The 416,840-nt window shown below is 44.7% G+C and overlaps 4 protein-coding genes, 3 long non-coding RNA genes and 2 pseudogenes across 41 annotated transcripts; 4 read left to right on the forward strand and 5 right to left on the reverse strand.

Annotated features, from left to right (window-relative positions):
- Window positions 1-5,264: 5,264 nt before the first annotated feature.
- LOC147824893 (small ribosomal subunit protein uS14 pseudogene) lies at window positions 5,265-17,385 on the reverse strand (annotated as a pseudogene).
- Window positions 13,772-13,878, reverse strand: LOC147824894 (small nucleolar RNA SNORA40; annotated as a pseudogene).
- An 8,172-nt stretch (window positions 17,386-25,557) lies between the features above and the next one.
- Window positions 25,558-35,707, reverse strand: LOC147824895 (uncharacterized). 2 transcript variants are annotated; one of them, XR_015441811.1, is made up of 3 exons: window positions 35,115-35,707; window positions 28,853-29,471; window positions 25,558-25,844 (listed from the first exon to the last, which is right to left on the reverse strand). It is a non-coding gene; the product is annotated as an uncharacterized LOC147824895 (long non-coding RNA). The 2 variants fall into 2 exon arrangements; XR_015441810.1 differs by having other exon boundaries at window positions 28,853-35,707.
- A 395-nt stretch (window positions 35,708-36,102) lies between these two features.
- On the forward strand, window positions 36,103-89,039 carry Znf592 (zinc finger protein 592). Of its 2 annotated transcripts, XM_087188511.1 has the most exons (11): window positions 36,182-36,199; window positions 41,866-41,948; window positions 51,140-51,245; window positions 65,223-67,465; window positions 75,070-75,248; window positions 82,375-82,551; window positions 82,772-82,931; window positions 83,018-83,305; window positions 83,513-83,625; window positions 84,003-84,138; window positions 85,370-89,039. In XM_087188511.1, the coding sequence occupies exons 4-11, from the start codon at window positions 65,243-65,245 to the stop codon at window positions 85,898-85,900; spliced, it is 3,807 nt and encodes a 1,268-aa protein (XP_087044637.1). In that variant the 5' UTR covers window positions 36,182-36,199; window positions 41,866-41,948; window positions 51,140-51,245; window positions 65,223-65,242; the 3' UTR covers window positions 85,901-89,039. The 2 variants fall into 2 exon arrangements, with proteins under 2 accessions (XP_087044638.1, XP_087044637.1); XM_087188512.1 differs by lacking the exon at window positions 41,866-41,948 and having other exon boundaries at window positions 36,103-36,199.
- A 7,103-nt stretch (window positions 89,040-96,142) lies between these two features.
- On the forward strand, window positions 96,143-142,637 carry Alpk3 (alpha kinase 3). 6 transcript variants are annotated; one of them, XM_013075127.3, is made up of 14 exons: window positions 96,143-96,369; window positions 101,585-101,623; window positions 105,574-105,695; window positions 114,059-114,176; window positions 114,638-115,904; window positions 129,907-131,845; window positions 132,453-132,600; window positions 132,943-133,070; window positions 133,188-133,223; window positions 135,649-135,929; window positions 136,632-136,720; window positions 137,410-137,633; window positions 140,581-140,629; window positions 141,130-142,637. In XM_013075127.3, exons 1-14 carry the CDS (start codon window positions 96,239-96,241, stop codon window positions 141,467-141,469), a joined length of 4,911 nt encoding a protein of 1,636 aa, XP_012930581.1. In that variant the 5' UTR covers window positions 96,143-96,238; the 3' UTR covers window positions 141,470-142,637. The 6 variants fall into 6 exon arrangements, with proteins under 6 accessions (XP_012930581.1, XP_021120523.1, XP_021120524.1 ...); XM_087188510.1 differs by lacking the exon at window positions 96,143-96,369 and adding an exon at window positions 96,376-97,800; XM_021264864.2 differs by lacking the exon at window positions 101,585-101,623 and having other exon boundaries at window positions 96,144-96,369.
- LOC147824896 (uncharacterized) lies at window positions 118,051-144,170 on the reverse strand. The gene is made up of 3 exons (XR_015441825.1): window positions 143,711-144,170; window positions 120,724-133,348; window positions 118,051-120,546 (listed from the first exon to the last, which is right to left on the reverse strand). It is a non-coding gene; the product is annotated as an uncharacterized LOC147824896 (long non-coding RNA).
- A 4,892-nt stretch (window positions 144,171-149,062) lies between these two features.
- On the forward strand, window positions 149,063-267,079 carry Slc28a1 (solute carrier family 28 member 1). 26 transcript variants are annotated; one of them, XR_015441813.1, is made up of 20 exons: window positions 149,073-154,818; window positions 155,468-155,579; window positions 156,329-156,411; window positions 157,432-157,508; window positions 160,030-160,213; window positions 162,067-162,208; window positions 163,175-163,288; window positions 165,085-165,162; window positions 172,960-173,040; window positions 174,645-174,725; window positions 176,355-176,480; window positions 187,217-187,344; window positions 188,800-189,040; window positions 189,140-189,337; window positions 191,563-191,644; window positions 191,932-192,030; window positions 192,103-192,214; window positions 192,425-192,623; window positions 238,588-238,702; window positions 239,147-255,497. XR_015441813.1 is itself a non-coding variant. In XM_087188515.1 (18 exons), exons 2-18 carry the CDS (start codon window positions 155,484-155,486, stop codon window positions 267,016-267,018), a joined length of 2,052 nt encoding a protein of 683 aa, XP_087044641.1. In that variant the 5' UTR covers window positions 149,066-154,818; window positions 155,108-155,483; the 3' UTR covers window positions 267,019-267,077. The 26 variants fall into 26 exon arrangements, 10 of the variants coding, with proteins under 10 accessions (XP_087044644.1, XP_087044646.1, XP_087044641.1 ...); XR_002397587.2 differs by lacking the exon at window positions 192,425-192,623 and having other exon boundaries at window positions 149,069-154,818; XR_015441815.1 differs by lacking the exon at window positions 192,425-192,623 and having other exon boundaries at window positions 149,069-154,818; window positions 240,181-255,497.
- LOC147824897 (uncharacterized) lies at window positions 177,662-187,609 on the reverse strand. Its single transcript, XR_015441826.1, has 2 exons — window positions 187,549-187,609; window positions 177,662-186,554 (listed from the first exon to the last, which is right to left on the reverse strand). It is a non-coding gene; the product is annotated as an uncharacterized LOC147824897 (long non-coding RNA).
- On the forward strand, window positions 214,640-387,936 carry Pde8a (phosphodiesterase 8A). 3 transcript variants are annotated; one of them, XM_004852843.4, is made up of 22 exons: window positions 214,642-215,249; window positions 304,853-304,909; window positions 306,594-306,784; window positions 315,049-315,105; window positions 316,310-316,364; window positions 322,569-322,657; window positions 327,146-327,224; window positions 329,644-329,781; window positions 355,365-355,453; window positions 357,428-357,479; window positions 357,566-357,608; window positions 363,139-363,216; window positions 367,825-367,895; window positions 368,106-368,270; window positions 372,225-372,273; window positions 372,481-372,610; window positions 373,862-374,060; window positions 377,008-377,225; window positions 380,145-380,277; window positions 381,082-381,249; window positions 385,869-385,998; window positions 386,625-387,936. In XM_004852843.4, the coding sequence occupies exons 1-22, from the start codon at window positions 215,073-215,075 to the stop codon at window positions 386,729-386,731; spliced, it is 2,475 nt and encodes an 824-aa protein (XP_004852900.1). In that variant the 5' UTR covers window positions 214,642-215,072; the 3' UTR covers window positions 386,732-387,936. The 3 variants fall into 3 exon arrangements, with proteins under 3 accessions (XP_004852901.1, XP_004852900.1, XP_012930557.1); XM_013075103.3 differs by lacking the exon at window positions 214,642-215,249 and adding an exon at window positions 238,589-238,702; XM_004852844.4 differs by lacking the exon at window positions 329,644-329,781 and having other exon boundaries at window positions 214,640-215,249.
- Window positions 387,937-416,840: the final 28,904 nt, after the last annotated feature.

Genomic DNA, 416,840 nt, shown 5'->3' on the forward strand with positions numbered 1-416,840 from the left:
GCTTTGGGGGACTTCTAGATATAAGCCACAACATGTTCTAATCTAAATTCTGGCCTGTAGAGTCCTGGGGACCTTCAGGTATGGAGGAAGTCAGTTTAGTTAGGGAACTTTATGAATAAAAAGGATATCGGGGGACAGAAAACATTTGAAATATGAGTTAAATTCATTTGACATATGAGGAAAGTTGGCTGATGAAAAGGATATATTGAGTGAGGGGACTTGCAGGAATAAAAGGTGCAGTGACAAAAAAAACTGGAAAAAATATTTGAACGATGATTCAATTTGATTTTCCAACCTCATGCATACCTTAAGCGACCTCTGGTCTGCTGTGCAGGTCCTTTTTGGCTACTCAGGAGACCTGAGCAAGCCTAAGATGTCACTCATTGGACACGCTAAAGTCACACCCATGGTCATACCCATGCTCCTATGACCCACTTCATGATGGTTATTTTTTTTTTTAAGTTTATTGGTACATTTTAGGTATACAATATGATGACATTCATCATTGGGAATTTGTACCTTTACATGGTATATCTTGGTTCTTATTTTTTTCCCATTCTGCTGCCCTTCAACCCTTCCACCCCTCCCTATTTACAAAAACTTTGTTTCCATTTTTCCTTTTCTCATGTTTTTTCCTTTCCCTTCTTTCCTTTCCCCTACTCCTCCCACTTCCTCTTCCCCTTTAGACCTTTTCTTCCTGGTTTTTTTTTTTTTTTTTGTACCAGGGATCGAACTCTGGTCCTTGCGCTTGCGAGGCAAGCGATGGAACCACTGACCTAAATCCCTGGCCCTTTTCTTCCTGTTTCACATTATATTATACATTTTGATCCTTATTTACACTTTCAGTTTCTCACACCAGAGAAACTATTCAGTATTTACATGTGTGTCCTGTTTATTTCACTTAACAGTATGGCCTCAATATGCATCCATTTAGCTATAAAGGACTCTAGTTTCTCATTCTTTATGGCTGAATAGTACTCCATTTTATAAAAAAAAAACCCCACATCTTCTTTATCCAGTCTCCAGTTGATGAACAATTGGGCTGTTTCCAAGTTTTAGCTATTACAAACTGTACCACTATAAACATAGGTGTGTATATGTTGCTGTGGTATGATTCTTTTAATTCTTTTGGAAAAATACCCAGGAAAGGAATAGGTGGGTCAAATGGGACCTCTAATGCTAGTTTTTTTGAGGTAACATGATGGTTACTTCTGATTTGTTCCACTGTGTTTTTGAAAGTATAAAAATAATACATGAGTATACTCTCATTGTAAAAGATTAAAACAAGATAAGCAGGCTGGGTGTGCTGGGGTGCACCCATAATCCCAGCTTCTCAGAAGGCTGAGGCGGGAGGAGTTTGAGTTCCAGGCTAGCCTAGACTACTTATTGAGTTCAAAGTCACCCTGAAATACATAGCAAGATGTCTCAAAAAACAAAAACAAGCCAGATATGGTAATGCACACCTGTGATCCCAGCACTCTGGGAGGCTGAGACTGGGGATGTAATTCAGGATGAAGGCCCTGGGTTAGATCCTAGTACTGCAAAACAAAAACAAAAAAGTGGAAGTAACCCAAATGTCCACCAATAGACGAGTGAATAAAAATGTAGAATATACATACAATGGAATATTATTTAGACTTTGAAAGGAAGGAAATTCTGATACATTCTAACGTGAATGAAACTTGAGGACATTTTACTCTGTGAAATAAGCCAGACACAAAAAGACAAATGCTATGTTTCATTTAGGTGAGATATCTAAAGTAGTCAAATTGAAAGAAAGTAGAATGGTGATTGCCAGGGGATGAGGGAGTGGTAGAGGGGGATTTGTTTAATGGACATAGAGTTATGAAAAACTTCTGGAGTTTGGTTGTGCAACAGTGTGAATATACTTAATCTTACTGAGACGTGTGTGCATAAACCTATTACTCAGCATAGAAATCAGAATGTGAATGTTCTTCTAGGGATGGTGGTGCACACCTGTAATCCCAGCACTCAGGAGGCTGAGGCAAAAGGATGGCATTGAGTTGGAGGGCAGCTTAAAGAAAAAAAGAATGTAAATGTTCCCTTTATTCTTCAGCTCTTTCCCCTCTCTACTAATCACTGTTGTTAAGCTTTCTCTTGTAGTGCTTTTTCTCTGTACCTAAACTTTACATCCATTTTATTTTTATATAAATGGGATCACATTGAACTTGTGATTTTCCTGCCTTAGCCTCACCTGTGGCTGGAATTACAGGCATGTCCCACTTCGAACATAGTACTTTTAAACTCATAAAAAGAAAGCCAATTGTGGTGGTGCACGTCAGTAATTCCAGCACATAGGAGGCTGAGGCAGGAGGATCGCTGTGAGTCTGAGGCTAACCTGGGCTACATAGTGAGTTAAAGGCCAGCCTGAACTACATAGAGATATCTCAAAAAAACAATATAAATAAATAAATAAATAAAATTGTACTTGTCATGGTCAAAATAGTGATGCATCTTTTTTTTGGTACTAGGGATCGAACTCAGGACCTTGAGCTTTCGAGGCAGGCTGTGGAACCACTGAGCTAAAAATCCCTGGCCTGATACATCATATTTTTGCCAAGAGGGAAACCAGTGACAATATTAATGATAAATATGTTCAGTAAGAAAGCCAAATAATCTTTTGGCAAAATTCCTTTTCCAAAAAATATTGTTTTTCTAGGGATGTAGCTCAGAGGCACAGCACCTGCTTGGCAAGTGCAAGGTCCTGCGTTCGAGCCCTGGTACCAAAAAAGAAAAAGAATTGTTTCTTGGTTTCCCTTTCCTTTTTTTTTTTTTCAGTACCAGGGATCGATCTCAGGGCCTTGTACTTGCTATGCAGGTGCAGTGCCACTGAGCTACATCCCCGGCCCATGTTTTGTTTTTTGAGACTGGTTCTTGCTGTTTATTCCAGGTTGGCCTTGAACTCACTATGTAGCCCAAGTTGGCCTGGAACTCATGGTGATCTTCCTGGCTGAGCCTCCCAAGTGCTGGGATCACAGGTGTGCGCCACCACTCCTGGCTCAAAATATACTGTTGAAAACAACAACAAAAAGATCCTATTGGACCCTGCATAGGAGGGACATGCGGAGTGGGTGAACACATTGTCCAGGGTTGTCCAGAACTGCTGGAGAGAGTCCCCCGCCTTTGAGTTAGGGACCACTATGCTGGCATAGTGGGGGACAGACAGAGACAAAAACCCAAGTGCTGTGAACCCTAGTCCTTTGTGGCATGGCACGTTTCAACACATCCTTCATGACAGCCAGAAAAAACACAGAGCCAGAATGTTCACAAGAAACTGGAAATTGCTGCCAGGGGAAAAAACTAAGCCCTCTAACTTTACTTGGTCTTAGTCAACTTAAAAATCACTCATTTCGAGGCCACGCAGCCAGGCAGCACATGATTAGTCTCCCACTAGCTTTGCTGTAAATAACACCTCTGAAGTGTGGGTTTCGATAACAGAAACAGAGTTTCTTCCCAGGTACTTGAAGGCTACTGCTGCTGAAAACCCTGAGCCTTCCCGTGGGCCCACAGGAATCCGATGGATGACTAAACTGGGGGACTTGCTTCATATTGTCTATGTCCTCGTAGCTATCTCCACCCTTGGGTTAGATTCTCAGCTCTGTAGACATGTTGGTCCTTTAAGAAATATTTTGCTGGGCATGGTGGCACACACCTGTCATCCCAGCACTCTGGAAGCTGAGGCAGGAGGATTGCTGTGAATTCAAGGTCAGTCTGAACTACAAAGAGAGACCCTGTCTCAAAAAAAGAAAAGAAAAAGGAAATGTTTCATCCAAGACTAAAATGCAGGGTTAACTTGGCCGATGGCCTGCTGGAACTGGTCTGTTTTCTTTTTCTCTCCCCTTTTCTGCCCCCACCCTGAACTTCTAAGAAGTTGCAGCAGCCCAAGTCCCAGAAGCCCTTGCGCTCCATCACAGAACCCAGCCCCACAAGGCCAGCGTGTTTGTGCAGAACCACGCCACCAGCTACAGGAAAATTTGAGAGCCTCCAGGACAAGTTGACCGTGACCACTCAGTGATCCAAGTCCGTCAAAGAAGAGACAAATTTGGAACCGTGCCTGTGGCCATTGGGAATTACACACTGGAGCCCATCGCAGTTAATAAAAACCCGCTGCTCTCTATTTTGTGTCGGCAGCTTGGTTGCTGTCTGGAACCATTGCTGACTGTTCACAGCTTTGGCTGTGTGAGCGCAAGTGCTCAAAACATTTGCTCAGCCTCACTCCTGCTGTCTCTGGGTCAAAAGATCCTGCAGTAGAGGATCGATCCCATCACCTCCCTCGTTTTCATGGATCTTCTGAATTAGTTGCGTGTTTCAATATAACAAATTACTCCCAACATTTAGCAACTTAAAACAATGAACATTATATCAACTCCTGTCAGATGGAAATTTGGAGCCAGCGTAGCTGGGTGGTTCTAGCTCAGGGTCTCTCAAGAAGTTGTGGTCAGAGCCAGTGTGGGGACAAAGGCCTGGAATCTCAACTCTCTGGGAGGGTGAAGTAGGAAGATTGCAAGCTCAAGCTCAGCCTGGGAAATTTAGCGATTTAAGGAGACCCCATTTCAAAATTAAAAATTTAAAAAGGGGGCCAGGGATTTAGCTCAGTGGTTCCATTGCCTGCCTCACAAGCGCAAGGTCCTGAGTTCAATCCCTGGTTCCAAAAATAAATAAATAAATAAAAAGGGCTGGGTATATGCAAAGGCCTTGGTTTCAATTCTCTGTACTACAAATAAACAAATAAAAACCCAAAAAATCTCCAAGTAAACAAAAACCTAGAGTGGTCAACTTGGCCTAAATTGTCCAGAACTTTCCCAGTCTTTGCATTGAAAAGTTCACATTCCAGGAAGCTCATCAGTGCCAGGTAACCTAGGAACGTTGGTTACCCTATCAAGACAAAAGTCACAGCTTTTAAAGCTGTGTGCAGTGATGGACACCTATAATCCCAGCACTCTGGGAGGCTGAGGCAGGAGGATATCTGCCAGTTTGATGCCAGCCTGGGCTACATAGTGAGTTCAAGGCCAGCTTGGAATAAATAGTGAGAACCTGTCTCAAAAAACTAAAGGAAAAAAAGAGTCAAAGCCTTTAGCACCTGATTGTGACCTAGGCATAGTGGCATATGCCTGTAGTGTCTACTTGGGAGACTGAAGCAGGAGGACAGAGAACCCATCTGGACAAAACAAGATGAAAAAGTCTAATACTGGAGGTAGCATATCCTCATTTCTTTCACATTCTTTCCTTAGGGTTGAGTCAGTACAAGCAGGAGGAGCCCTGTCAGCACAGGTGGTGGCACCTGCCTATAGTCCCAGTGACACAGGAGGCAGAAGCAGGAGGACTGCAAGTTTGAGATCAGTATGCAAAACTTACACAATTTGATAAAAAGGGCTAGGGATTGTTGGTCAGTAGGTCTCAAAAAAAAAAGTTGGCAATTTAGGGAGATCTTATTTAAAAATAATAATAAAGCAATTAAGAAGGAACAGGATGGGAAGAGATTGATACAAACTAGAGCACTGCAAAAGCCCTACTGAGGCCCCTGCACTGATATGTGGATGTTCTCTCAGGAAAATGATTTGGATATTTAGGGCAGGTGATCCCAGACTAGAGAAAGATGTAAAGCCCAAGGAATTAAACTTTCCAAATGTGGGACTCTGACATGGTGTTTTTTTAAATAGCAAAACATTTATTGGTACATTTTAGGCATACATAATGATAACACTCATCATAGCGAATTTGCACCTGTACATGATACATCCCACCTCTTTTTTCCCATTCTCCCCCTTCCCTGCAGCCTCTCCCCTCCCTTTGTACAAAAGCTTTGTTTCCATTTTTTCCTTCTATTTTCATTTCTTTTCCTTGTCCCTTCCTCCTTTCTCCCTCCCTCTTCCCTGTTCCACTTCCCATTTGAACATTTTTTTCCCATTTCCTAATATCTATTATACATTTTAGTCCTTATTTCCACTTTTGGTTTCTCACACCAGAGAAACAATGCAGTATTTAAACATGTGTGTTTGATTTATTTCACTTAGGAGTATGGTCTCAAGGTCCATCCATTTAGGTATAAATGTCTGAAGCTCATCCTTCATTATGGCAGAATAGTACTCCATTGTATTTTTAAAAAACCCACATCTTCTTTATCCATTTGTCAGTTGATGGGCATTTGGGCTGTTTCCAAGATTTAGCTATTACAAACTGTGCTGCTATAAACATGGGTGTGCGTATATTGCTGTACTATGATGCTTTTAATTCTTTTGGGAAGATACCAAGAAGGGGAATAGCTGGGTCAAGTGGAACCTCTAATTTTAATATTTTGAGGAATCTCCATATTGATTTCCATAGTGGTTGCACCAGTCTACACTCCCACCAACAATGGACAAGGGTTCCTTTTTTTCCCACAGCCCCTGCAGCATTTGTTATTAGTTGATTTTTTTTTTTTTTTTTTTTTTTTTGGCACCTGGGATTGAATTTGGGACCTTGCACTTGCAAGACAGGTGGTGGCACCACTGAGCTAAATCCCTGGCCCATTAGTTGATTTCTTGATAACAGCAATTTCTGGAGTGAGATGAAATGTCAGCATTGTTTTAATTTGCATTTCTCAAATGACCAGTGATGTTGAACATTTTTTCATATATTTATTTGCTGTTTCTACTTCTTCATCTGAGAAGTGTCTATTCATTTCAGATGCCCATTTTTGGACTGGGTCTTTCAATTGGGGGGGGGTCTGATTTTTTTGAGTTCTTTATATATTCTAGATAGTAGTCTTTTGTCTGATGAATGGCTATTAAATTTTTTTTCCATGCTCTAGGTTCTCTCTTGCTGTGCAAAAGCTTTTTAATAAGATGAGATCCCAGTTGTTGATTCTTGTGCTAGTTCCTGTGCAATTGGGGTTTTGTTTCTAAAGTTTTTGCCTACACCAATGTCTTCAAGAGTCTTACCTATTCTATTTTCAGCAGATTTAGTGTTTCTTTTTTAATATTTAGATCTTTGATCCATTTTGACTTTAGGTTGGTGCATGGTGAAAGATATGGGTCTAGTTCCAATCTTTGGCATGTGCAAAGCCAGTTTTTCCAGCACCATTTATTAAAGAGGCTATCTTTCTTCCAGTAAAGGTGTTTGGCTCCTTTGTCAAAGATAAGGCGACTGTGTATGTTTGGAGTTGTTTCTGCATTTTCTAATCTGTTCCATTGATCCTCAGGTCTGTTTTATTGCCAGCACAATGCTGTTTTTTTGTTTGTTTGTTTGTTTTAATCACGGTAGCTTTGTAGTATAATTTCAAGTCAGGGATAATGATGCCCCCTGCCTCACCTTTGTTGCCCAGAATTGTTTTGTTATTCTAGGTCTCTTCTGGTTCCAAATGAATTTTAGGATTGTTTTTTCTAATTCTGTGAGATATGCTGTTGGAATTTTAATAGGAATTGCATTAAATCTGTATAACAAGTTTGGAAGTATGGCCATTTTCACTATATTGGTTCTTCCTACCCAAGAACAAGGGATACCTTTCCATTTTTTTAGTGCAGAGATCTTTTACTTTCTTTGTTAGATTAATTCCTAGATATTTCTTTTTCTTTTCCTTCTTTTTTTTTTTTTTTTTGGATGTTACTGTGAAAGGTGTTGTTTTCCTAATTTCTCTCTCAGTGAGTTTATTATTCATGTACAAGCAGGCTATTGATTTTTGAGTGTTGATATTTTATCCAGCTATGCCACTGAATTTGGTTATTAAATCTAGAAGTCTTTTGGTGGAGCTTTTTGGGCCTTCTATATAGAGTATCATGTCATCCGCAAATAATAATAATTTAACTTCTTCCTTTCCTATCCTTATTCCTTTCTCTTGTCTAATTGCTCTGGCTAATGTTTCCAGAACTATACTGTACTTTTTTTTTTTCAGTACCAGGGATCGAACTCAGGACCTTGTGCTTGTAAGGCAGGCACAGCACCACTGAGCTAAATCCCCAGCTCTTCCAGAACTATATTGAATAAGAGTGGTAACAGTGGACATCCTTGTCTTGTTCCTGATTTTAGAGTGAAAGCTTTCAGTTTTTGACCATTTAGTATGATGTTGGCTGTTGGTTTGTCATAGATGCCTTTTATCAGATTGAGATAAAGACCATCTATGCAAATTTTCTGTGTGGTTTTTATCATGAATGGGTGTTGGACCTTGTCAAATACTTTTTCTGCATCTATTCAGAGGATCACATGGTTTTTGTCCTTGACTTTGTTTATATAGTGTATTACATTTATTGATTTGCATATGTTGAACCAGCCCTGCATCCCTGGGATGAATCCTATTTGGTCATGATGTATAATCTTCTTGGTTATATTTGATGCATTCTGTTTGCCAGTATTTTATTGAGGATTTTTGCATCTATGTTCATTATGGAGATTGGCCTGTAGTTCTTTCTTTTGTTGTTTTTTTGGTTGGGTCTTTCTCTGGTTTTGGTATCAGGGTAATGCTTTCTTCTTTTTTTTTTTGGTACCGGGGATTGTTTCTTTTTTTTGGTGCTGGGGATCGAACTCGGGTCCTTGCGCTTGCGCAGCAGGCGGCGAAACCACTGAGCTAAATCCCCGGCCCAACCGGGGATTGAACTAGGGTCCTTGCGCTTGCACAGCAGGCGGCAAAACCACTGAGCTAAATCCCAGGCCCTAGGTAATGCTTTCTTCCAGGAATGAATTTGGGAGTATTGCTTTTCTTTCAGTTTTCTTAAAGAGTTTGAGAAGTAGTGCCATTAGGTCTGCTCTAAATTTCTTGTAGAATTCAGCAGTGAATTCATCAGGGCCTGGGCTTTTTTTTGTTGGTAGATTTTAAATTACATCCTCAATTTCATTGATATTGGTTTATTTAGAATTTTTATATCCTCTTGATTCAGCTTTGGTAATTCACATGTGACTAGGAATCTATCCATTTCTTCTATGTTTTCCATCTTATTAGAATATAGGCTCTCAAAGTAGGTATTGATGTTCTTCTGGATTTCTGCAGGATCTGTTGTGATCTTACCCTTTTCATTCCTAATTCCATGGATTTGAGTCTTTCTCTTTCCTTTTTTGATAAGGTTGGCTAAGGATTTGTCAATTTTGTTTAATCTTTCAAAGAACCAACTCTTTGACTCATTGATTGTGTTTTTTGTTTTTGTTTTTTTTTTTTTAGTTTCCATTGCATTAATTTCTGCTCTGATTTTTTTTTTTTTTTTTTTTTTTGGTACCTGGGATCGAACTCGGGTCCTTGCACTTGTGCGGTGGGTGGCAAAACCAGAGCTAAATCCCTGGCTCTCTGCTCTGATTTTTGTAATTTCCTCCTTCTTACAAGCTTTGGGCTTGACTTGCTCTTTTTTCTAGAAGCTTGAGTTCAACATTAGGTTGTTTATTTGAGCCTTCTCTGTTTCCCTGATATGGGTATTCACCATTATAAATCTCCCCTCATAGGACTGCTTTCATTGTGTCCCATAAGTTCTGGTATGTTGTATTGCCATTTTCATTTAATTATAGAAACTATCTTTTTTTTTTTTTTTTTTTCTTTTGAGACAGGGTCTCACTATGTAGCCCAGGCTGGCCTTGAACTTGCCTCAGCCTCCTGAGTGCTAGGATTACAGGTGTCTGCTACCATGCCTGCCTAAACTACATGATTTCTTCTTTAATTTGTGACCTATTGGTTGTTTAGGAGGGTGTTGTTTAATTTCCATATGTTTATGAAGTTCTTGTGGTTTCTTTTGCTATTGATTTCCAATTTCATTGCATTATGGTCTGATAATATACATGGGATAATTTCTTCTTTTTTATTTTTGGTACTGGTGATCGAACTCGGGACTTTGCACTTGTGAGGCAGGCGGCAGAACCACTGAGCTAAATCCCGACCCCTATATGGGATAATTTCATTTCCTTTGCATTTACTTAAGCATGTTCTATGTGCTAGTATATGGTCTATTCTGGAGAATATCCCATGTGCAGCTGAGAAGAACGTGTATTCTAATGTGGGTGGAACACTCTGCAAACATCGACTTAAGTCCATTTGTTCAAAAGTTTGGTTCAGTTCTAATTTTCATTGTTGATTTTTGTCTAATTGATCTATTTGTGACAGTGGTGTATTGAAGTCCCCTACTGTATTATTGCTTATTTGATTTTTCATGTCCATTAATATTGGTTTTATATAGTTGGGTTGCTGCTATTTGGTGCATATATATTTATGATTTTTATCTCTTCTTCTTGGATTGTTCCCTTTACAAGAATATAGTGACCTTCTTTATCTCTTTTAATCAGTCTTGGCTTGAAATCCACTTTGTTTGCAAATAGAATAGCTACCCCCTGTTTTTTAGGGGGTTTCTGTTACATGGAATATTGTTTTCCATCCTTGTCTTTAAGTCTCTGAATTTCTTTTTGAACTAAATGTGTTTCTTGTATGCAGCATACTGTTGGATCTTGCTTTTGTTTTTGAGACAGGGTCTTGCTTTGTAGTTCAGGCAGGCCCTGAACTATGTAGTCCAGGCTGGCCTCGAACTTGCAGTGATCCTCCTGCCTCAACCTCCTGAGTCTTGGATTACCAGATCTTGCTTCTTGATCCATTCTCCCAGTCTGTTTCTTTTGATTGGTGAATTGAGACCATTAACATTGATGGGTATAACTGATATGTATTGACTTATCCCTATCATGTTATTTTCCTGTTCTTATCTCTCTTCTTTCTTCTTCTGTTTAATTTCTTGCCTTACTTGGTGGACTCATTCTTTGGAGTTTCTGGAGTTGCAATCCTTGTTATCTCTTTCTAGAATATCCTTCAGAACACCTTAGAGTGCTGGTTTGGTGGTCATGAATTTCTTCAGGTGTTCTTTGTCATGGAAGTATTTTATTTCTCCATCAATTTTGAAAGATAGTTTTGTGGGGTACATCAATCTGGGTTGGAGGTAGTTTTCCTTTAGGGCTTGAAATACTTCACTCCCATCTCTCCTTGACCTGAGAGTTTGTGTTGAGAAGTCTGCTGTGATTCTGATGGTCTTTCCTTTATAGGTGGTTTGTTTCTTTTCTCTAATCGCTTTTAATATTCTGTTCTTGTGTTGAATTTCTGGAATCTTGACTTATATATGCTTTGGAGATTTTTTTTATATTGACTAATTGGAGTCCTATATGCCTCACTTATCTGTATGTCAAATTCTTTTTCTCTGTTTGGGAAGTTTTCTGCCATTACTTCTGTGAACAAGTTTTTTATATTATTTGCATTATCTCCTGCTTTTTCATTGATTCTGATCAATCTTATGTTATTCTTCTTTGCATCCTGTAGTGGCTGCTGGATTTCTCATGTTCCCTTGCTATTTTTTTTTTTTTTTTGGTACTGGGGATCAAAGTCAGGACCTTGAACTTGTGAGGCAGGTGAGGTGCCACTGAGCTAAATCCCCAGCTGTGGTCCCTTGCTATTTTTAAGAAATTTTTCTTTTCATGATCACTAACTGCAATCCTGTCTTCTATATCTGATATTCTGTCCTCACATTGGCTCATTCTGCTGTGTATAGTTTCAATGGAATTTTTAATCTGCTGAATATCTGTTTGAATCTGTTTCATGGATTTCATTTCTTTCCTGTGCCGACCATTCATGGTTTCCATCATGTTTCTGAGCTCCTCTATTTTTAAAAAATCTGTCTTTTTGTTTGTTTGTTTGTTTTTTATTTGGTACCAGGGATTGAACTCAGGACCTTGAATGTGTGAGGCGGGCAGCAGGACCACTAAACTAAATCCCTGGCCCTATTTTTTTTTAATCTGTATCTTTCATTCTGGTCACCCTCTCTGTAGTTATTTCTGCTTTGATTTTTTTCTAGCACCTTGTTCATCTACTTTGTTACTTCTGCTGTTACCACTTCAGAGAGTCCAGGTGGGTGATTATTGGATTGTTCCACTTCATTGCCTGGTTTAACTTTGGTGAGCTGGAAGTTTAGGGAGGTTGCATCTTGTTTAGGTGTCATCTCATTTTCTATTTTTTTTAAAAGTTTAATTCCTGAGGTGATGCTTGTAAATTGCTTATGGCGAGTAGCTTTAATATCAGTATTCTGAACCCTTAGGAAATGACTACTTTTCAGAGGTGTCTTCTAGGTGTAGCTGGCTTTTGGGTTTTCAGTCTGTTGCAGAATCCTACCTCTTCAATTTATTGGGGATGAGAAGTTTCTGTCTACTTGGCCCAGCCACCTATTCTTTGACACTGGCCTATAGTTTTTGTTTTGTTTTGTTTTAAGACCCTTAGGCATTTTGAGTCTTGGTATATCATGAAGAACAATTGCTTAGCACAATTATGTCACCTTGGCTAAAGTAGTACAATCAGCAATAACAATAACATCAGATACAACCTAGAAAATGACAAACTGTAGTGACTATTAATTAGCTACCTTTAACCATATGAACTAGATTTGTGGTTATATACAAAATCTAAAATGAACCATAAAATTGTATGGAGTAAATCAGCCCTTAATATGGTGATTTTACCCTTGGAGGAGAAGATTTAAGAGGGGTTGGGGGGGAAGGATAGATAGAAGAAAAGGAAGAAATTAGAAATAAGACTGGAGGACCAAGGAAGATTGTACTGTCTTTGGGAAACTGGTGACAAAGATAAGAGGGAATGAGAAAAGGAGAAACAAAAACAAGAACAAAACAGAAAACCAGAACAACAACAACACCAGAAACCATGTTCAAACAATCAAGAAAAAACAAAAATCAAGAACAAGAACCAGAAAGGAGGGAAAAAAAAGGAAAAGGAAAAAGAAAAAGTCCAATTCAAGGTGTGTCTCTGCTGTCACTGGTAGACAACATGGGTAGACAGAGTTCAGAGCTGAACTGATAAATCCTAACAAGCCATCTGTAGCTTTATGGTGGATACCAGCTAGCCTGCACCTTTAGTTCCACTGAAGTTCAGGCTGGTTTTTGGCTATGAGACTGGCTCCAGATTTTTTGAGCCAGGAACAATCCATGTGCTTCCTGCTGGCTTGAGCTCAGCTCCCTGCCAATGTGAACTCTGCTCCCTAACCTCCCACTGACTTGAAATTAGCACCCTCACCAAGACATGGGGAGCCACTAGATGCAGTCAGCTCATAGCTGTTCTGAGTTCTGAGCTCAATTGGGCCCTCTCTTCTGGATTATCACCCTCTCCTGGGTGACATCTGAACTGGAATAACTCACCAGCCATTGCAGTCTGCTCCATCCACTGCTCTGTTCCACTGGTGCATTTCTCTGTGGAGGCCCCTGGGTCACTAATAGTCACTGTGGATCTGCAGGTTCAACCTGCCATTCCCACGGCATGAGTCCGGGCTCTGGGAGAGAGCACTGCTTGTTATCTCCCTTCTCTTCATTGAAGTCTCTCTCTTCTCTCTCCCTGTGGACTTCAATTCTTGCTTCAGATCCTTCCTGGGTCCTGGGGACCCACTTCCCTCCTTCTCTTCCTCACGCCACTGTATTCCAGTGTCAGGACACCAAACCTTGGAGAGGCTCTTTCTCCACTGCTCACTGTTCCACTGTCTTCCTGTATGTCCTAACATCCTGTTTTCTCCACTGACTGGGATGCCATCTTCCCAACATGTGTCTTCTGGAATTTAACAATCACAATGGAATGCCTGGAATTTTTCTTCATAGGCAGCCCGATGCCTGCCTAAAGGCCAAGTCTGACTCACATAGCTTTGATCATAGATCATCTTAGACTAATCACTTAACTTTTTTGTTTTCTTTTTTGAGACAGGGTCTCACTATGTAGTTCAGGCTGGCCTTAAACTCATGGCAATCCTCCTGCCTCAGCTTCCTGAGTGCTGGGATTACAGGTGTGTATAGGTATCAAAATTTATACTGAACAATGAGTTCTGGGTTGCAAAAGAGGATTTATTTTGTGTATCTCTCTATCCACAAATTAACAAACACACAACTAGCTTTTTTTTAAGGCTTTGAAATGTTTTATTTTGTGTACAAAGACCTAGCATAGTCTCTTTCATTGAGTGGATGTCCTGGATAATCTATTGAAGGAAGATAATTTAATTCAAGATGATGAGGCTGATGTCTTTTACCCACTGAAGGAAACACTGACAGCATCTGTAGGCTGAATTTGTGGATCAGACCTTGCCTGTTTGAGTAGCCTCGGCAAGAGCGAGAGCCCCGGTCTTGTTTCCTGGGGTGGCTCCAGTAGAGCTGCTGGAGAGCCATGTTGCTTCCAGAGCTCCCAGGCAGCTAAGGGGCTACTTACTTTTAAAAAACTCTATTCAAGGGCCAGGGATTTAGCTCAGGGGCACCTCGCCTACTTTGCAAGCTTTGCAAGGTCCTGAGTTTGATCCCCAGTACTGCAAAAACAAACAAACAAACAAACAAAAAACTCTATTCAAGCTGGGTGTGGTAATACACTCCTGTGATCTCAGCACTTGGGAGGCTGAGGCAGGAGAACTGCCGAGAATTGGAGCCTGGCCTGGGCTGCATAGTGAGTTCAAAGCCAGCCTGAACTACTACTATTTTTGAGACCCTGTATTCAAAATACTTGAATCTCAGGGCTGTGGGGATAGCTCAGCAGTAGCATGCATGCTTAGCATGCCTGACTCTGGGTTCATTCCCCAGTACCAAACATAACTAAATAAAATCTTTAATCCCATCAGCTTCTCCTTGACCTCAATGAAGGAAGCTGTGGAGGGGAGGAGAAAGTCCCCCTACATCCCTCCTGGGACAAGAAGTAGCCCTGCACAGGACAGCAAGCTGGTGCACAGGGCATGCTGGAGAGCTGGCTGAGCCCCATTCCCCTCCAGGAGGATTCGTTTGGGCTCTGGGAGGTCAGGTGTTATGGATTCAAAGACCACGATGTTAAAGGCCACAGCAGCTCTGCAGAGCATGGGTGTCCAGAATGAATCTCATCCCCCAAAATCAAGGGTGCCTTCTGGGCAGGGATGACTGAGCCACTCAAGTCTCCCTGAAAGATTTTTGGAGAATGCTCTTTAAAGTCCTGGACAGCTGCAAGGGCAGCTGGGAGAAGGAGGCACCAGGCTTCTGGTTTGTATATGTATAAATGTGATCATGTGGGGTTGAGGGGAAGAAACCTGCCAATTCCTTCTTGGCCAAAAGAAGAAAGAGGCCTTCAGTTTTGTTTTAGAAGTTCTTAGAGGGAGCCTGATGTGGTGGTGGACACCTGTTATCCCAACACTCTGGGAGGCTGAGGCAGGAGGTTGGCAAGTTTGAGCCCAGATTGAAACTCTGTCTCAAAATAAAAAATAAAAAAGGAAAAAAAAAAAAAGGGCTGGGGATATAGCTCAATGCAAAGGCCCTGGATTCAATTCCAGTACTGTAAAAATATTTTAAAAGTTCTTAGAGAGGAGAGAGTCCTGTTGTGAATGTAGAAGTCCTGTAGGGAGTGAGCCCAGCTTGGGGCCAAGGGCCGCCTCTCCCTGCAGCCAGGTGCACACCTCTCTCTCTCTCTCTCTCTCTCTCTCTCTGATGAATTGCATTATTTATTTATTTATGGCAGTTCTGCATATTGAACTGAGACTAGGGTCTTCACTCTGAGCTACACCCCAGCCCTTTCTTTTTTTTTTTTTTTAATTTTGAGACTTGTTTTCACTAAGGCATTAAATTTTCCAGGTTGGGCTCGAATTTGTAATCCTTCTGCTTCAGCCTTCCAGGGTGCTGGGATTACAGGCCTCCACTACCTCACTTGGCTCTGATATTCCTTCCCCCTCCCCAACCATGGAAAAACATTCGAATTTTATTTAGTAGTTTAAGGCTTATTGTTGTTGTTGTTGTTGTTTAGTTTTGTTAAAATAGGGTCTCGGTCTTGCTATGTGTAGCCCAGGCTGACCTCAAACTTGAAGCAATCCTTCCACTTCACCCTCCCAAGTGCTGGGATGACAGGCATGTGCCACTGCACCCAGCTTAATAATTTAAGTTTTTAAAAAAGTAGATAAACATGAACTGTTCATAGAGCTGAATGATAAGACTATTAATATAGACTTCTCCTCCTAGAATGACTTTTCTAAAAAAAAAAAAAAAGTTCAATCCTATGCTTGTTGCTGTAGGCAGGTTCCATGGATCTGATATTCCTCCCAATCGCTTGAGGGATCCTATGGGGATCTGGGAGGTATGAATCACCGCTGGGAATGTGGCCTATGTAAATCTGGACATGAATATAATGTTCTCTTAGGGCAACTGCGTCAATGATATGATCATCAGCAATCATTTCTATTTGCACTCAGGAATAACAATTATTTACTTAAAGGCTACCATGGCCCTGTCCTCAAAGTGCTCATGCTGCAGCTGAGGGACTCAGCCCCTGCCTGACCTCTGCTTTCCTTGCCAACTCTCCACCCTACAATCCAGACATTCCCCATGAGGCACCCCAGGAAGTGGCATCCAGTTAAGGAAGCTTGCTTCAGAGCCCAGCTGCTCTGACTCTCATGGGTGTGTGTCCCAATCCCTTGTCTGTACGCAGGGATTCAGTGTCCAGGTGTTTTCCTTTACTTTTCTTTGTGGTGCTGGGAATCGAGCCCAGAGCCTCAGGCCTGCCAGGCAAGTGCTCTGCATCCCCAGGCCCTGGGTCTAGTTGTTTTGTTTTGTTTTGAATAAGGATTAAGTGAGCTAATGAAGGAAAACCACTGATGCCTGATATTTTGTAAATAATGGATATTATTAGAATGTCCTCCCACTTGGTGGCCCAAACAGTTCCTGCTTATCCTTGCAGACCTTATTCAAGTGTCATATCCAACATGAATCCTGCCCAGACTTCCCTTGAGCAAGGTTAATCACCCTTTCATTAGTCCCATGCCTGCTTTTTATGATTGTTTTTTTGTTTTTTGAAACAGAGTCTTGCTATGTATGCTGGGAATGATGAGCATGTGCCTGTAATCCCAACACTCAGGAGGCTGAGGCAGGGGGATCAGTGAGAGTTCAAGGCCATCCTGGGCTACATAGTGAGTTCAAAGCCAGCCTGAACTACATAGCAAGAACTTTTTTTTGTTTTTATTTTTTATTTTTGTTTTGAGGGTCTTGCTATGTAGTTCAGGCTGGCTTTGAACTCTGTGTAGCCTAGGATGGCTTCCAACACTTGATCCTCCTGCCTCAGCCTTCCATGTGCTGGGGTTATAGGTGTGTGCCACCACTCCCAGCTATGTGTACATTTATTTGTTCCCAGGACATGGAACTTTAATCATCTTCAATTTTCTGAATCCAAAATAAGGCTTTAAGGCCTAACCTAATCTGAAAAGAGAATAATAATCATTATGCCAAAGAGTCATGGTTTTCTGATGAAAATCTTGTTAACACCTTTAACTGTGTCTCTGGAGAACTTGAATTGAACTGGTGAGGGACTATTTGGGGGTGGAGCACATCCTGCCCCTCAACTCCCAGTGTCAATCAGGCTGCCCAGGTGCCACTGGATGCCACCCCACCCCACCCTACCCCTGATGCCCAGCCATGTGGAACCTCTGCCAGTTCCCCAAGGTGTTCTGAGCCTTCTGGAAATGAAGCTACTGTTTCTGGCCTTTTCCAGCCCACCCCCCCCCCCCCTTTTTTTTTTTAAACAGGGTCTCACTATGCGTTCACGTTAGCCTTGAACTCACTATGGAGCCCAGATTGGCCTTGAACTCCTGGTGTGCCTCCTGCCTCAACTTCCAGAGTGCTAGGATCACAGGTGTGTGCCAGCACACCATTCTTTATCATTTTTTACTCAGTTTTCAGATTCCAATTTAGACATCATTCCCTCCACCACCCTTAAGCCTTATTTTATCTCCTAGAATGGATTATTCTAGGTAGCCACTTAGCCCCTCATGTTTCATCTATCAACACACTCATCACATTTGATTGCAACCATTTGTTTGATGTTTCTGCTAAATTGTAGTCTTCACAAGCCAGGTAATATATCTGTGCACTAGCCCCAGGCACAGGCCACACTTGTTTACTGTCACTAAGAGGAGAAAAATGGACAAATGATTGGAAGGAATGAATTAGCAGACATATGCCTCATAGTCCTCTGCCTTTTTATCTTCCCCAAAGATTCTGTGCACCAGGGAGCTTTAAAAACAACTGAAAAACAGACATTTATAGCTAAATAGATCCACATTGAGGCCGTACTCTTAAGTGAAATAAATAGGACACATGTGTAAATACTGAATAGTTTCTCTGGTGTGAGAAACTGAAAGTATAAATAAGGATCAAAATGTATAATAGATAATGTGAAATAGGAAGAAAAGGTCTAAAGGGGAAGGGGAAGTGGGAGGCATGGGGGAAAGGAAAGAAGGGAAAGGAATAAATATGAGAAAAGGAAAAAATGGAAACAAACTGTTTGTAAAGGGAGGGGTGGAGGGGTTGGAGGGCAGGGGAATGGGAAAAAAAGAAGAACCAAGATATATCATGTAAAGGTACTGAATGCCATCATATTGTATACCTAAAATGTACCAATAAACTTAATAAATAAAAAGAATAATTTCTCAGGGATAGGAGAAAAACTAGAGCTGGGCATGGTGGTGCACAACTGTAATCCCAGCAGTCTAGGAGGCTGAGGCAGGAAGATTGAAAATTTGAGCTCAGCAATTTAGTGAGATCCTCTCTCAACATAAAAAATAAATAAAATAAATGAATAAATAAAGGGCGGGGGGGGGGGCGCGTGTAGCTCAATGAGAAGCCCCTGGGTCCAATCCCTAGTACCACAAAAAATAAAAAATAGATCTGGGCATGGTGGTGCACTCAGGATCAGAAGGCAGAGAGGCAGGAGGATTGCTATGAGTTTGAGGCCAGCTTGGACTACACAGTGAGACCCAGTTTCAGAAAGAAAGAAAGAAGGGAGGGAGGGAAGGAAGGAAGGAAGGAAGGAAGAAAAGAAAATTGGCTACAAGAACTGTGTCTGGAGCGGGGCATGGTGGTACACACCTGTAATACCAGCACTTGGGAGGCTGAGGCAGGAAGATTGCTGTCAGTTCAAGGCCAGCCTGGGCTACGTAGTGAATTCAATCCTAGCCCGAACTACATAGCAAGACCCTGTCTCAAAAAAGAACTGTATCAAGCACAAGGTCCTGAGTTCGATCCCTGGTCCAAAAAAAAAAAAACCCCCAAAACAAAACTATTTGAAATTTCAAACTAGAGAATCTCAAGATAGGAAAGCTTTCTCTCACTTCTTTCAAAAGATAGGCCTATCCAATTTAACGTGCAGAAAGAAAGAAAGAAAGAAAAAAGCTATGGATGTAGCTAGGTGGCAGAGCACTTGCCTAGTATGTGCAAGGGCCTGGCTTTAATCTCCAGCTCTGCAATAAATAAAATAAAAATAAAAATACAATCCACCAGGCCTGTAATGGGGAGCTAATGGGGAGACTGAGGCAGGAAGAGCACTTGAAGCCAGGAGTTCAAGCTCAGCCTGGGCAACACAGCAAGACCTTGTATCCAAAATGTGTGTATATGTGTATGTGCTTGGGCTCCAACCCAGGGCCTCAGGCAAACTAGGCAAGCACTCTACACTAAGTTACTCTTTAAGGTGGGATATATCATGTATAGGTGCAAATTCCCTGTGAGTGTTGTATATCTAAAATGTATCAGGCTGGGGATTTAGCTCAGTGGTTCCAGCACCTGCCTCACAAGTGCAAGGAGCCAAGTTCGATCCCCGGTACCAAAAAAAAGAAAAAAAAGATTTCATGAATATATATCTAAAATGTATCAATAAATGTTTTGCTTTGAAAAAAGGTTTATTAGACCTAAAAAAAGTTACTCTTCAGCTTCCCCCCAATTTATTTATTTAATTTTATTTTGTTTTTTGGAGATAGAGTCTTCCTATGTAGTTCAGGCTAGCCTTGAACTCGTGGCAATCCTTCTGCCTCAGCCTCCTGAGTGCTACGATAACAGGCATACACCACCACACTTGGCTTCCCTACAATTGTTTTAAATAATAAAATTTTAAAAGAGGAAAAGAAAAGGAAAAAAAAACCAGATGAATTATTCTACTGCTGAAGTGTTGTGCTATGGTTTTCTAGATCTGTGCTGCTGGGCATAAGAGTACCAGTGTGGGACTCCTGAGCCCTGGGAACAGGCCTCATCCAGACTGAGATGTGCTGAAATGGTTAACACATCCTGGAACCTGACAACTTAGTATGAAAAAAGCACAGATATCGATTTCAAGTAGACATGGTACTATCTTTTAACTATTATTATTTTTTTGGGGGGGGTACCGGGGATCAAACTCAGAACCTTGCACTTGGGAGGCAGGCGGCAGCACCACTAAGCTAAATCCCTGGCCCTATTTTTTTATTATTTATTTTTTTGTTTTTTTGAGACAGGGTCTCACCATATCGTCCAGGCTGGCCTTGAACGCATGGTGATTCTCCTGCCTCAGCCTCCTCAGTGCTGGGACTAAAGGTGTGTGCTGCTATACCTGGTTACTTTTGATATATTGAGCTAAAGAATATTATTAAAATTAACTTTTTGGTTTTTTGCAGTACTGGAGACTAAACCTAGGGTTTTGTACATGCTAGCTGGGCAAGTGCTCTATCATTGTGCCACACCCCCCCCCCCCAGTACCAGGAATCGAATTCAGGACCTTGCGCTTGCAAGGCAGGTGTGAGACCTAAGTATTTCAGTTCTAAGAAAAACCACAAGATGTATTTTGACCACCTGCATGTGATAGTGTTCAGCCGTCCCCTGGCAACAGCTAATCAGTAGTTAGCAACCGTTTGCAGCTTGGGTGCGCAAGGCACAATCAATCAGGTTTAATTGCCAATCTAGAACCTTGCTGTAACCACTATAAAAACCCCCTGCTGATTTGGAGTCGGGGCTCTCAATCTTGACCCGCTGCGGCTGTGACGGTTGGGAGTCCCTGCTCGAGCTTGAATAAATGACCCTCGTATGTTTACATCAGAATCGGCTCCTTGGTGGTCTTTGGGGACCTCGAAATCTGGGCACAACAGCAGGCACAGTGCCACTGAGCTAAATCCCTGGCCCAACACCATCCCTTTTTATTTTTGAGACAGAGCCTCACTAAGGTGCCCAGGGTGGGTTTGTGTGGTACAGGGGACTGAACCTTCTCACTGAACTATATCCCCAGCCCTTTTTGTTGTTTGAAATAAATTCTCCCTAAGTTGCTAAATTGCCCAGGCTGGGTTCAAGCTTTTGATCCTCCTGTCTCAGCCTCCCAGAGTGCTGGGATTACAGGTGTGTGCCACCACACCTGGCTCTTCTTACTTTTTAAAAAAATTTTTGAGATAGGGTCTCATTGTGTAGCCCAGGCTGGCCTTGAACTCATGGTGATCCTTCTGCCTCAACCTCCTGTGGGCTAGGATTACATACATGTGTAACCATGTCCAGCTCTTTTTACATTTATTTATTTATTTGGAGACAGGGTCTTGCTCTTTTTTTTTTTTTTTTTGGTACCAGGGATTGAACTCAGGACCTTGTGAGGCAGGTGGCAGAACCATTGAGCTAAATCCCTGGCAGTCTTGCTTTATAGTTCAGGCTGGCCTTGAACTTACTATGTAGCTCAGGCTTGCCTTGAAATTGCAGCAATCCTCTTTTTACATTTTTATATATGGCTACAAGTTAATTTGGTATGTGTGGCTTGAATCACTTTTCCACACAAAGCATGTTGTGATGAATGGGATTTTCCTGGGAAGTGGATGGGCTGCTTTTTCAATCCTTTCTTGGACTGCTAGATGGCCTTGAACCCTGGTATTTTCTCAACTCCCTTTGGGAGCTGTCTGAGGCTGGGGTGCAGGCATGGTGACAAGGTCTGTGCCCCTCCTCCCTGCAAATGGGAACTTATGTCCTGTTTGCTCAGTTTGTTCACCAGGGCTCCTGTCTCTGCAGCCCAGCCTGTGACCTCACTGTGACATCATCACACAGCTCCTCTGCCCCATGGTTTGGTTTGGGTTTTCTCTGCATTCCTTGCATGTGGGAGTTCAGCAAAAATAAATGGGGTCTAGCCAAGTGTGGTGGTGCATGGCTGTAATCTCAGCACTAGGGAGGCTGACAGGAGGATTGGTGCAAGTGGGAGGCAATTTTGAAAGTCCTCATCTTTTATATGTGAGTGGGAAGGAGAAGTTTTGTTTTTTGGTATTGGGGACTAAACACAGGGACTTTGCCCTGAGCTACATCCCCCCCTTTTTGTATTTTATTTTGAGACAGGGTCTTGCTACATTGCTAAACTGCCCAGGCTGGACTCACACTTGCAGTCCTCCTGCCTCAGCCTCCCAGAGAACTGGGATTATGGGTGTGCACTATTGCACCTGGTGGAAGAATAATTCAAATCATAAGTATGCAAGTCTCTTCCTGCCCTTAGGTCCTCCCTTGGTGCTGATGAAAGTGTCCCTTCTGCAGCACAGTGCATGTTTCCACCTGTCTCAGGTACAGGGGTAGTGAGTATCCATGCTTTGGAGTCACATGACCTGGCTTTGGCTCCTGCCTAGCCATTTATTAGCAGTGTGATCCCAGCTTCCTCAACTCTTAGCACATGGCAAGGCAGCCTTGAACCAGGGTGCTTGCTGTCCACTGCTGGATTGTATCAGTGTCTCGGGTCAAACTACATTTTCAGGCCGCATCTTTCTTTCCTCTAGTACTTATCTACAGTGCTGCTTTGTCTGAAAAACAAAACAACAAAAAAAAACAAAAAAACTTTCCTGACCTTTAGCAAGAAAAATCTACCTCCCTGGGCTCTGGAATTCTCTCTGGTTAATGTCTTACTTTCTGTTTCATTTCAGAGTCAAGGTTCTTGGATGGCGCCTATGTGGTTTCCTGCTCTACCTTCCTTGCTCTCCTTTGGTCTGTGGCATGTGTCACCTGCTCTGACACTAGCACCCCTCAAGCCATACTTTAGCCTTCACTGCCAGCCATGTGGCAAATCCCACAGTCACCTCTCTGCCCCTGTTCTTCGTGGCTGCTCCCCCTCCTGTGGTTCCTGTGGCCATCAGAATATCCCCAACCATGCAGATCTGTGTCCCTCTCAGTTCACTGGCACACACTGTCCTTGCCCCTGCCATGGTGTGTCACAACTGTCCCTCTCTCCTTGCCCCTCCCCTGTGGTGACACTGGTGACATTTTTTCTCCATGGCTTGTGGTTGCTTCAGGGTCAGGAGCTGCACCTGCAGAGCTCCACCCTTCGGGCTCAGCTCACAGGGTCAGTGTCCTCCTGCCTGAGCTCAATCCTACCTTTGCCTGCTCCCTCCCTCCTGCCACCTGGGCACCTTTGGGGATAGGGCAGAATATCAGTGCTGCAGGTCCTTCTAGCCTGGTACCACTGTCCTCCTCACGTCAGCCAGGGTTCTGGAGACCAAGGCTAGGCTGTTGCTCCTCCCTACCCTGCCTCACTTCTCACTGGCTCAGGCTTAAAAGCCCCACCAGGGCTCCACTGCACACCCCGGATTCCATGGGCATCACGGGATGGCTGAGGACACCTGTGGGGTACAGACAGTGCCAGTAGTCAGTTGAGGTCACCTGGCAATGGGCATGGCACCTTCTGCCCAGGGCCAGATGGCATCTGTTCCCAGCACTTAGTACAGCACCTGGCACATGGGAGCTCAGGAAGCGTGCCATACTGGAGCTGAGCATGGTAGCACATGCCTGTAGTGCCAGCACTCTAGGAGGCTGAGGCAAGAGGACTACAAGTTCAAGCCTAGCCTGGGCAATGTAGCAAGACCCTATCTCAAGATAAAAAAAAAAAATTAAAAACAAAAAGGGCTGGGGTGTAACTCAATGCCAGAGAGCCTGTGGGTTTAGTCCCTGGTGTGCAGAATCAAAACAAAACAAAACAAAACAAAAGACATATGTGGGAATATGTGTTCTCAGTCCTAGGATAGCCTGCTGAGCTGGGCTTCCTGAAAAGTGCTTGGGCTTAGGTTAGTTCGTGCCTGTTGACTCACTCATTCTTCTGTCTCTAGTTCCATTGTTCCCTTCTCCTCCCCTTACATACTGTACACAGCTATTAGATGAAGAGATTGTTAATGCCTTGTTTCAGTTGTCCCTGGTAAAAATATAAGAACAAAGAATTTCCGCCCTCTAAAAACTCTTAAATGCTTCCTTGTTAGCTTCAGGATAAAACACTTGGGGCTGGGGAGCAGCTCAGTGGCAGAACACTTGCCTAGCATGCCTGAGGCCCTGGGTTTGATCCTTGGCACAGCAAAACAAATGAAAAAACACTTTTTGTCCAACCCAGTCAAGACTTTTTTTTAGTTTTGTTTTTTAAAGACAGGGTCTCACTATGTAGTTTAGGCTGGCCTTCAACTCACTATGTAGTCCAGGCTGGTCTGGAACTTGCAGTGAACCTCCTGCCTCAGCTTCCTGAGTGCTGGGATCACAGGTGTGTGCCACTATACCCTGGCTCCAACAGCCAAGATTTAGTAATCAGTCCACACACACCTTACAACATGTATATCTCTCATTTTTCTCTCACTCAAATTCTCTGCCCTGGTCACACGGCAATCTCCTTGTAACATTAGGAGCTCTGTTTTAATACCTGTCAGTAGTACATTCAATAATAATGTGTTACATCTCTGATTGAGGACCAGGGATTTAGCTCAGTGATTTCGCTGCCTGCTTTGAAAGTGCAAGGACCCGAGTTCGATCCCCAGTACCAAAAAAAACCCCCAAAAAACAAAAAAAAAAACCCATTTCTGATTGAGCTGGTTACTGTACCAGGGTTGGGAATGTAAAGGTGATACAACCAGACCTTACCCTTGAGAAGATATGGATTGAATCTGAGGGAAGTGTGGAAACAGAGACCCAAAGTATGGAACGACAAACTGGAGTTAATTCTTGCTTGAGGTGGGGTGGAGGGATGGCAAAGGAGGCTTTTCTTTCCAAGGTACACATCTTAGGGCTTCGGGTATAGGCTCAGCAGTGGAGTCCTCACCCAGCTATGCCTTTGAGGCCTGAGTTCAGGCCTCAGCACTACAAAAATGAGTAGAAGTTAAGCATGTCTGTGCTCTTCACACATTTTTTGTTTGGTCGGTTTTGTTTGTAGTTTTGGCAATGGAACCCAGAACGTTAGCACTTGCTAGCCAAGTGCTACACCCCAGCCCCTTGACATGTTTTTTTTTACAACACGTGGGCATTGCTTTTCTAATCAAGGGGGGGATCATATCACATGAAGATTAATTCAATTCTGACCACCTGAGTTCCAAAGGGAACCCTCATAATGTCAAAGAATTAGCAAAATCACTGAAGAAAGGACAGTCAACCAATTGAACAATGGGCAAAGGTTATGAATAGATATTTCCCTGAAGATGAAGCTTTTTTATATATGAAGCTATGTTTGACATCATCCATAGTCAGAGAAGCACAAATCCAAACCACAGTGAAATTTGATTCCTGAGTAGCCAGAATTAAGAAGTCAGAATTCGTACCAAGTGCTGGAGTAGATATGAATGAATAGAACCTCATATGCAATGCTGGAACTGCAAATTGGTTTAAAAAACAATTTGGGCCACTTGTGTTGGCTCATGCCCAGAATTTCAGTTAACTCTTGAGCCTGAGGCAAGAGTGTTACCAGGTAGCTCCTAAAAGTGGCTCCCCAAATAAACGTTACTGGGTTTTGTGGTGCTCGCATCTCCTGGAGTTGGATTCCAGGTTCTTCTCATCTAGAACAAAGAATTGAATGAAACCAGCAAAAAAATAGTAACAAAGTTTATTTGAAAAAGTGAAAGTGAAGAGTGAGGGAGAAACTGGCTCTGCAGAGCCAGCTTGGGCCAAGTAAAGGAGGAAAAAGCAAAATAAAAGTATACCCTGGAGGGCACAGGGCAGACTATTGTGAGGAAAGCCATGATAGCAAGCTCTTCTTGGTGTCTGTCCTTTTGTATGTCCAAATCTCGAGAAAACACGAGAGATCTTCTACATACGGGTTCTGAAAGGCAGTGTTGGGATCCTACATCTCAGGCTGATGTCAGGTCCAGGTCATCCTATTAAAAACCTGCTTGAGTTCTCATGAAAGTCCATATGCAGGGCTTTGGAAACTGTTCTGCATGTGTCTTGGGATCTTGTAATTAACAGATCACATCTATTTCCCCAGCTAGCTTTGCCATGCTGTAATTTTCTGTCTCAGGAGGATTGCAGTTTGAGCCCTGTCAACTTAGACCCTGTCTCACAAGTTTTTTTTTTTTTGTATTGGGGATTAAACCCAGGGCTTTTGCACTGAGCTACATCCCCAGGCATTTAATTAATTATTAAAGACAGGGTCTCACTAAGTCATTATATTGCCCAGGTGAGCCCTGAACCTGTAATCCTCTTGCCTCAAGGGAGGCTGAGGCAAGAGGATTATAGGTTCCAGCCCAGCCTACAATACCTTAGTATGAAGGCCCTGGGTTCAATGCTCAGTACTGAAAATAAACAAATAAAGAAGTAAATAAATTTTAAAAAGGAAAAAAAAATTTATGAAAGTGAGACAATTTTTAAAATCAATCTTTTTTTCCTAAGAACATCTTTTTTTTCTTTTCTGGGAACCATCATTATTTGAAAAAGCAGCATGAAAAAGGTGCAGAAATTAGAGTGTGGGTTTGTCAATAACTTCAGGAGAAAAAAATAACCCCAGGAGAATGAGGGAGGTTGAGGCAGAGGCTGGATCCGGAAGACAAGAAGGAGACCCTGACAAGCACGTTAGATGTTAGTCCACATTACAGACAAGGAGAGTCCCAACAGGGTTGGGACACAGTTTGCTTCAGGTTCTCATGGCAGAGTGGAGAATGGGCTGGAGGACGCTGAGGCAGGAAGATCAATTAGATACTGTGATCTTAGACCAGATGAGAGAAACCAAGGGCCTCGAGACTCAGGAGCTCTGGCGTGTGGGCACCTGTGTCTTTCAAATCAAGAAGTTGGTAAGAGGTAATAGAATGGGCAGAATTTTATTTTTCTGCTTTCCTGTGCTTTGCTCTATGGCAGTTATCACCGCTTGACATATTTATCTGTTGTCTGCCTGCCCCCACCAGGATGTAAACTCCACAGAACAGGTGGATTTTGTTTCCTCCTAAATCCCCAGGGCCTAGAAGTTCCTGGCACAGGATGGTACCACATAATTATTTGTTGAGGGCATGAAGTTTTGCTAGAAGGAGAAATATAGACTAATAGCCTATGGGGAGGACTTGGGAATGTTCCAGGCCAATCGAACTTACACATCTTTGATCATCTCTTTCCTAGCTCCAACTCCAGCTCAATGTAACAATGAAACAATAAAATCATCTCACTTCTGGCCCTCATCCTTGTCTCAGCATGAGCTAATGTTTTCTGCCCCCTCAACATGTCATACCTGTTTTCTAGCTTTCTCTGTGTTTTGTTTTTCTGGTACTGAGGACTGAACCCAGAGCCTTCACACTGAGTTACATCTTTAGCCTTTTTTATTTTTTGAGACAGGGTCTTGCTGAGTCACTGAGTTGCACACGCTCAGCTCAAACTTACAGTCCTCCTGACTCAGCTTCCCAGAGTTGCTTGGGTTACAAGCCTGTGCCCACGCCTGGCCTCTACCTGTACTTTTTTTTTTTTTCCAGTACTGGGAATTGAACTCAGGACCTTGCACTTGCCAGGCCGTTGTGGTGCCACTGAGCCACATCCCCGGCTCTACTTGTGCTTTTTATCTCTGGATGAACTTGGCTTTCCACGTTTCTCTGAAGCCCTTGGCCACATGCTCAGATAATTCTCACAATGGCTTTTTTGGGGGGGTGGGGAATCTCCTGGTGCTGGGGATAGAAGCCAGGCCCTGGGACACACTAGGTAAAGCACTCTGGCCTGAGTATACCCCGGGCCTGGTTCTACCATTGGTAGGGCCACATGTCTTTGCCTCACCCGGGTGAGAGAGCTCCGGGTGGCCTGGGGGCACTTGGAACTGCCCCATCCCCTTGACCCTCCTGGTTCACACTAGTAGCGCTCCTAGCAGATCCTAGACCCAAGGCACTTCCCTCTCAGCCCTACCTACACCTCCACACACTGTCCCTGCAGTAACTCTCCTCAGTTACACATGTTCAGAAGTCCATCTGTTTCCTGCTGCTCTTGGCTGATACAAAAGCAAAATTATGCAATTTCTCTTTTTAAGAAGAAAATTGAGGCATGATTCACAAAATTCATCCTTTTAAAGTATACAGTTCACTGGTTCTTGGTACACTGTGGTGAATCTTTTTTACTATGTAATCAAATGTTTTCCAAGTTACCCCCTTGTTTGTGTTCTCAGTGTTACACTGATGTTGAGTGGTATTAGTTACTTCAACCATTTTATTATGTTTACAAATTTCGTTATCACAGCTGAGATGACAGTAAACAGGGCTGTGCTGTGGCTTCTCTTTAGGTGAGGATCATTCTCAAGAAAAAGTTTCTAAGAGTGGTACTGATGAGTCAGAAGGGAGCCACAGCGCCACTAAGGCTCAGCACAGCAGTGTCAAATTGCTTTTTAAAAGGACCGTTCTAATTTACAAGGCTACACTTTCCCTGAATGGACCAGTTGCACCAGCTCATTAGCACTGGGAATGCATAGGCAGTGTAGGGTGCTAATGCAGTGGATGATCTGCTATTGGAACTTTACTGACAGTGCAGCAATTCTGAGCCATTTAAGACCATTTTGGGGGCTACTGGGGTATGGATCACTGGCCTGGCACGCACAAAGCCCTGGGAGGCCCTAGGTTTGAGTCCTGGCACCGCAAAAATCAATCAGTCAATATGAAAGACAGAAAGACCGACAGACAGAAAGAAAGAGTAAAGTCATTTTTAACTAAATGGGACTGAAGGGAGCTGGGTGTCATGGCTGAAGCAGGAGGATCACTGTGAGTTCGAAGACAGCCTGGGCTACACAGTGAGTTCAAGGACAGCATGAACTACACAGCAAGACCCTGTCTCAAAAAAAAAAAAAAAAAGGGACTAGAGGGACAGCAATTTTTTTGGGGGGGGGGGGAGTGGGTTAGAGAGAAGACGAAGGGATTTGTTTACTCACCCAGTCTTCCCTCCAGCCGCTTTGCCTTGTTTACACATGAACTTCCCCTTCTTCAGTTCTTGGCTGCTTCTGTGCCCAGCACAGTCTTGAATAGCAAAAAATGTTTCTAAAGCCTCATTCAGTGGTGTACAGTTTTTAGCCCAGCTGCTCAGAAAACTGAGACAAGAGGATCCCAACTGTGAGCCATACCTGGGGAATTTAGGAAGACTGTCTCTAAATAATAATTTTCAAAAGGGCTGGGGATGTCGAGGGTTTGCTGACATGCTTGAGGCCTAGCATTGGAGCCCAGTACCTTTGAGGGAACGTCTCTCCCCTTCCCTCCTTCTTTTTGAAACTTCAGTAGTAGAGGCGGGACCCAGAGGCACTGACCACTGAGCTACAACCCCAGCTCTTTTTTTAAAATTTTGAGACAGGCCCAGGGATGTAGCTCAGTGATGCCAAGCCTGCCTGGGAAGCGCAAGATCCTGAGTTCAATCCCCAGTACCGCCAAAAAAAAAAAGTTTCAGACAGGGTCTCACCAAGTTGCCCTGATGAAACTCAAAACTTGTGATCTTCCTGTCTCAGCCTCCCAGAGTGTTGGGATCACAGCCATGCCCACGCCTGGGGGCAGAAAAAGATTCTAAAATGAATAAATAATGGGAGAAGAATGTTAAATTAAATGCACGTAGAGTTGAGTTGATCATACTAATCTATGAGCATTACTCTCCCTCTAATGGACTCTGTAACCAGCACTTTCCCTTCTCCTAATACACATGTGAATGCTTTGGACTGCTGAATACTATCTGGAACACCTTCCTGCCAGAGGACGAATACTCCTGACAAGGGTCTGTTGTGTGTGGTCCTAAGCCTGCTTATATCAGCTGTATGCCACTGTGCAATCAATTTAATTAAAATTATATGAGCTGATGAAACATAAACATGAAAAGAAAGCTGTTTCTATGACATGTCAGTTGAATGCTTTGGAAATATTAGGTTTGGAAATAAAGACCAGTTGAAAATTAGTGTTGAACCAGGTGTGGTGACCCATGCCTATAATCCTAGCACTCTGGGAAGTTGAGGCAGGTTTGAAAGTTTGAACCCAGCCTGGGTAGCTTAGTGATTTACTGAGACTCTGTCTCAAAATGAAAAAAAAAATTTTTTTTTAAAGGGCTGGGAGCTGGGCATAGTGGTGCATGCCTGTAATTCCAGCACTCAGGAGGTTGAGGCCAGAGGATTGCTCTGAGTTCCAGGCCAGCCTGGACTACATAGTGAGTTCAAAACCAGGCTGGACAAGCGAGACCCTGTCTCAAACCCCACCCCCCAAAAAAGATTTAAGAAAGGGCTGGGAGGGCTGGGGATTTATTTAGCTCAGTGGTTCCACCACCTGCCTCGAAAGTGCAAGGTCCCGAGTTAGATCCCCAGTACCAAAAAAAAAAAAAAAAGGGCTGGGAATATAGCTCAGTGTGATAGCCCTGGGTTCAGTCCTCAGTAACACACACACACACACACACACACACACACACACACACACACACACACACACGGCTCAAGGACCACATTCAGCAGAAAAGGTTTGGTTCTACATCTAAAGACTGTTAAAAGCTGGGCATGGTGGTGCACACCTGTAATCCTAGCACCCAGGCAATTAAGGCAGGAGGATCACTGTGAGTCCAAGGCCAACTTTGGCTACCTGTTGAGTTCAAGACAGGCCTGCACTGCACAGCAAGACCCTGTCTCAAAAATCAAAACAAAACAAACAAAAAAAGATTGGTAACTGGACGATCCTTATAGTTTCCAACTTTTATTAGGGTATCTATTGACTTTTATTTATTTGTTTTTTTGAGAGGTTTTTTTTTTTTTTTTTTTTTTGAGACAGGGTCTCTATGCAGTCCAGGCTGGCCTTGAACTCAATGCAATCCTTCTGCCTCAGCCTCCCGAGTACTGGGATTGCAAGCATGTGCCACCTCATCTGGCCCTATTCACCATTTTAAAAAATAATTAACTGCTTAAATAAACTTTCCCAATTAATTGCTTAACTATTGGGCCAAGTCCAGTTTACTCGGGCAGGGGGTAGAGAATGCAGATCCATATTTCCTTTTGTTTCTCTAGAAGGGCAGGTAGGGGAGAATTTGCCTTGGTTCTTCCAGGGGTGACTTAACCTGTTGAATTTAGCCCTGCCTGCTTTTAGAGAAAAATCCACTTTTTTTTTGTACTGAGGATCGAATTCGGGTCCTTGCGCTTGTGCAGCAGGCGGCGAAACCACTGAGCTAAATCCCTGGCCCAGAAAATTCACTTTCAAAATTAGATGTGGTTAAAATTGCTAGATCTCTGCAAAGAGGAGGCTGGAGTTCTGGGGAAATAACTTTAATTCAGGGAAAAATATTAAAAAGGCTATTAGAGGGCCGGGGATTTAGCTCAGTGGTTCTACCGCCTGCCTCACAAGCACAAGGACCTGAGTTTGATCCCTGGTATCAAAAAATAAAAAATTGGGCCGGGGATTTAGCTCAGTGGTTCTGGCGCCTGCCTTGCAAGCTCAAGGTCCTGAGTTCGATCCCCAGTACAAAAAAAAAAAATTAAAAAAATAAAAAGGCTATTGGAAGCCAGGTGTGGTGCTGCATAAGACCTTATCTCCCCCACCCCCAAAGCCTATTAGAAGCTGAGGCAGGAGGATTACAAGTTTGAGTCCAACCTGAGGAACTCAGGGATTTAGCAAAATAAAAAATCATAAAATGGTCTGGGGATATAGCTCAGTATGTAGGGGTGGGGTTCAATCCTTAGTTCAAAAAAAAAAAAACCCTAGGGCCCGGGATTTAGCTCAGTGGGCCGGCTGCCTGCCTCGAAAGCTCAAGGTCCTGAGTTTGTTCCCCGTACCAAAACAAAGCAAACAAACTGGTTAAAAAGAAAAAAGCCTATTGGTCACCATCTAATCCACCTTCTTCAGTTCAGCTTTATTGGTAATAAAGTTGATATTTTCATCTTTTTATTGGTTCCAAATTTATAAGGAAGGAATCATATTTATAGCTTCTATAATAATACAACTTAGAGTGAGGTGCGGTGGTGCACACCTGTAATCCCAGCACTGGGGAGGCTGAAGCAGGAGATCACTGAGTTTGAAGCCAGCCTGGGCTACATAGTTAGTTCAAGGCCTGAACCACATAGTGAGACCATTTTTGGGGGCGTTTTTTTGGTACCGGGGATAGAACTCAGGTCCTTGTGCTTGTGAGGCAGGTGGCGGAACCACTGAGCTAAACACCCCACCAGAGACCCTTTCTTAAAAAAAAAAGTTGATTAATAACTGTCACAATCAAGATACATTATTTTTCTTTTTATTTTAGTTCATGATTTTGTTCTTTCAAATGAAAAAATGTTAGTTTGCAGGCAGTATGCCTTGTTTAAGTTCAACGTGTAGCTCATGCTGAACAAAGAAGAAATTATTTATATCCTCTAATAATATTAGGAAATTTTACTGACTGAACAGGAACCCAATCTGGCTTCTGCCAACCCTTCCCTCACCTCCCCCACAGCACCCAGGGAGGCTCATCTGTCCTGTTGCATTCTGGGACATGTAAACATGGCCAGCTTAAGGTGACCAGCTAGGACTATTCAAAATGAGAGGTACAAAGACAGTGGGGAATAGTACTTCTTTTTCAATGTTCTTAAAGGCATGTTGTGACCCAGTACTGTAGTGAATAACGGAGTCAATGTGATAAGTCCTGATCCACATTAAAGAGAAAACAAGGTTGAAAATATTAGCATTCATTGCATAAAATAATACTTCATGAAACCTTTGTCTTAGAAATGTGTGCACGTAGTCACAGGTATGTATTTTTGGATGAGATTTTCTTTTTTTTAGTACTGCAGATTGAACTCAGGGCCTTCACACTAAGCTACACCCCCAGTCTTTTTTCTTTTTTTCTTTCTTGAGACAGGATCTTGCTAAATAGCTCAGGCTGGGTTCAAACTTGCAATCCTCCTGCCTCAGCTTACCAGAGTGCTGGGCTTACAAATGAGTACCACCATGCCAGGCCTACATGTTTATATCTACTTTTGAATCACAATCAAAAAGTTTCCAAATGCCTGATTTAAGGTGCATATTTTTCTTTTCATTTTGTTTTCACTCTTTGCTAATTTGCTCTCTCCCCAAAACTCTGCTGTGGTCTAGTAAATAAAAATTGTAGTAATTGAAGCCTGTTATGGTGACTCACACCATAACTCCAGTACTCTCTGGAGCCTGAGACAGGAAGATCATGAGCTCAAGGCCAGCCTGGGCTACACTGTGAGCTCATGGCTAGTGTGGTCCACATATGGAGACTTTGTGTCAAAAAACAAAAAAAAATTAAGCCAGGTGTGGTGTTGCACACCTGTAATCTCAGCACTCAGGAGGCTGAGGCAGGAGATCAAAACCTCTAACCTATCCTGGGCAATTTAGTGAGACCCTGTCTCAAAATTTAAAAAGGGTTAGGGATGTAGCTCACTGGAAAAGTCCTGGGTTCAACTCCTAGTCCTGGAAAAACAAAACAAACCAAAAGTGTAAAAAACACAACCCAAACCAAACCAAAATTGTAATTAATAACCTGGAAAGCAAGCTCAAATTCTCACTTTGTGAATAAGTAGAATGCAATGACTATACTTCCTGCCTCATTGTTCTGAGTCAACCAAATGTCCAAATATTAGGAATAAAGGGCCAAGACCTCCAACCTCATTAAAAGAGCACAGGAAAATCTACTTCGAAATCGATCACCTGCACAGTGCAAGTTCCAGTGATTCTCCCTGACCTGCAAAGTCCAAAGGGCTCAGCAGAGTTGTCAGGACCATTTTTGGTAGTCCTAACTTACCTTTCCAGACTGTCTGGCTCACTACACCACTACATCAGTCCTGTTCTTCAGGCACAGATCTCATCTATTTCCCACTTGGGGTCTCTGAATTGTTCCTTCTGCCTCTGACAGTCTGTTCACCTAGAACATCTCTTCCTAAGTTCCACACTTCAAGGATCTACTTCTAGCTTTCTTTCCTGAATCCTAGTATCGTTTCCTCTTGAACTTCAGAAATATCTTCTTTTTTTTTTTTCTTGGTACCGGGGATCAAACTTGAATCCTTGCGCTTTCGAAGCAGGCAGTGGAAGCACTGAGCTAAATGCCCGGCCCTCTTCTTTTTTTTAATGGTACTGGTTGAACCCAGAACCTATGGACTGAGCTATATCCCCTGCCCTTTTTATTTTTTATTTTGAGACAAGGTCTCACTAAATCACTGAGTTGCCCAGGCTGGGCTTCAATTTGCAATCCTTCTGTTTCACCCTCCCAGAGTGCTGGGCTTACAGATTTACACCACCATGTCTTGCAAAAATACCTTTCTTAAAAATTACTTTAAACAAGAAATTGCACGCTTGTAATTCCAGCACTCAGGAGGCTGAGGCAGGAGGATGGGGACTCTGAAGTCAGCCTGGGCTGCACAAAACAAGATCCCACTTCAAATACATTTTTTGCATCTTGTTAAAAAATAATTTCTCTGGTTCCAAGAGATAAAGAAATGTACTATAAAAGTAAGAAAATACATAAGTCCTGTATCCTAACATCTGGGAGGCTGGGGCAGAAGGATCGTGAATTTGAGGCCAGACTGGGCTATGTAGTAAAATCTTGTCTCAAAAACAAGAAAAGCCAGGTGCGGTGGCACTGGTCTGTGATCACAGCACTCTAGGAAGCTAAGGCAGGAGGATCACATGTTAGACCCCAGCCTGGACAATTTAGCAATTTAGCAAGACCATGTTTGAGAAATTTCAAAAGGGCAGAGATATAGCTCAATGCTAAGGCCCTGGATTCAATCCTAATAATGTCCCCCCTCCCCCCAAAAACAAAACAACTGAAGTCACAGAAGAAAATTAAAGTTCTATTTTTTAATCTATGTGTGATACAATTTATATATAACTTGCTATTATATAACCTTACCTTTTTTTTAACTACAAGTATTTTCTATGTCATTGAATCTTTTCCTTCAACATTGTTTCCAATGGCTACAAATAAAGTTATTTAACAATAACACTGGACTTTTTTTTGGTTTTCATGTACTGCTCATTATTTTGAGGAAGCATTAATGGGGTAATATCCAGGGTATGGTGACAGATATCCCGAAAGAGCATAACAGAGTATATTTTAAACAAAATTTTGCAGTTAAGAGACAGGAGAACTATAAGTTCCCCCGCAAATCTTTGGAAGTACAGGCAAGTACGCTGAGGTGGTATAAGGGTTTGAACCAATTACACTTCAGTTTTAAAGGACAGTGAACGTACCTGGTTTATGATCCAGGCAGCTGGTCAGAGGAACATGCCTGCTTCCTCACTTCAAAATCTTTTCATCTCTAAGCATCCTTTAACTCTGGCAGGAAGAGGTTCCCTCTTCTCTCACTTCTCTCTCTCCCTTCCCATCTCCTTTCCTGAGACTTTGCACCATTTACTATTCTACGGGTCTCTCCCTCAAACTGGAACAAATTAAAAACAAAACCAAACCCCAAATACCCTTTTTTCCTCTTCCAACCCTTTGGACTCAGGCCTACTTTTCTCTCCCTCTCCCTGCCAAATGTCTGGAAAGAATAATCATTTATGGCCTTTCTCACCCAGGCTCAGCTCAGCCCCGGGTGGTGCGGTGTCGCGTCTGTCCCGGACCCTCAGCTCGGATTCCCAGTGGTTACCAGGGCCTGCTCTGCGCCTTCCCACTCCCCGACCTCCAGCCGCCGGCGTGAGGCGACCCTGGGGTCACCTCGAGCCTCCCCGAGTCCCCTGTCCGCGCGCCGTCTGCAGGCTGCGCGCGCGCGTCCTCCCTCCGGCCGTGACCTGGGCGCCAGGCCCGACCCGCTGCTAGCTTTCACTTTAGGCCCCGCTGCGTGTCGCACCTCGACGGAGAGGACTGGCTGGGCCTGCGAGGCGCCCGTCGTCCGCGGGGGCAACACCTCGGCCCTCTAGTGGGCGGCAGGGGCGCGTCGGGGACTAGGCCCAGGTGGCCGGCGGGGACTAGGCCCAGGTGGCCGGCAGGGCCAAGGCAGGGTCCCGCGGGTTGGGGGCCCAGCCCTGGCCCTCCCGCCGTCGCCGCGGGGCCTGCGTCCCCTCAGCCTGGAGCGGGGCCCAAGTTGCGGCCCAGGGCCGAGCCACCGCCGTCTCCGTCTCCCCCCGCCCCGTCCGCGAACCCTTACCCACCCGCAGCTGTCCCCGCCGCCCCCACTCCCGCCCCGGTCCGGCCGGCCCCGTCCCCGCCCCCGGCCCGCCCCGCCCCGTCCGCCGCCGCCGTCGCCATGTTGGGGCTCCCGCCGCCGGCGCTGGGGACGCGCGCGGCCGAGCCCGCCGCCCGCCGCTGCCGCCGCCGCTGCCGCCGCCGCCGCCAGGTAAGCGCCCCGCGGCCGCCACCGCCGGAGGGACTCGTGGGCTTGGGCGCCAAGCGGACCAGGCCGAGCGAAGCTGGGACCGTGCGCGCGCGCTGCCTCCGGCCCCGCAGTCCGCGACCCCGCGAGGCGCCGCCACTTCCCGGCCGCCGCTTGGCGGGCTGGGCCCCGCCACCCTGGACCCCGCCAGGGTCCACCCCGGCCCGGTCCCGACTCCGGCCCGGCCCCTCCCGCCGCCGCCGCCCCCGGGGCCCCCCGCTCGGCCCGGATAACGGTGCCGCTGCGCCCCGCCAGACGCCCTGTCACCCCGCGTCCCCGGGAGCTGGCGCCGTCCCGGGCGGACACTTGGGGTCGCCCCTCGGCGGCGCCGCCGGCCCAGCCCCGGCCGGGGGACGGGTCCCGGCAGGCAGGTATCCCACGCCCGAGTTGGGGTTCCAGGGCCAGCGCCGCCGGGCACGCGCGTGGGGTGGGCTCTGTCCCCGCGGGGACTCCTCCTGCCGGCCCGGGGAGGGGGAGCCGAGTGACCCCGGGGGAGGGCCCAGCAGCGTCTTCTGGACAGATGGCCTCCTGGCCTGGATAGGCGTTTACGAGGGGGAGGGGTCCCCATGACGTTAGGTTCTCCTGCTCTGGAGAACCACAGGGTTGTTGGAGTTGTTGGGGATTTTTAACTATTTTTTCTTTCTTTTTTAATTTCTGAGAGTGGGCTAGAGGTGGCCTTAGAAGTCCTGAATTGGAATAAATCCACAGGCCCACCCAGGGAAGAGTGTTTGGTGTCCGAGCTGCCCTAGATAGGACTGGCGGCATGACACGGGACTGGGGGGTGACAAGTATTTGGCCTGAGGTTTGCTCACTTGGTGCAGCCGGGGGCGAGAGGGCCCATGTGGTGCTGGACTCAGGTGTGCACACTGTGGTGGGCGCACAGGATGTGGACAGGTGGATACCTGGCCGGCCTTGGTGGGTGCTCAGTGGGATTTCAGAGATCTTTTTCCTAAACCTCACAGATACATTAGGCTGTGAGAGAGAGGAGGAAATGTGGTCTTAGTGCACCTATTTTGATCGTTTTTTCAGTTTTTCCACTGGTTGTAGCTTTTTTTTTTTTTTTTATACCAGGTCTGGATATGTTGCCCAGGTGGGCCTCCAACTTCTGGTCTCAAGTAATCCTCCTACCTCAGCCTCCTGAGTAATTGAGACTATAGCTGGTGCCACTATATCTTACTGTAAATTTTTACTGAGCACTTACTGTATGCCTATGCCTGAACTAAGTGTTGGAGGTACAGTGGCAAACAAGAAAGATACCACATTTTAGTGTTGGTGCTCTTAGCTTTGTGGGAAAATCTAGTAATAATAAAGAAAATTCATTCAACAACAAACGTTTGTCAACAAATAAATTTCAGGCACTCATTTTAGATTCAGTGAACAAAGCAAGCAAAAACAACTGGGCATACACTGAGCATGGTGGTGCATGCCTGTAGTTACAGCACGCAGGAGGCTAAGGCAGGAAGATCTCTAGTTGGAGACCAACCTGGGCAATTTAGAAAGATCCTGACTGAAAAATAAAATGTAAAAAAGGAGGGTGGGTGGGTGTGGGGGAATTTAGCTCAGTAATAAGAGCACCTACCCAACTAGGATTCTCACCCTGAGTTCAACCCTCAGTACAGCAAACAAAATCAAACAAAAAACTACCTTTGTTGAGTTTTCATACTATTGTGTGTGAAAACAATAAATATGCAATTAAAATATAATCTGTTAAAAGTTTAATGCTAAAAGGGAAAAGGAGAAAACCTGAGAGTCTGAGCTATCAGGAGTGGGGGTTGAATTTACATTAGAGTAGTTTGGGAAGGGTCCCTAAAAAATGTTTTTGTTTTGTTTTGTTTTTGGTGCCGCTGGGGTCACCCATTACCAGGTAAGTGCTAGGCAAGTGGTCTACCATTGAGCTCCACCTCTGCTCCCAGATGGTGTCTTTGGAATAAAACTTTGGAGGAAGTGGTAAACTAATAATTTCAAACTGTGGTGAGTAGGAGGAAGGAAAGGATTGATTTGAGTCAGGGGCACCAGGAAGCCTTCCCTGAGGAAGTGCTGAGGAGGACCTGGCCTGCAGGGGCGTTGAGAGTTAACCGCGTGTGCAGCAGCACGACCAGGCGGGCTGGAGGAAGTGAAAGAGGCCGGGTGGGCCGTGGGCTGTGGGCTGCGTGAGGACTTGGAGAGGGCGGAGGGGAGAGGGGAGGTAAACGCCCAGGAGGGGTGGGCCAGGTCAGTCGCCCTAGCCTGGGGGAACGCTTTCTCTGTTTAGTTTGGATTGTAACTCCACTGTAATTAGGAACTTTTACATTTTAAAAGGTCTCCCGCCCCTATGCAGGGAATGTGCTTTGAGATAAGCTGTAAGGCAGGGGTTTCTGAGCCAAGTGGCCTAACTGCCCGGATCTGTTTGGAAAAGCCTTAAGCAGGCCGGTCCTTGTGCTTGGGTCTCCTTCACTCAGCTTTGGGAAGGGAATGGGTCGGGGATTTAGCTCAGTGGTTCTGCCACCTGCCTCGCAAGCGTAAGGTCCCGAGTTCCGAGTTGGATCCCCGGTACCAAAAAAAAAGGAAGGGAAGGAAAGATGAACCAGCACTTACAGAGCGCCTGCTAGGTAGGAGGACGATTTCAGTGATTTTTGTATATACTGTCATATTTGTCTTCTGTACACCTAGGGAAAGAGGTTATTGTATCATTTTACAGGAAAATGAGTCCAGAGGGGATAGATGATGTATCTGGAGTCACATTCATAACATAACCTGAATTGGAATCAGCTCTGCCCAGGAGTCAGGCTGCTGACATTTACATTTGCTTTTGCTCCTCATGCCTCAGTTTCCTTATCTTTTTTTTCCCCCTCCTGATACCGGGGGTTGAACCCAAGGCCTTCTCAGTGAGCTACATCCATGCCCTTTTAAATTTTGAGACAGGATCTTGCTAAATTACCTGAAATGGGCTTGATATGAAGTCCTCCTGCCTCAGCCTCCCAGAGTGCTGGGATCACAGGTATGCACCACCACTCTGGGCTTCCTCAATTTAAATGCATATAAAAGTGCCTGCCTTGCAAGCGCAAAGTCCCAAGTTCAATCCCCGGTACCAAAAAACCCCCCCAAAAACCCCCCTTGCCTAAATGCATATAAAAGTGAGTACTTCATAGGGTTGTTGAGCAGATCAAATTAAGCCTTTAAACAGTCTAGCACTTTGTTCAAAGGTTAGTTGATATTGTTTCAATTTTAAAAGTAACCATCTTGCCCCTCAGCCATATTGGGGTCATTTTGGGAGATTGACTATGTAGATAATTTAGTTCTTGAATTTTGTTTATCACCTTCCTTTTTTTCTTAATAGCTTAATGCTGGGCCAGGGATTTAGCTCAGTGGCATTGTGCCTGGCTGGCAAGCGCAAGGTTCTGAGTTTGATCTCTGGTACCAAAAAACAAAACAAAACAAAACAAAAACCCCACAAATCAAAAAAGTTTAATGCTACGTTCTATGTGATAAGTCATTCAACATTGATCTCCTGTTTTGTGCTTTGACACTGTGCTAGAACTTGTGGATATAGAATGAGACCTTCCTTTCAGGAGCTCAATCAATACCCAGGAGAGGTCAAATATTTTAAAAGATGAGCTACAGTGTCTACTTGAATCCTGTACTATAGCTGTGGTTAAAAAGTTGTTGAGGGCAGTAAGAACTAAATTTCTGGGGAGAGTTAAGAAGGCTTCCTGGAGGAGGTGACCTGACCTGGCCTTTGGAAGAAAAGTTTTACAGGCAGATAAGATTGAGCAAAGGACTTTGTAGGTAGAAGGAGCCATCAGTGTGACAGTGTGGAGCCATGAGAGGCCTCATCTGGGGACTTCATAAACCATGGGGATGCACCAGAGAGTCTTAGATACATTGGATACACTCCATCATAGATGTCTGCTTTGGGATCTGCCTCTCAACTTCCTAGACCAGAAATTCAGTTTTGTAGGGCACTCAACTGCTTGGGTCCAAGGAGACTGACTCAGTTACCAAACTTGGAAAAGACTCGTGAGTAAATTTAGGACATAAATGGACCATGAGGAATGAAGCCGCAGAGTGACAGTTGCTTCTGTTCCCTGGAACCCCTCCCCCTTTCCTGGCCAGAGCTGGATGCACCAACAAACTCTTGCTCCTCCCTAATTCATGTCTTTCTCAGGTGCCATGAAAACAAACCCTTTCTCTTAACATAATCTTTCCTTATGTACTATTCACTGTAGCCAGCAGTAATTATTAATCGATAGAATTAATACTGTATTATTAGGGTGGAATCCTATACTTGTGAAACTTAAGGAGAATAACTATTTTTCAATACTGGGGATTAAATTCAGGGTCTCACACATGCTAGGAAAGTGCTCTACTACATCTCCAGTCCTTTTTAATTTTGAGATAGGATCTCACTAAACTGCCCAGACTGGCCTTAAATTTGCTGTCCTCTTGCCTCAGCCTTCTGAGTAGTTGGGATTACAGGTTTGTGCACCAGGCATGTTGGTGCATGCCTGTAATCCCAGAGCTCAAGAGAAAGGCAGGAGGATCACTGCAAGTTCGAGGCCAGCCTGGGCTATATAGTGAGTTCAAGGCAACCTGGATTACATAGAGAGACTCTATCTCAACAAAACAAAACAAAACACGAGCCTATGCCACTGTATTCAACAGGAGTAACGTTTATGAGAAATAACACATCAAAAAAGGAGATTCCCTAACTTTAGGCTAGTGGTGAAGGTACACAGATTCTAAGTGGTGTGGGTAGTTTTGTGGCTGAGCAGTGGTGTGGGCAGATGCATTGGAAGTTGTTTTGAGCAGAGATCTATGAACTTCTGAGGCTGGCAGGGAGCTTTTGGTTGCATTTGAAAGAGATTGGTTTAGAATCTTCATCTTCCCTACACATTGAAGATCAAAAATAAAGTAATTAATACCCTCAGTTCAGCCCAGTCACAGGTCAATGTTGCTTTTGAACTGGAATCCCCCTGAAGTTTGAGCTTCTGCTATACTACATTCTCCTTTTATTTTGTTGTTGTTGGGTGATTTTGGGGTGTTTTTTTTTTGAGTCAAGGTCTCCCCAAGGGTAGTCTTGAACTCACTTTGTAGCCCAGGCTGGCCTCGAACTCATGGCAGTTTTCCTGCCTCAGCCTACTGAGTACTGGAATTATAGGGGTTCACCACCACACCCATCACTTCATTCTGCTTCTTCAATTCCTGAAGAGTGGTAGACCCTCTAGAATTTAGAATCTTTATTTTTCTGTACTGTAAAATAAACCTAAATAGATTAATTCAATGTATACTGTTTTTCTTTTGTAATACATATTTATGTAGAAAACTTAGGAAATACAGATAGGTATACAAAGGAAATAAAACTCACTGATAAATCTTACAACCTAGAGCTACTGTTAACATTTTAACATTTTGTAGGGCCAGGGATGTAGCTCAGTGGTGCCGTGCCTGTCTGACAAGCACAGGGTCCTGAGTTTGATCTCTGTTACTGAAAAAAAATTAAAAAAAAATATTTTGATGTTTATTTATTTTTATTTATTTATTTATTTATTTGATACCTGGGTTTGAACTCAGGACCTTGCACTTGTGAGGCAGGCAGCGGAACCACTGAGCTAAATCCCTGGCTTTTGTTTTTTTGTTGTTTTTTTTTTCAGATGAGGTCTCAGTTTGTAGTGCAGGCTGACCTTGAACTCGTGGTGATCCTCCTGCCTCGGCCTCCCAAGTGATGGAATTATAGGTGTGTACCACCATACCTGGCTAATATTTTGATATTTATATTAGATCTTTATTTTCCATCTCTATTTTTACATGTGTGTTTAGCTTTCTCTTTTTACAAAAATAGGAACATCCTGAATAGGAGTTTTGAAATTTGTTTCCGTGCAGTAGAACAATCTGCATGTACCCAGACTCTGTGTATATCTCCATGTGTGGACCTGTGGTCTGGTGCCTCCCCTGTGCTTGCTCTAGGGGTGTCAGATGTGATAGCCTTTAGCTAATTACATTTGAGAACATTTTTTAGCCAACTCTTTGTTTTAATTTGACAGCACGGAAGTATATGTCGAAAGGACATATCTGATCCACTTTATGGCTCTAAGAAAAGTTAATGAGCACCTTTCAAGGTTGCTGTCACCAAAGTGTGGGTTGTCCTTGGTTGACTGTGTGGCTTTGGTTAAGTCCCTTACCATGTCTGTTGCAGACTCTGAAGGGATCAAAGGTCAGTGGTAACATGGGAGGGGGTGTAGCTCAGTGGTCAGCACTTGCCTGGCATTCAGTCCCCAGTACCTAAAGGACGAAAATAAAAAGGAGGTGATGGTGACCCCCTTCCTTTCATCAACACTCCAGGGCGTGAGAAGGATGCGATGTCTGTGTGTGGCTGGTTGTGGAAACACTGTCAGCCACATGTTAAGAAAAGAGTCTGTTCCTGCTCTTAAGTCGGTCCGTGGGGAGTAGGGAATCTGTGTGACATTAGCATATATCTGTTTTTGAGAGCTCTAAGATTATTGTCCCCTTAAAGATTCTGAAACTTGAAAAATGTTTTTTAATTTTTAATTTGATTTTTATTTATTTATTTGAGTAATCCAAAGGTAACATTAAGGATCCTTCACCCCATAGGCTCCTCCAGAGAAAGCAGAAATGTTGTGTCCATCTGCAGGACGGTTCACTGGAAGAACTCCTGCTTTTGGAGGGAGGGGCTGGGGTAGCTTTTACTTAACATCTTTTTTTCTTTTTCTTTTTGGTACCCCTCAGCTGTGCTGCTGAGCTACATTCCTGGACTCCCTTTTCTTTTCTTTTTTTTTGAGACAGGCTCTCGCCATGTAGTTCAGACTAGCCTTGAGCTCACTATGTAGCCCAGGTTGACGATCCTCCCACCTCAGCCTCCCGAGCGCTGGGAACACAGATGTGTGCCACCACACCTGACAGTTTTACATCTTGCTGCCACTTGAATTTTATACAGGCAGGTTTATATCTCATTTTTACAAAATGAACACACACCCAGAAAGTCTGTTTTCATTTCGGAAACAAACATTGAAAGCCCTAAAACAAAAATTTAAACTGTCTAGAAGTACTTCCCTGTAGCAGGGGTCGTGTTGTTGGAAGGAAGATGCCTGCCTTGCTGGGAGCATGATGGTGGCACCTCTGACTGGGGCTGCCCTGGATCTGGAGAGCGAGGCTTTGATGAGAAGGGTGTCCCTGTGCAGTAGCTTCCTGTCGGCCGCATTCTTCAGAAAAGCATCTAGGGAAATCACTGCTGGTGTGGCCCTGGGCCTCCTCCTCCATCCACGTGAGGGTGTGTGGCAGAGGCCTTAGTATGACAACTTGGGGGACCAAGGGACTATAAAGAGAAGGTGTTCTGTGTGCAAGCCTCCCATAGCATTTCTGGGATATCCCCCTTTTAGGGGCTCTGCCCACCCTGGGGTTCAGGTGGACACTGCTCCTTCCTCCTTCCAGTTTTTGGATGGAGGAGCATTTTACCCATACTGTCCTTGGCAAGCTGGAGCTTAGTGGCAGCTGTGGGGTGAGCTATGGCTCTGTTTTTTGTTTTGTTTTGTTTTGTTTTTTTGTGGTAACGGCGATTGAACCCAGGGCCTTCATATTGAGCTACATCTCCAACCCTTTAAAAATTTTTTGAGGTAGTGTCTCACTAGTCGATAATTTGCCCAGAGTGGCCCTAAACTTTCGATCCTCCTCTCTCTCGGCCTCCCAGAGTGCTGGGATTGTGGCATGTGCCACCACACCCAGTAGGCTCCACTTTTATTGGCCTGCTTTGCTGCCATTTATGGCATTGTACTCCTTCCTGCCAGTTCAGTTTCTGAAGTAGCAGGTGTTCCTTTACTCTCCAAAGGGCAGAGTGAAACAATGGGGAGGGTTTTTGCAAATGTGTACCCATTGTAACTACAGACCACTTCTGCGCTGTTCCAGGTCAGGAAGCACATCTGAGATACAGCTTTGACACTGTCAGAGGAAGAGGGAGCCCAGGGTGGGCACTAGCAGCTGTTCAGGTTCTTCTGGGTTGGGAGGGCTGTTCTCTGTTCTAGGCTTGTTAGACCTCTAGGCCTGAATCAGGATGGCTGACAGTATAGAAAACCCTTCCCCGTCTGGTGCTTCATTGAGGCTATAAACTCAGGCCCTTAAAATACTGTGTGATTAGCACTATTGATTCTCTCTGTCTCTCTCTCTTGAACTTACAACAGGCACTTGCATTTAAAATCTTGCAGGGCCTCCCTTAAACTACTCAATGTGTGATTAGCACTATTGGTTCTCTCTGTCTCTCTTGAACTTAGAACATGCACTTGCACTTAAAATCTTGCAGGGCCTTTTGCATTGGGGTCTTCATCGGTCCACTGATGGACTGTCTGCAGGTGCTCTGGGCCCAGGCCAGAGTGCTGCTCTGTGGAGCCTGACGAGTCCCGTGAGGTGACCCTGGCCCTCAGGAGTGCCCTGAGAAAGCAATTAGGCAACAATTTGCTTCCAGACCAGAAGTGTCTTAGGGGCTGTTTCTTTCACAGGGAGGTGGTTACTTGCCACAGGTCACCCTCTGAGGTGGCTGGGTTGCCTCTGGGGAGGGTCCTCGAGTGGAGTGGATGGCCACTGGGGAGGAGAGAAGTGGGGCACTGGTGTAATCTCCTATTTCATTGTTGCACTGGTCTCCCCTTGACACTGCTTCCTGGAGTGCTGTACCCTTAGGAGAAGGGAGCCCCCTTCCACAAACTATAAGCCCCAATGCGTGTCATTCTACCGTTCCACTTCTTTCCTTGAAGGCTGGTTGGCTTGCTTTCTTCTTTTTTCTTTCTGTGGTGTTGGGATCAAACCCAGGGCCTCCTCACACATGCTGGGCAAGTGCTCTACCCTCAGCCTCCCACATATCCATCTTAGGGATCTCTTAAAATCTTTACACCTTCTGGGAGAGGCCATAGTCTTAATAGTTCACCAAACTGTAGCTTTAATTATGAGGAATTAATTGAGTCAACTGAGAGAAAGATTGGGGCCAGGTAGGCCCCTGGGAGCAGGGGCAAGTGCAGGGAGGGACACAGTCCCACTGCAGGGGAGAGGTGGTAGGCCCATCTGGCGGTGCTATTGGCTCGGTGTGGGCTCCAGTGTGGAGCAGCATTGACCTTTAATTGTTGGGGAGAGTACTTTTTCTCTTATTTAAAAAATAATATATGTTCAGTTAAAATAAATTGGGAATGTTCGTGGAGAAAACAGATCCCTTGTGATTCCTCTTATTGACTGAGCAGTGAGATGTGTATGTGGGTAGAGGGGCTTGGCCCCTTTAAATGAAAGTCAGAACCCATGTCACCCTCCACCCCACATTTGTAGCCTTGTATCAGAGATGCCCAGAGCCCTGGAAGTAGCCTTCTGTCACTGCCTCCCCCCTAATCTGCCTCTAGACCTTTTTCCAAGCCCTCTCCCCACTACAGCTGCATGGCTTGCTCTCATCTGCTTCAGAATCCAGAGGATATTCCCTCTACTTTTTGAGTTTGGCTGGGAACTCCAGTTAAGATGTCTGCCCAACTCCCTGGCATTGGTGTGAGTTTGTCTCCTTCCAGTGGGCTGCCAGCCACATGGGGCAATGCCTGACACCTGGAAGGTGCTTAAGTCACACTCTTGAATGAATGAGTGGATGTGCATGCCCATGGGAGTGAGGTGTGCATGGGGAGAAGGGGTGGGAAAGGGCTTCAGCTAGAAGCTTGGAGGGAGGAGCTGGGATGGGTCTCTGAGTACTCTGAGGGGAGGTGATCTGTCAGCTGCTGGAGCCACTTTATGTTGTTGAGCCGAGTGAGCCACTGCATGATGATGGTGTTAAGGGAAGAGTGGTCTCAGGGAGGCGTGCAGAGTGACCACATGGGCAGGTGAGGTGACAGGGACAGGGGCTCAGCAGACATAGAAGGGAGCAGGTGACCTTGGTGAGATGTGGCTGAGGGTGAGGTGCACCCACCTGGAGTTCATCGGTGCATGGAGTGGGTTTTGGGAGCAGATAGGCCGAGGAAAGGAAAGATCTTCCTGTGTTGGTGGCATCTGTTGGGCTGGTGGTCCTGTCCTCACCAGGCCTGCATCTCAGAGCACAGGCCAGAGGGGACCACCTCTTCTTTCTGTCCCTGTGTGAGGGTGGCAGTCTATGCTTCTTCCAACTGCATGTTTTGTCTCCATAGGTTTTTTTTTGGTACCGGGGATGGAGCTCAGGACCTTGTGCTTGCCAGGCAGGCGCATGCCACTGAGCTAAATCTCCAGCCCCTGTCTCCATAGTTTTATGTGTTCCTCAGGACAAACTGTCTTTGACTCACAAGCCCACTTGGGTTGGATTAATTTGACTTGAGATACTTATTTCTAAATGGTTTCTGTTTCTTCAGGCTTCTAGCTTTTTTCATTTTGCTTTTGCCTTTTTCCTGTGGTGCTGGGGATTGAGCCCAGGCCCTCACCCATGCTAGGTAAGTGCTCTACCACTGACCTACATCCCCCAGTCCTCCCAACCCTTTTATTTGAGACAGTCTTGCTAAACTGCCTAGTCTGGCCTTGGATTTACAATCTTCTCACCTCAGCCTTTGGAGTATTGGGATCATAGACTTGCGCCACCACACCCAGTCTTTCGTCCTGGTTGTTTTTCTTTTTTCTGTTTTTGAGACAGGGTCTCCCTTTGTAGTTCAGGTTGAGAATTCACTATGTAGTTGATACTGGCCTCAAACTCATGGTGATTCTACAGGCATGTACCACCACACCCAGCTCCAGCCTGTTTTTAAAAAGGCTTTTCCCAAGATAGGATCAGCAGGGAAGGGATTTTGGTATAATCAGCTTCCTCTTTAAGATCTTTTGGTACAAGTCTTGTTTTAAGATTGGTGTTTCTTTTCTTTTTTGCAGTGCTGGGAATTGAACCCAAGGCCTCATGAATGCTAGGCCAGTGCTCTTCCATTGAGTTATACTCCCAGCCCTAAGATTGGTGTTTCTAATGTGTTCATGAATTTCTCAAATCAATGTGTGAGGGCCTGCTATTCACCATGTACTCTTCCAGCACTGGGGATGTGGTAGGGAACAAAATAAAAAGTAAAAACCTTTCCCTCATAGAGCTCATGTTGCTGATTGTGGGTTTATAGACAACAAGCAAGAAAATATTAACTATGAGAGGCGGTGAAAAGTATATATAGAAAAATAAAGCAATGAGGGCACATTTTCTACTTTAAGTAGAGAGGTGAAGCCAAACATGGTGGCACACACCTGTGATCCCCACACTCTGCGAGGCTGAGGCAGGAGAATTGTAAATTTGAGCCTAGCCTGGGTAACTCAGTGATTTATTGATCATGTCTCAAAATAAAAAATAACTGGGTGTAGTGGCACACACCTATAATCCCAGCACTCAGGAGGCTGAGACAGGAGGATTACTGTGAGTTTGAGGCCAGCCTAGGGTACAAAGAGACCCTCTCTCAAAAAACAAAAATAAAATGAATGAATGAATGAATGGGCTGGAGGCTAGAGATATGGTTCAGTGGGAAGGCCCTGAGTTCAATTCCCAGTACCCCCCAAAATTAAAAAGCCCAACAAAGTTCAAGACCAGCCAGGGCAACATATCAAGACCTTGTATCAAAATAAGATAGAGAACTCAGAGAAATCTCATTGACATGTGCAGCCAATAAAAACACTCCACTTCACCATCTAGAAATGTACCCAACTCATGTGAAGATCAAAGCAAGATACAGGACAGCAGGAGACACACTCCTGGTGGCATCTTGAGGACACCGTGTGCATTCACACAGATCCATGCACGTGCCTGTGGGTCACCTGTGGGCAGTCGGAGATACTTCTCCAGTAAATACACAACTGTCAATTGTGTGTTGGATGGAGCTTGAGGAGTGGCTTTCTGTATTTGTTTCTTTGATGTAAAACTATAGCAACAGCTATATATTATTACAACTCTTTTGGAGGGGGGTTTAAGACAGGGTCTTGCCATGTACGTAGTTCAGGCTGGTCTTGAACTCACTCTGAAGTCTAGGCTGACCTTGAACTTCTGGGATCCTCCTGCCTCAGCCTCCCAAGTGCTGGAATTACAGGCATGCACTACAATGCCTGGCTGTAAGTTTTTAATAAAGGAAAAATAAGAGCATTTCTAAAAAGACAAGGCTGGGTGTGGTGGTTCTATAGTCCCAGCACTCAGGAGGCTGAGGCAGGAGGGTCACCATGAGTTTGAGGTCAGCCCCTGCTACATAGTTCAAGGCCAGCCTGAACTACAAAGAGAGACCCTGTCTCAAAAAAAAAAAAAAACAAAGACAAGACATTGGAATAGAGATCTGCAGGAGGTATGTATCCATGGGAATAGCTTAGGGAAGAGTGATCTAGATGAGAGAGAAGCCATTATCCAAGCCCTGGAGGTGGTTGAGGACTGTGGGGCCCTGTGAGAACAGTAAGTGGGGGGCACACTGGATTTCTGGGTTCAGTTTTAGGTAGCTGACCCAGGTCTAGTCTGGTCTGGTCAGGTCTTGTTTTGTCTTGTCTTTTCTGCCAGTCCTGGGATTAAACCCAGGGCCTTCCCAGAGAACTACACCCTCAGCCTCCCCTCCCCCTTTAAATTTTGAGACAGTCTCACTAAGCTGCTCAGTCTGGGCTCAAACTTGTGATCCTCCTGCCTCAGCCTCCCAGCCAAAGTGTTTCTAATGTGCATCCAGGGCTGAGAATCACTAGTTCAAGGGTTGAACAAACCCTTTGCTAAGGATTTGATGGTGAGTCATCATGGATAACTGAGTAGGAAGAGACTTCAGCCCCATTTCTATGGGAAGACTAAGGCAGAGCCTTGTGGCCTTGCAGAAATAATGGGAATCTCCCACAGCAGTGACCCTTTTTGGTTTGTGTGTCTTTTCTAATCTGATTGCTTTAACCCTCTGGACCTCAATTTCCTTGGAGCCAGTGGCTTAAACTGAATGATTTGCTAGAGTCTCTTTGGTTCTGACAGGCCTTAATGTTTCTGGTGCTAGAAAACCCTCTAATCTGGAATAATGTTCTGGAACAGTGTTTTTTAATCCTAGTCTTACAGCACCCTGAGGTGCGTCATAGTGGAGGCAGGGGTACAGTGATCATCTGAATACCAGACCAAAGGGGAATTAATGCCACATCCAGGAGCACCCTGGCAGAGGAGGGTGTTGGGAAATGGGAAATGTAGGCACTGCCTCCCAGTGCACAGCTCAGTGCAGGGCAGCCATCCTGGGCCCTGGGGATGTTCTAGCTCACTTCTTGCAAGCTCCTTGCTTGCTTTTTTTTCTTTCTTTCCTGGTACCGGGGATCAAACTCAGGACCTTATACTTGCCAGGCAGGCGCAGTGCCACTGAGCTACATCCCTGGCCCAATGCAAGCTCCTTTCAAAGATGGAGCAGTATGCTGTGACTATAAAGCTGTGCGCCTCTAGGCATGAGCAGTGTTGACCCGGGAGGAGTCTGAGCTCAGGATCCCTAGTCTTCTCCATATGTGTCCTGCATATTAGAGGCTCTCTGGACAGCCTGGCCCATCCATGGCCGGGTGCCGAGGTCACCGTGGAGTAAATAACCAGGTGTAGCTGCTGGAGCATTTCAGGACTTAGTTACTATTGAACAACAGACCTCAGACACCCCTTGGCCCCTGGTCTTAGCCTTTTGTCCTCATTTAGACATTACAGTATCTGCTTGTTAATGTTTTAAAATGTGAAGATCCAAGCTGGGCACATCTGTAATCCCAGCACTTTGGGAGGCTGAGGCAGTAGGATTGCAAGTTGGAGCCCAGCCTGTATCAAAATAAAATGGAAAGGGCTGGGGGTGTATGCAGCTAAGTGTGAGGCCCTGAGTTTAATTCCCAGTACTGGGGTAGGGAGAAGGAAAGAGACCTTTGCTTCTGTCATTTATGAGTATATATAGCTGATGAACTGTTAACCAGAGTTGGGGTTTTTTTGTTTTTTGGGGGGTTTTTTTGGTACTGGGGATTGAACCCAGGACCTTCACACTGATCTACATCCCCAGCACTTTTTTTTATTTTTCATTTTTGAGACAGGGTCTTACTGAGTTACTAAATTCTCCAGCCTAGGCTCCAACTTGCTGGAATTATAGGTGCGTGCCACCATGTCAGCTTTCACCAGTGTTTGTGAGCACTGTCTAGTGTGGTCTGAATCTTGGGTGGTGGAGGTTGTTAAGCATTAATAGTGACCACATCCCCAAGGAGATTCTAAGGTTCAGCCACAGCTGGAGAACACCTAGTTTAAAACAATGGATTCTGCCAGCTTTTCCTACTTCTTCTCTCCATCCCGTCACCTGCTTGTGTTTGTCCCCTTAGTCCTCTCTGGAACCTGTGATCCTATCCTATAGCTTACCTGCCCCAACCCTGTGCCTGCCCCCTCTGCATCCTCAGCTGTACTGGGGGCATCCTGAGCACTGGCGAACTGTGTGGCAGGATAGATTGGGCTGGACTTCCCTCACCCACTATCTGGAAATGTGCAAGGAAAAGCTTGCTGGCCATGGTGGCTGGTGGCAGACACATGTGTTTGCTGTGTGACAGGCAGTGTGGCCAGACGTTTACACACTCACCGAACCTCTGTAAGAGGCACAGATGCAGAAATTTGCCCAGAGTCTTGCAGCTGGAGAGCAGTCAGCTAGGTTCTGAACCTAGGCAGGCTCTGGGCGGGATGGTGGCTGGAGGGGCCAAGTCTGGGCTGGAAGGGTTTTGCCTTTGACTACCTTTGGGGCCTGCTTTGAATTTATGTTTGGAGATTTTCCTGAGGGTCTTATCTACACTTGTATGAGTATAATTAGGTTTTAAACTCTCTTTCCTTACTTTTTTTTTTGGTACCAGGGATCGAACTTGGGACCTTGTGCTTGGAAGGCAGGTGCCGGAACCACTGAGCTAAATCCCCGGCCCCTCTTTCCTTACTTTAACATTTGTTTTCAAATTCATTTAAAAAACATTTTGTTTTTCTTCTTTCCGTAGGTGGTGTTTGGACACTAGACCATGTGCCTAGGTAGTTTTTCCTTTCTCTGCAGCTCTACTCTCCCAGCAACGCTCACCACACCCTTGTTTTGAGAACCTCACTAAGGTATGATGTCTAGGCTGACCTGAGCTGGCCTTGAAGAGCTGAGTTTGAACACAAGAGGGCTTTTCTGTTCCTTGGGTTGGTTTTGTTTTGGTGGTAAAATATGCACAAGAAAATTTATCATTTTTAAGTGTACAATTCACTGGGATTAAGTGCATTCACAGCCATGTAGCCCTAAGCCCCACTCATTTCCAGAACCTTCTATCATGTCAGCTTGTAACTCTGAACCCATCAGATGGCTGCTCCCTGCCTCCCTCCTCCATACCCCTGACCCACTATTCAATTTTCTGTCTGAATTTACCTATTAGGAATGTTGTATAAGTGGGCTCATTCAGAATGTGTCTCTATATCTGGCTTATCACTCAGTAAAACATCTCCATGTTATAGTGTTCATCAGAAATTTTTTTTCTTATTTACTCCTTTTTTATGATGTTAGAGATTATACCCAGGGCCTCACCTATTCTAGATAAGTGCTCTACCACTGAGCTACAACCCCAGCGCCTTCCTTTCTAAGGCCGAGTAATACTTCATTTGAGTATATCCCGCATCTTGTTTAGCTGTGGACGTAGGATCCTTGGGCTGCATCTACCTTTTGGGTATTGTGCCTTATGCTGCTGTGAACAAGGGTGTGCTGATATCTTGAGAGCCTGCTTTTGGTTGTTTTGAGTCCATACCCAGAAACACAATTGCTGGTTCATGTCCTTTTTTTGTTTTGTTTTGATTTTTCAGACAGGGTCTTGCTGTGTAGTCCAAGCTGGTCTAGAACTCACAGTGATCATCCTGCCTCAGCCTCTTGAGTGCTGGGATTACAAGTGTGCACCACCATACCTGGCACATGTCATTTTCTTTTTTTAATTTTCCAAGAAACTGCCACGCTGTTGTCCATAATGGTTATACCATTTTATATTACCTCTAGGAATGCGCAAGGATTTTACTTTTCCTCATTCTTGCCAACAATTGTTATTTTCTATGGGTTTTTTTTTTTTTTTTTGGTACCGGGGATCGAACTCTGGACTTTGTGCTTGCAAAGCAGGTGGCGGAACCACTGAGCTAAATCCCTGGCCCTGTTATTTTCTGTTTTTAATTAGTGTAATAACTCCCTGATGGGTGTGACCTTGGTGGTTGTCTCACCATACCCTTGGCATCTACTAGCCAACGCCTGGGTCCTTATGGTCCTGAAATTCACAAAGGTACCCCATGTCACCCTAGGAACATCTAGTTACGTGTATGGGAGAGAGGAGGAGGGGGAACGAGAGACCAGAGAGGCTGGGAGAGACGCTAACCAGCTCCTGACTCCTGTGCTGATCTGTGGCCACCATGGTGACACTTCAATGTGAACAGCGTGCTCCCTGCTGGTGTCCCAGTGAACCTTTCCGTTAGAGAGTTGCTGGGATGGTTGCCTGCTTATGGCAGACACAGTCAGTGGCAGCCTCAGGGCAGCAGGTGAGGGGAGAGTGATCCTGTGGAGTGGCCACTTCCTCTGCTGGGGTGGAGGTTTGGTTTCTAGCAGGTCTAAGGCTCTTGGCTTCTGGCTTAGATTTCCCCATGACCCAGAGGTGATGCTTTTACATAGTCCAGTGGGAGGGCTGCCCCCAGGGTATGTGAGCAAGAGGGACCTGTGCCCTTTTCAGGTCCACAGTGGAGCGCCTAGGTAGCAATGAGGTCTGTGTGCAAGCAGGGCCCAAGGAGAGGAGGATGGAGGATGAGATGCCTCAGTCTCAGCTGTGTAGATGCTGCTGTCTGTGCCTGGTTTCTGCTTCTCAGCTTCATAGTCCTGCTATAGTTCTAGTTTTCTTTGTCTTTAATATGACAGCTTTTTGAGATAATTCACATGCCATATAGTTTGCCCATTTGAAATGTGTGGTCAGGGGTTTTTAGTTGCTCACAGATTTGTTTCCTGTCTCCTGAAGAGCCCCATGGTTCCCATAACATACCTTCTCTTTACCTTCTCTCTCCCTAGTGTTGAACTGATCCCACCCTCCAGATAGTCATCCTTATCTCATTTGGCCAGAAGGTATCTTCCACTGATAAAATATTTAAATTTAATGAGCTCTTGCCAGGTTTGGGGACATGCAACTGTAATCCCATGCTTGAGAGGCCGAGGCAGGAGGATCTCTGAAAGTTTGAGGCTAGCCTGAGTTACATAGTGAGTTCAAGGCCTGAACTATACAGTGAAACTGTCTCAACAAAACAAAACAAAGAAAGAAACAAAAACCCCCCAAACAAAATAATAATCAGCCCCTAAGGAGGTCCTGGATTCATAGACAAGGGCTATGTTAGTCTCTTCCCACTAGTGAGGCCCCTTTAACCTTGAAGGTCTATTTATAAAGTTTTAAAGGGTTAGGTGTTTTTTGGTACCGAGGATGAACTCAGGTCCTTAACTCAGGTCCTTAGGCGGCGAAACCACTGAGCTAAATCCCCAGCCCCAGGGTTAGGTGTTGTAGGCCAGTGGTAGTGTGTGTTTAGCAACACAAGACCCTGGGCTCAATCTGTAGTGTACACGTGTGTACAGACACACACACAGAGGTGTTTTTGAGATAGTCTTAAACTCACTGTAGCCCAGGCTGGCCTGGAACTAACAGCAATCCTCCTGCCTTAGGCTCTGGGATTAAGTGCTGGGATTACAGGCGTGCATCACCACGCCCGCCCAGTAGCTCTGTCCTACTCTATTGGTGGGTTAGCTTCTAGTAAACATGGTGGTGCACACATAGTAAAGAAATGAATAATGATGTATGTCAGCAAGTGCTGTAAGAACAGCAGACTGGAGGGACCGAGCTTGGGCTTGGATGCTCCTGTGGGACGGTCTTAGAGAGTACCTGACAGAGGGACAGGATTGCAGGCCTGACAGGCATGCTGAAGTGCCCTCCAGAGGTGTGGGGCCGGAGCCACCGTGCACTTGGGGACAGCAGGAAGACTATGCCAGGCTGTGCTGGTTGTGCAGGACTGGCTGCTTCAGGGGGCCATGGTTGCCACAGTTTTCTGCTCAAGAGGGTGTGATATGATGCCATTTTGAGAGCAGTTTTGGCTGCTCTGTTGGGCCTGACTATAGAGGTCCTGGATGGCAGCAAGAGCCCAGCCTGCAGGCACTGTGGGGGTGGACTAGTGGTGCAAAGGCCAGAGGTGGGAAAGGTGACAGGATGTGTCTTCTGAAGGTGTGGTTGGCAGCATTTGCTTGTGGATTAGATGAAGGCTATGAAGGAAAGAGGCTGTGGCCAAAGCAACTGGAAGGGTGGAGTTGTCATTTACTGAAGTGGGGATGATCATAAGAGGGAATCAAGGGTTAGATGTTAGACACTGTGAAGTGTGAGGTTTCTGGTAGGCATCTGAGTGGAGAGCCAATCTAGAAATCCCTGGGATTTAGCTCAGTGGTTTCACTGCCTGCCTCAAATGTCCAAGGTCCCGAGTTCAATCCCCAGTACCAAAAAAAAAAATTCAGTGCATGCCTACCTAGGAACTCTACTGGAATAATTATAATGGAGATAGAAAGTCATGCTATGGGGAAGAATGTACCATGCAGGGAGCATGAGGGAGGGGAGGGCGACGTCTCTAGGGATCCTGTGTCTTCCATGAGCCTTTGGGGGCCCCTGGGTCACCTCGGAGTAGGGCCTGGCCCTCCAGGTTGTGTCCTCCGTAAGCCCAGCTGTATGTAGTGGCATTTGGTGATTGGTGCTTGTGCTCCCCCTCTCTGAGCCCCGAATCTCCATGTGTAAAGTGAAGAGGTTGAACTAGACCAGGGGCTGGAAATACCTGGGCAGCTTCACATCAGAGTGGTGGCCCAGGCCAGATGGCCATCAGTGCTGGAGTCACCCCATGGTGCTCCTTGCAGCCAGCCCAGCAGCAGTCTTCTGGCAGCATTAGAAGACCAGTAGACTAGGGAATTTCTTTCTATTTTCTTAGTTTGGTTTTTGTTGTTGGTTTTTTGTTTTTGTTTTTTGGAGACAGGGTCTCGCTATGCAGTTCAGGCTGGCTTTGAACTTCCTATTCAGCTCAGGTTGGCCTCAAACTCACAGTGATCCTCCTCCCTCAACTCCCCCAGTGCTGGAATTACAGGGGTGTGCCACCACCCCCAGCCTTGGTTTATGTTTTGAGACAGGGTCTCAAAAGGTAATTCATGCTGCCCTTGAAATCATTATGTAGGCCAGGCTGGCCGAAGTGCTGGGGTTATAGGCCTGTGTCACCATCAGCGGGTTTGGACCAGATAATTTCTGAGGTCCCTTTTGGCCCTGACATGCTGTGAATTGCTGCCATGGGATTCAGTTCCTGGGAGATGGGCACTTTGTTTGGGGTGGTAGAGAAAGACCCCTGGGCAGGGTAGGTGAGGGGAGGTGCCTCAGGAATGGTCGGTCTTGAGGCCACGGCTGCAGTATCAGCTCCTGACCCCTGGGTGCTGTGGAGCAGCCCCCTGAGCAGTGGAGAAGATGGAAGACTTGTGACCTCTGCACCCTGGAGAGGGCTACGGTAGAGGGAGCCGGGTGTCCAGAGGAAGAGGACGAGGAGGAGGAGGAGGGCAGGGGGTCTGGGGCTGCAGCAGGGGTGAGGAGAGGTTAGTGTTCTGGGCCAGGCTGGGCCCTTTCTCCCCTTGGGGACAGTGGACTCTGACACACAGGCACGAGAGTCAGGGTCACCAGTGTGATAAGACAAGAGGGAACCTGGGAGGTGGCAGAGACCAGGCCAGAAGGAGGCCCCTCCAGCTGAGAAGTTGGAGCTCTGTCCTTAAGGTGGAGGGGGATGGAGCAGGGACTTCTCTGATCTTGGGTTGACAGCAAAGTGAAAGGTTTTGTTGTTTTGCCTGGGGCCACTGGACAGCCTTTTCCTAGATGCTGCTGAGGATCTCTTTGGGCCTTTTTGTTTTATTTTGTTTTTGTTTTTTTTTGAGATTGGGTCTCATCATGTAATCCAGGCAGCCTTGAACTCTCAGTCCTCTTGCCTCAGCCTCCTAAGTGCTGGGACTAGAAGTGTGTGCCAGAGTGCCACTCTCACTGCTTCATATTTTGCTAATGGTTTGAACACCAGTTGTCCTACAGAATGAATGCTGTCCACCAGCTGTCTCAGAATACAATAAGTCCCCTACTTACGAACGAGTTCTGTTCTGGAAGAATTGTTCGAAAGTCGGATTTGTTTGTAAGCTGACAAAATGGGGTGTATACAGCACACCTGTGAAAATTCTCACTCAGATGTTTGTAAACTGGGGACTTAACTTACCGTAGCTTTGACTTGGGGGTCACCTGACCTGTAAGCAGCCTGGATATGTATTTAAGGGGTGTTGTGATACGTGTATGGTAGGTGTCTGCTTGTCCACCTGGGAAGTAATGTTTATGTAGAAAGCTGTTAGTTCTAGGTTAATTTGCCCAGCCATCGTAGCCTAGCCTAGCCTATTTAAGGACTTGAGTTTCTTGAGGTTAGTTTAATTTTTTTTCTTTTTAAAATTTATTTGTATTAGTAAATGTTGACAGTACATAATAATCACATTCATCGTGGAAAGTTGGTACATACATATAACATATCTTCATCTTTTTTCATCCACTTCTCCATCTATCTCTTGACCCCAACTCTGGAAAAAGAACTTTCTCTTTGTTTTCTACTATGTATTTGGTATGTTTCTCTTCAAATTATTTTTATTTTTAGTTACTCATATAAGACAGACCATGTGATATTTAAGCTTACGACTCCGATTTTTTTTTTTTTTTTTTTTGTACCGGGGATCAAACTTGGGACCTTGTGCTTGCAAAGCAGGCAGCAGAACCGCTGAGCTAAATCCCCTCCCCAAGTCCAGTGTTTTTAATTGTTAAATTGTTTCTTGGTAGTATAAGTTTGTAGTACATGATGATTACATGTATGGTGAGGAGTTGGTACATGTACATAATTTGTAATATGGTTTTAACCCTTCCCTTCCCCTCCCCTCCCTGAAACCACTGGACCTCTTTGTATATAGTTTACAGTATGTTTGTAGTACCTGATGAGCACATTCTTGATAGGGACTTGGTGCATGTACACAGCACTTCACAATTTGTCATTCTTTTCCGATCTCATTTCCCTCCCTTCCTTCCTCCTATCTCTCAGTTCACTACCCACATGCCAAACATTCATTCTGATTTTGCCTACTGCCTCTCTTTTATTCTGCACTTCAGTTATATATTATGGTTCTCATTTGCGAGAAACCAGGTATTACTTAAGCTTGTGTGTCTTATTTACTTCATTTAATATTATGGTCTCAAGGTGCTTCCATTTTCCTAAAAATGGTATTATAACTGGAGTCTAGAAACTCATGTTTTCTGTAATTTGTTCTGAGACTCATTAATAGAAGGTTATATTCTAAAGTTCCCATAGTTTCTATACATTTTTGACATTTCTAGTGTCATTGCCCTATGATCTGATAATATGCATGCAATAATTTTGATTCTATTGTATTTACATAGGAATGCTTTATGGGCTAGTATATGGTAGACTTATTGACATTGTTGTCTTCAGTGTCTCTAAGATGCATAAAATCATTAGTCATGAGCAGCATATTTGAACTTCATGTCTGTGATGTGTGAAGTACCGATGCCAACATGTGCCCCTCACCATGGGAGAAACGATCACTATGAGGTTTATGGCTTTGGTGAAGATCAGTGTTCTCAGTGCTTAAATTTTCTTTGTAAGAATGGAGGAAAATCTTAGACTTTTCCTGCAAGTTTTGTACTCATCTTCAATTTGCTGGTCACCTGAGTTTCTTCCTATGGCAGCGAGGTTCCTAAAGGTTTCCCACATCACATCTCTGTAGAACTTCTTTTGGGATAGATCCAGCAAAGCCCACTCCTTCCTGGTGAAGTTCACAGCCACATCCTCAAAGGTCACTGCCTCCATTGTGTGTCTCCCGGTCCCCGGAGTCCTTCTCATGCAGCCCACAGCCTGCAGCCAACAGAAGAGACAGAAGGTGGTCTAGCCCGCCGGGGGCTCTCAGCGCCCCACTTGGGACACTCGCTTGGGTGCCATGACACCGGAAGTCCCTAGTTTAATTTTTTTTGAGATAGGGCTGGCCTTGAACTCACTGTGTAGCCCAGGTTGCTGTCTTCCTGCCTCAGCTTTCCAAGCACTGGGATTACAGGTGTGTGCCACCATGGGTGGTAAAGTTAGTTTAATTTGACATATTAAACTAAGGCCAGCCCAGGTCTTCCCCCCTGTAACTAGTGACGGGCGTAGGAGAGAAAGCTGGATCTAGTGATTTGCATTTCCTTGTTATTTTAGCTCTAGTCTGAGGTTTTGTTATGGGGCTTTTTTCCCATTTCTTTTGACCCGTGGAGGTTTCCTAGGCTCTCATCCCCACTGCCTTTGAAGCAGTATCTCTCTCTGGTTAGTGTCCCTAATGGGGTCCTGGGAGCAGTGGATACTCTGCTTGTTACTCTGCTTTCGCATCCGGTACAGAGGAAGTTCATTCTTCTCCCTGGCTCCCAGCCCCACAGTGCTTCTTCCTGTCCTCCGCTTCTGCTGAGAAACAGCTACCTCCTCTGTCCTATCTCTCTCTTCCCTCCTCTGACTCTATTCCTCCATCTCTGTCTTTCTCCCCTCCCTTTCCCTGTCTCTCATTTAACCCTTCCCCTCCCTTCCCTTCCCCTTTCCTTCCCTTCTTTTTTATTTATTTATTTATTTTTTAAGAAGAAGGAATATTTATTGAAGGAGAGACAGCTCCTGCCAGAGAGAGACAGGAGGGAACTCCTGGAAAATAGGTTGCACCCTTCCCTTTTTTCTTGTACAGGGAATTGAACCCAAGGCCTTTACACTGAGCTACAGTCCCAGCTCTATTTGAGATAGGTTCTCACCAACTTGCTAATTTGCCACAAGATGCCTCAGCCTTTTACAGTGCTGGCATCACTCACATGCTTGTACCACTATGTCCAGCTTCGTTTAAGAATTCTTGACCATTATAAACAGTAATCAAACATAGATATTAGCATGTGAGCCGTAACTGATCATGTGGGGTAGCAGAGTTACCCACTCAACAGTGCACCCCAAGTGTCATTCGGGCAGTGCATTTGTTTACATACTGACTGTCCTGAGCATCGCTCAGGCAGGTGTCATTTCAACCAATTGATTCCTGTATTGAATAAATTTGATAAAATTGTCACTTTTAGATTTTCTGTTACATTATAAAAATTAATGAAAAAATATGCAATTTTTGGTCATCCTGTACTTAAATTATTGGACCGGTAAGTGGGTAAGAGTTCATCCACCCAACCATGCCTCCTTCCTGCTGGGCCTCGTCCACAGACATGGCAGATTCAGAAAGACTGTTTTCCTGTCCCTCGAACCAGTGTCCCTGACACATGCTGCCTCTCTTGTTGCCTTTGTCAATCTGCACCATGTCGTTTGCTCCCTGTCTTGTTAGGCAGAATGTACTGAATACAGATCTGACTTTTCTTAATGCTTTTGGAGTGCCTCTGCCTCCTCCAGTTCCTATTACTTAATTTGCCATTACTAAATTTATCATTGCTAAGAAAAACAGATGACCAATTTAGTGTTATTTAAAATTTGAAGGCTTTAATAGTGAGGGGAAAGTACTTCATGAGTTTAGTGACAAATTTTTGTTCTGAGTTCTTCAGAGCCTTTTTTCTTATAGATTTAAATATGTGGAGATCGATCTCTTTTTCTCTCGGTCTATTTTAACTTTTTTCCAGTACTGGGGTGACTTAGTTACTTTTCTCATTGCTGAGACAAAATACCCAGACCCAAAGTTAAAGGAGGAAAGGTTTATTGTAGCTCACAGTTTGTAGCAGTTTCAGTCCATAGTTGGCTGGCTCCAAGTCAGAGTGGTGTGACAGAGGGGCATGGCAGAGCAGGCAGGAGGCAGAAGGCAGCAATGGATAATAGCAGCCCTCTTTCAGCTCCTTATATTCTTTTTTTTGGTACTGGGGATCAAACTCGGGATCTTGTGGTTGCGAGGCAGGCAGCGGCACCACTGAGCTAAATACCTGGCCCCTCTGTTCCTTATATTCTGTCCAAACTACACATCCTTAGGGCAGATAGCACTCACACCCAGGGTGAGCCTTCCCATTATTCACTCCCAGAACTAGGCCAAACCAATCAGTGGGCTAATTTCTTAATCACATGGCCTTGATCCCAGGGTCACATACTCTAGATCCAGTCACATCTCTAAGGCCTTAGGGGGACATCTAGACAAGCCATAACATGGGGCTTGAACCCAGGGCTTCACACATGTTAAGCAAGTGCTGTACCACTGAGCTACAACCTAGCCTCTACATATTTTTTACCTGTAACAACTTCAGTATATTTTCTGACTAATGAATAAAGTCACCTTTTATTTGTCTGTTTCTTTTATTTTAAATTTCAAAATACTGCTCTTTCCTATGGTATTTTGAGACTTGATGAACAAACCTATCTTTAGTTATGCTTTCCTCTTTCCCTAAATCTTCATCTCTTGCAAATGAAATAAAGTTACAACTTCAAGCTCTATTGTTTTCCAAAGGAGTCCTCACCTTATATGCAGACTATGGCCACTTCTGAGTGGTACACTTTTTGCTTTCCTCACAGCCTTTTTTTGGAGACAGGGTCTCGCTGTGTAGTTCAGCCTGGCCTTGAACTCACTGTGTATTCCAGGATGGCCTCAAACTTGAGATGATCCTCCTGCCTCAGCCTCCTGAGTGCCGGGATTACAGGCATGCATCACCACATCCAGCCTTTGCAACTTTCTTAAGACCAATGTCTCTTAGTTGTTTTCTTTCAAGCCAGGACAGTCTGGTGTTCGTGATATTCCTCAGTTGTGCTAGGTTTTCTGTCCATGTGGATAACAGTGTCTTGAGTGTCCTTCCTTAGGCAAAGCCCCTCTCATCTCCTTTAAGATCTTTGCTTCTGTCCTGTGAGTAGGGTGGACCTTCCAGCAGAGAGGAAGAGGACTTGGAAGCAGGGTTTAGAATAGAGTCATTCAGGTCTTTATTAATATTTCTGAGCGTATGGATGCACAGCCCCTGCCCGTCTTGGGGAATTGTCTTCGTAGGATGTCTAAAAAGACCCTGGGGTCAAGGTTGAGTAAATTTTAGTGACATGTCAATTGGCAGCTGGGCTGAACCCTCAGAAAGTTATGTAGCTCTTGGGCCGAGGATTTAGCTCAGTGGTTCCGTCGCCTGCCTCAAAAGCACAAGGTCCCACTTTGGATCCCCTGTACCAAAAAAAGAAAGTTATGTAGCTCTGAAAGAGCCAAAAGCCCCAAATTCTGACAAATGGTGGCAAAAATTAGCATAATTTTTTTTTTTTTGAGATAGTGTCTTTGTAGTTCAGGCTGGCCTTGAACTCACTATGTAGTCCAAGCTGCCCTTGAACTCAATGATGATCCTCCTGTCTCAGCCTCCCAAGTGCTGGGATTACAGGCATGCACCACCATGCCCAGTTTAAAAGTTTCGGGGCTGGGGATTTAGCTCAGTGGTTCCGCTGCCTGCCTTGCAAGTGCAAGGACCGGAGTTCGATCCCCGGTACAAAGAAAAAGTTTTTTAAAAATGTGATCAAATCAATAAGCCAAAAATGGTTTCTATGTACTGGATTTATTTATTTATTTTTTGGTTGTTTTTTAAGACAGGGTCTTGCTATGTAGTTCAGATTGGCCTTGAACTCACTGTGTTGGCCAGGATGGCCTCAAACTTGAGGTGGTCCTCCTGCTTCAGCCTCCCAAGTGCTGGGATTATAGGCATGCACCACCATACCTGCCTTTCATTATTAATATTTTATATTTCTCTAATATTTTGCTACTTATAAAATATATTGATCATGTCTTTGTGTTTCTTCTTTGGACTGCCTGCTTATTACCTTAGCTCACCTTGCTTGTCTTTTACTTATTGCTCTGTGAGCTCTTTTTATGTATATTAATGATAGAAATTCTGTGTTGCAGATATTCTTTTTACTTTATTGCGTACATGAGAAGAACTTTTTATTGGTTGTCATTTCCTTTACACCTGCTTCTTTCACTTTTATAACATGATAGTTTCATTCATTTCTGTTTTCTACTTAGGTTTGCTGAGTCCCCTGGTCATGGTTAATTGATTGCTCTTGGTTTTGGTTTCCCTTACCTGGGCTGAATAGAAAACAGGTTGTGAACTTTGGTTTAAAAAATTTTTTTTTCAATTGGTATATGTTTGTGATATAATTACATTCGTTTTGGGAAATTTATATATGTATCAAATCGATTATTTTTGATATCCCCTTCCCATCTCCAAGAAGTCTATAAGGCTTCAGTTTTGTTACTGAAAACCCTGAGGGAAGTTTTTCCTGCTACTTATCTGAGCTGCCACACCATTGCTCACTCTGCTTTTCTAGCTTAAGATATTTAATTTACCTGTTTTCAGCCAGCCCGGAAGCTGTCTCTGTGAGGAGAATGCTGTTTTCTTCTAATGGGGTAATCTCTCTCCATGCCGGGCTCCCAGCCCATCTGTCACAACCTGTCCCTCCTGCTTTTCCTGCTCCTTAAAAGGACCAAGCTATTCTACACTTCTTCAGTGTTTTTCCCTCCTAGGCATTTGGAAGAAAGGAAAGAGGAGGAGGAAAGGAAAAGCAGGAAGAGAGGACAGGGGATAAGTTCATAAAGTGAATGTCTCGTGGCATGTCCTTGTGGTCATGATCGCCTGTGTGCTGGTTCACTTGGCAGTGGGCTGCCCTGCTGTCACTGGTATCTGTGTGTTCCGTTTTCATGGCTCTCACACTTCTAGTCCAGGAGACAATTATTTGTTCTGTTCAGAATCTCATCTCCATGAGATATTCTGCCAGTCTGTTTGGGTAATGAGGACCCTCCTGGGGGAGGGGCATGTTTTCCTTTTCTGTGAGACCTCCTAAACCAGCACATGTGTTTTGTTGAGGGCTTAGGAGGGCCAGGAAACCAGACCTGCAGACCCACTGATCCCACAGGATGTAAGAATATACCTCTGCCATGCCACCTGCTCTCATGGTTCTGAGTGATTTTCTATTTTCCCTTATAAAAACTATAAAAGCAATCTCTTAGCTTTCCCCCAAAAAGTTTTGAAAAATAATCTAGCAGTAAAAGTTTTTTCTTTTAATTGTAGATCAAATGAATACTTAGTTTTGCATTATCAGACTGACAATATTTTTCTATTAATCTTTTTAAACTTAATATTATAAGTAATGTTCTATGTTGCTGTATCAATTTCAGAATTAGAAATTTTTTTTGGCTGCAATAGTCCATCAAGTATGTAACCATCCCCGTTCTCTTGAACATTTAGATTTTGTGTGTGTGTGTGTGTGTGTGTGTCTTTCCTCTATGCTTTTTTCTTTAAGATAGGTTCTTGCTATGTTACCCCCAAATGATCCTACCAACTGGGCATTTTTGGCACACACCTTTTTTTTTTTTTTTTTTTGAGGTAGGATCTTGCTATTAGTTCAGTCTGGGCTTGAACTCACTATATAGCGCAGGCTGGCCTCAAACTCACAGTGATCCTCCTACTTCAGCCTCTTCGGAGTGCTGGGATTACAGGTGTGTCCCACCACCCCTGGCTTGGCACACACCTTTAATGCCATGGTGGCATATACTCTCAGAAGCTGAGGCAGGAAAGTTGTAAGTTGGACCCAGCCACTGGGTAATTTAGCAACTTAGACTGTCTCAAAATTAAAAATATATAAATAAATAGGGTTGGGGATGTAGCTCAGTGTAAAGGTCCTGGATTCAAAGTACCATCCCAACCCTCACAAAAAAGTGATCCTCCCTTTTCAGCTTCCCAAGTGCTGAGACTACAGGCAGGCACCACTGTGTCTGGGTTCTTTGTGCTGTTTTAATGCTTAAGCATTGTAACTTTGCATATGGCTTTTGGAAATTTTTGTTCTTAGGATAAATTTCTGGAAGTGGGCTTTCTGTATTCCAGAGTTTGCCACTTATCTGGCACTGTGGAGCAATTACACTTCTAAGAGTTGTGCCAATTTGCTTCTGGAAAGATTTCCAGCGTCAATGTGGTGTAAGAAATGTGTAAGCCAGAAAGGGCCTGAGATGGTGAAGGAGATACAGGATTTAAGGGCTGAACAAGGAGTGGAGATGGCAGAGTTGCTCTTTCTTCCTCCCTCAGGCTTGAGCCAGCCGGTTTCAAGCTCCATGAGTATTTGAGTGAGGTAACTTTAGGGAGGGCTCTTCCCAGAGCCTGGCTCTCTTCGGCTGCATAGTTCTGTAGCTTTGCTGGATCATGTAGGAAGCAGGGGCATTAAGTTAAAGTAGTTTTGTTGTTCTAGTTTTTGTGTATTATGTTAAAGTGGAATTTAGGCTCCTCCCAAACTGTCACCTGGCCAATTTGATAACTGTGTGGTCCCTTGAGGATCACCCTGCTCCTTGGGTTTATTCACCAACCAGTAACAACTTTAGGGTAAAAAGTCAAGGAATCAAGTGTGTTTTCTGAATGGAGAAAAAAATTGCTAGGTAGGAGATGATGTAGTCAGGTGTCATGTATGAATCAGAGGTTTTCTAAAGGAGGGAACCATTGAACAATGCTTGAAAAGAGTAGGGTCAGGTGTGGTGGCATACTTGTAATTCCAGCACTTGGGAGGCTGAGGCAGGAGGATTGCTGTAAGTTGGAGGGTAGCCTGAACTGCATAGCAAGACCCTCCTAAAAAAACCAAAAAAAGAAAAGAAAAAGAAAATAGGGTGGGGCTATGGGACTGGCTGTTTGCTAGGCACAGTTCACCACAGAGGGTGCTGCCCCCTGGATATTGGACCGTGTGAGATGGGTGTCCCCTGTCTCATGGCTGTACAGCCAGCAGGGACTTCTGGGTATTGAGGTCCATGCCCCACCAGGCAGGGTTGCCACTACATGTGAGTTTCTCTTTCCACCTCTTCCCCTGCCTTCCAGCATTTTAGGGTAAGATTCAGCATGTGACTTCCTGTCATAGAATGCGGGATTCTGCATGGGTGTGCCACCTGTGCATGTGCAACAGCTATGTATGTGAAAATGATGTCGGACAGAGTCCAGTGTGGTCACTGACCGTGTCTTGTTTCTGTTACAGCCCTTGGTGAGCCTCCAGCCATGGGGGATATGAAAACCCCTGATTTTGATGATCTTCTTGCTGCCTTCGACATCCCAGACCCCACAAGCCTTGATGCCAAGGAGGCCATCCAGACTCCCAGTGAGGAGAATGAGAGTCCCCTCAAGCCCTCAGGCATGTGTCTGGATGAGAGCGTGCCCCTGTCTCACTCAGGATCTGCCCCGGATGTGCCGGCTGTGAGTGTCATTGTCAAGAACACCAGCCGCCAAGAGTCCTTTGAGGCGGAGAAAGACCATGTCACCCCTAGCCTCCTGCACAATGGCTTCCGGGGTCCAGATCTGCCTCCAGAATCGCCCAACTGTGGAAAGTTTGACTCCACTTTCTTAAATGGAGACAGTGCCAGGAGTTTCTCTGGAAAGCTGGAACCTCCCAAGTCTGAGCCATTACCCACCTTCAACCAGTTCAGCCCGATCTCTAGCCCAGAGCCTGAGGATTCCATCAAAGATAATGGGTTTAGAATAAAGCCCAAGCACTCGGACAGTTATTTTCCACCCCCTCCTGGGTGTGGGACCGCGGCGGGCCCAGTCCTGGAGGTACTGACCAAGTTTCCAGTCCCGGAACTGCACATGTTTGATCACTTTTGTAAGAAAGAACCCAAGCCCGAGCCCTTACCCTTGGAGAGTCAGGAGGAGTGCTCTCAGGGTGAGCAGAAGGTAGTGGAGCCCCACAGAGAGCTGGATTCCAGTCAATTCTTTGGGGAAGCTTTGGAGTTCGACAGCCACCCTGGCCACAGTGTCAGTGAGCCCAAGAAGCCCATTCCGCAGCTGGGAGCCTGCTCATCTGTGCCCCCCAGGCAGCGCCTCAAGCCTGCTCATTCCAGGCTGTCATCCTGTGTTGCAGCCTTAGTGGCCTTACAGGCCAAAAGGGTGGCTAGTGTCACCAAGGAGGATCAATCTGGCCACACAAAGGATCCCTCGGGGGCCACCAAAGAGGGTTCCAAAGGTAGCCCCAAAATGCCCAAGTCACCAAAGAGTCCCCGGAGCCCTCTGGAGGCTACTCGGAAAAGCATAAAGCCATCGGACAGCCCACGGAGCATCTGCAGTGACGGCAGCAGCAGAGGCTCTCCGTCTGTGGCTGCCAGCTCCCCGCCAGCCATCCCCAAAGTCAGAATCAAAACCATCAAGACATCGTCAGGGGAAATCAAACGGACTGTTACCAGGATCCTGCCAGACCCTGATGATCTAAGTAAGTCCCCTGTGGAGTCACCTGTAGGGAGTGCCATTGCTGAGGCCACAGGCGAGGTGCCAGGGGAAGAGGGCACAGCCCTGCCTGTGGAGGGGCACCTTTCTGAGGCAGGCACAAATTCAGGGAGCCCCCAGGGTGACAGGAAAGGGGACGAGAATGTGACAAAGGCTGGTGACTCTTCATCTCCCTGCGAGAGCTCTGCACCCCTGGTCCCCAAGGGGGTGGCCCAGAGCTCGAAGATGGGCAAGAAGCAACAGAGCATGGCTGCACAGGCCTTGGCCCCTACCAGTCTCCTGCCCAAAGCCGTGCACCTGGCCAACCTCAACCTGGTCCCCCACAGCGTCGCTGCATCTGTGACGGCCAAATCCTCTGCACAGAGACAGAGCCAGCCCCAGCTCACACAGATGTCAGTGCCCCTGGTGCACCAGGTGAAGAAGGCCGCCCCCCTGATTGTGGAAGTCTTCAACAAGGTCCTGCACAGCTCTAACCCCGTGCCCCTCTATGCACCGAATCTCAGCCCTCCTGCAGACAGCAGGATCCATGTGCCGGCCAGTGGGTACTGCTGCTTGGAGTGCGGGGACGCATTTGCCTTAGAGAAGAGTCTGAGCCAGCACTACAGCCGGCGCAGTGTCCACATCGAGGTGCTGTGCACTCTCTGCTCACAGACACTGCTCTTCTTCAATAAGTGCAGCCTGCTCCGGCATGCCCGAGACCATAAGAGCAAGGGGCTTGTCATGCAGTGCTCTCAGCTGCTTGTGAAGCCCATTGCTGCTGACCAGATGTTCGTGTCGGCGCCAGCCAGCACCCCGGCCCTGGCGGCCCTGGCCCCCTCCTCATCTCCCAAACATGGTGCCCCCTCAGGCAACAGCAGCTCCCCGCCTCCAGCTTTTCCACTCTACCCAGACCCCGTGAGGCTCATCCGGTACGGAACCAAATGTCCTGAATGTCACAAGCAGATGCAGGACTACATGGTCCTGGCTGCACATTTCCAGAGGACATCGGAGGAAACCGAGGGGCTGGTAAGCAGACCTTTGCTGCAAGGGGTTCCATGTTGGGAGCAGGGGAGCGCTCCCAGATGTGTGAGCAGTGGAGGGTTGTAGCCTCCCACAAGAGGACACTGGCTCACCTGGACATACCTGGTGTTTACTGGGGGACGAGTCTGGCCCTTAACTGAGGGGAGACCCTGAAATTTTGGTGAGTGGCTTGTAAATGCGCCTCTTGGTTCACTTCACCCCCAATCCTGGGGCTGCCAGGCCTGTTGTCAGGCCTGGTCTTTGGGAGGTGTCAGCACAGTCCTGGCTTGTCCCCAAAGAACCTGGGACCCAGGTGGGTGAGTCACTGTCCCTGTGCCTCACTGTTCATTTAAGGAGTGTGTCTTTAGTAAGTTGTTGTTCTGCGCTGCCATGGCCACACTATTTTGCAAAGTCCCGTTGGGGACACTTTAGGAGGGCCAGCAACAGGGCTGAAGTGGGAGGAAGAAGGGCAGGTAGAGGATGAGTCTGTCCTGTGGCCTCTTCCTTCTATCCAGGTTCTCACCATGGCTTGTTCCAATTCTTGGTTATGCTTGGTGAGATCTTTGTTTTAAGAGGCATTCTGCATTGGTGCCTGTCTGTGTTAACAGGTCCCATTGAAGAGGTGGCCTCTCAACATGCTCCCTCTGTCCTCTGTAGCCAGGGCACTAGGACCTGGGAGGGGAGCGGTTCAGCTATTACCTTAGCTCACCCAAGGCTGTGCTGATGTTGGTGGCCAATGCGCTCTGCACTCATTTCCCCAGTGCCTGCTGTGCCCTGGGCTTTGGGCTGCTTGAGGGATGCCACCTTCCTTTGGGAGCACCCAGCAGCTCAGTAAGGGCAGCTGTCACCACCGAACAGCTACAGTGTGGGACAGTCTAAGACTGGGACTAAAACAGATTGCAAACCTAGATGCACAAAGTGCCTCAGAGGCACTAATTCATGGTGACTGCAGGTGTAGGGACAGTGGCACAGAGAGATGACATTTCAGCTGGACCTGTGAAGTTGAGTTTGGAGGAGGGTGTGCAGGCACGGGGAACAAAGTTCTGAGCTCAGGCAGAGTGGGACGATGAGTGCAGAGTAAAGTTGCAGGAGAGTGTTGGGTGGAAGCAGCTCTAGCCTGGTAGATCTCTGGGTTTCTTGGAGTCCAGGATGCCACAGGATCACTCTGTGGCCTCTCATCCTCTCCTCCCCTTTGGTGTTTTCCTGCCAGAGAGTCAGATGGAGGGTGGACAGTCACCCTTCGCTGGCACTGTGCACATCCCTAGTGGGGCTGGGGGGTCTGTCACTTCTGTGACAAGAACATGGGGAGGGGGAGGTGGAAGCCTTTGGTTTTTCCACCCTGCTTCTTACCCATCTTCTGAAGTCTGTATAGACAGAGGTCAGGCTGTAGGTGCCCAGGTTGGCACTCATGTCATCCACCTGGTGGTCTTCTCCCCTCAGAGGCCAGACCAGGAGTGTCTGCCATGGCTGGCTGGCTCTCAGCCTCTGGGAGTCTGGCCACTGAAATGGCCTGAGGCTCAGGAGAGGGGTGAGGCTTGAGCTTTGGGATCACGAACTGCCCTCAGGGGCTGTTGGGCTGCTGGGTTTCTTTGTGACAGTTCCAGGCTTCAGGCCAGTGTCCTGGTAAGGGTGCCTGGATAGGGTGAGGCAAGGCTCTGCACCAGTGCAGGGGCTACAGGACAGCAGGTTGGGTTTCCATCTCCTGTCTGGGGAGCTGCCTGCTGTCCTTCTGCCTCCCTCCCAGCAGGGTCTCCTCATCCTTCCCTGTAGTCCCAGCCTCCTTAGGAAAAGGAGGTCTGCACAGAGGAGCTTTTTTGTCTTTCTTTGTTTTCTATTTTCATTACTACACCTATTAAAATTAGTAACAATTCCTTAATATTTACTTAAGGCAAATCCACATTTTTGGAATTATGTAGGAAAAAGAAATCTTCTTAGGGCTGGGGGTATAGCTCAGGGGTAGAGTGCTTGCCTAGCAAGTGAGGCCCTGGGTTAAAATTTTTGTTTTTTACAATTGGGCTTGTTTTTTTGCTAATTTTTAAAATAATGCCGGGGATCAAAGCCAAGGCATTGTAATATTAGAGAAGTGCTATGCCACTGAGCTATACCCTGGCATGGGCTTATTTGAAATCAGCATCCAAACATAGGCTACATATCTGTTTTTATCATCTCTTAATCACTCAGTCTGTGGCATCACCTCCCCCTCACCCCTAACACCACTGAGCCCTCTTCTCAGGCCATTGACTCACTGAAGAAACTGGTTGCGTGTCTTGAGACTTTTCCAGGACAGTTCTGACGGTTGTTTCTTTATACAAGTAATTTTTCCTCTGTATACCATATTTTGTCTGCAGACTAAAATTTAGCAATAAAGACCTGATTAGGGGCTGAGGGTGTAGATCAGTGGTAGAGAGCTTGCCCGGCACACACAGGGCCTTGGGTCCCATCTCCAGTACTGAAAATAAAATAAGATAAAGTTCCATACAGTTTTCTCCCTTTCTCTCTCTTCCCCTCCCCTCCCCTTCCCTTTCTTTCTTTTCGCAGTACTGGGGATTGGAGCCAGGGCCTTTGCACTGAGCTATACTAAGGCAACTTTATGGCAAGGAGGCTGCATGGTAGGGCATGAGCTGTCACAGAGAGCTGTCAGATCTGGGCATAGAACAGTTTCCCATGCTGAGATCCAGTGACAGAAGGATGTAGGGAGCACTGCTGGGCCTCATAGCCCCTGTCTTCTTACCCCTCCAGTGGTCCATTCTGCATGCAGGGCATGTCTTCTCTCTTTTTCAGACCACTGTTTACCACTTCTTTTCAGAGCACTTCTTTTCTTCTTCATTTTAGAGTACTTCTTTCCTTCATTTCAAAACACTTCTCCCTACTTTTCATGCCTGTGATACCTTTAATGTCTCCAGGAAATGTTGAACTTTTATGTTTATCAGTTTTCCTGTCCAGTTCTTTGGAATAGCAAGAGCCTGGAGAGGACCGCTGGCCCCACACCATCTGACAATAGTATCCCCAGCCCTTTTAAAATTTTTAAATCTGGAGACAAGGTCTTACTAAGTTGCTAAGTTGCCCGGTCTGGGTTCAAACTTGTAATCCTCTTGACTCAGCCTCCTAGAGTGCTGGGAATACAAGTATATGCCACCACGCCCAGCTGTATACAGTTTCAGTGTAGCCAGTGGAAGGAAGGAAGGAAGGAGAAAAAGAGGGAAGAAAGGAAGGAGGGAAGGAGAAAGGGAGGGAAGAAAAGGAGAAAGGAAGGAAGGAGCCAGGGAGAGAGAGAAGGAGAGGGAAGAATTTGATTAGATTCAAATGCAGTTTTAAAGATTAAAAAGGGATGCTGTGGGACCGGGGATTTAGCTCAGTGATGCCGCTGCCTACCTCACAAGTGCAAGGTCCCAAGTTTGATCCCTGGTACCAAAAAAAAAAGGGATACTGTGTTTTCCTTATTCATGGTTGCAGGAGGCACAGATGCCTGATTATCTCACTTTAAATGATGCTAAGTTGATCACTGAGTTTAAGTGGTGACATTCTGATCCCTTCATTATAAAATTCTCTACTTCTTTTTTTTTTTTTTTTTTTTTGGCACCAGGGATTGAACTTGGGACCTTGTGCTTGTGAAGTCCCCAGCCATTTTTTTTTTTTTTTTTCGGTGCTGGTAATTGAATCCAGGGAACAGTGAGCTGCATCCCCAGGCGTTTTAGTTTTTTGGGGGTTTTTTTGAGACAGGGTCTTGCCATGTAGTCCAGATTGGCCTTGAACTCACTGTGTAGCCTAGGCTGGCCTGGAACTCATGGTAATCCTTCTGCCTCAGCCTGCTGAGTGCTGGGATTACATGTGTGTACCACCACACCCAGCTGATCTTTCAATTTTGAGAAAGCATCTCTCTTAGTTGTTGAGGCGGGCTGGAGTTTGTGACCCTCTTTCAGCCTCCTGAGTAGCTGAGACCACTATTCCTGGAGGCTTCCTACCCTTTACCTAATGATTTTAGTACCCATCAGTAATCACTGCTTGAGTCTAAGTTTATTTAGTTGCAAAAGTGTATTTTTCTAAATTTATTCTTTTTCTCCATTTATTAGCTAGAATTCTATATAAAATATCTTTCCCTCTTCCAGGAAGTCTTCTGGTTGCTCTAAAATATACTTTGTATTGGAAAACAAGATGGTTATTTTGTTTCCTTTCATGAGTTTTCAGAGTTGCGAGCTGATGTTCTGACAGTCTCTAATGGTGTTCTAAGAATCCTCCTTCTATTAATTTTTTAAATTGTAGTAAAATACATATAAATTTTCTCAGCCATTTCTGTGTGTACAGTTTACCAGTGTTAAGTACATTCACATTGTTGTGCAACCAATCTCCAGAACTTTTCGTCTTGAAAAACATTAGACATGGGTTGGGGATTTAGCTCAGTGGTTTCTCCTGCTATGAAAGTGCAAGGACCCAAGTTCGATCCCTGGTACCAAAAAAAATAAAAAAGGAAAACATTAGTTAACAACTTCCATTTTACCCCCTTCCCTGGCCCCTGGCGATCATCATTATTTTTTGTTTCAGTAAACTTGGCTACGCTAGGTGCCTCATATTGTGAACTCCTGCTGTATTTGTCATTTTGTCCCTGGCTTATCTCACGTGGCATGTCCTCAAGGTCATCTATGTTTATGGCCTGGGTCAGAATCCCTTCTTTGGGAAGGCTGAACACTCTTCTGTGTATCATGTACATATGTACTATATATATATATATATATATATTTTTTTTTTTTTTGGTAGTGGTGATCGAACTTGCACTTGTGAGGCAGGCAGCGGAACCACTGAGCTAAATCCCTGGTTCCCATATGTACTACATTTTGTTTATCCATTAATCTGTTGATGGATACTTGAGTTTCTTCCATGGTTTTTGGGGTTTTTTTGGTTTTTTTTTTTTGTACAGGGAATTGAACTCAGGACCTTGTGCTTATGAGGCAGGCGTGATGCCGCTGAGCTAAATCCCCGGCCCTTTCTTCCCTGTGTTTTCTAGTCCAAATAATGCTAATATGAAATTGGGCATAACAGTATCTTTTTGGGGACTTTCCTTTTGATTCTTTTCACTATGTGCCCAAAAATGCCATTTTGGATCATATGATAATTCTGTGATTAATTTTTGAGGAACCACCATATTATTTTTAGCAACAGCACCATTTTCCATTCCCACCCACAGTGTACAAGGTACCAGTTTCTCCATGTCCTCACAACACTTACTGTCTTTTATAATACCATCCAAATGGGAATAATGTAACCTCCTGAATATTTATTTATTTATTTTTGTGGAACTGGGGATTGAACCCAGGGCCTTTGCAGTGAACTACCTTCCCACCCTGATTGATTATTGATTGATTGATTGATAGGGTCTTGTTAAGTGCTGAGTTTCCTAGGCTGGGCTCAAATTCACAGTCCTCCTGCCTCAGCCTCCCAGAGTGCTGGGATTACAGATATGCCCTACCATCCCTGGGTGTGTATGAGTTTTAAAAATGATACAAAATATTTATGTGACTTCAAAGTCAAAAGTATAATAAGATATACTCAGGGAAGCCTCACTTTCATCCTTGACCTTTTCACTCTGTTCCCTTCTTTCTCATAGGTACAGAGCTGTAAAAACAGGTTTTTGTTTTTGTTTTGTTTTGGGTGCTTTTGAGACAGGGTCTCCCTATGTAGTTCAGGCTGGCCTTAAACTCACTATGTAGTCCCAGCTGGCTGTGAACTTGTGACAATCCTCCTGTCTTAGCTTCTCAAGTGTTGGCATTACAGGTGTGTGCCACCATGCCTGGCTCTTTTCATTTTTTCCTCTTTTGTTTTTGGGCATCTGTGTTTGTATGTGTGTGCATTATTTTTCTCTTCTCTTACACAGAGTTAGCGCACTCTACACTGTTCTGCATCTAAAATCCATACTTTAGAAAACCTTCTAAAACTTTATGGAATGTCCCAAACATATGTAAAAGTGGAAAGAACTGAGCATAGTGGCACGTCTGTAGTTCCAGCATGTGGGAGATTGAGACAAGAGGATTACAAGTTCAGGGCCAGCCTAAACCACATGTGGTGGCCCACACCTATAATCCCAGCACTTGGGAGGTTGAGGCAGGAGGATCACTATAAGTTTGAGGCCAGCCTGGGCTACAAGATGAGTTTAAAGCCAGCCTGACTGTGTAGGGAGATCCTGTCTCAAAAAAATCAAAACCACAACAAAAACAAAACCCACAACAACAACAACAATAACAAAGCACTAGCCTAGATTGCATAGCAACATTTGTCTTTAAAACAAATAAAATGGAAAGAATGGTTTAGTGAACCCTTCATTAATAATTGTCAACTTGTAGCCCCATTTGCTTCATATATTTTCTTACTCCTCTTCTCCAATGGATGGATTATTTTTAAACAGATTCCAGAATCATTGTATCTGTAAATATTTTAGTATGTAGTTCTTTGTTAGTCAGCTTTCTGTTACTTGAAACAAATACCTGAGGCAATCACCTTATAGAGAAAGTAAGTTCTTTTTGGCTCACAGTTTTAGAGGGTTCAGTGTATGGGCGGTTGGCCAGGATGTCTTGGGCCTGTGCCTTATGTCATTTGGGAGCAGGACTTTTATGTCATTTGGGAGGAGGATGTGAACAAGAAGAAGAGGCTGGGATCCACCACACCCTGGCCCAAAGACCTTCTGTGTTTCACCCCTCCCCATAGTGCCACAGGTTGGGGACCAAGCCCTTAATACACAGGCCTTTGGGGGATACTCCAGGTCCTTCAGATTACAGCATGCTCTAGTTATAGCTTTATAGTGAGTTCTGAAAGATAAAGTTCTTTTTTTTCTTCAAAAACATAAAGATGACATCACATCTAAAAATAAAACTTTATCAAGTCTTAATTTAAGTGTAAAATATCCTAATATCATGAAATTAGTATTCACATGTCTCTGTCTTATTTCTTTTTAAACTCACTTGTTTGACTCAAGATTCAGTCAAGGGGTCTGGATTTCAACTGGTTGAAAATATCTCTTAAAAATTTTTTTTGTTTTTGTTTTTGGTACTGGGGCTAGAACCTAGGGCCTTGTGAATACTACTAGGCAAGTGCTCTACACTGAACTACATCCCAGTTTAAATCTCTTTTAATCTGTAAATTTTCGTTACCCCATGCCTGTCTTTTTCCCTCACAATTTGTCAAAACACCTAGGTGGTTTGTCCAGGAGACTGTCATGCTGCATGGTTTGGTTAGGGCAGAGATCTTTTCCTGTCTTCCTTGACAGTTTGACCCATGAGGACCTCTGACCTCTCGGGCAGGAATACAAGCGCCTCCTTTTCACTAAGCAGGCAGGGGTGCTGCTTGGGGTACTGCTGTACCCTTTGGCCCGCCTGGTCCCATGACAGGAGAGATGCAGCCACAGCCCTAGAGGCTCTATGCTCTATGACTCATGAGGTGGTACGCACTGATTGTTGACCTGGAATGAGGTCTGGATGTCACCAGTGTCCTGGGCAAGTTGGAAATGAGAGTGGTTAGGGGAAGAGGCTCTCTGACCCATGTCCCAGGAGAGCCAGGCTGCTGGGATGAGAAAGCTGCAAGGCTGTTGGTACCTCATGACCTGCTTTCTTGGTGTTCTTTCCTAGACGTGCCAGGTGTGCCAGATGCTTCTGCCCAACCAGTGCAGCTTCTGTGCACACCAGCGGATTCACGCGCACAAGTCCCCCTACTGCTGCCCAGAGTGTGGAGTCCTCTGTCGCTCCGCCTACTTCCAGACCCATGTCAAGGAGAATTGCCTGCACTATGCCCGCAAGGTGGGCTACAGGTGGGTTCTGCCTGGCTCCCTGTCCTGGTATTGTCCAATGGCTAATCCTTTCCGTAGTCCAGAACTTGTTTGAGACTAATGTTTGGTCTTAGAGGCCTAATAGTACAAGAATGTTGGTTGGTACATGGACAGACGTTATTGTATTGCAGAGGATAGGAAGAACAAAAGGACAGAAAATGGGTTTAAAAGAAATTAAATACTAAAAAAACCTTTGAAGGTGGGCATAGTGGTGCACACCTATAATCCCAGCTATTCGGAAGGCTGAGGCAGGAGAATTGCAAGTTCAACCCCAGCCTAGGCACCCTGTCTCAAAATAAAAAATAAGAGCCAGGGATTTAGCTCAGTGGTTTCGCTGCCTGCTGCGCAAGTGCAGTGACCCGAGTTCGATCCCCAGTACCAAAAAAAAAAACAACTTTCCACCTCAAAATAAAAAATAAAAAGGGCTGGAGGTATAGCTTGGTGGCAGAGCACTCCTAGGTTTGATCCTTAGTGCAACATACATACACACATGGAAAAGGAGAAAGATTTGAAGGGAAAGGTTTTGGGGTGATTGTTAATTTGTCTTTTTAAGACAGGGGGCCTCACTGTGCTGCCCAGCGTGGCCTGGAATTCCTGGGTGTGAGTGAGCCTACAGCCTCAGCCATCCAGGAGCTGGGATTACAAGTGTGTGCCACTGTGCTTAGCTTTGGATTTGGGTTTAAAAAGTATATAAATTTAATTTGCTCACAAAGTTACTGTGTTTGCCATACTAAATTTATTTTTTAAATCATATTTTTTAATAAATTTAATTTTATCCCAACTCCCTCTTCCCCTTATGCCCCTTTCCTCCCTGTGTACAAAAGCTTTGTTTCCATTTTTTTCTTCTGTTTTCACTTCTTTTCCTTGCCCCTTCCTTTCTTGGTCCCTCTCTCCTCCCTTGTTTCCTTTCCCATTTAAATATTTCTTCCCATTTCCCAATATCTATTATACATTTTAGTCCTTATTTCCACTTTTGGGTTCTCACACCAGAAAAATAATGCAATATTTAAACATTTGTATCAGCTTTATTTCACTTAAGAGTATGGTCTCAAGGTTCATCCATTTAGCTATAAATGTCTGAAGCTCATTCTTTTTTATGGCAGAGTAATACTCCATTGTAGGGAAAAAACCCTCCCACATCTTCTTTATCCACTCGTTGATTGACAGGCATTTGGGCTGTTTCCAAGATTTAGCTATTCCAAACTGTGTCCCACTGTAAACATGGGTGGTCATGTTTCGCTGTAGTATGATGCTTTTAATTCTTTCGGGAAGATACCAAGAAGGGGAATACCTGGGTCAAATGGAACCTCTAGTTTTAGTTTTGAGGAATCTCCACACTGATTTCCACAGTGGTTGCACCATTCTATACTCCCACCAACAGTGTAAGGGTTCCTTTCTCCACAGCCCCTCTAACATTTGTGATTGGTTGATTTCTTGATAGCAGCCATTCTTTCTGGAGATAGAATTTCAACGTTGTTTTAATTTGCATTTCATGAATGACCAATGATGCTAAACATTTTTTCATATATTTATTTGCTATTTCTAATTCTTCATCTGAGAAATGTCTTTTGATTTCAGATCCCTATTTTTAAATTCGGGGGATCTGATTTTTTTTAAGTTCTTTATATATTTGAGGTAATAGTCCTTTATGTGATGAACAGCTGGTAAAAAATTTTTCCTAATGTGTGGGTTGTCTCTTTACTCTGTTGGTGGTTTCTCTTGTTGTGCAAAAGCTGTTTGTTTGTTTTGGTACTGGGGATCGAACTTGGGACCTTGAGCTTGCAAGGCAGGTGGTGGAACCACTGATCTAACTCCCCAGCCCTGCAAAAGCTTTTTAATAAGATAAGGTCCCAGTTGTTGATTCTTTGTCATATTTCCCATTTGGTCTAGGTTTTGTTCATGAAGTCTTTGCCTACCCCTATGCCCTCAAGTGTTCTACCTATTCTTTCTTCCAGCAGATTTAGTGTTTCTATTTTTTGAGGCAGGGTCTCCCTTTATAGTTCAGGCCGGCCTCAAACTTGTGGTGATCCTCCTGCCTCAGTTTCCTGAGGGCTGGGATTACAGGCACGTGCCACCAATCCCGCCTTAGTGTTTCTGTTTTAATATTTAGATCTTTGATCCATTTTGATTTTAGGTGGTGTGTGGTGAAAAATATGGGTCTAGTTTCATTCTTCAGCATGTGGAAAGCCAGTTTTCCAGCATTATTTATTAAAGAGACTATCTTTCTTCCAGTGAAGGTATTTGGCTCCTTTGTCAAAGATTAGGTGGCTGAGTATGTCTGGAGTTGTTTCTGCATCTTCTAGTCTGTTCCATTGATCCTCAGGTCTGTTCTCTTGCCAGTACCATGCTGGGTTTTTTTTGTTTTGTTTTGTTTTTTTATCACAGTAGCTTTGTAGTGTAACTTAAAGTCAGGGATTGTGATAACCCTTGCCTTGCCTTTGCTGCCTAGAATTGCCTTTGCTATTTTTTTTTGTTTGTTTGTTTTTGGTTCCGGAGATTGAACTTGGGACCTTGCGCTTTTGAGGCAGGCAGTGGAACCACTGTGCCTTTGCTATTGTAGGTCTCTTCTGGTTCCAAATGAATTTTAGAATTTTTTCTAATTCTGTGAGATATGCTGTTGGAATTTTTATTGGGATTGCATTAAATGCCATACTAAATTTAAAGTACTCTTTTGAGAATAAATTTACTAATTGCAATATTTTGACATTTCTAATTTTCATTAACAGAAATTATCCAGCCTTTCTGTAAGACTTGAAACTCTAAGGGCTCTAGTTTCTTCATTTTGTTAGTAGAAAAATGATCAGCCTTAGAATGAAAACAAGAAAACTCTTATTTTAAAGTAAATCTCCTCTGTGTTGAACTTTTTTTCTGTACTGGGATTGAACCCAGGGCTTTCCGGGTGAGCTACATCTCCAGGCTTCCCCCTCCCCAGCTTAAATTTTGAGATAGGATCTTGCTAAGCCACTAAGTTGCCTAGGCTGTTTGAAGTTGGAGTTCTCCTACCTCAGCCTCCCACAGGGTTGGGATTATAGGCATGTTTTACCACACTTGTTTGTTTTTTTAATTTTTTGTTTTGTTTTTTATGCCACCACATTTGTGTCAAATATTTATAAGCAAGAAGTCATTTTCAGGAAAAAGATCAAATTGATCATAGCCTACTCTAAAAGACATGGCTCTGCAACTTTTACTTTGACTTGATCACGTCTCCTAATTGGGAACTTTTATTATTTTGACTTCTAAAAATTAATTTTGACTAAATCTAATCACATTTTCTGCTCTTTGGAATTTCAGAAAGTTTGATTTAGTTCATTTGCCTTTTATATGTGTACTCACTGTCTTTAGCATTGCTAGATACTCAGAATACAAAGATGATTTTTAATATAGACACAGAGTTCTACAATCACCATAAATAATTTTAGAGCATTTTCACCATCCAAAAAGAAACCCCATACCCACCAATCCTCCTATCCTAGGCAACCACGAATTCACTTTCTGTCTCATAGATTTACCTCTTCTGTACATTTCATATAATATGTGGTCCTAGCATAATATTTTTCAGAATCACACATGTTGTAACATCTATCAGTCTTTCCTTTCTATGGCTGAATGGTGTTCCATTATATGGATAGACCATATGTTGTTTGTACCTCAGTTGATGGATATTTGAGCTGTTTCCACCTCCTGTTATGCCTATTATGAATAATGCTGCTAATGAACATATATGCATGAGTTTTTGTGTGGACCTGGGTTTTCCTTTTGAGGATATACCTAGGAGTAGAATCGTTGGTTCAAATCATAACTTATATTTAACTTCTTGACAACCCGTCAGCCTGTTTTTCTCCATGTTGCTATTCCTACAAGCCTACAAGCAGTACAAAGGGTTTAAGCTCTATCTGTCTCCTTGCCAACATTTGCTCTTGTCTGACTTTGTGTTTATAACTGTATGGAGTATGTATTATAACATACTCCTTTTGGGTATGAAGTGGTATCTTACTTATTTGTATTTTTCCTAATGTTAATGGTATTGAGCATGAGTGTCTCTTCATGTGCTTATTGGCCATTTGTGTCTCTGAGAAATGTCTACTCAGATTCTTTACCCATTTTAAAAATTGAATTGTTATCTTGTTATTGAGTTATAAGTGTTCTGTGTATATTCTGGACATAAGTGCCTTGTTATTTATATATACTCCTTCCCATTTTTTGGCGTTAATGTTGTTTAGTAAATTCTAAAAAGATAGATGTGTTTCACTTCACTGAATTCTACAACAGAGTTTTACAATATTATTTTGTTTTATATTATTTTTGTTTTTGTTTAGGACAGTGTAAAAGCCAGACATATTATATATGTATATCGTTGTGCAGTGGATATGCTTTATGTGAAATGTAGCCATGTACATTATATATATTTTAGAATTTTATCATGTGTTCTGCTCTTTATTGGTAATTTGGGAAGTAGCAGTGATGTCGTAAGGAAGAAAGTTTAGAGGGTGTTCCTTTCTTTTATTTTTATTTTTTAGAAATTTTATTAGTGGATTTGCAGGACGTAATGATGATATTCCTTGTGGGGAGTTGGAACACATGCATAATGTGACTTAATTCATTTCATTTCCCCTTCTCATGCCTCCCCTTCCCTCATCTCTCGGTCCCTTTTCCATTTGCAAAAGATCTATCTCCTTGTTTCCTGTTATTATTTTGCTATTAAAATTATTTATATTTTGGGCCTCTTGGATAAGAGAAACCATAGGACTTTTAAGCTGCATGTCTGATTTATTTCCCTTAACATTATTGTCTCAAGGTGCATTCATCTTCCTACAAGGACTTTTAATAATGACTTTTCTTATTTGTGATTATTAGCAGAGTTAAATGTCTTAGGCTGTATTCTCTTTTCTGAGACTTTGCATATTTCACAACATACAATTATTCTTTAATTGTTTACTTTCTTTTTTTAAAAAAAGTGGTCAAAGGTTGTATCATGAGGTTGGATTCTTCTTTAATGTGTAAACCCCGCTGGGGTCAGTGCTTCCCTGAAGCATGGGTCCTTTTACCCCTTATGTTCTTACTGTGGATGCAGTTTCTCAAAGAACATTTACTACATCAAATGGGTTTGCAGCAGCATTTGAGAGAAGTATGTTTATATTGTTTCTGCAGGAGTTTAGTCAAACTGCCCAAATAAAACCATAAAAGTACATATACCCAGTAGAGAAGTGTGTGTGTATGTGTGTGTGTGTATGTGTATATATATATATATATATAAAATGTAGTGGGCTACTTTGGATGAATTTGGAAATGTGTGGGGTTTTTTTCCTCCTCCTAATTGGTAGCAGTGGTGGCAAAACTGGCATGTGTGCCACAGCAGGCTGTTTATATCGTTAAAAGCTCTGAAAGGTTTGCCATTATGGCCTTATATGTATTATGAAGCACTTATGTGTACTACTAGCACTTTATGTGTGTGTGTGTGTGTGTGTGTTCTGAGAACTGAACCCAGGTCCTGAAGTTTCACTGTTTTGTCTAATGGGAAAGAAAAGAAAATAATAGCTTGTATAGAAATCTTGTAATTTAAAGCACGTGGACAGTAATGAAAGTTCTTAAGAGTTCACTGCCAACAGCAGCCTGGTTCTGTGAACTATCCCTCATTGCTAATTGTTTGCAGAGGTGATCCTCTTGTCCCCTCCCACCCAACTCCCTCTCATACAAGGAAGAAAAAGGATTACAAGATTCTGGGATGATTTACATGGATTGTGAAATTAACTAGTAAACTTATAATAAAGTTAATATTCAGGAATCAAAGACTTAAGTGAAATCTTGTCCTTTCTTTTTTTCTTTTTGAGACAGGGTCTCACTATGTAGTTCAAGCTGGCCTTGAACTCACTATGTACCCTAGGTTGGCCTGGAACTCATGGTGATCTCCCTGCCTCAGCCTCTCAAGTGGTGGGATGAGTAATGTGCACTGCCAAGCTCAGCTTGTCCTTTCTTTCAGTAAAGTAGCAGCCTCTCTTCTAATGCCTACCAGACCTTCAAGGTCATAGAGGCAGGAACTGTTGGAACAAAAGGAACATAACGAGCAGGGACAAAGAAGATATTTCCTCTAGGAGGGGAGACTTGCGTGTATTTGCAGCAGGGGAAAACACTGAACTCGTAAGATGCACCAGGAACCTTAAGGATGCCGGTGGCAGGGGGAGGGTCATCGCACTAAGAGAAGAAAGTTTGTAGAGATGTTTTGAGGTTGAAAAGAGTTTCACATGACCTCCATTTCAGTAAAGTGATTTAAGATATTTCTTTATCTAGGACTGGGTTATTTATTTATATATTACAAAAGTATATATCTACCAAACAAAACTCAGAAGGTATAGATTTGTAGGAAGAAAAAGAAATAAAAAGTTGAGCCTGGTGTAGTGGTGCATACCTGTCATCCCAGCTACTTAGGAGGCTGAGGTAGGAGAATTGCAAACTCCAGGCCAGCTTGAGTATCCTTAGCAGGACCACATCTCATAGCAAAACAAATAAAAAGCCACCCACAGTCTTGCTGAGGAGGTGTCACAACACTTTAGAGCCACACCCTCAAGAACAGCACCAGCCATGTGTGGCTTTTAAGTACTTGAAATGTGGCCAGTGTCCATCTTCACAGCGGGTCCCCTGGACAGTGCTGGTCTCAAGTGCTTCCTCCCAGGCTCCATCTGGTGGTTATGCCAGGAGCACTGCATTTCCTGACTAGGTGTCCTTCCCTGCTTGCTCAGCACCAGCCCTGGGAAGGCAGAGGCCTTCACGGTTCCTCTGTACTTCTGCAGTGGGGCCGCACACTGAACTGAGACTGTTGTTAGTGAGCTCCCTCTCCCCTCCTACCGCCTCCTCAGATGGACTCAGATTTTAGGTTGGCAGAAGGATGTCCCCTGGACAGTGGGAGGATTCTCTACTGGCATGGCACTGGGCTCCAGGGACCTCAGGTGCCCATGTGGGGCCAGGCTGCACAGCATGCTCAGGATGTGCATGTGGAGGAGGGAAGCCTCTGCTCATGACCATGAACAGGCCCCAACGTGACCCTGTCCTGCCTCTGTTCCTCTCCTCCAGCAGCAGCACCTCTGGGTCTAACACTCCCATCTCTCTCATCCAGGTGCATCCACTGTGGTGTTGTCCACCTGACCTTGGCCTTGCTAAAAAGCCACATCCAGGAGCGACACTGCCAAGTTTTCCACAAATGTGCATTCTGCCCCATGGCCTTCAAGACTGCCAGCAGCACTGCGGACCACAGCACTACCCAGCACCCCACCCAGCCCCACAAACCCTCCCAGTGAGTGCAGAGAAGAGTGGCCCCGGGTGCTGTCGGGATGGACCGGGTCGCTGAGGCTAGTGGCCAGGCCGCTGGAGTCTACTAATGATGTCCCAAGGCAGGGGTTCAGGCAGGGTTTTCCGCCTGGCCCTGGTGTGGAGAGCAGAGCAGGGGTGGCGGGGCTGTGTGATTCTGCCAGCAGAGCCGTGGTCACCTCATGCCCTGGGACTTGTCTCATCAGGCTCATTTATAAGTGTTCCTGTGAGATGGTCTTCAACAAGAAGAGGCATATTCAGCAGCATTTTTACCAGAATGTCAGCAAGACACAGGCGGGTGTCTTCAAGTGCCCAGAGTGCCCGCTCTTGTTCCTGCGGAAGCCAGAGCTGATGCAGCACGTCAAGGTGGGGCGCCCGGGGCAGGAGTCCGGGGGTCTGACACTGGGCCTCTTTCCCCTTGCCCAGTCAGTAACCGCTCTCCCCATCCCCAGAACACCCACGGCGTTCCCCGGAATGTGGACGAGCTGTCCAGCCTGCAGTCTGCAGCGGACACGTCCTCAAGCCGCCCTGGCTCTCGAGTGCCCATGGAGCCCCAGGCTTCTAGTGTGGCTGCCCGAGGCAGCTCCCTATCCTCAGGCCGCTGGGGCAGGCCAGAAGCCCATCGTAGGGCTGAAACCAGGACCCGGCTGAGGAGCACGGGCTGGACCTGCCAGGAGTGCCAGGAGTGGGTTCCTGACCGAGAGAGCTATGTGTCCCACATGAAAAAGAGCCATGGGCGGGTAAGTGAGGCCTTGTGAGTTTGGTCTTCTGTTCTGAGTGTAGGACTGCTGATGTGGCCAGCTCCTACGGCTCTGGTGCCTTAGGTAGGGTGGGTTCCACAGGTCTTGAGGACTTTGGGGCATCCTCCCTCCTACCTGCATCATCTGAAAAGATTCCCCCCAAATGACCTTCTGTTTCTGACCTTCGTGACATGTCATCTCCCCCAGATGCTGAAGAGGTACCCATGTCGGCAGTGTGAACAGTCCTTCCACACCCCGAACAGCCTGCGAAAACACATCCGCAACAACCACGACACCGTGAAGAAGGTCTACACATGTGGGTGAGTATTCAGGAGTGGCCTGAGAGCCCAGTGGTGTTGACACGCTTTCTGTCTCTCTCCCAGCCCCGACTGCACAGCCAGACCCAGCAAAGGTCCCTGAGGTGTAAGAGGAGTGTGGCAGTGTGACTGCATACCTCTCTGGTGACCATGCCTGTGTTGTGGGACATATTTGTCCCTTTCACACTGGGGCCTCTGGGCAGCGAGAGCGGGAAATGAGGCAACGTCAAGGGCCACATGTCAAATGTGCAGGGATCCGACCTGCACTGGGCTGGCTGAGACAGGGCTGTCTGCCCACCCCAACTCCCTCCTGGCAATGATGCAAAGCACGCTGCGGGAGCCTGCAGCTGGGTCTCACCTGCTTCGGCTGTGTCCTGCAGGTACTGTACTGAGGACCCTCCCAGCTTCCCTCGGCCTTCCCTCCTGGAGAGCCACATCAGCCTTATGCACGGGATCAGGAGTCCTGATCTGAGCCAGACGTCCAAAGTCATAACTCCGGACGGACATTCCCCTCAGGTGAGCTGCCTGCTGGGCTGCAGCTAGAGAGGAGTGAGAGGGCGGGGCCGTGGAGCAGCCAGAGTGACTGCTTTTCAAAGCATTGTCACTCTAGTCTACTGTGAGACCCAGGAGCCAGCTCCTCAGCTTTCTGGTGCCAGTGTCTCCATCACTGACACCCTGCTTGGGTGTGCACCATTCTCCGTGGACCCTTGGGTGCTTTTATGTACATTGTCCTGTCTCAGCCTCACAGCAGGGCAGCCTCGTCAGCTTGTCAGGTGGTGCTGGGTGAGTCCCAGGAACCTGCTCTCCAGGCCCGTTGCCTGTGACCTCATCCCTGCCATGTGCACTGTCCCTGTTTCTCAGGAACACCAGGAGCAGCCTGCTCTACCTGCCACAGAAGGCTCATGCCAGCCAGTAGAGGGCTGCCTGCCAGCTGGGAGTCCCCAAGACTCTTGGTTACTCATAGCTGCTGGCTGTCGGTCTCACACACAATAGGCCGGGCAGCAGTTGTTTTTTGGCAAGATCAGTCTCAGAAAAATGCAGCTCGACCCCATCCCACAATGAACACACCTTGCCCTGCATCCTCCTTCTGGGGCTTGTCCCTTGGAGAGCTTTGGCCTTGGGCATAAAGAAATGTGTTCAAGGGGTTCTCTGTAGTGCCACGGCAGTAGCAAAGCTGGAACTCAGTCTAACGCTGGCAGTGGGGACGTCATAGCCACAGTGGGCCTGTGCTGCTGTCAGGAGAGCACAGCCTCTCTGCCTGTGCTGTCAAGTAAGACCAAAGGTGATGAAAAGTGTGTATGGCATATGGCCATTTGGTAGAGGACAGTAGTTTTCTGTGTGCACACGTACAGGCTGTCTTGGAGGGGCCAGAGGGGCCGCAAGACCCAGGTGCTCTTTGGAGAGCTGTAGAGCAGTAGGAATGACTTAGTTTGCTCTGTATCCTCCCCATATATTTGGAATTCATGTCACAAGTATCTGTTACATTAAAAAACAAAGAACTGGAGGCCAGTCATTGTTAGCTCATACTTGTAAGTATAGCTGGAGGATGACAAGTTCCATCTAGTCTGGGCTACAGAGTGAGACCCTGTCTCAAAACAAAAATCAAACCAAACCAAAACCATAGAACTGGAACCGAACAAACCAAAGCTGTGTTTAGGGCTGGGCGAGCTGGCCTGGCTGGTACCTTTGGGCTTTTGGTGGCTGTCATCATGTCTGGGGGCTCTGCTTATGCCATCTCTCCTTTCAGGTGAACCATCTGAAAAGACCCCTCAGCGGAGCAGGGGATTCTCCGGGCACCAGCAACGGCGCTACTGTCCCTCCCCTAAAAAGGCACAAATCCCTCTTTCAGTGCGCAAAATGTAGCTTTGCCACGGGCTCGGGGCTGGAGTTCCAGAGCCACATACCTCAGCACCAGGTGGACAGCTCCACAGCCCAGTGTCTCCTCTGCGGCTTGTGCTACACCTCCACCAGCTCCCTCAGCCGCCACCTCTTCATTGTCCACAAAGTGCGAGACCAGGAGGAGGAGGAGGAAGAGGAGGAAGAGATAGTGGAGGTGAAGGTGGAGGTGTCTGAGCCAGAGGAGGGCTCTGGGGAGGAAGTGGCCATGGAAACGAGAGAGAATGGACTGGAGGAATGTGCTGGTGGGCCTTTGTCAGCTGACCCAGAGGCGAGGGGACCGCTGGGCCTTGGCCTGGCAGAGGACCAGGCCCAGGATGCACAGAGACAGCCACAGACCTCTCAGGACCAGGACAGCCTTACATTGTCCCCTCAGGTGTGACCAGAGGCTTGGCAGTGTGTGTGGCCAGGGTGGGGCCCCAGTGTCTCCCACTGCCTCTCAGACCATGGAAGTCAAAGGCTGTGCCCTTGGGAGTGTGGCCACTGTGCCCTGAGCTGTGGTGCACTGTGTCCCCAGCTGCAGGAAAGATGGGGTACCCAGGACCCTCCCAGCTCTGAATTCGCTTCTGTTATTTATGGCTTTGTGCTGCTTCTTGGTACCCAACTCTTGTCTGTGTCCTTCCAATTCCAGGCTGCTTATGTGGTCCCACCCCAATGCTGTCAGCTCAGCTTGAACCCAAGTCCTTGACCTGTGCTTATCTGGGAGGCCCTGATGGCTGCCTTCAGCCGGGGGTGCCGCTCAGAGGCTGAGAAGGAGGGGAGGAGGCCACATGCGACATAGTCCCTCTGGGAGAGAGCTCTACTCAGCCTGGCTTGGCAAGGGCCCTCGATCACCTTGCCTTTCCTTCCTGTCTTTTCTGGTGCTTTTCCCCAAAAATGGTCCTGAGAACTAATTGTCACTCTGGCTCCTCATGTCTGTGTGGGTGGGAGAAGCTTGAACACACCTTTGTTTGGAACTGGGGATGGCAGGAGGTGTGGCCGAGGCAGGCAGGTGCAGAGAGCCAAGCCCCTTGAGAAGGCGCTGGGGGCGGGTGGGCCCTTGCTCTGGTGCTGTGCTGCCTTCCCTGACCATGGGGCTCAGGGCACACAGACATGGGAATGTGTGTGTTCTCGCTCCTATGCCATTAGAGAGGCTGCTGCCATGGCAGGCCAGCCCCTCTTGCTCTTGGCTGCACTCATGTTCCTCAGACTATATTTCAATAAAAACTCTTCTTACCATGCAGGTAGGCTCTTGTATTCCTGTCTGAGTCAGTTGGCCCTTCCCTGCTCCCACCGAGGCCCCTTCCAGGGGAGAAGACCAGGAGCTTGTGCTCAGCTCCCTGGAGACCCTCTGTAGAAGCAGGATCTCAGCACCAGTCCAGAGTCAGCTCAGAGGTCTCCCTGAGGCTGATGGCATTGACTGTAAGGCCTGTTGAAGTCTTCTTGGGTGTCTCCCTCTTTCCTAAAGAGGAGCTTTACACTGAAGGAAACCCTCTATGGGTGATGGGGTGGAGAGCAGGAATTCTGTCCTTTTCCTGCAGCATTAGAGACCTTGTTGTTGCCTCTGCCACAGGGAATTCAGGGTGGCAGAGCTGGGAGTAAACTTGGGGGACGGTGGGGCTATCTTCACTGGTGGTGGAGTTGGGGCTGCCCCGGGCCTGGGGTTGGCCCTGCAGGTCTAGTGCAGTCCTGGTGCATGGTGCCCACTGGGTTCTTAGGGGTAATCATTCATGGGAGGCGTGAGTTGCAGTTATAAATTAAGTCAGATAAAATATGCCTGACCTTTCCACAATTGAAACAAAAACCAGTTTTTTCTCCCTGTATCAAATGCCAGATTGTTAGTGAAATGCTAATGGCAGTAGGAAAGGTTGGTGCTGCCTTAGTTTCAGAGACTCTGGCACCCATAGCATTTTTAATTGCTCTTCCTGGCAAGGCCACCCCTCTTGCTCCCCCAGCTGCCTGAAGAGCCAGAGCCAGCTCCAGACCCCAGCTCCATTCATTAGATCAGGTCCCGGAGGAGGTGCAGAGAGGGGTGTGGGGTGGATGCCTGAAGTCTGTCCTGCTCAGAAACAGGTAGTTGAGCACAGGCAGAGGAGATGGGGTGGCCACAGGCTCAGCCACCTGTCCTCAGTCCAGACTTATGTCCCTGTGCTGTGGAGGAATGCCAAGCTGCTTGCTGGGCACCTGGGGGCAGGGCCTGGTGCCTGCTCATAGCCAGCTCTTAGCAAACCCCCAGCCTCACCGGTCTCTCCTCTTCCAAGTGGAACTGGTATCTCTATCCAGCTCCCTCACAGGCTCTTATGAGGTCATGCACATGCCAGCTGTTTCTGATTTATAAAACATACAAAGGTGGAGAGGCTGTACTTGACCTTTGGGTTTGGAGGTGGCACCCACCTGTGTCTCTTCACCCTGGGATGCTGCTTATCAGCTAAGCATTGGTGGGGAGAGCATTACTTCTCTGTGATTTAGTAATTGTGATGTTGTATTTTAAGCTCTGCTCACATGCCCAGCATCTTTCTAGACATTTTCTAGTGACACTAATCCTCACAAAGATCCCAATTATCCCCCATTTTACCAAGAAAACTGAGGCTGAGATGTTAAAGGACAGATGTGTCAGGCCACCTGTGACGATGGTGCTGTGTCAAGCCCATCAAGCCCTCTGCTGTCTTAGTGACCATGGCTGCTTTGGCTGCCACCCAGCCCATCAATTGCCCAGAGGCCTGCTTTTCTACTTCCCTAACATTTGGGATGCTTCCAAGTGAAGACCATTTATGCCCCCTTACTCCTAGAGGGGACCTGCATGTCACCCCTGCTGAACCAGTAGCATCCTGGGACTGGTCATTCCCATTGGGGTTTCCTCTGTCATTTGAAGACTGTTGTTTTTTGAGGACTGTCCAGGAAAGGTTGCCCAGTCCAGCATCTTCTGATCTCATCTCTTTCACGGTGTTTTGAATGGGCATGATGTCATTTGTTATCAGCACAGAATGCTGGCTATAATGGGTGCTTAACTGCCTGCAAGGAGAGCTCCGAAGATTGAGTTAAACAGATAAGACCCTCACTACCATTTAATACGCTCTGAGCCTTGACAAATGCCTACTATTTGTTCTCTAACTGCTTTATCTCTGTAAAATGATATGTTGAATTACTATGAGCTAACTGTTGTAGAAAGAATTTTCCCCTTAACGTATGTAAACTGTCTGGTTTAAAACAAAAACAAAAAAAACTTAACAGTTGTGGCCCACACTTTGCCTTCCCCAAGACTAAGGAACCTCCGTCCCATTCACTACTGTATATTTAGATCTGGCAGTTTCCTTTATTTTTTGTTTTGAAAAATTAATACATACACATGGTAAAACATCCAACAGTACAGAGCATACAATAAAAAGTAACCTTCCAACAGGGGCCAAGCTCCAAAGCCCTTGTCCAGTTAACTGCTGCTGTCTATATCCTGTGTATTCTTTCAAAGCGATTCTATGCATTTACAAGTTTTAAAATATGTATATTTATATATCTATTTTTAATACAAACAGTAGCATTCTATATACAGTGTTCTGAAGCTTGCTTTTTTCTACTTTTGTAGTATTTGGAGATTGCTCCAAACAATCCGGCTCAATATGATGGTTGAAAAGCTTGCAGCACAGTGCTTTGTGTACAATAATAACTCACAGAAGTGTATGGATGAGTGAATGAGTGTGTGTGGATGAATAACTCTAACTCAGAGGCAACTACAAGTTCTAGGGGTTGACCTGGTCAGGACAGGGCCTTCACAGGTTTCACTTCTGTGGGGTCCGGGCTGCTACTGCCCTCCTCTCCCAGCAGGTGCCACAGTGGCCATAGGGAGTAGGTACCTAGGGGAAAGAGGGGGCTTAGAACCCAGATCCCATGGGGGATTTTCAGGTCCCCACTTAAAATGTCTTCTTTAAAAATGGGAAATGATGTACCATTATTAGAGAAAGCACATACTTAGTCTTGTCCTTCCCATTGCAGTTTTCATTTTTGCCTCTCACTTTCCAGTGAACAGGTTCAGCATGCACAGAATGGAGTTTGTGATGTAATTATGACAAAAGTGGTTAACTGAGCATTTTTGTGTGTCTTTATGTCTGCTTTTAATACAAACAGCAGCAGACATTCTGTCTCTTATTCAGCCTCAAAACAATCAATCCTACATGATAAATACTGTTGTTATTCTTTATGAGACAATAAAATTGGGACCCAGAGTGGTCAAGTGAATTCCTTAAGGCCACACAACTAGGAGGGAGTACAGCTGGCTTCACATTGGGTTGTGACTCCTGCCTCAGCCTCAAGTACTAGGATTATATGTGTCACCACATCCAGCACTTTGTGTATCTTGAGCATGGCCAGATTCTATTTTCTCATTCCTATACGTGTTCAAAATAGAAAAAACTTTCCCAAAGGCAAGAGTTGTACTATGTTTTCTAGCTATTTACTTTTGCCCTAATTATATACAAAACCAGAGAAGATTCTCCTCCCTTGAGCAGTGTCACTTTTATTTGCATTTAATTTCAATTTGCATCAGATTTATGTTTTTTCAGCTCTTTTATGACCATTTGTTCTGGTTCTTGTCAAGCCTTTCCAAGTCTGAACTACTGATTCTTAAGCATCTTCCAATCCTGCTGTCTCCCAGGCACGTTACAGAACTACCTACGTCGTGATGTATTCTTGTGCTAGTTCATTTGTGTTATGTCTTGGCCTTTAAAAAGGCTTTTTTTTTTTACCATTTGGAAATTTAAGTTGTTTCTCATATAGGAATACTAAAAATCAAAAAATATGTAATTGATCACATGGAAAATGGAGCTCAAAGGGTGTGGTTAGGCCACTTAGGCCAATTCTACTTGGGAGGAGACCCTGTTAGTGACAGTGGACCTGTGGCACTAGCCTGTTTCAAGGGTGGACATAGTATCACCTGGTCAGCAATTGTTTAGATCCACTGTACCCTCTAAAGTTGAAGCACATAGCCTTTATCTCTATATTCTGTGAAAATGGGAACAGCTGATTATGCTTTTGATGTTTTGTTTTTTTGTATGGGGAATGGAACTCAGGACCTTGTGCTCCGGAACCACTGAGTTAAATCCCCAGCCCTGCTTTTGATGTTTAAAGAGAGTGATTAAGCTGCTTTTCAACTGGGTGTGGTGGCTCACGCCTATAACCTCAGCACTTGGGAGGCTGAGGCAAGAGGATTGCCAAATTCACAGCCAGCCTGGGCAATTTATTGACTTAATGAGACCCTGTCTGAAAAAAAATTTAAAAAGAGTGGTTGGGGGTGTAGCTCAGGGCTAAGGCCCTGAAGTTTAATCCTCAGTGCTGTAAAACCAAACCAACCCAAACCAAAATTCAATCTGCTGCGCATCATGCCAGGAAACCCTGCTGTTTCCAGAGCCCTTTTCAGTTACAGCTCAGGGCATGCTGTATACAACTCCTATTTCCCCAGCGGGGAGGGGGGTTGGGGTGGGGTTGTTTCTGCTCCATAGACCAATTTGCTTGGAATTTCCCCTACTTCCCTTGTGCATAGATAGGACTGGATATTTGGAGGATCTTAGGATGAGGACATTGGGTCCCTGCTTTCTAAGAAGCTCTTTGATTTTGAAGGAAGCTTCACATTTCTTTCCTAGACTGGGTCTGTGGAGAGCTTCAGATATCATTTTAAAATGGGAAAAGAGCCGGGGGTTGGGGGTTGAGCGCAGGGTGGGAGGTGCTGGCAGCAGGGAGAGGATGGAAGGGCTGGGGTGCAGCTTGGGCCACAGTGCTTGCCTAGCATGCAAGAGGCCCTGAGTTCAACCCCATTAATCCACACACACACTCAGGAGGTAGGGGAGTTAGATTAGGTAGAGGTTAAGCCTAGAAACTGCACTTTTAGGACGGCGAAGCAGGTGGCTTGGCTTGTCAGTGGCATTGGTTGGGGAGCAGAAATCGCAGCTGATGATGCAAGTGGTGTTCAGCTTTTGATCAGAATGAGAAGATTCTGCTATTGAGGAAAAGGAGAGCTGAGATACAAAGAGTTCATAGAAAAAGACTGGGGTGGGTGGCTGGCTCACCTGCTCTGAGAGGCCTGGCTGGGAGGAGCCATTCCTGGGCTTGGCCAAGGGGAGTCCATTCCCCAACCCAGCTAATTGCTGTTCCTGACTGCAGCATTTCCTTCTCACTTGCAAAGTGCCTAGATTTGTGGCAGCCTGTGTGGAGTCAGAGCAGGGGGACTAGGGAGGACACCTGGGTGGGTGAGGTGGCTCTATCCTTTGTCCCTAATTCCCCTTCCAATCAAACTAGAGTCAGGAGTGTCTTCCTGTTGCCAGTAATCCTTTAATTGGTGTCCACTTACCTAACCACAGATGTGGCTGCATCTCCAGTCCCTGGACAGGAGCATGCCAGGGTGGCTCACCCATCCCCGGCTGAGACTCTGCCTGCTTGGAAGGAGCCTCAGCTATCTGAGCCAGAGCTGGGCAGCTCTTGGAGGGAGGCCAGACAAGCATCAATAACACTGCAGGTGGGTGGCACAAGGCATAGCTTCCCATGGGCAGGCAGCACCAGCAGACTGGCGCACATCTGGGCCAGTGTTGGCAGGGTGGGTGTCCAGCAGAGACTGGGGCTTTGTTTAGCCCAGAACTAAGACTTTTCTTTAGAAGGAGTGAAAGCCAGGTGTTGTGGCACACACCTGTAATCCCAGCATGAAGAAGGCCCAAGGAGGAGGATAACCATGAGTTCAAGGCCAGCCTAGGCTACTGTAGTGAGTTCAAGACCAGCCTGAACCGCCTAGTAAGACTCGGTTTCAGAAAAACAACACAGACACACACACACACACACACACAGAGGAAGGAGTGGAATTGAGAAAGAAAATGCAGTGGACCCTTGAGTTATGACCAGCCTGACATACGAACAACTTGGGTTATGACCAGACTTTTAGTTTTAACTTACGACCAAAGTCTTGAGTTATGACCTAAATGCCTCCTGCTTGTGCTTCCAGATGGTCTCAGATATAGGTTTAACCCTTAAAGAGTTCTGGAAGGAACATAACAGCATCCTTTCCTGTGTGGGGTTAATTGAGAGGTCCTGGGCCAGTGTCTCTCTAAGGACACTGAGATCTGCCTTTGTACAGGAGAGAGACTTTGAAGGCTGTGTAGAAGAGCCTGATCCTTCATTGACCAACTTGAGTTACAACCAACCCTGGGGAATGAATTGAGTTCGTAAGTCAAGGGTCCACTGGAAACTGGGCACGGTGGCACATGCTTGTAATCTCAGTACTCAGGCTGAGGCAGGAAAATCACAAGTTCAAGGCCAGCTTGGGCATTCTAGAGACTCAGTGAGTGTCTCAGAAAGAGCTGGTGACATAGCTCAGTGTGAAGCCCCTGGGCAGGAAAGGAAGCTGGAGGGTTACCTGGTACTTGGACAGAGTTTGTGTGTAGTATTGACTCTCACTGAGCTGCCACCGGGCTGCAGAGGTCTGAGGCCTACGGTGCGAGCCGATGCTGCTGCATAAGGAAATCCTCACTGACCTCCGACCACAGCCCTGGCCCCAACTTGTAGAAAAAGCCACCTCAGCCAGAGTCTCCTTGGGTGCCAAAAAGACCTGGGGAGTCTGCTGGCCAGACCGAAGGTTACCAGAGCTGTGCTTCCTTCTGCCCTGAAAAGCACCCTTGGGTGGCATGGTCGTTTCTGCTCAGTGGCCGCAGGCAGACATGGGTAAAGGAAGAGCCCTGCTCGGAGGGAGCGCTCGGTGTCTTGCTCTCATGAGTTGCTAAGGGAACTTGGTCTCTCGAGGTCAGTGTTTCCACACCTCTGCAAGGCTATTGGACCAAAAAAGAGCTGGGCTTCTGTGTCCTCAGAACAGAAAATTCACCTGAGAATGAATGGGGCTGCCAGGGAGGAACACATTCCCTGGAGATGTCATGCTGCTGGGTCCCTGTGGCAGGCACATCTGGGCCAGTGACAACAGGCTGGGCATCTTAACAGGACTGCCTCACAAAGGCCAAGCTCCTTCCTCCCTGCTCAGATTGGCCCTTGTCCTGTTTCCTCCCCTACAGGCCCCTGGGGCTTTGTGTTCTTGCCCTGACTTCCCCTTGCCCAGGCACGGGATCACATCTGGCATCTGCCTGCATCAGCCCAGTCCTGGGTTGCTTCGCTGATTTGCACTTGATGACCCATTGATGCAATTCCCTTGGCAGCAAAGGGAAGGGACATATCTCAGGGAAAAGCAAACCTTCCACAATTTCCTAGGCTCTGAGGAGGAAGGTCAGGCAAGGGCATAGAAGGCTGTTAGAGCAAGTTTGGGAAACCTGCAGGGTTCACTCGCCATCCTTCAAAGCTGACACTTGCCCTGTGGCCCTGCTCGTCCCTGGGTTCTGAAGGTACTGTTGAACCCTAGGAGTGAGGAAGCTTAAGGAGAGGCTGAAATCTGGCTTGGAAAAGTTGCCATAGGAAAAGAGAAGGCCAGCTGGGGAGATTGTGAAAGGATGGATACACCCTCAAAGGCTAAGCTCAGCCTGGACACCAGGAGTGCTGGCCTCTGTGGAGAGGAAGTGGCCCACAGCCAAGTTCCAGGGAAGGACCAGCAGGGTCAGCTAAGCAGAAGGTCAAGGGCAGGTGACTTGAGATCCTGGAAGCAAGTATGAGGTGTGATTTAAAAAATACAGTGAAAATTTAAATTTTTAAAGTGTATTATGGTAAAAGACACTCCCTCTCTCTCTCTCTCTCTCTCTCTCTCTCTCTCTCTCTCTCTCTCTCTCAGCTTTTTGAGTCAGGGTTTTGCTATGTAGTTCAGGTACTCACGATAGTCTTCCTGCCTCAGCCTCTGGAGTGCCAATACTACAGCTACATGCCACCATGCCTGGCTGACTTCCTTTTCTTTCTTTTTTTTTTTGGTACTGGGGATTGAACTCAGGTCCTTATGCTTTGCGGGGCAGACAGTGGCACCACAGCTAAATCCCCAGCCCCTGACTTCCTTTTCTAAGCACCACCACAAAGTCTCAACCCAAGATGGAAGGTGGATTCCTTATGTTGTAGACAAAGTGCATCACTCTTCCAGTTGCTCACAGCCAATCAGGAGGAGCTCTTTCCTCTCCTAGGTCTTGGCCTTTACTTTTCTGTATATCAGCCTCAAGGGCAATGGTCTATCCTCATAAGGGTTTTTATGAAAATCCCTATCTTGGCTGTGGTTCTACTGCAGATAGCGGACTGGAAAGGAAAGTCCTTTATACATAGTTCTGCAATTGTGCCTTCACCCGATGGTGGACCCCACTTCTGTGCCTATGTCCCCTTAGACCTTAAGCTTCTCGAGGGCAGAGGTTGTGCAAGCCCTAGCTAACGTGGGTGCTCACGTGTTTATACAAACAAGCCAGAACTCCAGGTGGGTTTTCACATATTTGAAGGGTGGCCTGGAGATGACAAGGAGATTTCGCATGTGTACCTCCAGAGACCCCAGGAGAAGGACAGAGGGGGGCATGTCACCAGGAAAGGCTTTGGGCTCACAGGGAGAAGGCATTTAAGCATCCATCATTCAGGACTCCTAGGTCCTACTGAAGGAAGCCTGCTTTGAAGTAGCTTGAGTGAAGGAAGCACTTTTTAAAAAATTCCTTTATTGGTACGTTTTAGTTATACAATATGTTTACATTTATCTTTGGGTGCTTGTACCTGTACATGATGTATCTTGGTTCTTATTTTTTCCCCATTACCTGTGCGCCCTTCACCCCCTCCATCTTTCCCTATTTACATAGATTTCGTTTCCATTTTTTTTCTTTTCTCATAATTTTTGAAGGAAGCACTTTAAAACATTTTTTATTTGTTTCTGTTTGTTTGTTTGTTTTGTTTGTTTTTTGAGTCAGGGTCTCACCAGGTAATTCAGGCTGGCCTTGAACTCACATTGTAGCCTGAGCTGGCCTACAATGCTTGGTGATCCTCCTGCCTCAGGCCACACACACACACACACACCCCGCCAGTGCTGGGATCACAGGTATTTGGGAGAACTTCTTGGCGCACAGATTCTGATGCAAGCTGGAACTGCCACATGCAGCGAGCCCAGGGACAAAGGGATACTGGCGACGAGGCCACATTGTGGTGGGGGCAGGTCTTCCCTCCTCATGGCAGGAAACTCGGCCACAGAGGGGCTGCTTTCCTTCCATGTTCCACTTCCCAGTGTTCTGTTGATAACTTCCCTTGGTGCCGCTTGGGTCTGCAGTCAGGGAGGTGGGGGATCAGACACCAGCTGGCTGTGGCCACAGTAGGATGGGGTAGGAACAAGGCAGGTGCTGTTAGGACCATACAGAGGCGGACATTTCCTGAAGGACCGGATGTGGTCCACTTGGAGGACGGCGGGGTTTGTGCTCCTTTGCTTTTCTCTCCATCCCCTCAAACCCCCCCAAATACTGGCCTTCAGTTCTGGCACACCTATCCCACTTGTCTCTTACTGGAATAAGGTGTTTTGTTTTGTTTTCCCCCGGTACCAGGGACAGAACTCAGGACCTTGTACTTTCCAGGCAGGCATGGCGCCACTGAGCTAAATCCCCAGCCCATAGGTTAAAAAAAAAAAAATTCACTGTCTCTTTGGATCACCCCTTGTATGTCCCGGGGGCTGTTCCCACTTCCAGCGCGGCTTGGACACAGTTGTAGTCTTAGTGGTGGCCGAGGGTGGCAGGGTGGGGAGAGAGGGAGGGACAGCAGCAGGTGACGCTGGGCTATAAATAGGGACAGTCAGCCAGGCCTGGGAGGCAGCCAGGCGAGGCGGGCAGGCGACACCATGGGGTCTCGCAGGGTCCCTGAGTGGGGTGTAGGCAGACGGGTGGGGGGCGACAGTGAGGATGATGGGCCTGTGTGGACCCCCAGCCCTGCCAGCCGCAGCTACCTGCTCAGCCTTCGGCCCGAGACCAGGTGAGTGGCACTGTGCAGGGACTGGGGTGGCAACAGGCGGGCAGGATGGAGCCCCTTTCGGGGCTCCTTCCGGTGCTCTGCCCGGAGTCCTGAGGCCTGGGATCTGGACTGGGCCCCAAATAGTCCCTCTGGGCCCCCCTTGGCCCCTCAAGGCTCCAGGCCTCAGGTCTGAGGCACCCTGATGCCCCAGGAGGAGCTGGGCCCTATTTGGGGCGATATCACAGGGGCTGCAGGCTTCCATTATCTCTTGCACTGTGTCCACCCCTCCCCCCCATCCCCATCCTTCTGGATGCTGGATTCCACAGGGGGCGATAAGCGTGGCTGGGGTGGCTGGAATTCCTGGGGCTGGAGGGAAGGGACGGGAAGGGGACCAGGGGACTGCCCAACTCAGGGCTACCTAGCTCAGGGTGGGGGCAGTCAGGAGAAGTAAACCTGTGTCGGAAATAAGGATCCTCCTGGCCAAGGACTTGGATATGGTGAGAGGAATGGGATGAGGGGCAGCCAGGGACAGAGTCTTGAAGCTCATTGAGCCATGTTGCCTGGTTTTGGGGCTGGGATGAGGTATGGAAGGAGGAGAGGAACTGATGGGCCCTTCACTGGTCTTCCAAGAGTGACAGAGGGGTGGAGGCTGCCCATGACAGAAGGCCACACATAATAGACAGCCACAGGTGCTCACAGACACCCAGACACAAGCCACACACTTTGCCACAGAGACAGAAGCTCCTGCCTGCTCCGTCCAGCTCAATCCCCTCCCCTGTGCAGCCCATTTTCCAAAGGGAAATGTGACATTTGTCCACTGGGACTGGCAGTGTGTCTCAGGCCCAGCCTCTGGCTTGCTGGGTATCATTTGGAAAAGGAGCGTTCCTCCCAGCCTGTCGAGAGACCTCTTGCTCTCCATTCATAAAGGAGCACAAAAACAGGCAGCAAGGACGTTCAAGAAAAGTCCTGGGCACTTCCCTGTGGACTGGCTGAGTCCTGTTGACCTTGGAGTTGGAAAAGTTCAAATGTAACCGGAACCTGTTTCTGCATAAAACTTGTCCAATGATGTCACATGTCTGGGTCAGGGCCGAGGGCTGGTGTTAGTGACTGAGTCAGACTGCACCCGGCCCCCAGTGCCAGGGAAGAATGCCCCTTCCTCCCAAGTATGGAGACATCAGCCTCAGACGTGGACATTATTCCCGTCCAAAGGGAAGCTTGCACCCTGTGGGTGCCTCCCGCTTGTGACAGTGCTTATCTGAGCTTGACCGCCTGTGTCTGGCCTTTGTCAATACCAGGAGGATGGGGGAAGAAAAGGACAGCAGCAGTGGAGGGGAGGGAGGAAGGGTGGGTTGAAACCCAGCAGAATGGGAGAGCAGGGATCTGGGCTGTCAGCAGCAAGCTGGGAGGGGATGCTGTCTGGCCGGGTTGCATGATGTCTCCGTGGCACACTAGGTAAGCTCAAAGCAGTATGCCTGCCAGAGGGCAGGAGATGGGAGAGGCGCAACTGGACTGAGTCCCCTTGTACCTGCCCGGGATGCTCTGAAAAGGCATCTTTCCTCCAGGTATTTAGGGGGAGGGGCACGACAGGACTGTGTTTTGCCCGTGCAGTTTTTCACATCCTACCAGCTGGCCACAGACCTCCCCACACCTACTGAGGGACAAAGCGCCAGGTTTTGGCCCCTGGAGGAGCCTTTGGCCACAGAGGGAGATTATGAAGGGGGCTGCTTCAGGGTGGTGAGGCTCAGTTTCCAGGGCACCATGAGGCCTGACTTGTGCTGGAGGAGCCAACTGCAGTTTGTGGTCCCTTAGAACAGCATGGCTGGCTGTGGAGATGGGGAGGGGCCAAGATAAGGGAGAAAGAGCTGAACCCTGGCCACCCCCGAGTCCTGAGTGGGAAGCAAGTTCTGTCCCCACTCACTTTGGGCTCCAGTGTTTTCTGGGTCTACGTATTATTATTATTATCATTATTATTTTTGTACTGGGGATTAAACCTAGGACCTTCATATTGAGCTACATCCCCAGCCTCTTTCTATTTTCTATTTTGAGACAGGGTCTCAATACGTCATTAAATTGCCCAAGCTGGGCTTGAACTTACAATTCTCCTGCCTCAGCCTATCAGAGTGCTAGGATCATAGGCTTGTGCCACCATGCTCCACTTGCCACGGAGTTCTTGAGTCATCATTTGAATGGGCCTTTGTGCCGATAGGCTGACCCTGGGAGCTGATGGGTGGCTGTGCAGGCAGCTGGGGCTCTAGGAGACTTGGTTCTGGGTCCAGACTCTTATTTTCCCATGCACTCCTCACCTCGCCGGCCCGTGCTGGCCTTTGGAGGGGTCTCCATTCCTGCGTCAGCACAAGGGTATCCCAGTGCTCACTGAGGTATGAGGCATGCAGATGGCCCCCTCCAGCCTTACAGCCTCACCCCTACAGGAAGTGGGGTGCAGGGAGGCTGGAGGAGGGTAAGGAGCCTCAGCTGATGGGAAGCCATTATGACGACCTGACTTTTGTGGGATACCCTCATATCATGGTGGCCCTGGTCCAGGGGGTCCAGGAGCAGGAGAACTGTAATGTTGCTACAGACTTGGGTTTTTTTTGGTAACGAGGCTCGAACTTGGGACCTTGCGCTTGCGAGGCAGGCGCCAGAACCACTGAGCTAAATCCCTGGCCCTACAGACTGCTTTGAAACAACCTCTGTTCTTCTGCTTAGGTCAGGCAAGTTGCCTGGGGCTTTTAGGGAAACTGAGGCATCAGACTAGGACTTTTTTTCTTTTTCTTTTCTTTTTTCTTTTTTTATGGAGACAAGGTCTCACTATGTAGTCCAGGCTAGCCATGAACTTGTGGCGATCCTCCTGCCTCAGCCTCTGAGTGGAGGGATTATAGGTATGCATTACCATAGCTGGCTCTTTTTTCTTTTATTTTAAACAGGAAAGGGGTGTTTTTTGTTGTTGTTTTTTGTTTTTTGGGGGGGGTACCAGGGATGGAACTCAGGATCTTGCACTTGCAAGGCAGGATCTGGAACCACTGAGCTAGATCCCTAGCCTTAAACAGGAAAGAGTTTTAGTTGGGAAGTAAAGAAAGTGGCTTGAGATGACAGAAATTAGGCTAGCTTTTAACAAAGAAGAGTAAGAAAACTAGGAAAGGACTCTGGCTTGAGCAGCTGGAGGGGGTACTCTGAGGAGGTGTCAGACTGACCCACGAACAAGGAGAATGGGTAGCTGGTGGGCTGGGGTCTGGGTGATCATTATCTCAGTGCTAGGCCAGGACTTCCTCAGCGTCTTTGATGACCCAGATGTTTGTTCCTTTTGAGGAGAACTTTCGTTCCTTCTGTGGAATGAAGGTGACATGAAAAACTCTTTTCCCTCCCAGGCTATGCTGGTTGGACCTCACTAGCCACACTGAAATCATATGCAGCTTTATTTTATCTTATTTTCTCCAGTGCTGGGGAAGGAACCCAGGGCCTTGCATATGCTAGGCAAGTGCTCACCACTGAGTGGCTTCCCTTACCCCAGGAAGAACTTAGAAATTCCAGCAGTTGGGAGCCTGAGGCAGGAGGATCACCACCAGTTCCAGGCCAGCCTGGGCTACATAGTGAGTTCAAAGCTGGTCTGAACTACTGGTGAGATCCTGTCTCTAAATAAATAAATAAATAAATAAATAAATAAATAAATAAATAAATAACGTAGAGGCTTTTTGCCCCAACATCTGATGCCTGACCCTGACCCCCAAGAGGCCATTAAATGGGGAGTCAGCAGAGTGCTGGGTGGTCTTCCGCCCTCTGAAGAACTGAAGAACAGCAACTCCATGGGCTGGAGGGTGAGGCCCAGATGGTAGCAATGGGGCTTGGATGATACCTGGGGGCCCCACTAGCCTGCGGGCCACTCACCCTCAGGCAAATCAACCTTCACTTTCCTCTCTCATTAGAAAGCTGACTTCCCCCACCTTCTCAGGGACAAAACCCAAACTCAGAGGAGAAATCTCTCCATTTTAAGGAAGTTCATGATCAGGAAAGGACTGAGTCAGCCTGTGCTTTGGGACCAAGGGAGGCTCTGCCCACACAACCCCTAAGGTTTGTAAAGCTCCTAGCAGAGGCAGCTGTGCCCCTTGAGCACTCCTTTTCCATCCTCTCTGGCGTAGCAGCTCCCTCTGGGGAGCAGGGCCCCTCCTGTGTGACAAATGTGTCTTTACTTCCTTCCCTCTCCTCTCCCCCAACTTCCCTTCTTTTCAGAGAACAGCTGCCGGGCAAATGCCTAGCACTTTGCTAGGAGTCAGATTCAAAGGCTGGGTGGGCAGAAAGGAGGGAGCACTTTCTAAGCAGGGAGGACAAAAGCGGAGGCTCTGGATATGCTCATGGCAGTTAGGAGCAAGTCTGGCTGCAGTGGAACCCTAGTGTTGGAAGGGAAGAGAACCACAGTTGTAGGGGGTCTATGAGCAGACCAGGGAGGGCCTTGAGGGCCGAGTCAAGGCCTTGAGTCCTACTGTAATAGCCAATGGGAGACCTCAGCATCCTGTTCAGAGAAATGGTGTGATAAGAAGGTGAAGGAGAAGGGACACGGTCATTAAATGTGGAGCCACAAGGCTCTGATTCAGAGGACAGCAGTAGGAATAAAGAGAAAGGGAAAAAAGACCAGAAAGTGCTGACCACTGGATTTGGAGGGTGGAGAAGCCCAAGATGGCCGGTTTGGAGCTGGTCTCATCGAGCTGGGCGCTTCTGGCTCCTGCTGGATTAACTGCTCTGTCTTCCTCCCTCTTCCCCTCTCCTAGCTGGTTTGCCTTGCTCATTAACTGTACTTTAACCCACTAATGGTGGGTGTTCTCCAGGCACTTGTTCGGGGATTTCCAGGAATGGGGCTTCCTGTCTCCCAAAAGGCAGCGAGTTGGAGCTGGAGCTGCCCCAGGCTGGTGCACTGTGGGTTGGGGACCTGGTACAAGGCCTCCTAGAGGGGGCAGATCCACATGCCCGAGGCACACCTTTCTCAAAGCACAGCCCCGGCCCTTCCTGCCTAACCCTTTTCCTGGACTCGCTGCTTTTAACTAGCTTTTGGTTTCAGATGTATTGGTGTCGATGGTGAGGCCACTTGCTATCCAGAGCAGGCCAGCTAAGACAGCTGGTCCCTTTTAATAGAAAGGCTTCTGGGCCCCAGAAGGTGACAGATTAATACTTCTCAACTGCTGTTCATTTTGCTTCCTGTTCTCCTTGCTTTTCAGCCTAATGATTCAATTTGCTGTTTCTTGCTTAGCTTATCAAGCAGCCGGTTGTCTCACCCCAGCTCTGGAAGGTAAATGCACCCTGCATTGCATTCCGTTTCTCTGACTGCTGTTCTCTTGGTCCTGGGCCCTGAGGGGCAGCTGGGTGATGGCTCTTGCACTAACTGGCTGCATGGAGCGAGGGGAAGCCTGGGGTTACTTACGTGAGCATGAGTCTGCAGGGACCAGGGTGACTCTTGCATGGCCCACTGGGAAAGAGCACAGAGACTCAGGAAGAGAAATGTGGGCAGGGGTTCCTGAGATGCCTGCAATGACATTTACGTGCCCTTGGGAACAAAACAGGGAGCCACCAGCCATGTGACCCGTCTCTTCCTGTTTTAAGTGTTCATGTTTTTGTGACCACTTACCTAGTTTTGATACCTTAGCTATCTTCTAATCATGGCCCCTGCCTTTTACATTTTTTTTCCTGTAGTCCCTTATATTCTCCTTTTCTCTCCTCTTTCTTCGAGTTTTCCTTTCCTTTCACACCTCTCCCTGCCTGTAGACTGTGGAGTCTATGAGATCAGACAATACCATATGCCTGGCCTCTGCCTTAGTGTATCCTCTGGATCCGCTGAGCAACCCATGGTTAAAGTTTGCTGGTTGAAAGACTCCTCTTGCCTCCCAAGCTAGGACAAGGCTCTATCCCTGGATGAACCAATTGTTACCTTCAAAGTGGGAACATTGCCTGGCTACTTCTCACCACTTGGGCCCCATCCCAGACCCCGGTAGATTTGGGGAGAGTTGGCTACAGTCTCGTCATGCAGAGGAAGCTTTCTGAAGCTAACTGGCTTCTGATAGCTCATCACATCCACAGGCATGATCAGCCCCCTCCATCCGTTTCCTTGAAGGGGATAAACACGGAGGAAACTTGGTTCTGGGTGGCCTCCGAGTGGAGAGAATTCACCCCTACTAGTTCGAAGTGGAGACCATTTCCAGATGTGTGTGGATCTCCTGGCTTTCTCGGGGACCCAACAGAGCACATCCATATCTGGTGGTGTAGAGGAAGTGACAGAAGGCTGAGAGATGAGAAGTGTGATTCAGTGGCACATGACAGTATGTGCACTGAAGCTCCCTGACCCCCTAAATGCCTCCCAAGCTGCTTCCTTAGAGAGAGGGATTTCTTCCCAACCTCATCTTACCTGTGGTTTCCTGCTGTAAACATTTTTTACCATATAGTTTAGGACCGCATACAGAGAGGTCTTCAGTTTTAGAGTTTCTCCACTCAAAAGGAGAGATGAAATAAAGTAACTAGGGCTGGGGAAGTAGCTCAGTGGCACTGTGCCTGCCTGGCAAGTGCAAGGTCCTGAGTTCAAGCCCCGGTTCTGAAAAAAAAAGGTAACTACCAGTTGTTGTATATCTAACAGGGGCACTCATCTCTGCAATTTTTTGAAGTAATTTCTTTGTTTTCTGACTTATCTAGTAGCTGAAATTCTTTTCTTTTCTTTATTTTTTAATGTGTTACTGGGGATTAAACCCAGTCCTCAGACATGCTCGGCAAATGCTTAACCACTGAGCTATACCTCCAGTCCTTTTTTAAAATTTTGGGACAGGATTTTGCTAAGTTGCCCAGGCTGGCCTCAAATTTGTGATTCTTCAGTCTTAGCCTCCCAAGTAGCTGGGATTACAGACACGTGCCATTGTGCCTTGCTGCTGAAATGATTTTTTCTTCCTTTCTTTTTATTTTATTTATGTATTTGGGGTTTTTTGAGACAGGGACTCACTGTGTAGTTCAGGGTGACCTTGAACTCACTATGTAGCCCAGGCTGGCCTCAAATTTGTGGTGATCCTCCTGCCTCAGCATCCTGACTGCTAGAATTACAGGTGTGCATCACCATAGCCAGTTGCTTGCCTCTTTTCTTTCTCTTCTTCCTCTTCCTCTTCTTCCTCTCTCTCTCTCTCTTAATGGTACCACTCTTATCACTGAGGCACATCTCTAGCCCCCCTTTTTGACTCAGGGTCCCCCTAAGTTACCAGGTGAGACTTGGACTTGTGATCCTCTTGCCTCAGCCTCCCAAGTGCTGAGATTACAAGGCACAAGTAACCCATCTTGAAATGATTTTCTTAGTCTTGCTCAAGAAGCTTTCTACCTAAGACCCTAAACTTAATCTTATTGGATACAGGTTCACATCTATGGATGAAGTAGAATTCAAATTATGTAGAGAGAACTTAATTGGGAGTATTATAAATTAGTTACAGAATCATAGGAGCTGGATTACATTTGGCCTGGCAGTTTCTAGAAAGTGTTGGTTGAGATTTGCCATGCCCCTCAGTCAGAAATCCTGTCAGTAGACAGCAGTAAGGAGTACACCCAGATGTTCTACTTCCTGGGGGCTCAGGGAGTGGATGGCCCAGGCCCCAAGGGATGCTGCACCCTGCAAGGCTCAGAGGGAAGGAGGAGATGTTTACAGGGCAGGTGAGTTGTGGGTGGGAGGCACAGAGCCTCACTACAGACCCAGCTCAGGTTCCGGTGTGTGAGAGCCAGGGGCCCCCATTCTGGGTGGACTTTGTGGGGTGCTCCTGCCAATTCCCTGAATGCCCAGACACTCAGATCCCAGTGGAGAAGCTGTGGCTCCAGGCTCAACTCCCATCTGCCCAGAGCCGTACTTGATTCCAGCTGCTCTTCCTGGGGAATCAACCTCTCTTCTCCAACCCCAGTCCAGAGTAATATTCCCAGACAGACACCCCAAACTCGGAGTGTGTGGGGCTGTCCCTGCTGTTGCTCATGTTCCCATAAACTGTCCATTTGTGGTGGAGTCACAAACAGGTAAACATTGCCTTCTGGGGACCACTCCTTCCTCTGAAGCTGAGAAGGCACCTTGGGGTGACTTATCATTTCCACCGTTCCTCCTGCTCAGTTCACCCCCACCCACAGTCTCCCCACTGCTCACAAAGGGGAAGGGGGCTGGGCACGGTTTGTGCACCCTGCAACCTGGCTCTGTGGTTTTGCTTCACGCCTGAGTGCACTGTGATTCTGCTGGCCTGGGACAGGGTTGGCAGTGTGGTTGCTTCCTGTGCCCGGGAGGAGCAGACCTTGAGCCCTGAGCATTGTTGGTGAGTCTTTGCTGGGCTCAGGAAGCCTTCCAGAAGTCGAGGAACTGTCATAACCCAGAGTCCTGGCTTTTGCAGGAGTGGGTCTATGGCTTGGCGTGCCTGCCAGTTGGTCCTGGAGCTCCCAGCTCAGTTTTCCCTTCAGCACGTGGCAGTTAGGATGGGTCAGGAGCCATAGCTGGTGCTGGTTTGTAGCCCTGCTTGGGATCAGAATTCATTTCAGTCTTTCCTTTTTTCGGACTGATGATTCAATCCAGGGCCTCCCTCATGCTAGTCAAGTACACTACCATTGAGCTAAATCCCCAGCTCTTCTTAAAATTTGACTTTGAGACAGAGTCTCACCAAGTGGCCCAGGCTGGCCTGGAACTCATGATCCTCCTTCCTCAGCCTCCTAAGTAGCTGGGATTACAGATGTTTACCATGACTCCTGGCTTAAGTCTCTTCTGATTCCCCTTTGAGTGAGAGATCCCTTTTGGATCTAAACCCCCAGGGTCCACTGGCATTCAAAGCAATGCAGGAGCTTTTCTTCCAAGCCCAAGCTTGGGTCCTTGGAAGTTGTCTGGCTTTTCCCTCTTTGGCATGGAAGCTCTGCCCATCCCTGTCCATCTCCTATGCACAGCTTTCCTGGAGTTGGAGGTGGAGGGTGAAGCCAGGACCTGAGAGGATGGGATAGTGGCTTGAGTGGGCTGTCCAGCATGCTCAGGAGCCTGTTCTGGGTCAGTGGCCTATTGTAATGGATCTGGATCAAGATTCCATTCCTAGCCTAGCCAGCAGCCTGGGCTCCTCTGAAGGAAGATTTGCCCAGGGGCCTGAGCTGCGGGCCCCAGGTGATGGGCAGATATGGTAAGACCTGTGCTGCACTGGGCAAGGCCAAGGTGGTGGCATAGTTGGCAGGTGAGGGCCTCTCTGAGCAGCTCTTTGCCTTCCCTAGGAGCACCTTCTGCTCCATCATTGCACAGCTCACAGAAGAGACGCAGCCGCTGTTCGAGACCACGCTCAAGTCCCGGGCTGTGTCTGAGGACAGCGATGTCAGGTTCACCTGCATTGTCACAGGTACGCTTTGTGCCAGGGCTCTGCACAGAGCAGGTGGGAGGGGGCTGGGGTGCAGCATGGTGGGTGGTGGGCCATGTGCAAACCTGTGTAAGGTGACGTTGGCTTTCTCAGCTTTCTCTCCAGCTTAGTCTCCCTGGCAGGCAGTTGTCTCTTCTCTTCTTCTGGAGTCACAGACATACCCAGACATGTCCACAGTAATGGCTCCTCGCCTTCAGGGACCACATGACTGGTGACTTGGTCTCAGAAGCCACCTCCTCCAATGTTTTACAATCGAGTCACTTGTGGCTTGGGAGTGTCTGGTCTGGGAGGCAGTGACTCGTGGTGACACTGGTGCAGACCCTGGAGGCAAAGTTCCTGGCTTGGAGCCCTGGCTCATTTCCTTCCAGTGTGTGACACTGAGAGGTTTGGAACCTCACAGCCACCTGGTCTGTAAAGTGGAGCTAATAGTAGTGTGAGCTTCGGAGAGGTAGAGATTGGGTTAACACCCCCAAAGCATTCACAGCAGCACCACAGTAAGCACACACAGTGTTGGGAGTTTAGAGTGGGTACTGGTATTTTGCTGAGCTCTGTGGTGGTGTCTGAAGCAATAGTTGGGGAGAACTGGAAGTGCTGTACCTTGGAATGGGAGGGGGTGCACTGGGCTTCTGGCATCTGGCTCTGGACCTTGTTCTCTCCCACACCCCCAGCACAGCCACCCATTGTGCCACCTGCCCTGCCCAAGGCCTGAAGGACACCTGCCTTGCCTCCATAGATGCCCACACCTCCTGCTGAGTGGGCAGCTCTGAGGTCCAGGGTCCCAGCTTCCTCTGAGAGCCTATGATTTGGGTTAGTCAAGTTTCCAGCTGTGACATCCCTCATTCTGGGGGCCTTGTGACCTCAGCCAGCAGAACAGCTTTTCTGGGCTAGGGTCCCCATGGGCAGTCCTACTCCCCTAGGACCCCTGAGCACCAGGTCGAGGACACAGCCCGAGGGACAGCATTGCCTGCACCCTTTACCTTTGCACAGTGATGTGTGGCACAATGTTTGTTTCCATTGTGGTTGAATTCTTACAAAACCCTGTGAAGTAAGTGCTATTATTAGTCAAGTTTACAGAGGAGGAAACTGGAAGCTGCAAGGTGACTGGGGAGGAGGAGATGCAGCCTTTTGCTGTTCATTGCACTAACAGTTTTCTCACCATTCTGTGCTTTTTCAAGTGCTGTTTTTTTTTATTTGGAACATCCTCCCCTCCTTGATAAAGAAAGTTAGACTTCAGTTTATCAAAACATACACATCATTTGAGGCTTCAAATTACACTCAACTTCTAGCCAGGCATGGTGGCACATGCCTATAATCTCAGCACTCGGGAGGCTGAGGCAGGAGGATTCCCATGAGTTCAAGGCCAGCCTGGGCTATATAGTTCAAGGCGAGCTTCTACTAGATATCAGGACTCAGTCTCAAAAAACAAAACAGAGGGCCAGGGATTTAACTCAGTGGTTCTGCCACCTGCCTCACAAGTGCAACGTCCTGAGTTCAATCCCTGGTACCCCCCCCCCCGCCCCGCCAAAAAAAACCAAAACAGAAAAGCCCACAGAAATACTAAAAATGCAAATTATACTCAACTGCTATATTTATCAAAAAGACCAGTTTGTCTATCCAGAAGTGACTGTTCTCAGCATTGAGCTGTCTCCTGGCATGCACTCATCTCTACAGTGCTGAGTAATATGGGAAAGCTTCTAACTTGTGAGTCTTGCATGTTAAATGTTCTCTATTGTCTTCCTGTTATTGTAGAGCAGGAATTAGGTCTTTTATGCCATCATTTTCTGTGTCTCTTCACTTGTCTTCTCCATATGGTTACACCATAATTTCTGCATAAGTCAACATTTACTGTTTGCCTCATTACTCCTGTGTGATATTTGCAAGGGAATGTCATAGTATAGAGTTGTTATACTACACTATTATGCTATACTATAATTATACTGTATATGTTTATATATAACATATATCCAAATGTGAGTATATATAGCATTCTATACTATAATCATTCTATATATGATGATATTTTTTCTTTTTAAACTCAGGACCTTCACACTGAGCTGTGTCTCTAGCCCTTTAAAGATTTTTTAAAATCTTAATACAGAATCTCATTAAGTTCTTCAGACTGGGCTTTCATGTGCAATCCTCTTCCCTCATCCTCCCAACTAGCTGGGATTATCTGTGTGTAACCACATCTAGCCCCAGTAGCCTCTTTTAAAATAGTTTTTAGTTTTTTTGAGACTGGATCTGACTATGTAGCACATCCTGGCCCAAAGTCAAAATCCTCCTGCCTCAGCTCCCGGAGTGCTGGGCTTACAGTCACGCCCCACTGCACCCAGCAGCTGCCTGGACCCTATCTCCCTCTTTCTTGATTTATTCTCTTGCTTTGTTGAAGTGCTGCCTCCGGTAGTTTCCTCAGGTCCCAGAGATGGTACGGCAAGCAGAAGGTGTTGTGTGCGAGCTTCAGACCTGTCTCCCCTTGAGCCCTTCTGCTCTAGTGTGGCTTGTACATCATTGTCCTGGCATCTCTCTTAACCTCTCTCCCCTATGATGGATTTCCTGCTTTTAGCACTCTACATTTTCTCTTTCTTGATTTATATTCTTGGTTTGGTAGTTTCCTGGAAAGAGTGTGTGGAAAATAAATATCAGATTCATTGTGAATGAAAATGCCACTTTTTTTTTTTTGCATTTTACTCCTAGTGGAAAGTTTGGCTGGGTATAGAATTCTAAATAAAAAATAATTTTCCTTCAGAGTTTTAAAGAGCTTGTCCTGCTGTCTTCTTCCTTTCAGAGTTGCTGTTTAGAGCAGGAAGGTGGTTTGAGCATAATTCTTTGCAGGTGACCAGTTTTTCTATCTGGAAGAGTATCCTGTTATCCCATAATGGTGCCTTTGATCTGGGTCTTCATTCTGGGGTATGCTCTGCTGTTTCAGTTTGGAACTGAGAGTCTTTAGTTCTAGGAAATATGATGTTGATTTCCTGTTCCTATTTTTGTCTGTCTTACTTATTGAATGCCTCTTTGGATTTCTGTTCTCATGAACTTGTTCTTCTATTTTCTCATCTTCACTTCTTCTTTCTCCTTTTGGCTCTACCTTCTGGGAGAGTCTCAGGGCATTTTACTCCCAATGTCGTGATGGGACTGTTTTTCCCTGCTTCAAGCCCAACTCACTGGAGTAAACTTTCTCCCCACATCTCATGATGGCCAGCCAGGTGGGAACCTGTCCAGGCTCTGGCTTTGTCTGAGTTCCACACCTCGTCCTTTATGCAGAAAATGCAGACCACAGGAAAGGAGCAGAGGGAGACAAGATGCAGAAGGCTCTGGGAACTAAGGAAACAGGGTTAGAAATCGGGTCTCCCCAGCCTGGAGAGGTGCCTGGTGACCTCCATGTGACACTGCCGCACTGCCCCAGCTCATCCTGTAGAGACAGAATGGCCACAAGTGCCTGTCCTCCTCCCCTGGCCAGTGGCATCCCCTAAATAGGACGGGATTCAGTCACTGCCAAGGGCCCACCAGAGACAGGTGACTGATGCTTTCCTGGGGCCCAGGGCCTGGTCTAGGTGAGAAGAGCACCCGGCTGCCACCCCTGCTGGCTGACCAGGTGGGACACACTTGGGGGTCTGCAGAAGGGACTTGAGGTCCTGGGAATCTTCCCCCGAGGCTGGGCTCAGTGGGGCTTGGAGGGCTTCTGTCCTGAGACTGCATCTCTGTCCACAGAGGCCGCCTCCTCCACTTTCGTCCGTTCTGCTGTATGTTCCATGTGGGGCTGTGCACATGTGTTGGTGTAAGTGGCAGCATCAGCAGTAGACAGGATGGATCTGAGTCTTTAGAAAGAACCAAGTTTCTGAAGAAATCCTTTTCAGAGAAATAAGGCTAATGTGATAGCTGCTGGGAGAAAAAACTTGTATATTAATCTCAGAACCCTTATTGGAAAGACACTGGAAAAAAGAAAAGGAAACTCAAGGCTGTGGCATGTGCCAAATGTGTGACCCCAGGGAAGTCACTTAGCTTCTCTGGGCCACGTTTTCCCTTTGTGTAAACTGGGGTTTAAAAATTTGCCATTTTATAGCACAGAGGGATTTGAATGCTGGCTCTTCTGCTTCTTCTCTAAATGACTTTAGGTGGGAGCCTTAGTTTCACCAGCCTTGATTTCCTCTCCTTTAGGTGAGGGATAGGAGCAGGCATTCCTCCTGGGGTTTCTGTGAGGATTAGATGAGAGAATACACGAAGGGAGCTCAGTCTCTGGCCCACAGTTAATTTGTCAGTGAACATCAGCAGCTGTTTGCACGGGGTGGTTTTGAGGGCCAAATAATGTTCTGTATTTGGAAGGTTTTTTTTTTGAAAACCTACATTTCCTCCTGAGTCTGAGCTCCTCTAAATGGGGACTGGTTGGAAGAGGCTGTGAGTCTCTGAGTTGTGTGTCTGGGTCAAGCCTGGACTGTGAACCGGGATCACAGGCTGTGGGCACAGAGGGAGGTGTGGGCTCCAGTTCTATTGTGTGCACGTGTGCATGTGTGGGCACACCTGATGTGAGCACGCAGGCATGTGCACGTCCACATGTGCTGCTGAGCTGTGTTTGGGGTAAGCTCATCATCCCAGGAGACGGGCCTGCACTTTCTGCACAGCTCTGCTTCTGAAGCTCGCTGTCACTGTGAAGCCTCAGCTGTCAACGGCCGTGCTGGCTGCTCTGACCCCAGCAGCTAGGGCTGCACTGCCTGGTCATGGGGCGGGAGGCTCTGCAGGCCTGGCAGAATGAGATCATCCCATGGGGCAGTGGGGACACCTATGCTAGCCAGGGCCACATGCGCAGTGATGTAACCAGGGGCTTTAGCTCACAGTGGAAACTTGGGGCTCGCTTTACAGCCAGCACTGCTCAGTGTTCCTGGGCAGCCAGCCGTGGCCTCCCCCTTGCTCCCTGTGCCTGTGCAGTCCCCCGAGTGCCGTGTGCCCCACCACACTCCCCCGGCTCTGCCCTCTCATTGCCTCCTTCTTGCACTTCCGGGGTGGGTTGTGTGTGTGCTGTCATAGGCAGCAGGCACAGACCTGAGAGTGAGATGTGGTTTTTGCTCCCTTGGGACAAGAGAGACAGACAAGGAGATCGATGCCCTCACCATGCTGTGCAGATGGTGTCAGAGCTGTGGAACCCACATTTCCCACCATTCTGTGTATCCTTCAAGTCTCGTTTGAATACTACTCATTCCTAAGGCCTCCATGCATCCCTCACCCCAGTCTCTGACCCCTGAGGTCTTTGCTATAATCTGTAAATATTTGATGAGGGTTGATTCCATCCCAGGCATGGTGCTAGGAAGTGGGGACAGAGCTGGGAGTAACACAGATAAGTCCTCCTGTCCTAAGCTGACATTCCACACTGAGTGTGTCTTGGGGGGGGAGGGTGGACAGGATGGGCACAAACCAACTCATGAGTGTAAAATGTCAGGAGCAATGTGCTCCACAGGGAAAAGCAAGCCTATCAGGAGGGACGGGAAGCGCTGGGGGAGAGAGTTGCTGCCCCTGGGGAATGGGGAGAGAACCGGATGATGCTGGGTAGTGTGTCAGAGGCGAGTGGTGGGACCTTGGGGCTGGGGTGCCAGGAGCAAGGGCATGAGGCAGTACAGAAGGGGGCCCAGGCCACTAGGGCCACGGCAAGGTGGGCGCGCTGGCGGAGTACTGCATTCACGAGTTTACTCTGGCTGTTGGGCTGATCGCAGGCTGCTGAGAGAGGAAGGGTAGCAGTAGGAACATCAGCAAAACCCAAGTTGAGGAGGATGGAGGTGACCAGATCCTGGTGGTTCTTCCCAAGGGAGGGCCAGGAGGACTGTCAGATGGAGAAGGTGCGCGAGGGAGCAAGGATGAAGGGTGGCTACCATGCTTAGCCTGCACTGTTAGAAGGATGGAGCTGCTGTTTCCTGAGGCCCGTGGGGTCAGGCTGGGAAAGAATCCAAGGCGGGTGGCTCGCAGCCTGTGAGAGCTTCAAGCGGCTCACACAGGTGTGAGGTCAGAGATAAGAGGCAGGCAGAGAGACGCTGGGCTAGACAAGGAGAGCTGGGAGTCATGAGTGCACAGACCTTCAAAAGCCAGGGTGGATCAGATCCCTGGGTTGTGAGTTTGGATGGAGGATGGAAAAGGCTCCTGAGCTCTGAGCCCTGGGGCCAGTCTAGGTGTTGAGGGAGGAGAGTGTCTGATGGAGTTGGGGGAACAGCCGGAAGGAGGAAGAGCCTCCTGGAAGTGGACTAATGGAGCTGAGGAGACATAAGAACTGTCTTGGGCACTGGCCATGTGCAAGCTCTGGGTGACTTTGACAAGTGCAGTTCTGGTGCAGAGCCCAGCTGGAGGAAGGGAAGTGATGGTAGCAAGTACAGACAGCTCATTATTATTATTATTTGACATGGGGTCTTACTTTGTTGCCCTGGTGCAGTCCTCCTGCTTCTGCCTCCTGAGTAGCTGAGGCATGTGGTACCTCGCCTGGCTCTCAGAAAAAATTATTTTTTATACTGGACCTCAAACCCAGGGGAGCTCTACCACTGAGCTACTCTTTTTCTTTTTTCTTTTGTGACAAGGTATCATTTAGTTATGCAGGCTGGCCTTGAACTTGTAATCTTCCCACCTCAGCCTCCCAGAGTGCTGGGATTATAGGTGTGTGCACCACCACGATGGCTTCAGACAACTCTTTTAAAGAACTGTTCTATAAAGGAAAGAGATAGCCAGGAACTGTTCTGTAAATGAGGACATGGGGCCAAATGTAGTTCTTTCAAGGAAGGGTGATGGTACAGAAGCTCCTGTGCTGCTGGGAATGGTGTGATAAACAGGCAGAGTTCAGGGGAGCAGACAGAGTGGGAGAGACGGCCTTGATGGAGAAGAGGAGTGTGGTTTATCCACCAGCTGCAAGGCAGGCAGAGAGTACAGATGCCAGATGCCAGGTGTGTTCTTCTCTTGCCTGGGTACCGGTCTTATCTTTCCTACTGTGCAGTAAGTTCTTGAGAGCTGAGGTTGGGCTTGCACGTTTGCATATGCTGGAGTGAGTGTTAGGAGTCTTTGATCTCTACCAAGTAATGCTAGTCAGTTGGAGTCTGCATAAGAAATGAAGCAGAACTCCCTGGCAAGGCCAGAGGAGCTTCCCAGGAGTTGGACCCAAAGAGTGCGGCTGTGCTCAGCATGACAGGAACCCAGATTTGGAAACTGTTGGGGCTCTCTGCCTCCCACTCCTTGTTCTGTCCTGAACGTCAGTTTCATTTTTCTATCTCTCACTACAGATCAGCTTTATGTATTTCATAGCTGCCTGACCCCTTCAAAATTATATCCAGATATAGTGCTAGGCTGTCTCTTGGTCTTCGCTCTTGAATCCTAGGTCAAAGGTTGGATTAGACTATCTGCTTTGGTGTCCATTGCTGGGCCAATCAGCTGTGGCTAGGGAGGCAAGAGACATGTGTCTGTGACAGTGAGGAGCTCTTCCTTGAGTGTGGCCTGGGAGTCCACAGAGAAGAGGGGCTGAGAAGACACCTCAGTGGGTCTCACTACAGTGATTGGGTAGGTGTGGATAGGCGGATAGAAAGATGAAGAATGAATGAAAGGGTAGATGGCAGATGGACGGTGTCTTAGTTACTTTTCTCTCATTGCTGAGACAAAATACCCGACATCCATAGTTAAAGGGGAAAGGTTTATTTAGCTCACAGTTTGTAGAGGTTTCAGCCCATAGTCACCCAGCTCCACGGCAGGGTAGCACATGGCAGAGGGGCAACAGTTCATGGCAGACCAAAGGTAGCAAAGCAACAAGGGAACCTTAACAGTGTCTTTCTGCCCCTTTTATCTTATCCAGACTACTGGGATTAGGGCGATGCCAAATCATCCCAGCATCACACACTCTACATTGAGCCATGTCTGAAAAAGCCACCTATGACCGCATGAGGCTTTGGGGGGATCATCTAGACACAAACCATAACAGATGGTTTAGCTTCGCTGTCAAGTAATCCAGCTCAGGAACTTTGGGTAAAAGGAGGAGGGCTCTTGGCAGTGATGGCGGTGGACGGGCTGGGGAGGCCTCTGAGGATAGAGCCCTCGCTATAATTGAGGTTGTAGGATGAGCCACTATAGAAAGGGAACATATTACTGCCAGTCAAGGATTTCTAGGAATTCCACACTTCCCTTTCAACCAGGAGACTAGGCAATTTCTTCTCCATATTTTCATTCTAGTGTTCAGCTGTAACTGTAGTTACTAAAAAATCAGCTGACCAACACAGAGAACCTGTGGGTCCAACAGGTATGAGGCGGATGGACTAGGGCAACCCTGCTTTTTGTTCTTTCCTCCCACTGTTTTGGAACTCACCTTACTGCAGCTCAGTGTCCTGCTTTCTTCTCAGGGTACCCGGAGCCAGAGGTGACCTGGTACAAGGATGACACAGAACTGGATCGCTACTGTGGCTTGCCTAAGTACAAAATCACTCACCAGGGCAATCGCCACACCCTGCAGCTGTACAGGTGAGAGGGAGGGGTGTGCCACACACTCTGCCCCCACCCCAGGTCATGGAGTATGCCCAATGGAGGTGGCTAGATGCCCTCTGGAGTAGAGGACAGGGTCCTATGCTGGGCTGAGCCACTTAGTGACCTATGTTTGCCTGCCATGGCCTGGGATCTCCTGAGGCCAGGGAGGGAGTAGTTCTGACAGCCATCAAGCTGAGAGCAACCCCACAGCAACATTTTCCATGAGGTCAGCAGCCAAAAAAAGCAACTGAGTCACCATTACTCCACAAGGGGCCGTGTTGGTCACCTGCTCCCTAAGGGAGCTCTCCTGAGCTCTGAGTCTAATCCCTCCTGGGACAGCGTGACCTTGGCCAGGTGCCATCCTCCTGTGGTCTCAGTGTCCTCCCCCAGAATGGAGGATGTAATAGGAGGTGATATCTAAGTACGGTGTGGCACTCACCTCACGTTCTTGTCTCTAGGTGTCAAGAGGAAGATGCTGCCATCTACCAGGCCTCTGCCCAGAACACCAAGGGCATCGTGTCCTGCTCGGGGGTCCTGGAGGTGGGGACCATGACTGAGTACAAGATCCACCAGCGCTGGTTCGCCAAGCTGAAGCGCAAGGCTGCGGCCAAGATGCGGGAATTGGAGCAGAGCTGGAGGCAGGGGAAGGAGGGGCCTGGAGAGGCTGAGGGGCTGCGCAAGCTCAGCCCCGACCGCTTTCAACGCAAGCGGCGCCTGAGTGGACCCGGAGTGCCCATCCCCTCAGCCCCGTTTTCACCCGGGGAGGCTAAGGATGAGGCCCCAGAAGTTTGGCAGGAGGGCGAGACAGAGTCTGTTCAGCACCCTGGTTTGGGCCTGATCAACAACTTTGCTCCCGGCTGTGAGGCGCCCACCAATGGGGAGCCTGTGCCGGAGAACGGTGAGGACCAGGAGCACGGGTTGCTGACCTATATCTGCAAGGCCATGGAGCTGGAGCCGCCGAGAGCCCCCCAGAAAGAGTCTGGCGCCAAGAAGAAAAGGAAAGATGAGGAATCCAAGCTGGGGCGAAGGACATTAGAGTCAGAGAAGACAGCCCGAAGTCACAACTCTGCAGAAAACTGTGTCCCCAGTTCAGACAAACCTGATTCCGGGGGGACACAGCGGCCTATGGGCACAGAGCAGGTTCAGGCCCAGAGCAGAGGCCGGGGACCTGGGTCCTCCAGGACAAATAGTATCGGGAAGCCAGCCCCTGCTGTGGACACTAGAGACAAAGCCCATGATGTCCCTGCCCGGAGCTCTGTCAAGGCCCCAGACACAGCCCCAGCCCCAAGCCCAGGCCAGGAGGGGTATTTCTCCCTGAAGGACATGTATATGGAGAGCACCCTGGAAGCCAGGCCTCAGGGACAGGGGGAGCCCTTGCCCCCTAGTGTCAGGGCACCTGCAGAGGGTCCCCCTGGGAAGATGCCCATCGGGTCCAGAGATGCTGAGTTGCCTACCAATCCTGGCCAGCACAGCCCCTCTGTGGCCCCCCAGCCTGCTCGGCCTTTCAACAGGAAGAGATTTGCCCCTCCGAAGCCCAAAGGGGAGCCACATGCCGATAGCCAGCCCCCCTCTTCCTTGAAAGGAGCCCCAGATCCTGAGGCCCAGAGCTCCAGGCAGGCCACACCTCAAGCCTCTGCCCAGGTGCCCACACCTCCTGCCCGCCAGAAGTACAGTGTGAGGGACAGCCCTGTGCAGGGGCAAGCAGGCCACAGGCCTCCAGGAGAGGTGAGTGTTTGGGGACTGAGAGCCCCTCTGGGAAGCTGACCTCATGAAAACTCTTGCTGTAACAGCCTGGCAGCCAGCATGGGGGGGGGCTATTTATAGTAGGGGGTGGGGTGGGGGGAGTGCAAGCCAGGAGCAGGGACTACAAGGCATGGCTTCACTCAGCCAACTCTAGATACCAGGCATGCGGCAGCACAGCCTGATGTGTCTCTCTCTTCTCAAGTGTGAAAGTTCACAGCCAAGGGGACTGGGCTGGGGAGTTTTCCATGGCTGGGCTAAGGCTGTAGGGTTTTGTGGGGGAACTGAGTAGAAGGAGTGAGCTGGAGTGTGTGGCATGTCTCAACCTGGAGGCTTTTTAGAAGACTTTAAAAAATACGTGTCCCGCAAGTGGTAGTTTAATCTGAGTCTACCTAAGGTTTTGCAGTGTGATAAAAAAATACAGTGAATGTTTATAATTTTTAAAAAGAAATTAATTACAGTAAAAGACACATTGCTACAAGTCCCCCTCAAAAACTCCCTCTTGCTTCAAATACACTTATCCTCTCATTGTGACTTCTTTCTGAAGCAGCTGTGGAGGTCCTCTCTCAAGAGTGTCTTCAGTTGTGCTGTCACAGCTGCCTCAATGTCCTGAGTCCATTCAAGGCATTTACCTTGCATGGTCATTTTGACTAGGATGAAGAGCCAGGTGTTGCACAGTACCAAATCTGATGAATAAGGTGGATGAGGACACATCACAATGGTTTTATTTGACAGAAATCACCATAAATGTTTTGAATCCATTCAGGATATCGAGGCAGCCACTTGGAAGACACTCAGGAAAGAGGACTTCCAGAACTGCTTCAGAAAGTGGCAAGAATGATGGGAGAAATATGTTTGAAGCAAGAGGAGTATTTTGAGGAAGATTAATGGCAATGTGTCTTTTACGTAATTTAAAAAACATTTAAATACGTATTTTTATATGTATATTTAAATATATGTTTTTGTTCACATCTTATCTATGCATATTTGACTGCTTTAACAAGGCATGATCTTGGGCTGCTCATAAAATCAGACTAATATTACTACTTCATAAGGTGTTGCAAAAATTGAGCTGCTTAACACAGGGCCTGGCATCCATTAAGAACTAAATGAATAGATACTGGTTTAAAATATTCCTGTGGTGGGAGACAGAGGCAAACCACTTTCCTTAGGAACAAGAGTACTGCTGGTTTTGGGGAGCAGGTAGCCAACAGGGTAAAGATGATATTCAGTGTGAAGGTGGGGTAGTGGGGTGTCTGCTTATCAAAGGCAGTGTCAGAGGGGTGTCAGCATTAAGGAGTTGGAAGAGCAGGATTGAGAGGATCACAGCAGGGTCAGCATTTCATGCTCTAGGGATGGAGAGAGGACAGGATTCCCCAGGGGTTTAAGGAGACAGCAATTGACAACGTGACAGAAAGAAGACAGGATTTTCTATGAGTAGTCGGAGTGGAGGTGGGGCACATAAAATCGATGGAATATATTTATGCTAAGAAATATGATTGCTAGTTAATGTGGAATTTCAATTTAACCAGGTATGCTATATTTCTTTTTGTTAAACCTGGTAGCCCTAAGTGGTGACAGCCTCTGATTTTGGCAGGAACTAAGGTATGACAGTTTCCAGATGTGGAGGAAATGGGAGCCCAGGTGCCAGGATGGAGGCTTTCTGGAGAAAGCAGTGATCCACAGCAGGGTGGCCAGGATGGGGGTCTTGGGACAGTGGAGGGAGGCAGATGGACAACTCCTCGAGGACAGAGGGGCTTCCCCTGGGGAGGACTTCAGACGGGAGGGAAGATGTCTCAGCATGTGCTGAGGTCAGATTCCAGCCTGTAGCTCAGAGGGTTAGGAGTGAGGCAGCCCCGAGGTCCCCAGGCCTGACTCTGGAAGCTGCTGGTGAGGCCCCAGGCTGCTTTGGCCACAGTGTGAAACTTTGCAGCAACCCAGGAAGCCCACTGCTGGACAACAGGGCCTTTCCATAGAGATGGCCCTTTCAGGCCATCTGGAAGGGAGCAGGCGAGCTGCCAAGTCTGTGTGTGACTCTGGCCTCTCTGCCTGGCCTCCTCCTGGCTGGGGCCCCTGTAAGGTTAGGGAGCAGCTCAGGAGAGCCAAGTACCTGACAGGTTGTGCGCCTGGGCTTCGCTGCTCTTGTGGAGACTTTATGTGGTTTGTATTTGATTTTGAAAAAATTTTAAAAACATTTTGAAATCTACATGTAAAAAAACATATTCAACATCTGTACACAGTTTTAAACTGTTGCTTTGTAGTAAATTGCAATTGATTGGCTTTTTATATTCATATCTTATCAAGTCTTTTTTATATCCTGCTTTCTTCTCATTATTTCATGATCATTTCCCCATGATGTATTTTGTTTTGTTTTGTTTTGGTTTTTGAGACAGGGTCTCAATATGTGGCCCAGCCTGGCCTTGAACTTTCGGTGATCCTCTTGCCTCAGTCTTTCAAGTGTGGGGATCACAGGTGTGTGCCACCGTGCCAGTTTTACGGATGTATTTTATATGGTTGTACAACAGTGGTGGTGAACCTGTGGCACACACGTTGTTTATACTTCTTTTCAGACAAAAGATGTTAATGTATGAGTTGTTTTTTCTAAACTAAAACCTCAGTATTCAGCTTTAATTGCAGTGTGGGCACTTTTCGATAAACAAGAGGATTTTGGGTTGTAGTTTGGGCACTTGTCTCTAAAAGGTTTGCCATCACTGTATAAGATGCCACGATATGAATTTTTCTTTTTTTGGTTCCAGGGATCAAACTCGGGCCCTTGTGCTTTCGAGGCAGGCGGCAGAATCACTGAGCTAAATCCCCGGCCCGACAATATGAAAATTTTAACCACTTTTTTGTACAGTATTTATGCTTTCCTTCCCAATTCTGAGATTAAGCATTTTTCTTATAGAAAAAGTATCTATTTTTTGTTGTTTGAATTCTTTCATTTAGCTTTTAAATTAATCTAGTTTATCTGGGTGTATAGCACAGCATCAATCTATAGTTTGCTTTTTTAAAAAAATTTGTTTTTCTGGTACCAGGGATCGAACTTGGGTCCTTGCACTTGTGCAGCAGGCAGAGAAACCTTTAATTTGTTTTTTTGAGACAAGGTCTCACTATGTAGTCCAGGCTGGGCTTGGACTTGTGGCGATCCTCCTGCCTCAGTCTCCTAAGTGCTGGGATTACAGGCATGCGTACCACATCCTGCTGTTCTCTCTCTCTCTCTCTCTCTCTCTCTCTCTCTCTCTCTCTCTCTCTCTCTCTCTTTTTTTGATACAGGGGATCAAATCCAGGGGTGCTCTACTATTGAGCTGCATCCCCAACCCTTTTTTGTTTTGTTTTGTTTTGGTTTTGTTGTTGTTGTTTTTGAGACAGGGTCTCTCTGTCTCTGTTCAGGCTGTCCTTGAACTCACTATACAGCCCAGGCAGGCCTTGAACTCACAGCGATCCTCCTGCCTCAGTCTTCCAGAGTACTGGGAATACAGGCATGTGCCACTGCACCCAGCTCTTACCTCTTCTTAAACTGTTGTTTTCTCCCCAGCAGGTTTCTTGTTTGAGGTAGCTACTTTAAGGCTCTCTGTTTCTGGAATATGATGCCAGGATCCCCCTCCTATGTCATGATTTCCCTTCCTGAGAATAGGCGGCATCTCCGGACGTTTGAGCGAAGTCTTCCTCTTGGGAATGGGTGATAAACTCATGCTGGAGCTGTGGCCGCTTTGATTATCCCTCCACCTCAGCCATGGTATGCAGGCAGCGCTTTCCAGGGGCAGAAGCCATCTCACCCAAAGCCTCTTGGTGAGTGGAAACTCACCTCCAACGTCCTCAGTAGCTGCTTTTCAGTACCCTAAACTAAGCTCTTTTTTGAGACTGCCCCAGATCTCTGGAGCTGAGATACAGCCGTACAGAGACATGGTAGGATGCCCTGTGTGCCTGGGCATTGGGAGGAGATAGTGTAGGTACAGTAGAGCCCTGCTGAACGCCTTAGGATCCAAGAACCCCTCTCTAGGAAACCCTGTAGGTCCCAAGGATGATCCTCTCATGGTGTGGGGCTTCCCCTCACACAGTGAGGACCCTGGTTTCAGGGACTATATCAGAGAATTTTCAGAGAGCTGTTGAATAGAGGAGGCCTGAGGAGAGACATGATCCTTGCCTTGAGGAATTATCCCTGGGATTGATGCCAAGAAATAAGTGCAAAGAGGATGCAGTGAATGGGAACTGTACTGGGTTCCACAGAGATCTGGGGTCACTAGGAAAATCTGCAAAGAGGCCAGACTGGCTGTCAGCATGTATAATGTAACCTGACCAAGGGGTGACAAAGATGAAAAATAAAGACACAGAAACAAGTTAAAATCTGGGGGCCAAGGGGCTCATGTTTCCTTTCGACATACAGACCCAAATGACTGGTGCACCTTGGCTTTATTCACTCAGACACAGGCACGAGCAATTAGGCTTCCACAGGCTTCATCTGTCTCCCACCCTCCATGGTACTTCTCGGGGTAAACAACTTAACCTCAGCGTTTTTACATCTCCCTCCAACATGTTAGCGTGCTTGTATGTCCTCTTTCAGTGCTCACTGAGGAGGCCGATTAGACCTCAATCTTCCCATCTGATCTCCACAGTATAGGAGTTATTACTAGAAAAAGCATATTAGAAAAAAATTGAATAGAATTTAAAATAATAAAATGCTTATCATATCCCCAGATAGAAAGAACTTAGATAGGTCAAAGAGAGGAAGGAAGATATTGTAGGAAGGATGAATGGTAGGAAGCAAAGGAAAGGTATGGGGCTAGACAGGAACTGCAAAACCAACCTGTCCTAATTTAATGCTCAGTGCATGAGAAGCTTTTCAAGTCTTTTTCTTCTCATCTGTGTCTTCTGTTACGCTCTTTTCTTCTCTCTTTTGCATCAATTATAATATTATCTAGGGCCAGGGATGGAAAATAAAGTGGGAAGAAGATTTATTGAATATTAGCCTCTGTTAATATTAGGTTAAATAATTGAGGCCAACTTTACTACTGAGGACAACTAGAGATTCTGGGCAGAATATGAACGTTTCTGCTTAAAAGTACTGGGGAGTTAGCAAAGCAAAAGATCACTGGGCCAGGATCTGGGAGGAGGTGGAAATCTGAGAGCTCAGTCGCTGACATAACTTTTGTCCTGGGGGTTATTTGCCATGCTGGAAAAGGAGAATGAGAGACTGAGCAGGACTTTGGACAGTCTCATGCCTAAGGAGGCATGGAGTCTATGGTCTCAAGAGTGGAAGCCTCAGGGCTTTGGGTTGGAATCTTGAAGATCTTCACCCTGAGAATAAGAGGAATCAGAAGTTAATTATTCTTAGGCTGGGGATTTAGCTCAGTGGTTCCACCGCCTGCCTCACAAGCGCAATTTCCCAAGTTTGATCCCCGGTACCAAAAAAAAGAGAAGTAAATTACTCTCACAGGTACTAAGGTGTTGGTGAGCCCTGAATCATCTTGGTGACTAATAGCTGTTTCCTTGAAATTAGATCCAGATGATTTAAAATACCTAGTGTCTCCAGGCACCTGGCAGAAACAAATGAAAATCACATCATTTTAAGCCTCTAATTATTTTTGTTGGTTTTTTTCCTCAAATTATTTTTGTTAAAAAGGGTTTCAAATGTAATACCCAGCACCATACTAAGATAAGCAGGAGAAGAAAACATGAAAAAGAACTAGCAAAACCATCAGAAGATAGAAATGGGCCCAGAGTCATAAACTGTAAAACTAAAACTCCACTTCCTATGTTCAGGAGGCTAAAAAGAGAAGTTTAGAAATTCTACCAGGGAATTAGAAACTACAAAAATATGGCAAAGACTTGAAAATAAGCCAACTGGAATTCCAGGGCTGAGAAATACAGTAATTAAAAATATTAATTGGTTTGATCACTATAGTTGGGGTAGTTTCAGTTCTCATGCCCCACCCTGTATTTCTCATCGAATACAGCTAAAAGCTTGAGCAAAGTGCATAGTGCAGTTATTTGGCAATTTTGAAAAGTAAATAGTGGCTTATAGGATGGGGAGAAAGACCAGAATTAACAGTACCACTGAACCATCATTGTTTACCTTTTTTTCTCCCCTTGTTGTATTTCATACCCTGGTCTCAAAGCAATCTGATCTAGAAGTAAGTGTCACCATGGACAAAGAGGTCTAGGAAAACCCCTCTAGATCTGGCTTGAGGCACCAGAAAGGGATCTCCTGGCAGTGACAACGGTAGTGGCAGAGGCCACAGATACCTAAAACTTTGAGAGGAGAGAATCTTCCCTTTATTCAGAGGAGCCAGGGTGCTAAGAGGGTAGGATGAAACCCTGTTGTACTCTTTCCCCCCTCTCCTGGGTTTCTTTGATCCAAGGCAAAGCTAATGTGTGGAAGCATGTGGCAGAGAGGAGCATGTGGCCATATAACTGAAAAAGGACCCATAGAAAGTACTGGGGAAATCATGGAGAGGAAGAGGCTTGGGAAAAGGAGTCATTAATGGTCTCTGAGTTTATAAACTCTACAAATCCCTGAGCTCATTCCCAAGCTATGTGTGCAAGGGTATGATTCAGAGCAGCATATCAAAAACTTTGGGAATGGAACCAACAGACCATTAACCAAGTAGCAGGCAGGCCACTGGGTGGCATGCACAGAGGACAGATGCAGACAGCATTGGAAAAGCTTTGAAAATGGCACTAACATTGTGAGTACAACCTCAGAGGCCTGAACAGAACTTGTAGGCTGAACACAACAAGGGAGATTGCCTGCTAAGACAAAAACACCAACATTCTCCATAGGATTTAAAGAAGAACCAGATTCTCAGTGCTCTGTATGTCTAAGATTGCTTCTCAGCCTTTTGGCTAAGATCAAGTATCAATATATCTAAGATATAATAAAATTTACTTAGCATTTTAAAAAACCTCAATTTTCATGGGAAAGATAATCAAAGAATACCAACACCAAGAAGATGTAGGACCAGGGATTTAGCTCAGTGACACCTTGTCTGTCTTTCAAGCACAAAGTCCTGAGTTCAATCCCTGGTACTGCAAAAAAAACACAAACAAACAAAGAAAAGCAGATGTGGATGTTGGAATTATTTGACTTAAAAGCATCTACTTTAAACATGTCAAGTAAGGGTGAACACTCTAAATGAATGGAGACATAGAGAATCTCAATAAAAAAGAATCAAATGTTAGTTTTAGAACTAAAATACATTATATCTGAAATGAAAAGACTTATGTGGTTGGGCACCACAGGATGATAGGTGGCAGAAAAGTCAGTTAACTTCAGTTACACAGTAGGAATTATTCAGTCTGTACAACAGAGAGGGAAAAAAAATCAGAACCTCAGGGACCTGTGGTATGATAAAAGCTCTAACATTCATGTCATTGGATAACCAGAGGAGAAAGAGTGTGATACAGAAAAAATATCTGAAGAAATAATGATTGAAGACTCCCTAACATTGGCAAAAGGCACAAACCTATTGATTATTAAGTTCAATACCTGGGCATGATGGTACACATCTGTAATCCCAGAAGTTGGGAGGCTGAGATAGGAATATCACTGTGAGTTCAAGGCCAGCCTGGACTACATAGAAAGAATTTGTCTCCAAAGAAAGTTCAATAAACCTCACACACAATAAGAATTCCACATCCAGAAACATCATAATGAAAAGTAAAGGCAATGAAAAAGAATCTTACAAATTGAGAAAAATAATGCATTATTTAAGAGGGGAACAATAATTTGAATGACTGCAGATTTCTTGACTCAGACAATGGAAGTCAAAAGGAAGTGGAACAATATTTTTTAAATACTGAAAGAAAAGAGCTTTCGATCTATAATTCCTCATTCTGAAAAAGTATCTTTATGTATTAAAGGCAAAGTAGACAGTCTCAGATAAATGAAAAACTAGAGAATATATTGGCAGCAGTTGTATTCTAAGAATTGCTAAAGTAAAATTTTAAGAACAAATCTGATACCAAAAAGAAACTTGCAACATCAAGAATAAAAGAAGAGAAACAACACTACCAGGCATGGTGGTGTATGCTTGTAAGGCCAGCACTCTGAGAAGCTGAGGCAGGAGGATTATAAGTTAGAGCCCAGCCTGGGCAACTTAGCAGTTTACTGAAACCTTGCCTCAAAAAAAAAAAAAAAAAAAAAAAGTAAAAAGGGCTGGGGGTGTCCCTGTGTCCTAGTGTTAGTGTGAAGGCCCTGTATTCAATCTCCAGTACCATACAAAAAAAAAAGTCAGTTCAATAAAACATAATAAAAATGTGTATATAATTAACAATATAACCACAAAACGTATGAAGCAAGACCTGGCAGAACTGAAAGGAGAAATAGAAAGACCAACAATTATAGTTGGGGGCCGGGGGTTTAGCTCAGTGGTGCCACCACCTGCCTGGAAAGCACAAGGTCCTGAGTTCTATCCCTGGTACAAAAAAAGAAAAAAGAAAAAGAAAAATTATAGTTGGAAAATTTAACATTCTTTTCTCAAATGGAGAGAGCTAATAGAAAATCACTAACAACATAAAAGAATTAAACAGCACTATCAACCAACTGGATCTATAGACACAGAATACTCAATATAAGAATGAAATACTAATTCTTTTTAAGTGTATATAAAACATAAACCAAAATAGACCATATGTTAGGTCATAAAATAAACCTTAACAAATGTAGACTAATGGAAGTAATAGAAAATATGTTCTTTGACCAAAATGAAATTACACAGAAGTCAATGACAGGAAAGTAATAAGAAAATCTCCAAACATTTTTGAATTAGAGAAGATAGTTTTGTGGGTCATACACAAAGTCTTACAGACATTTGGGAAACATTTTGAATTGAATTAAAATAAAAATATAAACATTTGGCGTGCTATAATCAGTGCTCTGAGGAAACCCTACACCAATAATGTTATAAATTAGAAAAGAAGAACAGTTTAAAATCAATCATCTAAGCTCCTAAGGAAACTAGAAAAGAGCAAAACAGACCCCAAATAAGCAGAAGGGCAGAAATAAAAGTGCAGAAAACAATGAAACTGAAAACAGAAAAATGATGGAGAAAATAAACTCAACCTGGTTATTTGAAAATATTGATGATATTAATATACCTTTAGCAAGACTCCAAAAGCAAAAGAATCCGTAAAATATAGTAATAAGTATGCAAGAACTATATAAAGAGCATTGAATCTCCCCTTTATCTACTTCTGCCATCCAATTTCTTGTCTTCAAATCATTTGTCAAAGATGGTTTCTTGGACATCCTCCCAGAGCTATGTTCTTTGCATTTATAAATATGTGTGTATGCTGGTACATTTTCTGCACAAAGGCTGCACAGTAAAATTTCTATCCTTACCTTATCCTTTCTATCCTGCACCTTTTTACTTGGATATTTATTTATTTGGAATATGGGTGTATCATAATCTATTGGATCAGTCCTATATTGATGGGATTTAGGTAATTTCTACACTTGGTATTATAAACTGTGCTTCAATGAATATCCTTGTATATAAGTCCATTTACACATGAGAGTTTACCTGTAAGATAAATTGCTAGGAGCAAAATTGTTCAGTCAAAAAGCTCAAGTATTTTTAGTTTTGTTTTTTAATTTTTATTTATTTTTTTGTGATACTGGGGATGAGCCCAGGACCTTGTGTATGCTAGGCAAGCACCATACCATTGAGCTATATCTGTATCCCTGTACTTTAAAATTTTTTTGGTTATTGTTGTTATTGACACAGGGCCTCTCTATATAGCCCAGGTTGACCTCAAACTCATGATCCTTCTGCCTCTCTGCCTTCCAAGTGCTGGGATTACAGGTACATACAACAAGTGCAGCTTGTATTTTTAAATTAAATAGATTATGTCACAATGCTGCTCGTAGAGGCTATGCTGGTGCCTGTTTCCCCATGCCCTTGCCAATAGAGAATCTTATTAACTTTTTGCTTTTGGAGGCTAAAGCCTTTAGGCCTGTAAGTGATGGCAAGCCTCTGAGAGGTTTCAGATTTGTTATTATGGAAAGATCCCTGGGGCTGCAGCAGGGATAAGGGTTTAGCAGAGGTAAAGACTAGAATCACAGATATCAATTAGGAGGCTTTGCAGTCGTCCAGGCAGAGACGGCATTGCCAGAAGCTTGGGTCAGGCAACTGGCAGAGGACACCGATGGGATTGGATGTGGAGATGATGAGGAAGTGGCTTCGAGAGACTGGACAGACCAGGCTGGCGGCCAGGAGTGTGAGGGAGCTTAATCAGGAGCAGCAGCCGTGGCTGAGTGTGTAAAGTCAGCACTCTCTTTGTGAACATATAGATCGTATGTCTGTATTAATATTGTCTAAATTAACAGATTTTATGTTGATCTTAATATCTATCTGAGAGTGTCAGAAGTTCAAAGAAGGTGGCCCACACATGGAATCCCTGATACTTGGGAGCAGAAGCAGGAGGATGGCCAGTTCAAGGCCAGCCTGGGGAACTTAGTGAGAGCTTGTCTCAAAATAAAATAAAAAGTGGAGGGGATGGAGCCCAGCAGTAGAGCACTTGCCTAGCATACATGAGGCCCTGGGTTCAGTCCCCACCACTGAAAAAAGAAGAAGGAAGAGAAGGAGAAGGAGAAGAAGAAAGAGAAGAAGGAGAAGGAGAAAGAGAAGGAGAAGGAGGAGAAGGAGAAGGAGGAGAAAGAAGAAGAAGAAGAAGAAGAAGAGGAGGAGGAGGAAGGGGAGGAGGAGGAAGAAGAAGAAAGAAGAAGGGGGAGGGAAGGGGAAGGGGAAGGGCAAGAAGAATTTAATATATTACTAACTACTATTTATTTAATTTCTTTTTTACACTTTTTAATTAATTGTATATTTTTACCAGCATATATTTGCAGTACATAATGTTTACATTTATTGTGGAGAGTTTTTACATGTACATAACACATCTTAATTCTTCTTTGTCCCCTCTCCTCCCATCCCTCCCTGCTCCCTCCAACTCTTATTTATTTATTTATTTATTGGTACTGGGGATTGAATTCAGGATGTCGCGATTGCCAGGCAGACGCTGTGCCCCTGAGCTAAATCCCTGGCTCCCTCCAATTCTTGATCTCCTTCCCATTTTTTTCTTGTTTATATAAAATTTTTTTTTCTCCTTTATGTGTATGGGTTTTTGTGTGTGTGTGGTACTGGGGATCGAACTCAGGGCCTTGTGCATGCTAGGTAAGCACTCTACTACTGAGCTATATCCCCAGACTTCAATTCTCTTTTTAAAAATCCTTTTTCTCTTCCTTTCCTCCCCTCCTCCATCTCTTGTTCCTCTTTCCATTTGAAAAAGATCTCCCTACTTCCTATTAGCTATCCTTTATTTTCCTCTTTATTTATATTTTTGGATTTCTCATATAAGAGAAACTATGCAATTTTTAAACTTGTGTGTCTGATTTATTTCATTTGACATTATGGTCTTGAAATGCAACCATTTACCTACAAATGCCTCAAATTTGTCCTTCTTCAGAGGTGAAAGAATGAATTACGGAACAATGGTTAAATATTTTAAACAATTGTCCTTCTTTATGGCAGAGTAGTACTCCATTATGTATAAATACCACATTTTCTTTATCCATTCACCCCAAAGCATTTATACTTGTTACTATTTTCCTGGTTGTCAGAGAAGTTAAAGAGCATTATTATTAAAAATTTCCAGGGACAGAGATTTAGCTCAGTGGCACCGCACCTGCCTTGTGAGCACAAGGTCCTGAGTTCGATTCCCAGTACCAAAAAAAAATTCTTCAGTCAGACTTGTTACTAACATTCACCAAACTGTAATTTTTCCCATATTTATAATATTCATTTGAAATACCACAATTAGTAACAAAAATTTAACTTTATACTTAATTTAAATATATTTTAATTATATGTTTTAAAGTCTTTTCTTATGTGATACATTTGTTTTGATTTTGTGTTTGCTTTTCACATTTACAAATGTGACTTAGTTTGTGGTTTGAATTTTTATAATGTGAATTATTTGATCTGTTCAGTTAATATCTATTTATATTCTTAATGAGCATGATGAATCATTTTTGCTTCCGCCTCTACTAGCTTAAAGTCTTATTCCTCAGAGCTTATCTCTGTCTAAATACCCCCTACTTGGGCTTTCAGGTTTGAGCACTGTCTTTGGTCCGCATCTTTTGTGAGTGACAGCATCCAGTGTCCGGGAACTTACCCCATGTTCCTTGTGTTGTCTCTTCTTTGTCAGAGCCTCCTGTAACCTTGACATTCTGATCAGAGACTCTCAACTCAATTTTCTTTTCCTTTCTTTTTTGAGACAGGGTCTCGCTATATAGTTCAGGCTGGCCTCAAACTCACAGCGATCCTCCTGCCACAGCCTGCCTTGTGCTGAGATTATAGGTGTGAGCCACCACACCTGGCTTCAACTCGATTTTCTGTGGTTGCACATTAATATAAGAAAAATATATTTTGTGCTTTCCAGCATTCTTTTGCTGTGGGTCCTTGCTCTCTAGTAGTTTCCCTAGGCAGAGCCCACGGGAATAATACTCCTTAAGTCCTTGTGTCCAAGCCAATTTCCTTTGCTTAGCAGTTTTTAGGAGGATTCTTCAGGAGCATGCATGTCTTTGGTGATGTTTTCTCAGATCTGCTGCAGCTGGGCAATGCTGCCTCCTCCCCCTGTCTCTCTGGATGCCTGCCCGATGTCTTTGTCGGGGTTTCCACCCACCCCTCTGTGACCCTGTGGGTGTGGGGAGTTGATGGACTCGGCACCTCATGACAGCTCCTTTGTCTGCAGTAACTGTGTTTTGCAGCCTGTTCACTTCCTGCACTGATTATCCATTCTTCCCCAACAGCTTTGTTTTGCCTCAACTTCCCAGTGTCTATATTTATCTGATCTTGGTACCCCTTACCTTTTTGTTCGTTTTTTTCTTTTTTTTGAGACTGCAAGGTTTTGTTGTTGTTGTTGTTGTTGATGATGATGTTGTTTTGGGTTTTTTGGGAGACAGGGTCTCACTATATAGTTCAGGCCTGCCAGAATGTCTTTTAATTATATCCAAATGTGTGACATTATAGTATAACAGCAAAGAAAATAGGATTTGGAGCTATATCTCCCTGGCTTCTAATGCTAACTCTGCCACTTATGACCTAATGATGGACAGATTACATACCCTCTTTGATCATTGTTTTTAATCTCTGAAATGGAGATATTCTCAAGTATTTTATGTTGCTGTGAGGAGTGAGGTAATAAGCAGAGTACATTGAGGCTTGGCCCAGTGCTCTGCAAATAGTAAGTGTTCAAAAAGGCAACATTACAGCTAGGTATGGTAGTGCACACCTGTAATCCCAGTACCCCGGGAGGCTGAGGTAGGAGGATTGCAAATTGAAGCCCAATCTGGGCAATTCAGTGATTTAACATGACCCAGTCTCAAAATTTAAAAAAAGGGCTGAGAATGTAGCTCAGTGTAAAGGTCCTGGGTTCAATCCCCAGTACCAAAAAAATTATGTTTCATTGATTTCTTGGCATAGGTGACATATATAGCCACATTAGCCCTCTGTTTGGTGGCATCCTGTTAGCACCATGTGTGACTGGGGGATGCCGCCGTGGAGGGTGCCATCAGGACACACTTTGCACTGCCGTCTTGCACGAAATCCCATCCAGAATGACTGGTGCATAAGAGAAGGACAGACAGGTTGCTCTGGGATCTGGGCTGGGGGGCAGCAAGAAAGAGGGTGAGTAGGGTCTTTCCAGAAAGGCAGGATTCATTCAGGGAGAGGTCGGAAAGGCCAGGGTTGCCTCTGGAGGCTGGATATTCCCTGGTCTGATTCCTGGGATCAAGGACAGAGGTGGATGGACATGGAGTCCTGGGACTTGGTCCTGTGTCTGTGCTTCTCAACTTCTGGCAGGCCTGAGAAGGGGGGGGTGTCAGGCTCCCTGCAGAGAATTTGGGCTGAGGTCGGATGAAGCAGGGTTGGCACACAAGAGAGCCTAGCGCATTTGTAGTTAAGGCTTCCCTCTCTCCCTGTGTTCTCAGGAGCCCCAGGCAACCGCGGCTCAGACCATATCTGCCAGCAGCAGTGCCAATGCAGACCCCACTGGCCACAGCAGTTCTGGAAGTCAAGGTGTTCTTGAGCCCATGGATATCAAAGCCCAGGAGGACAGGAGGACACACACTGATGATGGGAGAACCAGAGGCAGGAAGAGTCCACAGGTGCAGGTGGTGGGGAGGACCGAGGGAGAGAGGGCGCACACAGCCCAGAGGACACAGGTGGATGTTGTGATGCAAGAAAGTGAGAGGCCCAAGTCAGACAGGAGTCCACAGAAGGATGTGATGCAGAGAAGGGTGGAGACACAGGTAGAAAGGATACCGGCAGATAAGAGGACACAAGAAAACAGGAGGACACAGGAAGGAGAGCAGACACAGCCAGAGGGCAGTGCCCCGCCAGCTACAGAAGGTCACCCAGAGCAGCAGTCTGTGACCAGCCTCAGCCTACCGCCCGGAGCCCCAGAGTCCCTGCCATTAGAGGGTCCCAGGTCTTCTGAGATTGCTGAATGTCCAGCACAGACCCCAGAAGCATCTTCTGCCCCAGAGAAACCTGGTTTTGTGCTCAGATCTGAGGAGCCATCAGTAAACACTTCCAGGAGCCATGAGGACACTGTCCAGCATCCCCTCCCATCGAGCTTCCTGTGCCCAGCACAGCTGCCCTCAGAGGGGAGCTTGGAGCACAGGGGAGGAGAGAGGCACCTGGAGCCCGAGGAGTCAGTCCCGGCCAAGGCTGGGCAGGAGGAGCAGTGGGGGGCTGTGCCATTTGTGGCCCTGGGTGGCTGTCCCCCAGCCGGCCCAAGCTTGGGGGTGTCCATCAAGCCCCGTCTTCCTGGGCCTGGGCTGACCAATAGCCCGAAGGAGGGGCTGCCCAGCACCCCAGGCCCTCAGCCCACAGGCACAGCTGGGCACCAGGCCAGGCTCAGTTCTGTCCCCACCTTACACCAGGGGCCAGAGCCCCACACTCAGAGTCCCCTGCCAGAAACCACGACCACCAGCAGCGAGGGGGCCTGTGCCAAGGAGCCCATCATTGAGGGGAGGCCTCCAGGATCCCGGAGCTGTGACCCCGGCCTCATCGATTCCCTGAAGAACTACTTACTTCTCTTGCTGAAGCTGTCCAGTACAGAATCCAGTGGGGTAATGACCGAGTCCCTGGCAGCGGCTGCCACAGTGGGTACAGCACTGTCCCCGGCTCTGGTGCCTACTGTGGAAGTGGCGGGGCTGAGTCCCCGGACATCGCGGCGCATCCTGGAGCGTGTGGAGAACAATCACCTGGTGCAGAGTGCACAGACCCTGCTGCTGAGCCCCTGCACCTCTCGGCGGCTCACTGGCCTCCTGGACCAAGAGGTGCAGGCTGGTCGCCAGGCACTGGCCACTGCCCAGGCTGCTCGGGGCCCTGGGCCCAGCCCTCTTTCGGTCCCTGCCATTGTAGTGGGAGAGGAGGACCCCAGGGTAGCTTCAGAGGAGTCTCTTGAGGGGCCTGGCCTCCAGGGTGGGCAGGCAGCAGAGAGAAGGGCCCTTAGGCCCTGCCAGGAGGAGAGAGGCCCAGGGGAGGCTCTGCAGGGGCTCCCGGCAGCTACCCCTGAAGAATTGGCTCTGGGGGCCCGGAGGAAGAGGTTTTTCCCTAAGGTCAGAGCAGCAGGAGATGGTGAGGTGGCCAAGCCTGAAGAAAGGGAAAGCCCTTCAGTTTCTCCCCGGAGCCACAGGAAGAACCTGGCACCAGGGTCCCCTGGGACTCCGGGGCGGGAAAGGCGCTCCCCTACCCAGGGCAGGAAGGCCACGCTGGAGGTGCCCCGGGCAGAGGAGGAGCTGGTGGCTGGAGAACTGGGCTCCAGCCCCAAGACTGGAGGTCCCAATGTAGAGCCTGGCCTGGATGAAGACACACAGGATGCTGCAGCCAAGACCCAGAAAGCCAAAGACCTGCTCAAAGGTGAGCAGGGGAGAGGTGAGGACAGCGCTGCTCCCAGCACAACCCAGGGGATAGATAACAGGGCCCTTTGAGAGACTTGGGAAGCAACTTAGTAAGACCCTGTCTAAAATAAAAAGGGCTTGGGGTACAGCTCTGTTCAAAGGTCCTGGGTTCAATCACCAGTACTGAGAAGAGAGGAACGAAGCACTGCCACAGGGCTGGGCTTTAGTAGCACCAGTTCTATCATGGTGTCATCCACAATCCCTCTCCACAGACCATCCCATTGCAGCATGGTGGGCTCAGGGTTCAAATGCAGGCTTCTGGAACTTGGGGCTCAGAGGTGGGCTGTGCTCTTCTCCGGGTTGCTGCTGTCTGTCTCCACTGTGAGGGGTCCAGCCTGGTTGGGCTTTGGTGTGGGCCTCTCTTGCTAAGATGTGAGCTTTGGGGGTCCAATCCCCAGCCTGAGCCCAGAGGGGAGGCAGTAGGGATATGGAGTGATGGGTCCGTGTGGAGACTTGAATCCCAACCCCCAAGGCCTGTCTCACCAAAGGCTCAGGAGCAGGGGTGTGGCCAGAAAGGCCACAGGGTGGAGGATGTGGCGTTGGCCTCTTACCCACCCCACTCGCAGCCCCTCAGGTGATCCGGAGGATCCGGGTGGAGCAGTTTCCGGATGCCTCCGGTAGCCTAAAGCTCTGGTGCCAGTTCTTCAACATCCTCAGTGACTCAGTCCTGACTTGGGCCAAGGACCAGCATGCAGTGGGCGAGGTGAGCAGGAGGTAAGTCCCAGGGTCCTGCTGCCAGCTACCCTGGCAATGATCCCGTACACGCTCCTCCCACTGTGAATCCATCACCTCACCCAACCTCACCATAACCCTAGGAGGGGCGCCATGATTCCCATAGTGAAGATGAGAAGATGGGGGTCAGAGGTGCTAAGTCACAGGGTTGTTGGTATTAGGGTCACAAAGCAGACCATGTGACCCAGGACCAGCTTGGCCACCAAACCCCTCACCGCCTCCCCAGGGCTCCCGGAGCCTCAGTTCCTAGCAGCCTCTAAGAGCAAGGTCAAAGGCCCTGGGGCTGGCAGTGGCCTTCACAAGAAGGGTCTCCACTCTCTGCAGTGCAGGGGATGAAGGGCCAGCGGCCCTGGCCATCGTGCAGGCATCCCCTGTGGACTATGGGGTGTACCGGTGCACCATCCACAACGAGCATGGCTCAGCCTCCACTGACTTCTGCCTCAGCCCCGAGGGTGAGTGGCTGGATGGGGGGGGTCTCTGCCTGGGAGAGAGCAGCTGTCTGTGCAGACAGGTGCTGGGCCTAGCAGGCACCCCGAAGCCAGCAGCATCCTCTTCTTTCCTCCATGCAGTGTTGTCTGGATTCATCTCCAGGGAAGAAGGTGAAGGTATGCTGTCATTCTGCAGGGGCTTGAGGGGGTCTCCATGCTGTTCCTTGCTCTCACTCCGTGATGTGGGCCTTTGTTAAGAGCTGGAATCAGTCCCCAAACCATGCACTGCCATCCTCTGCCTCCTGGATGACATGGGAGGAGGATGGAGGAGAAATGCCCCCAGTGAGTTCTGGGTTTCCCAGAGCCCCACAGACCTCTGAATTTGACTCGCACTGGAGCCCACTATCTGTGCAGCTCTGTGGCCCCTACTGCCCTGTAGCACCGCTCCTTTTGCAGTTCCTAGTGACAGTGACATAACCCCAAGTTTGACAAGCACTGCGGAGGCTCAGATGCCAGGGGAAGGGTCTGTCCTGCTGCAAGACCCCATGAAGGCTGCCATCCACCACCCATTCATTCACTCACCCAGCGCCCTTTGTTCAGTTACCAATTAAAATTTAATGTATATCAAATAGAACTTCACACTAAAATCATATCATCAAATGACCAGGTAGATTTCCCATCTGTCTCCATTGCTTTATTTGAACCAGGAGCAATTAATTGCTTTTAGTTGATAATCTCTAAATCTCTCTTAACATCTAACAGTTCCTCTCCCTTCATTCCTTTTCTCTCTTTGTCATTTATTTGTAGACCTCTTTAATGTGTAGAATTTCTTACACTCTGGATTTTTAAATTATTTACCCTTTACCATGTTCTTCCACACATGTGCTTCCTCTAAATTGGTAATTAGGTTGAGAGGTTTGGTCAGAGTCTGGTGTGATTTTTTTTTTGGTAGGAATAATTCACAGATGTGCTATGTATTCCTTTTGGATCCTATCCAGAGGCACGTAATGTCAAATTGTTTCACTTTATCTTTTACTTTTGGGGGTTTTTGAGAGAAGGTCTAGTTATGTAGTCCAAGTGGGCCTCAAACTTCCAACGATCCTCCTGTCTCACCCTCCTGAGTGCTGGGATGACAGGCGTGCGCCATAACGCCTGGCCTGGCTTGTTTCACTTTAGTAATAACGCTAAGGTTGATCATTGAGTTCAGCTAGGTGTTATAGGCATGATCCATCCCTTTCAAAAGTAAAAAACTATGTGATGTAGCTCCCTGTGTTTGTTATCTAGGGGGTTTAACAGTCACTGATTATTGCTGAAATCTATTACTTCATTAAGGAGTTACAACACGGAAGTATTTTAATTCTATCATTTCATCTTCATTTATTAGCTGAAATTTATCTGTAAAGATGAAATGATTATTTTATTACCCTCAAACATACGGGTCCAACAGAAAATAAAAGATAAATACTTGCTCCTTTTCCTGTTTTTACTAGATTTCAGAACAATGAGCTCATGTTCTAGCAACCACCAAAGGTGACCGACCAATAGGGTTTATTTCTTTTTGAGGAAAACGGGTTTTTTGTTTGTTTTGTTTTCAGTTACCATTATGAACAGGTGGGCTTTCAACATATCTGGTATGTGCAGTACATTGCAATAATTATTCTTTGTTGCTAGGATTGAGTTTCACTTTTGGCCAAAGGAATCCCATCCAGCTGGCTCCTGAGTCCTTTGACAAGCCTCCAGTTAAAACCACTCAAACTATAAAGGAGTTTTAAATTGCTTCCTTATTTCCTGGTCTCACAAAATGTTTCAGATCCATCCTCTAACTTATGTGGAGTCTAGAAGGATCTTTTTTTCCTTTTCTTTTCTTTCCTTTTCCTTTCCCTTTCCTGTCCTTTCTTTTAAAATTTATTTTTATCAGTACATGTTTGCAGTACATGCTGATTACATTCGTCTTGGGAAGTTGGTACAGGTACATAACACATCTTAATTCTTTCTTTTAAATTTTGAGACAAGTTCTCACTAAATCACTAAGTTCCAAAGACTGGACTTGTACTTATGATTCTCCTGCCTCAGCTTCCCAGAGTGCTGGGATTACAGCACCTCCATACCTGGCTTCAGCCACGTCCTTAGCTTGTTCTGGTTCCTTTTAGTGGGAAGTGGTACTAATACTGTATTTAGCAATCCCAGTTGGAGCGCCAGGGATGCTAAGTGCTTCTGGATCAGCCTGCAGACTTTTTGTCTCATCAAACATGGTGGTTGAGATGGAGTCATTTATTCAGTTCCTCAAGATACCTAGTTCTAGAACAGAGTAATTCCATTATCCTTCGTTGTCACAGAAACCCTGCCTTTCATGGGCCCTTGTTGAGCCCTTTCTGTGGGATGGGTACCACATGGGCACTGGTTGATGACAGAGATTGGTCAGCTTGTGTGCAAGCTCACTGTTTGGTAGGGGACACAGGTGTGTGGCCCAGGAGTCCCGTGGACAGAGTGGGTGCTGGGCAGCAGGGAAGGACACTGCCTGGGCTTTTGCTGCTCTGTGGACTCCTTCCCCTGCTGGCCAGGTGGAAGCTCTGAGTTTCCACCTTTCTCCTGTCCCCTCCAGTTGGAGAAGAGATTGAGATGACCCCCATGGTGTTTGCTAAGGGTCTGGCTGACTCTGGTTGCTGGGGGGACAAGCTGTTTGGACGACTGGTGAGCGAGGAGCTCCGAGGGGGTGGACATGGGGGTGGCCTGCGGAAGGCCTCCCAGGCCAAGGTCATCTATGGGCTGGAGCCCATCTTCGAGTCGGGCCGCACATGCATCATCAAGGTGTCCAGCCTGCTTGTGTTTGGGCCCAGCAGCGAGACCTCCCTCCTGGGCAGAAACTACGATGTCACCATCCAGGTACTGCACCCATCCCCAGCCCCATCGCTACCCTCTCTCACCTTTTTCCCTCGGTCAGCCTGGGTCCTGTTGGGAAGCCCAAAGCAGAGGCAGAGGCCATCTCCTCCTTTGCTTTAGCTTAGGAGGCTCCCTAGAGACTGAGGTGTAGCCCAAAATCTCCAGACATTTGGTCTAGAGAAATTTGGAAATTTTGAGAATATGACTAGGGACCTTTGTACTAAGCTGTATCCTCAACCACTTAATAAAAACAAACAAAAAAATTTTTTTGAGACAGTTTCCTTAAGTTGCTAAGTTTCCCAGACTGGACTCAAATTTGTGATCCTCCTGCCTCAGCCTCCCAGAGTGCTGGGATTACAGGCTACATCATCCTGGCTTCAAACTGTATTTTTTGCCCTGGAAACCTTTCCGTCTACTTCAAGCCCAGTCTCTCATAGAAGACTTATTTACATGGAGGTAGAGGGGTGTGATGCAGGTGGAAGGATGGTGTACCCCCTCTCCTTAGAGGGGCTTCGGGGGCACTGTTACCCAGCACTAGGGCTGCAAGATGAGGCCCAGGGAAGGGAGCCGGAAGGAGTGAGCCCACCTCCCTTCAGGCTGGCATCCTCCTGGCAGCCCCCCCGCAGGTGGATACACACTTGCAGCCAGGCAGCCAGAGAACTGGGAGCCTCCTTGCTGATTCTGTTTGGCTTCCTGTAACTGCAGGGTTGCAAGATCCAGAACATGAGCCGGGAGTACTGCAAAATCTTCGCAGCAGAAGCCCGGGTGGCCCCCGGCTTTGGGGAGGTGCCTGAGTAAGTGTATGGAAAGGGTCTGCAGCGATGGTGACTCTGCAGCCACCTGGAGGGCTACACCCTGCTCAGCTCAGTGGTCCCACAAAATCTAGAAATAGAGACCTCAATGTTCTTGCCCCACTTTAGAAAAGTCTCTGCTCTGGTCATGAGCCCTGCTGCCCCAATTTCATATCCTTTCCCCAGAGTTTGCTCCAGACTCCAGGAGTCTGGGGACATGAAGGGTGGGCTTAGTCACCGGGTCAGGACTGGTCAAGACTCTTCTGTGGAGTTTTGTGGGCATCAGCTGTAAATGGCAATCATTTCCATTTTGGGACTTGAATGCTAACTCTTGAGCATTTGGAGGAAAACTGGCATTGAGCCATGATCCGGTGGCACCCCTCCTGGAGCTGTCCTTTCTATTTGACAACACTGGCCCTGGCCCTCACCTACACCCAGTCTGCCTGGGGCCATAGCAATGTTGGTCCTCATCCCATTGGCCACAGGGAATGGACAGAACTCTAGAGCCAGTGGCCTCCTTCTCCTACCCCTAGTTCAGGAGGCACTTCCTGCCTCACTGTCCTTCAGGCTCATGGCCAAGAATGCCATTCCGGGAAAGGGCCCTTGTTTTAGATGCAGGAATATAGAACAGGGTTGGTGGGCAGATGTCTCAGGGCCACACTGCCTGCTGACTAAGGGGTGCACCTGTTTAGGATCATCCCTCTCTACCTGATCTACCGGCCTGCCAACACCATCCCGTATGCCACCCTGGAGGAGGACCTGGGGAAATCCCTGCAGTCCTACTGCTCCCGGGAAGGGGGCTGTACAGGGTTGCCAGCAGCACTCAGCAGCTCTGAGGTTGTGCAGAAATGCCAAGCCTTCCAGCACTGGCTGTACCAGTGGACAAACGGCAGCTTCCTCGTCACAGATTTGGCAGGTAGGAGGGGGTGAGGGTGCACAGGGCGTGGAGATGAAGGCATGTGGGGGAGGCAGAGGCACTGTGAGAGCACTTTCACGCTTACTCTGCTTTGCTTTGCACAATAGTCTAGCAGTGCAGATGGGCCAAGGGCCATTCTGCACGCAACCCTAACACATACCAGGGCTTCAGGTAGCCTGTCTGCAACAGCAGTTGCATTTAAAGGGCTAGTCCAAGCCTACTTAAAATTAAAAAGGAATTTGTTTCAAAGGACATTTCAATGGATCCTTGATTTATGAACTCAATTTGTTGGCAGGGCTGGTTGTAATGGAAGTTGGTCAGTTGAAGGCTCAGGCTCCTTTACATAGCCTTCAAAGTCTCCCATATACAGGCAAATCCCAGTGTCCTTAGAGAGACACTAGCCCAGGATTTCTCAGCCCCACACAGGAAAGGATGTTGTAATGTTCCTTCTAGAACTCTTTAAGGGTAAAACCTGTATCTGAGACCATGTGAAAGCACAAACGGCCTGCATTTGGGTCATAACTCAAGACTTTGGTCATAAGTTAAAACTAAAATTCCAGTTGTAACCCAAGTTGTTCGTATGTCAGGCCAGTCATAACTTGAGGATCCACTGTATATAGAAACTACATGTTGTATTTCAAAACTCACAGCCACCCTTTTCAAAACCTCCCTTCCCTGCAGCATTGCTTTAGACTCTCTCACCCTCCCTGTCTTTGTTAGATTTTTTTTTTTCTTTTTTCTTTTTGGGTGCTGGGGATGGAACCTAAGGCCTCACTTGCTAACCAAGTGTTCTACCACTGAGCTACATCGCCAGTCCTGTTAGCTTTATATATATATATATATATATATATATATATATATTTTTTTTTTTTTTTTTTTTTTTTTTTTTTTTTTTTTGGTACCGGGCATTGAACTCGGGTCCTTTCGCTTGCACAGCAGGCGGCGAAACCACTGAGCTAAATCCCCGGCCCTAGCTTTTAAAATATAATCCAATTTAGCCTGTCTGGCTTCTTTTCAGTTTTATTCCTTAGTCCTCCATTACCTGGAAACTCCCCAACAGAGGAAGCCAGCAGCATGAATCCTGCTTTCTTTTTTTGGTCATCCCTCTCTAGGTCTAGGCAGGATAGGGAACTAGGCAGGGCTAGGGAAAGAGAAATGTGCTATGGTGGGAGGACAAGGAGCTGGGGCTGTCACAATTATTAAATCTTGCCCCTCAGGTAAATAGATGAGAAAACCTAGGACAGAGATATAAAAGTGACTCCAACGTGCTCTTCATTGGGTTAACATGTATAATGATTATTGGGTCTGTAGCTCTATGTATTGGGGGAAGAGGAGCTAGGTAACCTCCATCTGTTATCATGCAACCAATGAACTCCTACTATTCATGCTTCCCTTCCTCTTCCATCCAACATTCACCAAATGGTGCATTAGGAATAGTCAATGTCCTTAAGAAGCTGTGGAAAATGAACAGATTCCACCATGCAATAATAAAATGGGATTGTCGAAAGAGTTTGGAGTCAAAGGAATTCGGTTTAAGTCAAGGCTCTGTGAGTCTGTGTCACAAAAAAGAAAATCAAAGCTAGGCAGGTTAGGTGATTTCATGCCGCTGGGCTTCCATTCCCTGTCCCTCACTTGAAATGATGTTTTCTCTCCCACCTCTCAAACTTGTAATCAGGATTACATGAGACTGTATTTAGAAAGCTGTCAGGACCGGGAATTTAGCTCAATGGTGCTGCACCTGCCTAGTTCCATCCCTGGTACCAGAGGTGGGGGGGCTTTCTACAAGCTGAAGTTCTTTGCAAGTGTAAGAGATCGTTATTATGAAATGAAGTGAAATGTAATAAATGCCAAGAAAAATGACAAAGAAATTAATATTTATAGCATAACTACTGTGTTTCAGATACAAAGTTAGAATCCTACATGTATGGTGGTCTTCCCAACGCCCCTATCAGATAGGCAGTATTATCCTTTCACTTACAGCTGAGGATTAGAAATAGGACTAGTGAGGATTAGGAAGTGACTTGCTAAGTTCACATAGCTCCAGAGTGATAGAGCTGAAGTGTGGAGCCAGGTCTGTTTGAGTCGAAAACCCAACCCACCTCTATGCTGTCACATGAGGTACCCAGCCTGGTTAGTAAGAGCCAACCCCCTAAAAAAATGCTGGGAAACTTGCAAGTGTGGAAAGAAGATCACAAACCTAACACTCGAATGCTGAGATGCTCGGGCTGACTAGGGTAGGGAATTTCTTTCTTTTTTGTTTTTTTGTACCTTGGATCGAATTCAGATCCTTGAGCTTGCAAAGCAGGCAACAGAACCACTGAGCTAAATCCCTGGCCCGGTAGGGCATTTCTTTATCACCTTCTGCTGAGCTCTGTTCGTCCAAGGCTATCTGAACTTAAAGTCCATCCTGGCACCTTGGGGTACCCACTTGCTGCTGTGTGTCAGGTGGAAGCCAGTCTTGCCCCAGGCTGCATTTCTGCTGGTCCACCCTGAGTGACGCTCTCTCTCTCTGGTATAGACTACTCTGTTAAGAGAAAGGAGAAGTGCCAAGTTCACAGCCAGAGGCTGGTGCAGCGTGCAAGTGGTCTGACCCAGTAGAGGCTCATGGAGCTGAAGAGCTTGGCCTCTGGGAGCCAGAAACACCAAGCATTTGCTTTGGCTCACAGTGGCCACTGCACCTACTGCTCAGTAACAGCATGAGTGAGTGTGACCTGCCTGAGCCACTGAACTCTGAGCCTGTCTTGTCACTTGTGAAATGGGACTCTTCCAAGAAGTATAGAGATCTGCCCCTGCCTACGGGACAGGCTGGTGGTAGCCTTTGTGACAATGCCTGAGATGTCCACACTGAACCCTGTCAGGTTCCCAGCCATGGTGGTTCTGTGCTGGAGACATAGGGGCCTAGAACCCTGCCACCCTGGCCTCAGCCCCCCACTTTTTCTGCTTTCAGGGGTTGACTGGAAGATGACTGATGTGCAGATTGCTACCAAGCTTCGAGGGTGAGTGGTTCTTAGGGACCCCGGAGTGTCTTCCTGGGTCTCCTTCTGGTTCTCTGTCCCTGAGGTGCTGGCCGGGGGCTAGATGGTCCCACGCATACCCACAACCATGTGGGAACACCCTTGGAGGCCAGTAATCTCCACCCTCATGCCCTTGCCTCCTGGTGTGGCCCAGCAGCTATGATTAATGCCCAAGTGGAGGCTCCCTTGACATTCTGGGCCTGCAGCAGACTCTTCTGCTTCCATAGGGACTCAGATGGGCAAGAGCTGAGTGTGTATGCTTGTAAAAGGCTCCCATTTGCACACCAAGGACCAGTGAATCCTGCGTCAGGGTTTTAATGAGACAAGCTTTAAAATTGGGATCCTGCTGCCTGAGTTAGCACCCTAGGAAGTAAGGAAGGAGGTGCTGGGCGCAGTACCCTGATGATGGCTATGCCAAAGCCAGCCCTCAAGGCTCTGCCACCCTGGCTGGGACCCACTCAGCTCTTCCTATCTGGCTGCAGATACCAAGGCCTCAAGGAGAGCTGCTTCCCAGCCCTGTTGGACCACTTCGCCTCCTCCCACCAGTGCAACACCTACTGCGAGATGCTGGGGCTCACAGCCCTCAAGGGCCCTGAAGCTGCCCACCCCCAAGCCAAGCCCAAAGGCTCCAAGAGTCCATCTGCTGGTAGGAAAGGCACCCAGCTGAGTCCACAGCCCCAGAAGAAAGGTCCCCCTAGTCCTCAGGGAGCCCGAAGGAGCGTGCCAAGCCCCAAGGCCACCTCCCAGGCCTTGGAAGCAGCAGCTGTCCAGGTACTGGGGCAGCCTCCCTCCCAAGAGGGGGGCTCCAAGGCCCAGCGGTAGCCCCAGCAGGGGCTGGGGGCCTCCACCCAGCAGCAGAACAACCAGGAAGCAGCTTGAACCAGACGGAGATGTTCTCGAGACTGCACCAGCGGAAAAGGTGCCCTGAGCAGGCACCTCTTGGGGACTTCTCTGAGCAGCCTCCCTCCGTCATCACTCTTCTGATGGCTTTGGCCATGGTGCATGGCCACCGGCCTCTCCTGGTGCCATTGTCACCCAGCGTTCCCAGGCCTCAAGTGGGACCCACCTCCAAGTGCCTGGCGGCTTCGGCCTCCTAGAAGTTTACACTCACCACTGCTGGAGGCTCCCCGAGTCCTCTGCATGCGTTCTGCACCCCGACCCCTGCCCAGCCAGATGCAGCAGCAAGCGCTGCCATCTGAGGCCTATATCATGCTGATCCCTGCTTGACCCTGCCCTCTTCCTGTCTTCAGGGCTTCAGACTCCTCTGTGGGGTCTGGCTTGTGACTCTCAGGGTGACTTCTTCCAGCTACTTTGCCACATCCATCCCACCTATCCTGCGCCTAACCTGTCCACAAGCCTGGATGGGGCTCAGGGGCATTCTGGAGCCGGTTGTGTCCCTGGGCAGCAGTCTCTGTTGATGCCTGTTCCTGCATTCCCTCTCCATCATTGTCACTCTGGTCCCTGCTCACCTGCTTTGAGCCCCTGCAGTCTGCCCTTCCGACTCTGCTTGTCCCTGCCCCCTGGCTCTTCTGGGCCTGGCCTGCACAGTGCCTGCCAGTGTCTCTGCCTTGTTCCCCTGGCTCTCATCCCTGCCTGTCCCCAGCTTTCTGCTCTCAAGCTCCAGCTGGCATGAGGAGGGTCAGAGAGAGGGCGTTGACTTTGAGGCACCTTGTGCTCCATCCTGGAAGGAGGGGGTCATGCTGAATTTTATATCCCCCTCCAAAGGGATGGAGGTCTAGGATCGTCCTTGTGGGTATCCTAGGAAGGTCCAACCCAGTCAGCTGCAATCTTGGGAATGGGGAGCCCTGCCTCCAACCATTCGCTCTTAATCCTGGGCACCAGTGCTGGGCTCCCCTGTATGGACTTCTGAGGAGTTTCTGTGCTGTACCTGGTGCCTTAGGTCCTTCTTGGACACCCCTCCCTGAGACCCGGCATGGGCAGTCTGGAGCTAGCTTGCTCCCCTTGGAATGCAATAAAAGCAGTGACCATGTGTCCCGCTTGCCCTCATCTGGTTTGGTGACACAGCCAGGTTCCTTCTTCCCAGCCATGCTTGGTTAAGGTGTCCCATAATTCTTGTGTCCCTGAAAAATGAATCTGTATTTGGCTCCTGGCCTCAAGTTCAGTGTCAGTCTTCTGAGGCCACAGGTAAGATGGTTTGTGCTATTTGCACTATTGAGGCGATGGCGTGTGCCTTATCAGGGTGTTTGGGGGCTTCTTACCTTGGGAATTGCTCCTCTATTGAGAAGAGAAACACAAAGGAAGGACTCAGAAAGGAAGAGCACAGCTAAGGGCTCAACAGAAGCTCCCCAGGTCCCTGGATGCCTCCGCCACAGCAGACTGGCCAGGGACAAGCACACCTGGCCCTCAGCCCCTCATGAACCCTGTCCTGCTTCTCCTCCCTCCCCCCGCTGGGGGCCATCATTCTCTTCCATTTTGATGTTTCCAACTTCTCTACCTCCTCTCTGTTCAGGTGACTCTATTTTTGCCTTTGTCCCAGGGTGCCCCCGTTCTCCTAGCCTGCATGGCCAGAGAACGTGGGTGGAGTGAGAGCTGGAATATTTCTCACCCACTCATTCAGTTAGCAAATGTGCACTAAACACCTACTGTATGTCAGACCCTGGGCTAACAGCTGTGGGATGCAAGGATGTGTGGGTGGCCCCAGGGGAGACTGCCTGTTCTTGGGGTGCTTGGGTTTGAAGCAACGGAAATGAACTTGGACCAATTTAAGCAACAAAGGTGTTCATGGAAGGATGCTGGGATAACACACAGAACTAAAAGAATAGCTGAACAAACTGGGTGTGGTGGTTCATGCCTGTAATCCCAGCACCCTGGGAAGTGGAGGTAGGAAGATCTCAAGTTTAAGTCCAACCTGGACAACTTAGTGACTTAGCAGGCCCCTGTCTCAAAATAAAAAATAAAAAAGGCTGGGGATTATAGCTCAGTGTGAAAGCCCTGGGTTCAATCCCTGGTATTAAAAAAAAAAAGCTGAACAATTAGTTGTGGGGAGGGCAGGAGCCTGGGAACCTCTAGGCCTTGTTCCGCCCAGCCCCCAGAAGCCCTTACCTTGGTCACTTCAGGTGCTCTCCTTGCAGATTCAAATTCCAGGTAAGGGAAGCTGGCCTGGAGCCCAGGGCCTCACAGAGTGGGAAAGGGGCAGCTTCCAAAGGGTGGAGATTCTTGCCAGAACAAGGCAGAGGGTGGAAGGGTAGAAGGGGTTTTGTGGGAAAAACAAGATAACTGTGTCTCACACACACATACACACAGGAGTTCTTCCTGTCTGATGGTATCACAACTCTCCCACATACAACCAAATTCCCGACTTCTTAGGGAATTCAAGGTCTTACTCAACCAAACCCAGAGATAATGACAAGGCTATGTTCTCCAAAGTCCAGAGTTACCAGCCGTAACTTTCCTTCAGTAGTTTTATCACAATCCCAAAGTTGAATCACAAGTACTTTCAATTATTTTGAAATTCAGCAACCTGTGGATTAACTGGTTAAAATTCAACCAAAATTATGTAACACCCCCCCCCCCAGTTATGTAACCCAGCAAGAAAGGAAGACCAGGTGAAGGCTACCATCATTTTTGCAGCCAGTCACGAGAACCGCTGGTTCTGATTAGGGGTTTGGGCCTGTTGGAGTTCAGTTCTGAAGCCCAGGCCCTAGTGATCCTGCCTGTGTGCCCATATTTACTACCTGATGTGACAGCACCAGGAAGCCCTCAGGATTCCCCTGTCCTTCTATAGTCTTGCCCCTTTTCATACGGCAGCAATCATTATCTTTTCCCTGGCTAGGACTCCTCATCCTAGCTGTGCCCATAACTCCGTCATCTGTCACTTGGGGGAGCCTGAGGTGGCCAGGTGGCTGCCCTGGCTTCCAGTTCAGTTGCTTCGTGGCTATGTCTTTGAGGATGTGTTTTTTCCTTGGAGACCAAACCTCCACAACTGCCCGGCTCAACCCCAGGTAGAGAAGGGCAGTGAGACACCCTGACAACCCTTCCATCTCCACACTGCCCCCTGGCAATGTGGGCACCTGCTTCCTGGCCAGCCTCAACGTGGTGTTTCTCGTGCCATAGCTAAGCTTCCAACACAACATTCACCATCCTGGCCAGAGGGAATCCTATGAGAGAGCCTTCTGCACCATCCTGGTAGGATGCAGCGTGTGCTGACATCACCATGGTGTCTGGGGCATTTGATGACTCACTAGATGGCGATGGTGGGACAGGCTGATGGGCCAGGAGGACCAATTCAAACCTAGAACAGGGACCAAAAGGGTCAAGACAAATCACTGGCCCCACTCAGTGGTATAGACTGAGGGAAGTTGGTGGCATGGGTGGAGGAAGCACACGGAAGACTGAGCACACACACTGCTCATGCCCTCGGTGCCCTGGCCTGGGGCCACCCTGTCCCCCTGATGATGCCTCACTGTGGCTAATAGATCAGACACTGCCACAAAGGGTGGTGGGCCCACCTAGTGAGCCATAGCTAAGCACCCAGGCTCCCCAGAGCCTGGTGATAAATTGGGGAGCATTTCTCAAAAGGACAATAGTTACTCTTTGGCAAGACTGTCATTTTGCCATTGGGTTCCTGTACCATATTTTTCTTATCAGGACTTCCATGAGCCATCACAGGCTTTATATGACTCACTGATGTGTCATCGACAGACACCTCAGCACCCTTGATCCGACAGGTCACATGGCCCGGTGGCAGCCCATCCCTGGCAGCCTTCTGGGTCAGTAACTGGTTTGGTGATAAGGGAATCTGGTCCACATTAGCAAGGAAACATTTGGACCTCAACAGCCCCTTCAGCCTCCAGAACTTTGCTGAGGGGCAAGTGTTTTCACCTGAGTTCTCTGACTCCTGACTCACAGATGTCATACCACGGCATCTAGGGAAACTGCTGCCCCTACCCCTTCTATAGATGCTGGGCAGCAAGACACAGATCCCTTTGGGGGAGATTTTGAGGAAGGCTCCCAAGATATGTCCAGGTGTTAAAGTTTTTCTTCAAAGAGATATTTGAGTATTCAACTTTCTCTCCAGTTAAGGTCTGGAAATCAAGCAAGCGACCTTGACCTGACTTTGGCTGTTTGAGACAGACTTGGTGGCCCAACCAGAAGTCTTTAGTTACAGGAATTACTAAACAATGGCTTAGGGGATAGCTGTCCCTTTTTCATTCTTAGGACCCAGCAACTCGTTGACCACAGCTTGAGGGCTGGTTTCTATAACGCGTCCGTTTCGATGACTTCCCAACTTTGTATCCTCAGCTCATCTCTCCTGCGAGGTCAGAGGCCTTATCTCCATAGCACCCTTTCCATCCAGCATCCCAGGCCCAGAGAGAAAACTAGCAGAGCCATTATCTCTCATGGCTAGGAGGGGGCCACCTGCCAGGTCCTGCTGAGACAGGGCAACAGGGACACTCCGAACACAGTGACATCATCATCCCTGTACACAGGACCAACCAGAAACTTGCTATTTTCCATCCTTCATCTAAATCTGGTGCTGTTCACAGAGCCAGTTATATCTTTGGATATAATCTAGCATAGGCCAATGTTTGGTAGATCTGTATGATCCTAAAGTGGTAAGAGCTGTATCTGACTGTGTGAACTTCTACACTGAATGTAGACCCTCCAGTAAGAGAACTTAGGTATCAAAAAATACAGCCTGAACTAAAATTAGGTTCTGCACATCTTGGTCAGACAGTTCAATAAGTTTCCAAAAGTGGCCCGTGGATATTTGTTGACAATACATATTCACTAGTTCTCAGTTTCTCCTGGATGTAACTCTTCTTTTTCCTAGTGTGGACTCTGGTTACTGGCAGGAGAGTAGTGCAGTGTGGGATGGGAGGGAAGAGCTTTGCTTTCCCCTGCAAGACAGAGCTCTGACTTTCATGGTAAAGGAGGCCATCCTTCTGAAGAGTTGTATTCAGAGCACTTATGTCCTCTGAATATTCCCAGACTTTAACCACTCACCAAGTTGACAGGATCCCAACCTTTTCTGAGACTAGGTGAGGTTGTGAATTCACTGGTGGTGAATTTAGCCACTTTGCAGAATCAGTCTCTGAGTTTATTGTTAAACAAACTCAATAGCTAGAAGCTGGAAGGGGATTTCTACACAGTAATGCCAAGGTCCCGAGTTCCATCCCAGCCCTTGAGGCAAGAGGGTTTAATTTGTGGTGCTGGAGATTGAACTCAGACCCTTTACACTGAATTATCTCCCCAGCCCTTTTAAAAAACTTTTTTTATTTGGGACAAGGTCTCTCTAAGTCACTCAGTTTCCCAGGCTGGACTCAAACTTTCAATCCTCTTGCCTCAGCCTCTGGGAGTACTGGGGTTACAGATTCTCACTGGCACTCCTGGATTTTTCCTAGTTTAAAGTAAGCCAAATTATTAGGAAGTTTGGTGGGCTTAGAACAAATCCATTCAAACTCTCCTTTAATAAGATGCCTCATCTTTAAAAAAAAAATCCTTTTTGCTAATATTTATAATAGTGAATGAGATGGATGTAGACCCCTCCCTCACGGAGCATACAGTTGAGTGAGGGAAATCCACCGTGGCAAATATGTGTTAAGTGCTATGAGGCAGAAGAATGGGAGAGAATAATGGGGAGGGAGGACCTGATTTTGTGTGTGGGTCTCAGGAATTTCTCACGGCTGACATTGAAGCTGAGATCAGAGAGATGTTGGTCGGAGGAAGAGAAAGGGGAGGTGCACATCAGGCAGAGGAACAGCAGGTGCAACTGTGCCAAGGCCAGATACAGTCACAGTCACAGTGGGACATGTTCTGAGACACACGCCACTGGGTGTTTTGTCATTGTGCAAGTGTGGACACATTGAAGTGTGGACACATCAGTCACTCGATGTGGCCTCTTTATTTTATTATTATTATTTTTTGTCTTGCTGGGTATCGGACCAGGGCTTCCCACATGCTGTCAAGTGCTCTACTACTGAGCCATACTCCAGCCCTTGTAAAAAATTTTATTTTGTAACAGAGTTTCACTAATCTCCTGGGCTGGGCTCTGGTTTATAATCCTCCTGCCTCAGCCTCCCTAGTAGCTGGGATTACAGGCATGGGCCACCACGATCAGCTCAGTGTGGGACCTTGATGTGATCAAAAGACATGGTAAACATTGGATATGAGGTGGCTGCTGGTGTAACTGGACACACTGTTTTACAACACACTTTCTTTTTTATAAGTAAAAGGAGTACACTCTGAAACAAAGATAAAAGTATAGTACAGTGAATCCATATACCAGAAACATTATTTATCTTCACCAAGTGTGATGTACGGCACATTGTTTGTGCTTTTATATGACTGGCAGTGCAGTAGCTTCCTTTATACCAACGTCACCACAGACGAGAGCATGATGCGTCTCCCAACAGTGCAATGGCTGTGAGGTCCCCAGGAGATAGGAATCTTCAGGTCTGTTGTAGTCTGGTACCACCATCATGTATGTCTCTGGATTTTTGTGTTTTGGTGTCCCCTGGACAGCCCAGTGGTGAGCTTTCCTCAGACTTCCTTTGCTGGTTACTTATTTGGACCAGACTCAAACAGAAAATCCCTCAGAGGGACCCCGATCCTGCCCCAGGAACATCTTGCTCACTGGGGCAAACCTGAGTTCCATGGTATCTTCAGAGGCCCTGGTTTTAACCTGCAGCTACTCCAGAAGGAGGCGCCCCTACTGAGACCCAGGGGTCCTGGACCCTACCTTGGAGCTAGTGGAGCTCAGAGATGGCTCTCTGTTACTATTTCCAAAGGGTCATGGGACAGCAGCCACCATACACAAAGCCTCAAGGGTCACACCCCACATGGGACTCGGGACCCGTACCTGGAACTGAGGCACAGGCCTGGGTGGTGGAGCTACAATGGCACATGATTGTATGGGTTTCTGGGGTGAGGCCATAGTCTTGTCTGCTCTGGGTCCAGGACCGGAGGAGATGAACCCCCATGAATTTGACCAGCTGGCAGTGCTGACCACATACCCTGGTTTCACACAAAACCCCCTTTGTTCCACAAAATCCCTGATGGAGATTCTCACTGGAACCAGGCTGTGGGAAAACCCAGGTCCTCCCTGAGACCTCAGGGCAGGCAAGGTCCCTTCAGAGCTGGCATCCTGGCCCCAGCAGCCTGGGGCAAACAGTTCTCACCAGTGTGGCTGCTGCAGTGCCCTGCTGCGTCCCCTCACTGTGGGCACTGTCCCCCAGGTGCTGGAAGTGGCAGGTACAGCTCACAGCTGCCTTTCTTGGAAGCAGGGTTTTAGCTACATGGAAGGTCCTATCGGAGGGTGATCAATCCTCCAACTGCCTAGAAAGGGGGATGGCGAAAGCTAAAGAAAAAAAAGACAATAGAGACTTTCGTAATTTCAAAGTATGGGGGGTGGGGGTGGGGGCGGGACGGGAGGTCAGTGCCTCAGAGCAGGCAAAGACAAAGACACTCCAAGTTTGCCACTATTTACTGGGTTCATAGGGAGTAGCAGATGTCTCAGAGGGCGGTGGTAATCCTATGACGATGAGGATTTTATGCAGATGAGGATCTTAGGTCCATGAGGAGCTCATTCTAAGGACAGAGAGATGAGCAAAACTTCTTACAACAGTAAGTGGGATGAGTTAAACTGAAAAGGAATTTGTCTCTCCCTAGGTGAAACCTTTCTCTTCTCATATTACTACTCGGTTCTTTTTTTTTTGCCCCTCCTCCCTCAGTGCTGGGGATCGAACTCAGGACCTTGTGCTTACAAGGCAGGCACGGTGCCACTGAGCTAAATCCCTAGCCCTTACTGCTTGGTTCTTAAAGAACCAGGATGTCTTCAACTGATGTAATCTTGCCCTTGAGCGTCACAGCATCATGGGACCATTAAGGCCTTAGAGGCAAAGCTGACTGCCTTGTAGACTGGCCCCTTCGGGGTTCCAACTGGGTCTTTTCAGGAAGTCATGCAGACACACAAGGTCCCCAATTACACAGAATCTGATCAGAGAACACAGTTCACAGCCACAGGGTCTGAGTATGGGTCCAGACTCCACCCTGTTCCCAAACAGCAGGTGTGACAATAACACTGGCAGACCCTTCCCCTGACATCAGGTCTCCCAACACTAGCCCACAGCTCACACCCCTGGCTTCTGCCTCAGGCTGTTCAGCTCCTCAAGAGTTGCTTGCAGGTCATGCACCTCCATGGAGGACAGGTGGAGAAAATAGTGGCCAGTACCCCTTCACTGGGTGAGAGTGGGGTTCACAAAGGCAGTACAGGTGACGCTCTCAGCACGCAGCCTGTCATCCACCATGCTCTTGGACTACAGGAGCCATCTTCCACACAGCCCTGTTCCTCTGAGCTAGAAGCACCCTGTTCCTCTGAGCTACAAGCCCCCTGTTTTTCTAGCCCTAGGAAGGATCTCTTCCATACTCCTGAATGCTGATCTCCAGCTCCTGTCCCTGTGGGAAGCAGTCAGCTGGAGGCATCTTACCTGTGCCCAGCCAAGGGCTGGGTCCTGGGGTGAAGGGGCACGTTCAGACCTGAAGTCACAGCTCTGGGGGAAATGGACACAGCCTTTTTAATATGGAAACGCGCTTCTACAGGCAGAGGGAAAGGGAAAGGAGTGTTTCAAAATGAGTCATGGGTTCTAACTGGCAGGTTTACACAGGAAGAGCAGTTGGTTCTCATGAGAGAACAGAATTCTACTGGAATAGTATCATCGATGGAAACTGCCTGGGTTGGGGGGAAGTGGAATATGCCTGGTTGTTAGATGTGACTGACACCTGGGGTTGCTGGCTCTTTCAGCACCGACACAGCCCTCTGTTAGTAGATTCCTTTCCCTGGTCTTCCCAGGAAGCCTGAGGTCCCCACATGGCAACTTCTGTGCAAAGTCTTTGGCTTTGCTCTGAGGCTTGGGAGTGTTATGTCAGATCACTTCTCTAACAGGAGGAGAAGATAGAACAACCAAGGAATTATTTTTGCCTCTACAACTAATTATCTTATCAATAGTGACTCAGTGAGGGGCCTCAGGGACCCAAATTAACAGCTCCAGAAGCCTTGGCAACAACTGGAGAAAGATGGTGCGGCCAGAAGGGAACAGAGCCTCTGATACCAAACCCAGGGAAGCCAGGGACATCACCCTGAAAGCCAACAGGGTGATACGAATTAGAACCTACCCAGGTTTGTAGAACATCCAAATCTGGATCAAACTTGAAAGGGAACATCTCTACCTCTCCCCACAGAGAAAGTGAATATGAGATGGAGCAGCAGGAGGGATAGAAGGAAAACACCAATAAGAACAAGGGAAATGTCCTTCCTACAGCACCAATGAAATGCATGAAATGCATAGAAATGGCAACCTCTGAACTGCTAGTTGGAATCCCCCTGACTGGTGGTCTTGAACCCTCATGGGTGGTACCACCAGGTGTCCTTGCTCGATCAGCTCTCCACTGTTTCATTTTGTGTTGGACAATGACCGTTAGTGTCCAGCTGTCCCCATGGAGTAGAAAGGGCCAAAGGGTGGACTTCACCAGGGAATAACACATCTTGGATAACACACCCAGGAGGCTGGAACTTTTCAGTCTTTTGAGTGTTAGATGCCTCTTTCCCCCAAGAGAATCTGGACCTGTTTTACAGTTGCTAAGATAGCATTATGGTCTAAGATTTGGAATTGTCCATTCCCACAGGAAAATGTATTATGAGTTACTGCTGGGTATAAAAGCCTAAGATATTTCCTCAGTCTTTGTATTTTGCTGTGTTGTCAGAATTTTTACATGTTTGCTACTTTCCACTATAGACTACATATAGAAACCCTATTTTTAAAAATTTAAAGAATTCCCTTGAAGCAGAACATTTATTGGTACATTTTAGATACACATAATGATAACACTCATCATAGGGAATTTGTACCTGTATATGATATATCTTGCTTCTATTTTTCCCCATTTCCTCCCTCCCCTTAAATCCCCCTCCCCTCCCTATATACAAAAGCTTCGCTTCCATTTTTTCCTTCTATTTTCACCTTTTTTCCCTGTCCCTTCCTTCCTTTCCCCCTCCCCCCTCTCTGGTTCCCCTTCTCACTTGAACATTTTCTTCCCATTTCCAATATCTATTATACATTTTACTCCCTATTTCCACTTTCAGTTTTTCACACAAGAAAAACAATGTGATATTTAAACATGTGCATCTGATTTATTTCACTTAAGAGTATGGTCTCAAGGTCCATCCATTTAGCTAGAAATGTCTCAAGCTTATCCTTCTTTATGGCAGAGTAGTACTCCATTGTATAAAAAAACCACATCTTTATCCATTTGTCAGTTGATGGACATTTGGGCTGTTTCCAAGATTTAGCTATTACAAATTGTGCTGCTGTAAACATGGATGTGCATACATCACTGTGGTATGATGCTTTTAATTCTTTTGGGAAGATACCAAGAAGAGAAATAGCTGGGTCAAATGGAACCCCTAGTTTTAATTTTTTGAGAAACTTCCACAGTGGTTGCACCAAGGAACCCCAGTTTTTTAAATGAATCAAATGAGAACCAAAAAATGTTAGTGAGTAGAGTGGGCGTGGTGACACACCTGTAATTCCAGCACTCTGGGAGGCTGAGGCAGGAGGATCACAAGTTCAAGGCCAGCCTAGGCAACTTAGCCACTTAGGAGTGCCCTGTCTCAAAATAAAAATTAAACAAAGGTTTGGGATGTAGTTTGGTGCAAAGGCCCTATGTTCAATTCCCAATACTGAAAAACAAAACAAAACAAAAAGAACTAGTACTGGTGTCCATTTTGTGAAACATCCCAGGTTTCAGAGAGAGAAGCAGGTTTGGGAAAGAGTAATAAGGCCTTGTTCATGACATTGGACCAGGGAGAGCCTCTCAATTTGTCCACTTCGGACCCACAAATCAATGCAATGGAAGACAGCGCCTTGAAGGAGTTGAGAAAGAATCACGTGCAATAGGCTGGGAGGAAAACCCAGAGGCTTCTGATCATCAGGCTCCTCCGATGATGCTGCCCCTGCCCCTGCTCATTCTATCAGATCCTGACCAGCAGAAATCTCCTTTCCAGCTCTTTGGCCCAGATCCCCTGAAACCAGAAGTGGCCCCAGAACTAAACCAGAAGCAGTGGAGTTTTTTCACTGAGAACTACGTGGGGCCAGGCCTGGGGAGACAATGTTGGGTGTTCCTGCAGCCTCTCCTCATGCTCTTCTGCTGCCCACCCCCCAAGTCCTGCACCTCACTCAGCACCTGTTGGGGGCTTGGCCTCAGAGACCAGATCCTCAGGACATAGGCCATGCAGGGCTGGTGAGCTGCTAATGTCACACAGCTGAGTAGGCAGGATGCCCAGTCCTCCAGCTCTTGGTCATCCCTGGGGGTCTCAGTCCCACACCCTCTAGCCTCAAAACTGCCCTGCCTGTGACTTTCCCCCAAATGCTCCCTGAGAAGAAAGAGGTTTGGCTTCTAGGAGCTGGGACTCCTGCTGGCCACCCCTCTGTGAGGGGACAAACAGGGGAGAGGCCCAGATCTTACGGCCTGAAAGATGGAAGCAGTGTGTCAAGATGGCCCCGGAATGGGACCTCGGACAGCAGAGAGGAACACCTGGCAGCCTTTGTGGCCTCCTGGGTATTGATGCCCACCTTCACCAGCTCACAGAGAGGACCTGAGCCAACTTGGAGAGTCAGGGTGAGTCTAGACCTTTAGGCCAAGCTCAAGGCTCATACCATGACACACAGCCTGTTATATCCTCACTTTAGAGGGTCAGGGCCATTAAGCCACAGATGGCTACCCTGACCACTCCTGGATGTGTTGTTCCTGTAGGCTTCCCTCTGGGCATACAAGAGATGGGCCATGGGGCTGGAGGGGGCAGAGGCAGTGCAGCTGGTTTGGGGCTTGATGGGTTCCTTTCAAGATCGCTCTGAGCTCACCCTGTCCTGCTCTAGGTAAACATTTACAATCACGGGCGCACATGGCCCTGACTGTGGGAGGAGGCCGTGGATTTTTGCTGGAAAAAACAAGTGTCTCTTTTCTTTGTTTTTGAGACAGGGTCCTCACTATGTAGTCCAGGCTGACCTTGAACTTACTATGTAGCCTAGGGCGGCCTCGAACTCCAAGTGATCCTCCTGCCTCAGCCTCTCGAGTGCTGGGATTACAGGAGTGCACCACCAAGCCCAGCTGAAAAAGCAGGTTTTACAAATGCTCATTCAGTGTGATCCCCTAGTGGAAAATGAGTACAGTAAAGTGGTACATAGAGGAAATATGGAGAAAATCCCCCGATTCAGCATTGTTCATCCATGGAGGGCTCAGATGAGGGTAATTTTAACTTCCTGCATTCTGTATGTTTCTATGATGTTTAAGTGTTTAACCCTGCACATGTAATACTTTGGCAATTAGAATGGTCAACAAAGAAGAATGGTTTTGGGGGGGCTCCACCCCTCACCATCACCTTTTCTACACTTTCTAAACAGCCCCCAAGCTGGTTCAGGGAGCCCTGCTTCCCTATAACCAGAGAGTGTTTTTGTGTCCTAAAAGATTTTGTTCTGAGTGTGCAGCATTAATTATTAAAGAGCTGCGTTCAATCCTCTCAGCCAAGTTTAATGTTTAGTTTGAGGACTGAAAAACTAAAGTGTTTGTCCCTTGACTTTGCACCCTGTTGCTTACGTGTTTAGAAAGAAAGGGGAGGAAGGGAAAGAGAGAAAAGAAAAGGGGGAAGCAGTGTCATTCTGTTTTGCTTGTTTTGGTGACTGTATTGATGCTAAGACCTGAAACACTTTGCTACGGTGACAGTGACACTGCTTTCCTTCTCTCCCAGCCTAGGGAAAAAGGCTGCCATGCTAACAGTTACTGATTCAGGGAGGGAGGGAGACTGAGTAGCAAAATGAAAGATAAAAATTCAAGGATGGTTGAGAGAGAGGGGAGCTGGGAACGGTGAGAAAAGGAAGGCAGCTTCCAGGAGGAGGTGGCTGGAGGGGCCCAGGATGGGGAGCAGACAGAGCACAGGAGCTGCAGTGCCGGCCCCCACTTTTCCCTAAGAGAGAGTTGGGGTCCCGCCCTGGCTGTGGCCCTGGGCTCAGAGAGGCCCAACCTACTGCAGCTCTGGACTCTGCTCGGGATTCCCGCTGAACTGAGAAGGCTGGCCGACGAGCAAGGGTCGGACCCAAAGCGCTCCACAGAAAGCCAGGCTTCTGTCTCTTCGAGAGCCACCTCTTCACCTCAGATCTGTGAGTAGGAGCAGGGTGTGTGCACAGCTCTGCGTGTGTGGGTGTCTGGCTATGTCAGCCTAGCCAGGCTGGCATTTGGAGAGAGCTAAGTGCTCGAAAAAAGGAGGAAGTGAGAGGAATAGGACTAGGAGGAGGGAGTCTTAGGACTCTTATTTCTGGATAAGCTGAAGCCCAAAAAGGAACTACAGGGGCTCTTGGAATGGAAAAGTCTAAGGGTAGAAATGATTTCAGGTATGGTTGGCTCCAGGGACGAGAATGACGTTTTTAGGATGTTGTCTCTCTCTTTCAGTGAGAAAATACAGTACAGTGGACAATAAATCACTTAATAATCATGGCCTGTTGTGGGAAGTCTCTTCCAAAAAAGGCCTGTATCAGACACAACCCTTCTGTTTCCCTGTGTATCTGATGCTTGTTCCCTTCCTTTTCTTTCCTGTGAATGGGACAGAATTTGCTGTTTCTGCCCAGAAATCCTAGCCCTCGCGAGAACTTGCCTTTTAGGGGTTCAGAGTGAGGCACAAAGGGGGACCTCCTCTGAATCTTGGGGGCCTTGAGTGAGGCCCAGGCACAGTGAGGTGCCTCAGTGCTCTGGGTAGATTTTGTGGCCTCCCTGCAGGGCCTCCACCCAGTGCTCCCCAACTCTGTCTTTCAGCAGGAAGGTCTGGCCCATGGAGGATGACATGCGGGGACAAAGAGAGTCCATCTCCCTCACACCCACGGCCCTCGGTGTGGAGAATGCAGGGGCTGAGTTCTTGGAAAGCCTGGTCTGTAGCCTTCCCCAACTTGGCCTCCTCATTGGCTGCTCTGTCCACCTCCTCCCACCCTCCTGGCTCCCGTGGTTAGGAGACCTCCGTGTGTCAGCCCTTGGTACAAAGCAGCCCCTTTGTGTCACCCTTTAAGCATTTATTGAGCACCTACTATGTGTCTAGATACCCTGAAAGGTCAGTGAAGGTCTCATTGAGAAGCTAGATGCTGTAGAGATTGAGGTGAACCTCTGGGGAAATCTCAGCCTTCAAGGAGCTTTCAGTCCTGTCCTGTCCAGTCAGGGGGTAGGTTGAGGACCACAACTCGAACTCCGGATCTTAATGTGATGCCCTGTACCCTCACAACCTCCTCTGACAAGGTCTTTCCCTTCATGGTGCCAGGCACTGCCCACAGGACAGCTTTCATGATGTTACCTGCAAGAATATCCCCACCCCCAAAACAACGCCACAGGCAGTGAGGTGGATGGCACCCTTGAGTTGTGACTGGGGCTGTCCTCAGAGGCTCCCTCTTGGCCCTTACCAACCTTGGGGAAGTCGCAAGTGTCCCTCCCTCACGCAGAAAGCAGGAGGATCTAGCACAGTGAAAGAGGGATCTACGGTAGCCCAGAAGAATTTAATTAAGTAGCCATTTATTTCCTGTACAAAAGGCTGGTCCCCACCTGAGCCCACTCCTGAGGTGTCTGTGGGTGCAGCAGCGTGGCAGGGCTCTCCCTCCCTCAGGTCCCTCAGCTTGCTGTCCCTCATTTTAGGAGGAAGGCCGGCTCCCTGGTAGCAGCGACTCAAGCCCCCACCAAGGCGGGCACACTGTGGAGAGGAAGCGCCTGTGGGGATGGTAGGTGATCTCAGGGGCCACTGGCTGAGTGGGAAACTTGTGAACCCCTGTTGAGGGAGGGTGAACTGGGCCAGCCTCCCCCTCAGTGGTGAGCCAGACCATGGGAAAGATGCCCCATCAGGAGCCCAGGTGTGGATGTGGCCACTGTCCCCTGTCCCCCATTGCTCTCCCACCTCATTTGGTCTCTGGGGTACCTTGGAGAACCTAAGGCTCAGTTTCAAACTCCTGTTTTACCCACAGGGAAAGGGACCTGCTCAGAGTATCTGATAGGAGCCCAGAACTTGGGTCCTCGTTGGCCAGAGCCAGGCTGAGCTCCATGAGGGGCAGGGGTGGTGTTGGGGTCCCTCCACCTGCCTGTGAGGAGACTGGAGAGAAGGCTCACTCACATTTCAAGGGCCGGGGGCACCTTAAAACACCAGCTGGGGATTGAATCCTGTGAGTGCTGGGTCCACATCCACTGGAGGCTCAGCCTAGGGGGCCCCAGGCATAATTCCCGTCCTAGTCTTTCCCCCAGGGAAAGTGGGTAGCCAACTGACCAGGTGTGGGCTGGGCTTGAAGCCAGTGGGGTGGACAGAGGCAGGGCTGTTTCACCCACCCTCTCTCTGGAATAGGCACTGGGGACTCAGATGACGAGGGTCCCTGGTCCCAAGGGAGTAAATAGAATGGGAGCCACTTCACCTCCCTCTGAGGACAGGTGGAAATGTGACAGGGGAGGGAGCAGCCATCATCACACACTTCTGCCTGTTGATAAGGCTCTTTCCTCCCACTCCCTGAAGCAGGGTTGTCCCCTGATAGTAGGGGTGGAGAAGGGACCCAGAACCCTAAGCCCTGGATCGTGGCTCAGTTTACTTTGGGCTGGAGTTGCTATCAGCCTCATGGGATCTCAAGGCCAACACCTGGCTTGGGCCCTAGCACCATACCACCGGGGACATTTCTAAGTGGCTTCCACCTGGAGGGGTTGAAGATCACATGGGGAGGGAGTCGGGGTTCACTCATGGATGTGGCTCGTCCTGTCCCCAGGAGAAGCCTGCACCGGGCCCTGCCAGGAAGACCTAGTGCACTCCTCCGATGGATGGGCACAGGCCTGCTCTGTGCTGGTGAGCCCCTGCCACCCCTTCTGGAACAGGAGACTGTCACCGCCCCAGCCTCCGTGCCTAGTGCAGGGTCACTCACTTATGCAATTAGTCACTGAGTTAGGGCTGGCTCCTGCCTAAGCCAGGGACTGAGGCCCCAGCTAAGGCAGATCCCACTGCATCCTCCCAAGTCACCCCCTCAGCAGCAAAGAGGGACACAGAGACACCCACGGAATCCAGATGTCTGGGAACACAAAGCATCTCTCCTGGGGGATGGCCAAGGAGGAGCAGACAGCAGTGGAGGGGAGGGGAGTGTGGAGTGAGGGGACACTTCCTTACAGACATGTCAGAGCTGGAGCACTGGGAGAGGGCCCTGACTGGGGGCAGGGCGGGGGGCTGGAGTTTGCACTAAAGGCCAGAGAGAGCCACTGAAGGATTTAAACAGGGAAGTGCCCAGGTTGGTGGCTGCAGGGTGTGGGTGAGAACAAAGCTGTGAGAGATGGGTGGCCTGGGTTTGAGCAATCCTGGGGGGTGATGCCAGCTACCCTGGGGAAGTGACTGGGAGTATAGGATGAAGGGGACCTTGCGTCACCGAAGGTTTCCAGCCCAGGTGACATGCCCAGGGGGATGAGGGTGACCTCTGCAGAGCTCCAGGACACAGGTGGAGGAGGTGATCTTGCAGGGAGGGAAATGATTTGGACAGCCTGCTGGACCAATCACAGCCAGGCCACTATGGAGAGGAAGACTCCCAGGGACACTCAGAAAATGAATTGAGAAGTGGTTCAAGGACAGAAGCCTGGGGACCAGCTACTCAGAAGGGTTGGCAGAAGCCAAGGAGGAAAGGGTTTCAAGATCAGTAACACCTCTACAGAGGACCAGTGAGACCAGGACTGAGCAGCGTCCATTGGTTTAGGGACAAGGAGGTCATGGTGACTTAGAGTACAGGTGCAAAGGGTAGGCTGAAAGGACAGAAGGTGAGATGGTGCAGACAGGAAGTATGGACAGCTCTTTGGAGACTTTTTTTTTGTACCAGGGATCGAACTCAGGATCTTGTGCTTGCAAGGCAGGCGGCAGCACCACTGAGCTAAATCCCCGGCTGGAGACATTTTTATCATAACAGGGAGGGAATGTTGATGGCTGGGATGTGACATGTGTTCCTGATGGGAGATACTGTGGACATGTTTATGAGCTGAGCTGGGGACTTCATAGAAGGAAAGGGAAATAGGAGAGGAAGCGATGACTGACAGAGTAAGGGGCCCTGGTGCAAGAAGGCTCCCAGCTCGGGTGGAGGGGGAGGGTTCACAGTGCAGCTCATCTCTGCCTGGCAGGTGGGAGGTAAAGAGAGAGGGTGGGCATGGGTGCAAAGGTCATCACAGGTGACTAGGGAGGGGAGAGGATGGTGAGAGATAACTGTGATGGGCCTAGTATCTTGATGTACTTGACACCAGGGTCATCTGTTTAAATGAGGTGAGTTCATAGTCCCTGTTCATGGTCTGCTTTCTGTTACTATAACAAAATACCTGAAGCTTGGTACTTTATAAAGAACAGAGGTTTATTTAGCTCATGGTTCTAGAGATTCAAGGGCATGGTGCTGACATCAGCTCAGGTTAATCCCTCCCGGAGGACCTAATCACTCTTCCTGAGGCTCTGCCCCCTCTCATCATCACCACACTGAGAGCCAAGCTTCCAACACACGAACCCCCAGGGGACACAAACCACAGCCAGACCAGAGCCATTCCTCAAGCTTCCTCTGACAGTGGGGGTGTCCTTCAGCAGGGTTACTGTTCCCCTTGCCACCACCTTCACCCAGACTCAGATTTGTCTGTCTTGAAGGATTGGATTCTTTCTAGCACAGAACATAAATTACTCTTGTTTTCTCCTTTCATCTCCTTTTGGTCTTGGCTGCTGGGACTCAGTCATTAAATTATCCCTTTCAGTGGTCACCCTTGACTTCCCTATGCTTGGGCACTCTGGATTCCCTCTAACTCTTTCATACCTAGATTGCGTCACCTTGTCCATGGGGTAGCCCTCTGCACCCTCTCCAGGTACAGTGGAGAAACCTATGTCCTCCGTACTTCTGGCCTGAGCTGTTAACAGTGGCTTCCTCATCTGACACTGGTGTTCCGTGTGCACAGACAGCCTTGGCACATTAGACTAACACAGATGGCCTTAATGTCCCCAGTCTTGGAAGAAGAATGTGCCTCCTGCCCCTGGTTCCAGTCAAAGTTCCAGGGAGGTCTCAGATTGGCCAGGCACAGGTCACGTGTCCCAACCCAAACCAATCACTGTGCTCGCCTAGCTCCAGCTGTAGCCTGGCCTCCACTGAGGGTGTTGTGATTCACTAGCCCCTTCACAGCTCCTCTGAAATGCAACCAGTGCCTAGTAAACACGTCCTGCCTGTTAACTCAGAGCAGCCTTTGACACAGCAGGCCCTTGTTCTCATTTCCAGACAAGAGAGCCAGGCTCATGGAGGCCAAAAGGGCTTTCCTGCCCTCTGTGGAACCTGTTGGGGTCCATGTCACGGAGTCCCCTTCTCTGTCCCCAGCATATGCTGCCTTCTTGCTCGCTGCCTGCCTTCTGGACTTCCAGAGGGCTCTGGCACTTTGCATTGTCACCTGTGTGGTCCTGACCTTCCTGGCCCACAGTCTACTGAAGAGGTGTTTGGGCCCAACGCTGAGTGGGTGTGCGATGCTTCAGGGCAACCCTCGCCTGCACCTCTGGTTTAACCGGTGAGTGAGCTTGTGGCCCACTGTCTGCAGTGGGGAGAGAGGTCCTGGGTCAGAGGGTACATGCTGCACCTTGCCTGCCTTCTAGGACCTGGGACAAGAGCTGCTGGGCAGCTTCAAAGGCAGCACATCTTTGTAGGGTTTTGCTAGTTCTCTGCAGCTGGTTCTCTGCCCCAGTTACCACAGGTGACAGTGACAAAAAAACCTCTGGGAGCCCAGCCCTTCCAAGCATGCGGGGTCTTTCTTGGTACCTCTTGTCACATCCCCTGAGGGACTGACTGCCTCTGGAGTCTGAGGAGCAGGCTAGGTAGGGTGCAGGTGCCAATAGCTTTAATTAGCCCCCAGGGTCCCTGGACAAGAGTTTGGGCTGGGATCCCTTGATTGTCACACTGGATTTCTTGGAGACCATGGAGATGCCATAGTGTAGGAGAGAGAGGTCAGAGAAGAGAGCAGCAGACCTGTCTTAGTCCATGTTGTGGTGCTGTAACTGAGTACCACAGACTTGGGTGATTTATAAAGAAGAGAAGTTTATATTGACTCACGGTTCTGGAGTTTGAAAGGCCCAAGAGCATAGCGTAGCACTGCTGTCTTCTGCTGAGGGCCTCATGAAGCTTTACCTCATGGCAGAAAGCAAAAGAGCAAGTAATGCAAGCAGAAGAGGCAGCCTGGACTTATAACAAGCCACTGTCACAGTAACTAATCCAGTCTTGGAGGGCAACAATTCACTGCTTCCTGCTAGGATGAACCCATTTCTTTAAAAAAAGGCATTAACTTCTCTCAACAACCTGTTAAGGGCCCACCTCTCCCTACTGCCATCATATTAAATTTCAACATGAGTCTGGCAGGAACAAACCACATCAGTCCATAGCATTGCACCCTCACCCCTCAAAACTCATGTCCTCCTCATGCACAACATCCCAAGGGTGCCCAAAGTCTTAACCTGGCCTGACATCAACTCCAAAGGCCAAAGTCTCATCTGAGATGGAAGACAAAGTCCTTCGAGCTGGGAGCCTGTGAACCAAGACAAGGTACAGTATCTTTTTCCAAATTACAGAGGTGGGACAGGCATAGGGTAAGAAATCATTGTCCAGAAGGCAAGCCAGGAAGAAAGGAAGCTGAAACCTAACAAAGAGGGCAAGACACTTAAGTTTTTAGGCTCCAGAATAATTGTTCACGCCACATGTACCCTCCCAGACATGCAGGGGTGGCTGGGCCCCCAAAGTCTGAGCAACCTGGCCCCTCATGGCTGTTGCTATGGACTGGAGTGCCATGCTGGAGCTGGCAGCTTTCCTGGGCTGACATTGTGTGCCACAGTAGGTCTGCCTGGCCTCCCAAGCAATGCACACATCTTTTGACATCCAGGTGGAGGAAGCCACACTGCTGAGGCTTTTGCATTCTACCTGCCTGCAGAGTTAGTACCTCAGGGACGGGGACCATCACGGCTAAGGCATGTCACTGCACTCTCTTTGCGGGGAGGGTGGCATGCATTGCTGAGCCCCAGAGACCAGAGAGGAAACTCTGGAGGTCTGCAGGGTCCCTTTAATATTCAGTGAAGTTGTGATTGGTGAATGTGTCCAAGGAAACTGCCCACAGCCTAGGAAAGAACCAGTTACAAGGAGAGGAGATTGTGCCTGGCACTACAGAGGGCTGGGAGGAGTGTGTTCCCACAGTCGGAGTGAAGAGCCCATTGACCACCACCCACCACCCACAGGGCCTTACATGGAATACTGAGGAGGGTCTTGGCCTGTCCCATCCTTGGGTGCTCCTGTGTGCATGCATGTATATTTGCCTGTGTGTGTATGCTTGTGCATTCATGTGAAATGCAGAGATGACAGCTTCCTGCCTCTCTCTTGCAGAGCTCTCGCCCTCACTGCGGTTCTGGGCTTGGCCTTGTGGCTGGCGCTGGATACCTCCCAGCGGCCTGAGCAGCTGGTGTCCTTCGCAGGGATCTGCGTGATCGTCTCTCTCCTCTTTGCCTGCTCAAAGCATCGCCATGCTGTGAGTGCTTAGTGCCAACCTGCCTGGAAGTAGGGAGATGCCTCTCCTTCCGAGGCCCAGAGTCTGGGGAAGACCACTGAGCATGGGGATAGGCTCCCTGTGGAGCTGGTGAGGGACATCCTGGGAGGGAGACCCCACGGATGGCCACATCTCTTAGCAAAGGCCTCAAAGTCCCCAGCAGTGTAGGGGAGCTTCCTGGAGGGAACTGAGGATGTCATTTAAATTAACAGGCCACCAGGGGCATTTGTTCTCTTGGTGAATGACCTCTGGTCAGTCCGAGCCTGGCCCTCCTTTCTGTAGTCTCAGGAACCATCTCCCATGTTCCTGAGCTCTGGAGTCTGTGCAAAGAGCCGAGGGTCTCCAAGAATTGTTAGCTTAAAATAATGGTTATCAAAGTCTCCTTCCCAGGCCAGCAACATCAGCATTGCCTTAGAGCTTGTTAGAAGTGCTACTTCTTAGCTGGGCATGGTGGCTTATGCCTATAAACCCAGCACTCTGGGAGGCTGAGGCAGGACAATCACCAAGTTTGAGCCCAGCTTGGGCAACTTAGGAATTTAGCAAGACCCTGTCTCCAAATAAAAAATTAAAATGGAGACATAGCTCAGTGTGAAGGCCCTGAGTTCCATCCCCGGTACAAGAACGAAAGAGGAAGGAAGGAAGGAAGGAAGGAAGGAAGGAAGGAAGGAAGGAAGGAAGGAAGAAAGAAAGAAAGAAAGAAAGAAAGAAAGAAAGAAAGAAAGAAAGAAAGACAGGCAGAAAGAGAGCAAGAAAAATAGGGTAAGAATTTGCCTGCCAAGGGCATGGCCTATGGTGAGTCCCCAGGTGTGTGTGATAGTTGGCAGCAGGCCCAGGGCTCCAGCTCTCCCACAGACAAGTCACAGCTCCCTGTGCCCTCCACCCTCACCCTACACTGTCCTGTAGGGTCCCCAGGAGCTGACCTCACCAGCACCTCTTTGTTGGTGGCAGGTCTCCTGGCAGGCCGTGACCTGGGGCCTCGGGCTCCAGTTTGTGCTTGGACTCTTCGTCATCAGAACAGAACTCGGATTTATCGCATTCCAGTGGCTGGGTGATCAGATCCACGTGCGTACATGGGTCTGGCTGCCTGATGAAGGTGGGAGGGAGTGGCAAGGCCATGGAGAAGGCTTGGGACCGGGAGGGCCCATGGAGCTGGCAGGGCACTGCTGCTTCCTCAGATAGGCAGTGCAGTTCTTTCAGAGGCCGGCAGATAGGAAGAGAAGCCTAGACAGGGTGGTTCTTAGGGTGCCTGGACCAGCAGCTCTCATGGCCAGTTGCAGTCATACCTAACTGCTTAAAGAAAAACAGAATACTCTGCAAGTGTATGTGTGGTCAGAAATAATGTTTATTGAAGTTATAATTTTTTCATTTTATTTATTTATTATTGTTATTATTACTATTTTTGCAGTACTGGGAATTGAACCTGGGAGCACTCTACCACTGAGCTATCTCCCCACCCCTTTTTGTAAATTTTGTGACAGAATTTTGCTAAATTGCCCTCGCTGGGCCTTGAACTTGCAATCCTCCTGCCTCAGCCTCCTTCGGTGCTGAGGGTATGCCACTGTGCCCAGTATTTTATTGTATTAAAATATACACAGAACATAAAATTTACCATTTTTCAGTGTCACTAAGTTCACGCATATTGTTGTAAAACTATCATAATCTATCTTTTTTTTGGTATTGGGGAATCAAACTCAGGACCTTGCACTTGTGAGGCAGGCACAGTGCCACTGAGCTAAATCCCCAACCCTTGATCTACCTTTTTTTTGAGACAGGGTTTCACTATGAAGTCAAGGCTGGCCTTGAACTCACTATGTATGTGGTCTCCAATTTAAAACCCTCCTGCCTCAGCCTCCTAAATGCTAGGATTACAGGCGTGTCTCCTCACAGTGGTTTGGTTTGCTTTTCAAACTATGAATGTGGAGGGTACAGGTGAAACCCCTGCTCACCTCTTCTCACTGACTGGCACATCCATGGCCCTGTCCTGGCTCTGTGCTCACCTGCTGGCCTTGCTGATGCCACCTGCTGGGTCACATGCCCATTCTGTAGTTGGGAACACTGACGCCTGGACTAGACAAGTGACTTGTCCCTGGGGTCACCATGCCGGTTCAGGACTCGAACACAGGTTCCCTGGAGAAGTGTGCCTGGGGTGGGGACAGCAGAGGCAGGGTGTGCCATTAGCTGTCGGGACTGAGGGGGCACAGCAGGCGCTACCTGTGCCTGCATACAAGGCCTTGCTTCCTCCATTGTCTCTTTGCTCTTTGTTTTTTTTGTTTTTGTTTTCATTTTGGAGATTGGACCTAGGGCCTTTGCACCAAGCTACATTCCCAGGTCCCCCCACCCCCTTTTAAATATTTTTAAATTTTTAGACAGGATCTTATTAAGTCACTAAGTTGCCCAGACTGGGTTTGAACTCATCTTCCTGCCTCAGCCTCCTAGAGTGCTGGGATTACAGGTTTATACCATCATGCCTGGCTTCATCATCTCTTCTTTATTGTCCTTTACAACTCTTTGAGTGTTTATTTATGTATTTATTTATTTTTGGTACCGGGGATCAAACTCGGCTCTTTGTGCTTGCAAGGCAGGCGGTGGAACCACTGAGCTAAATCCCCAGCTCTGAGTGTTTCTTTAAAATTGACCAAACAGGTGTCTCTTCAGCAGAATGTGCTCCAAAGGAGCAAGTGCCTGGGATCGCTGCTTTAGTGCACATGGCCAGGTTGGGGATGAGGGGACTGTCGCAGGGCCAACCCCCTTGATGCCAGGAGGACCTGTGGCCCCAGCATCGTTCTCTCCCAGCCAGTTGGGGCTCTGGCTTCCTCCCCTATTCCCAGCCTCACTTCCTGTTTTCTTCTTCCCTCCAGATCTTCCTGAGCTACACCACAGCAGGGTCCGCCTTTGTGTTTGGGGAGGCTCTGGTCAAGGATGTCTTCGCCTTTCAGGTCAGTGTGACTTTTGGTCTGACCTCCAGCTAGCGGGGAGCCCGAGGCAGCAGTGGGGCTTCCCGGGCACACAGTGGCTCCTGGGAGCTGACCAGGCTTAAGTCTTGGGGTCCTGGGGGGGCGCCTAGATGTGTTTTCATTTGGTGTTATGTTTTTGCTACGGTTTGTAAAATTTGGAAAAGTGCTATTGTGGCATTCTTTTCCTTCAACTCAAGCCCCTACACGACAGAATTGCTGGAGGCTGAGGACAAGAAGTGGGGTAGAGGGCTTGCCAGGACCTTAGCCTTGACATGCTGTGGGGCTGTGGCCTAGGAAGGACAGTTTCCAGAGGCTCAGTGGTCTTCTCAGGTGCTTCCCCTTCCAGGGACCTCAGCTGCCTCCACCAGGAAGCCCACCCTTCATAGTCCAGCTGTAACTCTCTCCTCTTTTCCCTCCTCTATCCTCCCCGCTTCTTCTCTTTTCTTCCTTCCAACAAAAATTTACTGTGCATCTCCTGTCATAGAAGACATTACAGGGGAAATTGATATTAAAGCCACTTCCAAGCCAGGCGTGGTAGTGTACACCTGTGATTCCAGCACTCTGGCAGCTGAGGCAGGAAGATCAGAAATTTGAGTCCAGCTTGGGCAAATTAGCAATTTAGCAAGATCTTGTCTCAAAATAAAAAATACAGTTAAGAGCTGGGCATGTACTCAGTGTGAAGGGCCTGGGTCAAGCCCTAGGAAATACCCTCCTGCCAATAAAAGACCCTCTTCAATTTTGAAGACCTAATTGTCCAATGGATGAGCCCCAGCCCTGATCTAAAATCAGTAAAGGAAACCAGAGAGAACGAGAACCACAGTTCCAGCCAGAGCAGCCGCAGCACAGCTACTGGTTTTAAATCAGGGCTGGGGTCCAGATCCAAGCATGTAAACGATGGTCCTTGTGTGCCTCTGGGAAGTCCTTCTGTGCCTCCTGGGAATATCCTGCTCCAAGAGCTCCCCAGCAGCTGGCTGGGCCACCATTTCCCTGGGGCCAGTATTCAGGCTCAGCACCCCTTTCTTCAGCCTTCCCAGCCCTCTAGGACCAAGAGCTACATACAGATTTTGGAGCAAAGCTCAGGGCCACTATGGAACTTTTTGTCTCCTCTATTCCTGACATCTTGGTCAGAGAAGAAAAGCTTAGGAGAGATGAAGGGGAACAGCTCATCTCCCTGTGAGAACAATCCCTGCTGATGGAGAGATAGGGCAGTCTGCCTTGCAAGCACTCTGCAGGGAAAATACTTCATCCCTGTTCACAGATGAGGATCTAGAGGCTCAGAGTGGCACAAGGTGACACAGCTCCTGAGGGCTGGGGTCAAGATGTGAGCCCAAGTCAGCTGCTCTTACTCTTCAGCTTCTGGGCCTGGTATCTGAGCCCTCTCCTTAGCCATGGTGACAAAGAGCCTAGACTTTAGGATGGTCAGTTTTTCCCTGGATTATAAGAAAATAGCATACTTAGGACTGTTTGGTCCCCAGTGATGGAAACTTATTTGTAACTTGCTTTAAAGAGTGAAAAAGCCACTTTTGGCTTCCAAACTAGGCAAAGTAGAACTGGTGATGCTGCCCCAGGCCTCACCCTGACCCTGGTGACAGGAAGGGTTCATCCTCACTATGCATTGCTGGGGCAACTCTTCTGCATCAGCCCCCATTAGACAAGTCTTAGGGAAGGATTCTGATTGGTCCACTAGGATCAGTTCCCAGAGGCCAGCCTTGGGCTCCTGCCATGGGAACCAGGGAGGTGCGTGCACACCTGACACTGGGGAGAGAGACACTCTGACTAGGTAGAAGCAGGCCTTGGAAATGCACAAGGCAGACAGACCCCTGTTTTTTGGGACCTCTGGGATCTAGGATAGGATCAAGTCCCAGGTGACATGTGGCATTCAGCGTGGGAGAAGCAGCACTGGCGTGGGCTCTTTGATCTTTTCTCCTATAGCTTAGGTCACATCTGCGAGACCAGGCTGCACTTTCTGGCTGGGTGCTTAGCTCCTGAGTTAGTTATAAGTGACAGGAACACAACACAGACTGACTGGGGGTGGGGGGATTAATTCCTATAACCAGGAGACTCAGAAGCTTCAGGGCCTGCTGGATCCAGGTGCTAAATATGAACTGGGACCTGCTTACTTACATCCTGGTTCTGTTCTCTCATTATTGGCTTTAGCCTTGAGCAGGCTGTCTTGTGCTGATGGCAGATATGTACCAGGCTTACATCCAGCCACATTCGAGATCTAGGGAGGGAGATAGGCAAGGAAGGAAAGACAGACAGATAAGACAGACATTTTCCCACTAGCTCAGCAAGAGGCCCAGGGTGGGCTCTTCTTGGTCTAGTTTGGTTTCCGATGAACTGTAGCCAGGCTTTGGTCACACCTGGAGCCCAGAGGCAGAGAGTGGAAGAAGGTGGTTTCTCAGAGGCAGAGAAGCAGGGGAAGGGGTTCCGGGAAAGCTGAGCAGCAGGTGTCCCCCAGTGCCCCCACCCCTTCTCTCTAGCGCAGCCCTGGGAGTGTCACCTAGCTTCCTGTGTCCTCCTATCCTGGAAGAATACATCTGGTACCTGTCTTATTTCCTAATTGGCTCAGAACCATCCATTTCTAGATCCTGAGGTCTAGGAGGGACCCCAGTGGCTTCGGGGCTCCCTTTCTGTTACAGAGAGCTCCACCATGCCCCAGAGGGGAGCAGGGAGCTCCTGGCCACCTCACCTGGGGGGAAGCATAGGGCCTTTGTTAGCTGTACACAGAGCTCAGTGGCATCCTGCTTCTCCCTCAAACATGAAAGGCACCTCTAATCACTATGTCCACTTGCGGGGTGGGGGGAATCAATGCCCACTGGGAACTGTAGCCATGGCAGCAAAAGACTGAGATTCCACGTTCAGCTAAGAGGGAAGTAGCCAGTGAGGTGGGTTTATCATTACCCAGGCTCTGCATTTCACAGTCAAACAAGCACTAGCAATTTCCTGGCCCTGGGAGGCCCAGCCTCTGGAGGAGTTCTTGGTCAGTGTGATGGCCAATGGCATCCTTAGCAAAGCCAGGCCACGTGGGGGAGATGTGAGACAAATACTCCCTGGCCACAGAATTCCCTTTTCCCTAAGAGTCACTAATGACAAGATTTCATTTCCTCACACCCTTTCTCTCCCTGTCCTGCTGTCTCTATCTCTGTCTGTCTCTGTCCCTGGGGCTTGCCCTCTAAGTGGGGGTAGCCCTGCCTGGTTCTGAGTTGAATGTGCAACCCTGGAGCTTTCCCTCTGTCTATTCTGTGAATCACGGGGTTCTGGCCTGTTCAGCCTGGGAGTCTCCCCAGAGCTCACTCAGACTTCCAGAATCCAAGCTGCTTCCTGCCGGGCGAGGTCCAGCACTCTCTTCTTCAGGAAGTTCAGTCCTTCTCTGGGACTTCTTCAGCCCTCGACCTACCCTGGCCCTGGATCCCAGCCCAGCCAAAGACGTGGCGGCCACCTCCTGGCTGGATCAGCTCGATTAGTCATTCCACCTTGGCTCTGTGTCCTTCCAGTAACTTTCCACCCACATGAGCACCTCCAGCTTCTGCGTCCTTGGGCTGGCTGACCTGGGGGGTCACGGGCGCATTCTTTCCCCATGGCTCAGCCTCTGGAACATGCCCCCACCTCCTCAGCCCAGCACAGCTGCTTGGATTTCCCCCAGGAACCCCGAGTTCTCATCTCTCCAGAGATCCTGGGCATCTGCCTGAGGCTGACTGTAATCCCCAGTTGTCAGCAGTGCCAAATTTTACACACACACACACACACACACCATCAGATCAAATGAGAGAAGGCCTGAAAGGTGCCACAGGATTTGGTAAGAGGGCAGGGCAACCTTAGTGAGCACCATCTTCAGGGAGGGAGTGGCTGAAAGGGACGTGGGACAATTGAGGCAAAAGAGCTCTGTTGTGAACAAGGTCCCCAGGCAGGGATAGGCATGAGGGGCAGAGTGGTGAGGTCATCCTGGGTGAAGGGGTGGCACAAATGGGAAATCAGGCACACAAGCAGGGACAATAGGAGCCCAGTGTGTTGGACCTGAGCCCCCCTGCTTTGGCGATGGTGGGGCTGCAATCTTGGCTACAGTCTCCCCAAGGGATCCTCAGTTTTGTGACTCACTGTGGCCCATGGCTGGTGACAGAGCACTGTCTACAGTGCTTGGGCCTTGGCATCTGGGGACATGGGGCCTGCTGACAAAGTCTTAGGAAGTCATCATGAGTGATGGTTCTGCTTACTCTTGGGACAGGAAGGGCAGGGCCCTTGGTGGGCATGGTCCTGCCTTCGGAGCCTGACTCAGGCAAGGTGATTATGTTTGCCCTGTGGCATGGTCTGGACTTTGGAGCAGAGGTCTCAGAGGGTGCTGCGTGGTGCAGGATGGGGAAGGCTGAGTCTGAAACTCTAGGGTGGGGGCTCAATGTGCACTTTTCTCATGAATCCTCAGCTGGCCACACTGTGCACCCCACTGGCCCAGGAGAGCTGGGAGCTCCTCCTCCTCAGTGACCATTTCTGCAAAGCCGGGGTCAGCACCAACTTGGCTCTTCTTTGAGGAGAATAGTCATAGTCCATTAGGGCTGCTAATAAAACCATGGACTGGGCGGCTTGTAAACACTAGGCCTCATCATTCTGGAAGCTGGGCTGCAGCAGGGTTGGGTTCTGATGAGGGCCTCTTCCACGTCCTAGACCACCTTTTGCTCTGTGTCTTTACATACTGGAAGAAGGAGCTGTCTGAGGAGGAGGAGGCTGCTGCTTTTTTTTTTTCCTATGGTACTGGGGATGGAGCCCAGGGCCTTGCACATGCCAGGCAAGTGCTCTCCACTGAGCTCCATCCCTGGCCTTTTAAAATATTCTTTATTTGTAATTAATCAGTTCTATGTGTGGTACTGGGAGTTGCACCCAGGATGTTGTGCATGTTAGGCAAGTACTCTACTATTGCTCTCTGTATTCAGCCCAAAAAATTTTATTTTGAGACAGAGTTTCATGCAAAGTTGCCCAGGTTGGCCTCAAACTCCTGCTGCAGCCTCCTGAATAGCTGGGATTACAAGAGTGTGTGATCATGTCTAGCTCTGGGATGTCTTTTATAAGGATACTTCTTTCTCATACCATCATCCTGGGGCTTAGGTTTCAACATATGCCTTCGAGGGGACACAGGCATTCAGTCTATAGCAGAGATGCACAGTGCCCCTGAAGACAGAGAAGCAAGCTCTGCCATGGCAAGTCTGCTGCAGGACCTTGGCAACCTGTCTGGTGGCCAGTAGTCTGTCCCTTTTTAGGTATATGACCTTGGGCAGGTAGGGTGTCCATTTGTGAAGTGGAGACAGTTAACGTTTACTTTAGTTGCTTTAAGGCTCAGAGAGCCACCACACTTTGGGTGTCTGGCACACAGTGGACTCATAGTAGGCACACAGTAGGACTTACTGGCACTTCCCTTGTCCTTCCATGGCAGCACTGCCCTGCGATGCCTGCTCTGTTCTTCTGCCATTCTAAGCACTGCAGGCCTCAAAGGTATATCCTGGGCTGTGAGGTCATATTGGCCACAGGGACCATATTTAGGATTAAAAGCCCTACCTTAGAAAAGCAGAGGTCACCTCTGTTCTCTTCCATTTTCCTTCCCTCCCCTCCCTAGATGGTCACCACTTAATCCAAAATGCAGCTTCCTCCCCCCACCCCAGATCCCCATCTTGCAGATAAACTCTCTTGGTGCTAATTCTGTGGTCCGATCATGTGCCTGGGCACCTCCTTCCTGGCTCGGCCTGGCTCTGCAGCCCTGCCAGCCACCGGCAGCCCCTCACATGACCAGCTGCACAGCCAGTCTAGACAGTACGTGATCCTCCTCGAGTAGCTCCTGCGAGGGCAGCCTGATATCAGTGCCCTAGGCAGCAAGCAGTCACTGGCAAGAGAGGGCTTTAGGAGCCAACGCTGTGTTCCCTGTCAGATGACATCCCCACCTGCAGTGACATTGGTGACAGATGTAGAGTGGAATGGTGTGGGAGAGGAGGGGGCCCCAGCTGGGCTGTTTCTCCTCTCGGCTGGAGCCACCTGGGGCCATGATCTGTGTTTGGAAGGAGAGCTAAATCCAGCTGCTCAAAACTCTTCCCTTTTCAAAGACAAGCACAAGCCCTGCTGGACCCTCGGCCCTTCCAGCTGTGCCTCTTGTCACTCCCCCGCTTTGGTCAGCTGACGTTCAGCCTCTGTCCCCACCCCCACTCTGGCACTGCTCTCATGTAGGTTACCAGTGCCCCCCAAATTGCTAAGTGCCAAGGTCACCGGGCCAGAGCTGGGGGCACCCCCATACCTGGTTGGCTGTGCATCCTCAGCTGCTGGCATGCCCTCTCCTGGACATCTTTAGGCCTCAGTGTCCTCCCCCGCCCCGACCCCTCAGTGATGCTGACCCAGAGCCCTGTCCTCAGTCCTTGCCGCCCCCTCTCGGGCAGTTTTCTCAGGGAACCATATCCGTCTAGCCCGCCCCATACATTTATAGCTGAGGCCCCCAGGCCTGACCCGGATCTTGGCTCCTGACTTTTCCCCAGCTGTTCACGTGACATGTGCAGCCTGGATGTATCACAGGCATCTCAAACCCAACTGTTAATCTCCTCCAGACCTCTCCTCTGCCTTTGCCCCTTCACTTCGGAAGTGCCCACCTATTCTAGAAAATTAGAGGAACAGATGGGAAACTCGAGATAGAAAAAAAATTCTCATTGCTCCAGCACACAGAAGCAAATCCTGGGAGTGTTGCCTTCCGGGATCCTCCCTTGTGTTTTTTTTCTTAATATTCCAATTTTCCCACTGACATTTTAGCATAAGAATATTCCCCTGTTATTACCAATTCTGCATGACTTTAACAGGGATTATTTTAAGTGTTTGAAAGATGAATATTACAAATACTCAGTGCAAAAGGCCATAAAGTAAAAAGCAAACCTTCTTCCCACCTCTCACCCCTTTGTCCCTCCCCAGGGCACCGCTGTCACTATCCCATGCCTGTCCTTCCCGTGCCCTCCTGTGCCCACACAGGATCACTCAGCTCTCTCCCTGGCAGTGAGCCTTCCTTTCCTCATTTAACAGCCTATCTTGGAAATCATCCTGCCAGTTCCCCAGAGAGCTTCCTCATTCTTTTCTCCGGATGCTTAGTGCACCATGGTACAGCCACACCAGGTTATTAAATCAGTCTTCCCTTTGCTGAAAGATGGGGACTGAGCCAGAAAGCCCTGGGTGGGCTGTGGGCCTAGAAAAGAAGGAATGGATGGGAGGGTGGAAGAATTGCTGAGTCTGGAGAGAATGAGGAGAGGGGTTGAGGCTGAGGGAAGGAAATGGGTGACAGGATGAGGTGCTGGGCGAAGGTCCAGGGTGAGTCTGCTCCGAGCTTGTTGGTACAGAGTGGAAGTGGGAAGCCAGTGACAAAGTGCTTTCATTCAGGCTAATGTGGGCCACAGTCACAGGCCAGGGACTGAGGCCTGGGGGTAGGGACACCATACAGGCTGCCAGGCCAGAGCTGGTCCCTTTCACTCACAGCAGCCCTGAAGTGAGCATTTTGCCCCCATCCCCATTTAGCAGGTGCTAAGGGGCATGCACTCACCCTGTCGGTGGTGGAGGGCAGCCCGTGGATTGTCACTGTGGGGAGGGGAGCAGAAGACAGTAGTGCTTCCAAGATGCCCCTCATGCCAACACTGGGGTTTTCTGCTCTGGTCACAGCTTCTTCCCAAGCCTGTGAAGCCCAAGTGGCCAAGTCCCAGAGGGAGGGGGGCTGCCTGGGTCTCCTGGCCCTGCCTGCCTCTAACCTGGCTCCTGTGCTCTCTTTGCTGCCAGGTTCTGCCCATCATTGTTTTCTTCAGCTGTGTCATGTCAGTGCTCTACTATATGGGTCTGATGCAATGGGTGATCTTGAAGGTGAGTTCCCATCCCCACTCACCAGCTCCTGGGACCACATCCTCCCAGAATCCCTTGCTCCTGATGTCCGCACCTCCCCAGAATCCTCTGCTCCCATTTCACATTCTCCCAGACTGTACTGCAAACCAAATATTCATTCACATGTCTTTTGTTGTCATTTTAAGAAGAAATGACGTCAAAATCCATTATGATCCCTGTGGGTGGGAAGATTGCAATTTTGAGGCTACACTGAGTCGTTAGGGTATAAATATAATTTATACCCAAAAGATCATGAGAAATTGTAACAGTGGGTTACACTGACCAGATTTAGCTGGCATAAATGTCAAATCCTGTGCTTATGTTCATAAAATCTGCTGCATAAAACTAGGACATAAGAGAGAACAATGGCTGGCATTGGACCTGGCAAGAGACTTGGGTCTTAGCTGATGGAGCTCAGAGTAAGTCAGCATCAGGGGTGGCTGCCAGCAATCCAGAAGTAACCTGTGGTTATGTTAATAGCACACTCTGTAGCATGAGGCAGGTGACTGTCTCTAGACCTGGGGAGCATGCTGCACCACAGGGATAGGACAAATGGAACTAAAACCTGGGCTTGAAACCACACCCTCCATGGAATGGTGAAAGAAATAAGGACCGTTGGGCCTGGAAAAGAGGAAGTAAGAGCCACAATGCAGAAAGAGTAGCTAGAGAGCCAGTGGAGAGAGACTTGCCGGAGTCAGATTTCATCTTGACTAGAAGGAAGAGCTTCTTACAGTATCTCCCAAACGCTCTTCTGCAAACCTCTGATTCCCCAGTGTGTTAATAAATGTTATTAGGTACAGGGATCCCTGATCAAATAATCTGAGGCAACCAGGTTAGACACAATGCTAAACAAATTTAAACAAGCAGGACCTTTTAAAGCCTTTACTAAGTTAATATGTATTGGTAATCTCTAAGGGCTGTGTGTGTGTGTGTACCAATTATCAAATATATTTAGCTAAGCAGATGGAGAACACACACTCTGGAAGCCCTGCTCTAGTGACTGGAACTATCATAGTTAAGATGCACATCCTAACAGTGGTCTTGGGAAGTGATAAGCCCCCCTCAGTGGAAGAAGATAAATGGACCTTTTGGGGAATGCATATGAGGAGCTCTGTCTTAGTCTACTTCCTGTTGATCTAATAGAACACCACAGACTGGGTAATTTTAGACAATAGGGGTTTATTTGGCTCATGGATCCAGAGGCTGGGCAGTCCAAGAACATGACCCTGGAATGTGATGAGTGCCTCCATGCTGCCTGCTCCATGGCAGAGGGACATGCAGGCATGTGAGACATGGAGAGGAAGGGCAGGCACCACACTTATCCTTTCATTGGGAGTCTACTTCCCCAGTACTGTAACTAAGAACAGAGCTGTTGTGACCTAATTGCCCCTGAAAGGTCTCACCTCTTGATACTGTCACAATGGGAGTTCAACTTCAGCCTGAGTTTTGGCGAGGACATTCAGTGTAGCAGGGTTCTGTGCTGGGTGGGGAGCTGGAAGGAGACTTGGAAATGGCTCCCACCTTGGATTTGCTCACTCTGTGGCCTGCTAGCATCAGCTCACCAGGAGTACCCACTTCCTCCCCAGATTTCCTGGCTGATGCAGATCACCATGGGCACCACGGCCACCGAGACCCTGAGTGTGGCAGGAAACATCTTTGTGAGCCAGGTGGGTGATGTTGCTCCCCAAAGAGGGCAGGGTGTGCTGGGTCTCCAGCTCTAATTCAGTTCAGGGAATGGCCATGGGAGCCTTCTGCTGGGGTCACCAGAGGCCGCTGCCCTGGGATGCCTGGGGTACTTCATTGAGGGGCTGCACTCTCCTGGGCTGAGACCCTCACAAGTCCTACATGAGGAAACTGAGGCTAGGAATGGGGTGACATGGCCAAGATCCCACATGGATAAGCCAAGATTGGAATCAGGTTTCCTCCTTCCTGGCCAGGGTTATTCCCTCTATATCATTTTGTCTTTCTTTCCTCTCCCTCTTTCTGAAAATGTATTTCCAAAGTACATGTGACTCCTGAGTCCCTTCAGGCCTGATTCCCTGACAGGGAGACTCTGGAGGCCTTCCTAGGGTCTGTCTTGGCCCGTCTGCTTCACTTCCAAGTCCCTGAGAGACATGCTTGCCAAAAGATGCCTTATTTCATCCAATAGTTTTGGAAGCTTTGGAGAATTTTTGTCTTTTTTTGGGCTATAATACAAATGAGTTGATCTCACAGGTTTTTGTTTGTTATTCACCAATTAAGACAGCTGTCCTCTCAGATAAGTTGTCCCCCAAATCTCTTCAGATGTCCAAAATGAGGCAAAAGAGGAAGAGAACCCTGAGACACAAATTATTATTTCACATGAGAGACTGCAAAACCAATCCATTTCTGCTGAGAAATTATAAATTGTAGTGCATGTGATATCAGGTGACACAAAGAGCTACCAAGGTCAATTAGCTTTGGATAAGTTGTCAGTCAAGTTGGCCAGACTTCCAAGTCTTTGCCTCATTTCCCTCAAGGAAAGAGGATGGGTGCTTTCTCGGAGTGGCAGTACCATTGCCAGAGTCCACATGCGCTCCCAGAGGACCACAGCAGCCCATGGCTCCAGATGCTTTCAATGTACCCCTTGTCCCCCTCTGGAACCCTAACCCGTCCCCTGGACTCCAGACCAACATGCCCATCCAGCCGCTTGGCTTTCCACTCAGACATCTGGGGCATTCAGATTGAATATCTGGGACCTGACCAACAGGACCCCAATTCCCTCTGTCATCACAGGAATGTCCCCTCTCTCTGCTTCCATCCCACCTCTCTGTCTGTCCCTCACGTGTGCCCGAGGGACCTGTCAAAACCACACATGTGCAGCCACAGAGTTGCCCAGTTGCCTAGCGTGCTCAAGGCCTGGGTTCTACCCCCAGCACCCCAAAAGCCAAACAGAACTGGGTGACAAGTGAGTGGCCCTGAAGTGAGCACAGCCTCTAAGGCCCCTGCTCTTCTCCATGGCAGCCCCATGGCTCTGCCAGAAGTGAGGCCTGGCATGATGGGTGCTGCTTCCTAGGCCTCTGTTCCGACTTCTGGGCAGTGGGTGGCCAGTTCTGCACAGAGGTCGGGAGGAAGGCAGCAAAGGATGCGGCAGGTGCCAGACCTACAGTGGGCTGTCTACACAGGGAACCTGGGGTCCTGCACAGAGGGGACAGACACCGAGGGTCAGAGGCCCAGAGAGCAGTCAAGCACAGAGACAGTCTTCTCCCCACCTGCTGTCCCCTCCTCTGGGGCCCCAGCACTCACTGTGACCGAGCTGATGTCTGTCCTGTTTGCAGACCGAGGCCCCCCTACTGATCCGGCCCTACCTGGCAGACATGACACTCTCTGAGGTCCACGTGGTCATGACTGGGGGCTATGCCACCATCGCCGGCAGCCTACTGGGTGCCTACATCTCTTTTGGGGTAGGTACAACCTTCCTTCTGCCAAGGGCCTGAAGCCGACTTCGTGGGAGCCCCATGCTGCCATGGGCCAGAGCAGCCCTGGAATATTCTCTCTGGGGCCTGACACCCCAGCTGGGTCTGGAGGGAGACAGGCTCCACTAAGCAAGATTCCCAGGGCTCCATTTCTGAGCACCTGCTATGTACCAGGCAATGTGCTACAAGTTTTAATATCCCCATTTTACAGATCAGAAAATTGAGGGTCAGAGAGTAATGCCCAAAGCCAGGATCTGAGCCCAGAACTCTCTTACTCCAAATCTCATGTTTATTTCTCCACAGTCCCATACCTGGGATCTGCCCTAACCCCCAACCCAGGCCTTTCCTCTACTCCTAAATTCTTTTTTTAAAAAAATTAAAAATTTTTACAAGCACATGCTTGCAGTACAAATGATTACATTCATCATGGGGAGTTGTTACATGTACATAACACATCTTAGTTCTTTTTAACTTCCTGTTTCCATTTGCAAAAGTTCTATCTTCTTGTTTCCTATTATCTTTCTTTGTTGTTGTTGTTCTTGTACTGGGGATCGAACTCAGGACCTTGTGCTTGCCAGACAAGTATGGTGCCATTTAGCTACATCCCTGGCCCTATTATCTTTTATTTTGTTCTTTAAATCATTTATACTTTAGGTTTCTTATATAAGAGAAACAATATAATAAATATTTAAGCTTGTGTATCTGATTTATTTCACTTAACATTATGGTCTCAAACCACATCCATTTTTCTACAAATGACTCAAATTTATCCTTCTTTATGGCACAGTAGTACTCCACTGTGTGTAAATGTCACATTTTCTTTATTCATTCATCTATTGCCATATAGGCTACTTCCAAGATTAAGCTATTATGAGCTGTGCTGCTATAAATGTGGGTGTGCATGAATCACTGTGATATGATGTCTTTGACTCTTTCAGGAAGATACCCAGAAAGGAAATAGCTGGGTCAAACAGTTTCTTATTTCAGTTTTTTGAGGAATCTCCATACTGGTTTCCATAGTGGTTGCACTCCTACCAGCAATATAGAAGGGTTTCTTTTTTTCCCTGCAGCCTAGACAGCATTTGTTATTATTTGATTTCTTAGTGGTAGCCATTCTTTCTGGTGTGAGATGGAATCTCAGTGTTGTTTTAATTTGGATTTCTCTGATGGCCAGAGATGATGAGCATTTTTCATGTATTTATTGGCCATTTGTACTTCTTCTAAGAAGTGTCTGTTCATTTCAACTGCCCATGTTTTGATTGCTTCTTTTATTTTGGGGGGACCTAATTTTTTTTAGTTCTTTATATAGTCTATATATTATTCCTCAGTCTGAGGAGTAGTTGGTAACACTTTTTCCCATTCTGTTCACTTTTTTGTTTTGTTTTGTTTTGTTTTGTTTTTTGTGCCAGGGATTGAACTCGGGACCTTACACTTGTGAGGCAGGTGTTGGAACCACTGAGCTAAATCCCCGGCTCATCTCACTTAATATGATGTTTTCGGTAGGTTTGTCATAAATGGTTTTAGCAGACTGTGATAAGGTCCTTCTATACCTATTTTCTTCAGGGTTTTATCATGAATGGATATTGGATTTTGTCAAAGGCTTTTTCAGCATCTCTTAAGATGTTCATGTGATTTTTGTTCTTGTTTATGTTTGCATGATGAATTATATTTATTGATTTACATATATTGAACCATCCTTGCATCCCTGGAATAATGGCTACTTGGTCATGGTATATGATCTTTTTAATCATTTGTTGCATTCCATTTGCCAATAGCTTGTTGAGGATTTTTGTATCTATGTTCATTAAAGAGATTGGCCAGTAGTTTTCTTTTTCAGTTGAGTTCTTGTCTGATTTTGGAATCAGGATAATGCTAGCTTCCACAAAGGAGTTGGTGGTACTCTTTCTCTTTCAATTTCATTAAAGTTTGAGGAGTATTGCCATTAGATCTTCCATGAAGTTCTTATAGAATTCAGTGGTGCATCTATTAAGTCCTGGGCTTTTTTTAGTTTGTAGGGGTTTTATAACTGCCTCAATTTCATTGCCTGTTATTGGACTGTTCGAGGTTTTTATATCTTTTTGGATTATATGTATCTGGTACATATTCTGGATTTCAGTGGTGTCTGCTGTGATTTTGCCTTGTTTCTAATTGCATTCAGATGGGTCTTTTCTTTCCTTCTTTTGGTAAGATGGGGTAAGAGTTTGTCTATTTGTTTATTCTTTTGAAGAACTAGCTCTTCAATTCAATGATTCTTTGTATGATTTCTTTTGTCTCAATTTCATTAATTTCTACTATAACCTTCATAATATCCTTACTTGTACTAGTTTTGTATTTAGATTGTTCTTTGTCTTTCTAGGACCTTGAAGTACATAATTAGGTTATTTATTTAGGCTTACTCTGTTTTTCTGATGTGGGCATTCACTCTGTAGATGTCTCCTTAGGGCTGCTTTCACTATATCTCATAAGTTCTGGTATGTTGTACTGAATTGTTGGTTGATTCTAGAAACTCTAATTCTTCTTTGATTTTTTTTCTGTGACTCATTGACTATTCAAGAGTGTATTATTTGTGGGGGGGTTTTGCCACCAACTTCTAGTTTCATTGTGCTATAATCTGATAATATGTATGAGATAATTTTGAGTGTTTTGTATTTATTTATGCATGTATGGACTAGTATGTGGTCTATTTTGGAGAAAGTTCTCTGGGTTGCTAAGAAGAATATGTATTCTGTGGTTGGGTGGAACACTGTAGACAGACATTAAATCCATTTGTTTAAAGGTATAGTTTAATTCTGATAATTTGTTGATTTTTTTTTTTATCTAGTTGGTCTATCTACTTGTGATAGGTGGGTATTGAGGTCCCCCGCTATAATTGTGCTGATGTTTATCTGATCTTTTATGTCCAGTAGTATGTTTTTACAAAGTTGGGTGTGATAGGATTCAGTGCATATACATTTACAATTGTCATCTCTTCTTGTTTAATACTTCCCTTAACCCATATGTAGTGGCCTTTTTTGCATCTTCTGATCAGTTTTGGCTTGAAGTCCACTTTGTCTGAAAATAGGAAAGCTACACCAGCTTGCTTTGAGGCTCCTGTTGTATAGAATATTATTTTCCATCATTTGATATTTAGTCTATGAATTTCTTTTTGGCTTAAATGTGTTTCTTGTATTCTGCTACTAAATTCTTGATTGTGAAGCTTATGAAGGACAGTGAATTTGTATGTCAATTTCTAGTGGTGTGTCAATTTCTACCTGCCATCACTGTTCTCTTGTTGGTGGCTACTCAGTAAGTCAGATAAGGCAAGGATAGGCTGACTGGGGCTAGCATTTTTGATCTCTAGTTTTCAAGGTTGATTATTTTCCAGCTAGGTCAACATGGTACTCATGGCAGGTGGAATGGGATCTTCAAATATGTCTCCTACAAAGTGTCTGTAAATAATGCTTTGCATTAATAGCCAGACATGGTGGTACACGCCTGTAATCCCAGAACTCTGGGTGGCTGAGGAAAGAGGATCACAAGTTCAAGCCCGTTCTAGGCAACTTAGCATTTTAGCAAAGGACTAAGGATATAGCTCAGTGCAAAAGCCTTGAGTTTAACCCTCAGGAATGCTTTGCATTTGTAAAATACCTTGTACTTATTTGTGCTTTTATATTCAAATTTTCAACAATATTTTCCCCCTTACCTATCAAAGATATTCTTAGTTATTGTGGTAGTGAATAAAGTTTTTAAAATTCTCTTCTCCTTGCTGGGGATGGTGGCACATGCCTGTATTCCCAGCTAGAGGAGGATTCCGTATGCAGGAGTTTGAGGCCAACCTGAACAGCACAGCAAGAGAGTGAGACTTATCTAAGGGGGAAAAAAAAGGAATGTCATGGGTGACTGCTTTTGATAGTTTAGAACAATGTTTCTCCAAGTGTGGTTCATGGTCAAATAGCATTACTATCACCTGAGAACTTGTTAGAAATTCAGGGTTTTTTGGGGGTGTGTTTGTTTTCTTTAAAAAAGGGCCTTCTCACCAACCTACATCTCCAACCATTTTTTATTTTCAGATAGGTTCTTGGTAAGTCACTAAGTTGCCCAAACTGGGCTTGAACTTGGCATCCTCCTGCCTCAGACACCAGAGTGCTAAGATTACAGTCATGTAGTGCAATTCCCAGCTAGAAATGCAAAATCTTGGGCTTACTGCAAGGCCACTGAGTGAGAAATACTGGGGGTGGGCCCCGGACACTGTACTGGAACAAGCCTTCTCGCTGATTTTGAAGCTAAGCTCAGTGTGAGGACTACTAACTTAAAATGGGTCGTTCCAGGTCCTTCTGTGTGACAGTCATTTAAGTATCTTGAATGCACACATGCTTGCTTCTTCCTCCTCCTCCTCCTCCTTGATGAAAGAATTCTACCCATAATTTTCTACAGCTTGCTTTTTTCTTTGTAATATTCTAAGCATGACATCAAATAGTATAAAGGCACAGGTTGACAGAGCTAATAAAGATGAAAAACTTTCTTGTGCTCGCTTCGACAGCACATATACTAAAAAAGATGAAAAACTTTCTGTATAGTCCTAGTCACTATAGACAGTCCCCAAATTATGATGGCTAGGCTTTACAGTTTCTTGAGTTTATAACAGTATGAAAGCATTTATGATATTGTGAAAACGTTTATGATGGTGTGAAATCGACACATTCAGTAGAATCATACTTTGAACTTTGGAGTTTTCCCCCTTTCTGAGCTGGCTCTATGTAGTGTGATACCTGCTCTCGATGCTGGGCAGTGGCAGTGAGCCATAGCCTCCAGCTGCCACACAGTCACAAGGGGACCCAACTGATACTCCACAGTGGGCTGTGTGCTAAGCGAGGGTATTTGGCAGTTTGAGTATGTTAAATGCATTTTTGATGTAAGATATTTTGTATATGTATTGAGTTTATCAGGATGTAACCCAATCACAAGTCAGGGAGTATCTGTGTTTTCAAATTATTGATCAGGAGAAAATAATAAATTATTTTAAAATATTCAAGCTCACTGATGTTCAAAGAAATTAAACAGTAATAACTTATGTTTGTTCAAAATGATGTGCAACACTTCACATACCTCTAAGTGGCAAGAATGGGTTTTATCCACTTGTGTCAGGGGTATAATTTGCTGTAAGGTTTGTGGAGAATATCTGTGGAATACTCCTTCCCCTTGATCCAGCCTGTAGTGTTATTGTTACCAGCTCATGGTAACAATAGTATTGAGGGTTTGGTCTGAGGTATGACTCCTTTCGGTGAGTCAGCCCTTCCATGGGGGTAGAATTTTTGGCCTTTTGTGGCCTTTAGAGGAAAGTCATGGTGTCCAAAGGTCTCAGTCATGGCATCCATGGTCTCAGTCATCATAGTCAATGACACGATACTTAGGGCTGAATCAGCCAAGGATTGCAGAACACCGCTAGGTGCACGTTTAGGGGCTGATTGTTACCTGGTAACCTTTTCCACTGTATTTAGAGGTGGGTGAACTGGCCCTAGACTGTTTAACTCAGAAGGTGGATCTAGTCCCAGAAAGCAGTCTTCCCTTCTTTTGCTAGGTTTTTCCTTAGCTGCCTCCTGACTCCTTAGGAGGTAGAAATAGTCTCACCATGTTCAAAATCTGCAAAATTTCAACATTATTTGTAATAGCAAATAAACCAGAAACAACCCAAATGTCTAATACTGAGGGGACGAGGGGAGTAAGGTCACCCACACACTGCATGGGTGCTCAGCCCCTGGAGCGAGGGACCTCGACCTGTCTTTGCCTGTCCCAGCTCCTGAGTGCTACATGTGTAAAAGTGGGGAATGGCAGGGTGGCCCACACTATCCCATTCTCTGGTCCCGCATTTTACCTGTCTCATCTCTGTCCTTCAGGGTGGCTGAGGGATGGGTAAGAGGACAAGCCCGCCTGCCTTCAGTCCTCCATTCACTCAGACATCGAGCCACACCAGTGAGCCCAGTGGCACACTGTCACAGGAGCCTGGGCAGAGCTGGTGGCCTAGGCTGGGTCTGACTTCATGATTCTCCTGCTCAGCCTCCCAAGTAGCTGGGATGACAGTGCATGCCATATCTAGCTTTGTTTGATTTTAAGCCCCTGGCACTCTGGGGCTTTGTATTCCAGCCTGGCACCCTCCCGTTTAGGATCCCGGAGCCTATTGTTTGGTTTGCACCTTGTTTCACCAAGGCTTAGGAAGGGCTCATCAGGTCCACCCCATGTCCACCTCACTGATGGTTTTATTGGAAGGATTTGATATTTCAAAAATGAAATCCCAAAACTTTGTTCCTGCAATGTTTTTCACAGTAAAATATCAGGGGAGGAGGGCCAGGGATTTAGCTCAGTGGTTCCACCACCTGCCTCGAAAGCAGAAGGACCTGAGTTTGATCCCCGGTACCAAAAAAAAACAAAAACAAAAACAAAATATCAGGGGAGGAGTTGCCATAATAGATTTAGGATGTCAGGCCTTTAACTGTCTTTACCTTGCTCTGGGCCTCCCAGCCAGGTATAAGAACATGCCTGGTCATTGCTCAGAACTTCTTTTCTAGTGCTCCTTGACTTACAATGGGGCCACACCCTGATAAACCCACCAAAAGTTGAAAAAGCATGTGATTCATCACCTTACCTAATATCCTGTCTTAGCCACTGTTGTAGTGAGAAAGATTCAGCAAGGGAATACATTAAATACAGGACACATAACTTATAAGGTTATTTTATGATAATTGCCCAAAGATTTAAATGCAAAGGAGTGCAAAAGATTAACCACACACTAGAAGCCCAAAGGATTCAGCTGAAGGCCTAGATCCCAGCAGTTTCCCACACAAGGCCAGCCGAAGGCCTAGAGTCCAAAGCAATGTTCTCCTCAAGTCCAGCCAGTGGCCTAGAGCCCATGACAATGTGTTGTGCTTGTCTGTATTGAGGATCTACACCTGGAAGGCTCAAAGGCCAGTGGTGGAAGCCAGAAAATCTACACTGGTACAATGAAGGACTTCTGCCACCAAGCTGAGGGATCCACATTGGAGCCAGGAAGTGATGGTCATGGTGAAGATCTGAGCTCCCCTGACCAAAACAGCAGCCATTCCTGAGCTCCTCCTCCAATGAGAACATCCTAGTTTGCATGAGGAAAACCGTCCACAGCAAGCTTCTCCTAGCAAATCAACAGGCCAAGATCTTCCCCTCCAGTTCTCTTTTTATGGCTATTGGTAACAGTCTTCACATGGATCCTCCACCTGCCCAGACCACGCTGATTCAGTTCAGCTGGGCGTTACAAGTTGACCATTAATCCACCACAGCCACATAGCAGTACAACGTAGCACATCAAGCTGTTTTCCCAGAACTGGTCTGATCCTATAGCTGCCTGGGGGCTGCAGCTTTTAGCTGCTCCCAGCATTGCAAGAGTATTGTACTGCAGATGGCTAGACCAGGAAAGATCCAAATTGGCACACACCTATAACCCCAGGGGAGACTGAGGCAGGAGGGTCACAAGTTTGAGCCCAGCCTGGACAACTTGGTGACTGAGACCCTGTCTCAAAATATTTTTTTAAATTAAATTAAAAAGGGCTGGGGATGTAGCTCAATCCAAAGGCCCTGTGTTCAATGCCCAGTACCACCAAAAGAAAACATTCAAAACACAGTTCCTACTAAGTGCTCATCATTACACACAATCATGAAGTCAAAACTCACTGAAACATGGTTATGTCAGGGGCCATCTGTGCTGGAAGAACTCTCTCCCATCTACATAGTCTGACTTAAAAACTCAGCCGCTTCCGTCTCTTTCTCAGTCAGGCGTGTCCAGGCCTGGGCCCAGTGCCCCAGACTGACAGCGCCTGGCTCCTCCTTCCCTTCAGGTCTGCAGCACAGGAAGCCGCCAGGATCCGCCCAGGCCGCAGCTGCAGCTGGCTGGGGCAGTCACGGCCACCTTCCTTCCCTGCCTCTGCTCCCCTCCTGCCTCTGGCCCCAGAGCAGCCCTCTTCTGCCCCCAGCTGTCCCTCTGCTGCCACTGCCCTGCCTGTCCTGTCCACTGCCCCCTCCTTCCTGTATGCCTCTTTACAGCACCCTTGGCATCCTTGGCTCTGCCCTGTACCGAGTTCCGAGGGGAGAGCAAGGTCCCTCTTGCCCCTGCTCCAGGCTCCCCAGTCACCCTCCATTTTCTTTGTGGCCCTACTTCCGGCTCCCTTTGCCCACACCCGGTGGATCACTGCCCTCTGATCCCCTCTAGACAGTGCTGCCTGGGGGTCACTGGTCACAGGGAGCTCCTGAGCCCCCAAAACGAGATGTAGCCTGAGACTTAGCATGGAAAAATCAATTAAGATATTTTATGCGTAAGTTCATGTTGATTACATGGGTGGAAAGAAACAATTGGATATATTGGGTTTATTAAAATATATTGTTAAGATCTAACTTCATTGATTTCTTTTGACTTCCTAAAACGTGGCTACTAGAAGATGTATAATCAATGGCTGTGGCTCCCATTGTGTTTCCCTTGGATAGTGACTGAATAGGTTTTCTGTGTCCACATCTACACTGTCCTCCCAAAGGCTCGAGGGTGGGCACTACTCTCTCTCCTCACCCTGGCACTGGTCTCTCTGCTCCGGCCCAGCTCTGACCACAGGCCAGGGAGGGTGACATAGGGAGTTGGCCACTCATGTTCCCCTGTGACATCTACTGCTTTGTTTCCATATCTATAAAATGGGCCCCTCTCAGCTGTGTAGGAGTCAGAGGCAGAAGACACTTAGCTTGGTGTGAGAGGAGCAGTCATTCTCTTTCTGACATATTCGGGTCAGAAGTCTGTCCTGCAACTGCCCCTTTTGTGGTCAATAGTTAATTGGGTTTATTTTCTTTCTTAGTAAAAATCTCCTTGAATATTCAAGCAGAAGGTGCTTGTCCTTGATCTCTTCTCACAGGGTAATATGTAGGTCAGAGCAAGGAGGACCTCAGGTGGGCAGAGAGGCCTGGGGTTATGGTAGGGGGCTTTCCTCACCGGGGGCCTGGCAGCAGAGCTGGGGACATCCCCACCTACAGAGTAGTCACAGTGGATGCACAGGTGGCTGGGGCTGGCCAGGACTCTGCCTTTTCCATGCAGAGCTGGAAGCAATCACTGTGGTATTTGAGCCTTGGGCCCAGCTTCGGGCTGGGAGAACTGTGTCCAGGAATGTGACACTGTAGAGTGCATCCCTGCTGGGCTGCAGGCTTATAAAACAGGAGTAATCTCCAAGCTGGAGGAAGAGGCAGGGTGCTGGCAGGTGGAGAGAGAAGCCCAAGATCCAGGCGTGGCACTGTTGCCTGGGAGCTGGGCAGTGAGGGGGAGGCAGCAGGTCCTGAAGCCTGCCCCATAAAATCCAAAGAGGCGTGGGCCAGGGTAGGCTTCCTCCCACAAGGACCACACTCCCAGGCCTGAATACATTTTTTTTTTAAATTTTAAAAAAGTACTTGAAAAGAAGTGGGAATTTTGGTCCAAAGGAACATTCAGTAGGCCTCTGTATGCTAAGTTGTTTGTATCATTGATAAGACAGTAACTTACTTTGTTGGATGTCACTGAATATGCTACAGCTTGGCACTTCCTGCCACCAGCGGGGGCCCCGCCCCACCACCAACTGCCACCCTCCACTGTCACTGTCTAAGTGTGTCTGGCACTCACCTCCCTTTCTTTTCCTTTTTAATTAAAATTTAAATAAATTTGCTATTTGGTTATTATAGACTTGAAGGAGAAAAGGCCTATTTTACTTTTCAGTTTACAAACATGACATAGATTATTGTAGACATTTTGAAAGATATCAAAAACCAGAGAGAAGAGAAAGTTGCCCCTGGCTCCAGTGGCTGGGGACTTTGGAGCATTGAAGCCTCATTTTGACAGCATCCTAACTATGTTTGGCCACCCACCTGCTATGATATGTTTGAATTGATCCTCATTTTGCCACTTGGTAAATAACACAGTGGTAGGAGAAAAACAAAAGAGTCTCATCACCAAGTGTAGTGATGCATACCTGTAATTCCAGCACTCTGGGAGGCTGAGGCAGGAGGATCCCCAGTTTGAGCCCAGTCTGGGTAATTTAGTGACTTGGTGAGATCCTGTCTCAAAAAAATAAAAAACAATCAAAAAACTTAAAAGAGGGCAGGAAGCTAGGGATGTAGATCAGTGTGAAGGCCTTAGGTTCAATCCCCAGTACTACACACACACACACACACACACACACACACACACACACACACACACTCATCTACTCCTGTGGAAGAGAACAGGAAAACATTCATAGAAGGGTCCTGTCAAGGGTTACTTCCTACATTAGCACATGCACTACACCCAGGCTGAACTGGGTTGGTGCTTTGACCCAGCCCAAGTCTTGGGGTCCAGGGCTTTGTCCAAAGCCATCACAAGGCCCTCAGCTCCTGGAGACCCTCAGCTCTTGGGGCTGAGTGGCCAGAGACAGCAGAACAGGAAAGGAGAAACCTTGAACTCCGTGCCAAAAGATAGATAGGTTTTAATTCCTTCTCTTCCTTTATTTTGGGAAATCTGTATTCATTCAATCGCTTGGGGCCTTGGTTTTCATTCTCTACAAAATGGTAACAATATGTGCCCTGCCTAACCTATAGAACTATGGGGAAGAAATAGCACATCTCCCTGGGGTCTCTTGTGCAAGTAGCTGTGATGCTTTGCACATTAAAGGAAATATTAATAATGACGGCACCAGTCATGACAGCGCCCACCGTAATCCTCTCTTTCACGCCTGCAGATCGACGCCAGCTCACTGATTGCGGCGTCCGTGATGGCCGCCCCGTGTGCCTTGGCCCTGTCCAAGCTGGTCTACCCCGAGGCGGAGGAGTCCAAGTTCCGCAGTGAAGAAGTGCGGCTGAGCTACGGGTGAGGGCAGCAGGGCAGCGGGCCAAGGTTCGGGGAGCGAAGTGGGGAGTGAGGCGTGTTCTCCCTCCCAGCCCTGGCCCTGTCCTTTCTGCCCATCGCGGCCTTCCTTCTGCTCAACCTAGGCCCCCTTCTCTTGGGTCACTGCCCTGGTTGTCGCTTTTTTTTTTTTTTTTTTTTTTTTCAAAAACAGACTTCAATTCTTACCTCTTCATCTGCAGTCTCTGACCAGCAGGAAACCACAGACAGGCCAAGGCACAAGAGTGTGACTAGGCCCTTGGGGGTGTGGCCTGGTGGGGGCGGGTGTTGAAGTGGGTCCCGGAGGCTGCAGGTCACTTCTCTGCACCTCTAAGATCTGACCACCAGGTGGCGCCCGCACACTGATGTGCAGAGCGCTGCCCTCCTAACCTGTCTTCAATCTTAACAGCCTTAGGGTAACATTTCGACCTTTAAAATGCTGAAAAGACACTTGCCTGTAATCCCAGCACTCTGGGAGGCTGAGGTAGGAGGATTTCAAGTTTGAGTCTTGCCTGGGCAATTTAGGAAGACCCTGTCTTAAAATAATAAAACGATGAAGGGCTGTAGATATAGTTCAGTGTGAAGGCCCTGCATTTAATCCCCAGTACAATCAGTCCATTGCTGAAAAGTTACCACTTGGGACCAGTGTGCTTGGCGTCACAAAGAGTAATCCCACCTCCCAGGCTCTAACAGCAGCGCTGTCCTATGGAAAACAGATGCTGAGCCACACCTACCATTTTACATTTTTCAGTCTCTGTCTTTAAAAAAGTAAAAGAAAACAGTTCCAATTTCACCTAACCTATCAAAATACTGTCATTTCATCATGTAATCACTATAACAAGGATTATTGAGATACCTCACATTCTTTTAACTTGTACTAATCCTCAAAATCTCTTCTTTTTTGGGGGGGGGTACCGGGGATCGAACTCAGGTCCCTGCGCTTGCACAGCAGGTGGTGAAACCACTGAGCTAAATCCCCGGCCCTCTTCTTTATTTTACACCAACAACACATCTCAACTTGGATCAGCCTCCTTCTCAGTGGGCAAAAACCACACACAGCTAAGGGCTTCCACCACTGTGGGGCTAGAGATCTCCTTGTGTGTTTGTGTGTGTGTGTGTGTGTGTGTGTGTGTGTGTGTGTGTGTGTGTGTATAGATGCATCCAGTGTGCATGTTACTGAGGACTGAACCCAGGACCTTCACGCTGAGCTACATCCCCAGATCTTTTTTATTCATTTTGAGGCAGGGTCTCACTAAGTTACCCAGGCTGGGCTTGAACTTGCGGCTTTCCTGCCTCAGCCTCCCAGAGTACTGGGAAACAGGTGTGTACCACCTCCCCTGGCAGGAGATCTTGTCTTATCCTTGTGCTCTAACTTGTTTCCCTCTCCCTTTGAGCCTCAGAGAGATGACAAGGACTCTGATTTTGAGATGCTCTGTGTAGGGTCCCTCTTTTGAAACCTTACCTTGCTGTGTGGGGAATGCCCATGATAGCGGCTCTTGGTCCCAACAACAGAGATGCTCAGAACCTTGTAGAAGCCCTCAGCAGTGGGGCCGCCGCCTCCGTGAAGGTCGTTGCCAACATCGCCACCAACCTGATCGCATTCCTGGCTGTGCTGGCCTTCATCAACGCAGCACTGTCCTGGCTTGGAGCCCTGGTAGACATCCCAGGGCTCAGCTTCCAGGTGTGGCTCTTGGGGAGGAGGTCCTGGGCCAGGGCAAGCTGGAGACCCAGCAAGCCCCACCTGCCACAGTACCAGCTCTCCTCCCGCCCTGTGTCCTAGCTCATCTGCTCCTATGTCCTTCGGCCAGTGGCCTTCTTGATGGGTGTGCCCTGGGAGGACTGCCCGGTGGTGGCCGAGCTGCTGGGGACCAAGCTCTTCCTGAACGAATTCGTGGCCTACCAGGGGCTTTCCGAGTACAAGCGGCGTCGCCTGGCCGGGGCTGAGGAGTGGGTTGGTGCCAGGAAGCAGTGGATCTCGGTGAGTGTCGCATCCCCTCCAGGCAGCTGGGTAACACTGCTCCTCCTGAGGGCTCTGGCAGCTGCTTTCCTGGCTCCCCAGGCCTGGCTGGAATGAACTGGTCCAAGACTGTATCATCTGGGGACACAGGGCAGCCTTGGACCCTGCTACCATCTCCCTGGGGCCTCTTGTTTGAAATCCCTGTGACCCCGTTATCCATGGGCCACAGTGGCTGTGGCCTCAGCCCAGCTGCTGCTCCTGCTTCTTCTGTAGGGCATGGGTGTAGCATGTGCCACAGGCACCCCAAGGAGACAGTGTGTGTCCAGTGATCATCAAGGCCGAGGGGGCAAGGAGACTGTACCACTGGGTGCTCTCTGTATATTTTTCCTAGCCCCCACCCCCATTTTGTGCATAGTGATTTGTTTGTTGTTTGTTTTTGTACCAGGGATCGAACTCAGGACCTTTTGCTTGCAAGGCAGGTGGCAGAACCACTGAGCTAAATCCCTGGCCCACTGATTTGTTTTTTAACACAGATTTTACACGGAATCTTTTCCTTTGTGATTTCTTCTATTATTTCTGTACTTAGAAAATTATTTGAGAAGTATTAATTTCATGAAACAGTGTAATGAAGTAGTTAAGACCCTGGGCTTGGGAGTCAGACAGAACTGAGTTCAAACTCTGTCATAACCACTGCCTGCTGTGAACTTTCTCAGTCATTTGACCACTCTCAGCCTGTTTGTTCCTTTCCCAAATGAGTGCCACCATGCTACCTTGTAACCAGAATTATTGCTATCCTGTTTTCTATCATTTTAGGCTTACCACGTTTTAATGATCTAGAATTAATTTTATATATGGGTGGAGGTACAGATCTGAGCCAATTATTTCTTTTCAAATTGCTCCATTTGGGCTCTTAAAACTTCTTCCCAGGATATTAAACAACTGTTCAGATCAAAATGGGGGAAAAACCACCTTGCTTAATCACCTGCTCCAGGCCTGGCATTTCCCATGCATCACAAGATTATTGACTTGCTGAAGTCAGCCACATGTGAGGTGATGAGAAACTAAGGTGAATGTTCAAATGTTAAAAATGCATTGTGGTAAGAGACACATTGCCATGAATCCCCTCCAAACACACCCTCTTGCTTCAGCCACACTCATCCCATCATCTTGCCACTTTCTGAAGCAGCTCCGGAAGTCCTCTTTCCTGAGTTGCACTATCCCGGCTGCTTCAATGACCTGAATTGATTTGGGAATTACCTTTCATGCTCATTTTGACTTTGGGGAAGAAACAGAAGTCACACGGTGCCAGATTTGGTGAGTGAGGTGGGTGAGGGTGGACCGGGACATTTTTATGAGCTGCCTGTCTGTTACGGCACTTGGCAGCAGCAGTCACAGGGTTTTTATTACAACTTATAAAGACGCTCACAAAAGAGGACTTCCAGAACTGCTTGAGAAGGTGGCAGGACCTATGGGATAAGTGTATTCAAAGCAAGGGGGAGGATTTAGAGGGGATTAATGGCAGTGTGTCTTTTGCTGTAATACTTTTTTCTTTTTTTGCTGTCAATACTTTTTTTTTTTTTTTTTTTTTGGTACTGGGGATCAAACTTAGGACCTTGTGCTTTCAAGCCAGGCAGCAGAACCACTGAGCTAAATCCCCGGCCCTGCTATAATACATTTTTAAAATGTAACCCTTCACTGTGTATGTCCCATCCAAGTACTAACCAGGCCTGACCCTCCCTAGCTTCTGAGATCAGACGAGATCAGGCGTGTTCAGGGTGGTATGGCTGTAGACTTCACTGTGTATTTCGATCACCCTTGTAGGTGGGATGAGCCTGGCAGATCAGCTGATTGAGCCCCAAGGTCCTCACTCCTCCCACTGCTGCAGCTCAGCAGGCTCAGCCCGAGGGCATTCACTGCGGCTAGAGCAGCACACTACACTGTGGGGAAGGGGCTGCTTCCCCAGTGTTCCCTCCATAGGCTGAGCAGGACCACAGTGAGGCTGAGCCAGCCTGCATCACACCCCAAAGGCTGGGCGGGGTGAAGGAGTTAAAAGGCAGGTGGCAAAGGGCAGCTGTGTTCCCAGGGGGTGAAGTTGGAGCCAATTTAGAGCCGGAGAGCATGGCCGGGAAAGGATGCAGAGGCTTGGAGGTCAAGGGCACAGGGAAGGGGTGAGACTGAGGTGGAGCTGGGTGGTCTGGGGCCCAGTCCACCCGGGAGCCCCTCCTTGCCACAGCCTGTATCCTCAGGTCCGAGCAGAAACCCTCACCACGTTTGCCCTCTGTGGATTTGCCAATGTCAGCTCCATCGGCATCATGCTGGGCGGCCTGAGTGAGTCCTGTGTGTGTCAGGGTCAGGCAGTGGGAATCTGCACTTGCCGGATGGTGGGCCCCCTGCTCCAGGGAGCTTCTGAGCTTGTACCCGCCTAGGGCGAAAGTGGGAAGGGGGGATGGAATCGGAGCAGAGCGGGAGTGGGGACGTGGGTAAAGGCAGGTCGGCTGGCAGTCAGGCGTGACACCCACCTTGGGCCACACAGAGGAGACAGAGTCGGGAGCAGAGCCGCCCTGTGTGGTCGGAAGCTGCACTGCGCTGGCCCTGAGCTCTGTTGTGTCTTGCAGCCTCCCTGGTCCCCCATCGGAGAAGTGACTTCGCCAGGCTTGTGCTGCGGGCACTCTTCACTGGCGCCTGTGTGTCCCTCGTCAACGCCTGTGTGGCAGGTGAGGGTGGGCCTGGTAGTCCCTGAGTCCAGGTGGCCCCAGGACACCGCCTGCAGCTGCTGTCCTCCACAGGCATCCTCTATGTACCCAGGGGCCCCAAGTCCGGGTGCGGGGGCCTCCTGAATCACACGCTCAGCAGCAGCAGCTTTGAAGTGTACCAGTGCTGTCGCAGAGCCTTCCAGAGGTATGGGGCCACGTGCCTGGGTACGGGGGTGCGGGTGGAAACATTCCAGCTGCAGCTAGTGTGGCAAGGGCAGGAGGAGGCAAAGGTGTAAGGATCCAATCTGGGGAGGAGGGGTGGACCAGAGACGCCAAGTGGCTCTCCCAGGCCTGCACAGCCTGTGCTTGGCCAGCAGGGGCAGCCTGGAGCTCACCACGGCCTCTGTTTTTTCAGCACCAGCCCAGAGTTGAGCCTAGCCTTGAGGGAAAACTGCTGTCGGTTTTACAACCACACCATCTGTGCCTAGCAGGTGCAGGGCGCCTTCACTTCTCCCCACAGAACATCTGTCCTCAGCTTCCCTCTCCAGGCCACTCAGCAAGTCCCAGGGCCTGGGCCTCCCCAGTGCCACAGCTGGGAAGGGACAAAGAGCACCGTAAGTCAGGGGTTAAGTAAAGGAAGGACCCCAGCCCTCCCTGCACCCCCATTTCCACTCTCCCCAAACATGAATTCTGAGGGTCCCTCTGTCCCTGTCCTGGGTTTCTCTGTGCCTTCTCTCATGTCATGGGTGTCCCGCCTGAAGTCTCCTCCCTTCTTCGGGTTCAGTCTCCTCCCTGCCCAAGCCCTGGACTTGGTGGCTTTACCCATTACAGGCTGCTCCTGGAGACCCTGTCCTCCACCCAGAGACACCCTCTTCTGCCCCCCAACACGTCCCAAACTGGTGTCTCGTGGAACACCCTGTGTGAGGTATCCAGAGGGTTCCACAGCACAGGTGCTTTGGAAAAGGGTGACCCCCGTAAAGGTAGACATTGTTAAGGTTTCCTTTCCTTTTCTTTTCTGGAGTTCAAACCCAGTGCTCCACCACTGAACTGCATCCCTAGCCTAGTTTGTTTTTGGTTTTGTTTTGTTTTTTGAGACAGGGTCTTGCTATGTCGTTCAGGCTGGCCTTGAACTCACTATGCAGCCCGCAGTGATCCTCCTGCCTCAGCCTCCTGCTGGGATTACAGGTGTACACTGCCACACTCGACCTTAGTTTCTTTTTGTTTTTTACTGTGGACTTGTCTGTGCTTGATGTGAATATGGTACGATGTGCTTTCCCATGTTATTTTGCTCTCTTAGTTGAAGGTGTCGTGGAATATCATTGAGGAAATGCTGCTTAATGTCCCAGCTCCCTTACACAGTTGTGATACTAACAGATATTCACAGAGCCCCATCTTGGTTTGTTATGCTTTAACTCAACCCTCACACTTCAGTTCTTTGAGGTCGGCACTGTTGCTATCTTTAGTTGAGGAATCAGAAGCCCAGGAGGGTCAAAAATTTGGCCAAAGTAACACAGCTAGAAAGAGGAAGAGGCAGGATTTGAATCCAGGGTGCCCAGTTCCAGTCTGTGGTGTTTCCCTCCACGTGGGGCTGTGAGTATAGGAGGTGACCTGGCCCCCTTTCTGGTCTTCTCTCCCCACATCCTTCCCCTGCCTTTGTTTCTGGAGTTTTCTCAGCTCACCCTCTTGGTCTCCCCACCTGTGCTGCTCCTGTCCTGGTGCTCATTTTCCCAGCAGCTCCGGCTGAGGTGACTCTGTGCACTCTGTCTCCGTGGGCCTCAAGTACCTGCACCTTCACCCCACCTGCCACCTCTGAGTTCCTTCCCATGCGAAGGGAACCTGGGGCCCTGGGCAGCAGCAGGTCCCACTTCCGCTCTGCCTGTACTCTGCCTCCAGTGGGCACTGGCCTTGTCCCTGTAGCCTGAGTTCCTAACCCTAAGCCTTGGCCTGACTCTCATACACCTGGCCAGGCCCTTGCCCTGTACCCTGCTCCCCTCCCCCAGGCAGTCCAGGGCCTCCCCACCCTTCCCTGCCTGCCTGTTGGCCTTGGCACCACCCCCTGGGCCACAGACATTCCAAGTGAACCGGGAACATGTTTCTCTGCAGTTAAAGCCAAACTTACTGGTGGAAAAGTTTTCGCCCATTCCCTCAACTTGCCAGACACTTCCTCTCAAGCATCTCAGGAATTTTCTTTGTTCTCAGTTTTATCACTTCTATCTCCCCGCCAAATGTAAATGAGATGTGCCTCTGTGCACTCAGCTTGCTATCTGTAATATCTGATAACCGGTGAATTTGCTGGGCCCAGATGACTTGTGCTCTGTGTAACCAATGCAAAGTGCTCAGCTCCTGCAAGCCCGCCCCCTCCCGAGAGTACAACCTGTCCTGCTCAAGCCCTAAGGGGGGTCAGTCTCTTTGTGGAGAAGTCCCAGACTGACCCGCTAAGAATAAAACTGTACAATTTGCCTTCGTAACTTCTGGGTGCGTCTTCCATTCTCCTGGACTACCTGTGTTAAACTATAAACACCAGAGCTACATATCCTACCTGGCACTTTGCTGCTATGCAAGGGCACCCTGCCTGCCCCCCAGGCTCCCTGCTCATTCCTCATGTGGAAGACTTGAGCCCCTGGATACAAGGCTCAAGATACTTCTGCTCCCCCCTCCACGCAGTACCTAGCACAGTGCTGGACCCATGAAAGGGGCCGAGTGTCTGTGGAACTGAACTGCAGCATCTCTCAGAGTCCCCAGCATGCAGACCTCAATTGCAGTTCTGACCTGGGAAACAGGCAGAGTTAAGTCTCCTTAGTCCTGGCACAGCAGATTTCCCCTCTCCACCACCCACTGCACTCCTTTCTCTTGTACTCTCAGGAATCAGGGAGCTGCAGATGTGCACTCCTTAGAGGAGGCACTGATGCTCATGCCAGATGTGCATGTGTCACAATCAATCAATCAATCAATCAACTAATCAATCGCAGCACTCCTCTGTGTCACCCTGGTGCTGGAGCAGTCCATCGCCAAGTGGCTTAAGTTGTCTTTTCAGGAAAAAAGAAAATATTTGCTATTCCTGTGCCAAGAAATAGACCCAAACTGCCACTGATATTACCTTGCTTGCCTGGGAGGGTCTGGCATTCTTGTCAACAACTCTAGAAATTAAAGGAGGTGGAAGCACCACGAAGAATGGGGTCTATATGTGTGAGTTGTCTATTTTACAATAGAATGTGTTATGTACTATGTCTCCCCAGATTCCTCTGTTGAAACTGTGTTAAGAGGTGGGATGTCTGGGAGATGATTAAGTCAGAGGGTGGAGCCCTTGAGAATGGACTGGTGCCCTCATAAAGGAGGCCCCAAGGAGCTCCCACCCCCTTCTACCATGAGCAGTGAGGGTGAGGAGTTGCCATCTGAAAGCCGGAAGAGGTTCCTGACCAGAATCTAGCCATGGTGCTACCTGACCTTGGACTTCCGGCCCCAGAACCTGGAGATAAGTCCCTCTTGCTTATAAGCTGCTCAGATTGTGGTATTTTGTTGTAAAATCTGAACTGGCTAAGACAGAACCCTCGCCCTCATGACCTCAACCTGACCTAATTACCTCCCAAAGGCTCCATCTCCAGACCCCATTGCTTGAGGGCCTGGGGTTCCAGAATTTGGGAACCTTATCTGGTCCATTGCACCTACTGTGTGCCAGGCTCTGCCTGACCCAGGCACAGGGGAACAACCATGAGCCTACTTACTATAAGGAGCTAAAGGACTGGAATCTTCCTAAGAGAAGAGACTGGGAAGGGATGGGCCCCAGAGCCACATGCAGTGAGCAGACCTGGGGGGGGGGGACTAGGTCCCCAGAAGGGGTTCTCAAGTGTCCAGTGGTGGCCCTCTGATGGCATTTTTTGGAGGCTGTTTGCATATTTCAAAGTTAGAACAATCCCAGAGTAGGATTTCACAAAATATAGTTAAAGCATTATCTGTTTTAACACAGAATACAGTGTTGGGTTGCCTACAGGATAATGATAGAATCTTTTTGTTCTTCTAAAGCCCAATTTAATAATAAAAAAGCCATTTTTATTTATAATAAATACACATCATAGCAGGACATGGTGGCACACACAACTGTGATCCGAAGCTGAGGTGGGAGGATTCCAAGTTTGAGGCTAGCTGGGGCAACTTACTGAGACCCTGTTTCAAAATTTAAAAAAAATTTTTTTAAAGGCCAAGGTTGTAGCTCAGTGGTTGAGTCCTTGAGTTCCATCCCTAGCATCAAAAAGGAATGTTGCATATTTTTATATAAACAAATTTTTCTTAGAAATGTATAGATTCTGCATTCTTTGGTATTTAGTGTAGTTATAATCAATGTTTAAGTTTTACTTATTATTTTAAATTAAGTCCTGGGGGAGTCTGGCAGTGTGCTTTCAGCCCTGTGACTCTGTGAGTGACTTCATCAGGAAATTTCCCCTTAGGGTGGTCAGAGGTTAGGTTGGTCTGCCCTGTAGATTTCAGACTTTCGGCCTCCAGAACTGTGTATAAAAAACTCTGTTCTTTTAAGCCACCGAGTTTATGGACAATTATTCTAGCAACCCTAGGTGACCAAAATAGGTATCTTAAATGGGATCCTGGAACAGAAAAAGGACATTAGAGAAAAACTAACAAAATCCAAATAAAATATGGAGCTCAGTTAATGTCATGCTGATATTCATGCATTCATTCATTCATTCATTCATCAAAACAAGGTACTATATAGTGTCTTAGTCTGTTTGAGCTGCTATAATGAAATATCATACACAGGGCAGCTTACAAACAACGGAAATGTTTTTCTCACAGTCCTGGAGCCTGAGATGTCTACAGTCAAGGTGCTGGCAGACTCTGTGGGGCCCCTTCCTTGTGGATGGTCACGTTGGTGGGTCCTCTCATCTGGCAGAAGGAGAGAATGTGCTCCCTTTTCCATGAGGACACTAATCCCATCCATGAGGCATCTGCCCTTAGGACCAAATCACCTTCAGATCACCTTCCAAATACCTGCTCCTTGAGGTTAGGATTTTAACATAGGAGTTTGGGGGATGGGAATAGACATTCAGACTGCAGGACACAGTGATATAAGACATTAATAATAGAGCAAACTAGCTGTGGACTATATGGGAATTTGGTATTATTTATACAATCTTTCTGTAAATCTTATCTGTTCTAAAATTTTAAAATTTATTTTGAAAATTGCACAGGGAAAAAGCCCTGTAATCCACCCCCGAATAGCACTGGCCTGGACTATGTGCAATCAGCAGGAGGGCACCAAGGCTGAGGAGTTGGCCATCTTCCAGCCCCTTCTTCTCCGGGCCTGGATCTCACCTCTGCTGTCCCTCTGCCTTTGGCTGAATATTGATGAGTCCTGATCTCTTTCCAAAGAACATCATGTGCTTGAAAGGACTTCTGATTCAGAATCAGTGAGACCTGAGTTTGGACAGGACCATAATTATCATTTGGAGGGTGGCCACCGCCCCCCGCCAGCCTTTCTGAGAATGTTACACCCACGGCATGGACAGTGTCTGTCACCACATTTTATGTTTGAATCATGAGACTCCTAAGAGTGATTCATTGATTGAACCAGGGCAAGGCCAAGTCCATATTCTTGCCAGTGGCCTCTCAGATTCCTGAGAAAGAATATGAATTATAAAACCCAGAAACAGAGCTGAGAACTGAGTCACCACACTGAGGCCATCTGAGAGCTGATCTCATGCCCACCCTTCCTGCAGGCCAGTTGTCCAGCTTTGCTTTGGATTTGATGAGAATTGACTTATTTCCAGAAATCTCCTTTAACCTGAGCTAATTTGGAAGGTTCCTCTTTGTAATCAAAAGGACATTGCCTAGGATAGCCACTTTATTAAACTTCCCCTCATTTTGCTTGGGGAAAGTAGTCGTTTATTATTTGCTTAAATTCCATCAAAGTTAAGACCCTTACTTCCTCTCTGTACAATCAACTTTATTAGAGAGTTCTGCTTTTTAGAATTCTTTTTAAAAATTTGCATCAAAAAGCACTTCATTTTGGGGCTGGGGATTTAGCTGAGTGGCACAGAGCCTGCCTGGCAAGTCCACGGTCCTGAGTTCAATCCCCAGTAGCAAAAAAAAAGAGTAATTTTGCCATTCTGGGCCCCTCAGAAATCTCATCTTATGCCTTTACTTTGTTGTTCTTTTTTCCTACTTACCAAAGAATACTTGATACTGTTTAAAAAGTCAGATATTATAGATATCTTACAGGAATATTCTAGTCCCTTTCCACTCAGCAGCTCTTTAACTATTTGAAGATGGCAACCAGCCAGGTGTCCCTTCTCTGAGCCAGGGACAGTTGTTCATCCTGCAACACACAGCAGGGGTTCAGAATTTGCCCCAGACCTGGTTGCAATTGTTCTGCATTCATATGCAGACAGTGCATGAGTCATGAGTAAGTCCAAGAAACAGCCAGAACATGGTGTGGTAAATATGCTCTCATGGGTGGAACCAAGATGATGTGATGGAACAAAAGGCAAGATATGGCCTCAGGAGGGGGCACCAAGAAGGCCAACTTGTGAGGAAGAAAGAGTGTGAAGAAGCCCACTGGTTCTTCTTGAACCTCAAACCTGAGGGCTTGGACTTGTGCGTGAAACTCGAGGAGGAACTGTCACTGTGGGAGAGAAGAAGAGAGAGTTCTGGCCCAGATCACAAAGGGGCGTGGAGATGGGGAACACCAGGAACTGGGTGGGTAGGACCTCATCCATTGGGACATCCTACCTGCCTACATCAAGGGTGGCAGGCAGGTCCAAACCTCCCTGGAGGTCACTTTCCAGTCCCAGCAGTGGGAGGGAATTGCTGCTTTGGACCAGCTTCTGCCAAGATGTGGAATGGTGAGGCAGGAGGAGCCATGCTGAGAGAGACTGTGTGACTAGGGGTGAAGGGGAGGCCAGCATGCCGGGCACTTATCCAATGCAGTGGATAAAGGCTTTCAGAAAAGAGACTCTGAAAGGAAAGTCCACTGTTGAATGAAACTCTGGCTCTGCCCTAGCAAAATATTCCAGTGAGGAAGGAAAGGCAGAGGTGACAAGAAATCAACAGTGCTATATGTGAATAGCAGGAACCTTGCTCACAAGCTCAGAATTTTAAAATAAAGGCACCACAGTCTGGCTGCAGGACACTGACCCAGCATAGAACACAGCTAATTGTTCAGTATCATTGTCCCCCTTTTTGCCTTTAGTAATAACTAATAAATACTCCAGCTGGGCACATGACCTCTTGGGATAAAGACAACATTTCCCAGCCTTCCTTGCAGCTAGACAGCCATGTGACTAAGTTCTGGCCAAAACGGTGAGCAGAAGTCAAGCAGGCAGCCTCTGCATTGTGCCCTTAGGAGAGAGGGATGGGCAAATAAATATGTGAAAAACACCATTCAACGTCTCTAGCCATTTGAGAAATGCAAATTAAAACAACACTGAGATTCCATCTTACTCCAGAAAGAATGGCTACCATCAAGAAATCAAATAACAGATGCTGGTGAGCCTTCCGGGAAAAAGGGACCCTTTTACATTGTCGGTGAGGATGTGAACTAGTACAACCACTACGGAAATCAGTATGAAGAGTCCTCAAGAAATTAAAACTAGAAATTCCATTTGACCCAGCTATTCCCCTTCTATGTAACTTCCCAAAAGAGTTAAAATCGTCATATGATGATACATGCACACTCATGTTTATAGCAGTGCAGTTCATAATAGTTAAATGTTGGAAGCAGCCCATATGCCCATGAACAGATGAATGGATAAACACAATGTGGTATTTGTACACAGTGGAGTCCTGTTCTGCCATAAAGAAGGGTAAACTTGGTCATTTGTAGGAAAATGGATGCTCTTTGAGACCATAATGTTAAGTGAAATAAACCAGACACCCAAGCTTAACAATCTCATGGTTTCTCTTATATGAGAAAAGCAAAATATAAATAAAGAGCAAAATGAAAGATAGATAATAGGAAACAGGGAGATAGATCTTTTTCAAATGGAAAGGGAGACCAAGGGAGGGAAGGAGAAAGGGATGAAAAAAGGAAACGAAATGTCTTATGTACATGTACCAACTCCCCATGAGGCATGTGATCACCATGTACAGCAAATATGTACTAACAAGAATTTTTTTAAAAAGAGGAAGGTGGGCAGATTTTTCCTTAAAGTTTCAGATAGTAAATACTTTAGGTTTTGTGGGTCATGTTATCTCTGTTGCAGCTACTGAACTCTGCCCTTGTAGTTTGTTCTTTTTTTTTGTTGGTACCGGGGATCGAACTCGGGTCTTTGCGCTTGCGCAGCAGGCGGTGAAACCACTGAGCTAAATCCCCAGCCCTGCCCTTGTAGTTTGAAAGAGGCCACAGACAATAAAAACTTAAATGAGAGAAGCTGGGTTCCAGTAAAGGTGTGTTTCCAGAAGCAGGTAGCCAGTCATGACTGGAGTTTGCCGACCCCTGTCTCAGATGAAGGGGCTCATTGTCACATCTTTGTTATGGAACAAAGCCTTCCAGGTGGAAGGCAGATGGGAAGGTGAACCCCCTGGGACCAGGAAGCCAAAGGCAACATCCTAGGCATGGAGCCACCCAGTGCCTTTGCTGTGCTCGGCTGCCATGACAACAGAGGCATTGATCCCTGTCTCATTTGGGTCATTATTGGGAATCGCCATTGCAAGCATGCTGCCAATAGACAGGGAGAACCAGACAAATGCTAAGAAGAAGCAGGCTTGTCTCTTTCCTGTGGGATTCCCCATGAACAAATGAGAAATGAGATATTAGTAACCAGATGCCTAGCACTCCTGCGCCACTGGTTTTCTGGCAATGTGGGGTTGGAATATCCCATCAAACCCCTAGGTGGCCCATTCCCTCTGAAAAGTTCAAATCTGAAGTACATTCCCACTGCCCACCAGGACTTAAGGAACATAGGTGTGGCTTTGTGGCATACTCCTGTAATCCTGCAACTCTGGAAGACTGAGGCAGGAGGATCCCAAGTTCAAGCCCACCCTAGGCAACTCAGTGAGATCCTGCCACAAAATAATAATTACTAAAAAGTGTTGGGTATGTAGCTTAGTGCATGAGCCTGGGCATCTCACCAATCAAATCAGGTTCTCTGGGACAACTTTGGCCCCTGAACAGAGCCTTCCCTCTCAGCTCCTAGCTGGCTCCTCCTCCCTGCCCAGCCTTACAAATTATGCTCACCCTTTAGGAGCGGGTGTCCAGTCCCACGCAGGTCACATCACTGAGTTCTGTCCACATCGCACCTTTCATCTTCTTCCAAGGTGGGGCCCTTATTCCTCACCAACACAGAAGCCAGATGTCACCCGCAGATCGAGGCCTGTGACCCCCATGGGCCCGAGTGACTGTGGGTGTGGAACCATGAGAAGCTTTTGCCACTGGGCCCCATGGATAAAGGACATGTTTCCCCAGCAAAACTTCTATTTTTCTTTTTCCAGAAAAAGTAAAAGTCATCTGCAGATGAAGAATTCAGTTTTGTTTTGTTTTGTTGTTTTTTTTTAATGCTGGGGATAAAACCTAGAGGCTCTACCACTGAACTACATTATCAGCCCTTTTTATTTTTAAATTTTTTAAATTTTAAAACAAGAGTCTTGCAAACTCTCTAAATCGCCCAAGGTAGCTCAAAATCCTCCTGCCTCAGCCTCTCCAGTGCTGGGATCATAGGCATGCACTCCCATGCTCAACTAGGAAACTCATTTTATAAATGAAAATTTGCTTTTATCCCTTGAAATTTCCTCTCTCCCTTAGATTCTTTTTGACTTTTACAGGAAGCACTTCTTTATATTCTGGTCAAACTTTTTTTTTTTTTTTTTGGTACCAGGGATCGAACTCAGGACCTTGCACTTGCAAGGCAGGCACAGTGCTGCTGAGCTAAATCCCCAGCTTGGTCAAACTTTTTTTTCAAAGCCAATGCCTCAATTAAAGGAGAAATAAACTGTATCAAAGCACGCACTTTCAAGGGATCTTTTCTTGGGCAGTGTCCAAAGGGCAAAGATCTCTAATCTCTCATCTCCTTTGTTTGTGCCTGGAGCTTGGTATTAAGTCAGTGTCAGCTGCTAGGAGCCAGAGTGTGGCCTGGGAGTAGGAACAGAAGCCAGAGGTGAGAAAGACTTCAGTGTGGACGGTATGGGTGTGGATGGTTCAGGTGTGTACACTGTGGCTGAGAGTGGTCATTCAGTAAATCATCCTGGCAGCCAGAAGCTGTAGTGAATTTCAGGAAGCTCTTTGTGGATCTCAACAAGCTGGTGGGTTTTATCACTTTCAAAATGTCTCAGTAATTCATCAGCTCCTTTACAACAGTGAAAATCCTGGAGTTTATGAACACTTTACCCTAAATCTGGTGGTGTATTTATTAGGATTCTTTTGGTTGCAAATGACAGAAAAGAAATCCAATAGCTGAGGGGGAGGATCCTGGATGGAGGCTCCCGGGAGAACAGGGGACTCAGGAGCTTGGTGACTCCCAGACTCCGTCTGCTTTCCGGTCTCTGCTTGCTTCACATTTGTGTCTCTCTGCAAGGTGACTTCTTTTTTTTTTTTTTGGTACCGGGGATCGAACTCTGGTCCTTGCGCTTGCAAGGCAGGCGGCGGAACCACTGAGCTAAATCCCTGGCCCATGGGTGACCTCTTTTTATAGAACGGGATTTCTCTTCAGCTGGGACCATGGCCATCAGAAATAAGACTCACTTGTTAGTCTGCTTCCCTGACAGTTAGCTGAGGGGTAGGAGCAGGGCTCTTTGAATGTGAAAGTGGTGCCCTCCTTCAGGCCAGCTGTGGAAAGGGGATGTGGGGACCAGAGCAGCTGGGCTCGCTGGGAAGCAGGAAGTAGGAGCCAGCAGTTCCTATTTGGACACCCGGGTCAGAGCAGTTCCCCAAAAGAATGGGGTGTTGATCCCCAAAGAAAGGCCACCATTCTTTCCATTTATCTATAAAGACTTACAATCTTTAAGAGTCTAAGATAGTAGAAACCATGCAAGTGTCACTTTTGAAATCATTTAGGGAAAGTGATTTCTGAATGTTTCCTGTGGGACACGTCCTGTGCACCAGCTACCTGAGTACTCTTTAAAAACGAACCAACAGCCAGCTGTGCATGTTGGTGATGCACCCCTGTAATCCTAGCACTTGGGAAGCTGAGACAGGAGGCTAGCCATAAGTTTGAGGCCAGCCTGGGGTACATAGCCAGACCCTGTCTCAAAACAAACAAAACAACATTAGCAAACAGACACACCAAGAGGCAGATGGATGCTGAGCTGCAGAGGAGGGACTTGTTGCTTAAGCACCCACCCACCTCCATGGCTGAGCCAGGCTGAGTCCAGTGCTGTTTGACTTTAACCCGAGGCTGCCACGCTGCAGAAGCCCTGGCCACACAGAAAGGCAGCAGGTAGACACGGGCCCAAGGTCCCTGCCAAGTCCTGCCTCCCCGCCACCCAGCCCAGGTGCAAGATAGGTGTGAGGACACTTGCAGAAGACCGCAGATGTGGCCTCAGATATGGCAAGAGGGAGACAAACATCCCCACTGTGCTCACCTCAGTCCCCAGGCACAGAATCCCTGAGCATAGTGACTTGATTGTTCGGCATCTGCGCTTAGGATGCTTTATCACACAGCATCACATGACCAGAACAGCCCAGAATGGAAACCAAAGGTGCTTGGCTATGGAGCCTCTGCAGTGGGAAGAGGAAACTCAGGACTGTAGTGTATCTATAAAGTAGCAAAACGGTGCTAGCCCAGCCCCAAACCGGCAGGAAGGTCCCTCCCATGTGTGCTGCAATCTCCGCGCCTCCACGAGGGGGCGCACTGTCCTTTCGTCCCGTCCCGCCCCGCCCCGCCCCGCCCTGCACCTGGTTGGGCACCAGGCTCTCCAGGCTCTCCAGGCTCAGGCCACCAAGAAAAATGTCCTCCCCTCCCCCCACCCCGTCCCTGTCCCAGGCTGAGGACCCGGCACTCCCCTCTGAGCTCAGTAAAGGGGTTGGGGCCCATGGAGAGCCCCCACTTCCTGCTCCCTGCTTACTTTTTGCTTTTCGTTGAAATCAAAGTACTATTACATGTCATTTCTTCAGTGAAACAGGACTCAGGTTTATGACAGCAGCGACAGTGACCAAAACACGTTTTAGCAATTCCTTTCCCAACCCGAACACTCCCCTTCAAACTCAATCCTTCCTTCTTTTCCAGTAGTGGGGATTGAACACAGGACCTTCTAACTGAGCAACATTCCCAAGCTTTTTTTACTTTTTATTTTGAGACAGTGTCTTGCTAAGTTGATAAATTGTCCAGGCTGCGCTTGAACTTGAGATCCTCCTGCCTGGGCCCCGCAGTGTGGCAGGATTATAGGTGTAGACTACCACACCTGTACCCCCACATTTACTCCAATTCCTGAGCTTCTGGGTCCTGCTTTCTCAGCTCTGCTGCATGTCACCTTCCTAAACTTTGTTATGGTCACTTATCAATGTTGCTGCTCTAATTCTCTTTGTTTTGGTTCATAATTTTCTTGATTTTTTAGTGTAGTTTTGAGAGGAAACAGTGCTAAATACACGTGTTTAATGGGAAGACCCAGGGTCTTCCTTGAGGGACAGAATAACAGAGTGAATGAGGGTGTGGGGTTGGTAGCCAGACAGAGCTATTGGTGAGTTGTAGTTCACATTCCTGAGGTTATTTGGGCAAGATAATTAACCTCTCTGAGCCTCGAATTTCTCCTCAGAAAATGAGAAGACTGCACCTTCTTCTAACTCACAGGGCTGTTATAAGCATGAGCTCTGATACTGCAGGGTTTTGAGCAGGCCCAGCTGAGTGTAAAGCCGAGCTCTGAACCATCACACCAGTTGGCCTAAAGACCAGCACGGCTGGAAAGGGGCTGCCTTTCCGCCTGGATCCCAGGAGGTAGACACAGTGTGGGGCAGAGCCACATCAACCCCAACTGACTCTGACTGTGAGTGAGAAGTAACACTTGACAGTTGTGAGCTGCTAAAGCTCTGAGCTTGTCTGTCCCCACAGTGTCCCATGACAAGGGCACAGTGGTGGGCTGAGGTGGCCCTGGAACTCCAGGAAGATGTCAGGTGGCCGGATAAGGTCACCAGATGAGAGAGTCAGGAAGTGTGTGAAATTAACAGCAGCAGGACCTGTGATCCAGTTACTCAGGAGGCAGAAGGATCCCAAGTTCAAGGCCAGCCTGGGCAACTTACCAAGACCTTGTCTCAAAACAAGACAAAAAATAGCTGAGTGGTAGAGCATTTGCCTAGCATGTGTGGAAGCCTGGGTTTGATCCCCAGGACTGAAAAAACAAAATTCTGTGTTGTTGAAGGTTGTTAGATGGTGGTTTCTGGCACAAGTGACTGCCCCAGTCCTGACTGGTGCAGAGACAGAAGCCCAGGCTGGCAGCCCGGAGCTCGGCTTTGTCCTGGTGTCACCGGGCTCTTGGGGGAGGGGTGTTAGTCTGGAAAGGTGACACATTTTCCACAGAGGCATGTAATGGGATAGTAAGCTTTCCACTCCACCTGGCCAAAGGCTGAACCATCACTGTGTAGCCCAGGCTGGCCTCAAAGTTGCAGCAATCCTCCTGCCTTAGCCTCCTGAGTGCTGGGATTACAGGCATGTGCCACCACGCCTGGCCCAAAAACTAATTTGAAAGCCAGTGGTTCTTAAAGGACTGGGGAGGACTCTGATGTTCCCTCTTATCACTTGAGCCACTTCTTGGTCATTTACATGTGAACTGCACAAAATTCAGTCCAAAAAGTATTCAGACCAAAAAGAAGTTAGCTGGGTGAGGTGGCACAGGCCTATAATTGTGGCATTCTGGGAGGCTGAGGCAAGAGGATCCCACATTTGAGCCCAGCCTGGGCAATTTAGCAAGCTACTGTCTCAAAATAAAAAATAAAATGGGCTGGGGATGTAGCTCAGTTCAATCCCTGCTACCATGAGAAAAAAAAGGGATGGCGGGGAGGAAAGAAAGAAAAAAGAGGAAGAGGAGAGAGGACTTCAATCCTAGAAGCTGCATAAGCCTAAACCCCAGGGGACCTGGCACCAGACGATGTATGACACCTGAGGCTCTGGGGATTTGTCTAGGTAGGCGTTGGGAGGGTTCCCTATGAAACCTGGGTGGGTTGCATCAGGGCCTCAGGTGCCCGGTGTCTCTAACAAAGCATCTTGGTTTCTGGAAACACCAGCCTCAGGCTCAGCTGGGATGGCTAGGTGAGTCAGCGCAGGCTGCCGGTCGGGGAGGAGGCACGTGGCAAGGGCCGGGACCCTGTGAGAGGCTGAGCTGAAGGAGGATGGAGTCCTAGTGGCTTGACAGGCAGGCTTTCCCTGACAGTGCTGAGCCCTGTGCTCAGGAACGCGCAGGGCCACAGGGTAGGTGGCATAGCCCTGGGGGATTCTGAAGCACCTCTAGGTAAGCAGAGGCTCAACCTTCCAAAAGAGGGCTTGGTATCCCATCTCTGTCACTTCCTGGTCATGCCTCAGTTTCTTTTTCTGCAGCAGGCTCAAAAATAAGCACTGTGAGGGCCGGGGATTTAGCTCAGTGGTTCCACTGCCTGCTTCGCAAACGCAAGGACCCAAGTTTGATCCTCAGTACCAAAAAAAAATAAGCACTGTGAGAGTAAGGAAGCCCAACCTTCACATGCATAGATACTTGTGTGCTTAGTTAAAATTATGTAGAAAGGAAGGAACGTGCTTGCAGGAATGTCATGCCTGGTTCAGCCAGGTTCTCCAGCCTGCTGTGGCTGAGCCCCTGCAGGGAGACTGAGTCCCTCTCCTCTCTCACCTTCCTTAGGTTCCTTGCTTGACCTTGGGGTTGGGCAAATCCCAGTGGAGATGTCCAGATGCTTCAGCTTGGCTGGCTGGCAACTAGGACAATGTCTGTGAACCTGAGCCAGAGCACGCTGATTTCACAGTATGGTCTCCTAACAAAAGCTGGGGGGAAATCAGGATCCACAGAGTGCTCTCTTCTACATCCCCTTTCTCTGCTGACCTGCTTCAGCTGCAATGAGGCAGTCACAGAAGCTGGTGCCTGGTTGTTGCCACTCATGGTCATTGTCACCTGCCCCCACCCAGACTTCTGTGACCTGCAGGGCCCCCAGGGCTCCAGCAGGGGGCAGACTGCAGAGGGGATTATCCAGGAACACATTCCTTCAATTCTGTTGTTGCCTGCAACTCAGGGAAGTAGCAGGTGCACAAGCAAGTGATGCATTTGATAGAAATACCATCTATTTAGCAGGATTCTCCAGCATGGTAGTAAAGGCTTGGGCAAAGTGGTGGAAAGGGAGAATGCAGCAGACTGGGGGCCTGGCTCTGCCGCAAATGTACAGTGTGGCCTCTGACAATCCCTTCTTAAGCCCCAGCTGTGTTCTCTGAAGGAGAACAATCTGAATCACTCCATGTCAGATCTAAGGACTGAGCAGTGTGTCTGGAGGTCTCATGTGAAGCAGAAAGCTCTGCTGCAGGTGACAGAGGAACCCACCTGAAAACTTAAACAACAAAACCGTGTGACACTGTGCCTTGAGTTCAGATGCTAGGGGCTCCAGAGTTGGCTAATCTAGCAGATCTGTGATTGCACTCGGCACAAAAGGGCATGCGTTCTTCCCATCTTTCTGCTCCACCATCCTCAGGTGTCAGCGACTCCTCTCATGGTGGCAGATGACTGAAATAGCTCCAGGCATTGCTTTTCCACCCAGCCAATCCAAGCAGATCCATCCATCTATCCTTTCCTTCTGTCCTTTCTTCTTTCCTTCCTTCCTTCCTGAAAACTCCAAGCGTAGTTCTAACTAACTTCAAGTGTGTCTCGATCAGGGATTCAGCCAATGGCATCATTTCTCATTAATTCTGGATTGGCTCAAGTGCGCATCACAACCAGTTGCTGTGGCCAGGGAGGTGGCACACACTACATATCCCACCCAAATAACTCGAGCTGATTCTAGGGGTGACTGTGGTTCCAGAGGACAATCAGATACTATGTATGAGAAGGAAGGGTGGAATTGAAGGCCCCTGTGCAGGGAAGTGTCTGGATGCTCACTCATTCCCTGTTCAAGACAGGGTTGTTTCCTGTAGTGTAAGAGGTGTGACTGAAAAACACAACATGTGTTTAAATTTTTTAAAAATTTATTACATTAAAAGACATATTGCTGTGAATCCCTCTCAAAACCTTCCTCCTCACTTTGAATACACATCCCATCATTCTTGCCATTTTCTGAAGCAGCTCTGGAAGTACTCTTTCGTGAGTGTCTAGATTCATTGTTTTGGCTGCCTTAAAGCCCTGAATTGATTCAAAAAATTTTGTTTTCATGGTCATTTTGACTTGGGGAAGACCCCTAAGATCCAGTGAATAAGGTACCAGATCCAGTGAATAAGATGGCTGAGGACACAGCATCATGTTTTTTGTTTTTTGTTTTGGTACCGGGGATCGAACTCAGGACCTTGCACTTTTGAGGCAGGCGCTGGAACTACTGAGCTAAATCCCCGGCTCCTATCATGTTTTTATGAGTCTGCCTTTCTGTTGGATAGCACTGGGCAGCAGCATTCACTACATTTTTTATTACATCTCTTAAAGATACTCAGGAAAGAGGACTTTCAGAGCTGCTTCAGAAAGTGGCAAGAATGATGGGAGAAGTGTGTCTGAAGAGAGTGGAATTCATGGCAATGCCTTTTACCATAATAATTTTTAAAAAAATTTAAACCTTCACTGTATACTTCGATTATCCCTGTCCACACAAAGGTTCTCCTATGTCACCATCCTCACCAGCTTGCAGGGACATTCCTATCATAGCTGGGTACCTTCAGCAAGGTTAGACGATGACTGCCTCCCACAAGAAGGCAGGGGCTGTTCTGTGGTCATTAGTGTCACATGTCACAGGCACTCAATGAAAAGCCCAACATGAAGAGATGATTCTGGGACCCTGTCTGTGACTCGGCCCAGCCCATTCCTTGACTTTTCAGCTGTGCTGTCACCAGAGTGACAAGTTTTCCCTCTCCTACGAGCAGGTTTGGAGACACTTGCACAGCATACACCTTTCCTGAGAAGAGAATGACAGTTTTCCCACGGAGCCTGGCAGGCCTAAGTCTAACTTGGGACAACTGATTCAGGCCACCAGAGAGGACTCTTGATGAATCAGGAGAGGAGCGAGGGAAGGGGAGGGCTGTTTGGATTAAGAGCTTTAAAGAGAGTGATTCATGAATATTGCGGCTGACATTTCAAAAGCCCCGATACTTTTGGGAATGGGCATGCTGCTTTGCATTTTGCCTCCCACCTATCCTGGGAATGAAGCAGCCTGCAGTTTCTCTGGGCTGTATCATGTTTCACTTTCTGAGATGTTGGGCTCCTGTCTCCCGTGTTTAACTTATTATTTCTGGAGTTTATTTTCACAGAAGCTCTTGCACAGTGTAGACATGTTGGGCTTTGGTGTCAGAGAGGCCACTGTTGGCAGCTTGCTTCTGCTATGGGCTGTGTGACTGAGGAGAAGTTCTTTAACTTCTCTGAATCTCTATTCCCTCTCCGATGGAGCAAGGATGGAAACAGCAACCTCACAGGGCTGTAGGGAGATTCAGGCACAGATGCTCCTGGGTAGTGTGAGCTGTGGGTGTACCTGAGCTGTGGTGGGGTGGTGGGAAGAAGCGTGTGTCTTGTGTGAGAAGGAAAACACAAAAGGCAGCCTAGCTCTGGCACCTCTCTGTCCTGCCGTGGTGTGGGCATGAGTCTCAGTCCCCAGGAGGAAGTCCATGAACAGAGCTGCAAGGGCCCCTTGCCCAGGCCTAAACTCTACAAGCCACAGAACACCAGGGCTAGGAGACAAAGTGGGCTTTGGCATGTGTGTGGGGGCAGGGGGTACAAAGTCGGTGTAGGAAGCCACCTGTCCTGGCTTGTCTGGGACCTCCAGAGCCTGGGTAAACTGAGTCACAGCTGGGCACCAGAAGTGTACTTCCTCCATTTGTGCCCTGAACCAGAGCAGCTTCAGGACCTTTCCTATCACCAAGTCAGGGCCTTGGGACTGACCTGACTTGGGCCACAGCATAGGATAATGTGGGGAATCTCACTGCCTCTCCTCAGACACCCCCAGAAGGGCCTGGCTGAAGGTTTCAGGGAGTTGGAGGCCCAGGTTAGGGGATAGGAAGAGCCAGCCACATACAGAATATGCCCCATGTGGTGAGGCCTGGGGAGACCTGGGTTCCACATAGAGGTCCACTTCCCATGACCTTTCCCACTGTATTTTCCAATTTGTTATTTCTAGTATGCAGTAGCAATGCCAACACTTTACTCTGAATCTTTCATCTTAACTTCTAAGTTGATTGTCCCGAATCTTGGCCAAAAAGCAATGTCACCTGCTCCCAATGACAAATGTCATCTCCAGTGCTCCCACCCCTATTCTAGCATGGAGTCATGTCTCCTTGGACTTCCTGAAACACCCAGACACTGTGAGGTGACAGTGGCAATGGTCCATTAGCTGTGCTCCAGGGAAGGGTTTTGTGCGTGGCATTGAGACTCTAGCACTGCCCTATTAGATATCTTGAGGGCTCCTAGCCTGAAATCCATGGCCTTCCTCGCATTAAAGAAGCGTGCTTCTATTTTTAGGGGTCCTTGTGAGGGAAGGGTATTGAGCTTTATTAAACACCTGCACTGTCTCTGGTTGTGCAAAACCTCAGTATTCTCTGTCAAACAGGGTGAGGGGTGGTGTGGGAAAGAGGACAGTAATCACGTCACAGTGCTGTGATGAGAATAAAACATGTGCTTGGCTGGGAGCCCAGGTCCTGTCCCGGGGCTATCTTGACACAGTTTCTATCCTCCAGGCCGCAGGACCCCTCTTTCGTTTGTCCCCTCACAGATGGGTGGCCAGCAGGGGTCCCAGCCCCCAAAAGCCAAACTTCTCCTCAAGAGGCATTTGGGTGAAAGCCACAGGTGCAGCAGTTTTGAGAATGGAGGGGATAGGACTGAGACACCCAGGGAAGACCAAGAGCTGGAGGATAGAGTGTCTTGCCTCTGCCTACTCAGCTATGCAACCTCAGAGCCTTGCCCGCCCCTGCACAGCCTGTGTCCTGAGGATCTGGTCTCTGAGGCCAGGCTCCTAGCAGGTGCTGAGTGAGGCCACCCTGGGACTCCCACATAGTTATACTCCTTCTCCTCTACACACCACTTGAAGAGTCCCTTTTGTGTGTGTGTGTGTGTGTGTGTGTGTGTGTGTGTGTGTGTGTGGTTCTAGGGATTGAACCCAGGGGTTTGTGCATGCCAGGCAAGTGCTCCCCCACCTTTAAAAACAAAAACAAAAACAAAACAAGTTCTCACTAAATTGCTTTGCAGGAAAGAGTAGAGCCCCAAAGCAGGACATGGAATGCGGGCACGGGGACAGATCCTTTCCTTGGGCTTTGTTGGATGCCAAGGACCCTGAGGCCATGGGGGCACACACTGAGTGTTCCATCCAGTACTTGCAGGGGGGAGGCACAGGAACGGAGGAGGGACATCCAGGTGGCTCCTGAACTCTGGAGGTATTGGTTGCATGCTGCTCGGGTCAGCCTCCTCCACGGTTCTGACCTCCAGGGGGCGCTGCTCCCTCTTTACAGTTTTGGCCTAAAGGTGATCATTTGGTCCCTCCCTTATCTGAGACCCGAACATTCAAAACCACTTTATACAGTTGGGAATAGCAAGAGAAATAAAGATAAGGAAGACTGTGAATCTGGAGAAGATGGCCAAGATAGGCCTTGCATCTGTGGCTGGCTGGAGCCCTATATCTAAGGGCAGATCGGGTGGCCAGGGAGTCCTCTTCCCAGTCTCTCAGCTGTAGCAGGAGCTCTCTGATCTCCTGGAGCTGAGAGGAAGGTGAGTGAGACACCTGCACATTGAGCAATGCCACCTGAAGGAGTTTACATTCCAAGATCTTCCCTGTAGCTCTGTAATACTGTGGTAGTCGTGCTTGTGTGTGTGCATGAGCTTATGACACATTTAGTGTTGAACCATGACTGGAAGCCTACAGTCTGAATGGGTAACAATAGTTCCCTCTGTGTTGGGAAGGAAGGTGGAAAGAGGGGAAAGAAGACTTCGGTTCTGCACACTTTATATAGCTCTGCCTAGTTTGAATGTCTTACTATTGTTTCAGCACATCTGCATGTGTAAATTATAGATTATGTAATTTAAAAGCAATGAAAAAATTTAAATCACATTATACAAAATTTTGAACGTTAGGGAAAAAATCTGAAGAACTTGGAAGCCATAGATTAGCAGGGGTGTTAATCCTCGAGGTAATTTCATTTCTCCCAACAGTTTTTAGCAGTCTGGAGCCAGGACTAAAGGAGTCAAGTGGACTGGCTCAGCGGAGGTAGGGAGCTAAGGCACAGGGCTCAGTGGTTATTCTAGGCATTGATATCAGTTAGCCCATTTAATCTGGGCCGGGTAGATATGATTAATCTGAGATTGGCCATGGAGAAAAGCAGCTCAGAGAGATGAAATCAAAAGCCTGAGGTCTAGGACAGGGCAAGGTGGGCATTCAAACCTCAGGATATTAGAGCTGTCTTTCCACCAGTCAGTGGTAGTCTGGTTCAGTCAGGCAGGACAAGGCCTGGGTTGGGGGAGCTGGGTACAGGTGGCTGATGAAGCCATGAGGGGCAAATGACTTAGGAAGGGCCAGCTTGAGTGGGAGAGGTGTGGAAACCAGTGGTTTGGATCTTAGATGAGCAAAGCTGTGTGGGATCTGGCATCCTCATGCCTTCCATGAACTAGTGAAGGGGCCCCTAAGTGGCCAGGAGTCTCCTGCGAATAGATGACCTGTAGCTCCCAAAACTGCAGTGCTTCAAAGTGCAGGAGGGAGACTGGGCCTAGGTCCTCTGGTCTGTGTTCTTTCCCAGCCCCACTGACCTTCCTGTCTGAGTCCTGGGAACAAGAACTGAAATAGATGTTCCGCTGCCTCAAGTCTGGTCCTTGTCGGGGCAGAGACACTCTGGAGGTGGGGTGGGTCTCGGCACCCGTGAAATTGCTTGGGGCTGCTGGTGGAGCAGGCCAGCAGGACGGCTCATGGGCCCTGGGATACCTTCTAGTGTTGGGCTTCTTGACCAGGCCCAGGGGGCCTGGGGGAAGTTGGTGGGGAGACGCTTACCGGGGAGGTTCGGGTTACTTCTGCAGTGGCACCCTTTTGAAGTCATGGTCACCAAGGCCTGTGGAAACTCTGGTTTCAAGAGGGTAAAGAGTTTAGGGGACTCTAGGTGCAGGTCATAACTAGGGAAGGATGGGGTGGGATTACTGTCAGGTGGCTGGAGCTGTGACTTCCTGGGATGTCAAAGGGTCTAAGAGAAGGGGCTCGCTGTGACCCCAGAAGCAGGCAGATGACTACCTTCACTGTCTGCTTCTGCATCTTTATTAGTATCCAAGTCGCAGGTCCTTCAAAGAGCTGGAAACCAGTCAATATAGCTCAGAACAGAGAGGGTAGGAGACAAGCTCCAGCTGGCACAAAACAGCGAGGTATGTATGGGGGTGTGCAGGGTGTCATTGTTGGATCCCCACCCCAGCTTCACCTCACATCAGTGTAGATTCAAGGGTTTTTGAGGACAGACCCACAAGGGGAAGGCTGAGAGGTTTGGAGCTGCCAGGACTCGGAGCCACAAGGTCGGCGCCAAGCGGTCAAGGCTGGACTTCTCGGTGGACGGGGTGGGGCGTGACAGCGTGCGTCATGGACTTCAAGGCACATTGGTGGCGCCCTGCATTTTCTCCACGAATTACTGTATCTACAGGGACCAGATTCTACCTGGAAAAATTACCTTCTAAAATTGCAGGTCAAAGCCAGGAAACACTAAAAATCTTTTCTTGCTTTTCAAGACAGCTTACTCTTGTCTGTGGTACTTTTTACACGACAGGAAGGCAGAAACACTGTTGCCTAATGCGCTTTAACTTGGTAATGGAGCCACGCGCCGGTAGCCAGTAAAGAGGGCGCACAGGAGAGCTGCTCTCGGCCTTTTTGCAGGGCGCCCCTGGCGCGGAGTGGGACCCAGCCCGCACAGCCTCCGTCTCGGCCTCTTGGGTCGCTCAGGACCACGCGGAGAAAGGCGTGACAGCGGGAGAGGAAGAGGGGTCTCTGCGAGGGGACCCCAAGCAGGGCTCGCTGTGGAGGCGGGTGTGTGTGTGTGTGTTCAGCGGCCAGACCCTGTATGGCGGGTCACCAGCTCTGAGCAAGGAGTCTCGGGGTTCTCGGGTGTCACGCCGGCCTCGGGTGGGAGAGAGGGCCCGCGAGCCGCCGGCCAACCGCTGTCGCTCGAACCCCAGTTGGGACGCGCAGCGCGGCACCCAGCATCTCCCGACCTCCACCGTGGGGTGGGGGGAGGGGTTCTCCCACAGGCCTCAGCTGACACAGAGGGCAGGTTGCACTCGTGACGCCAAGCTCGAGCCCTAATCCGTGTCCTGGCAGCGGCGCGTGGCGCGTACGCTCCCACTCACGGAGTCCAGTGGTCCCGCCGCGCAAACCCAGGGGGAGAGGCGGCCCGCAGCCTCTCAAAGGCGCGTAGCAGCCGGAGTTCCTGCGGGGGGACGGGGCGGGGCGGGGCGGGGCTGAGCTGACCGCGGCCGCAAAACCCGGAGCGCGGAGTTCGAGCCAGAGTGGATCCGTCTCTGCGCCTCCCGATAGCGCGGCCCGCAAGACCCGGCCCGGATTATGGAGCTGGAGCGGAGCGGAGTCGCTTCTGCGCCTCCCGACGGCGCGGCCCAAGACTGCCCTTTGCATTCCGGCGCGGTGTCTGCGCGGGCTGCGGCGCTCGGCGCTGACGGCGGCCGGTGTGGGCTGCAGCTCGGCCCGGGACTTCCTCGCGGGCGGCGGGGCGGCGAGCGCACATCCCACAGATCTCCTCCCCTGGCTTCCCCGGAAGCTCGGCGCGGCCGGCCGAGGCGAGCGTGCTAGCAGCCGTTGAGGAGGCGGCGGCGGCCCGCGCCTCAGGAAGGGCATGTTCGTGAGCGGAGGGGCGCGCCCCCCGCCGCCCCAGCGCCCCCTCCCCACGGCCGCCGCCGCGCCCGCGCCTCGATAAAAGGGCGGCCGCGCTCCTTGCCAAGAGACCCAGAACGATGACACGGCGGGCGGCTCGTTGACAAGATCGTGCCCGTCCGCCAGCGTGTCCGCCATGGGCTGCGCCCCGAGCGCCCGCGTCTGTGAGGGCCCGGGGGGGCTGCGCGGCGGCAGGAAGGAGCCGCAGGACGCGCCGCTGAGGTCGTCCGGCCCGAGGACCGGCGGCGCCCTGCCCCGGCCCGGCAACACTGGCCCCGCAGAGCCGGAGCCTCGCGACGGCGGCGCCACGAAGGTGAGAAGGGAGGGGGGCGGGCTCCGCGGGCTCCCCTCATTTGGCGGGGCGGAGTCCCCGCGGGACCCCGGTGTCCCTGCCGCGGTGAACTGGACCGCCGGGAGGACGGGGCGAGCTGCGGCGTCCGTGCCCGGCAGGCACCGATCCCGGCTCGGCACTGGACTGTTTCCTCCCCGAGTGCGGGTGTTGGGGTGGGGAGACCCCAGGACATCCCGAAGCGTCCCTGAAATGTTAAGCCGGGTTGAACTTAGTTCGTGCATCCGCGCAATGAAAAGGGGAGAGACCGGCTCTGTGCGGTACGCGACCCCCCCTCCCCCTGCATTTTGTTTTCCCCTTGGTCAGTTTTGCACCTACGGTGATGGATTCTCATTTTCTTTAGGACTATTAAAATGTAATCTGGAACATCAGTTTTACATTGTTGCACTTGTGTTGGAGGTTCGCGTTTATTAGCATATATATTGTATTTAAAGGCAGTGTAATTAGAAAGTGCTATCTCGTTACGCGATTGTTTGAAGCATTCAGCAGAACAAAGTTAATCTTTTATTAAGCAGTCTTACTGGGACATTTTGTGACTTTCTTAAAAAGCACCATATCTTCTGCGAATTATTCCTTTGACTTGTGTTTTGTCAAAGTTGTTAAGGCTTGGTCTGCTAAACTTAGCAAAGGCTTTGTTTTTTTGAAGGAAAGATAAAAAGAAAACAAAAGAAAATGTACTAAGGCACATAGCAGCAACTTTCCAGTTCTCTGATTTGGAATTTAGAGCCAGAACTGATGCATTAGTTTGTCTTAGTAAAGTAGAAAACAAAACAAAACTCTGGTGTGCTTGGGTGCAGATAGTTGAATATTATCCTTTGCCCTACTACTTTTTAAGAATTGTTTGCAATTTCTAAAAATTTTCTTGCTTACTGAGCACTCCTAAACCTCCCAACTTGCAAGGGTGTAGTTTCATCTACTTAGTCTTAAATTTCTAGCAGTCATCATGATACTTTTTCTGTAAGAAAGGGACAAGTCTTTTTTCAGTGTTGCATAACTAAAGTGATTTCCCCACCCCTCTCATATGCTAAGCGAAAATTCAACTTTGTTCTGGTTATCAGAAGGTGCTCTTCTTCTGTAGATAGAAGAAACCTGTGGCAGTTTAAACTATTAAGCCACGTTGCTTTCAATTGCAGTGGGACGTTTATACTTTAAGCCTACTTAACTGGCTTAGAAAAGAAAAGGCATTGCACAGATAAAGTTGATTATGGACACTATCAGAGCTTTCAGGTTCTTGACCCAAGCCTAAAGTTGGTTATTTTACATTAATTAATATTAAACTTTTAGATTACCAAAGTAACCCTTTTAGGAAGAGGCTTTTACAGATCTTTTCGTGGCTGTCTGTAAATCCTACAGTTCACCTAGGCACCCTGTGTTTCTAAGAGTCCCCATTTCAAACATTGTGGTCCATTGGCAGACCAATGTCTTGTGTTGGGGCCCAGAAACTCTATTTATCCTTACAATGCCCAATCCAATGGCATGCATGTAGTAGTTGATAAATAAACGCTTCTTGAAATTTTTAAGGAAATTAACTGAATGCTACTTTTTCAGTCACTGGAATTTGATTCCATAAGGCCTCCAACATAGTCTTTAAGATACTAGTATTTCCAAGGGGCTGGGGATTTAGCTCAGTGGTTCTGCCACCTGCCTCGCAAGCTCAAGGTCCTGAGTTCGATCCCTGGTACCAAAAAAAAAAAGATACTAGTATTTCCAAAGGAGGAGTCAAATTATAACTAAAATAACAATATAGAAATCATAGTCCCTGGCCCTGAGGTTTCTCTATATTAACATTACCAAGATCCAGTTTTAGTTCATTAAAAATTGTTCTTCTTGGGCCGGGGTTGTAGCTCAGTGTCACGGCACCTGCCTTGAAAGCGCATGGTCCAGAGTTCGATCGATCCCCAGTACCAAAAAAAAAATTTTTTTTTTTCTTCTTAAAGTGCAGTAAGTATATCTTTGAGTGAATTTCAACAAGAAATTCAGTGGGGGGAAGGGTCATGATTTTATATACTTTAGCATAAAGTAAATAGTTCTTCAGAGTGGCTGGGAGGTTGATAATTAAATCCATTTTCAGATTAAACAGTATTTGCCCTACACTATAGTGTACCCTGCATCTGTTCTAGGAAGCAATTTGTGGACTGTTTGTTAATAAGTATTACATTTTACAAAAAGAGTTCCATGGCTTCAACTAAATTTAACTGACTAATTTCACGCAGCATTTGTCAGAGAACTTGCTTTCTTAAAATACTCCATGAAACCTCAAGTAGTGTTTAGAGTACACAACATTTTCCAAACTTATTTGCTCATAGAACCTTTTACCTGAAGTATATCTTAGGCAGGCCACATGTTAAGGTCTGATTCCTTACATGAGATACCGGTATTCAAAGTACAAGAAATACACTTAACAGTAAAACTCAGCAAATGTAATTTGCTTCTTAATGATTCCAAAGGTACTTTAGGATCTTGTAATAAATTAGGCTAGGTTGGCCATGTGAACTTAAATTTGAGCATTACTAAAAATACTCTGGCTGTTTATTCATTTCAGGAGTCTATGTGGTTACCGGTAATGAGTGTTGTGCTCAGTTTGAACACTTACAGTTTTGTTTATTTTTAATCAGTGTGAGTTTTAACTGTAACATTTCAATATTTTCTTGTCTATAATTCACTGTTTCCCTTTTCCTTAACTAAGGCTTGGACTGCCCTTGAAATATTTGGGTGCAGGGAGACCCCACACACACTCTCCTTCCCTTTTTGCATTAGGGGTGTGCTGCTCACGACTGTTCACACCCTCCCTCAGCCTTGCTAGTCAGCTCCTCGAGACAGCAGTCACATCTGTGTGGCTGTATCCCTTGGGCCTGGTGCACAGTGGGCCTTCTGTAAATGCTGGTTGGATGAGAGGATTGTGTAGATCAGGCTGAACAGCTCATATAAAGACATGGAGAAACCAGCTGTAACTAGAGTGAGGCTGTGAAGGTTGGATTTGGTTTCATGGAAATCTCTGGTTATTGCTCTTCTGAGCGTTATTGCCAGGGAATACTATCCTTCTACCCTGGCAAACAGCGTGGATTTCCCTGTGGAGATTTCAGGGCCACTGCACTGGTGGGCAGTGGCAGCAGGTGACTGATAACTGTGACCAGCACTCACCTCTGAAGCCTGGCTGTCAGTGCTCAGGCAGAGTCCTCCGGGCCTCTCCAGTGCCTCTGTTTCTTTGGCTTCTTTCATTCTTTTTAAACCCACTTTTCTCTTATTTTTCACTCTCTTCCCCTCACTTCATTTCCTCTTTCCAGTCTTCTTCCTTGGTTTTTCCTGACAGCTGCCCCCTTCCTCCACAAAACTGGTCATCCTAAGCAATTTAGTCAATTTAACCAGTTTAGTTAACTAAAGGTTAGTTATTTCATGGTGTTTCTTAGCCAAAGGATAAAATGTGTTGCCTGATCATTCAGGAAGTTGAGTTTCCTCATCATTGTGTTCTTAGGCCTTTTGGTTAAAGAATCTCATTATCTTGTCAGGCTTAGCTGTGAAGATTTTTTTTTTAACATTTTGTTAAATTCCTGTCATCTACATGAAGTGCTTTACAATTGTTATATATATATATATATATATATATTTTTTTTTTTTTTTTTTTCTTAGTATCATTGCCACCATGACTTTAAGTGTGATTCTTAATATAGAGATTCTATCACAGTTCTGCCAACGAAGACCTGCCCCGGGCTAACCTTGACCCTTTCCTTGTTGCAGTGCTAGCTGCGATGGGGCCTGAGGTCTCCTTTGGCACAGATGTTCCCTCTGAAGTGGCTTGTGGCACTGTTTTCCCTGGTATGGCTTGCCCATTTGGGTTGGGTTTTTAAACAGGGGAAGCTTCATGATGTGAGGCCACAGAGTGAGGCAGATGTCTCAGAATAACCTAAAATGCCTTAAAGGACAGAGTACTTTAAACAATTTTAAAAAGAACTGAAGGAGAAGTTACTCAGGACATGAGTAAGCTCTTAGTCTTGCCTAAGGTCTGCAGCCTCAGCCTGGTTTCTCTGTGCAGTTATGCAATAGACTCTGAAGTTCTTAGAGTGCAGACTGTTCATAGCAGTAATACCCACTGTTTATTGGTGCCCTCTGCTGTAAGCACCGCACTTGATGCCTTACAGGTGTTACTTCATTTAATCCTGACAGCCCTGTGAGACAATGGGCATTGGTTCCCTTTTGCAGTCACCATAGAGCTCGGGGTGTAAGCTCGGTGGTAGAGAGCTTGTGTGGCCTGTGCACAGCCCTGGTTGAATCCCCAGCACTGCAAAAAATAAAACAAAACATGCTGGGTGTTGTGGTGCATGCCCAGCACTTGGGAGACTAAGGATCCCTATGAGTTTGAGGCCAGCCTGGGTTACCTAGTGAGTTCAAGGCCAGCCTGAACTGCTTAATGAGACCCTAACTCAGAAACCAAAAAAGAAAATAACAGATGAGAGTTTAGAGACTCACCCTGGATCATATAGTTAAGTTAGGATGGAACTCTTTGTTCCTGGCCATCATCCCTGGGGTTTTTGCTCTCTGTTGACACGCATGTTTGTATTATCTGGCTCTGTGTCAGGTTACACATTAGTCTTAAGTTACCTGAGATTGAAGCAGGCATCCAGGATTTGTTAAATCTTCTCTTACTGAGAAAGTAGGTGTTAGCCCTGCCTTAGGTCCCTGTGTCTGTGGAAGTAGGAGCTGTCTTAGGCTGGCTCCCAGTTAACTCCCCAAGTTGGTCATCTGGAATGCCCTCTGGGCTGCCCTCTTTTCGTGGTGATGAGTTGGCAGGGAGTCCCTTGAGACTCTCCTTTCCCTTTCCTCCTGGTCAGGCAGCCTGCTTTATCCAGGAGTGAGTTCTTTCTGATGACCTTTGCCTGGAGAGTAGCAACCCCTACCCCCTGAGTTGGTGGAGGTACAGCTGAAAGCTTTCTGGTCTGCATGCTGGCTTGTACTCTCTTTAGTGCTCTTGGAATGTCCCCTGTATCTTTGAAGGCCTTGGATTTCTATTTGGGGCCTTCTGGAGTAGTCTGCTTGAGGGCAAGGACTATATCCTACTTTCATTTTCCATTACAGTTTCCAATACATAGCATTTTTAAAAAAAATTCCATTACAGTTTCCGAATGTTTGGCATACTCAGTAAGTATTTGGGTAAATATACCAGTTGCTCCAGATGCAAGGGCTTCCATTCACCTCTCCCCTCCAGTCTAGTTCACTTTTTTTGTTGGTTTTTATGAGACAGGGTCCTGCTATGTAGACCAGGCTGAGCTTGGACTCAAACCAATCCTCCTGCCTCAGCCTCCCCAATGCTGGGATCACAGGCATGCACCACCACGCTCCACTTCACTTTGTTTAAACATAAAAATTGTTAGGGTGTGTTGTATACCCTTGAGCCAGTGATTAATCTGAGGTCTATTAGTAAAGCTTTTGCCTCTAATTTTGGTTGTGTGCAGGTTGAGCAACGTTCCTTCATCCCCTCCTGTTCTACTTTTGTTCTGCTCTGTTTGGTAAGAAGAGGTTGGAATATCGTGTTAGAGCACTGTTTTGACAAGTTTGTATTGCAGTTTCTTAGCTACAGCCTTGAAATACAGTTTGGCCATCCTCACAGACAGGAAGGATGGAGCAGACTTTGCTGAGCTTTGAGTGTGACTTCAAGCAGCTCAGGTCAGGGGCCTCTGAATGGATTGGAAACACTCAGTCTGTTGAGTTCGTGTTCTTTCCCTCTCAGTGACTCCACTGTGGTCCTGCTAGTGAGGACAGTGCTGCTTCAGCTCCTCTTTCTGAGTTCCTGAGTTGTGTTCAGGTGTTGGAAGTTGGTGGCAGCTTTCAGTGAGGTGCTGAAAGACTAGAGGAGGAGCCAGAGACCTTTCTCAGGCATTGGTTGTATGACACTTGGAAAATCCTGATCTTGAGTTTTCTCAAGTGTAAAATGAGGCTAGAATACCTGGCTTCTGATACAGATTACATAAAAGAATCCCTGTAAATGTGTTTTATAAACTTGAGAACATTATCTCATGTAAGGATTTAAAATCACCATTTTAATGACAAATGGCTAAAATATATCTGTGTGGGTTTTTTTTCGAGACAGGATCTCCCTATGTAGTATGTAACTCACTATATAACCCAGCTGTGGTGATCCTCTTGTCACAGCTTCTTTGAGTACTGAAATTACTGCTCCTGGCTTTTCTTTTCATAGTGCTGGAGATTGGGCCCAAGGCCTTCCGCATGCTAGGCAAGTGCTCTCCTACTGAGCTATACTGTATCTCCAGCCCTCTGTGTGTTTTAAAATGCAAGTCTCATCTTTAAAAATACTGTACTTCTGTCCTTTCCCTGATACCTTATTTCAGACAGCAAAGTTGAGAGAATTACACACCACCTAGCTTACGTAGTTAACCTTTTCCTATATTTGTTTCATTATATCTACCCTTCTGTCCATTTGTCAATCCATTTTATTTGTGGATGCATTTTAAAATAACTTCTGTATGTTAGTATAACTCTAATAGGAGCCCAAATTTGTTTTTGCTTTTTAAAGGTAAAATTATAGAGTAAAAGTACAAATCTATGTGTGCCATTCACAAGTTTTGACAGATGTGTATACCTGTGTAACACACACCTCTAAGAAGACACAGGATATCATCACCCCCCAAAGTCCTCTTGTGTTCCTTTCCTATTCCTATCTACTAGCAACCGTTGCTCTTTTTTCATTATAAATTAATTTGCCTCTTCTGGACTTCATGTAATTTTAAAGCATGTATAATCGTAAAGCTCCTTTTGTGTCTTCACTCAGTATACTGTTTTTGAGATCCACCTATGTCGCGTCATCGGTAGTTCTTTTTGCTTGCTAAGTGGTATTCTGCTATATGACTAGAGCACAGTTCACGTACGTACCTGTTCTCTTGAGGCTGCATACCGATGCTAGCTTTTGGCTGTCATGACTACTGCTGTTACAAATATGACTCGTACACATGATTTTGAGGACATATGCTTTCATTAGTTCTTGTGGAAAGGTGGGGCAGATCTGACCTGAAAGTGACCAGAGCGCCCAGAGAGATAGAGTGGGTGTTATGAGGAGGCAGGAGCTGGGTCTGGAGTGGTCCTAAGATGAGGGTGGTGATGGTGGTGGTGTTGACCTGGGAGGTGGAAAATGGGATGGGGTGGGGGAGGGTGGTATAAGCTGTGCAGACCGAGGAGGCTGTCCAAGGATAGGAGGGATGCTGGGAAAGCCAGGATGAGGAATTTGAAGTCTATCCTATAAACCTCAAAACTCCCAAAGGCTTTCCGTGTCATCAGGGTAGTTATAGGATAGCCGTATTTTATGAAGGTGAAGTTTCAGGTAGAAGTTGCTGTGGTGGGGCAAGGGAAGGCTGGAGGTGGGCACTGTGTGTATCCTGTGTGTTGGTGCAGGTGGAGGTGAGTCCAGGCTGACTTGGCGCAGTGGTTTGCCAGAGGGAATGAGCGAAGGGGAGGTGACTCAGAGGCTGGGTCTGTCAGAGGGACAGTGATAATATGCCCCAGGTCCTGGTGCTGTCTGGGTTACCAAGTGCTGTTTGTGTGTGTCATCTCATTGGATGTTCCCCTGAACCCCTGTGAGGTGGGAAGAAGGAATTTTATTTTCCCTGTGTAAGAAACTCAAAGAGATGTGGTGACCAATTACAGAAACAGATTCATTATAATAGCATAAAGTAGATGCAGAGATTAGGGACTTTTTTAAAAAAAGCCTTTCTTAGGTTTTGGTTGTTTACTTTATAAAAGGAAACATTTACTTTTTCTCATTGTAAAAGTGATATTTATTGCAGAAAACTTGAAAAGTACAGAAAAGATCCAGGCTCACTAGTTGTGAAATCACTTAAATTGTAGTAAAAAAAAAAATCTTGTAAAATGGTGATGTGTTTCCTTCCATCTGTATATATTGGTTTAATTGTATTTGAAAACTATTTTTAAATATTTTTGTTCTTTAGTTCTAGGAAACATTTAGCAATGACTTCTTCAAATACTGTCCCCTTCCATTCTCTGATTTCTCTTGTGGAGCTCCCTCCAAAAGATAGAAGATTTAGATACATCTCAGTCTGTTTTCCATCTCTTCTGGTTTCTTCTACTTCCCTTCTCATTACTATCTTGTGGAAGGACTTCTGTTCAGCTTTTCAGCTCACTAATTTGTTCCTTAAAATCTACTCAGCTTGTTAGCTCATTGAATTTTTTTTTTTTTTGGTACCAGGGATCGAACTCGGGTCCTTGTGCTTGCGGGGCAGGCAGCAGAACCACTGAGCTAAATCCCTGGCCCTTGAATTTTTAAATTTTGTAAGTTTTATCCTCAAGACTTATGGTTTGTTATTTTTTCATAACTGCTTATTCATGTGTTATGGTTGCAGCATACTCCCTTATCTCTTCGAGGGTATTAGTTATAACATTTTAAAGTTTATTCTATTTGCTGTTTATTTTTTTTATTTTTTTGTTTTTGTTTTTTGGTATTGGGGATTGAACTCTGGTCTTTGCGCCGAAACCACTGAGCTAAATCCCTGGCCCTATTTGCTGTTTATTGAATTCATTTTTTGTTATGGTGTAGATAAAGTCAGTAAAGTGTACAAAATCTTTAAGTGTCAAGCTTGATGGATTTTATGTTTCTCTGCTCCCGTGTAACCACCACCCAAACCAGAACAGAGCATTTCCTGCACTCCAAGGAGGCTACCTGTGGCTCTTCAATAACTTTTAGAATTTTAAATGTTTTATTATGAGAAATCGCAAGCATACAGCAATGTTGAAGGAATTTCATGGTGTACTCCTATATACTCAATGCTTGTATTCTACATTAACATTTTATTATAATCACCTTATTATATATTTCTTTTCTCATTCATTCATTCATTCGGTGGTAGTAGGGATCGAACCTAGGGTCTTCACACAGAGCTACATCTCCAGACCTTTGTTTACTTTTATTTTTTATCTTTATTGAAACAGAGTCTCACTAAGTTACTGAGTTGCCCAGGCTGGTCTTGAACTTGTGATCCTCCTGCCTTTGGTGAATTTTAAAACAAGTACAATGTCAGTACACTTCCTCTTAAATATTTCGGTACATGTAACATTAGGTAGAGTTCAGAGTTTATGTAATTTTTTTCAGATAAAATTTACATAAATGAAATATGTAAATATTTAATGTATATTTGCTGAGTTTTAATAAATGGATGCAAATATCTATGTAATCCAGACATTTATCAGTGTATAAAATATCACCCCAGAAACTTTCCAGGAAATGAACCATAAATGAATCTCATGTTTATTGTAAATCTTTCCCTCAGGTCTTTTTATTGGATGTTATTTTATTTTATTTATTTATTTTTATTTATATATTAATTGGTACATTTTAGGTATACAATACATTTACATTTATCATTGAGTGTTTGTACCTGAACATGATGTATCTTGGTTCTTATTTTTTTCCCCATTACCTATGCGCTCTTCGCTCCCACCACCCTTCCCTATTTACATAGACTTTATTTCCATTTTTTTTTCTTTTTCATAATTTTTCCTTTCCTTTCTTCCCTCTCCCCTTCCCCTCCCGCCACCCCTCCACCTTTGGACCTTTTCCTATTTCAAATTATCAATTATTCGTTTTAATCCTTTTCATCCTTATTTACACTTTCAGTTTCTCACACTAGAGAAACTATTCGGTATTTACACATGTGTGTCCTATTTATTTTACTTAAGAGTATGGCCTCAATATGCATCCATTTAGCTATAAATGACTCTAGTTTCTCGTTCTTTATGGCTGAGTAGTACTCCATTTTATAAAAAACCCACATCTTCTTTATCAGTTTTCCAGTTGATGGGCACTTGGGCTGTTTCCAAACCTTAGCTATTACAAACTGTGCCGCTATAAACATAGGTGCACATATATCGCTGTGGTATGATTCTTTTAATTCTTTGGGGAAGATACCCAGTAGGGGAATAGCTGGGTCAAATGGGACCTCTAGTCCTAGCTTTTTGAGGTATCTCCATACTGATTTCCACAGTGGTTGCACCAGTCTGCACTCCCACCAACAATGGAGAAGGGTTCCTTTCTTTCCACACCCCTGCCAGCATTTGTTATTGGTTGATTTCTTGATAGCAGCCATTCTTTGTGGGGTGGGGTGGATGTGTTATTTTAAAAATTAGATATTTTATATTTTTATAAAACTGAATCTTAACAGGTTTTTTAATTTAATTTGTAACATACTATCTTTTTTTGTTTGTTTTTTGTGCCAGGCCTTATATTGTTGTCCAGGCTGGCTTCTAACTCCTGGGCTCAAGTGATCTCCCTGCCTCTGCCTCCAGAGTAACTAGGTCCACAGGTGTGCACCACTGTGCCAGTTTCATATCCTCTTTTATTATAGAAGCAGTGTATGTATATTGCAGAAAATTAACAAATGCTTAAATTCAGTTTTTATCACTTTGAGATCATTTATTACAACATGTCAGTGTTCACTGAACACATTGTTATATGCGTGTTCACTGATAGGTTGGTTGGTTGCAATGCTGGGAATTGAACCTTGCACCTGCTAAGGAAGTACTCTGCTACTGAGCTATCCCTCCAGCTATGCTTTTTAAAAATTGTGGAGGCCAGGGCCGGGGATTTAGCTCAGTGGTTTCGCTGCCTGCTGTGCAAGTGCAAGGATCCGAGTTTGATCCCTGGTACCAAAAAAAAAAAAAATTGTGGAGGCCGGGGATTTAGCTCAGTGGTACTGCTGCCTGCCTTGCAAGCGCAAGGTCCCGAGTTCGATCCCTGGTACCTGCCCTCCAAATTGTGGAAAAATAAATATAACAAAATTTATGATCTTTTTTTTTTTTTTTGAGGCAGAGTCTTGCTATGTAGTCTAGGGTGGGCTTGACTCACCATGTAGCCCAGGCTGGCCTTGAACTTGTGATCCTCCTGCCTCAGTCTCCTGGGTGCTGAGGTTGCAGACATAAATCACCATGCCTGGTTTAAATATATAATTATAACCATTTTTAAGCATGTGGTTCAGTATTTTAGTCAGATTGTTGTGCAGCCATCACCATCTATCCATCTCTGAACTTTTTCATCTTGTAAAACTGAAACTCCATACCCATTAAACAATAAGTCCTAATTCTCTCCTCCCTGCCCCTGGCAACCTTCATTCTACTTTCTGTCTCTGTGAATTTGACCAATCTAGGTACCTCATGAGTGAAGTCCTATAGTTTTTGTTCTTTTATGATGGGCTTATTTTACTTAGCATGCTGTCCTCAAGATTCAGCTCTGTACATTATAGTGTGTCAATTTTCTTCCTTTTCAAGGCTGAATAATATTCTATTTATGGTATGTATGAACCATATTGTTTATTCATTCATTGATGGACACAAGGGTTCAATCTTTGGCTATTGTGAATAGTGCTGCTATGAATATGGGTGTATAAAATATCTCTTCTGGTCTGTTTTCAATTCTTGTGGACCATATCCAGTGGAAACACTGGATCATATGATATTGATTTTAATTTGTTGAGGAACTGCCATAAGTACATACAATTTTGTAATTTCTTTAGCCAATAATCTGCACATTTCCATTTCAATTATTTGTAAGAATGTTATTGAATATTCATATCATGCCAGTGTCCCCCATGATCTTAGAAATGCCCTGTATTACACCTGCGATCCTTATGTTAATCTAGTGCATAGATACACACCTTGTTAAAGAGCCCTGAATTGGATGAGTGGCATATGCCTGTCATCCTGCACTCAGGAGGCTGGGCTACCTAGTAAGTTTGAGGCGCCCTGTCTCAAAGCGGAAAAATAAAAACTACACACACACAAAAAAAACCAAGAGAAAATTAAAGAGGCCTGCCTGTGTCCCAGCCTGTTTCCTTAAGCTGTCATCTAGATTCTCTTTACCTACAATATTTCTTGTAAACAAAAATTATCTAAGTATTTTGGTCATATATCTTCAGCGATTGATGAGGAAGGTATGCAACATCTTGATCGATCCACCAGTAAGGGTAGATTGGGTTAGTTAGGATGAGGACAGTCTGACCCTGCTGTTATTGTTACCGTCCTGCCATGTGTTAAATGCTTGGGCCCAAGCCTGTGGCACTGCTGAGAGTGGGTAGAACCTGTAGGAGGTGGGTCCCAGGAGGAAGAAGTTAGGTTGTGGGAGGCGTGTCCTTGAAGGGACCCTAGACCTATGTTTCCTTTCTCTTTGCTTCCTGGCTGCCCTAAGGTGAGCAGTTTCCTCCATCTCTGCCACATGCTCCTGCCATGTGCTTCCACCATTATATCCTGTCTCACCTCAACTCAAAAACAATGAGGCCAATAGACCATGAACTTAAACCTCTCAAACTATGAGCTAAAATAGACCTTTCCTCTTCATAAGCTGTTTATCTTAGGTGTTTTGTCACAGTGTCAGGGAGCTAATACAGTTCTCCTCCCATGACCTGAAAATAATCTGTGTGTATTTGTCACTATATAAATGTTCAGTTCACCACTGGTATTAACCTGTGGCGTCTTTCTTTATTCCTCTCTCTCTCTCTCTCTCTCAAAAACCAATTGATAATCTTTATCTGTAATAACAATTCTGATTACAGTTAATGCTATTCTCTCATTCAGTTACTTTTCTACATGTGGCAGTTGGTATTCTTCTGTACAGAAATTTCCTTCATGAGGCAAGGCTATTTGGTGACAGTATAAAACAATTCCTGTTGGAAAGGCAAGATGGTTTTTTTTTTTTTTTTTTTTTTTTTGCTATACTAGATCTCTACCACTGAGCTATACTTCCAACCTATTTTACGCTTTTTGAGATGGAGTCTTGCTAAGTTGCTGAAGCTGGTTTCAAACTCGAAATTTTCTTACCTCAGCCTCTGGAGCAGCTAGGATTACAGGCATGCATCACCACACCTGGCCAACAGTTTTAATAGTAAAGAATTGCTGCTTCAAATGGTAAAGAAAAATTTCCTGGATTTCACTTTTTTCATTTTAATTATGGATATGAATTTTTAGTGGTTGACTCTGTTTGGATCAATTAGTCTTCTGTTTTTTCCTAAGATTAAAGACTAAGACTAAAATTGGAGTTCCTTTGGCTAGTTGGAGCTCCTTCAAGTTGATCCCTATTTCCTTTTAAATCATGTATTTATTTTTACAGTACCGGGACTTGAATCCAGCCAGAGCCTTCATGCTGAGCTATATCCCCAGCCCTCTCTCTCTCTCTCTTTCTCTCTCCATTCATTCACTCATTCTTGTGTGTGTGTGTGTGTGTTTGTATGTGTATGTGTATGTGTTACTGGAGATTAAACCCAGGAGCTGTCTACCACTGAGCTATAGCCCCAGTTCTTTATTTTTCATTTGGAGACAGGGTCTCACCAAGTTCCCCTGGCAGGATTCAAGCTTTTAATTCTCCTGCCATAGCCAGTCAGAGCTGGAGCTATATGTGTGTACCACATCTGGCTCCTTTTAATTTTTTATTTTGATTCAGGGTCTTGCTAAGTTGCCCAGGCTGGACTCAAACTCACAATTCTCCTGTCTCAGCCTCCCAAAATACTGTACTGAGATTACAGGCATGTGCTACCATGCTTGGCTCTTATGCCCTTTTGACATGATCTTATTAATTTCTGAATGCATAACCAACAGTTGTCACAGTCCCAATTTGTACCTTCCTTGTCCCAGACCAGAAATGAGTCTTTTCTCCAAGATGCCCTGTTCCTCTTCTGGGAAAATGGTTTTAGAAATGACAATCTGGGTGTAAGGGGTACTCATTACTCTAGGAATGATAATGTTTTGGGGCCATTTCAATAGTTAGAGCTGGAAAATATATAAATCAACCCCCCAAAACTATACATCTATGTTTTCCATTTGGGTTTAATAATTCAGTGTCTTAGTATATTTGATTTGCAGTTGTATTTTTTTTCTCTTATACTAACTGGTTTTTCTTTGCTTTTAAGCCCTTATCCAAATTTATTTATGTATTCACTCATATGTTTTAAAAAATTTATTTTACTTATTTCTTTTTTAAATTTGAAATTTGAGTATTTTGTTTGAGATAAAAATCTTAGCTCTTTGAAATAGCTAGTTATTCCAGCACCTTTTATGTGAACGATTGTGTTTTCCCCAACTGGTTTATCCTTTTACCTTTACCATCTCTTTCAGTTGTGTATTTTTAGTTATCTGTTCTTATACTGTAACTGTACTGACTTCATTTTTTATGACTTTATTCTATGTTTTAATAGTATCTGGTAAGGTTAATAACTTTCCTCCTACCCCACTTAAGCACCTTTCTTGCCTATAATCCCAGCACTCTGGGAGGCTAAGGCAGGAAGATTAGAAGTTCAAGCCTAGCCTGGGTAACTTCTTAGTGACTTAGTGAGAACCTCTCAAAAAAAAGAAGATGGATGTGGCTCAGTATGAAGGCCCTGAGTTCAGTCTCCAGTATCACAAAAATCAAACAAAAAGAACACTTTCTTGTTTAGTTTTCCACACCAGTTCTCATTCTGTCTGTCTGTCTGTTGCTGGGAATTAAACCCCTAGTCTTGAGCATGCTAAGCATGTACTGTACCCTGAGCTAAACCCCTAGCCCCCATGCCAGTTTAGATTGATCTTATTTTACCTGAAATTTTGGTTTTTGTTTGTGTTGGGGGTGGTCGGTCATTTTGTAGTTAGATACACCATAGGTTGCTGAGAATGGAGAACTTTGTTGTAATGGTCCATTTATCAGGACTGTAACAAAATACTTGAGGTTGTGTGCTTTATAAAGAAAAGTTTTATTTAGCTCATAGTTTTAGTCTTGAAAGTTCATGATCGAGTGGCCCCATTGGCTCAGCCTCTGGTGAGGACCCCTGTGGCTGCATCATATCATGGCAGTTGCATCATGGAGGGACAGCACGTACAGGGGAAAGATAACCTGGTGAGACAGGAAGCCAGAGAGTGGGGAAAGGGCCGTCTTACTCTTTCTAACAACTTTCTCTCATAGGAACTAGCAAGGGTTCCATGAGAACTACATGGAAGCCAATGTCTCCAGTGACTCAGGCGCCTCCCACTAGGCTTCAGCTCTTCAAGGTTCCACATCTCAGTTTCACCACACTGAGAACCAACTTCTAGCACATGAACTCTTAGAGGTCATGTGGAAAACGTATTTAAATCATAGCAATGGCATTCTTCCTGTCGTCATGTGATATTTATTATTCAGTTATTTTATATGTTTTCATGGTAGATTTGTATCTCTCTAGGATGAGTCTGTGTGGTCCTAAGTTTTTTCATTAAATTTTTTTTTTTTTTGGTATGGGGATCGAACTCTGGACCTTGCACTTGTGAGGCAGGTGGTGGAACCACTGAGCTAAATCCCCGGCCCTTCATTAAGTCTTTTAATGAATTATTTCACTTAGATAAAATATTTTGATATTGCTGAAAACTGTTTCTTAAACATTCTTGCAGTTTTTCAGCAGATTGTCTTGATTTTTTAAATTGTGGAATCTATAAATCTGAACTGTACAGTGGTTTAGATTATTGAGATAGATGTTTATATTGTTAGCTGTTTGATAATTTTGAGTCTTTCTAAAAATGTTTTCTTGTTGTATTTGCTTTGGTGTTTCAGGAAATTGTTAAATCATAAGGGTATTCTATGTTTAAATATTGCATTGTTTCTCTGGTGTGAGAAACTCAAAGGGTAAATAAGGACCAAAATGGATGATAGGTATTGGGAAGTGGGAAGAAAATGTTCAAATGGGAAGGAGAACAAGGGAGGGAGGGATAGAAATTTAAAAAATAGAATGGAAGGAAAACAATAGAAGTTCAGTTTTGTAAAAGGAGAGGAGAAGAAGAATTGAAGGGAAGGAAGGAGAATGGGGAAAAAAAAGAAGATAATATTATGTACAGGTGCAAACTCCCTGTGATGAATGTGATCATTATGTATGTCAAAAATGCAACAATAAAATTAATTAAAAGGAAAATAAATTAACCTGCACTTAAAGATAATGGTGTTAGCCTGCACCTTTGTTTTGTCAGGATTGTAATGATATTGCATCCCATTCTTCCCTTTGAGTATGATATTTGCTCTTTGTTTGATACTAAAAATGTTTGTATTCCTGAAATAAATTGTTTACTTGATATAGATAATTTAAAAACCTTTTTAAAACATACTGTTAATTCAGTTTGTAATAACTTTAATTTTCTTTTTCTGTATTTATGAAGGTAACACTATAATCTTACACCCCAGCAATAAAGGTTAATAACATTATTAACCTTTTATTCTTTGCATTCTTTTTTTTCCTGTTCATTAATAGAAATTTAAACTAAATTTATTTATTTATTTATTTAGCGGTGCAAGGGATTAAATCCAGGGCCTCATGCATGCTAGGTAGGTATTCTACCACTGATCTACATAACCAGACCTACATTTAAATTTTTAAATGTAAATGGCTTCTGTATAGTTTTATATTTTAATTTTTAAATTTAATAATAAATTACAACTATTTCCCATGTCATCAAAATCTCTTCAAAACATAACTAGTAACATAATAATTAATAATATATTAATGCTTTTATGTATATCTTCCCACAAAAGGCTTTGAGCACATCTGTAATTATTCCCTTACATTTATTCTTAGAAGTTGAGTCTATTTTTAAGTCTTGATTTAAAAAATAATTTTGTTGGGTCAAGTTTTAAAACACTTTGGAGCAGTCTGTAAAGAAAAAGCGTATTTTGGTACCAGGGAATGAACTCAGGTCCTTGTACTTGCAAGGCAGTCGGCAGCGCCACTGAGCTAAATCCCCAGTCAGAAAAAGCGTATTTTGGGGCTGGGGAGTTAGCTCAGTGGTGCCGCTGCCTGCCTCACAAAAGCATATTTTAGTAACATTTTTTATTTATAAAGTTGGCTCTGAGAAGTTACATTTTCTTACTGAAATCTTTTACTTTCTTAATACTTTGATTCCTTAATGGGACCTTCACCTTCACCATATCATACTTCTTTGTTTTATAGAGGAAGAAATTGAAGGCCTAGGGCATTTGGGAAATGTTCAAGATCACACTGCAAGTGTTGGCAAAGCGCTAAAATAAGAACTCCATGCTAGCACTTGTCTCTTATCCCGTGGTACTTTTTATATTCATGGAAAGTGGACTAGAGATAGGTATTTCTTCTGGTCATTTCAGTGAGACAGTCAGGTGTCAAACTCTGCATGCTCTTCTAAATCAGGTTTGCAAAGTACTCTTGTCCAGTGGTTTTACTGTATCAAAGCAATAAAGAACTTGAATACTGTACCTGGAATTTCTAAGCTTGGATATCATTAGGGAAGTTGCTTGATTATTGCAGAATGACTTTGTTTTTGTTGTAAAGACCTATACACGTACCTGTTTTTTCTTTTCAGTCTGTAACCTGTGTATATGGAGTTGAAGTTGCCGTGCAATGAAACTTACAGTATTTATATAGTTATTCACTGGGTATTTGATCAACTTTTTACTACCATATTGATTTTAGATAAAAGCAAGAACTCTTGTTCCTTTTTTTTTATTTCTAAACTTTTATGCCATATCTGTTATTGTACAGTTAAGAAACAGAGTCTTGAAAAGAGATAATAAAACCTTACCTTGAGATGGAGAAGGCAGGCATGGCATTGGCCTGGTCCTTTGATTCCCTGGGGTTGTTGATAGGCTTGGAGGACCTCTACGTTGAGCATTGATAATTGGCTTTCTGAGGAAGCATCTACTCATTACTCAGTAATGACAAAAATCAGCACTTCTGTCAGATGCCAGTCTCAAGTGAGAGTTCTTCTCAGAGACCAAGTTAGAAGGTGTTTCTTTTTGTTTGTTTTGTTTTTTATTTTTTGAGTCAGGGTCTTGCTCTGTAATTTAGGCTGGCCTTGAACTCACTATGTAGACCAGGCTGGCCTCAAACTCACAGTGATCCTCCTGCCTCAGCCTCCTGAATGCTAGTATTACAGGCGTGAGCTACCGTCCCTAGCTTAGAAGATGTTTCAGTGGTCTTCTAGTCTCACTTCTCTCACTCCATTATAGGCTTCCTTCCATTCTCCATCTCCCCAGAGAACTTTAGTTTGGTAACATTTCTTGGTAGAGAGGTTACTAATTTTTCATTGAACAATAAAGTATTTCCTTATTCATTCAAAACATGCACCCATACACACAGTACTTACTGTGGGGCAGGAACTGAGTTAGGCATTTGTTCGCAGGATGAAGATGATGAAGATGTGGCCTCCCTTTTTAAATGATAAGCTCACTGGTGTATAACAGGCTTGCTGGTAATTGTATGTGTCTTCCTGGCTCTGGATTCTGAATCTGAACATACTTTTGCTGCTATATGATAAAAAGGGCAGGGAATTGGAATCAGAAGATTTAGGTTTGAATTTTGGCTTTAGCACTTACTTAACTATAAGCTGGAACAAATTGTTAACCTATGAGCCACAGTTTCTTGTGTGCAAAGTGTGGATAGAAGAGAAGGTATAGGATCATACCTTCCAATCTGTTTTACACCATACAAGTGGTAGACTTTTCTTGTTTTTCTTTGCTTATTATCCAGAATTATGTTTTCTCACCAGTGGGTTTATGGAGAAAGAAGCTCAGTTACAATTCTTTCAGTGCTGCTGAATATACTGAGAATGGAAAAATAAACAGGGTTGTATTGGTTTTCTGGCTTGTAAATCAAAAAGTAATTTTTAGTGCCAAAAACTATGTTTGTCTTGAGAAGTCAGGAATGTTTTTGCATTGTAGAACAGCTTCAGATTCCGTGGTGGATCTCTTGGGGAATCGCATGGTTTGGGTTTAGGTTCTGTTGTGTATGGGGCTGGCTTCTCTGCAATGTAAATCTTGCTTACTGTCCTCAGTTCCTGCTGGAGTAAAATACAGGCTGGCTAGGGTAGTTTCTGGTCAGGACTTCTAAGCCAGCCAGGGCAGCATACCTCTCTTGTAGCCAGGCCTTGGAAAGACCTCCAAGCACAGGTCCCCAGCCCAGTCCTCTCCACCAGGCTGGTCTGGAGTCACCAGGTGGCAGTGAGGTGGCAGAAAAGTGGCATCAAGGGCTTTGCCTCTACCAGGGCTGAAGGTACAGGTTGTTAAATTAATATGCCTGATTTTTCATCACTGTGAGAAAATCTTCTGGAATTTCTACCCCACTGAAGACCTCATCTGTGTAGTTCCCAGAGAACCAGAACCTCCATGCAGAGGGCTGAAAGCTCTCTACCCTGCAAACAAGTTCAGGAAAGAAGCAGAGTGAACAAATGCAAACCCGAGTTCACCATTGCCCTGCTTAAAGCCCTCTGTGACTCCCCACTGGCAAATTCACTCTTGTTTTTGACCTACAGAGCCCAGCTGATGGGCTCCTGCCCCCTCTCTAGCCTCATCCTGAGCCTCACACACTGAATGCCGCAAGTGTACATAACCTGGAGACATGATGATCTCTGGATTTATCTATCAATCTATCTCAATTTATTTATACATACATACTGGGGATTGAACCCAGGGCCTTCACATTAAGCAACATGCCCATCCCTTTATTTTTTTAAATTTTGAGACAGGGATTCACTCAACTCCTAAGTTATTCAGGCTGGGTGCGAACTTGTGATCCTCCTGCCTCAGCCTCTTAGACTACTGGGATTACAGATATGTGTGACCATTTGCAGTTACCTTGCCAGTCCTCTGCTGAGAAATTCCTGCCTAGCAGAATTAACAAAAGCCCCTTGATGACAGTGGTAGTCTAACAAAGTAGGTAACTGTTAGAGGAAGTATTTTGTGTCTGGAACAGATGTTCTCAGAATTTTGTGTTTGGGCTGTTCCACTACAAAAACAAAAACAGAAGGACAGGATGAAGGGTTCACAATGTCAAAGTCATGTGAACTCAGAGGATAGAGAGATTCTTGTTGGCTGCTCTGGGACAGTTTGCCCCTCCCCCAACCGTTTCACTCTGCCCTAAAGACTTGAAGGCCAACGGAGAATGGATGGATATCCTGGGGACCAGAGGGAGTGATGATGACTGATAGAGCTGGTGGCTTCTTGCTGAATTGAGACTACTGAAGTGGCCTCCCTGTGGGACACCTGAAGAAGCTGTCCTGTCATTACAGGTCAAAGTTCTGGATTTCATGGCACATTCCTGAGTGTTGGGTTATGAGATCACTGCATGAGCATGTGCGACAAACATGATCTCTGTGATCAATTTGACACCTGTTTTCATCTAGCTCATGACATCTTAAAACATAGATTGCTAATCTGGAAAGCAACTAGTACTGAGATAACAAAGCTGTCATGTAGTGACTGTTCACTGCATACCAAGCACTATTCTTTTTTGTTTGGGGTTTTTTTTGGGGGGGGAGATGATTAGGGTCTCGCCACATAGTTCAGGCTGGTCTTGAACTCACTATATAGCCCAGGCTGGTCTTGAACTTGCAGTGATCCTCCTGCCTCAGCCTCCCAAATGCTGGGGTTACATGCATGTACCATAATGCCTGGCTCCCAAGCACTGTTCTCTAAGTACTTGTGTTAAGGCTGATTTAATCCTTCTGATAAACCAGTGGGCATGGTGTTTGCTTAGAGGTTCACCTTTAAAGATAAGCAAACTGAGGTGAATGAGAGGTTAAACAGTTTGCCCACAGTTTTATAAGTAGTGCTGGAAGCACTTGGTCCAATACAGGTAGCCTGGTTCCTGAGTCCGTGTTCTTAATTATTATTGTATAGGAAAATGTTCTATTCTCACACCATTCTTAGTACTTCCGTTCTGCTACCAGAGGTGTGTGTATGAGTCTTCCACATAAAACAGTTTTCTAGTTCTCTATGGATACCACGGGGCGGGGGGGGGTGTCTAACAAATCAGTTCTCTACACTAACGAATTAAAGCAGAGCCCAAAACTCAATTCCACAGATTACCCTCACTTTTGACACCAATTTCAAGTAGTAGGTCCCTAGTTTATCCAGAATTTCTGTCCACTTTGCCTACAAATTAGAGGTTCTTGTGACCTCCTCCTTGGGTTCGATAGCTCACAGAACTCAGAAAACAGCTTTCTTGTTATGTTACCAGTTGATCATTAAGGATGAACTACTTAATACAAAGAATAGGCATGTAGAAGATACTTAGGGGATACTTGGGAGGGTCCTGAGCCCAGCAATTCCTGTCCCTATAGAGTTAGGGGTGCCACCCTGCTGGCACATGAAGCATTCTTGTTCAACAACTCGGAAGCTCCCTGCACCCATCTTTTTGGATTTTTTTTATGAGGACTTCATTTATAAACATAATTGCTTACATTATTGGCCATTAGTTTATTCAATTTCAGCTCCTCTCACTTCTCTCCTGGGAGGGGGGCCTGAAAATTCCAGCCCTCTAATCATATGGTTGGTTCCCTTGGCAACTATTCCCCCACCCCTTATGGTTATCAAAGGGCTTTTCATAAACCACTTCATTAACTTAAACTCAGGTGCCACTGAAAGGGTTTTTTCTGGTAGTGCTAGGGATCAAACCCAGGGCCTTGCCCATTCTAGGCAAGTGCTCTACCGCTGAACCACATCCCCAGCCCCATTTTACTTTTTTGAGGTTAGTAAGATATCACAATTATTTTTTGTTTTCTGACAGACTTCCTGCTTACAGTCATCTCTTAATATCCTTGGGGAATTGGTTCTAGGATCTCCTCAGATAGCAAAATCTTTTGCTGTTCAATTCCCTTATACAAAGTGGTATAATATTTGCATATAATCATTGTCTATTCTATATATTTTAAAGTGTCTCTAGATTACTGATAATTTGTTCATTGTGCCTAATACAATGTAAATGCTATGTAAACAGCTATTATGCATATAGTTTGGGAAGAATGATAAGTCTAGGGCCGGAGATTTAGCTCAGTGGTTCCGCCGCCTGGTTCACAAGAGCAAGGACCGGAGTTTGATCCCCAGCACCAAAAAAAAAAGTCTGCACATGTTCAGTGCACATACAATTGTTTTCTGAATATTTTCTATTCATACTTTAGTTGAATTTGTGAATGTAGGCGTGGGGGAGGTCCAGCTGTATATTGGTCAGTATTCTCTTAACTGCAGATGACATCAAAACGCAATCTGTGCTAGCTGAAGCCAAAGAGGAATTTGTGGGCCACAGTAGCCTGGCTTATATAACCAGACCAAGGGGCGGATATGAGTATGCTGGCCTCTGAGAGAGATGAAACCAGACTTTCTCCGTCTTTCTCCCTTACTGAGATCATCTTGGTTTCTTGGGCTGTTCTTTGCTGTTTAACAGGAAACAGTACGCACTGACCTCATTTCGTAGGTTATCAATGGAGAGCCTCTTCCCTTGATTCCAACTTGAAAAGTCCAAGGGAGGAGCCAAGGCTTAGCACATGTGCCCATCTAGGTGGCCACTGGATGCCTCCGTGATAGGCAACAACTTTCAGACCTGGGTAGTTTGAATGGGGAGGAACAGCCCTCAGAGGAGGGGAGGACACTGGCCAGAGAACAAAGCTACCCTTCCACTGTGGTTCAGCTCAGGCCCCTAAAAGTTTTTCAGTTTAAGGATTAGTGCTGTACTGGGTATGGTGGTCCTTGCCTGTAATGCCAGCACTCAGGAGGCTGAGGTAGAAGGACCAAGGGTTTGAGCTACAGAGCGATACCTTAACCTCAAAAAACAAAACAAAAAATCCAAAAAACAAAAAGGTGAGGATGGCAGTACCTACTTGTAATCTCAGCACTCTGGAAGGCTTAGGCAGGAGGATCAAAAGTTCTGGCCCTATTAGTCACTTAGCAAGATTCTGTCTCAAAATAGAAAAAAAAAAAAAGCCCTGAGGGTATAGTTCTGTTTCCTGTCATTGCTAATTTCTGTGATGTGTTTTGAAGGCCTTGGGTTCAATCCTCAAGAACCACCACGAAAAAAGAAAAAAAAAATAGCACTTTTCTGTGTAATGATAGTTATTATTCATTGCATTGACTGAGGCAGTCTCTATTCTGAGTTATCAAAGAAACTCTCCATTTACTGTTTGCTAAGAAAAGTGATTATAACAACAGGAAAATGTCAACAAGGTTGACATAGGAAGGACTTTCCAGTTGACCTCTCTTACTTTTTGTTGTCTGACTAAAAGATATTTATTTACTCTATATTGGTTATTACTTCTTATTTTACCCAGTGGTTTTGTAAAATTATTTGTTCTCAATAATGTGTTTGCATTCCAGTGGTCAGCTCATTACATCCTGTTTTCTAATAGCTAACTATATCTTGTGTTAGTCTTCCAATCTCATGGGTCATAATTTCTTTACTTGTTTGGGTGGGCTGACTTTTGTAATAGACTGAAAGGCGTAGAAAAGATCAAATCTTGATAAAAGTTTCTTAGTTGCATAAAATTTAAAATAAGTGTCCTTGATCAATAGAGCCTCCTCTCCAAATGGTGATTCAGGGGCCATCTTTGACCCATGAGACCCAAGGCAACCATGCTGGCCTGCGAGGACAAGCTCACAGAAACGGAAAGAGCCTGGAGGGTCACAGGTAAGAAGATTTTCAGGGCCAAGTCTGGAAGTGGTACATCCATGACAGCTTGTTTACATTCTGTCAGTCATGAGGCCACACCTAACTTCACCAAAGGCTGAGAAATGTGACCTGGCTGAGTGTCCAGGAAGAGAGGAACTGAATTTGAACAGTTATCCAGTCTCTGCCACACGCTTTGGTGACATTTGTTATTTTCTCCCTATTTCCCTTCCCTTGCATAATAGCTGTTTGGTTGGTATTGAGTCCACTCTCAGCTCCATGGTGGGCCCCACACTCTCCTTGCAGCAGTTGTTAGTTCAGTAATAGTTGTATAACCCAGGCTTAATCCAGGCAGAGGGCATAGAATGCTTCTGGTCTCAGCTACTAGTCCAGGGGCAGGCATGTGATGTAAAGTGTCCCAATCACTGTGACTGGGGGAAAATACCAACCACTACCTCCTCGCAGGGAGAGCAGAGTCAGCTCGTGGAGGACAAACTTGGAGGATTCCTGAGTCACACAGAGCTGGAGTCCTGTTGAAATTCCTTGAAGCTGACAAGATCTGATGCTGTGCAAGCTATTAAATCCACTTCATCACATAATAATCAGAAGTTAATTAAAAAAAAAAGATAATTCTGCTGGGGATTTAGCTCAGTGGTTCCACCGCCTGCCTTGCAAGCGAAAGGACCCGAGTTCGATCCCCGGTACCAAAAAAAAAGAAGTAAATTTTCTTACAACCAAAAGCATTCTGATTGATAAACTTATAAAATGGAAAGGAAATGAAGAGAGAAAAGATAGAAGCTGGATCTCCAAGTTCTGTTTCCTGCCATTGCTAATTTTTCTGTGATGTGTTTTGAATACCCAAGCATTACATCAGAGGTCATTAGATTTTTAACATTCTTCTTTTTTAAAGCTCCAAGTATATACAAACTGTGGCCTGCAGGATGCTTGCTTGCTCTCTCGCTCTTTCTCTCTCTCTCTCTCTTTTTGGTACTGGGGATCAAATTCAGGACTTTGTGCTTGCCAGGCAGGCGCTGTGCTGCTGAGCTAAATCCCCAGCCCTCCATCTCTCTCTCTTTTTTAATGTTATAATAGCAAATATAAAAAAAGGAAGTTTTGTTACTTATATATATTAACCATAATATACATTTTATATATTTAAACAATTCCTGTTCAACCAAGCCAAATGGTTGGACAGGCCTGCATGATTTCTTCCTGAACTGAATGATATATAGTTCTTTTGAAGAATAAAAATTTATTTCTCTTTCATCCAAATGAATGAAACATAGCCATATAATGTCTTTTCTATATTTATTTTTAGCACCTTTAGCTTTTTCATCAAGCAAGTACACAAAATAAATTTATCATATACATTGAAGAATGTGTTTTGTTTATAGCTGGGCATTATCTCTGATACTAGTAAAGGAATTTTCTGTTTTTGAGTTGAATGTTCCAAACTCTTTGGAATAGTTTGTCACGTTTGGTGATTTTAAATTTCCTAGCACCTCCAACTTGAGCAAAATGCCACATGGCATTCCTGAGTGAACATTTTGAAAGAGTTGTGTGGCATCCAGTGAGGCATTTGGAAGTCACCTGGTAAGTATGTAGGGACTGTTGGACAAGAATCTCATTTGCACAATCAGAAGCCCTTGGCTCAGCACACAGACACCTCATATACCTGTGGTTGCAAATGTAAGCCATTGAAGTCCCCAGCCTGACTCACCCTCTCAGAATATGGAGAGTAGCATAGGGGTGACAACCTCAGCAACCTCATCTCGAAAAGGGTTTGAAGTAATTTAAAGAATACTTAGGGTAGGATAAAAAATGGAGAAGAGAATTGGGCCAAAGAAACACAAGAGTGACTTAATAATCAGCTGAGCTGGAGTCAAAGAGGTATATGGAAGTGCATGCCACCCAGCTGGGCATTGTTGGCCCAGGGGCCTGGGCTTCACATTGGGCTCTGAGCTTCCCACAGCCTCACTGAACAGGAAAACTAGCTGTGACTCAGGAGGAGTTCAAATTTCTGAGCTGAAAGAAACTGCTCTCCTAGATCCCTTTTGAGGGCCAAGACTCTCAAGAATGTTCCCCTAATAAGTGTAGTGTGCATATGAGGACAGGAGTGACTGGGGTCATAGAGAAAGCATGTAGGCAGCACTTGGTGTCCAGCTGTGGGACATTGTGTTTTGCACACCATTCTGTAAGGTCATGTGATCTTTTTTTTTTTTATTACCAATGCTGGTCCTCCCTTGTGTGGGGGGCCTAATGTGGACAATTGCATTGATCTGGTTTTGGAGTTTTGCATTTTGCAGAATGTTTACTAGCTAGAGGCAAAGCAGATGAAAGAGCAAGCGTAGGGGGTGGGATGACAGAAGTAATAAGCCTTAGAGGGGATGAGGGCCCTAGGAGAACAGGTGAGATATGGGCCTGGAGGCATCAGTCACCACAGTGGGCTGAAGTTTACTTGCTTAGCACAGTGCCCAATAGGTGGATTGAGTCAGTGTGTGGTAGTGAAGACTGCAGAAGCAGCCAACCACGAAAGTACAGGAACAGCTATAGCTGATCTATGCTGTCAGAAGTCAGCACAGTGGTACTGGGAACGGGTACTGGGCACATCTAGTGTGCTGCTCACATTGCATCTTGAGCTGATACTGGCTGTACAGGTGTATTCAGTTTGGGACGATGTGTCTGTTAGTACACTTGTATGTGCTTTTGTCTGAGTGTGTTCAGTGAAATGTTTGAAAGAAAGTATGTACTTCAGTGCCAGGCCACTTGTTTTCACACCCCAGTTCTGCCACTTTATAGCAATGGGACATTGGGCAAATTATGTAACCTCGTTGTGCCTCAGATTTCCATTCAGTCAAACAAGAATAATAATGCTTAGCTGGGTGCAGTGGTGCACTCTATAATCCCAGCTTCTCAAGTTTGAGGCCAGCCTGGACAACTTAGCAAGACCCTGTCTCAAAATAAAAAATAATATATGAATATAAGTATCATGCATTAACCAATTGTAGCACTGGAGCTCCTATATATAAATAAAAAGGGCTGGGGAAGTAACTCAGTGGTAGAACATTTGCCTGGCATGTGCAAACCCCTGAGTTTAATCCCCAGTACCTAAATAAATAAAGAAAAGGCTAGGATGCAATTCAGCAGCGCCACACCTGCCTAGCAAGCACAAGGTCCTGAGTTTGGTCTCTGGTACCAGGGAAAAAAAAGAACAAAAGAAAATAACATGTATCAAAGAAGTACCTGAGGATTGAATGAGTCAGTACTTGCCAAGTACATGAGTGTCTCTAGTAAATAGTAAACATTCCCTGAGAATTACCTGTTACTTGTTACTTCTGTTAATTATTATTATTATAAATGAGAATTGTATGAGGGAAAACTGAAGAATTGCTTGTGGACATTCTACAAAATGATATTCTGAGTGTGGCCATGCAGTTGTGTCTGGAGTGGAATGGGATTGGATTGCATGTCTTAGAGTTCAAGCAGGGGAACTGGGAGGGAGTGGTGTTGCCATATTGGCCTTAGTGTTGTCCACGTGATGGCAGGGGAGGACTTGGGGTGGTGAAGACTGAACTTGAGGGACTGAGATTCTTGTTGTTCTTTGCTTTTTGAGACAGGGTCTCACTATGTAGTTCAGGCTGGCCTTGAACTCATTGTGTAGCCCAGGGTGGCAGGGAACTCAGGGTGATCTTCCTACCTCAGCTTCCAGAGTGCTGGGATTACAGGCATGCACCCCACCCCAGGCACTGAGATTCTTTTTTCAAAATTTATATATTAATTGATATATTTTAGGTGTACAGTACATTTACACTTATCATTGCGTGTTTGTACCTGAACATGATGTATCTTAGTTCTTATTTTTCCCCCATTACCTATGTGCCTTTCACCCCCACCACCCTTCCCTATTTACATAGACTTTGTTTCCATTTTTTTTTCTTTCTCATAATTTTTCCTTTCCCTTCTTCCCTTTCCCCTTCTCCTCCTGCCACCCCTACACCTTTGGACCTTTTCCTACGTCAAATTATCAATTATTCATTTTAATAATTTTCATCCTTATTTACACTTTCAGTTTCTCACACTAGAGAAACTATTCGGTATTTACACATGTGTGTCCTATTTATTTTACTTAAGAGTATGGCCTCAATATGCATCCATTTAGCTATAAATGACTCTAGTTTCTCGTTCTTTATGGCTGAGTAGTACTCCATTTTATAAAAAACCCACATCTTCTTTATCAGTTTTCCAGTTGATGGGCACTTGGGCTGTTTCCAAACCTTAGCTATTACAAACTGTGCCGCTATAAACATAGGTGCACATATATCGCTGTGGTATGATTCTTTTAATTCTTTGGGGAAGATACCCAGTAGGGGAATAGCTGGGTCAAATGGGACCTCTAGTCCTAGTTCTTTAAGGTATTTCCATACGGATTTCCACAGTGGTTGCACCAGTCTGCACTCCCACCAACAATGGAGGAGGGTTCCTTTCTCTCCACACCCCCACCAACATTTGTTATTGGTTGATTTCTTGATAGCAGCCATTCTTTGTGGGGTGAGGTGGAATCTCAGTATTGTTTTCATCTGCATCTCTCAAATGACCAGTGATGTTGAACATTTTTACATATATTTATTTGCTGTTATTACTTCTTTGAGAAATGTTTGTTCATTTCAGATGCCCATTTTTGAATTGGGTCTTTGAATTTGGGGGGCCTGATTTTGTTCAGTTCTTTATATATTCTAGATGGTAGACCTTTGTCTGAGGTACAGCTGCTAAAAATGTCTTCCCATATTGTCGGTTGTCTCTTAGCTCTGTTGGTAGTTTCTCTTGTAGTGCAGAAGCTTTTTAATACAATGAGATCCCAATTGTCGATTCTTTGTGTTAGCTCCCATGCTACTGAAGATTTGTTCATAAAGTCTTTTCCTATGCCCATGTCATTGAGAGTTCTACCTAACGTATCTTCCAGCAAGTTTAGTGTTTCTGTCTTAATATTTAGCTCTTTAATCCACTTCGATCTTAGTTTAGTGCACGGTAATAGGTATGGGTCTAGTTTTAATCTTTGGCAGATTGAAATCCAGTTTTTCCAACACCATTTATTGAACAGGCTATCTTTCCTCCAATGAGGGTGGTTGGCTCCTTTGTCAAAGATGAGATGGTTGTTCTTGTTCACAAATAACAGACTCACTGAGAGAGAAATTAGAGAAACAATTCCTTTTGCAATAGCATCCAAAAAAATGAAATATCTAGGAATCAATCTAACAAAGGAAGCAAAAGACCTCTATACTGAAAACTACAGCACTCTGATAAAAGAGATCGAAGAGGATACAAGAAAATGGAAAGACATCCCTTGTTCGTGGGTAGGAAGAACCAATATAGTGAAAATGGCCATACTTCCAAAACTGCTATATAGATTCAGTGCAATGCCAATTGAAATTCCAACAATATACTTCACAGAACTAGAGAAAACAATCCAAAAATTCATTTGGAACCGTAGGAGACCTAGAATAGCTAAAGCAGTTCTAAGCAACAGAGACATGGCTGGGGGTATTGCAATCCCCAATTTGAAACTATACTACAAAGCTACTGTGATAAAATCAGCATGGTACTGGCAAAGAAACAGACCTGAGGATCAGTGGAATAGATTAGAAGATGCAGAAACAACTTCAGACATGCTCAGCCACCTCATATTTGACATAGGAGCCAACCACCCTCATTGGAGGAAAAGATAGCCTATTTAATAAATGATGTTGGAAAAATTGGATTTCAACCTGCCAAAGATTGAAACTAGACCCATACCTATCACCATGCACTAAACTAAGATTGAAGTGGATTAAAGAGCTAAATATTAAGACAGAAACACTAAACTTGCTGGAAGATAAGTTAGGTAGAACTCTTGAAGACATTGGCATAGGAAAAGACTTCATGAACAAAACCTCAGCAGCACGGGAACTAGCAGAAAGAATCAGCAACTGGGATCTCATCTTATTAAAAAGCTTCTACACTGCAAAAAAACCACCAGTGGAGCTAACAGACAACCTACAATATGGGAAAAAAATTTTAGCAGCTGTACCTCAGACAAAGGACTACTATCTAGAATATATAAAGAATTGAAAAAAATCAGAACCCCCCCCAAATTCAAAGACCCAATTCAAAAATGGGCATCTGAAATGAACAGACATTTCTCAGACAAGGAAGTAAAAGCAGCAAACAAATATATGAAAAAATGTTCAACATCACTCGTCGTTCGAGAGATGCAGATGAAAACAACACTGAGATTCCACCTCACCCCACAAAGAATGGCTGCTATCAAGAAATCAACCAATAACAAATGCTGGCGGGGGTGTGGAGAGAAAGGAACCCTTCTCTATTGCTGGTGGCAGTGCAGACTGGTGCAACCACTGTGGAAGTCAGTATGGAGATACCTCAAAGAACTAGGACTAGAGGTCCCATTTGACCCAACTATTCCCCCGCTGGGTATCTTCCCAAAAGAAAAGAATCATACCACAACGATATATGTCCACCCATGTTCATAGCAGCACAGTTTGTATTAGCTAAAGCTTGGAAGCAGCCCAAGTGCCCATCAACTGGAAACTGGATAAAGAAAATGTGGTGTTTATTTTTTTTAATAAAATGGAGTGCTACTCAGCCATAAAGAACGAAAAACTAGAGTCATTTATAGCTAAATGGATGCATATCGAGGCCATACACTTAAGTGAAATAAATAGGACACACATTTGTAAATACCGAATAGTTTCACTAGTGTGAGAAACTCATAGTGTAAACAAGGGTTAAAATGATTAAAATGAATAATTGATAATTTGAAATAGGAAAAAAGGTCCAAAGACAAAGGAGTGAAGGGAGGGGAAGGGGAAAGGAAAAGAGGGAAAGGAAAAACTATGAGAAAAGAATAAAAAAAAGGAAATGAAATCTATGTAAATAGGGAAGGGCGGAGGGGGTGAAGGGTGCACAGGTAATGGGGGGAAAAAAAAGAACCAAGATATATCATGTACAGGTACAAACACCCAATGATAAATGTAAACGAATTGTATACCTAAAATGTACCAATAAAAGAACTAAAAAAAAAAAAAAAGAGGTGGCTGGGCACTGAGATTCTTTTTTTTTTCCCCCATTAAGTTTATTGGTACATTTTAGGTATAAATTATAGTTACATTCATCATTGGGATCTTGTACCATTACATGAGTCTCTTGGTTCTTATTTTTTTTCCCCTTCCCTTGCCCTCCCTTCACCCCCTCCACCCTTCCCTATTTGCAAAGACCTTGTTTCCATTTTTTTCCTCTTCTCATATTTTTTCCTTTCCCTTTTTTTCCTTCCCCTACCTCTCCCAATTCCCCTGCTCTTTTAAACCTTTTCTTCCTGTCACACAATATCAGTTATACATTTTTTAAATTACAATATTAAGATCTAGGAGACATTACCACACATTTTACAGAATTTAAAAGGATATAGAAAGCATATTACAAAAATCTTTTTTGAAATAAATTTGACAACTTCTAAGAAGTAACTTAGAAGGCAAATTAATGAAACTAACTCTGGAGGAAATATAAAATTTGAATAGCACCTATTAAAGAAATTATATTCCTAGCTTGACAGCCTACCTATATGATAACAATAGGCTCATATACATTTTAACTGATAAGTTATATCAAACATTTAAAGGAGAAAAAAGAGGGAACACTTCTCCCCTCATTTTAGGAAATCTACATTGTGCTAATACTAAAACTGGATAAAGATAATAGAAGAAAAAAGTATGAACATAGATAGAAATTTGTTTAACAAAACAAACTATTAGAAGTCAGATCTGGGAGTATGTAGAAAGTGGTTTTATTATAGGGATGGCAGTGTTGGTTCAGCATTGGAAGATCCACCCCCAAAAGTCATCATTTTAACAGAGGAAAGGAGAAAGCCATATGATCCTGTCAATAGTTGGAGAAAGAGTATTGGATTGAATTCTACGGCTGTTCATGGTAAAAGCTATCAGGAGACTAGAAGTAGAACAGAACCTTCTCAACAGATCAAAGACATGTACTCCATACTTCCAACAAAAACTCCTTCTATGAACGGAGACGATACAATGCTTTCTCCCTAAAGTGGGGAACAAGGGCAGATATGCTTACTCTTCATCTGTCCATTAGACTTTGAAACATAGGTCTAATCCAAAATAGTCTGGCAATAAAATAACACAACTAGGATAGGATTGGCAAGGTAGAAGCAAAATCTTTATATGTAGATGAAATGATCATCTACAGAGAAAATACTAAGAAATCTCTAGGAGCCCCTAGAACTTGTACTTGAATTTATCAGGATTAGAAAACACAAGGTATATATAAAAATTCAGGTCTGTGTATACTTGCTATAAATGAAGAACTGGATATTAAAATTTAAAAGTTATTGGGCCGGGGATTTAGCTCAGTGGTTTCGCCGCCTGCTGCGCAAGCGCAAGGACCCGAGTTCAATCCCCAGTACAAAAAAAAAAAAAAGAAGTTTAAAAGTTATGTAGGAGTACAAAGGACCCTGAAAAGCCAAAAACAAAAAAAGTGTTGGAAGACGTTTAGCACCCAATTTTAAGACTTCTTCTAAGGCTACAGTAATCAAGGCAGTTTTGGTGTAAGGAAAGACATATAGATCATTTGAATAAAACAGAGAATCTAGAAATAGAACCACACATATATGGTCCACTGAGTTTTGAAAGATTATTTAACATTAGCATTTTATAGAATATAAACTCGATTCAAGAGTCGAGGAAGAGATAGTGTCTTCAGCAAACGGCACTAGAACACCTGGTTTCCATATATAAAAAATTAACCTCAACCCTTTTTTTCCATACATGAAAATAACTTGAAGGGATCTATAAACCTAAATAAGAAAGCCTAAAAGTATAAAACTTTAAGAAGAAATTATAAGGGAAAATGTTTATGAATTCAGGGTAGACAAGAACTACCTAGGATACAAAAAACATGACGTATAAAAGAAAAAAAATTGATAAATGAGATTCCATCAAAATTTAGAACTTTAAATGATATCATTAAAATGAAAAGTAGTCCTTAAACAGACCATATTTACAATGCACATAACCTATGAGCAGAATATATAAAGAACTCTTAGAGCTCATTAATAGATAACCCAATTAAAATGTAGACATAAGATGATAAATAGCCAGTATAGCACAAGGAATGGTATGCAATTCTAGAATCAGAAAAATACTAATCATTACAATAATAAGATTGAATTATACACTCATTAGGGAGATGAAGTCAAAAGTTTTAAAAGCCTTGTCGTGACTTTTTCTTTTTGTTGGATTCTCCCCCTTTGCGTTTAATTTGTCACGCCCAATGGATTCATTCTGCTGGGTTTCCTGGGGTTGTGATCCTCATTGTCTTTTCCTAGGGTATTGTCTAAAATTTTTTGGAGTGCCACTTTGGTATTCATGAAGTTCCTGAGGTGCTCTTTATCATGAAAGTATCTTATTTCTTCATCAATTTTGAAAGATAGTTTTGCAGGGTACATCAGTCTGGGTTGGTGGCTGTTTTCCTTTAGGGCTTGAAATACATCACTCCAAGCTCTTCTTGCCTTGAGGGTTTGCATTGAGAAGTCTGCTGTGATTCGGATGGGCTTTCCTTTGTATGTGATTTGTTTCTTTTCTCTCACTGCTTGTAGACTTTTGTTCTTCTGTTGGATTTCTGGAATCCTAACTATTATATGCCTATGTGTAGATTTTTTTTGATTAAGGCTAGCTGGAGTCCTATATGCCTCACTTATCTGTATGTCAAGTTCTTTTCCCCTCCTTGGGAAGTTTTCTGCCATCGTTTCTGTGAGCAGTTTTTTTTATGTCATCTGTACTCTCTCCTCTTTCTTCATTGACTCCCATCAGTCTTATGCTATTCTTCTTTGCATTGTCTAGCAGCTGCTGGATTGATTTCTCATGTTCCCTTAAATTTTAAAGCAATTTTTCTTTTCCTCCTCACTAATTGCAATCTTATCTTCTATATGTGAAATTCTATCCTCACATTGGTTCATTCTGCTGCACAGACTTTCGATGGAGTTTTTAATCTCTTGGAAATCTGTTTGTATCTGTTTTATGGACTCCATTTGTTTCCTATGTTGGGATTCCATTGTGTTCCTCAGATCCTCTATTTTTTTTATCTGTGTCCTCTCTAGACTTATTAATCATGTCTTGCACCATGAGCAAAATCTTTGCTGTTATCTGAGTAATTATTTCTGATTTCATTTTTCCCAGATCCTCTTTTGTTACCAGTTCAGAGAGTCCAGGTGGTTGAGTATCAGAGTGTTCCATCTCGTTTCCCTTTGGGGTTTCTGTAGGTGATCTGAAAGTCTGTTTTTGAGGCTTGTTTATGTGTCTTCTCATTTCCATGGCGGGGGGGGGGTTGCTTCTGGGGCCCACGCGGCTCACCTTCTCTGCCCTAGGAGCTTGGGATGGCAGCGGGGGAGCTTCCTTCCGGGTGCTGGGACTGGCTGAGCTTCACTGCCCTAGGAGCCTGGGATGGAGGCGGGGAGCTTCCTCGGCACTGAGATTCTTAATGGGAGTGGCCCAGAAGTCAAGGCAAGGTGACAAAGGTGGCATCACTGGGTGATATGGTCTCACAGGGCCAGGAGTGGTGGGGCTGAGAGTGGCAGTAGGGGAGTAAGCGGAGTGGTCTGAAGGAGGGTCACTGTGGCCTTTGGAGAGGTCTGTTACAAGGCTTTGCCCAAAGTCTCTGTGCCTGTGTAGTTAGTAGCCCAGGGAGATGTCAGAAGCCAGGAGGTGTTGCTGTGTTGTGACATTGAAATATGGGTTAATTACATCTGTTGTGGTGTTTTCAGAATTCCATTCTTAGTCTGCTGATAATTGTAATGGTCTGCTGATACTTGTAATGGTCTGCTGGGTCCTTGTTTCTGCCTTTCTCCTTGAACTTTGGCTAGATTGATTTTATTCTACCAGGCATTTCCTCCATATAGGCAGTTCTACACATACCTCCTGTTCAGCTCGAGGAAGTTGAAGTCATTCAGCAGTTCCTCCTGCTGGCCCTTTGTCCATGTCTGATTGTGGGCTTTGTAGCTGTGGATACATGCTCATCTGAAAGTCAACTGCTAGGTACAGGTCTTGCTCTTAGACCCACCCTATGTTGGCTACTTGCTGGTGCTCCAGTTTCCCCACAGCTGGGGCCTTTTTTGCCTTTGACAAACCCTTTTATGACCAAGCCCCTTGGATGAGATACTATCACCTGATGGACTTCTCCCTGCCCTTAACTCTTCTGCCCAAATGCTTTATTATAGCCTTCATGCAGCCCCACTCTCTCTGCCCCTACCCTGAGCGATCGTCTCTTGCTGATTGTCCATGAGGTGATGTCTGCTAGCATTGTCTGCTGAGGGTATGGCTTCCTCTCTACCTTTGAGTAACCAGGCACCTACTCCACCTTAGTGAGCCCATGAGGTGCCTGGAACCTCCTCCCAGGCCACCCTTGCCTTGATCTTCTGTCAGGGCACATGGGAGGGACAGGCTTTGAGTGCTGTAAAAAGAGGAAATGTCTTTCACATAACTTCTGCTCTTTGTCCTCATTCTTCCGTGTGTGTGTGTGTGTGTGTGTGTGTGTGTGTGTGTGTGTGTCTGTGTTTAGGGACTGAGGATACTAAAAGTGGAGAAGGGTAGGAGAGTTCAAAAGTGATTTTTATTTTGTAACTAGGCAAAGGAATTCCAAAAAGTCAACCTATAGAGGTCATTCTAGTTCTCTTCTACCTACTAAAATTACAGAAGTGACATGAAAACTAAGCCCCTTTTTCTTTTGAGGTTGTCTGTTAGAAATCTCTTTGGGCTGAAAGTGACATGGAATGCTTTGTAAGCAGAAGAACAGAATACTGTTCCTATGTACTTTCTGTGACCTGGAAATAATGATGTTACAAGTCACTCTTTGTAATGGGTTGTTGTTGAAAGAGTTTACCTGTGGTAAAATTTAGGGCTTTGGGGTCGTAAATAATGTAATTAATATAAAGGACTACACACAGAGATTTCAGGCTGGAGAAGGACCTTGCCATCATTTTTTCCTGGCCAGTTTTCATTAAAAGTTTGCATTTTCTCCAGACTGTGGTTGGTTATCTTCTCTGGTATGACAAACCCAACCACACACAAAATAAATCTTGCACACTGTTAGTAGGAATGTATATTAGTAATACTATCTTGGAAAAGTGTTGGAAGTATTTGCTAAAGTAATAAATGTGCATATTCTCTCTCCCACCAGTCCTACTTCTATGTATACAGCCAACAAAGATGTGTACATATGTTCACCAAAAGTCACATACTAAAGAGTTCACTGCACTATTATTCATACTAACAACTAGAAACTCCATAGTCCATCAAAAGGAAAATAAGTTGTGGTGTAAGCACACAGTGAAGTACTTTATAACAATGGAAATAATAATCATTGCTACATACTGCACCTTGGATGAATTTTCTAAGCACAGTTTTGAGTGAAAGAAGCTAGAAAAAAAAGACTATTATATGATTTAGTTTACACAGAGTTAAAAGTCAAGCAGAACTATGGTGCTAGGGAAGAGTGGGGGGTGGTGATTTGGAGAAGTCTGGAAGACTTCTGGGTACTAGTAATGTTCTCTTTCTTGACTTAGTGGCAGTTACATAGGTGAGTTCATTTGTGATCATTCGCTAAGCTGCACACTATGACTTACGTTATTTGCTGTAAGTATGTTAACCTTCAGTAAAATTTCTATTAAGAAACCCTCTTAGGTGGAATGGGATTATATTTAAGCTAGAATTTTCCTCTGTGTTTGTCCCTTGAAGTCTTAGGGACTTGGCATGTGCTTTAGCACCAGCCTCGATCTTACTCCTTTTTCACTCCATTCCTGCTCATCCTAGCTATTTCCCTCCCTTTCCCACACATGCTGGGTCTGGTTTCCCTGTAACTTGTTGTCTTAGTTACTTTCTCATTGCTGAGACACAATACCTGACCCACAACTTAGAGAAAGAAAGGTTATTTCAGCTCATAGATTGTAGAGATTTCAGTCCATTGTTGACAGGCTCCACGGCATGGCAAAGGGGCATGACAGAGAATTGCTCATAGAATGGTAGGCAAGAAGCAGAGAGGGAAAGAGAAAGGGAGGGAGGAAAGAGGGATCAAGGGAGGAGGAGAGAGATGATCCTTCCAGGCCACGCCCCCAGTGGCCACCTCCTCTGACCAGGCTCCACCTCCTGGTATCACATTTAGCTATAAACTCCTCAGCAGACTAATCCACTGATGAGTATCGCACCATGATCCAGTCGCCTCCCCAAAGCCCCACTTATGAGCATATGAGGCTTTGAGGGAGATGTAGATATAAACCATAGCATGTGTGTCGTTGGCACCGTAGGAGTCATTTCACATATCCATGTGCACTCTTGATTGCCCTCCTAATCTGTCAGCCACAGGAGGAGGCTGGGCCAAATCACTCAGTGGTAGTTGTCAAGTGAATGAACTAAATTCAAAGGGAGCAACCTTTTCCCCTGCACCCTTTAACTTTCAGTCAGGGGAGGTGTGAGACTGAAGGAGCCCTGAGTTTGAACATTTTTTATATTATAATACCTTCAGTAGCCTTAAAATGTGACCTGTAGAAAAACTGAGCTGAAAGAGGGAAGTGGTGTTGGCTCACTGGTGCCCCATAACCTAGTTCTGTGCTCACCGGTCATGTTCCTGAGAATGAGCAGTCTATATGTGATGACTTCATTTGTTCTGGCTTTTCTCATGACAATCCTAAGGTCAAGTCTATTTTAAGCCTGAGAAATATGTCCTAGAAGTCAGTTCCTGAGTCCTTATTTCCTTTCTCTTTCCTTAGTATTAACATTTTGGCTGTCCTCCCTCCCCTCCCCTCCCCTAAAACAACCTTGCAAGTGTCATGAATTTCCTCTCTTTTGATTTTTCTCTGGACTTCAGTTGGTTCTTTTCAACTTGTAGGAAAATGACACACTCTCATTAACCATTCTGACTTGACAGAATTTAGCCAAAAGCAATGCTCCAGCTAACCCAGTAGGAAGAATTAAAGCTAAAACATTCACATTTAGACTTAATTTGCTGGATCATTTTTGTAGAGATTTTTACTTTCTTGTGTAATTGGTTAAGAGACAAGGCTGGAGCCAAACAGTACCAGTCCAAACCCTGCTTTTTGACTTTTAGCAAGTCACATAACCCTACCCTTTTCTTATTTGTAAAATCAGGGTAGCCGTCAAGATTTAATTAACTTATGAATGTAAAATGGTCTGCTGAGGACCTAAAAAATCATAAATGGTCATTAAATAGCAGTTACCTAAAATGGAAGTTTCAGCTTTATTGATAGAAAAAAAAAATAGTTATTTTCTCCCCAGTGCCTGGGTTTGAACCCAGAGCCTCATGCACACTAGGCAAGCCGCTGAGCTGCATTTCCAGTCTAAGAGAATGGTTTAAATGTATAGTATGTGTTAGACTTTAAAAAGTAGATTAGGGCTTTCTTTTTAACAGTATATTTAGAAATTTTGCTGACTCAAAAATGATTATACAATACCTAGTTATACAATTTACCCATGAGAATAAAGAAAGAAGTATATCATTATATTGGTTTCTATAATTCTCCCTACCCCCTTTTGCTTTGGAAACAAAAGCGTGGGGACAGAGAGCGTTTTGGGGACCCTGAAGGAATAGCCCCATCTAGAGTTATGCCAAAGTCTGGCAGTGTTAGTGGAAGCCTTGAGGGCTTGTCCTCTTTTCCTTTCTTCAGCAGTTTCTGATTGCTTTAGTATGAATGATCCTGCATTTGTTAGTGAGAAAAGCAAAAACCAAATGTATAGACTTGGCCCATAGCAGCATTGATCCCAAAGGGCTTGATGGAGAAACTGTAAGGTCAGAAGGGCATTGAGATGTGGAAAGAACACATTCTCTGCATCCTTTCTCTACCACTGGGCACATGAACAAGTTATTAGTTCCCTGAGCATTGCGTTCTTGTTGACAAAATGGAAACGATAATTCTACCTTATGGAGTTTTTGAGACAATGTGATGAATGATACTTTTCCTAATAGACAGCAAGATGAGTTTTTACTAGCTCTTCCACTCCTTCAATTTAACATATGCTCTGGCAAGAAAAAAGGAATTGTTTAAAGGATTATCTATAATTAGTTGACCTACTATCCTGAAATATTTTGTCATGGAGAATTTCCAACAGATACAAAAGTAGAATAGTGCTATATTTATGTATAACAAATTACCCCCAAGTTTGCTGGCTTATAACAATAATAATCATTGTTATCTCCTGGTTCCTGTGAGTCAGGGATTTGTGGGTGGCTTGGCTTGGTGGTTCTGGCTCAGTCTTTTTGTTTTTGTGTTTTTTTGTTTTTTTGTGTTTTTTTGGACTGGGGATGGAACTCGGGTCCTTGCACTTGCGTAGCAGGCGGGGAAACCACTGTTCTAAATCCCTGGCCCTCATGGCTCAGTCTTTTGTGAGGTTGCAGTTGGGTGTTGGCCAGGGCTGCAGTCATGCTAAGGTGTAGCTGGGCTGGAGGATTCACTCCCAAGTGGCTTACTCATGTGGACCAGGTTCCTGCAGGATGTTCTAGGGGTGGAGCTAGGGCCCGGTACCTGGCCGTGTGGGCTATCTTCTCAGGACCACTCAAGTGTTCTCCCGGCATGGTAGCTGGTTTTTCCCAGAGAAGCTGTCCAGGAGGCCAAGGCAGAAGCCACAGCGTCTTTCTTGGTTAAGGCTGGGAAGTGACTGGGAAGTCAGTTCACCATATTCTACTGGTTGCCCTTAGTGAAGGTGGAGACCATACTAGGTCCTGAGAAAATCATCATATGTTTAATTCATTAGTAGTGATATGGTGGGAAATGGCAAAATCCTAATTCTCTTTTTTTTGGTACGGGGGATTGAACTCAGGACTTTGCGCTTGTGAGGCAGGCGGCAGCACCACTGAGCTAAATCCCTGGCCCTGGCAAAATCCTAATTCTGTTATTCTTTTTGTTTAATACTGACTACTCCTATGTAAAAAGAAACTCCTGTCATTAATTATGTGATAAAGTTTGAATAAACAGGATAAATTCTTGTTTCTTGCCCTTCATTTATCTGTTTTCAGAATAACAGTCCTTGGTTCTCAGGCATCCTTCACAGGGCGATCAGTTAAGTTTTATTTTTCAAGTATTATTATGAACTTGACTTTAATGTGTTTGATATGCTTCTGTCTTTTGTACTTACTAGGTATTGATGTTTGTGTATTTCTATGAATGGTAGCATACTATAAATAGTACTTTTAGCCTTGATATTCTCATGTAACAGTATGCTCTTGTGATCACTCCACAGTTGGATGTTGGATGTGTAAGAATTCTTCATTCTTTGAAAAAGAAATGAGATATTTCATATACTCATTCTTACATATAATTCAGTGATTTTTAGCATGTTCTCAGAGTTGTCCCATATTTACCATTAATTCTGGAATTTTTTTATCAGACAAACCCTGTACCTGTTAACACTCATTCTCTTTTGCCTTCTGCCCACTGTCCCCAGCCTCAGGGCCTGGTACCACTACCATACTTTCTGTGTCTTTGGATTTACCAGTGGACATTTCATTTAGATGAAATCGTGTAACATCTGGTGTTTGTGCCTGGCTTCTTTCACTTAGTATAATGTTTTCAAGGCTCATGCGTGTTGTAGTTAGAATCAGTTCCTCATTTCTTTTCTTCCCCTTTCCTCCCCCTCGTTTCTTTTTTGGCAGCACAGTAATATTCCACTGAATTGACCTGTGTATCTTCACCCTAGTCAACCAGCCCACATTGGTTAAACATTTTTGTTTCCAGATTTGTCATTAAATGGACTTGTACAGAATTCTGCTCTCTCATGTTTAATTTTGCTAAATCATACTGAATTCTCAATAGGCTTTGTACTGTTTTGAATTTTTACCAGCAATACATCAGAAAGCCCATTTTCTATTGCTTTGCCATAGAATAGTATTTTGTAGTATCTCATTAGTTTTAGCTGACATTTTGCCTGTATGTCTCATATAATGATCGAGATTAAATAAACATCTTTTTACATGTTAAGGGGCATTTGGGTTATTTTTCCTGTGAATTATCTGTTCATATCCTTTTAGACTATTTCTTTTCCTTCTGTTTTTGGCTTCCCTTTATTGCAATTATTTTTTTTCGGTTCCTCATTTCCTTTTTACTTTGCTTGAGGTGACTTGTCATGTAAAATACATTTTTATGGAATTAATTTTAACAGTAGTTTTCCTTGTTGCTTCTGTAGTCACATTGCAAAAATTTTCCTTACTCTCATGTTACAAAATAGTTGCCCTTGTACATGATGGCTTTATTGCTTATGTTTAAATCTCTGATCCATCTGGGATTTATCTTGGTGTATTATATGAAAAATCCAATTTTATCCCTTTTCCCATATGGCTGTATAATTATTCCCAGCACCATTTATTAATAAGTCCATTTTATCCCACTGACTTGATGTATTTCCTTTATGATAAGTTCCATACACAATTGGATCTATTTCTGGATTTTTTGTTCTTTTCCATTAGTCTTATGTCTGGTTGTATACCATTACTACACTGTCTTAATATCTGTTAGGGCTAGTCTTCCCTCATTTCTTTCTCCTTTCAGTGGTCTTCTGGGTATTCTTGCTTGTTTTTACAAATGAACTTTATAAACAGCTTCTCTAGCACCAAAAAGAAAACTCAAAGGCATCTTTGGGGGGTTGTATTAAATTTATAAATTAATATATGGAGAACTGATATCTGTATTTATTTAGCTAGTTGGTTGGTTTTTTTTTTTTTTTGAGACAGGGTCTTCTTGCTCTATATTCTAGGTTGGCCTTGAACTCATTATGTAGTCTAGGCTGGCCCTGAACTTGCAGTAATCCTCCTGCCTCAGCCTCCTGAGTACTGGGATTACAGGCATGTGCCACCATGCCTGGCAGAACTGATATCTGTATGATACTGTGTCTCCTTACCAAAGAACATGGTTCCCATCATCCTTGAATGTATCCCACCCACACTTTGAAAATAAGCAAAATAAATGTTTTCTCCACATAATTTTCTTCCTTGTTCCTTGTATTTAGTGTAAAAGTCTAGTAAATATTAATGGGGAAAAATTGGAACTTCCTTGACAAAGTTAGATATAAAATTTTAGTTTATATTGAAACACTGTCTTCCTCTACTTTTGGACATTTACAGATGTTTAGCCTCCACATCACCCTATATTAGGAGGACTAGAAATAAGTAATATTGCTGTGAAACCCTTATATGATTATGTAAATATATCTCACAATTTCTTTAGAACCAGTCCTGGAAACAGAATAAGGATTTTGGAACATGTTGTCAAATTGTTCTCTAGAGAGGTTGTACCCACTTATAGAGCCATATTTTTATCATCACTGAAATAGAAAAAAACTTTGTGGATAACAAATAGCAGGTCATTATTTGAATATGTTTTCTCTCTGTGTTAGTTTTGAGGGTTTTTTGTTTCGTTTTGTTTTTTTGAGACAGTCACTGTGTAGTCCGCACTGGCCTTGGACTTGCTATGTAGCTCACACTGGCTTGAACTCAAAGTTCTTCTTGCTTCAGCCTCTCAAGTGCTGGGATGACAGGCATATACCACTGCATCTGGCTTAAATTGTATGTTTTTGTCTTGTGATTCTGGGGATTGAACCAGGACCTCATGCACATTGGGCAAGTGCTCTACCACTGAGCTGCATCCCCAGCTCTAAAATATTTTTAATGTATTTTTTGGAGTTGATATATCTGCCAGTTGTTTATGCTCTTGGATCATTTTCATTTTGAGGTATAAGTACCCTTTACATTAGGACATATACTCTTTGACCCTATAATGAAAATAATTTTTACTGTTTTGAAAATAGATTTTAGTATTTTGCATCATATGAGAAATTTTGTTTTCCAGACTCTGCAGCATAGTTACATGGCTTGGGGGCAAAGGTGGTCAAGCCAAGCTGCTTCACTGCTTCCATTTCTGCAGAGGCAGCACATACAGCTTTGTCTGTCATGCCGGACTGAAGCTTTTGGTGTAAAGAATTCAGGAATTACAAGGCACATGTTAGGGAAATTTGTATGGGTTGAAGGTAATACAAAGGCTTATTTTAAATTTTGTTATGTGTAATGATGGAATTGTGGCTGGGTAGAAAACTGCACACACCCAAACAGAGTATGTAGAGGTGAAAAATGTCAGGGACTTTAAAAAGAGGGAGGGACGGAAAATGAGGGAGAGAGGGAAGGTGGGCAAGCGCTCAAATGTGTCAAAATTAGAAAATGATTAAATTGGGGTGGTGGGTACTAATGCTATTCTTTATTTTTGTGCATGTTTGCCAAACTTATTTTAAAAAGGCTCTCGGATATTTGGAGGAACTGAGAGGAGCTTGCTTTCTTTGGCTTCCCTGTGGCTAGGATTCCCTGTTTAGGTCCTTCTGCTGGTGGTCTGCAGGTCTGGTGGTCTGCACACAGGACCCAGCAGGAAACTCTTGAAAGGAGTGTAGAAGGAGGCTTAGTATTGCCTCATTTAAATACCCATAGTCATTTGAAAATAGTGTATTCGCTGTTAGGTATCAAATTCTAATATCAGTCAAATCAGTTTGTTAATCTCAATCCTGTACCCAGTTTATTTTGTATGTACCCTCTCTGCCAAGGAGAATAACATTTTGAAGCCCTTCATTACAGGTGTGGTTTTGGCCAGTTTCTCCTTGTACTTCTCATAACTGGGGTTGAAAAAAACAACAAACAAAAAGGGAAACTTTCAAAATTTTGAAATAATTTTAATCTCATAAAAAATTTGCAAAAAATACAGTACAAAGAATTCCAGGGCCAGGGATTTAGCTCAGTGGTTCTGCCAGCTGCTTCACAAGTGCAAGGTCCTGAGTTCGATCTCCGGTACCAAAAAAAAAAAAAAGAATTCCTACATACACTTCACTCATATTACTAAAATGTTAACATTTTACTGTGTGCTTTTGTTATTTGTTTCCATATTATTATTTTCGGAACCATTTGAAACTAAGTTATATACCTGATGATGATCCTTTATGTCCTCTCAATGTGTATTTCCTAAAGGCAAAAATATTCTTCATTAAAATCATAAAATTAACAGTTGCTGCACTCTTATCTAATTCACAGACCTTATTCAAATTTTCCAGTTGTTCTACTAATTTTCTTTATGGCTGCTGTAGTCTGAAAGTCTGTGTCCCTTCTAAAATTCTTATGTTGCATCAGTGCTTTGGTATTCAGAAGTGTGGCCTTTAGCAGGTAATTAGGTTTTGAGGGCAGGCAGAGTACTCATGAATGGGGTGAGTGCCCTTTTTAACCAAACTCGAGGGAGCTTATTCACCTTTCTGCAATGTGAAGACACAGCAGGTGCCACTTATAAGGAATGAACCTTCCACCAGATGTTGAATCTGCTGGTACCTTGATCTTGTATTTCCCAGCCTCTATAACTGTGAACAGTAATCTATTGTTTATAAATTACTCAGTCGAAGGTACAAGTTGAGTATCTTTTGTTCAAAATACTTGGGGATCAGAAGTGGTTTCACTTGGATTTTTCAGCTTTTGGAGTAGTATTTACAAATACTTAATCTTATTGAGCACTGATACTGATACTCAAAAAGTTTCAGATTTTGGAGCATTAACTTTGGATTGATTATTTTTGTGGTAATGGAAATTGAATCCAGGGCTTTGCACATGCTAGGCTTTGAACCTGTTCTACCACTGAGCTACAGTCCAAACCCTTTAAATTTTTATTGATTGATTGAGACAAGTTCTTGCTATGTTGTTCAGGCTGATCACAAAGTCCTGGGCTCAAGTGATTCTCCTGCCTCGGCCTCCTGGGCTGAGATTACAGGTGCACACCACCAAACCTAGCTTGGATTTTAGCTTTTTGGAGTATGGATCGCCAACTAGTATTTTATTGTGGCAGCTTGAAATAAGACAATAGCAAAAGAGAAAAACACCTGGTGTCCAGTTCTGGTCTAGTATCCAGCCCAGGATCATGTACTCAGTTGTCATGATTCTTTACAGTCTTCAATCTGAGGCAATTCCTCAGCATTTGTGCACTGGAATATGGGCTTTTTTGAACAGTATAGACTAGCTATTTCATAGAATTTTCCTTGTGGAAGCTCTGTCTGATGTTTTCTGATGATAGAGTCACCTTGCACACTTGGTAGGATACCACAGAGGTGTTGCTGTGTCCTTCTCAGTGTGTCACAGCAGAAAGCCTATTCTGTCTGTGTGTTCCAATTACTGGCAGTGTTCATTGTGATTGCTTTATTAAGGCAGGATCTATCAGGTTTCTTCTGCCTCCACCCCTATGAATAAATATCTTAGGAAGAAAATAATCTGAGTCTATGTAAGTATACCTTTACTCCTTAAGCCATTTTCTTTTCTTTTTTTTTTTGCCATTTTCTTTTTTTAAGCATCCACTGATCTTTTCCCCCCTGAAATAATGAATAACATGATGGTTGCCAAAAAGTGAGTTTTAACTCCTGGGACACATTTTAAGTTTGTCGTTGAGCCATTTGGGGTCTGTCTCAAATCTTTTGGTTGGGATGTACAGGAGCTTTATGGAAAAGAACACCTAGGTCTCATAGTGGTTCAGGGACATGGGAGCTTTACCTGCTGGTTACACTTCTTCAGAGAGAACCTTATTGAATTCTCAGCACCTACTGGATGGCTTGGGCACCAAACTGCCTCTGTCCATCTATTTTCTTCCAGCTCCAGCACTGATCTATGGTCCCAGCAGCTAGGTCTAGACATTAGAAGTGGTGTTTGGTGATAACTGTGGCGCACAGATAGTACCAACTAGAATAAACCAGCCTGCTGGTTTTTTCAGAAGGGGCTATGGCCTAGAAGCACGGCATGGATTTATGTTTGACAGCGTCAAGAGATGTGTTCATTTTGTCGAATGGAAGATACATGAACATGTTTGGATGCTGAAGGGACAGGGGAGAAATTAGTGATCAGAACAGAGGAGGCTACTGTGAGGAGTCCCTGAAAAGTGAGCCTAAGTGGTAGGATTAGATCTTAGCAAGAGGAAGGATACTTCTTTTAGGAAGGCATTGGAAGGAAGAAAGTGAATACTGACGTATTTGTAAGTAATGTGTAGGCATAAATTTGAAGAAGTTAGTGCATGATTGCCTTAGTTTTCTTTCTGAGATGGAAGTGAGATCTTGTCCTAAGAGTGAGGAAGTACAGGCTTTGAGGACATCATTAAATAGGGAAAGAGTTGTGGAGAATAGGGGTGTTTGGGGCTCATCGAAAGAAGTTCAGGCAGCTAAGGAGAGACATGAATTCTTAGTGGCCTCAGGTCCAAGGCTGTGTGAATTTCTTTTCCCCCCAGCAGTGCTCAGCAGTCCAGGTATAGAAGCAGAAGAAATGAATGAGTGGGTTGACTAGAGGATATGACTTTGCCACATCCTCTAGAGAGGATGTGAAGAGGCAAAGGAAGTAGGAGAATGGAAGGCAAAAACAGTTTTGTAGGACCTTGTCTGGAGAGGCGATTTGACTAACGATTGCAGTTCAGACTCCATGGTCTATCCAAGATGAGGGGTGTGGTATGAGTGAAAGGACTGGAGGTCAGAGCAGTGAGAGAGGAAGAATAGAGTTCAGGATTGCTGGTAGAATAGGCATATTGGTCAGAGAGTAGGATGTTGGAGCTTAGCATTTCTAATGCAGGACGCATGTAGCTGATGGGCCAAAGTGGAGGAGAGTGGAAGTAAAGATTACTGTTGAGGTAGGAGGGGTTTTGTTGAAGTTGCTGAGTGGCTTCTTTACATGAATGTTGATGCCATCGAGTTAATGGTAAGACATTAGTAAAGGAGAGTGACTGTGTTCTAGGTATTTAGGGAAGGAGGGAGAGTTAAGCAGAAATGAAGCATTATAGCCAAATTGCACAAATAGCCTTCAAGGAAGGTGGCATTTTGGCTGCCAAGGGATCAGGGCTGGTTGCATCTGGAGGTTTGCTGGCACTGGCTGTCATAGCTTGCAACCAGTGCAAAGTGACATTTTTCCAGATTTCCAAACAAAAGTTGGTCATGGGGTTATTTTATTTTCCCATTGAGTTTATTGGTACATTTTAGGTATAAAATACAGTTACATTCATCATTGGGATCCTGTACCATTACATGAGTCTCTTGGTTCTTATTGTTTTCCCCTTCCTCTGCCCTCTCTTCACCCCCTCCACCCTTTCCTATTTGCAAAGACTTTGTTTCCATTTTTTTCCTTTTCTCACATTTTTTCTTTTCCCTTCTTTCCTTTCCCCTACACCTCCCACTTCTCTTGCTCCTTTAGACCTTTTCTTCCTATTACACAATATCATACATTTTTAAAATTGCAACATCAAGATCTAGGAGATATTACCACAGATTTTACAGAATTTAAAAGTATATAGAAAGCATATTACAAAATCTTTTTTGAAATAAATTTGACAACTTCTAAGAAGTACCTTGTAAGACAAATTAATAAAACTAACTCTGGAGGAAATATAAAATTTGAATAGCACTTATTAAAGAAAGTATATTCCTAGCTTGAAAACCTACCTATATGACAATAATAGGCTCATATACATTTTAACTGATAAATTATACATTTAAAGCAGAAAAAAGAAGGAACACTTCTCCCCTCATTTTAGGAAATGTACATTGTGCTAATCCTAAAACTGGATAAAGATAATAGAAAATAATATGAACATAGATAGAAATTTGTTTCACAAAACAAACTATTAGAAGTCAGATCTGGCAGTATGTAGAAAGTGGTTTTATTATAGGGATGGTAGTGTTGGTTCAGCATTGGAAGATCCACCCCCAAAAGTCATCATTTTAACAGAGGAAAGGAAAAAGCCATATGATCCTGTCAATAGTTGGAGAAAAAGTATTGGACTAAATTCTACAGCTGTTCATGGTAAAGGCTATAAGAAGGCTAGAAGTAGAACAGAACCTTCTCAACAGATCAAAGACATGTACTCCATACTTCCAGCAAAAACGCCTTATATGAATGGAAAAGATACAATGCTTTCTCCTTAAGGTGGGGAACAAGGGCAGATATGCCTACTCTTCATCTGTCCATTAAACTTTGAAGCATAGGCCTAAACCAAAATAGTCTGGCAATAAAATAACACAATTAGGATAGGATTGGCAAGGTAGAAGCAAAATCTTTATATGTAGATGAAATGATCATCTACAGAGAAAATATTAAGAAATCTCTAGGAGCCCCTAGAACTTATATTTGAATTTAGCAGGATTAGAAAACACAAGGTATATATAAAAATTCAGGTCTGTGTATACTTGCTATAAATGAAGAACTGGATATTGAAATTTAAAAGTTATGTAGGAGTACAAAGGGTGTAGAAAATTGAAAAGAAAAAAAAATACAGTGTTGGAAAATGTTTAGTACTTAATTTTAAGACTTCCTCTAAAACTGCAGTAATCAAGGCAGTGTTGGTATAAGGAAAGACACATAGATCATTGGAATAAAACAGAGAATCTAGAATTAGAACCACACATATATGGTCCACTGAGTTTTGAAAGATTATTTAACATTAACATTTTATAGAACATAAACTCAATTCAAGAGCCAAGGAAAAGATAGTGTTTTCAGCAAATGGCTCTAGAACACCTGGTGTCTGTATATAAAAAATTAACCTCTACCCTTTATTTCCATACATAAAAATAACCTGAAAGGATCTAAGAACCTAAATATGAAAGACTAAAACTATAAAACTTTAAGAAGAAATTATAAGGGAAAATGTTTATGAATTTAGGGTAGGCAAGAACTTCCTAGGATACAAAAAACATGATGTATAAAAGAAAAAAATTGATAAATGAGATTCCATCAAAATTTAGAGCTTTAAATGACATCGTTAAAATGAAAAGTAGTCCTTAAACAGACCATATTTACAATGCATATAACCTAGGTCATGGGGTTATTGTATGAGTTCTTTTTCTGTAGCTTCCTTCCCTTCCCTGCCTTTTCTACCTGGCTCCCTCATGCTCGTCCCCCAGGAAGGTGCCATGAGATTATCCCTTCCACGGAATCTTTCTTGAACCCTGGAGTCTGCCTTTCTGTCCCCATTCCTCCTTGTACTTCCCTCTAACTTAGCAGGAAACACACTCTGTCATCGTCCTCTGCTGTCCTTCCCTCTCTAGATCAGAGCACCTTGATGAAAGCAGGAGACTGTCTTCTTTGCTTCCCTGGCATAGATTTGGTTGAATTGTACACAGTTGTCATTTAGTAAGGGAATTTGGTTTGTTATTCTTCTCCCTCGGAGGTGACTTTCCTTTGTTAGCTCATTTTGAATCTTTTTCTGAAGTCACAAGCCCCTTTCCTAGTTTGGCCTTAGCCAAGTTTCATCAGATGGGCACACCAGTCTGTCTATTCTAGCTTCTGTTTTATTAACTTTCTTTTTGTTTTTCTCTATACTTCATAGGACAGGTCAAAAGAAATTACTTTTCTACCCAAGACTGGGGATTGAACCTAGGACCTTTACACTGAGTTACATGTCTACTGTTAAAACAAAACAAAACAAACAAACAAAAAAGCCTTTTTAATTTTGAGATACTGTTTTGCTAACAAGTTGCCTCAGCTTGTCAGTGCTAGGCTTACCAACATGTGCCACTATACTCAGTTGAAACTGCTTCATACAAAGTCTTCCCCAGTTAGCCAGGCATGATGGTACATGCCTGTAATCCCAGAACTCAGGAGGCTGAGGCAGAAGGATCACCATGAGTTTGAGGCCAACCTGGGCTACATAGTGAGTTCAAGGCCAGCCTGAACTACATAGTGAGACCCTGTCTCCAAAAAAGTCCCTAGTTGCAAAAATTTTTCAACAATTTGTTAATGTATGTCATCTTCCCTGTTTCTTTATTGTGTTACCTACATGCCTTGTAGAAATCAGAACTCATTCTAGTTTCTCTTGGACTAGTGTGTCTCATGCTGGAGTCTTGTTTAAATGTATTGGTGGAGCAACTGTTGCTGCATGGTCAGCAGTCACTCTTTTCAACAGTGATTTAAGCTCACTGTTTCAGATACAGTTTTCCAGAAACTTAATGATCTACATGTATTGTACATTAAAAAGAGCGTTAAGTGGCTGGGGATTTAGCTCAGTGGTTTCACCACCTGCTGTGCAAGCGCAAGGACCTGAGTTTGATCCCCAGTACCAAAAAAAAGAGCATTGAACAACAGCGTATCCAGATTAAAAACAAACACACGAGATTTACCTGAGGTAAAACAAAACATTTCCTTTACAGATTGGGCATACATGCCATGTAGGAGTCAGGTAAGTTAGTTTAGGCTGTTTCAGTGGATCCCAGTTCTCCTTCCTAGTTGATCTTTTCTTTCACTGACTCAAATTCAGAGTTTTTGTTTTTGCTTTTGTACTGCCGAGCATGTGCTATGAGTCTGCACTTTACATGACTAGTCCACTGTAAGTCCTGGATAAGCCCTCTTCTCCTTAATATTGCCTGTCTCGTGACGGGAGGCTTCCCCCACCCCTACTCGCAGCACCCTCTGAGTTGGACCTTCCTTTAAGGGCTGCTGCCTTGAGGCCATTCACAAATTGCTGACTTTCCTGAGAGCTTGCATAAAGGGCTTCGCCTTCTTTTAGTGTGTGTGTGTGTGTGTGTGTGTGTGTGTGTGGCGGGGGGGCGTCCTCAATCCCCCCTTTCCCAGGCTGTTCTTCCTGGGAGTCCAGTCCTCTTCATAAATTTTCTTTTCTGTCCCCAGAGCCAGTTTTGTAATATGAGCGTGGCTAGTGACATTTAAAGAGAGAGACCTCAGTGAGCCAATTGCACTTGATTTCTCTGGTCCCAGGTCTGCTTGACATTCTCCCTCCACCATAAATGTGTCTTACTCACCACTCCCCTAAGATTCTGCTAAGCCTGAACAGGTTACTCTGAGCTTATATTTAGATGAAAGTTACCCATTAACAGAGAAGCCTGAAACTGCAGACAGGGCTGAAGCCTTGCAGTGAAGACAGGTGTATGGGCAGCCTGTAGATCTTTGCTAGGCAAGGACCTTGGGTCTCTATTTTGACAGGTAATGATTCAGGGACTTTGAATTATCCTTAGGAGGCCAGGAACACCTTGAAACTTGGGCCAGAGCAACATTGCCCACTTTTGAGCTTCAAGGTTTGGCCCCAGTGTGTCTCAGTCATTTTTCATTCTAGCGTATAGATAGGGGTAAAAACATCCCACAATCTACTTTTCCCATTGCACCAGTCACATCCATTCCCAGTAGCAAACATTTCAACATGTCTAAATGTGCACAGACTCGGGGAACTTTGCACCTTTGAGTGCCAGGTTCAAATATTGAGTTAGTATCCTCGGAACAGGTGCTTGTCGAATTGCCCTCCAGTGGGTCAGGACATCAGTATAGCAGATTACACCTAGCACTATTGTTCTGGTTACTGTTCCTGTGAATCAAACCATTATAAACTTAAGCACATTAAACAGTGACCACTTTAGTATGCTTATGGATTCTGCAGGTCGGGCATTTGGACAGGGCATGGTAGGGGGGTCGCTTGTCTGCTGTATGATAGCTGGGATTGAAATCATTTGGAGGCTCTTAGTTGCACATTTTTTTGTGGCTGTGCTGGGGAGCAGTTGGACAGCTAGGACTGATAACCTGAGTGTCTGTATTGTAAGCTGGGCTTCTCACAGCATAGTGGCTGGCTTCCCAGAGCCAAGTGTCCTTAGAGGAAAGACTCAAAGAGCCAGCATGCTAGGTGTTTACACGACACTTGGTAACCTTGCCTGGGAAGTCACATGGCTTCACTTCTGCTGTTCTTGATTGGTAGCAGCAGTCAGGAGCCTGCCTGGATTCCAGGCCAGGGTACCTAGGTGCCAATCTCAATGGGTGGAGGGTCAAAACATTTGCAGCTGTTTTAAAAACTGCTGCAACTTTGTTTCAAAATAAAATAGAATTTAAAATAACAGAGTGCCTCCTGTATAGTAAGAATAAGTATTGTGTTTCAGTTACAATGCCTGTCTGTATATCTGGTTTATGATACAATGTTTCCTTTAAACTACATTTTAAAAAGATATTGCTTAACTATAGGTAATTTGGTTTATGAACAGCAAATTTTATCTCATAATAATTTAATAGATTACTATGTGGCAGTTAGTTGTAAAGATGAAAAACTATGGAATTTCCTGTCAGTCCTTGTAAGGACGTAATGTGGACCCATTCTCCTTTTCACCAGGAGGCCCATAACGCCCTGTTGGATGGTGGGCCAGGCTGGGAGAGTCTGTTCCCTGCAGACTGGACTGTGGGCCCGACCAGCTGTCATGACTTCTCCAAAATGTCCCAGTCTTTGCACATTCATTTTCTAAAAGAGTAGCAAACAGATGTGAAATGAAGAGAGAATACTTCTTGAAGATAGTCCAACAATAGGTGAGCATCTGAAAGCTGAAGAATAATCCATGATTGAGGGACAGCCAGTGTGCCTGAGGAAGGTGATGTTTGTGGTGAACTGGTCTTGGAAACCCAAAAGGAAATGGCAAGATTGGAGTCTGCTAAAGCAAATACGCTCTCTGCTGAAGCAACCTGCTGTCTTCCCTTCCCTGTGACAGAGTGTGCTCATCATTCTTGCTCTTTCAAGGAAATGTGTAAAGATGACTGAGCGATGACATTCACTGCCATCTTATAAAACATTACATTGCAAAGCAATTTTTGTGGAATAGTGTCATGAAATGACTGAATATTTACTCAGATATTTTAGAAAATTTGCATAACTTTATGCTTATATTATCAAAATGTTAAAGGTTCATTTTAGAAAACTCAAATACATGTTAAGTATAAATAGGAAAAGAAAAATGTTATTTTACTACTTAGAACCACTGATTTTGTTGTGGCTATATATCCTGCGTTTCTGTACAAAAACAAATAATGAGCTCTTATAATACACTTCTGTAATACACTTCTGTACACTTCTGTAATACACTTTGTAATACATACCTGCCTTTTAAACTTATGTGAGCAATTCCACGTCAGTTAATATGCTATTATTATTATTTGTACCGTGGATTGAAATTAGGACCATGTGCTTGCGCGGCAGGCACCAGAACCACTGAGCTAAATCCCCGGCCCCAATATGCTTTTATTATTATAAACACTTCATAATTTTATATCGTATGGAAATAGTATTTAAGCACTTAACATTACTGGTAACATTTAATAATCGTAAATAATGCTGTAGTCAACATCCACATAATTTTTCCCATACAATGTTTGTTTAAAAAATTATTTTCTGGGCTGGGGATTTAGCTCAGTGGTTTCGCTACCTGCTGCGCAGGCACAAGGACCCAAGTTCAATCCCCGGTACCAAAAAGAAAAAGAAAAAGAAAACCCAAAAATTATTTTCTGTGTGTGCGTGTGTGCGTGTGTGCGTGTGTGTGTGTGTGTGTGTGTGTGTGTTTTCCTCAGCAGGTAGGGTGGACACTCTTAATTTACTGAGGAGGAAGAAGTCTCCCATGAACCCCTTCCCTTCCCGGTTAGCAGACTTCCCCTCGGGTCCCGCAAGCCAAGGGTTCTGCTCCTGTCCTCTACCTGTAAGGAGGCTGAGTGGGAGCATCTGTGCCAGAGGGAGATGTTGCTGAGAACGTGGCCCACGGAGGCTGCCACAGGGTAATTCTCTTTTACGTGGAGCTATCTATAGTTCCTCCTCTCTACTGTACAGGGCAGCTCTGCTTCTATGTATGGAGGCCCACAGCCATTTTAGCTCTCTCTTCTTTTTTTTGTACCGGGGATCGAACTTGGGACCTTGTACTTGCGAGGCAGGTGCTGGAACCACTGAGCTAAATCCCCAGCCCTTAGCTCTCTTTTCTTTTGTGAAGCCTTAGAGGTGTTGGGAAACAGCTCTTATCACTGTCTCCTGGTTGTGGACCATTCTTCACTTCCTTGGATCTGTGTGTGCCTTTGCTTTGTTTGCACTGATAGCCTCTACGGAGTCTGCCCCCACTGCCTCCCTGAGCCTCAGCCATAGGCCTGGTGTCTCTCTCCTGTGAGAGGTGAGAATTATTACTCATTCCAGCACTGCCTGTGATCAGAGCGATGACTGTAGGAGCAGCTCTGCCTGTGAATTGTGGGTGTCTGGAACTAGTTTGATTGTTGTGTCCCTTACTTGTGCCTGAATGTTTGAGTGCTCGCCTGACTTTGGCACTGTCCCTCACTGAGACTCATCCTCTCTTGCCTGCCCCTGCCCCCTCCACAGCCCTGTCTGATGCGACTCTTCCGTCCTAGCCACACTCAGCCATTTGCTGTTCGTGTGCCAGCCTGGGCTTCACCCCTCCATGCCTTCGCACATAATAGTTTTGCTTTCTAGAATGCTCTTTTTACCTAGCAGAGCCTTTTTTTTTCCAAAATTTACCTTAGCAGGCATCACTCTTTTGAAAATTGTTGTGATTTCCCTCCTCCCCCTCCCTTGGGCAGAGTTAATCAGTCACTTCTCAGTCACACTCTGTACCAATTCTTGCTGTCAAACATTTACAAAGTGTTGTAATTGTTTGTTTATTTTTTTTAATCCTTCTATACTTAGCTTCTGGAAGGTAGGACCCATATTTTTATTTGTATAATTTTGTACATTAGGTTTAGTGCATACATATAGGTATTCTGTAAATGTTTGTTGAAATGAATGAATGACAATTTCACATCTCAGTCTTCTGATTGATATCTACTTATCCACCTTAGGGTGAGAAATCAATATTTCTTAGGAAATCAATATATGTTAAAATATGAACTATAAAATATGTAACATATTGTGTTATGTATGACTGAACCTTACAGTCTATTATGTTTCTTACTTGGCCAAGTAGACTAAGGCAAGACTGGATTAATGACCTGCCTAATCGACATGGTGGTGAGTGGCAGAGCTGAGACCCGACTTGATCTTTGTAGAGTTGCCCTTCCTCTCCTCTCCCATGTACTCTTGCTCCTGAGGCCCTTCCTCTGCCTCTCTTCCTGAGAGAGTTTTACCTGCTGTTCCAGACCCAGTCTGATTATTGCCTTTCTGGCCGTATCAGTCAGAATCACCTATATACACCCTCTTCTGAGTTTCTGCAGCTGGTTAGCACAGGAGGCAGTGCAGTGACTGAGTAGGGTCTTGGGGCTACAAGGCCTGGGTCCAAGTGCCATTCCCTACTCACTAGCAGTGTGACAATGAGAGTAGGTCAACCTCTCAGAATCTGTGTTTCCAAATCTATATTGGGGAATAATAACAATAGTTCTTACTTTATAGGGTTGATGTGAAGATTAAGATGCTCTCTGGTGTGTAGTAAAAACACTAACATCGTAGGCTATTGGTGGGGCTTGCTAACTGGCTGGCGGCTGATTACTGGGCTTCTCTATCTCCAGTTCTTTTTGTGTCTGTCTGATTGCTGGTTTGCTGAATTGGGTTACCCAGTTTTTTAAGAGGTGTATGCTAACCCACAGGCTACCCACAAACACTGTTGGGAATATTTTTGCAATTAACATTGACTTATAATTTTTGTTCCTTGGCACATGTCAGTGCTTTGCCATCTAGAGATTTGTTCATTTGTGTAGGGGGTGGTTCTTTGAAAAAGCTGTTTCTGAGGTCTGCTGAGAGAACAGAATGTTTTCTCTCCTTACTTTACAGCTTCAATCAGCTTTGAGATTTAGGGTTTGTATAGCTCTAACTACCTGCTAATTAAGGAAATGGATTAGGAAAGACAGTTTAATGGAAACTCACAGACTGTGGGCGGTTTGCACTTACTCTTTTGTTTGACACCTTGGTGCAGGCTCACCTGGTGCTGTCAAAGGAGCAATTTGTAGTTCTCCTGACTGTCTGTCTGATTAACACCTGTAGAGAGTGTCCATCTTTGATATAAAACTTGGATAATTTTGTTGTTTGCATTTTATATATCTTGTAAATGAGAAACCAGGAAAATACAGTGTATTTACTATAGAGGGAACAAAGGTTGTGGAAACATTAAATTTTTAAAAGAACTTTTGGTTACCTAGCTTTTAAAGACCTATGCTGATTTTAGTTTTTAAAGCTTGTGGAATAAATCCCTCATCTTTTCTGATTTACAAGGAAACTAAAATGTGGAAAATTTGATCTTTAAGTGGCATGACTTCTGGTTTATGGGCTTGTTTATTTTAAAGTTTAAACATTTCAGTGACTCATGATACTCTTGATTAAAAGGATATTCTCTTGAATATCATGTAGCTATTAAAATTACAATTTAGTTCTATATTTCTAAGAAAAGACTTGGTTTTAAGTGGAAAAAAGTATCACAAAAGGTTGATTTTTGTGCACTGGGATAAAAACAGGATATGTGCTGGTATATAAACAGAGACTACTTTGTAGAGTAATGAGATTTCAGGTAGTAGCTTTTTATTTTTTTTACCTGTACAATCTTTCTTAATGGTTTGGATTTTGTATGATTATATGTTACCTTATATTCAAAATAATCTAAAGCCATTTTGGGGTTTTTGGGAAATAATTATTTCAGTGTGGCAAACTCAGCCTTTCTCTATCCTCCCCAGGGAAATTACCCCAGGCAAGTAGAAGAAAAAGCAACAGAAATTAAAACTCCACCTTTAAAAAAATTAGGAGCTGTCTGAAACCCCAAGTCAGAAAATAAGTAGAATAACTTTTTAAAAGATTGAATCAGGAGTAAGAGAGGAAGTAGACAAGCAGATACTGGGAAAACTCAGGAAATGAGAAACAAAATAAAGACATAAAACCTGGTGAATAACGTTGTCCAAGGCAAGGGATATAACCTGGGATTCAAAATCTGAATCCTTTATTCAAAATAGTGGGCATGAATAACAAGCTGCTGGCAGGAGCTTCTTGGGATCCAGTTTGATTTTGAAATGCAGAGCAGGCTGGATTGGATGAGGACTTAGACAAGTAATACTTGTGGGAAGTGGTCTGAACCATGTGGTAGCAGGAGAGAAGAGACTACACTATGCCCAGCTCCATAGCTGCCTGTCACTTTTGGTTGGGAAGAGAGAATGGCTCAAGAATACCTCTCCCCGCCCTAGTGCCACATAGTCTAGCCTGAAAAAACATGGCCTTGGCTCTTTTCCAAGTGACTCTGCTTCAAATTGCTGGTTCAAGAGAAACTCCTCAAAAATGAGTAATTTAAAAATATGCCAGCTCACAATCTAGTCAAATATAAGAAAAAAAAAATGAGGGAAAGAACATGAAAAAAGAAGATGATGATGTCTAACACTCACTAGAAAGTGTTGGCACAAAACAAATGATAATCAGAACCAATTATTTCACAAGTTCGAAAAATGTGTCTATTCTTGTCTATAAAAACCTAGAGCATAAATCAAAAACACAAAAGTTCGGGGACAGTACAGCAAGCAAATATGAAAAAGAACATGATTTCAGGAAAGTGAAGGAAAAAAAGAAAACCATTAAATAAAGGAAAATTTTGAGGTAGCACAAGACAGCGTATGGAAGGTAGGAATAAAATAAGTTTGCTAAATTAAATAGACATATTTTTTTAAAAATTAAGAGAATGGGGCTGGGGATTTAGCTCAGTGGTTCCGGCGCTTGCCTTGTAAGTGCAAGGTCCCGAGTTCGATCCCCGATACCAAAAAAAAAAAAAAAAAAAATCACTAGACAAAAATAGAAATAATCTAAATGTCAAAATATACAAAGGAAAGCAAGCAGTTTCTATGAAGGGTAATGAAAGTAGTTAATAGAATGCAGGCAATATCTGTCATAGCCATAAATATAAATGGGAGTTGAGGGTCACGAGTGACATTTGCCAGCTTGTTTATCAGGAAGTCAGACCAGACTCCACTCATATGCTTCCCTGGCAGAAGGGCCAGCTCAAAACCTAATGTTTCAGAAGGTTTGAGGTCAGCAGGAGCCCCATCTCATCTCTGCCTATTCATTATCATTTGTTTCCACCCACCCAACTACAGTGAACTTACCTAGTGTTTGGTTTAAGGTGATTAGCTTCAGTGTTTTGAAGAAATTAAAAATCTAAAACTACTGAATGAAAGAAGTTAATAAAAGGCTAAACTTGATTTATTTTGAATAGTTATGTTGTAAATGTTGATAGCTCTTTTCTCAAGGACTATCACTGGAGACCAGGAAACACAATATTTTGCTTTTGGAGGCCATCTAACTGAAGTGTCATATGTTTGGTTCTGTAATGTATGCATCTAATGACATTCTTTGTTTTACACTGAGCACTAGGGATTTATTTGGTCCTTAGTTTCACGGAAATAGTATATATTAATATATACACATAAATATAACAGAGAATATAGTATACAGGGGGATTCTAGTTTAAATGCCATGTAGCAGTCACCAGTGCCTCCTTTCCAAGTTATCAACTTGATTGTCTGAAGTTGAAGACTCACAACACTAAAAATAGGCTCAATAGGGTACTATTTAGAGCTGATGGAACTGCATTGAAAAACACGTATTTTACTACAGGACTATCACCCCTGCCAACTTGAAAGAAAATAGGAAGACTTATTGCCTTCCTTGTGGTCTGTGTCTTGGTTAACCTTAGTAGTCATACAGATTTCCCTGCTTATGTGGGTACTAATTTAATGACAGTGAAGTAGTACATTCCTTTCTTCCTCTTGCTTTCTGTTGGTTCTTCATTCTGTATCCAAAGACTCCAGCTCCAAGTATACATCAGGAGCAGTGAATGGGAATGCTTTCTTAGAGGTGCCTATAAGTAAAATGGGGAAATAAACAGGAAGCACCCAGTAGCGGACTGTCAAAGAGACATTGAAGGACAGAGTGTTCATATCAGGCAGGCAGAGCCACTTTACCAAGGCTAGTGGGCTGGAGCCTGAATGTATTGGCCTTCTTTCTACCACAGCATAGACTGCGCAGAGAAGGACTATGGCACTCGTGCTGTGAGCACAGGCTGGATCTGGACAGACTGTGGACTGGACTCATTCTCAAAGAAGGGGCCCCAGCACTAAAGGGTATAAATCCACACTTTGATAGAAAATTAGGGAAGATTGGGAAAAGCCAGCTGGAAGAGAAACACCACCCATGTGAGCGGAGTTGCAGTGGGAGGAATGCAGTAGGCAGATCTCCTGAGAAACCACAGAGAGTTTTAAATATCCATCAAGGCTCCAAGAGTGACAGATCTCATATGAGTCAAGAAGAACTCTGGCTCCTTCTTGTCCCTCCTTCCAGAAACAGCAGCCAACAGGTGGAGGAAGAAGTAAGGAGATGAAAGCAACCTCACCCCATCATCCCCAATGGCTGCCACCCCTGCAACTGCACGGCCAGTGGAGAGTCTTTTTTTTTTTTTTTTTTTTGAATGACCAATCACTTTCTTTTTAAATTGAACTCATTTTGAAACTATAACATGTAACGATTGATGCATAAACTGTAAGTTTATAATTTAATGAATTTTCAAAAACATATCCATCACCCAGATGAAGAAATAGAACATTCCAGGACCACGTAAGATGGCCTTATATTCTTTATCAATCACCCAGTTTCCACAGAATATCCCTAGATTAGTTTTGTCTGGTTGGAACCTTACTTAAATGAACTGATCACTTTTAATTACTGAATTGGATTGTACTTATGTCTTAATGTGTATGTTGGGTTAAACAGTGTCTCCCTTCACATTCATTTTCATCAGAACTTCAGGATTGTGACGTTATTTGGAAATAGGGCCTTATAATTAGTAAAGATGAAGCCAGCCATACTGGGTTATATTGGGTCCTAAATCTGATGACATATAAGAAGGCCATGTGATGACAGAGGCAGAGATTGGAGCGATAGAGGGAAACAGGATTTGTGGCAGCCATCAGACACTGGGAGAGATGTAGGAAACAGTTCTTTCTCAGAACCTCTAGAGGGACCATCCCTACTTATACCTTGATTTTGGATTTTAGGTCTCCTGAGCTGTCAGAGAATAACTTTCTCTTGGTATACTTTGCGATCTAGGGCCTTACACATGCTAGGCAAGCATTCTACCACTGAGTGACATGGCCAGTCCTTTTTATTTATTTTGAGAGAGGGTCTTACTAAGTTGCCCAGGCTGGCCTTGAGCTTATAGTCCTCCTGCCTCAGCCTCCAAGGTATCTGGGATTCGAGAGTGTACCACTGTGGCTGGTTTTTCTTTTTTAAGCCATCCATTTTGAGATAATTTGGTATAGGAAACTACTATAGTGCAACTCCAGGAGTTTATATTAAGAAAGGGTAAGCATAACAGTTGAGGCTGAGCCACGTTTCAAGAGAAGAACCTTTGAACAGGTTTAAAGTGGGAAAATGACTTGAAATATTTTTGTTGTTCCTTGGGGATTTGTTTTGTTTTGTTGTTACCCTGAGAGAACTTTGCTTATTCAGTCTCCCAGTTACAGGAGCAGACTATTGTTTAGCCAGAATATTTAGTTTTGAATGTTCACTCTGCAGAGGAGCAATGGATGCAAAACCCTCCCTAGATTTGTTTCATGTATTGCTATTCATGCAAAGCTGTTTTCTAAGTGAGTCCCAAGCACAGATGTCCCAAGCACAGTTGCCTTGAAGTGGGGCAGCTCTTCCTTCAGTGGTTCCTAGGGGGACCCTGCCCTTAACACCCGCCACAGCTCAAATGCCTCTAAGCAATCACTTTGCCTTGGTGTATCAGAGGAAATCACAGTTAAAAGGTTCTAGAAACAAAACCAAATATCCAGACTTCTTGTTCTATTCTGTTGTCTTTTTTTCAGACCACCGCTGATAAGGTGGATTAAGTTATCCCTGGGGACTTGGCCCCTAGTGTCTTTCTCTCAGGTCCTCACTGAGCAGGGAGCCTGTGTGCTCTCCTGCTCCCTACCCCCTGTTCAGAGAGAACCACTGAAGAAACGTTCACATGGAGGAACCAGAGCAGCCACCTACAGAAGTGGTCTACCCTAATTTCATTTTCTGGGGTTAATTATAACTTTGTGTTTTAGTTTATTTCTCATCCCTGCCATTTATGTATGTATGATCCTTTCTCCACTTCTAATACCTGTTTCAGTGGGCGCATTTTTTTACATTACTAAATCAGCATGATGAAATCTAAATTTCACTTTAGCTTGATATGTAAAAAAATTTCAAGTATATACAGGTGTACATTCAGAAATTATCCCCTAAATATTTTTGCTTTACTTATATTTGGTCTTATAAATTTTACTACAAAATCATGTCATACCATAACATTTTTATATGAAAATTGTGCCTTTCTTTGAACTAGAGGGCTTCCTGTATTGTGTGTCGTGCTTTCTTTTCAGAGTCAGTTATGTATGCTGAAAGCCAATGGTATTCTTCAGTTATTCCAGGCTGTAATTTAAATGGAAAGCAGTTTTTCAAAAGAAGGTCACACACTTTCTATGATGTCTAAGTAAGACATGGCTGAGTACAGCAGTTGTTCTGGGGAGGTAACATACCCAGAAGAGCAACAAGATAAAAATCTAATCAAACAGAACTTTGAATATTTGGTTAAGTCAAGGATACACTCAACTGTAACACAATCAAAGATTGCATCATTCCTTGGAGACTTGAGGATGAGATCAGATATCTGTTCAGCTGGATAATGATCACAGTAAAATTAGGAAAAGAACAGAGTGGTTTATAATATAAGGCTATTAGGAAATCTGCCAGTCTTCATTTTACTCTAGCAACTGGGATTGGTTATCTTTTCTTCCTTAGAAATTTCCTTTAGAAACATTATCAAAGCATGAGGAGATCTTGGGGAACTAGTTATTCAGTAATTGGTTGAATCCGTAGTTACCGAGCACTACGGTTAAATTCTAGTTCTATGACAGTGAGCAGAACTGAGGCTTAGTCTGGCAGGAGAAACAGTTGCTCAGAATTCCACTGTGACACAGACCAGCCGGGGACACCTTGGGAGCTGCTCATCCCAGTGGAGGTTGGGGCTGGAGGCTTCAAGCAAAGTAGCACCCCTGCTCTTGTCTGGAAGGTTGAAAAGCACATAGGGGAGAAGAGAAAGAAAGCAGGAGTTTGCCAGGCTAAGGGAGCTGCATGGACATGGTAGCATAGTAAGAGATGCAAGCCTTTCAAGGAGTTGTAAATAGTTTGGGGAAGTTGAAACTCAGGGACTCCAGGTCATTTGAGCTTTAGCCAGGGCAATGTGGAGTTCCTGAATAATTTTACATGTGCTCTATTTATGAATCATATGTTTCATTCCTTTCAAAGCTTTCTGGCGTTTTTGTGCTTTGATCAATAACATCATGCATTATCCCTCTCCCCCAGTATATACCTCCCTTTTTGAGTTCAGTAATAAGGATGAAGGAAGACTGAATTGACTGTCATCTCTTCAGACTAAGAGAATGCTTAAGTGTAATAAATGTGAAATAGGCAGAGATATTTTACTGTTTTATGTTTTTCTTTATGGTCATTATTTTTGTACATCCTATAGAAATATGTCATTCCCTGTATTTTCAGGCACTTGTGAGATTTGGGGGGATATGAATTCCTCTTTAGGAGTTGTATAGATGTATTCTCATTATTAATTATTACTGAAGCAGAGAGGAAATGATATCAGCAGATATGCAGAGCTTTTATTCTCACTGAATACACTATTCATTTAGACAAAAAGATCATTTCTCAATTCAGATTGGAATATTCTAATTTAAGGCCTAAATCAGTTGGGTCATAATCTCTATGGAAACAAAGCTTTCTACTGTGTAGTAACTGCATAAGTAACTCGTTTCTCCTTGTAGATACACAAGTTGTAGATGCAAATGCTCCTTTTTCCATTTTCTCTTAACTCTTAAAATAGAAGAGGTTTTAGCCAACAACATTGTTCATATGTTTTATAAGATTTAAAGTATCTGCTGACTTTCTTTTCCTAGTAAAAGTCAGATGAAGAGAATGATTTCCCCTTTTCTGTTCTTAGAGTCTCAGTACTCTGTCTGTGCAAGGCTCTACAGGGGATGGTCTGGTTTTCTTTTCATTATTCACTTTCAGCACTCTTGGTATATTGTGATACGAGTCCTTTATCATTTATGTATTTTGCAGATATCTTCTCCCAATTTTGGGCCTTACCCTTTTATTCTTTTACTAGGATCTTTGGATGAATAGAAATTATTATTATTATTATTTTTTGTTACCAGGGATCGAACTCAGGTCCTTGCGCTTGCACAGCAGGCGTCGAAACCTCTGAGCCAAATCCCTGGCCCTAGAAATTCTTAATTTAAAAATCTAACCTCATTCCCTTTTGTGTTAGTGCTTTTTGTGTGTGGTTAAAACATATTTTGCTGTAGTGAAAGTAAAAATAGACAAATGTAATTTATGAAACCAACAGGCTTCTGCACAGCAAAGGAAGCAAATACTGTAACAGAACAACGAGACCACAGTCAGCAGATACATTAGAACAAAGAGCAAAACAACCCAAGAACCTCAGGGCTGTGAACCACCAGGGAACTGCAAATTAAAGCCAAGTGAGTTATTACTGCATACGTGTTAGGTAGGCTGTTACCAAAAAGATGAAAGACAAGGGCTGGGGATTTAGCTCAGTGGTTCCGCCGCCTGCCTCGCAAGTGCAAGGTCCCGAGTTCAATTCCTGGAACCAAAAACAAGAAAAACAGGTGAAAGCACGAGCTGGTGAGGACGTGGAGAAAAGGGCTGTGCGCTACTGGCGATGCTCGATGCTGCAGTTAGTGCCACTGCTTTGGAAACCAGCGGGTAGGTCCCTCCAAAACCAAAAATGGAATCACTGTCCGATCCAGCTATCCTGCTTCTGGGTGTATAGCCAGAGGAGTTGAAATCAGTATGTGGAAGAGATGGCTGCACTCCATGTTTATTGTAGCTTCACTCACAAAACCCAAAATATGAAAACTGAGGAATCTGTGGACAGATGAATGGATTAACGCACACAAAGGAATATTATTCAGCACTTACAAAGCAGGAAATTCTGTTGAGCGTGACCACACACATGTGTAATCCCAGATACTTGGGAGGCTGAGGCAGGATGATCTCAAGGTCAAGCCCAGTCTGGGCAGCTTGGTGAAACCCTATCGCAAAATGAGAAGGATGCAGCTCAGTGCTAGAGTGTTTGCCTAGCATTTACAAGGTCTTGGGTTCAATCTCCAGTATACCCTGCCATCCTCATAAAGGAAATTTGTTCATTTGTTATTACAGGGATAAACAGAGAAGAGACAAATGCCATATGGTCTCACCTATACTCCATTTATATGTGGAATCTAAAAAAATTCAACTCATAGAAATAGAAGGTAAAATGGAGTTACTAGAGACTTGGTGTGGGGTAGATAGGGAAAGGGGAAACTTTGGTCAAAGTTTTATTTAGGAGGATGAATTCTGGTGATCTGTTGTGCAGCATGTTGACTATAGTTAATCATAACTTATATTTCTTTTTTTTTTTTTGGTACCAGGGCTCGAACTCAGGACCTTGCACTTGTGAGGCAGGAAGCAGAACCACTGAGCTAAATCCCCAGCCCCATCATTTATATTTCAAAAGTAATGAAAGAGATGATTTTAAACGTTTTTACCACAACAAAATAACTATTTGAGGTGATATGTTAAAAACAAAACCTTTGAGCCAGGGATGGTGGTGCATGCCTGCAATCTCTGGACTTGGGAGGCTGAGGCAGGAGGATCATCACGAGTTCAAGACCAGCCTGAGCTACATAGTGAGACCCTGTTTAAAAAAAAAAAATCTGTCTCAGTGCTCCTCTTTTTTTGTTTCTTCATTTGTTTCTCTGATTCTCCACTCCCTTTCCTTCCCTACCTCACATTCTAATGTGTTTAATCTGTTGTTTTGATGTGTTCTTGTAAATGTATATTGTTGTATATGCTTACGTATTTTAAATTTATGTGTTTATACTGTCTTATAAATCTCATTCTTTTTTTCACTTAGCATGTTTTTAAGATTCACCATCTTACTATACTCCACTTACCTCAAATACAATACCTGCAACTGCCTGCTGCCGCAATAGCCCTGAACAAACATTCTGCACGGGTCCCTTTCAGACCTTGTGAATAGGCCCAGGCTTACTAATTCCGAGGTATAGGGTTATACAAGTACAGGGATTTTTCACTTAACCCCAGTAATTGGTTCCTGAATATCAGTTGCTGTAAGTGAAAATTTCAACCAGGACCCATTTCTTATTTTTACTGGGAAAAATTAGTTAATTATAAATCAGCTCAAAACCCTGAACCTATTTCCTAAAGTATAATTGAAACTTATAAAACTATACATAAATAAGAATCTAGTATGTTAGGTTGCAAAGGGCATAAAACAAGCCAGGCATGGGGGTACAATCCTGTAACCCCTGGACTCTGGGAGGCTGGGGTAGGAGGATCCTAAGATCAGGTGCAGCCTGGGCAACTTGGAGAATTGGCGAGACTCTATCTCAAAAGAAAAAAGACAAAAAGGACTGGGGATATAGCTTAGTGTATAGGCCCTAAGTTTGGTCCCCAGTTCTTTTTTTTTTTTTTAAGTGCTTAAAACATTCATTTACTCATCACCAAACAATGTCCTAAACCAATGGTTGCGTTCAGTGGGCTGAGGGCAGCTGGCTTCCCTCTCCCACTGCCACAAGGCAAGGCGACCCCATGGAGCACAGTGCCCTCTCCATACCAGCATCTCCCGAGAGCACTGTGCTGTCCAGCATGCTCCTGTGGTTCTGACCACAGTGGTCTTCTGGCAGATATCTTTGGCTTGTAATTTGAGACTTACTGCACATTGATTTTTTTTATAAATATGCTGAGTTTTTTGAGGATGTAAATACATTTTTCCAGTATAAACATTAGACAACTTCCAGTCAAGATTTTACCTTTAAACCCTGAGGAAGAAGCAACTGTGGGAAAGGACATTTCCTTCAGAAAAGCTCTACCCCAGGCTCTTGCTGCTCTTGGCAGTGAAGGGCAGGCCGTGATGACCCACACCCTGTCCCCCACCTGGGATCAGATGGCTTCACCTGCTCTGGAGCCTCATGTTCTCGGTTGATGCCGACTCTTTCCTTGGCCTCCCTGTCTCAGAGTTTCTCCTCTGAAACCCCAATTTACTTTTCTTTAGGACATGGTTTGTTCCTTGATTTTTCTTTTAAAGAGTGCGTTGAAGTTTAGAATTACAAATAATTTAAACTAATGTAAAAAGAAGCATTAAAGAAACCAGTACTATCTTTTTAAAACTGCATAGGCCAATTCAGAGAATATTTGTGTGGCCCTCATGAAGACTAAAAGATGAATTTAAGAGCAGAGCCCGAGGTTGGGAACTGCATTCAGAGGGTCTGATGGTTTCACAAAGGAAGGCTGCCAGAATGAGCAATTTTCATAGTCTTCATCTGAAGATGCGCTTTCCACCAAAAGTCATGGGGATTTCCTGCATTCTAGAGCCAAAGTGCAGGGGCTTTGTGAATGGCTGTGCGGCCCACTTTGGGAACAGTGGGTGTTCCTAATGGAACACTGCCCTGTGTGCTTGTAACCCACCTAATCTTCACCATCACTGTCTTCCATGTGAGGCTGGTCCAAGTGAAGAAATTTACCTAAATCATGGTTTATGGGATGGGGGGGAGACAGAATTGAAACCCCTATCTGTCCAACCTCTGAAATGTTGGAACTGTGTAGTGACTGTAGATAATTCTGTTGTGTGGATTGTCATTCTCAGTGTACTGCCTTTTGGACCTCATTATGATTCATTAGTTTACACAGAAAAACTTTAGCTGGCTTGTGCAGTCAGAATGGTAGGAGTGGTCAGGTAGGACATTAGCACTGTAGAACCTTCTGAACAAGGTTCCCTGCTATCTGAATCCTTGATAAATGTAAATATATGTGAAATAAACTCATTTCAGAGAGTCATGATGCTAATTTGTTAGTTGACAGGTTGGAGTGTGCCCTTTCATTGGCCAGATCATCCAGGCCTGGTGGCCTCAGCTTCTTTCAAGGAAAGTGCTGAATAAATAGCTTGGAGTTGTCAACTTCTGTCTCACCTGTCTGGTGCAGCCTGGAGACCTTCTCCTCGGTCTACAGGTCCTCAAACAAGTGATTGCTTCCCTTGGTGGGGTGTAGATTCTAGTCTGGCCTCTGTGATATTGTACCTCAGAGTTCCACAATTGGATTCTAGGACTCACAGATCTCAGAGATGAATAAAGAGGATCTCAAGAATCAGGCTTTCCTACAGGTGGCAATTCTCATTTTTATGGGTTGTTCTTGTTAATAAGTTTCAAAGGTAATTATATTTTAGCTTTTTCTGGAAAACTTTGTCCCTTGTACCAAATAGCTTAGTATGCTGTTTAAGAATTACCCTTTATACCACTTTATACAGTATTTCAAGGTACAAAGTTAAGGTTCTTAGTAGAGATTATTACCTTAGTACTCTAAAAGAAACAGCTCTCTGAGAACCAGTCTTCAAAATGTCTAATAATATGTGTGCATATAAAATTAGTTATAGTCTCTTAGCCAGAATTTCTTAGAAAATCTTTGCTGTAGTTAGAATTTATTAGGCAGTTTTTTCAGTATCAGGCACTGTGCTGAGCACTTGAAATAACTCATTTAATCCAGACACTATATTTTGCCCAACACTGTGGGTTTGGGGGAAAAAATTACCTGAGGAGTTTCACCCTAGCATGCAATTCGGTTTTGGCATTCAGTCAGTAAATATTTGCTGTTTCAGTTGACTGACAGGGAAATTAGAAACAAGTAAGGGAAGAAAAATGCAACTAGGGCCGTGGGTGTAGGTGTGGAGAAGGAGAGAGCTCTGGGAAGCAGACTGGAGCTTTGCCTTGGGGCAGATCTTGGTGCCATCTTGTGGGGCACCTAGAAAGGACCAAGCAGGACCTGGAAGGGACCAAGCAGACCGTTACGAGGATGCCCTGCTCATCTAACTCCAAAGTCCCACCCAATTCTGATAGCAGTATGCAGTCAAATAACAAAACTCTGTTTTCCAAATCAATGGATCTGATTGTCTTATTCATCAGCCTGGATCACTCTGCCTCCAAAACATATCCCAGACCTGTTTGCTTATCTCCATGGAAACTGCCAGACCAGCCACTGCCTTCTCACTTGGCCAGATGCAGAAGCTTCCTTTCTGGTCTCCTTGCGGGGTTCTTGAAGTCCATCTTCCACAGACAGCCAAAAGGTTGTATTTTTAAAAACAAAAAGCAGCTATTCGGGGGACTGAGATGAGCACCACATATTGTAGGCCAGCCTGGGCAACTTAACAATATAATTTCTATTAAAATAAAGATTTTAGAAAAGGCTCAGGATATAGCTCAGTGGTAGTGTGCTTCCCTAGCGTGTGTGAGGCCCTGGATTCAAACCCTAGTACCACAAAACAAATCAAATCATGCCATTTCCTTGTGTAACATCTTGTGGCTTTGTATGACATTTACATATGGTTCCCCACCTCACTGTGCCCACATCTTGTGGCTCTATTCTCTTTTGTTTCCTTAAGTTTCCCCTGTTCTCACCAATAAGTCCTGCACACCCCATTCTTTGCCTGCTGAGCCTTCCTCCATTTTTTTTTTTGCTTAAATTCTTTTATTGGTACATTTTAGGTATACATACAATATGTTTACATTTATCATTGGATGCTTGTACCTGTACATGATGTATCTTGGTTCTTATTTTTTCCCCATTCCCTGTGCTCCCTTCACCACCTCCACACTTTCCTATTTACAAAGACTTTGTTTCCATTTTTTCCTTTTCTCATAATTTTTCCTTTCCCTTCTTTCCTTTCCCCTTCCCCTCCCACTTTCCGTACCTCTGTGGATCTTTTCTTCCTATTTCAAATTATCAATTATGAAACAGCCCAAGTGCCCATCAACTGGAAACTGGATAAAGAAGATGTGGGTTTTGGGGGGTTTTTTTTTGTACTGGGGATCAAACTTGGGTCGTTGTGCCTGCATAGCAGGCGGTGAAACCACTGAGCTAAATTCCCAGCCCAAGATGTGGTTTTTTAAATAAAATGGAATACTACTCAGCCGTAAAGAATGAGAAACTAGAGACATTTATAGCTAAATGGATGCATGTTGAGGCCATACTCTTTAAGTGAAATAAATAGGACACACGTGTAAATACTGAATAGTTTCTCAGGTGTGAGAAACAAAGTGTAAATAAGGATTAAAATGATTAAAATGAATAATTGATAATTTGAAATAGGAAGAAAGCTTCCTCCATTCTTTGCATGGCTGGCTCCTCCTCCTCATTCATATCTTGCCTTTTGTGTTGCTGCTGAAGAGAGGCCTACCTCGACCTTCTTAAAACAGTAGCCCAATTCTCTCTACCACATTTCTGCTTTTTCTGTTCAATCTCCATTGCCTCCGAAACTGTTTAGCACTGTGGATGCTCAATAAAGATCTGTCAAATGGGTAAATGCGGATTTCTGGTTTCTTTTTTTTTTCTCTGTACCGGGGATGAACTCAGGACCTTGTGCTTACGAGGCAGGCACAATGCCCCTGAGCTACATCCCCGGCCCTGATTGCTGGTTTCTTGATCTTCTTTCAGCTTGATAAAGGTTAGAGGCAGATGATTTTAGATCTTCCCTAACATAGAATGTGAAAAGATCACAAGAATTAAATTGAGGTAGAACAGAGTCCCATTCCCCCCATTTGCTGCTAACTCTATTTGACCATTCTGTTCTGAGGTATAGTTTCTTCATCAAAAGTTACTTATCTGCAGAGGAAGTACTAAATTGAATTTAAATGAGTGAAAACAAAGTGTTTAGCACGTAGTAAGCACGTTTTTCTATTAAAATTGGCCATACCTTGTTACATTTTTTTCCTTCCTACTACTCAAGGACAGGGTTAAAAAGTTGTCCTCTCTGCTCCCAGAACTTTGCAGCACAATTGGTTTATAACTGTAATAGGTGGTCCATAGATTTAGACTCTTCCACACTTAACAACTGGTGGCTCCTGACTCTTGTCCAGGCTTGCTCATTCTGATTAAGTTATTTCTCTTTGCAGAGAGAGAAAGATAGACATACAGACACAGACAAGATGGCCATGACTGTACAGGGAAAGCCAGGAGGGACTGAATGGCTCAGGCCAAAATTGGATTTATTTGGAAAACTAATTTAAATTGATCCCAGCAAAACTTTCTAATAAAGAGGACGTAGGAAAAAGATCACATGGTTTATTTTTGTAGTTCCTACTCTCAGACTTTTAAGCTTTATTTCCTTAATGAAATAAAGTATATATGAAATTAATCCGAAAACTAGAAGAACTGTGTTATAGTACAGATAGTTAGCTGGTATGATTTCTAGATAATCTGATTGATTCAAAAAGATTAGCAGTCAAGTGAATTTTTTTTCTTTTTGGTACGGGGGAGCGAATATTTTTTGAAACCTATCATGTGGCAAGCACTATTTTGGGCTTTGAGAAGATAGCAGTAAATAAAACATCCCTGTTGTCGTAGAACTTTATATTCTAGTGAAAGAAAAAGTAAAGTAGATAAGTAATAAAATGTATACTGTAATAAATGGTGATGAGGACTTAGAGAAAAAAGCAAAGAAGAAAAAGCAAAGCAGGCAAGAGATGGGGTGTTGGGGGCATAGGAGTTTTAAATGGGGTAGAATTACAGAGTATGTCTCTTTCCTCTGGCACCCCTCACCTCACTCAAGACTCTTAACAGTCATTTTGGCCTTTTAGAATCACATCAAAATGGTATTAGCACACAGAATTACTTTAAACATTATAATGCAAACAGACATCCTTAATATCTAATACTTTAATTTTATAATCTTTTTAAAACAGGAAATCTTAAATTCACAAATATTTAAAAATCCAAAAGTAAACTCAACAACTTTTGTAATTACTTGAACATACTATTTTTCTATATTATCTAAAAATGTCAGTTGCTTTTTGAAACTGAAAGATTAAATCAAAGCTGTGTTATTAAATTCATCTGAAAACTAGTGTTCTTTTATAAATTTATGTGAAAATAAGATATTATTAAGAGAGCTGTGACCTGAAGCATTAGGTCAGTTTGATTCTGGTTTGCACACACAGAGAAAGAATGGAAGCAAGAATTCCAGTAGTTCCAATCCCCTCTCCAGCAGCTGGAAAGTTGTTTACTCTGCGGGCCACAGCTGCCTAGGTTCAAATATTTTCTCCCTTTTTATTCAGACTCTTTTTTAAAAAAAATTTATTTACTTGATCCTTCAAAGTAAATTTCACTAGGGTCCTCTGTTAAAGGCTGAAGACCTCAATTCATGTAAAGGACCCAAGTGCTCCCTGAGCACTGCTTTGGCTTAAGAAATAGCAGCAGCAGGACTGGGGATTTAGCTCAGTGGTTCCAGTGCCTGCCTCACAAGCACAAGGTCCTGAGTTTGATCCCCCATACCAAAAAAAGAAAAAAAGAAATAGCAGCATCCCTGCTGTTGTTGCTCTTTCTGCTTTCTCTTGTGAAACTGTGCCCATACTGTAGCAGAGCAGCGAGATGATTTTCCTTCTCTTTCTTCTTCACTTTCTTCTTCCTGAGCAGTTCTATTGTATTGTCCAAGCCCTAGGCCTCTCTTTTTTGTTCTTTCATTCATTCATTGTTTTAAACTTTGCTCATTAAAAAAAAAAGCTCTCTTCAAGTTGATCTCTTTCAGTGTCTCTTTGCTTCTTACTGCTCTGTGCATGTGTGATCGTATAGACCAGATCTGTGTCTGTGTCTAATATCTTCCCTTTCTTGTGTGCCACTAATTTCTTTCTGATTTTTAAAAATGTGGTAAAGTATACATAACAAAGTTTATAACCTTAACCATTTTTATTTTTTAATTTTAATTTTAATTTTTGGTACTGGGGATTGAACTTGGGACCTTGTGCTTGCGAGGCAGGCGCCGGAACCACTGAGCTAAATCCCCGGCCCAGCCATTTTTAAATGTACAGTTCAGTAGTTTTAAATAAATTCATAATGTGCCGCCATCACCACCATCCATCACCTGAACACCTCTCATCCTATAAAACTGAAACTTTGTTAAGCAGTGAATTCCACATTCCCCACCCCTAGCATTAGGTAACCACCCTTCTACTTTGTTTCTCTATGATTTTGACAACTCTTAATTACTCTACCTCATATGTGTATAATTATATAGAATTTATCTTTTGGGATTGGCTTTTTGCACTTAGCATGTCCTTAAGGTTCTTTTTTATTACAGCATCCATCAGAATTTCCTTCACTTTTATGGCTGGATAATACTCCATTGGGTGTACTTTTTTGTATGCATTGTGTGTAGGTGGGTACCAGAATTGAATCCAGGGCCTTCACACTGAGCTATATCCCTAGCTACTTTATTTTTTACTTTTTATTTAGAAACAGGGTCTCACTAAGTCACTGAGTTGCCCAGACTAGGCTCAAACTTGTGATCTTGCCTCATCCTCCCAGAATTCTGGAATTTCAGGCATGTGCTATCAGGCACAGCTCATTTTGTATCCTTTTACATGCCATATCCATTCATCTGTTGTTAGATATGAGTTGCTTCCATATTTCAGCTATTGTGAATAATTCTGCCTTAAACTTAGGTGTACAAATATCCGTTTGAATTACTGCTTTCATTGTTTATTTAGCTGTACTGGAGGTTGGACCCAGGACCTTCATATTGAGATAAATTTCCAGCCCTTTTTATATTTTATTTTGAAATAAAGTTTTGCTGAGTTGCCCAGGCTGGCCTTGAACTTGTGATTCTCCTGCATCAGCCTCCTGAGTAGCTGGTGCTTTCAATTCTGGGGATAGAAGTACCAGAGTGGGATTGCTGGGTCATCTGGGGATTTTGTCAATTCTCTGCAGACTCAATCACTGTTTTCCACAGAAAACATTTATATTATATCATTTTATATTTCTGCCAACAATGCTTACAGGTTCCACTTTCTTTACATCCTTGCCAACACTGCTTATTTCCTGGTTCTTGTTTTTTAATAGTAGCCATCTAAGGGTGAGATGGTGTCTCACTATAGTTTTGATTTGCATTACCCCAATGACATCTTTTTGTGTACTTATTGGCCATTTGTATATCTTTTAACAAATGTCTACTTGAATCTCTGCCTATTTTTGAACTGGGTTGTTTATTGTTGAGTTGTAGGAGTTTCCATATACGCTAGATATGAATCTCTTATCAGACGTATGATTTGAAAATATTTTCTCTCATTCTGTGGATTTCCTTTTGAACTCTGTTGATAACTGACTTTTAAAAAATTTTTATTTCATTACATTTTAGGTATACAGTATAATGACATTCATCATTGGAAATTTGCACCTTTACATAATCTCTCTTGGTTCTTATCTTTTCCCCATTCATTCCCCTGCCCTCTCTTCAATCCCTCTATCCCTCCTATTTACAAAAACTTTGTTTCCATTTTTCATTTTCTCATATTAATTCCATTCCCTTCTTTCCTTTCCCCTTTCTCCCACTTCCCCTTCCCCTTTGCGCCTTTTCTTCCTATTTCACATTATCTATTATACCTTTTAGTCCTTATTTACACTTTCAGTTTCTCACACTAGAGAAACTATTGATAACTGACTTTTGATGAACAAAGTTTTAAAATTTTGATGAAGCGTGTCAATTTTTTTCTTTTGCTGCTAGTGCCATTGAAATCAAATTAAGAAATTATTGCCAAATCCATTATTGTGACACTTTTGCCCTGTTTTCTTCTAAGAGTTTTATATTTTGGGTCTTACATTTAGATCTTCAGTCTGTTTTGAGTTAATTTTTGAATATAGCTTTAGGTAAGCATCCAACTTCACTCTTTGAATGTGGATATGCAGGGCCGGGGATTTAGCTCAGTGGTTCCGTCACCTGCCTCGCAAGCGCAAGGTCCCAAGTTCGATCCCCGGTACCAAAAAAAAAAAAAAAGAAAGAAAGAAAGAATGAATGTGGATATGCAGTTTTCCCAGCACTATTTTTTGCAGGCTATCCTCTCCCCCATTGAATGAGCATGGCACCCATGTTAAAAATTACTGTACCATTTTTACAGGAATTTACGTCTGGGCTGTATTTAAATGCATTAGTCTATACAATATGTCTGTCTTTATGCCACTAACTCATTGCTGTGATTACTGTAGCTTTGTAGCAAGTTTTTTAAAATTTATATATTAATTGGTACATTTTAGGTATACAGTACATTTACATTTATCATTGGGTGTTTGTACCTGAACATGATGTATCTTAGTTCTTATTTTTCCCCCATTACCTGTGCGCCCTTCACCCCCTCCACCCTTCCTTATTTACATAGACTTTGTTTCCATTTTTCTTTCTTTCTCATAATTTTTCCTTTCCCTTCTTCCCTTTCCCCTTCCCCTCCCGCCACCCCTCCACCTTTGGACCTTTTCCTATTTCAAATTATCAATTATTCATTTTAATCATTTTCATCTTTATTTACACTTTCAGTTTCTCACACTAGAGATACTATTTGGTATTTACACATGTGTATCCTATTTATTTCACTTAACAGTATGGCCTCAATATGCATCACATTTAGCTGTAAATGACTCTAGTTTCTCATTCTTTATGGCTGAGTAGTACTCCATTTTATAAAAAACCCACATCTTCTTTATCCAGTTTCCAGTTGATGGGCACTTGGGCTGTTTCCAAACTTTAGCTATTACAAACTGTGCCGCTATAAACATAGGTGCACATATATCGCTGTGGTAAGATTCTTTTAATTCTTTGGGGAAGATTCCCAGTAGGGGAATAGCTGGGTCAAATGGGACCTCTAGTCCTAGTTCTTTGAGGTATCTCCATACTGACTTCCACAGTGGTTGCACCAGTCTGCACTGCCACCAGCAATAGAGAAGGGTTCCTTTCTCTCCACACCCCCGCCAGCATTTGTTATTGGTTGATTTCTTGATAGCAGCCATTCTTTGTGGGGTGAGGTGGAATCTCAGTATTGTTTTCATCTGCATCTCTCGAATGACCAGTGATGTTGAACATTTTTTCATATATTTATTTGCTGTTTTTACTTCTTTGTCTGAGAAATGTCTGTTCATTTCAGATGCCCATTTTTGAATTGGGTCTTTGAGTTTGGGGGGATCTGATTTTTTTCAGTTCTTTATGTATTCTAGATAGTAGACCTTTGTCTGAGGTACAGCTGCTAAAAATGTCTTCCCATATTGTCGGTTGTCTCTTAACTCTATTGGTGGTTTCTCTTGCAGTGCAGAAGCTTTTTAATACGATGAGATGCCAGTTGTTGATTCTTTGTGTTAGCTTCTGTGCTACTGAAGATTTGTTCATAAAGTCTTTTCCTATGCCAATGTCATTAAGAGTTCTACCTAACTTCCAGCAAATTTACTGTTTTTGTCTTGATATTTAGCTCTTTAATCCACTTCGATCTTAGTTTAGTGCATGGTGATAGGTATGGGTCTAGTTTTAATCTTTGGTAGTTTGAAGCCCAATTTTTCCAGCACCATTTATTGAACAGGCTATCTTTCTTCCAATGATAGTGGTTGGTTCCTTTGTCAAAGATGAGGTGGCTGAGTATGTCTGGAGTTGTTTCTGCATCTTCTAATCTATTCCACTGATCTTCAGATCTGTTTCTTTGCCAGTACCATCTGTTTTTATCACAGTAGCTTTGTAGCATAGCTTAAAGTTGGGGATTGTGATACCCCCAGCCATGTCTCTGTTGCCTAGAATTGCTTTTGCTATTCTAGGTTTCTTCTGCTTCCAAATGAATTTTTGGTTTGTTTTCTCTAGTTCTGTGATGTATATTGTTGGAATTTCAATCAGTATTGCATTAAATCTATATAGTAGTTTTGGAAGTATGGCCATTTTCACCATATTGATTCTTCCTACCCAGGAACAAGGGATATCTTTCCATTTTCTTATATCCTCTTGGATCTCCTTTTTCAGGGTGCTGTAGTTTTCAGCATAGAGGTATTTTGCTTCCTTTGTTAGGTTGATTCCTAGATACTTCATTTTTTTGGATGCTATTGTAAAAGGAATTATTTCCCAAATTTCTCTCTCAGTGGGTCTGCTATTTGCATATAAGAAGGCTATTGTTTTTTGAGTGTTGACTTTAAATCCAGCTACTCTACTGAATCTGTCAATTAGGTCTAGAAGACTTTTCACCCAGTTTTTTGGGTCTTCTATGTAAAGTATCATCAGCAAATATCATCAGTATCATATCATCAGCAAATAATGACAGTTTCACTTCTTCCTTTCCTATCTTTATTCCTTTTATTTCTTTCTCTTTTCAAATTGCTATGGCTAATGTTTCCAGAACAATATTGAACTGGAGTGGTGATAGTGGGCATCCTTGTCTTGTTCCTGACTTTAGCGTGAAAGTTTTCAGTTTTTGACCATTTAGTATGATGTTGGCTGTTGGTTTTTCATAGATAGCCTTAATCAGGTTGAGATAAAGACCTTCTATTCCAATTTTCTGTAGCGTTTTTATCATGAATGGGTGCTAGATTTTGTCATATGCCTTATCTGCATCTATTGAGATGATCATATGGTTTTTGTCCTTGACTCTGTTAATATAGTGTATTACATTTATTGATTTACGGATGTTGAACCATCCTTGCATCCCTGGGATAAATCTGACTTGGTCAGGGTGTATGATCTTCTTGATGACCCTCTGTATTCTGTTTGCCAGCATCTTGTTGAGGAGTTTTGCATCTGTGTTCATTAGGGAGACTGGTCTGTAGTTCTCTTTTGGGGTTGGGTCTTTCCTTGGTTTTGGAATCAAAGTAACACTTGCTTCTAGGAAAGAATTTGGAAGACTTGATCCCCTTTCAATTTCCTTGATGAGTTTAAAGAGTAATGGTGATAGTTCCTCTTTAAATGTCTTTTAGAATTCAGCAGTGAACCCATCAGGACCTGGGCTTTTCTTTGTTGGTAAATTTTTTATTACATCTTTAGGGCCGGGGATTTAGCTCAGTGGTTCCGGCACCTGCCTCGAAAGCGCAAGGTCCTGAGTTCGATCTCCGGTACCAAAAAAACAACACACACATCTTCAATTTCACTCATTGTTATTGGGGTCATTAGAATTTCTATATCTTCTTCATTTAACTTTGGCAATTCGTAAGTATCTAGGAATCTGTCCATTTCTTCTGTGTTTTCCATTTTATTAGAGTACAAGTTCTCAAAGTAGGTATTGATGATCCTCTGAATTTCTGCTGGATCTGTTGTGGCTTCACCTTTTTCATTCTTAATTGCATGGATTTGAGCCTTTTCTTTCCTTTTTTTGATAAGGTTGGCTAAAGGTTTATCTATTTTATTTCTTCTTTCCAAAAACCAGCTCTTTGATTCATTGATTTTTTTGGTATTGTTCTCTTAGTCTCCATTGAATTGATTTCTGCTCGGATCTTTATAATTTTCTTTCTTGTACGAGCTTTGGGTTTGTTATGCTCTTCTTTTGCTAGGAGCTTGAGGTTCTGCATTAGGTTATTTAACTGAGTTCTCTCTCTTGTCCTAATATGGGCTTTCACTGCTATGAATTTCCCACATAGAAGTGCTTTCACTGTGTCCCACAGATTCCTGTATGTTGTACTGGCATTATCATTTACTTGCAGAAACTGTCTAATTTCTTCTTTAATTTCCTCTGTGACCCATTGGTTGTTCAGGAGGGTGTTATTCAATTTCCATGTGTTTGTGGGTGTTTTGTGGTTTCTTATGTTATTGATCTCCAATTTTATTGCACTATGGTCTGATAATATACACGGGATAACTTCAGTTCTTTTACATTTACTTAGATTTGCCCTATGAGCTAGCATGTGATTTATTTTGGAGAATGACCCGTGTGCAGCTGAAAAGAATGTGTATTCTGATTTTGTAGGGTGGGACACTCTATAAACATCTATTAAGTCCGTTTGTTCAGTAGCTTGGTTCAGTTCTAGAATTTCATTGTTAATTTTTTTCCTAGATGATCTGTCTATTTGTGATAGAGAGGTGTTGAGGTCCCCCACTACAATTGTGTTACTGTTTATTTGGTTTTTCATGTCCATTAATATTTGTTTTGTATAGTTGGGGGCATTCGTATTTGGTGCATAAATATTTAGGATTGTCATCTCTTCCTCTTCGATTGTTCCCTTCACAAGAATGTAGTGACCATCTTTGTCTCTCTTAATTAGTTTTGGTTTGAAATCTACTTTGTCTACAAATAAGATTGTTACCCCTGCTTTTTTCTGGGTTCCTGGTGCATGGAGAACTGTTTTCCATCCTTTTACTTTCAGTCTATGAATTTCCTTTTGAGTTAGGTGTGTTTCTTGTATATAGCACATTGCTGGGGTTTGCTTCTTAATCCATTCTGTCAGTCTGTTTCTTTTGATTGGTGAATTGAGGCCATTAACATTGATAGTTGTAATTGAGAGATATTGACTCATTCTTGCCATGATGTTTTATTGTTGTTGGCTCTTTTATTTCTTATTTTTCCCCCTTTCCCTTTAGAGCCTTACCTTGCGTGGTGTCTTCTCTCTGTTGGCCCTCATGGAGTTGTGACCTTCATTGTCATTTTCTAGGATATTGCATAAAATTGTTTGGAGTGCTGGTTTGGTGTTCATGAAATTTCTCAGGTGTTCTTTGTCGTGAAAGTATCTAATTTCCCCATCGATTTTGAAAGATAATTTTGCCAGATACAACAGTCTAGGTTGGAAGTTATTTTCTTTTAGGGCTTGAAATACCTCACTCCAGGCTCTCCTTGATTTGAGGGTTTGTGTTGAGAGATCTGCCATGATTCTGATGGGCTTGCCTTTGTAGGTGATTTGTTTCTTTTCTCTGCCTGTAGAATTTTGTTCTTCTATTGGGTTTCTAGGATCTTGACTATTATATGTCTAAGTGTAGATTTTTTTTGATTGTGGCTGGGTGGAGTTCTGTATGCCTCACTTATCTGTGTGTCCAATTCTCTACCTCTGTCTGGGAAGTTTTCCACTGTTACTTCTGTGAACAGTTTTTTTACATCTGTTGTACTTTCTCCTGTTTTTTTGTGGACTCCTATCACTCTTATGTTATTCTTCTTTGCATCATCTAGCAGCTGTTGGATTGATTTCTCATGGTCCCCTACTATCTTTAAGAAATCCTTGTTTTCATGGTCCTTAACCACAATCCTGTTTCTACATCTGATATTCTGTCTTCAGATTCTCTTAGTCTGCTCTGCATGCTTTCAATGGAGTTTTTAATCTCCTGAACATCTGTTTGAATCTATTTCATGGATTCCATTTCTTTCTTATGTTGGGCGATCGTGGTTTCCATTTCTTATGCTGGGCATTCATGGCTTCCAGAATGTTTCTGATCTCATCTATTTTCTTATCTGTTTCTGCTCTAGAGCCTCTAATCATGTCTTTCACTCTACTCACCATCTCTATATTTATCTGGGAGATTATTTCTGCTTTGAATTTTTCTAGAGCCTCATGTATCTGCTTTGTTACTTCCTGTGCTATCAGTTCAGGGTGTCCAGGTGGTTGATTATGAGACTTTTCCACCTCATTTCCCCCAGAATTTCCTTTTTGTGGCGTGGAACCCTGCATTTGTGCCTTGCCTAAATGTCTTCTCATTTTTGTTTTTGGTACTGTCCTTGGTTTAATTCCTGGGTTGGTATTTCAAAATTGCTTAATGCAGGTATCTTTGTTGCTTGTGTTTAAAACCCTTGTGGAATGCTTGCTTTTCAGAGGTGTCTTCTAGATATGGCTTGTGTTTAGGTTTTGAGGCTCTAATGACTCTGAGGCTATTTTATTTTCCTTATACCAGGACGGAAAACTGATTAGATCAATCACAACATGTTAGGCCAAATGATACAATCAGCAATACCATAGCATCAAGCACAGCTTAGAAAATGACAATTTGTGGTAGTTATTAATCTATCACATTTAACTATGTGAAGTATAATCCCCTGTGCCTCTGTAGTGTGGGACCAGTAACAGAAGAGCTAGAAGGCGGGGGTGGGGGGTGGGGTGGGTGGAACTGGGCATTGCCGGAGCCTGGGTGGCTAAGCCCAGCGCCAGATGAAGGCGGGGCTCCAAGCCGCTCCTGGGACCTCACCTTGGCGTGGCCAGGAACCAGGACGCAGCCGAGGAGCTTCCGGAAAGGAAACTTTCCATCCTGGACAGTCAGCCCTCTGCACTGTTGTCTGTTCTCAACCCCACCCTGCTGCCAGGGGTGCAGACTCTAGGAAGCCCTCAGACCAGCACCTCGTCTCTCCCACTTCAGTTTAGCCCCAACCTCTGCAGCATTCTGAAGGGCTTGCTCATCTCATCTTTCCTGGTAGACGTTCAGAAGTCCAGACCTCTCATCTCCACCCTGAGGCTGCTCTGAAGAAAGTCAGCTGCACCGAGTGACCCCCGCACCCCACTCCCGGGGGTTGTCTCGGGCTGTCTCTTCACCTTGCACGCGACCTGCCGCCCTATAGGAGCGCGGATCTCTGTAGCAAGTTTTGAAATTAGAAAATGAGTCTTACGGGTTTGTTATTTTTCAAGTTTGTTTTGGTTATTCAGGTGTCCTTCAGATTCTATATGAATTTTGGGATGGATTTTTATATTTATGCAAAAAAATCATTGAAATTTTAGTAGGGATTCCATTGAACATTTAGATTGCTTTTGGGGTAGTAGTATTGATATCTTAGCAGTATTAAATCTTCCAGTCCATAACTGGGACAGGTTTCCATGTATTTATTTATATCAACTATTTTATTCTTTTTTGTACTGCTACAAATGGATTTGGTTTTTTTTTTTGTACCAGGGATCAAACTCAGGTCCTTGCGCTTGCAAGGCAGGCGGTGGAACCACTGAGCAAAATCCCCGGCCCTATAAATGGATTTTTTGACAATTTCCTTTTTACATTGTTCATTGTTGATCTATAGTAATGGATTTAATTTTTGTGTGTTGCCTTTGTATTGCTACTTTGCTGAATTCATTTATTGGTTCTAATGTGGGGGTTTTTTTGGCAGAACCATTAGGGTTTTCTACATATATGATTATATCACTTAGGAACACAGATAATTTTACTCCTCCTTTTCCATTTTGGGTGCCTTATTAGTTTTTTTGCCTAGTAGTTCTATTAGAACTTTCAGTGCTGTGTGAATAAAAGTGATGAAAGCAGGCTTTTTATTTTATTTTAATTTTTTTTTAGGCTTTTTTTTTTTTATCTTAGAGGAAAAGCTTTCAGTCCTCACTATTGAGTCTGTTTTCATATATAGACCTTACTGTTTTGAGGTAGTTCCTTTCTTTTTTTGTTTTTCTTTTTTTCTTTTGGTACTGGGGATTGAACTTGGGACCTTGCGCTTGCAAGGCAGGCACCGGAACCACTGAGCTAAATCCCTGGCCCGAGGTAGTTCCTTTCTATACTTAGTTTGTTGAGTATTTTTTGTCATGAAAAGCTGTTGAATTTTATCAGATGCTTTTTCTGCATCAACTGAGATGATCATGTGGGTTTTCTCCTTCATTCTTAATGAGGTATGTTGTATCAATTGATTCCCAATAACAACTCCCATTCAGTCATGGTGTATATAACCTTTTAATATGCTGCTGAATTCAGTTTACAGTATTTGTTGAGAATTTTTGCATCAGTGTTCTTAAGAAGAGTTTTCCGTAGTTTTCTGGCAGTTTTTGTGTCTAGCCTTGATAACTGGTAATATTGGCCTCGTGGAATGCATTAGGAAGTAGTCCTTTCTCTTCGTTGTTTGGAAAGTTTTAAGGATTTTTATTAGTTCTTTAAATGTTTGATAGATTTCACCATGAAGCCATCATATCCATTGCCTTTATTTGTTTGGGAGATCTTTGATTACTGACTCAATCTCCTTACTAGTAATCTCCTTACTTTGAGATCTGTTCACATTATTTTTTTGTATTAAATTCTTTTATTGGTACATTGTAGGTATACAACACAATTACATTTCTCATTGGGAATTGTACCTTTATATAATGCATCTTGGTTCTTATTTTTTCCCCATTCCTAGCCCTCCCTTCACGCCCTCCACCCTTCCCTATTTACAAAGACTTTATTTCCATTTTTTCCATTTCTCATCATTTTTTCCTTTCCCTTCTTTCCTTTCCCCTGCCCCTCCCACTACCCCTACCCCTTTGGACCTTTTCCCCCCAATTTGCATTTTCAGTTATTCATTCTAATCATCGCTACATTTTAGGTATACAATATAATGACATTCATTATTGGAAATTTGCACCTTTACATAGTCTCTCTTGGTTCTTATTTTTCACCCTTGCCCAGCCCTCCCTTCAACCCCTCCAGTCCTCCCTATTTACAAAGATTTTGTTCCTAGTTTTCCATTTTCTCATATTAATCCCATTCCCTTCTATCCTTTCCCCTAGCCCTCCCACTTCTTTCCCCTTTGCCCCTTTTCTTCCTATTTCACATTGCCTATTATACATTTAGTCCTTATTTACACTTTCAGTTTCTCACACCAGAGAAACTATTTGGTGTTTACACATGTGTGTCCTATTTATTTCACTTAAGAGTATTGCCTCAATGTGCATCCACTTAGCTATAAATGTCTCTAATTTCTCATTTTTTATGGCTGAGTAGTACTCCATTTTATTAAAAAACCACATTTTCTTTGTCCAGTCTCCAGTTGATGGGCATTTGGGCTGTTTCAAAGTTTTAGCTATTACAAACTGTGCTGCTATGAACATGGGCGCACATATATCACTGTGGTATGATTCTTTTAATTCTTTGGGGAAGATCCCCAGCAGTGGAATAGCTGGGTCAAATGGGACTTCCAGTCCTAGTTCTTTGAGGTATCTCCGTACTGATTTCCACAGTGGTTGCCCCAGTCTACACTCCCACCAGCAGTGGAGCAGGGTTCCTCTTTCCCCACAGCCCCGCCAGCATTTGTTATTGGTTGATTTCATGATAGCAGCCATTCTTTCTGGAGTGAAGTGGAATCTCAGTATTGTTTTCATTTGCATCTCTCGAATGACCAGTGATGTTGAACATTTTTTCATGTATTTATTTGCTATTTCTACTTCTTTGTCTGAGAAATGTCTGTTCATTTCAGATGCCCATTTTTGGATTGGGTCTTTAAATTTGGGAGGTCTGATCTTTTTAAGTTCTTTATAGATTCGAGATAGTAGACCTTTGTCTGAGGAAGAGCAGGTGAAGATTTTTTTCCCACATTGTGGGTTGTCTCTTCACACTGCTGGTGGTTTCTCTTGCTGTTCAGAAGCTTTTTAATAAGAAGAGATCCCATTTGTTGATTGTTTGTGCTAGTTCACGGGCAACTGAGGTTTTGTTCATAAAATCTTTTCCTACACCAATGTCTTCAAGAGTTCTACCTAACCTCTGTTCCAACTGGTTCAGAGTTTCTATTTTAATATTTAGATCTTTAATCCATTTTGATTTTAGTTTAGTGCATGGTGAGAGATATAGGTCTAGTTTTAATCTTTGGCAAGTTGAAGCCCAATTTTTCCAGCACCATTTATTAAAGAGGCTATCTTTCCTCCAGTGAGGGTGTTTGGCTCCTTTGTCGAAGATGAGATGGCTGAGTGTGTCTGGCGTTGTTTCTGCATCTTCTAATCTGTTCCACTGGTCCTCAAGTCTGTTTCTTTGCCAGTACCATGCTGTTTTTATCACAGTAGCTTTGTAGTAGAGTTGCAGGTTGGGGATTGTGATACCCCCTGCCATGTCTCTGTTACCTAGAATTGCTTTTGCTATTCTGGGTCTCTTCTTGTTCCAAATGGATTTTTGGATTTTTTTCTCAAGGTCTATGAAGTATGCTGCTGGGATCTCAATTGGAATTGCATTAAATCTATATAGCAGTTTTGGAAGTATGGCCATTTTCACTCTATTAATCCTTCCTACCCAGGCGCAGAGGATGTCTGTCCATTTTCTGATATCATCTTCAATCTCTTTTCAGAGTGCCATAGTTTTCAGAGAAGAGGTCTTTGATTTCTTTCGTTAGGATGATTCCTAGGTATTTCAGTTTTCTGGATGCTATTGTGAAAGGAATTCTTTGCCCTATTTCTCTCTCAGTGAGTCTGTCATTGGTGTAGAGGAAAGCTATTGATTTTTGTGTGTTGACCTTGTAACCAGCTACTTGACTGAATTTGGTTATTAAGTCTAGAAGACTTTTGGTGGAGTTCTTGGGGTCTTCTATATAGAGTATCATGTCATCTGCAAATAATGACAGTTTGACTTCTTCATTACCTATCTTTATTCCTTTTATTTCTTTCTCTTGTCTAATTGCCGTGGCTAATGTTTCCAGAACTATATTGAACAAGAGTAGTGATAGTGGACATCCTTGTCTTGTTCCTGATTTTAGTGTGAAGGATTTCAGGTTTTGACCATTTAGTATGATATTGGCTGTTGGTTTTTCATAGATGGCTTCTATCAGTTTGAGGTAGAGACCATCTATTCCAATTTTTTGTAGGGTTTTTATCATGAATGCATGTTGGATTTTGTCAAATGCTTTTTCTGTGTCTATGGAGATAATCATATGGTTTTTGTCCTTGGCTCTATTGATATAGTGTATTACATTAATTGATTTTCATATATTGAACCATCCCTGCATCCCTGGAATGAATCCCACTTGATCAGGGTGTATGATCTTCTTGATGATCTTCTGCATTCTGTTTGCCAGTATCTTATTAAGGATTTTTGCATCTATGTTCATTAGTGAGATTGGCCTATAGTTCTCTTTTTCGCTTGGGTCTTTCTCTGCTTTGGGGATCAAGGTGATGCTTGCTTCCAGGAATGAATTTGGGAGTATTGCTTCCCTTTCAATTTCATTGAAGAGTTTAAACAGTAGTGGCAGCAGTTCCTCTCTAAATGTCTTGTAGAATTCAGCAGTGAAGCCATCAGGGCCCGGGCTTTTCTTAGTTGATAAGTTTTTAATTACATTTTCAATTTCATTGGTTGATATCGGGTTGTTCAGAATTTTTAGGTCTTCTTCGTTCAACTTTGGTAATTCATATGTATCTAGGAATCTGTCCATTTCTTCTGTGTTGTCCATCTTATTGGTGTATAGGTTCTGGAAGTAGGTATTGATGATCCTCTGGATTTCTGCTGGGTCTGTTGTCATTTCCCCCTTTTCATTCCTAATTGCATGGATTTGGGCCTTTTTTTTCCTTTTTCTGACAAGGTTGCCTAAAGATTTGTCAATTTTGTTGATTCTTTCGAAGAACCAACGCTTGGCTTCATTGATTTTTTTGTATTGTTCTCTTAGTCTCCATTGCATTGATTTCTCCTCTGATCTTTATAATTTCCTCCCTTGTATGAGCTTTGGGGTTGTCCTGCTCTTCTTTTTCTAGAAGCTTGAGGTTCAGCATCAGGTTGTTTAATTGGGCTCGTTCTGTTTTCCTAATATGTGTATTCACTGCTATGAATTTCCCTCGTAAGACTGTTTTCATTGTGTCCCATAGATTCCGGTATGTTGTACTGTCATTGTCATTTAATTGAAGGAACTGTCTGATTTCTTCTTTAATTTCCTCTGTGACCCATTGGTTATTCAGAAGTGTGTTGTTCAATTTCCACATGTTTATGAAATTTTTTGAGTTTCTTTTGCTATGGATCTCCAATTTCATCGCACTATGGTCTGATAATATACAGGGGATAACCTCAATTCCTTTGCACTTACTTAAACATGTTCTATGTGTGAGTATGTGGTCTATTTTGGAGAATGACCTATGTGCAGCTGAGAAGAATGTGTATTCTAATTTTGTGGGGTGGAAGACTCTGGAAACATCTGTTAAGTTCATTTGTTCAAGAGTTTAATTGAGTTCTAGTATTTCATTCCTTATTTTTAGTCTAGTTGATCTATCTATTTGTGACAGTGGGGTGTTGAGGTCCCCCACTACAATTGTATTAGTGCATATATGACTTTTCATGTCCGTTAGTATTTGTTTTATGTAGTTGGGTGCACTAGTGTTTGGTGCATAGATATTTATGATTGTCATCTCTTCCTCTTGGATTCTTCCCTTTACAAGGATGTAGTGTCCTTCTTTGTCTTTCTTAATCAGTGTTGGTTTGAAATCTACTTGATCTGCAAAGAGGATAGCTACTCCTGCTTTTTTTCGGGTTCCCGTCACATGCAGTATTGTTTTCCACCCTTTAACTTTCAGTCTATGAGTTTCCTTTTGAATGAAGTGTGTTTCTTGTATGCAGCATATTGTTGGATTTTGCTTCTTGACCCATTCTGCCAGTCTATTTCTTTTGATTGGTGAATTGAGACCGTTAACATTGATGGTTATAACTGAAACGTATTGACTTGTCATTACCATGACTTTTTCTTTTTGTTGGATTCTCCCCCTTTACATTTAATTTCTTGTCATGTCAGATGGGTTCATTCTGCTTTGCTTCCTGGGGTTGTGATCCTCAGTGTCTGTTCCTAGGCTATTGTGTAAAATTCTTTGGAGTGCTGGCTTGTCATTCACGAAGTTCCTAAGGTGCTGTTTGTCATGAAAGTATCTTATTTCTCCATCCATTTTGAAAGATAGTTTTGCAGGGTACATCAATCTGGGTTGGAAGCTGTTTTCTTTTAGGGCTTGGAATATGTCGCTCCAAGCTCTTCTTGCCTTGATGGTTTGTGTTGAGAAGTCTGCTGTGATTCTGATGGGCTTTCCTTTGTATGTGATTTGTTTCTTTTCTCTCACTGCTTGGAGAACTTTGTTCTTCTGTTGTATTTCTGGAATCTTAACAATTATATGCCTATGTGTAGATTTTTTTTGATCAAGGCTATTTGGAGTCCTATATGCCTCACTTATCTGTATGTCAAGCTCTTTTCCCCTGCTTGGGAAGTTTTCTGCCATTATTTCTGTGAAGAGATTTTTTTATGTCATCTCCACTCTCTCCTGTTTCTTCATTGAGCCCAATCAGTCTTATGTTATTCTTTTTTGCATCATCTAGCAGCTGCTGGCTTGATTTCTCATGTTCCCTTATAATTTTGAAGCAATCTTTCTTTTCCTGGTCACTAATTGCAATCTTATCTTCTGTATCTGAAATTCTGTCCTCACATTGGCTCATTCTGCTGTGTAGACTTTCAATGGAGTTTTTCATGTCCTGGAAATCTATTTGCATCTGTTTTATGGATTCCATTTGTTTCTTATGTTGGGATTCCATCATGTTCCTCAGCTCCTCTCTAGATTTATTAATCATGTCTTGCACTAGGGGCACAATTTCTCCTGTTATCTGAGAAATTATTTCTGATTTCATTTTTTCCAGATCCCCTTTTGTTGCCAGTTCAGTGGGTCCAGGTGGTTGAGTATCAGAGTGTTCCATCTCATTTCCCTTTGGGGTTGCTGTAGGTGATCTGGAAGTCTGGTTTTGAGACTTATTTACATGTTTTCTCATTTCATCTGGGGTGGGGGTCTGTTAGTGCCTGCACAGATTACCTCCTCTGAGCTGGGTGAGGTGGGACAGGGGCGGGGAGCAGCGGTAGGGATGGTGACCCAAAAGCCCTTTCCTGTGGGCTGGGAGCAGCCAGAGGGATGGTGGCCGGGAAACCCCTTCCTTTGGACCAGGAGCAGTGGGATGGTGGCTCAGAAGCCCCTCCCTGTGGTCGGGGAGCAGTGGGAGGGATGGTGGCCCGGAAGCCCCTTCCTCTGGGCCAGGAACAGCGGGACAGAAGGTGGCCCCAAAGCCCTTTCCTCTGGGCTGGGAGCAGCAGGAGGGATGGTGACCGGGAAGCCCCTTCCTCTGGACCAGGAGGAGTGGGACGATGGCTCAGAAGCCCCTACCTCTGGGCCGGGAACAGTGGGACTCAGTACCTTGGTCTGGTGGTCTGGTTTCCTCTGCATCTTTGTAGTGTGGAATCAGGTGGCTGCCTGTCTGCAGCGGGGTGATTCGGCGTCTTCTGCGAGACTCAGGACCTCGGTAGGGTGTGCACAGACCCGCCTGTCTGCAGCGGGCTGATTCGGCACGTGTTCTGCGCGACTGGGGTCCTCGGTAGGGTGTGGGCAGACCTGCCCGTGATCTGTTCACATTTTGTATTGCTTTCTGACTTAATCTTGATAGGTTTCATGTTTCTAGGAATTTGTCCATTTCATCCAGATTATCCAGTTTGTTGGAGAACAGTTATTTATGGTACTCTCTTAAAATCCTGTTTCTTACTATAAAATTGGTAGTAATAGGCCCACTTTCAGTTGTGATTTTAATAATTTAAGTCTCCTCCCTTTTTTTCTTAGTTATCCAGCTAAAGTTTTGTTGGCTTGTTGATTTTTTTCCCTAAAAACCAATTTTTTAATTTCATTGATTTTTTTGTTGTTGTTTGTCTGTTCTCTTTCACTGATCTCTGCTTTTATCCTTATTATTTTCTTCCTTCTGCTAGCTTTGGGTTTAGTTTGTTCTTCTTTTTAGTTCTTTAGGTTGTAAAGCTAGTTGGGTAACTTGAGATCTTTCTTGTTTTTTATTGCAAATGTTTATAGTTATAAGCACCCCCCCCCCAACACCCCTTTGCTGCTGCCCACTTTAGGTCAGTATGACTGATCAGAAGACAGATCCCTGATATTTGTAGGACAAGGTCCCTTTTGCTCATCATGGCTCCCACCGGTTGTGTTGAGGTTTCTGTAGGAACACATGTATAGGCTGGGGCTGGGTAGCTACTTGCTAAGAGCTGAGATTGACTGCAGTTTACTGTCCTGTTCCTCTGAAAGTTGCAAGCCTCTATAGACCCGAGTTCCCCACATTAGACAGTCTACTAGTGCAGGGGGAGCAATTCCCAGTGCTTCTTACAATCCACCATCTCCCCTGAGATCTGTCTTTTTCAACTTTCCTCGGGCTCTTGGGCCATCTTCTCTTTCAGAAATTCTGGCTTTCAGAAATTCTGCCTTGAATTTTTTTTAGAAATTCTGGCTTTCAGAAATCCAGCTTTGCCTCTCGATGAGGCTGGCCCACAGGTCCATAGCCCAAGAGGACAGGTGGTACCACCAACTGTCTGTTCTCCTGATCCTTCCACCTTCTAAACAAATCTTACCCCTCAGTCTTGGGTCTCAAACAGTAATGACCCTCATTCTTCTGTCTTTTGAGAGAGAAAATTAGTACAAAAACAAATCAGAAAGCTAGCCAGTGGGCTGTGATTAGTAGACCTCAGCTTCTTGCAGTTAGAATTATATGTGGGTTTCCCATCAGCTTGTTAAATTTTTATGTGTGTTCCCCTCATCACTAAGAAGATTTTGTTACATGTGTTTTGAGGGGAGAGATGGGAGGGAATTGGGCAGCCAGGAAGGAAACATTTTGTCAGAGTCTTACAGATGTAGTTCTTCCCTCCCTGTTTTAGGTGTGAGTCATACCATCACCCCGCAGGGCAGGGTAGGGAATCTTTTCAGTGTATATAGTCTCAGGGAAGATTGCAAGATTTCTCTTCCTCTGGATGGAAGAGCATTGCCAGGATTCATCACCTGGGGCTGAATTTCAGCCCCACCTTTTTCTCCCTTGAGCTCCTTTGCACAGGGATGAACCAAATCTTCCATTGACCTGGTGTGTAGCACAGGGTATGGAGCTAAACAGATGGTCTTTACTATTCTCACCACACTTCTGTGAGGATATAGTGAGTTCAAGTATGTCCACCTCTTAGCACCATGACCAAAACATGCTAAGCCCTGTGTTTGTATTATGATTACTATTTGACTCATTGGGGTTTCGTTAGGACATAGTGTGTTTTAATGTCATATGGATAAGAACCCATTGGTAACTGTTATTCTCCTCTGAAAAATGAAGTGTCAACTAGTCCTCAAAGAAGTTTCTTTGACTCTCATAACCCATGGTTCTAACTGCTGGATTGCATTATTCATGTGCCATTTTGTGAGATTAATCCCCCACCAGGAGAAAAATGAAAATAAGCACAGAAGGAACCAAGGTTTATTTGGTATCTACTATTTGGGGGCTCTTTATATAGTAATCTAATTTGATCTTTGTAACAAGTGAAAAATTGAGGCTAAGAAATGTTGAATAATTCCCATAGGGTCACACATACCTAGTAAAAGGCAGTTCTGAGATCAGATTCATTTTATTTCTCTTTTCTTGCTTCTATTTCTCTTGGGGTTTATAAGGAGAACTTTGAATTGCTCTTACCTATTTCTCTATTTATGTAATTTTTTTTCTGGAGTATTTTACTCTCATCTGTGGCTCTGAGTAGAGAGAAAAAATTTAAAAAAAATTTTTTTTGGTACCGAGGATTGAACTCAGGACCTTGTGCTTGTGAGGCAGGCGTGGCACCACTGAGCCAAATCCCTGGCCCTGAGAGAAAAATTTAAACAAGACTATCTCTCCAATTTTTTTTTTTTTTTTTTTTCAGTACAGGGGATCAAACTCGGGTCCTTGCAGTTCTGCAGCAGGTGGCGAAACCACTGAGCTAAATCTCTGGCCCTATGTCTCCATTTTTAAGCAAATCTCTTTCTTACAGGTAGCAGTAGCTGATGTGCAGTTTGGTCCCATGAGATTTCATCAAGATCAACTTCAGGTACTAATGAACCATATGGCAGTCATCACTTACTGATTTTCTTTGAAAATATGTACATGGGAGAGGAGGCCTAATGTTATATATTTAAAACATTTAAGTCTTCTAAGATAATAGTATTACATCAGTGTTAAATTTCTTGAAACTTGATAGTAAGGGGTGTAGTTATATAAGAATGTCATTTTCTTAGAAATGCACATTGAGTTATTTGAAGGTAAGGACTTATCTGGAACATGCTCTAAGTTGGTTCATCAATAAAGAAAAAAACGTTTAATTGGTTGTGTATACACGTGTGTGTACAGAGAGAGAAAGCAAAGCAAAAGTGGCAAAATATTAACAACTGATGAGTCTAAAGGAAGTGTATCCAAGTGTTCATTGTCATCCACAACTTTTCTGTAGATTTAAAATTTTCCAAAATAAAAAGTTAAAAACATAGTCTTCTCTATATTGTTGAATCAATCCTATTAGAAAATATGTATTATTTGTCTAGTCCAAAGTATGAAAGAGAAAATACCTGATTGTACTCAGGAGGCCAAGGCAGGAGGATCATTGTGAGTTCAAGGCCAGCCTGGGCTACATAGCGAGTTCAAGGCCAGCCTGAATTTCATAGCGAGACCCTGTCTGAAAAAAAACCCAATTGAAATCCAACCACATTATTTGGGGCTTCCTGCACACAAATACACATTTACTATTACATTTTTTTTTTAAATATGCAAAGGGGGGCCAGGGATTTGGCTCAGTGGTTCCACCGCGTGCCTCACAAGCGCAAGGTCCTGAGTTCAATCCCTGGTACCAAAAAATGTGTATGTGTGTGTGTGTGTGTGTGTGTGTGTGTGTGTGTGTGTGTGTGAAAAGGGCTGACACAAGTGTATGCTTTTATGTCCTTGCATTTGTGGTGTGTGTGTGTGCGCTGTGAGTAAATTTAAAAGAAGTAAGCCTTGGGGAAGAAGGTTTCTGTCTACTTTGTGTTTGGTTTCCTAGGCTACTCCATCTCCGACCACTGTTGCTCCATTAGGGAGTTGGGCTTGAGAGGGTGGTGCAGAGGTGCTCCTGAGCTAGATTTGGCTGGATTGGGAAGAGGGCGCGATTCCAGACCTCCCCAGTCCAGACCAGGCCCTGGAACAGCCAGGCACTATCCTGGGCACCAGCGTGGACACTGCTTCCTGTACCTGGTATTGTATCTGGGCCACTTAACTGGAAGGCTTTGAAATGTAATGTTTTCGTCTATTTTAAATCTTCCCTTTTATAATCAAAGTGATTTTTTTAACTTGGAGGAATTTAATACTTGAATGAAAACATTTAAATATATAAACGATTATGTTTTCTAATAGTTTCACTGAAATACTAGCATTTGGCATCTCAGATACATGCAGTTAACTTTGTTTGCTAAAATACTTATTTGTATGTTTTAATTGATCCCATTTCAAGATAAAAAGCTTTAAGTCTGTCTTGAGTTTTGCCAATGGGTTTACTAGCAAAAGGAGTACATAGGAAAAAACCACTCATTTAGGGACCTGAGTGATAACGGCCCCAGGTTGTGTGAGGGAGAGGGATTTGAACAGACAAATTGTTATATTCACATCTGTGTCCTTGCCTTGAAATATTTGGGAACTTTCTGTAAGTGATTAAGAAATGATAGTTCTAACAACATTTTTTTAAAGAAAGTATTTGTGCTCTTTTGATTCAGGTACTTTTAGTATTTACCAAAGAAGATAACCAGTGTAATGGATTCTGCAGGGCATGCGAAAAAGCAGGGTTTAAGTGCACAGTCACCAAGGAGGCACAGGCTGTCCTTACCTGCTTCCTGGACAAACACCACGACATCATCATCATCGACCACAGGAATCCTGGACAGCTGGATGCAGAGGCACTGTGCAGGTGAGCTCAAGACTCGCGCTTAAATAGTCTCCTTGTCATTTGTGACAAGAAATGCAGCCTGCAAACACATTAAGTTGAATCCAGTCTCTTTCCCTATACTGTATGTAAATTAAGCAAGACATTAGAACTGTATTATTTCAAGGATTAATCTTTATTTCTTTTGTCTTGCTTTCTTTACTTTGTTTAAAAAAGTAGAAAACATGAATGAGAAACATTATGGATTAAGATCAAAGCCAGTATTTAATTAACTACAACTATAATCTGTGTTCTACTACAATAAGAATTATAATTTTCCAGATTGTTTTGAAAGTCATAATAAAAATTTCAAAATTGTCCTCTAATGTTAGATGAATGTACCTTATTTAGAAATATGTGCACAATATTAAAGAATTCTGGGTTGCAGACATAAATATAAAAAAAGTGTTTTTTAAAATTAAAGAACATTATTTGCTATTGATGTCTGTAAGGCAAAAAAATACCCATTTAATAAGGAAAGACAAATCATAACTTCAGTGGAATGTAAAATTTTATAAAAGTAATTTAAAGATATTTAAAATCAAGACTTTTAATAGAAAAGATTTAAGCCAAATATAACAAGAGTTAAAAATTAATGTGACAGATAACATCGTATCAAAGGATTGTACAGGGAATTTGGTGATTTCAGTATATGCTTGTTTCCTTGACGGTGAGAACCCCCATTTCTGGTAGTCAGACCAGGTTGCTTTCACCTCAGCATGATTGGCCTCCAGTAGAATTTCCTCTCTGGCCTTGATGTAGTCCCTGGAGCACTGCCTGTGTTCCTTGCCTGTTTCAGTCTAGTTGACTTTGCTGTAAGTCATTATCACCATAGCCAATAATTGTTTGATATGTCGTCTGGCCAGTCATCTAGCACATACACAGGGATACCCTGCCAAGAGAAATGGAGAGAACTCTGGCTGCGTGGAGGGAGACCCAGGTCCTAGCTCAGCTTTTCCTTGGACCAGCTACTTGGCTGTGGGTAACTCTTTGCCTTCTCTGGAAATGTTTTATCTTAGTTGTAAGCTTGAAACGCTTGCTTTCCAAGATCCTGTCTCTCTGTAACATTTAATGGATGTCACTCAGAGGAAGGGAAGAAAATAAGTTGGGTGATGTTTGAGTATGGATACAGCACCTTGGTGGAATGCTCAAGGCAGGGTATCTAAGGAGGGCCAGAGGGCTGCCAAGATAGACACAGTGAGAGGGTAGGAGGAGATGCTGAGGAGAGCTTGGCCTCTTTCCCAGTCTTGTCCAGACCTAAACCTAGCCACAGCTGGGTGCTGCACAATGGAAATTGATACTCATAAAGATGACTTTGCTATATCATTCTGTATTATGAAAGAAAAATGAAATTATATTTGTTATACTCCACTTTTTATTGTGCTAAACTATATATAATATAAAATTATGCTCCACTTTTTAAGAGAAGAAAATGTACTATCATTACACATTTTAGGAATATTCTAAACATATGGGAGCTGATGCACTTAAGGAATTGTTATTGAGCCTTGTACAAGAGAATTTTATAGACAAAAAGTAAATAAGCTTATAAGCTAGTGGAGTTGAAGTACTTAAATGAGAAAGTAATGTTACATAAAACTCACTCAAAAGCACACAAATACCCAGTTCCATAAGTATTAATCCATTCTCTCATGTAAGCGACTGTTTCATAGAATTGTAGAATAAAGAATGGGAGCTGGGCTGCTTGATGTTTGGCTCTAGAGAAGGATGGGGTGGCCCGGGGATTTAGCTCAGTGGTTTCGCCACCTGCTGCGCAAGCGCAAGGAGTTCAATCCCTGGTACCAAAAAAAAAAAGAGAGAGAGAAGAACGGGGTGTCTGGTGTGCATGTGCTCTGCCCTGGGGCCTGGGCCTCCCCAAAGGAAAGCTCTGAGTTTCACAAGTTCGCTGTCCAGACTTGAGATGCTAGAGCTGTCCGTTCCCCTCCCCAGAATGAATTGCTAACATTCAAGAATAGGATTTGTGTTCTATCAAGGTATCTTCTCTCTGCTGAATTGAGCACATCCTCACTGCCAACAGTGGCTCCTCACAGAGCAGGGTTTCATATTCCAGATCCACTGAGGTACCGTGTACCTCTGAAGCCCCTCTTCTAGTTGGTAGCTCTTAGCAGGATGGCTGCAGAACAGAAAAGCTCACACAGGTTTGGATGGACCAGTGAAGAGCAAGCAGAGCAGTGCTTCCTGTTCCCTGTGCTAGCGAGAGAGCAGACCTATACAAATGCAGTCCCTGATCACATTGCTTTCCTGATGGCCACAGTGCATCGCTAGCCAAGAATCTCAAGTCTTTCTTGCTACTGTGTTCTGCGAAATAATCTTCATCTTTTTTTGTGACTTGAGTGTGGGGTTTGGTGTCTTTGTGCCATTCATAGTGAGTCTTCCAGAGGCAAGAACAGGCCTGATTTAGTTTCCTAAGTCAGATTCGATTCTGGCCCTTACCTGATTTATCTTCCTTACGATCCTCCCTAGAAGATGCCTGGTTCTTCATGTAACCCCTGCAGATTCTTACTCCTCCATTGGGTTGCTCTCTGCCCTCAGACCTCCACGGCCCATGAGACCTCAGCCCTGACAATGTGCTGTCCTTCCCTTCAGCTCTTCTGGAGGGTTACCTATGGAGATACCTAGTCAACACTGCTGGGGATTGCAGCCAGGACCTTTGCACTGAGTTACATCTCCAGCCCTTTAAAAATTTTTTATTTTAGACAGGGTCTTGTTATGTTACTGAATTGCCCAGGCTGGACTCAAACTCACAATCATCCTGCCTCATCTTCCTAGAGTGTCTGTAGGCATGTGCCACCATACCTAGAAAAGGTTTTCCATCAGTTGCTGACCTGCCAGATGACTAGGATTCATCTGTCTCTTGCTGCTGAGAGCATGTGAAGCTCATCATACTCTTTGTGGATGCCTTACTGAAGGTCACGTATTCTGTCTGTCGTATTTCCAAATCCACCAGTTCAGGATCTCTGCTTTGTGCATCTCATTTCTGAGCACTGCATTTAGTACTAAGCTATATAGATGAGTAAGACAGGGTTCTTGCCTCTGAGAAACTAACTGTCTAGTTGGGGGGTATCTTTGTCTTGTGGTGCTGCAACAAAATACTAAAGACTAATTTCTTTTTTAACTGATACATGAAAGCACAAAAATTGTACATATTAGTTGGGTACCATGTATGTTAAATACATGCCTATAGTGCAAGTATTTAAATCAAGTTTAACATATTTATTGCCTCAAACATTTATCATTCTTTTATGGTGAGAATTTTCAAATCTTTTCTTATAGCACTTTGAAATGTACAGTACATTATTGTTATCTATAGTCACCATACTGTGCAGTAGTACACAGGGTGTCATGTGAGACTAGTAATTTATAGAGAACAGAAATTAATTTTCTCATACTTTTGGAGGCTGGGAAATCCAAGATCAAGGCACTGGCAGGTTCGGTCATTTGGGAAAGATGTATCCTCTGGAACGGTGGAAAGCTACATGAAGTCTCTCTTGTGAAGACTTTAATCCTAATTTCTAGGGAGGAGCCCTCGTGGCCTAAACACATTTTAAAGGCCCTACCTCTTTTGTTTTTGTTGTTGTTGTTGTTGTTTGGTTTTTTGGTACTGGGGATCGAACTCAGGACCTCAGTACTTTGCACTTGGGAAGCAGGCATGGTGCCACTGAGCTAAATTCCCGGCCCCTAAGGCCCCACCTCTTAATACTACCACATTGGCAACACCTAAATTTTAGAGGCTGCGTTGGTTACTGGGACAAAATTCCTGCAACCTGAGGAAAGGATTATTTTGGCTCAGTTTTCAGAGGGTTCAGTCCATGGTTGGCTGGCTTCAAGGCAGCTGGCATGGCAGAAGGGCCTGGTGGAGGACAGCTGCTCACCCCACAGCAACCAGGAAGCAGAGCTGGGGAAGGAATGCTGTGAAGAGGAAGGGACCAAGAACTAGATATTCACCCAAGGTCACGCCATGTGACCCACCCAGACACACCCAGAAGCATGATTTACCAATTGCCAGGTGACTCTTAATCATCACTGAGGACAAGCAGTGATTTCAGGACAGGCTGGTGAGTGCCCACAGAAGAGGTCTATACAGAGAGCTTTGAGTGCCCACTTGGTCAGTGAGGGCTTCACATAGGATGTGTGGAGTGAGCAGAAGCTTTGAAAGTAGAAGCAGCAGCAAGAGCAGGAATAGGCAGGGCTTCAGCTCCTCTACTCAGTCTTCATGGATGCTGGACAGGCAGGTGTGGAGTGTGGCACAGACATGAGCTGGATCACCAAGGCCTAGTGTGCTGTGTTCTTAACATGAGCCTCCCTGTGTGGCCTTTTTTTCCAGTGCTCTCCCAGCCCATCATCAGAAGTATTTGTAGTTGCTTGTTGTGAGTTGGGACTGGTGGTTGCCCTAAGTCTGTTTCTGTTCTTTCTGTAATAACAGAATTTCTGATTATTGTTGGGCATATATCCACCTAGAAGATATATTGCATTCCATAGCTTTTCTTGCAGGTCACCAGTGGACCTATACTTTCACTTTAGGTACCCTCACAGGGAGAATACATGCCCTGTTTCCTGCTGCCTGGCATGTAGGTGTGAAGCATCTATATCCATCTACTGTATCTTGGGCCAGGAGGAAGAACCCATGTACAGACAGCAGAGAAATACGAAGTGAATAAGGCCAGGCTCCTGGCGGTACAGAGTACCGTCCTATGGCAGCCTTGGCCCGTTTCCCTGTGCACATCATTCCTGTGTGAGACAGGTAGACATGTGGAAGCCATTCTTCTTTGGGGTTTTCTTCACGTGTAGCCATGTTGACCCCTGGCAGCACACCAAGCAGTGTGGTTTTTAGTGTGCTCATGTTGCTGTGGGGCTGTGCCCTGTCTCTCCTGACCTTCTTGAAGTCTGTCTTCCTAATGTCCAGATGTACATTTTGACTATGCCAAGTCAATTCTATTCCTAGTACTCATGATTCTAAAGCAAGGGTGTTATTTTTCAAACCAGGTTCCTGACATGGCCATTTTTTTTAAGCCACTTTTTGCTCTTAGGCATGAGAAAAAGTTAAGAGTATACTTCTGTCTTTTTACACAGCTTCAGAGCTTCCTTGAAGATTTTATCGCTCCACAAGCATGGTCTTCCCTTCTGCTGCCTTAATCACATGCCTCTTGTTCTCATATCTCCAGTTATGGGTCAGGCAACCAAAGCACCTGGTGAGATCTTCTGCCTGGTTGCCTACATGCCACTACAGCACTCAAGTATCTTTTTTTCTTCTAAAAAGCTGAGCACAGGCTTGAGGTGGCTAGCTGCATTCTTAAATCTCCCTTTCCTCACTTCAAATCTCAGTGATATGATGGAAACATAAACATCAGAACAGGCTCAGTGTCCCTAGAAGTCACGGAAATGCATTTGTGAGTCCATGTCCCTTATTCTCTGTTTGAGATTAGCGTCAGGATGAACATAGTCATCAGGAGTGCACTGGCCATGTCTGTGTGAGTGTCAGCCATGCCGGTGACCCTCCCAGGCCTGAGCCACCCTCCCTGACCCGTCTGCAGTAAGCTGAGCCTGGCTCTTCTCCAGGCAGAGACCAGTGTTGGACACCTGTTAGGAAGGACTCTTCAGTACAGCCAAACAATGCCTTAGGGTTGTTCCCCTCTGCAGAGGAGTACTGACTGGGCACTGGAAAGAACAAGAGTGTTAAAGAGAGGGGGAAAGAAGGAGAGACAAGCTAAGTGTCTGTGACAGGGACTGCTGGTTCCTGCAGCCACCTTTCTGTTCCTGAGCAACTAACTTCTGTAGGGCCCAAGGCTAGTCTGAACCAGTTGCTAGACTCAGCCTTGTCTCAGCCCGAGTGCCCTAAGCCAGGGACAGCAAAGAGCACCCCCTGCCCATTCATTTGCGTTTAGTCTCTGACTCCATTCCTACTGCAGTTTGTGGTCCAGTAGTCCAGACAGAGTTCATGAGGATCCATATGGTCTGCAAAGCCTCAAATATTTACTCTGGCCCTTCATAGGAAAAGCTTGCTAATACGATACATTTTCTTATGCATCTGAAATGGTTATGTTTTGTACCATTTAGGGGAGAATTGGGAAACAGTCAAGTTATTTTCTGTGTTCTGTGATTCCGAAGTGCTTCTGTTTCCTGAATTGTGTTCATGCTGCTATGCACAGCTGAAGTTATGTGATCACCCATCTGGTCTCTGTCCCATCCTGGATGTGTTCTCCGGAGGCCAGCACACTTGTCCTTTGACCGGGAAGTCTGGAAATGGGCCTCTGTGCCGAGTCCCTCTCCAGTGTGCATCCTCATCCTCTGTCTGGGGCTGAGTTCTTTCCTCTCTAGCAGCCTAGATCTTTTCCAGACAGCTCTGCTATCTTCCCCAGTGGAGGAAGACTCCAGGGCCATCACACCCTTCTTCCTTCTCCACCTCTGTATCATGTTTATGTCTGCCTCCTTGACCTTCCGGCTGTGTCTTTGTGTCCCGTGGTCTCTGAAGCTGCTTCTCCCAAAAGTTTGCAAACTCTCTCTGGTGGGGCAGGGTCTTCAGCTCTTCACCAGGCCTCCAGTCTTGATTTCCTTGAAGGGTTGACTCTGTTCTAACTGCTGACTTTAGCTTGCAGTTCCTGGTTTGGGGTTTGTGGTGGTTACTTTTGCCTCCATTTTCCCTAGGAACTCTTCATTTTTTGTGCTTCTGAGTATAAAGAGAGGAGCTGGCCCTTGAGCTCCTGACCCCACAGTCTGTGTAGCCATCAGCCTGTGGTCATACACACAGCCTTGCATCTCCCTTCAGCGGGAAAAGACAGAACTGTGGTCCTTTTCATGTAAACACCAAGTAGGGAGAGTTCTCCACTGAAAGCCACCTAGGTTAATGAAGACCAGAGCAAGGCGACAGCACATCAGTCATCTCAGGTAGCTGTGCACTCAGAATCTGTGCTCTCTGATTGCTAGTCACCTGGCCAGGAGTTTATTCCCAAAGAAAGAAAGATCAGTTACTAATGAAGGTGATCCAGCATGTAAAGGGATCTTCTCTTTACCCTGTATCCCCCCACATTAATTGTTCTACCAAAAGTGTTTAATGTATTTGTTTTTTAACCACTTAACAGTTTACCCCAGCATCACTTGGGCAGCGCATTTGTTATGTACTATCCCAAGTGTCACTTGGGCAGGTGTCATTTCAGCCAGTCAATTCTTGTTCACATATCTGTTCATTTATTTTATATCAACTATTTTTGCATACTTTTTTGTTTAGAATGTTGTATTCACCTTTGATGTTTGTTTCTAGTGAAATCTGGTTATTTTCTTTTACTAATTTATTTTTATTTGTGAAAAATAACCTGCAATTTTGTGCTACAATCTATAAAAACTTTATTATAAGTACATTAGATACAATTTTTATACTTTTCTGGAACTGACTGATATTCTTTTACATTATAAAACAGACACATTTAGGACACTGAAACTGAATAGGAAGGAAGTGCCAAAAGATCTGCAAAAGAAAAAACTGAAAATGGGAGAAATGTTAGCATATCAGAGAGAAAAAGTCTGTGTTATAAAATGGAGAGACAAAAAAGATGTCTCCTTATTTCAAATATTCATGATACAGAAATGATAGATCTTGAAAGAAGAAATGAAACTTTAAAAATTCCAGTAGTGGTCAATGATTATAATAATCCTATGAGTGGTGTTGACAGAGTTGACTAACATCTAACAAGCTATCCTGTAATCAAAAAGTGAAGAAAAAATATTATTATGAAATATTTATACACCTTCTGGACCAAACAATATGGAACTTGTTTGTTATTTTTCCAAAACTGTGGAGGTAATTAATTGACAATTCAGATTAGATCTGGTAAACCAAATAATTGAAAAATATGGGACAGTGAAACACCAACCAAGACATCCATTATAGACGTCTTCACCATCACATTTAGTGGGTAGACATTTTATTGAAATTAGACCAGCCACAGGAAAAAAGGAAAGGTCAACATGACAATGTAAAGTGATTGCTTAAACAAAGACAGTAATGCAAAAAGAATTTGGAAAGAGAACAGATACTACTCTCCCGATTATACCATTGTGTTATATGAATGTTTTAAGATACACCATACACAGAAATATTATTGAATTTGATAAGAGTGTCATTTTGTTTCCATTATCTTATAAAAATTAGCAATTTTTGGTCATCCTGTATTTAAATAATTGGGCTGATAAATGGTTAAAAATTATTTTTATTAAAATTTCTTTGTTTTTCTAAGGTCCATCAGATCATCAAAACTCTCAGAAAATACAGTTATTGTTGGTGTAGTACGCAGGTAAACTGCCATGGTGGGGCCTTGTTTCTTGTGTTTTTGATGTTGAGATGCAGGTGTTAGTGCAATGCTTGCTCCTAACAGGGCTGGATTAGGGCCTGCCTGCTGTGACTCCCCTTCAAAGGGAGTCCCTTTTAAGTTTGGCCTATTCTTTTTTTGGAGGGATACTGGGGATCGAACTCAGGACCTTGTGTTTGCGAGGCAGGCACGGTGCCACTGAGCCAAATCCCCAGCCCATTTGGCCTGTTCTTTATTGTTGGATTTTCGTTTTGCTTCTCCAGTTAACTTCACAGAGGGAATTGCACTTCCTGATATAACCTGCTGTTCACTGTAGGAGCAGAGAGGCCATGAGAGAATGCCTTTCCTAAAAGTGGGAGCTTCCAGGGGAATTGTCCTAGGTCCTCGAACTCCAGATACCTCTGAGGGTTTGAATTGTACATGAGTGGAGAGAATGTTTTCCCTAAGTTAGAGTATGGAAAAAAGGGAAATATATAGGAGGAAGGCAAGTGTTCAAATAAATCTTACTTAGTTTACGTGTTTTTTATAGATAGAAGAAATATTTCTGTGTCCTTTAATTTTTTCCCCCAGAGCTGTGGGAGAGAAAGGATTTTTTTTGTTTTTGAGATGAGGTCTTCCTATGTTGTCCAGGCTGGGCTCAAACTCATGATCCTCTCCCCCACCCTGCTGCCCCAGACCTTGCCCAGTGCTGGGATTATAGACCTGCCACCATATCCAGTTGGATCTTTTTTTAAAAAAAAAAAATAAACGAAGTAGGAAAAATACAGGAGAATTTAATTTTGTTTAAAATTTTTACATATTAAATAGATATATGGACATGCCTCTATTCCAGCTGTTAACGTAATCTGTATCTTGATAATTATAATACCCAGGTACAGTGACATGTACCAGTAGTCCCAGAACTCAGGAGGCTGAGGCAGGAGAATAACTCACACCTGAGAGTTTGAGACCAGCCTGGGCAACATAGTGAAACTCCATCTAAAAAACAGTGTTTTAATAATATATTTCAAAAAAACTAATGAAATCAAAGGAGAAAGAGATTTTGAACTTTATATTCACATATTAGCCTCGTTTATCTAAAAGTACTCATTATATAATAATTAAAAGTATGAGGTAAACTAGTGACCATGTAAGAGATGAGATGTCATTGACAAAACCTGTGCCTGACTCTTGCTGTGTTCTTTTGAAGGGTGGACAAAGAAGAGTTGTCTGTGATGCCTTTCATTGCTGCTGGCTTTACGAGGGTAAGTACCTGCTTCTTGGCTGCACAACTATACCTGAATATGGGAAATTATTTTATTTTAGGTCTGTGTCTAGCAGGTTTCGAATTTGGGAAAAAAATTATTTCCTTGTTCTGTGTTACAGTGTGGTTTAACTTTATAACCTGATGATCTAATTGTTGACACTTAACTTTCTTAATCTTTTAAAACTATGCCTGCTAAAGTCATCTAAGCAAAATAAACTCTTAATGGTATACTCATTAAAAATTCTATCATAGAATGTGCTGGGTTTGGGGGGGGTTGTTTGTTTGTTTTTGTTTTTTTGAGACAGATTCTCTCTGTGTAGTTCAGGCTAGCATTGCACGTACTATGTAGTCCAGGCTGGCTTTGAACTCATGGCGATCATCCTGCCTCAGCCTCCTGAGTGCTGGGATTACAGGCATGTGCCACCATGCCCTGCTAGAATGTGGTGTTTTAATGCTTACCTGTACATGGCAATTTTTCAAAGCCAGTTCAAGAATTCTAGAAACAAGGCAACCTGAACATGGCTCCCTGTTCTCCATCCCCAGCTCCAGTCTTGATTTCTCCTAGGCCAAGTGCCTGCTGAGGCCTTTGGTCAGCTGATTAGAAGTGAGGCCTGGGGGCCATGAGAGAGAGACAAGGAAGGCTGAACCTCAGCCCGCCCACAGTTTCAGCAGTGGGGTGGTCCAGAAAGCCCTGACTTGAAAGCGGGCTGCATGGAAGGTGCTCCTGGGCACCTGCAGAGTGGATGAATCCTCCCAGAGGAGGACCCCTTAGTCTTAAGCCTCAGAGGTTGCAAATTGAATTTTGATAAATGAAAATGTAGCAACTGAAAATTAGAAGCTTACACAATAAGTGAGAAGAAACAATCTAGCATGTATCACAGATATACAATCACAGGAAATAAATTAGAGCAGCTAAGAAATATGGAGCATAGAGAGTGATGGCTTAGTGTATATATGACTTGAGTTCCAGAAGAGGAGAAAGAATGGGACAGAGGAAAAATCTGAAGAGTACATGGCTGAGAATTTTCCAGCACTGATGAAAGAATAATCACAGATTCAAAAATTCCAGCAAACCCAAAGTAGAGTAAATTAAAGAAGAGGTTACATCATGGTGAAGGTGCAAAATCAGACAGACAAAAAGCTAAAACAACCAGAGAGAAATCTTAAAATCAACCAGAGAACAAAGGTTACTTTTGGAAGAGTGACACAGTAATGACCAGCTTCTCAGCACTAGCAATGTGACTGAAGAAAATAATTGCCAGTCTAGAATGTTATACCCAACATAAATATTGTAAAATGAGGATGAAATAAAGAATTGCAGAAAAATGAAAACTGAGTTCATAGTTAGCAGGTCTTTGTAAGGAAATTCTGAAGGATGCAGTTCATCCAGAGGAGGGTGAAAGGTCTGCCTGCCCTGTGCCTGCCCCCCACCCTGTCTTCTTCCCCACCTCTCCCTCCCTTCCCGCAATGCATGTGTACGTGTGTTTAATTCAGTGTGTCTGTTTATGTATAACACTATTCCCAAAAGGACAGACATGGACTGGGACATACAATGCTTTCCTAATAGAGAAGTTGTACCCAAAGGGAGATGTTAATACTAGCATACTCAGTATGACAGTTGTATAGTTGTAACAACCCAAGTGTTGGCAAGGTGTGTGGGTAGGAGGTGGGGTGGACACATTCTCAGAGGCTTATCTAGGAGACATGGCAGGAGGGCAGGCAGCAGAAATATTCTGAGGGTTTCATCTCTGGGAAAGGTGCAGGATAGAGCTTCGCTCTATGGGATATACTGTTTTCTGGGGATAATTAATATCTTGTTGGAAAATAATAGTAAAAACATCGCTGCTTTTGAGATTATTGAAAAGAAAGGTAGTCACTAATAGAACAGAAAAGTTTATTAATAATTTCCAAATTAGTAAAGGAGGACATGGAATTTTCAGCAACTTGATCACACTGGCAAACACAAGAAGAAACAACAGTGTTCCATTGGTCATCAACACAAAATGAGATAGAAAGAATAGCAAATGCACATGAGTGGGCTGGAGTCTTCCATCAAAGATAGGCTGTTAGATTGAGTTACAAAACACAATTCTCTGATATGTATAAGACATTTAAAGTGATAAAAGGAGCTTAATAGTAAATGATCAACAAGGTAGCAAGTGAAAGCACACAGAAGTAATGATGTTAATATCAGATAATATAGAACTTAAGATTTTATGCACACACAATTTTATTTATTTATTTTTTTGAGATGGTCTTACTAGGTAGTCTAAGCTGGCCTTGAACTCATGTATAGCTCAGGCGGGCCTCGAACTTGCGCCAATCCTCCTGCCTCAGGCTCCCAAATGCTGGGATTATAGGCCTGCGCCACTACACCCAGTGATGCACAATGTTATTTTATTTTATTTTATTTTATTTTTGGGGGTACCAGAGATCAAACTTGGGATCTTGCGCTTGTGAGGCAGGCAGTAGAACCACTGAGCTAAATCCCTGGCCCCACAATTTTATATAAAATGTACACGTTAGGTTATTATCACATAGTTTCATGGCTGTTTTCTCGCCCTTGTTTGACAGTCTCCACGATATACACACATTCTTAGCACCTGTCTTCATCCCCTGAGCGCCACAATCCCTGTTAAATTGTTTGAAAACAATCTAGTGAGCCAGCAGAAAAGTGATGGCTGCTTTAAACTCAAAGTCCTGGCTTGGAAGGTGTTGGCTGCCTGTTCCCTGTGGGTCTTGAGATCGTCCCATGGAAGCTGCTTAAGAAAGCGTTCACACAAAGAAAGAAGCTTTCCCAGGTGACCAGACATCTTTATATTATGTCATTACTCAGAGGTTGCAAAACTGGCTTTTGCTTTAAACAAGGATCTCAGAATAGTCCATTTTCTAGTGAAATTTAGGAGATCGATTATTCCCCCTGCCTTGAGGGGGTTATATGCTTACCTGCAGCTACCCAAAGTTACTAAACTTTGTATGTATTTGAGGATCCATGGAAAGCTGGTGGATGCAGTGTTGGAAATTCTTAGGTTTGGAAAGTACTGTGTTTGAAATTCTGTGTTTTTCAGGTGGTTTTGTGGGGTTTTTTTGGTACCGGAGATCGAACTCAGGACCTTGCACTTTTGAGGCAGGCAGTGGAACCAGCGAGCTAAATCCCCGGCTCTTGTGTTTGAAATTCTGTATAAGGAAATCAGCAGAGTTGGATAGACTAGAAAGAGCATCCTGGTGGAAGGTCAAGTAAACCATGGTCCTCATATTTTCTTAGCATGGAGCTAACTTGAAAATTCATAAGTAACTGACACACCCTTCCTGCCCTCTTGCCCATTCCACTGACCAAGGTGTCTTCTAAAGCCTTAATGGGAACCACTGTTAGGACAAGTACTGCTGAGAACACTCCATGCAGAAGCACAAAAGCATCACAGTATCACTTTCAAAGTACTGACTGAGGGGATGGGAGGTTGAATCAGGCTCCTCATTTTGTAAGTAAGTAACCCAATGTGGTGGCCAGACGTCAGAGACCCCAAGGGCTAATCTTCTCATCCAGAGTCCCTGACCAGCATGTAACAAAAGGAGGCTCAGGTTGCTGAGCACAGCTAGACCTAGTTGGAAGGGAGTCTCCCAGTTTCTCAGTGCAGCCTGCTTCCTGCCTCAGCTGGACTGGGCGTTTGACTGAGCTGACTGAAATCTCTCTTGGGATGGGGTTTGTGTCCCTGTTCTGAGTGAGCATTAGCATTACGTGAGGGCATCCCTGGAGAATCTGCTTCAGTCTGCCTGGGGAGGATGGGCAGGAGCCTGCCCTTGGGTATGTTTTTAATCGCATTGGGAGTAATTCTATATGCAGTCAAGAGTAGAGGGCCACTGGGTGAGGCTCCCAAGGAGGGACGCAGGTCCTAGCTGTGGTCTGACATGCCTTGTGGAAAGTGAGTTGAGTCTGCCCAGGAGGTCTGCGGGATTTGTGGGGCGGGGCTGGGGAGAGACTAACTCTGCTTAACCAGAGGGGATAGTGACCTGCTTCTCTACCCCGTAGGGTGCTTGGACAGAAAAACTTGTAGAGGGGCAGTAGAGATGAGCTGTTTAGACACAGAGCAAAGCAGAGATGAAGGGGAGGGAATGGACAGTGGGAGCAAAGATGCCACCAAAGGATGGCCACATATGCTGTTTGTTACCTTTATTTCTACCTTTGGGGCAAAAAGTTTTGGTGGATCTGTAACATTCATACCCAGTGAAAAATGTGTCCATGTGGGAGGTCATCTGTTGAAGTGGATAAACATACACGTGTCCCCCCTCCCCAGCCGCAAGAAGTCACCTGCTGAGCAGCTGGAGCCCTCTGCCCATCTCAAGGCCTTAGCCCTCATCTGCTAGAGTAGAACAAGCACTATGTGTCAGTTCCTCCCTTACGCCCACACGGTCAGCAATGTACCCATTGCCCATGGAGATGGGCAGCATTCTGGGGAATTCTCATGAGGTCCTCGCTCATGTGGGCAGCGGGTCCAGCACCTTCCATGATATCAGTCATAGAGGCTGGAAAGCATGTTGCCTTTGCCAGACAGCTGGGAAGAAGGCCTGGGAACTATTATGCCCACAGCCAGCTGGCCTAGCCTCCTCTCCTGAGATGGCACTAGCTGTCCTTCACATCTGTGCCGTAGTGTAGGCCAACTGCTTCTCCCATCATCTCTGTATCCTGATGGTGCTCTGCCACAGGAAGGAGCAGTATGATTTCCCTTGTTTTACAGATGAGGAGGCAAGGTCGGGGAGTGTGAAGTGCCTCATTTAGAGTCATGCAGCTTTTAAGGCATGATCCTGGAGCTGGATTTTTGGGTTGCTTAACACCCAGGCAAGACCCTGATCACCGCCCAACACAGGGAACACCTGCCTTCACCATGGCAGTGGAGGGAGCTGCTTGTGGAGCCCCAAGCCCCCAGTTGTCTGGCTGGGGCTATTAGGAAGTAGCCTGCAGAGGACCCTCCTCTTTAGCTCTAGCTTCCTCCTCAATGAGGTAGAGTATTATCCATTTGTTATGCAGGTGAAAAGAAGAGCTTGTCACAGAAAAAGGATGAGTAAATGTTCTGAGTACTTTTACATCTAAATAAAGCTGCTGTTGTCCACTGTATCCACAGGCTTTGCATCAGAAGATTCCACCAACTACACATCAAGGATACTGGAGGGAAAAATCACATCAGTACTGAACATGTACAGACATTTTCTTATCATTATTCTCTAAACAATACAGTGTAACAGTTTAAATAGTATCAGGCCGGGGATTTAGCTCAGTGGTACAGCTGCCTGCCTTGCAAGTGCAAGGTCCCAAGTTCAATCCCCGGTACTGAAAAAAAAAAAAGTTTAAATAGCATCTACATTGTACTGGGCACTGTAAGTATTGTTGAGATGATGTGAGTTAAAGTACATAGGAGGATGGTGTAGGTTGTATGTAAAATGCCATTTTTATAAGAGATTTGAGCATCTGGATCTTCATATGCTGGGGTCATGGAGTCCTGGATCCAGTATCCTGTAGAACCCAAGGAATGACTCATGTTACAGGAACAGTGACTTCTAGGATATCATCATGTAATACTTCACTTGATGGTAGAATGGGTCCATCTTCTCAGAACTGTGTAATTTGTTGTGGGATGTTTCCGTTGTGTGACAGTTTTTATGCAAAACACTTAACGTCCACCACAGTAAGAGACACTAGGCAAATGCATGGCTTGTGCTGGCACCTTGCTATGGGAATCATGAGCCGGCCACTTTGGAGGGTGATGCAGGACAGTGTTGTCAGGCTAAAAGTTCCCTCTCAGCTTCAGGTCAGGTAGACAGGCAAGAGTAGTTCTGCACACCATGAGTTTGCCTAACTGTAAAGAGGACAAAATATTGTTCCTGAGTTTACTCTGAAAGCTTAATACAACTACATCTCTGGTTAATAAATTTCCTCCTCTACATTTTCTAGCCTCTGCTTTATCAGTGACATGCAGGTATCCAAAATCCTCTTCAGATACTGAAAGAAAACCTTGTTTTCTAAAAAGCTAATTTGGTGTCTGTAAGTTACATCTCTCATCTCCTGTTTGTTATTAATGATAATAAAGTATTTTTTAGATTTCAGTTGTCAAACAAGAAATTTATTTAGAAGAATTATTTTTAACTGGCATACATAATTATTCAAAGATGCCCCTTTGTTTACTCACAAAATTCCCCTTTTTATTTATAGAGGTATATAGAAAACCCCAGCATCATGGCCTGTTACAATGAACTGCTCCAGCTGGAGTTCGGAGAGGTGCGATCACAACTGAAACTCAGGTAACTCCCCCCTTGTAGAACACCTTTGGGCCACGCAGGGCCGTGCTGCAGGAGGGACCTTCTTGGCTATAACTGACCCCCCAGATAGGTTGGGACAGGTGGTGCGGTGGCCGCTCCTCAGACAGACTTTCGGGGTCTGTCTGTCTGTCTAATAAGGGTCACATTAATGATTGGAGAATCACATTTAAACACGAGTCCCTATAGTAATAGTAAATCAAACTGTACATACTGGATTTTCTGTTTGGTGTTCTAAGAAAAAAAATATTTTAAATATATACATATACTCAGTGTATTGTTATCTCTGGAAGGTGATTGTTTTCTTCTCCATATTAAATATTTTATAATTTGTTCAAGATAAAAAGAGTCCCTCCCCCTCAGTGAAATGAGTTCTTTGTAGAGTAGGAACAGCAGTAAAATAATGTCAGGTTGACAGAAGGAAAATAAAATCAGCACTTCCCTGTCATTCTAGCTTTCTTCTTTGGGTGTCCTACTGTTTGACATTTCCTTTACCAGTGATCAAAGAGCAAATTGGGTCATTCTTTTTGTATATGCCAAAGGCGCAGAAATGGGGAGTAGTAGGGGGTCCCACGTGGGAAAGAAAAGTACCTCATAGACAGAATGAAGATGAATGAGAAATAGGCACAGCGTGAGTGAGGGAAGAAGTGCTGCTGAGCAGAATGGTTAAAGGCTGGTGTGGTATACAGAAGAGCTTTTGTTCCCAGGTTTTCGGGGAAACTTGCAGTAGACCATGGCCCCTGGCTGGCCTGGTCACAGCACCTCCACAGGGACTTCAGCTGTCCCACTCTCTCAGAAGAGAGAAGGATAAATTTTGGAGCAGGAGGTGATGCTAGAGTTTATTTAATCCAATCAAGATACAGAAAGCAAGAGGCTGGGGATTTAGGTCAGTGGTTCCACTGCCTGCCTCGAAAGCGCAAGGTCCTGAGTTTGATCCCCGGTACCAAAAAAAAAAACAGAAAACGAAACTCACAGAGGTTAACTGACTCACGTCTAAGATCTCACAAACAGCAAATGGCGAAGCTGGTCCTTCAGGTTGTAACTCATATTTCAAAACTGCTGCTGTCATTGTCTTTTCTCACTGGCCTCCAACCTTGCTTCCTGAATACTCAGCTTAGTGAACATAGCATCCTCGGTCTCCTTCATACACCCCCAAATCCCATTCCTCACCATCCTGTTGCTCTTTCCTCCTGAGTGTCTCTGGGGTCTGTCCACTTTTCTTCATTATCACTGCTACTCTGTTAGTGTAATCTTTTACCTGGATTATTGATTGAATCTCTCAGTCAGTCTCCCTATATCTAGTCCTGACTTTCTCCTGTCCATTTCCCACATTAAAGTAACAGATAACTCTGTTTCTATCCTGCAATTTTCCATAGCCTTAAGAATGAAACCCAGACTCCAGAATGTGGCCCCAGGCTCTCCAGGCCCTTCCACTGCCTCCCTCTCTGTCCTCATCTCCCCTCTGCCCTGCTCCAGCTCACAGCAAAATGGAGATGTTCATTACAGACAGAGAAGAATACGAAGGAAAGGCAATGTGGGGCTTGAGACTTCTGAAAATCCATAACAAGTAACTTTGTGCTACTGCTGAATCAGTAAAGCAGAATATAAAGTCTAGAAATAGATTTGAGTATATTTAAGGATTTAGCACATGATCAACATGGCTTTTAAATCAACATAGGAAAGGGTAGACTTTTTAGTCAATGGGATTGTGATAACTGGTTAACTCATTGGTAAGAAAATTAAATTAATCCTGATCTCACCCCTTATCCTGAAATAAACTCTAATGAATTAAAGACTTATGTGGAAAAAAGTAGTTCCACATCAGGGGTGAAAAATATAAGTGGATATATGTAATTGAATAAAGTCTTTCAAAGCTTAGCATGATATAAAAAGCAAGATTCCATAGAAGAAGAGAATCAGATCAGACAACAAAAATATTAAGCTTGTTGATAGTTTTTTTAAAAGACCAAAACCTGGAATAATCTCAAAATTTTAGACAAATGACAGAGAAATACATCATATATTTGTAGCACATAGAACAGGCATCAGGTTAATATCCCAAAAAGGGAGCTTTGGTGAATCAATAAGAAACAACAACACTTCAGAAGGAAAAAACTAAAGGACATGTACCAGCAATTTATAAGAGACATTAGTAATCATTATATATGAAGAGATGTTCAGCCATACTTAATAATCAAAGAAATAAATGCAAATTTAAACAATATTATACTCTTTACGTACCAAAATCTGCAAAAGTTAAAAAAAAAAAAAGATAAATCCCAGGAAGGCATCTTAGAGATCATCTCCTCCTTATGTCAGAGATAGGAAACTTCTCTCGTTTTGTTTTTTTTTAATAACAGCTTTATTCAGATATAAATCAAAGAAGCTACTATTTATTGGCTGAGCTCTTTCATCTTGTTTGGCCAGAGAGTTTAGTAATACCAAGAATAATACAAAAGGATTGTTATTCTTAAAGTTTACTTATTACCATACTTTATGAACAGTCAGTTCCTTTTTTTTCCCTTTAATTTTCTAGCACGAGTGAACCTCCTAGCCAGGTGTGGTTGTGCATGCCTATAATCCCAGCAAGCAAGATACTGAGGCAGGAGGAGCGCTACAAATTCAAGGCCAGCCTGAACTGCGTAGTCAGACTCTGTCTCAACACCAACCCCCCAAAGAACTTCTTAATCTTTCTTAGGAGATCCTTTATAGATACAAGGAAAAAAACCCATAAGCAATCTATGAGTCTAATCACAGGTGGGTCATTGAATAAATTACAGTATAACCTTACAATAGAATATTACTTGGTTATAAAAAGTGATAAAGACCTGTAATTATCAATAAGGAAAGATTTATGTACATTGTATAGTGAGAAAAGCAGAACAGGCAAGTCTACAGAGATAGATTAATAGCCTTAGCTGTGGTTAACACAAATGGCCTGAAATTGTGATTTGTGCTCTACTCTGAATAATAAAAGCTATTAAATTATGGGCTTTTTGTTTTTTGAGACAGGGTCTCGATATGCAGTTCAGGCTGGCCTTGTACTATGTAGTCCAGGCTGGCCTCGAACTCTTAGTGAACATCCTGTCTCACCCTCTCAAGTGCTGGGATTACAGATATGCGTTACCATGGCAAATTGTGCACTTTAAATGGGTGAACTGTATGGTGTGCACACTATGTCAATAAACTTGTTTAAAAATAAATGAGATTGGGCCAGGGATTTAGCTCAGTGGTTTCGCCGCCTGCTGCACAATTGCAAGGACCCAAGTTCCCGTTACCAAAAAAAAAATAAAAAAATAAATGAGATCAAAACATTGGAAATCCCAACAAGGAGATATATCTTTTTTATTATTATTATTATTTTTTTTGGTACTGGGGATCAAACTCGGGTCCTTGCGTTTGCGCAGCAGGCGGTGAAACCACTGAGCTAAATCCCCAGCCCTAAGGAGATATATCAAGTGGTGTTCTAGGCATTTTCTTGCATAAATACATACGTAATATGTACGTTTCTAAAACCAGGATCATACTCTATAGTTTTACAGTCTGAAATAGTTGGATCATATGGTGTTCCTGTGTAACCATATGAAGAACTTCCAAACTGTTTTCCAAAAAAGGGCCTATACCGTTTTATATCCCCCAGCAGTGTATGAGGGCTCCTCACCAACACTTGGGGTGACTTGTCTTTTTTATTACTCTAATGCAGTGATATGCTATCTCATTTATTTTTATCTGTATTTTCTAATTTTTGTCAATAAACTTTTTTTTTTTTGAGATAGGGTCTTGCTTTATAGTTCAGGCTTGCCCTGAAGTCGCTGTGTATCCCAGGATAGCCTCAAACTTGCGGTGATTCTCCTGCCTCTGCCTCCTGAGTCCTGGGATTAGGCGTGCACCACCACCCCCAGCCAATAAACATTTTTTACTTCTGTAAAATTCAAAAATGATTTCCAATGCTAAGGATATGGGAAGTGCTCACAGTATAAGTCTAAGTGAAGAAAGCAGAAAACAAAGCTGATCATTCCAGATGACCCTAATTTGATAAAAATCATTGCTTAAAATATCTCCCAAACAATTGAAGTCCTCCTTTCTGGCAGGCTGCTTGACTGTGTTCTGTCACATCATCCTTACAAGACTTCTGGCGTTGCAAAGGGACAGTCTAGGGATTTAGCTGCTGGAACAATCAGGGTCCCACTGCTGAAGAGTTGTGAGTGGAACCTGCCATGTGATTGCCAGGCCCCTGCCTCTTCAAGGCAGAATGAAAGACACAGTAGTGTATGTAGGAGTCATCTAACTACAGGCGCAGCAGGAGGTATTTTTATGCTTTTAAATATCCCCTTCCTTTTCTTAGTCAAGTATACAACATTATCTTTACAAATCAGCCAAAATTACATGTAAATAAGCTAATGTAATAACCCAAGAATGCATTTGATTTAGTAGTATTTACATTAATCAGTCCTTGTGTTTCTACCCATAAAGGGCTTGTAACTCAGTATTCACTGCATTAGAGAAAAGCCAAGAAGCTATTGAAATTACAAGTGAAGACCACATTATTCAGGTTTGTTATTTTGGAAAATTGTCCTTGTTTTCTTGTCTGTCTGTTCTCATTTTTTTTTTTTTGCTTAAATTCTTTTATTGGTACGTTTTAGGTATACAGTACATTTGCATTTATCATTGGGTACTTGTACCTGTACATGATGTATCTTGGTTCTTATTTTTTCCCCATTCCCTGCCCTCCCTTCACCCCCTCCACCCTTCCCTATTTACAAAGACTTTGTTTCCATTTTTTCCTTTTCTCATAATTTTTCCTTTCCCCTTCCCTTCCCACTTCCCCTACCCCTCTGGACCTTTTCTTCCTATTTCAAATTATCAGTTGTTCATTTTTATCACTTTAATCCTTATTTACACTTTCAGTTTTTCACACCAGAGAAACTGTTTGGGATTTACACATGTGTGTCCTATTTATTTCACTTAAGAGTATGGCCTCAATATGCATCCATTTAGCTGTAAATGACTCTAGTTTCTCATTCTTTATGGCTGAGTAGTACTCCATTTTATAAAAAACCCACATCTTCTTTATCCAGTTTCCAGTTGATGGGCATTTGGGCTGATTCCAAGCTTTCACTATTACAAACTGTGCCGCTATAAACATGGTGCACATATATCGCTGTGGTATGATTCTTTTAATTCTTTGGGGAAGATACCCAGTAGGGGAATAGCTGGGTCAAAAGGGACCTCTAGTCCTAGTTCTTTGAGGTATCTCCATACTGATTTCCACAGTGGTTGCACCAGTCTGCATTCCCACCAACAGTGGAGATCTGTTCTCATTTTTAGGATTGTACTCTTCTATTATGATTTTTTTTTTCTTTTTAAAGTTCAAGAGACTAGTTTTCCTTAGGGGATTATACAAACAAAAATCAAAATACAAAGTTTAATATACTCTCTCTAGATAAAGATACTAATAATTGTGATGCTAAAAAATGCTATAATAGTAGCACATTTGCATTTATTGTTTCTCACTGGGTGGTGTATGTTTGTTTAGCATGGAGGTTTTTATTCCAAAGGTTGCTTGAGAGGGGACACTTGAGTATTCTAGTGGGATGATATGCTGTCTTATTTATTTTGATCTATATTTTCTAATTTTTGTTAATTTTTTTACTTATAAAATTTTAAAATGATTTCCAGTGCTAAGGATAATGGGAAAACTACAGTAGAGGGAACACTACAAGGTCTGCAAGCTTTCCTCACTGTTCTTACACCTTTCGTGCGGTTTTGGAAGATAGTTTACACTGGTACAGATTTCTTGAAAAAATAAAAATGTCAAAAATGAGGGCCAGGGATTTAGCTCAGTGGTTTAGCTGCCTGCTGCACAAGCACAAGGACCCGAGTTCGATCCCCGGTACCAAAAAAAAAAAAGAAAAAAACAATGAGACACCCAGTAATTACAGAATAACCACTGTTAGTAAGGTGGGTTTATACAGGTGACTTAAGAGAGCATGGCTTGTACTTCAGATAACAGCAAAAAAGAGAGCTACGGCACAGGGACATTTCTTCTGTCCAAGAATTGGCTCCACTTGATTTTCCTTCCTGGGGCCCCGTCCTGTCATCTGACTTGTGGCACCCTCAGTGAGGAGTTGATGCTGGGTCTGGAGCCTGTGCCCTACAAGGTGGCACAGGCCTGTGGCTGAAGGCACAGGCTTTGGTCTCCATCTGCCTCGGCTGAGCCATTTTGGGCAAATTAATTAATGCTTGTCCAGCTGAATATGATTTCTCATCTGTGTAGGTGAGAATGATTAGAACAGCCACTGCCTTTAGCAAGGTAGTTTTGAGGATGGAGTTAATATGTGTGAAGTGCTTATGTCTAGCAAGGAAAACAGATCTTAGTAAACAGCATTAGTTACTGATCTGTCAGCACCTTCAGCACATACACAGCTTTCCCCTATGTCGCCTCCCATTTTTCAGTCCTATTTGAAACATAACCATTAAGCCTGAGATTTGTAAACACTCGCTAGTTCACAGCCTGCTTTTCACACACATTATTTACTTGAATCACATGAGAGAGGCAAGAGAGCGGTTTCATTCCCATTATCCAGATGAGCAGGCTGAAATTCAGGCACGCAGTGACTTGCAAAAAGGCAGCAGTGTGCAGAAGAGGGAAGCGTGGGTGTTGTACATCCCAGTCCACTGGTTTACTGAACTGCAGCCCCACTCAGCCCCAGATTTGTCCCAGCATGGCTGCCATCCTCTGCCCTCTTCCAGGTCAGGGTGGCTGCTGTCACAGCAGAAAGCCCAGCCAGATAAGCACTTGTCCAGGGTGCCGATTCTCCTGAGGTCATGTTCTTGTGGTGTTAGAATGCCATGGTTAGGCGCAGGCTCTTGAGGGAAACAGGAGTGCTTCAGTGGAAGACCACTGATTGTCCTCTTTTCAAAATGCCTTTTAATTCATTGGATTTGTTTTTTCTTTCATCTCTCCTCAGTATGCAAATCCTGCATTTGAAACTACAATGGGCTATCAGTCAGGTGAATTAATAGGGAAGGAGTTAGCAGAAGTGCCTGTAAATGAAAAAAAGGCTGACTTGCTGGATACTATAAATTCATGCGTCAGGATAGGCAAGGTAAGTAGGCCAGTCCCTTTAACACTTTTGTATAACAAAGAGGGAAGGAAGACTTGGTGTTCAGTGAACACTGTGAGAGCCAGGTCATCTCAGCCTTACTCTTGCCAGCAGCCCTGGGAAGGGTAAGTCGTGTTGACCTTTTTTTTGCGAGGGGGTGAGACAGGGTCTCACTATGTATCCCAGGCTGGCCTTGAACTCACATTGATCCTCCTGCTTCAGCCTCTTAAGTGCTGGGATTACAGGCATGTGCCACCACACCTGGCCATGTGTTGTTCTTTTTATCCCCATTCTGCAGATGAGGAAACAGGCCAAGAAAGAATATGAAATGATTTGCCAACAAACAGAGTAACTTGACACTAAAAAAATCATTATTTTCATGTTTGTGATAGGTGAATAAATTGATCTCTCTAGTAACTGATCTTCAGAATGGTAGATCTTGGCATATAGCTCTGGGCAAGGGTAGCCAGCGAGGCTGTACATTTTGAAAGCACATCTGAGCGCATCAGTTCTCTGAGCCTCCGTCATTTGTGGCACATTTTTTAAAATGATGGCTGTGTGCTGGTTGCTGTGCTAGATTCTGGTATACAGGGAAGAGCAAAATGAGAATTCTGACTTGGGAGAGCTCCTTGACCAGAGAAGAAGACAGACAGAAGGAATCGTTAGTGATGTAGGTGGCCCAGAAACACACCGCTGAAGGAGCAGACAGGAGAATAGCAGGCCCAGTCTGCAAGGTGTCCCTTTCTTTGAGCCAAGGCCTCTGACAGCACACTGTTAGGAGGCTTTAAGGCATGATGAGCAGGAGGATTCTGCTGCTTTTACCAGTCACTTTCCCTCCTGGCTGCCGGTCTTTTCCCCACTGGCAGAGGTGGGTAGGGACTGTAAATCTGACTCCTGGGAAGGTTTGCACACTTGGTGACATGTACTGCTGTCCACAGCTTCAGTTTTGGCAATGCCCCTCCCCACTGCCGTTTGGCCAGTGCCTGTCATGTAGCACAAGTGCCACACAGGGGCTGCTGCCATTGCTTTCCCCTGCGCTGAGCACACAGGAGGACCTGGAGATGAGAGCAGGGACAAGCCAGGCTGGCCAGGAGGCCTGGTGGTACATTGCTGCTGGGAAGTGGCCAAAGCAGGCACCGCCATTGTCTTGTTTGCCTTCAGCTTTCCTGTCCAGGAGGGTGTTTTTCTTCCTAGAGGGAGTTGAAAGTCTGCCTTCTGGTAGGAACAAAGCAAAAGTAGAAGTAGATTCTCGGATGCACCACAGAGGACAGTGGCTGGTGTCCCAGACCATAGTAGCCATGAAGGGCTTTCCCATGGCCACCTGAGCCTGGCATTTCAGTCCCTTGCTGCTACCAGGCCAGCCAGTGATTCTGTGCTGGGTGTGAACCAGGATAGCCTGTGAATACCCTGTAGTATCTCATGTACCTGTTACTGGGGGAGAGGGCCACAGTGATGGAGATAGGGAAGAGGTGCACAGTGGGTTAGCTCTGTGCCCTGGGGTGCATCAGGTCTGTGACACTGTGTCACCCTGTCACTGTCCTGGGTCTGAGGTTTCTGAAGCTGAGCTACACCCTACACATAGAAGGGGCTCATAGGGTTTGCTGGCTCCGGTTGTGGAAAAAGAACTTTCAGGATGCACCAGAAAGAGACTCAGGAAGGGTTATTAGGCAGAAATTTTAGTACACACTCAAAGAAATAAAATGTGGGCTCTCAAAAGGGAGAAGCACATTGATTTTTTGAACAGGGAACATTTATGGGGTTTTTGGAGAGGGTAAATCTGACTCCTGGGAAGTTTTGCACACTTGGTGATGTGTGCTGCTGGCCCATGCCCCAGAACGGTACTGGTCCATATTACAGGTATGAGCCAAGTTTTTTTTTTTAAGATGGATGATTTAAGCATTTTTTGCATTTTCTCAACCTGTTCCTTTATCTTAGGGTCAGGTTCCTGCTCTTTATTTTTTTCAATTAAGTCAATTTGTGGAATCTTCATATTCCTGAGGAATTTTAGGTGTGATAAGTTTGGAAGGAAAGGATCCTAAATGTAACTAAGGGAGTACTTATGTGCATTTCATTGGGTGACTTCATCTGAAGCCCAGAAGTTGCAGTCTTCTTTTTTTTTTTTTAAGACAAGATCTTGGTATTAATTCAGGCTAGCCTTAAACGCATTACGTAGCCCAGGCTGGCCTGAAATTTGTGGTGATCCTCCTGCCTCAGCCTCCCGAGGGCTGAGTAGTCTTCTTAGAGTACAATTTTTAGTTAAAATTTTCTTGTCTCCCTTCTATCTTTTATTTTTTCTATCCTACTTTATCGCCACCCGAGATTTTTATCCCTTAAGGGGTTGTAGAAGCCCTGATTGGCCACCTTTTTTTTTGTTTTGTTTTTTGTACTGGGGATCGAACTTGGGTCCTTTCGCTTGCAAGGCAGGTGGTGGAACCACTGAGCTAAATCCCTGGCCCTGGCTATCTTCTTATAACTGCTTTAGGCTGAGGAGGGACATTGATCCTGCCTAGCCAGGAATCAAAAGTCTCACCTTGACTGATCCAAAGGATGTTTTGTTTCATGAAGGATCATCTTTTAATAGTCTGAAAAAGAGGACAAAGATATTAGCAAGTCATGGTCACTTATTTTGTAACCTTGTTAAATAATGTGAGGCCAGAAATTAATGGCTCCCTAAGTTTTTCTTATCTTTCATATTAATCTGTATTTTTTTTCAGGAGTATACCTAAATATAACAGGTAAAATTTAAGCACTTGTAGACTCCTCCCTATTTGTCAAAGAACTCTAATTTATTTTCATATAACAATGGTAAAGGGATGGACTAAATATAGATATCTATGTTTTGTGACTATTGAGTCATAAAATTTTTATGATAGGGCTTAAACCTGGCCTCTATTTTGTAGACCTGAAGACCTTCATAATGATTGGCTCTAGATAATATAAACATAGAAAGTTAGTTTATATCACTAAGCTAACAAAGCTTAGTAGCTACAATATATTGGTATTGCCATTTTCATTTTATAGGGATCAATACAAAAAGATACATCTTTACTGAGGGGAACTTAAAAGTACATTAGAAAACATGATGGGAATATATTAAGAGAGGCTGAAGGATACACTTTCAGAATAGCTGGTGGGACTGGGAACTCATACTTCTTATGACTTATAGGTGTGGCTGGAGATTGCCAGCAGGGGCTGTGTAGTATTTAAAGCCCCCTCTTTACATCTATCTTAGCTTTTTTTTTTTAAGTTCTTTTATTGGTACATTTTAGGAATACAATTGTTTACATTTATCATTGGGTGTTTGTACCTGTACATGATGTATCTTGGTTCTTTTTTTTCCCCCATTCCCTGTGCGCCCTTCACCCCCTCTACCCTTCCCTATTTACATAGACATCATTTCCATTTTTTTTCTTTTCTCATAGTTATTCCTTTCCCTCCTTTCCTTTCCCCTTCCCCTCCCTTCACCACTTCGTCTTTGGACCTTTTTTCCTATTTCAAATTATCAATTTTTCATTTTAATCATTTTAACCCTTGTTTACACTATCAGTTTCTCACACTAGTGAAACTATTTGGTATTTACACATGTGTGTCCTATTTATTTCACTTAAGAGTATCACCTCAATGTCCATCCATTTAGCTATAAATGACTCTAGTTTTTCATTCTTTATGGCTGAGTGATATTCCATTTTATAAAAACCACATCTTCTTTATCCAGTTTCCAATTGATGGGCACTTGGGCTGCTTCCAAGCTTTAGCTATTACAAACTGTGCAGCTATAAACATGGGTGCGCATATATTGCTGTGGTATGATTCTTTTAATTCTTTGGGGAAGATACCCAGCAGGGGAATAGCTGGGTCAAATGGGACCTCTAGTCCTAGTTCTTTGACGTATCTCCACACTGATTTCCATAGTGGTTGCACCAGTGTGCACTCCCACCACCAATGGAGAAGGGTTCCTTTCTCCCCACACCCCCGCCAGCATTTGTTATTTGTTGATTTCTTGATAGCAGCCATTCTTTGTGGGGTGAGGTGGAATCTCAGTATTGTTTTCATCTGCATCTCTCAAATGACCAGTGATGTCGAACATTTTTTCATATGTTTATTTGCTGCTTTACTTCTTTGTTTGAGAAATGTCTGTTCATTTCAGATGCCCATTTTTGAATTGGGTCTTTGAATTTGGGGGGCCTGATTTTGTTCAGTTCTTTATATATTCTAGATAGTAGACCTTTGTCTGAGGTACAGCTGCTAAAAATTTTTTCCCACATTGTCAGTTGTCTCTTAGCTCTGTTGGTGGTTTCTCTTGCAGTGCAGAAGCTTTTTAATAAGATGGGATCCCAGTTGTTGATTCTTCTGCTAGTTCCCATGCTACTGCAATTTTGTTCATAAAGTCTTTTCCTATGCCAATGTCTTCAAGAGTTCTACCTAACTTATCCTCCAGCAAGTTTAGTGTTTCTGTCTTAATATTTAGATCTTTAATCCACTTTGATCTTAGTTTAGTGCATGGTGATAGATATGGGTCTAGTTTTAATCTCTGACAGGTTGAAATCCACTTTTTCCAACACCATTTATTAAACAGGCTATCTTTCCTGCAATGAGGGTGGTTGGGTCCTTTGTCAAAGATGAGGTGGCTGAGTATGTCTGAAGTTGTTTCTGCATCTTCTAATCTATTCCACTGATCCTCAGGTCTGTTTCTTTGCCAGTACCATGCTGTTTTTATCACAGTAGCTTTGTAGTATAGCTTCAAGTTGGGGATTATAATACCCCCAGCCATGTCTCTGTTGCCAGAATTGCTTTTGCTATTCTAAGTCTCTTCTGGTTCCAAATGAATTTTTGGATTGTTTTCTCTAGTTCTGTGAAGTATATTTTTGAAATTTCAATTGGCATTGTATTAAATCTATATAGCAGTTTTGGAAGTATGGCCATTTTCACTATATTGGTTCTTCCTACCCAGGAACAAGGGATGTCTTTCCATTTTCTTATATCCTCCTCGATCTCCTTTTTCAGAGTGCTGTAGTTTTCAGTGTAGAGGTCTTTTGCTTCCTTTGTTAGATTGATTCCTAGATATTTCACTTTTTTGGATGCTATTGTAAAAGGGATTGTTTCCCGAATTTCTCTCTCAGTGAGTCTGCTATTTGTGTATAAGAAGGCTATTGTATTTTGAGTGTTGATCTTATATCCAGCTACTCTACTGAATCTGTCAATTAAGTCTAGAAGTCTTTTGACCCAGTTTTTTGGGTCTTCTATGTAAAGCGTCATATCGTCAGCAAATAATGACAGTTTAACTTCTTCCTTTCCTATCTTTATTCCTTTTATTTCTTTCTCTTTTCTAATTGCTATGGCTAATGTTTCCAGAACTATATTGAATAGGAGTGGTGATAGTGGGCATCCTTGTCTTGTTTCTGATTTTAGCTTGAAAGTTTTCAGTGTTTGACCATTTAGTATGATGTTGGCTGTTGGTTTTTCATAGATAGCCTTAATCAGGTTGAGATAAAGACCTTCTATTCCAATTTTCTGTAGGGTTTAGCTTTTTAATATTAGTGTTTCTCTCTCTCTCTCTCTCTCTCTCTCTCTCTCTCTCTTGCTCTCGCTCTCTCCATATATATATTTGGGTTATACTTTTTCCTGGGTATTTAAGGCCAAGTTAAAGTAAGACCTGTGTTAATCAAAATTAATCTCTCCTTGTCCAGGTCAGTTAAGGCTCCTCCGGGGTTACTTTTGGGGGCTATGTGAGAAGTCTCCTAGCTCGTCTAGTTTTGTTTTGTTTTTTCCCCTACCACTTGTGTCATCTGCTAGGATGGTCACTGTCTTTGCTTGACCACATGGTTTTCCTTGGAAGCATGGGGACATTTCCCTCTTTAGTAACCCTCCTTTTAGCACAATGTTTAGTGGTTTACTCTTGTCCTCTAGGGTCCAACAGTCTCCCTCTAGAGAGGCTGGGTGCCTCACCGGAATTATAGGTTTCTTTTGGAGGCGTGTCATCATGTCTTGGGTCCTGACTGACCTTAGATGGCAAGAGCCAAAATATTGGCTCTCCTCTTAGCCCAGTTACTTTTTTTTTAAGCTTTGATCTCTAATCCTTGGTTGTTGAACACTCAGTTGCACCAGTCTTGAAGTGGGAACAGTAGGCTTTAATCTTAACTCTTAGAATTTTTTTTGAATATTGGGTATTTATAGATGTACTTTATAGGTAACTGATATCCACTCCTTAATCTTTGGAGTAACACTGCCCAGGCTGCAGACTGTTTTAGGAACATTTAACTGTCATAACACAATTACATAGCAATCACATAAATTCAAGCCTGAAAAAGTTCGTCATCATAAACGACTTGAGTTTGGAGATAATGAATATGAGATGTTTTCTTAAATTTTGCATCCGAGAATGCCTGTATACTTGGAGAACATACATGTATTTACTATGCCATGAGGTTGATAATGATTAACATCACAGCTATATAGAAATCTTTACAGATATTTAGTTAGTTTTTACTCTAAAGGCAGAATTTAGATTGCTTTAACAAGTCTACATGGCATAACTACTGAGAATTAAAGGACATTTTAAGAGCTCTTATAAATTTAGGAAACAGTGTTAATGACCACAGATAGATTTATTACCCACTATATAAGTGTACCTCATTTATACAGTAACAAAATGTTTAATCAAAGCCAATAGATTTCTGGGCATGGTAGCACACACCTGTAATCTCAGCAGTCAGGACATTGAGGCAGGAAGATTGCTTTGAGTTCAAGGACAGCCCGGGGTACATAGTGAGTTTCAGGCCAGCCTAAACTACGTAGCAAGACCCTGCCTTAAAAAAATAAATAAATAAATAATTTTTTAAAAAAGCCAATAGATGTAGATCATGTTTTAAATGGTAGGACCAAATTTAAAGAGATGCCAAAAATTTTGATCATTTTATATGTTTAGGGTCTAGATGTAATGTGTATTGTATAAAAGATCTTTTTATTATTTTGCAGTGTATTAAACTTTAAAACTTAGACTCACAGCATATTTTGTCTTTATATCTATATATTTATGTTTCCAGATGTCTAGGGTGTGTTATAAACTACGATAATAGTTATTTATCTAACCAATCATAAACTGATTATTGGAAACATTTTATAGGTCAACATTTAAATAATCTTTGACACTTTTTTTGTTTGTTTAATTCGAGACAGGGTCTCACTGTGAAGTTTAGGCTGGCCTGGAACTCACAATGATCCTCCTCGCCTCAGCCTCTCAAGTGCTGGGATTACAAGCATGAGCCACCACCCCCAGCAATAATCTTTAACTCTTAAAACTCGGTTTCTTACATAACCAAAAGCCTAACAATGGAAAACATTTAAAAACCTTTGTTTTTCAATCTAGTTTTTGCATGTTTAACCAACAGCATTTTAATATCTTAAGTAAACTATCACTTTAGACACAGAAAACATTTAACTTCTTTGTTACAGCCAAATAATTATAAATATACATATATTAAATAAGTCCTTTAATAACATTTGTTGGGGTGGGGAACAATAAGATTCTGGGGTAGTTTACCCATCAGTGGAGGAAGCTGAAGCAAACTGGCTTAGGCAGCTGCTTTTTTTTTTTTACACTCAAGGAGCCCCCACTTTGGGGACATTTTTTAAAACATTATTTTAATATAAAATGAAATAGTAGACATCTAACTTAGTCAAGTTAAGGAAGCAGTCTTAAACTTTTATATAAATAGTTTATAAAAACACATTTAATAAATCAGGGCCAGGGATTTAGCTCAGTGGTGCCTCTGCCTGCCTTGCAAATGTGAGGTCCTGAGTTTGATCCCTGGTACCAAAAAGAAAATCACATTTAATAAATCAAATATATTATCTTCTTGTAAGCCTTAAGCCAAGAATGCTTAAATTTGTATTTAGCAACTGATGATTAGATATTATGAACATTTATAAGTATTAATTCTTTTTATATTTACTCATTTTAATAATTACTTTAGATAACACATGACAGCCAAAGCATAGCATCGTTAACCTTTTAAAGCTATATACATTATCATTAACCAAGGAAAAATTTTTTAAGTTATTATTGTACACAGAAAACAATGGACATTTATTACTTTTTTTGTTTTTTTTTTGGTATCAGAGATCGAACTCGGGTCCTTACACAACAATGGACATTTATAAAACAAATTTTTTAGGCAGAGGGGTCTCACTGTGTAGTTCAGGCTGGCCATAAACTCATAGCCATCCTCCTGCCTCAACCTCCCATGTGCTGGGATTATAGGGGTGCACACCATGCCTGGTTTAATCATCTTGATTGGCTAACAACCTGGATGCAAACATGTCGCCAATTTTAAAGACATCTTTACTCTTACCAACCAATTTAAATTAGCTCATTGTTAAGGCATGTGAAATGTGAAAAGCATTTGGGCTAATATCATAAGTATCCATTTATCCATACACCGATTTAAATAGAACTTGAGAGGCTAACATATACCTGTAAGTTAACACACAGAAATCTATGTATTCATCTACATCATATATAACCTTTATGTTACCAAACTTTAAGGTTTTTATTTGCAAGTTTTAAGTAAGTCTTGAGCCTATCAGGTTTTACCCCCTAATGTTTTATGTGAGTTTTGTTACCCTTGAATATTTGTATAATTATTTTAATGGAAAGCTCTAACAGCCAGAAGTCTATATGGGCAAAAAATGAAAATAAATACGAGATCAAAAATAATTCTTTTAAGGGCTGGGGATTTAGCTCAGTGGTTTCGCTGCCTGCTGCGCAAGCGCAAGGATCCGAGTTCAATATCCGGTACCAAAAAAAAAAAATTCTTTTAATGAAGCACGTGCAGGTACTTGAAACAGTTATTAAAACAGATTAACAGGCAGATGAACATACAATAAAATATAGAGAACACATAAAAAACAATTACATTAAATCAAAGTGCACTTTTAGATGCATTGGCCATGTTGAATTATAATAATTTTTTTAGTTTTAGGTTAATAACTATAGACTAGTCAGAACTTTTCCTAGAGGTTATCAATTAGCACTTTAAAAATGTAAGCCCTAATAGTATTTCCTTTTATATTTTAAGCTACTCTTGGTACCTTTTTTAAAATTGTTGCTGTTGTTAGACTTATAACCAGTAAGAATAAGAAAGAGAAAGAGGGAAGAGCTGTAGATTGCTAGATGGGACCTTTTTCATTTTCTCTCCTTATGATAAAACCAAGTTTGAGGCCTTGTCTTTTTATTCTTTAACTACATTTGGAGAAAAAGCAACCTTTTAAAATCCTGTTTTCACCAGGTGTGATGGCACATACCTGTAAACCCAGCACTCAGGAGGCTGAGGCAGGAAGATCACCATGGTTCAAGGTCAGCTTGGGCTGCATATTGAGTTCAAGGGTAGCCTGAGCTACATATCAAGACCCTGTCTCAAAACAACAACAAAAATCAAATCTTTTCATCTTAAATTGATCCAAAGTTCATAAAATATGGCCTAAAGATGTTTTAGGGACAGACATTGAGTTGCCCTTAATCATTTAAAATGTACTGTATACCTGTAAGATCTCCCTTGTGTACTTTTTAAGAGGTTAAAAAGAAAAGAAAAAAAATTTTTTAAAAGATGAAATCCTACTTAGGTCCCAGAAGTCAGGCTGAATGGGATGCCTATCTTATCTTGGGGTCACACTGCATATGCAGCCGCCCCAAACCCAGGACAAGCCACAGAGGCCCCCTTTTTTGTCCTGACCAGTCTAGGCATCCCTGCCAGCCACACAGAAATCTGTTTCTCTTGTCCAGAGTAAGAGTTGCTCTTGTTCCTGGCACGTCGCTACTCCAACCTTCAAAAGATCAGGAAAGCAGGAAAAAGGAGTTGTATAAAACAGCTGGCTTCACTCAAAAACATACCCCCAAGGTCTTTCTACGGAGCTGTGACATATGTAAGGAACTCACAGGGTCTCAGAAGTCTGGAGATGTCACTTAGCCACCATGAGTCACAAACCATTTTATATAGGGAGATAAACTTGAGGCTCGAAAGAATATCAAAAGAATATCAGAAGCGAGTAAGGTAGAGGGAGGAAACAAGCTAGAGTTAGGCACTCCAACAGGCTCCAGAAAAAAATTCCTCCAGGCAGGGCTGGACAGGCCTGCTAGGACCCAGGCAGATCCTGGCAGACAGCCCAGAAGGGTCAAAGTGGAGCCCTCCCAGGGCCTGTGGGCCAGTCCCACTAGCAGAGACCACCTGCTCTGCCTCCTCTGTGCTGGGATACAGTAGGAACTGTCCCCCAAGCCAGGAGAAAACTTCCTCAGTGTGCCAGCTCCCATTGATCCTCCTTTACTCACCAGCTCCCTGACTCTCCCCAATAACTAACATCAGAAAAAGCTAGAGCTCGAGTTTTGACTGATAAAAGCCTCTGAATGGGAGAGAAAAGGGACAAGAATGGGATGGGATGTTTTGGTGGAGAGAAGAGGAATAAAAGAAAACCAGTCAGCTTCTTTTTGGTTTAAGTCCAGGTCCTGAGGACAACGTCATTTAGCACCTGAATGACCGCTTGAATGTGCATGGCTGAGCAAATGTTCCCAGCTACCCAAAAAGGGGAGCCATGTCATCAGCCAGACCAAGCTTTAGCCTTTCTGCTTTGAGAGAAAGATTGAAAGAGCAGTTTGGAGGATCTCCTTTTATCTAAAGTGTCTAGGACCCAAAGACGCGTGTGATTCAAGGAAATTGCTTCCTGGGTGTCACCCTAAAGGCCAGTCCTCTCCACGGTGGCTCAGGACTTAGTGTCTCCCTAGTGAGCAAATTTGAGTCCATCTGACCCAGGAACAGCAGTGTGTGGACCTGAGGGAGACCCTAGCAAGGCCACCGCACATCACAGAGTACCTCTCCTCACCTCCTTGCATTTTTGGTTAGTGTGTGCCAGTGCCTCTTGTCTTTGGTGCTTTTTATGTGTAAGCACTGATTTCTAGGGACTTAGGCACCTCTAACTCCTAAAAATCGAAAAACCTAAGCCTTCAGAAGTTTGTAGACAAGGAGAGAGAAAAAGGAGGGGGAAAAGGAGATAAGCTGTGTGTTGTAGTCAGGGTTTTGGTAAAATAATACATTTACTACAGGACACATAGTTTATAGGATTATTTTATGATAATTACCCAAAAAGTCAAAGGCAAAGGAGTACAAGAGATTAACTGCACACTAGGGGCCCAAGGAATCCAGCCGAGGTCCTGGATCCCAGCAATGTCCCACACAAGTCCAACTAGAGGCCTAGATTCTAAGGCAATGTCCTCCACGAGTCCAGCCAGTGGCCTAGAGCCCACGGCAATGTGTCATGCTTATCCGTATTAAGGATCTGTACCTGGAAGGCCTAAAGGCTAGTGATGGAAGCCAGAAAACCTATGCTGGTGAGATGAAGGATTTGTGCCACCAAACTGAGGGATCCACATTGGAGCCAGGAAGTGATGCTTACAGTGAAGATCAGAGCTCCCCTGACTAAAACAGCAGCCATTCCCAATGACAGTGAGGCCCTGAGCTCCTCCAAGGAGAACAGCCTAGTTTGCCTCAGGAAAAGCATCCACAGCAAGCTTCTAGAAAATCAACAGGCCAAGATCTTCCCCTCCAGTTCTCTCTTTATGGCTAGTGACAACAATCCTCAGGGGGATCCTCCACACCCAGACCACGCTGATTCAGTTCAGGTGGGTGTTACAAGTTGACCATTAGTTAATCCACTACACTGTGCTTCAGAGAGCAAGGAGTTGGGGAAAATGGGGGAGAAAACTTAAAACGTCTTTGGCCGGACCTAGCAAAGTCACAGTCCCTGCACCACTTTTATGTGCTGGACGGCTCACCAAGAGAAACTGTCACCAGCCTGGGTGTGAGGAAGCTCTGAAGCTGAGAGAAGGAACCTAACCTGCCCTAAACATAGAATGGGCTCATAGGTTTGCTGATTCCTCTTAGCAAAAAAACCCCCCAAAACAAAAAACTTTCAGGACACACCAGTAAGAGGCTCAGGAAGGGTTTATTAGGCAGGAACTTTAGTACACACTCAAAGCAACGAAGCAGAGAACATTTATGTTTTTCTTAAGGAAGAAACCTCAGGAAAAAGTGCCCTACCCCTCAGAAGGGTACTGGCCCATATTACGAATATGAGCTCAGTTTTTTGTTTTGTTTTGTTTTGTTTTTTAAGCTAATTTAAGCATTTTTTTTTGTATTTTCTCAACCTGTTCCTTTATCTTAGGGACAGGTTCCTGCTCTTTATTTTTTCAATTAAGTCAATTTATGGACTGTTAGCATTCCTGAGGAGTTTTGGGTGTGATGGGTCTGGGAGGAAAGGATCCTAAATTTAACCAAGGGAATGCTTATGCGGATCACTTTGGGTGACTTCATCCAAGGTCCAGAAGTTGCAGTCTTCTTAAAGTACAATTTTTAGTTAAGATTTTCTTTTCTCCTTTCTACCTTTTATTTCTTCTACCCTACTTCAACCTCTGCTGGAGTTATGCTGTTGGGCACCAGGTTTAGAGCACCTCAGACTTGAATAGCAGAAAACTTGTTCTCTAAATTCTAAATTTATGATGAGCAGTAGGAAAGATGATCATATCATTGGCCCCTCCAAGGCTTTAGTTCTAAAGAATTGTGGCCCTTTGTGTATTTCTAAGCTCTTGGGAAGAATGAAAAAGTGACTATCTTTAGTTAGTAACTTGCTGCTTTGCTGTGATCCTGCAGCACGCCAGGCCTTTGGGTTCTTGGTGTGAAAGAAGAGAAACCTTTCCAATCTGGCCTCTCTAGGGAGGACTTGTTGGGGGACCAGTGTCTTGTGGTGCAGGGTACAATGATGAGCAAGGAGAGCTTGGGTGTCTGCTGAGGGGGAGACAGAGACTGAGGGAGTGGTCAGGCGGCCAGGGCTGTAGGCATCAGAGTGTCAGATGCTAGGTGTTAGATATCTAATTTGAAGACTCGGAGCCAGAGAAGAAATTCTGATGCTCCACACCCCTCACCCATCATTATCAATTGGCTCTCTGTGGGGTAGAAATAAAAGGCACCTTGATTTTCAGCCCCACACTCATCCTTCCTCATACCCTGATTTACATCCCTGTTGATTCTTCTTTTTCTTCTTCAAGATCCCTCTGTCAGGGCTCTAGGACCCATAATCTCTCATCTTTTCAGATCCTCGAGCCTTACATGGGCTCTTCTGTTCTAGAAATTGTGAATATATTCCCTTTTCTTTTTTCAGCTCCATCGTTTTTTTAAAAAATTTTATTTTATTGGTACATTTTAGGTATATAATATAATGACATTCATCATTGGAAATTTGCACTTTTACATAATCTCTTGGTTCTTATTTTTTCCCCCTTCCCCTGCCCTCCAACCCCTCCATCCTTCCCTATTTACAAAGACTTTGCTTCCTTTTTTTCATTTTCTCATATTATTCCATTCCCTTCTTTCCTTTCCCCTACCCCTCCCACTTCCCCTTCCCCTTTGCACCTTTTCTTCCTATTTCACATTATCTGTTATACTTTTAGTCCTTATTTACATTTTCAGTTTCTCACACTAGAGAAAGTATTCGATATTTACACATGTGTGTCCTATTTATTTCACTTAAGAGTATCACCTCAATGTGCATCCATTTTGCTATAAATGTCTCTAATTTCTCATTTTGTATGGCTGAGTAGTACTCCATTTTATTTTTTAAAAACCCACATTTTCTTTATCCAGTCTCCAGTTGATGGGCAATTGGGTTGCTCACAAGTTCTAGCTATTACAAATTGTGATGCTATGAACATGGGTGTACATATATCAATGTGGTATGATTCTTTTAATTCTTTGGAGAAGATACCCAGCAGGGGAATAGCTGGATCAAATGGGACTTCCAGTCCTAGTTCTTTGAGGTATCTCCATACTGATTCCATAGTGGTTGCACCAGTCTACACTCCCACCAGCAGTGGAGCAGTATTCCTCTTTCCCCTCAGCCCCGCCAGCATTTGTTATTGGTTGATTTCATGATAGCAGCCATTCTTTCTGGAGTGGGGTGGAATCTCAGCATTGTTTTCATTTGTGTCTCTCCAATGACCAGTGATGTTGAACATTTTTTCATGTGTTTATTTGCTATTTGTACTTCTTTGTGTGAGAAATGTCTGTTGATTTCAGATGCCCATTTTTGGAATAGGTCTTTAAATTTGAGAGGTCTGATTGTTTTTAAGTTCTTTATAGATTCTAGATAGTAAATCTTTGTCTGAGGAACACCAGGTGAAAATTTTTTCCCCACATTGTGGGTTGTCTTTTCACACTGCTGGTGGTTTCTCTTGCTGTGCAGAAGCTTTTTAATAAGAAGAGATTCCACTTGTTGATTGTTTGTGCTGGTTCACAGGCAACTGTGGTTTTGTTCATAAAATCTTTTCTTACACCAATGTCTTCAAGAGCCCTATCTAACCAGGAGGTTTCCAGGCCACTGTACCACCCCTGCCAGCACACAGGTGATCTGCGCGGGCACCAGCAGTGCACGCACACACACACACACACCTGTTGAAATGAGAAGACACTTAAACAAGTCTCAAAACTAGACTTCCAGATCACCTACAGCAACCCCAAAGAGAAATGAGATGGAACACTCTGATACTCAACCACCTGGACTCCCTGAACTGGCAACAAAAAAGGATCTGGGAAAAATGAAATCAGAAATAATTTCTCAGATAACAGCAGAGATTGTGGTCATAGTGCAAGACATGATTAATAAATCTAGAGAGGAGCTCAGGAACATGGCAGACTCCCAACACAGGAAAAAAATGGAATCCATAAAACAGATACAGACAGATTTCCAGGAGATTAAAAACTCCACTGAAAGTCTACACAACAGAATGAGCCAATGTGAGGACAGAATTTCAGATATAGAAGGTAAGATTGCAATTAGTGTCCAGGAAAAGAAAAATTGCTTTAAAATTGTAAGGGACCACGAGAAATCAATCCAGCAGCTGCTAGACAGTGCAAAGAAGAATAGCATAGACTGATCAGAGTCAATGAAGAAACAGGAGAGAGTGCAGATGACATAAAAAAAACTATTCACAGAAGTGATGGCAGAAAACTTCTCAAGCAGGGGAAAAGAACTTCACATACAGATAAGTGAGGCGTATAGGACTCCAAATAGCCTTGATCAAAAAAAATCTACACATGGGCATATAATTGTTAAGATTCCAGGAACCCAACAGAAGAACAAAGTTCTACAAGCAGTGAGAGAAAAGAAACAAATCACATACAAAGGAAAGCCCATCAGAATCACAGTAGACTTCTTAATGCAAACACTCAAGGCAAGAAGAGCTTGGAGTGATGTATTCCAAGCCCTAAAGGGAAACAGCTTCCAATCCAGATTGATGTACCCTGCAAAATTATCTTTCAAAATTGATGGAGAAATAAGATACTTTCATGACAAAGAGCACCTTAGGAACTTGGTGAATACCAAACCAGCACTCGAAAAAATTTTAGACAATATCCTAGGTAAAGAAAATGAGGATCATAACCTCGGGAAGCAAAGGAGAATGAATCCATTGGGCGCAACAAGAAATTAAACACAAAGGGGGAGAATCCAACAAACAGAAAAAGTCATGACAATGATAAGTCAATAGATACCAGTTATAACCATCAATGTTAATGGTCTCAATTCACCAATCAAAAGAAATAGACTGGCAGAATGGGTCAAGAAGCAAGATCCAATAATATGCTGCATACAAGAAACATTTAATTCAAAAAGAAACTCATAGACTGAAAGTTAAAGGGTGGAAAACAATACTCCATGTGACAGGAACCCCCCCAAAAAAGCAGAAGTAGCTTACCTCTTTGCAGATCAAGTGGATTTTAAACGAAAATCTGAAACACTCTGGTCCCAACAATTTCAGATAAGGGATACTCAGCTTGTATGTACAAATCTGTTGTAAACATGTGTTTTCATTCCTGTCAAGTAAAAACTTAAGAACAGGACTGTTGGTTCTTAACAGTAATACAAGAAATTTCTATATTGTTTTCCAAAATGGTTTTATCATTTTATATTCACATTAGCAGTATTAGAAAGTTTTAACTGGTTCACACCTAAGCTGACATTTGTTCTTTTAAAACTTTTAACTTCATCTCCCTAATGAGTGTATAATTCAGTCTTGTTATTGTACTGATTAGTATTTTTCTCATACTAGCGTTGCACACCTTTCCTTGTGCTGTACTGGCTATTTATCATCTTCTTGTGTCTACTTTTTAATTGGGTTGTCTGTTAATGAGCTGTAAGAGTTCTTTATATATTCTGGTCATAGGTTATATGCATTATAAATATGGTCTGTTTAAGGACTACTTTTCATTTTAACGATGTCATTTAAAGCTCTAAATTTTGATGGAATCTCATTTATCAATTTTTTTCTTTTATACATCATGTTTTTTATATCCAAGGAAATTCTTGCCTACCCTAAATTCATAAACATTTTCCCTTATAATTTCTTCTTAAAGTTTTATAGTTTTAGTCTTTCATATTTAGGTTCATAGATCCTTTCAAGTTATCTTTATGTATGGAAATAAAGGATTGAGGTTAATTTTTTATATACAGACACCAGGTGTTCTAGTGCCGTTTGCTGAAAACACTATCTTTTCCTCTGCTCTTGAATTGAGTTTATGTTCTATAAAATGTTAATGTTAAATAAACTTTCAAAACTCAGTGGACCATGTATGTGTGGTTCTGTTTCTAGATTCTCTGTTTTATTCCAATGATCTTTATGTCTTTCCTTACACCAACACTGCCTTGATTACTGTAGCTTTAGAGGAAGTCTTAAAATTAGGTACTAAATGTCTTCCAACACTGTTTTTTTTTTTCCCTTCTTTTTCTTTTTACTTTTCTAGGTCCTTTATACTCCTATATAACTTTTAAATTTCAATATCCAATTCTTCATTTATAGCAAGTATACACAGACCTGAATTTTTATATATACCTTGTGTTTTCTAATCCTGCTAAATTCAAATATAAGTTCTAGGGGCTCCTTGAGATTTCTTAGTATTTTCTCTGTAGATGATCATTTCACCTACATATAAAGATTTTTTTTCTACCTTGCCAATCCTATCCTAATTGTGTCATTTTATTGCCAGACTATTTTGGTTTGGGCCTGTGTTTCAAAGTTTAATGGACAGATGAAGAGTAGGCATATCTGCCCTTGTTCCCCACCTTAGGGAGAAAGCATTGTATCTTCTCCATTCATATAAGGCATTTTTGCTGGAAGTATGGAGTACATGTCTTTGATCTGTTGAGAAGGTTCTGTTCTACTTCTAGTCTTCTGATACCTTTTATCATGAACAGCTGTAGAATTTAGTCCAATACCCTTTCCCCAACTATTGACAGGATCATATGGCTTCTTCCTTTCCTCCGTTAAAATGATGGCTTTTGGGGGTGGATCTTCCAATGCTGAACCAACACTACCATCCCTATAATAAAACCACTTTCTACATACTCCCAGATCTGACTTCTAATAGTTTGTTTTGTGAAACAAATTTTTATCTATGTTCATACTTTTTTCTTCTATTATCTTTATCCAGTTTTAGGATTAGCACAATGTAGATTTCCTAAAATGAGGGGAGAAGTGTTCCCTCTTTTTTCTCCTTTAAATGTTTGATATAACTTATCAGTTAAAATGTATATGAGCCTATTGTTATCATATAGGTAGGCTGTCAAGCTAGGAATATAATTTCTTTAATAGGTGCTATTCAAATTTTATATTTCCTCCAGAGTTAGTTTCATTAATTTGTCTTCCATGGTACTTCTTAGAAGTTGTCAACTTTATTTCAAAAAAGATTTTTATAATATGCTTTTTGTATCCTTTTAAATTCTGTAAAATGTGTGGTAATGTCTCCTAGATCTTGATATTGTAATTTTAAAAATGTATAATTGAGTGGTTCCAGTGCCTGCCACGCAAGCACAAGGTCCCGAGTTTAATCCCCGTACCAAAAAAGAAAAGAGAAAAAAATGTTTAATTGATATTGTATAATAGGAAGAAAAGGTCTAATGGAGCAGTGGAAGTAGGAGGGGAATGGGAAAGGAAAGAAGGGAAAAGAAAAAATATGAGAAAAGGAAAAAAATGGAAACAAAGTCTTTGCAAATAGGGAAGGGTGGAGGGGGTGAAGGAAGGCAAGGGAAGGGGAAAAAATAAGAACCAAGATACTCATGTAATGGTACAAGATCCCAATGATGAATGTAACTGTATTTTATACCTAAAATGTACCAATAAACTGAATGGGAAAACAAAAAAAGAGTTCTACCTAACCTCTATTCCAGCTGGTTCAGTGTTTCTATTTTAATATTTGGATCTTTAATCCATTTTGATTTTAGTTTAGTGCATGGTGAGAGATATAGGTCTAGTTTTAATCTTTGGCAAGTTGAAACCCAGTTTTTCCAGCACCATTTATTAAAGAGACTATCTTTCCTCTAGTGACGGTGTTTGGCTCCTTTGTCGAAGATGAGATGGCTGAGTGTGTCTGGAGTTGTTTCTGCATCTTCTAATCTGTTCCAGTGGTCCTCAGCTATTTCTTTGCCAGTACCATGCTGTTTTTATCACAGTAGCTTTGTAGTATAGTTGCAGGTTGGGGATTGTGATAACCCCAGCCATGTCTCTGTTGGCTAGAATTGCTTTTGCTATTCTGGGTCTCTTCTTGTTCCAAATGAATTTTTGGATTTTTTTCTCAAGGTCTATGAAGTATGCTGCTGGGATTTCAATTGGGATTGCATTGAATCTATAACAGTTTTGGAGGTATGGCCATTTTCACTATGTTGATTCTTCCTGCTCAGGAGCAAGGGATGTCTTTCCATTTTCCAATATCTTCAATCTCTCTTTTCAGAGTGCTGTAGTTTTTAGAGAAGAAGTCTTTGCTTTCTTTTGTTAGGTTGATTCGTAGGTATTTCAGTTTTTTGGATGCTATTGTGAAAGGAATTGTTTGCCCTATTTCTCCCTCAGTGAGTCTATTGTTCGTGTACAGAAAAGCTATTGATTTTTGTGTGTTGACCTTGTATCCAGCTACTTTACTGAATTTGGTTATTAAGTCTAGAAGACTTTTGGTGGAGTTCTTGGGGTCTTCTGTATAGAGTATCATGTCATCTGCAAATAATGACAATTTGACTTCTTCAGTTCCTTTTTTTTTTTGGTACTGGGGATCGAACCCAGGTCCTCAGCTTGTGAGGCAGGTGGTGGAGCCACTGAGCTAAATCTCCGGCCCTTCATTTCTTATACTTATTCCTTTTATTTCTTTCTCTTGTCTAATTGCCATGGCTAATGTTTCCAGAAGTATATTGAACAGGAGTGGTGATAGTGGACATCCTTGTCTTGTTCCTGATTTTAGTGTGAAGGATTTCAGTTTTTGACCATTTAGTATGATATTGGCTGTTGGTTTTTCATAGATGGCTTTTATCAGATTGAGGTAGAGACCGTCTATTCCAATTTTTTGTAGGGTTTTTACCATAAATGCATGTTGGATTTTGTCAAATGCTTTTTCTGCATCTATTGAGATGATCATATGGTTTTTGTCCTTGGCTCTATTGATATAGTGTATTACATTGATTGATTTGTGTATGTTGAACCATCCCTGCATCCCTGGGATGAATCCCACTTGATCAGGGTGTATGATCTTGATGATCTTCTGCATTCTGTTTGCCAGTATCTTATTAAGGATTTTTGCATCTATGTTCATTAGTGAGATTGACCTATAGTTCTCTTTTTCAGTTGGGTCTTTCTCTGCTTTGGGGATCAAGGTGATGCTTGCTTCCAGGAATGAATTTGGGAGTATTGCTTCCCTTTCAATTTCATTGAAGAGTTTAAACAGTAATGGCAGCAGTTCCTCTTTAAATGTCTTATAGAAATCAGCAGTGAAGCCATCAGGACCTGGGCTTTTCTTAGTTGGTAAGTTTTTAATTACATTTTCAATTTCATTGATTGATACTGGGTTGTTTAGAATTTTTAGGTCTTCTTCGTTCAAATTTGGTAATTCATATGTATCTAGGAATCTGTTCATTTCTTCTGTGTTTTCCATCTTATTGGCTTATAGGGTCTTGAAGTAGTTATTGATGATCCTCTAGATTTCTGCCGGGTTCTTTGTAATTTCACCCTTTTCATTCCTAATTGCATGGATTTGGGCCTTTTCTTTACTTTTTCTGATAAGGTTGTCTAAGGGTTTATCAATTTTGTTTACTCTTTTGAAGAACCAACTCTTGGCTTCATTGATTCTTTTGTATCATTCTCTTCGTTTCCATTGAATTGATTTCTGCTCTAACCTTTATAATTTCCTCCCTTGTATGAGCTTTGGGTTTGTCCTGGTCTTCTTTTTCTAGAAGCTTGAGGTTCAGCATCAGGTTGTTTCATTGGGCTCGCTCTGTTTTCCTAATATGAGTATTCACTGGTATAAATTTCCCTCGTAAGGCTGCTTTCATTGTGTCCTATACATTCTGATATGTTGTATTGTCATTGTCATTTTTTGTTGTTGTTGTTGGTTTTTTTGTGGTCCTGAGGATCGAACTTGGGTCCTTGAGCTTGCGCAGCAGGTGGCAAAACCACGGAGCTAAATCCCCAGCCCTTGTCATTGTCATTTAATTGAAGGAACTGTCTGATTTCTTAATTTCCTCTGTGACCCATTGGTTATTCAGAAGTATGTTGTTCTATTTCCATGTGTTTATGAAATTCTTGAGGTTTCTTTTGCTGTGGATCTCCAATTTCATTACACTATGGTCTTATAATATACAGGGGATAACTTCAATTCCTTTGCACTTACTTAAACATGTTCTATAAGCGAGTATGTGGTCTGTTTTGGAACGACCTGTGTGCAGCTGAAAAGAATGTGTATTCTGATTTTGTGGGGTAGAACACTCTGTAAACATCTTTTAAGTTTGTTTGTTCAAGAGTTTGATTGAGTTCTAGTATTTCATTACTTATTTTTTGTCTAGTTGATCTATGTATTTGTGACAGTGGGATATTGAGGTCCCCCACTACCATTGTATTAGTGCATATATGACTTTTCATGTCCATTAGTATTTGTTTTATATAGTTGGGCGCACTAGTGTTTGATGCATATATATTTATGATTGTCATCTCTTCCTCTTGGATTATTCCCTTTACAAGGATGTAGAGTCCTTCTTTGTCTCTCTTAATTAGTGTTGGTTTGAAATCCACTTGATCTGTAAAGAGGTAAGCTACTTCTGCTTTTTTTGAGGTTCCTGTCACATGGAGTATTGTTTTCCACCCTTTAACTTTCAGTCTATGAGTTTCTTTTTTAATTAAGTGTGTTTCTTGTATGCAGCATATTATTGGATCTTGTTTCTTGACCCATTCTGCCAGTCTATTTCTTTTGATTGGTGAATTGAGACCATTAACATTGATGGTTATAACTGATATCTATTGACTTATCATTGTCATGACTTTTTCTGTTTGTTGGATTCTCCCCCTTTGTGTTTAATTTCTTGTCGCGCCCAATGGATTCATTCTCCTTTGCTTCCCGAGGTTATGATCCTCATTTTCTTTACCTAGGATATTGTCTAAAATTTTTTCGAGTGCTGGTTTGGTATTCACCAAGTTCCTAAGGTGCTCTTTGTCATGAAAGTATCTTATTTCTCCATCAATTTTGAAAGATAATTTTGCAGGGTACATCAATCTGGATTGGAAGCTGTTTCCCTTTAGGGCTTGGAATACATCACTCCAAGCTCTTCTTGCCTTGAGTGTTTGCATTAAGAAGTCTACTGTGATTCTGATGGGCTTTCCTTTGTATGTGATTTGTTTCTTTTCTCTCACTGCTTGTAGAACTTTGTTCTTCTGTTGGGTTCCTGGAATCTTAACAATTATATGCCCATGTGTAGATTTTTTTTGATCAAGGCTATTTGGAGTCCTATACGCCTCACTTATCTGTATGTGAAGTTCTTTTCCCCTGCTTGGGAAGTTTCCTGCCATCACTTCTGTGAACAGTTTTTTTTTTTATGTCATCTGCACTCTCTCCTGTTTCTTCATTGACTCTGATCAGTCTTATGCTATTCTTCTTTGCACTGTCTAGCAGCTGCTGGATTGATTTCTCGTGGTCCCTTACAATTTTAAAGCAATTTTTCTTTTCCTGGACACTAATTGCAATCTTACCTTCTATATCTGAAATTCTGTCCTCACATTGGCTCATTCTGTTGTGTAGACTTTCAGTGGAGTTTTTAATCTCCTGGAAATCTGTCTGTATCTGTTTTATGGATTCCATTTTTTTCCTGTGTTGGGAGTCTGCCATGTTCCTGAGCTCCTCTCTAGATTTATTAATCATGTCTTGCACTATGACCACAATCTCTGCTGTTATCTGAGAAATTATTTCTGATTTCATTTTTCCCAGATCCTTTTTTGTTGCCAGTTCAGGGAGTCCAGGTGGTTGAGTATCAGAGTGTTCCATCTCATTTCTCTTTGGGGTTGCTGTAGGTGATCTGGAAGTCTAGTTTTGAGACTTGTTTATGCATCTTCTCATTTTTGACCGGGGGGGTGTGTTTGTGTGTGTGTGTGTGTGTGTGTGTGTGTGTGTGTGTGTGTGCTGCTGGTGCCCATGCGGTTCACCTCCTTTGGGCTGCAAGCGGTGGTATGGTGGCCCAGAAGCCTCCTCTGTAGTGGGAGCAGTGGTATGGCAGCCTGAAAGCCCCCTCCTCTGCGCTGGGAGTGGTGGTACAGCAGCTCAGAATCCCCTCCTCTGTGCTGGGAGTGGTGATATGGCAGCCCAGAAGCCTCTTCTGCACTGGGAGTGGTGGTATGGTGGCCTGTAAGTCTCCTCTGCACCTATTTTCCCTTTTCTTACTTTTCCCCTTACTTATACTAAGTACAGGGTAAATGGCAGATGGTCAGATGCCCATTGTATAATAGTGATGCGCAGCTGCAGTACCTTTCATCCTTCCTTGGTTCCTGTGATCCTCCTTTCCTACTCTGCTTCCTTGTACTTCTTTTAGGATTTACCTGGATGCTGGCCTCTGCCCCCTACTGTGGTCCCTCAGAAAGCTGATTGGTTGTTGAGGCATCGTTCTCTGCTGTGCAAATGCCTCACAAGTCCCTGGTTTTTGTCTCAGCCTCTTCCAAGGTCTGGCTCAACATCCTGCTGTCCCCTTGAAATTCAGTTGTCTAGCAGTGATTTCCTTTCATTCCCCACAATTAGAATCCAGTGCCTCTTCTTGCCCGAGCTCTCTGTGCTCATGGACCCTCTCACCATTGCCTTGTCTTAGATTCCTGGAGTGACTGTGATTCCTTCCTGCCCTTTCATCTCCTCCATCACATCTATCACCACCCACAATGGCTGTCAACCCTCTAGCATTTGCATGTCTGCTGCCTGTTCTGACCTTGTTCCGGCCTTCTTCAAACACCTTGGAATTGTGGTGGCCAAATCCAGTTGGGTCTCCTTGTCCCAGAATCTCCCACCCCACTCAGTTCACCCCACATTATTGCAGGGCTGGTCCTACCAAATCATCATGTGTCCCTCTCAGCAGAGAGCTTGGATGCCTTAGCCTGGTGGTCAGTATTCTGTAGTTGAGCTTGGTCACTCAGTGAACAAAAGTCCCAAGTGTTCCCTGCTTGTTTACTGTGTGCAAGCACCATGCTGGCACAGGGATAGGTCAGCTGGATGAGGTTGATTTAGTTCTGAAGACACTGGGTGCCAAGAGGGACTCCATCAGCACTAGAGCTTGGTGCACACATAACTTGTACAGACAGAAGAACAGGAGGGAGGCCCAGGCCTGTGGCTGTGCTGTGGAGCACCCACCTGGGGAGAGCCTGAGACAGGCCACTCTTTGCACGCTTGCCATGGGTCAGGGCTTTGCTAACTGCTTATGTCATTATTCATCTAAATCTTTATGGCAGCATGCCTAGTAGTACTGTCATTCTTCTTGCGAACTAAAACTTAGAGTAAGTGAATTTTTAAATATCTTTATGATAAGTAAATATGGTTATGCTAAGTAAATATTTTTTGTTTTCGTTGGCTACCAGAAAACTTAGAAGCAAATCTGTTACCCAAGCCAAGTCATTGGTGGAATGATGTCACTCCTTTGGGTGATTGTGGAGCTTTGGCAGTAGGGCCTGTGATCTCTTGGCTTGGGACCTCTCAGGCACCTAAGTTTATGTGGAAGGGACTAGAAAAGAAAATTCTAAATATATATATTTTCAGGTGCTGACCTTGATTGAATTGGTCTCCTGTACATTTCTCTCTCTCTTCCCATTTGTTAATAGCTCTACTGAGTAATTCTCACATCATACAATTTGCCTATTTGAAATACACAGTGCAGTAGTTTTAGTATGTTCACACAGTTGTGCAAACATGGCCACAGTCAATTTTCCATGTTATCTTTGATAGTGAACCTTAGAAGTAACCCTCAACCTATCTGCTCCTAAGGTGCCATGTGGGCAGCTGCTCTTCCTGCTTGGGGCTCCTGTTCCATCCCTGCTGCTTTGGCTCCAGGCTTCTCTTCCTGGGCTGAGCTGCATTTAGGACTGCACTGAGCAAGGCCTGCCCCTCCCTCCCACTCCAGTTCTAGCTAAGTGCAGAAGTGGGATTTCTGGCTGTTTTTGATACAGTACTTTTTTGGTCCATTGTTTTCAGAATCAGGTCTGGAAGCATCGGTAATCAGCCTTAGGCTCTAGCAGAGTGCCCAGCTTCTTTTAGGTCCACTTCCCTATGCCATGAAGATGAGATCATACCTTTGACATTGGCATGCAGATTGCCTTGCCCCAAGCAGAGTTTTCAGAACTGACCTGTGTAAGGGTCTGGACAAGAGACTTCAGCTATGCCCTCACTTGGTGGTCCTCTTCCCATTGGTGTTAACTGTAGGTCCTAAGGGTGTTGGGAAGGTCAAGAGGATTGTGTAACACCCTAAGAGTTCAGGGTCCCATGGTGGGCTTTAGGGGTTCCATAGCTTGGGATTGGGGAACCTATTGGAGGAATTCAGAACCTTTTAAGCTCTGTCCCTGGCTCTCAGCATCACGCTGAGAGCAGGCACCCCTGCTCATCCTGACTGCACGTTCCTCCTGAAACAGCTGGGTTCTGACTGGGCAGGAGAGCACGACTCACATAGCTGCAGCTCTCTTTATCTACCTGAGCTCATCCCTATCCTTCCTGTAGAGGTACAGAGGCTCATTCCATGCCCCAGCCCTGATATTTTTCTTTCCCAGAGGACAGGAACGCAGAAGCCAAGCTCCCTCTTCCTCCCCTGCAGCGCGGGATGGCAGGAGGGGACGAACCTGGGCCCTGACGGGAGGGAACATTTCCTGGCCCAACAGCCCTTTGCCACAGATGACCACTGAGAACATGTGACCACTTAGACTGACAGATATGACTTTTGTCAGCAGTGAAGGAAGAGACAGATTTTGGAGGTTGAGAAAGAATACCTGAAATTGGGTTTGGGATTGGGATCATTTTGAATTCTAATTGCTTTAGCAATGGTAAGTGAAGCAGAACTGAAGTGGAAAATGTTCTTGAGCTTATGTTTCATGGGTTTTTTTTTGTACCGGGGATTGAACTCGGGTCCTTGCGCTTGCACAGCAGGTGGCGAAACCACTGAGCTAAATCCCCGGCTGTTTTATGTTTTTGACACAAAGTGTGACTAATGATGCTTAATTCCATTTGTAGGAGTGGCAAGGCATTTACCATGCCAAAAAGAAAAATGGAGATAATATACAGCAAAATGTGAAGATAATACCTGTTGTTGGACAGGGAGGGTAAGTGGGGCGGAAACTCTTCAATCAGCATTCCATCTTTGGGTTATTAACAGTTTTGCTGTGGGGCCCAGGATTTAGTTCAGTGGTTTCACCGCCTGCTGCACAAGCGCAAGGACTCGAGTTTGATCCCCAGTACCAAAAAAAAAAATTTTGCTGTCAATACTTAGGTAAGTTCAGAAGTGCTTTCAGAAATTTAGAAGGCTTGTGACAAGGCAGGTGCCATCACAGGGTGACCTCCAGTTGGCATTTCCTTGATTACTTTCAGCTGCAGTCTGGCTCTGACAGTCTTATTTAAGCTGCATTGATCCACAAGAGACTGAAGTATTTATATTCAAATCAGAATGTCAGTTTTTTAAGCTATGTGATAATGCTGACTGGTAGGCTCCCTACATGTAAAATGTTTTTATATAGTCCATGCACTATTTCCATGAGGCTTATCAAACTAGATAAAAATATTTTGAATACTAACAGAGAAGTCCTTATGTAAAATGTGAGTACAGATTAGAAATCACTATATATCAGACGCTTAAAAATTTAAGATAATGTCTCAGAACATAACTGAAATAATATGGGAAATGGAAAATTATATGAATTATAAACACCCAACAGTAAAATATCCAACCATTAAAAATGACCATCAAAGGGCTGCGGATTTAGTTTAGTGGTTCTGGCGCCTGCCTCGCAAGTGCAAGGTCCCGAGTTCGATCCCCGGTACCAAAAACAAAAACAAACCAACAAACAAAATGACCATCAAGGGGCTGGAGATTTAGCTCAGTGGTGCCTCTGCCTGCCTAGCAAGTGCAAGGTCCTGAGTTCGATCCCAGGTACCAGAAAAGGAAAAAATATGACAATCATAGAAAATTGGACTATAAAAAGAAAGCTTACTTGTATTCTGAGTAACTACTTTGAATGATATAGTATATTAGCTATTCTTATTTTCTTAATTTGTCATGAAAGTTTATTTTCACATAAGATAAAAAAAAATAAAAAGCTTATGATTATAATGTTAAAAGCAAAAAGTGAAGTCAGACCTAGTGTCTGATCACAGCCGGGAAAAGGAGGAGTAGGAAGAAGCACGGTGCTGGTGGTCAGGAGCAGCTGCTGTCCCCTATGCCCGTCCCTCCCCGCCTGGCCTTCACCTCAGCCCACCTGCAGTGCTGTGAGGGTAGCACTGTGCTTGTCTCCATTTTACAGGGGAGGAAGCTGAGACTTACAGAGCTGTGGGTTCTGGCCCCTGCCCAGGCTGGCATGTGTGTGGTGGCACTGGGTGCAGCCCTCCACGCTGACAGCATTGCTCACATGCTTTGTCACTGGGCTCTGCTGCCAGTAGGCGATTGCCTCAGGCAGACGAGTCTGTGTGAGCTCTCTGTTCTGAGTCTTTGCCCTTTTATATCCTTTCCAAATTTTTTTGTGGTAAGCATACAGGGCTTTGATTATCAAAGGGGGAAAGTGGAAAGACTGAAGGGACAATAAATAAATGGGAAGAGTCAGCAATGTGTGAGCTCAGCCCGGTCATTTTGTTTGGACATCCAGGCAGCCTCTGGTCAGCAGAGCCGAAGCGCCAGCTGGGTGACCATGAGTGACTGAGCAGATTGCTCACTAGCCCTGGAGGACAAGCCTCATATGAAGGGTTGTGGAAAGGAGAACATGTTAGGAAATGGAAAGCTCTTGGTTGGTTGGTGTGCAATACAATTTTTAAAAAATATAAGACTTTTTATTGTCTGTTGTGATGACTGGAGAAAGATTTTGTTTTCTTGTTTTGTTTTACTGAAGTCACTTCTTTTCTCCAGAGACAACAGAAGTTGTTTATGAATTCTCGTTCCTTTATTAGTGGCCTTGCCCCTCCCCCCAATAAAAATACTTTCTAGGGATCTTGTGTATTGTGAAAGAGAGATTTTCTTTTCATAATAAAAAATTAACTACATGTCTATCAAAGAGTCAAAAGAGAAATAATGCATTATTTTCTACTTGCAGAAAAATTAGACACTATGTGTCCATTATCCGAGTGTGCAATGGAAACAGTAAGGTAGGTAGGGGGGATCCTGGGACAGGCACATCCCAAGGAGGTTTGCTGTCGATCAGAACTAATGGCTTTTTAACATTCATTTTTAGGCTGAGAAAATACCTGAATGTGTTCAGTCTGACATTCATACAGGTATGGTGCCCTTATTCCTTAGTGTTTGTTAAACTTTTGGAGGAAAAAAATGAAAGCAAATCCTTTCTGTAACAAGCCCATCTGGTGCCATGGTGGGACCCCATGCTCCTAGCGCCATGGCAGCCCCAGGATAGTCAAGGAGTCAGAGGACCTGAGTGCGTGTGGGTGTTCTGGCAGGTGCCCTGCAGGGGCTGCAGCCTGGGGGAAAGAACCATGGACTCCAGGACATGCCTCATGTGAAGGCGTGTTGAGTGTGGTGTTGCTTTACAGCCTGATCTGTGCTGTAAGGGGCAGGTGGTGAGTGTCAACCCACAGTACTCTCGCAAGAACAATCACCCCTGGAAGCCTGTGAGGAGCTGGGCCCCTCAGGCCTGCCTCATCTCATGTCTCCTAAGGGTGCCTTGAGTACCGTGTGCCTACCCCACACCCGTGTTGCTGCAGATTCATTTCCTTGGACTGTTTCCTCCAAACATATCATGGCTTCAGCAAGCCACTTCCTGGTCTGGGTCTCACAACTGAGGAGGATGGAGGGATGGCAAAGGGCTCTCCATCCGGTGCCTGGTAGACACTCTGCACCACTCTACATACCTAGGCATTGTGCGCGGGATGCCAGCTATCTGTAAGAGCCTCTAGGGAGAGGAATTGTCTTCCATCCCCTGTACCAGGAAGCTTGTTTGTTCATTATAGAAATTTTTGGGATGGAGGAGGGTACTGGGTATTAAACCCAGGACCTTCACCCTGAGCTACATTCCCAGCCCTTTTTTATTTTGAAACAGGATCTGGCTAAGCCACTAAGTTGCCCAGGCTGGGCTCAAACATGAGATCCACCCACTTTAGCCTCCCAGAATACTGGGATTACAGGTGTGTGCCAGCCATTCTAGAGTATTTACTATGTGTATTTCTGTTACAAGGTACTATAGTAAGTTATGTGTAGTTTATATATAGTTTATTTAACTGAGACCTTGGAGTAAGCCAAGGAGGTAAGGATTCAACAGATGAAGTTCCCAGGGCCGGGAATGTAGCTCAGTGGCACTGCACCTGCCTGACAAGCTCAAGGTCCTGAGTTCGATCCCCAGTACCAGAAAAAAAAAAAATAGATCAAGTTCCCTTTTTATAGGAAGGAAAACTGCCTGGCTAAGTAATTTGCCCAAGGGTGTTCATGTAGAAGTGGCAGCATCCACCGTGGCTGACTCCAGATGACTATAGTAGAGCCAGGGACAATTCTCACCGGTGCTCCAGGATCAGCCAGGACCCCCATCCCAAGAGAAGAGATGCACAGACACAGTGATGAGAAGTGGCCAGTGGGAATGAGAAAGGCCCAGGGGGGACTGTAGGACTCACAGGAAGGGGTGCTCCTCACAGGGAGAGGTAAATTTGGATAGGAAGAAGAGAGTGGAAAGAAGAGCATTCCAGCAATAAAAACAGGCACAGCAGAGGGAGAGTGCAGAGCATGTTCTGTAAAGAGCAAGTATTACGGATAGAGTGGTAGAAAAGGTGAATAGGGAAAGAGGAGTTTGGATCAGTTGTGCACCTTAAATGCTAGATAGGAAATGAGGTTGTTCACCTCCAGGCAGTGGAGTCTGAGGATTTCTGAAGAGGGGAAGCACACACAGGATGTCTCAGTGTCTGCTGCTAAGACGCCCTTAGATTATGTCTGTACACAGTTTATATAGGAAGCAGGTCAGTCTTGCTGCAGTTGGGTGGAGAGAAAACCCTGGCCAGGAATAATTAGGTGAAGACACAAAGAGAGAGGAGAGGTCAGATGCACTGATGATGTAGAACTGGAGAGGAAAGCGAGCAGTTGGGAAGATGTTTCGAGCCTGAGGGGAGTATGTGAAGTGGACAGTAAGTCTGTCCATTTGCTCCTCCTCCATGGTGCAAATTTCTGCTGAGCACCGTCCAGGCAGTGGTTCCTGTGCTCTGCAGAGTGGTGAGAACTAGCGATGCAGACATCTCTGCAAACTTCCCAGGTGTAGAACTGATGAGCTGGAGCCGGGGTGGAAAGGAGAGTGGAACCTCTGAGATTACACCGGAGGAGCATGGCAGGAACAGGTGCAGGGGTCTTGGCAGGTTCCTTGAGATCACCTCCTTCAGAGGAAGGAGCCAGAGCTGGGGACAGGGAGAAGGAGGGCAGGGAGGGCAGGAAGCATGGAGCTGGAGAGACTTGGGGTTCACACTCTTTTGGACTTTCTTTTTTTTTTTGGTTTTGTGAGACAGGGTCTCACTATCCAGTTCAGGCTGGCCTCGAACTCACAGCAATCCTGCCTCAGCCTTCTGAGTGCTGGGATTACAGGTGTGTACCATCATGCCTGGCCTGGCTTCACACTTTTAAATGCTTCCATAGGGTCTGGGCATGGTGGCACATATGTATAGTCCAGTACTCTGGGAGGCTGAGTCAGGAGGATGGCAAGTTCAAGCCCACCTTGGGCAACATAGAAACTTAATGACACCCTGTCTCTAAATTTAAAAAGGGCTGAGGATATAGCTCAGTGGTGCAATCCCCAATAACACAAATAATAATAACAATAACTAATAACAACATGAACATTAAAAAAATTAATGAAAAGGGATTGAGCATGTAGCTCAGCACATGTAGCCTGAGTTTAATGTGTTTAATGAGTTTCAGTGTAGCCCTGGGTTTAATCCCCAGTACCATGCAAAAAAAAAAAGTTTCAGTAGAAATTAAATCTATTTCCTCTCCTTCCACTCTTGCCACAGCCCATCCTTGGTAAGCATTGCTTTTTGCTTCTCTCTTGCCACATCCTGTTCCATCTAAACAGCCTTCTTCCTCCTTGCCGTGCTACAAGCTCTAGCTCAGCTACCTCCTCCCTCCCCACCCCCAGGGAAATCTGCCACTTCTCCCTGTGGACTCCTCCTGGACCTCAGAACCGCTACAGAGCCTTCCCTGCCTTTGTTCCCCACAAGACCATCCCCTGGGTGTGTGGATAGTGGATTATTCATCTTTACATCCCTAATGCTGGTGTGTTTATCAGCTTCCTGTCACTAACAAAATTCCCAAGATAATTAACTCATAGAGAGAAGGGGTTTTGTTTGGCTCGTGGTTTTAGGGGCTTCACTCCATGGTGGACTGGCCCTTTCTTTGGCTCGTGGACAGGAAACATATGTGGCAGGAGCAGCACTGCTCCCTCACGCCCAGGGAGCAGTGAGAGGGGGAGGAAGCGGTTGAGGTCCCAGTGTCTTCCACCAAGCCCCACCTCCTAAAGGCCCCACCACCCCAGGGACCAAGCCTTTAATATACGAGCCTTTAGGGGATGTTCAAGATCCAAACTGTCTCACCAGTCTCGGCCTGGCACAGGGTAGGTGCCCAGTAAATGCTGAATGGAGCAGTGGGAGCAGTGTACAGTTCACAGCACAGTCTCACCAGGCAGCTGCATGGATAGCAGTTGGTACAGAGCTCAGAAGGGAGAGATGCTGCGACTCCATGTGGGTGGGAAGTGGTGCCACTGGAGGGAGTGTCTGAGCGGCGGCAGTGTCACGTCAGTGGCAGAAGGAGTGGGTGTCAAGGCTGCTCCAGGGATGAGCAAAGTAGCTGTCCCAATGCAGCATACATGAGGTAATGAGAAGTAATGACTGAGGAGAGAGGAAAGGCTGCTGTTACAGGCGCAATGTGCCTGTCCTCCAATGCCAGGAGGTTACTCTTCTGTCTGAGACACTGGAGGATTTTGAGCAGGTGCAGAGGAACATGCAGGTGTTTGCTGAAGCAGATGTGTTTACTTAGCATTGCCTGCCCACTACTTAGTGCTGGTCACTCAGGGAAGACTATCCCTGCCCTTGGGTGGTTGATTTTTGGCTGTTGCCCCACATTGCTGGGGTGATGTGGCTCCTCAAGGCATGCGGTGCCTGCATCACCACAGGACATCAGAGCCAGCTAGGTGAGGAAGGGGGCATGGGAGAGGTATGTGCCCACTCAAGGCAGAGGTCAGGGTGAGAAACTGACACTTTTAAAGACTTCATGATGGTTGCAGAGAGGAATCTGGTGCCGCACTGAGAAGCTGGACCTAGACCCTAAAGACTGATGAGCTGACGGGCTGTGGCTGGGACAGACTTGGCCAGGTGTTGGGGAGCTGCCTCTAGAGCTGGGTGGAGGGGCGTGGCTGGGGGCTGAGCTGGTGGAGACTAACTTTCCCATCCAGAGAGGAGAATGAATGTCTGAGCTAGGATGCGCCAAGCAGGGGTCTAGGAGGGGGAATCCATGGATCTGGCTTGCCAGTTGAGGGAGAGAAGGGGAAAGGGAGACAAGTTATGGATGAACTATATCTACCTTAAGCAAAAAAGATGAGTGCTGTTCAGTGACCTGGAATAAAGAGCAGATGTGGAGAAAGACAAGTTTATTTCAGATAATGAGTTCATTTGTGATATCCACAAAGTATCCCCTTGGAGATAACCAGCACTCCATAGATAAGGTCTGGACTTGAAGAGGCCTAGGGCGAGATGGCCACACAGGAATTAATCAGAGGTGTCAGAAGGAATGAGACCTTTGAAGGAAGTTGTGCTGACTGAGAAAAGGAGGGCTAAGGATAGAACCCTGAGAAACCAACCTTTAGAAATACTGAGGGTTGGGCTGGGGATTTAGCTCAGTGGTTCCACCGCCTGTCCCACAAGCACAAGGTCCCAAGTTCGATCCCCAGTACCAAAAAAAAAAAAGAAATAGTGAGGAGTGGGCTGGGGATTTAGCTCAGTGGCACAGTACCTGCCTGGCAAGTGTCAAGTCCTGAGTTCGATCCCTGGTACCAAAAGAAAAAGAAATACTGAGGGGTATGGGACTGAAGAAGAGTGGAGATCCAGGAGAGTGGATGCTGTGGCTTGAGTGTCTGGAAAGCAGGATTGGCTGTGTCTGGTCAGTCAGTAACAAGGAAGTTGCCTTGACCTTGACACATTCACTGTTAGTGCCACAGAGAGGAGGCTGTAGCTTACCTAGAAGCCAGGGCAGGAAAGAAAGCATCTAGATGGGGCCTGCATGAGGTTCTCGGGGAGAGGAGGAGGCTGAGTGAGGATGTCAGTGGACCCTGGGGAGAGCCAGCCAGAGCGCCCACCCTGCCCCGAGCCCACCTGCAGGTTGGGACACCCAGCCAGTGCCCAGAGGAAGGGTAGGAAGCCTGTTTGGAGCCTAAGAGAGCAGTAGCCTCTACAGAAAACGGGGAGGCAGGGTCAGCTATCTTTGAAACATGCCCCAAAAGCATCCTCATACCACCCTAGGATGGAGAAGTTGTTCTCCCTGGGATGCTGTGGAAAAAATAAAGTGGGTTTTTTGCCCTTGGGGCAAGGATGGATGAGGGATCAAAATCTCTACCATTTTGCTCAGATACATGGAAGGATCCTAGGAGGAATTCCCTGGCAGCCCTGGGCCCTCCTTCCAGTTACTGCCCGTCTCAGGATTGTGCAAAGCCCTCGGCTCTGACCGTACTATGCTGATTTTGCTTGTTCTATTTCTTAAGTTTCAGGTTTAAAAATACTTAGCTTGGTTTCCTTTGCTAATGTTTTTAACATCTCTGTTTAATCGTTTCCACAGATAATCAGATGGGCAAACATAAAGACAGAAGGAAAGGCTCGCTGGATGTCAAATCTGTTTCCTCAAAAGCAAATGAAGGTGAGTGATGAGGACCAGAGAAGAGAGTAGGACAGTGTCCAGGCTGAACGCTGGACCTGTGCCGCCCTCATTCTCCTCTCTGGTCACCCACACTTCACGTCTGGTGAGGGGAGAGACCTAGGGACCCTTCCCCTCACCCCACAGGCTCCATTCTGGGCCTTCTAATGGAGCTGGGGAATAAGGAAAAAGAACAGAAACATTTAATGACAACTTCCGTATTGATTTTCTGAAGAGTAATAGCAGGTGTCATCAGTCCATGCACTGTAATTATATGGGCAGTGCATTTGGTAATTCTGAGTAGGTTCTCCAAAGGGGAGATTTTTTTTTTTGTACCGGGAATCAAACTCAGGTCCCTGCGCTTGTGCAGCAGACGGCAAAACCACTGAGCTAAATCCCCGGCCCTTCATTTGGTAATTTTGAAAGACACATTCCATCATGGCTTGCAGTTTCCATGGGAGCCACATCTTTTGGGAAGGGGTGAGCTCAATTTAGGAAAAATGAGAAACTCATTAAGCAAATTTTTTTTTTTTTGGTACCGGGGATTGAACTCAGGTCCTTGCGCTTTTGAGGCAGGCAGCAGAACCACTGAGCTAAATCCCCGGCCTAGGACCTAGTTTTTAATGTAATCAAAACTGTTTCTAGAGAGTGTAGAGGCAAGCATTACCGCCTGCTTTGTGCACTCTTCGGCCCAAAAATGAATGAATAAGAAAGATGCAGAGCTGGTGTTGTGGCTCAGTTGGTAGCCCAGCTCTTCCAGGCAGTCTTGGCTGAGGTCACATCTGCCTCATGTCCCTGGCAGGTGTACAGGAGGCTCAGACAGTGGCTGTGCATGGCATGAGCTGGGCCCACTGCCAGGGGGAGGGCACTGCCAGCAGGGACACTTCAGTAGAACCACCTCAGTTCACGTCCCAGTTTCATCTCCTCATGTCTCCACGTGCTTTACCCTGAAGTTACACTGCAACTTCCACTAACCCCTTGGATTCCTCTGTACCTTTCTGTATTTTAAACATTCTTCTTTTGTTGTGTTGTTTTAAAAACTCATTTATAAAAAGTTATAATTTATATACAGTAAAATTCAGATATCAGATATTCAGTTCAACAGAGTACACACACACACACACACTGTTCACCACACAAAGGCAAGCGATGATTTCCTTGTACCCTAATTGAATTTGGCCTCTTCTTGTGTTTCATGGAATTGGAGTCACCCTATATCCACTCTTGTGTCAGACATCTTTCACTATTTTTTCCCTTGTTTTTGTTTATTTGTTTGTTTGTTTTTTGGTACCAGGATCAAACTCCAAACATTGCACTTGTGAGCCAGGCAGCGGAACCACTGAGCTAAAGCCCCGGCTCCTTTTTTCCCTTGGTTTTTGAGACAGGTTCTCACTGTATATTCTAGGCTGGCCTTGAACTCCCTATGTAGCACAGGCTGGCCTCAAATTCACAGCAATTCTCCTGCCTCAGCCTCCCGAGTGCTGGGATTACAGGTATGCACTACCACAACTGGCTTCTTTCACTCATGGTAGTGTTTTCACTGACATTGCTAGGTATATCAGGCAATTCATCCCTTTGTTTGTATTGCTCAGTAGTAGTCCCTATTGAGTATACCATTTGCTCATTCATTTATTGATGAGCATTTGTGTGGTTTCCACTTGAGACTGTTCAGAGTAAGGCTCCATGTGTTTACACAAATCATTTTTGATAGACACAAGTGCTCACGTCCTGCCCAGGAGTACAAGGCAAACAGTTCAGTGTAGGTCGTGCTGTATTACTGTCCATCACTAAGGTATGGAAATACCAGCATAGCCATTCTGGTGGTTACAGTTTTAATTTTCCTTACAACTAATGCAGTTGAGCAACTTTCATATGCTTGCTGCCCTTTGACATATCCTCCTTTGTGAGGTGCTAAGATCTTTTGTCCATTTTTAGAATTGGGTTATCATTTTTTGTTTATTTGTAAGTTTTTTATATATTCTAGATATGGGGCATTTATTGGATGTATGTAATTTTTTTCCTTTTGAGACAAGGTCTCACTCTGTAGTTCAGGCTGGCCTCGAACTCCCAGTAGTCCTCTTTGAGTGTTGATTAAAAGCATGCACCATCATGCCCAGCTGCACATATATTTTCCTAGTCCATGGTATGCCATTTGTTCTCTTAACAGTGTTTTTTGAGGAACAAAGGGCCTTAATTTTATTGAAGTACTTTTTTGCATGTCACTTAAATCTTTCTCCATCCCAAGGTCATGAACATACCCTTCTATATTTTCTTCTAAACTGTTACTGTTTTATGTTTCATTTAAAATGTGTGATCCACCATATATTTCACCATGTACTAAACTAGTATCAAAATGGATCAAAGATCTAAATATTAAAACATTTCAGGGCCAGGGATCTAGCTCAGTGGTTCTGCCACTTGCCTTGCAAGCACAAGGTCCCAAGTTTGATCCCTGGTACCAAAAAAAAAAAATCTTAATACTGAGCCTTTGAAACTTTGCAGATGCTATAGCTCCATTTATTTAGACCTCTTTGTTTTCTCTCAGCAGTGTTTTGCATTTTCATTGTAGAAATCTTATAAATCTTTTATTAGATTTCTTCTTCTTTTGTTTTGGTACCGGGAATTGAACTTGGGTCCTTGAACTTGCAAGGTGGGCAGCAGAACCACTGAGCTAAATCCCCGGCCCTGGATTTACTCTCATATATTGATAGCTTTTGATGCTATTGTAATGGTATTTATTTCAACTTCCAGTTGTTTGTTGTAGTATATAGAAATAGTGGATTTTTTGTATACTGATCTTATACTCAGCCTTGTTAAACTTACTTATTGCCTATAAGAAAAGCATTAATAGGGGCCGGGGATTTAGCTCAGTGGTTCTGCCACCTGCCTTGCAAGTGCAAGGTCCCAAGTTCAATCCCCAGTACCAAAAAAAAAAAAGATAAACAATAGTAGATTCTTTGGGGCTCTCTGTATACATAGTCATGACAATTTTATATCTGTTGATTCTTTTTCTTACCCGAGTACGATTATACTTACAGTATAATTATATGTGTATACTTACACTATTATGATTATACTTACAGTATTATGATTATAGTATTACATAATACAGTATTATGATTATACTTACAGTATTATATTTGCAGTATGATTATACTTACAGTATAACTCATACTTACAATATGATTTTTTCCAATTATTTAAAAAAATTTTCCATGTATCTATTGTAGTTGACAAATAAAAATTATATATATCAGGGCTGGGGATTTAGTTCAGTAGTGCCACACCACCTGCCTCGCAAGTGCAAGATCCTAAGTTCAATCCTCGGTACCAAAAAAAACTTATATCATATATAACATAATGTTTTGAAATCTGCATACATTGTGAAGTGACTAAATTGAGCTAATGAATGTGTATTACTTCCCATCCTTATTTTCCTTTTTATGGTGAGAAACTTAAAATCTGCTCTTAGCAGTTTTCAAGAATACATTGTTATTAGCATTATTATTAGCATTATAGTGACCATGTTGCACAGATCTGTGTTGCTTGACCCTTATAAGCATGTCATTTTCATTGTTTTTTAAATAAGTCTATGACAGTGATTAAATAGTGGTTATTCGGGGTTTAATGACTTTATTATGTAAAATATAAAGGTGATTACCACATTAGTCACCAAGATTTAAGTTGGTTTTTTTTGGTACTGAGGATCGAACTCAGGACCTTGTGCTTGTGAGGCAGGCAGTGGCACCACTGAGCTAAATCCCCACCTGATTTAAGAAGGTTTTTTTGTTTGTTTTGGTTTTTTGGGTTTTTTTGGTACCAGGGATTTGCACAGCAGGCGGCAAAACCACTGAACTAAATCCCCGGCCGGCCCGATTTAAGAAGTTTTAATGGCTCCCTAGGCTGGCTTCCTAGAGACACTGTCAGTCCTCAGGCTTCAGTTTCTTCTCTGGTGACATCAGGCAGACACATCAGTCTGCGGAGCAGGTTCTGGCCCTTCAGGCCTTTGGTGAGCAGCACTGCTTGATAGTGGGGTATCAACACCCAGGCCTCTGCCTGGCCCAGGCTCCCCGCCAGGAGGAACAACAGAAATTAACTCTCTTAGAGCCTTAGAGCTGCCGCCTGCCTCGTTTAAGGTGCTTAATTAGCTTGGATTAAGCTGAATGGTGAAAAGCACAAGTGAGGACTCTGAAAAATGTAGCAAGCGTTCATGTATTTCACTTCATGGTGAGATGAATTTATTGCCCCTGCCGTATATGAACAAAGAACCCATGGGGCATTGTTTTCCAGAACAATTTTAGTCCTGGAGAGCATCGAGCAGAATAACTAAAGCTTCATTGTTGTGGGCACAAACAGAGACTGTTTGGCCCTGACTTGCTAGATTGTCTCCTCTGTTTTCTCCCTGGCCTGTGTCATCAGAAGTTCAGTCTGTGGGGACAAGTGTATCCTAGTGCCTAGGACAGCAGGAAGTGGAGTTGTTAGCCAGGATGGCCCCTGTTTCCATGGGAAGGAAGCTCAGCTGTCCCAGGGAAGAGTGCTCATGCGCCCTTGGTGTTTGGGGCTGATGCCCAGGGATGTGCGTATCCTGATTTCTGATCTCTTTCTCCACAGTTTCTAGCCAGAGACGACACTCCTCCATGGCCCGGATCCATTCCATGACCATCGAGGCGCCCATCACCAAGGTGAAGAAGCAGTGGGTGGTCATTCTCCACTGAGCACACCCAGGGGTGTTTGAAATCTGCTCTCACAGTTGGATGGTGCTGCCTGTGCTGGAGAGAGGATGTGTGACAAGAACAGCTTAGGCTTCACTTAGTGGCACTGTTAAACACTCCTGCCACCTTGTCTCTTGGTCTCTCTCCTGTGGTGTCTGAGGATTTCTTTCTGTACTATAGGTAATGAACATCATCAACACTGCCCAGGAGAGCAGCCCTGTGCCTGTGACGGAGGCCTTGGACCGTGTGCTGCAGATCCTCAGGTCCACTGAGCTCTACTCACCACAGTTTGGTGCTAAGGACGATGACCCTCATGCCAATGATCTTGTTGGGGGCTTGATGTCTGTAAGTTTATCTGAGCAGGCTTCTGGTGAGAGCCTGTCTGTTCTTGTTTTCTCTGAGGTTGTTGAACAGAGCTCTCTGGCTGGGCTGTCATCCACCTGCTGCTCACCACCAGGGCCCCTCAGCCTGGGCAAGGAGGGAGGACTGTATCTAGACAGTCTACTGCTCCAGTTCTCCAGTGTCACTTAGGGTTTTACAAGTAATTTGTTTATATAAAACTTTCTTAGCTAGGCGTGGAGGCACACACTTACAATCCCAGCCCAGGGGAAGCTGAGGCAGGAGGATCGCAGCGAGTTCAAGGCTAGCCTGAACTACATAGTGAGACCCTGTCTCAAAAACAAAAAAACTCTTTCTTAGTTGTATTAAATATTTGGAAAACTGGGGCCAAAAAAACCCCATACTGAATGTTACTATATTCCAAAACAGGAAGACTCTTTTGCTACATATGTTTAAAAAGGCACCAAGGGCTGGGGATTTAGCTCAGTGGGTTCGCCACCTGCTGCACAAGCACAAGGACCCAAGTTCGATCCCCGGTACCAAAAAATAAAATAAAATAAAAATTTTTAAAAAGGCACCAAAGGGAGGAATGTGCATCATACAAAATCACAGGAAAGAAGGCTAAAGGAGTGGCAACCAGGAGGGGGGCTTGTGTGGGGTCCCTGAGAGGACCTAGATGCCTCCCTAGGCCATCTGGAGCAGAGCTCACAAGGAAACAGATCAACCTTTTGGTGTCTGTCAGCTGTTAGCTTCTCAGAAACAAAATTCTCCTCCCTCCCAACTCTTGTGTTAAGTCACTTGATCGCATAAAGGAAGGTTTCAGGTGGTGATCTGGAAGGTAGAGTGGCTCCCAGCAGTGAACTCTACCTGTAGCCTTGCCTGTTTGGGCCTCATGATAGGGGTGGGCCAGGGCAGCGTCTTGGAGATCAGTAGCTGAGAGTGACTGCGGGCGGGCCTGGAAGGGCCGGGCAGGAGGGCTGTCAGGGGAAACTGGGGTCACTTAGAAGCTGAGAAAGAATCCAGTGTTCCCAAGGAAGCTAAATGATATAGGAGAGATTTACCTCCCAAAGTGCTCAACGTCAGATGCGCCGAGTTCATTTGTCCCGAAATCGAAGAATGCATTCCAAGGAACAATGGAGGTTAAGACTAAAAGGTTTATTGAGAGATAGCTCCTGAGATACAGGAAAGGTCCCGAATGTGGGTTGCCACTGAGGCCCTTTGTCAGGGTTACAGCAAAGTTACAGTGTAGGTATAACGTGGGTCAAACTACAATCAACCTGTAGGATTACAAGTATAGCCACTTAGCTAATATTGACCCAATAGGGAATCAAGGCAGATAGCTAGGGTACCTGGAAAGAACAAAGGCATTTTGGAGATGGGATGGGTCTGGATGCTCTGGTCACCTGAGCAACTGATACCTATCTAGACTTTACTGGACCAAGTAATACCAATTATAGGATAATCTCAAATTACTGTTTATCCCTTAGGGAGGCATGAAGGCCTGGCCACTACGTCTTTATCTTGAAGCCTGGCCTTCAGATGTGACTCCAACCATAATTTTGATGTCTTTATTTTTCACTGACTTCCTTGAGGGCCCAGTCCCCCTCTGACTGTATATAATTTCTATCTATCTTTAGCTGCCTATAATATTCCCCCTCTGAAGAGCTATCCCTACCTGCAGTTAGGGAAAAATGGGTGAAGTTTCAATCTAGCTGCTCATAGCTGAGAAGGGTCAGTGAGGTGGAGACCGTAGTCAGGGATCTTCTCCAGAGAGGTAATCTAAGGGGCCTTGGACAGAAGTCATGTTAGAGCTTAGTAGTTATGAACTCCCTTTACAAGGTTGATCTACTGGATCCTGGTAAAAGGAGTCTAGCACATTTCTCATTGGTTCCATCTGTAGGATCACTTGGAGTTTGGCAGCCTCTAGATGAGGATAAACAAACTTCACCAGGAGATTAAAGTGCATACAACCAAAGCATGAGCACTAGAATGGAAAGGCAGACTGGGGGAACAAGCCATGTCCATATACTTCTATTGAAGTACTGGAATAGTGATTGTAACCAGCTGGCTCCTAAACCTCTACTGATAGAGGTTATCTATAACTCTGATACTTGTCACAAGTCTCTAGTCTTAGCTGTAAAAAGATGGAGAGTTGTAGTGGGGTTTTTTGTTTTGGTTTTCTTAGTTGTTTTGAAGGACCATTTTAGCTAAGGAATTTAAAGGTTTCTGCTGAGCTTTTATAGCTTCCACTGAAGCTTTCAAGCCTCATTAAACCATAGCAGTGGTCGGCTACAGGTGTAACTGGAAACTTCTGGCAGGGGTCAGTGATTGGAGGCCCCTTTCTATATCTAGCCTTTATTATCATGGTATTATTTTTATATATTTTTGGTTATACTTTTCTACTGGGTGTTTAAGACCAAGTTAAAGTGAGACCTGAGTTAATCAAAGTTAACCTCTTGCTATCCATCAAAGTTAGTTAAGGCTCTTCAGGCATTACTTTTGGAACCATGTACAGAGCCTTTCAGCTTCTCTGTCACTGTCAGTCATCAGGATGAGTCACAGTCTTGCGTGACCATGTAGCTTCCTGTGGAAGCACAGAAGACATTTCTCTCTCTCATGACCCTCCTTCTTTACACACTGTATATTGGTTGACTCCTGTCCCCTGGGATCCAACAGTCTTTCTGCTCAGGAGGTTGAGTAACTCACCAAGGTTGTAAGATCCTGTAAAAAATGTCCCCTCATGTCCTGGGTCTTTGTTGACCTTGGAGGGCCAGGGCCAGAATATTGGCTGTCCTCTTAGCCCGGTTACCTTTTTAATTCTGATCTCCAAACCTCCAGGTGTTGAACATCCAGAAGAGATAAATTACATCAGTATTGCAGTGGGAGCAGAATAGACATTGAATTACTCATAATCATACTTTTGGAAAGAAAGAAAACAAAACCAGGTTAGGCCACATGTGTAGCCTGTCCTGTTTTCTGTCACTAGTCTAGGTGTCCCTGCTTTTCAAGTAGAAAGGCTTGTGTCTCAGAAATGTGTAACCGACTCAGAAATGAGAGTTACGGTCTTTATCTTAAAGCACCACTTAGACCAAAGAGGAGAGTTGGAACCTGGGGAGGAGTGGGTGGTGATCTGAGGGTGGAGGCTGTAGCCCCTTGAGCAACAAGGAGCTTTTAGGAGAAATAGCCTGAGCTCAACCAAACCAATGAACATAAGATCAAAATAACCAAACATACATATTTTTTTATAAACTGCATCCTCCGCAAACTTTTCTTGACATACTTGAGCCTTCTAGTTTCACTGCTATCTCCTTTCTTTCTGGCAGGGCAGAGACTTCATTATACAAAGTCTCACATCAAATATATATCTCCAGGGCCGGGGATTTGGCTTAGTGGTTCTGCCGCCTGCCTTGCAAGCGCAAGGTCCTGAGTTTGATCCCTGGTACCAAAAAAAAAAAAAATACATATATATATATATATATATATATATATATATATATATATCTCCACACTTACAGCTTTCTCCATATTCTCTTCTTTATCTTTCTTATAATCTTTCTGTAATGAACCTGTCTGTGGCTGTTGGTGAGGAGGGTGACAAGAACGTGGTGGGGAAGAACCAAGGGCAGAGGGCATTGTCCCTCGCACACCACTGTGGTCCCGGAGTGAGACAGGAATGCCAGGCATTAGAGGAGAGGCCCTGCTCAAGCTCACCTCCTTGGTGTCAACCCTGCTTCTGTGTCCCTTGTCCGGCAGGGCCAGGCCAGGCCCGTGTCAGCCTGCTGAGCTGTGCAGGGAGTGGCCAGGTCTAGGCTGGCCACAGTGGGGTTGCTAGGGACCTGCTGGGCCAGACAGCCTTATAGGGATTGGGGGAGGGCTGCCCTGGGCCAGCCACCTGGAGTTTCTATGGAGGAAAGAATAGCAGTGACTTTGCTTTCTTTTGTTCCCTTTGGTTTTTATTAGGATGGTTTGCGGAGATTATCAGGGAATGAATATGTTCTTTCAACAAAAAGTAAGTTTTTTGTTTTGACTTTTTTGGATCACTATAATACTGTAGGCAAGGTTAAGTGATGAAAATAATTTCTCATCAGTAAGAAGTTTGTGTGCCATAAAGTCTCAGAAACAAAGTGGCCCTGCCTGATGCAGTGCTGCTGCCTCTGAGGAACAGTTACTGGTGTCCAACCTATTAATCTTGTTCCACAAATGACGTCACTTGCAGCTCTCCATCCAGTCAGTGGAACCATCCCTGTCTCCCTTCATGATGTCCCACCGCGAGTAGCTTGGGCCATGGAAAATGCAGAACACTGGGACTTCGATATTTTTGAACTGGAGGCTGCAACCCACAATAGGTGAGTCTGCGAGCTCTGCAGATGGTGAGCTGGCCCCAAGGCCATGTGGAGGCTGCCCAAGGAGCATGGACTGTGGCAAAGCTGGTCCCTGGCCGGAGGGAGGCTGAGGAAGGAGGTACAAGCCAGCCAGGCAGTTTGCCTAGCCACCATGGGTGTGGCAGACTGATGGGACATGCAAAACTGAGCCAGGGTTGATCCTGTGAGGTAGGACACTGATTCCTCCTGAGCTGGCAATATACTGAAAGGGTGGCAAAGAGCCTCCCTGAGGGCCTGGACCCAAAATGCATTACAAACAGACATCTGATGAGAGCTGCCCTCAAACGTTAGTTGCCATGTTGACAGCGGCCACAGGGACACTCAGAATCCCTGTCCTCCTCTGAATGTGACCACAGCTTGGGAACAGCAATTGGGTCTTGCCTCAGCTCTGTGCCTTGCTATAGAAGTGCTGTCCTCACCCAGGGCTGGGCTTGACCCACGGGGTGGAGCAGGTCTCCTCCCAGGTGGAGTGAGCTGTCCCTAGGACAGCCCAGCTTTTTCCCTGTCACCATGACTTTACCTCCTGACATGCTCCACTTCTGCTTCTGTGGGCCCTGGCACAGCCAGGTGTATGGGGAAGAATCCTCCCTGGCAGTTGGCCTGTGAGTGCCTGTACATCGGCTGCGACAGCAAGGTGAGTTCTGTGATCACCGCTGACACTGCCTCAGCAGGGCCACGTTTCTTGACCTTCCAAGCCAGAGGCCAGACACAGGGTCAAGGTGATTTCTCAAGGAAGGGCCTGCCTTGCTGGCTAGTTGAGCACTTTCTCGGACAGCCCCCTCAGACCGTGGCACCTAGCTAAGTGATCCCATGACAAGTGGTAGTGTTGGCCTCATGTGGGCCTTAGGAAGTGCTACTTGTAGGCAGGAGTGGGTCCAGCAAGCCCAAAGGAAGAGAGGACAGGGTTCAAGGTTCATAAGATGGAAAATGTAGCCTGAAAAATGGGTTATTTTGAGGAATCCATGGATGCAAGTAGGAAAGGCAGGTGGCACACAAGGGGCTGAGGCCAGAAGCTGTATGGGCAGCCAGCTCTCGCCCACATTTCTTGGCCCCAGAGGCCTGGCATAGCTCTGGGTCCCTCTGGGGTTGGTGTCCGCCTTGCATGTGCCACAGTCTGGTTGGGATTTTCGTTCTGGAACTGAACCTCTCCAAGGCTCAGGACGCTTCACCTCTTTCTTTGCATTGTTTTTATACTGTGGCTGTTCTTCTCTGTAGGCCACTGACTTATCTTGGTCTCAAAATGTTTGCTCACTTTGGAATCTGTGAATTTCTAAACTGCTCTGAGTCAACACTGAAATCCTGGTTACAAATTATCGAAGCCAACTACCATTCTTCTAACCCCTACCACAATTCCACACATTCTGCTGATGTGCTCCATGCTACCGCCTACTTCCTGTCCAGGGAGAGAATAAAGGTGAGCCCGCACTGTGCTCCATGTTCAGGGTGGGTGGGTGGGGACAACCCAGGCTTCCTGCCTCCACCGGAGCTGGGAGCTGCTGTGGCAGGGACCACTTGGAGGCAGTGGCTCTGGTGCAGCCAGCACACAGGGTGTGGTCACCCCAGAAAGCAGACAGGAGGCCCCACTGGAGCTTGGGGAATCGCTGCATTAATTCCTGACTGACTCCCAGCCCTTCTCTGGGAGCTTAGGAAGCACAATTGAGTCCATGGGGAGAAAGCCAGGAGGGCTGCTGCTCTGGGGTCTCACTGAACACACAGGCATGCACAGCCAAGTCACTTGCATGTCCCCTCGTCAGCAGTTTCACCGGCCTAGGGTCAGTGGCACTCCACTTGGGACCTGGAGTCCTTTGTGGTCATCTGCTCCTCAGCCCCCAGTGTCCAGTTACTGCCTGTCCAACTCATGTCCCGTGAGCCCTGTCGTTGCCTGTCTGGCCTCCTCTGCACTCACTGCTGCCAGTGAGCTTTCTGGGGCAGCCCTGTGTCCTGAGGGGACTCACACTGTAGAACTCCCCTGGGTGGGGGTCCTGCCTCTCCACATTCTCCCACCCTTTGCCCCAGATACTTGGGCCAAACCACTTCAGCAGGACCAGGTAGGCATGGCTGCAGAACCACAGGGCAGGGCAAGTGTCCCCGGTCACATTTCGTCCTTTGCGATAGGGGTCTAGAACACAGTTAAGGGTGCCAGGGGCCATAGGGGGTTGAGCCAGGAGTCCACCCTCAACCTGAGGGCCAGACCTTCTCAGAGTGCAGTCTTCAACTGCCCACTCCCTGCTCCCTCTAGTTCACCTGGGGTTGGTTTCTGGGGTACCTGGGTGGAACCAGGGCCTCACGTATGCTAGGCAAGCGTTCAGCACTGGGCATAGCCCAGCGCAGAGAGAGGACTGCTGCGTAAGTTACAATGGTGGGCAAGGAGGGATGTCTGTGTCTATATGAATCAGAAGTAGAGAGCACCCAAGTTTTACTGTTACTTGCTTTTTTACTAGTACATGATTGCAGTACATAATGATTATATTCATCATTGGGAATTGGTACATATTATTTATTGCTTTTGAACTAGAGATAACATGCAAATATATTCAGTGCTAACTTAAAACAGTATAAGCATTGGACCAGGGATTTAGCTCAGTGGTTCCAGCACCTGCCTCATAAGTGCAAGGTCCCGAGTTCAATCCCCAGTACCAAAAAAAAAAAGCATTTATCAAAGTATAGCTCCCCTACAGTTTACCCATTTGAAGTTAAAACTACTGAATTATAAGTCAAATTAACCTATAAGGCTAATTTATTAGACATATACCTTCTTTTTGAGTGCCTATAGAATATTTTCGTATTTGGTCTTATACTAGGACACACTGTCTTGGTAAACATCAAAACCTTATAGGCTGTATCTTCTAACCACAACAAAACTAGAATACCTGATACATAAGTAAAAAACAGGAGGGCCGGGGATTTAGCTCAGTGGTGCCACTGCCAGGTCCCGAGTTCGATCTCCGGTACAGAAAAAAAAAACACAGGTGCAGTGCCACTTGCCTATAATCCCAGCTGCACAGGAGGCTGAGGCAAGAAGATTGCAAGTTTGAGACTAGCCTGGGAAATTAGTAAGACCTTGTCTCAAAAAATAAAAAGGGTAGGGCTGGGGATTTAGCTCAGTGGTTCTGCTGCCTGCCCCGCAAGTGCAAGGACCCAAGTTTGATCCCCAGTACCAATAAATAAATAAATGAATGAATAAATAAATAAATAAATAGGGTTGGGGAAGTAGCTCAGTGTGACGACCCTGGGTTCAATCCACAGTAGCAAAGGTAGGTAGGTATGATTGACTGAATAATTTTTGGGTTAATAAAAAATTAAAGATTACTTACAAAACAAAATGAGAAATCCATCAAACCTATAAAATAAAGTCAATTATATATTTAAAAGTACAATGATATATTTAAATGCTTTCACTTCTTAAAGAGAAGAAAAAGAACATAGAGCAAATAATAATCCAACGTGGTTCTTTGAAAGACAGTGAAGTTCTACTCAAACTAATTGAAAAATAAAACAAAATATATATATTTAAAATAGAAAATGATACAAGAAAGTACTACACATATCTGTATTCAAAAACCTTAAAACAGATGGTTTCTTTAGGGGAAAAATAAAATAGGTCAGTATCATCAAGACAATGTTTAAATTATCAATTTCTTCAAAACCTAGCTGGACAGGTAGATTCTTTGGCCATGAAGGCATTTTTCCATGTTATACAGATCTTTTCAGGACCTTGAAAAAAGATGAAAAACTTGCAGATCTTTTGTGACACTCACAAAACCCTGACCTTAGCCTGACAAAAGGCAGCACCTCCAGAGGGGGGAAGATTAGGCCAGTCACCAGTCGGTACATATTTTAAAAGGTTCTGTCTCTTATTTAGTAATGGCTCATGTTGGTCTAAGTCAATACCTTCTTTTGGTGTTGGGACTATAGAAAGACTGGCTGAGGAAGTGCTGCCTCCCTGTGTCTCGGTAACTCCTTACCTTATTGTTCCCTAATAAAGCAGAGACTTCACTGCTTCAGAGTGGAGATAGGAAAATGGTTTTCTCGCACAGTATGCTTTCCTTAGAAATCTGGGCGCATCTTACCTTCAAGTGCAGTGGTATCTCAGATCATGAACTTTAATTTGTTCTATGATTTTGGGAAAGATGGCCACATTTGTGTTTATGTGGGAAAGATTACCATGGTCATGTTTGTCACCCAATGCAGTTCACAAACAAAAACAGAATTTTGCCAAGTGCTTCTGTTTGAGAACCAAATTGTTTATAAACAAAAGCGTTTGTGAACCAAGGCACCACTGTGTAGGGCAGAGAGAAAACCATACATTAGGCTTCCTTGCCACAGTGCCATCCCTGGTTTTAAAGATCTCTCACTTTCAGGAAACTTTAGATCCCATTGACGAGGCCGCTGCACTCATTGCAGCCACCATTCATGATGTGGACCACCCTGGGAGAACCAACTCCTTCCTGTGCAACTCGGGCAGCGAACTGGCCCTGCTGTACAACGACCTGGCCGTGCTGGAGAGCCACCATGTGGCCCTGGCCTTCCAGCTGACCATGGGCAATGACAGGTGCAACATCTTTAAAAACATGGACAGGTAAGAGTGGGCCTGCCAGTATGTGGGCCCCATCATTCCTTCAGACCACTTGATTGGGGCATAAGTTACACACTCAACGCTTCTTCCAGGTAGAGCAGATAGTGGCTGAGTCACAGCTGTACAGCCATCACCACGCCAATTTTAGAACATTTTTGTTACCCCTAAAACCTCCAGGTGCTGCCCTTCTCATTCCCCTAACTCTTCCCGTCCTGGGCCACCACCCCACTTTCCACCCGTGCCCACTTAGATCTGCCAGTTCTGGACACTTGGTGTGGATGGACACACACACAGCTGGCGGTCCTTCATGACTCTGCTCTCAGCATAGTGTCCTCAGGCTCAGGGCTTCGTATTTGATTTTTTTTTGTTTTGGGGGCGTTTTTTGGTACTGGGGATCAAACTCGGGACCTTGCGCTTGCACGGCAGGCATCGGAACCACTGAGCTAAATCCCCGGCCCAGGCCTTCGTGTTTGACATCCCAGAAAATGACGTATAAGCTGCATCTTGAGCTCACAGACATCGAAGCAGTGATGGTCTCCTGCGCCTGCCTGAGTGCTCCCTGACCCATCACACACCCTAACCATTCAGCCCCAAATTCTTTTTACTGCACAGGTCTCATTTTTAAAACTTTGTTTGGGGGCTGAGGACATAATATAGCTCAGTGCTAGGTCACTTGTCCAGCATGCACAAGGTCTTGGGTTCCATCCCCAACACCACAAACAACAAAGAAGAAAAACAAAATGTTTAACATTTGACTACATTCTGAAGCTCTCTTTCAGGTCTCAGGGGTCATGTGAGTGTGTGTATGGTACTAGGGACCTAACCCAGGGCCTTCATACTTGGCTACATCCCAGCCCTTTATTATTATTTTGAGACAGGGTCTAAGTTACCCAGGCTGGGCTCAAACTTGTGATCCTCCTGTCTTAGCCTTCTCCAGTAATGGGATTACAAGTGTGCACCCCCATACCTGACTTCATGTGTTTTTTGTTCATTACTATACCTTGTGTCTAACCCAGTGCCTGGTATGGAGTAGATATTTAATACATGTCAACTGAAGAAAGAAAAAGTGTTGTCATGAGGAGTACTTAATTTGGATTTTTTTTTTTTTGGTACTGGGAATCAAACTCAGGACCTTGCGGTTGCAAGGCAGGCACAGTGCCACTGAGCGCAATACCCAGCCTCTTTATTTGGATTTTAAGGGAAGTTTTAGATGAGATTTGTAAACGGTATGCTGATTTCACAAAACTCCCTTCTGCTGTGTCCAAGGATTTCAGAGGTAGATTAAGTTTTATTTATACTTGCTTGGAGATACATCATTTTTCCCTGAAAGCATATAAGACCCTACTAATGGGTCTGTCTCAGGAAAGGAACTGGATGACTTACAAAGGGGCTGATTAGAGACTCTTCATACCCTTTGTACCTTTTCAATCAGATGGATTGCCTCTTCATAAAACAAAATTTTGGCCTGGTGTGGTGGTACACACCTGTAATCCCAGCACTCGGGGGCTGAGGCAGGAGGGTCATGTGAGTTTGAGGCCAGCCTGAACTGCATAGCAAAACCCTGTCTCAGAAAATAAAAGTGCAGACTGGTGCAACCACTGTGGAAATCAGTATGGAGATACCTCAAAGAACTAGGACGAGAGGACCCATTTGACCCAGCTATTACCCTGCTGGCTATCTTCCCAAAAGAATCATACCACAGTGATATATGTGCCCCCATGTTTATATGGCACAGTTTATAATAGCTAGAGCTTGGAAACAGCTCAAGTGCCCGTCAACTGGAAACTGGATAAAGAAGATGTGGGTTTTTTAATAAAATGGAGTACTACTCAGCCATAAAGAATGGGAAACTAGAGACATTTATAGCTAAATGGATGCATATAGAGGCCATACTCTTAAGTGAAATAAATAGGACACATGTGTAAATACAGAATAGTTTCTCTAGTGTGAGAAACTGAAAGTGTAAATAAGGATTAAAGTGATTAAAATGAAAAATTGATAATTTGAAATTAGAAGAAAAGGTCCAAAGGGGTAGGGGAAGTGGGAGGGGAAGGGGAAAGGAAAAATTATGAGAAAAGGAAAAAATGGAAACAAAGTCTTTGTAAATAGGGAAGGGTGGAGGGGGTGAAGGGAGGACAGGGAATGGGGAAAAATTAAGAACCAAGATACATCATGTACAGGTACAGGCACCCAATGATAAATGTAAACGTATTGTATACCTAAAATGTACCAATAAAAGAATTTAAGCCAGAAAAAAAAAAAAGAAAGAAAACAAGAGCCAGATGAAGAGGTCCAAGTACTCCTTGTGATTTTTCTCACCTCTCAGAAAGTCTGCCCTTAAAGTTCTCTGGGCACTAAAATAGTTGGGTCTTGAGGAACCTCTGTGCTGGGTACTTTTATGTGTATGTGTGGCAGTGGGGATTGAACCTAGGGCCTCAGGCTCTCTAGGCAAGTGCTCTATCCCTGCACTACATCTGCTGCCCCAGGGCACATTGCTAATGCAGATGGGGATCTTCAACCTAAAGAAAGTCTTTGTTCACCCCTGCTGCGGCCTATCTGCCCTCTTCACTTCATAGTTTTAATTTTGAGACAAAGCCAATGCCCAGACTGGCGTTCAACTTGCAATACACCTGCCTTAGCCTCCCAAGTAGCTATGATTACAGGCATTGCCAGCACCCCCAATCCTGTCTTCTGGGAACTGTGTGCATCGCATTACAAAGTGACAGGATGGACACTACACCTATAAAGCCTGACTTTAAGCCCAGCGGCTTCTGACTTTAACTTCCCCTTGCTGATGATCCACATTTCCGCATCTCTTAAAGTGCCACTTCCATGGACAGGTAGCCTGGAAAACACTGTTTCCCAGGCCTGTCTGTCTGGATCTGTAACCTGTAGCAGCCTCGCCTTTGTCATCTGCAACAGGAATGACTATCGGGTGCTGCGCCAGAGTATCATCGACATGGTCCTGGCCACCGAGATGACAAAACACTTCGAACACGTCAACAAGTTCATCAACAGTGTCAACAAACCCTTAGCGGCGCTGGAGGAAAACGAGGTAAGGAAATTGTATTCAGGAAGGACCGTGTCTAGGACCTTCACATGACCTGTTGTGCAGAACATGGGCATCCACACAGCTCTTAGCTGGGCTCAGCTGCATAGCTTTGGATGGGTCACTTCCCCTATGCCTGCCAGTGTCCTCATCTCTGAAATGTCATAATAATAGTACTTCCCATGGTTGCCATAAGATCTTTTGAGTGCTGTGTCCTAAGTCCTTAGTACGTGAAAAAAATGTTCCTGCACTGTGAGGGAACATGGCTTCATCTGCCAGCCACGGGCGAGTTCCCAAAACCACACCTGTCGCAAGGCAGGGCTGTTTGAAGCAGGGAGCTGTGGACCCCAAGGGCCCTCTGTTGTGAGGACCAAGGAACCTTTGTGTTCAGCCCATGCTCTTTTATAGTAAATATAATAAAAAGAAAGAGGGCCGGGGATTTAGCTCAGTGGTGCCACCACCTGCCTCGAAAGCACAAGTTCTTGAGTTCTATCCCCGGTACCAAAATTTAAAAAAAGAAAAGATAAAACCAGTCTCAGCTCTTACCAGGTGGAGGAGGAGGAGAAAGGAAAGGCAACTGTGAGTCAGACGTAAGGGAAGAGGCCAGGAGAGGGAAGGCAGCTCTGCCACCCACTTCTGTTCCTCCTGCCACACCTCCGCCCTCAGGCAGAGCCCGGGTTCACAGCACCCTCCGCACTGGAGAGCCAGAGCCTCTGTGCGGGCTGTGTGCGGGGGGGAAGGGGTGGGCAATAGGAGAGGGCCGGCACAGAGGCCCCATTTGGACCGCTTTGGATTCTGCTCCTTTTTCAGGAAACTGATAATGAAGAGGAAGCCATCCACACTCTGCTCAGGGCTCCGGAGAACCGGATGCTTATCAAGCGCATGCTGATCAAGTGCGCAGATGTCTCCAATCCCTGCCGGCCGCTGCAGCAGTGCATAGAGTGGGCCGCGCGCATCTCAGAGGAGTATTTTTCTCAGGTCAGGTGCTAACTCTTAAACCCTTTCACACACAGAAACCTCAAGAGATAATGTACTTAAAAGTAGAAAATAGGATTATGAAAGCAATTGGTCTTTGAAGATTATTTCTTGTACATTTCCTGAGTGAATTGTTTGTTTTTCCTTACTTGAGAATGTGTTTGTCTTTGCTCTTACAGGATATTTTTTGCTGGGTATAGAATCCTGAGTTGACAGATTACTCCTAAAAGAACTTCAAGGGCGTCATCTGTCCATCTTCTGGGACAGAAAACAATGTTAGAAAGATGTTTCTGAATTTGATAACATGCATACAAAATGAGAAGCCAGTGAGGGCTAATGCATGTGAGTCAGGTCATAAGCAGCTCCATGTTGAAGATAAAGAATAAGTTTTACAGGGGCCAGGGATTTAGTTCAGTGGTTCCGCTGCCTGCCTCACAGGCTCAGGGACCCAAGTTTGATCCCCAGTACCAAAAAAAAAAAAAAAGAATAAGTCTTACAAGTCATTTTTCTGTGGCTGATTTTAAGAAAAAAATGACTCAGGTTTTCTGCCCTCTCGTTGAAAACTCTGAAGTCCAGAAAACACTAAAACATCATCTTTAAACTGCTATAAGAAGAAAACTGTTAACCCAGAATGCTCTATCCAGTAAAAATATCCTATAAGGATCAAGGCAAATAAACACATTTTCAGGTAAGGAAAAGCTAATAGAATCACCAGAAAATTTGCAATATTAGAAATGCCAAAGTGAGTTCTTAGGGCTGAAAGGAAATGACTGCAGATTTGAGCTTGGATCTCTAAGAAGGAATGAAAAACACCAAAAATGGTAAATTTCTGCATAACTGTAAAAGACTTCTTTGTTCTCTAAATACATACTGCTATTTTAAGCAAAAGTTCTAACATTGCATTGTTGTATAATGTGCATACCTGTAAGATAAATGACAGGTATAACGTAACGGAAAAGAGAAGGTGAATGGAGTTACACGGGTCCAAGGCTCCTACATTTGACATGGAATGCCAGTTAACTCAGTAGAGTCAAGTGGGAAGGATGCATATTGTAATCCCCAGAGCAATCACTGTAGTTTAAAAGCTACTAAACCTAATATAGTAAAATAATACAAAGAAGGCAGGAAAGTAAAATGGTAGCTCTAACCATGTCAGTCTCGTTCAGTGTCAGTATACTAAAGACTCCCATTAAAAGAGTTCAAAAAATAAAATAAAATAAAAGAGTTCATCAGAATGGATTAAAAAACCAATCCCCAACTATAAGATTGAAATAGCCATTATCAGTATCATGCAAAATAGACATCAAGACCCAACGGGACATTGCCAGCCAGACCCTTTATAATGATAAATGTATATGAACCTAATATCAGAGTTTGAAAACAAATGAAGCAAAATTGACAGAAAGAGACAGTTCTTTCATCAGAGATTTTTAACACTTCCCTTGAAGAGTTGATGAAACAACCAGATTAAGATACTGGTAAAGACACAGATGATTTGTACAACCTGGTCAACTACCTCAGTTAACATTTACAGAACAGTCTTTAAATACAAATATATGCTCACCAAGGTGAAGCCTATGCTGGGCCCCAAAAGACTTCAGTAAACTGAAAAGGACTGAAATCAAATGGGTTTGTTCTCAGACCACTGTGCAATGAAGTCAGAAAACATTAACAAGATATGTAAGAAAATAAACAGCATACTTCCAAATAACCCATGAGTCAAATATAAGGGAAATTAATTAAAATGTCAGAGCTGTTTGATGCATTTAAAACTGTTTAAATTTAAAGTAAGGTTTATAACTTTATTTCATTATTAGAAAACAGGAATGCTTTAAAGTTAGTAACTTAGACTCACCTCAAGACTCTGGAAAAAGAAAGAAGGAAACAAAGAGCAAAAAAATAAGGAAATAGCCAGGCATAGTGGTGCACACCTGTAATCCTGGCAATAAGGGCTGAGGCAGGAGGATTGCCACAAATTTGAGCCCAACCTGGGCTACATAGCGAGACCTTGTCTAAAAAAAAAAAAAAAAAAAAAGAACTAGAAAACAATAAAAAAGAGAGTCCAAAATTGATTCTTTGACAAAATTGGTAAATATAACTAGACTAATTGAGAAGATGTAATCAGAAATGAAAGAGTTTATCACAATCACCAGTCTTACAGACATTACAAGGATAGCCAGGGCTGAGGGTGTAGTGCTGTGTTACAGCACCTGCCACATACACACAAGGGCTGGATTCAAATCCAATACTACAAAAATAACGTCACTAGTAATAAAATTTAATACCACAAATCTGACAACTTCAATGGACAGATTCCTTGAAAACTCCAAAACTAACAAGAGAAAAAAATAACCCAAGTAAACTCATTTTAAAGAAAGTCTTTCCACAAAGAAAACTAAGGAATCTTACCAAACATTCAAGGAAAAAAAAATGCCAGTCTTTGAGATTTTATCAGAAAATAGAGAAACTGAGAACATTTGCCAATTCACTTATGAGGCCATTCTTACCCTGTTCACCAGGTGAGAACCATAGCCGGTGTCCTCAGGAGCTTAACTGCACAGGATGCAGAGAGGAAGATGTGTCACGACCAAGCAGGGGCTCTTCCAGGAAGGCAAGCTTGGTTTAATATGAGAAAAATCCATTACTCTACTAATTGAATAAACACGAAAAACTATAAGATTATTTCTGAGAGTGCAGTCAAAGCGTATGACCAAATTCAGTGTCCATTTACCCCACAAACTCAGATGGAAGGAAATTGCTTTAAAAAGAGCATCTGTACAGTTGCCATTATATTTCCTGGTAATATTGAATACATCGTGCCTAAGGCTGGGACCAAGGAGAGCAGCCTGCCCATTCCCAGTGCTCTCCAACATGGCTTCAGCATTGCCTGCACTAGCAGCAAGTGATCAGAAAACAACTAAAAACGCAGTCCTGTTTACAATAGCAGTAAGAAGCAAATCGACTTAGGAATAAATTTAATAAATGATCAGAGGAAATAAAATAAAATAAATGACCAGAGGGCAACAACTACAAAATGTAGCTAAAGAATTAAACACCCAAGAAGAGGAGGCCATGTGCCACATCCACAGAAAAAGGTCCCTGCCCCCGAGACGCGTGACCACTCAGAGCTCCCAGCAGGGGTTTGCTTTGAGTATTTTAGGAGAAACTGACACACTCAGTCTGAATTGTATGTGGACACACCAAAGCCTTATATAAGCAAAAGCAAACTTGAAAAACAAAAGGTTGGAAGACCTGCACTGTCTGTCCTCAGAAATTAAAGTAATCAAGATAGTGTGTTACAGTCATAGGATAACAAAAACATCTGTGGGACAGAAGAAAACAGGCCACATTTTAGATCATATACAGACAGTGGTATCTCAGTTCACAAACTTAATTCTTGCTATGGTTCTGGTTGCAAATGAAATTGGATGAGAACTAAATCAAATTCAATAGTTAGGTTCAATGTTGACCTTATGGGAAAATTTGATTCCCCTGAATACAAAAGCTAAAATCAGAGCTTTCAGAGAAAACTGCAGCAGAATATCCTCAGTGACTTAAAAAATGGACAAAGATTTTTTTAGGTATAGGAGACAACAGATCTAAAAAGAAAATTTAATAAAATAGACCTTATCAAAGTTAAAAAGTTATGCCCAGACACAGCTAGAAGAACAAGTAAATACTTTAGTAATCATTTCACAAAAGATACTCTGAATGGCCAATAATCATATGCAAAAATGCCTTATATCATGAGTTGTCAGGGAAATTCTAATCAAAACCATGATGAAATGCCACCACTCCCCCAGCTGAAGGCCAAACATACAAACCCTGGCACCACCAAACGGTGAAGTTATGAAGCACCTAATGTCACGTGGCAGAGAGCAGTGTGTAACATACTATAACCACTTTAGGAAACAGGTTGGATTTTGTGTGTGTGGTAAAATTTACCATTTCTAGATCTTGTTCTCTTAGTAAAGTGCATTACATTAACTCTCATATGCTACCTGTCCTTCCATTCCAAGAATAAATTCTACCTGGTCCTAGTGTAGAATCCTTTTAATGTGCTGAGTCTGTGCTAATACTGTGTTGAGGGGTGTTTTTTTTTAATCAATATTCACAAGAGATTTTGTCCTGTAGTTTTGTTTTCTTGTAATATCTTTGTCTGTTTTGGTATCAGAGTAATGCTGGCCTCCCAGAAGGAGCTAAGAAGTGTTCCCCCTGTTCAGTTTTTTGAAAGGGTTTGAGAAGGTCTGAGGTGAATTGAGTGGTTGATAGAAATCGCCCCTGTAGGCATCTGGTCCTGGGCCTTCATTGTTGGGAGGTTTTGGTTACTGATTGCATCTCTCACTTAGTAGCTCAGGTCTCTCCAGCAGCGATGGGAAGCAGCCCAGGCCTTTCCCTCTGTGGTTCCCTTGTCTCAGTGCCCAGGGTGGACATGTTGGGCACTAGAGGGGAGGATGGCTAGGGCCGACTCCAATGCTCCGTAAGTCTTGAGGAGCCTCAGCAAGCCACTCAGGATCCAGCAGCCAATGTGGGAGCCCTCTGGGAGCGGGACTGCTGCACCACGGGGTTCAGGGGGAGCTCGGGCCTGGAGCCTGGAGATCACAGCATCCTCTGCTTTGCAGACTGATGAAGAGAAGCGGAAGGAGTTGCCTGTGGTGATGCCGGTCTTTGACAGGAACACATGCAGCATCCCTAAATCCCAGATCTCTTTCATCGACTACTTCATCACAGACATGTTTGATGCCTGGGATGGTAAGAAATCTTACTTCACCTCTCCCTGGAGGTAACAGGGAGCCGCACCTTCCACAGCAAGTAGCTCACCCAGTGTTGGGGGCTTAGACTGGTGAGAGGGAAGGAGAAGAAAGGAACCACTGAGGGCTGGGTGTCTGCTGTGTCCCTCTTCCCTCCCACACTTGGGTGTAGATGTCTGTCTCCGCCTGTTAGAAGGGTTAAGACTTGGCCAGCAGTGTTAACTCCAAAGCCTTGTGCCCAGAGAGCACTGGCTGGTCTGGCTGGTCTGGCTGGTCTCTCCACCATGCAGACCGCTCTCTTGGGGCCTGCAGGGGACAGAACTGGAGGAGAGGACCCCGCTCCCCCTCCCTGAGGGCTGAGGACAGATCAAGCCAGGTGCTAAGGTGAGGACAGGACACAGCTGCCTGTTCCTGTGTGGTATCGTGCAGGTGCCCATAGCCTCTGTCCTCCTCTGTCACACTGTCTCCTTAACCCAAACACAGGGGCTGGGGTGCGGCCCAGTGGGTGAGCACTTGCCCAGTACAGGCAAGGTCCCAGGTTTCATTCTCAGCACCACAAAGAAAAACAAGAGGCCTAAACCAGTAAACCCTGGCTGTGAATGCTGTCGTGTTCCTTTCTTCCTCTAGCCTTCGTTGACCTGCCGGATTTAATGCAGCACCTTGACAACAACTTTAAATACTGGAAAGGACTGGATGAAAGAAAGCTGCGGAGCCTCCGACCTCCTCCTGAATAGCACAGGATGTGCCCATAGCCCTCCTGCTTTTCCCTCGCTCACCTGGAAGTCCTGAGGGCAGCCACATTCGGAGCCATCGCCTTCTCTGCTGCACTGTGAAGCACATGAGGACATGAGTAGCCTTCTGTGGCCACCATCCAAGGCCATGGAGTGAGCCTGGGCCACGAGCGTGGCCTGCCATGGGGGCTCCTCTGGAAGGCACTGAGAACCAGGATTTGCGTCAGCCACAGCAGGACTGAGAGCCCCTGAGAGGGATTGTGGGACCTCCTGCCAATGGCAGGGACTGTCTCGCGGCAAACAACTTCTCAGCTATGGCAGCACTTAATGGCTAGTGGCAGTCGGATCTTCAGCAACCGTTTTCACATCCTGCAGGGTGCAATCACTTGCTTTGGAACACTACTGAAAGTGACTTCTCTCTCTTCAAATTGAGTATCAAATGAAACATAAAAAGAAATTTTTGAAGTTGATTATTATCAATTATTAAAATGTTTTATTTATTAGAAAGTCAATATTTTCTATGAATTTAATACTTCAAAGCCAAAGCCAACTAAAAATGCCATGACCAAATTTAATATGATTCATTTTCATAAAACCTGTATTACTTGGTGTACAGACTTATTTTCATGATGCAAATTTAAAATATTATAAAATGACATTTTATTGCACTATAGGAATATCTGTGTATGTTAAACTCTCTTCTGATTGATGCTAATTGGAAAAAGCAGTGTCTTGTTTGGGGTCTTTCCCTAGAGAGCTAAAGGAGACACTATTTCCTTACTTCTGGTGCAGCCAAATCCAGCTCTGAAGCAGAGCTGGGCATCTGACACATTCACTGGTGATACCCCAAAATAAAACTGTCTCCCTCTTGGTTTAGCAAAGAAAAATTAGATCTTAACACTTTTTCCTAAGATTTTTATAATTGAACTTCCAAAAGTCTGCCTTATTTGATACTATTTCTATAAAATATTCCCTATGAAAGTAAAGAGCAAACATGGCATATTTAATAGACTGACATTTTATAACAAGCCTGTTTTCATCTGCAGTGGGAACCTTTGATTCCAGAAATTCATAGAGGTTCTGTATCTTCACCTTTTGAATAAGGATAATACCATAAAAATGGCACTTGCTGACATGTCAAAGTGTTCATTCATTTTAAACTTTTTATTTCCAGATAAAAATGAAATTAAACTGTTTTTAAGAAATCACTTTTCTTTGGAGTTTTACTTTATAATACTCATAATGTTTAATCTTTTCCTTTTTGTATATAAAGAATATGGCTTTCTTTGGCATGTTCTTTGTAGGTGAATGACTTTAAAGGTTGCATTGGACCAGAAGTGAATATATTGGAAAAACTCTTAGACCAACACTATTTCACCACCTGGTACCATTCCAAGGCCTCCAGCACACTGGAGAGCTTCCCCAGGGCTTCTTAGGATTGAGGCCTGGGTACCTGGTGCATTTGGAGACATCAAGATGCTGCAGAGGATGAGCAGGGCAAGTCCTTTAGGGGAAACAAAGGGTCCTCTTTCCTGGGTGAAAATATCTGACCAAAGGTGAGAACTGTAGACTGAGCTGGGTAGAAAACTTCTCTCCTTCCTCTAGGGGCTGAGAAGGAAAAGGAAGTGATCCCCCGCAGCCACTCATACCTCCGAGATGGCCACAAGGGGTCACGCAGGAGCTGGAATTATCCCACCCTGTGCTGGTGGCAGTGATCATCTAAGACTTACAGGTGAGGGGGCCTCATACATTTGCAGAGATAAGAAAAGCAATAAAATCTATACAGTCTACCAAAGGAATTTTAAGAAGAATAAAGACTTGAAAAAGAACCATATCGATGTTCTAGAGATGAGGAATAGAGTGAGAAATGCTGACAGAGTTCTGACATGGGATTCATCCATGGGAAGATGACTCTGGGGCACACTTAAAATGCCACAGAGATTAAAAATAGAAAATATGAAATAAAAGGTAAAGTACAAGGGTAAAGTGAGATGCCTCAAAACGTGTCTAATGAGATTCCAACAGAAGAAAAACAGGTGCAACCAGGGAAGACTGAGTCCTTGGCATTCACAGGCACAAGGCCTCACATTGAGAGGCCCACTAGATCCCCAGTAGGTACATGTGTTAGCCAGTCTTCCAGCCCTGGAATGTACCAGCTATGAGAAAGCAAACCACAGGGAAGGCGTGCTTTCAGCTCACAGCTCACAGCCTCATCCATCACCTTAGGCCTGCAGCAGCCGTTACAATGAGAATAGTGGTAGAACAAAGCTGCTCTTCTAGTGGGGAAGAGGAATGACTGGGGTGCTCCTGTCCCCTCCAAGAACATGTCCCCAGCGACCAGGTGACCTCCCATGAGCCCCTGCCTCTTAAAGTTTCCAGTAGCTCCAACCTGGGAACAGAGGCTTTAACACATGGTCCTTTGGGGAACCCCAAACTAGCAATACATAAGACAAAACCACACAACATACTTGAACTGTAACACTGAGCAAAAAGAAAAATATAAAAGCTGTAAGAAAACACAGGTCCCTCAGAAAGGCCCTAGGGCCTTCCATTGAGACCTATGATCTGCAACAACCAAAAGACTGTGGCTACTGAAGGAAATTGTCAACCTAAAATTGCTTATTTAACTGCAATTCAAGACAAGGCAAAATTAAAATGATTTCAGACATACAATTAATTATGAACAAACCCCTGTGTCAAGAACAGCTAAAAGACTTCTCTAAAATGAATCCAGTAAGGAGAGGTAAGTTACAGAAAGCAGTGGTGAACAACAATTGCTAGACATCTGGACAAAACTAGAGTATACTGAGCAGAGGGAAAATAACCAACATCATCAGCATGGGTGGGAGGCAGACATACAGAAGGTAAGCTAAATGGTCAGGAGACCTTTGTCTCAGACATTTTAAAAGAAAGTTTGGGAAAACTGTCAAATGGATAAAAGTATAGAACTTTAGAACACTATAAAAGGAAAGCAAAGAAAAAATGTGATTAATACAACAGAAAATGGATACAGGATGAATTACAAAAAGGAATGGCAGAATTATGTACAAATATAAATACAACATACACAGAATCAATTCTGAGTTACATGTAAAAACATGTCTTTGACATTGAAACGTGGAAAACATTCTTAAAATGAGAACAAAAGCTTTAAAAAGCACTTAAGTATCTATAAAGTTAAAGATTGTATATGACAAAAAATGTAGACCAACCTTAAAAACATGCCACAGATTGAGATGACCTAGAAAAACTTAAAAGGGCAAAAAAAGATATTTTATACCCTTTAGATTAATGAAAGTTCTTAAATCTGGTTGTACTAAGTATTGATGAGAATATGAGAAAACATGAACTTTGAAACATCAACGGTAGGAACGTATGATTGGTACAAGCACGTTGGAGGGCAATTTGGAAAAAAATCTACCAAAGTTCCTCAATTCAACTTTTAATTATAGATCCTAGAGAAACCTCCAAATGTACAAGACATGTTCAAGAATATTCACTCTAGAATTCTGTTATGGTGAAACAGGGACAGTTTATAATGTCCTAAGGAAGAGAACAGATAAAGAAAGTGTGGTTTTATACTCCGATTATGGCAATGCTATGGTGGACAGTTCCTATAGTGGCTCCCAATGATCCCTCCCCATGATGTTCACAATTTTGGGCTGGACCTATAGACTTCCTTGTAGCCAACAAAACAAAACATGGCAAAAGTGATAAAATGCTACTTCTAAGATGTGGCCACAAAAGAAGGTGTGTTAATTTCTAGCAGCAGCCATAACAAATGAGTGGGTGGCTTAACAAAATGTAAATTTATTATCTCATAATTGTTGGGGCCAGAAATCTGAAAACAAGATCTCAAGATGTCAACAGGCTGTGGAGAAGAAACCATCCCATGCGTCATTCTTAGCCCCTGGTGATGTCCCCTGCCTAGGAGGTACATCATCCTTCACACCTCCTTCCTCTCTGAATGCATGTGTCCCCTCATCTTGGAAGGACGCCAGTCACAATCCTTAACTAACTGTATCTGCAGAGACTACTTGCAAATGAAGTCCCATTTTTAAGTTTTGGGGAAACACTAGTAAACCTGCTACAGATGGTGACATCTCTCTTTCTCTTGCTGGCTTGGTCTGATGCAATGGGCTGTCACACTGTGAGCCATGACAAAGACCTGAGAGTGGCCTGCAGCTTAGAGCCAGCAAGGAGCAAAGGTTGCCATCTACTGCACACATGTGCTGGAAGCAGGTCCCACCCGGGTCACATCCCCCTGACACCACTGCAGCCAACACCTTGATCAGAGCCTGGTGAATCTGAGCCAGAAGGCCCAGTTAAGTTGGGAACCTGGGCTCCTGACCCACATAAACTATGAGGCAATAAATGTTCACTTAGGCCAATAAGTTTTAAGGTAATTTGTTACATAGCAGCAAATAACTAGCACATGAACTGTGCAGCCATTTAAAAGAATGAAGTAGAGCTCCAGATGTCAACTGGGGCAAAGCTTATAAATAATATAAAATGAAAAGGCAAAGATGCCAGGATGGAAAATTGACATTAAAAAACCCAAGACTTTTTCTATATAGCAGTAATGAGCCACATGAGAAAGAAAATAGGAAAATACAGTACAATAACTAAAAACAAAAACCTAAGAACCAATCTAAGGCGGTGAAAGACCTCTACCACGAAAATTACAAAACACTGTAGAAAATTGAAGAGGATGCTAGAAGATGGAAAGGCCTTCCATGTTCATGGATTGGCAGAATTAATATAATTAAAATGACCATGTTACCAAAAGTGATCTACAGATTCAATGCAGTCCCCATCAGAATTCCAATGACATTCTTCACAGAACTCAATTTAAAAAAATATCCTAAAATTCATGTGGAAACAAGTCAGAATAGCTGAAGCAATCCTGAGCAAAAAAAGGCTGGAGATATCACAATACCAATTTCAAATTATACTACAAAGCCATAGTAACAAAAACAGCATGTTACTGGCACAAAAACAGACACACAGATCAATAGAAGAGAATAGAGGTCACAGAAACAAAATCATCCAAATCCAACCATCTGATTCTGGACAAAGGAACCAAAACCCATACTGGAGAAAATGCAGCTTCTTCTGCAAATGGTGCTAGGAAAGCTGGATTTCCACAAGTAGAAGACTGGAACTAGATCCCTATCTCATCTTGTACAAAAATCAAATCAAAATAAATCAAAGACCTAGATATAAGACCTGAAACTTTGAAACTGCTAAAAGCAAACATGGAGGAAGACTTGAAGCCACAGGCACAAAGACTTCCTGAATAGGACTCCAATAACACAGGAAATAATGACAAGAATCAACACATGGGCCTACATCAAATTAAAAAGTTTCCGCACAGCAACAGCAACAACCAACAGAGTGAAGAAACAGCCTACAGGATGGTAGAAAATCTTTGCAAGCTACTCTTCTGTCAGAGAGTTAATATCTAGAATAAAGAATTTTGAAAACACACACAGAAAATCAAACAGCTCAATCACATTCTCAAAAGACGTGCAAATGGTCAATAAGCATATGAAAAAACTGTTCAGCATCTTTAACCATTAGGGAAATGCAAATCAAAATCATACTGCAATTTCATCTTACCCTCATCAGAATGGCTACCATTAATTAAAAAAACAATACCGGTAAGAAAAAAAAACCTTCCTACACTGCTAGTGGAAATATAAATTAGTATAGTGACTACGGAAATCAGTATGAAAGTTCCTCCAGAACTAAAAATAGAATAACCATATGACCCAGCAATACCACTAGTTGGTATATCCCTGAAGGTACTAAAGTCAGAATACTATAGGGTGCCCGCACACCTATATTTATTGTGGCACAATTAATTAACAGCCAAGATATGGAACCAGCCCAACTGCCCATCAATAGATGAATGGGTGAAGAAAATGTGGTATATATACATAATGGAATTTTAGCTATAAAGAAGAACAAAATTATGTCATTTACAGAAAAAAATGGATGAAACTGGAGAACATCATGTTAAGTGAAGCAGATTCAGAAAGACAAGTATCCCATTTTCCATAATATATGGAATCTAAAAAAGATGACATGAAAGTAGAGGGAGACTATTACTGGACAAGAAGAAGGGATAAGGGGGAGGAGGAAGGGACTAAGGTAGTAAGGGGAGATTTTAAAAGTTATTAATCACATCATTAAGAAATCATGACATTGACATGAATTTATTGAGGTGAAAACGTATCCACTACACTCCATTAAGTGAAACAGCAAGGTACAAAACAGTATGTATGACAGTGCCAGTTTTTTTATTTTCAGAAATGCACTTATATAGAGAGACAGCAAGAAATCTAGAATGATCATAACTGTTCTAACCTGTCTCTGGAAGCAAGAGGCTGTATTCAAGGGCTGGGGATGTAGCTCAGTAATGCTGTGCCGGCCTGGCAAGTGCAAGGTCCTCAGTTCAATCCCTGGTACCAGAAAAAAAAAAAAAGAGGCTATATACATTTTTCTTTTCATTTAAGACTATTTTGGGGGGCTGGGTATTTAGCTCAGTGGCATCACACCTGCCTCGCAAGCACAAGGTCCTGAGTTCAATCCCTGGTACCAAAAAAAAAAAAAGTATTTTTTTGACTTGTATTATAAAATGTTTCTCAGTGGAGGAAAGTAAGAACCTCTAGAAGTATGAGATGATAGATATGTTCATTAGCTTGACTGTAGTGATCGTTTCTCAGAACATGTTTTACACCTTAAATGTATATGATTTTATTTGCCAGTTATACTTAAAAATTGTTAAACGGAAGAAAAAATTTTCTAAAGCAATCTTCAACTGTTAGATTTACAAGGAAAAAAGAAAGGCAAGATGCACTGTGACATCATTTGCATAAATGTTTCAAATACCCAAAATAATATTCCTAAACAATACACTCCAACCATATGTTAGGATCATTAAAATATTAAAGAAAATGGGACCTTGTTAAATTAAAAAGCTTTGACACACCAAAGGAAACTACTAACAGAGGGAAGAGATGACCTAAAGGATGGAAAAAGATTTTTGCCAGCTACTTCCCTTGACAAAGGTTTAATATCTAGAATATATATTTTAAAAACTCAAAACAATTAGATCCCCCCAAATTTAAAGACCCAATCAAAAACTGGGTGTCTGAAATGAGCAGACACTTTTCAGATGAAGAAATACAACTGGCCAATAAATACATGAAAAAATGTTTTAACACTGCTGGCCATTCTGAAAAATGCAAATTAAAACAACACTGAGATTCCATCTCTTTTTTTTTTTTTTTGGTACCGGGGATTGAACTTGGGTCCTTGCGCTTGCGCAGCAGGCAGTGAAACCATTGAGCTAAATCCCTGGCCCAAGATTCCATCTCATTCCAGAAAGAATGGCTACCATCAAGAACTCAACCAATAACAAATGCTGGTGAGACTTTGGGGAAAAAGAATCTTTCTCCATTGTTGTTGAGACTGTAAACTGATACAGTGGGCCCTTGAGTTACAACTATCCTGACATACAAACAACTTGGGTTATGACTGGAATTTTTTTTTTTTTTTCTACCAGAGATCCAAATTCAGGACCTTGTGCTTGCCAGGCAAGCACTGTGCCACTGAGATACATCCCAAGCCCAACGATGGGAATTTTAGTTTTAACTTACAAACAAAGTCTTGAGTTATGACCCGAATCCCAGCCACTTGTGCTTCCAGATGGTCTCAGATACAGATTTAACCCTTGAAGAGTTCTGGAAGGGACATTACAGCATTGTTTCCTGTGTGGGGTTAATTGAGAAATCCTGGGCCAGTGTCTCTCTGACACTGGGATCTGCCTGTATGTGGAAGAATCTTTGTAGGCTGTGTAGAGGAGCCTGAGCCTTCACTTGACCAACTAGAGTTAAAACCAGCCCTCGAGAACAAATTGAGTTCATAAGTCAAGGGTCCACTGTACAACTACTATGGAAATCAGTATGAAGATTCCTCAAAAAACTAAAAATAGAAATCCCATTTGACCCAGCTATTCCCTTTTTTGGGTATCTTCCCAAAAGAGTTAACAACATCATACCACAGTGATATATGTGGACCCATGTTTATAACAGCACAATTTATTGTCACTAACTCTTGGAAACAGCCTATATGCTCATCAACAGATGAAAGGATAAAGAAAATGTGGTATTTATATACAATAAAGTATTACTCTGACATTAAGGATAAACTTGAGGCATTTGTAGAAAAATGGGTGCACCTTGAGGCTGTAATGTTAATGAAGTAAATCAGACACACAAGCTTATACATAGTATGGTTTCCTTTATATGAAAAAGTTAATAGAAAAGTTATCGTATTCTAAGTATATTTCTGCTGTTGGCTTCTGGTTTTACTCCTATAGGGTGTGAGATCCACTTTGCAGGATTTCCATTCCTTTGGCTATGTTAAACGTCTTTATTGTTGGCATGAGTGTGGTTTATTTTGAATTTGAACCAAAAAAATAGAAAAAAACTGAGGCTAAAGAAAACTGGTTTTTTGCATATTAACTTTATATCCATATATCTTGGTGAATGCTCTTATTACTTATCATTTATTAATTCACTTGATTTTGTTATATTGACATTCATACAATCTAATGGCAATTTTTTCCTTTTCATATTAAGTTCTTTTCATAACCTATTGTTTCTTTTTTATATTTTAATTTGTTGACCAGAAATTCCAGAAAAATGTTGAATAGCACTTTTAGTAGTATGCATCTCTGTCTTATGTCTGAATTTTTTGTGTTACACCTTACAGTATCTTTCTTGCTGAAAATTTTGTGGGAGAAATGTTAAAAACTGTGAATTCGCTTGTGCAACACTAGTCTCTTGATGTACACACAACCTAGAAAGGGAAGAGGAGCTTCTCCAGACTTCCTTGCACCTAGGTTTTCACATCTGATTTAAGTTTAGAAACATTTCTGTCTGACTTCAGTTTAGAGCTGACTCACACATGGAAAAAAGCAAGGCCCAGCCAGGGGCACCCATTCTGAGCATCAGAAATGGCCCCCAGACCAACTGCTGTGGTGGTCATTTCCTGACTGTGGTAGAAGCAACAAGGTTTTGGAGCCACTGCAACAATTCAGCGATCCACCTATCAGGTTTGCTTAGGTTGCCTCCCAGGAAATTCTGCTAAGAAGCTATTTCTTGAGCCCTGCCACCTACACATCCATTCTGCTTAACTAGCTAGAGGAGTTTTCACCCTGGAAACTAAGGCTCTGACCAAGACTGGAAGCAGAAGCACATAACCAAGACCAGAAGCGCATGGCCCCCTTCACAGCAGTTCCTTGGAGGTAGGGAGGGGCCTGGTACTGAGAAGATGCTTTTTTTCGAGACAATGTCTCACTATGTGTTCCAGGCTCTCCTTGGACTCAGGGGCAATCCTCCTGCCTCAGCCTTCCAAGCATTGGGACTACAGACATGCGCCACCATGCCTGCCATTTGTTATTTTAAAGGAAAAAAATCTAAATCATATACAGTGTTATTAAGTCTGATGAGTAAATGGTTGCTTAAAGTATATATTACTGCCAAGCATAATACTACTGCCAGCACTTGGGAGTCTGAGGCAGGACAGAAAGAAAGAAAAATTACTATACTTTTCCCATATGTTGAAATTTTCTATTTTTTAAAAAGTATGCTAAACTTTACGGATAACTGAAATGCAAACTAGAATCAATGTGGGATATTTTGCCACTTATAACATTATAAGGAACAAAAATTTAATAACAGAATATTATTAAAGATATGTGGAGGGCCAGGGATTTAGCTCAGTGGTTCCGGCACCTGCCTCAGAAGCCCAAGGTCCCAGCTTCGATCCCCTGTACCAAAGAAAAAAAAAAAGATACGTGGAGGCCAAGCATGATGGTATACACCTGTAATCCCAGCACTCAGGAGGCTGAGGCAGGAAGATCGCCATGAGAGCTACATAATGAGTTTAAGGGGAGCCTGGACTACATAGCGAGACCCTGTCTGAAAAACCAAAAAAATAAAAGTAAGTAAATAACTAAAGTATGTGGAACAGGTGCTTACATACATAGCAGGTGAATGTAAATTAGTACAATCTCCATGGATAGTAAACTTACCAAATCTATCCAAATTGCAAATCTGTACCCATGATGAATGTTTTAGTGATTAAGTACTGCACACACGTACTAATAAAAATAATTTTTTTTAAATTGCAAATTTCTATGCAATATGACCTAGCAATTCTCCTTCCAGAATGTTAGCCTAAAGTGATTCTCACACACCTGGGAAATGATGTCTACAAAACTACTTAGCCCTGCTTGTACCAGTAAAAGGCTGAAAACAGGTCAAATATCTGTCATTTAACATGTTCTCGATGGGGCCATAATTCGTGGCTCACTGCCAGGCAGCTTGAACCATAGGTGGTCCATGCATGACTGTCCCATCCGGGAGCTTTTCATTGATTTTATTAGTAAAAAGACCAATAAAAGTGATTAGACCTTTTGTACCACTTGGTGGTGCAAGCTGGCAGGAACATGTGGAAGGTGAGGAGATAAACTCCGATGCATCCATCTACGGGATGCCCTGCAGTTGGACACCTTAATAAGACTCTTGTACTGCATTTTTCCCGGAAGGAGCTCAGAAGTCCCTCTCAGTTCCACCAAGTAAAAAGCTGAACTGCATGAAAAACCAACTCTTCCGGATCTGTAACAGGGGAGGATGCAGGGCAGAATGCTGTCTCCAAGCTCAGAGAGACCAACAGGTGAACACAGAAATCATGGCCTACTAACAGGCATGGCAGTGTAGGCCTGTATTCCTACCTACTCAGAAGGCAGAGGCAGTATTGCAGGTTTGAGGCCAGCCTGGGCAACCCAGTGAGATGCTCTCTAAAAAATAAAATAAAGAGGGATAGAGATATAGCTCAGCGGTAGGCACTTACACAGCATGCTTGAGGCCCTGGTTTCAATTCCCAATACTGGAAAGAAAGAAAGGGAGAGAGAGGAGGGAGGCAGAGAGAGGCTCCCTCAGACAGGGACTCAGGAATGGAAGCAGCCGTGGAAACCGGTGCCAGGAAAGAGAACTGGTGGGGCACAGTGTGGCCAGCGTGAGAGGAGACCCCACTCTGTGCATTAAAGCTCACAGCAAATAACAGAAAAATCTCCTCAAAAAGTCACAGCAGAAACACTGTCAGAGAACTGCAGAGCGTGTGTGATGGGCTACTCAGAAGACTAGATATGGCTGGAAAAGACCTTATCAGCCTGTTGTACCAACAAAAACCTCAGAAAAACAAAAATCAACAATCATAAGGCTGGGAAATCTCTCCAAGGATGGTGTGGCAGTTACAGAAGTTGTGATAAATATATAATGAGAATTCCCAGAAGGAGAGGAAAGAAAGGAAGAGAAGAAATCTTTGAAACAATAACAAATGAGACAACCAGGTGTGGTAGTGCATGCCTGTGATCCCAGCCCTCTGGAGGCTGAGGCATGAGGATCACCACAAGTTCAAAGTCAGCATGGGCTATATAGTGAGCTCAAGGTGAGCCTGAACTCCATAGCAAGACCCTGTCTGAACAAACCAAAAAAATTTTTAAAATAAGAATTTTCCTCAAATTAACATCAGACACCAAAACACAAACTCACAAAGCTCATGAAACACCAAACAGGTAAACAGAGAAAGAGGTGGAGAACCGTCCGTCTAGGCTAGCTCAGTCCAGTGGTGCCCCTATGGCAAAGACTTGAGCCTGAGAAACTATAGAGAGCAGAACTTCCTTCCTCAGGCTCTGTGGCCAATGCCAACAGGACTGGCATCTGCTAAGGGCTGCTGTCTGCTGCCACATCCTGTGTCTCTGCGTGGCAGGAGAGGTCACACAGCCCTTGGGGAAGGGCCCTCACCCCCCATGAGGGATCACCTCTCAGGCCTTCACACGGCCGATGGAATTCCAACCTGGGAAACTGGGGCAGCTCAGCCCACAGCATCAGCCAATCCTCCTCAGACTAGAGACAATCAGACTTGAAGGGAAAACTATGCCTGTGGGGCAACAAAGACCACAGTCACAGCTGACTTCGCCTTAAAAACGGCACATGCAAGAGAGTGCAATGAAACGGTAAAAGGTCTGAGTGGAGAAAAACCACCGACCTTGGCTCCTATTGCCCAACAGACTGGCCTGCAGAAGTAAAGCAGCTGGGTGTGGGGATGAGTGGCTGCAATCCCCGCACTCTGGGCACCTGAGGCAGTAGGAGCAAAAGAAAGTTCAAATCCAGCCGGGGCAACCTGGTTGTTGGGAACAATGCTACATAATTTTAGGGTAAAATCATTTGGTTAGCCTAGTTCTCTTGCCTACAGGCCAGCTACAGAATAACTCCAATTTGGCCTCCAGTCACAACTGAGACCTCAATGATCCGGTGATGCTGTGCTTCTCCAGGACAAGAAACATCCTGGGAACTGAAAACATCCTGGGAGAACAAACATCTGCTCAGTTCCTCATTGTTCTTGGACTGTTACCATCTTGTTTACCCAGGATGTACTGAACTCTCTGCAAGCCTTTTGTTACACCTTGTTTATCCCTATGTGAACTATTGAACTCTATATTTCATTTGTTACATTTGTTTCTCCCGATGTACTGAATAAAAGGTGCAGTAAGCTGGGGGCTTTTGTCTTTGCTGCCCTGAGCAGCACTGATCAGACCCAAAGCTCAGCTTCTTCTCAGTCTCATTTTTCTACCTTTCCTGTAATTCGCCGTGTGCTGCCATGGCTCACAGGAGACCAGGACTCACTGCAGAGGTTCTGGTAACGTCCCCTTCCCCTGTTCCCTACACTTGGTGACTTAGGGAGACTCAAACAACAAAGAGCTGAGCATTTAGCTCAGTGGTTCCACCACCTGCCCTGCAGGCACAAGGACCTGAGTTTGATCCCCAGTACCAAAAACAAAACAAAAGAAAACAAAAACAGCTGGGGCTGTCACTCAGTGTGAAGGCTCTGGGTTCCAGCATAGAAGTGCATACTTACCATCTGTGAGGCCCTGGGCAGAAATAAAGTCTCTCAGACAAACACAAAATGAAGGAATCTGTTGTTGGGAGACCTGCCTGGTTTCCAAGAAATATTAAAAGAAGTTCTTTAGAAAGAAGGAAAATAATGGAAGTCAGACCCCAGGTCTTTAGGAAACGTCAAAAAATAAGTAAAAGTAAAAGAATACTTTTTCTTACTCTTAGTGAATCTAACAGAGTAGTTTGCTCAAAATAATAGCACCAATGTATTCAATTATGTGTACTTTTATATATATGTAATGCATATATTAATAGGTATATAAGCATATATCATAATAGATATCATATAAGCACATATATCATATAATAGATATCATGAAATGAATGGCAGTTGTCTACAAGGAGCTATGGGGAGCGTCAGGACTGTTCTGCCACTAGAAGATGCTCATATTACCCATTAAACGGTGTACTGTTATTTAAAAGTGGCCTTGGACTTCTGAATGTGTATTGCAAAGTCTAGAGTTACTACTGAAAAAGTGAAAAAAAAATTTTAATTGATAGGCTGAGAAAGGAGTGAAAATGGAATTATATCAAATGCTCAATGAAAACCCCAAGAGGCCAGGTGTGGAGGTGCACACTTGTAATCCCAGCACTTGGGAGGCTGAGGAAGGAGGACCACGAATTCCAGGTTAGCGTGGGAAACATAATGACTTGGCGAGACTCTCAAAATTTTAAGACATGGTGGCCCAGTCCTCCCTGGATTCCATCCTCATTACTGCAGAGGCAGAGAGACAGAGACAGAGACGGATGGACCCGCCCACCCACCACACATGTCCTGGAGCAGCCAGACTCTAGAAGGCAATGGCCAACTCTGCCCAGGATGCGGAGCAACAGGAACTCTCAGCATTGCTGGTGGGAGCATAGCAGGACCCGGGAAAGCTGGAAGACAACGTGGCAGCTTCTTAGAAAATTAAACCACCCAATGTTGTTTCTTTAAGATTCGGCAGTCACAATCCTTGGTTTTACCCAAAGGGCTGAGGACAGGGTACCCGCTGAGGCCAGACACAGACGCACGCGTGCAACAGGTGCGTGCACACGGCTCTGAGTCAGAGAAGCCTCGGGCGAAGGCACCGGCACTTCGGGCAGCCCTGGAAGGAAAATGAGCCGAAACAGACGGAGCAGCCCGCAGCGCTGGCACCGTGTGACCTGAGGCAAGGTGGGGCCGGGGTCGTGGGGTGACACTGCGGTTGGATGCGCAGCACTCTAATGGCTGGGTAAGTGCAGCGATGGGAACCTGCCGCTGGGGGGCCGTGTGAGTCTTGAGTGGGCCGGGGCTGAGAATTCTGAGTACATTCTTCTGACCTGTTACGGACCGAAAACTGCTTTTAATATATTGTGTTTTTTTAAAAAGTTATGTGACTTTTGGGCCAGGGATTTAGCTCAGTGGTTCTGCCGCCAGCCTCGCAAGCACAAGGTCCCGAGTTCAATCCCCGTTACCAAAACAACAACAACAACAAAGTTATGTGACTTTTTAAGAAATGGGATCTTACACGTGCAGGTATGAAGCAATTGCTGAGATATACTGGTCAGTGGGAAACAAGCACAATGCAAAACGATATTCACAACGCCTGTGATCCCAGCACTGTGGGAGGGTGCGTCTAGCTAAGTCACTAAGTTGCCCAGTCTGGGCTTGAACTTGTGATTCTCCGGCCTCAGCCTCGAAGAGTGCTGGGATTACAGGTGTGCACCACCATGCCTGGCTTTCCCCTCCCTTACCCCACCCCGAGATAGGGAGGCTGAACCCAGGACTGCTGAGCTCCCCAGTGCCCTCTTTAAATTATAAGACGGCCTCTCCCTAAATTGCCCAGGCTGGCCTTGAACTTACAATCCTCCTGCCTCAGCCTCCACACAGCAGGTAAGAAATTCTTCATACGCTCATGTGTTAAAACTGAAAAACACGAAAGTAAGAGAAGAAGCCATGAAGAATCTCCATCAGCTCACAGTAGGAAAGGCAGGACACTAAATCCAGATTTCATAGAAGACCAGACAACCTACTGCACCAGTTTAGGACAGAACCCGCCTGCTGGGCCTGTACAAGAAGCAAGACCCTGGTGGCTAACCCCCCCCGCCCCCCCCAACAGCCAGGTGCCGTGGGAGGAAGCAGAGCTGCCTGGCCTGCGACAGCACAGGAGGAAATGCGGTCAGGTCCCAGGCCAGTCTCGGTGTCACTGCTTTGAGACGCAGAGACATGGGAGCAGTGTGGACCGCAGGTGGGGAGGAAAACCGTGATAGAGGACCTGATAAGCATAAAGACCATAACTCAAGAGGTACAGGAGCATTAAAATCCATCCCTTACTTCTCTGCCGTAAGTTTTTACTTTGGCATAATAGCCGGCTGTGGGTCTCAGTGCTTTTCCCTGAGGTGTACAGGAAGCAGTCTGTTTACCCACTTGGTACCAAAGGCAGGAATGCAAAGGACTTATGGAAAAATGATGAGTGTGGGTTGGAGGTTTTGGAGTAACGATGACACCAAGGAGATTTGGTTTCCTTCAGAATTGCCTGAGTTTTGATGACAAAACCACCCGCCAAGAAAGAAAAAGGACTAATAAACTGGCTGCTATCCAGTCATTGTTTGACAGATTTGCAATTGCCAAGCAATTTACACACCATCTGAATACATGACCATTGATGAACATCTTCCAGCATATCATGGCTGCTGTAGCATCAGGCAGAACACACCCAAAAAGCCCTTCAAAAAATGGCATAAAAATTTATGCCCTTGGAGGTGCAAAGACTTACTATGCTTTCAATTTAGAAATTTATCCTGTAAGTCAGCCATCAGATCCTTATTTGTATAGTAATAAACTGAATGATGCTGTGAACAGACTTGTTGTTCCCATCTCCCAAACTAATCAGAATGTGACATTCGACAATTGGTTTACCAGTTTCCAATCGATGTTACATTTGCTAACAGAGCACAAGTTGACCAGCATAGGAATTGTACACAGAAACGAAACAAAAATTCCTAATGAAATGCTGCAATTTCAAAACAGAATTGTATAGCACAATCTTTGGATTTCAGAAAGATTTACATTGGCCTCATATATGGCAAAGAAAAACAAACATACTGCTGATGTCAACATTGCACCATTGATATAGGGCACCAAGTAATCCAAATAAGCAAAATAATCCAAATAAGGGAAATATAACTCCCAACCTACTAGATATCCAAAACACGACTTTGTGTTCTCTAAAATCAAAGAATGAATTCTAGGAACAACAGAGGCTAAAAGTAAGGAATGTTTATAGAGGGAAAGACAGCTCCTGCCTGAGAGGGATAGGAGGGGGACACCCAGAAAGTGTGTTGCCCACCCACTCCACTTCCCAAAGGTGTTTTATTGAGCAAAGCCACTAGGTGAGGGAGGAACAAGGTGGGACAAAACTACAGTCAACTAGTAAAATCTAATGGGAAATTACAAGGTGGGCATAAGGTGGGACAAAACTCACAATCAACCAATAAGATTCCAAGTACAGCCACCCAGGTAATATTGATTAAAAGGATATCAAATGGGAAAGCAAATCACAAGCATACACAGTGTAGTAAGCCTACATGGCATGAACAAGGAGTTTCCAGAAAGGAAATGGGCTAGGGAAATTTTAGTCTCTTCTTAAGGTGATTGATGTCTATTTAGAATATCAATCACTACTATTCATCTCTAGGGGAAGTATGTGAATGTAGTACTTTTTCTTTTTTTATAATGCTGACCCTCAGTGAATGTGTCTCTATTGTCTTTTGTCTGGTGTCTTAGGGCCAGCCCTGTCTGCCTGCCTATAAGATATCTAATTAATTTAGCTGTCTACAATACCATGATGGGAATACCAATAAAGCTTGACCTAATGGAAGCCTGAGATGGAAACTGTCTACAACAAAACAAAGGCAGAGTAGATGTTGTTGATGAGTTATGAAGCAACTATGATGTCACTAAAAACACAAAGACTGGCCAATAGTCATGTTTTACTCAATCCTAAACTGGATTCCTATGCTGGTCAACTTGTGCCCTGTTAGCAAATATAACATTGATTGAAAACTGGTACTCCTAAACATGTGTGGCATAAATAGTTTGACAGTTTACAAAGAAAATAACAAGTGCAAAATACCACAGAGAAATTTTCTTAGAGGATTGAGACTGGAACTCATAACAGATCATTTACAGCAAAGGAAAAACAAAATGTTTCTGCCCAGGGAACTACACAAAAATATTATGGAGCACACTGGGGAGCTGACAGGTGAACAGGCAGGTGCAGCATCCCAAAGACCTACTACAACAACAGGAAAACCAAAAAGATGTCAACTGTGCCCTACAAGAAAGGGCAGGAAAACAAAATATACATGCTATCAGTGTAAGTGATACTTGTGTAAAAATTGAAGCAAAGATTATTTTTGTTGTAGAGTTCTATTGGTATTTTCATTGTGGTTGATATAGAAAATTTATTTGTTACTTTTTAGACTTTGGACTTCAAAAAACAGTTGATGTTGAAAATTTAAATGCTTTTTTATAAACACTCAAAAAATAATAAAAATACAATACTTTATTTTTGTGACTTTTTTCCTGTTAAGCACTCATTAATAAAACTTATAAAATTAATAGTTCATCAATAGAAATAGTCTAAAGAATAAGTGTAGGTTTGATACACCAATGTTTCTGTGACTTTATGACAAAAAAATGTGTTATGCTTTGTGGGTTAGTACAGTAGAGAAATTTGTCTAACCCAAAAGAAGGCAGTAAGGGAGAACTAGAACAAAAACACATAAAACATGGGGGAAATTAGCCAAAAGCAAAAGAAAAGGACAAATTCTGCTTTATCAGGAATTACATTAAATATAAATGGATTAAATATTCCAAATAAAAGTAGAGATTATCTGAATGGATTTTATTGTCCGTCCCCTCCCCGGGCCCCATACCAGGGATGGAACTCAGGACCTTGCACTTGAGGCAGGGAGTGGAACCACTGAGCTAAATCCCCAGCCCATGGAGTTTTAAAAAATTAAACTATATCCATTCTACAAGAGATACACCTCAGTTTCCAACACACAAAAAAGTTGAAACTAAAAGGATGAGAAAAGATCCAGATACCATTCAGACAGAAACTGAAAGGTGAAATGGATAAACTAATATCAAAGGATGATTTTAATATAAAAATTTTACACCAGGCACAGTGGTATATGACTGTAAGTCCAAGCTACACAAGAGGCAGAAGCAAGAGAATCACTTGAGCCCAGGAGTTTGAGGCCAGCCTGGGCAACACATCAAGACCACACTTCAAAAAAAAAGTTACTAGGGACAAAAGACATTTTGTACTGATAAAAGTGTCAATCTATCTAAAAGATGTAACAATTATAAATATGCAACATGTCCCTAAAAACAGTATCATGAAAGAAAAACTGACAGAACTGAATTAGAAAATTTAATAATAATTATTGGAATAGTGTGTGTGTGTGTGTGTGTGTGTGTGTGGTGTGCGAGGTGTTGGGAGTGTCAAACCCAGAGCCTGGGCACTATAGGAAAGTGCTATACAACTGTTTTTACATCTCTAGCCCTGTAGGAGGCTGCTGGAAGATGTGTCAAAGCCCAGGCATCTGAGGGCCCTTGAGGACTCCTAAGGACACAGCTCTGCTGTTTAGTGCAGGTGCACAACAGACTGTTATAATAATAAATCAGCATGGATGACCATGCACATACCACATGCCTATGCAAGGTCGCATGGCTGTTTTGTCTTACTGTGTCTCAGAAAAGCTGATAAAGAACTGGTATAAGTTCTGTGCTGGAAATTAAAGTTTGGTTTCTGCTTTATAATGTTTGCTCCATGCACATTGTTTTTGTTGAGAACCTTGCCTGACCAGGCCCCCCCTTCAGCCCACCAGTCCCAACACTTGGCATAGTCTAGCAGGATGGTCAGGTGAGTGTCCCCACCATGGCATCTGCAGAAGCAGCACCAGATAGTAGAGAGGAATCCCGAGAAGTTACTGCAGTGTATTCCCTGGCCTTGCTCTGGCTGCCAATAGCAACTTTCTTGGCAGCTTGGAAATCTCCAGAGAACTGGGAGGTAGTCCGTCTGACACCCAGAGATGTTTTATGGGCCTTGGAAATGCTGGAGACACAAATTTCTCTCCCCCACTGTGAATCAGTAAGGAGAATGGTTTGGGTTTTTTTCAGTCTCTCCAGCCATGTGAGACAGGAGGCAGAAGACCTTGTCCAGCAAGTGAACCAAATGCACTAAACTGAAGACAGCTTGGAACAACACATGGCAGCTGAGGAAGCTATGCTGAAGGAAGTGGGGAGTGCTACCTCCTTTTGAAGCATAAGTCCCACACACGAGGAAAGCCCCCTGGTGTTCCAGGCACAACCCACTGTCCAGGAAAGGTGGATGAGACAGTGCCTGCATGGCTGCTACAGCTCAGATGAGCAAGACCAACCCCACAGGGGCAGATGCTTGGTCCCTTGAAGTTAGCCAATGCCAAATCTGGGCAGATCTGATAGGAGCTGGCTTAGACACAGGGAAGCTGGATGGGCAGCTCTTAGATGTGTTGCCATCATTGTAGAAGCAGTTGCACCCTGATCAGCAATATCGGCCCATGGGCCCAAAGGTAAAGGCAGCCCTGTGAAGCAGGATGAGCTGATACTGGCAGACTTTTACCAAGACCAGGAAAAAGGCCAAGGTACCCAGTTGCTAGGTGGGAGGCCAGAGGCCACATGTGGAATTAACTATTTATTGGTCCCCCAAAAATGTGCAGCATGTACTGGTTTTGGTGGATACTGGAGGCAAGCCAATGCTGATCCATGGCAACCCAGACCATTTCACAGGATCCACTGCCTGCATGAGGTATGGAGGTCACTACAGTATGGTTCGGAAGGCCAAGGTGACTATGGCCACCAGGCGTTTGGCCCTGCATCCCTATGATGTTTGTGTTTCCCAGTTGCTGACTACATACTGGGGGTGGACATACCGATTGGGGCGACACACAGGGAGAATTCCCTTTGTGGATTCAAGTGATAAAAACTTGTCTGAGGACATCCCTGTCACACACGGTTGACTCCCGCAGACAACACAGGTTGTATGTGTGAAGCGGTACCAGCTGCCTGGGGGTCAAGAGGAAACAGGACAGACTATTTCAAAGTTAGAGGAAGCAGGGGGTGATACGTCCTGCACAAAGTCCTGTCTTTTCAATTTGCCAGTGTGGCCTGTGTGGAAGCCGGATGGGACTTGGCAGATGACTGTGGACTACCGGGAACAACACAAAGTGACTCCTCCATTGCATGCAGCCATACCCAATATTGCTGACTTGGTGGACTGGCTCACCCTGACGCTGGGTCAATACCATTACGTAGACGACCTGGCCAATATGTTATCTATTGCTATCATGCCTAAGAGTCAGGACCAGCTGACTTCCATCTGGGAGGGCAGACAATGGACTTTTCAAATGTTGTCACAAGAGTATTTGCATAGCCCTACTTTGTGCCACGGCCTGGTGGCCCAGAACCTGGCCACATGGACCAAGGCACACTCTGTGTCTTTGTTCTTTATACCGATGATTGCTAACATCTGATTGCCTTACAGATTTGGAAACTGCCACACATAGTCTAAAAGAAGCTTTGCTGGTCATAGTTGTGGAAAGGAGCCGAAAACAGGTATTCCCTGACTGAGAAGCAATTGACAGTGGTATATGCTGCTCTGCTGCCTGTGAAGGAATCACAGGGCAGCAGGCTGTGGAAGTGCAAACTAAGTACCCAATAGAGGGCTGGGTATGCACATGGATGTCTCGTCCCAGGACTGGAGTGGCCCTGGCTCAATGGGGAGCATATCTACAGCAGAGAGCCTCCTTTTCAGCCAGCCCTCTAGTGGCCAAACTGGCAGCAGTGCTGGGACCCTTGACATACATGGCCCAAGAAACTGTACAGGATAATGAGTTACCAGTTATGATCCCTAGTCCCTGTGTGGATGGGAAGGAGAGACCCCCAGCTGAGGCCTGCTATACTGATGGCTCTAGTTGTAACACAACCCTGCCGATGGATGGCAGTTGCTGTCCAGTCCAGTCCAGAGACACTCTGGTTTGAGGCTGGGAAGGGCAAGTTGAGCCAATGGGCAGAATTGGAGGCAGTGTGGTTACTTGTCCTCCATGAGGACAAACCTCTGCACGTTTGCACAGACAGTTGGGTGGTATTCCGAGGGCTGATGCTCCGGTTATCAACCAGAGCGCCCCAAGACTGGCAGATAGGACATCGACCCCTATGGGGTGCTGAGTTATGGCAAGACTTATGGGAGCGTGGCCAGACTATAACACATGTGGTGTACCATGTGTCAGGACATAGGCCTCTCCTCTCACCAGGGAATGATTTAGTTGACTTCTTGACAAGGGTAGCAGCCCATCAAGGGCCATCCTCAGCAGTGGTGCTTTGGCTCCATAAGAAATTGGGGCATGTGACACCCCATACCATGCTGTAGCACAGTGATGCCATTTGGATATTACTCTTACAGAGACAAGCACACTAGTAAAAGCATCCCCTCCATGCACTCAGCTGGCCCCTTAGAGGAGGAGGGTGCCCACGCAATTGGGTGCAATACCCCGGGTACTCCATCCCCTGCAGCAATGGCAGGTGGACTACATCAGACCCCTGCCTCTCACAAGGACATAAATATGCTCTGACTGCTGTGGATATTGCCTCGGGTATAGGCTTTGCCTAACCCCATACCCTCTGCTGACCAGGCTCATTCCATTAAGGTATTACAATGGTTGACTGCAGCATATGGGTGCCGCTAGGAATAGCATCTGACCAGAGAAGCCACTTTATAGGGGCTTAGGTGCAACAGTGGGCCAGAGACAATGACCTTACCTGGCACTTTCATGTGCCCTACCAGCCTCAAGCTACTGGTATGATTGAGATAAAATGGGCTCTTGAAAGTTAAGCTGGCCTATTTGGCTCAAGTTTGTCAGGTGGGTGTGGGCCTTACTCAATGACCAGCCCCGGCACACAGGTGACAGCTCATTGGATCGCCTTCTGAAAGCACAGCCAACTCGTCTGTGTATTCGACCAGCAGAGCAAGGTCCTGGGGTAGTAAAAGGGGCTTTGATCCTCCCTAAACTAGAGTCTATGTGGGGCCAGGGACCCGGTACCAATGGACTTGAGAGTGGCCCGCAGAGCCCCTGCTGGGGAATTGGTGTGCCTTTTGGAACCCTGCAGGAGGGACTGCACTATGTCATAGAGGTGCAGCCCTGGACTTCAAGGCGGCCCCTGAAGGCCTCAGCATGCTCCCCACCCAATGCCACGCTGGGGCCCCCATTCTAAAGGGAAGTGGCATTGTGGCTGCTCGGCCTATTTCCTGAGGGGTGATAGACCTGGCTACACCTCCCTTGCCTCCAGTGGCGCCGGGGACACCATGAGTCTGGTATTCTAGTATATGTGCTGCCGAAGCGAGCACAGGTCTGGTATTCTAAACCGGGAGGTAAAATGATCCGGGCCACCATCCTACTGCCAGATGAATGTGTGGCCTGCATCCTTCCAGAAGGGCGAAACCTCCCTATGATGGTTTCTGTTTCTCCCCCGTCCTTCTGACCAGGATGAGTCAAGCTAACAGCATCATCCCCTGGGCACACATGTTTGCTCATGTGCACCAGCACTCGCACTGTTGGGTATGCACTGAACTCCTGTCAGGTGCAGCTGAAGGCCTTCTGTGGAGAACTTCGCCAGCAGCTCTGTGCAATTGGATGGACTGGCAACCGCAGAACTGGATTGGACCCACCTGGGATCAGCAATGGCAGGCTGTTGAGGCGCTGATCTGGAAGAGCACAACTGGGACTATGATGCATAATAGCTGGGAGTGGATGATGGGGAATCAAGTAGTATTGCTGGATGTTGCCCTACTATGTATTGAGCAGGTCAGTGTGTCAGTGGGAAATCGCACAGTGGGATAGATACCCTTCTCTTTGTGTAACAACACATTACAGGTGAATGACACAAACGCCTGGTGGGATGGCCATAAGCTCATAGATGCAATGCCCACTGATTGGCCCATGGCGGATGCCTTATGGGTCTGTGGCACTACAGATTGGCCATACCTCCCTGCACACTGGACGGGACACTGCACCAGGGGGTTCCCTATATTAAGGGCACTATCAGGCCCACTCTGACACACACCCCACAACTGGGATGATGTATATCACAGATGGCACCACATCAAACTGGTGGCCTGGTGGTTTTATCCTATGGTCCCAGGGGCAGGGGCTATAGACCTAGCCCACCAAGTTGAAGCTCTAGCTCAGCACAAAGCATAGGCCTTAAATATCACATGCCAATCTCTGATGTTGCTCATGGATGAAATGCCCCAGATGAAAAAGGTGGCATTACAGAACCATATGGCCTAGCATGCATGAGGGATGTTTGATCCCCAGCATTGCAAAATAATCATAATAATAATATGGAATGTGGTAACACTACAGGCCGACTACAGTTAAAAGACATTTACTGAACACTGCATCAAACAAAAAGTCTACACATTCTTGTCATGCACATGGAAAATTTCCCAGGACAGACCACCTGTTGGGCCATCAGTTCTTAACTTGTTTAAAAAATGAACATCCAAAGTTGGTTCCCTGACAAAACTAGAATGAAATTAAAAGTAACAAAAAGAAAATTTAGGGAGGGGAAGGCAAGATAAGAATAATCAAGATATGTTAGGTACATGTACCAAGTCCCCATGATGAATGTAATCATTACATACTGCAAACCTGGACTAATAAAAAGTACAAAAAAACCCACACAAAACCTTGGAAATACACAAATATATGGAAATTAAACAATGCAACCTTAAATCACCAGTAGATCAAAGAACATGTCACAGAGGAAATTATAAAATACTTTTAGATGAATAAAAATCAAAGTACAGCAGATTGAAATTTATGAATGGAAAATATTAGAAAAGGATTTATAGCTGGAAATTATATATTTAAAAAGAAATGAGCCAAAAAATAAATAAATAAATAAAAAGAAATGAGCCAGGCATGGTGGTGCGTCCTGTAATACCAGCACTCTGGGAGGCTGAGGCAGGAGGGTTTCAAGTTTGAGCCCAGCCTGGGCAAGATTCTATCTCAAAATAAAAACTAGAAAAGGGTTAGGTGTTTAGTTCAGAGCAAGGGCCATGGGTTCAATCTCCAGTACCGCAAAAAAAACATTTTTTAAAATGAGAAAAGCCTAACAGAACCAAAAGTTGGTTCTTTGAGGAACAAATTAACAAACATTGAAGCTGACTAATAGAGGACTTCCACTGCCAAAAGCATGAATAACATCCCAGTCAACCTCACAGAAATAAGGGAGATTATCAGTGAATATTATGAATAATTTTTTGCCAACATGTTGTATAAGCCAGGTGAAAGAAATACAGAAATTCCTAAAAAGACAAATTAATGAAAGAGACTCAATGAGAAATGTAAAACTTGATACACCTGTAACAAATAGAGACAGAATTAGTATTTACATGCTGTACTACAAAGCCCTAGGACCAGCTAGCTTTACCACTGATTTCTACCAAGTGTTTAAAACAGAAACTAAAAAAATCATTCTCTAGATCTTTATAAAACAAAAGATGAGGGAACACCTTCCAACTCATTTTGTGAGGCTGAATGGGGAACATGTTTCTTTGCAGTTAAAGCCAAACTTAGCGGTGGAAAAGTTTTCCCCCATTCCCTCAATGTGTCAGGGCTTCTAGACACTTCCTCTCAAGCATCTCAGGAATTTTCTTTGTTCTGAGTTTTATTACTTCTATCTCCCCGCCAAATGTAAATGAGATATGGCTCTGTGCACTGAGTTTGCTGTCTGCAACATCTGATAACTGGTGAATTTGCTGGGCAGATGACTTGTGCTCTGTGTAACCAATGCAAAGTGCTCAGCTCCTGCAAGCCCGGACCCTCCCGAGAGTACAACCTGTCCTGCTGAAGCCCTAAGGGGGGTCAGTCTCTTTGTGGAGAAGTCCCAGACTGACCCGCTGGCATTAAGAATAAAACTGTACAATTTGCCTTCGTAACTTCTGGGTGCGTCTTCCTTTCTCCTGGACTACCTGTCTGTATGTTCTGGGTGGCACTCTGCAGCTACAAGGCCAGTATTATGCCACTACCAAAATGACACAAAGTTAACACAAAAATTAATATATCCTGTGAGTAGTGACATAAAAATCTTCCACAATGTACAAGCAAACAGGTGTGGTGGTGCATGCCTATAATCCCAAAACTCGGGAGGCTGAGGCAGGAGAATCTGTCCAAATTTGAGGCCAGCCTGGGCTACATAGCAGGACCCCGTCTCAAAACAAAACAAAACAAAGCAAAACACAAGCAAACAAAATACAGCAACATATAAAATGACCATACTGGGCTGGAGTCACAGCTCAGTGGCAGAGCACTTGCCTCACATGCCCGAGACCCTAGGTCTGACCCCACACACAAGGCCTTCCTTAAACCCATCCTACAGCACAGGCAGGTGGGTGTCCCGGAATGCAGGATGGGGTCGCCATCCAGAATCAACCAGGGTAACACCGCTGTTCAAGCTCGGGTCTCAGATGTGCCCCTGAAGCCCTGGTGTTGAAGTCATGGATCCAAGCTTGGTGCCACTGGGGGGTGACAGTGACTTCATGACCGCCAGGTCACTAGAGCTGTGGGAACCTGGTTTCTTCCTTCTCTTTCCTCTCCCCCCTCTCACTGCCTAGGTGACTGGCCTTGATCCACCACAGTCCTACACTTCGCACTTTCTCCCCGCAAGTCAAAAACGATGGCCCAATGAGCCTCAACCCCCACAACTGTGCGCCAAATAACCCTTTTCTCTTTCTAATGTGATGATCGCATGTATCTGTTACAGTAACAGAAAGGAGGCTAACAAAACTGTACTGGAGGATAAAAGAAAAAAGGCACTTGATTCTATCACTAGGCACCGAAAAAACACTTGGCAAAATTCAAGAATTTTTCATGATTAAAAAAAACTATTCGTGACCTCATTATAATCATAAACTACAATAGAAGGGAATTTCTTCTACAGAGGGCATCTTTAAAAACCTACAGGGAGGCAGGTATGGTGGTAGATGCCTATAATCCCAGTACACAAGTTCGAGACCAACATAGGCAATTTAGTGAGTCTCTGTCTCAAAAGATTTTTTAAAAAGGGCCAGGGATGTAGTTTTGTGAAGGCCTTGGGTTCAATCCCAAGTACAACAAAAACCAAAATAAACAAACAAAACCCCCTATCACTAACATCATGCTTAATAGTGATAGTCCCTTAAATCAGGAACAAGACAGGTGTTGGCTCTGACCCCTGCAATCCAGCAATTAGGCAGGAAGAGGAAGTAAAAGGTATCCAGACTGGGGAGGAAAAGCCAAAACTACATTTGGAGAGGAAACAATCTTTTATATAGAAAACCTTAAGAATCCACATAATTTTGAGAAACCTTTATAGAGTCAGGGTAGCAAGATGGCAGGAATAGCTGAGTGTGGTGGCACACACCTGTGATTCCAGTATTCTGGGAGGCTGAGGCAGGAGGATTATAAAATCAAGTCGAGGCTGGGCAACTTAGTGATTTCATGAGATCTTGTCTCAAAAAATAAAGAAGGGCTGGGGTGTAGCTCAGGGCAGAGGCTCTAGGTTCAATCCCAGTGATACAGACAGCTGAATCAGGTCACCTGATTTATATTATAGGTAGTCCAGGGCTGGGCCCTCAAAGTCAATGCAGAGGATGAGAACACAGGGAAGCTGGGGCTGGAGGCACAGCTGAAGAAGGTTAAAGTCACAATGGCCAGATCTGCACTCTTCCCTAAGGGATGAACAGAAGCTTGAGATTATTGGGGCCACCCTTTTGGGCTTTCCCGTGTAGACAGACCTGATCTCCTTGGGGGTGGGCCATCCTCTCTCACCCACTAAGACTACAGATTATCAACCACAGTTAATGATGTCATCCATATTCCCTTGTTACTACTGGGTAACAAGGGTATTACCTAAGCAACTATACTTGTAATCTTATTGGTTGATTGATAATAGTTTTTACCCACTTTGCATCCAGCCCTTGTGACTTTGCTCTAGAAAACTACCTTTGAGGTGTGGGCTCATTGACAACCCACTCCAACATTCTGTGACAGCAACTCAAGATGGGCTAAGACAAAGTTCCAGCGTCAGGAACTCAGTTCGACTTCACTGGGAACAGCTGTTTGCAGGTACAGTTAAGCTGGGGTCCGTCCACTCCAATCCCGTGACTGGCGACGTCTTTGGAAGCTGGTGACCCCAGCTCTGCAGGAGACTGTTCGACAGGGGGATCACAAGCTCGAGCTTAGCCTGGGCAACTTAGTGAAACCCTGGTTCAAAATTAAAAACTGTAAAAAACGGCTGGGGATGCAGCTCAGCGCCAAGGAAAACTCAGAATCACTTGCTTCCTTTAGGAACTCGCTACAGTTGTTGCTCCTCCCAACCTCCTCAGCTCGGCGTCCTCCGAGGGTGGACACTTAACAGAGCTTCCTTCTGTGGACGGAGAGCTCACCAGCAGTGAACGGCTTTTTCCTTGCTTGGTCAATCCGTGAGCCACTCAGATTTAAAAGGACAACATTCAGAGCCCAGTGCTTTGTTCCTCTGTCCATTTCTGTTCACACGAGCATGCGCCAATAGCTCTGGGCTCCAACAGCTTTACGTACTTGCAAATCCTGTCATTTTCACAGGTTGCTTTTTTTTTTTTCAGTACTGGGGATTGACCCCAGGGCCTCCATGTATTCTAGGAACAGAGCCATACCCTTCCCCCTTCCCTTTCCCTGCTTTTGAGACAGGGCCTAAATTGCACCCATCACCTGGTTGTGAGTGGGATTTAAAAAAATCTTTGCGTTCATTTTATAGCAAAATATATTAGGGTTGTTTTGCTTTTTGCTGAAAATAACCAAGAAGGATACAGGAAAAAACAAAAACCTACCTTAGCTGCAGGAGTTTCTGGGCGCTTTCAAGCCTTCTGGTCTCAGAGTCCGGAAGCACAGGTAGACAGGGTCCATAGGAGTTGTCTGACCCTGAGGCTCTGACCTAGGTTGGGTGGGCGAAGCCTCAGGCAGAGGTCTGCACCCCCAACTGTTTTTAGTTTGTTTTTTTGAGACAAGGTTTATGCTAAATTGCCCAGGCGGGACTGGAATTTCCAGTCCTCCGGGTCTCAGCTTCCCCAGTAGCTGGGATTACTGGCTTGAGCCACACGTGGCTTACATTAAGTATTTAGAATTCAAGAGCATTTCCTGAGCACGACCCCTCCCCACTCCCAAAACTAAACAAGTCAGCTGTGAATAAATGAGGCTGGAAGCAAGTCCTCACTGTGGAACACTAACACGAAGGCCTGGCATTAGAGTGAGGAGATGCCAAGCCCTGGGGAAAAGCTGGCCATGAGCAGGGCACAGCCTCCAAACATTTTATGTGAAGCTGGACCTCGTGGCACACACCTGTAATCCCATTTATTCAGGAGGCTGAGGCAGGAGGATCCAAAGTTTGAGCTCAGCCTGGGCAATTTTGTGAGACAGCCTCAAAAATAAGGGCTGGGGATGTAACTTAGTGCTGGGCTCAAGCCTCAGTACTGTCAACAAAACACCTCATGGTTTACCAATCACAAAGGGAAAGTTTATAGTGGAAAAGGTGCATTTTTGACTGAGTGTTCAAAGTAAATCCCAAACACGTGACAAACACTGCCTCTCTCAACATGTGCCTTGTGCCAAGAATAGGGTGTCGCTTCAGTGGGATTCCTGAAAACAACTAGAACGAAAGAAACAAACTGGGGGCCCCTGCATGGTGATTCAGGTCTGTAGTCCCAGCACTTGGAAGGCAGGCAGAGGCAGGAGGGTCAAAGCAAGTTTGAAGCCAGGCCGGGCTACATAGAGTTTGAAGCCAGCCTGAACTACAAGACCTAGCCTAAAAAAAAAAAAAATTCAATTTTTTTTTCAATCTCAGCCAAGATTGCGTGTGCGCCACTGCTTGCAGCTTGCTTTTATGTGAGAAACATCAAACATGCCTGGATTGAAGGACATTCTACAAAATAATAAGATAATCAGCCCGAATTTTTCAAAATTTATTATTCATGGTGAACAGGAGGCTGATGGGACATGAAAACCACATGTTGTGATGCTGGATAGGGGAACAATTATCTCTAAAGGACATTCTTTGGGTAACTGTGGTCCAGAGTAGTAGTCATAATTAAATTTCATGACCTAGAGGACTGTACTGTGGCTACTTAAAACACACTGGGGTAAACGGCACATCTCCAACCTGGGGTTCAAATGCATCACAAACACTAGGCACGGGGCTGGGGATTTAGCTCAATGGTTTCGCCGCCTGCTGTGCAAGCCCAAGGACCTGAGTTCGATCCCCGGTACCAAAAAACTAGTCACATGAATGTGAATAGGAACATGGTATTAATGGGCAAAATGTGAGCAACTGGTAAATATGGGGGGAGACTTGCACGCATCGTTCCAACTTTTCTAAAATTCTACCACAATTATGCTACAATGGGCTGGTTAGCTCAGCGGTACCACACCTGCCTACCAAGCACAAGGTCCCAAATTCAATCCTTGGTACAAAAAAATAAATAATGCTACAAGATACTTGTAAAATATTCACTATGCATGGAGAGCTGGAGCTCAGTATGTTGGGATCCAGACCTCTCTCTGCTCAGGTGCAGCATCTGCCGCCTGGGAGTGGGTCGAGTCCAGTCCCAGCAACTCCTGAGGGGCAGCTGTTCCCAGGCTTGGGCCTCCCAAACCCTCTCCCTACCCGGGGAACCTGTGTCTGGTAGCTGGGGGGGGTGAGGGGGTGGGGGTGGGGGGTGGCACACAAAGGTAATCCCAGTATTCAAGTTATGGCAGGGTGACCACAAGTTTGAGGCCAGCTGGGCTATTTCTGAGATCCTGTCCCCCACCAGAAAGAGCCAGGCATGATGGTGCACACCTGTACTTCCAGCACTTTGGGAGGCTGAGGAACGAAGACCACAAGTTCAAGTCCTGCCTCAGCAATTCAGAGACTCCATCTCCAAAAATGGGGCTGGGAATGTAGCTAAGTAGCAGAGCACCCATGGGTTTGATTCCCCAGTGCTGTGACAAAA

This window comes from Heterocephalus glaber, unplaced genomic scaffold (assembly GCF_053883595.1).
Source record: "Heterocephalus glaber isolate CG9 unplaced genomic scaffold, H.glaber_assembly_v1.0 deba00001531, whole genome shotgun sequence".
NCBI lineage: Eukaryota > Metazoa > Chordata > Mammalia > Rodentia > Bathyergidae > Heterocephalus > Heterocephalus glaber.

Bases quoted from the DNA above. Each gene is read 5' to 3' on its own strand.
- Znf592 (XM_087188512.1), top strand. From the start codon at position 65,243: ATGGGGGATATGAAAACCCCTGATTTTGATGATCTTCTTGCTGCCTTC. The intron at 75,249-82,374 runs GTGGGTTCTGCC...TCTCTCATCCAG, and splicing joins GCCCGCAAGGTGGGCTACAG to GTGCATCCACTGTGGTGTTG. The intron at 82,552-82,771 runs GTGAGTGCAGAG...TTGTCTCATCAG, and splicing joins CAGCCCCACAAACCCTCCCA to GCTCATTTATAAGTGTTCCT.
- Alpk3 (XM_087188510.1), top strand. From the start codon at position 97,514: ATGGAGACATCAGCCTCAGACGTGGACATTATTCCCGTCCAAAGGGAA. The intron at 101,624-105,573 runs GTAAATGCACCC...TGCCTTCCCTAG, and splicing joins TCTCACCCCAGCTCTGGAAG to GAGCACCTTCTGCTCCATCA. The intron at 133,071-133,187 runs GTGAGTGGCTGG...TCCTCCATGCAG, and splicing joins CTTCTGCCTCAGCCCCGAGG to TGTTGTCTGGATTCATCTCC.
- Slc28a1 (XM_087188515.1), top strand. From the start codon at position 155,484: ATGGAGGATGACATGCGGGGACAAAGAGAGTCCATCTCCCTCACACCC. The intron at 174,726-176,354 runs GTGGGTGATGTT...TCCTGTTTGCAG, and splicing joins GAAACATCTTTGTGAGCCAG to ACCGAGGCCCCCCTACTGAT. The intron at 191,645-191,931 runs GTGAGTCCTGTG...TGTGTCTTGCAG, and splicing joins CATCATGCTGGGCGGCCTGA to CCTCCCTGGTCCCCCATCGG.
- Pde8a (XM_004852843.4), top strand. From the start codon at position 215,073: ATGGGCTGCGCCCCGAGCGCCCGCGTCTGTGAGGGCCCGGGGGGGCTG. The intron at 377,226-380,144 runs GTAAGAGTGGGC...CATCTGCAACAG, and splicing joins ATCTTTAAAAACATGGACAG to GAATGACTATCGGGTGCTGC. The intron at 380,278-381,081 runs GTAAGGAAATTG...CTCCTTTTTCAG, and splicing joins CGGCGCTGGAGGAAAACGAG to GAAACTGATAATGAAGAGGA.